Source organism: Sturnira hondurensis, unplaced genomic scaffold (genome assembly GCF_014824575.4).
Source record: "Sturnira hondurensis isolate 20B ecotype Veracruz unplaced genomic scaffold, ASM1482457v3 Scaffold0004271, whole genome shotgun sequence".
In the NCBI taxonomy this organism is placed as follows: domain Eukaryota; kingdom Metazoa; phylum Chordata; class Mammalia; order Chiroptera; family Phyllostomidae; genus Sturnira; species Sturnira hondurensis.
In genome coordinates, this window is record NW_028076902.1 from 5,199,363 (window position 1) to 5,776,078 (window position 576,716).

The following is a 576,716-nucleotide window of genomic DNA, read 5'->3' on the forward strand; positions in this document are numbered from 1 at the left end:
TGAGGATATCGTGCTAAGGGGAGTAAGTCAGGTAGAAAAGACAAATATTGTATGATGACTTATTTAAAAGGAGATCAGATTGTGGAGGATGGAGGTGTGGGAATTGGATGAAAGTAATCAATAGGTACAAACATCTCATAGAGATAAATAAGGGCTGGGATTGTGAAGAACAAAATGATGACAATAACACTGCTGTATCACATATTAAAACTTGTTAAGAAGAAAGTTCTCATCACAAGGTAAATTTGTTTTTTCCTTTTTTAAAGTCTATATGAGATGAAGGATATTAACTAAACTTATTGTGGTAATCATTTTTCAATATAAAGTCATTATTTTGTACACCTTAAACTTATATAGTACTGTATGCCAAATATATCTTTTTTTTTAAAGATTTTATTTATTTATCTTTAGAGAGGAAAGGAAGGAGAGAAGGAGAGAAACATCTATGTATGGTTGCCTCTCGTGAGTCCCCTGCTAGGAACTGGCCTGCAACCCAGGCCTGTGCCCTGACTGGGAATCAAACCGGGACCGTGTGGTTTGCAGGCCCGCGCTCAATCCACTGAGCTACACCAGCCAGGGCCGCCAAATATATCTTAATGAAACTGGAAAAAAAACACCAGGATTGTAACTTCCTATTTTGCTATTCTTGCTCTGTGGCTCTCACCATCACCATCATCACAAGGTTGCTGTACACTCCCAGGCATTGCACCTAACATCCAAGCATGGAAAAGGGAGAAAGCACAAGCTTTATTTGTATGAGGTTGTACCTTTCAATTTAAGAAGAGAGCTCTTCCTGCTGACTTTTCATTGACCAGAAGTATTTTGCACAACTGATCCTAATTGCAAAGGAGGCTGGGAGATTAATCATTTCTAACTGAACACAATGTTATGACTAACAAAATATTATTAGCAAAGGAGAGTAAACAATGGATATTGGGTGGGTAACCAACAGCATTTCTCATGGAGAAGTGTAAATGTTTTAATGTGTACAAATAAATTAAAATACTTTAATAAATCAGATGATTGTTGAGGAAATATATGTATTTACTGAGTCAATAAAAAGAGAGGAAACTTTTGAATGACTAATAAGATTTTAAGTTATTTTTAAACTTAGAATTATATTAAAAAGGACACCAAGCCAAGGTGATTACATCAGCAGCTTAAAAATATTCTTTAAGGACATATTATTTTGATTAATTTAAAAAATGTTCCAGGGGATATGAATATATACAAAACATCTCTATTTCTTTTATAAAGTTAGCAAAACCTTGCAACGTGACAGAAATTGCTCAAAGAAAAAAATGTAGGCTAAACTTTTTATGCATGGATATACAAGTGTTAAATAAAATACAAGTAAATGAATTTTAGCTCTAAAATCAATGATGACATGTGACTAAAGGTTTATTCTTGGAATTCAGGGATGGTTAAAATAATAAAAAATCTGTTTATATAAGTTACACAATGAACAGATAAAATGTGAAAAAACTATTTCTGGTAACTTGTATAAATTCTTCCTTAATATTATAGAGAATGTCTCAAACCAGAAATTGCCATCATTACTTATTATTAATGGTGGTTCCATTAAAGTCAGGAGTAAGAACATGATGCCCACAATCACAAATATCCTTTATCTTAAAAAGAAATGACGCCCTGGCTGGTGTAGCTCAGTGGATTGAGCACGGGCCTGCGAACCAGAGGATCGCGGTTCAATTCCCAGTAAGGGCACATGCCTGGGTTGCAGGCCAGTTCCCGGCAGGGGACACACGATACATTGTGTGTCCTCGGCAGAGGCAACCATACATTGATATTTCTCTCCCTCTCTCCTTCCCTTCCCCTCTAAAGATAAATAAATAAAATATTAAAAAAAAAGAAATGAGTGTGTGGTGGGGGGTAAATGCAGACAACTATAACTGAACAATAAAATAATTTTTAAAAAGTGAAGAAGGAAGAAGACAAAATGATCATCATTTGCCAATTATTCTTTGAAAACCAGTGCAAGTTTATCCTTATTGGCTTTTAATAATTTGCTCATTCCAAGAGCTTTTGAACTTAATTTTTAAAAAGTAAATAAGAAATAGGTATTTTATTCAGATATTATTTGCATTTATATATTCTCAAATTAGCAAATTCAGTTCCTTTAGCTCCTTTTTATTTATTAGTATTTCACAGCACATGTGTTCACAAATCTTAACTTTAATAAATGTTATTATCCTAGGCTTTATTCCTCTGAATGAAATATGGAGTGGAATATTATCAATAAAGACAGCTATCATGCACACAGATTTATAATTATATAAATTAGGCAAAGAAAATTTTATAAAAACCTTTTTGTGAAAGTTTATTTTCTTTTGAAATCTTCACTAATATATATATATTTTGTTGAAAATAGATGGACCTATGAGGAAATAAAGTACTCCAATTTAAAGTATTTTTGAGTTTATAAAATATTTGAATATTTAAAGTACTCCAATTGAAAGTATTTTTGAGTTTATAAATATCATGACTTAGTTTTGTTGTTATCTTTCATAATACTTGCAAGCCTTAACAAGATTAGGGAGAGAAATTGCATTTCATTCTAGAATCTGTGGTAGAAATCTCTGGAGTTTATCTTTGTAATTCCTTACTCTTCCCTTTAAGAACCATCAGTGCTCATTCCACCATCTATGAATAATTTTAGTTGACAATCAAAATATATTAACCCCTAGTGACCTCAGCGCAATGAAACCCTTGTCTCTTCATCTGAGGACTGTTTGGTGAACACATTTACATCAAGTATACACTACAGGAAATTTTACAAATGAAAGCTCAGTGGCTTTCTAATAAAATAATTCCTAAATACGTTAACCTATGACTTCTGAGTTATATTGATTTTATCTTGGTGATTGAAAATCCAGTAAATTTTCATTGTGAAAACCTAATTTTAGAGCTGATTGTGAAAACAATCTTGTTCAGATTCAATAGTAAAAACCAAACTTTCCTCCACCTTTGGCCAGAAGAGGGAAGCAGTTGACTGTATCTGAAGCATATGTGGGACGATTCCAAGAAACTTCTTTACTTCAAATTAATTACCACTCAACAATGTAATAGTTAAAATAACACATATCTCTTAAATGCTACCTTGTAAAATTACAGATGTATCAAAATTACATTTTCTTTTCATTTATTTACTCTTTGAAATTGGTGGTTTCTTAGACTTTGTGTGTTTATGAAATTTAATGCATAATCTGCTAACTCATGGTCAATCTCTGTGTTAAGCCAAAGCATTACCAGTGGATTTGCCAATCAGCAACAAAACAACCGGAAGACCCACCTTACTGTTTACAGTGCAAACTTTTGCCTCTCAAATAACAATATTTCTTAATTGCTCTATGCAGTTAAATTTTAGCCTGTAGCAGCATAGGGTGATATGGTCCCCTCAAATATTTGATATTCATATACTTTTATTTTTTCTAAATTTCAAAGGGATCAGTTCCTTAAATTGCTCTCTTTTACAGTCCTGTTCTTGCTCCATATCTGCTATATTTGTTAATCCTTAAAGTTCATCAAAAATATTTCTCTATTTTGTACTCCAAGAATTAGTGGAGTAGAGAATTAAGGAAAATTTTTTTTTGATGATTCAGTATAAACAAACATCTATTATTGAGTAAGCATAGAAATTTAGTATTTCTCTATTAATAGTTGCACACATTTCATTTTTTTCAAAATTTAAGTTGAGATTAGCTGTTTATAAATCCGCACACATTGACTAAGACAACAGAATGCTAAGAATTTGATCTGCTTGCTTCATGATACATGGTATTCAGATCTTACAGGAATAAGTTTACCAGATGACCCTTTTAATTTTTTTAAGATTTGATTCATTTATTTTTAGAGAGAGAGGAAGAGAGGGAGAAAGAGAGGGAGTGAAAACTGATGTATGAGAGAAACATAGATTGCTTGCCTCTTGCATGCCCCCAACTGGGACCTGGCCTGCAGCCGACCCCTGTGCCCTGACTGGGAATCCAACCAGCCACCTTTCAGCATGCAGTATGATGCCCAGTCCCCTGAGCCACGCCAGCCAGGGCTACCAGGTGACCCTTGTAATTAATTGTTTACTGTTTGCTCAGTTCCAGACTTAATTTTAGTAGATGATGCTGGTATTCAATTTCTTCTCTACATATTTTATTGTTGAGTATATTGAGTTGAAAAATTTTTTTCTTTTCACTCTGATTAAATTCCAAAGTAGAAGTACTTTTATAAAGAACCTAAACACAAATAGAATATATCCAAACAAGCCTTGAAATATCATTAGCTCAAAATCTATACTGTATTTAAGTGAATAAATAATTTATGGCATGCTGAAGATAGTAGCCAAAAATTCTGTGAGATTCCTTTCATCAAGATGTCAGGGTCTGTGTTCCTTCCCTTGAATCTAGGTAGGTTATGAGACTACTTGACCAGCAGTGCATAGTGAGAGTGAAGTGGTGGTGGTTTTCTGTACAAGACCTTAGCAGAATTATCATTTTGCTTCTTGTTCCTTAGGATACTTGTTCTTGGACTCTAGCTGCCATGTAGTATGGAATGGAAACCCAAGCAACCCTGTGAAGGGATCTATATAAGAAGAAATAGAGGCCCCTGGCTGAGCTAGTTGAGAGTTAGCATCAATTTACCAGCCACATAAGGAGCCACCTCAAAAGCGTATGCTAAGCCCTGGTGCATGTAACTGCCTCAGCTCTCATTGCATGAAGTGGAGATTAGTCATTTATTCTGAACTCTACTCAAATTGCTGATATGTGAGCAAAAATAAGTGCTCTTACTATATATATATATATGTATATATATATATATGTATGTATATGTATATAAATTTTAAAATTATGTTATTGTTGTTCAATTACAGTTGTCTTCAATTACCCCCATCACCCTTCCCCCAATGCCAGCCAAATCTACCTCCCTCCCTTGCTTCCACCCCACCCTTGGTTTTGTTCACGTGACCTCAATATATGTTCTTGAAAACCCTTACCCACACTGTCCCCTCCCACATCCCCCTCTGGTCACTGTCAGATTGTTCTTAATTTCAATGTCTCTGGTTATATTTTGCTTGCTTTTTTTCTTTTGTTGATTTTGCTCCTGTTAAAGGTGAGATCACATGGTATTTGTCTTTCACTGCCTGGCTTATTTCACTTAGGGTAATGCTATCCAGTTCCATCCATGCTGTTGCAAAGGGTAGGAGCTCCTTCTTTCTCTCTGCTGCATAGTATTCCATTGTGTAAATATACCATAGTTTTTTGATCCACTCATTTACAGATGGGCACTTAGTTTGCTTCTGGTACTTGGCTATTATAAATTGTGCTACTATGAACATTGGGATCCATAGGTTCTTCTAGACTGGTGTTTCAGGGTTCTTAGGGTATTACTATTTACATTAATCTTTTTGCTTTAAGGACAAAAGTGTAGGGTGATCTGTTATACAGCAATACATAATAATTCATACACAATCTTTTTCTTCAAAGAAGCTTTTTAATAATAAATGGTGTAGCCCTGGCTGGCGTAGCTCAGTGGATTGAGCGCGGGCCTGCGAACCAGACGATCGTGGTTCGATTCCCAGTCAGGGCACATGCCTGGGTTGCAGGCCAGTTCCTTGCAGGCTAACTACCAGCAGGGGACGCACAAAAGGCAACCATACATTGATGTTTCTCTCCCTCTCTTTCCCCTCTAAAGGTAAATTAAAGAAATAAAATCTTAAAAAAAATAAATGGTGTAAAATTGATTATTGACCTTCTAAAGCTTTTTATACTGTTAAGAGGAAAATGACACATAAAGCACTCATGGACAAACCAAAGGGGAGTAGAATTGAGGGTAAGAGGTGGGGGTCAGTGGGGCGAGAGAGAACAGTGGGGGGGAAATGGAGACAACTGTACTCAAACAACAATAAAAAAAAGAGCAGAATGTAGCAATGTTGACTTGTCACTATTAGGGAAAACAAAACAATTGTAATATTTTAATTCTTGTACTCTACAACACCACTTTGAGATTGCAGGGTTGGATGCTAAGTTGGAAGTGAACAGTGTCAGCAAATTTGGAATGTGTATAAGGTACCAAGTGTATTAGTGTGCCACAATGCTGTTTGTGCATTGTGTGGCCACTTATATAGAAAATACAATTGGAGTGGATTTTAGACACACTAATTTAAACAAATTCTTATTGTATAATGATATTACAAGTTTGTTTCAATAACTTTATTTTTAAAAAAGGTGAAAAGATTTATACTATCTGAAGAGAAACCAGAGTATACATAGTAACTTGATTTTTATTTTTAAATTTATATAGTAAAGGATAAAGGGGATCAAATATATGGTGATGAAGAGTATTTGACTTTGGGTGGCGGGCACACAATCCAATAACTTTAATTAGCAAACCACAATGAAAAAGAAAGAACAGTAACAGTTAAATAACAGCCATTTTTCCCTTATTAAAAAAAGTCTGCACGCCCTGGCTGGTGTAGCTCAGTGGATTGAGCGCAGGCCTTCGAACCACATGATCGTGGTTCGACTCCCGGTCAGGGCACATTCCTGGGTTGCAGGCCAGTTCCCGGCAGGGGACTCACGAGAGGCAACCATACATTGGTATTTCTCTCCTTCTCTCCTTCCCTTCCTCACTAAAGATAAATAAGTAAAATCTTTAAAAAAAGTCTGCAGACTAAAATTAGAAGATAATAGGGATCTTTTTGATTCTTTTAGAAGGTACGTTTTCATTTCACAGTATTCATTTTTATAAAACAATTATGTTAGGTAGCAAAATACACACGTCTACTTACAGCAGCATTTCTAGAAGTTTAGCAGGTGTTAGAATCATCTGGAATGCTTGTTAAATAAAACAGGCTGTAGTGACATAACCCCAGAATTCCTGACTTATTAGGTCTGAGGTCACATCCAAGAACTTATATTTTTATCAAGATCCCAGGTAATGCTGACCTGTTGGTCTGGAAAACTCACATTGAGGCCCTCTGGGTAGAAGAAAATAATTCATAATAACTGCTTAGGATATTACTGACTACTTAGAAAGTAAATATTAGCTATTATTATTACTTCAGGTACCAGTTTTAGTATTATTAATAAAAAGTTCAACAGCAAGCATTTATTGAATGCTTATTATGAACTCGGAAGTATGCTAGGATATTTTTTAAATTAAAAAAATTTTTTAATCGTAGGGTCTTATACCCTAGTCTTATGAGGACGAATAGAATGGAAATAGCCCACAGTTGGGGTATGTGGGGAATTTCCTACAGAACATGACTCCTGAGCTAAGTTTCAGTGTCTGAGTGGAGTGAGGTAGGCCAGGAGAAGCTAACAGTTCTCTCTTTTTTAAAATTATTTTTTGCAGGGATTAAGCAAACAAATCAAACCAACCTCAAAGACACCAGTATAGTGATTACTAGGGGAGGTAGGAGAGGGTAAACAGGGGATAAATGATGTTGGAAGGAGACTTGACTTGGGGTGGTGAACACACAACATACAGATGATGTATTACAGAATTTTATGCCTGTAATCTAGATAAGTTTACTAACCAGTGTCACCCTAAAAATTCAATTTAAAAATAAAGTAAAATATTTTTTAAGTTTATTTTTAAATTTTTAAAATTTTTTTGTTAAAGTATAGTTGACATACATTATATTAGTTTTAGGTGTACAACACAGTGATTTGACTTTATGTACCTCATGATGTGGTCACCCTGATAAGTCTGGTAACCATCTGTCACAATTCAAAGTTGTTATGATATTATTATGACAGTATCCTGTGCTGTATGTGTTCATGACTTTTATTTTATAACTGGAAGTTTGGGCCTTTTATTTCCCTTCACCTTCTTCACTTCCCACCCCACTTACACCCCTTCTGGCATCGATCGGTTTGTTCTTTGGTCTGCTAATCAGAACAAACAGCCATTATTGGTTTGTTTTTTTATTCGTTTTGTTTTTGTTCTTTTTTTTAGATTCCATATATAAGTGAAATCATATGGTATTTGTCTTTCTCTGTTTGACTTTTTTCACTCATTATAATACCTTATAGGTTTATCCATGTTATAAATGGTAAGATTTAATTATTTTTTATTGAATAATATTTTGTTGCATACATGCACCACATCTTCTTTATCTAGTCATCTATTGTTGGCCACTTGGGTTGCTTCCGTGTCTTGGCTACTATAATCGATGCTGCAATGAACACAGGGATGCATAAATCTTTTGGAATTAGTGTTTTGGATTTCTTCAAAAATATACCCAGAATGGAATATGCTGGATCATAGGTAGTTCTATTTTTAATTTCTCGAGGAACCTCCATACTGTTTTCCATAGGGGCTGCACCAATTTGCAATCCTACCAACAGTGCACAGGTCTTCCTATACCATATCTTGTATATCCAATCATCTATTGATAGGCACCCAGGCTGCTTGAGGATCTTGGCTATTGTAAATTATGCTGCAACGAACATAGGGGCGCACATATCTTTTTAATTTGTGTTTATTTGAATAAATCTCAGAAGAGGAATTGCTAGGTCATATGTTAGTTCTATTTTTAATTTTTTTGTACATTCTATACTGTTTTTCATAGTGACTTCACCAATTTGCAATCCCACCAACAGTCTACGAGGATTCCTTATTCTCCACATCCTTGCTTTTTGACAACAGACATTCTGACAGGGTTAGGTGGTATCTCATTGTAGTTTTGATGTACACTTCTCTGATAATTACTGATGGTGAGCATCTTTTTATGTTTGTTGTTCACCTGAATACCTTCTTTGGAAAAATGGCTATTGAGGTTCTCTGCTAATTTTTTAATTGGATTGGTTGTTATTGAATTGTATTTGTTTTTAATATATTTTAGATATTAATCCCTTATGGGATATATGATTTGCACATATGTTTTCTCATTAAATAAGTGTTTTTTTAATAGTTTTCTTTGCTGTGAAAAAGTTTTTTAGTTGGATGTGTTCTCATTTGTTCATTTTTTCTTTTGTTGTTATTGTCTGGGTAAACATACTGAAAAATATATTGTGGAGACTGGTGTCAAAGTGTACTTTGCCTATGTTTTCCTTTATGAGTTTTATGGTTTAAGTCTTTAATCCATTTGAGTTTATTTTTGTATATGATTTGTACATGGTTTGAAATCAAGGAGCATGATACCTCTTATTTTGTTCTTCCAAGATTGCTTTGGCTGTTTGGGATATTTTGTGGTTTCATAAAAATTTTACATTTGTTTTTGTTCTGCAAAATCATTGGTATTTTGAATACCAATTGCATTTAATATATAGACTGTTTTGGGTAGCATTGACATTTTAATAGTATTAATTCTTCCAACCCATGAGCACAGTACATCCTTCCATTTATTTGAGTCATTTTCAATTTCTTTTACCAATGTCATAGTCTTTAGAGTACTGATATTCCCACCTTCTTGATTAATTTATTCTGTTGATGTAATTATAAATGAAATTGTTTAGTTAGTGTCTTTTTCTGGTAGTTGATTATTAGTATATAAAGTGAAAAAGATTTCTATATAATAATTTTGCATCCTGCAACTTTATTGAATTCATTTTTTAGTTTTAATAGTTTTTTGTTAGTGTTTATAAGATTTTCTCTACATAGTGTCATGTTATCTGGATATAGTGACAATTTTACTTCTTCCTTTCTGATCTGTATGTCTTTTCCTTCTTTTTTCTTTTTTAAAAATTTTATTTATTATTATTTTTTTAATTTATCTTTAGAGGGGAAGGGGAGGAGAGAGGGAGAGAAATATCAATGTATGGTTGCCTCTTGTGTGTCCTCTGCTGGGAACTGGGAACTGGCCTGCAACCCAGGCATGTGCCCTGACTGGGAATTGAACCGCGATCATGTGGTTCTCAGGCCCGCGCTCAATCCACTGATGGCTACACTAACCAGGGCTATCTTTTTTCTTTTAAATATATTTTATTGATTATGCTATTACAGTTGTCACATTTTCCCCCTTCACTCCCCTCCACCCTGCACCCCCCTCTCACCAACATTCACCCCCTTTTGTTCATATTCATGTGTCATACATATAAGTTCTTTCACTTCTACATTTCCCATACTATTCTTACCCTCCGCCTGTCTATTTTCTATCTACCATCTATGCTATTTATTCTCTGTACCTTTCCCTGCTCTCTTGTCTTCCCAATCCCCTGTTGCTAAATCTCTACGTGATCTCCATTTCTGTGGTTCTGTTCCTGTCCTAGTTGTTTGCTTTGTTTGTTTTGTTTTTGTTTTAGGTGTGATTGTTAATAAGTGTGAGTTTGCTATCATTTTACTGTACATGCTTTTTATCTTCTTTTTCTTAGATAAGACCCTTTAACATTTCATATTATAAGGGCTTGGTGATGATGAACTCTTTGAACTTGACCTTATCTGAGAAGCACTTTATCTGTCTTTCCATTCTAAATGAAAGTTTTGCTGGTTAGAGCAGTCTTGGATGTAGGTCTTTGGATTTCATGACTTGGAATACTTCTTTCCAGCCCGTTCTTGCCTGCAAGGTTACTTTTGAGAAATCTGCTGACAGTCTGATGGGAACTCCTTTGTAGGTGACTGTCTCCTTATCTCTTGCTGCTTCTAGGATTCTCTCCTTCATTTTAATCTTGGCTAATGTAATTATGATGTGCCTTGGTGTGTTTCTCCTTGGGTCCAACTTCTTTGGGACTCTCTGAGCTTCCTGGACTTCCTGGAAGTCTATTTCCTTTGCCAGATTGGGGAAGTTCTCCTTTATTATTTGTTCAAATAAGTTTTCCACTTGTTGCTCTTCTTCTTCTTCTTCTGCTGGCATCCCTATAATTCAGATGTTGGAACATTTAAAGATGTCCTGAAGGTTCCTAAGCCTCTTCTTATTTTTTGAATTCTTGTTTCTTTATTCTTTTCTGATTGGATGTTTCTTTCTTCCTTCTGGTCCACACCGTTGATCTGATTTTCCTTCCCATCACTATTGATTCCCTGTACATATTTCTTCATTTCACTTAGCATAGTCTTCATTTTTTCATCTAATTTGCAACCAAATTCAACAAATTCTGTGAGCATCCTGATCACCAGTGTTTTAGACTGTGCATCTAATAGGTTGGCTATTTCTTCATCACTTAGTTGTATTTGTTCTGGAGCTCTGATCTGTTCTTTCATATGGGCAATTTTGGGGCGGGGGGTCTGGGCACACCTGTTATGTAGTGAGCAGTGGAGCCTTAGGTATTCACCAGGGCAGGGCAACCCAATCGCTGGGTTGTTATGCTATACGTGGAGCAGGTATTTGAGAGAGAACAGTGGTGCTTGCTCCACTCTGCCGAATTTCAGTCACTTCCGCCACTACTCCCAAGCAAACTGAGCCCTTCTAGTGCTGATTCCCAGGTGGGTGGGTTTGCGTACATTCTAGGACCCTGTGGGTCTCTCTAATGAACTCTCCTATGAGGCTGGGAGTTTCTCCTGGCACCTCAGCCCCCACAGGTGTTTTCAGTTGGTGTTTTGAGGCTTTATTTCCTGGTGTTGGGACCCTAGGTTGGGCCATCTGTCTCACTCCCCAGTTTTGCCTGGTTTATCTGCATGCAAACATGGGACTGCCCAGTCCGCCAGGTGCCTTGCACTCTACGCCCCTCCACACCCTGATGCCTGGCTGGGTCTGCCAGTTGCTGCCTGTGTGCCTGGGTCCCCTAGCTGCTGCTTTGCTGCTACCCCTCTCTGATCCCTCTCTGACCTGCCACCTGACTCCGCCCCTCCTACCAGTCTGGATGAAAATGTCTACTTTAACTCCGTGCTTGCCGGACTTCCATACAGTTCAATTTTCTGTTGGTTCTGGTTATTTTTGTTTCTAAGTTGTTGTTGTCCTTCTTTTGGTTGTCCAAGGAGGCACAGTGTGTCTACCTACACTTCCATCTTGGCCAGAAGTGTTTTCTTTCTTTTCCTTTTTGTCAATTGCTGTGCCCAGGACTTCCAGTACTGTGTCAATTATGAGTGGTGACCAGGATATTGTAGTCTTGTTCTTATCTTAAAGGAAAAATTCTCAGCTTTTCACCATTGAGTATAATGTTAGCTGTGTGTTTATAATTTTTAGCCTTTATTATGCTGAGGTTTGTTCCCTCTATACCCACCTTGGTGAGAGTTTTTATCATAAATGTATATTTAGTTTTTAAATAATTTTCTGCATCTATTGAAAAGGTCATGATTTTTATTCTTGGTTTTATTAATGTAGTACATCATGTTGATATTTATGTATATTGACCATCCTTGTATCCCTGGAATAAACCCATTTGATTATGATGTATGATTCTCCAGTGTATTGTTAAATTTGTTTTGCTAATATTTCATTGAGAATTTTTACATCTATGTTTTTCAGGAATGTTGGCTGTAATTTTGTTGTTTTTTTTTAAATCTGGTTTTGGTATCAGGGTAATGCTGGCCTTGTAGAATGACTTTGAAAATGTTGCTTCCTCTTCAATTTTTCAAATCATTTTAGAAGAAAGAGTATTAATTCTTATTAAAATTTTGATAAGATTCCCTGTGAAGTTGTTTGGCCTTGGACTTTTGTTTATAGCAATTTTTTTGATTACTGATTCAATTTCATTATTAGTAATTGGTTTGCTCAGATTATCTGTTCAGTTTTGAAAAGTTGTATGTTTCTAGAAATTTATACATTTCTTCTATGTTGTCCAATTTGTTGGCATATACATATTTACAGTATTCTTTTATTGTCCTTTGTATTTCTGTGGTGCCAGGTATGACTTTTTTTTATTTCTGATTTTATTTATTTGGGCCCTGTCTTTTTTTCTCCGATGAGTTTGACTAAAGGTTTATTAACTTATATGTGTGTGTGTATGTGTAGTCTTAAGTTATTATCATGAGTTATATATATGTACATATATACACTCTAGATCAACAATTTTTAATCTTTTTCATGTCAAGGTACACATAAACTAATTACTAAAGTTCTGTGGCGACCAAAATCATATTATATTTTTTGTGATATGACAAAAAATAGATATAATTTTGATTTATTCACACTAGATAGCAATATTTTTGTTGGCCGTTGTCATTTTTTTAGTTTATAATCTAAGGGGAAAGAAATCAGTGCCCTTGACTAAATAGTCATGTATTGCATGTTTTAAAAATTCTTACAGCACATTGGTTCAAAATCCTTGATCAATAATAGTAATAATAATTCTCTTAATGTGATAGGTTTTATGGCTGAATGCATTGTAAAATCACTACATTTTTGCTCCCCCACACTTTATATTTTTGATGTCATATTTTAATTCTTTTGTTTTGTGTATCTCCTAACTACTTCTTATAGTTATAGTTAATTTTGTTACTTGATGCAGTAAACAAAAAAATTGGTCACCTGGAGTTAACATTAGTCTGTTTATGATGTATAATGATGACACATTAGAAAATCCAACAATCGTATACACATGAATCAAATATCTTGAATTATAAAAGTATTTCAGTTTTGAAGTGAGCAATATTTTAGGTAAATTCAGAAAGCTATAAAATAATTCAGAAGTGACAAAATAGATCTGTATTTCAAACAGAATATAGAGACATATTGAGCAGGAAGAAAATTGAACAAAAACCAAATTCAGTGTGATGAAAGGTAGTCCATTGCTTTAATAGTCCAACAAAGCTATAGTCATTATGAAGCATACGATCTTTGATGTGTTACTATGACTTCAGTTGGAGCTATTTAAATATTTTACTAAAATAGTTAAAGATGGGCACAATAGCTTATTTTTATAAGCTTTTATGTTCAAGCAATATTCACACATTCCTTATTACGTTTTTGCAGGTAGAATATACTTAACCCTCTAAAATATGTACATGTTGTTTAATATTGCAAGAAGGACAAACAATAACACTTCAACATCATGACAACTATTTTTGATATGCAATTAATTTAATTAGAACACCTGAAGAAAAAAATTTCATAAAAAAGCAAAAACATTTTACTGGAACATCTTTCGTGAATTTAGATTCTAATCCAGTGCTAAAATAATGCTCTGTCAAAATAAGAACTGACTTTCTGCAAAGGTTGTCTTTGAACTGGTTTTTACTTGTGAAGTTGTTTTGTGTACTAAAGATTATCTACTTGTCAAGATGCCATCCTGAAACCTAGATGAGTAGCTGAGAAGCTCATTTTACTCGCCCTCAGGACAGCTAAGCTTTGCATTTTCGATGACAATGGAATGCAGTAGTTTATGTCATGTGTGTGTGTGTGTGTGTGCATGTGTGTGTGTTGTTCTAAAGCTTCTGTTTGAGGTTTAACTTAATGATAAATTAAGCATAAAACAGGGGAACACCTTTACAATTGTCATTAACTTTTCATTTTAAGGCTATGCATTTGACAATAATCTGATTTTCTTTCCATTTTAGTTCTATAAATTGTTTATACAAATATTATATCTAAAAAGCAAAAAATAAATGTATTACACTGTCCCTTCGCTTGCTTTAAAGATATAAACACTATATTTCTTATTTTCTATTGCATTTTAGAATTTAGAAAAACAAAAGGAATCCTGAGGGTGTTCTAGAGTAGTCCTATTAAACAACCGTAAGTCTTTTTTTTAGGAAAGTTTTTTAAAGGTGTTTTTTTTTTAATTAGTTTATTGTTGTTTAATTACATTGTCTGCATTTTATCCCTTCCACAGCTATGAGTCTTAAGAAAATGGTTTTCTATGCCTGTAAGTTCATTCAGAAATCCAGGGATAAAAGTTTTACTTCCACCAAAACGTAGTCTTGATGATTAAACTGGAAATATTTATTATTTTTGAGGTTATCATCAGAAATTCATCTGATATTATTGAATAAAACAATATAATTTCTTAAGCAACTTTGTTAAGTAATATATTTTGTAATGCTTAAGTAGTTAAACAAATCACCTGAAGTCAAACCTTAGATACATATATACATATGACCTGGATGTCATTTTTTTTTTTGAGAATACAGCTTATAATATACCTATAATAGGGAAAAAACACAATGGTGTAAATGAGAAGATGATATTGAATCTACCACTAATTTTATGATTTTGGTGAAGTTTCTCTTTATATATAGTATGGGCCAGATATTTAAAATTCAATTTCTAAAAATTTTACAATGAAAAAATAGATTTATTTGTAGGAGGGAAAGTAATGTAATACATTCGGGAGATTTGAGTTCCCTTTCCCTTGCACCCCTTCCTTCTTTTTATCCCTAATTTTCTTTCTTGTTTTTCTCCTTACTTTCTCTCTCCCCGCCTCCTGCTTTCCTCCCTCTCTCCCTGTTGCTTTTTTTCTCCTTTGTCTCTTTCTCCAGATTTCTTCATTTCTGTTTCTTTCTTCTCTTTAGCTCTTTTCTCCTTTCTTCCTCCCTTTCTCCTCTCATACTTTGCCATTTTTTCTTTTCCTTTGTTGTTTAGCTTCTGGATGCTGCCTGCAGTGTAAGTGAATAAATTATATTAACATAGAGCATGAGAAGGTGATACTAGAAGCTTAAAAAGGAAATAGATAATGATTAAAACAAAATTTTAAAAAGTGATAAACATCTTGGTGTAGGAAATGACATTTTTTAGGAGAGCCATTTAATATATCACCAGTGAGGCTAAGATCTGGAGATTTGAGCTAAAAGATCTGGCAGAGAATGTTAGAGAGACATCACTAAACAATGAAGATGGAAAATTAAGTTTAGGTACAGTTGTCCCTCAATATATCATAACTCACTTATAGCGGCTTCACTGTATCACAGGTTACCCTCAATACTATCTACTTCACAGGTGAGTACCCATGTAGAATTTTATATGTGGTTAAAATTATGCATGTTTAAGAGTATAGAAAGTGCTTAAGAGTATATGAAGTGTTTATGAGAGTGTGGGAAAGGTTAATAAGAGAGTGGCAAAGGTTTATAGGAGTTTGGGAAGGGTTTATAAAGCCTTAAAATATATATAAATAATAAATATGACACCAGTACTGCATGGATTTTCACCCATTGCAGGGGTCTCTGGAATGTAACTCCTGGGATAGGTGAGGGATCACTGTATTTAGAACATTCCAGACCACAACCACTCTGGTGGGGACTACATTATTTTAAAATTTATTTTTATTGTATTTTTCCCATTACCATTTGTCCACCTTATACCATCTTCCACCTCCACCCAACCCTACCCCCAGCAACCACCACACTGCTATCCATGTCCACGAGTGCTTTTTTGTTTTCACTTGATTGCCCTACCCCTAACCCCCTTTGCTGTCATCCTGCTCTCTATCAGCCTGTTCCCATTTTCCTTGTTAGTTCAGTTTGTTCATTAGATTCCACATGAGTAAAATTATATGGTATTTCTCATTCTGTGACCGGCTTATTTCATTTAGCATAATGTTCTGAGTAGCCATTAAAAGGAAGTAGCACTTCTTTTAATGGAGTAGCACTCCATTGTGTAAATATCCCACAGTTGTTTCATCCACTGATGGACACTTGGGCTGGTTCCAAATCTGGACAATTGTAAACAACACTGCAATGAACATCAAGATACCAATGACACATTTAACAGAACTAGAACAATATTCCAAAAATTTATATGGAATCACAAAAGACCCAAATAGCAACAATGATCTTGAGAAAGAAGAACAAAGTTGGAGGAGTCATGCTACCTAATAAGGACATAGTAATCAAAACAATATGGTACTGGAATAAAAACAGACACATAGATAAATAGAAGAGGCTAGAAAGCCCAGAAATAGTGCTCACTTCAGCAGCACACATACTAAAATTGGAGTGAAACAGAGAAGATTAGCATGGCTCCTGTGCAAGGATGACACGCACATTTCTGAAGTGCTCTGTATTTTTTCATCCCAAAGAAGCTAAATACACATTCTTTTCAAATGTACATGGAACATTTTTAAAGATAGACCACATGATAGGACACAAAACAAGCCTCAAAAATTTAAGAAAATTGAAATTATACCAAGTATTTTCTCCAACCACAAGGGACTGAAACTACAAACCAACCCCAAGGGGAAAAAACCCCAAACACTCAAAATAATGGAGATTGAATAACATGCTATTAAACAATGAATGGGTCAAGAATAAAATTAGGGAAGAAATCAGAAAGTTTCTGGAAACAAATGAAAATAAACTCACGGCAACCCAAAACTTATGGAACACAGTGAAGGTAGTCCTGAGAGGGAAGTTCATAGCAATACAGACCTACCTAAAAAAGATAGAAACATTTCAAATAAACAACCTACAAGAACCTACACCTGCAAGAACTTGAGGAACAACAACAAAGACAGCCCAGAGCAAGTAGAAGGAGGAAAATAACTAAGATCAGAGCAGAATTAAATGACAGAGACTAAAAACATAATTCTAAGGATCAATGAATCCAGGAGCTGGTTCTTTGAAAAGATAAATAAAATAGACAAGCCTTTAAGCAGGCTCATCAAAAAAAAAAAAAAAGAGAGAGAGAGAAGACCCAAATAAACACAAACAGAAATGAAAGAGGAGAGATTACAACTGACACCACAGAAATACAAGAAGTAACTTCTAAGAAGTTACTATGAAGAACTGTATGCCAAGAAATTTGAAAGCTTAGGTGAAAGGGACAAATTATTAGAAAAATACAATCTTCCAACACTTACTGTAGAAGAAGCAGAAAGACTGAACAGACAAATAACAGCAGATGAAACTGAAGCACTAATCAAAAAACTCCCAACACACGAAAACCCTGGACCAGATGGTTTCACAGGAGAATTCTACAAAGCTTTTAAGGAAGAGCTAACCCCTATTCTTCACATACTATTGTAAAAAATCCAAAATGATGAAAGACTCCAAAACTTTTTATGAAGCCAACATCATTCTAATTCCAAAACCAGATAAAGACACAACAAAGAAAGAAAACTTCAGAGCCCTGGCTGGTGTAGCTCAGTGGATTGAGCGCGGGCCTGTGAACCAGAGGATCGTGGTTCGATTCCCAGTCAGGGCACATGCCTGGGTTGCAGCCGGGTTCCCTGCAGGCCAACTCCCGGCAGGGGACGCACAAAAGGCAACCATTCATTGATGTTTCTCTCCCTCTCTCCTTCCCCTCTAAAGATAAATAAATAAATTAATTAATTTTAAAAAAAAGAAAGAAAACTTCAGGCCAATATCACTGATGAGCATAGACGCTAAAATCCTCAACAAAATATTGGCAAACCGCATCCAACAATACATCAAAAAGATCATACACCATGACCAAGTGGGATTCATCCCAGGGATGCAAGGATGGTTCAATATCTGCAAATCAGTAAATGTAATACATCACATAAACAAAAGCAAAGAAAAAATCACATGATCATATCAATAGATGTGGAAAAATCATTTGATAAAGTATAGCACCCATTTATGATAAAAACACTCAGCAAAGGGGAAATAGAAGGAGCATTCCTCAACATAATAAAGGCCATGTATCAAAGACCTACAGCCAACATCATACTCAATGGGCAAAAACTAAAAGCTTTTCCACTAAGATCAGGAGCAAGACAAGGTTGTCCACTTTCACCACTTCTATTCAGTATAGTATTGGAAATTTTAGCCACAGTGACAATACAAGAAAAGGAAATAAAAGGCATTCAAATTAGAAAGGAGGAAACAAAACTGTTACTGTTAACAGATGACATGATAGTGTACATGGAAAATCCTACAGACTCTACCCAAAAGGTGCTCAACCTAAAAATGAATTTGGCAAAACAGCGGGATACAGTGTCAGTATCCAGAAATCAAAGACATTTTTGTATACCAACAATGAAACAGCAGAAGCAGAAATCAAGGAAAAAATCCCATTAAATATAGCAAAAAGAAAAATAAAATACCTAGGAATAAACCTAACCAAGGAAGTAAAAGACCTGTATGCTGAAAACTACACAACACTGAAGAAAGAAGTCAAGGAAAACACAAACAAATGGAAACATATACCGTGTTCATGAGCTGGAAGAATTAACATCATCAAAATGTCCATACTACCCAAAGCAATTTACAGATTCAATGCAATACCTATTAAAGTACCAATGGCATATTTCACAGACATAGAACAAACACTTCAAAAATTTATATAGAACCAGAAATGACCCCAAATAGCAGCTGCAATTTTAAGAAAGAAGAGCAAAGTCAGAGGGATCACAATACCTGATACCAAACTGTGTTACAAGCCCACTGTAATCAAAACAGCCTGGTACTGGCATAAAAACAGGCATATGGACCAATGGAATAGAACAGAGAGCCTAGAAATAAACTGAAGTCTCTATGGTCAATTAATATTTGACAAAGGGGCAGCAACATAAAATGGACTAAAAGTAGCTTCTTCAACAAATGGTGTTGGGAGAACTGGACAGCTACGTGCAAAAAAATGAAATTCGAGCACCAACTTACACTATACATAAAAATAAATTCAAGGTGGATAAAAGATTTAAACATAAGCTGTGATACAATTAAAGTCCTAGAGGCTAACATAGGCAGGAAAATTCCTGATGTTTTACACAGCAACATTTTTACTGATATGTCCCCTAGAGCAAGGAGCATAAAAGGAAGAATAAACAAATGGGATCTCATTAAAGTTAAAAGCTTCTGCATGGCTAAAGAAAACAGTATTAAAATAAAAGAGAACCAACTATATGGGAAAACATACTTGCCAATGATATCTCAGACAAGGTTTTAATCTCCAAAATATACAAAGAACTTACATGACTCCACTCCAGGAAGACAAGCAACCCAATTAAAATATGGGCAAAGGACTTCAATAGATACTTCACCAAGGAGAACATACAGAGGATCCAGAGTCACCTAAAAAGATGCTCAATATTGTTAGCTATCAGAGAGATGCAAATGAAAACCACAATGAGATACCACTTTACACCAGTGAGAATGGCTATCACAAACAAAGCAACAAACAAGTGTTGGAGAGGTTGTGGGCAAAAGGGGACTCTAGTTCACTGTTAGTGTGATTGCAGACTGGTACAACCACTATGGAAAACAGTATGGAATTTTCTAAGAAAACTAAAAAAGAATATGCCTTTTGACCCAGCAATTCCACTGCTGGGATTATATCCTAAGAACCCTGAAACACCAATCCAAAAGAACCTATGCACCTCAATGTTCGTAGCAGCACAATTTACAATGGCCAAGGGTTGGAAGCAACCTAGGTGCCCATCAATAAATGAATGGATGAAAAAGTGATAGTAAATTTACACAATGGAATTCTTTGCAGCAGAAAAAAAGAAGGAGCTCCTACCCTTTGCAACAGCACGGATAGAACTGGAAAGCATTATGCTGAGTGAAATAAGCCAGGCAGAGAAAGAGAAATGCTATATGATCTCACCTTTAACAGGGGCCTAAACAACAAAACAAACAAACAAGCAAAATATAACCAAAGACACTAAAATAGAGAACAGGTTGACAGTGTCTAGAGGGGAGAGGGGAGGGAATTTCAGGGAAAAAGGGGAAGGATTCACAGGAACAAGTATAAAGGACACATGGACGAAAACTAAGGGAGGTGGAAATTGGAGGGAGGTGGGGAGCACTGGGGGTTGGAGTGGGCTGTGATGGGAGTAAAAGAAAGAATACTGTACTTGAACAATTAAAATAAATAAATAAATAAATAAAAGAAAGCCCAGAAAAACCCACCCATTTATAGCCCGTTCATATTTGACAGAGGTAGCAAGCACATACAATGGGCTAAACTGATAGTTTATTCAATAAACTATCTTGGGAATATTGGACAGGAATATGCAACAATGAAATTAGATCACCTTCTTTTTTTGGAATAGATGATTCATGTAATATGTATTTTAAGAAATTAATCATGAAAATTATAACACCAGCATTATTTTGAGGTGATTATATTTCAAAGTGTGTTAAGGCTTAGGAAATGAACTAGATAACTATGGTGCGTATTGCACTTAATATGTTTTCTTCTTGTGTAGTTGAGATATATTAATATATAAAGCATATTCTGTTTCCCATTTCTTAGACTAATGTTCCTGAGTCAGAGTTAATAGTGTAGCTTAAATTCTTTTTTTATTGTTCAAGTACGGTTGTCTCCATATTTACGTCCACACTTCCTCCCACCCTAGCCCCTCCCACTTCTCACCCTTGATCCTAACCACCTTTGGTTTTGTCCATGTGTTCTTTATATATTTCCTGACAACTCTTCCCTCTTTCTTCCACATTATCCCCTCCCATCTCCCCTCTGGTTACTGTCAGTTTGTTCTTAATTTCAATGTTTCTGGTTATATTTTGCTTGCTTGTTTGTTTTGTTGACTAGATTCCTGTTAAAGGTGAGATCATGTGGTATTTGTTTTTCACCACCTGGCTTATTTCACTTAGCATAATGCTCTCCTGATCCATCCATGTTGTCACAAAGGGAAGTAGCTAGTTTTTTGTTTTTTGCTATGTAACATTCCATTGTGTAAATGTACCAGTTTTTTTATACATTCATTTACCGATGGGCACTTAGGTTGCTTCCAGCCCTTGGCTATTGTAAATTGTGCTGCTATGAACATTGGGGTGCATAGGTTCTTTTGGACTGGTATTTCAGGGCTCTTAGGGTATAATCCCAGTAGTGGAATTGCTGAGTCAAAAGGCAGATCCATTTTTAGTTTTCTTAGGAGCCTCCACACTGTTTTTCATAGTGGCTGCACCAGACTGCATCCTCACCAACAATGCACTAGGGTTCCCTGTTTTCCACATCCTCTCTAGTACTTATTGTTTGTTGATTTTTTTTATGATGGCCATTCTCATTATGTGAGAATGGTGTGAAGTGGTATCTCACTGTGGTTTTAATTTGAATCTCTCTGATGACTAATGATGCTGAGAATCCTTTCATATGCCTCTGAGCCCTTTGTATGTCCTCCTTGGATAAATGTCTGTTCAGGTCCTCTGCCCATTTTTTAATTGGGTTGCTACATCAAACAGAAGAATAAATTCAAAATGGATTAAGGAGTTAATGTTAGACCTGAAACAATAGAAATCCTAAGAAGAAAACATAGGTGGTAAAATCTCAGATAATGCTTGGATCAATATTTTTTCTGATATATCTTTTCAGGCAAGGGACACAAAAGAAAAACAAATGGTACTACATTGAACTAAAAGTCTTTTACATGGAAAAGAAAACTATCAGCAAAATGAAAAGACAACCCACTGAAATGAAGAACATATTTGCTGATACATCTGATAAGGGATTAATATCCAAAATTTATAAAGAACTTACAAAACTGAACACCCCCAAAATCCCAAATAATTCAATTAAAAATGAACAAAGGTCCTGAACAGACACTTCTCCAAACAGGACATACAGAAGGCCAAAAGACATAGGGAAAGATACTCAATGTCACCAATATCAGAGAAATGCAAATTAAAACCACAGTGAGGTATCACGCCATACCTTTCAGAATGGCTATCATTAATAAATAAAAAAACAACAAGTGTTGGTGAGGATGTGGAGACAGGGGAACCTATTGTGCTGTTGGTAGGAATGCAGATTGATGCAGCCACTGTGGAAAGCAATATGGAGTTACATCAAAAAATTAAAAATGGAACTGTCATATAACTCCGTGATTCTACTGCTGGGAATTTATCCAAAGAAACCCAAAACACTAATTCAAAAGAATATAAAGTATTGCATTTCTGAAACTCATCTGCTGACAATGCAGCTTCTCTAGAACATTAATCTCAGAACATAATTATTATTCTACTTAAACAGTAAAATTTGTGGGGGCAAAAATCAAATGATTCCTTGGTCCATATAGAGCAAATAGGGCAGATGGGAAAGGTTGATGATGTATGGTTAAATTTCACAGACCCGATGTTGATGCTTATGAACTATTTGACACTAAGCAAGTTTTTAAAAAACCTCTTTGACTTTCAATTTTCTCAGTATGACATGAAGATTATACCAATACCCCCATAGGAGTGATGTGAGGATTAAGTAAAGGAACAGTATAAAATGAATAAATTATATTAATTTGTATATAATTTAGTGCTGAAAATAATGTGGGCTTTCCCTTTAGTTTTCCTTCCCTCCTTTTACATATTTTTGTTATTCCTTTGCTTCTGATCTTTTCCACCCTCTTACCATGGAAGAAATAGAAATTAAAAGAGCTCAAAATCCCATGGTCTTTTGGGTTGCTTGTCAAAGTCTTGAGGTCTTGAAGGTGGGTGGTTCTTCCTAAAGGCTCTCATCTGAATTCAGTATAGCTTGGACCTATTAGAAACCCTCCATAGTGCTGATAGGCATTTTTAACATTGTGTCCTCAATCAATTGCTCTTATCTCCTCAATCAGTTGCTCTTATCTCCCCATGCAGTCTAGTGTACACTCTGGAATTAGAGCTTCCCTAGAGCTACCTATTGGCAATGATAGAGCTTATCATCTTTTCAAAGTGTAGCTCTACCAGGAAGGAACTATATGATTTTGTATAGGAGCACAGGGGTGAACTTAGACATGGCTCTTTGCTGCTTATACTGCAGAACCATTGGGTTAACACTGATTATTTTTTTCTGAGCTGTGTTTTAAGATGTCATTAAATCTAAAATTTATGATGAGATCACCATTGGCTCCTGTTAGTTTAATTAAGATTGACATTTTTATTATTTCAAAAAAGATTTACCTGGGGTACTGTATCAAAGTGTGTCTCAGAAATACCTGAGGTCCTAATTAGGCCCAGCTGAGCCTAATTGGCTCAGTTGGTTGGGCACCGCCATGCAGAGTAAAGTTTCGCTGGTTCAATTCCTGGTCTGGGCATATGCCTGTGTTGTAGGTTCAGTCCCCATATGAGAAGGAACCAGTGGGTGTTTCTCCTTTGCATTGATGTTTTGCTCCCTTTCTTTCTCCCTTCCTTCCTCTCTCTCTAAAAATAAATGAATAAAATCTTCAAAAAAGGAAATACCTGATAAGTGAAACCTTATTTAAATCTAGCCCTTAAACCGGACTGAATGCCCCTATGATTTCCAAATCACTTTAGTTTATGGGGCATGATAATACTTACCATCAGTTTGTGAATTAAAGAATGCACAATACAGATTTTGCCAAATAAATTGCTTGTCATAGGATGATGTTCTAAATCCAGCAGTGTGAAATTCAGAAACTAGAAACAAGTGGATTTTATTATTTACAAAAAGGAAATTTTGATGTTTGGCCTTTGGAAAATGTAGTAGTTCATGCTAAAAAAAAATGCAGTTCAAAAGTAGAAATTGTCCCTGGACACAGTTTATCAACAAGCCATAAATATGCTTGCTATGACATATACTTGCAACTTTGTTCAAACAGTTGCTGGGACTCTGAATTACTTTTCATGATCCCTATGACTTGTGCAATAGTTGTCACTGGCAGATGTGGGAGGAATAGACACTTGGTGCTCTCTCTGTGGGGCACTGAGAAAGCAACACAAGGGTCAGCCAGAAGTGGCTCAAGCCATCAAGGCTCCACGGCCTGGCTTCCTATAAAGTTAGGGTTGGCTCCCCACAACCTTCTAAACAAACAGAGGGGCTGCTCAAACTCTCTGGTTCAGCCACTGCAACAACTTGATTGAAAGCTTGAAACATTCCTTTCATTCTAGGAGGTAAGCGAAGAAAAGAAGAATGAACCTCTAAGGAAACATAGCACCCTTGGGAAGTAATCTGGTAGGCTGTCCAGCTTCGTGAGAGAAATGCTGTCTACAGAATGGAATAGTACACATTTTGCTAAGACCTATTAACTGTTATTGCCACAGTCAATATTTCAGATTCATTATGGTGACTTAAATTAGTAAAGTTAACTGTCATTGAGATCATAAACTGAATTATTTTAAATTTGTAGTAGGCTGCATAACCAATGGCTAAAAGCATATGCTCATGTTTCCATCTCAAACCTGTCAGGGAAAAAAATCTCAGTTTTGTTTTAATCATTTCTAATATCTCTACTCAGGTAACCCAGTATTCTGTGTAGTTGAGAATTGGAGGCCTAAGGACTCTATTTTTGAGGTACTTCACCAAGATAATATAAGTAAGCCACCTGTTAGTGCCAGGAAATAGAATTAAGCAGATAGTTAACCCAAAGAAACACCTTGAGATGACTTGTTGGAGGAGATTGGCCAAAGTGTGTAATATTTACCACTCAATGTAACATAGTCAGAGTGTCTACTTGATTATATGACTCTATGTCAAGATTTGCTCTGGTTTTCATCTACTTACATGAATTTATCTGAGGATTTGTGTGGCACAGCCCTGGAGGTGGGTGGCCAGGGGTGGAAAGAATGAGCTAAAATAAAAAGCACATGGACAACAGAGTGGTGACTGTGTGGCGGAGGCGGGGGGGGGGGGGGGGAGGGAAAGGCGGCTGGGGGGGGGGGGGGGACAAGAGGGATAAATGTTAATGGAAAAAATACCACAGAAATTAGCCAAAACAAAACAAAACAAGAAAATATTCTTGTGCTGGCCTGGTGGCTCAGTTGGTTAGAGCATGCTCAGATATGCCATGGTTGTGGGTTCGATCTCTGGTAAGGGCACATAAAAGAAGCAAATGATGAATGCATAAATGAATGGAACAATAGATTGATGTTTCTCTCTTTCTGAAATCAATAAATATATCTTTTAAAATAAATATATTCTCAATGTTTTTATATGAATATTCACAATATTTCATCACAAGATTTAGTTAAAAGCTAAAAGATAACATTTTTTATTTTGAAGAAAATCTAAGTTTATTGTAGAAATTTGAAAATATAAAACAGTAGAAAAATAATGACTTATAATCCTACTATTAGATATGTCCACAGACTTTTAGTATATTTTCTTAAAATTACACGTGTGTATGTGTGTGTGCATATTGCATATGAATACACTTAGGACCAGACAGAATGTAGAGGCTCATCTCTGTCCCTTGTTAAAAAATAAACCAAGCATCATAAGCTAAGCATTTTCCCAATCTCAAATATTTTAAAGATATTATTTTTGATGACTGCAGTATATTTCATTATGTGAATATACTGCATTTTATTCATTTTAGATTGTTTAAACTTTTTCCATCTTAGACATAATCTTGCCATAAATATTCAAGTATGAACATTTTGAAGGCAATATTATTAACTAGCTGTTCAAAATGTTGGTACTTGAGCTCTCTTTCTCCAGAAGTAGATAGGCAGAGCTGATCTTGCTGCTCCCTGCAACGATGACCAATTAGTATTTTAAGGAGGCAATTAGGGTATTGGTTAAGAAAATCAACCTCAGTTTTGCCACTTAATAGCTGTGTGATCTCTAGCAAGTTGATTAAACTTCCTGTGTATTATTTTTATCTGTAAAAGGGATTAAAATGATATTACAAATTTCACAGTATTCTGAGAATTAAATGGGAAAATAAACTTAAAGCTCTTAATATAGGATCTAGCACATAATAAGTACATAGCATTTACTATTATTAAAATTGCAAATGATTCATAATTTGATAGGCAAGATGCTATTATCATCAATATTTTGAGGTGTATTGACTTCTTATTAGGGAATTTGAACATTGTTTCACATATTTCTTCTTTATTTTTGTATGGTTACTAATTGTGTGGCCATGTTCCTCACCCACTGGGCATGGAGACAATCTGCTGGAGGACTCACTTCAAAGGCTTGTTCCTGGAGGAGCTGGTTGTGGGGCAGTAGACACCCATCAGCTGTCAGCCCCTTTAGGGATTTCTGTAGCTGCAAATGTTGGCTAGCCAGAGACCATGCTCCTTGCCAGTGTGGAATTATAGACATGGAGGTAGAAAGGAATGGACATCTTGGCTCACCTTGGGACAATTCTGAAGGCATTCTAGCTCCAGAGCTCAACCCTCCTCCCTCCAGCCTAACCCAAAGGCTGGGCTATCTGTCAGGCTTATCTCAAAAATTTATTTCTCCTTCTCCCTAACCCTTCCTTTCCCCTCTTCCATAGATATTAATTCCAAAGACACTTCCAAAACCACCTTAAACACTGAACTTTGTCTCCATATTTCTCTCTGAAGAACTCAAACACTGACACCTATTTTTCTATTGAGATCTGTATTTTTCTTGTTGATTTGTTATACTTTTCTCTATATTAGGCTTATAAACATATGTCCTTTTTATTATAAAATTTTTCTACCTTTTTTGCTATTTAATTATATTTTAGTGTGCTATATATATATAGTGTATTTAATGATTGAATTATCAAGTTTATGATTGTTATTACTTTCATGCTTAAAAAATCCATACTATAATTTATTCTCAACTCTTTAAATGATTTAAAGTACATGTGGGTCAAAGATGAGAATGAAAAAAATTGGCCCTAGCTGACGTAGCTCAGTGGATTGAATGCAGGCTGCAAACCAAAGGGTCATCTGTTCGATTCCCAGTCAGGGCACATGCCTGGGTTGCAGGTCAGTTCCCAGTGGGGGCCACGTGAGAGGCTACCACACATTGATCTTTCTCTTTCTCTTTCTCCCTCCACTATCCTCTTTCTAAATTTAAATAAATAAAATCTCAAAAAATTGTTCCAAATTAATTCAATGCATAAGCATTATTTTTATTAAGTAAAATTTACTCTACTATTGCAATGTTTTGAGTTACATTTTTAAAAATTACACTCATCAATTAAAATTATTATATATTTTGAGATCCATTTCATGACTATACTTATCAACTTTGGGCAGTAGCATATAACCTTGATTATTACAGCTTTACAGCATGTTAATTTTATAGTATATTACTTTAGGGTACTCTTCTTTCTCAAAACATTTTTGTCTACTTTTCACATATTGTTTTCCCAAATGAATCTTAGAATCATTTTGTCAAGCTCCTGTCCTATCCACCCTTAACACCTCAAAAATTCCTGTTGGCAGTTTAAATACAATTGTAGTAAGCATTAAAATAAACTTGGGTTATGGTAGACAAAGACTATGAATTTATTAAAAGTCACTGAGTTGTAGAGTTAAAATGGGTGAATTTTAAGGTACTTAAATTATACATTAGTGAAACTTTTAAAATAAACTTTTTATCCAGAAACATGCTATATCTTTATTTAAGCCTTCTTTATATGTTTAATAATATTTCAATAGTGTTTGTTAGTTGTCTTCACCTTCAGTAGGTTTTACCTATTAATTAAAAAAAAAGTTTTGGGTGTCAGTCTCAAGTTAGTTACTGTGATTGACAGTATGACATCCTTCTGATAATCTGCTAAGGGGGTGAAACGGCAGTAGAGCCACTAGAATAGTGTTTTGTTATTGTTTTTTTCTGCAGGGGTCCCAAACACCAGAGTCTCTGAGACTAGGCAGGGCCTGGGGATGTGTGGAGCAGTTTGGGGGAGATGACATATGAGAGGTGATGGAGACTGGGTACCTCCATGAAGACATGCCACTTCATACTCTTTGAAGAACCCAGTACCAGCCAATAAAAACACCTCTGTCATTTAAATTCAACCCACTGTTTTTCAACTGTTTTATGGTCCCCTGAAATTCATATTGAGCTGCCTGCCCTCAGAATTCATGAATAATATAGCCATGCAGGTAGCAAAAGTTCTCCGCAGTACATGGTAACTGATGGAATGCAGGGCGTTGTGTTAGAGGAGCCGGTGGGGAAATGCCAGCTCACTCCAGTTCACTCGTTGTAGTTATCTATTTGAATTGACATGCATGTTTCTGTTTTGTGCCCGTACAGTTGCCCAATGGCTCAGTGAAGACAGAACATTCATTCATTTAAGTGGGTTACTATTAGCTTGGCTTTTCATAAAAGGGGCTTGTATTATGAAATGACACATGCCCTCACTAAATAAAAACACTGCTGATGAGTATTACTAAAATGCTTATTTTCCTACAAAAATTAATAGTTATTTAATACATTATTATTATCATTATTTTTATAGTAGTTATCCCAATTAATCTAATTACTTGAATTGTATGTTTGTCTTAGAAACATATATCTATAGAGAATACATTATTAAATCTTTTCCAGACTAATAATAGTGTTAAGCCTCTATTTTATTCTATTATGAGAAATATTTCATAAAATTGGTATATATCAATGACACCGTTGACCAAATATTTTCTCCAGATTATTGTAAAATTAAATTTAAGATTTTAAACTTTGTGTTAAACTTTATGTTATGTTAAACTTTATGTTTATGTTATGATTCAATTAATGATGTTTTGAGGCAAATTTCATAACCATATCAAGAAGTTGCAGAGAAATTTAAAAGTATATGACCAAAATTATATACAAGTTGCTCAGAAAGGAAAGCACTGGCAATGAGCCTTGTGCTGTCTTAATTAAGAAAAGAGTATAAGTCACTGTCCTAATAAAACCCTATATGTTTCAACCTAGAGAAGCACATTATCATCGTAAGCAGCCATCACCACCACCCAATCACCCTTCACTGATTGCCATTTAAAAACTCAAAACAAGAACTCTCCAACTGAATGATATCTTGAGGTTTCCCCCTTTAAGTCCCCATTATCTACTGAGACACAAAGGTAGTCCAGCCTTAATGGTTAGTGTTCTTTTTTGGTGACATCTTGATGGCATATATTTTTCTTTTAGCAAGGAGATTTTCTTCCAAAATATTTAGGCTATAAATCAGCTGTTAGCTGTCAGTAGCACAGCTGTTTCTTCCTCTTCCTCTGAGTTAAACATTACTTCGTAAGTCCAAAATGAAGAATTCTTAATCACAAAGGACTTGGCATATTTTAGAATGTAACAAGGTGGCATCATAATGAATTTTTAAAAGATATAACAAATACTGTGTCGGGTCAGTTTGAACAAATGAAAACTTCAAAGCTAGTAAAATTGTTGCTTTATTAAATACAAAATTTGTGGGTTTTGTTTTATTTATTAGTTACCAAATGTGAACTCTGAGAATTTCTCATTGATTTTAATTTACTGTCACATTTGATAAAGTGAACTTTGCCCTGAAGAAGTTGCTTGCTAGAGCACAGGCGAGAAGTTTGCTGTCACAGATGATGGGAATTTTCATTAGGATCTGGAACAGATGATGTCTAGGGCCGAGAATAGACTTCCCTTCACCTGTAACATTCTGAAAAAATATTGCAGTTCTGAGATACTATTGTCATCACTATTTTTGTGGTGGGAAGGGTGAGAAAAATCAGGAAAGCAACAACTAAAACATAATTCTTCATAGCTTTGGAATTCTTAATGAAGTCCAATAAGTTCTGGACTAAATGCAATGCAAAAGAGTAAATAGCTCTGAAGTGCAAAGCGATTTGCAACAAGGTCACAACAAGGCATAACAAATAAATCTATAAAACATGCATCAAAAAATAACATGGATGTGTTCATAACCATCCTTAATATATTCATTAATTTTTTGATATTAACTTTGTTTTTGATACCTTGAAAGAGACTTACAGTTTTATAAATAATTATTTCTATTATTTATTTTTATTCACTAAACTAACTACTTGATCCATGTTGTATTATTTAATTCTCATTTTTTACATTTCACTTATTTATCTTTTAGAGGGGAAGAGAAGGAGAGAAGTATCAATGTATGGTTGCCTCTCGTGAGTCCCCTGCTGGGAACTGGCCTGCAACCCAGGCATGTGCCCTGACTGGGAATTGAACCGCAATCTTGTGGTTTGCAGGCCCGTGCTCAGTCCACTGAGCTACACCAGCCAGGGCTAATTCTCATTTTTTGAAAAATATTTATAGATCTATATATATTCCAATTAATCTAATTACTCAAATTGTATGTTTGTAATTATTTGAATTGTATTTTGATATATATTTATCAAAGATATAATATATATTATAAACACACATATTAAACATATGTATGTTTGTAATATATTTTGATGTATATTATTTTGAAAAATATACATATTAGAATTAAAAAATTATTTTAGAATAATAGAAATTCAGAATAGTGTTATCTATAAGAGAAGTCAAAATTTTTTTTTAAGAGAAGTCAAATTTGTAGTTTAAAATTTTCTTGCAAGAAAAGCTCCAGGATGAGGTAGCTTCACTTAGAAATTTTACAATTTTTAAAGGAAGAAATAATACAAAGTCTCCAGAAACAGTTCAGAAAAGAAGCAAGGTAGGACACTTAGCAATTCATAGTATGAGGGCAGCGTTACCCAGATTCCAAAGCCAGAAAAGATATTAGAAGAAAAAATATAGACTGATAGCTGATAAACAATACAAAAATAATTAACAAAATTTTATGATAAAATTCATCAACATTTAAAAAAAGATTATAAAACATGACCCAGTGGGTTGATTCTGGGAATACAAGGTTGGTTTAACATTTGAAAATCAATCAGTGTAATTCATCATATTAATGGACCAAACAAAACAAAAACTTATGATCATTTTGATAAATCCTGAAAAACCATTGACAAAACTAAATATTCATTATCGATAATAATTCTCAGCAAACTGAATAAAAGGAAAATTTCTCACTCCGATAAAGTAATATATGAAAAATCTGCACATACATCATCCTTAATGATAAAGTCTGAGTGTTTTACCCTGAGATCAGGTCAAGAGTATTCTCTTTCACCTCTTCTATTCAACACAGTACTGGAGGTTCTAGACACAGCTGTGACCGAGACAATCTGAAAGACATCAAAATCGGGACAGAAGAGTGAATACTGTCAGTATTCCCAGGTGGTAGGATTGTCTATACCTACAAAAAAAAATTCCCAAAAACCGAAGTGAGTTTAGCAGGGTGTAGGATAGAAAATCGACAATAGAAATTTAGCATTATTTTTACATATTAGCAATGATTGATTGGAAGTTGAAATTAAAGTAATACCATTTAAAAAACATCAAAAATAAAATATTTAGAGTTAAATTTAACAAAAGTTGTGTAAGACTTATACACGGATAATTACCAAACATTATTGATATAAACTTTAAATATACAAACTATTTGAGAAAACTAGCAACTATGATTTGGTGGAAAAAATAATAGTCTTAGATGCCAGTTTCCTTAAACTGATTGAGAGATTCAATAGCATTCCAATTAAAATCCCAAGTCATTCTGATAGTACTGAACAACCTGATTTTTCAATTTGTGTGGAAATGAACACGACCTAGAACTGCTAAAAATAACTATGAAAAGATAGAACAAAGTTGGAGGACTTATTATATCTGTCTCCAGATATTGTATTACTTATTACATTATCAAACAATGTGGCATTGGTGTGCAAGCAGAGAAATAGATTGAGGAAACAGAATAAATAAGCCAGATAAAAGCTCAAAGATACACAATCAAATGATTTTTATTTTTTTTTTAGGATTTGCTCTTTCTGGAGTCTTTTTGCCATCTCTAAATTGCAACTGAAATAAAAACATAAACAACATAGTAACAACTTAAATTTTTGAATAAAAATTACAACAGATATTCTAAATGATAATATGGAAACAAAAGATTGCTTAACTGATTTTAATGACATGACAGATAACACATACACTTGATAAAATTGTTATATAAAATATATAGGTGAACACTGTCTTGTTTTAAAAATATAAATGAGACATGTGAAAATAGGCATTTCTTTTAAATGAAGTTTTTAAAAAAGAAATTTTGTTCTTTATCACTTGAAGAAGGGAAATTATTATTTGAACAATATTTAAGTTTATTAAACAATGAAAGCTATAAAATGTTTAGGTTTTATCATGTTCAAGGTTTATGTAACTTCCAAATTTTGCATATTAACTGAACTTTCAGATCTACTAACATCTGCTGGAGTCCACTCTGGATTCTAAGGTGTCAATTTCTTGTTGCAATTTTTTCTTTTCTTCTCCTAACATTTCTTGTGTTTCTTTTTGAAAATGGCTAATGAAAACTTCACCTATTTGATAAGGTATCATCACAAGTTGTCAACTGCAAGCCTGACGTCCTTGAAAGCATCTTCTAAATTTTGCACTTGTTTCTTTTTTATGTCTATTTCTTCCTTCAGCGCTGTGATTCTACTTGTATTCTGTGCAAAGTTGTTTATTTTTGGTTGATCTTCAAATATAACATTGACATCTTCTGCAGCCTCCTTCTTCCTGGTGGCCACCATCTTAGTCCAATGACTTTTAAGAAAGACAATTCAGTGGAGAAAGAACAGCATTTCCAAAAAATGATTCTGGAAAGCTTAGACATCCATATGCAAAATAAACCAAAAAAAAAAAACCAACCCAAAACACCTCTTGATCCATTCACTGCAACACATAACAATTAATTAAAAGTGTTACATGGACCTAAGTGTAAAACCTATAAATATAAAAAACACTGGAAGTAAACATAAAAGACAATCTTAGTTATTTTGGGTAAGCAATCATTTCTTAAACACAGCATTAATAGTACAACCTCCCAAAAAAGAAAACAAATAATATATTAATCCTTATTAAAATTAAGAAATGCACTTATTTGGAGGACACCATGAAGCAAATACAAAAATAAGCCACTTTTTGGAAAAATATATTGCAAATTGCATATTTAAAAAACCATTTAAATCAGAATATGGAAGGAACACTCAAACTACAAGAATAACAAAAACAAGCAACCTAATTAAAAATGGATAAAGAAATTGTGCCTATAGTTTACCAAAAGTATATGGATGGCAAATAAGTATATGAAAAGATGCTCAACGTCATTAACCATTAGGGGAAAGTAAATGATAAGAATCCACCACACAGCCATTGGGACGATTCTAATGAAAATGACTGACAAGAGGGTTGATGGACATGCCAGAAAATGGAACTCTGGAGTGCTGCTGCTGGGGTTCGAAATGGGAAATGGTTGGCAGTTTGAAAAAATTAAACATTCACTTGCTTTAAGTGCGAGACATTCCACCAAGAGAAATGAAAGTGTGTGTTAACACCAAGACTTTTACACAGATATTCTTAGCAACTCTTTGTAATAGGTACAAACTGAAAATAACCCAAATATCTAACACTGGGTGAGTAAATAAACAATGTGTAGTATATCCTTATAATGGAATACTACTTGGCAATAAAAGAAACAACTATTGATTCATGAAACAAAGAGTGATGATATCAGAATCATTATGTTGGACAGGTAAGATAAATACTGCATGATCCTAATAACATAATATCGTAGAAAATTCAATCTGGTCTAGTGACAAAAGATCAGCGGTTGCCTCTAATAGGGATTAAGGAGTAGGAAGGGGCAGGCAGAAGGGATTAAAAAGGCCCCCCCAAATTTTTGCAGGTGATGGCTATGTTTATTGCCTTGATTATGTTGATGGTTTTCTGAGAGTACACAAGCATCAAAGTTATCAAATTGTGTACTTCAAAATTGTGAAGTTCAGTGTAGTTAATTATATTAATAAAGCTACAGATAACTATATAAGAAACAAATATATGTTACTCTATTTAATGTATTTGAAAATCTTGAATTATAACCTTGGTCTATCTGACTTGAGTTCTCCTGTATCATTTAGTATGGCTGCTTGAAACATCATTTAAAACACCAGACAGAACAATTAAAGTTAGTGGTAATCTCTAAAATTACCAATACAAGGGTAAAGATGTAGGAAAATGTGTTTAGTTGTTTGGGAAGCTGTTCTTTTCAGTCTAAAAAGTTATTATTAGGCTCATTATTAAGCATTATTGTGCTTTAGATCAAACGTGGCAAACACAAGGCCTGTGACCTGAATCCGGCCCTCCACTTTGTTTTATCCAGCCTGGCACCTTGCTTCTACCCGGTGGCAGTGCCGAGCTTTTGCTTAACTGTTAAGGAGTAGTTACATTTGTACAGTCCTGAAATTACATTTGGCCCTTTTTGGGCAACTGCGAGGCTGATGTGGCTCCAGGTGAAAATGAGTTTGACACCCCTGCTTTAGATTTTAATTATTATCTATTAATGATTATAGAAATTAAGATAGCACTTAAATAAAATGTTCAGACAGACCCTAATTTTTACAAATAGAATTACTTACTATGGACATCATATCAAATTTGACCTTATTATCTAAAAAACTTTCTTTTGTGGAACCTTTGCAGGATCAGAATTCTGTAATGGGTCTTTCTCTCCCTCCCCCACCTCTCTCTCTCTAGCTTCTCTTATACCTTACTGGCCAAGTGATTTTACTGCCAATTCTAGCTGTAAGGGAGGCTGAGTAGATGATGTCTGCCCATCTAAAATGTGGAATTCTGTGTTAAGGGAGGAGAGGTTGAGGTTTGGGAGGCAACTAACAGACGCTGCCACTGATTTTGATTAAAGAGGCTGCAGTTCTTACTGTGTTAAAGCTCAGTCCACCAATTAGCCATGTAACCTTCAACTTAACCTACACAGATATTAGTGTTTTAGCTTGTAAAATGAGAGTCCTGGGCCAGGTGACTGAAATGGCAGGATGGTCCTGGAGGGTAGAGTAAGTGGAACTGCCAGTTGCTGGTTAACACATACTGGATGAATTCACTGGCCTGTTTGCCGGGTAAGAATAACCTCTCTTTCCACATTCACTGAGGTAGAGGTTGCTCTTTTGTAATATTTCCTTCACTAATTCTCCCATCCAGCCAGCCCTGAATGTGCAATATAGGTTAGTACAGGAATTATGTCCCATCCCTGTCCTGCTTCCCTTCCCCCATAGGGATGGCACTTTTAAAGTATTTAATCAGTAGCAATAAAAATATCATCAACTAAAATTTGAATTCAAGGTGGATAAAAGACTTAAATATAAGCCGGGAAACCATTAAAGTCCTAGAGGAGAGCATTGGCAGGAAAATCTCAGACATTCCACGCAGTAATATTTTTACTGATACATCCCCTAGAGCAAGGGATATAAAGGAAAGAATACACAAATCGGATCTCATCAAAATTAAAAGCTTCTGCATGGCTAAGGAAAACAGTATCAAGATACAAAGAGAAACAACTGTTTGGAAAAACATATTTGCCAATGATACCTCAGACAAAGGTTTAATCTCCAAAATATACAAAGAACTCACTCGACTCCACTCAAAGAAGACAAGCAACCCGATTAAAAAATGGGCAGAGGACTTGAACAGACATTTCTCCAAGGAGGACATACAGAGGATCCAGAGACACATGAAAAGATGCTCGATATTGCTAGCTATCAGAGAGATGCAAATTAAAACCACAATGAGATACCACTTAACACCAGTCAGAATGGCTATCATAAACAAAGAAACAAACAACAAGTGCTGGAGAGGTTGTGGGGAAAAGGGGACTCTAGTTCACTGTTAGTGTGATTGCAGACTGGTACAACCGCTATGGAAAGCAGTATGGAATTTTCTAAGAAAACTAAAAATGGACGTGCCTTTTGACCCAGAAATTCCACTGCTAGGAGTATATCCTAAGAACCCTGAAACACCAATCCAAAAGAACCTATGCACCCCGATGTTCATAGCAGCACAATTTACAATAGCCAAGAGTTGGAAGCAACCTAAATGCCCATCGGTCGATGACGGGATCAAAAAACTATGGTACATTTACACAATGGAATTCTATGCTGCAGAAAGGAAGAAGGAGCTCCTACCCTTTGCAACATCATGGATGGAACTGGAAAGCATTATGCTGAGCGAAATAAGCCAGGCGGTGAAAGACAAATACCATATGATATCACCTTTAACAGGAATGTAAACAACAAAACAAACAAGCAAGCAAAATGTAACCAAAGACAGTGAAATACAGAACGTGCTGACAGGGTCCAGAGGGTAGAGGGGAGAGAAGCACAGAGTAAAAGGGGATGGACTCACATGAATAAGTATGAAGGACACATGGACAATAACTAAGACGGGGGGCGGAGATGGGAGGGGGGTGGGGAGCACTGGGTGGGTGCAGGGCTGGTAATATAAGAAAGAAAACTGTACTTGAACAAAAGTTAAATAAAAAAAAGAATTGCATTAAAAAAACACTAAAATTTGAAAAATGCTATATTTTTTAGAAGTTACTGCTGATGTTTAAAGTAGGGCCCTTGTTCCCAAATCTGACTTTTATTGTTCCTCAAAAAGAATAAAGTTTAAATGTGCACAGCTTCTGAGGCATATAATATAGTGTGTATATTTTTGTAAGATGCCATCATCTCTTTCAGCTAAGCAAAGGAATAATGTTAACAAATATTGAGACTCACATTTAGCTCTTTAAAGTTAAGGGAAAAGATACGTAATAACATGTATGTTGTGTTTTATTATTATTATTATTATTATTATTAATCCTTATCTGCAGCTATGTTTATTGATATTAGGGAGAGGGAAATGTAGAGAGAGAAAACACTGATGTGAGAGAAACATCTGTCTGCTGTCTCCTGTGTGTGCCATGACCGGGGACTGAATCTACAACCAGGTGGTGTATGGGAAGGCAATCCAACCAACAAGGCTCTATGTTGTGTGACTTAAAGAGCCTTTTTTAAAAGGAGAAAAAAATTCATAGTCCTGAGATTTATTTTACGTTTTGCATTAAACCACATAATATTCCATAAGATTCATGTGCTTTATGAAATCCCGTATTCTAACCAGAAATCCCCTTGCCTAATCTAGCTTAAGCTGTTATCACTGCTTGTATAGGCTCTGATGGTTACTGCCACGTGCAACCCCATGTCAGGAGTGTGTAGTAACTTACATGAAGGCACTTTATGGACCAAGTTTATCCTCTGTTATAAAGTAAATTGGACTCTAGGGACTTGTGTATTTATTAATTCAGTTTCCCTTACTTGCTCATAAAAATAAATATATCCTTTTTAAAAACAATCTCCACATATAAAATTCAAAAGTAAGACAACATCCTTTTAGACCTTAGTCTTTTATTTTTATTTTAAGAAAGAAAAGAGTTTACATCTATATTTAACAAAATTAAATATAGATGTTAGCATAATTTGAGATAATAGCATATATGCTATTTGATTTTCATTAAATAAATCCTTTTATAAAAATAATTATATCATTTAGAGTATAGCCAGGAGGCAAAAACACACATTAATCCAAACAAGTGAAGTTTATTATAAAGAATTCACTAGTAACTAGGGATTAACTACAACAGGTAAAGAGAATTCCAAGGAGCACAGAAATATTCGATAAAACGGCAGGTAACTCTGGCTAAGGCAAAGTGCCCAGGGAAGGAGCACATTTGAAGGGAGTGAGCGATATAGCCCACTGGGCGGTAGTAAAGCTTGCTGAGGTGCTATGGGCTAGTGAGTGGAAAGCCTCCAGCTGGGATGCTAGGAAAGCTCCCTGAGAATCACCTCAGCCACAAAGGGAACCTCTAGAGAGCTGCCTGCTAGGGACCTGCTAGGCTCTAGGATACTTACTGGAGCAGCAGCTGAACTTGCTTGCAGGTTGGTAGGAATGCAGACTGGTGCAGCCCTGTAGAAAACAGTATGGAGTTTCCTAAAAAAATTAAAAATAGATCTGCCTTTTGATACAGTGATCCCACTTCTGGGAATATATATGAAGAAGTGCAAACATTAATTTTAAAGAATATATGCATCCCTATGTTCATTGCAGCATTATTTACACATGCCAGGATCTGTAAACATTCCAATTACCCATCAGTAGATGAGTGAATAAAAAACTATAATACAGCCCTGGCTGGTGTAGCTCAGTGGATTGAGCATGGGCCTATGAAGCAAAGGGTCACTGGTTTGATTCCCATCCAGGGCACATGCCTGGGTTGCAGGCCAGGTCCCCAGTAGGGGACACATGAGAGGCAACCACACATTGATGTTTCTCTCCCACTTTCTCCTTTCCTTCCCCTCTCTGTAAAAATAAATAAATAAAATATTAAAAAATAAATTAAATAAAAAACTATAATACATTCACACAATGGGATACTACTTGGCCATAAAAAAGAAGAAATTCCTGCCTTTTGTGACAGCATGGATGGACCTGGAGACTATTATGCAAAGTTAAATAAGCCAGTTAGAGAAAGACAAATAGCATAGGATCTCACTTATATGTGAAATCTAATAAACAAAATAAAATGACCAACAAAATGAAGTGACTGACAAAGTAGAAACAAAGGCATGCATACATGGAACAGACAGACAACTGTCAGAATGGATGGTGGGTGGGGTTTCCTTTTCTCCATATCCTTGGGAAGGCTTGTTTTTAGTGGTTTATTGACAATATCCATTCTGACAGGCGTGAGGTGACGTCTCACTGTGAGTTAAATTTGCATCTCTCTGATGTTTAGTGATGTTGAACACTTGTTCATATTAATGCTTGTTTATATCAACTCTTGCACTGTGGTACAATTGGTCATTTTGCTCAAGAACCTATTGATGACATTAGGTGAGAATTTACTGTATATCCTACACTCACGGAGCTCAACACTTAGGTTGAGCAAGTCAAACAATAAACAAACACGTGAATAATAATTCAGGTATTAGAAGTGCTGTTATTACGACAAAACGAAAAGCAGGGTAAGAAGATAGAAAATAATGTTGGAGGCACAGAGACTTGAAAAAAGTAGTTTCAACTTCCAAAACAGAATATTCAAATAGACAATGGCTTTTAGCAAATTCAATATGTTTTCTAATGATATTATACACTTTGTATTAATGTTTTTATGGAAAAGAATAATTTTGTATCCCTTTAGCAATCAAGGGTGGATAGTGTCACAGTCTCTTTTCTCCTGTTTCATCTGTATAAAGGGACCTAAGTTTACTTGCTTGTAAATGTTTCAGTTGCTGGTAGGTTGAGAAACTAGGCAGATGTAGCTTGCAGGAATCCTGGTTACAATGGACACAACTGTATTTTAAAAACTCAGGTTGACTACATATTTTGACAAGTTTCAACTAGTTACTGTATTTCTGGTTGCTTGAATATTACACATCTCCTAAAGGCAGTATTGAAAATGTTGAAAATCATTCAACAGTTAGTGCCCACATAAGATGATATTTCAGCACTGGGATATCTCTTAATTATATGTGTTTCCACAGTATGTGTAAATAGGGAATGAAAGTTGCTGAAATGCCATTAACAATGGCCGTTGAAATTTTGCACTTTAGAAACTATATGCACGGAAAGGGAGTTGAACATTTGATGGTGACTATGCAACCAGGCTATTTCCTGCCGAATACAGCTAAATCTAAGGGCAGTATAACTGATAGCACTGTAAAACTAAAACAACTTTGTCTTAAATAGGAAATGTAGGCACAGACATGAAGCTGAGTTTTGGAAGTTAAAAAGAAAAAAGTAAACTTTATGAGTATTTTTAAAATGTCATCAAATTTTAATTTGATTTCAACCGGACCTTTGTCACACAATGTGAAAATTTAAGACTAATCTTTATCTCCCTGTAACTAGTCATTCATCTTGTCATAACATTTTTCATTTGTAACTTTGTTAACCAATGTAAAGTGAATTGCATTAGCATTTTGGTTCATCAAAGATTTTGTTCTTTCAAAGGAGATTCTTTAGAAACTCTGTTATTAATTGAAACTATATTTTTAAAACAATCCATTGCTTATTAAAATCACTTTGTTGAATTGGTATTTAACATCATATAAATGAATGTATCTTGTGAACTTAGTTGAAAGTGCAATGCAAATGGACATCATTTAATATGCTTATAACCTTGTTTATATCTCTATTTCAGAGGGACATTTTGTCATGAACTCACCACACTATTTGTAAGAGAGTTAAACTGTGAAAGCAAATCACTGCAAAATTCAAAGTGTTGAATTCTGGGAATAATAAGTTTAAAATTCTAAAGTTTTGTGCATCTTTTAAATTACATGAGCATAAAAGTTGAGCTAATGCATCTGAGTGATTACCTATGATGATTGTAAAAACCCCAAGACTCAGAAAAATAACATCGCCTCTGCTGATTAAAAAAGAAATATATGTACAGTCTAATAAAAAGAATAAAGAAGTTCCCAGAAAACTGGTAATTACAATTTTTTTCCTGTAGCTCATTCTAATAAGTTTGTAGTTAGTTTTCTAAGCAAATCAGGTGATCATTAAATGTGGCTGGAGGACTTCTGGAAACATCCAATGATTGTTCTCCTGGAAATCATTGCCCTTGGTTGCATGATAAGGGATAACCACTGGGGCAGGGAATTATGTTTGCCACATTAAAGGAAAAAAATACATTGTAAAGAGCAATGAATGAAAAGGGACAAAAGTTTTAAACAAGTTCTTTATCTCTTTTTAGTCCTCAGATACCTGATGTTGAATAGCCAGATCATTTTATTATTGCAAATGCCATGGTTGTAATCTTTTATTGCTTGCAGTATGGGCCTACAGCATTAAGTTAGTATAAAATTACATATAGTTTAATATATCTGTACAACACCTTTAAACAAGCTTCTCTAGGCAAGAAGGTTATCTGTCTTATAAATCTATTATTCCATTGTACATCTTGATAGCCTAGCATTGCTCCTAGCCATGTTTAAGCATTAAATAGTGCATTATTATTTCACATAAATCAACCAGAGATGTGTGAATTCATAAATTTTGCATTTGCACAGACAGTATTTTAAACGTTTTACTGCTTCATGGGAACTCAGAGCACAAGCCTGTACACAAATCGGGACTTGGGAAATTTCAATAAAATTTAATATCACAATTACATCTTTTCAAAGTCAATGCATGCATATTTTAGAAGTATTTGAACTGAGTCCAAAAATAAAAGTCAAATGTAAGGGGTGGCTTGCTTTTGTTGCTGGATTTTAGTCAGCTGCCGTCATTATAAGCTAATGAACATTTTGGCTTTTCATTCTTTAAAATCAAATGATATAAAGAGAGTAAGGCCTTATAGAAATTGATATTAAAATATATCAAAATTAGAAATCTTGGTAATTGTCTTTAATTTATTTAATCTAATGCAGATAGAAATTAGTGCAGAATTGATAAGCTTGCGTTACAATGAATATATAGCTTTATTGCTTGAGCTTGAAATAAATTTTAAAAAGTCACAATATGAGGGTAAGAACACTTGTCTAGAGATTTGTAGGTGATTCTGATTTGAAAGAGAATTATATTTCTTTTCTTATTTCTAGGCATTTTGTGGGTGGTAATGTTTACTATATATTTAAAATTGTTTTAAATTTTTCCCCAGAAAATGTTTCTTTTAAGGTTTTGCTTAGTAGAAAATGTCCAAAAAATTAATGTACAGGGGTTGTACAATAGGTTTGGGGAAGATTTCTGCTTTAGTATGTCTGTGATGAAAATTGTATTCCCTTTGAAATAATTTCTAATGCATACAATTAAGTGAAAAAATACCACACTAATTTTAAAGTGACAAATTCATCATCTAGAAATAGGTGATGTAGAAAGATAAATTGTTGAACATAGAGCTTGCTTCCAACCATCAAATTCTGGGCCGAAAGCTGATAGGAAAGGAGAGAAAAGAAAGACAAATTCATGAAAACTTTTGGGAGGATTATTCTTAACAGAGATGTTTTTTAGAGTTACCAGTAAGTGATTCCAGGGGAATGAGTAAGAAAAGATAGTATCCTACCATGGGCACTCCTTTTCATAGTGAGTGATTTTCTCATGATGAGAATTTACCACACTAGAAAACTAGTTTCTGTTTTCATTTATACACTTTAGATATTTTCTCTGCCATTCTGAATTTTCCCCTTTCTTTCCTGATGGACTGAAAGTCTCAGACCTAAGGTTAACAATACCAGAAGGTCGTTGTTTAGAGATCAGTCTCTTCAGGGGGAAAGGAAAAGACAAGACACAGTGAGTCTTTAGATCCCTGCAGCTACTCAAGGTGGTGACAGGCAGTTCCATGCCCAGGCAGGCTTCAGAATGTCAAAAAGAACGCAGGTCTAGTTACCATGCAAGCAAAACGAATGGCAGCTTCTCTCTTACTCTGATGAACGTTGGAAATGGAATGGCTTAAATAAAAAATCCACTTCCTTTATTATGATGTTTGACTATTTAGCATTCATTGGTTTGGGGTTTAGTTTTTGATGGTGTAGCTACTCCTAGTTTGTTTTGTGTGTGTGGGTATTGTGTGTGAAAGTTTCATCTTATTGCCTGGGTCTAGACTACCAAGGATATGAGGGGAAAAAGATTCATTATAGAAATTACATTTTGTGAGCTAAGCCAGAGGCACTATCTTTACTTTAGCTCTTGTATAAGCAAGAAATAGTGTTATGTATATATTTTATGTGTATATAATGTTTACTTAGCGATATATATATTTATACCACACAAGTGGCCCGTACTACCATTACGAAAATCCCTCTATTTTTCAAAAGCTGAGGGAGGACCAAGTGTAAACATACATGTTTGAGAATTCTCAGTGTGTCAGCACCATTTACATAAATATGTGTATCTGTTTTCATAACATTAACTTTACTGGTTAGAGGGGAAATTAGAAGAAAGAGATAATAAATATGTTTAATTCTATAACATAATGAATTTGCTTCATCTCTTTTAAAAATGTCTGGTTGCAAACATGGATGTTTCCATTTTAAATAATGGATTTTTTTGTTTACTCAACTCACAGATTCTGTTTCCATTGGATAAACCATGGTTAAATGTTTCAAATAAACTTGAGCACTGAAGGTACTTTTGTATTTTATTGTTCTTTCCCTCTGTTTGCATTATTATTAATTCACCTAATTTCCCTCTGTTTACATTAGTATTAATTCACCCTAACATTCACTGAAAATGTTAGGTTTAAGCAGAAATCAAGATGGTGGGTCAAAAACAAATCAAAACCTGATTTTAATTTTCATAAGTTTGGCTCTATCTCTTTTGTTAAACATGTTCATTAAAGATTTATTTTAAGATATTTTAATGAAAAGCCCACTCTTCTATACTATTCATCTCCTCCAACGAGCAATCTATAGGGTTCAGCACAAATAACAACCCTTTTTAATTACATAAAAATCTTTATTACAAAATCATAAGTGTGTAATTCTGTAACATAACAGTATCACACTCAGGCACACCCTACGACATTTTAGGTGAAATGTTTGAATTGCTGTCTATCTCACACGAGACAGTCACGTGCCCTACCAACCACACTCAATGGCGTTATTTCTGATGGACCCTGTATTGATATACCTTATACTTTTATTAAAATCTGTGCAGCTAGGTAATAGTAATATAATATCACCTTTTATTAAAAGCAAAGTACCATATTTTATAAATAAAACTGACTACCATAATAAGGTATGAAATATAGTTTATCTTTGTTTTCTTTTTATGATGAGCTGTCACTGACCTATTTATATGTTCTAAGAAGGCCTCGGGCTTTAGTGTCATAGAATCCTGATCATAGAAAAGACTATTATTTAAATCTTCTAGGCAGACATGCTTTGGAACTTCCATTTCAAAGGCTGATGGTTGGCAAGGATGTACCCTTCCAGTGAAGATGGCCCAGTGCCACACCATCTCTGTGACCAGGGGATTATGGCATGTGGGAAGTGATGGAAGTCACTTCTGAGCTGAACCACTTAAGTAGATGAAAGTGCCCCTTCACCCATTTCTTCCACCTCAACCTGAGGGGACAGGATTCTGAGGCCTTTGGAGAAGCAGAACCACAAGACAGAAGTCATGAATGACTACAAACACTGACAAATTTAAAAATTTGTTTGTTACATCATCTGGCATTATGGTGGAAATTAATATATACAATGTAAAATCTAGGGAAATTTACTTAATGTGGACACAGCATGTTTTTTTCTTATCATTTTGTTTCACATGTAGTCAGAATTTGCAGTATAAAATGAACTTATTATAAGGAGGCCCACCTCAAAAGTTGCCAGTAACATCAAATGAAATAACATAATGAATTGTTTTATAAATGCTAAACAAATATACAAAATTAGCCATAATTTTTACTATATTCTGGGATATTATAAGAAATTACTTAGCCCTGGCTGGCGTAGCTCAGTGGATTGAGCGCGGGCCTGCGAACCAGAGGATCGCGGTTCGATTCCCAGTCAGGGCACATGCCTGGGTTGCAGGCCGGTTCCTTGCAGGCTAACTACCAGCAGGGGTCGCACAAAAGGCAACCATACATTGATGTTTCTCTCCCTCTCTCCTTCCCCTCTAAAGATAAATAAATAAATAAAATAAAATAAAATTAAAAAAAAAAAGAAATTACTTATAGGTCTTATTTACTTAAACCTAAGTTCACCAGTATAAAATAAATCTCATTAATACCATACTTTAATTTCTCTTTTCTAAGTTATTGATCACAGCACCTCTCTCTGTTGTGAAGAGTCAGCAATGTAGTATGGCTTTTCACTGTTTAACTATTTTTATGGGTGACTATTTTGTGTCAGGCAATGTACTAGATTTTGTTATTCTATCATTCTTTCCTTTTTTTTCACACGAAGACATTTAGGCTCAAAAAGATTAAGTGAATTGCCCAGGGTCACATAACCAGTAAATGTTACAGTTGTGATTCAAACCTGGTTCAGTTTGACTTCAGTAACATAAATAATACCACACTGTATCCTGACTCACATAGTGATTAATGTAGTTTGCCCCTTGAATCCAAAGGAATAAAAACATCAAAGACCCTGTCTTAACCCAGGTTCTTCAGAAAACAGAACCTGAGGCAAGGATTACAGTGCTGCTGTCTGATTTGAAAGATATATACTTAGAGCAAAGAGATGAGGTGGGAGCCAGGGGTGGGGAGAGAAATGAAGCAGAGAGTGATGTGAAGCAAACTAATCCAGCGCATCACTGCAGTGTTCTTCCTTCAGAGCAAGCCACAGAGACCCTGCACATTGGTTGTCTTGTGTGCCTGTCTAGCACAAGGGGTATCTCAAGACAGGTTTTGGGGAGAATCCAATGGACCAAGTAGTTGTGGGAATGGAGAAGAGCAGGATTGTAGCTACCAGTATATCTTGTCTCCTCCCACTCTCATTTCCTATTGTTCAAGGTTCTTCATTAGGGCAGAACTGACTTCTCTGCCCTTTCAGTTGCATCATTTGGCCCATTGGATGGTCCTTCAGGATGCCAGATCAACCCCTGAGTGTGGTACTTGTTTCATCCAGGTCTGGAAGTGACTTTAGAGACTGTACGGTGAAAGCTGAAGGGTTGGCTCACTATATTCTGGGCTGATCCCTGAAAGGCCCAGGCACCAGTGTTGCAGGATATGCATGGAGGGAGCTGATGGGGGGTTTCAACAGCAGAGACCATAAAGGAAATCAGAAACATGAGATATTTATCCGATATAGAACCTTCAAATGATTCACCCAGTTAATATTTATTAAATACCAACTGTGTACCAGGCACTTTTCTAGGTGATGGAGAAACAGCAATAAAAGAAAAAAAAATCTCTGCCTTCATGAAGCACATATTCTAGCTGGGGACAAATAAAAAATGAAGTAAGTAAGTATAATATATGGTATGTCAGAGGAAGATGAAGCTAGACATGTGTATGTGAAGTGTTTGTAAGCAAGAGTAGTAAGAAAGTTCTTACCGAAAAGATGATATTTGAATAAGACCTTATTCAAGTGACAATGAAGAGTGACAAGACAATATCTGAGCACTAGCAAATGCGAAGGCCCTGATTTGGGAATGTATTGGTACACTCAAGCAAGAGCAAGGAGGAGAGTGGGCTAGAGAGGAGTGAGAGATGAGGAGAATAATCTGAGACCTAGACCTTGTTGAATCACGTAGATCATTGTGAGGACTTGCTGATTAGTCAGACATTTTGGCCTGTTGACTTATTTGTTCATCACAACAGCACTGAAAGATAGGTCACCTCATTCCCATTTTATGAATGAGCCAACTGAGCCTCACAACGGTCAGGTGAACTACCTAAGATCAAAGCAAGTAAAAACTCACAAAAAATTATAAGAATATTCATTTCTTCAGAGGAGTAAACACACTGAAACGAAGAAACTTCACTTCAGTGTCATATAGCTTTCAGAATTAAAATGTCTAAGCATTATTATCAAGAACTGAGAATAACAGCAGGCCACACCTTCCAGAAAAAGCTTTTATCATTCATTTCTTAAAACAACTCTCTAAGGTAGGCACTATAATTTTTTCCATTTTGCGGTGAGAAAACAGGTATTTTAGTCACTTATTCAAAGTGACACAATTGGAAAGTGATGAATCAAGAACTGAACAGATGTGTTTCATTTTTAGAGCCTGTGCTAATAATTAGGATGACACATTACCACTAGGAATGCTTCTGTTTTATTGTTATATGTAAGTTTTCCCCTCAGATTTCTTCCTAGTCATTCTTCAATTTTGAGAAAAGCCATATCATTCTTTGTCTCTGTTTATCTTCATGTGAGTTCATTTTTTTTTGGCGGGGGTCCTTTTTTTGAGTAATACCTTGGTTAGGTATGGAATTTTATGTTGGCAGCTCTGTCTCGTTTTCTGGCATGCTTTTGCTGATGAGAATATTGCTTATCTTTCAATTTTTTCTTTCTGTTTTTATGCCTTATTTTTAGGTTTTCCCTTTGGTTTTAAAATTCTACAATTTTATTACAATGTGTTTTGATGTAGATTTAAAATAAATTTACCTGTTCAGGTTTATGTTTTTTTTTTCCTTTTATATAAAGGTTTATTACTTGGTTTTGAAAAATTAAGTTATTTCTTCTTTAAATATTGTCTTTCCTTTGTTTCTATAATTGTTGATTTCTGGAACTCCTGTTAAAGATATATTATTAAAATTTACTTTTTTACTTTTTGAGTTTGACTTTCTTTTCATATTGTTCACATTTCATCTTTCTGATGTATCTTCCAGTCCATCAATTCTCTTTTTATCTGTATCTAATCTGATATTCACCCGTATTTGACTGTTTGAAAAGTCAAATTTATTAGGCTAAAACTTATATATCACAGAATGCCTTCATTTAATTATAAAACTTAATGAGTTTTGAGAAATGTATACCTACCTGTGTAGCCATCACCCCACAAGTATAAAATATGTTTGTCATTCATTAAGTCCCTTTGCTCCTTTGCCATGAATTCTTCTACCATCTCTCTCAGCAACAATTTATTTATTTCACAATAAATTGGTTTTTCCTGTTGCAAAACTTCACAAATATAAAAACATATAGTATTACTATTCTTGTAGCTAGCTACTTTTAACACAAGATTTGTATTTGAGGTTCATCCATGTTACATTTATCAAAAATTTATTCTGTTTTAATGCTGTATGACACTCCATTTTACGAATATACTACAATTTGAATGATGAATGTCTGATTTTACTTTTCTACATATTTATTTCTTCTAAAATCATATAACAAAGCAGATGTCCAAATTAAACCATACACAAACCACACTTTTTTTTATCCTCACCCGAGGACGTGCTTAATGATTTCAGAGAGAGGAACAGAGGGAGAGGGAGAGAAAGAGAAACATCGATGTGAGAGAGAAACGTCATTGGTTGCTTTCCAGCTGAGCAACATTGACCAGGCCATGAACCACTTTTAACATTATGTGATACTTAAGTAGAATAATAAATTAAATTAGAGACTGTTCCTTCTGTCTGATACTGAGAGAGGAAGAGAAGTGTTTAGAGTATTTAGAGAGGAGGAGAAGGCTTTATAAGACTTTATAAAAAGGATAGGCGGATGAGGATGTTTAGCTCAAACACATAAATCACTCCAATAAGAAAAAAGTCCAAGAATAAGAGTCAAAATACTAAACACAGAGTTGGAATTTGGTGGTATACCACACTGCCTCTAGGGAAGGGGCTTAAAAATGAGTGGAGCCAGACACAGCATCCTTGAGGAAACATTGCTCCGAGGGAAAATACCCTAGAGGGAGGAGAGGTGGTATACCCTTTGCAGGTGTGGCAATGAGGGCGAAGAAGGAAATAGGAGGTAAGGAATTATAGGTTTTGTTGGAAAGAAAATGAAAAATGGCTATACTTTCACCTACTCCTTATCATTATCCATTAAAATATCTATTTTTTATTTAAAATAACAGAAGAGGGCACTCTTGAATTAGTAACTTGTCTATGAATTGAATAAGAATGCAAAAAAAGATACATTCACATAAAATTAGTATAAGAAAAAATTAGAAAATCTGAATTAAATAATTTCAGCTGTCAAATTTCCCCCTCCTAAACAACCACAAAGTAGAAAAGTATAATACAATGCCTCAAACTAAAATAAATATTTCTAAGCATTTGGAGGTAATAAAAAATACACCTTGAATCAAAAGTTCAAATCTAATAACATAAAGGCATTACAATCAAGATAAAATTGGACCAAAGTTAACTGAATTCAGAAATAAAATAAAGACTTCATTGCAAGGTATACAGGGAGAATAGATTCAAATAAATATTTCAAATTAAAAATACTGCTCCCAACCTCCCAGAGACAGAAAACCAGATAAGTTATAAAACTTTCCAAGTCTAGGAACTATTCTGTGAAGGCAGCTAGTATAGGAAGTGGTGACATGAGGGAACAAATACAGTAGCTGAGCTGGCTGAAGGTAGAATTAAAAAATAAAAGCAGTACTGTGTGGGTGGGGTGAGTGGGAGATAGGAAACTCTTCTTTGCCCAGGGTCTCTCTTACTTTATCTGTACTCATGCCATTAGAGGCCTGGCACTTCTAAAGGAGGAGGAATTACAATCTAACACTTACTACAGACAAATGTCAAAATTCTGCTGCTATGAAGAGTGAAGGGAAATTCCACCTCTGAGACCCTAGCACCCAAGGAATTCCTTCTACTTTTCCAAAATAGTCCAGAGCAACAAACAGCAGGAGTCAAGGATGTGCAAGAGGACCGTGAAAGTGCAACTGCATAGTGAAAGGTGTGAAGGGAGGCTGAGAGCTGAGATGGGACAGAAAAACTAAGGAAAACCTGTGACAACCTGAGCCCTACCTGAAGTACAAGGCAATGGTGACTGACCACTGGAAGAATTGAAACACATTGCACAAGAAACATAAATACAGCAACATCAAAACCTAAATCTTGTTCAACTTTTTACTGGTTTTTCTCCATTCCTGACACTAATGACAAAAGCCATTAATGACTAGTTCCTTATCTCAAAAGAATAAATATCATAAGTGATACTTAATTCTGCACTGTTCTGCACATAATGTTCTACATACTATGTCTCTAGTGTTCTATACATAATGCTTACTAAAAAGTTGTAATGTTCAAAGAAAGCAAGGAAAAATAATGTTGTTGACAGACAAAAAAATCAAAAGCCCTAAACCCAAATTATTGACATGGTGAAACTATTAGAATTAAAAAAAAAAACTATGAATAATAAGTTAAAGAATATAACAGAAAAGGTGAACCACATGCAAAAACAGATGACAAATTTTAGCAGAGCACCATAAACTATAATATAATGAAAAAGAAATTCTAGAATTATATCTACATATGTACACACATTATTATAGATACTGTTAAACAGTTCAGCAAATAAGTTGATAGAGCCGAAAAAATTATCCATAGGAAAAATATCAGAAAACTATTATTTCTTAAAATAGTCAAAACTGACATATATAGAGAAAAAAGTGAGTAAAAAGGAACAGAATATCCAGGAGCTATGTGACAATACATATGATAACATATATTTAATTAAATCTTAGGAAGGAAAGAGTGAAATATAGAAAATGGGTAGTGAAAATATTTAAAAAATAGAATCAATATGAATTTTCCACAAAAAGGAAAGATATCAAACCAGAGATTCAGGAAAGTTTAAGAACCCTAAAGAAGACACATACATATATATACTAGGCAGATAATAATGAACTGCTTTTAACCAAAGGTAAAAATAAAATATCATAGGAAGCCAGATTTGAAAGATTTCTTGCACAAAAAGTAACAAATTACTTCACAGGCCACTTGTCAGAAACAGAGAAATTTATCCTAAAATATTTACAAAAATGCAAAGAATATGGAATTGTCAAAATATTTTTTGAAAGGACCAGTGTTGGAAGACTATCACTGCCTGACTAAAAGACTAATTATAAAATTACAATAATCAAAACAATGTGGCATTTGCAAATGAATAGAAACATAAATTAACAATGAAATAGAAAGAGATTCACAAACATAATGCCAATTAATTTTTGACTAGAGAATTTAATGGTAAAATATTATTTTTAAAATGCTGTAATTGAACAACTAGACATCCATACAAAACAAAAGAAAACAGAATGAACAAAGAAAACAGAACAGAAAATGTTTATTCTACTTTATACCAAATACAAGAATTAACTTGAAATAAAAAATATACCAAATGTGAAACTGAGAACTATAAAAATGCACAAGATACTGAATTGGAAAACATACAATAAATTTTGTGGCCTTGAGTTAAGGAAAGATTTATTAGGCACAAGACTGAAAATATGAACCATAGAAGAAAAAAATGAAATATATAAGTAAAAGAACAGTCTTCTCCAGAATGTATAAAAAACTTTTACAACTCAATAATTAGAAATAAAAAGATAATACACTATAGATAATACATTAGATCATACAAAAGATAATATATTATTATGTATTACAAGATAACACATAATACATATGTATATATGTATAAGATTCAAGCGTATGATTCACCACTATAGAGATGCATTGTAAGTATTTATGTGGAAAGATGCTCAGCACCTTCTAACATTAGCAAATTCCTACCACAATGAGATACCACAACATACTTACTAGAATAGCTAAGATCAAAACAAAAACCATCTGGCAGTGTCAGATGTTAGCGTGGATGGAGATCAACTGTGACACGCACTGTTGGTGTTCATCAGAACCGTATAGTCACTTTGGAAAACTGTTGGTGGTTTCACATGAACTTAAGCATATACTTAACGACAGTCAGAAGTTTCAGAACTAGATACTTACGAAAAAGAGAATAACACACACACACACAGACTCTCATATACACATGCCTATATCTAAAAAGTAATCCTGAAAACAATCCAAATGTCTATTACCTAGTGAATGTATCAATAGTCTTCTGTTTTCGTTAATCCATCAACTAAATAGCAAAAGCAATAGCTGTTTTTCACATATTCTCTTTTATTTTAATAATATAATAGGAGAGAAAAGGAACAATAAAACAAAAAATTGTAACTAAATATGAAGTATAATTTTCTATTTCACTGTTTGTGTAAACATAGTGATATGTATGTTTGCAAAATTTGTTAAGAACCTGGAAATCTCTCATGATAAAATACGTGGTGGAAGCTAAATTGCATCAATTACAACATGATAGCTACTGACATTTTATCAGTGAAAAAATTGATTACAGAATGTTAAACCTTTCATGCTGTTACAGAACAAAGGTCCAAGGGGGGGGGTGATATTTAGCTTACCCATGGATGCCAAAAACTGCTACAGAACAACAGGGGCCCCTCCCAAGGATGCTATACTAAAACCTACTGGGCTTGTCTGTCTGCCGCCAGAGGAAAGATGTCTCTCAATGCCAGAGATTTGTGAAAAGGAAAGGAAAGGCTTATTTAAAGCTATACAGACTTAAAGTAGTGACCCAATGTCCCCATTAATATATCAAAGTCCTTTAGGATAACCACAGATGCCCACAGTGCTTCCTTCTCCCCTGCCCTAATTCAGGGTACTNCCAAAAACTGCTACAGAACAACAGGGGCCCCTCCCAAGGATGCTATACTAAAACCTACTGGGCTTGTCTGTCCGCCGCCAGAGGAAAGACATCTCTCAATGCCAGAGCTTTGTGAAAAGGAAAGGAAAGGCTTATTTAAAGCTATACAGACTTAAAGTAGTGACCCAATGTCCCCATTAATATATCAAAGTCCTTTAGGATAACCACAGATGCCCACAGTGCTTCCTTCTCCCCTGCCCTAATTCAGGGTACTGTATCTCAGGAAAAGCAGCACACATCTGTGTTTCAGGTTGCTACCATCAGCTGTGTCACCATCCAGGCAGGATCTCTAATTACTCCAAAGCTATGTGGCACCCTCTCGTGGTCTACTGACAAAGAGTTCTTTCACCCTTCTTCCAGGCAAAGTCTCTCCTGCTTCCCAGGCCATGGGGCCAAAGGGACCAACCCAAAGTCATGTGGTCCTCTTCTACCAGAGCTGCAAGGGTCTGCACTCTGGCCAAAACCACATGGTTCTTGTCTTCTTACATGGCTGCAGGAGTCCCCATTCTGGCCGAAAGTGCGTTGTTCTCTTCTTCACAGGGCTGCAGCGTCTGCGTTTAAATCCCCGCACCAGTCCTCCTTTGCAGCCCCATTTCCAACTCCTCCTACAATCAGTTACACCTGCCAGGACTCCCATATCTTCCCAGCTTTACTGGGCTGCCATAGTGAGTCTGGGCAGGTGTGGCCTCGTGGCGGGGAGCCAATCAACTCCAAGCTCTCATGCAGTCGCTGTAATGGGGGCTGGGAGTTGCTTCCCAGTTACATCTTGGGTGGAAGTCACTCCCCTCTCCTTGACTCAAAGCATAGCCACAGGTATTTAACATATCTATGAAACCAGTTAAAGGTTATAGATATGTTAAATGACCACACCAGAGGTTAGCTTCGAAACTGTTGCTAGGCAAAACAGCTCTCAATGGCCCCACTCCATTTCTCCCTTCCCCAACTCACATCTGTTGGGGCAGTGGGGGCAGTAAGGGGTGAGGACATCTTATATGTCTTTCTAATATTTCCTGGTCACCTTGAGTTCTGGACCCCATCCAAATTGCTTTTTGGGGGGCCCCCTTGGCTGCACCCTGTTACAATGCCATTTCCTAACTATTAAGTTTTTTGTGTGTATTTCTAAAAATTATTGAGAACATGTTATAAATCATGTCAAAAAATGCTAATGCTGCATGCAGCCCTCCAGGGTGGCAAATGACAATTCAGAACAGACTTACTGTTATGACTATTTCCTTCCAGTAAACACATATTGGCTCATGAACTGTTATGGACAGACAATGACATAGACTTAAATGAGGAGGCAGTGCCCTAACCAGTGTGGCTCAGTTGGTTGGACATCATCCCACAAAGTGAAAGGATGCTAACCAGATCAGGACACATGCCTAGGTTGTGGATTGGGTCCCCTCTGGGTATGTGTGAGAGGCAACCAACTGATGTTTCTCTTTCACATCAATGTCCCTTTCTCTCTTTCTCCCCCCCCTTCACTTCTCTCTAAAAATAAATGAATAAAATATTTAAAAAATATTTTATTTATGGAAGCAGCAAAATGGCTGCCAAAATGTTGTCTAGCCAAGGGAAACTGACCCCTAAAGCAGATTTCTTGGCAGAATCTTTGTGATAGATTCTTATGTCAAATATCTTTCCTGTATCTTCTTATTTCTTTTCTGATCTTCAGCCAATGATTTGTTTACTGATTTTAGAGAGAGAAAGGGGAGGGAGAGAGACTGGTTGGTTGTCTCCTGTACATGTCTGAATCAGGGATGAAACCTTTAAACCTAGCAATGTGGCCTGAGCAGGGATGTAACCCTCAACATTTTGACATATTGGATGATGCTCGAACCAAGTTAGCCACCCAACCAAGACCTCCCCTATCGTATAAGATTTTCTGTAAAATTTCCAGAAAATTAGAAAAACAAGTATTGTTTCAAGTCACCCCTATTTAAAATTAGAATGCTCTTTATTATTTTAAACATCCTTAAAACTGCATTCATATGTTAGTATGGCTTATTTCATGCAAGTAGCTAGAATCAGCAATACTGGAGTTGATCAAGGGGAGATGTTGGTACACTGGAGATCACAGGAGGAATGCTATGGGATCACAGGAGGAGGAGGTTGCTATGGTGAGAAGATTTGAGTAACAGGATAAAGAACACTGAATATCTAGAGTAAGTATTGGGATATTGAGCAAGTCACTCGTTTTTCCTCCTTTTTTCTCTATTAATATTCTTCACTTTCTGCAAATGTTCTCAGAACACTGACTTTAAATCAGTCTATTAGGTGACAAGGAATAAGAAAGTGAGGCAAACATCCACAAGCCCCTGGATTCTACACGAAGGAATGACAATTAAACCATGAACTCGAAACTGTGCAGTGTGTTTTTACCTTACATAATTCTCACAAAAATTCTAAAACATGAGAGATAAGAGTTTTATTTTTTATTGTGATCTCAATAAACCCTGTGTACATGGTAACCTAACACTGGCATTTCCTTTATAGCTGGTAAAGTTGAATATCTTTTCATACATATGTTGGCCATTTGTATGTGTTTTTTGAAAAGGTATCTGTTTGGGTCCTCTGCCCAGTTTTTAGTTAGATCACTTGTGCTTTTCAATATATGAGTTCTTTATATATTTTGTATATTAGCCCCTTATCAGAGGTACTGTGTGCAAACATTTTCTCCCATTTAGTTGGCTGCCTTTTTGCTGTGTTAATGGTTTCTTTGGCTGTGCAGAAGCTTTTTAGTTTGATGTAGTCTTGTTCATTTATTCTTGCATTTACTTCTCATCTTCACTAATTTTAAGAGAAATGCAACTCAAAACCACAATGAGATACCACCTCAAACTTGTTATAAAGGCAGTTATCAATAAGACAAGAAAAAACAAGTGTTGGAAGGGATGTGGAGGTAAGAAGACCCTTTGCACACTATTAGTGGGAATATAAGTTGGCATAGCCACTACGGAAATGTGTATGATGTTTCCTCAAAAAGGTAAGCTTAGAGTCATTGTATGATTTTGTAATCTCTCTTCTGCTTATCTACTTTTGACGACAACTATTTACAAAAATATATGTACCTTATGTTTATAGCAGCATTATTCACAGTAGCTAATACATGGGAAAAAATAACTGACCTTTAGTAAATGATTGGGTAAAGAAGATGTTGTGGGAGTGGGTGAGGCAGGAAGAGCAATGGGGGGAATTGGGACAACCGTAACAGGACAACAATACATAGATATTGTGTAGCTGGGGTATTGGAATAGTATTGGAAAGAATGGATCTTTATTTACAATAGTCCAACCTTGGGGATCTCAGAACACATTTTCTGAGCTCTCCTTTCTCACAAGAGCCAGCACTTACCTTGTTCCCCAAAAGGCTGTAAGCCAAAATCCCCAAATTTCCCCATTTCCTTATCTCAAGCTAGCTGCAGGAACAGTTCTCCAGTCTCCCTGGAAGGTACCCAAAAATCGCCATTCTCATCAGCAGCTCTCCCCTTCAGGATCAGGGATGCGTTGCCATCACCTTCCATGTAGTAGTCCAGGAAAGCATGTGCTGTGTTACACTGGATCGTGGTGAAGACCAGGAAAGGCAGGAGTCTCAAGAGTCCAGGTAAAGTCTGGGTTTGCACAGCAGCAGGTCAGTGTCTTTCAGGAAAGGGTCCTTGGTGGCTTCTGAGTCAGATAGAGCAAGCCCGGTCAAAGCAGCATGCCTGCTTTCTTGCTAGCTTATGGCAGACCAGCTCCTACAGCCCACATGGCTCTACTTTCACTACTATCTGCATCATGGTTCTTTCACTGCTCTTCTACTCTCTTCCAAGCCACAAAACTGAATCCCGTCATTGCTGTTCTCCCCTTCATTGAAATCCTGACCTAAAGCCTCCTGTGTGACCTCATCTCCAACTCCTCCCACATTGGCTACGTCACGCCAGTTCTCCTGTATAGCTTACATTCATTCAGCTGCCATCCCCAGTCAGGGCAAGAGCGAGTCTGTGATCTAGGGGGACCTGCCTCCCCTGGCTACCTCGTGAGTCAGGATACTCCCTTAAAATCATGCCTACCTTGCTGCAAAGCAGCAGCACAACTATTAACACAGCTATTAAACTAGCTACCAGATTGCTATAGATATGCAAAATACCTTAATCCTGTCATCAGCTCTCCCCTATGCCCCAACCAAAGGCTATGGGGGTTTTCTACTATATTCTCAGGAACCCCTTGCCCTGTACCCCATTATAGTTGTACATATATACAGTGGAATACTAGTCAGTCATAAAAAGATGAAACATTGCCATATGTGATAACATGGATGAATCTTTTTTAAAAATTGTTTTAAAGATTTTATTTATTTATTCTCAGAGAGAGGGGAAGGGAGGGAGAAAGAGAGGGACAGAAACATCACTATGTGGTTGCCTCTCACATGTTCCCTACTGGGGACCTGGCCCACAGCCCAAGCATGCGCCCTGACTGGGACTCAAACCTGAGACTCTTTGGTTTGCAGGCCTATGCTCAGTCCACTGAGCAACACCAGCCAGGGCTAACATGGATAGATCTTGAGAGCATCATGATAAGTGAAATAAGTCAGAAAGAATAGGACAAGAACCATATAATTCCATTCATATGTGGGATATAAAACAAACAACAACAACTAAACAAAATCACAGATACAGACAATAGAGTGATGGTTACCAGAGGGAAAGGGGGTTGGGGAGAGGATGGAGTGCGTAAAGGGGGTCAGATATATGGTGGGAAAAGGAAACTAGATTTTGAATGGTGAGCACACAATAGAATATTCAAATGTTGTATTATATAGTTGTACACCTAAAACTTGTATAATGTTATTAACCAATGCTATCAAAATAAATTTAATTAAAAATTTAAAAGGCAAATACTACAGTGTTGTCCTCCTGGAAATATGTTTTTGGGGTTAAATTAACATACAAACCTTTGCAAGAAGAATTACTTATGATTGTCTATAGTTTAATTTTGTGAGTCATATGAAAAATTTAAACAGATTACTTGCGTTATAATTTCCACAGAAGAGCCTTTCTTTAACTTCAGGGAAGAACAGGAAATACTTCATATAGGACCACACACTCAACACTTGCTTTTCCAGTCACTTTAGCCTTTAAAAATCCTTAAATTAACAACAGGCAGATAAAAACATCCTCTCCTCTTATAATTTCTAAGTACCATTCACAGGTAGTTTATAACAATTTGAAATGCTAATCTGTAACTGTACTTAGGCATAGAGTCTTCTGGGAATTTACACCATTTACTTTGCCAATCAGTTAATAAAACTTCCTGGACAGGATTTCCCTTTGAACTATGATATATGAAACCATATTGAAGCTGACTTCTAAACAAGTATGCCACTCGTTTTCTTGACAAATTTTTCAAGGAACCTCAGAAAACTGAAAACTTTTTAAAGAATAGCCTCTGTTTCAAGATAATAGTCTTTTATTAGGATAAATTTATAAATTACAAGCTATCTAGACTTGTGAAAATTTTATATTCTTTGTTAAAACTTTGAGATGCAAATAGATAACTAATTTAAAAGTATCTTTTCAAAGAATAAAAACTGGTGTTGTATATTAGAAACTAGGATATGATTTCCCAGACTTTTGTATTGAAAACTGTAGAGCTTACTTAATTTTGAAAACATAACGTGGTTTCAGAGTCATATCTCTACCCACATTCTATGAGAGAAAAAAAAGTACTTCATACTTTGGAAGATAGTGAGAGCACGTAATTTTTTTGATCAAAACAGACTTTATTGCCCCCATAATTTTAATAACATTGAGGAACTTGATGGCATTTCTAATAAGGAGTTTTGAACTGGAGTTAATTTGGGGTTTAGTTAATTGAATATCTTTAAGTAGAAGATTTCAAAGGTAAAGTGGAGGCTCATCTGTTTTCAGTATGTGAGGGGTCGAGAAACATTTTTCATCCTCCCGAGAATGTTAACATGGACAGAACGAGGTGGGGTATATTGCTTGGCTGGTTAACCTCCAGGAGTAAACGGAAAGCATGAACAAAATGGTGAGGCCCCGGGGAGAAATAAATTCAGGCTTCAGTCACTGAGAAGGCAAAGGTAGCCACAGGAGAGGCCAGAGCCTTGGAAAGCTCCAGAACACACCGTTTTTTCTGAAGGGATCAGTTGCCTCACTACCTGTGTTGCAGCCAGTCAAGGCCTTGGCAGGTCCACTATAGATTCAAGGAGACAGAAGAAAATGCGCGGAGCTGTGGGGATGCTTGACATGCCTTCATTCACTGGTGGGCAAGCCATGCACGTGGCAGGCTGAATGCCTGTAGTGGGAAGCCCCTACCTTCTTAAGGACTAGAGACAAATAAATCCGGCAGAAAGCCAAAACGATTATATAACATAGAGTGATTCTGCACACGCAAGCCAATTCTTGTTTTGGGAACTGTTTATCGAACCCAGTCTGAAGGCTATGAGAACACTACTTACCAGGCCCATTCAAGGTTGTAGGAAACTGCTTCCCTTGGTTACCCAGGCACCTGGGTGAGGAGGCCAGACTGCCTCCACTTACCTTACACCACCACTCTCACTCCTGCACCTGCCAATCTCAATTTTATCTGCATAGCTACAAAGCCATTTAATTGTCCTTTTGCACAGGTATAATTCGTTTTCAGGGTGATGATCTTTTAATCTTCCCTTTAAAACTGGTCCTTCATATAAGGCCTCTGCCTACTTTACCAGTTTCTTTGAAGCACAGCTTTTTAGCTGTCTACTCTCCAGTCAGCTCTCCTGTAAAGGGCACAGCAACTCTGCCTCAAAGGCCTTTCCCTGTCCTCTTCCAGGATTCCTATCAGCCATAGGATCCATATCAATGTAACATCTCTAAGAAGATTGATTTCCCTATCTCCTGAACAAGCTCTAATCTCACACATATGCCAATACGTACTACCTGCTCTACCCCATCGTGCCCCACTTTGTAGCACCTTTCATATTGTAATGGATTAACTACTTGGGCGATTATTGACTGTCTGCCTCCCTTGTTAAAACAAGCTCTCCGTGGGCAGTGACTATGTCTCTCTGCATTTCTCACCCTAATGTCTGCCACAGCAACTTACCATCATGGCTGTACACTGAATGAATGAATGAATAAGAGGACATTTCTCCTTGGAAAAGGAGTTTATCCTCATTTATACCAGATGGTAGGGCTATTTCTAGTCTAACAGGGAAATTTTTCATGAGCTATGCTCTGCTTATTCTTATCTTTTTCTCAGAATCCCCATCTTTGAGCTTGCATTTAAGTTTTGAAATACAAATCTGAATAAAGACCAAGGCCCTAATACGTGCTCAACTATCCTGTATTCATATGTTAAAATTTGTATTTACTGTAGCAAGATCATTCTAAGTCAAGTAGGATTATTTAAATGACATTTGCCATGATACAAAGTTAGATAACTAGTAGGCATTTAAAGACATTTAAAAACAATTCTAGATTGTTTATAAGAAATACTTTAAAAAATTCACTCTTTTTTAAGTATATTTTGTTGATTAGGCTATTACGGTCGCTTCGTTTTTTCCTCTTTATTCCCCCTTTGCCCTGTATCCTCTCACCCTCCAGCATTCCCCACCCTTACTTTATGTCCATGGGTTGTACATACAAGTTCTCTGGCTTTTCCATTTCCTATACTATTCTTAACCTCCCCCTGTCTATTTTGTACCTACTACTTATGTTACTTACTCCCTATGCCTTTTCCCTCATTTCCCCCGTTTCCCTCCCCTACTGATAACCTTCCATGTGATCTCTATTTTTGTGATTCTGTTCCTGTTGTAGCAGTTTGCTTAGTTTTTACTTTTCTTTTTTAGGTTCAGTTGTTGATAGTTATGAGTTTGCTATCATTTTATTTTTAAAGTTCTAGTAGAAATTAAATTTATGGTTGTAGAAGTCTTTCTTCAGTGAAAACAAAAAGAAAGAAAGATGAACAATTATAAGGAAAAGATGAGACCTGGATATTAAGGAAAATTTCATTGATTACTATTTTTCATATTTTTTAGATTATAAGAGGAGTTTATATTTCTTGTAGACTGAATCCATAAAATAGTCTTTTTTAACTATATTTTTTCTTGATAAGTATTAGATGTACAGAAAATGAAAAAGAAAATATGATGACAGAGGTATGAGGAAAATAAAACCCATATGGTAGAAAATTTCCTGAGAATGAGGACTTCCTACTCCTCTTGCCCCTGCTTGATGATGTATGGTAGAGAGAACTGTGCTGGCAAATGTATCTTCGCTGGATGCGCAGAATGTCATTTTTGTGTACCTAAATACCCTGTCTGAAACTCAACTTGTTCATCCTACAACTCCCAACACTTAATGTGAACTGATGATAAGATAGTCCAATGTTAAGTAGATAGTGAAGACAGCCCCAAGTCCCATTAGAAAAGGAACTTGCAGATTTCACAAAGAGATTCATCCTTGTGCTTAATTACATATTAGGATGAAGTAAGTGCTTTTAGTAGCAGCACATTTATTCCTGCTGATTCATCAAATTGGTCAGCTGGGAAGGTCCCATCATGTATTTGGGTGTCCTCAGGCTTGGCCACCAGTTGTCAGTGGTGATTCGGATAAGGGTTAAAGACGTGTTTAGGGTAGACACAGACCTGACTGGGACACCGGTCAGATCTATTAGGGAAAGTGAAAGGCAGAGATAAAATTTGTCTCTAAAATAAGCACACACACTACAACTTTATTTTGTTTTGAAGTTTTTGTCTAGATTTTTCTTTCATTTCCCTCCAGGAATAGCTTGGCATACCATTGTACTTCTAATTTAGATAATTAATCCATGTAAACTTATCTCCAAATGAGGCATTCAGGATAATATCCAACTTGGCTCTTAGGTTTTATGACCCATGACTGGGTAAACTTGACAATTATATCTTATGAAAATAGTGCAATGCTTTGTTGAAGATTATGTATTTATTTCATTTTTTTTTTGATACAGAAGATGTAAAGTAAATTCAGGGGACATACATAGCTGTAATTAAATTTAGTGCTGTTTTGATTTTGTTATATCCCAGTGTGAAGGATTTAATTTCTAGATGATTGTAATATAACAAGAGATTTCCTTTATCAATTATTTTTGACAAAAGTTATTAATTCACTGATCTACACTAAAAGAAGTCATTTGGTTCAGTGAATTGTCTATTAAAATATGGTGAGTAGCTAGATCAGAAAATGGAAAGTCATCCAAAGCTATGACTTAATAGAAAAAGAAAGGGGAAAAAATAAAAGCAAAAATATGAAAGGCCAAGTACCAAACATTCCTTTTATCTGAAATATTTTAATAACCACAATCTATTTTAAATATTTCCACTTAAGAGAAACACTACTTGAAATCTGACTAAAAGCCATGAGATTCATTTCATAAATCACATATTAAAATCATAATAATCTTCTTAGACTATGACAGAAATGTGTGCCACATTCTTTTGAGTATTTTCACCTTATTTTTCTAGGACAACCCACATGAAAAATTAATAACATTGCCTTTATGAAAATGCTGTTGATGAATATGGCATGTGCTAAAGACATCTGAATTCCCTTTTCTATAATAACAGAGACATTTCTTATTCAGACCATTATCTGAAGTTCAAGTCTATAATCCTAAATAAAATTTAAAGCTCATAATAATTTTAAAACAAAAATTTTGTGGGGAACTGTTTAAATATTATAATGATATTTTATTTTTTAAATGAATCCTAATTGTATTTTTTTCCCATTAGCATGTAGTCTCCTGCCGGGAACTTTTGAAGAGGACTCACTGCATTAGCTTAACTTGGCTTTTGTTGCCACTTGACTAGGCTGTTACTAAACTTTTCATTTCACTCCTTATTGGTACTATAAATTAACTAACTGGATTATTATTTAGTGGGATGAGGAAGCTGATTCTACATACTTCATGTTACATTATCTTTGGAATAAATTATTCAGATGATCACTCTGATCCTTAATTATGTAGGCTTGGGCAAATCGTTACTTCATTAACTCAAATATAAGCAACACAACAAAGTAAAATTAATTGCACATAGAAAGTTACTTTACATTTATTTCTGCTGAAAAATAACCTTGGTGATTTCTGTTACTTGAAATTCAGTCTAACTTTGAAATAAAATTTAATTTTGTATAAAAAACACATCTCCCTATAGGCTAATTGTATACAGTGTGAGGGAACTTGATCTTTTTTCATTCTTTAAATTACAACTCATTTATTTAAAGAAGTACTTGTCAAAAGAAAGCTTTAAGTAGTGAGTTACAAAAGCAGTGTTAAATAATTGAATCGACTGTGATAAAATTTCCTTTGTTTTAAATAGACTAGTCTGTTTAATGAATTGTGCTTTTACAGGGTGAGATAAATCTAATGCGAACTCAAGTAGTTCCACCAGAAACAGTGACTTTGGATAGATTAGGAGAAAGTCAAGATGAGGCACTTACAATAATGCAGTTATATTTTATTTTACTAAAATTGTACTCAATTATGAAACAGTTTATTTCTGCCAGGTTAATAATAATGACTTAAAATATCACCAAGATACACACATACATACTTTATAACAAGTCAGATCACTTGAAGAAGTACTACATTTGTTCTTTTATTTTCCTCATGTAGAAATAATACCTTGAGGCTTAATTAGGAACACAACACTTAATTTCCAATATTTAGGAAGATATTCATCTTACAAACTTTCAACATTGGATGGAATTATTTTGGCAATGAGAAAGTGGCAGGAAATTAATTTTGTATCTTAAAGTAAATTTGGCAGGTTTACTTTCCTGTTTAATATTGGAAAGGTTTTTAATAACATACTATTAAGCTACCATGCAGTTAGTCCTGTGTAGCAATGCTTGGTTATCACTTCAAAAGAGAAATTTAGCTGGACCTTTTTGTAGCTCTTGATTATACTTCTCTTGTTGTTAAGTGTTGAAATACATTTTATGTGCTCAAAAACTGAGAGGCAACTTAAAGGCAGAAACTGAACTAAAACAAGTACAAACATAAGGATCTGTTCTCATCAAAAAGGAATCATGAACTAAGACTGTGGATTATGTGCTAGGTTGGTAATTCATTTTCAAATTGGCTAAGTGGTGGAAACAAAATTCTTTGTCACATAAGTCAAGGCTGGAAGAAGAACATAGGGAGAGATATTATCAGTTCATACTACCATTGAACCATTCTACACTTTAAGAGTTATCTTTTCTTATTATCTGACCCATGAAGTTCCTATTTTAGTACTTATTATCTGTGGAGTAGCTTAACTTAAGGCAAAATTTCTTTTACCACTAACACAGAGACTTTCTGCTTGGTATTTGTGTTCTTACTCTGAGGAATTTCTAATGATTACAGTGGGAAATTCTGAAGTCAGATTCAAGTTTAAAATACATTAATGGGGATATTAAATTCTGATTTTAAAGTCATAATCCAGTTTGTACTAGCAAGCAAAATGGAGTGTTGACATAGCCTGAATAATGTAAATATATCCTCAAACTTGATGTCCATCAATTTTATATTTCAAACAATTTTTTTTAAAATTAAACTTTATGTTTTGTGTTGTAGAAATTATACATGCTTAGTTTAGAGACTTAAAATGATAGAGAAGAAAGTAAAAAGTACCCATAATTCCATCCATATATCATCCGTTCAGTAACAATTTATTGATTACCTAGTATGTGAATACATTGTTTGTGCCTTTATGAAGTTTGAGGTCTATTAAAGACATGCATTGTAAACAGACAGTCACAAAACAACTATATGACTATGATAGACTTAAATGCTATGAAAACAGAGTCCAGGGTTCTTTGAAAATGCAGGCAGAGGGACCTGTTCTTCATTGAATGGGAAGAGTGGAGTGCTGTGAGGTTGCGTTTTAATCTGACCTCTGAAGGAGAGCCAGGAGACGGCGTAGGAATGGTGAAAGGCAGACTAGCATTCTAGGTGGAACTACAAATGACCTGACCCTGAAGCAGGAAGGCTATCAGCACATTCCAGGGAAAGAGGCCCAAATGACTAGAGAGAAGTGAGTGAAAAGGAGTGACAGAGAAAATTGGAAAGTAGATAGAAACCAGATCACATGGGCCATTTTATATAATAAGGAACTCAAATAGTATTCTAAGAACAGTTATGAAAATAAGCCAGTCAGAGAAAGACAAGTACCCTATGATTTTACTTATATGTAGAATCCAATGAAGAAAATAAAATAACAAATAAAATAGAAACAGAGTCACAGATACAGAGAACAGACTGACAGTTCTCAGAGGGGCAGAGAAGGAAAAGGTGTGGAAAAGGTGAAGGATTAAGAAAAAAAACTCACAGACACAGACAACAGTATGGTGATTACCTGAGGGAAAGGAGGGTGGGTGGAGGTAGAAGAGGTTAAAGGGGGGAAAACAGTGATGGAAGGAGACTTGACTTGGTGCACACACAATACAATATACAGATGATGTTTTATAGAACTGTATGTCTGAAACCTACACAATTTTGTTAACCAATGTCACCCCAATAAATTTAATTAAACACATACACAAAAAAGAACAATCAGAGATAAAGGATATTTATATTTTGAGTCAACCTGTTGTCTCTTGCTCTTTCTCTTTCAATATTTTTAGAGGCTCTGATATTACACAGTGTAACTTACTTCTCTCACTTACTTTGTACTCTATCATTCTATATTTATTAAATGCTCTTTTACAACACATTTTTTTGGTGGTTAATTGACTTCATTACATGAGATTTTCATAGTTTACTTAACCACCTCCTATTTTGTACCCGTGGATATTTTGTTGTTATAGGTTTTAATAACAATGATACAATGAATATCTTTGAGACAAATATTTGCACACATCTATGACTGTTTCTTTAGTAAAAATTCACAAAGCGCACACAGGATCGCTCTGTCAAAGGATAAGGGCATTTGCAAGCTTTTAACATGAGTTGCCAAACTGCCTTCCAGAAGGCTGGAACAATTATTCCCTGGTAGTGAAAGACCATCTGCGGTAGAAAGACTTTTTGAACCTGGTGTTAGGGGATATTTTCAACTTCTATCATGTGGCCTTGAATAGTTATTTGCAAAACTGAAATCGACTTGAAAATTTTATTTGACGTTTAAGTTTAAGCCCTTACCTGGATATCTAGAAAAATCCTGTCTTTCTATCTGATTGTCTTTAGTCACCAGTAACATTTTTCTGTAATATCATTGTTCAATGATCAGTAAAATACATTGTCCGCTTCAGAGTTTGTGATTATATATTGTTTTTTACTTTCATACAGGTAGTAAAAAAATGTAACTTACACACTAAAACATATATAGAAACTCTAAATATTAACAATTTAAATTTGGGACAAATTATTAAAATTAACAATTATTTTTGAGGTTATATCTAAAACTGCAAAGAATAACAAAAATAAATAAAAAACAGAAAAAGTGTCAAGAAAAATTAGAAAATTATCTTTTACTCAGTATCATTAAGTTGAACCTCAGATGCTCCAAGCAATTTTTAAACAATTGCTTGAATTTTCAACACTAGGACTGGTAAGATAACACTGGGTTTCTCACTAATTCCAGCTCTGACTCTTGGCAATACAGCCCAGCTTTGATCTGCCTCTAGCTCTTTGGCTTCCACATGAAAATTCTGTTCTCTCTAGCTTTTTACTCATTGCTCTACTTAATGGATTTTGGCTTCTCTTGATATTCTGGATTCTCCTACTCAGTGAAACCTCAGACAGACAGACCTTCCTTACCCTCATGCCCCATCTCATCCCACTCTGGCTGTTTGGAAGGCATGCTCTTGCAAATCATAGCTGAGACGATTGCAGTTGCATCATTCTTGAGTTAGAACAGATGGCTTTTTGAATGAATAAGTATATATTTTCTTAAACGTTTCGAATAATTATTTGAATAAATCATCACATATTCATGGTAATTTCATTTCAGGCAATTTGTGTAAATTAATTAAAAAATATTGTCCTTATCTCTATGACACTTAAAACTAGTGAGTATAATACAATGTAATTCTGAACCAATAAATTAATATTTTCACTTGAATTAATAAACAGGGGTCACAGTGCAGGCACCCTGAGAGTAGGTATACTCATTGCAATGAGGCAGCTATTTTTCTAAATGTGTTTAGAGTTTCTATTTTTGGAGAAATGAGACTAACCATGGTGATTTTGTGGAATGTGAGTAAATACATTCCCCACTCTTGCCTTTTTCCCTTTGAAGCACATGGACTTGTGCACTGCAGACATACATAATTAAATGCTACATTAAGTGGCTAGTTCAGCAAGGGCTCTAAGAGTTCAAGGAAGGAGAGGTGCTCAATGCGTATTTGAGGATTTAGGGAAAGTTTCTTGGAAAAAATGGGCCTTAAAGAGTAAATATTATTTAGGTAAGTAGAAAGGAGAAGACAGGGTTCAAATGAATGAAAACTTTTTGGCCAAATGAAAGAAATGCAGGGAGCACAGCATGATAGAGAAACATTTCAATGAGGCTTTCAAAGTTTTGCCATACTTTGTGCTATGGTAATTGATAGTGTGTTTCCCTTCAGACAGAATTAATGTGCTCAACTGACCCACCTGTGCTGAAATACGTGCTTTCAAACTGTATTTTCTTGTAATAACCAAGGCTTTATACTCCTGCATCCTGTTTTATTTTTATTCCATTTCAATCTCTTTTAATAATGCATTATAGTTTTCAGTGTATAGATTCTTCACATTCTTTAAGTTTATTTTCAGATATTTTACCTATTTTTTGTTGAAATTACAAAGAAATTTTTAAATTTTTTTTCCTGAAATTTCATTGTTAGCCTATAAGAATGCAATGAATTTTTATACATTGATTTTTTTATTCGGCAACTTTATCCACTTATTGTTTCTAATAAATTTTTGATGGCATCTTTAGGGTTTTCTACATAAAATATCAAGTTATCTGCAAAAATGATAATTTTACTTCTTAATTCCCAATTTGGATGCCTTTTATTTCTTTTTGTTGCTTGCTTGCTCTGGCTAGGACTTCCACTACTACGTCAAATAAGAGTGGTGAGAGTGTTTTATTCTTACTTGGGAACATGTGAAGTTTATACAGTGAGACCTTGAAAAAAATTTTCTCCACTAAGCAAATTGAATAGATCAAATATTTATTTAATTTTCTCATTTCTAGCCATTCAGGTAGGTATATTTTTACTCCTTCCTGTCCCTTGCACATTACAATAAAATATTAATTAAAAACATTTTAAATTAAAGTTGACATGCAATATTATATTAGTTTCCGGTGTACACCTCAATGAGTAGATATTTTTATAAGTTACTAAGTGATCACCCCAATAAATCTTGTATTCATCTAACACCATATGTAGTTATTAAGATATTATGGAGTATATTCCCATGCTGTACTTTACATCCCTATGACTGTTCTGTGACTACCAATTTGTACTTCTCAATCCCTTCACAGTTTTCATTTATCTCTCCAACCCCTCTCCCATCTGTCAACCATCTAAATGTTCTCTGTATCCATGGGTCTATTTCTGTCCTTCTTGTTTATTTAGATTTTTAGATTCAATTGTTGATAGATATATATTTATCGCATTTAATTGTTCATATTTTGTTCTTTGTTCCTTCTTTTAAAAAATATTTATTTATTTTTAGAGAGAGAGTAAGGGAGGGGCAAAGAGAGGGAGAGAAACAGGATGTGAGAGAGAAACGTCGATTAATTGCTTCTTGCATGCACCCTTAATGGGAAGTGAACCTGTAATCTTTTGCTCTGCAGGACAATGCCCAACCAACTGAGCCACGCCAGTCAAGGACTGCTTCATAAAGAAGACCCTTTAACATTTCTTGTTATACTGGTTTGGTAGTGAGGGGCTCCTTTAGCTTTTGTCTTTGAAGCTCTTTATTTGTCCTTCACTTCTAAATGATAACTTGGTTGGATAGAGTACTCTTGGTTGTTAAGTCCTTGCTTTTCATCACTTTGAATATTTCCTGCCAGTCCTTTCTGTGGAGAAATCAGCTGATACTTTTATGGGAGCTCCCTTGTAGGTAACTGACCACATTTCTCTTGCTGCTTTTGAGATTCTCTGTAACGTTTTGCAGTTTAATTATGATGTGTCTTAGTGTGTGCCTCTTTGGGTTCATCTTGTTTGGGACTCTCTGTACTTCCTGGACTTTCTGTCATCAAAAAGATTGCTTAATGACCCAAAGTAAAATTCAAGAACTTCTGAGAAGTTGAGATAGAAGTAAAATGTAGATGATTAGGAGAAATATTTTACCTTTGGTGGGAAGAATATTTCTTCGATTACACAGGTGACCAGAGGTAGTTGAAGGAGGTTGTCCTTAAAGTAAGGTAAGTATTTGTTCTGACCAGGTGGAATATTGAAAGGTGACAGGGGTTTTATAGGTAGACATGGAATTTGCTGGTGCATTGATTATTATTTCCAAGCATGAATCGATCTGATTTTCCTGCTTTGGGCTGGAAGAATACTGATTTCCATGGAAGGGGTAGATAGGCACTGGAATCAGAATGCAGATTAGACACAGAACCATCAAAAAAGATTAAAAAATTGGGAAAATTAATGAAAAAATATTTTTATTAGCCTGCATCTTTTTATTCTGTCACTATGAAATTTTTCTACTATAAAGAAAGATCTCTTCCCAAGTAGTGAAAAATGATTTTTAAAGAGATAAGCCTAAAAAATTAATTTAAACTTAGTCATATTAGGGCAGCATTAAGGCACTCCCGGGTACATTTTATTGGTCCATTAATATAGGCCCCGAGTGGCTGAATATACCTAAGGCATGTACTATATTAATGAACCAATAAAACATGCCCTAGAGTGCCTTAATGATATATTACAACCATTTCTATTACATACATAAATGTACTATTTGCAGGCTATCTCGCATAGTTTTAAAGAAAATCTTTAATTAACCAAAAATATTGCATCAAGAACTCTTACACACAATAAGAAAGAGCAACAAAGAATCCTATAATTAACTTACTGGGCTAGTTACCCATGAGGTGATTCTGCATTGATTTAATCTTCGCAGGCTTTTCACTGTGATGTTTTGGAAGAACTGATTCTTTGCATTTAAAATTGGATTCTTTTAGGAAAGGAAACATGAAAGCTGACAGAATTCATATGGATCTCTTTCCTTATTTAAAATATCCAGTCTTGGCTTGTGGTTATGAAACTAAATAAATATGAATGACTAGATCCAAATATTAGCTCTATGTGTCCGCATTGAAAAAACATCTTTTAGGCATTTGGGCAAAGTTTCTACAATATAATACAGAGTGCTGCACACTCATAGGCAAACATGATTGGCCGGAGAAAAACATGTGGGAGTTTGTAAAAATGTTTTCCGACCCACATTTGTTTTATCCTTATTTAAGTCAGTGTTGGTCCCGCTGTCTTTTCCGTGGAGTCAAGAACACTGGTGCATCTCTGTACAGGAGACGAGTCAAAGCAGAGAGTGGAGAGAAGGAGATGTGACAATGATGCCAATGATGGATATTAATTGTTGAAAGATGATTGTGTAGCAGACAACATGCAAAGCATCTTTACATCTATCATCTACTTTAATCTTTGCAACCACCCTCTGAGGGTGGTTGTATAGATGAAGAATCTCCATGGTAAGCTCGGTGTGGCCACTATGAAAAAAGCATTAAACATATTAAGTATATTCTCTTAGGATTGTAAGCATCTTTAGGGTAGAGATCCTTTCTAAACTTTATATACCAACACATTATATTCTCCATAGTATTCTTTCCCTTTACTCCATCTTTAAAAAAAAGGGACATAGATAGAGGAGAGATTGCTGATGGACCTGAAGAAGCCTCTTAATAGAGACTTTGAGGATGAAAAGTGACTTGCCAATGGCCAGAAATGAGGTGAAATGCAGATGTTTCATCATCTGATCGTGGAAAAAGATGACAGTTCAGAGTCAGACACCCTGCCATCCCCACTGCTACTGTGGCACTAAGATGAGCCCCCAGAAACAAAGAGGCCACCCCCAGAATAATGAGTGAGTAGAAAAAACATTCAGGCCAGTCAGAGACTGAGAAAGCACTCCACTGACTGACTAACCCTGAATTTGACTACTGGACTGACTGGCAGCTTGAGATAGAAATTCATTGTTTCAGAAAATGGAAAGCATAAAAATGTTTGTACATGCATGATTGAGGCCTGAAATTTGTATCCTCAGTTGTTTTATTCCGAGACATTTTATTTTTACAGATTTGCATCTGAACAGAACCCAATCCTGAAATGTCACAAAGGTCACTGGAATGACTGCAGTTCCTGTTTGTTTTAGAGTCATAGTTCAAGTGTCCAATCACCTAAAATCTAGCCTTTTGGGGGAAATGCATTTGAGCTTACTTTCTTCTTTAAAAAGATTTTAAAAACACTAGGCATTTGATTATTTTGTAAGCTTTCCCTGAACCAATTTCCCCAGCTGGATTCTACAGTCTGGGAAAACCATTGCTGAAGGGTTTTCCTGTCTGCATCTGATTTTTGTTTATTGTTTGTACTTACTTGTCTTGCACACTTTGTACTCAAATGATGTGATTCAGTTGTCTTCATTTACTAAAGGGCTTGATCGCTGTGTTAAAAGATATACTACAATGTTGTTCACTAAACCATGAGAATGCAAGAAAATTGACAAAAATAAGCCCTTCTGCATTAAGGAATTTTGAGGCATCGACCAAACCAATTATATAACAATATGTTTAAAAATCCCACATATACTATTTATAAACAATTGACCACTCCTTATTTATAGATGCTACTGAAGGCATCTTTTAAAGACCATTGGGGTTGGTGCTATTTATAATGAAATAGTAATTTGATACCAGATGGTAAATCCATACAATTTCAGTAGGTAGATGACTGTACCACGAAAGGTCCCTGAGTGTGTTAAGTAACTCACTTGTTGGCTTAGATTCAGTGCAGGAATTAGGACATGAGCTCCTCTGCAAAGCTCACTGGATAACTCATCCCACTGTGGTCAGCATTGTGCATTAAATTATCAACATTAACCTTTTTAAAAAGTAAAAACAGGAAGATTATATATCCACTAAATCACTCACTGCAAATGTCCAGCCATCACTCTTATAACCCACACTGATGCTGCTTTAATGCATCTTTTCTGACACTAATAAAAACAACTTAAATATTCATGTACTGAAACATTTTTGAAGCACTTTCTCAGGCAGTATTATCCTGTTGGATACTTTCTAAAACTCTATGATGTAGGTGTGGACCATAGCATCTTCACTGTCAGATGAGGAAATTGTTAGTCACAGTGCACGTGTGGTTTACTTAAGGTAATTTACCTGCTAAGTGGCAACATTACAATGAGCTCTCCTTCTGAGTAGTCAAATGTCCTGGTAATCCTCTTCTACACAACAAGCCTGGGGGGTCAATAGGACAAAGTAGTGGGTAGAGTGCCAGGTGGTGGGCTAGGCATGGTCACTAAGAGAGAGAGGAAAGAAAAATCTGTTTACATAATGAGCCACAGCTGTTATGGGGGCATAGATACTTGCTTTTAATTTTGCATAACACCATAAGATAAACCAGGCATGCTTCTGAGTGAATAAATTTTATAGAGCAGTCATTTAACTAAACCTGAAAATGAAATGGAGCTATGATATAAAAATCAGATGAGATTTATAGCTGTAATTTATTCACCAAACTTTAGATATTCTTGGAATCTTCTTAAATAAACTTTGACTCTAATTAAATAAAATAGTTTGTAGTGGAATAGAGTGATTATACCCACTGACAAAAGTAGGAGGCATTTATGGGTCAGAGGGGAAATGAGGGACATAGGGCCAAGAGGCCTGAGTTTAACACCAAAGTCCCCTGCCTAACTTGGACAAGTCATTTAATTTCTTTGAACCTTAGTTTTCTCAATTGAAAAATGGAAATAACAATATCCATCTCACAGAAGTGTGGTGAGAATTAATTTACAGATTTACAGCAGTTATTCATCCTTGTATAGATTTTAGGTTATTAATTAGCACTCCAAAATTCAGTGTGGTAGTGTATGTATAGGCACTTGTGTGTGCTATCGGGAGAGTGTTCTTTATTGTCCTCACATTCCCAGAGAACTGTTAGATGGTTAAGAACCACCATTGTTGATGACAAAGATTTTAAATTGTGGAACTACATAAATATTAGGATTCAAGGGTAAAGGAGCCATGCCGACAAGGGAAAACAGTAATCTTCAGTGGCAGAAAATGTTTATTCGTCTCTAACAAACTTGGGCTGGCATTCTATTAGATGATTCAGTAAGCCAAATTTACATAAAACACAAATTAACTGTAATGACAAAATTACTTTCATGTTTAATAATTTTAAATACAGGCTTGTTAAATGGTGCTTTTGAACATATTCCATAGATGATGATCTGTAATTTACTAGTTTCTCTCCTTTTTGAAATTTTAATATATTTATTAGAGATCCTTTCATAACTCTCCTTAGATGATGTCATTGAATCATTAAGTGTGAGATTAAACAAGTTTTCCTTGGTCCGAAGTAAGTACATAATCTGTCCTTTATCTTGACACAATCAATTTTTTGTAACATGCTAGAAGCACATGAGGCACGTCAGCCCTCTTCTCCTACCAAGACCCAGCATTCGAAATTACTAATCAATTCTAAAAAAATATTACTTTTATAGAGATTGTCCTTTTAACACATAGAGATTGTCCTTTTAAACAAACAGAAACTCAACATGGAGTATAGGGAGGGGATGTGAGGAAGAAGAGGGCTGAATTATCAGATTAATATCAGAGATCTTGCTATCTATGACATACTAAAAACCAAGTTCTCCATTTTAAAAACAGGGTGGGGTTGGGCAATGGAGCAGCAGATTAGTAATTTGGATGTGCTAATGTTTTCTCAGATGTAAAGGCATTATTGTCTGGGGAAACAAAGTTGAGATGGCAGTGGAACTTAGATCTTCCAGCCTCTTCCTTGATTTTGGCAGGGTTGAATGTAGGGAGAACCACAGCGGTTCAGGAAGAATGCTATCTTAATATTGTGACACTTTATTGTTAGAAAAACTAAAACAAATAGCATAGCTAGAATAACGTATCAATCAGTGTCCCCGCAGGAAATAGATGGTTCATTTCAATAGAACAGATCAAAGAGCATTTAATAAAGGAGCTACTTACAAAGATGTAGTTGGGATAAAGGGAAGCCATTGAGGAGAAGTACCCCAAGACTGGTAACGTGGGTCCATTTCCACCCCTAGGCCCGAAGGGGTAAATTACCTGGAAGGAGAGAGTCTTATGGACCAGGCCACCTTGAGAAGAGCCATGATCTTCATGGGGAAACTGGTAGTTCAAAGTGACCTCAGAGAGAGGGGGTTAGGGGATTATAAACACTCTGTTCCCACTCTCCTCCCTCCCTCTAATCTCCTGCCAGGACTCTTAATGATGGAGCTCAAGCAAAAGCCAGCAGGCAGGAGAGTTAATTGAGGTACTCTTTACAGACTGGCTTCCTGTGGCAGAGGAGGGTGGACGGTGTTTTTGGAGGGGTGAAGGGAAGACCTCTGTTGCCTGTGCTGCAGGGACAAACATGCTCCACGAAATTGGTGATTTGCAATCCCAAAGGCTTACTGCTCACTGCAGCTAAATGATCCACATTTTCTCTACCCACTGTGGAATTTGACAGGGTAGGACCCATAGTTAGAGCAGCTAAGCTTAAACTACTTTTCCCACAACATTCCTTATGGTATTCAGGAGACAATAATCAGTTAAAGTTCTGTCTAGGGTTTATTCCCAGCAGTCTTGGCCTTTCAGGATTCAGATTAAAGGAAGAGTAATTTTTCACTACAAAAATAGTAGCAAATAGAAGCTTTGTGCTTCTTATCCAAAATAGACTCAACATCCAATTTAAAAAACAACTCATAACAAAACTTTTTCCTAAGTATAGATGCCATTACCATCACCTTGGTCCTCACCAGTTCTGTATAATCTGATTTAACTTCCAACTGCTTGTAACTGCTTCCCTTTGCTTGAGGGCTTTGTCTGGCCAATGGAGCCTGCTCTGCCTGGGCATGCAACAACCCTGGAATGCTGGAAGCTAACACGGTCAAGAAATGGTGCTCCATCGGAAACCCAGAGAGTTGCCTCACCCAGTACATAGGATGGCAGTTAGGTTACTCATTTCTGGGGCTATAAAGCTGAAGCCATCCAAATGGCAACATGCTTGATAAAGCTCCTTTTATTGACTTTCTTCCTTTTCTGACCTCATTTCCCCTTTATCCTACCAGTGTTTCCTGGGATCACCTTCCAAACAGACTGCGAGGACTCAAATCTTTGTCTCAGGATGTGCTGCCTAGGGAAGCTAAACTAGGACAGTGGGTTATTTCCTTAGGTGCAGGCTCCTTATTCTTAGACTATGTTGTGGGACCTGAGGATAAAGATGATTTAGAGGTAGTAGTAGCAGGAAGTCCTTATGTAAGTATTGTTTGTAGGTGAAGAGGATATAGGCAAAGGAGAGCTAGGTAGCCTGAAGTAGTTTAATGAAGACTTTGATTGTGAAGTCTTACACTAAAAATGCTGTGAAAGAATTATAGAATCAAGACTTGGAAATTTCTGACATTAGACATCATTTAGAGCACTGAAAACTAAAGCTGTTGAATGTCCGTTGGAAAATAAGCTAAATATAAGATATATTTTAGAATAATCCATATATATATATGGGATTGACAGTTAACTTTAAACAACATGGGTTTGAATAATAGTGTGTTTATGCTATGCACAAATTTTTTCAGTAAATTCCTGTGCTGTTTTTGTTCCCCAGTTGGGAGTCCACAGATGTGAAGGGCAAACTATATGCATTGATCTACATTATTTTATAGAAGGGACTTAGAGAATTCACAGATTTGGCTATCTGTAGGGGGCCCTGGGACCAATCCTTGGCAGATGTGAGGGGCTACTTCTTTTTGGGGGGAGTCAAAAATTGTATGTAGGTTTTCTACTGTGCAGGGGTTGGCACCCCTTACCACACATTGTTCAGAGGATAAACTGCATGTTTATAAAAAATTCATGCATTATTTTAATATGCAAAGATTGCCAATTATTTAATATATGGATGAATTACTTGCAAGCTTTATCTCCCCAACTACAGCCAACATGTATGGTGTAACAGGGACAGAATAACTACAATCAGTAACCTGTTTAGAAAACAGAAAACTGCAATATACACAGTGGTCACTGGTCCATGGTAATGATGAAATCCTATTGGACAATTGTTATGAAATCCTGGCAGTGAAGGAAAGTTCTTTGATTAGAAATTGAGTTTGCTCTTCCCCTGGCTGGTGTAGCTCAGTGGATTGAGCGGGCCTGCGAACCACACAATCGCGGTTCGATTCCCAGTCAGGGCACATGCTTGGGTTGCAGGCCAGTTCCCAGCAGGGGACTCACTAGAGGCAACCATACACTGATATTTCTCTCCTTCTCTCCTTCCCTTCCCCTCTAAAGATAAATAAATAAAATCTTTAAAAAAAAAGAAATGGAGTTTGCTCTTGGGGAGGAGCTTCCTTGTTCGCTGTTCTCTGTGGCTTCTGGTTCTGCCATCCAGAAGGTTCGTGCTTGTCTGTTTCTCTGACAGGGCCACATTTGTAGTGGCAGTGGAAGGCTGTAGAATTTTTGCTGCTTACTTCCTGCCCGAATGTGTTTAGTGGCCTATGTTTGTTTTAATGTTCAGCTAGAGATTTTAAGTCTTAACTCATAGTGTTTTGGCAATATAGTTTTCTTTAAAAGTAATAAGACTTTCGTCTCTTTGCTTGTAGTCAGTTTCCTACGCCAGTAGCCACACCTATAATTCTTTCTTTGATATCATTCTTAAATTTGACTTATTTCTTTTCCTTTTCCTCACCATTTTTTTCTTTTCTCAACTCAATGACATTTACCTTAAGCCGCGTGTTGAAGGCCTGGCTCAGTGTGATCTTTGTCACAAAGCTGTATCTTAAATTAAGACCCTTAATGATTCAATTAAAAAACTCTCATTCTCTAATGTTTGAGAAAAGCATTCCCAAGTTTTTGAAGATTAAAATTTCTATTCTCTTTCATTTTTATGTGTACAGTGAATAAATCTTTCTCGTGGTCATTTTTTCTAATAGCTTGCCAAATAAAGTTAATTACATTTAATGCATGCTGATACAATTTTGTTTTCCAATCTCTTTTGCTAGAACAACAGGCTAGTAAGGTGACTGTCTGTTTCCCAAGATACCATCAGCATCGTTGTTACTGATCATTTTGCCACTGTCTAACTTGAGAATTCACATTCCAGCCAGTGATGTTAATTTCCTAGTTTTCTTCTGCCAACACTGCAGACTTTGTTTTCTGTTACTACCCACTCGGATAGAAATTTCTATTTAATTTAAGATGACATAGTATCAGATAAACTTTCTTTCTTCTTAGAGTGCATTTTATGGGAGGTTTTTATATCTTGGCTTAGAAGGAGTACATATCACTTCTACTACATTGCACTGGCTTAAAATCAGTCACTTGTCCACACCTAGCTATAAGGTAGCTGAGAGCCCAGAGGATAACAGGTAGATTTTGATGAACCCGTGCACAACATCAGAACATTCTTCATCACAGTGACTGACTTATTTTTATTAAAAATTTTTTACATTAGAGTGCTGTATTATTTATACATAAGTGTTATAAAGATCATGTTCTATAAATAATTATGATTTTCTAATCTCCTACATTATGATATTTACTATTAAATAAAATAAATAACTTTAATTTTATGCATGGTATATAAACTCAAATGTCAGAGACTAAGCTAATATTTGAAGCCTTGTAAAGTCTAGCTGTATTATCTTGGGGAAATTATTTATGCTCCTTAAATCTCATTTTCTTGTTTATACATTGAAAAAGTTACACAAAGTAAGTGGTTTTCAACATTTTCTATGCCACAACTTTATTGATTACCTTTTACCTCCACCATCATTACATACAATGTGAATAATGATTTTACTTCACTGAAATTTTAATGAATCAATATATATATAACTGTCAATACAGATCTTCAGATCAGCATGATATGCCATTATTATCACTAGGCTAGATTTGATTATTTTGTTAGAGTAGAGGATAACAAGCAAATTACTTATTCAAAGAGCATCAACTTTTAAGGATTTTGCTTCATATAGACAAATTAGCTTCCAGATACTGTAAGAAATATTAAGTTTAATAGTGTACATCACGCCATATATAGTTGGTTGTTATAATTAAATAATCTTTCTTAATTGATAGAAAAGTCTCACATCTTGTTTTGTATTAAAACATGACTAGGTCAGTTTATTTTGTGTCAGTTCCTGGACACGTGGTACCATTTCAAAATATGGATTTACATTTTTCATTATAAGATTTTTTTTGATTATGGGTTTTAGTATTTGTCCATTCTGTTATTTTGATTTTCTTTACAAAGGATTCCAATTGTACTTATATTAGGTTTTCTTTGTTATCTATGTTTGTCTTGCAATTTATTTTTAATTTCTTTATTTTTTATTTTTTTTAACTCTTCTGTTTTCCTAACATTGCTTCATGTATTGTCTGCTTACCCTTATGTCACTTTCAATGGAATCTGTTTTCATTTTTTTTATATCTAATTGCTTTATGTGCTCTTTCAGCTCTCATCTTCTTTTCTTCTGGCTGTTACATTTCTGAATTTTTAAAATTGTGATGTGTTTTGTTCTTTATGGTTTTACCATTTAATTAACTATTTTATTTGTATTGCAAAATTAGGTCACAACAATATGAAATATGTAACCCAACCTAAAATACAAAGACTCTGCTTCATAACCACATTTTTCTGCTGAGTCTTCATTATATATGTATATATATTCACTATATATGAATTATATAATTTATATGTGAATATAGCACATATATATAAAGTGAATATATATAATTCACATATAAATTATATGATTCATATATAGTGAATATATATACATATATACACATATATGTACGTATATAATGCAACTCATGTATTTATTTATTCATCGTTATTTATTTTATGCATTTATTTAGTCTGGGCATGGGGATTTTCCATACTTTAAGAAGAGATCTCTGTGTAGTGGGTAGAAATGAGTCAGGATAGATTTTCTAGTATTGAGACCATAGGGGTCCCTCTCTTTTCTTTTGTGTTCTGTTGTTCATAGTATTAAAAATACAGTCTCTCAATATAGCCACCTCTCTGGCACTTTCTAATATCTGTTTTGTTTCCTCCACTGTTGGTATCTGACTCTACTCTTTTTAAAAATAATTTTTATTTTCCATTACAGTTGACATACAATATTATATTAGTTTTGGTTGTACAACATCGTGATTAGACATTTATATAACTTAAAAAGTGATCCCCCAATAAGTCTAGTGCCCGTCTGACACCATATGTAGTTAGTACAATGATTGTTGACTGTATTTATTCCCTATACTGTGATTTACATCTTGTAACTATGTAAGTCTTAGTTATATAAGTCACAATTTGCTCTTCTTAATCCTCTCTCCTATTTCCTCATCTCCCAATTACTCTCCCATCTAACAAACATCAAAATGATCTTTGCATCTATGAGTTTGTTTCTGGTTTGTTTATTCTATTCTTTTTTACCCTAGTGTCTCATCTAATACATTTATGTTTATTCCAAGAAGTTTTATGTCATTTCAGGGTTCTCTTATTAGCTGGGTATTTTTTAATAGCTCTGTGGGCCCAGAAATTTTTGTTACTTTCATACTTTTCTGTCATTGTCTGGTGCTCACATGCAAATTGGAGCTTGCAAAGCACACTTAGATCTGACACGTGAGTCCTCTAATATATGTTGGATATTTTCCTCTTGGGGAAGTGAAGGAGGGAATACTTAGTAAATTTTGGGTTACACAGCTCTAAGAAAGATTGCTTTTCTCTGTTTTCTTCCTCACCTGCTGATTACGCTCAGCTTTTTTGTTGTCATTGATTTGACCTCATATGCTCATTTTCTGATTTGAGGGGAATTTTTGATTACCTAGTTTTACTGCCTGGGGCTTTTTTTTGCTGTCGTGAAGGTACCACAAAATAATTTCTGTTTGCACCCTTGCCTTCCTGCAATGCATTTACCATGCATCAGTGAGAGTATTCTAAAAGCCTACAGTACTTTTTTTAGCTGTTGTTTTTGTTTTTAGAATCACAATTAGAATAAAAATCAAAGTCCTTGCCATGGTCTTCAAAGTCTATATAACCTAGCTTCCAGCTGCCTCCTGGAATTCATTTCTTCTCATGCTCATGTGGCTTCAGCCACATTGATTTTCCTGTTGCTTCCTACACAAAACCTTTCTCCCTGCTTAGGACTTTTGCATTTATGGCTCTTTCTTCTGTCTGGAGCAGAAACTTAGATTTTCAGTAGGTTGTTTATTCATTTTATTAAGGTCCCATTGAGACTGACAATTTAGAGAGATTTTCCCTGATGGCTTTTAACAGTACTTGATAGGACTTCCGCCAAGATGGAGGCATAGGTGGAAACACTGTGCCTTCTCCCACAACCAAGTTTGGCTACAACAAAAGTTTTGGTGAACTACCCACACATCCAGAGGCCAGAAAACCGAATTATACGGAAGTCCGACAGCTACGAACCGTTCAACGAAGACGGTAAGAGGCAGAACCAGCAGCAGAGCTGGGTCAGCCAGGGCAGATCTAGGAGCGCAGGCAGCCCAGAACTAGTCGGCGTGCGGAACAGACTGACCAAGGTCGCACATTCGCGCGCAGTGAGACAGACCACACAGGCCCCAGGGGGCAAACCCAGTGGTGGAGGGCTGACAGCGGTGGCACACTCGCGTGCCGAGGAGCGGGGCGCGTGGCCCTGGTGACGGTGGTGGCTGCAGTGCTGGTGGGGGTCGCGGCGGCGGCGGTGGCGGTGGGCACTGGAGAGAAGCCATTGTCCCTCTTTGACCCCGCCCCCACATACGACGTCACAACCCAGCGACTGAGTTGCCCTGCTCTGGTGAAAACCTAGGGCTCCGTCCGATCCTGCTACTTAACAGGCACAAATAGCCCAAAGGATGGCTCAAGAAGAACTCAAAGTCCCAGAGCCAATAACTCTAAGCGACCAACAGATTGCCAGGCTCTCAGAAGCCCAATTTAAAACACTATTTATTAGGATGCTCACAGAATTGGTAGAATACAGTCACAAATTAGAGAAACATATGAAGGCTAAACTAATTGAAATGAAGGGAGATGTCCAGGAAACCAATAGTGATGGAAAGGAAACTGGGACTCAAATCAATGGAATGGACCAGAAGGAAGAACGAAACAAACGACCGGAAAGGAATGAAGAAATGAGAATTCAAAAAAATGAGGAGAGGCTTAGGAACCTCCAGGACATCTTTAAACACCCCAACATCCGGGTTATAGGGGTACCAGAAGGGGGAAGGAAACAGCCACGAGTGGAAAATGTATTTGAACAAATAATAAAAGAGAACTTCCCCAGTCTGGCAAAGGAAATAGACTTCCAGGAAATCCAGGAAGCTCAGAGAGTGCCAAAGAAGTTGGACCCAAGGAGGAACACACCAAGGCACATCATAATTACATTAGCCAAGACTAAAATGAAGGAGAGAATCCTAGAAGCAGCAAGGGATAAGGGGACAGTCACCTACAAAGGAGTACCCATCAGACTGTCAGCGGATTTCTCAAAAGAGACCTTACAGGCAAGAAGGGGCTGGAAAGAAGTATTCCAAGTCATGAAATCCAAAGACCTACAGCCAAGATTGCTTTATCCAGCAAAACTTTCATTTAGAATGGAAGGACAGATAAAGTGCTTCTCAGATAAGGTCAAGTTCAAGGAGTTCATCATCACCAAGCCCTTATTATATGAAATGCTAAAGGGACTTATATAAGAAAAAGAAGATGAAAAATATGAACAGTGAAAGGACAGCAAACACACAGTTATTAACAACCACACCTAAAACAAAAGCAAACCAAGAGGACAGCTAGATCAGGAGTGGAACCATAGAAATGAAGAACACATGGAGGGTTAGAAACAGGGGGGTGGGAGGAGGAGAAGGGGGGAGAAGGCACAGAAAATAGCATAGATGGTAGGTAGAAAATAGATAGGGGGGAGGGTGAGAATAGTGGGGGAAATATAGAACCTAAAGAACTTGAGACACGTGGTTATAAACTAAGGGGGGGAGAATGGTGGGGGAGGGAGTGTGCGGGTGGAGGGGAAAGAAGAGGGGGAATAGAACAACTGTAATGGGATAATCAATAAAATATATTTAAAAAAAAGTACTTGATAGTACTATGAGCCTCTGAAATTTTGATTATTCACAATTGTAAGATACGTGAAAGATACACAAGTATTTTTTAATAAATGAGTGAATGGATAAGTAAATAAATAAATGAATGGAGTTATCTTTTATACTTTTGTGTTGTTTTATTTATTTCATATCTTTTGTATGAAATTTATAAATTATTAAGGTGCAACCATTATCTCAATGGTGAAATGGGATACAAGGTGAGAGGTCCCAAGACCCCCACAGCTCATGGCTGGGGGTGGGAGATATCTGGTGATAGCATTAAGATACTTTTCAAAACAATGGCAAGCTGGTAGCTATATAATAGCTGGTTAATAGCTGTGCTACAGCCTCAGGCCTCAAGGTGAAAGGTATGTATGTGACTTTAAGGGCATATCCTGATTTGTGATGTAGACTAGGGGAGGTGGAGGCCTCTGGATTACTGATTTATGCTTGCCCTGACTAAGGATGGAAGCTGAGAGAAGGTAAAACAATATAGGAAACTGGCAAATGTAGGTCATTTTGTGGGGAGTTGGAGGTGATGTCACATAGGAAGTTCCAGGTCAGGATCTTAAAACTAAGGGCAGGCAACCAAGAGGGCAAAAGCCACGTTGCTGGCAGTGAGAGAGTTACTGTGCAGTGTGGAAAGAGCTCAGTAAGCAGGGAGCCAGGAGAAAGGAGAGCAATGATGCAGCAGCCATGTGGCGGGAGTAGTAGACAAGGAGATACGTAGTGTGTAGTCAGGATCCCGCCATGTGTCTGGGTGCAGTAAGGAAGGAGACATACTGCTGTTCTGATAGTGCTTGCTCTAGCTGACTCCACTCCATCAAGGACTCTGTCTTGCAAGACGCTGACCTGTTGCACACCTGGACTCTATCTGGACTTTTGGGACTTGTGCCTTTCCTGGAGGCTGAGGACAACACACTCCAGGTCCTGAAGGAGAGAGCTGCTGCGAGAGGATGGTGACTCAGAAACCCACAAATGTACTTTCCAGAGGGACTGGAGATCCATTTGCACAGCCTGCTTAAGCTGAGGAGATGGGGAACTTTAAGGGCTTTTGGCTTATAGACATTTGGGGAGCAAGGGAAATGATGGGTCTCGTGGGAGAACAGGGCTCTGAGCTGAAGTGCCCCTACCACCCCCAAAGTTGGGATACTGTAAATAAAGACCTGTTTTTTTCCAGTACTAATTGTTGGATCCTACACCAAGGCACCATGTCAGTGGACTTCTGTTTACTTAGTTATAATAGTTGTAAACGAATTTCCAAGTTTATCCTTTAGTGTATGTATATAATATAGTAATAAGTATTGCATTTCTTCTTCATTATATTTTCTATTTCTCTTTACCTAAGAAACTCCTCTATCAGGAGTTTGGATAAATTTTTGCATATATTTACCTAATATCTTCTAACTCTAATTCTTATTATACATGAGCATAATACTCAGTCTTCATTTAGTTTTATTCAAAGACTAACCGTAAATTCCTTAGACCAGATACTAGTACCTACATGCTGAAATGTATGTGGGTACTACATACCACTCGCATGAAGGTTACCAGAAAGACTTGGACTCTAAATACTTTTCACTAGAAAGTGGACAGAACAGTTTCTCTTTCTCTCGGGGATCTCTCAAGAGGTAGCAGGAATGCTTCCTGTGAGGCTAATTCCTTCTTTTGTTAACCTTCCTAGCTGAAGGGAAGGACACTCCTCCCAAAACTGGTAACATGCTTTCTTTCAGTGAGCAACTGATGGACAAAATGGAGCACGTGGGATATGTCCTAGATGTTATGGAGTAATTTGAATGTTACAATTTTAGGGAATGTTCCCAAATAAATCTCTTTTTGAAATTCCAACAGAGATTCAATGATATTTGAAAACTAATGGTCTTCATAGCACACTCTTTCCCTCTGTGCATTTGTGAATGTGTGTGTGTATGTGTTTGTTGAGGCACTGCTTGTAGTTGTACAGACAATGATTTTGGGAGAATCATTTACTTCATTGTTATGTATCTATCATCTATCTATCTATCTATCTATCTATCCATGTATCATCTTTATTGACAATTTTTTTCAGCACATGACAGTAAAGTGCCTTGACATTTACCTTTAGTCTGACTTACACAGAGTCACCACATGTGCTGGCAGTGGGGCTCCACTGGATGGGTGTGGGGAATGAGGAAAAGTGATAGGGTGGTAGAGGTTGACATGTGAGGAGGGCAATACTGTTTGCTTTGTGGAGGGGCTAAGGATATCCTGGACATGTAAGAAAATGCAGAAGTCTTCAATAGACCTAAGGAATCCTGTGGTATTGTGGAGAAGGGAGTGGGGGTTAAAGCTCTATGAAGAAAAAGCTCTAGTAGGAACAAAACTTTTTTGTAGTATTGCAGTCAACCTAATTTTCACAGTGTTTTAATTTTTTCCTAAAATGTGACAAAGAAAAGATGTCTGGAAATATTTTCATGCTCTAGGTTATTGAGAAAAGTATATTTTTCTGATGTTCACTTTTAGAGAAGTATTGTTGTCCTCTTGGATCACAAAGTTCTGAATCCAAGAGATTTATCAGCCTGGCTATGGTACAGGTCACATCAGGAGGGAGGAAGTGTAAACCAGACACAGAACACTGATCTGGAAGCTAATTCTAGGAGCAAAAAGAAAATGAACAAATATATTCCACATTACTTTTGCAAGACATTTATTTTTTTGGAAAAATATTTTATGATAAATATCCATTTCCAGGAATGTACCAATAAGAGGAAGGAGAAATTCCTACAGCATCTGATCATAGCTGGCCCTCAAAATTCATGGGTTAAGGGAAGTTTTATTCTTTTCATCGTTTTAAATTGCTATCATAGTTTCTCTCTTACCTTTTGAACATTTTGACCTCAAAATGTTCTTATGATTTTGAAAGTTGAAGTTACTTTCCTGAAATGTCCTTTTCTTAATTGAAAGAGCAAACAATCTTAGAAACTGAAAAAATGATAATATTTCATCCTTGTCTAGATATTACAAGGTTTAAATAAATTTAGCTTTATCTTTATAATTTCTTATTTAAGATACTTAAATATCTTAGCAATATTAATTTTAAAATGTAGGAATCTTTCTAATAAATTATTTACTTCCAATTTACACATTGATTAGTAATAGAAAAAAATTACATTCACATCCACTGAGTTTTTGTTCAAACAATCCATCAATTGATTGTTTATTCAAACAATTTCTTCTTTTTTCTTTATTCAAACAATTTTTGAACTGATGCACTATGACAGTCATTGACCTGGTTCTAGGTCTGTAGAGATAATTAAATATGTTTTCATCCTTTAGTACCTCACAATCTTATTGGAGAGACTGATATCACAAAGAGAACTTTCAATAGCACCAGCTTTAGTAGAGTTAGAAAGGAAAGGCAATTAGAATTCAAAGGATAGGATAACTATATGAATTAGTTCATGAATGGTTTCTTAGGAGTAATGAAGTTTGAGTTGAGTCTTTTTTAAAAAAGATTTTTAAATTTATTTATGTTTAGAGGGGAAGGGTAGGAGAGAGAGAGAGAGAAATACCAACGTATGGTTGCCTCTCGTGCGTCCCCTGCCTGGAACTGGCTTGCAACCCAGGCATGTGCCCTGACTGGGAATTGAACTGCGACCCTTTGGTTCTCAGGCCTGCTCTCAATCCACTGAGCTACACCAGCCAGGGCTGATCTGAGTCTTAAAAGATGAGTAGGTGTTTCCAGTTGGTGAAGATGAAAAAGAACATTCCAGAAGAGACAAATGCTTATTTTTATGGCAGGTCTTATTGTGCTTAGAAAATGGCAAAGACTTTAATATAATTGGAATTTAAAGGTGTGTTGGTGACTTGTAGGAAATGGACAAGAGTTTAGATAGAAGTGGAAAAGAAAGACTAGGCCAGATCTATTAGATTAGAAAAGACTGCAGACCTGACTTGTGTAGCTCAGTGGATTGAGTACCTAACTATGAACCAAAGGGTCGCCAGTCTAACTCTGAGTCAGGGCACACACCTGGGTTGCTGGCCAGGTCCCCAGGAGGGGGTGCTCAAGAGGCAACCACACACTGTATGCTTCTCTCCCTCTCTTTTTCCCTCCTTCCTCTCTCTAAAGATAAATAAATGAAATCTTTTTAAAAAGCCTTCAGAGCTCAAATAAGAATTTGGGTCTAATTCTGTAAGAATAGGAGCCAAGGGAGATTGTAAAGCATGTAAACGGCATGATGAAATTTAATCATTTGGAAAATAGCTAGTGTTGGCCTATTGGTACCTATTGGCTTGGTCAGGGAGTTCTGGGACAAAAAGCTGTTCTAAAAACCCAGCAAAAAGTTATATAGTTCAGAGTTAGGCAAAGAGGTTGGAAGAGAAGACTGGATTTAAGATATTTCTGTTACAGATTTCACAATAAAGACAATGTTTAGGTTTTAATACTTTTTAGGAGATAGTAGTATTGTTCATAATAGCCAAGATCTGGAAACAGCCTAAGTGCCCACCAGTAGAAGAATGGATAAAAAAGTTGTGGTACATTTATGCAATGGAATACTATGCAGCAATCAAAAAGAAGGAGCTCAGCTTTTGCAACAGTAGGGATGGATCTGGAGACTACTATGCTAAGTGAAATAAACTAGTCAGTGAAAGACAAATGTCACATGATCTCACTTACATGTGGAATATTTTGAACAAAATAAACTAATGAGAAAAACAGAAACAGAGGCACAGATACCTATAAGGAACCTATCTGAGTGGAATGGCAAATGTAGCCCAGCCCTATTGGAAAACTAATGGGCATGTGTCAGCACATGGGAAACCAAGCCCATGGATTGGCTTTCCTGTGGGAAACCAGGCCTGCATTGTACCTAGGCTGCTTTGAGGCTTGCTCTTGCTAAAACTCCCTCACCCTGAGTTGAAGCGGTAAATACTACATATCTTTAAAGTAACTTCCTGAAGTCTGTGCTAATTCTCCCAAGGACGGAGTGTAATCAGACCAATCACTCTTATTGTTTCCTTGCATTTGCAACATTTTTCCTTGTTAATTTGTAAGAAGTAATCAGTAACATCCTTTCCTTTATTATCCATAAAAAGTAATCACCTGAAGCAAACCTGGGCATAGTGAATGAGAACCTTTTTTGATACACATTATTAGAAAAACAATAAAAGCTTGTCAAGGCAAGAGGTTGAGGTGCTCTCTCTCTTAGAGAGTGGCTGTGCTGTCCCTTTTTCTGCACAGGACTTCTGTAGTCAGTGTGAATTTGTTTGTAGCATTCACAGCACTTTGGACACTGCTGGCCAAAGTCTGCATCAGATACCTAGGAAAGACTGACAGGTGTTGGAAGAGATGGGGAAGGTGGAACTGGATGAAAGAAGGTGAGGAGATTAGTAAAAAAAAGTATGAATGACCCATGGACATGGACAATGGTCCAGGATTGCCTGAGGGAGTTGGGGTGCTGGGTAGAGGTGGGCAAAGGGTGAAAAATTGGGACAACTGTAATAGTGTAAACAACTATAATAAAAAAGAAAAACAAACTTTTAAGGAGAAAACACAAAGTGAAATAATCATATGTGAATTTCATGCCAAGAATGAAGTCTTTTAATTGAAATCCAATTTTCACCAAAGAAGCATATTTTGAAAGTTTCAACTTTTGGTCTGCCAAGTTATTTCTAAATAAAGATACTATTCAAGAAAGAAAAGTCTTTTCTTTCCATAAGAATGATAATGTTCACTTTGGTACCTCCTTAAATGTCTATAACATAAAATAATCAACGTAGACATAATGTGGATCTTCCATAGGGCACCGGTGCTTTGGATGTTGTAAGAAAAAAGCAGTTCTCTAAAGAAGTGTCTGTTCCCAAAGTGCTCACCAAAGTCAAGGCTCAGAGGGCACACATTACAGTAGTCTTTTTGTGTTTTATGTTTTCAAGAATATGATAATAAAAAAGAAAAGCAAATTTGCTGGTAAACCATGTTTATAGCCTCCTGGGTTCAAGATTTATAACAAGTGTCTTTTTCTTCCAAAGTTAGATTATTTTTCCCTGGCTGGTGTGGCTCAGTGGATTGAGTGCCGGTCTGTGACCCGAAAGGTTGCTGGTCAGATTCCAGGTCAGGGCATGTGCCTGGGTTGTTGGCTAGGTCCCTCGTTGGGGGTGTGTGAAGGGCAATTGAACCATTTATCTATTGCATATTGCTGTTTCTCTCCCTCTCTTTCTCCCTCCCTTCCCCTCTCTCTAAAAGCAAATAAATAAAATTTTAAAAAAGAATATTTTTTGAGAAAAAGAGTGTAGGAGGCACAGGTCTGTGAAAGACAGAAAGTAGGTAAGGTGGTATGTGAGGTCTTTTGAGTTTAGAACTCATGGGTCTCTAAGGTACATGGATCCCCAAGACTATAGGCAGGCTGCAGAAAGTCAAACAACTATGGTGGATGTATAGATTTCTCTGAAGGAATTTTTCATAGCTTTCATCAGATTCTATAGCCTTAAAGAGCTGACGATCTTTGATGATATGACTAAACACTTACAAACAGAGACTGTCAGAATTGATCAGTATATAATAAAAGCAAAAATAGTGATTCAAATAAGTTTTTGCTACTTCAGAAGATATTATTAAGTTATCTCAGAGGACTTGGGAGTGATCTATATAGTTAAGTATTTTATAAAGCTTGTTTAAATAGCTACACAACTTTGGGCATGTTCACTTCTCTGAGTCTCAGTTTTTTTCCATTATTACCACCTAGGTTTGTAATGAGATAATTTATGTAGAATGGTTCACATAATCCTTGGAAAATATTTTAATTATATATGCATTAGGTGATCCTGTGAGACTCAATTGATTCTTCAACTTCCCTCAATACAAATATTTGAAAGGTGGGGTGCGGTGGGGTCTCTGTGCCATAATCTGAGAAGGCTTGGTCATTACCATGGCCTACTTCGCCAATGAAGAGGAACCCAGGCTGTGAAAATGGCCTTGCCCCAGGACAAGACCAAGTGGTTAAGGAAGATAACTAGGTCTCTGGCTCAAGAGCTTGAGTTCCGAAGGTTGAGTTTAATTGGGAAGACTGTGATAGTTGCCCTTCTGTTCCCCAGCCTCCGCCATCCCTCCACTATTCCCCTAGTTGGCTTAGAAGTTCCCTGGATCATTTAATGTCCCTTCTATTTTATTCTTTTGTACTGATATATGTATATCCTCTCAGACAGACTTTCTCTTTGACAGAAGAGCTTTTAAAAGCATTTTGGTAAAACAAATCAAAACAAACCAAACAAAAACCAAAACAACCTAGCTATGAGACAAACTGATTATTAGTTGGAAATCTGTTTGGGAGCTATTAGCCAGCCCTAAAGCAGAAACACATTTTCCTCCAGGCTTTCATAAGTATTCATAAAGTTATATCTAAATTGGACGGCTTGTGGTTACAGCAATGACTAAGGAGAGAACGTGTGTTGAAATGAAAAGAGCACAGGCTTTGCTGCCAGACAGACTGGGCTTGAGAGCTGGACAACAGATCCCTAGCTAAATAACAGTGGAAAATTCACTTAATCTCTTAGAAATGTCCTCTTCTGTGAAATGGGAATGATAATGCCTCATAGGGTGATTTTATAGATTAAAGGCAAAGTGGGTAAAATGCTTGGCACCAGTGAATACTGAGTAACTTAAAAGTATTTTATTATTTTACTTAATATTTGATTGTCGTGGAACCTTAAGTAAATTACATATCAAACACAATCTTACTTTTAGAACACATTTGTGCTCATTATTTGCTGTGTGCATAGTGGTAGGTGTTGAGAAACAAAAAGAAGTAAAGCTGAAGTCCTACATTCAAAGAGATAGTGTTCTAGATGTTTGGGGATGCTCATGTACATTCTCACAGAGTAAAGCATAATTTTCTCTAAACAAAATGAGATCAGTGGGTAGGTATTTTTGTTCTGCCTGTATGTCATGAATACATGGTGGCTCATGTTCAGGAATGGCGTGTATGGGCCGGGCGTGGCGGCGCGCGCCTGTAGTCCCAGCTACTCGGGAGGCTGAGGCAGGAGGATCGCTTGAGCCCCGGAGTTCTGGGCTGCAGTGCGCTATGTCGATCGGGTGTCTGCACTAAGTTCAGCATCAACATGGTGACCTCCCAGGAGCGGGGCGGGGTGGGGTGGGCACCAGGTTGCCTAAGGAGGGGTGAACTGGCCCAGGTCGGAAACAGAGCAGGCCAAAACTCCCGTGCTGATCAGGAATGGGGTGTATGGGAATTCTAAGGGGTTAAATCCTGAATTCTGAAATATACCAGAGACAGAAAAAAAGATGAAATATATATTTGTGTGGTGCGTTTTCCTATGGTATATACGGCCACTTTCCCAATAATAACGTAAAATTTGTCACATTGGATTGGTCATACTTAAGGCAATCTTGCTTGAATTTTAGATCCAGGATCTTCCTCTTTACTCATTTCTTTCTGATATAATTGATGGCTGAGCTAATCATGTTCTGAAAATAGATTCCCAGTTTTTAAAAAGATACAATCAAGTTTTGCTTTGCAACTCAGTTTTGCCTTTTTTCCCTTATGTCCAAGAAACCTTTTAACATCTACTTTACAAACTGTGCGAGCAATCATCTGTTTCAGGGATGGAAAATAGCAGAAGTGAGAAATGAGGTGACTGGCCTAAACTAATATTATTTGGGCATGGAAATTATTTGCTAAGTGATTGTGCCACAATCATAAAACTTTTGCATTGTCTTTGTTTCTCCATATGTTTTCAAGGAATAGTGCACTTGAAATCTTGTTCTAATTCGTGGTAATTGTGTGTGTCTTTGGGATAAATGGGGAAGAGGCATTACTGAAAGAAACATGTTTTTAATACAACTTGGAAAACATAAGTTAGCACATTGAGAAGAAAATGAACAATAATCTTGTTTTATAATTGAAATGGATTTTAGAGATCATCTTGTTTAACTTTTCATGATTACAGTTGAATGAACTGTGTTTAACTGTTTTGCCCATGGTAGATCATGCAAAATTAAGATGTCTTGACTTCTAGAATAGGGCTTCATTTCATTCTCACTATTAACATATGATTACACTTCAGAATGGTCCAATTACTATTGTCATGTTGCTGTTAGTGCTTGGAAGGGTGGGCTGCATGTTCAGACTTCACATGATACCTGATAAAGGAATCCCACTGCCCTAAAGTAAAGGTTTAATGATGATGCCTTTGCTCTATTCAGATCAGTGAAATGAACACTCATTTCTGGCTCCATTTAATAAATTGCCTCCTGGAGGACACTAAATCCTGCTCTTCTGGAAAAGCTCATCTACCTCACATGAGTAAATAGTTTGCTTTCTCATGAATTTTGTTGTTTACTCTCAATCCACAAACAAAATAAAGCCTGTAATCTGTTATTACTTTTATCAAAAATTTTGGTGGATTTTATTTCAGAACTGGAATGCAGTAATGATAGACTGTTGCTAAAGTGGGTATTGAGTCAGCACAGCTTAATAGAAAAGAAAAAAAAGGTTGATCAAACATGTTAGATTTACAATTAAGTAATTGTAATTGTTTAATTGTGGTAACTTAGAATATTTCCCTTGTGATGAAAAGTTTTTCAGATCCAGTCTATTTTACCTTTCAAAGAAACTGTGGATGGTTCAAAAATAACCCATTTCATAGATTACAGGTAAATATTTCTGAGTTTTAAAAAACTTTTACCTCCCAGAAAAATTTTCATTGGCTTCTCCTGAATTCATCAAAAGTATATTCTATCTACCTTTACTTCATTAACTTCCTGTACCTATAAAATCTTCCAGAGGCTGAATTTCAAGTTAAATGATGTAAAAGTAAATTAAAAAAAAACAAAAATTTTTAAGACAAGCCTTAATTTTACAATCAAGACACTTTACAAAAAATAAAAATGTCATTTAGACAGAATTCTGTTGGTGTTCTTCATTATATTTTCTGTTTTCTGAACAAAATTTTTAATTATTGTGTAGTTCATGCTCATTATATTAATGGTTATATATCCCAAGTGCTCTTTCCTTTCCTTTCCTTTTCTTTTCTTTCCTTTTCTTTTCTCCTTTTCTTTTCTTTTTTCTTTTCTTTCCCCTCCCTTCCTTCCTTCCTTTCTTCTTTCTTATAATAAATAAAATATTCATGAAGAAGAAATAGTAAGAGATGAGTTTTTATATCTTGGTAGCTTCTAGTAAAGAATTCTCTCTTGACTTCCTCCATGCCCTAATTAAAAGCTACAGATGAGAGAAAGTTTCCAACCTTATGTAAAATATTGGGAATAATGCAACATGTTGGTGGATTCTATGTAACTTTGAAGCATTACCTCTGTGTTAAGCACAATTTATTAAATTTTTCTTTTGGGATCATCCTCACAAGAGCAGATCTGCCTCTAAATGATATCACCAATAATGATTCACATGGGAAAAATGCTTTGTCATTTGGGATTTAAAACTAAAAAGGCTGATGCTTTACATTTAGAAAGCTTTAACTTAATAGAAAATTATGGGTAGACCTGTCTTTTACTAGTTTAAACACACAGCAATCTATTGTGTACTATTTACTTCATGAATTTCTTTAATCCTTAAGAAGCAAAACAATATCTGATTATCCTTCTTATATTCTCTTCATAATTTAAAAACTTTGATTATGACTGGCCTTGTTCTTGTCTTTTAGATTAAAAAGTCATAGATTTAAAAATGTGCTCACTATGAGCATTCTTGCTCTTAATTTACTACATTTGGTAAAGTGTCTGAGATGCCCTCCAGCTCTAGCCTGGCCCCTTGTACTGATACATGACCAAAGTGTCAAGTTGTACTCCAAGCCTAGGGAAACCATGATTCTATAAGTTTTGAAATTTATTCCAGTAAAATTTCTGGTGGTCCTCCTTATTCTTTTTTTCCTTGGTGGCAGTTGTAAGACATTGGGATATAGAGATTTTCGAAGAAATGCATCATATAGAAATACATATCCAAAGTAAAGTGACAGGAATTTTTGAAAAAGGAATTCAATCACCACATAGTTGTACTGTTTTAAAAATGACAAAAATTTCAGTTTTAAAAAATAAAAAAGTAAAGACACAAAGTACACTTTCTCGGTGAACTTTTAAAATTTGCATATTACTTTTGAAATAACTTAAAACTTTTTAAAACATTGTTCTCGATATTCAATCTTATTTATTTTTTATTTTTTATTTTTAAATTGCTTTGATTTTCTTAGGTCCTTTAAATTTCCATATACATTTAAAAATGTTTCTTCTTAAGATTTTATTTATTTATATTTAGAGGAGAAGGGAAGGAGAGAGGGAGAAAAATATCAATGTATGGTTGCCTCTCATGTGTCCCCTGCTGGGAACTGGTCTGCAACCCAGGCATGTGCCCTGACTGGGAATTGAACTGTGACCCTCTGGTTCACAGGCCCGCTCTCAATCCACTGAGCTACACCAGCCAGGGCACAATCTTATTTCTGATTAGCTCTGTCAGGGTTTCCCTGACTTTGTTTCTTCCTTGCCAGATGTCCTATGGGACTGATCAACCCCTGTTTTTACATCAAGTACATAGGAGTTTCCAGCCTCTACTTTTCTTCCTTGTCAATAAAAATTCTAATCAGACCTTGTCACAGCTGTTTAGATACTTATTTATAAAAGCTCCTCTAAATTCCTCAAGGGCAAAGTTCCTGGCATGCAGTAGGAATGTAAAACTGAAACAGTTAAGTACTTCTCTGAAGATTATGGTGTATCTTGAATAGCAATTGCCAATGACTTCTTCACTTTCAAGATCTCTGGAAAATTCATGCACTAAGAATGTGTTCATAAATGCTTTAATTTTAGGAATCACTTCACTCACTTACATCACTATGCAGATGAAGAAACTGAGTCCTGGAGAAGATAAACATGACTGATCTATTCTGTTTCTCATTTATGCATTTTAAAATAGTATAAATAATGACATTGATGTTTAACAAATTATATTCATAACAGAGACAGGTGATATAATTTCTAATATTTTTACCATCTTTAATAAAGTATAATTGACAAATAAAATTATGTTTTAAGGTGTGCAATATAATTTGATGTATCTACATATTGTGGAATGATGGCCATAATCAAGTTAATTAACAGATCCATTGTCTCATATCATTGGACACCAACTGTATGGCTACTTACAAGTCAGAATAGTTTACCATTCTTAATGGCTCTGTAGTTATCCCAGTTGGGTCGTCTCTGAGTGCACAGTGTCAGACTGGCTTACAGACTGGAGTAATAATACACAAGCCAGGCGGTGTGGTTGACAGAGAGAGAGGAGGCTAAATATGGAGACTTCAACAACATGACCAGCGAGATCAGATAGATGTCTTTGCCTCTAGGGTAGTCCAAAAGGAAGTGGATTTAAGGAGACATCTAATTTGGAAAAAGTGTGGTGGGTCCTTGCACACTTGAAGCATAGGCAAAATTATTTTGTCTTTCCATTTGCTATTTGAGAGTCAGATTGAAAAGAAAGACTGAAAATATCCAGGAAACCCAGATAGAAACATGTCTGGTAGGTTATTCTCTCCATGGGAGAATTGGGGGCAAGTGCTGTCCTCTTGAAGTGACAAACCTGTGCCAACACATCAACCTGTGAATCTGGAAGAGGAGGAATAATCACCAAATTCTGCCATTTTGACCAGTAAGAGTCCAGAGGTTTGGACTCTCACTGAGAGAAAAATGAAGGGATCCGCAGCTTCCTGAGTTTCCACAGGAAGATTCAGAAGCACACACACACACACACACACACACACACACACATTCATGTACATACTTATGCAAAAGTATATCCGTGTTTGCTGTTGAGATTAGAGATATAACCATTAAAGTGAAAACACACTGAATTAAAATTTTCAAATACTTTGAAACATGTTGAAAACATATTCAAATAATATTCTAGAATCCACTTGTAGAACAGCAACAAAAGGCTCCTACTCCCAACAAAGTCCTTTAAAGCCCATACTCTTGTCAGAGAGGAAATCTATAACCAAGTATTTTAACATTTGAGAATTCAGAAAACATACATCTATTATAAAATGTGTCTATGCTTGATTTGGTTCTCTTGTAGTTTGGTTTTTGATTTTTGGCTACCATTTTGTACTGTAAATACGTCTGAGAATAACATAAAATATGTTGCTAGTTCATGAGTTTCTTGAAACAGTTGGTGTCTAAATAACTTTATTCTTGGCAGAAATAACTTCCTGTTTTAAAAGAAAATAACTTAAAAGGTCTTATAAGGAAGGCTCATAAAGCTTCTTGGAAATCAAGTGGTTCTTACAAAACATTTTGATGTGTTTAGTACGGAGGAATTAGGAACATATGGGTTCCATTTTCCTTAAAATGCACATGGTTTTTAAAAATTAAGGGGTAATGTTCTTGGCAAAATAGGTTTTGCCAAACCAAAACTGTTTAAAAAATTGTTTAAGATGTTCAGCAAGGCCAAAAGGCCCCAGGCTTCCACAGTCCTAATAATAGAATCAATCAGGAAAAGCAGAATGAAATCACTAAACTCATTTTAACAGTCTCTTGAAATAACCAACAAAAATAAATCTCATGTAGTAACAATCACAAGCAATTAGAATATAATAACTTTTATGCTTATGTTGAATAAATCCCAAGCTGGTAGTTAAGATCATGCTAGAAATTCTGGAAAGTTGGCAGCGTACTTAGCTTGGCTGAAATAATTGATTGCATCTAGAAAAAATGGTGAAGAGACTAAAAGGGATTGCACAGATAAAGTACCTACAGGAAATAATTTAAAAATTTTACTATGGTTTCTTAAGGAGTAGAAGTTTATGTGATTGTTTAAAACCCCCACATTCTTTAGCAAAAAGATGTGTGTGGAGGCAATGACCACCAAAATTTCATTAATCTGGTATTGAGCGTGACCTGTCTTCTCTGTAGCAGAGTCTCTTAAATTGCCCAGAGATGTTCCCAGGGATGATGAGATGAAACGGTCCAGCACATCAGACCTGAGGCTGGGTATGCATATGGCAAGAATCAATCTGGTGTGTGATCAATTGGCAGAAAACAAATCTAACAGGAGTCTAATCTCTGTACATCAATATTTTCTTCTTAAAACTCCTTAATTTGAAATGATATGTTACTATCATGAATAGTAGGGACTGGGAGAAATGTGCTGATAGATTTTGATTTCTTCTTATATAAATATCTTTATAGTCTTTTTCAAGATGTTCATTTTCTATATATGACTTACCTCTGTGCATTATCAGTAAATGACTAGGGTTCCTCTACTGGTTGATTCCTTAGTGTTTTAAGAAGAATTACTGCAAGACATAAAAATAATGGCATTTAAAACATTGTATTTATTTAGACAGAGGGGAAGGGAGAAAGAAAGGGAGAGAGAGAAACATCAGTGTGTGGATGCCTCTATTGCACCCCCATTTGGGGACCTGGCCCACAACCCAGACATGTGCTCTGACTGGGAATCAATAATTGCAATTTTTCACATCCAGCTAAAGACAGAAATATTATATCTACCAGTTGAGCCAATGGTAAAATGGTTCTGGATCCCTTCCAATTTCCTTTCCTCTGCTCCAGATTTATGGCCTTCAATTCTGCTGAGGAGAATTCTAATTACTAGGTATCTTGGGGACAAGGCAGGCCCTATCAGCAGACTTTTCATAGGATGTAGAGTTTGTAGAGAGGCCAAGTGCTCATAGAAAGCATCAGGGTCACTTTTTGTTCAACCAGCTCTCTGAGAAACTGTATTTTGGAGGCTGATGGAGGTGATACATTTTGAGTCACAGAGGAGGATTTGGGAGGTGTTTAGGCTGAGCCATAGGAATTGAAGTTGTAAGAATTATTGCATATATGCAGGTGGAGGATGTGACATCAACTTTCATTTAGATCTGGCCCAAAAGGAATTGTGAATGTGTGTGTGTTTTGTGAATGTGAACTTGGCTTTATTAGAATTACTGGCTGATGGTAGGGAATAAAGAGATTATCTCAAAGAGAACTAAAAACATATATCAAGCTCTAAATTATTACTAAAAAGCGATTTAAGAGAAGTGATAGAGTTCAGTTGATTAAGGGTGTCTAATGGGAATTAGAATTCATATGTCAAAGAAAAAATATTTTAATTAGGATAATTCCAGAAACCCCTCTCAGTGATATTAACATAATGTTTTCATTCACTGTTGTATCTTTCAATGTGTTCACTGTTCAATGTGTCTTTAACCACTGTTTGAAAACACATTTCTCTGTGAAATTTTCTTTGATAATTCTTGCTCATTGATCTCTCAATTGTCTAAACTTGTAAAACTTTTATCACTTCTATGACTTATTTGGCACATGCCAATATACTAACTTATGGCTGAATTTGTCTCCCTGGCCCCACTTAGATTGTAAGTCACTTGAGGGAAGAGACTGTATGTTGTATATTTCTTTGTATTTTTCACAGTGTCTAGTATAGCATCTTTTATACCAGAAGTTCTTAATGAATATTTGTTGAGTGAATTAATTAAGTTTATGCATAAAAATGTGTACATATAGCTCTCATGAAGAGGGATAAAAAATAACAGAAGGGTTTAAAAGTACAAACAAGTTTTTTCTGTTGTTTAAGTAACATTTTATTGAGACTCTTCATATTAAGCATAGTCACATTGTCCCTTGACTTGCCAGGGAAACTATGTTTTTCTACTGAATGTAAATCTGAATCAACAGCTCAGGTGTGTGAGACACATCATTTTCTTATTTTACAAATCAATTTGATTTCATTTTGGGGGCCAATTTTCACAGGGCAGCAGATGTAATCACAGTTAATTTGGAATTTCCCTATACTCAGTTTTCCTTGGACTTGTACCTGTTCTGGAGATCTGAAATAATTCTATGACTGTGTGTGGACAATTCCATACAGGGAAGTTACTGCTGAGAATATCTTTAACCTGCCCGCCCTACCTCTCTGGGTCTCTGGCCTTTTCTCCTAGTCTGTAGGGTCGAAGGTGCATTCTGCTATTTCCCTTCATGCTGGGTCATAGAAATCTCTAAGGGGCTGATCAGACTTCATCATTCTATTATGTGATTCCCCCTCTGAGGTTTTATCGCCTCTTCTAGGTCCATCCTAGGGACCTGGTCCTCATGAAGAAAGTTGGTTAACTATTAAGAATTATGTATGAGGGTGCACTTTAAAAACTCCAGCATTTATTTATAGAAAAATGTGTATTTATTCTTACATGTTTAAACTTCACTCACCTTCAAAGTACTCTCCATTTGATGCAATACATCTATCTATTGAGATGTTTTTTCCACTGCTCAAGACAGTTTTGAACTCGCTGATTTGATGCCATTCAGGTCTTCTGCTGTTTTTTGTTTCACTTCTTTCATATCAGCAAAACATTTTCCTTTGAGGACTTTTTTCATGGGGGTGGCAAAGTCTCTTGCAGGGAGAAAGCAGGTGAATAGGGAGGGTGAGGCATGGGGGTCATGTTGTGTTTGGTCAAAAACTGCTGAACTGTCAGCATAGTATGGGCAGGTGCACTCATAAATCACCCATCATGAAATGGGCAAAGTTGTTGAAAGAGTCTTCAGAAAAATTCACTGAAGCCAAATGCAGCCTCTCCCAAACAATGCCAGCTGGTGCACTACCTCAGATGGGTTCCTAGAACACTCACCTGGAGTTTGGTTTGAGCCTATAAGGGATCCACCCTCCAGAAGATAATTCTGTTTTGGGGGATGTCCCCCTCTCACATGTTATACATAGCTTATTGGGTTTCATAGTAGCATATGTATAAAATATAGACCCGTACATTTGCTAGTCATGCACTGAAAAGCCACTTTGGAGTGAAGTCTGTAGGCAATATAAAGCTTTGCTGTCTAAGAGAAAACCGTGACAGGCAACAACTTGGGGAGCCTTATGGAACTTACATTCTAGAACTTGTTTCTATGGCACTCTTTTCGCTTCTATATATTAATTTCTTCTCCTTCAAGGCTCATGGTATGATTTCAGTAGAGATACAAGGACCCAGGTTTGGCTATTTGGTCATGGTATTGGTAGTTAAGCAGGAAATAATCTGGACTGATGCATAAGTAGGGAATGCTCTTGATGGGATGCTTTCTGGCAACCAATCCAAATGTATGAAGCAGCTCAAAACAAGTCTGATGTTCACTAGCTGTCGGACTTGAGTGTCTTTTTCTGTCAGTAACAAAAGGGTAATGTTTCTTTTATCTATTTTGTAAGATTGCCATGGAGGTGCAGTGTTAGTTAATTTCTAAACTAGAAGAGAGCTATGTGAATATAAGAAACTGTTACATTTTAAAGTAATAGAATCTTTTTATAAGCCATAATTAGTAGCTAAAGTTAATTAAAGCAAGGCAACAGCTTCTTCTTAAGGTCATTTTTGTATTTTATAGCTTATAAAATAAACCTTAAGATTATTTTACACTTATGCTCTCATAAGCATTCAAAATATTAACACATATGGCAGAATATGTGAGAATATCTGTTAAGTTTACTATCTGTTGTACCAATTCCCCTATTCCATGTTGTATACATAATAATATTAAATCATACTGTGACATAAAATCCCATGGCAGTGACACTGTTAAATTTACTTCGGTAAATGGTGAGGAGGAGGGCATAAGGAAAATAACATCTTGAATACCCCCAAATTTCCCATTGCCAGGCATTGGAGAAGGTGAAGAAGCTTAGCACAGTGTATGAATAGAGTCACAATACCTGATTTTTTATCAGATATATGAAAATATTATTATAAGCTTGTTAAAATTGTGAACTTAGATATATGTGACTTTCACCTATCTCCAAACATAATTTCATTTTAGAAGAACCCTATAATAGTATGGCCAAAATTCTCAGGTTTCCTGATATGAGCATTCCTACGGAGCTGGTGAATCATCCTAGTTGAGGAAAACACTTGTCTTTTAGGTTTTTGTTGCCAGCTTGACAGATCCCACTCAGAAATGCCTGTCTTTTCATGCTTTTGTGTGGGCTAACCAATTAGCTACTGGGAAAAAGAGGAATCAAAATTATTGCTTGGTTTTTATAGTTTATATATATTTTAAGGATTTCCTGGGATTCTCAAGAGCCAGAATGCCATCCCAGAGGGTAAAACCTCAGAGGACTGTGAGGAGAGGTGAGATTTAGATGAAGAAAACCTCAGAAGTTCAGAATTTGAAACCCCAATTGCTTAAACCTTTAATGTTTGTTGTCTCTATTTAAATGGGTAAAATAGTTCACAGGACAAAGTCAGAGATTCCTGTCACTTTCTAGTTTAAGCCTCTGCTGTTTGATATTAGTTAAAAGTCTTTTAGCTGCAAGGGAATAAACCCAACTCATACTGATTTGAGTAGAAACAAGTAAGAGCAGGGTGGTGGTGGGAGTGCTCATTGACACGAGTCACTGGAATGTCAAGGGTGGTCTGTATTCAGGCACAACTGTGTCCAAAGATGTGGACAACGCTCATATCAATTGTCTTTCATGACAATTGCAGCAAAAGTCCCAGCGTTCAGTCTTACTGAATGACTTCATTCTGTGTCTATCTCCAAAACAATCACTTTTCACGAGGAATGAAATCTAATGATTAAGTCTGGGTGATGTTTCCACAGAGCTGGTGGAAGATCCAGTGAGCATTCAGATGGTGGTGGGAGGGGGGAGGCTGGATGTCCAGAACCACATGGATTCAGAGAGAAAAATCAAGGTACTATGGTCAGAAGGAAGGATAGCCACATAGCCAAAAATAAGACATGCCCAACATGTATGTTTGAAAATTACATGAACAAATAACAGTTTTCCCATAAACTGATCACCTTCACATTCCTATTAACAAAATGAAAAATTACCACTAAGAGACAAATGTCCAGAATCCAAGTGCCAATGCTACAAAACTGAAAATACTTTGAAAACCTGAAAGCACCATGCCCATTAAAGCTACATACATAAGTGTTTTTTAGTTGCTTCTCTGCTATCAATTTTTATGTCACTGTAATTCAGTCAAATAATTATAGATAATGGCTCTCTCAAGATTATCTGATACTTTACAGAAAACAAATTCCCATACTTGAAATGGAAGGATGGTTACTAGATGTGTTGTGATAATACTAAGGCATAAATTTAAAGGAGACATAATGAATCCCAGAGTATTGAACTACCTAATGCCTTGAAATATATTGCAAGGGAAGATTTTACCTTTAAAATATTTTTCTTTCTTATTTTATGACTGAGACTTGGAGTCACCTGCATAAATATGCCATTTAGTGTTAAAAATGTGAAGAACATGTATAAATGCATAAACAAAGAAACTGAATATGTGCAACATGTTATTGAATTCCATGTTACATTTCTGTCAGATTTGGAGAACAGAATATAGACTTAGCTCTGGAAGGAAATATATTTTGTTTGATTATTTGTATTTTTTAATTTTTTAAATCTTCACCCAAGGGCATTTTTTATTACTTTCAGATAGAGAGGAAGGCAAAGAGGAAAGGAGAAAGAGAAACATAAATGTGAGAGAAAAACTCGATTGGCTGCTTCCCGCACACGGCTGGGAACCTAACCTGCAGTGTAGGTGTGTGACCTCCCCAGGAATCAAACCCACAACTTTTTGGTTATGGGATAATGCTCTGACCAACTGAACCACACCAGTCAAGGTCCTTTTGCTTGATTTTTAAAAATAAGTATTTTATAAAGAAAAATGGGTTATGACCCAATCCCTACTCTGTCCCTAGTTGGCTGTCACTTTGGATTAAGTCACTTAATCTTTTGGGGTCTAGTTGCCTAATCTGGAAATTGAAGAATTTAAATTAGAGGCTATGTAAGAGTGCCTCCAGTTCTAAAATTGTATAAATTATGAAAGCTTTGAAAATACCAAATCATAAAATATCATGTATTTTAAAAAGCCAAGAGCAGAGGCATATTTTAAAAAACGGGTCACTGCACATAATATGGTTATTTGATTTTGTCCAAATGGATCCAAACTATTGTGAACGAAACCAGGGTCACTGTGTAATTAATTCTATTGAAAGGCTTACATTTGCAGATGTTCCAAGAGTACCCACATGCTTTTAGACAGAAAGTTTGATTCAACTTTTCTTTGTAGTAGGAATGCAGTTCAAGGGCAGGATAAAATTTGGGGCACTATATCTTGATAAATTTGAAATGTTTCTAAAGCACAAGGCTGGTTATTTGACGTTTTGTTTTACTGAACCTGTCAGTCTGCCGTGAGCTCCCTTATGGCACCACCAATGGGAAGTGCTTTGTTCCCTTTTCTGTGGCAGGCCCCTCCTTTCTCTCCAGGAACAAGCCTTCAAACCTACCCACTCCTTTAGAGTATTCTTTCTTCACAATCTAATTGACTCTACATGCTGTTATCCAGGCACACCCTTTTGAGAATATTTTGCAATTGAAAAAAAAGGCTACAAATACAATTATTTTTCTGACTATTAATGCATGAGGAAAATGTGTAATGGGTTGCAGATTACTTCCTAGAAAAATAGCATGACTATGACAAATTAATAAGGAAACCCATAGTTGAAGTTGCATTTCCTTAGTTCCCCTCCATCAGGACAAAACCTGGGCATGGGTGATGATTCTCTGGTATTTTATTCATGAAAAGGAAAACAGGGTGCAAAGGGTAGGGGCTTCAGTGATTGAAAAAAGAGCAGAAAACATTATTAAGAATAAGGCAGCAAGACTCCACTTGCCCGAGTAACCGTTAAATATTTTTGGCTGACTGCCAGGATCCTTCAATATTTTTTTAAAGCTTTCTTTTCTTGCTGCAGTAGAGTAATTAGAGTCACCTTTTCATCTTTACTTATGCACACATACACACTCCGGTACATTTTCCTCTGACATTTGATGGCTAGAATCCTTCTTGCGAGACTAAGAATTAGATCTAGGGGGAGAGTCTTATGGGTTGGGTAGCAGCTCTTTGATTTCTGAATCTCTGTCTTAGAATATTTCCTTAATATATCTGAGGAAGCTTTATCAGTCATTGGGAGCTGAATGGATTTCACAGAGATATTTCTTCCATTGGGTCAATTAAGAGTGGAATAAAACCTTATGTGGTAGACAAAAAACACAATTAAAAAATGGGCAAAAGACTTGAACAGACACTTCTCCGAAGAGGGCATACAGAGGACCCAGAGACACATGAAAAGATGCTCAATATTGCTAGCCATCAGAGAGATTCAAATTGAAACCACAATGAGATACTATTTCACACCGGTCAGAATGGCCATATAATCAAATCAACAAAGAACAAGTGTTGGAGAGGATGCGGAGAAAGGGGAGCCCCAGTGCACTCTTGGTGGGAATGCAGACTGGTGCAGCCACTGTGGAAAACAGGGTGGAATTTCCTCAGCAAACTAGAAATGGACCTGCCTTTTGGCCCAACAATTCCACTGCTGGGATTATATCCTAAGAGCCCTGAAACACCAATCCCAAAAAAACCTATGCACCCCAATGTTCATAGCAGCACAATTTACAATAGCCAAGTTCCAGAAGCCACCTAAGTGCCATCAGTAAATGAATAGATTAAAAAACTATGCTACATTTACACAATGGAATTCTATGCAGCAGGAAGAAAGAAGGAGCTCCCACCCTTTGCAACAACATGGATGTAACTGGAAAGCATTCTGCTGAGTGAAATAAGCCATATGATCTCACCTTTAACTGGAACATAATCAACAAAAGATAAAAGCAAACAAAATATAAACAAAGACATTGAAATTAAGAACAATCTAACAATAACCAGAGGGGAGGGGAGAGGGGGTAATGGGGGGGAAGGGTTTTCAGGAACTGCTATAAAGGACATATAAACAAAACCAATGGGGAAGGTGGAAACAAGGGAGGGAGGTGGGTTTGGCAGGGGTGAGGGGAGTGGTGGTGGTGGGAAATGCAGGCAACAGTAATTGAACAATGATGAAAAAGATTAATACAAAAGAAGCTAAATAATCTTTTCACTAAACTAATATAAAACACATCTGGTGAAGAGACACATTAAAAAATAAACATAATTCCAGGCCTCCTTAAAAAAGAAAACAAAAAAAGCCCTTATCTGGTTAGATAGGCTGTGAAATTTTTGCTTCTCAACTTGGCATTTTAGCATTTTACCTGATAATAAGGTATTTCTTTGGGAAATATAATTAAACATTTTTAAACAATTGATCATAAGTAGGTATATCATCTGGACAAAAAAGGTATGTGCATTTATAAAAATTAATGAGAAATATTGCTGTCAAAATATAGTTATTACTACAATACATTGATAATGATAATATTAATTTTATTTAAGGAACTCAACAATACCATTGCTTTATCTCTCCATTGTCCCCAGATACTAAAAATATTTAGAACATCTCCACTTTTACCACCACAATAAAAAAATGCTGTGAAATGAAAACATGCTTTCCCTTAGAATATTGCATCATCTTCTGATATTCAATAAGAAGTTTTCTAATGTTTGGATTTGGGGGAAGTTAAAAAAATAAAAAAGGAAGCTATTGAAGATAAAGCAAAAATGAATAGAGGAGAACATCATTATTTTTTTCTCATATGATGTTGAATAAAACACAGAATTTCTATTGTACTTGACTTTCTATTTATGATCTATAATAGATTCATGTTGATCCCCAAATACATTGTGTGATAATGATGACAAATCTGACTTTTGTCATTAGACACGACAATCGGGTTAAATTCTATTAATTTAATTATTAATTTCTGCATTTGTTCCCAGAAGAAGCATGAGTCCCGTGCATCTCAGTGGCTCTCGAGATGTGTTCCTCTGAACAAGTAACTCCTACTTTTCCTCCACCCCCATGTGTATTCAGATGTCTGATAAATGGCCTGGAGTCTCACACAAGTAAGTGAGCAAAGTGCAAGTCCATCTTGGGTGGAAGGAAAATAGATTAAAGGAAAAGATCAGAGAGGGAAATTCCAGGCTGTTAACTCTCAGATCACCTAGGAAACAACTGCCAACTTTCTTCAGAGTCCTGAGGTGCTCTGATGTAAATTAGACCTGTAAAGTTTTGCTTGAGAAGGCAAGCTATGGCACAGTTGTTTTATTAAATGAAGTAGTGGAGTTTCCATTTGCAGGTGGAGGGGTGCTTTTTCAGGGATTGGCTGTAGGCACAGTGCCAACATACTTACTTTGGGCTGCTGGCTGGGGACCAATCTGGTTTTATTGACAAGTTTGTTAACATCAATATTCTATGCCCCCAAACCACTAAATTTGTGACTTTCATATTTCCAAGATGATTTATTACGATCTCTGAGGGTGGTGGAATTGATTCTGACGGTGAGGTGAGGGGGATGGCTGCTTTGGGGGCTGGCCTGTACTGACAATGGCTCTACCCTACTTGCCTTTGTGAGTTACAGCACCAGGACGCCTGTGGAAATTCAGGCGTGTCAGAGCAGACACTGTACATGCTTGAGTGATGGAACATTCAAACAGATACTGTGCGTGAGTCTGTGGGTTTGTACCCTGTTCTTGGTTTTTGCCCTCCAACAGGAAGACCATGAAAGTTCACAAGAAGAAATGTCAAGAAATGAAAATTGTTCCTACTTTAACTTGCCCAAAGGAAAGCATCAAGAAAACATGGCTTTTACTTGTAAAAACAAAACAAAACAAAACAAAACAGTCCTGGCTGGTGTGACTTAGTGAATTCAGTTCAGCTGTGTGAACCTAGGGGGTTGCTGGTTGGATTCCCAGTCAGGGCACATGCCTGGGTTGCAGGCCAGGTCGCCAGTGAGGGGTGTGTGAAAGGCAACTATGTACTGATGTTCTTCCCCATCTCTCCTTTCCTTCCCCTCTCTCTAAAAATAAATAAATAAAGTTTTTAAAAAACAAAACAGAAAAGCATTCGGTTGCCAAGCTTGGATGTGTTTATACTTTAAAAAGTATGTGAGTTAATATTTACTTTTAGTCAACAAAAATATACAACAGTAACATTTTAAAGAGTAAATAAATTAAGAATCACATAAGTTGTAGGTGTGTCAATGATTTCTCCTGAAATTACTCTGACAGAATAAACATCATAAACAATAAAAACTAAGAAACTCATGTACCAAATAGGTAGTCCAGAGCTCAGATTAAGCCCTCTCTGATATCAAAACTAATTTTTCCCCACAAGACTATGTGAATGTGTGTAGATGAGTGCTGTGTATATTGTGTGTTGCTGAAGTTAATTGGCTAACATTTTACTTTTATTTTTTGTATTTCTATTTATGTGTGAAGATGAATTATAACTTTTCAACTCTGGCACAGTATTATTATTTTTGTTCTTAAGTTTTTTAGTTTTACCGTATTGTTCTTTTTCTAGCTTTTAAATTTAAAAAAAATCCCTCAGTTTTTATTCTTATTTCTTTTCTTTTTTGTTTTTTAAAAATGAATGCTATTTTTTGAAGTTATATATTTACTACTAGGTATTATTTTTAGCTGCATTCCACAGTTTTTAAATAAGTACTTTCATTGTTTTATTTTATCATCTATCATCATTAGTTTTCAAATAAGTAATTTAAACGTGTTTGTTTAAATTTCCAAATATTCAGGGAGCTTTGTTTTTCATTGCTAAATTCTATTTTATATCTATTTGTCTGAGAATATAATCTTTCTAATTTAAAAATGTGTGTCTTAATAAATGACCTAATGTGTGAGTCACGTTTTATAAATATTCTATGTGAGCTAGATAATAACAAATATTTCTTATGATTAGTTCAGAATTTACTTAAATATAAATATTTAAGTACTGGAAGTCCTAGCCACAGCAATAAGATAAGAAGTAGAAATAAAAAGTACCCAGATTGGAAAGGAAGAAGTAAAACTGTCATTAATTGCAGATGACATGATACTAAACATAGAGAACCCCAAAGATTCCACCAAGAAACTACTAGAACTGGCCCTGGCTGGTGTCACTCAGTGGATTGAATGCAGGCCTGGGAACCAAAGTATCACCAGTTCGATTCACAGTCAGAGCACAAGCCTGAGTTGCAGGCCAGGTCCCCAGTGTGGGGGGTGCTAGAGGCAACCACACATTGATGTTTCTCTCCCTTTCTTTCTCCCTCCCTTCCCCATCTCTAGAAGATAAATAAATAAAATCTTAAAAAAAGAAAGTACTAGAACTGATAAAGAAATTCAGCAAAGTATCAGGATTCAAAATTAATATCCAGAAATCAGTTGCATTTCTATGTGCCAATAACAAACTTACAGAAAGGGAAACTAATAAAACAATCTCATGCACAATTGCCTCAAAAAGAATAAAATACCTAGGAATAAACTTAACCAATGATGTAAAAGACCTGTGTTTGGAAAATTATAAGACACTGAAGAAAGAAATAGGAGAAGACACAAATAAGTGGAAGCATATACAGTGTTCATGGATAGGAAGATTAACATTATTAAAATGTTCATACTATCCAAAGCAATCTATAGATTCAATGCAATTCCTATCAAGATTCCAATGACTTATTTTAAAGAATTAGAACACATATTTCAAAAATTTGTATGGAACCACAAAAGGCCCTGCATATAGCAAGAGCAACCCTGAGAAAGGAACAGAGTTGGAGAACTCATACTACCTAATATCAAATTATACTACAAGGTCATGGTAATCAAAACAGAACTATACTGGCATAAAAACAGACACATAGATCAATGGAACAAAGTAGAGAGCCCAGAAATAAACCCACACCTTTATAGTCAGTTAATAGTCAGTTGAGGAAGCAAGCACATACAATAGGCTAAAGACAGTTTATTCAATAAATGGTGTTGGGAAAATTGGATGGCTACATGTAGGAAAATGAAACTAGCTCACCTCATTATGCCACACACAAAAATAAATTCAAAATGGATTAAAGACTTAAATGTTATATCTGGAAACATAAAAATTATTTTAAAAAAAGGAAGAAAAATATCTGGTATTGTGTGTAGCAATATTTTATCAGGTATATCTATTGGATATATCTCCCCAGGCAATGGATACAAGAAAAGATAAAGAAAAGATAAACAAATAGGACTACATCAAACCAAAAAGATTTTGCACAACAGAAATCATCAACAAGATAAAAAGGCAACCCATAGATTATGAGAACATATTCACTGGTACATCTGATAAGGGGTTAATACCTAAAATTTATAAAGAAGTTACAAAACTCAACACCAAAACAAAACAAACAACCCAGTTAAAAAATGGGCAAAGGACCTGAACAGACACTTGTTCACTTGTGTATGTTCTCCAGAGAGGACATACACATGGCCAATAAAGACATGAAGAGATGCTCAAAGTCACTAATCATAAGAGAAATGCAAATTAAAACCACAATGAGATATCATCTCACATCTGTCGATGGCTATCATCAATAGATCAACAAACAAGTGCTGACAAGGATGTGGAGAAAGGGGACCCTCTTGCCCTGTTTGTGGGAATGCAGACTGGTGTAGTCACTGTGGAAAGCAGTATGGAGATACCTCAAAGAATTAAAAATAGATCTGCCTTTTGGCCCAGCGATCCCACTTCTGGGAATATATCTGAAGGAATTATATTCTTAGTATTTTCTGCTCCTGTTAGTATTTTTTCTGTTTCTGAGAGAAATATATTAAATATCCCATTATAGTACTGTTATTATATTTCTTTTCTCATAATTCTGAAATTCTGCTTTATATTTTCTAAAGTTATGCTGTTAAATGCATAAAATATATAGTATTATTTATTTTGTATCAATGTTTTATTAACCATGTTATACTTCAGTGACTGTAATATAGTTACAAAATAGTTATAGTTATAACTATAAATAGCTACAGTTAGAATTAATCAAGATTTGCCTGATAAATCCTTTATTTTCAGCTTTAAGTTATATTCTAATTATTAAATTCAATCTAATCATCTTAGACTGAATAGGTTTTCTTTGTTTACAATAACCCTGATTATTAGTGTATTTGAATTTCTACCATTTTATATTTTCTTTGCCTTTCTTCCCTTGTTTTTCTGACTCATTGTTTTGATAAACTTCTACATTTTTTTTTCTGCATCTTATAATAGTTTAAAGCTCTTAGTCACATCTTGATTAAGTTTTACTTTGTTTTATTTATTGTTATATCCACATTGTGAGGAAAATATTTAAGATCTACTTTCTTAGCAACTTTTAAATATACAGTAGAGTATTATTAATTATCACCCCTATGCTGTACCTTACATACCCAGGACTTATTTTATAATTGGAAGTGTGTACCCTTTGATTATGTTTATTGCCTATTTTTTCATTTTTAACACATGTACTTAATTATAGGATATTTTAGTAAATTCCAAAGTTATTCAATAGTTCTAATCACCTCTTAAACACTAGAAAGGACCTTAGCCGTGTTTGGCTATCCATTTAACAATCTTCCTCCACTTTGTATTGCTATTTACAGTTTTTCTAAAATTAAAAGTATAGGCAGATATTATGATTATCTATTACAGTACATCACTAATCAAGCTTACCAGGTTATTGTACCTAGGTTTGTGCTCATCTTTGTTTTTTTCCCCATTTCTTCCTCTGGAGTGTTTTTACTTTTAAAAAGTTAAATAAAAATTTCATCATTTCTTTTTCTCTTAAATGTATGTTAATCCTTCATACATCTCTCAGCTCCCCTAAATATGTTGAAATCGTTGTTAGAATGTGAATATTGTTTCCTGTGAATTCATGTTTCAATTATATTGATCAATCTGGTTGACTTTCTGAACACTAAAATTCTCTATCATGTGTTTGATAGTTTAGATTGCAGACCAATTTTGAATAGAAAGTTGTATTATTTGTTGTCTCTCTGTCTCTTTTGTTCTGTCTCCTTATTCTTCTCTGACTAGTAGAATCCTTCTTTCCAGCCTTTCCAGCCTTTCAGCCCCCACTTCCAGAATTTGGCCTTATCACACCTGGAGCTATTACCTGATGTGTGTGGAAGTATCACTGATCTTGTCACTGGTGCAGCCACTGTGCCTGAGGAGGTAGCTCTGACCTCCATGATCTCAGGCCTAGAGCATCACCAGAGACACAGTATCAACCAGCAGTCAGCAGCAGTTTCTCCTCTAGCTTCCCTTCATGGGAGGGGGTGGAATCTTCCTCTCTCAATCTTCTGCTGTGAGGTGAGCTCCATTGTTCAGCCTACCACACAGCCATTGTGTTCTTCAGTTCTCTGCAGGCATCCAGCTTCTGAACCCATTGCTGGGCTGGACCGAAGATGGCCTGTGGTTTCAGTCTTGCTCTCCACTGGGCTTTTTTATTTATCCTTTACTGAGATGTGTTTGAGATGATGTATGTCTGTTTTTCAGGGGTTTGTTTGTTTGTTTGTTTTATCCTTGACATATGTTTGGAAAAGAGGAAGTTTGTCAAAGTCCATTAAATATTTTGACTAGAAGTCTATAACTTACTTAATATTTATTTATTGACTCCATTGAATATTTTATACATATTTGTATCAAATCTAATAATTTATCTTGGGAGCTACTCCTTTTCCAACTTCACATCTGAGTGTCAAAATTCTTCAAAATTTGGCAAACCAGTTTTCAAGCAGAGTTCCCACTTTAACCCACTTATGAAGGTGTTAGTTCCTCAGCATTCCAGTTATTAGAGATTGGCATGGTAAATTTAGAGTTTAAAATTTAAATTTAAAATTAAAATTAAAATGTAAAATTCTTCTTTCTTGACACACTTCCTAACCTGGTAGGCTCCATTCCATCTATACAAATTACATATATTTGGCATCTAATACTCAGATGTTTCATCATTATGGTTTTTATTGGGGGAGAAATATGATGTGACTGCATCACTTGAATTAATTTTGATGAGCAAGTGAATGTGCTTTTTAAAAATTATGTGAAAACAAGTGAGATAATTGAAAAAGTAGATGGAACATATATTTTTATTAAACAGTTGTGTATGAGGCTTAAACTAGTCATGGAATTTGCTTGGTTTTTGAATACTTCAACCTGACAAGGCAAATAGAGGTATCCAGGGAATAATGGTACGAGAATTGTGCTAGTTCTTATTCTGAAGATATTACACAATCTTAAAAGTTAAAATACTTTAACATTATTCATTTACCCAGTATTTAACTTACATATTTATGTTCAAATAATATAAAATATAAAACTATCTCTTTGTTTATAAACATTATTTTGTGATATAGAAAATTGTCACGTGACACATGTATATATTTATTTATTATTTTCAATTACAGTTTACTTTCAATATTATTTTGTATTTGTTTCAGATGTACAACTTAGTTGTTAGACAATCATATATTTTACAAAGTGTTCTCCTCCGTATTTCCAGTATCCAAATGGCACCATCAAAGTCATCTCAATATTATTGACTCTGTTTTCTATGTTTTACCTGACATCCCTGTGCTATTATGTAACTACCAGTTTGTACTTAACCCCTTCAACTCTTTCTCCCAGTTCCCCAGCTCACTCTCCTCTGGAAACCGCTTGTATGCTCTTTGTGTCTATGAGTCTGTCTTAGTTTTGTTAGTTTTTTAATTTTGTTCTTTATATTCCACATATAAGAGAGATCACATGGTATTTGTTTTTATCTGCTGACAAATTTCACTGAGTATAATACCCTCTAGGTCCATTCATTCAAATGGTAAGACTGAATTCTTTTAAATGGCTGAGTGATATTCTATTGTATTTTGTACCACTACTTATTATCCACTCCTCCATCCTTGCCATTATAAATAATGCTGTAATGAACATAGAGATGTAGACATTCTTTTTAATTCGTGTTTTTGGTGTCTTTGAGTATATACCCAGAAATAAATCACTGAGTCATAAGACAGTTCCATTTTTAGTTTTCTTCATTGTTTAATATTTTAATGACTTGAAGTCTAACTAAACTTCCTTAGGGTTTTAAGAGAGCTATGAACATAGGGTTAGCAATTTTGAGGAGGATGACATTATTTCCAATTTAGAGGGACACAGGAAAGACTACTTTGATGTCGGAGCACAGGTCCAGGAAGGCAAATTTCATAAGGCTTTTCATGGTGGCTGCACCAATCTTCATTCCCATGAACACTGCATGAGGGTTCCCTTTTCTCCACGTCCTTGCCAACACTCATCATTTCTGGATTTACCCATGAGAACCATTCTGACTGGTGTGAGGTGATAGCTCATTGTGGTTTTTAATTTGCATTTCTCTAATAGTTAGTGATATGAGCATCTTTTCATATGTCTCTGGCCATCTGTAAGTCCCTTTGAGGTAAGTGTCTATTCAGGTCATCTTCTCCTTTTTCAACTGGATTATTTGTTTCTGGTATTGATTAGTATGAGTTCTTTATAAAATTTGGGTATTAATTGCTTACCAGGTGTTATTGGCAAATATGTTCTTCCATTTAATAGGTTGTCTTTTTATTTTATTGATGATTTCCTTTGCTGTGCAAAACTTTTTTAGTTTAATGTAGTCCCATCTGTTTATTTTTTCTTTTGTTTCCCTTGCCTATGAGAATTGCTTAAGGAGATATACCAGAAAAAAATTGCTACCAGAAATGTCAGAGATTTCACAGCCTGCATTTTCTTCTAGGATTTTTATGGTTTGAGCCTTGCATTTAAATCTTCGATTCACTTTTAGTTTCCTCTTGTGTATGGTGTAAGGAAGTAGTCTAGTTTCATTTTTTTTACATGTATCTGTCCAATTTAGCCAACACAATTTATTGAATAGGTCATCTTTACCATATTGTACGCTGTTGCCTCCTTCGTAAAATATTAATTGAACATATAGGTATGTGTTAATTTCTGGGCTCACTATTCTGTTCCATTAATCTGTATGTCTGTTTTTACATTAGTACCATGCTGTTTTGGTTACTGTGGGCTTGTAATATAGTTTAATATCAGATCGTGTCATGCCTCTAGTTTTGCTCTTCTTTCTCAGTATTGCTGAGGCTATTCTGTTTTTGGTTAGTTTCATGCATATTTTTGCTTTGTGAAATATGGAATTGGTATTTTGATAGAAATTGCATTAAATCAATAGGTTGCTTTGAGTCTTATGGACATTTTAATGATGTTAATTATTCCTGTCCATGAACATAGTATATGCTTCGATTTATTTGTATTTTCTTTGATTTTTTCTTCAGTGCCATATAGTATACTGAGTACATACTTTCTACCTCCTTTTTGAATTTATTCCTAGGTATATTTTGATGCAACTTTAAATGAGATGTCTTCTTAGTTTCTTTTTCTGATAGTTCATTTTTAGTGTATAAAAATGCTATCAATTTCTGAATATTAATTTTGTATTCTGTTACTTTACTAAATTCATTAATCAGTTCTAGTAGTTTTTTCATGAAAGTATTTAGGGTTCTCTATATTTGGCATCATGTCATTTGCAAATAATGATACCTTTAACTTCTTTCTTTCCAACTAGGATGCCTTTATTTCTTCTTGTCTGATTGCTGTGGCTAAGAATTCTAGTACTATGTTAAATGAGACCAATTAAAGCAGACATCTCTGTCTTATTTCTGATCTTAAGGGAAACAGTTTTAGTTTTTTTTCCCCATTGAATATGATGTTGGGTGTGGGTTTGTCATATGGAGCCTTTATATGTTGAGTTATGATTCTTCTCTTCCCACTTTGCTGAGAGGTTTTGTTTAGGTTTTTTTAAATCATAAATAGGCTCTGGATTCTGTCAAATAATTTTTTCTTTATCTATTGGTATAATAGATAATAATGTGATTTTTATTTTTATAATAAAAATTTATAAAATTTATAATTTTTATTCTATAATCATGTGATTTTTATTTTTCACTTTGTTTACATGGTCTATCATGTTAATTGATTTGTAGATATTGTATAAATCCTGCATCCCAGGGAGAAATCCCATCTGATCACAGTGTATGATCTTTTAAATGTATTTATTTATTTGGTTTGGTAATATTTTGTTGAGAATTTTAGCATCTAAGATCATCAGGGATATTGGCCTATAACTGTTTTTCTTTGTAGTGTCTCTATCNGGGTGTGGGTTTGTCATATGGAGCCTTTATATGTTGAGTTATGATTCTTCTCTTCCCACTTTGCTGAGAGGTTTTTTTAGGTTTTTTTAAATCATAAATAGGCTCTGGATTCTGTCAAATAATTTTTTCTTTATCTATTGGTATAATCATGTGATTTTTATTTTTCACTTTGTTTACATGGTCTATCATGTTAATTGATTTGTAGATATTGTATAAATCCTGCATCCCAGGGAGAAATCCCATTTGATCACAGTGTATGATCTTTTAAATGTATTTATTTATTTGGTTTGGTAATATTTTGTTGAGAATTTTAGCATCTAAGATCATCAGGGATATTGGCCTATAACTGTTTTTCTTTGTAGTGTCTCTATCTGGTTTTGGAATAAGGATAATGAACTTGGGGTCATCCCTCCTCCTGTATTTTTTGGATTATTTGAGAAGGATAGGTGTTAATTCTTTGAAGGTTTGGTAAAATCTACCTGAGAACTCATCTTGCCCAGGACTTTTGTTTGCTGGGAGTTTTTTGATTAGTTGTTTGGTTCATTAGTTGTCATTGGTCTGTTCAGATTTCTTGATTCAGGTTTTGAAGATTGTATGTTTTTAGGAATTTATTTATTTTTTTTGTTTGTCCAATTTGTTAGCATATACTTGTTCAGAATATTTTCTTATAATCTTTTCCATTTCTGCGGTGACTGTTGTTACTTCTCTTTTATTTGTTTTATTTATTAGAATTTTATTTTTATCTTGATTAGTCTGGTTAAAGTTTTGTCAATCCCATTTATGTTTTCTAAGAAACAGATTTATTTCCACTCTAATCTTTGTTATTTTCTTTCTTCTGCCTGGGCTTCATTCTTTTTCTAGTGCCTTTAGGTGTAAGGTCAGATTGCCTCTGAGATTTTTTTTAGGTAGGCCTGTATTGTTATGAATTTCCCTCTTAATACTGCTTTCTTCTTAATACTGTTCTATTTCATTTGTCTCAAGGTAACATTTTATTTCTTCTTTGATTTTATTGTTAACCCATTCATTGTTTAAGAATATATTTAGTGTACATATGTTTGTGTTTTCAGTTTTTTTCATGTAAATGAATTATAATTTTATTGCATTATGGTCAGAGAAGGTGCTTGGTAAGAGATCAATATTTTTAGATTTATTGAAACTTGTTTTGTGTCTTAACATATAGACTATTCTAGAAAATGCTTCATATGCACTTGAAAAGAATATTTATTCTTCTGCTTTGAACGAAAATGTTCTATATGTATCAATTAAATTCACTTGGTCTAGTGTGTCATTAAGGCTGCTGCTACCTTGTTGACTTTTTGTCTGAAAGATCTATCCATTGATACCAATGAGGTTAAAATCCCTTACTATGCCCTGGATGGTGTAGCTCAGTGGATTGAGCAAGGGCCTGCAAAACAGACGATCGCAGTTCGATTCCCAGTCAGGGCACATGCCTGGGTTGCAGGCCAGTTCCCAGCAGGGGCCGGTTCCCAGCAGGGGATGCACGAGAAGCAACCATGCATTGATGCTTCTCTTCCTCTCTCCTTCCCTTCCCCTCTAAAGATAAATAAATAAAATATTTTTAAAAATCCCTTACTATGACTGTATTATTATCAGTCTCTCCCTTTACATCCATCAAGATTTGCTTTATATATTTAGTTTACCCAATCTGGGTGCATAAATGTTAACAAGAATTATATCTTCATGTTGGATTGATGCTGTTATCATTATATAATATCTTTGTTCCTTATAGTCTTTGTTTTTTTTATAGTCTTTTTTTTAAAGTCTATTTTGCCTGGTGTAAGTACTGCTACCCAGTTTTTATTTTGTTCCTATTTACATGAAATACCTTTTCCCATCCCTTTACTTTTAGTTTATGTGTATTTTTTTTCTCCTGAGGTGGGTCTCTTATAGACAGCATATATATGGGTTTTGTTTTCTTATCTATTTATTTATCCTTTGTCTTTTTATTGAAGCATTTAAGCAATTCACATTTATTGTGATTTTCGATAGGTAGGCATTTACTAGCATTTTATTCTTTATAACTTCCTTCCTTCCCTTCTTTCTCTTCTCCCCTTTCTTTCCCTCTCTCCTCCTTCCCTCCCTCTTTCTCTTCCCCTTCCTTTCTTCCTTCTCCCTCCCTTTCTTTCTTCTTCTTAAAGAAGACTATCACATTTGTGTGTGTGTGCGTGTGAGAGAGAGAAATACTAGTTTGGTGGTAATGAAATCCTTTGGCTATTCCTTGCCTAGGAAGTTTTTTACTGCCTTTCAATTTTAAACCTTGTTGGGTATAGTAGTTTAGATTGTGGTCCTTGCTTTTCATCACTTGGAATATTTGGTGCCACTCCTTCTGGCCTGAAGTGTCTTTACTGAGAAATCTGCTGAAGTCTTTTAGGAGATCCTTTGTAGGTAACTAATTGTCTTTCTCTTGCTGCTTTTAAGATTCTCTCTTTTTCTTTAACCCTTCCCATTTTAATTATGATGTGTCTTGGTGTGAGCCACTTTGGGTTCATCTTGTTTAAAACTTTTCGAGCCTCCTGGACCTGTGTGTCTTTTTCCACCAGATTAAGGAAGTTTTCAGCTGGTATTTCTTCAAGTAGGTTCTCAATTTTTTGCTCTCTCTGTTCTTCTTCTGGTGCCCCTATGATGCAGACATTGTTATACTTTACATTGTTCCAGAGATTTCTTAGACTACCCTCATTTTCTACAATTCTCTTTTCTTTTTGTTGCTCTGATTGTTTTTTGCTACCTGTCTTCCCTGTCACTGATTCAATCATGTGCTTCATCTAGCCTTCTGGTGTGTTCTTCATTTCAAATATCGCATATTTCACTTTTGAAAACTTTTATTTTTATATTTTCTATGTCCTCTTTATGCTTGCTATCTCTTTGTTGAAGTTCCTACTAGTTCCTTGAGAACCTTTATAACCACTGTTCTGAACTTTGTATCTGGTAGCTTGCTTGACTCTATTTCATTTAGTTCTTTTTTCTGGATGTTTATCCTGTTGTTTCACTTGGGAATGTTTCTTTGTCTCCTCATTTCATCTACTTTTCTGTATTTCTTTGTGTATTAGGTAGATCTGCTATGCTTTAGCATGATGGCTTTATGTACTGGGTGGGGTTCACTGCTGTAGTCTTCCTGATTGCTTGAGGTAGATTCTCCAGGAATAGTATTGTTGGGTGTTATGCAAACCCTCTTGTTGTAGTTGAATCTTGATTGTTGGTCCATCCATGGGTGGGGTTGTTCCTCCATTTGGCTGAGAATTGACCCTGATCACAGTGTATAAGCTGTTATGCAGGTGTTAACTCCACAGAGCTGAATTCACCCCCATAGGGTCTGGTGTCTACTAAGATCTCCCTTTGTGTGTACCCCTGGTGGAGCTAATTGGGTCATGCTCTGATGTGCTCTGATCCACTGAGGGTGTCGGTTTGGGGGCTATGCGGGAGGGTCTCCAGTGCTTGTCAGTGTCACATGCTACCTGTGACTAGTCCTAGGTTACCTGTTTGGTGCTACAAAATGATCCACAATTTGTGGTTTTCTCTGTAGGGCCTGGGTGTGCATGGGAAGGGCTAAGCTGAGCACTAAGGCTTCACAGATCCTGGAGAATTTCATCAAGAGGCCCAAGACTACCCTAAAACCAGCTAGCTGCCTATGGGGCTTAGGCACTGAAAGAGTCTCTGGCAGTATCCAAGTTGCATGAAGGAGGGTCTCAGTGAGTCACCAGGTGGAGGCAACTTGTGTTCATCAGATTGAAATAGATTCAAACATGGCACCAGTGCTGGGTTTGAGGTACACTCAACAAGTATCTTGGTACACCAAGTTTAGCTACCACCTGCCAAGTGTCCACAGATCTTTGAGGTGGGGCAAAGTCTCAGGGATTCATCAGGGTGAGATCATCAGGCCCAAATAGACCAATATTTAGTTGTAGAAGGGAGGGCCCTGCACAGAAACGGTAGTGCCCATTTGGCATGCAAAGAAAAAATGACCCTACCCAAGAGCCACACAACTTAGTTTTCCCCAGAATCTGCCCAGATCTCCTGGAGAGTCTTCTAGAGAGTCTCAGGGGGCCAGGCTGGCCATAGCCAGCTGATAATATTGCATAGCACAGGCTTGGCAGGGCGGGGCCACCAGGAGTCAGGAGGGTGGAGCTAGTAGATCTCTAGTGAGGGGTGGGGTGCTACTATTCTTGCTAGATGAGGGTTGTGGGTCACAGAGCGTTCTCAGGCTCTCCAGGTAGGTGTGTGGTGCAGTTGCTCTGTTGTGCTCTGGCCAGGAGAAGAAATGATGTCTGCCTCAGAGCCACACAACTCTGTCTCAGATTCTCCCTGGTTGTCCCTCAAGATTCCTTTAGGAGTTGATACCACAGGCTCAGGCACGAGGCTCCTATGCAGTGTGTGATATGGGCAGGTTGAGACAACATGTGGCTAGGAGGAGAACACTTGTGTAGTCGCCCCAGGCAAATGCAGTTTGGGGGTCAGTGCTTGACCCAGGACAGATGGCATCTGTTCTCAGTGTGGGAGAGGGACTCAGCACAGAGACCCTGGTGACTGTCGCCTTCAGCTCTCCCTGGAGCTACCTAGCCCAGAATGTCCTCATACAACTCCAGTCCACCTCAATCCACCCTCCCTCTGTCGGCATAGCCCAGCATGCATGGCTGCAATGAGATTTTGTGCTCTGACTCTTTAAGAGGGTGTCTGGGTTTGTAGCACACTTGTGTCTCTCCCTGGTAGACAGGTTTCCCACTGATTTTAAGCCAGGTACTCTGTGGACACTTCTTGGCACTGTTATTCCAGGCTGGGGAGCCTGGTATGCAGTTGAGATCCACACTTTGCAGTGGGACCTCTGCAGCTGACAGATCCCTCCAGATTCTCAGCTTCCACATGTGGGTACAGGACCAGTCCTTTTTTGCTTCTCTGTCCTTCACAGCAGAGCAGCTTTTTCCCACATTGTGGCTTTTTTCCTGTAAATCCTTATAAGAATCCTCTTCGGCTAGTCCACACTTGGGTATTCAGGTTGATTTTTCCATAGTTTAGTTGTAATTCCAGTTTGGGCCTGGGAGAAGTGAGTGTAACTTCTATCTACTCCACCTCCATCTTCATCCCCCTTTGTGTAATGTATATGCTGCCTTTGGGTAAATATAAGAAATAATTAGCAATTATTGTTGGGCATAATAACAATCCTTAGGCATTGCTCAGATTTTTACATGTGGAGGTAGATGAGGAGGCTTGTGCTGGTGAGGAAAACAGCATCTGGTCTATTAAGGATCAGCACTCCAATCTTACTCTGCTTCCTCTCCATTAATAGCCCTTAGGGGAAAAAACCCCTGATGTTTTGGCTCTAAACTGTAAATACAACTGGCCCATTTTTAAATAAGGTTAGTGGTTTTTTTGCTATTAAGTTATAGAATTTTTTATATTTTGGAAATTAACACCTATCAGATATTTGGTTTGCAAGTATTTTCTCCCATTCTGTAGGCTATTTTTTTACTTTGTTCATGGGCTGGAGACTTGAATAGAGATTTCTCCAAAGAAGATCTACAAATAGCCAAAGTTCAATGACAAGAATCATCGGGAAAATTCAAAGCAAAACCACAATGCCAAGATGGTTATTTTGAACAAAAACAATTGAGAAGAATTGTTGGCAAGGATGTGGAGAAATTGGAGTTCTCGTGCACTGTTGGTGGAAATGAAAATAGTGCAGCTGCCATAAAAAAATAGTATGCATATGACTCCAAAAATGAAAATGTACCTACCACATGACCCCACAATTACACTGCTGGGTCTTTATGAACTCCCATGGTTACTGATGCATTATTACAGTAACCAAAGTATAAACAAAGCCTAAATGGGTAAAACTACCCATAGTAACTACTACATGATCCATCTCCTTGATCTTTCAAAAGATCAAACAGAAAAGTATAGTACTGATTTTATTAAAAAGTTTTTACCAATATTTAAATTCACATTTCTATTTCCAGTTTCTCAAAATTGCCTATAGCTAATTAATTTTTCTCTACAAGTCCCTTCAAGATTTCGAACATGGTACTAATGTCGTTTTCTTAGCACTGCCCATGACCAGAGCTGAACCACACCTGTTTTCTAAGCTACCCTTTTTCCAAGTGTATGTCTTTGTGCAATCAAATTTGACAATGAGGTCCTCATTTCCATCAGACTTATGCATAAATTCAATACTTTAATATGTTCTATTTTGCCCCTTTCTTTACCTTTTGCCCTTGTAGCTGCCCTAAGATGTGTCTAATTTTACCACAAGCCAGTTTTCCACAAACTTCTGAGTATAGTTTAGCCTGGCTAAGATGGCAGTTACTTCTGAACTCAATGTTTTTCATATTAGTTACATTTAACCATACTTAGTTTCATGAAATTGAAATGAACAAAGGAGGAGGAAAAGACCCTGGGGTGAGCTGTGAGAGTGTGATACAGTAGTAACCCCTGCTCCTATTTGTGGCTTTACTTTTCTGGATTTCAGTTATCCATGATCAATCAGAGTTCACAAATAATAAATGGAAAATGCCAGAAATAAGAAATTCATTAGTTTTAAATTGTGTACTGTTCTGAGTAGCATGACAAGCTGTCACACTATCCCATCAACACCACCTAGAAGTGAATCATCTCTTTGTCCAGGGTCTCCATTGTGCTCATTCCTCATGCATCAGTTACTTAGCAGCTTCTTGGTTATCAGAGGAACTGTGACATTGTAGCGCTTGTGTTCAGGTCACCTTTCTTTTACTCAATGATGTCCCACTCACCTCCCTTCATCTCACCATGTAGGCGCTTTATCACGTATCACATCACAAGAATAAATGTGAATATAATGCAATAGAACATAAAGGAAAGAATACACAAATGGGATCTCATCAGAATAAAAAGCTTCTGCACGGCTAAAGAAAACAGTATTAAAATAAAAAGAGAACCAACTATATGGAAAAACATATTTACCAATGATACCTCAGACAAGGGTTTGACCTCCAAAATATATAAAGAACTTATATAACTCCACTCTAAGAAGACAAGCAACCCAATTAGAAAGTGGACAAAGGACTTGAACAGTCACTTCTCCAAGGAAGACATACAGAAGATCCAGAGTCACATAAAAAGATGCTCAATATCACTAGCTATCAGAGAGATGCAAATTAAAGCCACAGTGAGGTACCACTTTACACTGGTCAGAATGGCCATCATAAACAAAGCAACAAACAACAAGTGCTGGAGAGGTTGTGGAGGAAAGGGGACCCTAGTTCATTGTTGGTGGGAATGCAGACTGGTACAACCACTATGGAAAACAGTATGGAATTTCCTCATAAAACTAAAGATGGGTCTGCCTTTTGACCCAGAAATTCTACTGCTAGGATTATTATATCATAAGAATGCTGAAACACTAATCCAAAAGAACTTATGCACCCCAATGTTCATGGCAGCACACTTTACAATGGCCAAGTGTAGAAAGCAACCCATCAGTAAATGAATGGATCTAACAACTATGGTACATTTACACAATGGAATTCTATGCAGCAGGAAAAAAGAAGGAGCTCCTACCCTTTTGCAACATCATGGATGGAACTGAAAAGCATTATGCTGAGTGAAATAAGCCAGGCGGTAAAAGACAAATACCATATGAGCTCACCTTTAACAGGAAACTAAACAACAAAACAAACAAGCAAGCAAAGTATAACCAAAGACACTGAAATAGAGAATAGGCAGCCAGTGACCAGAGGGGAGAGGGGAGGGAATTTCAGGGGTATAGGGGAAGAAGGGTTATCAGGAACAAATATAGAGGACACATGGACAAGAACTAAGGGGGTGGAAATGGGAGGGATGTGGGGAGCACTGAAGGGGTTAGCCAGGATGGGAGTAAAAGAGAGAAAACGGTACTTGAACAACAACTAAAATAAATAAATTTTTAAAAAAGAATAGCAAAAAAAAGAGACATTTTGTGAGAGAGAATGGAGGGGGTACTGCATTCACATAGCTTTTGTTACAGTATATTGTAATTATTCTTTCATTATTAATTATTGTCATTAATCTCTTACTAATTAAGAGATTGATTAGGTACACCTAATTAATCTCTGTGCCTAATTTATAAATTTAACTTTTTCATAGGTATGTATGGGAGCCAAAGAAGTGTACATAAGGTTTAGGACTATCCACGGTTTTAGGCATCTGTACATTATATTTTTACAGAAATAGCAAAAGTAGTTTTGTTTTATTAAAACACACTTTTAAAATTGGTTTAACTCAATCACATGTTATAAGAAGTCCTCTTGTGATGTCTGTTTGGTATAAAAATGGCAAGTTGATATGCTGTAGACCCTGAGGACCAGCAGTCTTGATAGCTGATCTGGTAATTTGTCTCCATTTTTGATTGGTCTGTAAGTAAGCTAATATTTGAATATTTTTGAGGTTTTTCCTTGAGGTTGTCAATGCAAAGGTAGGCAAAATTGTTAGATATGTGGTCGATTCTAAAAGAAGGTGAGGTGAGTACTGAAAATTCGAGACAGGAACTTTAGTAGATGACTGTGTCATTGAGAACAAGTTACAAGCACAAATGCACCTCAAGCAGTCTCAGTGGTGTTTCACCTTTTAGTTTTGTATTTTAACAAACCCCTGCTGGGCTACTGTAACAAAAATGCTGTAAGTGGGAGGCTTATAAACAGCAGACATTTATTTCTCATGGTTCTGGAGACTGGAAACCAAGATCAGGGTGCAAGCATGGTCGAATTCTGGGGACAGCCACCTTCCAGGTTGCAGACTGCAGATTTCCCATTGTATTCTCACACGGTAGACTGCAGAGAGGAAAGCAAGCTCTCTTGTGCCCCGATGGTGACTCCAGTCTCAGGACCTTATCTAATCTTAATTGCGCCATACCTCCAAACACTCTGACATTGTACATCACAGTTTCACATATAAAATTTTGAAGAACAACAACATACAGTTCATAACAGTGTCACAAACGTTTTTAAGAAAGATGCCATAGGATGCAATGTTCCACACAGAATGGGTAGGTAGTATGCAAACTGCATATTCTTTGAGGCTCATTCATGTCAGTGTTTGCTCCTGCAGTGCAGGGCACAGTATCGGGGGTACAATTATGTTCATAATGACTGAGAGGCAGGTTCCCAGGCACGGAACAGTATGAACCTGGATTTTTGACATTGTAGTTATTCCTCTGGACTTCTGGCATAATGGAGAAATTGTCCTTGGCCAGGCACTGGTATTTCTCTAACAACTTCATAGACTTTCTGAAGCCTAACAAGTTAAAAACATATTATTATATATTTGATATCTGACCTTTGGAAGTTTTATTTCTCCTATTAAAATATTAAATGATACCATATTTTATCTGTTCTGAATATAGCAAAATATTTTCATGAACATATGTAAGGAATAAAACATTTCTTTGAACATTAAATTGTTCTACCAACTTAAATAGCCACTCATGGAGGTGAATACTACTATAAACTCTTTACTGTAGAAGTTTTATAAATGCCAAAGGCATTAAAATGAACATTTCCTCATGGCTTCTGCTATTACTGCAGCTGACTTGGATCCTGAGACCATCCATACTATTGAATCTAGCTATTTAGAAGTATAAAACGCATCATACACCTGACCAGAAGAAGATAGTCCTGAAATAATTCTTACACCTTCTATCTATTACTACTTGTCTTTCCTTTTATCTTTCTTCCCTTTTAGGAAAACAAAAATAGTACTTTGGAACAAATTGATTTTATTAGATGACATTGATCATACCCCTAGCCTGGGGTTAGAGCATAACTTCAAAAACTGTAATAACTAAAACAATCATCTAATTTTACTGAAATAAAACTGAAAATATACACTCAACAGAATTATCTCTGAGCCTACTTCAGGTGCATTTGTGCTTGTGCTTTATTCTCAATGACACAGTAATCTACCAAAGTTCTTCTCTCAATTTTTCTCTTTGCAATCTGGAAGAATAGATTCACTAGTGATTGTGCTCATTTATAAAAGCATCCAAAACAAAATTGAACCCCAAGGCTGATAAACTATAAAGATGCTGATCAGATCCGAGTAGAATGGACCATGCTTTGGGGCTTACTCAGATAGAGATAGTTCTAGAAGACTGATGGTTTTATATACACAGTCACAAACACCACAGCTCTGTCAGATGAATAGGAACTCATGAAATATAGCACTGGTCCTTTATTAAGTAAAGAATGGCATTTTGTGAAATATTTCCTAAGATTTAGTAATTTTTGGAGGTGATTAAATTCCCAACACTCTTTGGTAGAAAACAAAATCAAACAACCTTACAACAGAGAACAATCCAATAGTATATATAGTTTTGTTCTAAAAAAACAAAGGCTAATTGATTTTTTAATGGCTCAAGCTAAAAGGGATGAACCTTTTCAAATTTATGTAATTGTTATCTATAACCAGAAGTAGTCATAATCAATAAAAAATTAGAAATGTTTGTTTTGTCCAGAGTTCCTAGCCAAAATTTATCCATTTGATGCCTCTATATTTTTATAAAGATTTTGAAAATACTGTTGTATAAATAAACAATGAAACAAAATCAGTGTTTAAATTGGTGGGGAAATCATTTTGGGAGTGGTTTACATAATTTGGGTATATACAGTCTCCATTGTTATTTAAACCACCTGCAGTTTATTAAGAAAAGGGAAATTTGCAATAAGTGGGTAGTTTAAGTTTGGAAGTGTGTATAATAGACAGAATAATTTCCTCCCAAAGAAGTCCACATCCTAATGTTTGGCACCTATGGATATGTTACAAAGAGGAATTAAAGTCCTAGATGGAATTAAAGTTGATCCAGACCCTAATGGGGAGAGAACTGGGAGGATGTATGGAGTCTGGGAGGCTCAGACTGTGCACACACAGGGAGCACCATGTCCACAGCTGTGGTGGCAAACCAGGAGAGTTCCAGAGAGAAATTCTTTCTCCTAAAGCTGTTGGAAGCACTGACAGGCTGTTGCCAGGCCTGACAGAGAGAACTTTTTGCTTTTGGGGGAGGTGGAGTATGTGGAGAACTGGTCAGTGATTCTGCACTGTGGCGTGAGTGCCACATAGTGACTTTTTAAAAGGGGAGCTGAAGTGAGGCTGGGCAGGGACCCTGTACATGTTTGTAGCTGCCCTGCCAGCAAAGGACCCAGATTAAAAGGGCAGTTTGTTTCTACTGAATCCAGTTAGGCAGGAAGATAAGAAAGCTATATGGTGAAGGGATTGCGGTGCCTCATGCAGTGTGGCTGGAGAGCAGGGGACTGTGCAGAATGGAGAGTTTGGGTCTGAGTCTCCTGTGAGAGTAGTGGGCTGGGAGCTGGATGAGCAAGAGCTGAGCACCTGAGGTGCTTTGCACTAGGCAGGTGCCTTCACACCATGGAGTGCAAAAGTACAAACTTCTGGAAGAGGAAGGCACACCCAACCCCACCTGCAGGATAGCAAACTCTGAAGAACAGTAAAGCCAGGTTGAAGAACACCTGGTTGGGCACATATCTGCAGAGGAAAGAAAGAAAATCTCCAAAAGAGCCCTTTCTGAACTTTTATCAGGCTTGCCAAGCTATGCTGGTTCCTAAGGTTTTATTCCCACCAAAACAAGCAGAGCAGAGAGATTAGAAATTGGCACAGCAAGGGGTATTCAGGGCTTTTCCCAGCCTTGACGTTTCTACAGAGCCGTCATCAGTGTCAAGCAGGAAAGAACTGATCCTTTTACTCAGATTGGCCCCTCACATGAACAGGACAGCTAATTCATCAGAAACTATACACAATTGGAAATAATAATAGTCTAGGACAGACCAAGACTTGTGGTGCCAAGGCAGGGGCCACACCCACCATTTTCCCTGAAGTCTGACCAAGGCCTCCCAGGGGAGCTTGCACCAAAAGCCTCCTCTACAGACAGGTGGAGGGGGTACTGGTGGTGCTGTTGGTTGTTAGGTGAACTACCCCCAGGCATTGTGTTGATAAAAAGCCAGCCTGGCAAAACAACAAGGACCAGCCAAGCCTGAAGGAGATGGCCACAGACTGTGGGTCTCTTGTAGTTTTGAACTGGGTGCCTAAAGCTAGACTGGAACATCTAAACTCTGCTGAGATGAATTCCACCTCGTTCTTTTTCATTATTTACATAATTTTTCTCTTGCATATCTTTTTAACATTTTTCTTTTTCTTTCATTTTGTTCCTATTATTTCACTATTTTTTATTTTAGTTTTATTTCAAATCTCATATTTTACTTTTCCTTTCTCTCACTCCATTTTGCTTTCTTCCTTCCCTTTCTGTCTTGAAACATGACACTCTAGATCAAATGAACTTAATAGATATTTACAGAGCATTTCACCCCAAAGATGAAAAATATACATTGTTTTCAAATACCCATGTATAAATTACAAAGATAGATCACATGGTAGGATACAAAAAAAGCCTTAACAAATTCAAGAAAATTGAAATCATATCTGAATCTTCTCAGATCACAACAGCTTGAAACTAGAAACCAGCCTCAAGGAAAAACCTCAAAAATATTCAAATACATAAAGACTGAATAACATGTTATTAAATAATAAATGGATTAACAACCAGAGTAGGAAAGAAATAAAATAGTATATGGAAACAAGTGAAAATGAACACACAAAACCTAAAACTTATGTGACAGAGCAAATGCAGTCTTGAAGTGAAAATTCATAGCAATACAGGCCTATGTAAAAAAGATAGAAAAAATCAAATAAACAACCTAACCCTACATCTGAACAAACTAGAGGAACAACAAACAAAACTCAGAGTGAGTAGAAGGAAGGGAATAATCAAGACCAGAGCAGAAGTAAATGGTATAGAGACTACAAGAATAAATCAAAGGATCAATGAACCCAGGAGCTAGTTCTTTGATAAGATAAACAATTGACAAACCTTTAACCAGACTTATCAAGAAAAAAAGAGAGAGGATTCAAATAAATAAAATCAGAAACAAAAGATGAGAAGCGACAACTGATACCAAAAAATACAAAGGACTGTAAAAAATTACTATGAACAGCTATATGCCAAGAAATTGGACAACCTGGGTGAAATGTATACATTCCTAGGAAAATACAATGCTCCAAAACTGAATCAAGAAGCAGAAAGTCTGAATAGACCCATAATAACTAGCAAAAATGAAGCAATAATTAAAAAAAACTCCCTGCACACAAAATCCCTAGACTGAATGGGGGTTCTCAGGTAAATTTTACCAAACATTCAAAGAAGAACTAACTTCCATCCTTCTCAAACAATTAAAAAAATTCAAGAAGAGAGACTTCTGCCAAGATGGAGGCATAGGTGGAAACACTGTGCCTTCTCCCACAACCAAGTTTGGATACAACAAAAGTTTTGGAGAACTAACACACACCCAGAGGCCAGAAAACCGAATTATATGGAAGTCCGACAGCTACAAACCGTTCAACGGGGACGGCACGAACAGCCCAAAGGATGGCTCAAGAAGAACTCAAAGTCCCAGAGCCAATAACTCTAAGCAACCAACAGATTGCCAGGCTCTCAGAAGCCCAATTTAAAACACTATTTATCAGGATGCTCACAGAATTGGTAGAGTACAGTCACAAATTAGAGGAACATATGAAGGCTAAACTAATTGAAATGAAGGGAGATGTCCAGGAAACCAATAGCGATGGAAAGGAAACTGGGACTCAAATCAATGGAATGGACCAGAAGGAAGAACGAAACATCCAACCAGAAAGGAATGAAGAAATGAGAATTCAAAAAAATGAGGAGAGGCTTAGGAACCTCCAGGACATCTTTAAACGTTCCAACATCCGGATTATAGGGGTACCAGAAGGGGGAAAGAAACAGCCACGAGTGGAAAACTTATTTGAACAAATAATAAAGGAGAACTTCCCCAGTCTGGCAAAGGAAATAGACTTCCAGGAAATCCAGGAAGCTCAGAGAGTCCCAAAGAAGTTGGACCCAAGAAGGAACACACCAAGGCACATCATAATTACATTAGCCAAGACTAAAATGAAGGAGAGAATCCTAGAAGCAGCAAGGGATAAGGGGACAGTCACCTACAAAGGAGTACCCATCAGACTGTCAGCGGATTTCTCAAAAGAGACCTTACAGGCAAGAAGGGGCTGGAAAGAAGTATTCCAAGTCATGAAATCCAAAGACCTACAGCCAAGATTGCTTTATCCAGCAAAACTTTCATTTAGAATGGAAGGACAGATAAAGTGCTTCTCAGATAAGGTCAAGTTCAAGGAGTTCATCATCACCAAGCCCTTATTATATGAAATGCTAAAGGGACTTATATAAGAAAAAGAAGATGAAAAATATGAACAGTGAAAGGACAGCAAACACACAGTTATTAACAACCACACCTAAAACAAAAGCAAACCAAGAGGACAGCTAGATCAGGAGTGGAACCATAGAAATGAAGAACACATGGAGGGTTAGCAACAGGGGAGTGGGAGGAGGAGAAGGGGGGAGAAGGCACAGAAAATAGCATAGATGGTAGGTAGAAAATAGATAGGGGGGAGGGCGAGAATAGTGGGGGAAATATAGAATCTAAAGAAGTTGAGACACGTGGTTATAAACTAAGGGGGGAGAATGGTGGGGGAGGGAGTGTGCGGGTGGAGGGGAATGAAGGGGGGAATAGAACAACTGTAATGGTATAATCAATAAAATATATTTTAAAAAATTCAAGAAGAGGGAATACTCTTAAACTGTTTTTATGAAACCAATATTATCCTAATTCTAAACCAGGTAAAAAACACAACACAGAAAGAGTATTACAGGCCAGTATCTCTGAAGAATATAGATGCAAAATCCTAATATCCAGCAATGCATTAAAAACATCATATACAATGATCAAATGATATTTATCTTCATGAAGGAAGGATGGTACAATATTTACATTTCAATAAACATAATATACCACATAAACAAAATGAAGGGCAAAAATCACATNTGTGCGGGTGGAGGGGAATGAAGGGGGGGAATAGAACAACTGTAATGGTATAATCAATAAAATATATTAAAAAAATTCAAGAAGAGGGAATACTCTTAACCTGTTTTTATGAAATCAATATTATCCTAATTCTAAACCAGGTAAAAAACACAACACAGAAAGAGTATTACAGGCCAGTATCTCTGATGAATATAGATGCAAAATCCTAATAAAATATTTAAAAATCCATATCCAGCAATGCATTAAAAACATCATATACAATGATCAAATGATATTTATCTTCATGAAGGAAGGATGGTACAATATTTACATTTCAATAAACATAATATACCACATAAACAAAATGAAGGGCAAAAATCACATGATCATATTAATAGATGCTGAAAAAGCATTTGGTAAAATCCAGCACCCATTTATGTTAAAAACACTAAGCAAAGTAGAAAGAGAGAGAGCTTACCTCAACATAATAAAGACCATATATGGCAAACTTACTGTCAACATCATACTCAATGAGCAAAAACTAAAACCTTTTTCCTTAAGATCAGTGACAAGACAAGGGTGTCTGCTTTCACCATTCTTATTCGTCATAGAACTGGAAGTCCTACCCACAGCAATCAGACAAGAAAAAGAAATAAAAGGCATCCAAATTGGAAAGGAGGAAGTAAAACTGCCATTATTTGCAGATGACATGATAGTGTACATACACAGCCATATAATCTCCACCAAAAAACTGCTTGATCTAACAAGTCAATTTGGCAAGATAGCAGGATACAAAGTCAATGTTCAGAAATAGATGGCAGTTTTGTACATCAACCATAAAATATCATAAAAAGAAACTAAGTAAAAAATCCCATTTACTATAGCAACAAGAAAGTAAAGTACCTAGGAATAAATTTAATCAAAGATGTAAAAACCTATACTTGGAAAACTATAGAACACTAAAGAAATAAACTGAGGAAGAAACAAATAAATGGAAGCATATACCATGTTCATGAATTAGAATAATTAACATCATTAAAATGTGCATACTACCCAAAGCAATGTACAGATTCAAGGCAATTTCTATTAAAATACCAATGGCATATTTCACAGATCTAGAGAAAATATCTCAAAAACATATATGAACCAAAAAAGACCTCAAATAGCCTCAGCAATCTTGAGAAAGAAGAACAAAGTTGGAGTGATCACAATACCTGATATAAAACTATACCACAATGACAATGTAATCGAAACAGTATTGTTCTGATGTAAGAACAGACACTTAGATAAGTGGAAGAGAATAGAGATCCCAGAAATAAATCTATAATGCTGTGGTCAATTAATTTGACAAAGGGGGCATGAGCATACAATAGAGTAATGATAGTCTTTTCAATAAATGGTGTTGGGAGAACTGGACTGGTACATGCAAAAAAATGAAACCAGACCACCAACATATACCAGATTACAGAATAAACTCATGATAGATAAAAGACTTAAATGTAAGGCATGATACCATAAAAGTCCTAGTGGAAAACATATGCAGTAAAATTTCAGATATCCCACACAGCAATACTTTTGCTGATATATCTCCTTGGGCAAAGTAAATAAAGGAAAAAATAAACAAATTAAACTACATCAAATTAAAAAGTTTCTGCATTGCTAAAGAAACCATCACCAGAATGAAAAGGAAACTGACTGTATGGGAGAACATATTTGTCAGAAATATATCAGAGAACAGTTTGGTTTAATCCCCAAAATATATAAGGAATTCACATGATTTCACACCAGGAAGACAAACAATCCAATTAAAAAATGGACAAAAGACCTGAATATACATTCCTCCAAGAAGGACATACAAATGGTCCATAGACATATGAAAAAATGCTCAACATCACTACCATCACAGAGATGCAAATTAAAACCACAATGAGATACCACCTCACAACAGTCAGAATGGCCATCACTAATAAATCAATAAAAAACAAGTGCTGGCAAGGATGTGGAGAAAAAAGAACCCTGGTGCACTGTTGATGGGAATGCAGACTCGTCCAGCCACTGTGGAAAACAGTATGGGATTTCCTCAAAAATCTGAAAATGGATCCGCCTTTTGCTCCAATGATTCCACTGCTGGAAACATACCCTAAGAATGCCAAAACACCAATTGAAAAGAACTTCTGCACCCCAATATTTATAGCAGCACTATTTTCATAGCCAAGTGCTGGAAACAGCCTAAGTAACAATCAGTAAATCAGTGGATTGAAAAACCGTGGTTCACTTACACAATGGAATACTACGCAGCAGAAAGAAGGAGCTATTACCTTTTACAACAGTCTGGATAGAACTGGAGAATATTCTGCTAAGTGAAATACTTCAGTTGGTGAAAGACAAATACCATATGATCTTACCTATAAAAGGAATCGAATGAACAATATACTAACAAACAAAATAGAACCAGAGACATGGAAACATAAAACAGACTGACACTGTGGGGGGAGGGGTGGATGGAGATGATAGAAAGAAGGGGAAGGGATTAGTCAAAGAACATGTATGAATTACCCATGGGCATGATAAGGGTGAGGGGACTGACTGTGGGAGAAGGGGTGAGCTGGGAGGAGGAGGGCAAAGGGGGAAAATGAGGACAACTATAATAGAATAGACAATTATTTAAAAAAATAAGGAGATTATCCCATATTTACGGGTAGCCTCAATGTGATCACAGAGGTTGTTAACAGCAGAAGAAGGAAGCAGAAAAGTGGGCGGAGTGAAGTGATTTCAGAAGGACTCAGCTTACTATTGCTGGCTCTGAAGGTGGGGGAAGGGATTAGCATCAAAGGAATGTGGTGGTTTCTAAAAACTGGAAAAGACTCTTGAAGTGTATTCCCAGCAGCACAATCCCTGAATTAAAGGCATTTTTTTTGTGTTTTTTAGGAAATTCCATGCTGTTTTCCACAGCGGCTGGACCAGTCTGTATTTCCCCCAACAGTGCACTAAGGTTCCCTTTTCTCTGCATCCTCACCAGCACTCGTTTGTTGATTTATTGAAGATGGCCGTTCTGACAGGTGTGAGGTCTAGTCTCTTTCCCTTCTTTCCACCATTATCTCCTTCCACCCTCCCCTTGGTCACCTTCAGTCTATTCCATGTTTCCACTTCTGGTTCTACTTTGTTCATTATTGTTCATTAAATTCTTCTTATAGGTGAGATTCAATGGTGTTCATCTTTCACAGACTGGCTTATTTCACTTAGCATACTAGCATAATATTCACAATGTGGTTTTAATTTGCATCTCTCTGATGCCTAGTGATGTTGAGCATCTTTTCATATGTCTGTGGGTCATCTGTAAGTCCTTCAGAATAGACATCTGAAGTGTCTATTAGATCCTTTTCCCATTTTTTCGATTTGGATTTTTGTCTTCCTGGTGTTGAGTCATCTGAATTCTTTATATATTTTGGAAATCAGATGTTTGCCCAGTGTATCATTGCCAAATTTGTTCTCCCATACACATGTAACTTTTCATTTTGATATATTTTTTAGCCATACAGAAGCTTTTTAATTTGACATAGTTCTATTTGTTTATTTTTCCTTTTATTTCCCTTGCCCTAACAGGATGTCCAAACTTTTAGTGTTTGGGGACCACACCTGAAGAAGAGCTGTCTTGGGCTGCACATTAAATACACAAACACTACCAGAAATCAGTCTCATAATGTTTTATGTAAATTAAAACATTCTCATGCTATAGTGATGTTAAAATAACTATACCCTCATAATGTTTAAAGCAAATTAGTGATTTTGTGTTGGGCCTCATTCATAGCCATCCTGGGCTGCATGTGGCTTGTGGGCCATGGGTTGGACATCCTTGCCTAGGAAATGCCACTCCCCGCCTGCACAGTCAATTCCCACACTGTTGTCCATTTCTGTGGATCATTCATACATGTTCTTTGACTAATCCCTTCCCTTTCTTTCTATCATTATGTCCATCCCCCCTCCTCTCTGGTCACTTTCAGTCTGTTCCATGTTTCCATGTCTCTGGTTCTATTTTGCTTGTTAGTATATCGTTCATTCAATTCCTTTTATAGGTGAGATCATATGGTATTTGTCTCTCACCAACTGATTTCACTTAGCAGAATATTTTCCAGTTCCATCCAGACTGTTGTAAAAGGTAGAAACTCCTTGTTTCTTTCTGCTGTGTAGTGTTCCATTGTGTAAATGAACCACAGTTTTTTAATCCACTCATTTACTGATGGGCACTTAAGGCTGTTTCCAGCACTTGGCTATGAAAATAGTGCTGCTATAAACATTAGGGTGCATTGGTTCTTTTGACTTGGTACTCAGGATTCTTAGATTAAAATAACTGTACTTGAACAACAATTAAAAACAAGAAAAAAGAAAATAAATAAACACTAGAAAAGAGTAAAACAGATTCTTCCCTAGAACCCTTGAAAAGGGATGGAAGTGCTACCAACACCTTGATTTCTAGTCCAGTGAAAACATGTCCAACATCTGATCTCTAGAACTCTGGTAAAAATATGTGTTGCTTTAAAAATTCAAACCTATGACAATTTATTACAGCAACAATAGAGAAGTAATACAGGAGATGACCATCTCAGCCCAATGTGATCTTCTGAAAACCTGAGAATGTAACTAAAAACTTTTTAGTAATGTATAGAATTAATGTGTGCTGTGTTTATGGTGAATATTTTTTAAAAATACAAATGAATTAACATCTACAAAAGAGTTGTCAACTGCTGGGTAAAAAGTTATGTTACAGCGTACTTATCATAATATACATATATGCAAATTTAGTCTTTTGTAGATGGTATCGATGTAGCCATAGACATTAGTTATTGGCATTGATTATCCCATAGGACACTTTAACTTAAATTTGGGTCCCTAATTGTTTGAAAATATCTTCAAAATGATTATTCTATGATTCTATAGTGATGTTAAAATAACTATACACAGAAACTTCTGAAAGCAATGAAATTGTCGTATCCTTTAGTACAGTTTATAGAACTTCTAGAAGTTGTTGTGATATATTAAAATCAGTACAAGCTTTTGAATTTTTAACATTATCTGTTCAAAGCATCCTGCTTACTTTCAAGGAAAGCTTATTTAAATGCTATTAAAGACATAATTCAATTAAGAAAACATAATGAGGTTAACCAAACAGAGAATACAGAAGAAAGCTCAGTAGTGTCTGAAAGGCCTTAAATCCACACTGTCGATCCGAAAGGTGGAAAGTGGTCCAAGTCTTGAGCACGGTAGTGAAAAGCGTCGCATTGCTGCAATGCTCTGTGTCAGGGCAGACGCTGGACATCAAATAATTTTTTTATTAATGAGAAAAAGATTTCTTTAGGACAGGTTTGTTCGTGATATCTTGCTTGCATCATGTTTGAAAAGAAGAAATTTTAGCTTAGTGGATTGAGCACGGGTCTGCAAACCAGAGGATTGCGGTTCGATTCCCAGCCAGGGCACATGCCTGGGTTGCAGGCCGGTTCCCTGCAGGCCAATTCCCAGCAGGGGACGCATGAAAGGCAACCATACATTGATGTTTCTCTCCCTCTCTCCTTCCCCTCTAAAGATAAATAAATAAATAAAATCTTTAAAAAAAAGAAAAAAGTTACATTAAAAAAAAAGAAAAAAGAAAAGAAGAAATTTATATAGAATTTGTGATAAATATAGTTTATAGTTTATTAATCAAAAGATATATATACTTAAATATTATTTCCCTGAAATGCTATTAAATCATATATAAATATGGGTGTATGTCTCCACATATATTCAAATTTTATATAGAGAATTATGGAGTTAAAGGAAGACAAAAAGTAAAATATGCAAAAAACTTTCAATTTTTTCTTGACTTGGTATGTACTGAATTCCTAAAAACAGCACAGTAAGCAGTGAAAAAATAGTACTATAAAATGTAGATAAAAATAGAAAGTAGTGCAATCATACATTAGAGTCTAAGTCCACTTAAGACTCTATCCTCAAAATCAAGTGTAAAAATCAGAGAATTAATTTAGCACAAACAGACTGAGTTCACTAACAAAGAAATTTCTTAAACTGAATTTTCCTCAGATCAGGGGGCTTTCACTTCCCCTCCTCCCACCCTTCTTTTTTTTAATCAAGCCTAGGGAAACGGGTAGTGAAGTTCTGTAATAACAAAGTATAATGGGACCTCCTGCACCACTGAATGCAGAGGGCTGTCTATTCTATTTTTGAAAGTCTCCAGGGAAAGAGCTTCTACAACTTCCTTGTGAATCTCTGACTTGATACCTGGCAATCTTCCCCTCCCAGGGTCCCCAGGCTGGTCTCCCTCCCTTGCTTAAGAATTTATTATAGATCAAATTATTTTAGGGTTCTGAATATATTGTTATATTTAAACCATACTTTCCCCCAAAGGGGCTCAATTAAAAGAGTGCAGGATGTGTGTGCGGTGGAGTGCTCTCTGCAAAGAAAGGGGTTCAATTAATAATACAAATGGGTGAGATTAAGGGGATAAACAAATCAAAATCCTTCAGAAAGTGCTCTTTCAAAGTTTTGGAACAGCTGAAATCTGAAATATGTCTTCCTAGATGTATTTCAGTTCTTACTGTAGTTACAAAATTATATGCTACTGAAGACAGATGATCCCAGCCTGCATCAGTCCTCAGGCCAGAAACTGGGCCACACTGTACATTTCCTCATTAGAGGTTGAAGATGGTGTTTACCAACCTCAAATTTTTATGTGAATTTATTAATATTTGTATGGTATTTTTTAAAAATGTTAACCTCTATTAGTAACTCTGAGGACTTAATGCTGTTGTTAGTTCTCAAGGTTTTTTTAAATTGCTATTTTTCATAAAAAATTATGCAATACTGTGGAAGAGAATGGTGCTCTATTTTTGCCATATTATATGTTGGCATTTGGAAGGAGAAAGAAATTTATTTTTTAAACCGTTCATATTCTTCAATATTCTCTACTACCTTTATATTGATTTTACCTTAGGGAAATGTGCCACAATGTAACTAGGGATTTTTAAAAATCTATATTGCCATTTATACTATCCATAAACTTCTAATTAAAACATCAATGGAGTTATCTAATTTAAATAGTCAAAAATATGAACTTACCTACTTAGGCTAACTATTTTATGGTTTGTTTACTTTGCATTTTAGGAGAGGGATCTACCCTTCTTGTAGTTTTATAGTTACTTGTGATTCAATTATTATAGGTTTTGGATGTAAGACAAACTTAGATTCTAATTTTTGTGTTTTAATTTTATTAAAATGAGCATGAGAAAATTTTAATTAATTTCAGTTTTCAAAATTTCTGTCTTCTCCTTTGTGTTAAGGAAAGCAGGGAGTTTGTCATGATGATGAGTATGCTATGAGCCGATATAATGGGACAGGTTAAAATAACAGGTTACTTGTAATATTTAAGGTCAACTTATTTTCATGTTTGCCATTTGTTTAGGGAAGGGATTTGGAGGTCTGTTTGTCTAGCTCAAATTATTGAATATATTACTGGAGTCCAACTGGGAGTGGGAGATTTTTCTCATGTAGAACTTTTTATGTCTTCTGACTCTGATGCCATGGTTCCAGTCTAGGAACAGGGCAAGCACTGCACCATGCGGTTGTTAAAGGTGTTAAACATAAAGTTCAGCCAAGGAGACCCTCTCTTTTGCTGCTCTTCCAATTCAGCTGTATCATGGAGACTATTCTGATGTTTAAAAGGTATTACCAGACAACTGTTTCTGTTCTTTCATTGCATGAGCAGCAGCTTAGAACTCTAGGAAGAGTTCCAGAGTTTCTGTGTGCTGTCTGTCTGTCCACTGTCCATTCAGATCCTTATCTGACCCAGGAGGCAGAGGCTGGTGGAGTCAGGGTGTTAGTCCCTCTTTTGTTTTCTAGGACACATCCTAGGGTTAGGAAAGAGGAATGTTAGTACAGACAGGAACGAGTAACGTGGGAGTGGCTCATTGTACCAGGATCCACACAAGTTAGCTGAAAGTTCATATCACAAATAATGGCTACAAAGTTTCTCTGTTTTTTTTTTCTGTAATATTTAACTGTCATTTATCTTGGATCTAACACATAATGACCATGTTTCATTTTCTTCGTCTTTAACAAAATATAATCATATTTAATCTAAAAATATTTTTAAATGCTTTGTAATTCTTTATGAGGTTTGTCAGATTAATGCTTCTTTTAGTCACTATTCATATCATTCAACCATAGTTTCTCTTTTGTTCAGTAACAATCTATCCAGCTTCTTAACAGATTGTAGAAGAAGAGCAGTGAGGGGGGATAAAGGAGAACATATTTTGTGTTTTATCCTGTTCTATGTGATTTGCTTAAATGTTATGTGGGTGTCTGTGCAGAGGTTATCTTTCTTCAAGTAAATTGTTTTGAACTAAAGTTATAGTTCTCAGTGGATTATTTATTAAATAATGGGAAAAGATTAGTTTATGCTTTCACATTAGAATGCAATCACAAATGGATTCTTAATTTCAGTAATTTTGACAGAAAATTATTTTATTTTTGAGACCTCATTTTGCTAATTTGATAATTGTAACATTAAAGTTTATTTTCTCGGTTGTAGTGGTATCATGGCAAAGAGAGAATAATACACATAGGTAAAAAACTTGTAACCTGTGTTATTAACCAAAATAATTTTTTAAAACCTTATTTCCTTCTATTAGCTGTGTCTTTAAATCTAAAAGAAATATTAAAATATGCCTTTATTAGTTTGGAATATAAATTCAGTACCAGATATTCAAACTGGCTGTAGAAAAGAAATTAAGAAATTTACATGAAGGCTTTACTGCACATTTCTTTTTGAGGTGAGCCAAAGCAAATCTGTTACTGCTGCTACTGCTTGAAAGCTTATTGAGGGAAATAGTGCAATTTCTTATAACAGAAACATTTAAAATGTTGGGGTTAAAAATCCTACTCAACATTTTTGACTGCTCCAGTTTTAATTCATAATTACAAGCTTATTCCGACTGCTGGGTAATGAAACCACATTTAGACCAACAGCTGTTACCTACTTTTCTGGTGGCCTTGGGGTATGAATATTTTAATATTCATTTTTTTATGTGCAGATAAACTAAATACTTTCTACTGGAAGTTATCAAATTAATCACAAAAATCTTAGTTGCTGCTCTTTCTTCCATGTAGCTCACTTTTTAAAAAGCTGCTCAATTTTTTATAAACTTGAAAGTGAGTTTTATATGAGGTAAAAAAGAATATGCAGAAATCTGTGAGTATAAAGGATCACGGAAAAGATTAGAGCCGTAGCATTTCAGTGACCTACCCTTTCATTCTATTCCATCTTTTGCAAAGTCAGTTTAAGCCACATTTTTTTTTGCTTGTGGCAATATTCTAACAGCTGGTTTTGTGTTAGAAGGCTATGATTTTCACTTAGAGAAATGGCATTAGGTTATCGTATGTAAATGATATGTATCAAGGGAAGATTCTTCCCTCCTCAATCTTTCAGTACAATATCACAAACACAATCTTGATGAAATAGAAGCATGTGGCAATTTTGTTTGAGGAGAGCAGTCAACAAATAGAAAAAATGGAAGTTCTGTAACCTAGTAAAATGTAAAAGTAAAGCAGTAGATACAATGGTGATGGGAGATCTCTAACACAAAATAGAAAATAGATAAATTTGTAGCTTAAGGTTGGTAGGTGCCAATACCGGGGACAGTCAAAATAGGTTTTTTATGTTTATGAATTCTGTAGGAAGATGTTTTCCCCTCCTTCATGTCAACAAAATAACATTATTTATATAATATAATAAATAATATTTTTGAGTGTGAAACATAATCTATACCATTAGCAGGTCAAAATCAACTCTCATTAATATTAAGCCATGCCAACTTAAACATATTTGAAGCCTGAGCATGGTGATAGAAAAGTAATGATACAAAAAACACATGAAATGCTCTATGTAGAGTTTTTGTAGTTACAAGGACTAACTTCAACTTCTTATGTGAAAATGTGTTTGGCCTTAGTGAGCACACATTTGATGATGTCCTGTGTGATTCTTCTTTCTGACTTTAGGTTCTTGGCTCTTGGGATAACAAACTCTAAATACTCAGGCCATGGGTTTATGCAAACAGATGCTTTACTCCTTTCCCACTGCCCCTTTTTAAAGTGGAGGCATTTGGGCCCTGGCTGGTGTAGCTCAGCAGATTGAGAACCGGCCTGTGAAGCAAAGGGTCGCTGGTTTTATTCCCAGTCAGGGCACATGACTGGGTTGCAGGCCAGGTCCCCAGTAGGGGACACATAAGAGGCAACCACACATTGATGTTTCTCTCCCACTCTCTCCTTCCCTTCCCTTCTCTCTAAAAATAAATACATAAAATATTTAAATAAATAAATAAATAAAGCGGAGGCATTTGGTAGGTGTTGATGGTGAGAGGAGATAGTAACTTCTAATCCTTTCCAGGGCCTGTGTCAGCTAAAATTTCCATCTCACGTCATCGTGCATTCTTCATCGGGTTTGGATTCTTCCCTTTATTCCATAATCCTTTTGATTATGCCTTAATAGTCACAATCCTTTTGATTGTGCCTTCATGCTGGGGAAATTTTATCTTCAGCTTATTTCTCATTTTCACCTTTTCCCTTTGCCTCCATGTCTTAGCAGATATTTGCTTTATCCTATGCCATTTTTAATGGAGTCCCAGCTTTTTCAGAGCTTCCTTGTCTTTCATAGTCTCTCAAGTGTGTCTTCATTGACTTTCCAAATTACCACTGAGGCCCTATTGGGCTCCCCAGGATGGACTTGTGTATTCCCAAGGCTGTTCCCAGTTCTTATTGAGCAATTGCTCTGTGGGTACTTTGCCTGTTTTACCTATTTTGTTGCAATCATCAATAAAGTTATTCTTGCTAGATCTTGCTTCTGTTCTCATTGTCACAATACTTTGAGATGTCTGTTAGTACTTCCACGCAGTAGTGGAGAAAAATGAAGCTTACAGGAGTTGGATAAGATCTCAAAAGACAAACACTATTAGGAGCTACATCCGGGAGTTAGTGTTGGGTCTAGGTCAGAATAATGCTCTTAGTTACTATTACCATATTGATTCACGCTCTTCTTCCTTACTCACCATCATTCTCAGTGATATTAACATTCCTCTTGTTCATCAAGTACGTTGATGTTCAACGTACTTGTTCATCAAGTACATCGATTCATCGAGTACGTTTTGTTGGCTCATAGTTTCAACATTTTTAGCGTTCCGCTGTAGAATCGCATGTATATCACATTTCCACCTCTGAAATCTCAGAGTTGGTGAGCTCCTCACAAACACAACAGCTTTGCCTGCCATTCTCTCTATTCTCCTCGACTGAACCTGCTTCTCAGTGTCTTTCATTCTCCTGACACACATCCCTTCCAAAAAGTGCCAAAGAAAGTGCCTTACTTTCTGCACTATATCATCTTCTCTCACCTGAATGATCTGGTTTCCTCAAGTGTTAATGCCTCTTACACCTCAGTATAGAATCCTAAAGACTCTTTTTAAAAACAATTTTATTTATTTATTTTTAGAGATAGGGGAAGGGAGAGAGAAAGAGAGGGAGAGAAACATCTATGTGTGGTTGCCTCTCACAGGCCCCCTCCTGAGGGCCTGGCCTGCAACCCAGGCATGTGCCCTGACTGGGAATCGAACTGGTGACTCTTTGGTTTGCAGGCTGGCACTCAATTCACTGAGACACACCAGCTAGGGCAAGACTATTGATTTTAATATTCACCCCCAATCTAATATAATTTCTGAAATTACTTTATGTACATCTTTTTTAGATTGTTAGGGAACAAAAAAAGATACCCAGGATATCAAGTTGTCTTAAAATCTGTTTCTAAGAAAATGCAGACTTGACTGGAAGACATTGTTTTCAGTGGTACTTTGGCACTTTCTTCTTATTGGAAGTCCTGTTGATATCCTCTGATTGCTTACTGCTTTCACCTGAGGCCTTGTTCCAACCTTGCTTTTACTGCTTCCTTCCTCACAAGCCAAACCCTAAGTTTAGCAAAAGGATCTAGTAGTTTAACTTCTCCTCTCAATCGTCTCATCCTTTGGGGTAAACTCTCAAATTGAGTCTTATTTATTGTGACAATCACTCCTCACATATATTTAGGTTTTGTATAGCTTTTATTTTGAAACATCTCACTCTGAAGCTTATTCCTTTCCTTTACCATGATTTAAGTCATTTTTATCACAGTAACTTCTCTCTTTTTGCCCTCAAACACGCTTGGGCTTTTCTTTCTGAAAAATTTCTTTGCTGACAGTCTGCCCCTACTGGTCACCATTTATTTCATTTTGGATTAACTGTCTGTTGTCTTACAGTCTTAAATTAACGTTCTTAACCCACTGTGTTTGTCCTTTAAAAATCTTCCCTTTAATTCCTTGAAATTTGACTTCTGCATCCAGCATTTGCTGAAATTGCCATCATTAATAAAGTTATTCTTGCTAGATGTTGCTCTTGTTCTCGTTGTTCTTGGTGACTCTGTAAACTTTGGTATAGGTAAGCTGAAACTCTTTACCAAGTCTTATTTTTTTTCTTGATTTTAATAACAACATTAGTAAAGTTTGCTCCTGTCAACTTTGGCCATTTCTTTAACATTTCTTAAAGATAAATCCTAGGAGTTCTAATTCTCTATTTCTGTAATAGGTGTCTCATAGTTCAGCTCTAACTCCTGTGATAGTCACTTTATTGATATTCACAATCATGATATTGTTCCCCAGCTCTCATGTGGTGCTTTTCCACTTGGTTTTCAAATCACCATTTTTTAAGGCCTAGAACTGAAATCACTCAGAAGTCATGTTTTATTTAACAAGTCCTTTCTAGTATGTAGCAACTGCTTGCTACTTGGTAGGCACTCACATATTTGATATGAGAGTAGTAGAGGCAGGCTTTATTGAGCAGCTACTATAGTGTCCTGTAGACAATAAGATAGCCACTTTAGATATTTTATTTAATATTCTCAAGATCCCTTGAGGATAGGCTCTGGGCAAACCCTGATCATTGCTTAGCCCAAGCTTTATCTACAATTTCTTTTTCTTTAGCCCCATTCTAGCCCAGGTTGGCCAATTGATGCAATTCTGGATAATAAAGTATGAGTGAAAGTTTAAAAGATAGATTTTCCAGGGAAACTTTGGGTTTTCTCAAGAAAAAGAGACATGCTCAGCTCATGTTCCCCTTGCTGCTTACCAGGAACATAGATGTAATCACTAGAGATGCTGCAGCCATCTGGGGCCCATGAAGCCACAAGCATGAGGACAAAAGCAATGACTAATGACTCTGAAAGAGAAAGACAGAAAAATCTAGGTCAAAAACAGCATCTAATTTCTCTTCTCTCAGATATTACTTTTTAAGTAATTGGTATTGTCATTCTCCCAACAGCTGTGCCCAGTTCTTGCATTTTGCTTGACCCCAGCACCTTGTATTTGGATTTCTGCCTTTGTTTCTTAACTAATATGACTTCAGCCTCTCACCATAAAAATTCATTCTGGTTCCTACTGCCAGGATAAACTTAAGGAGCTTTGTAGTAATGTTAAAAATATGGCTAGAAATGTTAACTAATGTTAGGTTAATAATTATATTGCAGTATATAAATGTATCAAATATATCATACACGTTAAACTTACACAATATTGCTTATCAATTGTATCTCAATAAAAATTACATGTAAAATGTTACATATATGCCACTAGCAAAAATAAATAGTTTTAAACTTATACACAGTTTCTATATACAATAATTTATATAGAACTTCTGTACTATTTATTAACTTATGAATTGTGCCATTTAATCTTTAAAAGCTGTGCAAAATATATTTTATTACCATTATTACTCATAAATGGTTACTTATAAATGATCAAGACAACAGTCACTACCGGCAAGTCTGAATTAGAAATAGAATCCAGCCGTGGCTGGTGTGGCTCAGTGGACTGAGCACCAGCCTGAAAACCAAAAGGTTGCTCATTCAATTCCCAGTCAGGGCATATTCCTGGGTTGTGTGCCAGATACCCAGTTGAGGGCGCACAAGAGGCAACCACACATTGATGTTTCTCTCTCTTTCTTTCTCCCTCATTTCCCCTCTCTCTAAAAATAAATTTAAAAACATTTAAAAAAAAGAAATAGAATCCAGTTCCCTTACTATCAAATTTGGTGCTTTTAAAAATGCATTACTGCTCTCACATTGCTTTTAATTTTTTTACTTTTGCTTAATATTGTATTGGAGTTGTTAGCATTGTGATACATCAAATGCATTTTTAAGAAGATTTTATTTATTTGTCTTTAGAGAGGAAGGGAAGGAGAGAAGGAGAGAAATATCAATGTATGGTTGACTCTCATGAGTCCCCTGCTGGGAACTGGCCTGCAATCCAGGCATGGGTTGTACCCTGACTGGGAATCGAACCACGATCGTGTGGTTCACAGGCCTGCACTCAATCCACTGAGCTACACCAACCAGGGCAAATGCATTTTGAATATTTTTTTCCATAATCTTTCTCCATATTCCCACCCTCCACATGTAACTTTTCCTTGACTTCCCAACATATCTCTTCACTTTAGTCAGACCAGTTTAAATATAGATTCTCAAGCCCATTTATGCTTTTTTGTGGTTGTTATTAATCTTTTTTGTATTAAAAATTAAGTGACTTTTTAGATAGAGGGAGAGAGAGGAAAACATTGATTTATTATTCCACTTACTTATGCATTCATTGGTTGCTTCTTGTATGTGCCCTGACTGGGGATTAAACCTACAACCTTGGTAATTTGGGGCATGCTCTAACCAACTGAGTTAGCACTGAGTTATGAACCGAGAAAAGTTTCTTTTCTTTTCTTTCTTTCTTTTCTCACCCTTCCATCCTCCCTTCCCTCTTCTTTCCTCTCTCCCTCCTTTCCTTCCCTTTATTTCTTTCTTCAAATTGTTAAATGATGAATGAATTATAAACACCCCACCTTTTATTATAAATGCCCCATACCAAACTGCCTGATAAATTGCCAGTTTTGTTAGTTGACTTCAGCCTTGTATGATCTTGTTTATGTTTTTTTCCTATTGCTATATTATTAAAGCCCATTGCCCAATTTTTTTTGCCAAAGATGTTCATAATGAATAAATATAAACATCATAAAATAAACATAAGGACCAGTTCCCTTGGTGTCATGTGTGAATGTCTGTATCGCCAGGCCCTGACTATTGAAACTCAGGAATGTCCAGAGTGAGAAGCAGTATCAGTGACAGAATGCTGTCACAAAATGGTTCAGCTAGCCTTGATGTGCTCCATTTTAAACCTACAATGAGTAAATTTCTAAAAGTGTTTTCAGTTTAAAAAAATTAAATGGGGATATCGTATGTTGCTTCACTTGATGACATGGGCACATAAGTGTAGCATGGTGCATGGAAACCTGGAATCGTCAGAGATAAGCATGTTTTGCATTCCAGCTCTATCTCTGGGTGGCTTATGTGGCTTAGAATGAGAGTCTCCTCTATTTTATTAGAATGAATAAACATTTATGGAAATTAACTATGTGTAAGGTGATGTGTAAGATGAGGTAGAAGGAGAGGAGAGAGTACAAGCAAAAAGTTTATATAAATGCAGACAGTAAGAGTACTATAAAAAAGATGTTATGCATGCAATAATCATCCAAAGACTGAGAGACAAAAAGTTAATATCATACAATGGATCTATTTCAGCATGGCTAATTTGACTAACCATGGCCAGGTCCCACGTCAGAAGCAATCTACTTCCCTTCAATGCTGGCAGCTTTATTGTCACATGAAGCCTAGTTCTTGTCTATTTCTATATCATCATGGTGGCCTCAATCTTCATGTTTTCACTGAATAGGTGTTTTTTCACCTCATGCCTTCAGTTAGGTATTTTTGATTAAGGCTTTATATTCTCCAAGTGCAGAGATAACCAATTTTGCTTTCTTTTTCTGTTTGGTGTAGGTGCTAATTAAATTTAACAGCTTTCTTCTTGGAATCTAGACTTTCAGGAATTTTGAGAAATTCCCAAACCAATGTATATGTGCATCATCGAAAATAATGCCCAGTATTTTTATCTCTTTCTCTGATATATTTGTTTTGATGAACATTTAAAGAATTATTCTCGTGGCCATTTTCCACATTTCCTCAGCAGCAGGTAGAATATGTCTCACTTTAACTAGATATTAGCCACTGCTTTAGCATTCATGTTGACATATAGTCACCCGTAGGCACACTTAACGAAAGTTCGCTGTCACAGTGTTTATTATGACTGTGCTATGTCTTATTACATCACTCAAATTGTTCAAATCCATGGTGTGTATGTGGGTGTGATCAACACACTGCCCTTTTATTACATGTGAAGGAGACGTGGGAGTGCCTCCTTCATTCACAAACCCAGAGCAGTCTGCCCTTCAGTGTGTCGCTCCCGAGTAGCTGAAATATGAAGGTGTTGGAGACACTCACAGTCACTCTATTTGTAAAGAGTCTTGGTGCCTAGAAGCGAATTTTTGGGTACAAGTTCCAAAGTGGTTTGGTGTAGAGGTATTGAGGATAAAGACCTATTTATCCTCAATCAATCAGACTTCATTTTGGGGGGCTCTGACCTCAAGAGAAGCTATCATCATTTTATTGATTCTGGAAATGTCAATTTCAAGATATCTATTAAGTATCCAGTGAAGATTCCAATTAGACAGCTGAAAATATGAGATTAACACATAGGAAATGATCTAAACTAGTGATCTAAAACTGAGCACCCTCATCATAAAGCTTTTGGCTAAGTGAAATCAACTATGAACTAAGCATTAGTAAATAGAAGTCCAAAGACCTTTTCTGAGGAATGCTGGAGACTTTCTGAAAAGTCTTTTTTAAAGGACCCAGTAGACATCAAATACAAAGAACTGAAAAATGATGAAGGTACAGCCAAAGAACCTAAGCAAGAGACCCCAGGAAAGGTCAGAGAGCTTGCTTCTCACTTTTCTCTTGTTCTCTCTCTGTCATTCTCTCTCTTTCTTCCTCTTACACACACAAAGACACAGACACACAGGCACAGACAAACACAGAGACACACAGACACAGACATGTAGACACAGACACAGACACACACAAACACAGATACAGGCACTGACACACAGACACAGATAGACACAGACACAAACACACAGACACACAGACACAGACACACAGGCATAGAGACACACACAGACACAGACACACATAGACACATACACACAGAAGAAGACACACATGAACATGGACACAGACACACACAGAGACACACAGACACAGACACACAGAGACAAAGACACACATGGACACAGACACACACAGACACACAGGTACAGGCACACAGAAACACAGACACACAGAGACAGACACAGACACACAGACACAAAAACAGGCACACAGACACAGACAAACAGACACAGATACACACAGACACAGACATTGACACAGACACACAGACAGCAACACAGAATACAGTCCTGACCCTGGGTTGTTGGGAAATCTAAAATGTTTCAGTATCTATGGTCCTGATCCTCTATGCTAACTTTCTCTTTTCCTGTGGACTGGCCAATGAAAGAATTATCCCTTTGACCTTCACACCCTCCACCCTGTTATTTTCTTCCTCTGGGAGAGTGCAGTAATCTGCCACAGGATAGAGGCCTCGTGGCTTTAAGAGTCCATAACCCATTCCAGCTGCTGGACCCTACTGGGCCATTAAATCTGCCATTTGCCTCCTTCCAGGACTCTCTACCCTTAGGACATTTAGGTGACATACTCTAACTCAACGATCAATACTTTTTTTTCATTCGTCCCTGGAATAACCTCATCCTAGACTCTACAAAAGCTTTAAAATCATGGCAGCAAACAAATCTCCAGTGAATTTAGCATTTGCTGGTGGGACAGCATATAGACCTTTAGTTAGAACAAGCATTTCCCCCCCACCAAAAGAATTCTACTTTCTCAAGGCACTAAATTTCTTTGAACTGTAGGTTAAAACTGATTTCTGGTCTCCTATGTATCTAGAGAGTTTGTTTAACATTTCTCAGTTTAGTGAACTCACATGTGCTCAAGGTATTTGGCCCTCATGGTCCATCTGGCACTGAAAGGCAGTATCCCCAACTTCCCTCTATGTTTCCAAAAATTACCATAGCCCTTGATGTGTTGATTCAATTTCTTATGTAACACAAATATAATAGATAGGTGGTCAGGGAACCTCAGGTGCTAATAAGAACTCTGAAAACTCAAAGTTTCAGCATTAAATCCAAAATATAACCCATGGAAATCTGAGCTGCCTCTGTAATCACCTGTATATTATTATCTTCAATGGAAACACCAACCTGGAATCCAAGAAATGGAGAAAGCCACTTATATCTAAGTCAGAGAACATGAATGAGGGATTCATGAAATGGAGGTTACACTGTACAAATCAGTGTAGATTAGCTTTAAAATCCTGCACCAACTATTTCCAAAGGTGACAAGTGAAGCATTTTCATGATAATGTGCAACAAAAAAATAAACTTCCCCAAACAAAAACAAAAGTAAAAAAGAGGTAAAAACAGAGAGACAAACATAAAAAGCAATAAAATACCAGGTAAGATCGTTAGGGCTGCTGTAATCATCACTTTCCATTGCAACTTTTGTTTATAAAAATACTGTCTCACTGTCCTTATTGACTAATGATACAGTAAGCAAATGTTATACATTTTCACTTAAGAAAATACACATTAAGTTGTATTAAATACTGTTTATCACTCTATTGGATGAAAAGTTCTATTTAAAAATGTCTGAAAGTCACATCTTTAGATCTTTTGTTTCTGTTTCTACCTGATTGTCATTAAAGTTCTCGTTATTTTTACTCCATGAAAATGAACAATGACAAATTATTTGGGCCAATTAACACTCGATTTTATAATAAATTATTACTAAGAGGTGGACTAAATTTGTATTGGTTTCAGAAATCTCTGGAATGACTCGTTTCTGTTGGATCTCAGTGACTACGGGAAGTTCTTCCACCACTGTCTCACCTGTTCTCCTTCATGCTCTGCTATGGTATAGCCCGTACTTCTTTTTCTTCTTTTACAAAAATACCATTACCCCCATGCTGAATGACTGGTGCCCACTAGGTGAGGGCAAGGGTTTGAGATTTGGTGTGAGGTTGTGAACTGGGTGGATAATGAGGAAGTGGATAATGAGGCTAAGACGTTCAGCCACCATGTTGGGAGGAGACCTAACAAGTCAATGAGGAGGCCACATGTAGGTGTGCTGTTCAATAGCCCCAGCTGAGATTCTAGCTGACAGCCAGCATCAGCCACCAGACATGTGTGTGCATGGGCCTCCACATGCCTGCACTCCCCAGATGGTCAGGTACCTGCAGCCTGGATTCTCCTCAGCTGAGTGCCCAGGTATCATGGAGCAGAGGCAATGTGTCCCCACTGTGCACTTCCCAAAGTCTGACTCACGGATTTTGCAAGCCTAATAAATGGTGAATGTTTTATATCTCTAAGTGTGGAGTGTTTTTTTCCTTAGTGTAGAAATAGTGACCGGAACAACCATTATCATCACAAGTATACTACTATTGATCAAAACCTATCTTCTGTTCATTGATGCAACTAATACAAGAATCCTGTAATTACACAACTGTACATCAAAAATGAAAGGCTTGAGCCCCCCAAAATACTATGACTCTGAACAGATGAAATTCCTTTTGAATAAGAAAAAGTCTTCTAAAAATTATGAAGAGTGCTTTCTTTCAGAAAAACCTAACCAATTTGTAAATAAGTTTTCAAGCACGAGGTTATTTCTTTGATAATGACCTTGTTGCTTCCCTTGTTTGTACCAAGTCCTTCACCCTTCCAAACACTTCTGATAAGGGGAAGTTTAAAAATCACTGAATTGCAGCTTGTGGCTGAGGTATCAAGATAGCTTAGGTGGCCAGTTTTGAGTTCCTTTATTATTACAGAGTTGAAAGAAACAGCTTTACTCCTACCAGTAGGGTCTTCTGCCAAATTTAACTTGTACATTTCTAAATCACTTACATATTTTAAAGGATTAAAATTAAACACAAGATTTAAAAACTTTCCTCTTGGCTTCAAAGGGAGAACCAAAATCTCCACAGAGCCTAAATGACAACCTCCTTTGCTGTTTGGAAAGGGGGGCAGGGGAGAAGCCTAGCTTGAAGCATTCTTTAGTTCTTAACCTCTTGTTTTCCAGCTAGTGTTGTTCTGGAGTAAACATTGGAAAATTGAGATAAATCGTGATGTTTACCTTAGCTTTACCCAAACTTAAAGTGACATTTAAGAAATTGATACTGAATATTTGTCCATTTCTGAACTTGGCTCTGACTCCAGTCCTTAGGAGGGTAGTTAATTTAACATGTTGTGGCAGACTTAATTTTGTTGCCATAACAGTAACTTTCCCCTAATAAATTTTTCTCTCTGGAGATTTTAACACTTCAAAAGATGATGCAGCATACCTCTAGCAAACCAGGGGATGATAAGGTTTTGTGCGCACAGTGGATCCAATGATTACTTCTGAGCCCCAACATATAATTATGGAGGCAAGACCAGGGGACTTTCAACATGCCTGCTCGTGGCAGAACACTGAGTGTGGGGAGAAATGTCAAGCTGGGGTTGAGGTTCAAAGTTAGGAGCTGTTTTCCAGCTCTGCAGCTGCTATAATTACACAATTTTGTACATTGAAACCATTTATCTTTTGCCAACAGTAGTAATTAATTTTGTCTTCAGTCAGTGAAGGGGGATTGATCTCCTCCTTATGAATAAGTTTCTCACGCAAATGTTTTCCAGTGTTGAAATGTCGGATGACTTTTCTCCTGTTTTACAGGTATTTACTGGAATCTGAGCTCGTAAGTCTCTAAATCCATGACTAATGCAAGTTAGAACCCAGTTTATTGATGATGTCCATTTTCCTCCTTAGGGATCAAAGCTATTCGAAGTACACACTGTTTAGAGCTCTTAAATTATCTTTAAGCCTATTTCCATGTAACGCAAGAACAGCTACCTACGCAGGTGAGTACTGTTAGTTGCACAAATAAAATAGAATCTTTTTTAGGATTGCGTTTTCTTCTAAAAATTTCTTATAGACTTAGAGTCCATATGCTTAACAGAGTTCTTTAACCCAAATACAACCCAGTGATTTTGTGGGGTTAAGTTAGTATTAAAAAAGTCTTGCCACTGAGCAGCTCCATGTCAATTTCCAAAAAACTTGAGCCATACCTTTAAATATTCTACCAAAGTTTATTTACTCTATTTAGTGGCTTTTGACATAATTTACTCCCAAAATGAGGAGACATTATTACATGAGAGAGAGAAAGAGAGACAGACAGAGAGCAGGAACAACTTTAAAGGATGTGAGGAAATGTCTATAAACTGAATTATCATCTCTTGTTTTACAATTATATTTTTTTATTTTTCAATAACAGTTAACATACAATATTATACTAGTTTCATGTGTACAACATAGCAATTATGCACTTACATCACTTAAAAAGTGACCTTATATTTTTATAACTGGCAATATAAGTATCTTAACCACTCCCCTTATTTACCCATTCCCCTTAATGACCAGCCTGATCTCCCAACTGGCAAAACTCACAGGGTTTTCTGTATCTTTGAGTTTGTTTTCTGTCTTGTTTGTTCATTTATTTTGCTGTTTTAGATTTCACATATATATGTGAAATCACATGGTATTTATCTTTCTCTATCTGACTTATTTTATTTAGCATAACCCACTCTAGGTCCATCCATGTTGTTCTCAATGGCACGATTTCATTCTATTTTTACATTTGAGTAATATTCTATTGCGTATGGGTATCATCTCCTTATTATCCATTTGTATACCAATATACTTAGTTTGCTTCTATATCTTGACAATTGTAAATAATGCTATAATAAACATAGGCATGCATATGTCTTTTCATATTAGAGTTTTGGGTTTCTTTTTTTAAATAGCCAGAAGTTAAATGGCTGAATCGCTTTGTCTCATTATAGCCTTTGTTTTAAAGTCTATTTTGTCTGATGTAAGTATTGCTACCTCAAGTCTCATTTTCCATTTCCATTTTCATGAAATATTTTTTCACCCTTTTACTTTCATTTCTGTGTGTCTTTCCATCTGAAGTGTGTCTCTTGTAGGTGGCATATATGAGTTTGTTTTTTTTAAATACATTCAAACACACAGTATCTTTTATTATTCATTTATTTGTTTATTTTTAGAGAGAGGAGAAGAGAAAGAGAAAGAGAGAGAGAGAAATATTAGTGTGTGGTTGCCTCTCATGTGCCCCATACTGTGGAACAGGCCCACAACCCAGGCATGTGCCCTGATGGAGAATCGAATGGGTGACCCTTTGGTTTATAGGTTGGTGCTCAATCCACTGAGCCACACTTACCAGGGCTCTCTCTATCTTTTGATTGGGGTATTTGATCTACTCATATTTAAAATAATTATTGACAGGTATGTAGTTATCACCATTTTATGACTTACATTTTTAATTTGTATTGTCTTTCTTTTTTCTGTTTTAAGAAGTCCTTTTAGCATTTCTTTTAATACTGGTTTGGTGGTGATGAACTCCTTTAGCTTTTCCTTGTATTGGAAGCTCTTTATCTGTCTTTCGATTCCAAATGATAGCTTTTCTGGCTAGAGAGAATGATTATAATTACTTATTTCTCATCACTTTTAATATTCTGTGCTAATCTTTCTGGCCTGCAAAGTTTCTGTTGAGAAATTGCTGACAGTCTTATGGTAGTTCCCTTGTAAGCAACTAATTGCTTTTCTATTACTGCTTATAAGATTTTTTCTTTGTTTTTAACTTTTGTCATTTTAATTATTATTTGTCTTGGTGTAGGTCTCTTCAGGTTCACCTTGTTTGGGACAAGTCCATAAACTATATGGACTTGTATGCCTATTTTCTTTGCCAGGTTAGAGAATTTTTCTGTCATTATTTCTTCAAATAGTTTTTCAATTCCATGCTCTCTCTCTTATCGTTCTGGTACACCTATGATGCAAATGTTGTTGTGTTTGACGTTGTCCTCAAGCCCTCTTAAACTCTCCTTATGTTTTGGATTTTTTTCCCTTTGTTGTTCTGATTTGGTGTTTTCTAATATCTTGTCTTTTAAATTGCTGATTTATTACTCTGAAATCTATAATGTATTCTTCATTGCAATTATTATATTCTTTACCTCTGATGGGTTCTTTTCTATGCTTTCTATCTGTATTTTATGTTTTCTATTTCTTGGCTAAATTTCTTTTTTAATATATTTTATTAATTATGCCATTACGGTTATCCCATTTCCTCCCTTCATTCCCCTCCACCCTCCACACCTCCTCCCACCCACATTTCCCCTTTTTAGTTCATGTCCATGTGTCATACACATAAGTTCTTTGGCTTCTACATTTCCTATTCTATTCTTACCCTCCCCCTGTCTATTTTCTACCTACCATCCATGCTACTTATTCTCTGTACCTTTTCCCCACTCTGTCCCCCTCCCATTCCCCTGTTGATAACCCTCCATGCGATCTCCATTTCTGTGGTTCTGTTCCTGTTCCAGTTGTTTGCTTAGTTGTGTTTTGTTTTTTGTTTTTTGTTCTGGTTTAGGTGTGGTAGTTAACAATTGTGAGTTTACTGTCATTTTACTACATGTATTTTTTATCTTCTTTTTCTTAGATAAGTCCCTTTAACATTTCATATAATGAGGGCTTGGTGATGATGAACTCCTTGAACTTGACATTATCTGAGAAGCACTTTATCTGCCCTTCCATTCTAAATGAAAGTTTTGCTGGGTAGAGCAATTTTGGATGTAGGCCCTTGACTTTCATGACTTGGAATACTTCTTTCCAGCCCCTTCTTGCCTGCAAGGTCTCTTTTGAGAAATCAGCTGACATTCTTATGGGCACTCCTTTGTAGGTGACTGTCCCCTTATCTCTTGCTGCTTCTAGAATTCTCTCCTTCATTTTAATCTTGGCTAATGAAATTATGATGTGCGTTGGTGTATTCCTCCATGGGTACAACTTCTTTGGGACTCTCTGAGCTTCCTGGACTTCCTGGAAGTGTATTTCCTTTGCCAGATTGGGGGAGTTCTCCTTTATTATTTGTTCAAATAACTTTTTCACTTGCTCTTCCTCTTCTCCTATTATTTGGGTGTTGGAATGTTTAAAGATGTCCTGGAGGTTCCTATAATGTGGAATCCCTATAATTTGGATGTTGGAACATTTAAAGATGTCCTTTAAATGTTGGAATGTTTAAATGTCCTTTAAATGTTGGAGGTTCCTAAGCCTCTCCTCATTTTAAAAAAAAATTTGTTTCTTCATTCTTTTCCATTTGGTTGTTTTTCTTCTTTCTGGTCTATTCCATTGATTTGAGTCCCAATTTTCTTCCCATCACTATTGGTTCCCTGTGCATTTTCCTTCATTTCACTTAGTGTAGCCTTCATTTGTTCACCTAATTTGTGACCAACACCAACCAACTCTGTGAGCATTCTGATCACCAGTGCTGACTGCCAGTTGGGTGGGATGGGGTCTCAGGGAATCACCATAGCTGGGCAAACTGTGTTAGCCAAGTTGATGGAAATTCAGATGTGGTTCAGGCCCATTCTTGTAGCCTGGTTGGAGGAGAGATCAACAAAGGACCTACAGCCTGTGTCAACTCTTCTGTTTGAGAGGGAGCTGCCCCTGCAGTTCTTGCTCTGTAGTCAGGCAATTCAGTTTCTCCCCCTATGGCTCTGGTGCTTTTTGATCTACTTCCCCAGAGCTGGAGCTTTGAGTGAGTTAGTATATCAGCAAGTCTATGCATAGGACTTTTAAGAGAAATACCTCAGCCATAATCCCTGCTTGTTTCCACAGTCCAAAGTTAGGGGGACTTCTCTTCCTGGCATTGGAACCCTGGACTGAGGAGCCTAATGTGGAGCTGGGACCCCTCATTCTCAGGGTCCTCTGAAGTCATTATATTTCTACTGACTTTTAATTTCCACATGTGTGTATGGGACCAGCCCATTTCATATCTATGCCCCTACTACCAGTCTCATTATGGCATCTCTTTCTACCCTTGGTAGTATGAGTCCAATTTAGGTGGACTTCAGGTGGTTCTAAATGGTGGTTGTTCATTAGTTCAGTTTTAATTTTGATGTGTTTGTGGGAGAGGCAAGCACAGTGTTTATCTATTCCACCATCTTGAACTGACATCTATAATCAGTATTTTAGTTTTTACAAAAAGACACTATAAATTAAAGACAGTGTATACTTTCATTTGATTTGTTTATTTACCTTTCAAAGTCTTTAAACTGCATCTATAAAAGATCATAATAATTAAGGAAAACTGAAATTCACCAGTGAATTCATCCAAAGAGATTAGAGGAATCTAATAATAGGGGTAATAGGCAAATTGTAATTGGGTTTTAGGATAAAGGGAAATTTGGGAGTGGTTGGGATGAGGGGATAGTGAAGGAAAGGTGAAATTAAGCAATAGTTTATGATTTTTTAAATTAGTTAATTTCCATGCATTCTTCTATTTAGTTCAGTGTCAAAATGGTGACCATCCAATGCTTGCAACTTCTCCAACTTTAATGTAAATGAGAATCTCTCAGAGTTCTTTTTAAAAAGCAGATTCTAATTCAGGAGGTCTACGCTCGGCCTTGAGATTGTGCATTTCTCAAATATTTTCTGAAACCACACTTTGAGTGCCAAGGATCTAATCCTTGATCTAATCCATCAAGCCAAGAATCTTGACTTGCCATCATTTTACAGATGAGCATAGTGAATGCCAGAGACTGAGTTCCCCAAAGCCTCACAGCTACTTAGTGACAAAGATGCGAGGAAAATTAGGTCTTCTGGCCCTCCAGTCCGATATTTCCTACATGCAACCAGAGTTTTCCACTCTTGTTCTGTTGGCAAAAGGCCATGAAAACCATGATGCTCTTTACAGAATACCTCCTAAACACTCACATGCCCAATTAATATCATATGACTTTGTGCTAAATCAGATAGCATCTTACAATAGATTCTAGCAATGGAGGTTCATTATTTAGTGTGGACATGTTAATTAACTCATCATAGATCCAGATTTTGTGCATTCTTAAGGTTACAAAATTTGAGTTGTAAGAAAAAAGATATGCAAAATTACAAATGCAAATTAATATGAAAGCTAATATTTATTTAGATTGGGAGATAAAATCTCAACAAGCAACTGTAACATTGAAAAGTCATGCCTCTTTCTTCTGAAATCACTTTAGGCAATTTACCAAAAATATTTATAAAGAATGCTTCCTTTCAGCAGCCTCATACTCACTCCTAGTACTTACAGGAGCTTGCAGCAGAGGGTGGTCCTTAAACTTAGTATTCACTAATTTCACTGAAAAGGTGCCTTTGGTCTGTGACAAAGTTTGAGAACCCATACTGCCTCCATGAAGTGGGCTTTATTTATGCTATTGATGCCCTGGCTGCAATTCTAAATGGTTCCCAAGATCCAATCCAAACCCATTTCATGGAGGGACAAATCAATGTGCTGGTCCTCCACAATGTCAGATATTTTAAGGTTGTTATCTAGACACATCCTTCTCTTAGTATAATAAAGAGTATTGTGTTAATGATCATTCAGCTTTATTACTTACGGGGAAGGAAGAAAGAGAAGCCAATAGAAAAACTAGGAAAGTAAAGACAGTCAACCAACTTGAGCAATGTGTCAGCTTCAGAACTGTCTCTCATCTGAGCTCCACCATTTCCATTGTATTCTTTTATTTTCAGCTGGACCACTGTAATCCTGAACCATCTTTTGATGCTTTGTTAATGTTCAACACTGTAGGTCAGCAGGATATGTACAAAAGTCCTGGGAACTGTAGAGTTGAACCATAAGGCATGCAACCTGTATGTAGTTGAAAACAACATGACTTTGAGTGGTGTTAGAAATTGCCTACCTGAATGTAAAACTGTTTTATGTTGTTTTAATACCTCAAACCCTGTTCCGGAAGATGTTTGCTATGTTTTATTTTCATGCACTGGATAATCCCCCCTGTACTGCTGTTCAGCAGAGTTTCAGCACAACACATATGATTAAGCCAAAATTAGCAGAGAGCATAATAGATGTTAAAAACCTGAGAGACAAAGTTAAGAAGATTGCACATTTCTTTGTATTGATGTTATATGAAGAACCATAATAATGCATTTCAAGCTGTTAATCTTGTCTCTTGTATTCATTTAACTGGAATATGTAGTTTTGTTATATTCAGTATTCAGGCCAGTTATAGTGGGTGCTATTTCACATGTATCTAAAATTGGTTTACAGATCAACATGATGTATTTAAAATAGATAAATCACATTAATTTATACTGGGGAAATCAGCTTTGGTTTTCTTTTTGTAGCCAACTTGAAAAAATCTGGTGAATCATTTAGTCTCAGAGTTTGCTTTATGAGATATTTTCTCTGAGAAAAGAAGGGGGAACCTTCTGCTAAACTGGGGATCAGGGCAACCAAGCATCTCTAGAAGGAACAAAGGAAAAGAACAGAGGGGCTAATTGTTTAATTAGTAAATGTCTGCTTGGTTAATGACATATTAATGAGTTTTTAAGATCGTCATATCATTTACCATAAAATACCCATGTGCCTATCCCTGGATGTACTGTATAATTAAGTAATGTGGCCCAGAGGAGTTAATCATTTAAAACCCTGTCATCTTTTTCCAGCTTGCAGACAGGAAAGCCAGCACAGAAGGCACCTGCCAGGTAGAGTCAGGGTGGCACGTAATTCTGAACCCAATTGTCTCTCTGCAATGGTTACACAGTCAGATGCCTGCCTAGAAGTATTTTTTCTCTTTTGACAACCGATAGAGCTACCAAGATACTGCCATTTGCTTCTTGGTGTTTAGTTATTGGCAGTCAGAGTGTGAATTTGCAGAATGGGGGCTATTTGAGCTTCTTTTAAGTATTTAAGAGAGTACAGAGTTTTAGAGCACCCTGTAATTCTAGAATTGTGCTATCTAATATGGTAGCCACTTGCCACATGTACCTATTTAAATTCATGTTAATTCACATTTAGTAAAATCAGAAATTCCCTTTCTAAATTACATTAACTATATGTCAAGTGTCCAATAGTCACATGTGGCTAGTGCCTACTCTATTGACAGCACAGATAGAATATTTCCATCATCACAAAGAGCTCTCTTGGACTGTGCTTTTCTTGAATGCAAAAGCTGGGGCCGTCAGGACAGCAGTAAAGAGCATTCACCCCACCCACCGCACTTTCCCTTCCACCTCTGCAGACATGGAGAGGGAACGCATTCTCCAAACTCTGGAAAGTCAGTCTAATCCTACATGGCCAGTTCACATCCTGTTTGACTGGAGCAGAATCCACAGCAGAACACTTGTAGCCATTTTTTCAGGCTAGAAAGTGAAAATTTACCTTACTTGCAGGCTACATGATTTGGGCGATATAGCCCAATTTGTGCTACAAAATTTTCAAGCCCAGCTCCTTGTTCTTACCTGCTTTGCCCAGGCCCTCTAGATCTGCTTGTTTCAGGCCAGCAGAACTGAATTCAAGTTAGAAGCTGAAGTTCCACTGCTCCTGCTTGTCAATGTGGTTTTTCCTTGAGTTAAATTCTACATCCAGAAACATTTGCATATCTTAATTTCCTTGGAACTTCCACATTGATTTGTGCAAATGGGCTATTTTAAACAGTTTACATACCTTTCCCCTTTCCTAAGATTCTGCTTTACTGTCTGATTTTCGTTGATATTTTCTTGTATCAGCTTTCTTTTCTCTATTCTTGGTTTCTATCATTCTAAATATATCAGTCATCTTTGGGTTATTATAAGCTTTATATCCTGAAAACTGTGATTATATATGTAAGCAGGTACCACTTTATACAATTAGTAAGCTACTCCAGGGTGTCATCCTCAGGGTGGAAATGCCTGAGAACCTCTCTCTGTCTGCTCATTTAAGAAGAATCTACACCCTTCAAGATTCCTGTGAGAGTCCTGTCTCCAGCATTGTGTGTCTTTCTCCAGGTCTGTGTCACATTGGTGTTACTGCCAGTGACTGCCACATCACACCTGACACATGTGCTTCAACTAAGGAGTGCCACACAGTGCCCCCACCCAAATTCTGACAGATCACAGGAGCTTTCCAACTCCTAGTGGTCCAACACTTTCTTTGTGTCATTGGCAGTGGGAGGGCATCAGTCAATTCACTTTCAGAATGTAGTTGTGGAGTTCAAAAAACACAGCTTGAGCACAGCTTTATGACTAAGCACATATCCGTCCTTCTAGCACAAAGAAGTCCAACAGAAAGCATTGTTTGAGCACCAAAAATGTTACATCAAAATTCATGTTTTATTTCTTCTCATTTTTACATCAGGTGGAGTGGTTAAGATCATTGCTCACAAATGTGCACTCTCTCCCCACTTCACCCGTAAGAGCACTACTGTTCCTTTCCCCTTGACTGCTGCTCGTTTTATCTCCTTGTGGAAGGTACGTTCTTTTCCACCCTTTATTCGGGGCTTGTCCATCTGTTAAACAGATGCTATCATGTGTAATTCAAGCAGAGGAAAGACCTGTGTTGGCGAAGTTGGGCTTGCACTCATGTGCTCCTACCTTTTATCACGAGGGGAATATAATTTCAGCAGCTATTTTTAGAGGATGGGAAATACATGGAACAAGCTAGACATGACCTGAAACTTAGACCCAGATCCAGCTGAGGCCAGCCTACATCAGCTGAATTCCAGCAGGCTTGGAATTGTGTGAGTGAGAAATGTGCTTATTTTTGTATGCTACTGAGATTTGGGATGTGTCAACAGCTGAGCCATCAGCCAGACCCTTCCTTTTAATTATCAGTAGGGCAACATTGGTTCTGTGTGAAACAGTCCATATGGCAACTGGGATTGTGCTGGTGCAATCCTCTGGTCTTTCTGTCCCTGTACTTTAATGGTTACGAGACACTTGTAGTCAGAGCAGAAGTCCTGTTTGCCTACTCAGTCCCATCTCTGTATAGTGACTATGATAGAGAAGTACGAGAAGATAGTCTTGGTAAGTCATGTCTGAAGTCCAGAAGTAGTTCTTGTTGTGCCTGTTGACAGTAAGATGATTGTGGAAGTTTATATATATTCCATTTTTCCTCTTTCCAAGATCATGGTGCATTTGAAAGTCCCCACTTTCTTAGTGTTGTCCTTGACCAATTACTTGGATTGTACAGTATGTTGTAACAGATATAACGTGTTATATATCACTTCTAGGTAAAGGCTCTGAATACTACTCTTCAATTTACTTTCATATTCCCCTTGTTATTATAATGGGTCACTTTCCACATGATAGAAGATTATGCTATGAAAGCCAAGTTCAGACATGATGGATATGTATTATGAAATATAAATACACATTTGCAGTTGTAACCCAGAAGATTTTTTAAAAGGCAAAAGACTTATATGATCTGAAGAGAAACCAGAGTATCAGAAAAATTTTTTGTAACTGCACCATAACTTAACCTATCCTGACTCTTGCAATTACTTATATTCAAGATGATAGGAATCTAGTAAAGGAAATTAGATGGTTTACTATCCAAAGCGATATGAGAATAACATTGATTATATTGTTCAAAATAAATTTTATCTGAATGCTGAAAAAGAGAGAAATTGCTTCTGACCAAGGGGATCAGGAGAGACGTCATCAAAGATGAATAACTTGAGCAGACATTTGAATATGATAAGATCTGGATAAGCAAATGTAGGTGGGATGCATTCAAGAGGGATATGATGGGAATGGAACTGGAGAGCCCATTTTTAATGTTTCAAAAATGAAGTATAGACAGATGGGCTGGCACTCAGGCTCCTTAAAGCAGGGTCTATGCACGTAGCTGAGTGGTCTTTCAGTGTAGAATCTTATGCTGAGGCCTTGTGTATATGGACCATTTGATAGGGAAGACCATATAAGTAGGCCAACGTAGAAAGCCTTGAATGTGAGGCAAAGAAATTTGACCTATGTTCAGTGGGCAATGAGAGGCATAAATTTTTTATTTTTATTTTTTATTTTTATTTTTTATTTTTGCATAGGAAAGGTGTTTTATAGAAGCAATGTTTTAAGAAGGTTATCTGAGGATGTTCTACACCATGAACAAGGGGAAATGATTTCTAGAACTTTCTCTAGAGGGACGTAAATAAGAAAATTCATGTATTCCTGTGCCTATTTAGCCTGTATAATAAGTCTTTAGTAACTAGTCTTTAGTAAATGACCATTATTTTAAATAATAATGGCCATTATTTTAAATAATGTACTCCTTGGGTTCTTCCAAGGAGTACAATGCTATTATTTTATTAAGTGTTCAATTTGCTTTTTCACTATGATACTTCTTTGGAAGAGGCAGATAAACTTCCTCAAAATGTTTAGCTATCAAAATAAAAATGAAAAAAAGGACTTTCTGTTATTTTAATATCACTCTTCCATTAGACCAGAAACACCAAATAAGCACGGCCATCAAGGCAGTTCTTTGTGCAGTTAGTAATTCCTTTCAAGGCCCGAGGGTGGTTGGTAGAGAAGAATACTGAGTAGAAAAAGCAAACAAGATTATGTCAGCACCCAATCTCCCTTTTCGGGGATTCACAGAACAGTTTTCGTTTGAATAAGCAAAGCTTTTGCGAAAGTTTGGTTTGTTTCTCACTGAATTCAAAGCTCTTTCTTCATCCTTCAGTGAATATTTTAAAAGGTAAAGTAAATAGTCAAAAAAGTAAAGTGGTCTTTTAACTAAAAAGTGGAAAAGTTGTTTTTCAAAGGTTAGAGATTCAGCAAAAAAGAAAGCTTCCTCTAGCTGTATAAATGGAAAATTGGTGAGTTATAGTAATTTCTATGAGCACAGTCAGGGTCTATCATGGGCATATACATTCACTTCATCCAAATTAGTAAGGATGTTTTCATTCCATTTTACAAATGAGGAGAGAAAGAGTCCTGTAAATATAAAAGGCTGAAATAAAAATACAAATTTCATTCATTCATTAAATGCAGATTTAATGAGTGCTTACTTTATGGCAGGCACTTTTTAAAGTATTAGGATCTATAACCTTGACCTAAGACACGGATTCTAATTTCCAGCAGCTCAAAGTGTAGTGGGGGAAAATAAGCAACAAAAAAATAATTAGTGTCATGAGGGCTTTGAGAGCCAGTCTCGCAGGGAAGACTCCGTGGGTGAGGTGGCCCCAAGGTTGGGTCCTGGAGGGGACTAAGTGTTAGCATCTGCTGGGGTAAGAGGGCAGGGCAGCAGGGGAGAAGCCTGTAGGTGGAGGTGGCTGGAGCACAGCACGACGATGGAGTCACCAAGGGCAGGGCTAGGTAGGGTGTCTGGACTTTTTCTTGTTGGATTTAACAGAGTCTGACAAATCCCGAACCCTTCTGCCAGTGCTTCACGTAAGGCACTACTATTCTTGCAGCAAAAGAGGAAGTAACTTTGCCAGTCAGTAGTGTGACCAATCCCTGAGAGTCACTCTGATTTGACCCTCTTGAAAAACTTACAACCATGATCTGGGTCTAGGGAAAAATGTAACAGTAACTGGCTCCCTCATTAGTCAGCACTGAGATCGTATGAAGTGATGATGAGTGAGGTGCCAAATAAAAAATCAATGTCTGTGTCAGATGAAGGTCACTGGGATGCATTGTGGGCCAAACACACACTTTCTGTTTTCTTCTAGAATTGCCTGAAGATTATCTTCCATAGGTATCTTAGCAACCAGTCCATAGATTTTATATAAAAACCAATAAAATGATAAGCACTTATGAGATGCATTTTGTCCATTTTGCACTGTTTTGTCATATTTTAAGAATATTAGCATAACATTATTTGTATACCCCAGAAATTACCAGAGAGATTATTTTATGGTTTTTACTTCATAGCCATTTAAATTGAGGTTTTTCTTAATGGGACTTTCTCTGATGATGATGATGACAGTTATAATAGATAACTTTCTATAGGGCTTAGTTTTTAAGGTGACAGTTTTTAAAGATACATACACACTCTCTCACACACCAATATATATATTAAAATTCATTTAGTCCCCACGGCAGCCTTACAATATATGTAGTTTTTATTCTCATTTTCCTTCCACAAGGAAAATCTTTATTTATGAAATTTCTTTCTTTCTTGATAAAGGGATAAATGCTTCAAGGAAATTAACAATTGGACAGAAGTCCCAGCAGGTATCAAAGGGCAGTAACTAGACCCCCTTCAGTCACCTCAGCTGTGTGCACTCATGCCTCCTGTGTGTATCTATCCAAACTCTAGGTGGTTCCCCAGAAGTGCCCCTGTTGCTTGTAGACCAGCTCTTGGGAGGAATATAGTTCTGTATATGATTTAAATGCCTTTCACAAAAATATTGAGGCTGATGCTTTCTAGGCATATGAATTTTTCTTTGGGAATGTGAGCTGAAACTGTGGGAAAGTTTGTGGCAAAATACTGAAAAGCACCAAACATCACTAAGCCACTCAGCAACACTTCTTTTCTCATTTTGGAAAGTGTATTTTATTATCCTATTCCCTGATTTGTCAGCACTTCTTTCCATAACAGAAAATTAAGAAGAGAAGTTAAGGTTTTAGGAATAATCCCAAACTGTAGAAACCTATAAGTGGGATAATTCTATCAGCCTCAATGGCTATTTCTACCAGGAGCCAGTTCGGGGAGTTGTGATATACACACAAAGGAAACATACTTTGCATAACTGGACTTCCAAGTAGTGATTATCCCTTGCAAGCTGTTTGCTTTTCCAAGTGGTCCTGCTGATTAGAGGCTCTGGGTGAAATCTGCGGTGGTTGATAACCCAGCTACCTTGGCTTTCTGCTACTTTAAACCCTTTGGTCTGCTTTAAATGAGCCCACTAAAGTAAGACTGTAGACTTTCTTTACCTTCAGAAGCGGAATTTCTTTGCCAAGAATGTGTTTCTTGAAGATTGTCAAAAAGTACATGATATGTTTTGGCAATGTTAATAACACAATGCAACTTTTAAGATGGCAAATTCTCAGTATAATATCATGTATTATTTGATTTTTATGGTCGAGTTTTGAATAATTTAGTGAGTATTTAAAATGTCTTTCTTCATCACTATCTTCACATGCTTGCTATTGCATTCCCCAAATTCTGTTTCAAGTTATAGTAGTCCTATTTGATGTCCCACATTGGAGGGTAGGGTAGGGTAGGAAAAAATGCCAGGGTGGAATGTTCTAGAAGTATTTGTAGATTCAAAATTTATATTAATACATCAAAGCCCTGAGGCATCCTTCAACATCTCCCAATGTTACCATTTGTTCAAGAACCCTACTTTTTTTTACCCATGTGACAACCTTTGTAGTTCCTGGGAACTTAACTTCCATGGAGCACACATTGTATAACACTAGTTTCACAAATGCGTATTTGAGCCACACACAGGCCCTGTCTGTAGGATGATCATCTCTACAACATGGTACAGCTCTGGGGAATCAGTGTTTGTGAAATATCAGTAAGATATTGCTAGTTTCCTACTTATAACTGGTTAATGATCCCCGTGGCCTGCAGGATGTGCAGGATTCTCAGGATGTATACAGCCTCCCACGAGAAGGCCCTGCACTGCCTCCCCAGGCTCTTATGACAGTTTGCTAGGGCTCTCAGAACCAGTCCCACAGACTAACGACTTAGTCAACAGAAATTCATTTCTCAAAGTCCTGGAGTCTGGAAGTCCAAGATCAAGGTATAAGCAGGGCTGGTGTTTCCTAAAGCCTCACTCTTTGTCTTGCAGATGGCTGTCTCCCCGGTATGGTAACAGGGCCTTTGTCTCATGTTTATGCATCCCTGAATCTCCCCAATGTCCTAATGCCCTCTCATGAGGACACAAGTCAGAAGGATACACACTAAAAGCCTCATTTTACTGTAATCATCTTTTTAAAAACCCTATCTCTAAATATAGTCACATTCTGAGGTATTGGGGGTTAAGGCTTCAGCATGTGCATTGGGAGAGAGGGACATAATTCAGCCCATAACACATCTCATAGTTTCTTCCCCTCCCTGACAAACATCACCCATACCTGGTATTTTCTGAATTGCATCAAGGAGTTTCACACCTCAAGCTTTGTTCAGTCTGTTTCCCTTTGTAGGGCAGTTCTTTTTCCTACCCTGGACTTTTCTTTTGTCTACTGAGCACTAATAATATATCAATATTTAATTTAGATGTGCTCCTTTCATTGTCTTTCCTGACTTCCTGCGGTCTGTGGAGACTTCCTGTCATACCAAGGCGTGTATTGTACTGTTGGGGGTGTGTCCGTGCCCAGCACCCAAACTGAGGAGGAGGTTTGTGAATGACTTATAAAATCTTTGCTGACCCCTTTTAATTTTTAGTAGTTGGGTAAATGGTTAGATAATAAGGCAACAGAAATGCTACAAAGTGCTGGATTACAAATGTAATATTTGATTTTTTTCCACATGAAATACTTGTGAAGATGCCTATACCAGCAAGATACTGAAGAATTACAGAGTGCCAGGCAGGGCATGCTCAAAGCTCCAGGATACATAGTGCATAAGCTGGATACGGACTGAACCTACAAACCTTTACTTTTAACTAAGTATTCTTTTCCTAGTTTTATTTTTAAAAGTGATTTGATTATAAGTTTTTCTTTTTAATATCTTAATTTTTTTCTGGAGTCTCTTTTTCTTTTCCCCCCTCACAAACAAAAAAGAGCTAGTTTTTCCTAATAAAGTTTTATCCTGACAATTTACTTACTGAGTTAATAAATAATGTATTTTATATTAGACTTTTACTTGGTTCCTCAGGACCTATCAATAGAACTTTCTCTGAGGGAAAAATATTTTGTGACATAAACTTTCAGGCAAAGCTGTACCCAATTTGTAGTGAAGTAAATAGAAACCTTTTTCAAAAGCTCATAGGCAGGTGGGAATTGAAGAATTTTTATGAAATTCTCATGTGTTCAGAAATATCATAAAATATTTGAAAACATCATCATTCATTATTAAGTTTAGTTTATGGCGAACTCTAAACAAGAATAATGAACTACCCAACACAAAGGAGAGAAGCCCCTGACTTCTGCTGTGACTGAAAGACTCTCGAGTCATATCATTAATAATGACAATCTTATCCTTACTTATACCTGCTAGTGTGTCCCTTGGTTAGGTTTTCATTAATTAGTAAATTCATTAATTTACTCCTTCAGTCCTTTAGCCCACATTTCCTGTGAGTTTGCTTGTGCTGCGTACTCCGATATACTAACTATGTGGTGCCTTATTGGATTCGGTTATTTACTCATTCATTTTCATGATAAGGTTTCACATAAAACTCTTGACACATTTGGCAAGGACTTTTCCACTTGACAAAGTGCCAAATATTCAACTCCACTGAAAATGTATTACCAAAGTGCTTGCTTCTGGCATAAAACAGGAACTTTGTGTCAACACATCATAAAAACAGGTGAAACAAGAGCAGAAAGCGCAGGAGGATAGAGTCATCTTTTAGACATAGTCCCTGTGACAACCCAAGCAGTCCCCAAGAGAGCCAGAGAACAAAGCAAAGTGAACAGACTTCTAGTCAACAGACATCCACTGAACTCCGGTTCTGTGCCAGGCACTGTGATAGTTGCTTTTGGGGAAACAGATATGAGGAAAACATCACTTCTGCCCTCAAGGAATTCACAAGGGGAGACAGAGATCTACAGAACTGCACACAAGGGATGATGCATTAAGTGCTTGAAGAGATAGAACCAAAGCACTTAGGAGAAATTTGCTCATTTTACCCTAAATACCAGGAAAGGTTTCTTGCAAAGGGTGGGCCTTGAACCATTTCTGCAAGGTTAGACCAATTTTTGAGAGGCAGAGAGTAGGGGAAAGAGCAAAGTGAACAAACAAGACAAACCGTAATGAAGACAACTGTAGTGCATAGTGTTCGGGGGTGGATCAGAGAAGCAGACCCAGTAGGAGTGGGAGCTGGCTGAGCAGTCTCTGTGAGTCTGCTGCTTCAGTGTCTGGTGCTGGAGCCTGTTCCCCCAGGGCAGGCAGTTAGGGAAGAGAGGTGGGTGCGAAGTGGGGAGAAGCGTGGACAAACTGGAGCTCCTAAGGCTGAGGTGCATTCCACAAGGACACCATGGTATCCACTTACTTCTCTCAAAACCTGTGAGTCTCCAGTTTTGATGATGGGAATGACCTGCAAGAGACATTGAAACCATTTTTTATGCAACTCAATGTCCACAAGCCCCAGGTAAAGGCCAAGCTGGAGGAGGAGAGCAGAAAGGTGGTAAAAAAACAGTCCCTGGGTGCTTCCACAGCCAACCAGCTGGAACACATTGCAACTACATGTATGATCTGCAATAGCACCTGGCAGCCCGTGGACCATCCACAGCATATGAGGAGTATGGCTGCTGCTTCACATTTTCATTCTAAAGCTTATGCATATTGTCGTAATGTTCTGTCCTCAACTCAGAGAAGAGAATCCTTGGAAACAGAGTTTCAGCTCACCTTACATGCAGTAGTTTCCCTTATCTATCTATGATTTTGTGTTTTGTAGTTCCAGTTACCTGTGGTCAGTGACAGTCCAAAAAATTAAAAGGGAAGTTCCAGAAATAAACAATTTGTAAGTTTTAAATGACACACTGTTTTGAGTAGTGTGATGAAACCTGACTCCATTCTGCTCCTGCTCCATTCTCTCTTTGTCTACTGCATCCACACTGCGGACACCCTCTGTCTATTAATCACTTGTTAGCCATCTCAGCTGGTTGTCAGATGGACTGTTGCAGCATCACAGTGCTTGTATTCGAGTAACCTTTATTTTACTAAATAATGCTACATTCACATAACTTTTTATTGAATTTATTGGGGTGACATTTGTTAATAAAATTATATAGGGTTCAGGAGTAAAATTCTATAATACATCATTTGTAGATTGTATATAACTTTATTATAGCATATCATTATAATTATTATATTTTTTATCTAACTATTTTATTAGTAGTTACTGTTAATCTCTTACTATGCCTAATTTATTAGTTGAACTTGTTATAAGTATGTATGTATAGGAGAAAACATAATAGAGATGGAGTTTGGCACTACCTGAAATTTCAGGCCTCCATTAGGGGCCTTGGAACATACCGCCCATGGACAGGGAGGACTACTGCCCTGAAGATCTACCACACGGTGCAGAAAATCACACAAGATTATATTCTACCTGCTCATGTGTTACCAAATATTTTACTTTCTTAGACACCGCATAGTCTTAGAACATCACAGAATGTAGAACACCCAGCAGACCTAACTTGTAGTCTACTCTGATTAGGAAATAATTCATTTATTTGCTTAAGACCAGTCAGCTTGTTTATTCTTAATTGTTTAGACTTCAAACAATGCGGGCTATTTCCGGGAGTGGAGCAAAAGAGCACAAACATTTGACCCTACATCGTGGAGTCCTCTGCACTAGCCCTGAGATAGGTTAAAATAACTATTGGTGCCTTAAATTTGAACAGCACTCTATGAAGTGATTTCACATAAACGATCGCTTTTGATACAACTGTTATATGTCATATCTTCCATTTTGTGGACAATATGAGCCTTTTGATGTGTAAGATGAGCTGAAATAGGAAAAGTGACAGAAAATTTACAGACCTATGGAATAATATTCCGCAATGGTGTATTCTTTATAATTATCCAGGCTGACTAGCACCATCCAAAGTCCTTAAATCATCAACGATGCCATTTTTACTGTATAGTATGAGAGTTATGATCCTTTGACTCTTTAAATTTTTTTCCTTGACAAAAGTGATCTACCTCTCTAGCCAGCCTGTCTTGATGATCCATAACATCGCTACCCTGGTGCCAGAATGAATGTGATAGAGAGCTCCTAAAAGACTTGGTATGTAGAAAGTGTTGCTCACATCTAACGGGAATCTTGTGAGATTTCAAAGTGGGAAGATGCTAGTTAATTCAGTGGAATTTACTTTTATATTTTTAGCATTGCTATTTTGGTAATTTATGATTAAGGTTTTTAACATAATATTAAAAGATAAGCCACACTATAATGATACTACAGCACATCTTATCTTAACAATACCATACTATAGCATGGCTTATGTAACAATACTATATAGCATGACTTATAATGTTGTGTCCATGTCAATAGGACATTGTTGCAATCTATTTTCATTGAGAACGTTAAATAGACACTCAAGTAAGAGTTGCTTAGCAGTGACAAGAGTTATTTTCCTCTCGTCCCATCACAAAATCCAGTCATTTCTTATTATTTTAGCTCACTTCTTGTCTATATCTGATACTTAGTCAAAATAATCCAAAGCTACATCAAATCCTTCTCAACTACCTACTACATTCCTCATTCTGAGTGCTCTTTGAGTCCATCAAATTTAGGATGATCAGAGAGAGGCCATTATCTCCTTTCTCAAAGATGTACTTATTTTTTTAAAAAAATGATTCTTCTACCTATTAATGGTGTCCCCATCCACCATATTTTCCAAGATAGAAACTTTGTAGCCATTCTTAACTGTATGTTATATCAATCATTCTGTCTTGTCAAATCATGATGTGTTTCAAACCCAACTTCTCTGATTTATTCCTACTCCAGGTCCTAGGATTCTGTGCTCATAAGAGTCATCTTTATCTATTGCCTGAATCATTACTCCATTTTTCTAAGTGGTTTTCTTTTTCATAATCTCTCTCTGTTTTGCCCCCTCATTGATGCCAATTACCTTTTTGAATTTTGGTGGAATATTTTTAGTAGAATGGATGTTGCTTAAAACAATTCTCTTTACTTACTTAAACTAGGATGGCTTATGCACTGTTCAGCAGAGGGAAATGACCCTTTATACACTAGCCCATGAAGCAGTTCAGAAAAATGAAGCAACAATTATAGGGGTGATGTACTCTTGTATAAGGGGGAATGGAATTCAGGTGTCAGTGCAACAAGGAAGGCTGCTACTGATAAGTATTAATAAGATAAAACAATGTATATAAGCTGAGGCTAAATTCTAGGAGAACCTGAGTTTTCCTTAGTGAGGCATATCAGCTAGAGACTGAGCCTGGTGTAGTCTTCCCTCAGTATTGCAGGGATTGGTTCCAGAAATCTCCACCTTGCTCAATTTAATGTTTTATTAACAAATAATAAGTATTAACTCGTGAACTTATTCACTTGACAAATATTTCCTGAATTCTGATTACATTCTAGATGCTGTGTCGGTTGTGGAGAACAGGTCCATAAACAAAGCATGTGTCCCCCACTCTCAGGGACTCCGGGGAATGCAGTCCCCCCCAAAACAGCACTGATGTCGGTGTCACTTACCCTGGGTTTGGGGGGATAGGGGAGAAGGCATCACCCTCTGGAGCCCTGTATGTGATGTTTTCTTGTGATATTTTACTTTTGAAAAGTTTCTTGTGGAGAACAAAACACTAGATTTTATTTTCTATAATTATCTTCAATAATTTTTTTAAAGGGCCTGCCTTCTATAGGGGGAATTTAGACTTTTCTTTTTTATTATGCCTGATCTATCTTAGTCATTCTGATTTATACTTTTATTTTAATATTTAATTTCTCTTGTCTGTTATTTTTCACAACAATTTGAAAGGTAGCCACTATCTTTTTCATTGTACCAGTTGCTGTTTTAATCTTTTCCAAGAGAACTTTAAAAGTTTTATTTATGCAACTGTCAAGCTAAAGAGCAAAGTAGCAGCGTTCAACTGCCCCCTTGAGAAAATGAGGAATTCAGTGTTTTAGTTTGCTTCTCCCCATAATTTAAATCTTGATCAGTGTATCTTACAGTCAGGTGTGTGTGTGTAAATGCAGTGTAAAATGTTGTGGTTTAAAAGGCCCAAATAGGTATTCAGTCTTGGAGAACTCCCTCACCAAATCCTTTGTCATCCTGGGAATGGCATCTTTCTCTAGAAGGGCAAAGAAACATTTTCTTTGATTAAATCATGGCTTTTCTTTTCTTTTTCTTTTTTGGCTTTTCAAAAACATTCTCCTAAGTGATGTAAGTAAAGATGTTTGTATTTTCTTCTGATTAGAAGACCAAGTGTGTGCAGGCCACTGCATGTATGTACTCATTTAGCTTTATTGAAGATGGTTACCTTATGGATTGTTACCAAGAGATAATAATAACAATAGCCATTCTTATCCATGATAGCAATTTTAAAATGGGAATAAGTCCATAGTGGTTTAATAGAAAATAATTTTTTAAAGATTTTATTTATTGCCCTGGCTGGTGCAGCTCAGTGGATTGAGTGCCGGCCTGCAAATCACACAATCGCGGTTCGATTCCCAGTCAAGGCACATGCCTGGGTTGCAGGCCAGTTCCCAGCAGCGGACTCATGAGAGGCAACCACACATTGATATTTCTCTCCTTCTCTCCTTCCCTTCCCCTCTAAAGATAAATAAATAAAATCTTTAAAAAATACTGGTAAAAAAGATTTTATTTATTTATTTTTAGAGAGAAGGAAGGGAGGGAGAAAGGGAGGGAAAGAAACATCAATGTGTGGTTGCCTCTCACATGGCCCCCACTGGGAACCTAGCCCACAACCCAGGCATGTGCCCTGACTGGNTTATTTATTGCCCTGGCTGGTGCAGCTCAGTGGATTGAGTGCCGGCCTGCAAATCACACAATTGCGGTTCGATTGCCAGTCAAGGCACATGCCTGGGTTGCAGGCCAGTTCCCAGCAGGGGACTCACGAGAGGCAACCACACATTGATATTTCTCTCCTTCTCTCCTTCCCTTCCCCTCTAAAGATAAATAAATAAAATCTTTAAAAAATACTGGTAAAAAAGATTTTATTTATTTATTTTTAGAGAGAAGGAAGGGAGGGAGAAAGGGAGGGAAAGAAACATCAATGTGTGGTTGCCTCTCACATGGCCCCCACTGGGGACCTAGCCCACAACCCAGGCATGTGCCCTGACTGGGGGTTGAACTGGCGATGCCTTAGTTCCCAGATCACACTCAATCCACTAAGCTACACCAGCCAGGGCTAAAATAATTAAAAATATGGCTCTTAAGACCCCAATGGCACAAAGGGAATCATACCACCAGGAATTAGACATTCAAAACCCAGGTGAAAACTGAGGTTTGTGAACCAAAGGGTCCAGCCAAGTTTAAAAGCATCTGTCCAGTCTTAGGGCAACTTAAGGCACCGAATGACTTCCTTGTCTTCCAGAAACTTTAACATTGGCAAGTGACAGATATGGCAGCTTTCACCTGAGGTGTTTTTAAAACTGGAGAGGACTCAGAGATCATCTTGTCTGAACAGCTCGTTCTACCTGGAAAGACATGGAGGCCCAGGATGGCCCGGCTCATTAGCAGGAGAAGCCGAATCAAAACTGCCTGCCTGATAACAAATTCTCCTTTTCTTTACCTCCAGCTGCTTCTCATCTAAGGCATTAAGCTTGTGATCGAACATTACAAATTTCTCTTACAGATTAGATCAGTAAATGTGGATCAGCCAAATGTAAAAGTCTCGTATTTCTTCTGCTAATAAGCCAGTCTGATAAATTTAGCCTATTCTCCTTACATTAGTAATCAAAATGCTTGACTTATTGAAAATATGCACAGTTTCTGAGAGAACAGAATGATCATTCATCCTAAGTAGTCCACAGTATTTGAGTTATCTTTTTATTCATTTAAACAAAGACATGAAATTGTCCATGAAGCATAATTCTTCTTTGGTATCAATTGGATACACTGCGGGCATTAAGATCTCAGCACTATAGTTTAGTTCCTTTCTATGGAGTAATAATACTGTACATTAACATTAAACCACAAAAAACACTCACGGAAAGGCATTGTTAACCTACATGAGCATCATCTTTAAATAGTCATAAATCATTTACTCTTGCCCCACCAGATAATCAAACCTTTGATCTGGCTGAGGCATAGTAGTGCTACTAAAGCAAATGGGTGCATATAATGATCTGATCTTTTCGGAGTACGTAACAGGTGCATTACCTGATAAAGTCCCTTTCGAAAACAAACTAGAGAAATCTTTAGCAAATCTTTATCACACAAAAATCCTTGAAACATCTTAGCTCGTTTAAAGCATTCTTTGCCACTTGCTCTAAAGCAGGGATCCCTGTAGTTATTTGAAAAAAACACAGGTGTGAAGTGATTTTTCTGTTTTTGTGGGGATGTCTAGATTAATTATTATGCATCATAAGAGTAAATTACTAGTGTCCCTTAGTAGATGGCATGTCAATGTATAATATTTGTGAAACAACTTGTTTGGCATATAATGGATTTGATTACACTTTTTAAACTGTTCAGAGATACACCTGTGGCACTATAAATTATTAACCATCGAGTGATGCAGCTGTGACTTGGGGGTCTTCTGTAACACCGTGCAGACAGTGGGCAGGAGGGCAGCCAGGGTGGTGGGCAGATGAATCAGTAGATGATTTGAGAATCTGTGTCAGAGGAACACAACTCAGAAGGGACAATAGAATCCCTAGAGAGCTACCAGCAGAGAAGTGAGTACCGGAAGCCCCTCTCCCTTTTTTTCTTAATAAATAAAAAGGTTTAATGAGCTAAAGAAGCAAATCTCACAAGTTCTGAGAATTTTATAAATAAACAGACAAGCCTTACAGTGAGGGCAAGGCTAGAGGGCAGCTTCTCAGCGGAGAGGTGCCACAGCTGTCATGTTTATGTGCAACGGTGGCTTCTGTGGACTCATTGTGCTTCTGACTTTTCAACATGGGGGCCAAGTAGACACAACTTGAAAACTTAACTCCTGCACATTGCCTGGAATATGATCCATTAGAAATTCATTTGGATTTCTAAGAAAATGTTCCAAAGAAGATTAAAAGTGGATAATCAGTCTTTGACCTTAATGTGAATAAATTGGTACTGGCATTTTTTCTGTTAATATCTAACTGATCTGTAAGAAAATTTTATGGAAGAATAGGTAAGGCACAGTAAGACAGGGAAACAGAACAGTGTAAGAGTATTTTCCTTACTTCCTGTAGGTGTGAGCTGGGGAACAGGAAAAATAGAAAGGGAGACCATGGGAGAGAGGCTAGGACGGGTTGCTGGGAAGAGCCTGCCTTACCCACCAGCCAGTAACTCAGTGGGCCCCCTACTCTTTCTCCCCCACCCTGCCCATTCTCTTTCCAGTGGTGGGGATAATGCTGATAATATGTTGCTGATAATATCCTATGTTGATAATACTTCAGGGAAAGACTTTCTGAGTTCAACCATGACATATGAAGTAAGAAGAAAAAAAAAGTGTTGAGATCTTTCAGATCTCATGTTCCCATAGACTCTTACTGTTATTCCCTGGAGGACTTCTGGTCCCTTTTTCCAGTATTGAGCTGCCAGGCATAGGAATCAAATCAGTTTTCGCTATTGAAAGATTTCTGTGAACACGGTATATGTTTCCATTTGTTTGTGTCTTCCTTGATTTCTTTCTTCAGTGTTGTGTAGTTTTCTGCATACAGGTCTTTTACCTCCTTGGTTAGGTCAAGCAAAATATAACCAAAGACACTGAAATAGAGAACAGGCTGACAGTGACCAGAGGGAAGAGGGGAGGGAATTTCAGGGGAAATAGGGGAGGGATTTAGAAGAACATATCTAAAGGATACATGGACAACAATTGAGAAGGGTGGAAATGGGAGGGGGGGTACCATGGGGATGGGATAGGATGGGAGTAATAGACAGAAAACTGTACTAGAAAAATAGTTAGATAAATTTTAAAAAAAGAAAGTGTCTTTTTTTGTTGTCTTCTTCCACCTTTGTCCATAAAGTGTAATCAGAAAACCTGGTATGGAGGTGTATTTGAGACAAATAAAGCTAACTCCCCTGGGGGGGTAGTGGGGTGGTAACCTGACTATATCACCTAAAGACCTTGTGCCCTTTGCTTAGGCACTTCTCTCTGTGGCTCTCAGATTTTCCTGTTTCCAAGAAAGGGGACTTAGATAATAACAGTAAGAATACCAATGCTGATTGCCAGCCCTGTGGCCTTCTAGTCTTCATTAAAATAAGGTATTACTATGCCCCTCTGTATAGAAAAGGAAATCAAGGCTCAAAGCAATGGAGCGACTGAGATTATACACTTAGTGAGAGCAAGAAATCTAAGCTTATACCTTTGCCAGTAGATCAAAATGTCTATTAGGTTTATCTGACTCACATTTGCTCAGTCCGATTGTATAATCTGCATGGTGTTATTGTAAAACAAAATNCTCTGTGGCTCTCAGATTTTCCTGTTTCCAAGAAAGGGGACTTAGATAATAACAGTAAGAATACCAATGCTGATTGCCAGCCCTGTGGCCTTCTAGTCCTCATTAAAATAAGGTATTACTATGCCCCTCTGTATAGAAAAGGAAATCAAGGCTCAAAGCAATGGAGCGACTGAGATTATACACTTAGTGAGAGTAAGAAATCTAAGCTTATACCTTTGCCAGTAGATCAAAATGTCTATTAGGTTTATCTGACTCACATTTGCTCAGTCCGATTGTATAATCTGCATGGTGTTATTGTAAAACAAAATAACAATATATAGCTTTAAAAGACGTACACAGGATGAAGAGCAACACTAAGTGTGAGACACAACAAAATACCCTAATTGCTATTCAGGAAACTACAGAGCTGTCAAAATATTCCATTATTACTTCTAAGGTTAAGTTGTGGCATTGTTGGTGTCTTTTTATTTTTTATGTTCATTTTGATAATGCATTTTAAATAAGAATACAAGTAAACTACCTTTTCAAAATGATATCAACTTCAAATGCCCTTCCCCTCTGATTTAATATAAACCTGAGATGAATAAAGTACAGTATTTAACAAACTGGTATTATTTGATTCAAATACATGAAACATTATTAGTAAGAACAAAATCTCAACTGTTCTGTTAAGTTTTAAATCTTAAGTATAAAGTGACCAATTATTCACGAGTCATTTTCTTTTTTTCCTAACTTTTCAGTTACCCCCTTAGGGCAAATCATAATAAGCTGGGGACTTAGAATTAGCATTATTTAAATAATCTTAGGAACCATGAACGTGTTTTTATAGGTTATATGATATACTTTTAAGTTCCACATGAATCAAGCTAATCACAAAGTCAAACATATAAAATTAAGATTGTGTTTTGTTGTTCAGACAATTACAAAGAACAAAGTGTACATGGAAAAGAGAGAGCCATTGGAAAAGGGACGTTCTAACAACATACTATTTATGAGTCCTTTTGTCCTCTTGATACTGGCAGTTGGGGCTTCCTGACGTGGTCTTTGATGTTAAACTTGATGGGGAAACCCCACATTTTACTGCCAATAACTTGTTTTTCTTGGAGAGTTTCTTCTTTTAATAGTATGGACATATGAGTACTATCAAATAAAAGTGTATTTGTCCTTTCTTATTTTTTAGATTCTTAGAAGAATATTAAAGTGTCCAGTGCCCAATGGTGTAAAATGATACTCTAAACAAAATTTCTTTATTCATTTACACCTTGGCTAATAACTAAGGCAATTATATCTAATGAATACCATCTTTATGTTTTCTCTAAAGATGTGTAAGGAACACTGAATTTTGGGAAACGTACAGCCTTGGGACGTTTTGCTGAGATAGACAGTGGACTGAGCCAGGGCCCAGGAGCCAGGCGTGGGTCTTGGGTCACCAATCAACTCATTCGTTCATAGTCAGTGCATGAAGAATGAGGCCCTCTTCATGCTCATCACCTCCAGATGCCGTTTTTCCCTACACAGAATGAGAAAGAGACTAACCAGTGGAAGAAAAACTGTCTGGTTCTGAAGGTCTGGAACTCATAGTAGATTGAGGAAGGAAAGTGATTTTTAGTTTTAAATTCTGTTAAAATAACAACAAAATTGGAGAGTAGAGAAATTATAATTAATTTCTTCTTTATAATAGAAACAGTAATTTTAAAAAAATTCCAATTGTTCAGAATCGCAATTGCGATTTTTAAAAAATTAAAAAAATTTCCAATTGCTCAGAATCGCAAAATTTCTATCATTATCTAGGACCATTGGGTAGTAAGTCTGCCTTTTGATGTAAAAGCAAGGTCCTGCGTTGGGGTGAAAGTGGAGGATCTACTGGTAGGGCTGTTGGTGTCTGAGTGCCAGCCTCACCACACTGGTTGTCTTCTACCTACATTTGTGTGCAGGGCAAGTGGAGGCAGTCTGGCTTCCTCACCCAGAAGTCTGGGTAATTAAGGGAAGCAGTCTTCCCATAACCTTGATAACTAGTGTTCTCGTAGCCGTGAGACTGGGTACGATAAACGGTTCCCATAACACAAAGTGGGCTCACATGTGCAGAATTATGCTATGTCATATAATTTTGTGGCTTGAATCTCTCTTTGTTCTAGTATTTAAAAAGGGGCTGGGGGCTCCCTGCTGGGTGCCACACTGGGGAGCAAGGGCCACAATGTGTGCCACACAGAGACAGGCAGGGGGATACACGGCTTGCAGTGTTCATGGATCACCACCCGTGAATAAAGGCATGTCAGACACCCCAATGGCTTCGTGGATATTTTTCCCTCTGCCTGAGTCCCGTGAACCCGTCAGGCCTCGATCAGCTGCTACACAGTGTGCATTGAACACTGAAGATTTCTTTGCTCTCTGGGTAGATACAGTAGACTGAAGGTAGATACAGTCAAACTAAAAGTGGGTTCTGTTAATTCTAGATTCTGCATCTAAGAGAATCTGCTCTTTTGCTCTGTCAGAACCTGATTCTAATCTAGAATATTTGATAAATTGTTCTGTTTCAAACAGACAGCCTTTGTCTCCTTGGTCGCCATTTGGGGAATGTCACTTCACAATATCAATAATAAGAACACAATCTAAACGCAAGTATATAGATTCAAAAGTAGCTATCGATCTGTCTACGTATCTTCCAAGGACTTGGGTTTCTTTCTCAGCTCTGTATTTTTATGTATTAACACTGAAAACCTAAGTTCACAGTAGCAATGCAATTAGCAAGCTCTGTGAAAAACTACCTGTTTGTGGTTGCTAATGTATTTGCTATAGATTTTAGTGACAGAAATAGTGATATTAATGTCATCAAAATCCATGTCACTGCTTGCAGGCATCATGTAAACCAAAAGGTTACATTTTAAATTATGAAAGTCTGGGTTAAAAAAAACTCCTTCATTTTTCTGACTTGTCGCATTAGAGTTTAAGATTATGTTATAGGTGCTCTGAATTAATCACTACATGTTAGACTATGTAGAAATAAAATAAAATATGGAAATTCTGTTTGTTGACTTAAAATATTTTAAATGTTATGAAAATAATAATAAAATTCCATTTTATAAATGCCCACTTACATTAGTTTATGTTTGCCATCTGACATGCCCTAATTAGGGCATGTTCTTTTGCTTTAAAATTCTGAATTGTACAAATTTTAGAAAAAAACACAGCTTTTGAATTACTCAAAACAGCAAGTATATACACATGTACATATATATATATATGCAGGAAGTATAGACATTTCATACTTATTAGGTGCTTGCTCATTTAATGTTACCAGCTATCTTATGGAATTGGTATCATTTGCCCATTCTAAAATGAGAAAACAGATTAAATAAATAACTTTCCCCAAATCACAACTATTATTTGGTGGTGCTAGGGTGAAATGAAAATCAGTCTCTAAAATCAATACTTTCATGTATGATTCACACCCAGAGTCCTAACTATATTCATAACTGTGATTCTTAACTATTATTTCTATGGCTTTCGATACCAATTTTCTACTTACTGCAGAATACCATTGTTTTGTTTTGAGGATAGAATGAAAGCAGTGCAGACTGATTCTTTGGCTGGTATACGTATGTGTGATAGGATCTAATGACAATTTTCTGGGGATACTTGAAGCCTGAAATCATCTTCTCTCTCTGTTCCCATTGGTTGCCTGGCCTGCCTTCTTTACATTAACACCATGCTTTGAAAGCAAAGGGCATGAGTGGTTTTTGGCTTCTTTCTTTTTATCGCTCTTCAAACCATAAATAAAATATTAAAATCAGTGATGAGCTATTGGTCTGTAAAACCTACAGTGCTTTAAAAAGACTAATAATTTAGACCTAAATACTTTGTTAAATAGGAGAATTACAAAAGCTACACCAAAAACCCTGCTATCGAAGTTTAGATTACTGCTTGAGAAATTTCTTTTTCACATGCTAGTTGAGTTCATGTTTCTCGCTCCTGCATTAAATATTTGGTGACTAGATCCCCTGTGTTTGCAGGAACTTCTTTTCAAGGATATGAATTTTTAAAAAGCTGTTCAATTAATAATTAACAAGGTTAGCTAAGATATTTATTTATTTTATGTGCTTACACATTTATCAAATATTTACTAATTCTCGATGTCCTGCTAGATGTCAAGGACAAATAGTATTAAAAACAAAACTGGTCAGAGAAAGCCAGATTGATGCATTTTGCATCGATGCATTGATGCATCGATGCAAAACTGGTCAGAGAAAACCAGATTTTGTTTCTTAGAATTATGCAATTCTGTAAAACCTATGTCACAGTCCCTGAAATGGGGCGAAACTTCTGCAGCTTTGGACTGAAACCATTGAAAGTCTTGTTTTAGGAGGCAGTTAGCATCATATCTCTGGTCACAAAGCCTATTTGCATTACATTAGTGAATCTAAGGATCTATTACTAGGAAGTGAGATCTGATTTTAGTTATCTTAAAAGTTATAGTGAACATTCGTTTTGTTTTGTTTTAAACTCAGAGTAAAGACAAATTGGAAGGTATACACAGAAAAGCAGAACTGATTCCATTGTTTCACCAGTTTCTCTTAACTTATGTTTCAGGTCAAGATTCAATGACTGAGGAATTAAAACTAGCTCGGCATCCTCTTTGGATTCTTACTTTATTACGTTCTATTTATCCTTAGTGGGATTATGGCTTTGAATGAGGTGATTAGAGAGTTTTTTGAATCAGGTGTTCTGAGCCTCCTGTTTGATTAAACAACTCAGACATTAAAGGACCTGCACGCAGCTTCGCTATATTCAATCCATATTGGAAGAAAAATTGCTCATGGAACAGTTCAAATGTTAGTGACTTCAGTATTTTCCAGCTCTGAAAAAAAAGTATAAATGCATGTTACTATGCCAATAACTAGAATTTTTCTGGAATTGCTAGAAACTCAACAGAGATTTAGTATATTCTGTGGGTTACTTTTTGACATCAATCAAACAATAATGGTCATTGTAACATTTGTTATCCAAATGGTATTAACTTCTGGCTGTTGACTAGATTTCATTAAATTCAATGAGATTTTTGTTATACAGAATTTGCTGTATAACAAATTACAGCAATTTATTCATTAGCTTTTTTTTTTACCCACACAGGTCTACAAATACAAAAGCTTGATTTTGGATGGGGCTCATTTGGATGTGTCACTGGAAAGGCGTCATTTTTGCATTGCAGCCTGCCTCAGTCTGGAAGAATTCCACTCCCCTGATTTTCTTTATTGTTTGCTGATTCACACTGGAATAAAGTATTCTCTGAAGAAGGGTCATGCAGAAATTCTGAAGAATTTCTCCATTTCAAGGCTGTTGAAGGCCTAAAACTCCAGATTAATCTTATCCATAGCAAGGTTACCAGGGAGGTAGTTTTATAGGTATCTAGTTTTTTTAACATCATCCAAAAATAGCTTTTTTTCTTTTCATGTTTTCTTGATCATTGTGTTCTACTTCTAATTAAAGCTCTCAATGCCTGGCTGTTGTTATGAAAGAAGGCGTGAGGATAGCCTTTGGGTTTTGTTGATTGATTTGAAAATGGCAAGTTTTTTGTTAGTTATACTACTGACTGACCCTTAAATTACAGCTTAGTAACTACTTTTCTTTTGTCTGATTTCAGGAGTGACCTGAAAAAAAAGATGTTTCTGATGCCTGTGGTTGACAGAAAACTGAGGTTTGTCAATCAATTCTAATCTTCCCAAATCTCATTTAGAATATTATGTTCTTATTTTTTGAAGTAATACCAATTAAGTACTATCATACATTTTCAGTCATAACATTTAATTTATGAAAATTATACTTTTCTGAAAAAAATAACATTTTTTTCAAATTCCCTTTTGCTGTCATTAGATTTGTCATTATACCACAGGCCTTGTGAGGGTGAACCTTACTGATAACAGCAGTTCCTTTCATGTAGATAGGAGCAGTGGCCAGGATCATCATACCCCCAGTTGCTAGATTCAGAAAACAGACTGGGGATAATTAGATCAGGAGGCTGAGCTTCCATCCAAGGTATCTCCTTCTCTGGGTGATGGAAGTATGGGGTAGAGAAGCATGGCAGATTTTACAACAGAGGGCAAGACAAAATTCTAGGCCTTATGATGGAGTTAGAAGACAGAATGAATAAGGGCTTCAAAATCTCTTTCTGAGTTAGTACAGAGTCCCAAGTCATGGCTGCTGTGTGGTCCAGCCATGGGCATACCCAGCTGCCAGAAGACGGAAAAGACAAAGACAGAGGAAATTTGGCAGAGTATGAAATTCTGTGAAGTGTGGTAGAGCAGATGGGTTTATAAAATCCAAGTTTTGAAAGAGGTTGAGCATCACTTCTCCGTTTCTGCAACTGAAAACAGCAGTGTGCATTTGAGGGCCAGCCTGTGAGGTGGCTTCAGAGGGACTGGGTATCCGTGGTGACACGGGTCTGCTGCAGATCCCAGAACAGTTCTGAGGTGCAGCGCATGGCTCTCAATCCCCTAGTCTTTGATTTGTCTCCCCGTAATAAATAATGTAAATAATGCTAAAATTAAATGAAAGTCCATTTCACAAGAAAACAAACAAACCCCCAAACATTAAAATGACAGAAGAGTCCCCAAACAGAGTGGAAAGCCCTGGAGTGGTGGCCTCGCTATGGTAGAACTAAATCATCAGTACAAACAGGTTCTAATAAAGCATTCAGCGTGATAAAGGGGCACTATTATGTTACAAAGCCCAGAAGGCTCTGCTGTTGCAACTACCACGAACTGAATAGGTTAAAAGAATTTAAATGGCTTTCTGGAGTAAAAATGCAGGGCTACAGGCAGCTAACGTGTTTTTATTAATGTATATAATAGGACACTAACACAAATCAGGAGCGACTATGACGTTAGACAACCTGGTTTGCCTCATTCAAAAAGTTAGGGGAACATGGCCAGAAAAAAGACAGATTTTACAGAAACTATTACAGTAAATGTCTTTTTTGGTTAATGAATTAAATGTTCTTATTGAATAGAAGCTTCTAAAAGAAAAGTAATTGATCAGTTAATGTTCATTAATAATTTTTGAGCACCTGCAACGTGCCAGGCACCGGGATAACTGCTGGCGCCTTTCAGAAATCACTGCACCTGTTTGCTGTGTTGTCTGCTGCGAATCAGGCCTAGTGCTGGGCAGACATTTGCTCTCTTTTTTTGTGTTGTTTGTAAAAAAACCCATGTAAAGCTTTGAAATAAAGAATATTCTTTTTTTATTGTTTAAAGTGTTGCATCCATTATCTTGACATTTCTCTTATTTTTGCCTGTATGATTCTAACCACTTTCTGACCTTTAGCTATGGAAGGTAAAGTAAAAAAGAAATAAAATTAAAGAAACAATAACATTCATAAATCTGGGATGTTATTCTTGTGCAACATTATTCATTATGTGAGAGCCTGTCATCACTTGGCCAATCACTAAAAATAATTGTTATAAATATTACGTAATGATCTGACATGGAATTTATTATAATATTTGAAAATGAGAAAGGATATGAAATAATCTGTATCATTTTGATGTAATCTCCTGGAAACAGAACTCTGGCACTGTGCTACAGTCATGCTTTTAGTTACATTACTAAGTAGTCACACACTAACGTCTAATGGAAAATGATCCTCTATTGCCGTGGTGCTCTGTCCTGTTGTTTTCTAAGTGGGTTTTGGAAATAAAGACACAAACTTGAATGGCGTTATACTATCTTTTTTGTGCTTTCTCGCATAATATAAAGATTTACTGTTTCTAATTTGGGCATATTTTATTTTAATAGTTGAAAAAGTAATTATAGTGATAAAATTTTCTGGCATGACTCATAATATTGTCAAGATTCTCCTATGGAAAAAGTTGTTGCAACCTATAATTATCCCTGAAGAAGTCAGTTTATTTATTTTCTTGGGGACATACTAATGAGAATGGGTTTGGCAATGGATTGGGTATGCCAGTAACTTTGGCCTCGTTTGATGAGCTTATGATTGATTAACTCTATATTTATTCTCCCAATAGTGCTTATGTGTGCACATGTGTGTGCTTGTGAGTATATTTGTGTGCATGTGGTTGAGAGAGAAGTTCAAAAGATTATCACTGATCCTTAATCTTAGAACTGGCATATCTTTAAATATTATGCCATTACTCCATGTGGCATGAAGTAATGGTCAAAGGGTCACTTCAAAAGCATACAAAGATAAATCCTAGGGATAAAAATACTTCCATTACTTAATTCACTATAAGTCACCAACATTGTGGGTTTGACAGGTAATTGAGGAACAAGGTGCCCTGAGCCCTAAGGTCTTATTTGGCAAGGCCTTTGTTTGGATGACCTGCTAACTAGTTAAAATGGTAGGTTAATGCTGGCAGACTCTGTCTAATCCCAATGGTCAGTAAAATAATCCTGCATGCTTTTATCTATGTAAACACACTTTCACATTAAAAGTTTCCATTTTTCAGGTTTAACAAAGCGTGGAACCAGCAGTCCCCTGTGTCAAAGTTTCCAAGTTCCTTTGAATCTATGCAGAGACCAAAATTGACAACAGCAAAGCAAACAAACAAACAGAAAGGAGAACAAACACCAGCAGTGATACTATCACTAGGACTTGGAGGGACAGCGCTCTAGTAACTGTAAGGACAATGTACCTGGATTCAAAAAGCAAATGTTGTCCAATCTTAATAAAAAATATCTCCATGTGAAGTGTAGAGACACTTTCTCCCCTTGTGAGACAGTCGTCTTGCATGATCATTGCTCTTTGAGGCAGTGAGCTGGCCACATGTCTTATTTCTCCACTAGTCAGAAATACCACACCTCACAAAACAACTGGGAAGAAAGTAGCTTAGCGTTGGAGAATAGGTATAAACACATTACTTTCACTGGGTGGGTGTGTGGTGGTGGCATTTTGTACTGATGATTATAGCATTTTATTCCCTTCACTCATCCAGGTGGAAATAACCAGCAATGGATGTGAAGTTTAAAAAGACTCTACCAGACAAAATTCTGCTAGCAACTGATCAATTAGATCCTGGAAAGGCATGCAGCTGGAGAGAATAGATTAGTATGTACAATACTTTTGCTGCTCATTGGTAAATATTGAATATGCTTGCAATTATCTCGATTACTGGATGAATCAACAGAAAACAACAAAAAATACAACTTACATGGGAACTATATCAAACACTTTTACATCAAGGTAAAGGACTCGTGACTTTGAAAAGTTAAACTAAGTAAATTATGAAAATAATTTGTGTGAGTAACTAGATAAAATAAAGCTGTTAGGCATCAATAGCTTCTCTAGAGTGATCACAGCAAATTGCAAGAAGAGAAAGCCTAAAAGAGAGGAAAACAGTGCGTGGTACATAGAAGACAGATAAGATCCAGATGAATTTCTGTGCTATGATAAGTTCAGTAAGATAATTAACATCTGTATTGGCTGCAGTGAAGGGCAGAGCTGACACCTGGGAAATACATCACTGGGCTGAGAGCCAATTTGGGGAGAACTTCTTTAAGGCAGGTAAATAATTAGAATCAATTTACATACTTCAAGAAGATGACCTATCTAAAGGGTAGAGAGTAAAGACTTAGGAGGTATAGCCATCCTTAATTTGAAAAACAAAAAATAATAAGAACGTATCCAAAAAACATTCTTAATATTTGGATCATTGTTGACAATTTTGCTAGTAGAAAAATGATCCAACAATGCAGATCAAAATGTTTCTGTGTGCCTTTCAGTGAACCTCAGTAAGGGGACCACAGATAAGATACATATACTGTACAAACTCTTAATTGTAATAAAAATAAGTCCTCAAAACATCAGAACACCAGCAACAAAGTTATTATTGAAAGGGGGCAAATAGCCCTGACTGGGTGACTCAGTTTGTTGGAGTGTCGTCCTGTACACCAACAGGTTGCAGGTTTGATCCCCAGTTGAGGCAACCAATTGATGCTTCTCTCTCACATCAGTGTTTCTCTGCCTCTAAAAATCAATAAACAGGTCCTCAGGTGAGGGTTTTAAAAAGGGGGGGCAAACAAGCAGATTCAGACATCTTTGCAAATCTAAATGGCTAAGATAGTGACAAATTGGCCATTGAAACTTGAGAAAAAAATATTCTTTCTCAACAGTTGCATACCTGGCCATATGATCTTTCTTTTGTTAAAGTAAAAGAAAGGTATGTTGCACTAAACAAATATTTATATTATACTATCTTGTGTCAAATAAAAATGACTTCTATTGACGTTGGTTTTAATCCATGTTAAAATCTGAAAATAAGAAAGATTCTGGACTCAAGGAAAAGGCAAAAATGTAAACAATGTCACTGACCAAACCTCTTTACTGCTATAGGCATCATAAATATTCAACATTAGGAAAAGTTTTGTACAATGGGCAACACAGGCATGCATTTATCATGGCAGAAAGGTTTCCCCACGGCACTGGGAAAAGCTTGCCATGTAATTAATTTACTTTGAGCTTCACGGGGGCAGTCTCCATATTTGCTTGGTTCACCGTTTTATCCCCAGCACTTGGCATAATTCCTGGCACAATAAATACTTTCTGACTATAATAAGTAAATAATGGTTAAATGTGGCAGATACAAAATTGTATATAGAATATCATTTAAAGTATGTTTCCAGCTGAAATCAAAGCCTGATTAAGGAGCCTCCTCCAGTTCCTTGTTAGGTTGGGCACATCAGCAGCTGAGAAACCCAGCAGCAAGGCTGGTGGGCAGAGGTGAAGGTGTCTGGAGCCGGTGTTGCCATTACAGCCACTGGAAGGACAGGTATCCATGGCATGTTGTGCATGTCTACCACCACACTTAGCACATTTTTGCTATTATTTGTAGATCAATCTACAATGTGAAGTTCTTCAAATACTATGTCACAAAAAAGCGATTGCATATCTGTACATTTAATCGGGTTTAATAGGGGGGCAAATGACTTGTTGCACATTACTTTTATAATAGAAATATGTCATATTTAATATTATGGATGAAATGTTTGTGTTTCCTCAAGATGAATAGGTTGAAGCCCTAGCTAGCCCTCCGTGGGACTGTATTGGGAGATAAGGCCTGTGAAGGAGGTGATGAAGGTTGAATGAGGTCATAAGGGTGGGTCTCTGGTCCCATAAGGTTAGTGTCCTTACAAGAGGAGTCGCCAGAATGCTCACTGCTGGAAATGGCACACACTGAGGTAATGCCACCTGAAGCCACAGCAAGGAGGTGGCTGTCTAGAAGCCAGGAAGAGAACTCTCACAAGAAAGCAAATTTGCAGACATCTTGATCTTGGACTCTAGAACTGTGAGAATATACGTATCTGTTATTTAAACCACCCAGTGTGTGGTATTTTGTTTTGACAGTCGAGAAAACTAAGACGATTAATGAGTGACTTTTGCTAAGGAACATGGAATCATAATTTTATTCACCTCAAATATCTCCAGAATCCTGGAGCTAGATATCTTTGATGAGGTCTCAGGCTCCGGGCCCTCCGTTTTTGTTATAGTCCAGCATACTATCCTTTACATAATGAAGAACGGCTTAGCAAGTAGGTATTGAATGGTGGAAATGGAAAGAGTAGAAGTAGGTAGTATGAGCTTGAACTCTTCTTCTTTCTTACTCTGGGTCATTGATTTTTTCATCTCTGATCCTTAGATTTTTCAATGACGCCTGCTTCTTTTTTTAACATCATGAAGTCTTTGGATGATCAAATGAGATCATATGTGGGATACTGTTTTGTTTATCATGAATGCTATACAAACATAAAGGATTTATAAAATGTCCCACTCTTGGCCTTGGGAAAGGAAGGCCCTATGTATGTGACCATGTATTAGAGGACCTGCTTTACCATATTCTAATCCTGACCCTCACCACAGCAAAGGAATCCTTGGGGTCAAGGAGAAGTACCCACCCACAGCTCAAGCACCAGCTTCTGCACTATGATCCAGGTACCAGAGACGCTGAATTTCCTACCCAAATAGTCCTTAGCTTTCAGAGCCTGCCTTGACCTCATCTCCAGGTGCACCCTCCCAGCCTGCACTATGTAGTGGATCACTTCTAGGTTTGAGGGGAGTACAAGAGGGGATGGTTCTGGGGAGAAGGCTTGGGTAGACCTTGGACTTTGAGCTGAGATGTCTGTACATGCATGTATGGCCATGTGCTTGCATGCCAGTATGTGCATATGCATTTGTACATGCATGTGTGTGTGTGTTTGCCCTCATGATGCAGAAAGGAACTTGGAGAGGGAAGAGAAGGGAAGCAATTGGGACTGAGCCGTGGTTTGTGTCCTTTTTGCCAGGTGCTGACAATGTTAGGGCAAGTCTATATAAGAATCCCAGATTCAGACTCACTGTGATTTGGCGCTAAAGAATAAGCATATCTGGGTCTCAATTGCCTTAAATTATTAAAAATTTAGTATTTGAACCCTGTTAAAAAATTTGGACACATAAAATATGTTATATTTATAAAGGTCTGTCTTAATTCTACTTCTGCTGAAATTCTGGCTTAGATATTAATGCTAAACTCTTATTTATTAAATAAATCTATATATTAATTTTATTGACTTTCCAATATTCATATCATTACATATATAAAAATCACCTTTCTGGTTTTTAAATGTTCCAATGGACTTTATAAAATGTCTTCCTTCTACTTTGCATATCATGAATTTTCTCTTTGTTTTCATTTTTCAGGTTGCATAATTAGCATTGAAAATTGTGATCATATATTTTATTTTCATCAATATTAATTATATCTGATTCTTTCATTTTAAAAATGAAATAACAGTTTTCTTTTAATCTCTGATTAATTTATGTTTAACCTTTTCTTTCATGTTTTAATAAGAGTTATGCTGACATTAACATGTTTTTTAGGTTTAGCTTGTCTGGCACAGATCATTGTAATGCATTCAAATTTGAGATTTCAAGTGGTGAGTTGAGATTGAATTTTTTACTTAATTTGGTTACAATAATTGGGGTGTTTTATGAATAAAGTTATAACATAATCAAAAATGTTTTAAATGGGTAACTTTGTTTTAACTTAAACTGACATAAGGGAGTCTATGAGCTGGCCTAAGATTCACAGCATTTTTTCTCTGGGAGAATCCCAAGAGGTCAGTTTATAAACAAGTAATTATTGAACACACCCAAGAGGATCTGGGCCTTATTCCCAGATCTGCCATTAAGCAAATTGCTTAATACCCTTGTCTTCATTTGTACAAGGTTGCATTGAGGATAAAGTTACAGACAATAGATGAAGTGACACATTAGAAAGCTGGAAGTCTGCTATTATAATCTGTCATTACTGTTAGTAATAGAATTATTATATAATGCTCATAATGCATAATTTTACCAATGCAAAAGTAATGTGAAAATTACTTTATTGTGAAAATAAAGCTAAAAAAATAAAGCTAAAGGCTCTATTTTTGCATATGTAATGAAGGTCTTATGATTCCCTGACTTGTTTAACATAGTCAGCTTATTTCAGGCAAGGTTTGACTTAATGGCATGCACTTTTTCCCCCTGCTCATATGGTAGATGAGGACTACATTGTTAAAAAAATACATTTTTTTTGTGCATTATGGCTACAAATTGGTGTCTAAAAGCGTAAATGAAATAATAGTTGTCACATGTATGATCTTGGGTAATGATCTTATAGACTCATATTGGAAAAGGTATTAATGCTAAGAGTAGACACTAATGAACCAGACTGCTTACATTTGAATCCCAGACTCATTACCCACCAGAGGGTGTATTCTTGGGCAAATTTGTAGCTTCTTCATGCCTGCTTAATTATATACCAGCTGTAGATAATAACAATATATCCAACAGATAACAGTTAGAATGATATAAATAAAATATCTTAGTGCCTGGCACATAGTATTGGGGTCTATAAATGCTAGTATTTCATGGTTAATAGACTTGAAGATAATCTACTCTACTCTGCAGACATCAATATTTAAAAAATAAAAAATTGTTTGAATTGTACTAAAATACACAAAATATAACATTTACCATTTTAATCATTTTAAGTATAGAGTTAGTGGCATTAACTACATTCACAATACAGGGGTGGGCAAAAGAAAGTTTATTGTTGTTTGTGTGGAAAATACAATAATAAATAAATAATAATACAAGAATAAACTCTGCATTTCATGTATTCACAACTAATTTTGCCCTCCCCTGTGTTGTGTAACCATCACCGGCATTTATTTCCACAATTCTTTGTTACTCCAAACTGAAAACATATTATCTATTAAACCATAACTCCTATTGTTCCCTCCACCCAGCCATTGGCACTCAACCACTCTACTGTCTGTTTTCATGAATTTGATTACTCTTGGTACTTCATAAGAGGGGAATCATTCAGCATTTGTTATTTTTATTGTAGCCATCTTAATAGGTGTGAGATGTTATCTCACTGTGGTATTGATGTGCATTTCACTGATGCTTAGTGAAATGAGCATCCTTTTATATGTTTCTTGGCTATTTGTATGTCCTCTTCAGAGAAATAGATATCCAACCCCTTTGCCCATTTTTGAAATTAGGTTTTATTGTTGTTTTGTTGTTGAGTTGTCAAGACCTCAATTTTTTTAATTAAGAAAATATTTTTTCTATAGTTATCAAGATGCTTGATAATGTCTAAGAAAATTATGCTAAGCAGAAGACAGTATCAATTCAACATTTTTGTATTAAGTGTATAAATATTGAAAAATAGGTATTTTCACAGATATAATTTCTTTTTGTCCTCAGAGAAAATTTCTTCGATGAATAATTTATAAAACAAGTCTTATCAACTAGTTTGCCTTTCTTTATGATTATTTGAACCATTAACCAAAATTAGATATTAGAAAATAAAGCATGCTTTAATTTTATTTCATTCTCATATAGCATATAAATTTCTCCAATTAAAATATAAATTGTTTAAAAGATTTTTTATATAGCTGAAATATTGCAGAACAATTTTAGAATTTTAAAATGTAATCTTATATAGCATTTTAACTCATATTTTAAAATTTACTCAGTTCCTTTCTTACTTTGGTGGGACCAAATTTTGATGGCAGTCTACTTTCAATAATTGCAATTTGAAAAAGCTTCACAATCTTACATACCCTGCTGGGTTAGATACATAAGATCAACTTATGACCTGTTCTTTCTGTTTAAGAAGCTCATTGTCTAAGGTGCCAGGTAGGGTGGGGTAGACGGGGAAGAAGGGGATAAGCAAATAATTATAGTAAAATGTGTCAATAAGAACCCTGGCGTATCAAATTTATAGTAGTAAACAATATGATAAACCACCTCTTTGTTTCCTATTCTGGCTTGATGGCCTATATTATGATTCAGAATATTTTACTCTTGTGGAGTTCTGATGTCCTTAGAGATCAAGTTGGGTAATATTATGTAGATATTTTATATGAGGTGGGACTTAGGAAATAAATTTAAGACAGTGAGGTAAGTATGAGGACCAATACTAGAATGAGTAAAAGAGTAAAGCGAATAACGAACCTCACTCTAGAATGAGCCAGGATTGGAACAAGGACTTTAAAATTCTTCAAATTCAGTAATAGTTTTTAAAGATAATATCACAATTAAGAAATGGAGATAAACTAGGAAAGCATAAACAAAGAGCACTCACCGCTTTGCTAGAGCAGGCCATGTCCTCACAGGGTTAGGATCACTGTTTTGAATGACATTGCTTCAGCCACTGGAGACTGCCCTGCATCCCCTGTGGTGAAAAGGTGTCCCTGGACACCTTTGATGAAAGGTGAAAGTTCATCTTTGAACTTTCATCTTCCTCTTCACCTTTGATGAAGCCTCTGATGAAAGGCCCCTGTCTCTGGTAACTGATTCCAGCACTTTTCTCTGAGGAGTGTTCAATTAACCCCACCTTTGTCTCTGAGAAGTGTTGCCTACCACATATTTATAAGAGTAGGTGGATTTCAATTAACTTTTTTAGAAATTACTTTAGAAATTGTCAAGCATTTTGTACTCCCTAGAACTACCCCAGGTGAGCTCAAAACCACACACACACACACACACACACACACACACACACACACACACACACAAGAATCCAGGCCATTCTCAAGGATTTTCCCAGACCACTTCTGAGGGAAATTTGAATCTAGACATTGTTATTTTGTCACTGCTAATTTTTAATTTCTGAGGGAAAAGTAAAGTGCTATGTGGTACTCAGATACTATTATACATAGAAAATCAATGAGCTTCTAGATTTTTCTATAAACTAGATATATAAAATCTGTTGCCAGGTTAAACCAATTTTGTGCAAATTATGAAACAATCGATCAAACACTATACATCAAACAGAAACTTGATTCTAATAGAAACACCCAGTGGCCAACAGCAGAACAGAGATCTTTCAGATTTTAGGAATGAAAATGTGTTAGGAACAATACTAGGTCATCTGGAAAAAGTGTAACCATTATTAGTATAATGAGAATGGTTTGTGTGACATCAATGTAACCCAGCAGCCAAGGAGAGTGGACTGGAATACTCATGTGTGAATAATGATGACTTCACTGTACTAGTGAGTGGGGGCAGTAGATGCTGTTGAGTGAGCATGTGTACTGTGTGGTGACCGCATTAAAAATGACTGAGCAAGTAGAGCAGTGAATCTGCATTAAATTTTGCATTAAGCTTGAATATTCCTCCATGGAAATTATTCCAATGATTCAGAAGGCTGCATCTATGAGCAACTGGTGATTTGCAGCTTCATTACAAAACATGCCCGCTCATGCATCACATCTCATGCAGAGGTTTTTCGGTGAAACATCAAATCACCCAGGTGACTCAGCCTCCTTACAGCTGATATTTGGTGCCCTGAAACTTCTGGCTTTTTCCAACAACTAAAATCACCTTTGAAAGAAAAGATTTCAGACTATTGATGAGATTCAGACTATATGATAGGGACCAGCTAATGGTGATGGGGAGAACTGTGTGAGGTCCCAAGTTGCCTACTTTGAAGGGGACTGAGGCATCATTGTACTATGTATAATGTTTCTTATATCTTGTATCATCTTCAATAAATGTCTCTATTTTTCATATTACATGGCTTTATACCTTCTGGACAGACTTTGTATGGCACATGGCTTGCTGCATTTTAGTCATTATACTCTGGGAAAAATATCTTCCCTGTTCTGGAACACACATTTACCTTAGGAACAGCCTGTAGTAATTAAAGTCTAACAAATTTATTTAATATATGTGTATACATACATAGAAACATAGGTATGCACACACACATATATGATCATGTGTGTCATAAATATATATAATGCTATTTATATATATATTCCAAATAAACATTAAAAATGTTTCAGCAGCCAACTTTGGTATTGTGCCCCTCAAATTATTCAGCTTTTATTCTTTCTTTATTTTTCTAAGATTTTATTTATTTTTCTGTAGAGAGAGAGGAAGGGAAGAAGAAAGAGAGGAAGAGAAACAACAATGGGTGGTTTCCTCTCCCATTCCCCCAATAAGGAAACTGCTCCACAACCCAGGCATGTGACCTGACTGGGAATTGAACCAGTGACCCTTTGATTCGCAGGCTGGCCCTCAACTCACTGAGCCACACCAGCCAGGGAAAATTACTCAGCTTTTAATACTTGCAAAAATGATAAAAACAGTTACAAAGTGTGGAGAGATCTGAATTTATAGATGAATTTTCCCAAGGGTTTGTCAATTCTTTATAAGTCTAAGTAGGCAATTTAAAAAATATGTATGAAATAATCAACTTAAACCTATAAATCTTCAGTCTATTTGCTTAGAGTTTGCTGAGCACAGCTTTCGAATTGATTAGCCAACTAAACAGAGAGAAGAGAAGATGTCAGCCTGAACTAGGAGAGCCTGTGAGAATGAAGAGAATAAGAAGACTTGAGAAAGATCAGAAGGTGAGACTGAACTTGCTGTTTGGTTGTACATAGGTGAATAAACGAGAAAGACTCAGTAGTCATGGGAGGGTGTCCAGCTTGGAGAAACTGGAGTGAGTATTGTTACCATATGTGAGAAGAGGGAAAACAGGTGGGAGAGCAGGTTTAGGGAGAGAAGAATGATGAGCCCACTTTTGCATCTGCTGAGTTAGAGGGGCTCATACGACGTAGTAGAGATTTCCAATTGGCCAGTTAGTAAGTTGGTCGGAAGCTTATAAGACAGGTATGATCTGTGATAAAATACTTGGTATTCAAGAGCTGGTGGGCACTAAAGTGTTGGCAATGCGGAGGGTATTCAAGGAATATTGAGAGTGACAACAGAAGGTGGCTAGGGCCTGAGAAACACTGATATCTGAGACACTGAGGATGGAAGAAGAACTAAGAAGGTAAACGGCTGGAGAAGAGGAAAAATAAGTGTAGAATATCGAAAAATATGAGCTCTATAATATTTAGGATTTTGAAATTATAATGCCAAATAAGATAGTACAAAGAATAAAATATGTTTGAGTTAAAATCAATGAGAGTTCCTTTTTATTTTGGGCAGCAGGTATGTATCAAAACCCTTGCTTGATAGATCAGAATTATCATTTATCGTGTTTCTTAAAGCCACAACATTAAATACAAGTTGAATAATAACTCATAAATCATGAATTTATTTATTTTTGAAAAGTTATAATTAACCACCTCTGAATGGAGAATTTATGCAGATTAGACACTATTTTTGTTTCAAGGAAGTTGCATTTATGTGGAAAATAGACTCATATAGAAAAAACTTACACAGTGTGGTATGTGCAACAAATAAATGCATGAGGAGTTATATGGAAGTATTTTTATAAAGGTGATGATGATCTTGATAAATCAGAAGGAGTCTTCCCACCTTCCAGGGAAGTAGGTTTCACAAACGAGTGATGTTGAGAAAGTGCTTGTTGAGCTATCTTAACCCACTGCTTTTTTCACTGATTTTTAATTTGGGGGAGATCATGGGTGCCTTGTTTGGGCCCACATTTAGCCCTGACATTTTCTGTGGCTAATTAGCAAGAACTTATTTCTCTTTCTCCACTGTTAAGTCTCACAGTTTGCAGATGCCACTTGAGTTGCCACACTTAGGCTCACATGGCCATGTATTCATCACAAGGTAAAATCGCTCTGAAGGTAAACAGAAATGTGATCTTGCTCTCTTATCTAAGTCAGGTTTCCATTCAAAAAGGACATCTGAACTCGATGGAGACCACCTGACTATCATTCACAGTATTCCTAGTTCTATAACTTTAAAGATGTTTCCTTGTATTCTATTGGGGGTTCTAGATTTTGGGATAATTGTTAAAAGCATAGTGTGAGAGGATTGTTATTCTCTTATCAAAAATCTTGCAAATGAGAGGCCATCTATTTTGGGGAACCATCTTTTCTTTAAGTACTTACTGCTTTTTGAGATGGTTGAGGCTTTATTTATCACTGTCACAGATGATTTAGACCTTTCAATGCCATAAGGATTGAAAATGTTAGAGTAACATACAAATTTCTGTTTAATTTGCATCTCTCTGATAGCAAGCGATATTGAGCATCTCTTCATATGTCTCTGGATCCTCTTCATGTCCTCCACAATGAGATACCACTTTACACCGGTCAGAATGGCTATCATAAATAAAGCAATAAACAACAAATGTTGGAGAGGGTGTGGGGAAAAGGGGATTCTGGTCCACTGTTGGTGGGATTGCAGACTGGTACAACCATTATGGAAAACAGTATGGAATTTTCTCGGAAAACTAAAATTGGACTTGCCTTTTGACCCAGCAGTTCCACTGCTAGGATTGTATCCTACGAACACTAAAACACCAATCCCAAAGAACATATGCACCCTAATGTTCATAGCAGCAGAATTTATAATAGCCAAGAGTTGGAAGCAACCTAGGTGCCCATCAGGAAATGAATGGATCAAAAAACTATGGTACATATACACAATGGAATTCTATGCCGCAGAAAGAAAGAAGGAGCTCCTACCTTTTGCAACATCATGGATGGAACTGGAAAGCATTATGCTGAGTGAAATAAGCCAGGTGTTGAGGGACAAATACCATATGATCTCACCTTTAACAGGAAGCTAAACAACAAAACAAACAAGCAAGCAAAATATAACCAAAGACACTGAAATAGAGAACAGGCTGACAGTGACCAGAGGGAAGAGGGGAGGGAATTTCAGGGGTAATAGGGGAGGGATTTAGAGGAACCTATATAAAGGATACATGGACAACAACTGAGAAGGGTGGAAATGGGAGGGAGGGGGGACCACGAGGGGTGGGGTGGGATGGGAGTCATAGACAGAAAACTGTACTTGAAAAATAATTAAATAAATTTAAAATAAAGAAGAAAAAGAAAAAAATTTCTGTTTAAATTGCAGAGATGGATAGTTATTAGTAACACTAAAAACAAGGTTAAGAGACAACTTATTGTTAAAATCATCAAGAAAATTCCACTAGTTATTTTGGAATAAATGCATACTTATGATTACAGAATAATACAATTTCACTGCAAGTCCAGGGAGAAGGACTCTACGTGCCGTGCAGAGCTGCATTCAGGGGCAGAGTAAAGCAAGAGGGGCTGTGATGTGTACATGTTGCACGCATTCTGTGTAATAACAGGAATGTGAGGTGACCTCTGGTTCCTGAGGGAGAACATGATTATCGTGTTTGAATAATTCCTAGGCTAGCAAGCAAGTGAAATTTGTTAGGCTGAGGAATGGATGGAGTACAGCTGATAGAGGAACTAGCTGGGTGGGTGTCCTTTCCCAATGGGGGCTAGTGAGATCAGGGGAACTCACGGTTTAGCCTTTCGAGCATTGTGAAGCTCAAAAACGTTAAGGCAGCACCTGCAGTTTTAGAAGCTGTAATACTGAGCGCTGTTAAGAGTTCAACTGAGTTGTAAATACCTCAAATGGAAGCATACAACATCTATTAGAATAATAGCTTGAATGTTGTGAGATGTGACTTCAAAAAATTAAATGGAAATTTTGATTTTTTTCATATTTGTTAATTTTTAAAACAAGTCACTGTAGAGAAGGTGAGTGATCTTTTACTTTATTATGAAGTATTTTTATTATGGAAAGAAATGAAGTTTTACTTATAAATATTTCATATTGTATGTAATCATGATATTCTGTGTTTTCTAATTTTAGACAAGATCCATAAAGATTAGACTCCATGACATTGAGAAATTGTATGAGCCCCCAGGGATGTTTCAGATATAAGAAAGAGCAGTGAGCCTGTCTGTATAACTGATCACACCTCAATGGGGCCGCTTATTCAGAAATCAATGCCACACACAGATATAGTGGCACGATTTCAGATGAAAAGGGGATGAGATAAAAGATATGCTAAAGATATTTGGTGGCATTTAGTTTCAGATCTACATATGATAATTAAAATGAATGTTTCAACATGATACATTTTGGGAGAGAAAGGAAGCAAATAAACCATTACGTTAAATGGTTTATTTGCTTTGAGAATCATGTCAATAGAGTGAATGATTATAATAAAAATTAACAATCGCTTCAAAATCATTACACCAGTACTATCATTATATAAAATTAAACTATCTGAATATTTTAAAAAGTCAACTGAATAGGATGCCTATGGTTTTAATCAAGTAAGTCCTCTGATTCCCTGATAAAGTGATAACTCACATGTTAGAACAGCCAGCAAAGTCAATTCTCAGTAAATATTACTCCCTTTTCCTCTCCCTCTCAATTTCAATATATCCTAACTTCCAGAGCTTTTACTATATTTACTGGAATTGTACTAAGTTTTAAAAAAATTTATTCATTTCACTTTACATAGATTTCTTGTAACCTAACACCTTATTACAGGTGTACCTCACTTTGCATAACAAATGTGCTTGTGAGGAATATAAATTGAATGACATTGTAAATGCACTCAGGAAGCTAATTATTTGAAGCACACTGTGGTGAATTCTTTGATATAATAATTCAAGTCTTATGTAAGCTTGTACTAGTGTGTATTAAATTTTATTAAAATTCTTAGTATGAGCACTGATAAGAGAAATAATTTATAGCAGACTATAAATGTTCAATGAAAGCAATTGAACTGCAGAGTATTTAAATAGGCAAAGGATACTTTCAACTCTAAAAGCTGTTTAAACATCTGTCTGTACAAAGGAACTGTGAAGTCAAGTTCAGGTCTATAGTTACCTTTCCCTATTTTGTCAGTTGTCTATCTTTCTAGTCAGTCTTGTGGATATAGAAAATGCCTAAAAATTCTCTGTAGAGAATTTTTATGAGTTTATTTGAACCAAACTGATAATGTGCTGGAGAGCAAGGTCTCAAATGCTCCCCAGAATGTCAGTTTTACAGCTTATACATTAGAATCAAAGGAGAAGACATATGGCAGATGCATGAAATACATTGGTAGTAAACTAAAGAAGCAGGGGAAAACAAAGCAGGAAAATTTTCGGACTGAATAAAAGGCAAAATGTGGAAACATACTTCTTTTACATTGGTAAACAAAGAGACAGGATAGCTAACATTTACAGCACACAGAGATGGTATTCTGGGAAGATAATGGGATTAGGGCTTCTGTGGTCTTGTTCTGTGGTCTTGTGCTCTGGTGCCTGCAGTTGTGCCTTCAATGGGTAGGAAAAAAATCATTTTGACATATCAAAGGTATGCTACCCTAAATACATAAGAACGCTGGACAGAGCTCACTTAAGGTACAGACTGACCTTTGCCAAGGAAGTTACAGGACTGGGACGTGACTACTGCTAAGACTCCAGGTAAGAATTTGTGAGCTTCTCAGGCCTACCATGTGTCCCCCCGCAACCCTGAACTTGTCAGGCTTGTCTTGTCAGGTTTATTACGGAGCCTCTTTTTGGTTCATAGGATTCCACAGAGTCCTCTCAAGGCAAAGGATTGCGCAAGTGAACTTATCTTAAAGTCTTTTACATTTTTTTTACAGTTTGGACAAAGAAATTTTTTTAAAGTCTCTTTTTACATAGGCAGAAAAACCTCTAAAATGGCATCTTAAAGAATCTTTTAAAGATAATGTTTCTAATAATTATTATTTTGTCCTAATTTTATTGACCTAACTTATATTTTTGTTGCAATCAGACTGCAAAATACCTCTAAAACATTTTTCAGATATTTTTATACGAAGACTGAAATGATTGACTAATCATCATAATGCCACAGTGAAGGATATCTGATTTAAGGAAGATGAGTTTAAAACTCTATTGTTATATTATACCTTTACCTAACCAATAAAGTGTAAGAGATAGGAACAAATTACAACCATAAGCTGAGGGGCAATTTATTTGTGAGTTTTAGAGTCAGTCTGCCTACTGAGAAAATAAAGCACATGTACAAATAACAGAGTATTACTGCTCTTAGGGGATGTAGATATTGTTCCAGGAAAGGGAGACACTATCTGTGGCTGTAGGAACCTGGAGAGAGTTCCCGCATCTGCAGGGAAAGCCTTTTCAGTGCAGATGGTTCTCCAGGCAAAGGCTGAGGAGACACAGGTGGGGTCTTCTGGGGAGCAGGCAGGCATAAAAGGGGAAGTGGGAGGAAACTCAGATCAGTGGGTCCTTCAATGCCAGGCTGAATAATTGTAATAATTTTCTATGCAGTGGGAAGTTATAGAAGGCTTTTGAGCAAGAAAGGATTATGGTAAAATATATGTTTCAAGAAAATTAATCCCATAGTGAGGTATAGCATGAACGAAGCAAACAGAAAGGGCAACTTAGAGGTGAGGAAAGAGCCAAGGGATATCACAGTTGTTCAGATGAGAGCAAATAGAAATGAATAGGGATAGGCGGATGACTGCAGGATAAACGCACCAAGAATCAGAAGTGTTAAGCAGCCAAAAGGATTCAGGATGCCACAGGAAAGGCAGAGGGAGAAGCTAAGAGGCATTTACTGGTAAGTATTCATCTCCATGCCCAAGAGAGTGAAGGTGACATGATGTTAATAAAAATGGGAAAAACAGGGCTAGAAACAGGCTTTGGAGTAAAAAAAGTAGCCTTACAAGTTTGTAATCTTGAGTTATATGCCTTATCCAGTGTTTGATATAGGTGGTTCATACTTGCTGGAAAAAAAAAGATTTTTACAACTTATTATTCAGGCATTTATATGTTAATATATTTTCTTTTTTTCTAAATTTGTACAAGGATTTATTTAACTTGCTAAATTATATTACTGAACTATAGTGATTCCCAAATATTGAAAACTCATATTATTATTCTTCCTAGAAGTTCACCGTCACTCAATGACCAAATTCCTAACACCTAACCTCTTAATTAGAGAAGATATGAAATGAATGTAAATCACTTTCTATTTTTGAAACTCGTAGTCTATGTGATGTGGCTCCTTATTGTATAGTTATTTAAAAAGTATCCTGAGAAGTATACAGAATTGGTTTATCATGCACAAGTGTATGTATGATGGCCTTAGGAGATATTTCATTAGAACAGGATTGCCAAAATTTTTCTGTAAAGAGACTTATTTTGATTTCTCTGAATTTTTTTTGCTGAGTGAAGAACAGATTATAAGATTAGAAGCATTTCCTATAAATGTAATGTTTGCATGTAGAATTATCCATAAATTTGTTAGTCATTAATGCTACTGTGGGTAATCTAAACACTGGGAGTAAATTGGCATGCCGCTTTGTACAAAGCAGTATAAATATAAACCAAGAAAACAGTAGAGATTTAATTATTTGGCAAAAACCCAAGGAGCTATTTAAAATGGTTGTCTAAGCATATTTTTAAAAATTCATATTTTAGACACCCCCTAAGAATAACTGCAGCATAATTAAGTAAATCAGAAGTACTAGGACTATGTTTATTCATTTACAAGGGAGGAACCCCCAAACCAGAATTATCTTCTGGTGGGCAGGCTCCATATAGTGCAGGCTTCCCCCACTACGTGAGTGTCCTAGGGACCCATCTGTGTCAGTGCACCAGCTGGCATTGTTGTGAGAGACTGAATTGGGCTTCAGTGAATTTTTTGAAGGTTCTTTCAATGCTTTTGCCCTTCATGATGGGTCTCTCACAAGTGCACCTGCCCCTATGGCACTGAGTGTTCAGTAGTTTTTGACCAAAACTGTCCTGGCCCTTGGCCCCACCCTCCCTATTCATCTGCTCTCACTTCAAGCTACTTTGTTTGTTTGTTTGCTTGTTTGTTTCCCTGGATGAAAAAAGGACTTAAAGGAAGACATTTTGCTGATGTGGAAGAGGTGGCAAAAAATGGCAGAAGCACTAAAAGGCCTCAAAGTTAACTAATTCAAAAGCTGTTTTGAGCAATGGAAAAAATGTATTGATTAGTGTATTGCATCAAATGGAGAATACTTGGAAGGTGACTAAAGTTTAAACATGTAAAAATAAATACCCAATTTTTTATAAACAAATTGTTTTGGGGAGTGTTCCCCCATAAATGGGCTAAAACACAGATCAATTGTTACTGATCTTGACAGACTGTTCTTGTCCTTTTCTTTGCCTCTCTTTTAATTTCCTTTCATTTTCTGCTACCCTTTTGTTAGTGATCAAGTATTGACTTCAAATGACCAGATTCCAACACTGGATCCTTTGCAGGAAAGAGATGCAAATGACACGAATTTTCCTAGCCTCACCCGTGGTCCGCAGCCCAGGAAGTGTTGGTCAAAGTTTCTGCTTTGCACCACCTGACAGGACTCTCTAAGCCACATGAACGACCATAACGGAATTTTCTAAGTAATCTTGCAGTGTCCAGACAGTGTCCACTTGGGCACTGTGTTTTATGGTAACTGATTGAAACCCCTCATCTGGTACAGCTGAACTTGGGACATCTTTGTTTGGAGTTCCTGAGAAGTTAAGCTGTTTCACAACTAACTTCATAAAGAGAATATGGAACATGGAAACATAAACATATATTGTACAAATATCCTTAGGTAACCAGGGATCACATTTACTTTGAGAATCTTAAATTAGCATTATACTAAGATTAAGAAAGAACACCCTTGCTTACTATGTATCTAACTTTTTGTACCAAGTACCAAAATACAAAGCTAACAACTTGAAAAGCCTACCTCCAGTTGAAAAGCTTACTATTCTTCTGTTGAGTAAAACTCATTGTGTTCCACAGATAATGTAGTTCATTGCTGAAATGCAGTTGATCTTACAGAACATAATTCAATAAATGTAATGCCATTTTTCTACTGTTTCAATTATATTTTAATACTAGAAGAAAAGTATGAGACTTAGTCAATCAATTTGGCCATGATTAAAACTTAATTCCATATATTAATAGTCATATTCTATTAAGTCTGGTAGAAAAGATTTATAATGCTACTTATTTCCATTCTTAATCATTAGAATAAAACAGAATATATCATTATGCATCTTAAAATACTTGGATTTTGAATTAAATACAAAATTATGCCTTAAAATAGAGTACAGAAAGATATTTTTAAATAGTTTACTATAAAATTAACAAAAATATTAAAGTGATGATGGTCTGAGGTGTTACTGTTTTGCCCATCTCATTCCTTCTCAAAAAGCATTCCAGACTCACAATGTGATGTAGTACACTTTTGAAGCAATAATTATAACCTTGTTTAGTTATCACTTAGCTAAATAATCACTTCAATAATGATTAGGCACATTATAGAAGAAAATAATGGGTTTATTGCTGATGCATACAATTTTTTTAATTAAATTTTTTATTTTAAGATACAGGGAGATTCACTTGTAATGTAAGATGTAATGATATATACAAATCCCACCTACCCTTTACCCAATTTACCTTAATAATAACATATTATAACTCTGCAGTACATTCTCACAGTCAGAATGTCAACATTGATACAGTTACGACAGAGAACACTTTTGCCACCATGAGGACTTCCTCATATGCTTTTATAGCCACGCCCCTTTCCCTCCTACCCTGACCCCCCTTAATCCCTGGTCACTATTAATAGTGTATTTGTTTCTATCTTATATATCTATATATAATATAATATGTATTTATGTATTATATAACTGATAAATAGTTTAAAGACTATTTTAGAGCAGTTTTTATGTTCACAGAAAAATTAAGAGGACATTACAGATGTTTCCAATTACCCCCATCCCCCAAATTCATGGCTTGCCCCATTGTTAATATTTCCCACCAGAGCAGTACATTTGTTATAAAGGGTGAACCTGCGTTGACACACTCATCACTCAATGTCTATAGATTACGTTATGGTTCACTCTTGGTGTAGAACATTCTATGGGTTCAGACAAGTGTGAAATGACACATATATGTCATCGGTATCACACAGAGTATTTTCATTGCTCTAAAAGTCCTTTGTGCTTTGCTGGCTCAATCTCCTCCTATCTACCCTCCAAACACTTGCAACCATTGGTGTTTCTGCTGTCACATATATGTAGTATGTAACCTTTTCAGATTGGCATCTTTCACATAATAATAATATGCATCTGTGTCCCTCATGCCTTTTCATGGCTTGATAGCTCCTTTCTTATTTGTGACGAGTAATAATCCATTATCTGGATGTATGAAAATGTATTCATTTACCTACTAAAGGACACCTTGGTTTTGTTTATGCTTTGGCAATTATGAATAAAGCTGCTATAAATATCCATGTGCAGGTTTCTGTGTGGCATGAATTAAAAATTCCTTTGGGCAAATACCAAGGAACATGATCACTGGGTCATAGGCAAGAGTATCTCTAGTTTTGTAAGAAACTACCAAACTGTCTTCCAAAGTGACTGTAGCATTTTACATTTCCACCTGCAGTAAATGACAGTTCCTGTTATTCCACACCTTCACCAGCTTTTAGAGAGTGAAAGAGAGAGAGTTGGCTCTTGTGATGGAGGCTGAGAAGGCTCAACAGCTGTAGTCCAAAGGCCTGAGACCCAGGAGAACCAATGGTATGTGTGAATTCTAGTCCAGCTCTGGATCCAAAGGCAGCAGCCAAACAGGCAGTTAATATTCTTCCTTTCTTCACATTTTTGTTCTATTCAGGCCCTCAAGGGATTGGATGAGGCCCAGCCACATTGGGCAGGCCACTCTGCTTTACCGAGTCTATGAATCTAAATGTTTACCTCACCCAGAAACTACCTCACAGACACTACCAGATTAATGCTTAACCAAATATCGGGGCATCCTGTGACTTTGTTGACTTTATACATAAAATTAACCATCATATTTCCCCAGCATGCAATTCTTCTGCACAAAATCACATTCCTTAATGAGCAACTATAAGTAAAACTTTTTTAAAAAGTCTTCACTTTATTTATTTTTTTAAGATTTTATTTCTTTATCTTTAGAGGGGAAGAGAATGTGTGGTTGTCTCTTGTGGGTCTCCTGCTGGGAACTGGCCTGCAACCCAGGCATGTGCTCTGATGGGGAATCAAACCATGATCCTTCAGTTCGCAGGCCCGCGCTCAATCCACCGAGCTACACCAGCCAGGGCTATAAGTAAAACTTTGTATATGGCCCAGCTTCTGGGGAGACGCAGGTTGGTTAAGAAAAAAAGATTCACCAAAGACACCTTTAAGTTGAAAGATGTCATTGCAAAATAGGTAATGAATCTTTCCAAAATGTAACCATCCCTTTTAGATTATTATACAAAGTAAATAAGCATTAAAACTTTTATTTAAATTTTTAGACTCCCAAGTGTAAGTGAGCTCCAGTTTGAGAAATAATGGTGTAATGAACAAACTGTGGGGAAGAGAGATTAAAAGGCAGAAAGAGCAGTAAGTTGGTGACAACTGTGGTAGATCACAGAGGTGGCCATGGTTCACTACTCCTTTCTATACCTATATACTTTACAACTTGATTTTATAGCTCTTTTATCAAGATTTGCCTATTTCTCCTTTTCTTGTGTGTGGCCTGGACTCATGACTTGGTTTGGCCAAGAACATGGGGTAAAATGTGGTGACTGCAAGCCCAGGCCTTTGGGGGTTTGCTCTGCTGGAAGTCTGGGCCAGGGCCATGTAACCACCTGTGATAGACAGCTGTGGCCGAGCGACTGTGTGGAACAGACTTGACCCAGTATAGATCAGCCAGTTGTTACTCACTGAAGCATGAGGGAACTGTACAACTGAGAACAGGACAAATTGCTTAATTTCAGAATTGTGTGTTAAATAATGATTATTGTCTTAAGCTACCAGTTTTGGGGGTTTTATCGTTAAGCATCTAGCTAATGTATAACACCATTGACTTAGGTGACAAGGATTTGAAATAGAAGGGTAATTAAAGCAGAATGGAAGGACCTGATATAAATACCATATAAAGTGAAAGAGAAATAAAAAATCTTATATAAAATAGCTTCCTTTTGTCACACTGCGCCAATTTTATATACTTTATCTCATTGAATTTTCAAACGACCCCTACAAGGTTATTGTTTCCTGTATTTTGTATATAAAAGACTAAGCTTTGAAGAAATTCAATAACTTGCACAAATTTATGTTAAGTTGGAATTTAGATCAGGTCTGACTTGAGAGCTCCTGCTCTTTCTCTCACATTATAACCAAAGAAATATTAAAAATTTATCAGTAATTCCTAGTCTTATTTGATCTTTTTCTATACCACAGGGTCAGTGTTCCTGAGTTTTAACCTGAGGCCTAGGAAAGTCTAGACTACGTTGGTTAGAAGCTTAAGAAAGAATTATTATTAGAGGCTAAGCAGACCAGGGTGACTACAATCAGCCAATGAGGAGACTGACGATACAACTATTTTGTCACACAAAGAGGCAAAGCTCCCATTTAATAGATGTAAACTACTAAAAATAATCTCTTGGGGGAAAATAAATAAGAAAGGGCAAAATGAGATATAGGACATTTGCACATTCAGTATTTATACAAGATATAAAAACCCTGAACATTTAATCAGCATTTGGGCAATCCCTTTTACTTTACCTGTAAGTGTGCTCATTTCCAAATTATACACAATAGTAAGACCCTGTGACCAGGACAGATTTGAACAGCCTAGTATGCCAGGATGGGTGAATAGCAAAGAACATAATCTTGCTCAACTCTCATGCCTCACAAATATATACCCCAATTTTTATAGAGCCCCATGTAGTAGGATACAGAGGAAAACAAAAACATGAAACTTGTAAATAATACATATCTATAACTTCAATCATGAGCAATACTATATCCCTTTTATTTTCAAATGACATAATTACATAGAATATTTTGTCTTTTTTGGTGGGGAATATATCAGTTTGAAATATTTTACTGCATATCAAAAGAGAAAAAGACCATAAGAAAATTAAAATAACCTACAAATATAATAATTTTTATTTTTCTCTCACAAGAATGAATCAGAGTGAGCACCTTCTATGACATCATCAGGTACCCAGGCTCTTTCTTTATGTATTGTCAGTTTGAGCATGGGGTTTCCATTTTTGAGGTTGCCTCATAGTTCAAGGTGGCTGCTGGAGACCCACCTAACACATACACATTCAAGACATTGAAGTGGGAAGAAAGGAGGGAAAACAAAACAAACAAAATAAGCATAAAAAATATGTCCTTCGGTCAGCTTCCTTTTTAAGAGAGTTTTCAGTAGTTTTATGGTATCTGAAGAATGATCAATAACTTAAGTTATTGATCAGAAGTTAGTCATTCGTTCTTATCCAGCTGAAAGATATACAAAGGGGGCACAATGTCCATCCCTGAACTGCTAAAGATTATGGAAATGGCTATTGGATGGACAACTAGCATTCTGAAGATGGGAACAAAAGTTATTAATGTTAATATATGCAACTTTTCCCAAAATGTTGTTATTAAATATTTATACTTGCTCAGAACTAGAAATAGCCACATGTACTGATTGGTAAATACTGTGCTAATGACATAGACATAATTAATACAGCGGAAAAAGAAATAAATTTTTATACTTCAAAATTTGTCTACTTTCTGCATGTTTTGATGTGACTTGAACAAAAATAAAACTGGCTTTTAGGTTTTAATGATTCACACGTTCTTAAACATAGCATGATGTTGCAATATTCAAAAATACAAAAAATATAAATAGCTTTTTTGTGTTTGTGGTTTACACTAAGTAAGCTAAGAATATTTTTTCTTTGGTTATTGACAATTGAATTATTACACACTTATCATTGTGTAACATGTTTAGATTTATAAGATAGAAATTCAAGTACAACCAGAAAATGAATAAATATGAATTTTAAAATTCTTAAGAATGAAATCAAATCTACAAATAAGAAAAATAACAATCACTTGATTGTAATGGACCATCTAAATATAGTTTACTAGAAATTATTCACTCCCACTAGACAAAAGGACTCCCACTGGGTAAGGAAAACAGCAATAAGATTTAAATCTTAATCAAATGTTCAAGTCTCTATAGCTGGGGGCTGGCCTAGCAGGAACATTCAGAAAGTTGTGTGTATATGTGTGTTTTTTCCCTCAGGTCTCAGATTTTGCTTTCAAGATCTCATGGAGGACACAACTACATTCAATACCTTCATATAATTTAACTAGAAATTCAAAGCTAGTAACCAATATTTTGTCCTCTTTACAAATAAAGAATTTTTTCTTCATTGGCTGACTAAAAGGATTCTCTGAGTTTGGATGGTATCTTTAGGCTCTAGGACCACACCTTTTTCATGTCTACATGCAAACTTCTGTTGAAATTACGACCCTAATTGACAGGATTTTTAAATTAGAGCACCCACAGGCCACTTTGCTACATCATCATTTTCTTCAGCATTGAATTAATTTTCAATCAACATTGTTTAAAAAAATGAGCAGGAGTAGAAGCTGGCTACCAATACTCTAATGTTATTTCAAATCCCGAAGCACAAAGATTAATTAAGAACCAATTAATATAGAGAGTATACGTCAAGAGAAGATAAAGAAGATATGATGAGGTCAAGGTAAAAGTCATTTTTTGTTTTCTTTTGAAACTTAGATATATCGCAACCATGAAATTGAAAAGAAAACAAAACATTAAATTACCAAGTCTACATTATTTTTAAGAAATACAAATAAAAATTACCTTTGATGTTCTTTACCCATAAAATCATTACAGAAGAGAAAGCACTGGAAACATTTAAAAAACACCTCCTATAATTTCTTAAGAAATAAGCATAGTTAGATAAGAATGCAGGCCTGTGTTCAAACCCTTACTCCATCTGTGTGACTTTAGGCAAGTATTTAACCTAAATGTGTCTTGGTTTCCTCACTTGCAAAGTGTATTTATAACAATTCCTATATACATAGTCTCTGTAAGAATTGAATGAGGCACTATTTATGAAATATTTAGAAAAGAACATGGAATATAGTAAAGCTAAATATTATTTTTGCTATTAATGAACTCCAAAACATGGACTTTATGAGAATTATGGAAAAATATTATATGAAGTTGAAGCAATTGTACTGCCTTTAGAGTATAGAATTATTACTAGTTCATTGAAATTTTGATTTTATTTATTCTATTTGAGGTAAGGACAAATTATATAGTATTCTTTTGTCAGCTTTAGGCAAACAAATAAGAAAATAGTTGTGTTATTTTAGCAAGTTTACATCTATTGTACTTATTATTAAAGAGAAGTTTCACACTAAAATGAAGCACTAAGGAATTGTGTCTCAGATAAAGACATGCACAGGATAAAATGGAAAATTTTCCCTTCACTGCAAAAATGTATGATACAAAAGTCATCAATTTAACAAGAAGAAACAGACTTTAAAAGACAATGTATTGAGATTAATTGGGTAGAAATGAAATTGTAGTGTGAAAGAAAACTGCACATGGCTATTCGATTTTAGAATGAATCTTTAAAAAATTATTAAATCTTTCAACATTAATGGACTGAACGGTGAGAACAGCTAGCTGACCTCATTTTCATGAGAAGGGCATTGGACTGAACAGTTTGGGAACCTGAGATATTTTTGTTATTTAGCTATGTGTGGATAAACCAGTTCTCTGAATCCAGCAATATAGCAAATAGCAAAACTATTACATTTGATAATTCATTTTTTAAGTATTTTTATTGATTATGCCATTACTGTTTTCCCAATTTCTCCCTCTTTATCCCCTCTCTTCTCTGTCCCCCCCAACCCTCCAGAATTCCCCCTGCCCCTTGGACTAAGGTTCATGTCCATGGATTGTACATGTAAGTTCTTTGTGTTCTCTGTTTCCTATACTATTTTCTCTCCCCATCTATTTTATGCCTACTAATTATGCTTCTTCTTCCTTGTACCTTGCCCACCTATTTCTCCCTTCCTCCTCCCCACTGAAATCCTTCCACGTGATATCCATTTCTCTGATAATGTTCCTGTTCTGGTTGTTTGCCTAGTTTTTGTTTTCACTGCTTTTCTTTTCTTTTAGGTTCATTTGTTGCAGAGAAGTTAGACCCAAAGAGGAACACATCAAGGTACATCATCATTAAATTACCCAAGATTAAAGATAAAAAGATAATTTTGAAAGAAGCAAGAGAAAGGAGACAGTTACTTACAAAGGAGTTCCCCAAAGATCATCGGCTGATTTCTCAAAAGAAAGTTTACAGGCAAGAAGGGACTAGCAAAAACTATTCAAAGGAATGAAAAGCAAGGACCTACAGCCTCGATTATTCTATCCAGCAAAGCTTTCATTTAGAATGGAAGGGCAGATAAAGTGCTTCCAAGATAAGGTCAAGTTAAAGGAGTTCATTATCACCAAAATCTTATTATATGAAATATTAAAGGGACTTATCTAAGAAAAAGAAGATAAAAACTATGCACAGTAAAATGACAACGAGGTCGCAACTATCAACAAATGAACCTAAAAGAAATGATACCTTCTGAGGTTTAATATTTCAGCTGAAAAAGAAACCAGAATAGAAATGTTGATGTATAAACATATTCTTGCCTTTTTTCCTTGAAAATGCAGCAGTCTTAAAGATTGTCTTTTCAGATGTCCAGCTTAATAAATGGCTCTGTAAGACAGCTAGGCTATTCCCCTCATCGAGAGTATTGGGAGTACAATGGCGGTAGGAGGAGACAGGGCTGGGAGTGGCAGGGCACACCAGGCATGAAGACATGCTGTGTTAAACACTGATCTAGTGCCCCACATCTAGCCAGCGGAATCTCTGGGTCTAACCTGTAAACAAACTCCATCCTGGAGCCAGTAAATAAGACATGTACCTGGACTATCTACTTGTGCTTATGTGGTGCACAGCCAGGAAGGGCTTTTCTCTCTGAGTTACTTTGGCTTGGGAGTGCACTGATGCCTAATTATAAACAATGCAATTATATTGCAGCAAAGTCATGTGCCCAGCTACATCTGCCTCTGCTTCTGAATTGCTCTTGGCTTATACATTGTCTATCTTCAGTGTTATCTAGCACACTCCTTATATCTTCTTTTCCTAGATATTCTCTAACCAAAATCTCTGCATGTAGGTAAAAAATAAATTTCAGTTCTTATATTTTTCTCTTATGTTGATCTTGTTTTAATTTATTCAGCTACTCAATAGATATTTACTGAGTGTGTTCTCTTTTCCTAGTACTATTTGAGTTTGCACCAAGGAACCGATTTTGAATTAAAACTTGAAAGATTGATACTGGTGGCTAGGCCAGCAGGAGCAGAGGGGCCCCCAAAGAGGGTACCACCTCAAGGAAGGGGCAGCCATCACATTGCCAGGGCAACCAAGCTAGCATGCATGAAGACAGATTACAAGTGCAGCAGAAGTCATTGCATGTACAAGGCTAGCGAGAGTGATTGACATAGGGAAAAGCCCTCCTACCCTCTTCTGGTCCCTGCTTGAAAGGGAGATCAGGGGACACAGCACACGTGTACCATAGATGTCAACATGGCAGCAGAAAGAGGTGTCGTCCTCTCAGGCTAGCCCGAGTAAAGGGATTGGCTGGAGGAGCTGCACCCTACCCAAGTGTGTGGAAGTTTGGGCTGGAAAATTTATTTTTTAAATTATTTTTTATTATTTAAGCATTGTTTTTATTTAATTGTTGTCCAAGTAAAGTTTTCTGTCTTTTACTCCCATCCCAGCCCACCCGCCCAGTGAGCTGGGAGATTTAAACCAAGGGAAATCGGGGCGCGCTCTCTCCCTCTGGGACCCGCCAGTGCAAACGTGTGGGCCAGAGCATTTGCGGGATTGATAGGTCCTGGAAACTGTGTGGGGGTGGCGGTGCTGGTCCCACGCATGGACCCCAGGTGGGAGCCTGAAGGTGGAGAACCATCCGTTTAGCATCGTCGCCCTCTCTGGCTCCAAAAGGCAGACAAAGATGGAGCGGGATTTCTGGGCACTGTTTTGGGTTTTAGTCTTTTTGGAAACAGATGGGTTTGTCTGGGCTTTCCTGGAGAGATGAGCCTGGCGCTAGGGCGTCTCCATCCTCCCAAATTGTGCAATCGTTTAATAAAGACCTCTTTCCTTCCCCAGCAACCATTGTCTTCGGAATGTGTCAGCGGGTGGTGACATGCAGCCAAACCCCACTTCTGTTTGGTAACAAGATGAGGAGAGGGTAACTAAATAAATAAGAGAAGAATGATTGCTCAGGACTGAAGATACAGTGCAAAGTTCCAGCAGTAGGAAGATGCATCCAAATGTGAGGAACGGAAAAGCAGATGCAGGGACATAAGGACTGAGGGCAAGAGAGAGAGAGACGGTGATATGACCAGAAGCTCACAAAAGAGTCAGCAGGTAGAGTTCCGCAGGCTACGTCAGTGAGATTGGTCCTTATTTTACAATCAATGGGAAACCACTCAAAAATTTGAAACAGCAAAGTTACATGTTCAAACTAGGTTTTCGAAGTCGGCTCTTTGTTGTGCAGAATGAATGGCAAGTGGGAAGAGGGTGATGGCAAGGAGGACAGTTGATGCCTGATTGAACTTTTTCAGGAGAGAAATCAAGTTACTCAGATCTAGAACTGGGCAATATAGTGAAGAAAAATTATATTTTGAGAAATACATACTCGGGAGGTTAAACTTTTAGGACCAGACGGATTATACATCATAAGCATCACAGTTAATTTTTTCTGTTCAATAAATTTCAATCACCTTTGAGCAGATGGATGTGGTCTCTTTATTTCATTTTATCTAGTCATTTGGTTTTTTTAAGATGAATTTCTGGATGTTCTAAAGTCACATTGAAGATGGAGTGGCCATTGACATTGTCTATGTACGAGTCACATGTTTATGTGCCTCAGCTGAGGATGCTAAGGTGCAGCTCTTCCCAGTACTGCCTGTAGCAGAGTAAGTCACTGGTGGTATCCTAAAGGCAAAGGCAGGGAGTATAAAGGAATTGAGAGGAGAAATGAAGCTTTTCTAGTGGATTATAAGGGATTAAATGGGTGATTGCCACCACTAAATAATTATTCATTCTATTGTACTTAAGACATAGTAAATCAATTTTTTTAAAGCCATTCTTTTTATTATTTTTTTATTTTTATTTTTATTTGTTTTCATTTTTATAGATATGTATTTATTGCCAGTTAATTGTTCATATTTTTTATCTTTTGCTTAAATAAGTCCTTTTAACATTTCATATAATAATGTTTTGGTGATGATGAAATATTTTAGTTTTTTCTTTTTTTTTCCAATTTTTTTATTTAATTATTTTTCAAGTACAGTTTTCTGTCTATTACTCCATCCCATCCCACCCCTCCATCCTCCCCCCTCCCTCCCATTTCCACCCTTCTCAGTTGTTGTCCATGTATCCTTTATATAGGTTCCTCTAAATCCCTCCCTTATTTCCCCTGAAATTCTCTCCCCTCTCCCCTCTGGTCACTGTCAGCCTGTTCTCTATTTCAGTGTCTTTGGTTATATTTTGCCTGCTTGTTTGCTTTGTTGTTTAGCTTCCTGTTAGAGGTGAGATCATATGGTATTTGTCCTTCAACACCTGGCTTATTTCACTCAGCATAATGCTTTCCAGTTCCATCCATGTTGTTGCAAAAGGTAGGAGCTCCTTCTTTCTTTCTGCAGCATAAAATTCCATTGTGTATATGTACCATAGTTTTTTGATCCATTCATTTACTGACGGGCACCTAGGTTGCTTCCAACTCTTGGCTATTGTAAATTGTGCTGCTATGAACATTGGGGTGCATAGGTTCTTTGGGATTGGTGTTTTAGGGTTCTTAGGATACAATCCCAGCAGTGGAATTGCTGGGTCAAAAGGCAAGTCCAATTTTAGTTTTCTGAGAAAATTCCATACTGTTTTCCATAATGGTTGTACCAGTCTGCAATCCCACCAACAGTGGACCAGAGTCCCCTTTTCCCCACACCCTCTCCAACATTTGTTGTTTATTGCTTTGTTTATGATAGCCATTCTCACCGGTGTAAAGTGGTATCTCATTGTAGTTTTAATTTGCATCTCTCTGATAGCTAGTGATATTGAGCATCTTTTCATGTGTCTCTGGATCCTCTGTATGTCCTCCTTGCAGAAGTGTCTGTTCAAGTCCTTTCCCCATTTTTTAATTGGGTTAGTTGTCTTCTTAGAGTGAAGTCGTGTGAGTTCTTTGTATATTTTGGAGATTAAACCTTTGTCTGAGGTATCATTGGCAAATATGTTTTCCCATACAGTTGGTTGTCTTTTTATTTTAATGCTGTTTTCTTTAGCTGCGCAGAAGCTTTTTATTTTGATGAGATCCCATTTGTTTATTCTTTCCTTTATAGTCCTTGCTCTAGGGGACATATCAGTAAAAATGTTGCTGCGTGAAATATCTGAGATTTTCCTGCCAATGTTCTCCTCTAGGACTTTAATGGTGTCATGGCTTATATTTAAGTCTTTTATCCACCTTGAATTTATTTTGGTGTATGATGTAAGTTGGTGCTCGAGTTTCATTTTTTTGCATGTAGCTGTCCAGTTCTCCCAACACCATTTGTTGAAGAGGCTATCTTTACCCCATTTTATGATACTGCCCCCTTTGTCGAATATTAATTGACTGTAGAGATTTGGGTTTATTTCTGGGTTCTCTATTCTGTTCCATTGGTCTATGTGCCTGTTTTTATGCCAGTACCAGGCTGTTTTGATTACAGTGGCCTTGTAATACAGTTTGATATCAGGTATTGTGATCCCTCCTACTTTGTTCTTCTTTCTTAACATTGCAGCTGCTATTCGGGGTCTTTTATGGTTCCATATAAATTTTTGAAGTGTTTGTTCTATGTCTGTGAAATATGCCATTGGTACTTTAATAGGTATTGCATTGAATCTGTAAATTGCTTTGGGTAGTATGGACATTTTGATGATGTTAATTCTTCCAATCCATGAACACGGTATACGTCTCCATTTGTTTGTGTCTTCCTTGATTTCTGTCTTCAGTGTTGTGTAATTTTCTGCATACAGGTCTTTAACCTCCTTGGTTAGATTTATTCCCAGATATTTTATTTTTCTTTTTGCTATATCGAATGGGATTTTTTTCTTGATTTCTGCTTCTGCTGATTCATTGTTAGTATACAGAAATGCCTTTGATTTCTGGATATTGACTTTGTATCCCGCTGTTTTGCCAAATTCATTTATTAGTTCCAGCAATTTTTTGGTAGAGTCTATAGGATTTTCCATGTACACTATCATGTCATCTGCAAACAGTGACAGTTTTGTTTCCTCCTTTCCGATTTGGATGCCTTTTATTTCCTTTTCTTGTCTGATTGCTGTGGCTAGAACTTCCAATACTATATTAAATAGAAGTGGTGAAAGTGGACAACCTTGTCTTGTTCCTGATCTTAGTGGAAAAGCTTTCAGTTTTTGCCCATTCAGTATGATGTTGGCTGTAGGTCTTTCATATATGGCCTTTATTATATTGAGGAATGCTCCCTCTATTCCCACTTTGCTGAGTACCTTTATCATAAATGGGTGTTGTACCTTATCAAAAGCTTTTTCCGCGTCTATTGATATGACCATGTGGTTTTTGTCCTTGCTTTTGTTTATGTGGTGTATTACATTTACTGATTTGCGGATATTGAACCATCCTTGCATCCCTGGGATGAATCCCACTTGGTCATGGTGTATGATCTTTTTGATGTATTGTTGGATGCGATTTGCCAATATTTTGTTGAGGATTTTAGCATCTATGTTCATCAGTGATATTGGCCTAAAGTTTTCTTTCTTTGTTGTGTCTCTATCTGGTTTTGGAATTAGGATAATGCTCGCTTCATAAAAAGAGTTTGGGAGTTTCCCATCATTTTGGATTTTTTGGAATAGTCTGTGAAGAATAGGGGTTAGCTCTTCCTTAAACGCTTTGTAGAATTCTCCTGTGAAACCATCTGGTCCGGGGCTTTTGTGTGATGGGAGTTTTTTGATTACTGCTTCAATTTCATTTGCTGTTATTGGTCTGTTCAGGCTTTCTACTTCTTCTTCATTGAGTTTTGGAAGATTATATTTTTCTAGAAATTTGTCCATTTCACCTAGGTTTTCAAATTTCTTGGCATACAGTTCTTCATAGTAATTCCTTACAATCCCTTCTATTTCTGTGGTATCAGTTGTAATCTCTCCTCTTTCATTTCTGATTGTGTTTATTTGTGTCCTCTCTCTTCTTTTCTTAATGAGCCTACTTAAAGGCTTGTCTATTTTGTTTATCTTTTCAAAAAACCAACTCTTGGATTCATTGATCCTTATAATTGTGCTTTTGGTCTCTATGTCATTTAATTCTGCTCTGATCTTGGTTATTTCCTTCCTTGTACTTGCTCTGGGCTGTCTTTGTTGTTGTTCTTCGAGTTCTTGCAGGCGTCGGGTTAGGTTGTTTGTTTGAAATGTTTCTATTTTCTTTAGGTAAGCCTGTATTGCTATGAACTTCCCTCTCAGGACTGCCTTGGCCGTGTCCCATAAGTTTTGGGTTGTTGTGAGTTCATTTTCATTTGTTTCCAGAAACTTTTTGATTTCTTCCCTAATTTCAATCTTGACCCATTCGTTGTTTAATAGCATACCATTCAGTCTCCATGATTTTGGGTGTTTTGGGTTTTTTCCTTTGGGGTTGGTTTCTAATTTCAGTCCCTTGTTGTCAGAGAAAATGCTTGGTATGATTTCAATTTTCTTGAATTTGTTGAGGCTCATTTTGTGTCCTATCATGTGGTCTATCTTTGAAAATGTTCCATGTGCATTTGAAAAGAATGTGTATTTAGCTTCTTTGAGATGAAGCGCTCTATATATATCAGTCAAGTCCATTTCATCTAGGGTGTTGTTTAGTGCAGCTATATCTTTGTTGATATTTTGTTTGGAAGATCTGTCCATTTTTGACAGTGGGGTGTTAAAATCCCCTACTATAATTGTGTTGCTGTCAATATCTTTCTTGAAGTGTTCTAGGATTTTTCTTATATATTTGGGTGCTCCTATGTTGGGTGCATATAAATTTATGATGTTAATGTCTTCTTGGTGGATTCTTCCCTTGAGTATTATGAAGTGAGCTTCTGGGTCTCTCTTTATGGCCCTTTTTTTGAAGTCTATTTAAAAATATGGAACGCTTCACGAATTTGCGTGTCATCCTTGCATAGGGTCCATGCTAATCTTCTCTGTATCATTCCAATTTTAGTATATGTGCTGCCGAAGTGAGCACTTATTTTTATTTATTTATTTATTTATTTATTTATCTTTAGAGGGGAAGGAGAGAGGGAGAGAGACATCAATGTATGGTTGCCTTTTGTGCATCCCCTCCTGGGAGTTGGCCTGCAGGGAACTGGACTACAACCCAGGCATGTGCCCTGACTGGGAATCGAACCGTGATCCTCTGGTTTGCAGGCCCGCACTCAATCCACTGAGCTACACCAGCCAGGGCTGTAAGTCAATTTTTAAAATCTTAAAATGTTCCAGTGGTCATGAAATGTGTTTTTTACATCTAATTTGATTACCTAACTTGGTTTAATAACTATTTGATCACAGCGTACTGTAAAATTGAGCTGCAACAGTTATTTTCTATGAAGAGAGTATTCAGAAGAACATTTAGTTTGCCATTTTATTCTATATATTTTTTCTATTTGGTCTTTCATTAACATTAGTGATATTCTTTTTGGACAGTTTAATAATCAGTTATTCTCATGGTGTTTGTTGTCAGAATCCTGACTTTTCACACTTGAATGTGGACATTTAATTATTACTAAGAGAAGATAAAGGAAAATCTCAATATTAAAATTTAAACATATTAAATATTAAATACATTAAATATAGATGTAACATATATATAAACATGTATATAACTATTTTATGTATATATATATAACTCAGATGAAAGTTTTTTCTGAGTTTACATAAGGAATAGCTAGGGTGCAAGTTATGAAACTGTCATAGGATGTGTTCTGCTATATATATGAGAATGTTGTGAACTGTGGTAAACAATATAATTTAATAAATGCATTATATTCTAAGTCCCAATCCCATTTTAAGTGTACTTGTGGTGTAAAATGTAGAGTTTCTCTCAAATTTCTGTAATGTATATATAATCACTTAACAAAAATTCTTGCAAATACCCGTTATTGACTAAGAATTAGTTTTAGTGTAATATCATTCAAATTTGTGCCAATAAAAAGTTAAAATCTTCTTCTTGTTTTTTTAAAGATTTTATTTATTTTTAGAGAGAGGAGAAGGAAGGGAGAAAGAGAGGGAGAGAAACATCAATTCTCTCACACAGTTGCCTCTCACACACCCCCAACCAGGGTCCTGGCCTGCAACCCAGGCATGTGCCCTGACTAGGAATCGAACCACCAGCCTTGAGGTTCGCAGGCCAGTGCTCAAACCACTGAGCCACATCAGCCAGGTAAAAATCTCCTTGTTCTTATAGTCTTATACATCTATAAAATCATAAAAAATACAAAAAATAAGTAAAAATCATAAGATTTAAGTCAAAGCCTTTCCAAACTATGAAAGCAGTAGTGCTTGAATTGCTAAGATTGATTATTTGGAAGATCATGCTTTGCTGAGACTAAATCACCTTTTGCATTGTGAATATGGAATTGGGTAGTGTTGCAGATTTTCAAGTCTAAGCCCATTTAATTTGCCAGAAATGGGCCAATTTCCTCCCCATTTTGATCCATTCAGACTATTATGGAATGTTTGCTCTGTGTTGTGATGCACTTTAGCTTTCAGTTGGGGTTCCAGCGAGTTCCATGTTAAGTGCACCTCTGTGCTCCTCTTTCTAACCCATGGCAATGGAAGTGAAAATGTTATGTTGAGAATGAGATTCTAAACACAGAGAAAAATGGAAACCAAATGACTGATGAATTAGAAGTCAAGTGAAGAAAAATTTTAAGAAGTTGGGAGTGATTAACTGTATTGTTTAGTAACTGGGAATTTGCTGCTGGTTTTAGAATATGGAGGTTATCATTAAAACCTTGAGCAGTTTTGGTAGATAAAAAAGAAATGATGAAACTGGAGTAAAGTGGGTACAGTAGACAATAGAAAGAAGAAATTTAGTGACAGAAAATTGACAATTCTTTTGAGTAGATTGCAGTAAAAAAACAAACAGAAAAAGAAGTGATCATCAAAGAAGAAATTGGGAGAATAGATTGTTTTTTGAAAATGGGAATAATGGCATGTTTTTAATGTTAACTGGAATCATTCAGGTGAGAGGGGAAACTTCATGATGTTGGAAAGGAGAGAGGGTAGAATTACTGGAGAAGGTCTCTGTGTGGGCCAAAGTGCAGGGTACCTAGAGTGTGAATGAAGGGACTGGTGTTAGATGACCACCTTGTCAGTTCCCCCATGGCAGTGCAAGGAAAAACAAACAATATACTAATATATTCAAGTTGGTGGGTAAATGTGGACATTCTAGTTTCTAAGTTAAATCTCAAACAAGGTCATTGGTGGAGAGTGGGGTAAAGGAGGGCATGTTAAAGGGCTGAGAATCAGAGAGTATACCAAAGAGTTGTCTAGAGAATGAAAATAAATGGACTAGAATGGGGATTTGGTTTGATAGCTTGGCAATATTAAAGGCACATTAGAGTTCTGCAATTCTCAATTTAATGCTGGGGTTGGAAAACTTATTCTGTAAAGAGCCACATGGAAAATATTTTAGGCTTTATGATCCATACAATATTTATTGTAAGTACTCAACTCTGCTGTTCTGGTGTGTAAGTTTCCATAGACGGTATATAAACCGGAGCTGTGATCATAATAGATCTCACACCTTCTACAAGGTGCAACTCCAATGCCATCACCTTGTTAAAGGACGGCATGACTTCCTTGGGCATAGTCGGGATTCATTCTGTGGTCCCACACACTTGGCTCAATACCTTTCTGCTGTATTTTCACACTCCATATTCTAAGTGCTGGAGCTGGCTTACATTTACTTAAAAGAGATGATTATTAAAATTTGAGGAGTTCTGTCAATCAACTAATGTAATATTAGTAGCTTGACATCAGTCACAGTGACAATACTTACACCACAGAAACTGGTGAACACTACAAATCAGGGTTTCTCTCACCAGTTGTTAATCAATAATGGTTTCTCTCACCATTTGACAAACTAATGATCTGCCGTATTAGGCAAATTATTCATTTTTGTTCATCTCTACATGAGGGCTGTCTCTAGCACAATGGAAGCTTGCTCAATGCTCAGTGGCCCCTAAAATAATGGATAGGTGGCCCAGCCATCCCAGCTTCCACACCTGCAGTGAGATGAGTCTCAGACCACTGGATGCCACCACACAACATGGTATCTCGGAGGGACACCATGTGGATTAAGACCTTTTGCCTTAGCCACAACCAGCTCATTAACAGACCTTTTTGGGGTTTCTTCTTTTCTTCTTTCACTTCCACCTCTCCCTTACTTGTGTATCCTAAAATCAACTCTTCAATAAGCTACCCTTATCCAGGGACTCATCTCAGCAGCTGCTCTCAGGGAAACACAAACTATGAAATATGACTAATAATACACCTCATGACCTGGGCTTCACTTCCCTTTCCAGTTATTTTCTTCAGTCAACAATCTCTTCATTCTGGAGACTTAACATGGAGGTATGGTAGGAGGGAGAAGATTCCACTTCCCCTTACACACAGGTGAAAAACCTAGCCAATCTACAGAGGAACAGAGCAAACAGCCAATAGTACCCCAGCATATATGAAGATAGGAGACAAAAAATTATACAGGACATTGAAAAACCAGACTAAGGAGAGTGCTTCAGGACAATAAGGTCTCTGGGGACCTGCATCTGCAACAGAGGTATTGGGAGAGAGCCAGGTCAATGGCTCCCTCCCTGGCCAAACAAGGATTGAGAAGCATCAGGAGAGACCTGGTTGCTTGAAGNGCCAATAGTACCCCAGCATATATATAGATAGGAGACAAAAAATTATACAGGACATTGAAAAACCAGACTAAGGAGAGTGCTTCAGGACAATAAGGTCTCTGGGGACCTGCATCTGCAACAGAGGTATTGGGAGAGAGCCAGGTCAATGGCTCCCTCCCTGGCCAAACAAGGATTGAGAAGCATCAGGAGAGACCTGGTTGCTTGAAGTCACAGAGAAGTAAATAAGGACTAAGTGGCAAACACACAGGAGCTGTGAGCACCCACAGAGTCTGTGGAAACCAGCTGGGGAAAGTTGAGAGTTGGGCTGTCATGGGTCCTGACCTGGATAGTCCCCAGTCTGGTTGGAGAATTGGGCTGTGTGAGAGGCTCCACGCTGTATGGAACAGCAGGCTTGAGCAGGAGGAATTTCTCAGAAAGAAAAAGTGAAAAAAGAGACACTTGGTGGCTATTTGGGGAATTCCCCTGCAACAGCCACTCTGGCCTCCTCCCCACCCAGCCACACGGTGCTCCCGAGATGGCTCAGAAAACCTTGTGCACACTCCCATAATGCTGGCAAGAGTGCACACCCAACCTGAGGGACCAGAGGCAGCCTGGTCTAGTGCACATTCCCGAAGCCTCAGGGAGAGTGCACTTTGCAGGAGGCCCTGAGCCAATACCCAAAGTCCCGGGAAGGATATGCACTGCCAAGGCCCCTGAGCCCATACCAGTAGCCCTGGGGAAAGTGCACAACTGAACCTGTAGAACCTAAGGGACCAGAGGCTGCTGGGGAACTGGGCTGGAGGCTGACTGAGTACCAATGAGGAAGGGAGAAAAGCAAAACCAATCACCCCTCAGCCTACTGCAGCCAGGAAGAGCAACAAAACTGGTTTGGCCAGTTTGAAGCCAGCAAGAGGCTTTTTAAAAATAAGTGATTCTTTGTTTTTAAAATTCTTGTTATTTTTTATCTTTTAACTCATTTTTCCACTCTTTTCTTCTTCCTCACCAGCACAACAGAATACAAGAGGTGGGGGACAGAGTGACACTCAATTAAACAGCTGGTGGGAAGGACCCACCAAAGAAGGACCCAACAACAATCCAAACCCAACTACACAGATACAACTTAAACAACAGCCTAACACCAGTGAGCTCGGGAGATCAAGGAGTCTGCACCGCTGAATCTCACTGGCATTCTACCATAGAAGTTCACACCATAAACCCAGGTAGTCATAATAGATCAATTTAAGAAGCTGAGGCTTAACAAGAAGAGTCTCACAAACAATGGAAAGACAAAGGAACAATCCTCAAATGAAAGGAAAGAAGGAAGCCTCAGAAAAATGCTAGATAAAATAGAGGCAAGTCAGCTACCAGATACTGAATTCAAAGCACTGATTATCAGGAAGTTCAATGAGCTCACAGAGAATTACCAAAAACTCCAGGGGAACTATAATGAACTCACTGCAAATTATATCAACATGAAAAAGGAAACAGAAACTATTAACAAGGGCCAAGAGGAAATGAAGAATACAATTTCTGAACTGAGGAACACAGTAGAAGGAATCAAAAGCAGGTTTGATGAAGCAGAAGATCAGATCAGTGAGCTGGAGGACAACGTAGAAAAAACACCCCGAATGGGCAAGAAAAGGAAAAGAGGCTCAGAAAGAATGAAGAGAGGTTAAGGTAAATGCAGGACAACATGAAACTTAATAATATCTGTATAATAGGGATACCAGAAGGAGAAGAAGAAGAGAAAAGGATAGAAAACCTATTTGAAAAAGTAATGATGAAAAACTTCCCTAATTTGATGAGAGAAAAAGTCACACAAATCCAGGAAACACAGAGAGACCCAATCATGAGGAACCCAAAGAGGTGCACTTCAAGACACATCATCATTAAAATGGCAAAATTCCAAGACAAAGAGAATCTTAAAGGCAGCAAGAAAAAACAGGAAGTAACATACAAGGGAGCCCCAATAAGACCAGCAGCTGACTTCTCAATGGAAACACTCCAAGCCAGAAGGGAATGGCAAGAAATATTTCAAGTAATGAGAATCAGAGGCCTGCAAGCAAGACTTCTTTATCCCTCAAGGCTCTCAATTAAAATGGAAGGCTGAATAAGGAGTTTCCCAGACAAAAGAAGCTTCAAAAAATATACTTCTTTCAAACCAGCTCTTCAGAATATGCTAAAGGATTTGCTTTAAGAACAGGAAGGAAAACAGTGAAAGAGAGAGGAACACAGGTATGAAAAAATGGCAATGAATAAGTACCTTTCAATAATAACCTTAAACATAAATGGATTAAATGCCCCAATCAAAAGACACAGAATAGCAGAATGAATAAGAAAACATGACCCACACATATGCTACTTACAGGAGACCCACCTCAAAACAAAAGACCTACACAGACCGAAAGTGAAGGGCTAGAAACAAATATTCCAAACCAATGGACAAAAAAAAAAAAAGAATAAGAAGCTGGGGTAGCAGTACTCATATCAGACAAAATAGACTTCAAGAAAAGAACCATAAAAAGAGACCCAGAAGGTCACTTCATGACACTCAAGGGAAAAATCCATCAAGAAGACATAAACATAGTAAATATACACGCACCCAACATAGGAGCACCCAAATACATAAAGAAAGTCTTGGAGGGCTCCAAGAAAGATATTAACAGAAACACAATTACGGTAGGAGATTTTAACACCCCGTTGTCAAAAATGGACAGACCTTCCAAACAAAATAGGAACAAAAATATTGTGGCATTGAACAATGTCCTAGAGGAAATGGACTTAACTGATATCTATATAGAGAGCCCTTCATTCCAAAGAAGCAAAATACATATTCTTTTCAAATGCACATGGAACATTTTCAAAGATAGAAATATTAAAGGACACAAAACAAGCCTCAACCAATTCAAGAAAATTGACATCATATGAAACATTTTCTCTGATCACAAGGAACTGAGACTAGAAACCAACTCCAAAGAAAAAAACCAAAACACTCAAAATCATGGAGATCAAATAACATGCTGTTAAACAATGAATGGGTGAAGAATGAGATTAGGGAAGAAATCAAAGTTTCTCAAAACAAATGAAAATGAACTCACAACAACCCAAAATTTATGGGACACAGCAGAGGCAGTCCTGAGAGGGAAGTTCATAGCAACACAGGCCTACCTAAAAAAGATAGAAACATTTCAAATAAACACCTAACCCTACACCTACAAGAACTCGAAGAACAGCAACAAAGATAACCCAGATCAAGTAGAGGGAAGGAAATAGCCAAGATTAGAACAGAATTAAATGACATAGAGATCAAAAGCACACTTTTAAGCATTAATGAATCCAGGAGCTGCATTTTTGAAAAGAAACAGTATCAACAAGCCTTTAAGCAGGCTTATGAAGAAAAAAAGAGAGGACCCAAATAAACACGATCAGAAATGAAAGAGGAGAGATTACAATTGACACCACAGAAATAGAAGGGATTCTAAGAAATTACTATGAAGAGCTGTATGCCAAGAAATTTGAAAACCTAGGTGAAATGGACAAATTTCTAGAAAAATATAAGATCCCAAAACTCAATGAAGAAAAAGCAGAAAGCCTGACCAGACCAACAACAGCAGATGAAATTGAAGCAGTAAGCAAAAAACTCCCAACACACAAAAGCTCAAACTCCCAACACACAAAATGGGCCAGAAGTTTTCACAGGAGAATTCTACAAAGCATTTAAGGGAGAGCCAACTCCCATCCCCCACAGATTATTTCAAAAAAATCAAGAAGATGGAAGACCCCCAAACTTTTTTTGTGTGATGGCAACATAATCCTAATCCCAAAACCAGATAAAGATGTAAAAAAGAAAGAAAACTTCAGGCCAGTATTGCTTGTGAACATAGATGCTAAAATCCTCAACAAAATACTGGCAAACTACATCCAGCCATATATTAAAAAGATCATACACCATGACTAAGTGGAATTCATCCTAGGAATGCAAGGATGGTACAATATTCGCAAATCAATAAACATAATACATCACATAAACAAAACAAAAGACAAAAATCTCATGATCATATCAATAGATCTGGAAAAAGCATTTGATAAGGTACAAAACCCATTTATGATAAATACACTCAGCAAAGTGGGAATAGAGGAGTCATTTTTCAACATAATAAAGGACATATATCAGAGACCTACAGCCAATATCATAGTCAATGGACAAAAATGTAGAGCTTTTCCACTAAGCTCAGGAAGAAGATAAGGATGCCCACTTTCACTACTCTTATTCAACATAGTACTGGAAGTCCTAGCCACAGCAATCAGACAAGAAAATAAAATAAAGGACATACAAGTTATAAAGGAGGAAAAAAACCATCACTGTAGATGACATGATAATGTACACAGAAAATTCTATAGACTCCACATAAAAACTACTCGACCTAATAAATGAATTTGGGAAAGCAGCAAGATACAAAGTCAATGCTCAGAAATCAAAGGCACTTTTGTACACCAACAATGAAATATCAGAAACAAAAATCAGAAAAAAACTCATTTGATATAGGAACAAGAAAAACAAAGTACCTAGGAATAAACCTAACCAAGGAGGTAAAAGACCTGTACTCAGAAAACTACACAACTGAAGAAAGAAATTTAAAAAGGCACAAACAAATGAAAGCATGTACCATGCTCATGGATTGGAAGAATTAACATCATCAAAATGGCCATACTACCCAAAGTGATTTATAGATTCAATACAATCCCTATTAAAGCACTCATCAAATATTTCACAGATATACAGCAAACATTTCAGAAATTTATATGGAACCATAAATGACCCTGAATAGCTGCAGTAATTTTGAGAAAGAAGAACAAAGCAGGAGGGATCACAATACCTGATATTGAGATATATTACAAAATCACTGTAATGAAAATAGCCTGGTACTGGGATAAAAACAGGCACATAGACCAATGCAATAGACAAGAGAGCTCAGAAATAAACTCAAGTCTCTACAGTCAATTAATATTTGACAAAGGGGGAAGAAGCACAAAATGGAGCAAAAATAGTCTCTTCAACAAATAGTGTTGGGAGAACTAGACAGCTACATGCAAAAAAAAGAAATTTGATCACCAGCTTACACCATATATGAAAATAACTTTGAGGTAGATAAAAGACTCAAATATAAGTCCAAACACCATAAAAATCCTAGGGGAAACATTGGCAGAAAAATCTCAGATATTCCACTCAGCAACATCTTCATGGATATGTCTTCTAAAGCAAAGGACGTAAAGGAAAGAATAAAGAAATGGGACCTGATCAAATTGAAAAGGTTCTGCATGGCTAAAACAAAAAACAGCATTAAAGTAAAAAGAGAGCCAACTGTATGGGAAAACATATTTGCCAATGACACCTTGGACAAGGGTTTGATGTCCAAAATATATAAAGAACTCACACGACTCCACTCCAGAAAGACAGAAAACCCAATTAAAAATGGGCAAAATTTGTGAAAAGACACTTCTCCAAGGAGGACATACAGAGGGTCTAGAGACACATGAAAAGATGCTCAGCATCACTAGCTATCAGAGAGGTGCAAATTAAAACCATGATGAGATACCACCTCACACCCATCAGAATGGCAAACATAAACAAATCAACAAACAAGTGTCGGAGAGGATGGGGAGAAAATGGAGTCCTAGTGCACTGTTGGTGGGATGCAGACTGGTGCAGCCACTGTGGAAAACACTGTGGAATTTCCTCAGAAACCTAAAAATGGAACTGCCTTTTGACCTAGCAATTCCACTGCTTGGATTATACCTTAAAAGGTATAATCCTGAAACATCAATCCAAAAAAATCTATGCACCTCAACGTTCATAGCAGCACAATTTATAATAGCCAAGGGCTGGAAGCAACCTAAGTGCCCATCAGCAAATGAGTGGATCAAAAAACTGTCGTACATTTACACAATGAATTTCTATGCAGCAGACAGAAAGAAGGAGCTTATACACTTTGTGGCAGCATGGATGGAACTGGAGAGCATTATGCTAAGTGAAATAAGCCAGATGGTGAGGGACAAATACATATCATCTCACCTTTAACTGGAACATAACCAACAAAAGAAATAGCAAATGAAATATAACCAGAGTCATTGAAAATAAGAACAATCTAAGAATAGCCAGAGGGGAGAGGAAGGAGACAATGGGTAGAAGGGTTTTCAGGAACTACTATAAAGGATACATGGACAAAACCAAGGGGGAGGGTGGAAGCAAGGGAGGCAGATGGGTTTAGAGGGGGTGGGGGTGGAGGAGTGGGGAGAAAATACAGACAACTGTAATTGAACAACAATAAAATTATTTTTAAAAAGAAGAAAGTCTATTTAGAGTACCATATCACCGGAAAAAAAAAAAAACCCAGCCCAAAACAACAACAAGAAAACCCAATCTCTTTATTCTCATGCTATCTTTGTTTTCTGGCCATATAAAACGAATTCCTTGAATGAATCAGGAATTAGTGCTTTTTCTAACTTTTAAAGACTTTCATACTTTTGCCTACATTTAATTTTTTTATTTTTTTAATATATTTTATTGATTATACCATTACAGTTGTTCTATTCCCCCCCTTCATTCCCCTCCACCCACACACTCCCTCCCCCACCATTCTCCCCCCCCTTAGTTTATAACCACGTGTCTCAAGTTCTTTAGATTCTATATTTCCCCCACTATTCTCATCCTCCCCCTATCTATTTTCTACCTACCATCTATGCTATTTTCTGTGCCTTCTCCCCCCTTCTCCCCCTCCCGCCCCTCTGTTTCTAACCCTCCATGTGTTCTTCATTTCTATGGTTCCACTCCTGATCTAGCTGTCCTCTTGGTTTGCTTTTGTTTTAGGTGTGGTTGTTAATAACTGTGTGTTTGCTGTCCTTTCACTGTTAATATTTTTCATCTTCTTTTTCTTATATAAGTCCCTTTAGCATTACATATAATAAGGGCTTGGTGATGATGAACTCCTTGAACTTGACCTTATCTGAGAAGCACTTTATCTGTCCTTCCATTCTAAATGAAAGTTTTGCTGGATAAAGCAATCTTGGCTGTAGGTCTTTGGATTTCATGACTTGGAATACTTCTTTCCAGCCCCTTCTTGCCTGTAAGGTCTCTTTTGAGAAATCCGCTGACAGTCTGATGGGTACTCCTTTGTAGGTGACTGTCCCCTTATCCCTTGCTGCTTCTAGGATTCTCTCCTTCATTTTGGTCTTGGCTAATGTAATTATGATGTGCCTTGGTGTGTTCCTTCTTGGGTCCAACTTCTTTGGCACTCTCTGAGCTTCCTGGATTTCCTGGAAGTCTATTTCCTTTGCCAGACTGGGGAAGTTCTCCTTTATTATTTGTTCAAATACGTTTTCCACTCGTGGCTGTTTCTTTCCCCCTTCTGGTACCCCTATAATCCGGATGTTGGAACGTTTAAAGATGTCCTGGAGGTTCCTAAGCCTCTCCTCATTTTTTTGAATTCTCATGTCTTCATTCCTTTCTGGTGGGATGTTTTGTTCTTCCTTCTGGTCCATTCCATTGATTTGAGTCCCAGTTTCCTTTCCATCACTATTGGTTTCCTGTGCATCTCCCTTCATTTCAATTAGTTTAGCCTTCATATGTTCCTGTAATTTGTGATTATGTTCCTCTAATTTGTGACTATAATCTACCAGTTCTGTGAGCATCCTGATAAATAGTGTCTTGAATTGTGCTTCTGAGAGGATGGCAATTTCTCGGTCACTTAGAGTTATTGGCTCTGGGACTTTGAGTTCTTCTTGCACCATCTTTTGGGCTGTTCGTGCCTGTTCCATAGCAGGATCAGAGCCCTAAAATGTTTTGCCTACATTTTAAATGCTACCTTCATTCCCTTGTGGCTAACCAAGTGCCTTGTTCAAACAGTTGTTTAATAAATTCTCATTCAAGTAATTGATGTCTGAAGTTTATTCCTGATCATGTAATTCCACAAAGAAATCTATTTTTCAGTTTATTGTTATACAGTGTGTTATGAGAATCTTGCAAAATTATGAGAAAATATACAAGTAGAATAATAACATGTTAATTTTAAAAGTTCCAAATACACATTTTTATTCTTTTTAAGGGTTTTCAATCAACCAGGTACAAACTATCAACTCTTTTCATTTTGGAAATAATGGAACATCAGCTGTCTAGATAATAAATTTGTTTGAGTAATGTTATTTTTAATAGCCAACATTAACTTATTCTTTTTATAATAAATCAAGTTCTTTTTATGGTGGATTGTCACATTATTATTCTAATATGGCCTCTCTGCCAAAAATGTTCCCTGAAAGTACATTTGCTTAATTTTAAATAACCTTTTAAGTTGTACTAGAAAGAGCCAAGGTAATAATAGAATTATACTCATTATGCTTTTATTTTACTATAATACCTTTAGCAAGAGTTATATCTCATCCAGAGCATATAATTGGGTTATTTGAAGTAATCCACACTTTAACATGATTTCACAATAAATATCAGTTACAAAAAACATGTTACTGCTCCTTTTACTGCTATTGCTTTTCCGTTTCTCACAGCTCAGCACTTACAAATAGAATTCTTACAATATTTTAATTCTGATAAGATTAACGAAACTCTAGACTTACTAGCAACCATGATTGTTTATTAAGTTGACAATCTTTGGAAGAACAGGGCGTCTGCTGCTATTAGGATCAAAAGTAACTAGTGGCATTTCTTGTACTATAAATTCACATATTTTGTATTTCATATACATATGAAAAATTTTATATTCAAATTCAAATATTTACAACTTAGGTCTGGATGATTCCCACTTTTATTGCTCAGAACCCAAAGAAACACTCCATACCTGCCTGCACTGCTACAGCAGGCTTGTGCTTCCATGCACCATGGGCTTCTCCTTCACAATACATTTTAGACATTGGTAATTATGTCTTTAATGTAACTCTTCTCCACTAGGCTACAAACTAAGTGAGAATCCAAATACAGCTGTTCTTTTCATCATTATGTCCCTAGCTCTTAACACAGGATGCATCTCTGTTTATTTTTTCTGTATAAATGGGCCTTCAATTAATCACCTCATTCATTTGTAGTTACATACATTTAAATTTTCTTAAACACTTATTTTACAAACTTTTATAAACTATGTACTGTTGGATTAAGTCAGTATCTTAGACATAAAAGACAGAATCCTTTTACTTAAGAGGGAAAAGAGGTAACAGATAATTAAAAGAGAGTTAAGTAAGAATGAAGATAAACAAAACAAAACAATAAATCTGCCTCTAACTTCTGACTTCTTGTGTCTCCCTTATAGTTTTAATATAGAAATTGAAATCTTTATTGTTACAGCATGGTTTATGGTTTAAAAGTAGTGACTAATTACTGTACATAGTTTAAATAGGACAAATAAGGTGTACTTTGCTGAGATATTTCAGAAATATGCAGAATAGTGATGCCATAGTCCTGCCTACCTATATAGGCAGAGGTCTCCAAAGTGGCCTGACCTTCACCCCTTGGTACTCAAAGCGCTCTGTAGGGACTGTCACTGGGAAGTTAATAGAACTGTGAATATCAGACTAGGTGCCTCCCCTAACCTACTGAGTCAGAGACTCCAGAATTGGGGCTCAGCAATCTGTGTGTTAAGAAGCCCTCCTGGTCATTCTGATGCCCACACACTAATCTTGGGGAACACTGGTTGAGATTTCCTCCATCTGCAGGCACTACCAAATCTGGAGTCAGTCTGACACCCCTGCAGTTCCAGAAGCACATGATCTAGTCTAACAGTTGCACAGCTTATTTTACAGTGTGATTTTAGATCACTAGCTGGCCTCTTAACAGGCAAGCCTGCAATCTGAAAAATCCTCCATGTCCTGCTCTGACCTCCTCTCCTCTGGCTTCCTGCTTTTTATCCTTTATTTTGTGTTAGCAGGGTCTCATAGGTGAGCCTGTTTAAGTTATGTTATATATAGAGAGAGACTTAATGGTAAGGAGAGTAGAATGCACTAGATTAAAAGGAGAGCAATAGGAATTTAGAAGAAATTTAGTTGTAGACAATTGTTAGTTGAGATCTTCAGCAAATAGCATGATGGTGCTGTCAGTGACATGAGTTTGAATACATTAAAGATCATTCTTTTTCTTTGTCAATTTCAGGGTTATTGACTATAATTTTAAGTTGTAGCATTTTGAGAATATGTAACTATAATTAAAATGGGAATAAATGAATCTATTCACATTTACATAGATTTCTTCCTGGAATAACAAGTGTGTGTGCATACACACACACACAACTATTTTTGATATTTAATACATAGTGTTTTTCAAATGTATTTGTCAATTGTTTTTAAGATTTTAAGAAGTGTTTGCTTTTAATGGGTGGCTTAAACATCTTAGTTTACAACTCCGGAAATTCTGACTTTTCCCTTATTGCTCAATTGTGGTTTTTCACAGAAGAAAGGCTTGTTATTTTTTTAAACTCAAAACAACTTTATGTTATTGTTCTATTTTGTACACCTTTTTAAAGCACATTTGATAGTAGTTCAAATGGTTTTTGAAAATTAGAATAGTAAAAGTATGGGGAGGTTTTTAATTAAAAACATCTTGCTTTCTCCTTGTGTGAGATTTTCTATAAAACTTACTAGGACATTATTTACTAGGACATTATTTACAGTTAAAATATTAATTTCAAAAGTCTCTAGAGAACAGGAGTGCTGCTGTGTAGACAATTGGAATTTTCTACCAAATTCCAGAGAATATCAATCTATAAGTCAGTTGTTCCACAAGTGTTTTAAAAATGTCAACTTCATGCAAGACACAGCTCTAGATCCTGGGGTGGGATTGGAATTAAACGCTTAAATTAAATGAATAAATGTACATGAAAAGCCAAGTTATAATGGCAACATTAATGATAGTTTGCACTTGTATAGCTTATTCAAATTGTATTATTTCAACCAATAATGTAGAAAGGGAAATCATTCTTATCTTTATTTCAAATAGTAGAGCGGAAGCTGAAATTTGGAAATAAGTGCCTTACTCAAGGTCTTGAATTCCTGCGCCAAGTGGCAAAGCCATGATCAATACTAGCTCTTTGGACTCCTACTACAGTGCTTGTTTTATGACTCCATGGCACCCCTTATAAAAACAGAACAAAATATAAAAACATCTAAGTGAATGTGCATGATGGAATTAAGAGTGAGTTATATCAGCACAATGCTTTTATGTGACCATGATGGTTGGGAATATTCTCTATGAAGAACATGATGGTGCATCTGATTTGGGGTCAGATGATGTAAAAATCGAAGTGCCCAGTCTTGGGGAAATGATCTCACTGTTGGTGAAAGGAGAAAATGGACAGGAAGAGGCTCACAATGGATCAACAATCTGCAATGAATGAATGCATCCTTAAATGTTGATGGATATCCTGATGTTGCCTAGTCCTGGTCATCTGTGGATGCTCTTGTTAGCTGCCAAGGTCTAGTATGGTTAAACTTTGAGGACCCCTTTAATGCTAACGAAGTGCAGTCAGGTCGCAGCAGCTTTGTTTTCCTACAGTTAAAACAATGAGGCAATGATTTGCAATCAAGACTTCCTGGGTCTATTATCCCTAAATATTATTTGGTGGTTCTATTATTTTAAAACAAGAACTATAACTTTTTTACCCCACATGAGGTCAAACAATGTGATTTTGGCCCAGGTACATTTTATGTGACTCTGAACAGTAAAAAGTGGTGTTGTTGGAGAACATAAAAACAATCAGATTCAATCATCATTAAAATAGGACTCTGAACTAAGAGTTCACAGAAAAAACGCTCATGATTGCTGAAGCGTTTGGTGCGTGTTCTTTTTTTTTTTTTTTTTTTTATTTCTTCAGAGCACCAGGCATTAGACAGTAGATGGCAGTGTGAGATGGGGAATTTAAGCCTTGCCAGTGATTTTGTTTGAAACTAGCCCAGTAAAAATGGCTTTTTTAAAGCTTGGGAGCATTTATTAAGTGAACCTTCTGTCGGAGTTTTGTCTGACGGCCAGGATCCCACCCTGGAAGGCTCTGTCAGCCCATAGGTGCGGCTGTGTAAGTGCTTTGTTTGAACTGGGGCTGCTGTCCTGCTCGGAAGCAAGGTAGGGATGGATCATCTGTGCACAAATCATAGTCACAGATCCAAGCAAACTGCCACTCAGTGTCTTGGCACTCCTGTGCTTCCTGGTGAAGTTATCGCCTCTGATGATTGCCTTCCTGGGAAAGTCATTACATTTAAATGTTTAAGTGGAAGCTTTGATATGTACAAATGTTTAATGGTGCCTCAGATTTTTACCTAATTTTCACGTTTCTTTCCGTCTCAAACCCCTGAGAAATCTGAGGCAGGGAGTGAGGGGATTTCCAAACTGAAAAGAAAATTATTACGTAGGAGAATTTCTCAGTCCATCTGAAAGGATATTATTCCTCATGTTTGTCAAAAGATAGATTCTATTCAGAATTTTTAGGCATTATGGAAAATAAGAGTTTAAGCTGGTTTGGCCTTCTTCTCTATCACAGACTCTTAGAAGACGCAGGACTTGGTATCTGTAATTAGTTATATAAATTTGTATCCCTATGGAACACTTTAATACAAGAAAGTATATTTTAAGTAGGGAAGAAATAGCTAAAAATATTTTACTTAATGGAGAGGAGGTCAATAATTCTGAGAGGAACCCTGCTCTAGTTGCGGTAATTGTAGTATTAAAATAAGGCACATTATCAGAGTATGACATTAGCAATTATTCTGCTTCATGGAACTTTCTAAAAACTGCATTTCCTAATTTCAGGTGTGAATCCTAGGCTAGTTAATTTCAGCTCTTGTGTGATATGATATGCATTACTTAACCTAAGTTCCACTTTTTCCAACTGTGAAAAGGAGACAATAAAAATCCTTACTTCACAGTCTGACACACAAGAAGCATTAGTTATTATAATACAGCCTGCACAATAAATACTAGCCATTACTGTTGTGTAGAAATGGATGAGTGTAGGTGTATTTTCAAAGAAAGTTATTTTTCCCAACTCTTGGAAATTCAAAAATATACTGAATATTAATAATACTTTAAACCAAACAAAATCAGGTAGGTAAATATGACTAAAGTAGAGTGTATACCAAAGGAAGTACAGGAAAATTTAGGACTATATATAAAAAACTAATTTCAGCCCTGGCTGGTGTAGCTCAATGGATTGAGCGCGGGCCTGCGAACCAGACGATCGCGGTTCGATTCCCAGTCAGGGCACATGCCTGGGTTGCAGGCCAGTTCCCCACAGGGGCCAGTTCCCTGCAGGGGATGCACAAGAAGCAACCATACATTGATGTTTCCTTCCTCTCTCCTTCACTTCCCCTCTAAAGATAAATAAATAAAATAAAAAAAAAAACAAACAAACAAAAAAAAAAACTAATTTCATCAATTTGTTGAAAAAGAGAAAAACAGGATATTATAGAAGTCTTGTATATGTGTGCTCATATATATTTTAATTCATTACATAACCAATAATTTTCAAAATCAGTGAGGAAGTTACTTTTTCAGGAAAACAGGAAATAAAGACATTAAAATAAAGTATTTGCCAGAAGTCACATAAACCTGTTCTTTTTAATAAGTAAAGCTTTTTATCACGAGAATGGAAGTCAGAATTTAAAGAATTGGTGTTCGGACATGAAAATAATAATCACCTTCATAAAACTGAAACCTTTTTTTTAAAGATGTTCAGTGAGCAGAACTTACTTTTTTTAGGAGAAAAGTAAGTGTAGAAGTGTTGACCTAGGAAGTTGTATAGAAGTATCAAGAATTCTTTCCAAACTCCAGCACTTTCTAATTTCTTATGCTTCTCTCAGGTTCTTTTAAAAAAATTTTGTTTTGTTTTAAGTTAACTTTCCTAAGGCAGATGTCTGAGTTCTCCCAGCTCTGCCATTTCCAAGATCTTGTGAAATAAAATTAGTAAACACATAAACATGCCCAGCCCAGTGAGGGGACACGGTACGTCTGCACGCAGCAGGAGCCAGAGATAAAATGGTCATGTGATGTGACCGTTACAGAATTAGAAAATATAAAATAACGTCTGAAAGAAGTTTAAAATTAATTAAAACCCTTTATTTTACAGATAAGGGAACTAATGGCTAGAAAGTCTAACTAAACACTTATATTGATTGTATTAGTATTAGGGTTTTCCAAGGACATAAGATAGGTAACTATTGATTTATTATAATAAATTGATTATGGAGGCTGAGAAATCTTAATTTTGGCAGTTGGTATAATGCAGGCTCCAGTCTTTGCCTAAAGGAAGGGCGTGTTTACTGTTTCAGTCTGAAGTCCATGCAGTCAGGCAGGAGTAGTTCTCTCTTACAGCAGGAGGGGCGCTCTATTCAGAAACCTTGACTGATTGGAGAAGTCCTATGGGAGGAACTCCGTCCAGCAAAATTCCTCCTGTCCACTGCAGTTGAGAAATAAGTCATCCCAGACACAATCTAGTTGTTCTGGTGGGAAAGGGGGTGGCAATTTCCTCTAGTGGGGAATGCCCCAAGCCCTTCTCCCAAATGGCTTTTATTGAGCATGTTATGTGTAGGTGTATACATTATACATGCATAGCTCATCAGTCCATGTCAAACGGCTATAGTCATACAAAACAGGTGTCATCTACAGATTACAGTTGAAGAAACACAGAGATTTGTCATAGGTCAGGGTTTGTTAGTTATGCTGATGCTGGAGGGTCTTTTAAGACCTGTTTCATACGATAAGGAAAGTGAACTCTTTATCTCATGAAACATCCTGTTTCTATCAACAGAGCCATACAAAGCAAAGCAGAGCAAGCATCAAAGGATACAATGTATTTCTGAAGCCTGATTCCAATGGAAACCCTCGGGTGTTAGAGTTGGTTCATGCTTGCTACCTTCATTTTTACCCAGTTTTCCGGGGAGACATACTAGCTTCTTTCAGAGGCTGCTCTTGTGCAGTTACGGTCTCGAAAAACACACTAGAGGTCCCCAGCAAAGTCCTCCCACACCAGGGAGGGCAATCTGCTTTACTTAGTCTACCAATTCAAATGTTGATTTCATCCAGAAACACTTCCACAGACACACAGGCACTCACAAAATAACATTTGACTAAATATCTGGACACCCAAACCCAGTCAAGTTGACACAAAATTTATCATCACACTGATGTAAATCTAATTAGTAATGACATTTAATCTTCTAAAAGAGTCAACTCCAGGAAAATTAAATAAAGTCTAGTTGTCCTACTTGCTAAAGTATCATGTTTGAGTTTTTTTCCTCAAGAAATTATGCTATTTTCTTGCTCTGGCTGGGTGGCTCAGTTGGTTGAAACATTATCTCACATATTAAAGAGCTGCAGGTTTGATTTCTGTTCAGGGCGAATATCTAAGTTCTGGGTTCAATTCCCAATCAGGGCAAACTGACTCATGTTTCTCTCTCTACCTCTGTCTCTCTCCTCTCTCACATCAATAAACATATCACTGATTAGGGCTTTAAAAAGCAGTTATACTATTTTCTTTTTAAGATAAATTTGCATTCTCAGGCTTCAAAAATGTTGCTTTGTTAATGGCTTTCCTAGGATTTTTGTTTTTGTTTTATGCCCTTGAAGTAAAGCAGTTCCACATGTATAGTGTTAGCCATAAATTTATGCATTTATATAAGAGGTTTCTTTAAAATGTTCCCTTTTTGAAATTTCATTCTTGGTATTGTCCCTGACTTAAAGTGGCATGAGGCAGTAGCAGCATGTTGTGTTTCTTACCTGATAAAATTCTGGTCACCAGATCCAATGTGCCACGCAGCTCATTAGCTACCCAGAGATAACATAGGATTCCAGAGGGTAGGGACTTAGTCTCATAAGACGGCCTCTCACTTCAGGTGTCAGTTGCCAGTCCAGGCTGTCACCTGTGCTTCTTTCTTACCAACTGGCTGCAGATGAAAGGTTTCTGCAACCCACTTAGAATTTCAGCACCAGTTACAAGTCCTCGTTGTTATCTGTACTTTTGACTGACTTGTTATAAATCAGAGATTTCCGTGATTTCCACCTCGGGTTCAATTAATTTACTGGATCAGCTCACAGGACTTAAGGGACCTGTTTGCTCACTAGATGATCAGTTCTTTACAAAGAGTATCAAAGAATACAAGGCAATTGCCAGATGGAAAGGTGCATAAGGAGAGGCATGTTTGGAGGGGCAGAGCTTCTGTACTGTCTCTGGGTACACCACCCTCCCAGCACCTTGACATGTCCACCAACTGGAAAACTTTACAAACCCTATCCTTTCTCTGGTTGTTCTGGAGGCCTCATTATATGGTGATGATTAATAAAATGATTGACCATTGGTAATTGATTCAACCTCCAGCTCCTCTCTCTCTGTAGAGAAACAGGTGAAAAGTTCCAACCCTCTAATTACTTGTTTGGTTCTCCAGGCAACTAGTTCTCATCCCTAACTCAGAGCTAGAAGACTCCTCATTAACATAACAAAAGACCTTGATGGCTCTAATAATTGTTTAGGGCATTCCAAGGGTTTTAGAATCTTTAAGTCAGAAACTGGATAAAGAATAAGTAGCATAAATAGTAGGCACAAAATAGACAGAGGAGCTTAAGAATAGTATAGGAAATGCAGAATCCAAAGAACTTATATGTACAACCCATGGGCATGAACTAAGAGGGGGGCAATGTGAGTGGGAGGGGATGTAAAGGATGGAGGGGAATAAAGGGAGGAAAATGGGACAACTGTAATAGCATGATCAATAAAATATATTTTAAAAAATCACAGTATCACATATGCCATAGTGAAAACTCAGAATTGGTTACCTGTCTTCAGAGAACTCTGGGATGACATTCTAAAGAAACTGTGAATCTTACCTCTTCCTTTAAGACCCCCCTAATTCTCCAGTGGAAAATGAGTCAGGAAGGGTATGAGTGTGGATCCATCGGGGAAACTAGAGTGATGATGTTTGGGCAAGAGTGTTGAGCTGAAGACAAAAATCAGTGGAGAAATATTGCTTATATTATCAAAGTAAAGCAGATAATCAGCATGTATTTATTGATGGGAGTAGGGTGTACATAAATGAAGGGATTAGGGGGCATCAAGGGTGTTGAACAGGGCTCTGGGTTCTTTCCGGGAAAGAAAGCCGGAGCCACACTACACCGTGGTATGAGTGGCAGCTGAACTCTGCATGAAATTCACCAGAATATTTTTTCCTCTTCCTTTGTCAGCCACTCTCAGTAGAATGTTATGCTTGTGAAGCTCTATTTTTTTCAGTAAGTATTGTACACTTCAAGAATTTTAATTTTTATGCTTTTTCCAAGATATCCTTCCTACTGATAATGAAATAAATAGAAAATCTAAATTAATTAGTATCTTGGCATGCTGGATTTTTGAATTCTGTTTCTGTTTAGTTTGAAGACATAATAAATATATACTATATATTTATATTACAAATAATACCTTATATTTATATAATGGATTTACAATTTACAGTGTTTCCATTAAATCTTCTCATGAATATTATTGTGTACTTCCAATAAGTTACAGTTTTCCAACATCCATTCTAAAATAATGAGTAAGACATTTCTGTCTTCAAGAAACTTACATTCCACTACTATGTATAGAGACCTAAAAAAATTACGATCTGAGATCAGCTGCATCATAGAAGTATAAATAAGATATTGTAGACACAGTGGAGGAAGTTACAAATTCTGTGCAGGGAATTGGAGAAAGATCAAGGAAGCCTTTGCAGATAATTCAGTATTTTTGGCTGAATTGCAAAAGACGCAGAGTTGTCCAGGAGGAGAAATTAGGAAGGATATTCTAGGAACCTGTAGGTTGTAGGAGCATGTAGGCAAACGGAATATTGGAAAAATTAGGTAGAGTTTAGGAAGCAAAAGGAGAAAGCTGAGATTTGCATCTGGAATAAAAAAAGATCAGATCTTCCACATTATTCTAGATATGTAAAGACTGGAGGTTTTACCATCATTTATCTTCCAGTAACTCTAAGAGGAAAAAAATGCAAATGATCTGAAGTTTATGAATGATCACCTAGATAAACAATATCCAACCAGGTACTGGTCTTCAAATTTTTACTCCTTTGCATTTAAAATATACTATAAACAATACTGTGCTTATTTGAACCCATATTCTGAGAAATCAAAGAATAAACAAAATAAAGTTGCAAGGAGCAATAATTTTTGTCTAAATCATTCTCTGCTCTATTTCCAAATTCCTAATGTGTTGCCTATTTTAAATTGGTGGAACAAATGAATGACAAACATTTATTGGTTGCTTATGAAAGTTATGGGTAATAGGATCAAATGTTTAAAATGACACATATTATTGAAAAGAAAAAATTATTTAGAGAGTGAGACTTGTCTTCAAGTATTTGAAAATCTATTAGGTAAAAGAAGTAGACCTATTTTGGAAAATAATCTCCAGAGAGCTTACCAGAGGGTCAATATGTGGTACCTTAAGGAAATACATTTTAATTTAATATATGAAGAAATTTTCTGAACTTTCTGACAATTTGAATATGAAAAAAATTTCATCATTTCAAGATGAAATAAGTTCCATTTGCTCATGATATTCATACCAAAGCTTGAGGTCAATTAATTCTATAGAATAGATTTATTATTTTCCGAGCTTAATTTTTGTTGTTGAAACTATTACATGTGTCCTCATCCCACCTCCTGCTCCCCCTTCCCCCACTTTGCCCACCTCCATCTAGCCCCCACCTCCCTTATCCTCCAGCTATAACTACAGTGTTGTCTCTGTCTATGTGTTATGTATTGGGTTGGCCAAAAAGTTCATTTGTTTTTACAGTAAGATGGCTTTAGTAGCACTTAGTTTTCTTTAACTTCCTTTGAAACAATTTTGTTAGATTGCATTGTGACAGTTATCATATCAGCATGTATTAAAAAACTTGTCAAAATTGGTGAATTTTTGTGTAGCCATTTTAATATTGAAGATGGAAAAATACACCACATTTTTAGCATATTATGCTTTATTATTTCAAGAAAAGTAAAATACAACAGAAACACACAAAAAAAGACTGTGCAGTTAATGGAGATGGTGCTGTGACTGATGAATGTGTCAAAAACGGTTTGTGAAGTTTCATGCTGGAGATTTCTCACTGGAAGATGCTCCATGGTCAGGTAGACCAGTTTAAGTTGATAGCAATAAAAATGAGACATTAATGGAGAACAATCAACATTATACCATGTGGGAGATAGCCGACATACTTGAAATATCCAAATCAATAAAGTTATTGATGAAAATGAAAAAAGTGTCTTTTATTGTACAGAAAAAAATAAACTGCCCTGGCTGGTGTAGCTCAATGGATTGAACGCAGGCCTGCGAAACAAAGGATCGCGGTTCGATTCCCAGTCAGGGTACGTTCCTGGGTTGCAGGCCAGTTCCCAGTGGGGGACACATGAGAGGCAACCATACATTGATATTTCTCTCCCTCTCTCCTTCCCTTCCCCTCTCTCTAAAAATAAATAAATAAAAGTATTTTTTTTAAAAAGAAAAAAATAAGCTCACTTCTTCGGCCAGCCCAATATATATGTTTTTTGGCTAATCCCTTCACCTTCCTTCAGCCAATTTCCCCCTCCCACTCCCCTCTTACAGCTGTCCTTCTGTTCTGTGTAGATTCATTTTTGAATGACATATTGAGTTATATGATATCTGGGTTTATGAGTCTATTAAAATGTTGGTAGATCTGTTGAATTATTTTGATTGAAGAGAGTAGAATATCAGTCTATTAGCATGTATGTTTGAAAGCAGTTGGCCTGTTTCACATCAACTTGAAACATCAATTAGAGAAAGAAATCTCTGGCCTTTTCTCAACGTCCTTTCCAAGTCAAAGCAGATTATTCATAGTTTCCTTTAATGTCTGCTATTCTGTTTATGAGAAATGACTCAAGGGAAGTTTTTCTTTAACTCAAAACAAACAGATTTGTTACACATCGAATGGCTGGCTGATACTTAGATGTTTCCTGAGAATGTTTACTGGTTGTCAGGTGTTGTATTACCTGAACTTTTGGTGACTCATGAGAAGGAACAGACGCCAGGTCATGAACTTTGGCTACTGACTTTAAGATCATTTTATGGGCTAATTATGAATTTGCTGAGGAAAAAAGAAATGCTTAAAAGTATCACAAGCAACTAGGAGTTTAGCAAACCATTAAATTGCAGGGTGGACTCTCATAGCTTAGGGTATTGATAAGGGAAATCTTATACCTCTGTATCTGGAGCTTTTCTTGCAGGAGGCTCTGAATTACAGGGTTGTATTATTTTTCTAGTATATGGACTAAGGATAATGAAATGTTAAGTTGGGATGAGATCTTCTCTCTGTTTCCTGTTTTCTCATTGAGATCTTATTTCAGAAGCTACTGCTAGCATGTTTCCATTCTTGGCTGATACTATTAAATAATGTGAATACCCAGAGATGGTAACTCAAAGCACCATTTCTTTTGTTCTCCACTCACCCGACTGAATGGAGAACCCGGTCTGGTCAGCTAAGGCACCACACTGATAGTCTAATAATCTTGTAATTAGAGGGTAGAGAGCCAGCTGGGTACAGAGACAGAGAGGTGGGCTGGCATCACAGATTAAAGCCGAATGGTGTAGTCCAGGTCCCTATCTTCTTCAGTGCTTTGGGCAAGCTCAGAATTGTTATGTGAGGAAATTTTGAATTCTAAAATTTTCCCTTTTAAATTCTAATCAGGATATGAAGAGGACAAGTGGACCTTTTATTTTGTGCATTGAATAATTGAACAAGATTTCTAGTTGGATTATTATTATTTTATGTTCAGACCCAGAAACTATAAGCCCTCAGACTACTAGACCAGTGAATTGTGGCTGTGTGATTATATTTAATGGTTATGGATCAGTGGAAAGTGAAAAAGCATTTTCTGGGGGAAAAGATTAGAAAATCAGCAATTTAAAAACATTTTTAAAAGACTTTATTTATTTATCTTTAGAGGGGAAGAGAAGGAGAGAGGGAGAGAAATATCAATGTGTGATTGCCTCTTGTGCACCTCCTGCTGGGAGCTGGCCTGCAACCCAGGCATGTGCCCTGACCGGGAATTGAACCGCAATCGTGTGGTTCGCAGGCCCACACTCAATCCACTGAGCTACATCAGCCAGGCCAAAAATTAGCAATCTTATAGTATGTATTTCCTGAATAGCATTTCTATAAATATAATCTTCACTCACTGGTTCCTAAAAATAATCTACTACATTTCTTTTGATGTCAGGTGAAGATCTGAAGATCTGCTTTGTGGCTTTTTATTCCAGAAGTGATTAGTAACAGGTCTAGCCCTAAGTTTAGGGGGAAGGGAGCATTCTTTCATAAGTACAGTTTCTCTAAAGCTTAAAATTGTTAGTAACTAGTGTAGTGGGTAGAGCTGTGAGCATGGATTCCGAGTGCATGGACTCCCACATGCTCTCGGCCACTAACAGCCAGCTTGTCAGGATATAAATAACTACCTCTCTGCACTAGGGTTTTCATCAGTAAACTTTCAAAAGTGGACCAAGATGTCTTAATCTTCCTTTAAACTCTAACATTTATGTTTCTATATTGACAATATTTTTGTGGAAGACAGTAAAGCCACTTCATGAGAATAGAATATATTACTAGCACTTAAAATAATAATAACAATAACAATAACAATAATATCAAGAAAGAATGTGATTACACCCAAGCAAAATTTCAAACAAATAATCTCTTCCCAGGTAGCAAGGATATGCCAAAATAATTTACCTTGGGAGATACATTCTCACAAGATTTGTTTTGTGGGTTTTCTTCTTTACTTGTTTTGTTTTACACTTTTAATAAAGCACATTGGTGAAAAAACGAGAGTCAATGTCCTTTCAAATCACGTTATTTGTTGAAGTTATGACTGAGGCTTGACAGTTTCTTCAGGGTTTCAGCTCCAGCCACTTCTAGAGAGTTTTGTTTGCCTCTCTATTTCATGTTTATTCTCCAAGGCTGTCCATCCTGGACAGGAAACATTAGAAAGGAACAGAGATAATTATCCAGATGAAAAGCTTCATTTTGTCCTCCTGTTCTAGCAGTTTCTAGTTTCTTATTTTTTCAAATATACTAGTGTCCACCTTGAACGTCCCTTTTGTTCCATTCCAAGACTGAAAGCATCATTTGATGTTGGTTCAAAGAGTGTCCTTCCTACTTACTCTTAAAGGGAGCCACAAACACATACATGTACAGTAAGTTCTTGCTTAATATCTTTAATAGGTTCTTAGCAATAGCAACTTTAAACAAAACAATGTATAACAAAACCAATTTTATCACAGGCTAATTGATATGAACAAGAGTTAAGTTTCTATGGCTATTTCTCATCATGAAAACATCACCAAACTTCTAAATAAAGATTGAAAACACTTCTAATATTAAACATCCATTTAAGAATATTTAATGAAAATAAGTTAAGAATATTTTCAATCCAATTATTGCCCTCCTCAAATCCTTGAGGGGGGCAAAAGTAGGACCCACCCAGAAACGGACACCCTTACATCACAGGGCCACTCACACACACCCACACTCACTCAGTGTGAGACAATACAGACACACCCAGTCACCTTACTTGCACATCTTTGGGGTGTGGGAGGAAAGTGGAGGACCTGAGAAAAACCACACAGACCTACGAAGGCCTGTGGAGGCATGGGGAGAACATGTGCCCTCCAAGCAGACAGTGGTCCTGGCTGGGAATCAATTACTCTTTTCTTATCAGTGTTGTAACAAAAAGGACATTGAGCAAAATGATGTTATTCAAGGGCCCTCTGCATTTGACAATGCAGTGCCTGGTTTGGGCTGGGAGTTAACTAACAACATATGGCTTCCCACAGTTTTTCCTGGGAATTTTGTATGCCTCCTGTGTGTCTTTGTTTCTCTTAAATGTAAGTCAGGTCTTTTTATTCCCAAATCTGCAATTCCTCTTTGGTAGTGAATTGATCACTCAGGTGCATACCCTTTTTTGCAAAACCAGGGAAGAACTCATTCATTGTGATAGATTTGAGTCACTCGGCGCTCTGTCACCATTACCTCTTGTTGGCCCTGACACCTCTCTTCTCTCCCTTAACTACCTTCACTTCCCTCTGAGTTCACGGTCTGGCTCTTTGCATCTGTTTTCACTTGCCCTTTTTTACTATTTTAAGAACAAAGTAATACTTCTAACCCCCATGGGGGTCAATTACCTTCACCGAGTTTACCACCACGTGTTTTATTTCTAACCCAAGCTGCCATTTTGCATTTGGCTTGTCCTCATCTTGGCTAGGGAAGGAAGGAATGGAGGATTGGAGTCAAAAGGGACGTACGTATTTTGACTAGATTTATTCAAATCTGTCAGTGTACCTGGAAAAACTGTACAATAGAGTAGACATAGCATAGGTATTATGATCAGAAACTAGCATTCAAATNCTTCCCTCTGAGTTCACGGTCTGGCTCACTGCATCTGTTTTCACTTGCCCTTTTTTACTATTTTAAGAACAAAGTAATACTTCTAACCCCCATGGGGGTTAATTACCTTCACCGAGTTTACCACCACGTGTTTTATTTCTAACCCAAGCTGCCATTTTGCATTTGGCTTGTCCGCATCTTGGCTAGGGAAGGAAGGAATGGAGGATTGGAGTCAAAAGGGACGTACGTATTTTGACTAGATTTATTCAAATCTGTCAGTGTACCTGGAAAAACTGTACAATGGAGTAGACATAGCATAGGTATTATGATCAGAAACTAGCATTCAAATGTAGATTTTACTACTTACTAGCCACTTGTCCTTAGAAGGCCACATAATCACTATAAACTCAGTTTCACTATTAGACAATAATAAAAACTCACTAGGTTGTTATATGGAAGTGTAATAATTGATAATTTATTAAAAATGACTGGCATTTGAGAGAGAGGTACTCAATGAATAACATTAATTATTATTAATTCTACAGTATGTTAACACCATGTTTTTGTTTATGATGCAATAACATAGTCCTCAGTGCAATTTGACAATTATTCATTGAACACCAACTGTATGTGCTAGTCTACATATTATGGTCATAGGGCATATAAAATAGGTATAAATTGTAGCTCTTCACCTTTGCCTCTTCTTCAGTTCTTCTGAGTGTACAAAGTCCAATACTTTGACAAGATATTTAAAGCTCTTCTCAATCTGTCCTCAGCCAATCGTTCCAGCCCCTTCCTTTCCCCTTGCTCCCACAGTCTGCATTCTGGCTGATCCAGATAATTTACATCCCAAAGTCCCTTGGGCTTAAGACCGACCAAAATGAGGCAAATCCTACTTAATTTAAGACCCAACAGGATGTAACGTTTCTTGTGGAGTCTTTTGTGACTGCCCTTCTACTGCATCCTCTGAGGAGGGGTGATTTATATAAGCACACAGCATTATAAGCCCTTAATAAATATTGTTCCCTAATTTCTCTTTATCTCTTTTATCTCATTGCTCTTATCTATCACTATGGTAAGTTCCAGCCAGCAACCTGTGTCTCAGATGTCTTCTTTAGGAAAGGAAGCAAGAAGATAATTCTACCTCCTTTATCTGGACAGGTCGGGAATCTGTTTTTACATTTATAACTGGAAGTTATCAATAATTTACATAACTGAACTTATATGTTTATTACTTTTAAACGAGATAGTGGCACCTCTTTGGTGATTTCTACGTGACTGTGTACTGTAAGTACCTGTGACTAGATTTAAGCTCATCAAAGACTTGGATAATACTTCAGGTATTACTGCAGCTACATGGCAATCACAATGCCTAACAACTATTGGCTAAACACATGCATGATTGCATGTCTTTCCTTCGTTTCTGCAAAAATACTGCGTCACTGGGGACTGTCAGCAGTTCCAGCTGCTATCTAGGTGTCCATATACCTGATTCTTCAACTCGATATCTCATCTTATGCTCACAGCCTCCCTTAGCACTTATATAGTCTTGTTGGTTCTTAATTGTCCCCCAAATTAAAATGAACAGGTTTAAGACATTCCTCATATTTTCTTTTATTTTACTTCATTTTCTTCACTCAAAGGGATCTTCTTTTTAGTTCTGTAAGGAGGGTTCATATAACTATATACCTTCCTCTTCATGGGAAACTAAAGTTCTGGTACAAACTAAGTGATAGGCTGCAATGGAGAAATATAATTCAAAATAAAGAAAAAAGCAGGCTAACTGAATACCTTCGCTTACCATAATAGAAATTAAAATTTTGGAATAGATTTGAGTAAAATAAATAAAAAAGACTTTTCTGCATTCTGGCTTGGAGAGTTTTATGGTATTGCTTTGGCTTTTAGAGTAGGGTGACCACTCATTTAATAGGAGAATATATGCAAATGAGGAAATGAAGAAAGTATTGACGAATAATGTCATGGTCATTTTAAAAGAGATATTAAATACATAGCTTGTCTCTAGTTCTGAAATGCTTATTCGCTTGAACTAATTCACACATTTTTGGAATATCAGCATGTCTTTCTCTGCCATGGGGTTAACACAAGAACTGGAGCTCTACAGAGCTGGTGGTTTTTAGTTGCATGTTTTCATCAAAGGGCTTGAGTTGATGCGATTAATTTTGTCACTACCACCCCCTGCCCACTTTCCACCATCACTGAGTTCCATTTTCATCTGAACCCACACAGCAAAGCTGTAAATGACACGTGCAAATAAGGATCCAGCTCTCCAGGAAAAGCCTAAAGGAACACGTGCTTTCACTTGATGTGAGTCCCAACCATCTGCTAAGCTAGGTTTCTGGGCTGCAACCTCAATAAAGGGAGCTTGTCTTTTTCTTCCCTTCTCTTTCAATATTAGTGTCAAATTATTGCATCTTACCTATATAGTCGTGCCTCGCTATATTGTGGTTCACTTGTTGCGGCTTCACTGTATCACTTTTTAAAAAAATATATCTAATTCTGTATTGTGGAGTTTTTGCTATATTGCAGGATTTTGTGGTTATACAGGTATTCATATAATATTTATGATTTTAATTATTTTTGCCTAAAAATTTAAAACAGCATAAAAATATTAAAATGTTAATTCAAACATATTAAAAGAATATTAAATGTAAATAAAATACAGTATGTATTTCATCAGCAGATGAATACCATACTGTACACAATGGAAATGCAGTATGCCACTACTGCTTGAGAAAGTTTGCCGGTGTGAGATTGTACACAGTACACTATTATTACCTGATGGAATGGAAGGCGACCATCCACAACACTGTGTTCTGTATCCTGGGCACTGATTAGCTCAGTGACCACAGCGTCATTGGCTCAGTGACCACAGCGTCAGTCTGTTTGCTCACCTGCCCGCACTATGCCCATATGTTCAGCATCTCTCCTTGTCCACATCATATTGACGTCTGATCACTCCGCATAGTGTTGCTCCGCGGTGTTGTGTTTTTATGAAATTTTCCTAAAAGTTTGAATTTATTTCAAGCCCTACAATGTCACCCAAACATTCTGTGCCTTCTAAGGCTTCTGGTAGTGAACCCAAGCACTAGAGGAATATGTGTACCATCAAAGAAAAGGTGGAACTTCTTGACATGTTAAAGGAAGGCAAAAGCTATGTGGCTGTAGGCCGCCATTATGGGATCAACAAATCTACTGTTCAATATGTAAAGAAAGACTAGAAGAATATTAGGCCTATGGCAACAATGACTTTTAAGAAGACTGCAAAGAAAGTGGTCACTTCCCCCAATAAGGCCATTGTGAGGATGGAGTCTGCATTGGCCCTGTGGCTAAATGACTGCAGGAAGAAGAATATCCGCTGGATACCAACACCATCCAGACGCAGATGCAGAAGCAGGACCGTCGAGTGCTTCCCCCACCAGACCAACCCCATTCAGTGCCAGCAATGGCTGGTCTGACAAATTTCAAAGCCTCTTTGGACTCAAGAGCATTTTCTGCATGGAGAAGCTGCCTCTGTGGATAAAAAGCAGTGCCAGCAACTCCCCATAACTATGTTCATCACGTGGATGAAGAGATCAGTTATGCCTACACCTTTAGCAGAAATAGAAGTTACAGCCCAGGAAGTTATGAAGATACTGCACCACCTGATGAAGTGTCTGATGAAGTGGTGCCTTCAGAAAAGCTGTAATGCCCTTCTTGGCTGTGCAGTACATTCATCTCATCGTCATCACCTTCATCACCATCAGTACTGCACAGCTACACAATTCATGATCTTCATCGTTCAAGCTGTAGTGTACTTCGCTGGTGAGTACCCATATAGAATTTCATATGTTGTTAAAATTATGTAGGTTTAAGAGTGTAGAAAGTGTTTAAGAGCATATGAAGTGTTTATAAGAGTGTGGGAAAGGTTAATAAGAGAGTGGGNCAAAATAGAGAAAAAAGCAGGCTAACTGAATACCTTCGCTCATCATAATAGAAATTAAAATTTTGGAATCGATTTGAGTAAAATAAATAAAAAAGACTTTTCTGCATTCTGGCTTGGAGAGTTTTGTGGTATTGCTTTGGCTTTTAGAGTAGGGTGACCACTCATTTAATAGGAGAATATATGCAAATGAGGAAATGAAGAAAGTATTGACATGGTCATTTTAAAAGAGATATTAAATACATAGTTTGTCTCTAGTTCTGAAATGCTTATTCGCTTGAACTAATTCACACATTTTTGGAATATCAGCATGTCTTTCTCTGCCGCGGGGTTAACACGAGAACTGGAGCTCTACAGAGCTGGTGGTTTTTAGTTGCATGTTTTCATCAAAGGGCTTGAGTTGATTCGATTAATTTTGTCACCACCACCCCCTGCCCACTTTCCACCATCACTGAGTTCCATTTTCATCTGAACCCACACGGCAAAGCTGTAAATGATATGTGCAAATAAGGATCCATCTCTCCAGGAAAAGCCTAAATGAACATGTGCTTTTACTTGATGTGAGTCCCAACCATCTGCTAAGCTAGGTTTCTAGGCTGCGACCTCAATAAAGGGACCTTGTCATTTTCTTTCCTTCTCTTTCAATATTATTGTCAAATTATTGCATCTTACCTATATAGTCATGCCTCGCTATACTGTGGTTCACTTGTTGCAGCTTTACTGTATCACTTTTTAAAAAAATATATCTAATTCTGTATCGTGGAGTTGTTGCTATATTGCAGGATTTTGTGGTTATACAGGTATTCATATAATATTTATGATTTTAATTATTTCTGCCTAAAAATTTAAAACAGCATAAAAATATAAAAATGTTAATTCAAACATATTAAAATAATATTAAATCTAAATAAAATACAGTATGTATTTCATCAGCAGATGAATACCATACTGTACACAATGGAAATGCAGTATGCCACTACTGCTTGAGAAAGTTTACCAGTGTGAGATTGTACACAGCACACTATTATTACCTGATGGAATGGAAGGCGACCAACCACAGCACTGTGTTCTGTATCCTGGGCACTGACTGGCTCGGTGACCACAGCATCAGTCTGTTTGCTCACCTGCCCGCACTGTGCCCATATGTTCAGTATCTCTCCTTGTCCACATCATATTGACGTCTGATCACTGCGCATAGTGTTGCTCTGCGGTGTTGTGTTTTTTCTGAAATTTTCCTAAAAGTTTGAATTTATTTCAAGCCCTACAATGTCACCCAAACATTCTTTGCCTTCTAAGGCTTCTGGTAGTGAACCCAAGCACTAGAGGAATATGTGTACCATCAAAGAAAAGGTAGAACTTCTTGACATGTTAAAGGAAGGCAAAAGCTATGGGGCTATAGGCCGCCATTATGGGATCAACAAATCTACTGTTCAATATGTAAAGAAAGACTAGAAGAATGTTAGGCCTATGGCAACAATGGCTTTTAAGAAGACTGCAAAGAAGGTGGTCACTTCCCGCAATAAGGCCATTGTGAGGATGGAGTCTGCATTTGTCCTGTGGCTAAATGACTGCAGGAAGAAGAATATCACCCTGGATACCAACACCATCCAGACGAAGGCCAAGATACTTTAAGATAGTTTTGTAGAAAGCATGGATGTTCACAACAGTGATGAGGATGAAGATGAGGACTACAATGCAGCAGCAGGACCTTCCAGTGCTTCCCCCACCAGACCAACCCCATTCAGTGCCAGCAATGGCTGGTCTGACAAATTTCAAAGACTCTTTGGACTCAAGAGCATTTTTCTGCATGGGGAAGCTGCCTCTGTGGATAAAAAGCAGTGCCAGCAACTCCCCATAACTATGTTCATCACTTGGATGAAGAGATCAGTTATGCCTACACCTTTAGCAGAAATAGAAGTTACAGCCCAGGAAGTTATGAAGATACTGCACCACCTGATGAAGTGTCTGATGAAGTGGTGCCTTCAGAAAAGCTGTAATGCCCTTCTTGGCTGTGCAGTACATTCATCTCATCGTCATCACCTTCATCACCATCAGTACTGCACAGCTACACAATTCATGATCTTCATCGTTCAAGCTGTAGTGTACTTCACTGGTGAGTACCCATATAGAATTTCATATGTTGTTAAAATTATGTAGGTTTAAGAGTGTAGAAAGTGTTTAAGAGCATATGAAGTATTTATAAGAGTGTGGGAAAGGTTAATAAGAGAGTGGGTAGGGTTTACAGGAGTGTGAGAAGGGTCTGTAAAGACTTAAAATATATACAAATAATAAAATAAATATAATGTGGGTACTTCACGGATTTTCACCTATCACGGGGGTCTCTGGAATGTAACTCCCATGATACGTGAGAGGATCACTTCACTGTATTTTGAAGAACAAGGCATGACTATGGAAAAATGCATTTCTATTACAATTAAAATGAGAGTGTCTATTTCAGGAATTTTGTAGGTAGTATATTCTATTCTTTCTTAATAACACCCCAAGATATATAATATCTGTACTTTGACTCAGGTGTCATCAAAACTCAAGCAAACATCTGACACTAAACTCAAATCTCTCTAACTATCATTGCTTTGCAATTAAAATGATATTTTGTAAAAATAGGATTAAAGTATACTAAACCTCAATATGATTAATCATCTGCTTCTCTATCGAGAAATATTTTTTAAAGGCTCAGATTTTACATTATAAACAAAAAATGAAATGCTAAATGGATAAAATAAATATTTTTATTTGATTCATGGATCTTTAAATTTAGTTACTAGATAGCACATCTAATCATGACAGCCTCTCAAATTTCAGTTTTCTTTTGATTTGCAAAGTGAAATAAATAACACCGTCCTATAAGCGTTTCACTGTGGCCCAAAATCTGTATAGGGTATCAATTTAGATTTGCCACTGAATTCAAAGTTAGAACTCAGTTCAATACCCAGTACATACCATGACCATACCTGTCTAGGACAGGCAAACAGGCTTTAAAAACCAAGTCTCCTACTCAAAAACTCTGAGAAGTCGGTTGACCTCTTTATCATCTCTGGGTTTCACTCTACCACCACAAATGGGTATACTAATGTTAACTTTGCAGAGTGGCTTTGAGAATCAGTATTTTATGGCACATAAAGACCTTCAACAGTGCATGGAAGATAGTGTGATGGGATAGTGTGGTCCTTGGACCACTAGCATGAACATCAACTGGAAATAGTCAGAAATGCAAATGACTAACTGACTACACCTCACCTATTCAAACAGACATCTGGGAGTGAGCTGAAAGACCTGTATTTTAACAGGCCTTCTAGGTGATTCTGATGCATGCTTATGTTTGAGAAAGTGTCACAGTGTATCATGAACTACAAAAGGAAATTTACCAACTCAAGTATACAATAATTTAGAATTATTCTAGAAACTCAGTAAATATGATGGTTCATAATTTTTTGAATATTATGGGAAGAAAAATTTTCCTTACAAATGTAGAATCTTCAGTTATGGAAACATAAATAATAACTATTAATAAGATTATTGTCTAGGGTAGATGACAGGTACAGTACAGTAGTTTATTTAAACCCTGTGATAACTTCAAGAAATGCTACGCTTTACTTCTTAAGCAAGTAGCTAGGATTACAGAAGCTAACATCAGAAAAGGCCAGGTGGGTCTCTCACTTACACAAATTTCAGAAACCTGATGCCTAACCACGGCTAGAAAAATATAAAAACCAACCTGATCATAAAAGGCTTTTTTATTTGGATGGAATTGCTGAACAGACATTCACAACAGTATACAAATTTTCTGTTAGTTCTAAATTTTAAAACAGCTTTATTGAGACATCACTGATATACAAAAATGTGCACATTTTATGTATGCCATTTCATCAGTTTGGATATATGCACACACCCAAGAAATCATCACCACAATCAAGAAAAAAGAAATATCCATTACCTCTAAAAGTCTTTTTGTCTTAGATTTTTTCTGTTGTTGCTGAAGAACCATTAATATGAGATCTACTCTCTTGACAAGTTTTAAATGCATAGAACAGTATTGTTATTTTATCCCAATGAAAAAATTGTCTACAGAAGAGAATAGAAATCTCTTCTATTTCTATGTATTGTCATCTGGAACTTATAATGTGTATTATATATCAATGTTGGTGCACACACATACACACATACACTTATATATGTGTTTTATATATATTCACATATTTATGCATATGCTTCTTGAGGGTAGAAATCACATTTGTTGTATTAATGCTTTGTTATTCAGCACTTAGAACAGTGCCTGGCCTACAATTTGCATTCAATAATTACTAACCTAGTAAATGCATGAGTGAATGAATACATCTCTACTGGTGCTGGTAAAAATATCAAAGACTTACTGCTTTAGCAACCAGGATGTTTTTTCTAGTTCTTTTGAACTGAAAAAAAAATGTGGCTGAATTTCTATTCAAAGAGTAGATATATTTACTTTAATAATTTTAATATCAACATTAATACTAATATTGATCACACCATGTCATTAGATTATTGTGGCATTTCTTTTAAACATTAATCATAGAGACAGACACTCTTTGGTTTAGAAAGGCTTTAGAGAACATCTATTCTCTCTTTTTGGAGATTGGGAATTTGAGTCTAGGCGTTAACTGACTGGTTCAAGGTTAAACACTGGTTACGGGTGAGGCTGGAAGTGATGCTGGAAATCAGGGCCACTGACCCTGGCCCAGCACCTTCCTCATGCTACACTGTCTTGATACAACTGCACCTTACCAAGTCTGAGTCTGGGCCTGCCATACGTGCAATGCAGTTGTATGCTACCCTTCCACAACACCATTTCATATGGCGGAAAAATGCAAATGGAATTTTCTTTCCGTGTATACTTCAAAAAATTACTTTACCATCATTGTGCCAAAATGTTATTATGTCTAAATCTTGGGAAAATAATAGCATCTGTCTCACTAGATTACTATGAGGATTAAAGGGGATAAAATATGTAAAGTGTTTAGAATAGTACCTGATACCTACCTCATTAGCTCTTTGCAAGTGTTAACGATCCTTACTCATATTATTTTAGAAAGAAAATTTTGTCAGTTGGGCATTTTTTTGGTGGGGGGAGTTGGAATTTTAGGTGAGTGGTAAAGAAGTAAAGTGAAAGTCTGGCTGACTCATGAGTTCTTACAGAGTACAGAGTGGCCAAGTCTCGGACCTGGTGAACAGACAATGCCCCTGCTTCCTCTCATTCCCACATGATTCCGTGAGCTGAGAGTGTTAGTTCATGTCATTTATTGGAAGTCTGTGACGTGGTTAAATTTCACTACGTAAACGGAGACAACTGTATTCAAACATCAGTAAGAAAAGTAAAAGAAAAATTCATCAAGTACAATGGATCAGGCTAAATGAAATGACCTAAATTCTTGCCAAAAGTTTTGGATCGGAAGCACAAATTCTGTTTGAAATGATCAATCCACATAAAAACAGTTGCTGTGCCCGACATTGCACAGTTGACACAGAGAGAACAAAAGTCAGGGGAGTGCAGTTCACGATAAAGAAAGCAAATAAAGGTGAACCTTGCTGGGGAAAATAAGTATGTTTCTGATAACTTGTCAGTAAATTAAATCTTTTTTGTTTAAAAAGGAAAACATAATTTTAAAATGTCTATGAAGCTTTTTGTTTACCTAAAAATCATAGTAGAAATGCATTCTACAGTTTTCTCTTTATTCTAAAGCTAAACCTAATCTAATTTATTTGGAAAGATTATAGCAGTACCTTATATACAACATCATATAATATACATTCTATGTAATATACATATAACATTTATTTGTTTCATATGTCTACATGCACCCATATACATACATGAGTACATGCATACATATTTTTGTTTTTTCTGTCAAACTTAAAAATGTATCCATGGCCATTGCAAAATACTTTTCTTAAGTTGAGCTGAAGTGATGAGTTTATGTTAGTCTCTGATCACTAAGTGGTTAGATTTACAGAAAATGTAACAGATTGATCAGGTGGAATCGGCAGGAAACAGACTAAAGCACTTTGGTGGCATTTGCCACTGCCATTGTATTCTACTAATTAGGGGATTGTAACTATTTAAATCATTTACAAGGCAGTCAATAAAAGGCATTCACTTCAGCAGAATTTCTTGTCAAGTGGAAAGTGTATTTGAAAGTAGAATGGCCGCTCAGAATCTAGCTAAGTATTTTTCTTAAAACGATACTAAGAATGTTTTCTTGTTCATTTATTTTAAGTTTGGATTTCTGTGTACAGGCTTGATTTCTTTTTGAGGAGGCAGAAAAATGCACACTTTTCTGCACAGAAAGATCACGTTTACACTCTAAGACAGAGAAAAGGCATTGCTGAAGGCCACATTTTGCTGCACTGGCACAAGATGGAAACTTGAAAATTAGTTCTGCAGCTTCCGTTAGAAGAAGGGACTTGTCAATTATCCACAGTTAATATTTACTGAGGACTCACACAGATGGTAGCAGGTATGAGGAAATGTCAAATAAACCCACAAAAAGTTATGTTATTTCAAGTTAAATACAGGTTTGACTGCAATGTTTTCCCACTGGTATTATATTTTTTCATTTCTTTAGAAATCTAGTTATATATTTTTAAAGAAGAGTTGACTGTATATTTTTAAACTCGTTTCTTTTTACTTCTCCCTGCGGCAAAAAGAAGCAACGACAACAAAAATAAAAGTTTCTGTGATTCTGCTGAATCAAGGTACTAAAACACAAGTTAAGTGAAGAGGCGTGGTGGTTTTAGTGAAGAAAAATAAAGCAATTTAAGCATTGCCAGGTGGAAATGGAATGTGTAGAAGGGAATAGGCACATGGATGCCATGGTCTTTGATCTGCAGTCCAATTTTGCTTTTGGTTTAAGAGAAAAAAATGAAGAGGAAAGCTATTACTTGTTTTAATGAGAAAATTCTCCGTGAATCAAGACTGACTATGGAAAAACAATCCTGGAAAAAAGGTGTTGATTAAAAAAAGAAAACAAACCTTAAAAACAAAACCCAAAACAAAAAAATACTCCCTCTCTCCCCACCTTCTTTCTCTCGCCTGCCCACACCAACCATCCCCAAATATTATCACCATGAAATGCTTCACATGTTGTCCATCCAAGGTTATACTATGATTTGATCTTCTCTGAATATCTTTTCAATGAGTAAGACTTTTCTCTCTTTAGAAGATTAGCCATTGCTTCTAAGTGATAACTTGATTATTCACACAATTCAACCTGTACAGTTATGTTAACAACTGTCTGCCTATGGAATGTGGCTTTTTGAAAATGTTTTCCATTTCCATTTTGCTGTTAGAATATAGTCTGATTCTTTGCATAGACTGGCTTTTACATGTGAAAACCATATTGATGTTAAATAATAAGAGAGTGACGTTGTTGCTTCTCTTTGGTATGTGTATGGCAAAGCTAACTTGGGAGGGTACCTTTATCCTTCTAGAAAGGAATTCTGGACAAAATAAGGTCTTGTTAAAAATAAAAACTTGCCTGAGCTTCAGAATGTGAAAGGCAAACTTGAGTTGCTAGAAATGGGAAGGAAACGGAGTTTGAGAAACGAGCCATAGTTTGGGTGAAGTGCTTCAGGGCTATCAGGCTGGATGATGTTATTAGGTTTTGGGATTTTAATATTATTGGAAACCAGCGCCTAAGCCACTCTATAGAACTAGGAATGGCTATTCTATCTTTTTTTTAAAAATATATTTTATTGATTATACCATTACAGTTGTTCTATTCCCCCCTTCATTCCCCTCCACCCGCACCCTCCCTCCCCCACCATTCTCCCCCCCTCAGTTTATAACCACGTGTCTCAAGTTCTTTTTTTTACCTTAAATATAATTTTATTTTATTTTTTTTCCAAATTTTTTATTTAATTATTTTTCAAGTACAGTTTTCTGTCTATTACTCCCATCCCATCCCACCCCCATCCTCCTACCTCCCTCCCATTTCCACCCTTCTCAGTTGTTGTCCATGTATCCTTTATATAGGTTCCTCTAAATCCCTCCCTTATTTCCCCTGAAATTCCCTCCCCTCTCCCCTCTGGTCACTATTTTATCTTTTAACTGGAATAAAAACACCAAATCAAATGTTTGTGAAAGTCTCTGGGAAGTCGTACATTCACCCTAAATCATACATAGAAGCAGAGTCCACTATGAGAAACTGGAATTTTAGGTCCTCTGTGAGATAGGTTCAGTAACATAGACAAGAAGCTAAAACTAAAACCCAAATGAGAACAAAAAGACCCTAAATGCAACCAGAAGGAAAATTCATACTCTTAACACTATAGGTAATAGAAAAATTGGAAAGGGAATTTAAATAATATTACATTCTTCACAGATGAAGTAATGGATGCTATTGATATTATGGAAACAAAGAAAGCAGATTGGATAATGAACCAAACAAATTTTCAGAGTGATTCTAAAGTTAAAAATTTAAGAGTAAAAATAAATGAATATATTATTTTGTGTTTCAGGTAGGTAGGGGTAGTGGAAACTAAGCTACTACTTCATAAAGAACACCTACTCGGTGACCAACATTTTCTCAATTTATTTCTTTATGAAGTCATCTAGGCAACGAATGTATTTAAATTATTATTTCCTTACTAGGCTTGAGACACTAAAACTTTGATTTCTCATCACTACAATGTGTGAAACAGAGTTAAATGTCAGAAGGTGATGGCTGTATATTTTCTCTCTCCTGCTACTGGGTGTCAGTCCTGGGGTTTGATTTTATCTGCTTTATAAGTCGTTATCATTTCATGAATACTCGCAGGAGACATGAGACTCACAGGTCAGAGACAAAGGACAATATTACAATACGACAAACAGCATAAGTATCCATGTATTTGTACCAGTTTCATGGGCTGATGCAGGGGGCCTGGATGTATGCCTACACACATCATATGTTGTATTACGGGAGAGAAAGGCTACAGCTTGGAAAGCAAGTCTTGTAGCTGGTGGGAAGCAATCCTGCTCTTTGTCCTAAAGAAGGATGTGACATCTTCCCTCAAGGCTTCTCACAGCAAAGGTGATCCTGTGAAGTAGCCCAGGTAGAGTGGTGATGTAGCCGGAAAGATGTGTAGCACCTCAAGAGAGCCATGTAAACTGTCTCCCACAGAGGAAACACCATTTAACCTATTATATTATCATTGTCTGAGTACAACACTGGTTAACTGAGTCTATAGACATTTGTTATGTCCAAGAATTGTATCAGATCTAAAGTTCTATGAATCTTTGTCTAGAAATGTTTTGTTCTGATATAAGAGATGTGGTATAACTGGGAATGGAATCTGAAGATTCCTTTTCTGACTCCATTCTAGAAAGGAAATAAACATTCAGAAGGAGGTTGATCTAGCAAAGAGAAAAGATCAAATATTTTAAGAAAATGTTAGTACAATTAGAGCAGTCAAAGCCATGAAGAATCGAATTGTAACAGGAAGTGATGCATTTATTTTAATGTTAATGGTGACTTACATGTATGTACTCTGATAAATTATAAATACTATAGACTGTTATTTCCTTTGGGAACTAGCAATTTAATTATTAATTACTCTGATAAGTCTATTTTGCTTAATGTGGACAAAAATATAGACATTTCATTTTGCAATTCCAGGCTTTTCCAGAGATTTTTTTCAGGGTTGGTTTGCATGGCATATGCAGCTTATTTCTGCACTTTATGAAGCTGTTGGTTCATACCACTGTCTTCTGCTATCTTGATGTTCCTTCTGACGATCTACTTCAACTAGAATGTTTCAAGAAGGCCTTTTGTCTTGAGAAGAAAGCTTTGGTTGTCTCATATCACAAGTGCATGCCCTTGTTTCACCCCTCACTGCTGTAGTTGTTATCCTCTCCACCAGACTTATAATTCATCAGGGCCTGGGTTATGCTGAGGTGTTTCTCATAGGTCCAGGATAGGCTCTTTGTCTTGATCTTTGAGAATTGAGAATGGTTTCTTCCCTTATTCTACAATGCTATGGAAACACACTGAAGAGCTTATTACTCATAAATTTTTCAGACATTGTTTTTCTGTTCCTTCCTAATAAACAAGGGAATTGAAATAAAGCAAATCTCCTGACACTGCATGTCCTTGTTCTATTGTGCTATTTTTATAGAAAAGGTTTCTGTACAACCTGAGTTCAATTCTGTATTGCAATTAGTGCTAAACACCTCACTGTAAAATAGCTATGCTGTATGCAGGTTCTTTCCTCCAGCTTGTTTTTCCATTTGTTGTTCTTTTTAAGCACATATCAGCAGTCTGCTTTCGCCTCCCTGAATACTCATTTGCTCACAGGTTCACTCTAAACAACCATAATGTCGCTTTCCTGGGACATCAATAAATCTGATATATTTTGACTATTTATCTCACGGGCAATAAATATCCTTTTACAAAGTGCATTTCATGAATTAGATCAAATTACATTTGGGCTGCTTCCGAGCTGCAGAGGAAGGTGCCAAACATTTGATATAACACAGCATTGTATTTATCTTCGGGGGAGAACAAAACTTCTGATTCTGTCATTAAAAGTAAAGGTGAAAAACCTCCATTTTTTCACAGACATCAAGCCATTTATTTTAATTTATCTGTCACTTTTATTAAAGGATTTCATGGTGATATATGTTTCTTGATGTTTAGGTGTGAATCAAAGTGAGCCTAAGCATTGAGAAGTGTGTATAATATATCTCTTAGGTGTTTATTGTCCATTGATTATGAACTATTAAAATGAACATGACAAATTGGAAACATTGGTATAAGCTGTGACTTTGGCAACCTTATATTTTCTCTTCTTTTTGTTTATTTGATGTTTTCTGCCTTACCACAGACCATTTTAGCTGGTGATATTGTAAAGAAGTTATCTGCCAGTTGCATATATATACATAGACAAACATATATATACACGTATATGAATACATACATACATATGAAGTCTGTCCAGAAAATGTCCAGCCATTGTTGTTATAATGAGACTGGTTTGTGTAACATAGATGTAACCTGGCAGCCTAGGAAAGTGGCCTGGAATGTGAATGCATGAACAATGTTGACTTCACTGTACTAGTCAGTGGGAGTGGTAGACACCATTGAGTGAGCATGTGTTCTGTGTGGCCATCACATTCAGAATGACTGAGTAAGTAGAACACTAAAACTTCATCAAATTTTGCATTAATCTTGAACATTTCCTCCATAGAAACTGTCTGGGTGATTCAGAAGGCTGAAGCTATGGACAACTGTGGATTGGCAGCTTCATCATGACAACACACTGACTCATGTATCATGTCTGATGCAGAGGTTTTTGGCAAAACATCCAGGACTCACCCTCACTACAGCCCAGATTTTATGCCTTGCTAATTCTGGCTTTTCCCCCAAATAAAGTCACTTTTGTAAGGAAAGAGATTTCAGACTATTGATGAGATTCAGGAAAATACAATAGGTCAGCTGAAGGCAATTGGGAGAACTGCATGAGGTCCCAAGATGCTTATTTTGAAGGGGACTGAGGCGTCATTGTCCTATGTACAATGTTTCTTGTATCTTGTGTCTTTTTCAGTAAATGTCTTTGTTTTTTGTATTACATAGCTGGCTACCTTCTGAACAGACCCTGTAAAACTCTGTGATTTGTTTCACTACAGAAAGGTTTAATAATTTTTCCCATGAACTTTTACTGTATATGAATACCAAAGTAGTGTTATGAGAAATTCTTTTATAAATACTACTTAGCTTCTGAATCTGAAGGAAGAGAATACCATGTTACTCAGTCAACTTACTAATTTTTCTAGTTTATCTCTTTCTGATAACTAGAGGGCTCAAACCAAAATGTTAGCCAGCAGACATTTCACAGAGAGAAGAAATTTTAAAATGAGTTTACCAAGATGTAGTATGTACTCTGTGGAATTAATAGAAATTTTTTATTGTTGTTCAAATACAGTTGTCTCCATTTTCCCCCCACCACTCATTCACACCCCAACTATCCCCACCTCCCACCCTCAGTCCTATCCCCTTTTGGCTTTGTCCATGGGTCCTTGACATATGTTCTTTGACAACCCTTCCCCCTTTCAAACTTGGTGTTTTCTCTCTCACCATGACCCTTACATGTAATGACAGTAATAGGTCCTCAAAGTTGGATATATATCTGTTATTTCCTTCTAGACACAATAAAAGCAAACAGAAATCTTGATCAATTTATGACAGCTCAGTCATAAATTGCATACTGTGCATGTTTTTTTCCCAAGAAATCAATGGAAATTTTTTTTAGCATCTATGATGTTAAAAGCACTGTGCTCACCATTGAGAAAGAATCTTTGTACTGGTAATTCAGGGTCCTACCTACCATCCACTTTTGTAGGCATGGGAAGTCTCTGCGTTTTACACTGTGCCTGTATTTAAGACTAGTCATTCTATTCTGCCAGCCATTTGGATATGAGACTTTATCTACTTGAAGAATGTTGTTTAAGAAAATGATATTGATTTGCTGATTATGTTCCAGGTAAAGGTGAGATCATATGGTATTTGCCCCTCACTGCCTGGCTTATTTCACTTAGCATCATGCTCTCCAGTTCCATCCATGCTTTTGCAAAGGGTATAAGCTCCTTCTTTCTTTCTGCTGCAAAGAATTTCATTGTATAAATGTACTATAGTTTTTTGATCCACTTATTTGCTGATGGGCACTTAGGTTGCTTCCAGCACTTGGCTATTGTAAATTGTGCTGCTATGAACATTGGGGTGCATAGGTTTTTGGGGGGTTGGTGTTTCAGGGCTCTTAGGGTATAATCCCAGCAGTGGAATTACATAACCAGAGTCATTGAAATTAAGAACAATCTGACAGTAGCCAGAGGGGAGTGTGGAGAGGACCGTGAGGAGAAGGGTTTTCAGGAACAACTATAAAGGACACATAGACAAAAACAAGGGGGAGGGTGGAAGCAAGGGAGGGAGGTGGTTTGGAGGGGTTGGGGAGAAAATATGGACAACTGTAATTGAACAACAACAAAATAATTTGAAAATGAAAGTTATGTTCATATAGAAATAGCTATGTGTTTTGGACATTTTCTGCATCATTAAAAAAAAACAGAGATATTATTTTAAAAAAGAGATGAGCAGTCTCAGTCATGGGTGTTTGCAGTTGGTCACAAATAATACTGACTGTTATTGGAAAGAAGTCACTAGGAAACTGGTAAATTCTCTTGCTGATTTTTTTCTGGTATAATTATTATTGAAAAAAATTAGGTAGTGTTTATTCTTCTGCTATTTAGAATGGCTTGTGAAAGAATAATCTTTTTTCTTTATCACATGTTTGAAAATTACTGGTATATTTCTAAGCTTGAATATTTTCACTTGGGAAGTACTTTTTTTCTTTCTTTTTGAAAATAGTTTTTAAAATGTATTTAATTGTTGCTCAAGTACAGTTTTCTCTCTTTTACTCCCATCCCAGCCCACGCCCCTGCCCTAGTGCCTTCCACCTCCCTCCCATTTCCACCCCCCTTAATTGTTGTCCATGTGTCCTTTATACTAGTTCCTGTAAATCCGTCCCCTTTTCCCCTGAAATTCTCTCCCCTCTTCCCTCTGGTCATTGTCTGCCTGTTCTCTATTTGAGTGTCTTTGGTTATATTTTGCTTGCTTGTTTGTTTTGTTGTTTAGGTTCCTGTTAAAGGTGAGATCATACGGTATTTGTTTTTCACCACCTGGCTTATTTCACTTAGCATAATGCTCTCCTGATCCATCCATGCTGTTGCAAAGGGTAGTAGCTCCTTCTTTCTTTCCGCTGCATAGAATTCCATTGTGTAAACTTACCATACTTTTTTCATCCATTCATTTATTGATGGGCACCTAGGTTGCTTGCAACTCTTGGCTATTGTAAATTGTGCTGCTATGAACATTGGGGTGCATAGGTCCTTTTGGATTGGGGTTTCAGGGTCCTTAAGATATACTCCTAACAGTGGAATTGCTGGGTCAAAAGGCATATCCATTTTTAGTTTTCTGAGAAAATTCCATATTGTTTTCCATAGTGGTTGTACCAGTCTGCAATCCAACCAACAATGGATTAGGGTCCTCTTTTCTCTACAACCTCTCCAACACTTGTTGTTTGTTGCTTTGTTTGTGATGGCCATTCTGACTTCTGTAAAGGGGTATCTCATTGTAGTTTTAATTTGCATCTCTCCAATAGCTAGCGATATTGAGTATCTTTCCATGTGTCTCTGGATCCTCTGTATGTCCTCCTTGGAGAAGTGTCTGTTCAAGTTCTTTGCCCACTTTTTAATTGAGTTGCTTGTCTTCTTAGAGTGGAGTCATGTAAGTTCTTTGTATATTTTGGAGATTAAACCCTTGTCTGAGGTATCATTGGCAAATATGTTTTTCCATGTAGTTGATTCTCTTTTTATTTTAATACTGTTTTCTTTAGCCATGCAAAAGCTTTTAATTTTGATGAGATCCCATTTGTTTATTCTTTCCTTTATATTCCTTGCTCTAGGGGACACATCAGTAAAAATGTTGCTATGTGAAATACTTTTTTTAAAAATATATTTTATTGATTATACCATTACAGTTGTTCTATTCCCCCCCTTCATTCCCCTCCACCCACACACTCCCTCCCCCACCATTCCCCCCTTAGTTTATAACCACATGTCTCAAGTTCTTTAGATTCTATATTTCCCCCACTATTCTTGCCCCCCACCCTATCTATTTTCTACCTACTGTCTATGCTATTTTCTGTGCCTTCTCCCCCCTTCTCCTCCTCCCACTCCCCTGTTGCTAACCCTCCATGTGTTCTTCATTTCTATGGTTCCACTCCTGATCTAGCTGTCCTCTTGGTTTGCTTTTGTTTTAGGTGTGGTTGTTAATAACTGTGAGTTTGCTGTCCTTTCACTGTTCATATTTTTCATCTTCTTTTTCTTATATAAGTCCCTTTAGCATTTCATATAATAAGGGCTTGGTGATGATGAACTCCTTGAACTTGACCTTATCTGAGAAGCACTTTATCTGTCCTTCCATTCTAAATGAAAGTTTTGCTGGATAAAGCAATCTTGGCTGTAGGTCTTTGGATTTCATGACTTGGAATACTTCTTTCCAGCCCCTTCTTGCCTGTAAGGTCTCTTTTGAGAAATCCGCTGACAGTCTGATGGGTACTCCTTTGTAGGTGACTGTCCCCTTATCTCTTGCTGCTTCTAGGATTCTCTCCTTCATTTTAGTCTTGGCTAATGTAATTATGATGTGCCTTGGTGTGTTCCTTCTTGGGTCCAACTTCTTTGGCACTCTCTGAGCTTCCTGGATTTCCTGGAAGTCTATTTCCTTTGCCAGACTGGGGAAGTTCTCCTTTATTATTTGTTCAAATAAGTGTTCCACTCATGGCTGTTTCTTTCCCCCTTCTGGTACCCCTGTAATCCAGATGTTGGAACATTTAAAGATGTCCTGGAGGTTCCTAAGCCTCTCCTCATTTTGTCGAATTCTCATTTCTTCATTCCTTTCTGGTTGGATGTTTTGTTCTTCCTTCTGGTCCACTTGATTGATTTGAGTCCCAGTTTCTTTCCCATTGCTATTGGTTTCCTGGACATCTCCCTTCATTTCAATTAGTTTAGCCTTCATATATTCCTCTAATTTGTGACTATAACAACCAGTTCTGTAAGCATCCTGATAAACAGTGTCTTGAATTGTGCTTCTGAGAGGCTGGCAATTTCTCGGTCACTTAGAGTTATTGGCTCTGGGACTTTGAGTTCTTCTTGCGCCATCTTTTGGGCTGTTCGTGCCTGTTCCGTAGCAGGATCAGAGCCCTAAAGTGTTCACTAGAACAGGGCAACTAAGTTGCTGGGTTGTGACGCTATATGTGGGGGCGGGGTCAAAGAGGAGCAATGGCGTCCCGTCTGCCACCTCCCGCGCCACAGCCACTGGTGCTGCAGCTGCCACCACCCCCGGGGCCCACGCATTTCATCCCACTGCACGTGAGTGTGCCACTGCCATCAGCCCTTGCCCCCTGGGGCCTGCGTGGTCCATCTCACTGTGCACGAATGTGTGACCGCGGTCAGTCTGCCCCACACCCCGACTGGTTCCGGGCTGCCTGTGAGCCTAGGTCGGGGGATCTGTCCTGCCCGACCCTGCTCCGCTGCTGGCTCCACCTCTCTTACCTCCTCGTTGAACGCTTGGTTGTCGGACTTCCGTATAATTCAATTTTCTGGGCTTTGGCTGTGTCTTTGTTCTCTAAACCTTTGTTGTATTCAAACTTGGTTGTGAGAGAAGGCACAGTGTTTCCACCTATGCCTCCATCTTGGCAGAAGTCCTGCGTGAAATACTTTCAATAGCAGATTCAATTGACCTGTAGATACAGGAATACTCAGATCTGTCATTTCTTCTTGTGTTAGTTTTTAATTGTGTTTTTCCACATCAGAATATTCGAATTAATTGGTACAATGGTGTTCACAATATATTTTAATATTAATATTAATATCCATAGGATTTTTTAATGTCCTCTTTTTATTTCTGGCATTGATAATATACTTTTTCTGTCTCTTTTACTTTATCAGCCTTGTCATGGCTTTATCTCTTTTTTGTTAATTTTATTTACTTTGGATTTAATTTGATGTACTTTTTCTTTTTAATGTGGATACTTAGAGAATTGATTTCAGTCTTTCTTGTCTATCACCATAAATACCTATATATATGTTTTATAATATACAAAGTATAGTATTTATGTACATATATTTATTTTATATTCATGTACTATATACAATTAAATAATTTTTGATTATATATTGATATGTCAGATCTGTTTATATATCTCATGTATTTATAATTTACAAGAATGGGCAACAGTAAGTTTACAATCATGAGTATGTGAAACAGAGTTTATTCCAGTATTATTATTTATTAATTATTGCATTATTTATCTATATTACAACTATAAACCTACTTTTGTCCATCCTTGTATAAAATGCATATTTCAGCACAGTAAATACTAAAATTGATTATCTAAATATCCATATGACAAAGTATTATGTACAAAGTTTAAAATATAATATATCAGGGCTCATGTTATGCCAAGGGGAACTGCTGTCTCTATCTCTAAATGACTGACTTGCCTTGAGTCAAGTTTCAGTTTTGATATGACTTCTTCAGCCCCAGGTTACTCTGTTCTCATGGGTTGGTCCTCATAATATTGGGGTGTTTACTAGGTTCCCCAAGTCCTTGGTGGATTCTGAAGTACAAAATATATTTTCTGCCAAAGGAAGTGTCTATTTAATCAAAGAGTGGATGAAAAGCAGACAGACTGTGGCAGCCTGACCAATTTAGGCAGATTGTAAATTGGAAACAATCTACTGAAATGAGAAATAACTGTTATAAAGGCAGAAAACCTGAATTTTTATGTAGACTTTTTGTACTTATTTTATTTTTAATCTTTGACAAGTCAATGGGATCGTTTTCCTCATTTGCAAAATGAGGATAATTGTATTTGGTCCACATAGCAGAAGATAAAGCTTCCTGAAAGTGGAAAAATACGTAAAACATTTGCCTGTGTTCATTCTTCAAACATTTGCTGAATACCTGCTTTGTGACAGGAATTTGTCTAATCATTTTTACCACAGATGATAGGACATTGTCTCATGCTCTGATGTTTGGAAGATGAGAGGAGGGAATAAATAGATATGTAAGCACAAAAATGACCAAATGAGCTGATAGATGCTGTAAAAGAAGTAAAGTGTACAGAAAGCAATCATGGTAAAATATTACAGCATTGTAGGGAGAATTTTATGGCAATTCTTTGCAAGATGAGTTAAAAGGAATGGGTGTCTCACTATAGTAACGTGTTTATAGCTTCTGTTCATCAATCCAGGTCTAGGATCAAACCACTGGAGTAAGGCAATGAAGTGGACTGGAGGAAACGTTTGAAGGAAGGTCAAGATTCCAAAAGTCCAGAGTGTTCCATGGATCATCTACATACATAGTAAAGTTCAAAGAGTGGTACCAGGTATCTTTTACAAAGGTACTCTCAATGGAAATAAGTTCTTGATAATTAAGGGAATTGACTTCAATCCTTGGTTAGTTATCATAGCTTGAAGACAGATTCTGGGAAGCAGCAAGAGTGCTCATTACCTGCAGCATGCCACATCATTGTTTCTCAAACTTTAATATACATAGAAATTGCCTGGAATCTTGTTAAAATGGAAGAGTCCATTTCAGTAATTCTGTCGCAGAACCTGGGATTCTCTATTTCTAAATATATCTCATGTTAACTTTATTTATGTAGCAAGATGTATATTTTCCAATGAGAGCTTTGAGTTGAAAAACATCCTCAAAACCCATGTTTTCCAGATTATGACAAAATTATATCTGTGGTCTTAATTTGGAAAGTAGAAGAAAAGCACTTTGTTTCTTACACTACAGCACACTTATCAGACGTTTTTGAGTAATTTTTTTTTAAGGTTGTCATCATAGTAAGCACAAGTTTTATTTTCTAATGTTTACCAATAGAATTTATTACTTAAATATTACTTTTATTATGTGTTTAATATTCTTTTGGGTATTGTAGTCCCTTAACTGTTGTTGTTATTGAATGCATATTATATCAGTTTATGACTATTGATACATAAATATGTTTATATATTTTAAGTACTTATGATACTTTCTTTACTCTAGGATGAATTCCCAGAAATGGTAACTGATAAAATGGTAACTGATAAAAGAATATGTTTATATTCTTTATTGTGATTTTTAGTTCTTATTGCCAAATTAGATTAATTGGCTATTGTATTCTTCCACCTACAATAAATAAGTTTATTTATTGGATACTATAATCTTTTTAATGTTTACTAATTTAATGGATGACAAATAATAACCTGTTTTATTTTAATTTGACTATGATTCTTTGTTTAATAAGGACGTTAGGCAGTTTTCCACCAGCAAATGTAGTGGCAAAGAACAAGTTCATGAGCTGTGTAGTCAGACCACTTGAGTTCAAATCCTGACTCTGCCATTTACTAGATGGTATAATGAACTTCTCTGTGATTATTTCCTGGTTTGCAAAATTCACATATTTATAGCACTGATGTCATATAAATATTCTGTGTATTAAATTAGTTAACATATGTAAAGACCTTAGAATAGTGCTTAGAACACATAGACAGTCAATAATTCTTCTTATTTTCCCATTGTACATGGTCTGTTTGTGTCCTTTCTTTGTGTGTATTTGTTACTGAAAATGTCAATACTAATTAATAATTAAAAGTCAAGTATGGAAGCAATTATTTAGATTTGTAGTGTTCAATACAGTAGCCACTAGTCACACTGGCAATTTAAGTTAAGTAATTAAAATAAAAAATATAAATGTATAAAGTAAGTAATTAAATTAAAATTTCAGTTCTTCAGCCATGCTTACCACATGGTAGGTAGTTGTAGCCACATCTGTTTGGTGGCTGTCATGTCAGACAGTACTAACTTAGAGAAACGTTCATCATCACAGAAACTTTCATCGTCACAGAAACTTTCATCATCCTAGAATATTCTAGGAATAGTGCTGATTGAGAAAATTCAGATTATTGGGATTAAAGTATCTTTTGAAACTTAAATTATCTAATTGTTTACCTGAAATCCTCACTCCACATTGTTACTGTAGTTTCTTGTAAGTTTATAGTTCTGTTATTTCAGATTTCAGATGTTTTTCTTTAATTTCTTAAAGTAACTCTGGTAATGACCTAACAAAGTCATCCACAAAAGTGTCAGGAATACGAATCAATCCTATATTTGGATGAGAAGAATCAAGGGAAACTAAAGTGCTGGAAGCAGTGTTTTATAATTTTTGAAGGGACTGTAATAGAACAAAAATAATAAACCAGACTACTCTGATTATTTTCAATAATAAATAAAAAATCTTAGTTTCTTAAAATGTTTAAATTTATTCTGTCCTTATGTTATTTGTGTATTCTTTATAGTTATCAGATAGTATTTCTTTACACACAGTTTACTCATAACCAAATTTACCAAGCAGCAATAAAACCGATATTGATAGCTAAAATTTAACAGGCTACCAATATTTCATTCTCTTTTTTTTTATTATAAAGTTTTTTGCCAAAGCCATTGACATAACAGACAAAATGTATTACATAATATATTTAGTACAATTAACTTTAAAATTATGAGAATTAACAAAAATAGAATACTCAAAAATTTTGATCTTCCAAGGTGTTGATTCTACTGGAACTTTCGAGGTTTAAGAAAGGGCCCTATACCAAAGAAAATTTACATATATTTGCAAAGACATCTTGACCGCTAGACTAAGTGATTTTGTGAATCATATTCCTCTAAATTATTAGATTCTTATATATTAAGAAAAACAGAATACTGTAGTAAACATAAAATGTTATAGGGATCCAAAGATGGAAGCTAACCAAGTCATCTGAGGGAATCAGTGACATGTGAACAAGTTAACGTTAGAAATAGACCTTAAAGAACAAAAAGTTTTTCTTATGAAATTTAAGAATATTGTTAAAACCATGACTTTTTAGTTGATATTTTGCAATGTTTTTTTGATATTACCCTTTTTGGCTAGTTGGAGCTCTACCTTTGGCTAGTGAGGACACTTTACGGTGCTCTCACATCCTAGAACATGACCCAATTAGTCCTTCATGGCTTCCTTGCTTTCCTAACAAGCTATCCAGGCTTATGTCAAATATTCCCTTTTCTACACTTGGAATCATAATGGGCAACATTAAAACATCTGAGATAGTAGAGAAGAGCTTTGGAAGGCTGAGCAAAGGCATTCGTAAATGTTGAGGGGGGAGTTGAGGGAGGAAAATGCTTCTGTAGGTTTACGGAAGTAAAAAATAGGTAGATTAAAGACAGAGCACAGTCAAGGGGAGTTGCTTCTAAGAACTGTAGGCAATGAGAAATTATTTTACCATTATCATTTAACATTTTAAAGTAAATGGATGGCTTGATTGCATTTGAATTTTAAGAAGGCAGACTTAAAATAGCATGTTAGATGAGAAGAGACTGCAAAGAAGTTAAATCCAAGAATATTACATAAATACAATGAAAGCTGATGAATATTTCATTAGAATCAGGAAAGACTGCATAGATATGAGAGCTGTATTAGAGAGAAAATCTACAGAGCTTGGCTATTGATTGGATATAGGAATTTGGCAAAAAAATTAGAATCAAAATGTTAATGAATTTTTGACACTTGGAAAAGTCTTTACACAGATATAGAAAGGTCTATAAAAGCAATTGGATATGTGGGTACACTAACATTGGAACACATTGAGATATATAGGCATCTAAATATAAATGTCGAGAAGACAGTTGGAAACAATTATAAAGTTGAGGACAGAAAAGAGAAAGAGAAATTTGGCAGTCTTGGATATTCAGATTGCTATACATTCATAGATGAGTATATTATTTTAAGACAGGGTACAAAGAGAAGGAAAGATGGCTTATTAGAGAATGTTGCATAATCCTTATCATTTAGTGGGAAGGAAGACTCTGAGAAGATGTTGAAGAGGGTGAAGAAAAAGAATTTATAGAGCTAAGAGAAATAAAGATAGCAAGTTTGGCAGTATGCAAACTAAGAAAGGAGAGGTTCTCAAGGATGAGGCTGTACTCAGTGGAAAGATTCCATAGGAGAGGAAATGAGAAAAAAATTTTATTTGCAATTGCATACTCATTGGTACAATAAAGTATCCAATACAGATAAGAAACTTCAAATATGAGGCTGGTCAGGGATGAGTGGTACTTGTGTGAAAAGTCAAGAGGCTGAAGTCTGGTAATCCTCAATAGTACTTGAGATATGATGCATCTGTGATGTTTTGTCATAAGCGAGCCAGTACCAGGCAATAACAGCAGCCAAAGTCTAGATCCAGGGTATGAACATGTTGTCAAGTGCATAAACAAGGTTAGATATGGGGAGATTCTCAAGGCAAGGAGTACACAGGCTAATAAACTTCAAGAGATAAGACATATCCTTGCCAGGTGATATGACTGAAAATTCTTTAGTTGCCCTTTAGTGTCACTTCTCAACAGGAGCTCCTGGTTAATAAGCACGATGCTGGAAGAGGTGGCCAGGAGCTCTGCATCAGGTAAGCAGATGAGACAAGTAGGTATTAGCAGGGCTGAATTCTTTTCAAGATCTTTTTCAGTGAAGGAAAGGAAGAGATAGTGGCTTCAGAATGAAGTAAGGTCAAGGAAAAATATGTTTTATTAAATTATAGGGGTGTTGAAATTGTTTATAATCAGAGGAAAAAGATTTCTTGAAAACAAGGAGGAAATAAAGAAGGAAGCAAGAAATTAAGTTCAGAAAGAAACAAAGAACTAGCAAGCAAAATTTAACATGAAAATAATGAGAGGAAAAAAAGGTAAAATGGGGTAAGAGAAAGGAGGGGTACTGTATTTTTTGGACTGTAAGATGCACCTAGGTTTTAGAGGAGGAAAATAGGAAAAAGATTTTGAAGCAAAAATGTGGTAAAATATTTAATAACATAAATAACATAATTTTTTTCGAATGTAAGTGTAAACAGAACTCAACAGCAGCATTAACAACCATGATTACTGACTTTAAGCTTCAAGTCCGAAAACTCCTCTGATCATCAGGGAACCCCAAGCACTCCTCAGCACTACTGTCCACATTTAGGAAGCTCAGCTCCTCAGAATCACTAGGGTCACTGTCTTCACTCTGTGCATAGAGGATGACATCTTCAGAGCTGTCTAAGGCATTGCTGATGCTACATTTTTTGAAGGACCCCGTAACGGTTCCATCCTTTACTGACTGCCATGAGGCTTTCACCCACTCACAAACTTGGGTAATCATGGGCCTCTTCATTTGTCCATTTGGTGTCAGATCATGATTTCCAGCGCCCATCCATTTGTTCCACTCTTCCCTCATGAAAACTTTAAATGTCTTGTTGATGGAAACATCCAAAGGTTGCAACTGTCTGGTAAGCCCTCCAGGAATTGGGGCTAGGTGGGTTTTCTCTTCTTTAAATCTCTTTTTTGTGGCTCCAGTAATATATGCCCTAAACTGGTCAAGCACTAAAAGAGCAGGTTTTTTCAGAAGTCCTCCAGAACATTTGGATCACACTTTTTCTCTCCATACCTTCATGCCATTTTTGTCTATCCATCCTTTGTCATGAACATGAACAATAACTCCTATTGAGACTGCCTCTTTTGGCAGGTTTTTTCTCTTGAAAATCAGCATGTGTGCCAGGTTGGTGCCATCTGCACAGCAGGAAAACACAACTGTGTAATGGGTTTTATCATGCCCTGAGGTTGTCATGGTTATGATTTTGGCACCTTTCACAACAAGTCTTGTTTGATGGAACATCAGAGGTTAACAGGACTTCATCCACGTTCCCGATCTGGCTTATTTCAAATCCATTTTTCTTTCTTGCATCCAGTACAAATTTGTGTAAAGATGCAATCTTGGATTCATATTCTACAGGCTTTTTTTTTTTGTGCAATCCTGGTTTTGGTGCACATAGTAAGACCATATCTCTTCACAAATCTGTGGCACCATCATGGTGATCCAGTGAAGTCCTTTCTCAGCAGCAAGATGTTTGGCTTCATATATAATTGTTTTTGTAGATACTGAAAAGTCATTGTTCCTATGATGTGTGATCCACTCTTTCATATCTGCTTCTAACTGTGGCCATTTTGCAGCATGCCCACAAAAACATTGTTTCATTTTGTCCATTTTTTGCAGTTGATCGTCCTGTTTCCTCCATTCCTATACCATTTTTTTTATCGGAGGTGGCCCAAAGTGTCTCTCTGCTGCTCTGTTCCCATGTTCTTTGGTGTCCTTCACTACATCCAGTTTAAAAGGGATTTTATATGAAATCCTTTTCTGCTTTGACATCTTTCCACAATGATGGTAGATTCAGCAGGAGACTACGAAACGCTATCACATCTTTCTACAACAAAATATAGCAATGGTAGAACTATCAGCACTGTGTCCTTCATAGATATGGGGCCACCACAGCAGAGAACATCAGTGGATGATGCACTGTTGTGGGGTACACACCAGTCATGTGATGGAGGCATGTACAAGTACTGCAGGCTTTCTTCTCCTAATGTGTCTACACCGCCTGTACCCTCCTTCCTAGCACTATAATATGCCTCACAGGGGACTCCGCTCCTGCCTCCCTTTTGTTGCACTGCCAGGATACCCCCTTATCCCAGCCCAGAGCCCACAGCATTGCCCCATTCCTGCCGTTGGCTTCCTGCAGTGGTGACCCCGCTCCTGACTCCTGTGATCTCACTCCATCACCACCTCCCTGCTACCCCTCCCCCAGCAAACCAGGTAAGCTACATTTGGATTATGAGACACGCCCCTATTTTCTCTCAAATTTGAGGAGGAAGTTTGTCTTACAGTCTGAAAAATATGGTAAATATGTTTTGAATGAACTATAGTATAAAATCTAGTGACTAAATATACACAAACTTGATCGATAAGAAATTAATGTTAAAAATCTATATGGGAAAGAAAATATTGCAAACCAACCCTGAATTGCCACAGCAATTTTGAGAGAGAAGAAGAAAGTAGAAGGGATCACAATACCTGACATCAAACTATATTACAAGACCACTTTAATCAAAACAGTCTGGTACTGACATAAGAACAAACATATAGATGAATGGAACAGAATAGAGAACCCAGAAATAAACCCATGTCTCTATAGTCAATTAATATTTGATGAAAGAGGCAGAAGGATAAAATCAAGTAAACATAGCCTCTTCAACAGTGTTGGGAAATCTGGACAGCTACATGCAAAATAATGAAACTTAACCATTAACTTACACCATATGCAAAAATAAACTCAAGATGGATAAAAATTTAAATATAAGCCATGACACCATGAAACTCTTAGAGGAGAACATAGACAGGAAAATCTCAGATATTCCACAAAGCAATATTTTCACTGATATTTCCCCTAGAGCAAGGGACATAAAAGAAAGAATAAACAAATGATATCTCATCAAAACAAAAAGCTTCTGCATGGCTAAAGAAAATATCAGCAAAATGAAAAGGAAACCAAGTGTATAGAAAAATGTACTTGCCAATGATACCTCAGACAAAAGTTTGATCTCCAAAATATATAAAGAACTCACACGATTCCACTCCAGGAAGACAAATAATTTAATTAAAAAATGAGCAAAGGACCCAAATAGTTACTTCTCTGGAGGACATACACAGGACCCAGAAACACCTGGAAGGATGCTCTGCATTACTAGACATCAGAAAGATGCAAATTAAAACCACAATGGTATCACACTGGCCATTCTCACCAGTGTGATACCACTTCACAGTGGTGAGAATGGCCATCATAAACAAATCAACAAAGAAGTGCTGGCAAGGTTGTGGAGAAAAAGGGAACTCTAGTGCACTGTTGGTGGGAATGCAGACTGATGCAGCCACTTTGGAAAACAGTATGGAATTTCCTCAGAAAACTGAAAATGGGACTGCCTTTTGACCCAGGGATTCCACTGCTGGGCTTATAACCCAAGAATCCTGAAACACCAATTCAAAAGAACCTATGCACCCCAATGTTCATAGCAGCACAATTTACAGTAGCCAAGTGCTGAAAGTCACCTAAGTGCTCATCAGTGAACGAGTGGATCAAGAATCTATGGTACATTTACTCAGTTGTAAAACTATGCAGCTGAGAAAAAGAAGGGTCTCCGATCCTTCACAACAGCATGGATGGAACTGGAGAGCATTATGCTAAGTGAAGTAATCCAGGAGGCAAAGACAAATACCATATGATCTCACCTATAAGTGGAACCTAATCAACAAAGCAAGCAAGCAAGCAGCATATGACCAGAGACATTGAAATTAAGAACAAACTGACAGTAACCAGAGAGGAGAGGAGCAGACAATAACAGGGGAAAGAAGGGGAAGGGTTGTCAAGGAACATGTATAAAGGAACCATGGACAAAGCCAAAGGGGGGTAAGATTGAGGGTGGGAGGTAGGGTTGGGTGGGATGGGGGCAAGGGGCGACTGGCAAATGGAGACAACTGTACTTGAACAACAATTAAAAAATAAATAAAATGAGCATATCTTGTATGTTAAAAAAACAGCAAATGGAAAGACAGTGCAAACCAGTTTATCTTTCCAAGCATTAGGCATTATTTTCTCATTTGGTCTCTAAGATTCCACAGTGTGTATGATGACCTAGGACCCGATGTATGAGTAGACTCAGTTTGTGTTAGTAAGGTCAACTGGCAACTGACTCAAATGGTAGGTGATGGGGGGTGTGCAATCAGCCAGTGAAACTTTCTTACTCAATTTTCCTATTGAAAAAGGACATGAATTTTTCTGTGTAGTTGCCAAAATATTTGGTACACTCTACAGTCATGAAAGAGAAAGAAAGAAACTGCCCTTGTTAGAGACTGAGGAGCATGAGCATAACAGTCTTATCCACCAGACTGTTTTTCATTGGGAACTAGAAAGTGGTCAAAATCACACTTCCACAGCTCTTGTATATGTCAACCAGAATCATCATTTAGCTGGTACACAATTCCCAATTTAATTAATTAATTTAAAATATGCTCATTTTATGAATCACATACTTCACGGAAATCTTCCTGATTCATCCTTCTTGATGCTGGATTTAAACTTAACCATCTGACAAATGGCTATCTCCAAGTAGGTGGAAAAATTTACCTTTTCAGTTAGAATGCATAGTTCGTTTGTCAAGAGTGTTAAGGCTAAGAAATATTCTCATGAACAAAAATTATCTTGTATTTTTGTTAAATTTGACTTTCCATTTACCAGAGTTCCTGACTTTGTGAGAGGAATAATCTCTTCTTATTGTTTCTTTCTCTGCTGGTGCAATTATGTGCATTCCAAGAGCATTCTGAGTTCAGAAATTACTCACTAGAAAGACAAAGTTGGATAATTTTCTCCAGCAGGTACTTAAAATTCATTGAGAAAGGTGATGGCCCTGGACACCTTTTAAACTACTTGGTAATCTCTTGGCACTCACAAAGGATATAAAAATAAAAGCCTGAATGGAGAAGGTTTCTACTGTTCACTGTGCTCATGTTTCTTTAACCAAGTTTAGCTGAAGCTGCTGGTGGGGTTAATTCTTTGACTGTTCTGTCAAATGCTAGGCTCCAGTACATATACTTGTGTATATATGAACAACTGTTTTTTAATAACCTGCCAAGAAGCTATAATCTTCCATTGTGGTTCCCCTGGGATTTAATTAGAATGGTTTTCCACAGCCTGACATGTTTATGAGGCATAGGTAAAGAGACAGTTCATAAAACTGTCAATTTTCTGAGAAATTAAAGAAAAATTGGGCTGTTTAGTGCTTTGGCAATTCTGTGCTTCTTATACTAGTATTGCAAACAATGAAATCAAAGGAAACATAACAAGATACTGATGCATTAGATATGGGCGGCTTAAAAATAATGTACAAGGACATTTGTCAATTTGAATGCGTAAAGAGGCAAGGAGAGAAAGCAAGACATAAACTGGAGTATTCTGACTTACTTTGGGGTATTTGGGAATAAGGAGGTGAACACTGAACAAGAGTTTGTTTGCATCTGGAAGATTTATAATTTTGCTGAATAGACAAGATCAATAAATGAATTCTCAGACAACATCGATAGATGAATTCTCAGGAGGATGTAAATTCTCCCCAGGGGAATGGTAAGGTGATAAGCAGTGTTTCATTTGGGAATTCTTTTTTTTTTCATTTTATTTTATTTTTATTTTTTAAATGTTTTATTTATTTATCTTTAGAGGGGAAGGGAAGGAGAGAGGAAGAGAAACATCAATGTATGGTTGCTTCTCATGCATCCCCTGTTGGGAACTGGCCCCTGCCGGGAACTGGCCTGCAACCCAGGAATGTACCCTGACTGAGAATAGAACCGAGATTGTCTGGTTCACAGGCCCACGCTCAATCCACTGAGCTACACCAGCCAGGGCTTTCATTTGGAAATTCTTCATTTAAAGTATCTTTTCTTCCTTAAGGTAAAAGTTATTAATCTAACATAGACTTTGTATTGAGACTCAAGTTTGTCGAAACAAATGAAGCAATTGTACCCTGATCAGGCTGCCCTCTGAAGAGTATCTTTAAAAGATGTGCTCACTGTCTTTTCCTGGCCCTGTCTGTGTTGGCTGTTCATGATCGTGCCGCTGAATTTGCTCAGGCACTGCACCTGGATGGCAGTAGAAAACAGAGCACTGTGCCATGCTGCATCACCTAAAATATTACACACAATCTGGGAATGTTCTTAAGATTACTGAAGGGAGAGCTAATATTCAAGAAGGGTCTGCTTTTTCTCAGGGACTGTATTGGTCAGTTTTTATACATTTATCTCTATCATTATTCCAACTACCCTCTGGAGTATGTATTGTTAATCTTATTTTGCACACGACAGCAAGGACACAGAGATGTCAAACTACCTATTCAAGGTCATTCAGCCAGTGAGGGACAGAGCTAGCATGAAGGAATCATTGTTAATATTTTTTTCATAACATCATGTTGCCTTTCAGGAAAAGTGTAGACTGTAGGAATACGTACAGAATATCTAGGTTTATAAAGAGAGGAAGTCCGTCATTGAGTGCTACGAAAATGGCAGTGGCTGGAGTAACGACAATCATTGCCGTGTCTTGGGTCTCCTGGAGACTGGCCACGTCCTGCATGCTAACTCAGTACAGGGCTGGGTCAGTAAAAGGCAGAGCTTGGGAACTGGGTATCACTATGCTGTTCCCACCCGTTCCTTGAGACCTCCATCTGTACCGTCTCCGTAGTCTAGTTCATGTCCTAGGAGTTTTATGTATCCATCATTTACTTATTTGTTGATCTAGTGTTATTTTCCAGGCATTGTGAAAGGACTTGGGTTCAAAATGAACTAGAAGAAATTATGTTTGTACAAGGGGAGGTCATAAGTTTTGGGAGGTCATAAGGGAATCAAATGGACTTGGATTTGAGATTTTGAATCTGCTACTTATTAGCTATGTGGTGTTGGTTATCACTGGACTTCTATGTCACCCAGTTTCATTCCAGGAAAAATGAGAAAAATACTGCTTATGTCAAAGTCAGATAGATGCTTCAAACTATTAGTTTTATCTTTCTTTCCTATTCCTCAAGACCTTCTAAATTAATAGTAGACATAGGCATAATAGGAACAAAAGCTAAGATTATAATATTAACTAATAAGTGCCTGACAGAAGTATAAAGACATCATAGGGAAATAATGTACGGATTTCACTTGGGGTGTTGGGAAGTCTTCATAAAAGCGATGATATTACGGAGACTACGGAGAAGGAAGTTTAGGACTAAGCAAGGGAACATGGGTCACCCCCGTGTTCTTGAAACTCTGTGTGTGTGCCCCCACTAATACACTTGTGCCAGTGAGGAAGAGGAGGTGGTAACATGGAGAAAGACCAGAAGATCAACATAGATCAGTTCTCAAGGTTAAAAGCTCTTTCACATTAACAATTATTTAACCAGAATGAAAAGCCAGTAAAAGAATTTTAATCAAAAAATTGGAAGAAAGGATTTGTTTAGCTTAACTATTCCTTCAGCAGATATTTCTATACGATAATAATGGTGTCATTCTGAGCCACTTAAATAGTGTGTTTATGCCATGGACTCTGTAGGCAAAAACAAAACAAAACCTCCAACACTGTTCATTTCAAGTATAGGAAACATAAAACAGTGCTGGCAAAATATATAAAACAAATGAGGTAATTTAATTAATTCCAGAGTTACTTCCCATGACAGAACATTATTGTGTTGTTGAGGGAAGAAATTTGGAAGAAAAAAGTTTATAGTAGAACTTGACCTTGATTTAAAAAGACATTGGAAATTTATACTGAATCAGAGACACTATGGGTTAATAAGTCCATAGTATAGCATTTCTAGCAACAACAATTTCTCGTGACTTCACAAGTTAAGAGACCTGCCAACACTGAAATTATCTTTAGAGTTAAATGGCTTATAATTACCCTCTATGTAAAACCATACTAAATGCAATGTTATACTTATAATTTTTTTAAAAAAATATTATTTTTGTTCAGTTATAATACTCCTACCTTTTCCCCCATTGCTCTACTCTGCTCCATGTGCTTCCCACTCCCTACTCCCAGCGTCAATTACCCCCATTGTCCATGCCCATGAGTCCTGTGTCCATGTTCCTTGACTTGCCCCTCCCCCTTCTTTTTCCCCTTCTTTCCCTGTTATCCCCCTCCCTGCCTCTTACCATTGTCAGTTTGTTTTTTATTTCCATGTTTCTGGTTCTATTTTGCTTGTTTGTTTTGGGGGAAAAAGGGGGAATGTTTTTCAGGAACATGTATAAAGGACACAGAGACAAAACCAAAGGAGGGTAGGATCAAGGGTGGGAAGTAGGGATGGCTGGGGTCAGGGGGGAGTGGAGGGGGGAATGGAGACAACTGTATTTGAACAACAATAAAAATGTAAAATAAATAAATACTAAAATAAAACTACTGGAAAATAAATAAGTGATGATGATGAGGAAAATAAAATGTGTTTAGTTGTTCTTTTTTGTTTGTTTTTAATTGTTTTTCAAGTACAGTTGTCTCCATTTTCCCACCACCACTTTCTTCCACCCCACCCACCCCCGCCTCCCACCTTCAATCCTCCCCCCCCTGTGGCTTTGTCCATGGGTCCTTTATATGTGTTCCTTGGTGACCCTTCCCTTTCAAGTGTTGATATTAACTTGTTTTATATGTACCATTGGCAGCAAGTATGCTATAGCAAAGTTGTCCTGATTTAAAAGGATGAATGATCTTATGAAATAATGACAATGTTGTGAGAGTTAGGTTACCTATCTACGTACGACAAAGAATCAAGTTATTTTAATTGAAATATTTTGGCTTCAGTACATCACATGAAGGTTGGAGCAGTGACATCCTTTGTTATGATTTCTCAACAAATCATAACTTAATTCTGGACATACATTTGTATTACCTGAGTACTATACAAGTGATTTATTTGCAGCTCTAAGTTTTATCACATTTTATTTTATTATTATCCTTGGCCAAAAAGTGAATTAGGTTTGTAATGTTTATAATTTATTCTGGCATGCAGATAACATAGAAATATCCATTCAAAGAGTGTTACTCTTCTGAGTTTATTTCAAACAGAAATTTATTTCCTCCTCCAGAAAAATTATTAAAATTAAATAAAATAAAAAATTATTTAGCTTTTTGGAATTATTTTTTTAAAAAGATGAAAACCTGTTAAAAGTTTTAAACTGTTCATACCTTTAAATCTGTTTTTAAAAAGAAAATAGTTCCAAAAAAGGGTTCTTGCTTATTCTTAGACATGCTTCTGACTCAATATATTATCATAATTACTAATATATTGCTCATTGGTTTATATTTATAAGCAATGGGTTGTATAAAATAGATATTAAATGTAACAATAAAATAATCAACCATAACTGCTAAAGAATGGAAGAAATGGAACATGTAATAAATGACACTGTTCTTATTATTTTCAGCCACAATACAAATTAGGTTAGTATATTTATTATAGTAAAGTTGTTAAAATAACCTTAGTATGTAAGAAGTGTACTTTTGGTATATCCAATTAATGTTTTTGCTGCTGTTTTATTTTCTTTCTTAGGAGTGAAATAACAGGATTCATTTTGTCTGTATAGTTTGTTTTCTATTTTTTTCTGCATGTATAGCCTTTCTATTTCTATTTCTCACAGAATACTGCATTTATTTTCATTATATACTTTGTTGTTTCCTTTAGATATTTTGAAACTTTCCCCCCAAGTTTTCAAAATCATTATCACTCCTAGGAAAAGTATAAGTCATTAGATACACATTTTGGTGATTTATCTTTTATAAACCACAAACTATCAGAGAAAGAATACTCAGAACATTATATTTTATTTCAGCCCAGTGTTTAATATTTTTNGTTTGTTTTCTATTTTTTTCTGCATGTATAGCCTTTCTATTTCTATTTCCCACAGAATACTGCATTTATTTTCATTATATACTTTGTTGTTTCCTTTAGATATTTTGAAACTTTCCCCCCAAGTTTTCAAAATCATTATCGCTCCTAGGAAAAGTATAAGTCATTAGATACACATTTTGGTGATTTATCTTTTATAAACCACAAACTATCAGAGAAAGAATACTCAGAACATTATATTTTATTTCAGCCCAGTGTTTAATATTTTTATTTCTTGTATCTTTACCATTTTTTTCAAGTTATTATACTACTTATTTGTTTTTATATATTCATAAAATAAAACCAGCAAAGTAATGGATCTCTCTCTTCATATATATATATATATATATATATATATATATATATATATATATACACACACACATACACACACACATATCAGTGAAAATGGACATTTCCATACAGAAATAGAAAAACATAGCAAAGAATGGAAGTCAGGGAGAGATGTGTTAAGGGTCACCAAAGTGATATAAAGAATTCATTCAGATCAAAGGAAGTTGGGAGTTATTTGACAGTGTTTAATATGAAACAGCTGCTTTCGGAGGTCCTGTGATAATTTATTCCTCTTTTGACTTGCAGACTACTGAGCTGTCTCCAAAGAATTCAGATTATTGGATGTAGCCATGATTTTCTGGTTTCCTTCACCTATTTAGTTCAGGAGGTGTTATGCAATGTGACGTGTCAATGTCTGTATGATCAAAGTGTCAGTCTCTATTAGTGCTCCTCTGCTGAATTCTGGGGTGAAATGCTACAGAGCACATTTTGGTGGGAGAGAAATAGCATTGCCTTTCCTGCACTTCCCATGGCTGTTGTAGATGGAAAGCAGTGAATTCAGAATCTCAGGTTGGTCAGGCCATCTTCTCAGTGAGCTCTGCCTCAGGCACCCTGGGTATGACTGTGAAAACTATATTTTATTTGTTCTCAGATGTTTGCAGCTAAAGGGCCATGTTGTAGGGCTGAATCTCTGCCACAAAACCAACATTACCAGCTTCTATTAGCCATAAAAAATATCCATCAGAATTTGCTAGAATTTATTGCAAGAATGGCCTTCTGTTACATGAGTTACTTGTAATGAGAAGACTGGTTTTATCAAATAAGTAAAATAATAAATTCAAGTCATTATCTAATAGTAGACAAAAATTATTAACAAGTTGAAAGAACTCTCCATCTCCAAAAGGTGGTTCTCAGAGAATATTTGTGAGAACTTCTACTAGATGTTGTGAGAAACAAAAAAAAATGAAGAACTTTACAGTGAAAGTAATCGCTGGCCTTCAAATTAATTATCAGAAAGTCTGAAATTCCAAAGGCAGGGATTTTATTCTCTGTCACTGACATCAGAGACTCAAGTGTTACAGACTTGTAGGCAGAGAATTGCAGATCATCTGGTCAACCTCTCTCCCTCATTTATCTCCCTTTTCTTCAGAGACAAAGAAGTCAGATGAATTGCTCAAGGCATTCAAGCTTTCCATATTCCCTCTTTTCTCCATGAAGTATATGTGGGAATATCCTCACACTTTCTTTTCTTTCCCATTTCAAGGAAGGAATGTGAAGTGCAAGGCTCAGGTGCAAAGTGCAAGGCTCACCCTCCCATGGAGCCCTGGCCCTATCCTCTCCTGCTTACTCAGGGTTTCCCTCTAACAGTGACCTTTTTCCCTTTATTTAACTTCTCTTCTACATCTCCTAAAAAATGAAATTGCAATCCATTCAAATACACCATCAGCTTTGCCATCTTTGGAAAATATTTTTAACATTTTACTATGGGAAATTTTATGTATATAGAGAAGTGGGGAGAATAGAATAATGAGCCCCATTTATGCAACATGCAACTTCCACAATTACCAACTCATGGCCAGTTTTGTTTCATTTATACTTCTACCTGCTGCCTCCTGTCAGTCTATCTTGAAACAATTCCCAGATATTATATTATCTCTAGTATTTATCACAAAATAAGGGACTCTTATTAAACATAACAGTGTCATGGTTACACTATAAAATTAACCATATGCTTTAATAGCCATTAAATATATAGAGACAATATATTCAAATTGTCTCAAATAATTTTAGAATGTTTCAATCAAGATTCAAAGAATATTATACTCTGCAGTTATTTCATATATTTAAGTCTCTTCTTTTCTGTCTCTTTCTCTCCCTCTCTCTCTCTCTGCAATTAATTTTATTTAAAATCTGTATAATTTTTATGTGGAGTTTCTCACAGTCTGAATTTCTCCAATTATGATGTCCAATTATCTTATGATATCATTTAGCAGATTCTGAGCCGTATGCTTCCTACAAATTGTTGGTTGAATCTATAAGCTTGAGCAGAACCAAGTTTTATATATTTGTAAGAAATACCGCTTAAAAGTCTTCTTTAATTAGAAGGAGATAATATCTAGTTGTCTCTTGTGTGGTATTGCTGCCATTTGATCAGATCCGGCATTATACCACTAGGTGATGTGGACACCAGCCCACAGTGTCCAGACGTCATGGATAAAATGAAACATTCACACAGACTACCGAGTCCAGTGGAGGAAAAGGGACAGCATGGCTTTTCTCTCAAGGGGAGCAAAAGCCTTGGTCCTTGTCGTGACTGCCCTTCATTGGGTTTCTGGGCACATTATATGATGGTCCTCACTTACTATGCACAGGTTGCTTTAGGTGGTTACCTTTCACAAAAAACAAAAGAGCCAATGCTGCTAATCACATCACAGAAGAGGGATATTTGCAAATGAAAAGGGCAAAAGTGGTCTGACCTGTTACACTGGTCCTGGGAAGGTTTAGCATGAATTTTAGGAAGTTATTTTGCAGTAAATGTTTGCCACTGGGGGCTGGGCCCACGCCACACAAAATGGTCTCCTACATCTAGGGATGCACATGGAGGGCAGTGACCTATTGTAGGGTGCAGGAAATAAGGGGTACATCGATTACAGCAATTTGAGTACTGAAGAAGATTTAAAAACAATAATAAAACCAGGTAAAACTGGCATATATTTTATTATTACCAAGGCCACCAATTCTAAATAATATCTCTGATGAAAAAATCCTTTGTTTGATTAAGTGCTAAACAACTGTTGGGGGTAATGTTGATTTTTAATAATATACATGTAAGCTTTCAATCAGCATGTTTTTATTACCTATCCTTTAATAAACATTTTCTTCTACATGGAAGTTACTTAGGAGAAGTCTAGTTTCATATTTGGTCTTGATACATGAGGTCTTGGAAAAATGTTTTCATTTTGAGAATAAATTTACAGTGTTTGAATTATACCAGGGCTTGTTTTGAGAGCAATACCTGTTAGGCTATGTAGTCCAGTATCATAGTCAATGTAAAGATGAATATACAGAATGTGAGTTTCTTTAATTCTCAAAAGATCATTTGGTGTGACCACTTGAAATGATTTGTTCTTAAAATTTAAAAGACTGAAATAGGACGTGAACTGCAAGGTGTAATAGTTTTGTTTGGTATGTGCAAATTTTAGTTAACATGTAAACTTTTACTGTATTTGATTTATCATTTAAAATCGAAAGGATTCTTTTTATAATGTTTTAAAACTAAAGAGTATATTTGTATAGAAGAGGAGGATAAACATAATTATTTCTCTTATTTATTGGTTTTTAATCTAATGAATTTGTTCCCTATAATCCTCCATATATAATAAATAAGTTTTTGTCATTATAGACTCATTGATTTAAATATATTTGATGTGTTTTGCAACACATTAAATTATTGCAATCATATTGCAATTATCATCTTTACTAATGCCTCAAATGCCCATCTTTGTCTGGTGTAGGAGTCTCTTCAAGTTAGCTCATGTGTCCCTTTCCTACAACCTTAAAAATTTTTGTTTGCTTTCTTGCTTTTTGGTATAACAGGATGTTTCGGGCTCATTTTGCACATTTTCCCCTCAGGCTTGGCATCAGTCATCTCTCCAAAGAGCAGTGGTTTCTTTTAGTGTGAAATAGTGGGTACTTACTGCTAGCGTGTTGGTAATGGTTTCAAGGCATTTTCAGTGGACAGTGTTAAGTTGAAAAAAAAAATGGTAAGCCCTCACCAGGTGGCTCAGTTGGTTAGAGCATCATCCCGTACACCAAAAGACTGTGGGTTTGGTCCATGGTCAGGGCACACATCTAAGCTGAGGGTACCACCCTCAGTCAGGGTACATACAGGATGCAACCAATCAATGTTTCTCTCTCTCTTCCTTCCTCTCTGTCAAAAATCAACAAACATATCCTCAGGTGAGGATTAAAAAATTAAACAAGAAGAAGTAGGTAAAGTGATCAATAAGTTCCTACAGTTATTTCCAAATTCAAGACTTCAGGATTTTTACTTGTCTTCATCGATGTATCTCTCACTCACAATGAAAATTCTGGTTCTCAATAATGCCAACATAAGCACTGATTTTCTTTATAATTCATGCACAATAGTCTCAGAATAAAAATAGAAATATTACTACCCACAATATGATTTTAAAAGCTGAAGTTTTTTTCATGATGATTGAGAGGTTTTCTTAGGCTCTGCTGAGAAATGCCAATCAGCCATAAAATAGGCAATAAAGACCTTTATTGGGGTTTGTGCACCCGCCTGAGATTCCACGGTCTGCAGGATGAGGCTGTGGAAGTTATGCCCGAGCAGGGAATGTAGTGGGGGTTTATTTTCATTGGCTCCCTGTGGGAGCTGGGGATTGGTGCCCTCTGAACAAAGAAGCAGTACAGCATTGGTGGTCTCTTCCTCGGACTCAGGTTACTGTGAGGATGTCCCTCTTGGCAAAGTCCAGCCGGAGCTTCCTCCTATCCCCACCCACCCTAACAATGATTTTTATAGGTTCCCTTCTGCTAGGGATGTACAGTCACATTACTATGTTTTAAAAACATTTGAAAAAATTTCCCTTTTCTAAGTGTGTCAACTTGATGTATATTCAATTGTTTCATTTGACTATAGATTAGATTTCTTTTTAACATTTAACTTTGGTTTATGTTTATGCTAACTATTTACATAGTTCCAAAATAAATTCTACAGAGCGAGGTATATTTAAAAAAACTTTTAGCCCTGGCTGGTGTGGCTCAGTGGATTGAGCTTGGGCCTGTGAACCAAAGGGTCACTGGTTTGATTCCCAGTCAGGGCACATACCTGGGTTGTGGGCAGGTCCCCAGTAAGGGGTGCCTGAGAGGCAACCATACATTGATGTTTCTCTCCCTCTCTTTCTCCCACCTTTCCCCTCCCTCTAAAAATAAATACATATTTTTTTTAGAAAAGGCTTTTACTTTTCTTTCCTTCACCTCCCATCAGGTATCTTTTAAAAAATTTGGTTTATTCCTCCTTTTTTAGTATAAGCAAAGTTTGGTTTATAAGTACACCAACATTTAGTAAATATTAAATATTTTTAATGTTTGCAATATAAACAATAGCATATGATACACACTTTTCTACAACTTGGGCATGTTTCTTAAGATGTCATGTTGTATTAGATCATTGTCAATGGTGGGGTGATAATACCTATCTTAATTCAGAGTACATTGAATAAAAAATATGTATAAAATGCTCAATGTAATTTCTGACACATAGTAGGCACACATTAATTGTTGATTTTCTCTTCTGTAAGACCTCTACCAATGAAAATCTTCCCTAAACCTGAAGGACCTCCTCCATGAAGCCTGCTCTGCCTACAAATTCTGTGAAAGGGTCAAGCACATTTTTCAACTCCAATCATTCTCACTAATGATACCTCTTACGATAAATGAGAAATAATGAAATCTTCCAGCGAATCTAATTAAGAACACAAAAAACAAATATTAAATTCACCTTAGTGTGTCTTTTAGTTTATTTTAGCTTCTCTGAACATGTCTGTATACAAACTGGAGTGAAATATTTTCAAACATCAGAACTTGTTTTTAACTTAAAGCATTCAAAGGAGCAAGGATTCTAATGTGGGCGCCATAAACTTCCTAAGAGATTAAAAGTTGAAATGGCAGCTAATTTCACAACATTATGGGTCATAGCACTATAAGTAGGATTTATTTATTTATATAGTTTGGTGTATAAATTCTTCTGAATCATGAAGTAGGTGGGAGAATAAATAATTTTTTAAAGGTTTTGGTGAATGTGCCTGGAACTACTACTATCTCTTAATTAGTCTATTTTCTTTTATCTGTTTATTTTATTTTATTTTTATTTGTTGATTTTAGAGAGACAGAGGAAGGGAAGAGAGAGAGAGAGAGAGAGAGACACTGATCAGCTTGTTGTTCCATTTATTGATGCATCTATTTGTTGCTACTTGAATTTGCCCTGATTGGAGTTTTCACCCTCAACCTTGCTGTGTTGAAATGATGCCTTCCGCCACTGAGCTGCTACACATCCAGGACTAATCTACCTTCATTTATTTATTTATTTATTTATTTACTTACTTACTTACTTACTTAGATAGAGGCAGTGAGATCCTACTCTGCATAGGTATTGTAACAACTGACATGATATCTACTCATCATCTGAAAGCCCATCACTCTACAAAGCTGCACTTGACGATAACTCCAGGCCAAGAATAATTTGTCCTTGGCAATGATAGCTAATTGTTCAATGGGTGCCATCATTGCTCAGGAGGGCATGATATAATAATATTAAGCTGAATATTTTACACTATGATGTGTTCAAGTAACTGCTGAGAAGCCCATATATTTGTCAATACATTCAGTGCTTGCAGAAGACAAAACCGGGTATGTAACCCTCAGTAAGCTACCCAAACTACTCTTGACACTGGGCAACTTTATCACCTTGAGATTTAATGTTCCTTTCTGGAAAATGGAGCTGTTGTGCAAAGTAAGTGAAATTTCTTCCAGTGTTAGAATTTTATGACTCTGGATCTAGTGTGAACTTAACCAACATACTGTCATTTTATTCACAAAATTACTTTTATTTCACATTTATTTATATGTGTTTTCATGTTTTGAAAGGAACTTCAAGGGTACAAGTAGGTTAATATTTATATAATTTTATCCTAGTGTGTTTGGAAAGAAAAATCTGTAAAAATTAATGGAGGTAAATGTGAGTATAAAATTGGATTTTGTTAATTTGAATGATGAATTTGAACACTTTAGCATTCTTAAATGTTCAAACCCATGAACTTCCTTTTTTACATGAGGATACTGAAATATTCTGAAATCATATAGAAAATATTGTATAGGAAGATAAAACTGAAAACATCAATTGAGCACTTACATGCTGAACGTTTTCAAATAGGTTCTTTCATTTAAACCTTACTCAAATTCTGTTATGTATTACATTCCCATTAGTAACCTGAAGCTCAGATACATTAATTACTTATCCCCAAAACAGCTGCATATAAGGAATATCAGCAAAAATTGCACTTCATAGGGCTGTTATGAATTAATACAAGATTTAAGTGCATAGGGAGTGCTCATATCCAATATGGATTATAATGATGACCTCCTTCTCTTCTCCTACTTCTCCTTCTTTTTTGAGTGCCCATTATCTTCACCTTGTGATGACCAGTATAGTGATCTCATCTTAATGCATACACTGTTGGTATCTAGGTGTGTATCTAGGTATCTTGGTATCCTAGGTATCTAGGAGGGCAAACTACTTTATCTCCTTGCTCTCTGTGCCCCAGTTTTTTCAACTATAATATAAGTATGAACAGAGTATTTGTGAGTTGTTTACAAAGATTAAATGAGATCTTAAATATAAAATCTTGGAGAAAACTCTTGATATATGATTCACACAATAAATACTATTTCTATTTAGGTATTTCTCTTTTTCTACATTAATTTTGCAGAAATAATTATTCAAAAGCTACTACTTATGGTATTACTATAAAATAGTAGAATAATGCTAATTAGGAAAACAGAAAATACTGATACCACTAGTATTCAACTAATATTTTATTAGTTGAATTCTCTGATGTGATGGAGCAGTGAATGACCTCTCTTGTTGCCTTTATGCTTCAGAAGATTGAAGTCAGTTTGTTTGTATCACGGTTTTATAAAGTAATTCCTCCGAAAGCTAGTTAAAATGGTGAGGGAAGAGGAAATTCCAAAACAAGGTCCACTCTTTCATTTCCTCTTTTTATGCATTAAAATGAGGAGACATTTAATTGAAATGTGATCATTTCACTCATCCATGCATTTTTCATCTGTTGATCCATCCATCAATCCATCCAGTCACCTAGCCATCAATCCATCCATTCAATCAACCATCCATCAATCCATTTATTCAATTTTTCCTTCACCAGGCACTCAGAATTGCTCCACACAGTGGAAAGAAGATGAGCTAGAATCACATATCTGTACTGAAATGACATTCTGTGTTTTGCTGGCTGTGTGATCTTGGAAAATCTACTTAATCTCTCTGAGCCTCAGTATCCTCAAGTGAACAATCAGATTGATAATACTTTATTTTAGGTTAGTTGAACACGAATGTATGAAGGGCAACAAATTTATCTTCCACCCAGAATGAGGTATTAGCATAGTCATACACAAAGCTGTCCTGATCACTATTTAGCTTCCTATGGCCTGGCTCATGACTTTGCCCTGCCCAGGGTAAGAACATCACAGAATACAGAGCTGGAAAAGGCCTTAGATTTTAACCTGCCCAAATTTCTTATTTAATAGATGAGAATATTTTGGTCCTGACACAGTAAAATAAAGTATAATGCACTATATTGTTTGTACTTTTGGTTTTCAATGTATCCTTTCCCTCTTACTTCAGAATAAAAATGAGTTACCCTCATTTATCTACCTTTAGAAAATTACCTTCCTTTGACATTTGATATTCAAAAAACATATATTTTTCCTAACTCACTTTATTTTTGTTACAGTATATTTTGGGATATTGAAAATATCTCATTTTTACAAATAAACTGACACTAATTTAAATTGACATTAAAGAAATGCCCATCTAAATCTCCAAAATACACTTTATAAAAATTTATAAGTGAATTGTAATATATGGGAGAAAGAATGCATAGAAATATGCAAAAAAAATTGTAAAAGAGGAATGAAACTTTTTCTACACATACAAAATATATAATATAAAACTATAGCAAATAAAATTATGTGGTTTTGGCATGGAAATGGAATAATAAGTAGATCAGTATAATAGAGTAGATTCCAGAAAAAATGTATGACTGCTAAAAAATGGCTTTTTAAATAAGTGGGAAAAAATCTAGTAAATGATAATGGGATTGTTAGATACATTAGTGGATAGAAAGTTACAATGCCATCCTATACACAACCTACACAAAAAGAAAGCCAATACACTGTTAAAAATAAAGAATAAAGCAAAAGTTGGTCCTATACATATGTGATGAATATTGTAATCCTGTGTGCATTTGAAATAGTATATGTGTTTGTGTGTTTGTGTGTGTGTGTAAAGGCAAAGAAGGAAATCATCAGGGTGAAGGGAATACGTTAACACTAATTTTTATTCTTTTTACTCTCTATGGATCTCAATTTTTAATATTAATTTTTTCTATTATTTTTGTAATTATATAAGAAACTGTCCACAAATATCCTGACTGAACTGCACACTTTTAAAAAATTTTTGGCAAATTATATGTTTATGTATGCATTTTGTAAACCAAGTCACATTTTAAATTAATTACAGGAATTTTTTGTTTTAGAAAGTTAAAGTGGTTCCTTTCCAAAAAAGTAGAAAGCACCCACCCCTCTTATCTCTCTAATACTTAGATTTAGGTTTTGGTACATCTGATTTTCTTTAATTGTGCTTATTTCAATTTACTCTTGACAGCTGGGTGATCTGAATTAGATTAACCATGTCATGCTGATTTCTGAAAGATGAGGTCTATCATGGACTCTGTTATACCTGCTTCTACTTCAGCCATTGAAGAAAGCTTTCTGCAGCTGAAATAAAGTTTGAAGGCTTGAAGACTTAGTGGAACAAGAAATAATGAAGTTCTGATGCATAAATACATTTATTTTCTGTCATGTTGTGGGGGTAGGTTAAATAAGTATGATAATTAAAATGACATAAAACACTTACATGTGGAAGACTTAATCCTCAAAATTACATTGTGAAGCTGTGTTAGTCATGTAGAAACTAGTACAAAGACATTGCTAACTTGCCCAAATTCATAGAGCTGGTAAATATTGACACCAGGATTACAGCCCAGGCAATCTCATTCCTGAGTTTACTCTCTAATTATAGTGAATAATGCAATAAATATTCTTGTATATGCTTTCTTATATATGGGTGCAACTTTGTCAGTAAGTTTCCCCGTTTGCCATGGACAAAAGTGAAACTACCAAGACACGATTTGCTTGGGGAGTAGAGGTGGTCAGTCTCTCATAAGAGAAGGACCAAGAAGCTCTTCTTCAATGTCTTTTATTAGGTTGTATACACAGGAATATAGGTAAAGCTCATCAATCAATGTCAGGTGGCAAGGATCAAACATTTGTTATCAAGTAGATAACATTTCTAAGAAATCTGACGGCTTAGTCTGAGTTAGTGTCTGTCAGGTAAGGGGGTTGAAAAAAAAGTTTGGGAGACATACTCATTTCCTGCTTGGGCCCTTATCATATGAATGAAAGCACTTTTAGCAAAGCAGGCTTTACAGGACTTTGTGAATTCTTTCTTATGCCCAATCACCCCGGATCCTGCTCTAGCCTGCGAGGGGCTGCATCGCCTTCCCCATCATAGGTTTTTAGGCATAAGTGGATTAGAGCCAGGATGTGCTTCTCCCAGAGGACATGGGGACTCCGGCTATGTCAGAATAGCCAGGGGGTGAGGGTCCATCACTCCCTCTTTGTTGCAGCACCCCCAAGTCCTTCCATCATGGCCTCCCAAGTGATCATGTCTGGCTTAGGTTGCCCCTCCTCTGAGGGGTTGTGCCCGTCATAGACTAACTGACCAAGTGTTGGGGGCAGGGGATGAAGCAGAAGCAGTGCTGCTGCCAGAGACAAGCTTTGTCTCCTTAGTGACTCGCATTCTGGAGGTTGGTCACTCAGCCTCCATGGGGGGCAGTTACAACTCCTCAAACCAGGCAGAGTGGTTCCCAACACTTATATCCACATCCAAGGCTTCTCTCAGTGTGGAAATTTTGGTCCTAGTGCTGGTTCAAAACCTGGGGATTTTCCATGGTGAAATTTGAAACTGGTCCCTACACAAGGAGGGCAAGGAGAGACCTGAGAGAGAGGCAGAGCCCTCCAGTTTGGTAGGTGGCAGTTTCGAAAACAAGGAAACTCAAGTACAAGGCTTGTAAGTTGCGTCCTCTGTAAGACAAGTAGGTCTCTGCACCCACACACCAGAAACTGAAGAGTTTATTATATAGAGGTCTTAACAGAGTTCAGTCATATATTTAGTCCAGATGTTTTTAACAACATATTACTGTCTCAAGGCTGTGTCTTTGAAATGGTTCCTAATGAGGAACTGTGGTGGGAAGCATATTCTAATAATAGGGGAGAGGTGAGGAGCCACCTAGTGCCCAGGTTAGGCTCACAGGTCAACTGCAGGTCATGTCCTCTTGATAACCTCCTCCAATGCATGGGTTATACCTTTTTGCAACTGTCCTATATTTCTCAGTATTCTAACATTTTATAACAACTTCTGATATTGGTCAGTCTGATTAATGTGGGAGGGTATTTTTAATTTTCATGTCTGAACTAGAGAGAGTGAAATGTTTGTATTGGTTTTTTTTCAGGTTTGTAAGAGTTCATTTTTATATTCTGAATACTAAACTAGATATTCCATGTAAATATTGCTAGACTCCTTGTTCTCTTCCTCTGGTCTATTTCACTGGCCCTACACCAGCACATATTTTCATAGTTACGTGAGCTTTATTTTCCTCCTCCCCTTCCTTTCCGCTTTCTCCTCTTCCCACTCCTGGAACATCTTTTATCTGATAGGTCAAATCCCTCACCACTTTCTTCTTCAAAATAGAATTGACCATTGGTGGTCTTTTAGTTCTTTCATATAAACACTAAGAAATAGTTATCAAATTGCAGAAAATAAATTTGTTGCATTGAGTATATAAATTAATTTAGGAGAGTGGATATATTAGTTCCATCCATTGCACTTTAAGCAAATGTTGGAAACTTTAATTAAATTCATTGCTGTATCTTACTAGTTGGTGAATTTTACTGGTTTTTCAGTGGCTGGTTGCTAAAATGTTAACAACTCCTAAAGTGACTATGTATGGGTGTGACTTCTGTCAGATGTCAAGTGCTGTGGCAAAAGTTTTAAAAAATGTACTGTTGTTTTAACAAATATTAAGGTATTTTTAATTAATGCTATTGTTGGAATTTCTCTAGAAGGATATAAATGTTGTAGATACTGGGAAGACACATTTGGACACTGAAAACTACCCTTATTTTATGCAAGACCAGGTGCTTGGGATTCTCTAAGAAGCTATTTGGCGCTGATTTGTACACCTGTGGGTCCTCTTGAGCCAAGGCTCTGAGGGCTGGAGCCAGGGGTTGCAATGCATATTTTAAGCATTTGTTGATATTGAACGATTCCAACTTAGTAGTTAGAATTGCATTTTGTTATATGTATTTCAAATTTATTTAAGTTTAATCTATAGCTGAAGGTTATGATAATTCAGATGAAGTATCTGAATCATCTCAGATAAACAGGCTGAAAAATTACAGAAACATTGTAGGTGTGTATAGTCTGGCTCTGTTGCCTTCAAAATCTACGTAGAGAAGAAAACAAAATTTTGAGGTTTGATCCTTTTTCTGACTTAAGAATATCCTGCTGTTGGAAAAACAAAGTCAATTATTTAGATTATAAGTACTACCACTCCTTTTAAAATTTATCTTGGACCATGACGTTAAAAAACTGACATGCCAAATACTGTGTTTGGCCATTTCATACCAATTACCTTATTTGTTCTTCACAGAAATCTTGCATATGAGGAATATATCTCCAATTTGTGAATGAAGAAACTGAGGCTTAGAAAAGTTTCCTAAGTACTGTAGCTAGAAGCAACAAACTTGGGTCTCAAATACAGTTCTGTTCAATTCAGATCTGTGTTATTTCATAGCATCCCATTTGTTCTTCCTTTGGCTTAGGAGTTGAATGATAAAAAAAAAACAACAAAAATTGGTGAATGTCAGATACTGATTTTTGAATAAATAATACTTTCTAAAATGTAAGAGTCCTTTCTTTTAGCCAGCCATTGATGGTCCTATGCAATGTTTATTACTCTGTGAATTTTATTATTTAATTTGCTGAGAAACATAAATGATATGCTGATAAAGACAACAGTGTCACACGATTAGATAATACTGTTAGTTGCATTTGGAGGAGATCTCATTTTCTCTAAACATTAAAGATTTAGTTGCCTGTTTTAGAAGCTTTATAAAATTCTAACTTTTAGAACTCTTGTCCTTTATTTTTTAAAGATTTTATTTGTTTCTTTTTTAGAGAGGGGAAGAGAAGGAGAAAGAGAGGGAGAGAAACATTGATGGGTGGTTGCCTCTAAGACCCCTGCTGGGGACTTGGCCTGAAACCCAGGCATGTGCCCTGACTGGGACTTGAACTGGCGACCCTTTGGTTCACAAGCTGGTGCTCAATCCACTGAGCCACACCAGTCAGGGTCAGTACTCTTATCCTTTAGACACAGGTGATAAGCTCTAAATATTGTGTGGACAAAAGAAGGTTTATAGTTGTTTGTAAGGTTGTAAGGTTTATAGTTGTATGAAATTTGTGTGTGGTTGACTGTAAAGAATAGCACCTCAGAAGAAAGGAAGACCCAGTAAGTCCATGCTGGCATCTGTATCCAGCTACACAGGCCAAGGGATGAGGGTCACTGTAATGTACCTTATTGTCCAGTTTGCAATTTCATCTTCACTTCTCAAGTATAAACTGATCAATAAAATGTCAAGCTCCAGTCTAAGAAGTCTGTCTTGGAGTCAAAAAAGAGCTGCGCTGGGAACCAGTGACAGAAATGCTTTCCTGGACTCTGTGACTTGGTGTGTGACGTGGGCACTCCTATGCCTTGGCTTTGTCTGGGTTGTTTTTATGTAAGACCCCTTATGAGGTTGATGTACATTCCATAGCTTGTCATTCATGTTCTCTCTAAGGATTTCTCCAGCTGCAAATTCTGTGGTTCTGGGTGGGACTGATCACTAGGGTACGAGAAATAAAAAATGAATGGCCCTAACTCCTAGTTCCAAATTGGAAAACTGTAACAATTTTTCTTTAAGTGTTATGTATCTTGAAAACACTAGAAAGAATAATTGACTCTCTCTCTTCTCTGCAACAAAGGGCAGCTGTTAACACACTTTGGATACAAACATCAAATGCTAAATATCTGGGTTCAAGTTTGGCTTCTGTCACATACATATGACTTTAGACAAATCATTTAATGTCACTGTATTTGGTTTCTGTCTGGAAGACCACGGGATCATATTATGTGACTTAAACTCAATATCTAAAATCTAAAAAATACACACATAAAAAATATCAGTTATTTTGCATGAATGGCAGATAAAATTTGAGCAGACAGTAGAGTTATCCAATAAGATGGACAAAAGGACTTTCTATATTGAGAAAAACAAGAAATGCTGGAGATTATAACAAAAGCAAATTATCAGATAATTTCCCATATGCTGGGGCACCACTCTTCAAGCCCTCCTCAGACTTCAGACATATATCTGAACTTCTTAAAAGTGCTTGTGTGTGATATTATATATATATATATGTGTGTGTGTGTGTATGTGTATAATAGGTATATATTATTATATATTATATAATTATTATATATTATATGTGTATATGAATAGATTTGAAAATGAGATTTTTGAGATAGGATAGTCCTAATTTCTGTATTTAGTTATATATATATATATATTTTTCAAGAGCCTTTCAATTTTATTGCTTAGATTTGATGGTGCATTTTAAACATATATACTTCAGGCCCTGACTGGTGTAGCTCAGTGGATTGAGTGAAGGCCTGCAAACCAGATGATTGTGGTTCAATTCCCAGTCAGGGCATATGCCTGGGTTGCAGGCCAGTTCCCGGCAGGGGACCCACGAGAGGCAACCATACATTGATATTTCTCTCCCTTTCTCCTTCCCTTCCCCTGTAAAGATAAATAAAATCTTTAAAAAAACATATATACTTTACATAGAAATTATTTAAAATTATAGGATAGACCCTTGTCTTCCTGAAATAGTCTGTAGCTCTGCTTGGAAACCAGGGTGTGGAATATATGAGTCCTTTGAGCCCCTGCAAGTCCCAGTGGTATATGGGCAATTGGTTTTAACAGTGCCTGGATAGCATACGATTTGAGTATAGACTAGGCCGAATTTGGCCCTAGGAAGACAGACATAATGTTAATTTTTTAAAAAATAAAAGCACATAAAAAGCCAGAAATAGATTTAGAGTTACTATAAACAAGGCAGAGAGGCTTACTCATCTCAGAGAAAAGTCAGGCTCATTAAAGAAGGTAATTATTACCTCTGACATACAGAATTGTGTGCTGCTTTAAATTAAGGTTCTTAACGAGGCATTTCATTGTATGTCCTTAAATGAGGGATTTAAGGAGACAGACTTTCTTCCAAAGTCAGAGTAAATGGGAGTTGTATGTTCAAGAGTTTTAGTAGAGGAGAACATTTCAGGAGAAAATAATTCAGAAATATTAAATACACATATATGCACACAATTTTAGAACAGATTGCTAGTGTGCTGAATACCCATCTAAGCCATGTGCTTATAAGATGTAAACTTTACCATGTGCTAGTGATATGCTAATGATATTTATGTTAAGCAGATAAAAGCACTGCCTTTGTTCCTTTTCTGTTAAAATAATGAACCAACTTGAATAAGCAGTTTTATGGGAAAATTGTAAATGTTTATTTTTCCCAAATTTTTATTAGTTTCTGTTTATTTCACTTATCTTGCTCAATAAACATTTTTCTTTGCCCCCCTTCTGTTTTGTATTGCTTCTAAGAATCAGGATGGGCTGCATTTTATTTGCAATATTAACATAGTCTAATCTTTTCATGAGATAAGAATTTGTCTTAGCCACCTAAAATAAACTGTACCTGTATCTTAAGCAGTCCCTTTATCAAAAAGTCTATGTTGAGCATCAATAACAAGAAAATAAATTGCTTTTCAGTTGAGTATATTTATTTTAGAAAAGATATATTTTCTGGCTCTTGCTTTTCAAAATTTAAAAATACATCACCAAACCACACTGCTATTATAAGAAGTGGAATGGGGTGTTGCTTGAATCTAAAGTTTGCATTCTACCCTTCCCAAGTATATAGCTAAATTCTGGAAAACCTATAGCCCATTAATGTGATTTCCCTAAGGATTTTTACCTGTTCCATCTAAGAGTAAGTGATAGTATAGCAATTTTGTAACCTAATTTTCTCTATCAGAAAAGTGGCAAAGTCTACCAAGCACCCAGGAGATATACTAGTCCAAGATAGCATCTATGATCTGTACCTACCATAGAGAAAAAAAAGTCTAAATCTTTCTAAACTTCAGCATCCAGGAGCATTTGAGTGGGACCCATAATATTTACTACCTGGTTAAAATCCATTTCCGCTTAAATTATGAAGTCCTATTGTTATTCACACATACCTCACCATGGGACTTTTAAAGTTGGTTCATGTCCTTGGTAAGTATTCCAAATGTTCTCCAAAGTCAAATATCCTGTGACACGAACTGATATGTCAGTGTTTGAAGCTGACCTAGGCTTAGTCAGATTCTATCATAATGTCATGCTTAACATATGTTTAGTGTGTTTTTAAAATGAATACAACCCTGGTTGGTGTGGCTCAGTGGCTTGAGCACCGGCCCACAAACTGAAGCATTGTTGATTTGATTCCAAGTCTGGGCACATGTCTGGGTTGCAGGCCAGGTTCCCAGTTGGGGACTTGCGAGAGGCCATTCAAAGACATCGATGTTTATCTCCCTCTCTTTCATTCTCCCTTCCCTTCTATCAAAAAAGCAAATAAAATCTTTAAAAAAATAAAAATAAAATAAAATAAACACATCATTTTCTGTATGCATTATCATTCCAATCTGGACAATTGGTACAGTCTTTATTATTTGCTGTATTTCTCTTTTGCATTATTTGTAGATTATAGGAGAGACGTCCTATCATTGGCTATTTTAATTAACCCAGTTCTCTATACATTGCACATCATTTAAAATAGAAATTCAAGATATAAAATTTGTATTAAATGTAATAATTATTGGGAAATTTGTAGTAGTATAGTTGTAATGAAAATATTCAGAACATTTTAGAAATACAAATAAATTCATATGCACACTATCTATGTCCAGTATCTTAGTTATTTAATTTTTAATTAAAATCTTAGTTCTATTCACATATAATCTATTCACTTAAAGGGACTCATTACACTAATCAATGGTCACAGCTTCAGTTCTCAATTTTGTGTGGGCACCTAGAGACCACAACTGTGGTGAGAGCATGACTCAGATATGTACTTTCAAGAATATTTTAGTCAAATGCATGCTAATAATAATTCACCAAAATTATTATTAACAAATCCTTAATCCAAATTGTATTCTCACCTAAATAATATGCTTACATTCCTTTGTAGGTCTCTTTTCTCACCTGTGAGCTGAAACAGTTGCAAGTGCCCTTGTCATATATTGGGATTATTGAAGGATTCCTTTGATGTCCTTTTATAGCCAAAGTTATAGCTCTAATTTGCAGATGAGAATATGGAAAATCTAAAGAGTTTCAGATGAATTCTAAAAGAATGTAAAATTTTATTAACAGTTTAATGAAAGAAAAAAGCATGAAATAAATTTCATGATTTTTATCTTCAGATTTGATGTAAGAAAATAAATCTGAGTTTGAGAGAGAGAAGATGGTGGCTAGGTAAGAGGGAGCAGATTCCACTCCCCCTACACAGGGGAGAGAAACCTGGCTGATCTATGGAGGAACAGAGCAGACAGCCAACAGTACCACAGCATATATGAAAATAGGAGATCAAGAATTGTAGCGGACATTGAAAAACCAGACGGTAAGGAGAGTGCTTCAGGACAATAAGGGCCCATGGATCAACAAGGGGACCAAGGAGGCTGCAACCCCAGGCCCGGGGCCTACTGGGCCGGCCACAGGGCTCTTGGGAGAGAGCTGGGTCAGCACTCCCTCCCTGGCCAAGCAGGGTTTGAGAAGCACAGGGAGAGACATCATTGCTTGAAGTCACAGAGAGGGCAGTAAGGACTGAATGGCAAACACACGGGGCCTGTGAACACCTATGTAGAGCCCTGGGAAGAGTGTGCACCAGAGCCCCTGTGACTGTAGGCAGCCTGGCCAGGTGCACACCTGCACCCCGGGGAGAGAGAGCTTTGTGGAACACCCAGGGACCATACCCATGGGCCCGGAGAGAGCACGGCGGCCTCAGGAGACCCAGAGACCACACCGGTAAACCTGCCTTTCAGCCTGCTGCAGCCAGCAGGAACAGAAAAACTGGGTTGGACAGATTGAAACCAGCAAGAAGTTTTTTGTTGTTGTTTTGTGGTTTTGTTTTTTATTTGTTTGTTTGATTTTTTAAAGTAATTTTAATTTTATTATTATTATTTTTATCTTTTAACTCCTTTTTCCACTCATCCTTCTTTCTTGTTTTATTTCTTCTTTCTTTCCAATTTTATCTCTTCCTCCTTCTTTCTTCTGCCTTTTTTTTAATACCCACAAGTGAGACAAAAAAACCCTGAAACTGTGAAAAGACCAGAGTTGAACCCAAAGAGAGGGCATCCCAACAGTTGATCCAGAGAGACAAATTTCACTTTGCTATTACAGAGAACTCACAAGTTATTGGATATTTGTATTATTATTTTTTCATTATTTTTACATCTTTTATTTGAATAATATTTTCATATTCCTCTTCTTTTTGTTTAGTTTTCTTTGCTTGGCTGGCTATATTGTATCATTTGACAGGTTTCCCCTGTTCTCTCATTCATAGTGTATTGCTAATTTACTGTCCTTCACTTCACCCGTGTTTCATTAACACACTACTGAAGGTCCAATACTCCCTATTCTTGGTATCTAGATCTCATAGATTCTGTCATGATTGTTGCTCTAATATTATTGTAAATGATAGCTGTTACATACAATTGTAACTACTACACAATACCCCTCCCAGATCTTAGTCCACTTCACGGTGTCCTGAACTCTATTACTATTCTCTCACACACTGCACCTATTTACTATCCTTTATTCTCACCTTATTTCAAATCTGACCTCCCACATCCTCACTGGTTTCTAGCTACAACTCTCAATGCTTCCCTCCCCAATAAGAGTCTTACCTTCTTCCCATACTTTTTAAAAAGTGGCTAGTTGGATGGTATATCATGATTAACACTGTACATAGCCAAAGGATCTCCTATGTCTTCTTAACTGGCTGCTACTGTAACTATTATAGAATACTTTCTTGCAGTCTTAAGCTATTTTGCCATACCCCTACAACTGTTCACAAAAGAGTAGGTGGAAGTGGTAAACACCAGGATACCTAAAGGAGACTACACCACTGAGTCTCACAGGTATTTTACCACAGAAGCTTGCACCATAAACCCAGGGAGTCAGAACAAATCAATTTAGGAAGCTGAGGCTAACAAGAACAGTCTCACAAACAATGGGAACACACACAAAAAAGCAACCCCCAAACAAAAGAAAAAGAGAAAACCTCAGAAAGAATGCTAAATAAAATAGAGGTAACTCAACTATCAGATACTGAGTTCAAAGCAATGGTTATCAGGAAGCTCTATGAGCTCACAGCGAATTACCAGAAACTACATGGAAACTACAATGAACTCGCTGCGAACTGTATCAACATGAAAAAGAAAATAGAAATTATCAACAAGGACCAAGAGGAACTGAAGAACACAGTAGAAGGAATCAAAGACAGGCTCAATGAAGCAGAAGATTGGATCAGCAAGCTGAAGGACAAAGTAGAAAAAAACACCCAGAAAGAGCAAGAAAAGAAAAAGAGGCTCAGAAAGAATGAAGAGGGATTAAGAAAAATACAAGACAATATGAAACATAATAATTTCTGAATAATTGGGATACCAGAAGAAGAAGAAGAAAAGGATAGAAAATCTATATGAAAAAGTAATGATGGAAAACTTCTCTAATTTGATGAAAGAAAAAGTCACACAAATCCAGGAAACACACACAGTCCCAATCATGAGAAACCCAAAGAGGTCCACTTCAAGACACATAATAAAAATGGCAAAATTCCAAGACAAAGAAAGAATCTTAAAGGTACCAAGGGAGTAAAAAGAAAGTAACTAACATACAAGGGAACCCTGATAAGGTTAGCAAATGACTTCTCAATGTAAATACTCCAAGAAAGAAGAGAATGGCAAGAAATATGCCAAGTAATGAGATGAGGCCTGCAACCAAAGCTACTTTACCCAGCAAGGCTCTCAATCAGGATAAAAGGCTAAATAAGGAGTGTTCCAGACAAATGAAGTTTAAAAGAATACACCTTCACCAAACCAGCTCTGCGAGACATGATAAAGGGAATGCTTTAAGAAAAGAAAGGAAGAGAGAGAGAGAGAGAGAGAGAGAGAGAAACAGAAACACAGGTACAAAAATGACAATGAATAAGAACCTATCAATAATAACCTTAAATGTAAATGGATTAAATGCTCCAATGAAAAAACAGAATAGCTGAATGGATAAGAAAGCATGACCCACACATATGCTGCCTATAAGAGACCTACCTCAGGACAAAAGACCTACACAGATTGAAAGTAAAGGGCTGGAAATAAATTTTCTAAGCAAACAGACAGGAAAAAAAAGCCGAGGTAGCAATACTCATATTAGATAAAATAGACTTCAAAAAAAAGGGCCATAAAGAGAGACGCAGAAGGTCACTTCATAATACTCAAGGGAAGAATCCATCAAGAAGACATAAACATTGTAAATATATATGCACCCAACACAGGAACACCCAAATACAAAAAGAAAATCTTAGAGGACTTCAAGAAAGATATTGACAGCAACACAATTATCGTAGGGGATTTTAACACCCCGCTGTCAAAAATGGACAGACCATCCAAACAAAATATCAAGAAAGATATTGTGGCATTGAAGAAAGCCCTAGATGAAATGGTCTTAACTGATATATTTAGAGCCCTTCATCCCAAAGAGGCTAAATACACATTCTTTTCAAATGCACATGGAACATTTTCAAAGATAGACCATATGATAGGACACAAAACAAGCCTCAACAAATTGAAGAAAATTGAAATCACATCAAGCATTTTGTCCAACCACAAGGGACTGNAATTATCGTAGGGGATTTTAACACCCCACTGTCAAAAATGGACAGACCATCCAAACAAAATATCAAGAAAGATATTGTGACATTGAAGAAAGCCCTAGATGAAATGGTCTTAACTGATATATTTAGAGCCCTTCATCCCAAAGAGGCTAAATACACATTCTTTTCAAATGCACATGGAACATTTTCAAAGATAGACCATATGATAGGACACAAAACAAGCCTCAACAAATTGAAGAAAATTGAAATCACATCAAGCATTTTGTCCAACCACAAGGGACTGAAACTGGAAACCAACCCCAAGGGAAAAACCCTAAACACTCAGAATCCTGGAGATTGAATAGCATGCTATTAAACAATGAATGGATCAAGAATAAGATTAGGGAAGAAATCAAAACGTTTCTGGAAACAAATGAAAATGAACTGACAACAACTCAAACTTTATGTGACACAATGAAGGCAGTCCTGAGAGGGAAGTTCATAGTGATATAGGCCTACCTAAAAAAGATAGAAACATTCAAACAAACAACCTAACCCTACATCTATAAGAACTCAAGGAACAACAACAAAGACAGCCCAGAGCAAGTAGAAGAAAGAAAATAACCAAGATCAGAGAAGGATTAAATGACATAGAGACTAAAAGCATAATTCTAAGGATCAATGAATCCAGGAGCTGGTTTTTTGAAAAGATAAACAAAATTGACAAGCCTTTAAGCAGGTTCATCAAGAGAAAAATGAGAGGACCTAAATAAACACAACCAGCAATGAAAGAGGAGAGATTACAACTGATAGCACAGAAATACAAAGGATTCTAAGAAATTACTATGAGGAACTGTATGCCAAGAAATTTGAAAACCTAGGTAAAATGGACAAATTTCTAGAAAAAATATAATCTTCCAAAACTGAATGAAGAAGAAGCAGAAAGCTTGAATAGACCAATAACAGCAGAAGAAATTGAAGCAGTAATCAAAAATCTCGCAACACACAAAAGCCCTGGACCAGATGGTTTCATAGGAGAATTCTACAAAACAGTTAAGGAAGAGCTACCTCCTATCTTTCACAAACTATTCACAAAAATTCAAAATGATGCATGACTCCCAAACTCTTTCTATGAAGCCAACATCATCCTAATTCCAAAACCAGATAGAGACACAACAAAGAAAGAAAACTTCAGGCCAATATCACTGATGAACATAGACACTAAAATCCTCAATAAAATATTGGCAAACTGCAACCAACAATACATTAAAAAGATCATACACCATGACCAAATGGGATTCATCCCACGGACGCAAGGATGGTTCAACATTCACAAATCAGTAAATGTAATACATCACATAAACAAAAGCAAAGGTAAATGCAATACATCACATAGAAAAACAAAGACAAAAATCACACGATCATATTAATAGATGCAGAAAAAGCATTTGATAAGTTACAGCACCACTTACGATAAAAACACTCAGCAAAGTGGGAATAGAGGGAGCATTCCTCAATGTAATAAAGAACATATATCAGAGATCTACAGCCAATATCATAATCAATGGGCAAAAACTAACAGCTTTTCTACTAAGATCAGGAACAAAACAAGGTTGTCCATTTCAACACTTCTATTCAATATAGTATTGGAAGTCCTAGTCACAGCAATCAAACAAGAAAAGGAAATAAAAGGCATCCAAATCAAAAAGGAGGAAATGAAACTGTCACTTTTTTGCACATGACATAATAGTGTACATAGAAAATCCTATAGACTCCACCCCAAAACTACTCAACCTAATAAATGAATTTGGCAAAACAGCAGGATACAATATCCAGAAATCAAAGGCATTTTTGTATACCAACCATGAAAGAGCAGAAGCAGAAATCAAGAAAAAAATCCTATTTGATATAGCAAAAAGAAAAATGTAATACCTAGGAATAAACATAACCAAGGACATAAAGGACCTATATGCAGAAAACTACACAATACTGAAGAAAGAAATCAAGGAAGATACAAATAAATGAAAACATATACTGTGTTCATGGACTGGAAGAATGAACATCATCAAAACGACCATACTATCCAACGCAATTTACAGATTCAATGCAATACCTATTAAAGTACCAATGGCATATTTCACAGACATAGAACAAACACTTCAAAAATTTATATGGAACCAGAAAAGACCCCGAATAGCAGCTGCAATTTTGAGAAAGAAGGACAAAGTAGGAGGATCACAATACCTGATATCAAACTGTATTACAAGGCCACTGTAATCCAAAGAGCCTGGTACTGGCATAAAAACAGACATATGGACCAGTGAAACAGAACAGAGAGCACAGAAATAAACCCAAATCTCTATGGTCAAATAATATTTGACAAAGGGGGCAGCAACATAAAATGGAGTAAAGATAGCCTCTTCAACAAATTGTGTTGGGAGAACTGGACAGCTACATGCAAAAAAATGAAACTCAAGCATCAACTTACATCATAAACAACAAAAAAAATTAAGGTGGGTAAAAGACTTAAGTATAAACTGTAACACAATTAAAGTCCTAAAGGAGAACATAGACAGAAATCTGTGATATTTCACACAGCAACCTTTTTACTGATATGTCCCCTAGAGAAAGGGACATAAAGGAAAGAATAAACAAATGGGATCTCATCAAAATAAAAGGCTTCTGTACAACTAAAGAAAACAGTATTAAAATAAAAAGAGAACCAACTGTAATGGAAAACATAGTTGCCAATGATACCTCAGATAAGGGTTTAATCTCCAAAATATATAAAGAACTTACACCACTCCACTCCAGGAAGACAAGCAACCCAATTAAAAAATGGACAAAATTCTTGAAAAGATACTTTTCCAAGGAAGACATACTGAGGATCCAGAGACACATGGAAAGATAGTCAGTATTGCTAGCTATTAGAGAGATGCAAATTAAAACCGCAATGAGATACCACTTTACACTGGTGAAAATGGCCATCATAAACAAAACAACAAACAACAAGTGTTGGAGAGGTTGTGGAGGGAACCCTAGTGCACTGTTGGGATTGCAGACTGTTACAACCACTATGGAAAACAATATGTAATTTTCTCAGAAAACTAAAAATGGATCTGCCTTTTGACCCAGCAATTCCACTGCTAGGATTATATACTAAGAACACTGAAACACCAATCCAAAAGAACCTATGCACCCCAATGTTCATAGCAGCACGATTTACAATAGCCAAGAGTTGGAAGCAACCTAGGTGCCCATTAGTAAATGACTGGATCAAAAAACTATGCTACATTTACCCAACAGAATTCTATGCAGCAGAAAGAAAGAAGGAGCTACTACCCTTTGCAACAGCATGGATGAAACTGGAAAGCATTATGCTAAGCAAAATAAGTCAGGTGGTAAAAGACAAATATCATATGATCTCACCTTTAACAGGAACCTAAACAACAAAACAATCAAACAAGCAAAATATAACCAAAGACACTGAAATACAGAACTGGAGGACAGTGACCAGAGGGGAGTGGGGAGGAAATTTCAGGGGAAAATGGGAAGGGTTTACAGGAACAAGTATAAAAGACACGTGAACCAAAACTAGGGGGTTTGAATATGGGTGGGAGAGGGGAGGACTGGGTGGGTGGTCTGGGATGGAGGTAAAAGAGAATGAAAACTGTACTTGAACAACAATTAAAATTTAAAATATAAAAATAAGTAAAAAATAAATCTGAATTTATGACAAAGCCTGTAAATTACTTAGTACAGTCTAATGTGCTCTTTCAAAATAGCAGTCTTACAGTTATCAGACATATTGAAATCCCATTTTCATGCTTTTAGAATTTATGTTTGTTAACAAATTCTAAGGCTGCTTTTGTAGCTAAATTTTAGAGTCATTCCACAAACATTGGGACATTAGTTTGTGGCATCTTTTAAAAGCTTTTATTTTTACATTTTTGTCATTTCCCAAGCAAAGCTTGTAAAGTTTGAGAAAATCTGAAGCAAACTCTCCAAAGACCTTCAAAATCACCCTCACATTTAACTGTCTTTATACTGATTAACTGCTGTGCCTCCTGTCTCTCAGCAAAGGCAGCTGAGCTAATGCTTCATATTTGCTCTGCATCTCATCTTTAAGTCCTTTCAGGACCTTGTCTACAACTGCATTTCAACCATCTCTGGAATTCCTTCTCTCTTTAAACATAAAATGCCCCAATTACTTAATGTTGCCACTACTCATTACTACTATCATGGGCACAATAACATTTCTTCTTTTTTCTTGCCAAACTTAAAAATATTCCTTAATTCATTGGTGTATTGATTCATTTGTTCTTAGATATGATACTTAGCTAATAAGTCTATTTGACATCAGGTACTATGCTAATGCAGTAGAGAAAAGCCTGTGCACGTCACTGATCCTGCCACCAACACACACTTAGCAGAGTACTTGGCTTAAGTAAATGCTAAACAAATGTGTTCTTCTATTCATGTTCTTCTACTTTTTCTCCACATTCACAAAATGTTTTTGCTGTTTATTTAAATGTATTTTATTGTGGTAAAAGTCATTCTTTCTTGGTATAAATGTTACATATGCAAAATATGGGCAGGATTTTATTTTTAAAATTATCATTCATAATCATACTATATTAATATAACTGTTTATTTCTTATTATTCTCTTTAGGAATTATTTACATGCACAAGTTCTGTCCAGAAAGTATTCATCCATGTTCTAGACACATTCATCCATGAAAAAGATACATTAATTGAAGACGACACAAGACACAAGAAACACTGTACATAGGACAATGATGCCTGAGTCCATGTCAAAGTAGACACCTTGGAACTTCACACAGTTCACCCAGTGTCTCTTCCAATGTTCAAAACACTCTGAAAAATCATTTAATGGAATTGCTGATCTCTGCCCCATTGTATTTTCCTGAATCTCGTCAATGGTCTAAAATCTATTCCCTTTCAAAGGTGATTTTATGTTGGTAACTGCCCCGCCTGGTTTCAGAAGCTGTAATCCCCCATGGCTATGGCTGAGTAAAAAGACCTTGGGACCATAAGCCACTAAGGAGACAATATCCTCCCATCAGGGGTGCAGCCTCTTTCCCCTTTACTTCACCCTGCTTGGCTGCCAGAGGATGGCTGGCTAGTCAATGACAGGTAAGATTCCTCAAGGAAGGAAGAACCTAAGACAGGCATAGTCACAAAGGGGCCATCAGAGAAGGAATTAGGGGGCTATAGAAAAGGGATGATGGATCCTCATCCCTCAGCTTTGAGTAGCCTGAGTCCTCATTCTATCTGTGAAGACTCTCCTAACCTCTTGGCTGCCCACATCCCCCACCTGATTCAGGCCTGAAATAACGTCAGAGGGTGGTTCAGCCCTATCCTGGAATGAGCAGTTCCCTGGGGCTATCAGGCCTAAGAAAGAATGCATAAAATCCTGTGAAGCCTGCTTTGTTAAGAATTCTATCAGTTTAAATGATAAGTGTAAAGGAATAAAATGAGTTTGTTTCCCCAAATTTTAATGACCCTTTGACATCACTCTATTTATCTGACCCTGACTCAGAATAAGCCCTTGCTCTCGTAGTTCTTTGAATGTTATCTACTGTTTCATCATTGCTGCCTGACAATGATTGATGAGCTTTACATATAAACCCTGTATTCCTATGCAAACTAAACCCAATAAAGCCCATTGATAAAGAGGCTAAACACCTTTCTCCCCTAAGATACTGGTCAGCCTTTCCTCCCCAAGCAGATCAGGTCTTGGTAGGCTTATCTCATCTGCAGTGTCTCTCAGAGCTCTGTGGGAAGAGCCCCCCACAGTTTTAGTTTTAGGAAAAGCCAGAAGTTGCAGGGCACCAAATCTGGGCTGTAGGGGGGCTAAGTCCCCTGGGTGATTTGATGTTTTGCCAGAAATCTCTGCATGAAATGTGATGCATGAGCAGGCATGTTGTCACGATAAAGTTGCCAATCACCAGTTGCCCATATCTGTAGCCTTTTGCTTTGTATTGGACTTATCAACTGATGGAGAACATTGAGGTAGTGTTCCTTATTAATTGTTTAGTTTAGAGGAGAATACTCATGTTGGATAATACCTTCCCAATCAAAAAACACAGTTAACATGGTCTTGCTCCTGTGACTCTGCCACTCCTTCTTTGGAGAATCAGGCAACGTCCATTGAGATGACTGGACCTTTGTTTTCTGCATCATAGCCATAAACCCACCATTCATCTCACGTTATGACCTTCTTGAGGAAATCTGGGTCATTGGTAGTGGTTTGAACCAAGTCATTAGTAATGGCAGCACAATTTTCCTTCTGCTTCAGTAGCAGAAGCCATGGGATGGATTTTGCCATTTCACATTTCATGCTGAGATCCTGCATCAAAATTTTAGACACAGTAGTTTTTGGAATCCCCAGATCAGCTTTTAGTTCTCACACTGTCAGTCACCAATCTTTGTTGATTGCAGCTCATACACATTCAACATTCTCAGGTGTTCTGTTTGTTGCAGGCTTTCCAAAATGTGGATCAGTCTCAACAGATTCTTGACCATATTTGAAGTCTTTGTACCACACTTTATTTGCACTGCACTTATTGCATTGTCCCTGAAAGCCTCCTGAATCATTCAAATAGTTTTCAGGCAGGAATGTTTAAGCTTAATGCAAAATTTGATGCAGATTTGTTGCTTTACTTGCTCAGTCATTTTGAACATGATGGCCACACAGTACACATGCTCACTCAATGGAATTTACTGACCCAACTGACTAGTACAGTGAAATTGTCATTGTTCACACATGAGCATCCCATTCCACTCTCCTTGGCTGGCAGGTTACATCCATGTTGCACAAACCATTCTCATATTAATAATAGCTGAACTTTTTTCCAGACAGACATCATATACATTCTCTCATATCACAGTTTTATATTTAAATCATTGTTGCCTTATACTCATGCATGCTAACTTTTGCCTTGTCAAAAACTCAAATAAAACTGAGTTTTATTACACTCTCAGAAGAGAGTGAAAACAGAGTAAAAACTAAGTGAAATTCCACTTCCATGAGATATTTCAATATTTTACAAACTGAATTTATATACTTCCCTATGCATGTACACATATAATTTCATATGCATTGAATATTATTTAAAGTGTTCAGATATTTAAAAATCATACTTGTAATTTTCAAAGACACTGTAAAAAATAAAAAAATATAAAGAATCACAACTGTATTAAGTTTCTCCCATTGGGTCACCAACCCAGTTTGATGGGGCTCCTTCTGAACTTTTCTCAACACTAATACATATCTAAATACAAACATCTAAATGTCTAAATATAAAATTTTAACTGTAAATATAAAATTATAACAAGAAAACTGGGATCAGAGTAATTGTATTTTTCTGTAGCTCACATAATAAAATTTATTATCTTTAACATCAGTGAATTTTTATTTATTTTATTTGATGTTTTTAATTTTAAATTTAGCTAAGTAGTGTATATATACATCTATCTATCTATCTATCTATCTATCTATCTATATTTTAAACATCCACTACCACAAGGCTTATAAGCAAAAACAGCCAATGATGACCCCACCCTGCTCTAAACTGTTCCTCAGAAATTATTGGACATGTCTTCTGCACTGAAATATATGTTTTCAAAGTAACACTTGTATACTTGTATTTTTAGACTTCCTTATTTGAGTTAGCCTATTGATTTCTTACAACAGAAAAACACAATTTATTATTCCTAAGAAACTTCCCACCCCCCTTCATCTTCATCCATTTCCCAATCTGTTAAACTTCAATTGCAATTTTTGTGTTAATTCACTAGTTACTGCTTACACTATTATGAGTGTATTCATATTTTTCCAGTTAGTTAATATAGAGTGCTACCATTACACTCTTTCTTATACTGTTCTGGGAACTAATAATTGCCTTAGTTTGTATTGTTTCCTTACTTTCCCTGTATATTTATTATTAATTGATGTTCAGATTCTCTGACAGGGCTATCACATTGATATAGTAAACTTTTCCTTGAAGATATCCTCCTGTGAACATTCAAGACTTTTTTTACCCTGGTGGCCAAAATTTTTTAATGATGTGTTTTAGTTGGGTTCTTTTTCATTTGTTGAGTGTCCCATCAACCCTTCAATATGACAATCAGTGTTTTGGTCTATTTTTATTTCTGAGAAATTTATGTGAATCATTTTTTAAATATTCTTCCTTCTGATTATCTTTCCTATAACTCCTTGATTGATTCTCTTTTTATACATTCTTTTATTTTTAAGTATATTTTATTTATTATACTATTACAGCTGCCCCAATTTCTCCCCCTTTGCCTGCTTTCACCTGGTACACTTCTTCCATCCAGGAATCCACCCCACTTACTTCATGTTCATTGGTTGTGCATATAAGTTCTTTGGTTTCTCCATTTCCTATACTATTCTTAACATCCCCCTGTCTATTTTGTACCGACCAATTATGCTTCTTAATCCCTGTACCTTTTCCTCCATTCTCTCCCCTCCCCCTCCCACACAATACCCCTCTAAATGATCTTCACATCTGCAATTCAGTCCTATTTTAGTTGTTTGCTTAGGTTGTTTTTGTTTTTTAGGTTAAGTTGTTGATAATTGTGAGTTTAGTGTCATTTTAATGCTCAGAGTTTTTATCTTTTTCTTTTTCTTAAAGAAGTCCCTTTAACATATCATAGAATAAGGGCTTGGTGATGATGAAGCCTTATAACTTCACCTTGTTATAGCACTTTCTCTGCCCTTCAATTCTAAATGATAGTTTTGTTGGATATAGTAGTCTTGGTTGGTGGTTCTTGTTTTTTATCACTTTGAGCACTTCTTGCCAGTCCCTTCTTCCCTGCGAAGTTTCTTTTGAGAAATCAGCTGATAGTATTATGGGATATCCTTTGTAGGTAACTCTCTGCTTTTTTCTGGCTGCTTTTAAGATTATCTCTCTTTAACCTTTGGCATTTTAACTATGATGTGTCTTGATGTGGTCCTCTTTAGATCCAAATTGTTTGTGACTCTCTGTGCTTCCTGAACTTTTATGTCTATTTCTTCTGCCAAATTAGGGAAGATTTTTTTCATTATTTTTTCAAATAAGTTTTAATTTGTTGCTCTTCCTCTTCTTGTTTTGGTAACCCTATGATTGGGATGTTGGAATTCTTGGAAATGTCCCAGAGTCTTCTTATACTCTCCTTATGTTTCAAAAAATTCTTGTTTCTTTATTGTGTTCTGGTTGATGTCTATTTCTTCCCTATATTCCAAATCGTTGATTTGAACCCCAGCTTCTTTCTCTTCACTGTTGATTCCCTGTGAATTTTTCTTTATTTCACTTAGTGTAGGCCTCATTTCCTTCCTTATGCTTTTATTGTACTCAGTGAGTTCTCTGAGTATTCTTATCTGCAGTGTTTTGAACTTTGCATCTGACTGGCTAGCTATCCCTGTTTCATTAATTCCTTTTCTGGGGTTTTGTTCTTTTTTCTTTTTTCATTTGGGCCATATTTCTTTTTCCCCCTTAATTTGGCAGCTTTCCTGTGTTTCTGTGCATTAGATAGAGCTGCTTTGATTCCCTGTCTTAGCACAGGTGTTACTTTGTATGGGGCCTTAGGTATTAACCAAGGTGGGGCAAACTGCTTCACAGTGTTTTGGCTCTGTATGTGGGGGAGGGGTCAGAGAGGGGTAATGCCACTGTCCGGCTATTGGAGGCTCACTCATCACCTGCCCTGTTTCCAGTCTCTTCATCCACTTCCCAATAGGCACTAGTGCCCTTCTAGCTGTTGCCCTAGTGGTAGTTCCCAGAGTGGGTAGGGTTGCGTTCATTCTAGGGCAATGCAGACCCTCGAAAAGTTTTTTTCCTGAGACACCAGTAGTTTCTTCCATTACCCCAACCCCCACTGATTTCTATAGACAGAAGTTATGAGAATTTATATCCCCAGTGCTGGAACTGTGGGCTGCAAGGTCTGGTCTGAGATTGGGATTACTGGCTCTCAAGGTGTCCCTCCTGATTTCTATCTACCACACATGAACGTGGGACTGCCCATTCTGTTGGCCACCAATGCCACCTCTCCAGGACACACTGTCTTCTCCACTCCAGATCTCTGTCTTCGTTCCTTCTACCTATTTGGATGAATATGGCTTCTTTAAATCCTTGGTTGTCAGACTTTGATATGGTTCAATTTTCTTGCAGATTTGGGTGCTTTCTGTTTTGAGGTTAATTTTGATCCCCCTTGTGGTTGCATGAGGAGGAGAAGCTTGTCTACCTATGCCTCCAACTTGACCAGGAGTGTACATTTCTAAAATTTTCATACATGTTTGTTCTACTTTCTAACAGAGTTCTTGCATTTTTTTAAATTTTTATTTGTTTATCTTTAGAGGGGAAGGAAAGGAGAGAGGGAGAGAAATATTAATGCATGGTTGCCTCTCATGCGTCCCCCACTAGGAACTGGCCTGCAACCCAGGCATGTGCCCTGACTGGGAATCGAACTTCAATTGTCTGTTTCATAGGCCTGTGCTCAATCCACTGAGCTACACCAGCCAGTGTGAGAGTTCTTCCATTTTATCTTTCAGTGCTTAAATTGAATTTTTGACATTTCTTGTGCTGTTCATTAATTTCCAAGGACTATTATTTTATGAACATCTCTTTTCATTAATAGTATCCTGCCCTCCTTTATTTAATAAATATCTCACTTTGTTACTTTTTTCTAAGTTATTAATTCCAAGGATGTTTTATTGTTTGGTGGTTTATTTTCTTCAGTTTTTCCTTTTTTCTTCATTTTCTGAGTTCCTTTATTATTTTCTTTCATGTTGGATGCTTAAAAAATGTTTTATATTGCTAGCTTTCTGTTCACGTTTCAAGTGTCACAGTGATATAGTAACAGGAAGTTCTTGATTGGGTGAATGTGTACTTTTGTTGAGTATATGGGAACTCAGTCATTTGATTGGGGGCTTTCAAATGCTATTCTATATAGGTATTTTCCATTGGACTGGACATTTTCCCAGAAAAAAATCCAATCTCTAGCCATAGAGGTTAGGGTAAGATTAGAGTAGAGGAGATAGTGTAATTTTAACTCAGCTGTAAGCTCCGAATGATGAGCAAAGGAAAAATGGAGGGGTAAGTTCGTAGTTTAACACTCTCATTAATTCTCTCCCTTCTTGATGTTTCACTCTTATGCTCAACTGTGTCTGATGTCTGTTAGTGCAGAACTTTTCAAATTTAAAATATTTCCATAGCAAATCTCTCATCTCCTGTAGGGTGGTACCGATATAGGAATCAGATGGAAGAGGACTCTTGGGGTATAGTTACTGTTTATATAAGTAAAAATCAGTTTCCCTTTACTTCTTCCCATCCTATGTCCTTGCCTGTATTTGTACCAGCTGCCTCAATATTTTGAGATATTCTGTGTTTGTTTGGTGAAAATTAAGTTGCTTCTAACTGAAACACTCAATACAGTAGAGGGCAATAACACCTCAGTTTGTTATCACAAAACTATCAATGTCTCAACTTCCTGATATTCTTAAAATTTCTCATCTGCTATCATGTTTTCTCCAAAAATTTTTAACATTTTTTAAGGATTTTGTTTATTTATTTTTAGAGAGAAAGGGAGGGAGAAAGAGAGGGAGAGAAACATCAATGTGTGGTTTTCTCTCATGCTCCCCCTACTGGGAACCTGGCCCACAACCCAGGTATGTGCCCTGACTGGGAATTAAACCTGCAACCCTTCGGTTCACAGGTGGGCACTCAGTCCAATGAGTCACACCAGCCAGGGCCCAAATATTTTTAATTTTGTGGTTTTTTAATGTTTATGGTCATTTTAATACAATTTCATGAGAAAAAAGATAACTATATATCTGTTCAACATGCCATGATTAATCAAATGTTTACATTTCATTCTTTTCTTAAAGGTTAATTAATAATGGCTTGTTTCTCCTCAAACTATTGCTTCACTACCTTATTAATCCTCGATCTTTCCGCAGCACTTGATATCACTTACTATTGCCAAGAAAAGTTCAGGGCCACCAAACTGAAGCCAACAACACTCCCCACCCTGGAGTGCAGGAAAAGGAGATGCTTTTTTTAGGTAAACAGTTTGTAAACTAGGGAAATGCAGCCTCCAGAGGAAACCAAAACTATGTTCTCCTGAGGCAAAGGGGAGACCCACTAAGAGAGAGGAAATGGCCATCTGGTTCTCTGGTTAGTCCATTTTAATGAAATTAAGGAATTCAAATTTGCACAGTTTGGTTCAAATAGCACTATCCTGATTTGTTGGAATCTTGTGTTCTGGTTAGTCATTATGGGGTCATTCTGATTGATTGGTGGGGTTGCAAGTGAGGAGATAGCTATATCACTTTAACTGGACAAGGCAGGTCTCAGCTCATTGGTCGAAATACAGTTCCAGGAACTCCTGTTTAAAGGTTGACTCTCACAGGAAAAACACAGTGCAGGAGGCTGGCAGCTTAGTCTGTGGTTTTTCTCCAAAATGCAAAGTGCAGGAGGGGCCTCTGTCAGCACTAGCTCCGAGACTCTGATGGTGAATTTGAGCCCAGTCATCTAAAGGGAGTCATTCTTGGACTCCCTTGGAATTTTTCTTTCTGGGTCAACACTATATACCTTTGTTTTGCATGACTTTATTCTACTTTTCCTTCCATGTCAGGTCGTTCTTGATCTCTTTTGCAGGCTTCTCTTCAACTGTGGTAGATTTTCCAAAGGCCCTACCTTCTCACTTCTCAATACATGTTTCTTATTTCTCAGGATTAAGTGAGATAGTGTAGCATTCAGTTTTTGTGCTCAGCAACCAACTCGTGGAACTTAGCTCACATAACCTTTTATTTATCCTTCTTATGATGAATACCAACTTGGGTTATAATTTTCTTGAGATCAGGATCTATGCTTAATTTGTCTTTGTGTGTTGAACACCTAGAATCATGGCCAACATGTTTGTTCATAGAATTGTATAGCATGTCCAATGGACCTTTGTGAGGAAAGAACAGAGGATTGGAAGAGCCAAGAAAGAAATTGATATTATTTGTTAAATTTATAACTTAATCATGTAACATTTAAAAATAATTATGATGTTTATTTGGTTTGATAATGAATGTAAGTGATAAAAAACCAAAAACTACACTGTGGGGCCTCTATTTCAAATATGTGAGAAAATATCACCACAACTGTTATAATGATCTATAAAGAAACATTTGAAGTTTTATTCAGGTTCAAGGCTTACTTAGTCTCACTGCTGCAATTGGTTTCACTTTTTCTAGGCTATCCAAAACAAAGTATGTTCTAAACACATAAGCAAAACTATTAAAAAAGACAAAACACACTAATAATAACAACAACAAAACCTTCCAAAATAACTACAGCCTGGTAAAAATAATCCTTCTGCCCTGAGTGGAACAACAGGGCTGGACCTCTGGATACCTCGGACTAACCATTAAACGTGGTTTCCTTCAGAGAAAGGGCATAATTTGGGGTGAGGCAACTCTCGTGGGAGCCAGGTCTATCCCCAGAGGGGAGGGCACCTTGGTGTTTCCAGGGCAGAGGTTATCAGTGGTGCTGTGCCATGCACAGCTTGGGAAGGATGTGACTCGTGTCCATCTGAGGCAGGCAGATCTTGGAAGAGATCTTTTTGTCCTGGGGATCATCTTCATCTGGTGATGTTTCCTTTGCATCCCAGCAAAAATAGTGTTTTGATTAGTCCAATGCATGAGAAATAAAAATAGATTACATAAATAAAGTTTATCACTTTAAAATCGCATTGAAATTGCTGACAAAAGAAGATATCACAAGATGATACCTCCCTGTCCTCCCCCAATAAAAAGTCAGAGAAATTACTCCTGGAGGGTCAGAATGGCTAGGTCAGGCTCATTTGTGTTGTGGACAGGAAGTTGTAGGTTTTACGAAGAGAATCTATTTGATTTATTTAAATGTCAGCATCAGGCAAACAAATATAAGACGCATTTCCCATGCCATCTTTTATACATCTACTTAACGCATTTGAACATCATTATTGCTACTAACATGCCTGCATTTTCCAGCTATTTCTTGTCCATGAACCTCTTGTTTTTGAGGTGTTTTGCCATAGCAGAATGCTTCTTGGATGCTAAATGAATACTTAGTAGCCTAGTAAAGATATCTTTAAGTATGCTTCCTTCCTCCTTATTGGGAATGGCCTAAGTATGTCTTAGGCCATTTTGAGGCAGAAAACTTCTGGGAAGGGGCAGTTCATCATATCTGTTAATCCGAACGGATTCTGTGAATGGAGATATTTAGAAAAATCTTTACAATTCCTGCAATGTGCATTTATTTTCAGGACCAAATCATACTCACTCATTTCTCATGCAAACCAGCTTTTTGCAACTGCTGGGAGAGTTTTCTCAAGATGACCTGGCAGAGTCTTCCTCAAGGACTTGGGACCAGTGCATAGGTAACATTGAGCAGCCTCCAAGTACAGTATTACTGAGCCTGGCTATTTCACCTTTATGATTTTGCAATCAAATTATTCTGCATGTATATTATACCCAGGGGGTTATATTTTTTAGCCACATCAAGATACTGAGGGATTAGCTTTAGGAAGGGTCTTGAACAGTTTTTTTTAAATGATTTATTTATAAAAAGAAGTCCTTGACTAAACTAAAACCTGCTTTTTCGAACATTTTCCCCCAAAATAGGAAAAAACATTTTTTCACTATTGCTTTTCCCTGTGTATGGCCTTTACTGTAATATTCACAGGTACCAAGGGACATTAGTGAGAAATGGATGCGACCAAGAGAGGCAGTTATGCTAATTTTCATTATTATTAATTTGTCAAATTTTTAAGACTGATATGAAAGTTATGTTTTTAAAAGTCTCCTGTTTGTCCACTGACATATTCTATGATTTTGGAGTTGGATCAGCCACAACAGGTTGTCGGAGTTAGCAGTCAACACTGAGGAGTACGTCCACGTGGAATATTTGAGTAGAAGATAACATATATCTGAGGAAGGAGCTTGGAACACTGTCTCCTGAGGAATTCAACTTCATATCAGCAGAGGAAGGTGGATATGAGAAAAATGCTATGTGTGTGGAGAGCATTAGGAAAGGTCATATATTTCAAAAAAGAATATTGTTTACAAGGAGTGTTAATAGGTTTCAGGGGAAATGTTAATTTTTTTTCCTGGATGAAATAGCTACTGTAAGTTTTTAATGGTTAATCATTCATTCCTGAATTTTTATATTAAGCATTTTATATTACTTTATTGACTTAACTTTTATGCTCTTCTTCATTTTGACAGTAAAGAATGACCAGGCAATACTCCTTGAAAATTGGAGACCATTTGCAGCTGCTCTGTGTTGAGGAAAGTGAATAATAGGGTGCCCTCAAGGAATTTCAAAGGTATCACTCAACAGAAACTTTTGTGTCTGAAGGAAACTAGATCATTTTATCATGGTAGGCATGCTGATATGTTTGCTTTAATAAAATGCCATATTTCTGCCTTTAATCTCTTGTCAAGCAGCTATTAAAAAGCCCCAAAGTGCATGCGTGCAGCACATGTAAACACTTGTGGTTTTGAGGTTTCCACAGAACATACTAATAAAGCATGTAATTTGTGTTTTGTGCACAGACTGTAATAATTTACTGAGTGATAGAAAGAAGATAGAAAAGGATTTGCTCTGACTTTAGCCAGCAAGTCAATTTGAATTTAAGGCTCTATGCAGAGATGCCTGTATGCACATGTTCATACAATGAAATCATGTTTAAAAAGCATCAGGAAGCCTTCACAACAAACATGAGGAAATTGTAAATTAATTTTACACACATGGAATACATTCTATCGAGTATTCTATTGCTGCTCCTTTAAGCTAATCAGCCAGGAGCCTGTGATGCAAATTCTTTCCAGAAGGAGTATGTGTGTGCATGTGCGTATAACACACTAATAATACATTGGCAAAATGTAACTTAAGTCAAGTAAATGAAGAGGAATCGTGGTAGCAATCATCTTTTTTAAAAAAACGTCATGAACATTGTCTCCATAGCCCTTGTGGAAAGAGGGCAGAGAACAGTTTTGCTCCTCTTTTTATATGGAAAAACGAAATGTGGAAATGTTGAGTCACTTCTACAGAAGAGCTCATTGTCCAGCTAGTTTCTACCATGCTCATTTGAGTAGCTGACGTCTATTTATGCAAGATCTGTATAGGTAAAGATTGTATGTTACTCAGCTTCATAGTCATGCTTCTTCCTTCAACAAATAATCAGTGCAGATCATCTGAACAGAAAAGTCCTGAGTATATGGAAGAAATGAGAGCCTTACTGAATACATGCCACTTTCTGGGAAGCTTGAGGAACCTCTACAGTTTGGAAATAAAACTATATTTACTCAGATAAACAAAAACACGTATAGTTTAGAAAGAATATCTGTTCCCAGAAGAAATGGGTATTCGGAACTCTAAATATGTTTATTTCAAAAAGATTCAAGACTTCTGGAAAACAATTCACCTTTCTGTATGATTTTTAGAAAATGTGTATTTACATATTCAAAACTCAAATTTGAGGACTAATTAAAATGAATCTTGTTGTCATCCACAAGCACTAACCCACTTCCTCCTTTTGTATATTTGCTAATCTAATCAACCAGTTCTGATTTACACCTCAGGACTGAAGAGCTTCCTGTGGCCATTGGAAGGCAGAGAGGCATTTTGAAAATCTCTAAGGAGACAACAAATAAAGAGCAATGTGTGCCTGAGGGTCCTCATCTTTGAGGCAGAATTGAAATTGCTCCCAAGAATGCAAGGCTGATCAAACCTAGGAAGAAGTTTCTATAAGGGACTAAGCCAGTTTTCCAGTCTCATGAAAAGGAAACCATAAACCTAGGGACCATTGTATCATGTCTGTAGTCTGAACTGCTCCACTGTGCAATCATTTGAGTATATAACAGGGGCATACAGAGAGGGGAGGGAGGAAGAAGAGGCAAGGAGGGGAGATCAGTAGAAAAAAACAGATTAAGAATAACTAGAAAATCACATCATTCAAATGTTCACCTGTACATGTTACCTGGTAGTTATTTTCGTTTTGTGCTAATGGAGGTCCTGGCATCAATGTTAATAAAATGTTGAAAACATTTTCAGATTGATAAAAGTTGTAATTTGGAAGATTTTTGATAGCCATAAAATTTGACAGATATGCAGAGATTAGCTATTTAAGTAGCTAAATCAAAATATGCTTAGTTGGGGGTCCTTTGCTTAATATTCTTTTTTGTTCTATATTATCTGTAAATTTCTAAATCATCTTTTATGAAGCGTCTTTTAACTCAGATGATTTCTTACACACACACATACACACACACACACACACACGTATTCAAGAGGATGGGTCAGTAGATACAAAACATTCACAGTCAAAACAAAGATAGTTCCCCAGGTGGTGTTTAAATCTGTAACTGCAAGGCTGCAAAGGTTCCTGCATATTAGAACTTATATTGATTTATTAGAATGAGATGGTCAACACAGCTATTGAAACATTTTAGATTAAATGAAGATGGTCAGATTTGAAGAATAATGGCAAAAGTTATTCAATTGAAAATATTATATATAGAATATATATATACACACAGATATATACACACATATACATATTTACACATACGTATGTGTATTAGAGAGAGAGGAAGAGTTGTTCCATTTAATTGTGCATTCATTGGTTGAATCTTGTATGTGCTTGTATGTGCCCTGACCAAGAATCAAACCCCAAACCTTGGCATATCAGAATGATGCTCTAACCAACTGAGCTACCTGGCCAGTGCAAACACAGGATCTATTTTAGGTTAAAATTATTTAATAATCTAATTAGGATCTACTTCCTTTTTAAGGACTTTCATCTTTTTTAAAACAAAACTGTCATACAGATAGGCTATAGCAATTTCTTCTTAAAGTGGTTATTTAATAGCCTGTGATTGCAGTAGAACCACAGACGTAACCGAAACCCAGCATTGACATCACAGGACAACATTCAAATTGTAACTCTCCTCACACCTACATAAATGTAAGGCCTATAAAAACCAGATTTTTTTCTCAGTAGGAAGAATGTCTCTCCTTTTACTGAGGAAGAACTTACCTTTAATTTTTTTATTCCCATGGAGCATACATATATATATTTTTACAAACATAATTAGAACAAACTGAAGAAACAAAATTCAGAGCTAAAGAATAATGTCACAAGTTCAGGTTCAAAAAAGTTAGAAAATGTCATTTATAAGAACTTGTGAATAATAATTTAGGATCATAGTCTTTTAAGATTTGAAATCAAATAGATGTCAAATATTTAGGTATAGCTTCAGGCAGGTCCCTAGAGCTCGCTGGATGAGATTTCTGAGATAAAATTACTAGCTGCATTTCTTAGATTATGGTCATTTACATTTGCTCAACTTTCTTTAGTGTTTACTTTTTTTTTAATTTTTTTAAGATTTTATTTATTTATTTATTTATCTTTAGAGGGGAAGGAGAGAGGGAGAGAAACATCAATGTATGGTTGCCTTTTTTTGTGCACCCCCTGCTGGTAATTAGCCTGCAAGGAACCGGCCTGCAACCCAGGCATGTGCCCTGACCAGGAATCGAACCGCGATTGTCTGGTTCGCAGGCCCGCGCTCAATCCACTGAGCTACACCAGCCAGGGCTAGTGTTTACTTTTTATATTTAAAATAATCATTAGTCCCGGATGAATATTTCTTTTTTTTTCTTTTTTATTGTTCAAGTACAGTTGTCTCCATTTGCCCAATGAATACTTAAATCATCATTCTAAAGTCTGTAAATTTTGAGTCCAAACTGGTTCAAATATTAATAATTTAAGTGTAAGACATCTTAATTTCTGATATTTAAAATGTCATTCATTCAATCACTGAATTCCTTTATTCTTCCACATGCCTTTGTTAGGTTTTAAATAAAAATTGGCTTGGCCAAAAAGTCAGTTTAGTTTTCTTTCATAAAATAAAGACACATTTTTTCCATTTTCACCAATAACTTTATTGATTTGGATATTTTGAGTATGTCAGCTATCTCCCACATGGTTTAACATTGATTATTCTCAATTAATGTCTCCATTTGATCACTACTAACTTCAACTGGCCCACCCAACTGTGGAACATCATCCAGTGAGAAATCTTGAGCACAAAACTCCACAAACAAAAACCACTTTTGACATACTACATCAGTCACAGCACCTTTTCCACGTACCGCACAATTTTTTTTTCATTTCAGTATTTTTTTTCATTTTCAGCATTTTTACTTTTCTTGAAATAATAAAACATAATATGCTGAAAAATGTTGCATGCTTTTCCATCTTCAATATTAAAATGGCTGCACAAAAATTTACCAATTTTGATAATTTTTTTAAAGAAGAGCTTTTATTTATTTATTTTTTAAAATATTTGATTTATTTATTTTTAGAGAGAGGAGAAAGGAAGGAGAAAGAGGGGGAGAGAAACATCAATGTGTGGTTGCCTCTCGTGTGTCTCCTACTGGGGACCTGCCTGCAACCCAGGCATGTGCTCTGACTGGGAATTGAACCAGCGACCCTTTGCTTCACAGGCTCATGCTCAATCCACTGAGCTACACCAGCCAGGACGATACGTTTTTTTAAAAAGCATGCTGATAAGACAACTGTCCCAATAAAATCTAACAAAATTGTTTTGAATAAAATTAAAGACAACTAAGCACTAATAGAGCTATTTTCTGGAAAAAAATGAACATTTTGGCCAATCCAATACTTGCCAAATGCACAGAATAAATGAGTATGAATGATGTTCCCCATACATCTGGAATATACCTCTGATCTATAATATCATTAACTCTGAATAAACAAAGATAATTAGTCTAGATGTAGATGATTGTGTAGTAAACGTGATAGATTAAAATCTTGCCTTCATGCCCTGGCTGGTCCTGGGTTGGAGAGTTGACCCGTCATCAGAGGGTTGCAGGATTAGTTTCTGGTCAGGGCACACAGTGGTCCGGGCACATTCAGGAGGCACCAGTTGATGTTTGCCTTTCACATAGATGTTTGTCTTTCTCTCTTCCTCTCTCTAAAAGCAATGAAAAAAATGCCCTCGGGTGAAGATAAAAAATAATCTTGTCCTCATGGAGATTATGTGATGGTATTTCATCAAAAATATGTTACATATTTCAAACTAAACTCAAAGGCAATTGAGAAGATAATTTTTCTCTTTCTCTTTTAGATGCTATGGTTTCCTTTGTCTTTCACGAGGAATGAACTAGTGATGCCAGCAAGATTAGTATTGGCGTGTGCACAGTTTTCCAGGTGAGGGCTCTTGCTGCCCGGCAACAACATAGCACTTGCCAGGGTCTGCCTGACGTCAATACAAGGCATGTGCTCTTCTTGTCTTTGAGATTAGACTAAACCCAACCATATGAAAAGGGGGGAGACAATCTTTTCCTGTAATATCTATCATGGCTTCCTCCACATTTTTGATATTAGTAGCAAGTGCTCTGGCTGCTCCTTAAAATCATATTTTATTTTTCTAGCAAGGATATTTGTGCCCAAAACTCCTGAAATTGATTTCACTGACTTATATCACAAGTGGATGGATGTCAAATGTGGTGAGGATCCAGGATTCAGACATGTGGGGCAGACTTAACGTAGCCCTATTTGCAGTAGGTATTAAAGGATCTCCCTAACAAAGCTCTCCTTCAGGATGGGAAAAATCATAGCACAGAAGCTGGAGCCAAGGAGAATGCCTCATGGTCAGCAAGGTTGATTCTGAGACTGTAGGCAGACTTATTATCCATATCACCCCTTGGCTGAACCTCATGGGCTCATGCCCAAGTGTCAGGAAGGGAGCAAGGAGAGAGGGAAACAAAACCACAGAAAGAAATGTTTCTGTGTTTCAGGAGAGAAGCTGCACAGCTGTAGGGCCTTGGGGTGGGTGATTATGTGGTAGCAACAAGATGTTCTCTGGTAGCACGAAGCTCAGCCTATAGGTGACTCCTCAGAGGCCCTAGAGGACCCATGCCTGGCTAGTACACATCTGTGGTACAGATTTGCTGTGGAGAGTTTCAGATTACAGAGTTAATGTAAGGAAACTAGCAGCATCAACCCCAGGAAAAAACTATTAAGAGGTACAAACTTCCAGGTTTTAAAAAACATCATGGGAATATACATACAACATGGAGAAATATTACCATAATGAATTTTGTTTGGTGACAGGTGGTNCCCAAGGGGACCCATGCCTGGCTAGTACACATCTGTGGTACAGATTTGCTGTGGAGAGTTTCAGATTACAGAGTTAATGTAAGGAAACTAGCAGCATCAACCCCAGGAAAAAACTATTAAGAGGTACAAACTTCCAGGTTTTAAAAAACATCATGGGAATATACATACAACATGGAGAAATATTACCATAATGAATTTTGTTTGGTGACAGGTGGTTGCTAGACTTATTGTGGTCATCTCATTATATTGACATAAATGTCAAATCACCATGTCATATATCCGAAGCTAATATAATACTGTATACCAACTATACTTTAATAAATAAATGGAAAACAAACAAACAAATGAACACTAAAATTGGGTAGGGAGCTGGAGCCGAATATTAAGGATAGCCAGTATATGAACACTAGTTATGCACTTAGAAATGCTCTAAGCACTTTACCTGTATCAGCTCTGTAATCCTTAAAACAACTCTGTGAGTTAGGTCTTTCTGTCATTCCCATTTTATAGAGACGGCAAAGGAGGCACAGAGAAGTTAAGTAACTTTCCCAATGTCACAGAGCCAAAAGGGCAGAGCCGCTATTTTAGTCTGGGTAGAAGAAAATCAACAATTTTTTCTAGCATCTGAGAAACATTTGAGTTGCTCAGAAAGGAAGGATTTTGCTTTGAAAGTGACATCAGGGTGTACTGATATTGCCTAGAAGACTGTGCAACCTTTTTTTTTTTAAGTCCTAGATTAATGTGGCCTGACAGCACTGCTCTAAACCAATGCAGCAACAAATGCCTTTCCCGTACTTACACACTGCAGGAGCTGCACTTGAGTCAGTGACAGGAGAGAAGCACAGGAGAAGAGCACGTCAGAAATGCCTGTGTGAGTCAGACACTGGCCCAGGTATGTTACCACTTGTTCAAATCTCACAGCAATCCCTCCAGGGACTGTTTCTACTTCTATTTTATAGTTTAGAAAACTGGTGCAGAGAAGCTGAGCAACATTTGCAAAGTCCCACAGCTACAAAATTGCAGAAATAGGATTCACATGCAGGCCTGTCAATTCCAAAAGCCAGGCTCTTTTCAGAGTATTCTTTTGTTTCTCCCCAGAAAAGATATATACAAGGAAAGGGGGAAAAGGCAAATTTAAAGCATCTTTTGTGTTAAAAAGTGAAATCTGTAGCAGATATTCAATTATTAAATTTATATTTCACTTTTATTAAACCTTCTTCAGAACACGACTGAGATCTCATTCACCTGTTTACAATTGCAAGGAAAGAAAATCATGATCAGTGTTCACGGGACTCCATTGTTGGCCAGAGGTTCTGACCAAATGCAATCTGTGCTGCTTTTGATTCGAAGGACGACGCTAGAGGAGCTAACTTGGCCAAATGCTTGGGAAGCACTCATAAAAACTGATTGTAAATACTTTGTACAAACTGGTAGAGCTCGTCAGGATCTCTGATGCACAAAGCCTGCTGTAAGATTCACATATGCGGTGATTTTCCAAAATGCTTGTATTAATGCAATGGCTGCTTTTGCTATAAAATGTTTCCATGTTTCTTCTCCCTTAGCACTGTACCATGGTACATGTCAGGTATACCAAAGCAGACAGCAGTCCCTGATTTTAATAAGTTATGTTATGGAAGTTGTTTAGGAATCAAATCCATTGTCTCATAAGATAATTGTTATAAAGATGGCTAAATTTGAAGTTACTCCGTTTAACCTGTCTGGCAGATTAAGAGAACATTCCAGAGGCAGCCTGAGGGAGTGGAGGAAGATGAGTTTGCTGTCATGAGAACAGGGTTTTGAATCTTTGAGTAAAGGAACAGCACTTCTCATAAAATTATGCTTTATAAACTTCATTTGTTAGTCATGGTAATACCAGCAGCCATGTTCCCGCTCTTTTTATGTTCCAGTCATAGTTATCAGCATTTTATGCATTTATTACTATTCACATTTCTCTAAGGTAAGTATTATAACCAGTCCCATTTTATGAAAGAGAAACATCAGACACAGAAATGTTAAGTAATATGCCCAAGGTCACACAGCTGGTAAGTGCAACCAGGATTTTTAAAATGGAAAAAAAATCGTATCCATTCTCACAGTTCTGAGATTCAATTTAAAGATGTATGAAAACATTCAGAAAACTCTTAAGGGTGGTACATTCTTTTTTATTGCTCTGAGTCAAATGCCATGGAGAGTAAGATGGGAAAGAAAAATTTTCTTTTCTTTTCATGAGCACAGAAACAGCCCTATTAACATTTGATTTTCAATCCTCTGTACTGAAATCAAGATAATTATCTTGGTTAGTGCCAGTTGAATGTGTTAGAGTAATTACATGCAGCGAGAGCTTTAAGACTAAATTTAATATTCGTCTTCTTCGATAACTTTAAATGAAGAAAACAAAAAATTCAGATAATTTTTATCTTCAGGTGATACCAGTGAGATATTTTTGTGTGCATGAAAATGAACATTTACTACAACATGTCTTCTCTAGTGTCTCCCAAGAGATAAATGGCTCACCATAAAATATGTCTCTGCTCTTTTCCTTGGACTCATTGGTAAACCCTTGGACACTTCTATTTAGTTCCTTTTGAATGCCATATTAAGTTTTTAAAATAGTTGCCACAGATGATGTAGGACACATGGGACTATGAATGGTTTCTCCTTCCCCTTTTTAGCCCTTTTGAATAAATTTTTATTTTATTACCCTAGCAAAAATTAAAAAGCAAAAGAGAAATAAAATAAAATAAAATAAAATAAAATAAAATAAAACAGGAAATTTCCTTTATCATGAACTTGGTGAAAAATCAAAATCTTCCTTCAAAAAATCTTTAAGAGTGGGATTGCTGAGTCATAAGTCTGTTCCATTTTTTAATTTTTTTCTGGCAACTCCATACTGCTTTCCACGGTGGCTGCACAGACAGTCTGCATTCCCACCAATGCATGAGGCTTCTCCTCTCTCCACATCCTTGGCAACACTTGTTGTTTGTTCATTTATTAATGAAGGCAAGTCTGTGAGGTGAGGTGGTATCTCACTGAGGTTTTGATTTGCATCCCTCTGATGCAATTAAACATTGAGCACATTTTCATGTGAGATACCACCTCATATTGGCCATCGGTATATCATCTTTGGAGGAGTGTCTCTTCATGTTCTTTGCCAATTTTTAATTAGATTGTTTTTTTGGTGTTGCACTTTATAAAATCTTTATAAATTTTGAGTTAGTAATCCCTTATGTGCCAGTGACTATGTTCTTCCATTCAGTGAGTTGTCTTTTCATTTTCTTGATGGTATTCTTTGCTTTGCAAAAACTTGTTACTTTGAGGTAGTTCTACTTTTTTTTAGTTAGTTTGAGGTAGTTCCACTGTTTATTTTTTCTTTTGCTTCCCTTGCCCAAGGAGAGATATCAGAAAAAGTATTGCTATGAAAAATGTCCCGGATTTACTGTCTGTGTTTTTCTTCTAGGATTTGAATCTAACATACTTTTAAGTCTTTAATTCATTTTAAGTTTATTCTTGTATATGGTGTAAGAAGGCGGTTTAGTTTCATTTTTCATGTATTTGTCCAATATGCCCAACTCTATTTATTGTATAGATTATCTTTACCTCATTGTATGTTTTTTACTCCTTTGTCAAATATTTATTGTATGTTTTTTACTCCTTTGTCAAATATTTATTGACTATAAAAGCATAGGCTTATTTCCAGGCTCTCTATTCTGTTCCATTGACCTATATGTCTGTTTTTAATTGTCAGTGCCATGCTATTTTGACTACTATGGCTTTGTAGTATAATTTGATATCAAGTAGTGTGATTCCTCCNCATGTATTTGTCCAATATGCCCAACTCTATTTATTGGATAGATTATCTTTACCTCATTGTATGTTTTTTACTCCTTTGTCAAATATTTATTGACTATAAAAGCATAGGCTTATTTCCAGGCTCTCTATTCTGTTCCATTGACCTATATGTCTGTTTTTAATTGTCAGTGCCATGCTATTTTGACTACTATGGCTTTGTAGTATAATTTGATATCAAGTAGTGTGATTCCTCCAACTTTGTTCTTCTTTCTCAAGATTAATGTTGTTATTTTCAGGGACTTTTGTGGTTCCATATAAACTGTTGGAATATTTGTTCTAGTTCTGTGAAATATGCATGAGTCTCTTGATCAGAATTGCATTTAATCTATAGATTGCTTTCAGTAGTATGGTCATTTTAATGATATTAATTTTTCTTACCCATGAACATGGTATATGCTTCCACTTCTTCGTATCTTCTTCAATTTCTTTCTTCAGTGTTTTATAATTTTCTGATTACAGAATCAAAGGTGGAGAGCAGGCTGACAGCTATTGGGGAGTGGGGAGCACTGGGTTGAGCGGGCTAGAGGGATTGTATAAAACAAAAAAAGAGTAAAAGCTTGTGGACATGAACAACGGTGTGGTGATTGTCAGGGGTTCAGGGTAAAGAGGGGTGGAGGAGGACATAGGGGAATACATGGTGACAGATGAGACTTGGCTTGAGGTGGTGAATGCACAGTACCGGGCACAGATTATGTGCTGTAGAATTGTGCCCCTGAAACCTATATTATTTTATTAACCTAGGTCACTCCAATAAATTCAATAAAAATGAAACAAGTGAAGTAACTAAGTTCTGGTATAAAACAAGTGGTGATAATTGGCATTAACAGGTCACTCAGAACCATCTGAAAATCCATGATTATCTGTGGGGACACCAGAAGAGCATCCCCACATTTATAGCACATTTTTGAATAATAAAGCTCTTTTAAGGATTAATAGGCATTTGAAAACCAATATTTGTTTGGCTGAGTGAAATTTCTCAGTGATCAAAGAGATGCCAAAGAAAAATGATTACCTGGGACAGAGTAATCTAGTCAGCTTTGGGTTGAGTAATCTAGTCAGCTTTGGGTTGAGTAATCTAGTGAGCTTTGGGTTGAATAATCTAGTCAGCTTTGGGTACCAAGACAACCTGATCTCACTGTTCATAACATACTGCAACAACTTTAAGTGAAAGAAACAAACAAGCTTATAAAACATCTACCCGTGGCATCCCAGAAGACTCTGAACTAATTACTAAGGGTGTAAAGGGTTTAGTGTCCAATGTTTAGAATTTCTGAGAGGCTATGAATGGTAATGTAGTAACATTTTCAGGGTAAAGCAACAGCACCTAAGTCTTGATGGTATCTTCAGCCTGCCAAAATCGTAGACATTTGCCTATAGATAGCTGAGCCCAAATTTAGTAAAACATAAAGTCTTTGTAAAAGATTTCTGAAAACATATATTAAATGCTTTCCCCCCACTAGAACTTTAATAGTACTCCTTTTCTATTGAACTTCTATGAAAATGAAAAGGAAGATTCCTATCCTCCAGCAGGGAATTGTTTGGGTGTATAGATAATGGTCACAATCATGTGTTTGATGTATGGCTCAGACCATGGCAGCATTTTCCATGGACTTTGGTGCTCAAGGATTAAGTGCTGTGTATCTGTTAGTGGGACTGTTATATTTTAAGTGTAATCCTTTTCCCCCTTCTTCCTCCCTATATTTATTCTCAAATTAGAGCACGGAGGTGATCAGCTGCAGAAACAAAAGAGTGTCCAAAGTCCTACGGAGTGGATAATCTGGAAAGGACTGGCAAGATCAGCAGAGCAAGACCAGCAGAGCAAGACCAGAGGGCATTGTGCGGTTTGTTTTGTGCCGACTGGAGGGCTCTCCTTTCCTTTCACACCAGAGTCAGCCCTGGTAAATGGAGGACAGTGTTCCACATACAGAGAAGCTGCCCTTTGTAAACTATCCTGTGTGGGCAAGCCTATTTAGCTTAATTACAAAGTCATGATGTGCCAGAAACCCGATAAACCATCAAGAGATTAAAAATCAGGTTTTGGGAGTGTCCGTTTCTTCTGATGCTTCCGCTTCCATTAGTGGAACGTTGTACAGAGAGGTTAATCTGGAAATCCCTGTAGACAAACTCCGTCCTTTCCTTGGTTTCTTCCAAATACCAGGATTATTTTATAGTCATGGATTATTTGTGTAATGCCTCTCCTCTGTATATTAGTTAATGAACATAAACCCTCTAAAAATGTACACTTATACCTTGCTTCTACATTGTTCCATTTAACATCTTTCCCCCTCTTTTGCAAGGAAACTTAATTTAGCATATGATGTTTTTGTGAGAGCATGACCAAAATAAATCTCAATTTCGTGGGAAAAGCAGGAAGTGTCTGGAGACATTGGTCTTTATTTCATCTTGGCCAATAATTAATTGTGTGATTTAGGAGAGTCATTGAGTGCTCTTCCTCTATTTCTCTATTTGCCAGAAGGACTATTCTTGTGGCTAAATTCTCAGGGAAAGGGGATAATGCACTACATATGAATGAGGAAATACACTCAGTTGTGGAACCAAATCATTTGTTCTCACACTGCCTACTCATAGTCCCCATTTTTATACTCAGTTCATTTATTCAACTTTTGACAAATATATTTGTATTCCAATATTATAGCACACTTTGTGCTAGGTACTGGAGATAAGACATTCCATTTATCAGAAAATTTATATATTTTCAAGACATATAAACAAATAAGTGGAGCAAATAATAAAACATTAGGTGGCTTTGTAGGTACCCCACAGGGTATTTTAGGAGCACGTGGTGGGTCTGTCTAATCCAGTGGACAGTATCAGGAAATCCTGGAAAGGGACCCTTAGACAGAAACTTTAAATATATGAGAATTAGTCAAAAGGCAGTGAATTATCTTATACTGAGGGTATTGGTGTGCAAGAGTATAAAAGAGAGAGAATGTGTTTCAGGAAATGCAACTTAAAAGAAATTTTAAAACGTGAATAATAGAGTATAAAAGGGAGAGTGATAAGAGCTGGAGTATCTGATTGACCACGGCAACAGGAAGGCTTTGAAGGTTGAACTGGAAAAGCTTAATCAGGTCTAAGGTTTAGAATGGTACCTCTGGGTGTGGTGTATTAAGAACACAGGAAGCTTAATAAACACTTGTTGGTGCTTTACCCTTCAAAGCCTGCAAACATAAAAATCTTTTTCTTCTCACACAAGCATTGTTGGAAATTGATTCTTGCTCTAAAATTGTGTCTTTTTATTTTTAGGAAAGTGTATAAGAAAAGCATTTTTAATTTTTTTCATAGCACCAATAAGAATAGGTATTCAAATGAGAAACACAACTTCCTGAGTATATTTAGGTTTGTCAAGTTCATTATCATTGCCATCATTATGCCCATTAATTTTCTCCCCCCTTTTTCCTTCTCAGTTAAATGTCTGTATCAAGACTGAGAGTTGCAGTTTTACAAGTCCCCATATCTTGCATAGTTGGGGACAGTTCTCCTAGGTATCTTACTTACTTTGTAATCTGATTTATTTTCTACTGCTTTGTATGTACCACATATAAATTTAGTTAAAAAAACAAAACATAAAACGATGTTCCAGGTCTTGACTAGAGGTGACCTGAACAGGTTTGAGAAGCCTTGTTGGGTAACCAAGGGGGGCTGTTTATAGAAGAGTGACAAGTCTCCTACTGTGTTCCCGATGAGCAGAGTATCAAGGAAGAAGGCTACCCATGGGCTTCCAGCCAATATGTCTTTTCTGAGGAGTGTAGGTAAATCAAAGCTGTGCCCAGAGTCCTCACGTCTTCAAAATACCCCTGTTTATTGATAGTCTATTGGGCACAATTCTTTGCCCTGCAGCTTCTATCAAAGGTCTGCCAGTTTTGAGTCCATTTCTCCTCCACCTTCATCTCCTTTTTCTTTTTCTATCACTTTCAGAGGTAGCCAATTTAGGACATTCATACAATTGAACCATAAGATGAACTTTAGAAAGTAAATTGTTTTCTGGTTAGGATTCCCAGAATGGCAGAAATCCAACCTTATATTAAAAATGTGAGGAAGAAAAGAATTGAATCCCAGTACCCATTACTCAGAAAGCAAGTGAAGACATCTTTAAACCATAATTATTAATTAAACAAAGGAAGATCAGAGCAGTGCTCAAAGAATCCATGTTTGAAGGCATAAATAATCTTGTAATTGCCACTTCTCAGAAAAGTTCTTTCTGTGTGTGGGAGAAAGTCGTTATTTAAATTGTGGAACATTGCACATCAAAGCTGTTTCTGTCAAGGATGTTTAGTTGCTTTAAAACATATAAATATATAACGAGACAAGACTTGGGACCAACATTTTAATAGAAACTGAAAAAAGGAAAAGAAACTTTCTTTCTATGAAGAAAGAGAAATTAAAATAACATTTCTTTGTATTTCTAAGTCTATTCTTTTCTATCACATAGAAAATGTAGTCCTTTGTGATAATTCAAAGTACTAAAGCAACCTCCCCTAGGAGGAGGGAAATGTATTGCATCTGTCTATTCATCGTTTTCCTGTTTCCATTATGGGTCCCTTTATATGGATCTGCCACGTGGCCATGGACATGCAAGTGGAGCAAAAATTTGATTATGCCATTTGCTTCAAAAAATCCCACAAATGTCTTCACGTCATATATTTTAAAAATTTTCAAGCCACTCAATATGAAGTAGAAGACACTGTCAAAATATTTCTGATGCCACGTTGTTTCACACTGCTAGGTATTGGGCATGTTTTTTCCTCTCTCTGCAAGCCATCCCTCCCCAACATACACAGACACCACTTCGCTCCCTTTTAACCAGGTGTCTTAGTCCATTTAGACTGCTATAACTGCAGAATCCTATAGGCTGCGTGGCTCAAACAAGAGAGCTTTATTTATCACAATGCAGAAAGCCCAGGAGTCCAAGATGAAGGCACTGCTATGTTTGCTGTCTGCTGAGAGCTTCCTGGTTCAAGATGATCATCTTCCTTCTGTGTCCTTACCTGGCTGGTGGAAGGGGTGAGGGAGCTCTCTGGGGCTTTGTTTATAAAGGCACCAACTCAATCTTTTGGGCTCCAGCTTATTGACTTAATTATCTTCCAAAGCCCCCACCTCCAAATACTGTCACATTGGGCCTTAGGATTTGACATGCAGTTTAGGGGTCACAAAGTGTCAGTCTAGAGTACCAGGCTAACTTGCACTACTTCACATCTAGTGAGCCATCCCTGAGCCCTACTGGGTACACAAGTGTTCCCAATGCATCCCTGTCAAAGACCTTACAATAGAAGTAAGAATTATGTATTAACTCATCAAACACCCCTTTGGGCTAAAAGCCCCTAAGAAAGCAAATCCACAACATCTACATTTCTCAATGATTCAGTACACAGCAAACACTTGAAATAAAATTAATCTTTTCAGTTATTGTACCTCATTCATCATGCTTTATCAACTCAAAAATCAGTCCATCAGTCCACTGGACCTCAGGACATTTGGGGAACTGACTACTTGATATTATATACACTTTTTCGAATTCCCTAGGAAACTTGGGATGTTACTCATGTGGTCCCCATGAAGCCCCTTTAAACACTAATCAGATTTTTGAACCAGTTTATGTGAGGGTATTATCATAGTGGACTTTTCATCTTTCTTGTGAGAATTTAGATTCTAGGCCTTCGAGATGTCTCTGGTATCTGTAAGTATCCCAAAGTTGTCGACAGGATTTGTGGGTATATGCATTTTCTTGAGAGAGAGCTTATAGCTTTCTTGAGGTATTCCAAGCTGCCTGGAAAAAAGAAAAGAAAATGGATAGAAAAATTACCAAGTCTAAATGATTTTGAAGTATTTATGTTTTCTGCAGAGTGAACCTATAGCTTTATTGATATATTCCAAGTAGTCTAGAAAGAAGAAAATAAAAGAGAGAAAGGTTATCAAATAATAGGGGATGATAGATATTTAGGGAATACAGGAAGGGGAAAGGATGCCCCAAAAGTATAAAATGATACATACAAAGAAAATGAATAGAGCCATGAATAAATGTTGCTTAATTAGAGTTTGTCCAAACTTAAATGCAACATGACACAACACTTTTGGGGAGTACATGTGTCTGAGTATAAATATATTCCCTCCATCACCACTAAAGTGAGAAATGTTGACAAAGGGTTTAAAAATATGACACTCAGCATCTTGATAAGTACTAATTTTTCTAAGTTACCATATCCAATGAGTCTTGATAAAGAGAACATATTACTTATAACATACTGGCTTTGGATCAGAATGAATATAAAATATTTGTTACCTGGGCATAACCATCTCCAAAATAAAGCTATTTCATTAAAAAGGAACTGAAGTTAAAAGCCTTCCTTTGTTTTCTCAGGTGAAATATGCATGACTAGGATGAGGACAAATCTCTATAGTTTCCCAGTGACAGCAACAAAGGAACCAGTTAGCCCATTCAAAGGTGACCCATGCAGACATTTTTTCTAGGAAACCTCTTCAGACCTGAAGGTTTTCATAGCTGTGAAGGAACTGGCCGTAGAATTTAAAGTTCCAGAGAAAGAAGAGAAGTGGAAAACATAATTCCTCAGATGTCTATCTCAATTGAACACAATTAATTATGAAACTGATAGATTCTAAATAAACTGCAATTTTAACTCACTATTGAAAACAGAGAACAATAAAATCAACAGAATTTTAGGATTCCAACTCAAAGGAAGCAAAGCACACCATTTATATTTATAAATAAAAGCCAAGACATTTATTCAACCCCAAAGCTGCATTGTCTGGCTGTTTTGAGAATGTTTACCAGGCCACTGTTCGGTTGAATGCAAGTTGAAGACTTTTGACCACAGGATTTAATTTACTAGATTTATATACGTGTCAATCACCCAAGTAAGGAGGCCAAGTGGAAGTATTTTTAGCAAATGTTCCAGCAGTGAGCATCTTGATTTGTTGTCTTGTAAAATATCAGGAATGGCAGGGCCTGTTTGCAAACATTCTGATTTTACATACATTTTTAATACAATATGTTTCATAAAAACCTTGCAGAGTGGTTACATCTTGTTAGTAATGGTCCTTCATCTCTAATCCCTGTAGGGTTCTTTATCCTGGCAAAAAAAAGTATCTAGGCACCCTCGGGTACTATTTAAGAGAAATGACTGCATGATCATCTACTCCCGTGTCAGTTCAAGTTAAAATATTTTATGACACTGTCAAAATTTGGTCAATAACAAATAACTTATTGTCATAGTCTATTGCAACTACAAGTAAGTATTTGTCAATAATAATGCAAAGAATAGCTTATCCATCCTGAGTTCCTGTGTGGGTGAAGCTAAATCAAATGTCTACAAAGAGAAGAAAAGAAGAGGATATCTAAGATTAAATCTGGTTATGGAAGGCATTTGATATCTCCGTCAATGGGAAGATTCATGTTCTTAAATAACATAGAAATAGAGCTTTGAAGAATAAAGAAAAATAAGTATCTGAGCAGAGGTTTTCTCGAACAGACCAAAGAAGATTTTTTAAGAGTACTCAAGAAATTACAAGAACTACATTACAGAATAATTTAATATTTACTGTATAGACTCTTCATAATGAGGTTATTTTGGTGATGCAAATTTTAATGGAATTATCATGTTCATGTGTGCACAGTTGCCAGGGACAGAGGAGCATTTTACAGAGTCAGAAGCTCTTATTTTGATTATCCATGCCTGCTGCTGTCACTTTGCCTTCTTCACCTTGTGATGGTCCAGGAAGAAAACTTCTGCACCTGAGCCATAGCTGGGGCTCTGAGAGATGGACAAGGTATTTGCATGTTTCTCACCCCTAGGTGTCAAACCCATTATATAGCACTACCTTCTGAGACTCAGCAAAGCACTCTAAGGCATTAATTCCCTGAAGCATGATCAGATCATAAAGTCTGAGAGTTAGAATGGTATTTGGGGTCATCTAATCCCACACCTCTCCTTAAAATAAGACCCCACACCAATCTGCATGTAGGCACAACAAGCAGCCTCCAGGAAGGTCACTGTCTTTTATTTCTGAGCAGACATTTTTACTGATGCTAGTGTTCTCAGTGTTGAAAAGAGCTCCTTCTTTCTGCTGATAATAATTATGACTGTAATCACATCTATCTACATTCTTTCATCACAGCCCTTTAAGGTAGCTATTAACTCTCGCTTCAGATTTCCTCTTATTTCTCTTTATTAGGCCTCCTTATATAGTGTGGTTTCTATCTTAGGGAGCTTCTTTGGAACATAATTTTATTTTATGGTACTTCTTCACATTTGGAGCCTCATCTTCCATATGTATTTTGACCATTGATAGCTAAAGACACTTACCCTTATTTATTCAAGCACTGTAGTTACGACAGAAGTTTCCCTTATTTTAGTATTAGTTATAGATGACATAGATTCATGGGGGTACTAGTGACATGAACTCTAGGAAGACTGAGCTAGATCTCTATTTTTTTCAACAAGGATGTGACATTGGACATATTTCCAGTATAGGAATTCTAGAATATGGACATAGGACAAGTCCCATTAGGAGAAACAGAGAATAGGGGATAAATTCAAACCCAAGAACAATGTAGAACCATTGTAGAAGTAAGAGAAAGCTTCCTCAGAGTTGGGCTAAAGAATTTTATAGATAATATAATTTTAATTATACCAACAACCAATTGTTATTTTTTAACTTCATGTTTCATTTACTCAATTGTTTTTGAATACTTATTATAGTCCTGGAAGGTAGGTATCATTTTTCTTATTTTATAAGGAAGAAAACTGGAGTTCGGAGTAGTGAACTATGCGGGCAAGGTCACATAGTCAAGCTGGAACCAAAGCAGGCTAATCAGCTTCTGGAGCCCTGGTTCCTGTGTGTGCACAAAGCCTCTTAAATATGGCTTCCTCATTTTGAGATTAGCCCAGGGATCCAGAGGCTGACCTGAAAGTGAAGACAGAGTTCAGTGGCCAGAAGTGATTAAAAGGACAGAATGTAAGAGCTGGAGACCTGTGGAGCCCGAAGTTTAACACTGAGGTGCAAGGTAATTTATTACCTACTAGTCAATGTGACATTACCGAATCACAAGTGTGATATGGATGCTTTGTAGAAGACAAACTGTGAACTACTCTTGACTTCCTACCTTGTAACAATGAGGAATGTTGGCTTCAGTGGAAAAGATTAGCATAAGCATGGATTAAAACATTGAACGATATCAAAAGAAAGTTTTTCAACCCACACAAAAGGAATTATCAAATCTTTTTGATTAAGACTTCTGGCCAAGATGGAGGCGTAGGTAGATACACTATGCCTCCATGCACCAAAATAAGGACAACAATAATTTAGAAATAAAAAACAACCAGTACTGACTGAAAAATCAAACTGTCTAGAAGTCAGACAACCAAGGAGTTAAAAGTAGACACATTCATCCAGACCAGTAGGAGGGGAGGAGTCAGGTGGCTGGGTGGAGAGGGGTCACAGCAAAAAGAACTGTGACTGGCAGACCCCGGGTGAGTGGGTTGGCAGTGGGTGGATCCAGCAAGGCAGCAGATTGTGAAGGGGCACACCACACTAGGTGGCTGGTGGACCTTATGGTCCCACATCTGCATGCAGATAAACCACGTAAAACTGGGGACCGAGACAGAGCTCGCAACCCGGTGTCTGAGCATGGGGAAATACAGCCTCAAAAGACTAATTGAAAACACCTGTGGGGGTTGAGGTGGCAGTGGGAGAAACTTCCAGCTTCAAATGAGAGTTCATTGGAGAGACCCTTAGGATCCTTGAAAGTACACAAACCCACCCACTCGGGAATCAGTACCAGAAGAGCCCAATTTGCTTGCAGGAAGTGGGGGAAGTAACTGAAATCTGGCAGAGAGTGGAGCAAGCATCATTGTTCCCTCTCTGACCTCTCCCCCACATTCAGCATCACAATCCAACAGACTGGGTTGCCCCACCCTGGTGAACACCTAAGGCTCTGCCCCTCACTATGTAACAGGCATGTCGAGACAAAAAAAATGGCCCAAATGAAAGAACAGATCAAAGCTCCAGAAGAAATACAACTAGGCAACAAAGAGATAGCCAGTCTATCATATGCACAGTTCAAAACACTGGTAATCAGGATGCTCACAGAATTAGTTAAATTTGGTCACAAATTAGATGAAAAAATGAAGGCTATGCTAAGTGAAATAAAGGAAAATGCTCAGTGAATCAGTAGTGATGGGAAGGAAACTGGGACTCAAAACAATGGAATGGACCAAAAGGAAGAAAGAAACCTCCAAACAGAAAAGAATGAAGAAACAGGAATTCAAAAAAAAAAAAAAATGAGGAGAGGCTTAGGAACCTCCAGGACATAGTTAAACGTTCCAATATCTGAATTCTAGGGGTACCAGAAGGAGGAAAGGAAGACCAACAAATGGAAAAGATATTTGAACAAATAATAAAGGAGAACTTCCCCAGTCTGGCAAAGGAAATAGACTTCCAGGAAGTTCAGCAAGCTCAGAGAGTCCCAAAGAAGTTGGACCCAAGGAGGAACACACCAAGGCACATCATAATTACATTACCCAAGATTTAAATGAAGGAGAAAATTCTAGTAGGAGCAAGAGATAAGGAGACAGTAACCTACAAAGAAGTACCCATCAGACTGTCAGCTGATTTCTCGAAAGAGAACTTATAGGCAAGAAGGGGCTGAAAAGGAGCATTCCAAGTCATGAAAGGCAAGGACCTACATCCAAGATTGCTCTATCTAGCAAAGCTTTCATTTAGAATGGAAGGGCAGATAAAGCACTTCTCAGATAAGGTCAAGTTCAAGGAGTTCATCATCACCAAGCCCTTATTATATGAAATATTAAAGGGACTTATCTAAGAAAAAGAAGATAAAAACATGTACCGTAAAATGACAGCAAACTCACAATTATTAACAACTGCACCTAAAACAAAAACAAAAACAAACTAAGCAAACAACTAGAACAGAAACAGAACCACAGAATGGAGATCACATGAAGGGTTATGAACAGGAGAGTGGGAGGAGGAGAGAGGGGAAAAAGGTACAGAGAATAAATAGCATGGATGGTAGGTAGAAAATAGACAGGGGGAGGGTAAGAAAAGTATGGAAAATGTAGAATCCAAAGAACTTATATGTATGACCTATGGACATGAACTAAAGCGGGAGATGTGGGTGGGAGGGGGTGTGCAAGGTGAAGGGGATTGAAAGGGGGAAAGTGGGGCAACTATACAGCATAATCAATAAAATATATTTTAAAAAATCTTTATGATTAGAAATACAAAGACTTTTTAAAATAAATTTTTGAAAAGTGACAACTCATCATGGCTTAAAAAAAATAATTATAATTATTATTATTCAGCCCAGCAGTTATCCTATGCTTTCTACTCTTAAATGTGCTTTTGAGCCCTGGCTGGTGTAGCTCAGTGGATTGAGCACGGGCCTGCAAACCAAACAACCGCGGTTCGATTCCCAGTCAGGGCATATGCTTAGGTTGCAGGCCAGTTCCCAGCAGGGGATGCACGAGAGGCAACCATGCATTGATATTTCTCTCCCTCTCTCCCTTCCTTCCCCTCTAAAGATAAATAAATGAAATCTGTAGAAAATGTGTTGTCATGTTTTAATTTTCTTAATGCTCCTTATAACCTCATGCACCGAGTCCTCTTCCTACCCTCAGTTAAAGTCTGCATTGGCTGAGGCACAGATAGGCTGAGCAGTTTGTCACAGTCACGCAGTTGGTAAGTCATGGAACTGGCACTTGGAGCCAGGTGTCTCCAGAGCCCCTTTCCTTATCCCTCCATAACTGAGTACTTCTATTCTGCACAATATATTATTTCAACCTCCTGACTGATATTTCTTTGGGAAAATGCTCCTACCAGACACCAAGATAAACCCCATTGGACTTCAGCACTGAACCTCTCCTATCCGCGTCCCCATCCCTTGTTTTAAACAGATGGACAGATGGGTGAGTCTCTGGAATAAACATGTAATTTGGGGCTCCTAGTTTTAAACCCCAGAGGTAACTAAACAATTCTCTTGCCATCTTTTTTTAATATAGAGTTTCTTTATGAAGAAATAACTAATGTTGAAATAGTCTTACATATTTCTCCAAGAAGTCTGCTCTGTCCCAGTCACCCATGCTATCGCTGTCTTAGAGATTTCTTTTTCTACAGCTAATTTACATCTATCTTTTCTTAATGTTACTGATTTCAACTTTATTACAACTTCCACCGAAAAATAATTTATCCACTTATTTCGATTTTTTATTATTTAAAGAGGACTTTAAAGAATTATTGTATGATAAATTTCAGAAGAAATGAGTAGGTAAATAGTTTTAACTGTGGTCTATTTGCTATTTTCTTTCCTACTTATCTGCCTGGGCCTATGTTTATTGAACTCCATAGAATGCCATGACAGCGTTTGTAAAGGGGATTTATTTAACTCCGGGTGAGTTGTACAAATTCAATAATGTGGCCCAACTCTTGTTTAATTTTGAAGGCTTTCTCCTAGACAACATTGCTCATAATGGACGGTTCAGGCTAAATTATCCATTATTGTTCCCAAAGTTTACAATTAAACTATCGATCAAAACTGGCAGCGATTCCTCCAGCAGCCTGAGTGAAGAAGCACTGATTGCTTCAGAACCTCAGTGTGTGGAGCCAGAAGAAGGTGCCACAGACAGACAGGTAGGTAACAGACTGACAGACACACCCTCCACCAATCATCCTAGGATCAGCCTTTGGGAATTATTTTTGAGCCAAGAAACAAGCAGCAACCACGAATACATCGTGTGGGTGTGCAATTTCAATAGCCAGAGGTCCCCGCAATTTGTGACCCCTATCCCTGGCTGTAAAAATTGGAGATTAACAGGTTTGTCTCCATAGGGAACCAACCTCAGCTTTTAGGCTCCTTCGGACACTGCAGAATGCATCTTTTCTGGGGAATTCCACAATAAAATGACTGTTATTTATCATTACAAACCTCTTTATCATTTAGTCAATAAAAGGCCTCTCTCTCTTTCACTTTTTTCCTGTGGCGTGCTCAGAGTCAGAAATCGGTATTAGTCTCTCCTGGCCTGAAGGCAGGAGATGTCAAAAGCTAAATCATGATCTACCCTGGCTTCCTGGCTAAATTGTGTATGAAGGCCTGAGGCAAAAAAGGTGCACATGCTCATTATTTGAAACAGAGAATTTTTCTCTCTCTTTTAGTTTTTCTTTCTTTTCCTCCTTTTTCTTTTTTCTATATTGAGACATATGATAAATACATGTATGAATTAGAAGACATCAGACATGAAACAGGCAATGAGAGCTTAACATGTTGCCTTCATATATTTTCTGATCAAGAAATAAAAAGTGGATTGTCATTCAAACAAAAAAGCACAGTAAATTTTTCCTCTTGACCTTTTTGATCAGAGTAAAAAAAAGTGTTGTTTATAATTGGGTGTCAGTAACAGGTGCCTTCCAAAAGGAGGGCAGGACTCAAGAACAGCAGAGTTTTAGGCAAGCATAAATAATATTTTTATTTGCATAGAGACCCTGCTGTGGACAGGGAAGAGGAATCCATGCCCCTGCACCAGCAAACAGATGTTGCCTGCAGGATTCTTCACTTCCCACAGCACTTCAGTGGTGGACATATGGTGTGAGTAGCCAGTGTCACCCAAGGTCAATAGGAATGTTGAGATAGGAGTTTCTTTGGATATAACACATCTGGGCAGTTCGTGCTAAGCCAACTATCCTGAGTCTGAAAACAGCACAGTCTAAAAGAAAGGACAATTTGGTGGCCTTAGGTCATTTTTCACTAAGTTGCTGTGGGTATGCTCTCTCTACTGAGTTTTAAATATGCCAAACAAAGACCACACTCTGCAGTGGCCTGAGTTCGTTCATTTCTTTATTGTTTTATTTATCCAACATATAGTCTGAGCTCATTTCATGTGCAAAGGACTATGGTAATACAGCTGTGAGTAGATAAGGGACTGTTGAGGGTGAAGAGATGGGCCCAGGAAAAATGTTTAATGGCTACAATTATATAGATCCATGTGCAATTATTTTGTTTATAAAAAGCAGTATTTTTAGAGCTGAAAATGCCTAGAATCGTGTTCAATACTACTATTTTATAGGGGAAGAAATCAAGACTTGAAAAGATAAGCCAGAAAATAAACTAAAAATTTTCTGAATGTTCGAGGAGCAACTGCAGTGGAGGGGCTGGAGCTGGGATTCCTGTTCACACGCCCAGCTTGTTTCCTGTAGGATATCTATATTCTTTATTTTCAAATTTATTTTAATGTGTTTATAGATTTGAGAGAGAGAGAGGGAGGGAGAGAGAGACATTGATGGAAAAAAACATCGATTGGTTTTCTCCCACATGGCTCCCTGACTGGGGATCTAACTCACAACCTAGTTATGCGCCCTGATAGGGAATCAAACTCCCAACCTTTTGGTGTACAGGTTGACTCTCCAACCAACTGAGTCACACCATTTACTGTCTCAGTAGTATGAAATACTTGAACTTACTGCCATCATTTGCTCATCTGTGTTCTTAAGGATGAGCAAAAACGTGAAAAGTTTTAAAATGGATCAGTTAGAGAGTTCAATTTAAGTAGAGCATATATATATTTAATAATTAATTAATTATTATTTGTTTTGCTTGCTATTGGGCAGGTCCTTAAAGATATTGATGCTAACTTACTATACTTGACACATTGTGGGCAGAGATGAAAAGAAGTTGCTCTTGTTCCAGTCTGTCAACCTTGTTTGACTGTGAGCTGCTCTGGGACACAATCTCCAGGATAGAGCTGTTGAATGGGACTCTATTTTGCAAGGCAGAAGAGCCAATTCCCAGAGAACTTAGTTTTAAGCAGACCTGATCTAATCTTTGAGGTCATATAAACATATCTTTAGGAGAAAACAGATCATGTTTGAATGCAAGAAAGTGTAAAGCAGAACTTCCATTTTTGGTAGAAAATGACGTGAAGTCAAATACTTTCTCCTGTTTCTTGGGAGACCGTAGGTTTGCTCAGAGGAATCAATTGTAGTTGGCAATCTTCCAGTTATTAACTTTTTTGTATTTATATTGGGCTGGAGTTTCTTTAAAACGTTGATGAAAATATTGCTTCTATACTGAAACCTTCTGTTCAGAGTGAAATCTCTTTTTTTTAAAGATTTTATTTATTTATCTTTAGAGAGGAAAGGAAGGAGAGAAGGAGAGAAGGAGAGAAGGAGAGAAACATCAATGCATGGCTGCCTCTTGTGAGTCCCCTGCTGGGAACTGGCCCACAACCCAGGCATGTGCCCTGACTGGGAATCGAACCGCGATCGTGTGGTTCGCAGGCCCGTGCTCAATCCATTGAGCTACACCAGCCAGGGCCAGAGCGAAATCTTATGATAGGTTATAAACCACTTAAAAATGGGATAGTTTAGGATAAGAATGCAAACAGAAGTCTTAGAAGCACCTTGTTCTGGCCTGACCTTCCTAAAACAAAGAGGGGGCAGCGTCAGATTTGTTTGTTCCTCCTGATATGGTGTTTAAATCAAAGTTTACCTTTAAAGAGTGCAGAATTGAAAAAAAGAAGAAAAAATATATGTATTTCTGCTCCCCTCATGCTTTTCTTCTTTTTCTATTCTTTGATACTATTTAAAAAATAAATAAAGGCCCTGACTTGAGTATGCCAGCACTAGCTTGCAAATCACAACAGAATTCACTTTCTAAGTAGTTTAAAAATTATTCAGATTATTTTCTCAACTTATAATTGTGCCTCTTTTATCATTTAATTCTAAGTCCACATCTCCTGGCTATAACTGCTACCCAAGCATGAAGCCATGGCTCTTCCGTATAGTCAACAAATAAAAAACTCCAGAGGATTTATGAGTTTATTTAGGCATCTCCCATTTTCCATTAATAAGTGTTTATTCATTTCTTGAGTCAGACATTGGCTTCTTTGGCACCACATAGCCTGGTGCTTACACACATGCAGCTCTGTTTCCTAACAAAGAGCACAAATACTTATTTCAGGGTGTCAGGCTGGAGGGTGGCACTGGAGCACCTTCCTTAAGCTCATTGAGCATATTTATGTTGGAAGCAAAAGCAGCCTGGTGGCTTTCTCTGGTGTGGAGGGACTGCCTTATCCTGCCTACATGGGTGTTGGGATGTTCTTTCATGTGACCTTGGCACCCACCTCTGTCCCACTGCTGTGTGTCTTGATTTCCTCTTGAGAGTGTGTGCTCTTTCAGACAAGGGTGTTCAGTATGCACTTTTCAGATTAAGTCGTTAGGTATCTTGATGCACAGTGGTAGATTATTCAGGCTGATAACAGTGTTCACACTAAACAGGGGTGCTATTTTAAATATTTTATAATTTAACTTATTTATACCAATATTTAACTTCCTAAAATTATTAATGGACTATACTTTTGAGACTGATGAGCAAGACTGTTCATGCTTTGGTTCCCACTGATGGTAATAAACCCTAACTATTTTTAAAAACATAGTGGAATTTTGGGACTTCATTATTCCAAATTATATACATAGAAAATAACACAGGCATGTTTTATTTCAAGTTCTGTGTTGATCAATACACTTTATTTAGTCTGGGAATTCCTTCAGAATGGAGTAGTTATACTCTCTTGTAGATGGTGTTATTTCACTCAATATCATTACTTTTTCCAATACTCACTCATTGCCATGTTATTGTATGTGCCTCCTATGGGCTCCAGAACTTGGGCTGGGTCATGTGACTTAGCAATAATGGTGAGCAGGTGGTTATAAGACATGTTTGGTAGAAACTTAGTAAGCTATTGTACATGTCTTTTTTTTTTCTCTGCCGTGAGGACAGAATACCCCAAATAAAGAGTGTTCCTTTAGCCCAGAATTTTACGTTGTATGGAGAAGAACAACAAGAACCTCAGCTTCCAACATTTGATGTGACTGAGAAACAGTAATTAAAAGCCACTCAAATTTTGGGATCATTTTTCTCATTGCAGAGATAACTGATATGATTATTTATTTATTTATTTGTTAAAAATTAGATTTCAAGACACAGAGATACAAAAAAAACCTAAAAACAAATATTCATCCCCCAAATTAGATGGTTTTTGTTAATGTGTTTATACAGTTTAGAAAAATGAGGCTAAACCAATATATATATATATTAATTCATAACAATTTTATATGATAAAATGTATATTGCATTGTATTCTTTAAATATATTATGTTCCAGTTATATAGCATTAGCATTTCTTGTACCAAGAAATTTGTACTTGTACAAATTTTATGTATGAGATGGGACCTACACAAAAGGGCTTTATTTATAAAAATTTGTTCATTTATTCTTACATATTTAAACTTCAGTCACCTTCAAAGTACTCTCCACTTGATGCAATACACCTATCAAGACATTTTTTCCATTGCTCAAAACGGTTTCTGAACTCGTGGATTTTCATGCCTTTTGGTGCTCTTGACATTTTTTGTTTCATCTCTTCCACATCTGCAAATCATTTCTCTTTGAGGACATTTTTCATCTGGGCAAACAAAAACGTCGCTCAGGGTGAGACTGGTTGAATAGGTAGGGAGTGTGGGGCAGCGGGGCATGCCCTTTTTGGTCAAAAACTGATGAACACTCAGCGTAGTGTAGGCAAGTGTGTTTGTAAATCACTCATCCTGACATGGGCAAACACATTGAAAGAGGCTTGCAAAAAAATTCTCTGAAGCTGAATGCAGCCTCTCACAACACTACCAGCTAGTACACTGACAGAGATGGGTTCCTTAGAACACTCACCTAGTGGGGGAAACTTGTACTACAAAAAGGCCCACCCTCCAGAAGATAGTTCCAGTTTTCTTATTGGGGAGGTCCCCCCTTCTACAGCTTACCTGACATTCCTCTGTACAGTTAATATTTGAAAGAAATAAATGATGACAAGTGGATATTACATAATATTTCTTATTTATTTTTTAAAACTGACATGCTGCCTATGTTTATAGTATCTATATTGGGGGAACATGTTTCCCCACAAAGAAGTTGAGGCTTATTTTGATATTGTTTTGATTTATTCTGTATAAACTAAGATTTTAATTTTACCATGAAGGAAATGACTTCACTTGCTTTGTTTTTGTTTGGTTTTGGCAAATAACCACTTGAGATTTTGAAATTGGTCTGACACTTTATTCCAAAAGATGGGTACCTTCAGAGAGATTTCATTAGGATTCCAAAGCTAACTCTTATATATTAATCTTTGTGATAGGTTTGCAGAGTAATGCCAGGAGAAAGTCTTTCTTTGTTTTTATTCTTTTTTCATTTGACTCTGTATCTTGCTTGTCAAGAGATATTTAATTAATGAAGGTCCATTTCATTTTCTGAATGCATGTTGCTATATGCAAACAGTATCATATTCATAAACCTTTTGTCTTTGAAAATTGAGTTGGGGCCACTATCTGGTGTTAACGCATAAAGGTGATTAAAGATTTTCTGAGAACTAGAAAGTGTGCATTTTGAAACTGGACTTGGATATTAAACATTCTACATACAATGCATAAATAGATAAATAGATAAATACATAGATAAATAGATGGGTATGTGTGTATGTGCATGTATGTATATAACAAACATGTATGTTATATACAAATAAAGTTACATGTAAATAAATAGTTTAGAAAGTAAAAGTGCATATCACAATCTCTTGAGCAACAATTATTTCAGTTATATTTATTTCAGACTGTTATTGTGACTGATAGAAGATTTTCCCTAGAGCAGATTATTGTACTTACAAGGCATTTAGTTTAGTTTTCATTTGATAATATCTGGTTTTGTATAAATGTACTATCACTTCAAGTGCACTAGTACATCTTTGAGGATGCTATACAGCTGTATGTGTACATAGTTATTCTATATGTTTTAGCACAGTGGGGCTTATAGTGGGGTTAAATTAATGATACATGATAATGTATCATTTGATGATGTGAAGCATGATTATCACACTGGGCCAGTCAGAATTACAAAGAAACCCAGGAAATAATTGCAGGGCTCGGTAGTCTTCTGCTTTGAATAGTTGAAGGAAAGAGAAGCGTAACATGATTGAATTTATTTGTTGTGTTAAAGGATAGAACAAAAAATAATAATTTGTCACAGGATAAAAAAGAGTTTTCTAATACAGAGACTTCCCAAGTTACTCTTCATTGGGCATACCAATTTATTAGGGGTATCAGAAAGTAGATTTTTATCCTATGCTTCAGATTAAACTAAGTGACTTGTACAGTTTCCTCCAACTGTTTGGAGATTTTTTTTCCTAACTCAATTGATTATACTATATATTAGGTGAGTATGAGAATCATGGTTTTATGTTTCTTGGTATCATTAGTCTCTAAACTCTGCCACACACAGCAACTGCTCAATACATTTGTGAAATGAAATAGTAGCAGACTCCTCAAAGATAAGGCAGGATTAAAAAATAGTGTGTGGCTCACTTGTGGGACTGGGAATGTCTTGACCATTGGAAAAGGACAAATGAAAGGTGATACCTTTCAAAGTGGTAGGCAGTGGGGGCTGTGTTGGCATTGGGTACAGATTTAGAGAGTAGAAGGTTACGGATTTGATTTTGGACTTGTTGAGATGGCTGTGCCTGAGAAAGATGGACAGTAAGGATCAGTGTAAAGGGTCTGGAGCATATGAGGAAGCTATAATTTTGTCAGCCTGAGGTCCAGTCCTGGTTCCAACACTGATTAGCTCTGTGTTTTACATAGGTCATTTCGGTACTCTAGATCTCAAGTCCTTATCTGCAAAATGAAATAAAAAATTTTGCCTACTTTTTACAGCTGCTATGGAGATATGTTCATAGTACTTTCCAATTAATAAGTATCATTTAATGGTGGTTTCTTTACCATTGTAATTATTGTTATTAGTTTTTATTCTAGTGATGACCATTTCAGTCCCATGGGCACAGAAATAATATTACAGTAGTTGAAACAACCCAGAGTGAGGACTAGTCCTCCTGAAATACTGAAAAGGGAGAGATTATAATAGATGCAAGCAAAGAAAACCTTTCTTAAAAGATGAGAGTAATAAACATTTTTATAGGCTGAGGAGAATGGGCAGAAGAGAGGAAAAGGTTGAAGAAGAGAACAAATTAGGGGAGGAAGATCTGTTGAGCGAAGTAATAAGTGAAGGAAGGGCAAAATCTGAAGTAAATCTAGATGCCCGGGCTTTGTCTAGGAGAAAGAGGTCATGCTTTGGTCATAGAGAATCAAAGGCTGGGCCATAGAGAGTGTGGAGATGAGGAATTTTTTTGGCTTATAATGTGTTCAATAACTGAAAATAATTCAACTGTCTTGTGCATATTCCAAATTAGATGTATCCGTATTCCTTTCATAGGGAATTCATTGCCTTTACTTTTGAAGAGACTTGATTGTTAAATAACTATGGCATTAAAGGTAGGGCAGTTGAGAGTTTGACCTTCTACGAGCACAGAAACTGAGACCCAGAGGAAAAATGTGACTTATCCACATGATGAAGACCCATGCCAGTCCTGTAACTGCAAGCAAATCTGGCCCTTTTGGACTACAAATGTATCATGTCATTATCTCAACAGTTGGCTTTGACCTCAGTTTGGGACTTTACTTCCTACCTCTGACTTCCAGGTCTGGCCTCTGAATGTTGCTTCCTGTCACCATTTTTTCCTCTCCCCCACCAAGTCTTTTCCTGGCTGGCCTTTTGGATTTTACTCATTATTTGTCTGGTATAATAACCTTGGATTCAGCCCTGTAAAACCTAAACCCAGAACCTGATCAGGTCAAACTTGAGCCTCTCTCTGCTTGATGAAGTCAGTATGGTTTTAATTTACAACTAATTGAAGCCAGAAACTGAATTAGGACTTAAGTTCTCTAACTCCACTGGCAGCTGAGACATACATCACTTTAATATGTTTGTGGGTATTTGTATCAGCCAGGTGTCTGCTCTGCCGATGGAAAGCTCTGCCATTTAAAGCTTCTACAACTTGAATAGGACTTGGCTGCTTCCCCCTAGAGTGTGAGCCAAAAGGTTAGCTGATCCTTCCTGTAATCATTTGTACCTTCCTATTCTAGACATAAATAGTCTCTACCTGCTTGGATAGAAGGGATGCTTTTCCTCTGCTTTCTTTGCTGATATCACCCACTCTGGTTTCTGGCAAGTTCAGATTTATTCAAATTAGGTTTTTGCTCTGGAAACTCTGAACAACTGTTGGTCTAGAAGACTCTCCTGCACAGACTCAGGCAACACCTCTAACCAACTCACATGTCCTCACGCACAAAATGGTATCACTTAAATTGTCCTTTATATTCTCAGTATGCCTAGGAACAGTCTGCCAAATTGAGTTATATTGAAACTATAACATTAAGATACTACTTGTCTTCAACAACAATCACATTATTAGGCACCNCTGGAAACTCTGAACAACTGTTGGTCTAGAAGACTCTCCTGCACAGACTCAGGCAACACCTCTAACCAACTCACATGTCCTCACGCACAAAATGGTATAACTTAAATTGTCCTTTATATTCTCAGTATGCCTAGGAACAGTCTGCCAAATCGAGTTATATTGAAACTATAACATTAAGATACTACTTGTCTTCAACAACAATCACATTATTAGGCACCATGAGAAATATGCAGGAAAGAGAATTAAAATACCCCAGAGTCAAGTTCACAGCATTAGCTATACCTGGAAGACTAGGCGTGGACGGAATCTATTCTCCAGCGAGGGCAATCTATTAAATGATTGCCCTCGCTAAATAAACAGAGTTACAGTAAGAGGGGCCTCAGACTTTCACAAGTAGTATATAACCAAGGAACTCTAATTTTGTAGTTACAGGATCTTCTGAAGTTTCAAACGTTTGTCATGTATTTTAGGAAATTTTCTCATGCTTGCAGATGATGTCTAGGTACTAGGGTATCAAAATTTTATTTCAAAATTTTGTACTTCATATATACTTTGACTAACAAGTCCCAGCTGTGAAGCTGTCCAGGACTCTAGTTACTGTGATAAAAACCAAAATAACAACACAGGTATTACAGCCATGTGCGTGTATTGTTAAAGATATTAGCTTATTTTCATGTACTGCCAGTTTGTTTTAGACTTTGTAATTCTAACTTAACTCTATTCCTTATGTTCTTTTCTCTCCTACAGTTAAAACTGCTTTTTGTTCCTTTCCTAATAAAGAGGGAATGAATATGATCATATGAAGTATATTTATTTGGCAAAATTTGTTAAGTAAATGTTTATACTTTTTTCTAATTAGTTGCATTGTACAAAAATTTTAAGGCATGAAAAACAAATTTAATAAAAGTAATAATTCCACATTTTAGATGTAACAGTTTTACTTATTTACTTACAGATAAATATGATAAACTTTTCTCTTAGCATTGAAACAATTTTTGAGTTAGTTGAGTTTCATCTTTGTCTACATAACTTTTAATGAAAATAGAGTATTTTTCAAAGTATGATTCTTCCCTTTCTTGAAGTAACTTATTATTGGCAACTATTTAAAAATTAATTCCTTTATATTAACTCCATGGTGAATATTCTAGTAAATAAATCTGTACTTAGCTAATTGATTTTTAATATAAATTTCTACAAATATAAGGATGCTATTTATAGTATAATGGTTAAGATTTTGGGTTTTAGAGTCACATAGACTTAGGCTAAATATCAGGCTCACACACACACACACACACACACACACACAAGTAAAACCACCCAAAACATGCGATATTGTGGGAAACTTCTTCAATTTCAATCTCTCTGAGCTTTAGTTTTATTAACTGTTCAATAGGGATACTTATGCTTGCCTCACAGGATTATTAAAGACAACATTATCAAGCATAATTATATATGTGTGTATAAATTATATATAATGTAATTGTATGCATTTATATATTTATATGTATATAATGGTTACTGCTTATTAGATACTGTTTAATTGTATTATATGTAAAATCTTAATGAATACACATATTTCTAATGACTCTATGAGGTAGTATACTTCAGATTGTTATATGGTCAATTAATAATCTTTACTTAAAAACATAGGAAATTTTAATTTTATTATGGATATAACATTCTAAATCTATGTCTTCACAAATCATTCATTCTTGTTAAGTTTACCCTTTCCCCTTGATACATTATAACATTTTCTTGCTTGACTGTATATTTGTAACTGTTTGGTTCTGTGTCTCTTAGAGTTAGCAGAACTAGCAAGTCAAAAGACAGACTGCCCACTTAAACTTGAGCTTCAGATATAAAACAAATAATAGTTTTTAAAGCATAAATATGTCCCATGAAATATTTGGGCCTTACTTAAAATCTTGTTTTTAATTTAAAATTCAAATTTCACTGGACATCCTTTATTTTATATGACAGTCCTAATTTGGTGATTTCATGCTTCACCTGTGCAGAGTTGGACTTCCTCAATGCAAGCCCAGAGGTGAGCATGGGTCAGAGGGGCCACAGGGTGGCAGTTCTTGAGCCTTGCAGCAGGCGCAGGGCACCTGAGATCTTACCTCCATTTCACTCCCCGAGTTGGTTATATGCATCTCATTTTCTGGCCCTCAATTTCCTTATTATCATTTTTTAAAAGTGAGAAGGGTGCAGTAGATTATATCTAATTGCCCTTTCTGCTCTAGAACTCTCTTCTCCTTTACCTCATCATTCTAATACAGTGAACCTTTGTAGATGAACTTTCTGAACCTATCTTGAAATAGCAAATATTTAAAATGGAACAATCAATTAAAATATTTGTGTCTCTATTCCTCCCTATATCATTCTGTACCAATTCCACCCAAAATAGTATGATGAAAGGAGATGAAACAAGACACCAAGACCCCACCTCTGGGATGACCAGAATAATGAGAGGACAGGACATTTGGAAGGAGTGTGGGGTCAGCTTTTCTCTCTCGCTCGTCCTGCTGGGTTGAAAGGAGTGTGAAACGCAGAACTGCACCTTGTACTCAGTTTCTCAATATGCACTTCAACACCATGGCTCCATCTTTTGTTAGCATACCAAGACTTTCCTAGTCCCACTGTCAGACTGTAGCTACCATTATGTTTCAATATATTTTTCCTCAGTATACTTCCCAAGTACAGGGTGAACTCTTCTGAAACATAAGTAAAATGTGCTTGGGAGTTCAGCAGTCATGTTGCTTCCGTGGCATGTGCAATGATTTAGATCCATGCCCTAGTATCTGATTTCAGGAAATAATTTAAATACAAATTGTACCACTGGTTTTGCCAGTTGCTCCTTTGTTCTTATTGTCATACCCTAAGCATTTTGTGTTGGAGCTAAAAATCCTTGCTTCCTTCTTGAATACTTTTCTCCTGTTATCCAGAACAAAGCGTAATCTTGTACCAGGGGTGTCCAACCTTTTGGTGTCTGCACCATCCTGGAAGAAGAGTTGTCTTGGGCCACACATAAAATACACTGAGACACATAAGCACAAAAGTATCTCATAATATTTTAAGCAAATTTACAATTTTGTGCTGGGCTGCATTCACAGCCAAACTGGGCTGCATGCAGCCTGTGGAACGCAGGTTGGGCACCTCTGTACATAAACAACCAGGAGAAGGTAGGGATTCAAATACATGCTTGGTGTAATTGAATTTGAATGAGTGAATTATCTCACTTTTTAATATTTTATTTATTTATTTTTAGAGAGTGGAGCAAAGAAGGAGAAAGAGGCGAAAAGAAACATCAATGTGTAAGAGACACATCAATCAATTGGTTGACTCTCTCATGCCCCCAATGGGGGACCTGGCCCACAACCCAATCATGTACCCAAAATGAGGATTGCACCAGCAGCCTTTTGGTTCACAGGCCAGCACTCAGTCCACTGAGCCACACCAACCAGGGCAGAATTATTTCACTTTTTAGTGAACTGATTTGCTAATCAAAAGAATGAATTCTCAACTCTAAATATAACAGATGAAGAGATAAAATGTGTTAGTTTATAATTTTAATAGAATTTATTGTTTTTCTTCATTATATATTTTATACATGTATGTTAAAACCATAAAAATGTGAAAGACAACCAAAAAGTGTAGAAGAAATAATAAAATTAGAAAATTGTCATTTGGCAACCGTTATAGAAATACTTGATGCAGACCAGGAAATGTCAGTGGATGCTAACACTAGCAAAAATTCTGAAGAGAAACATAATATGTGTATGTTTGATATATTTTGATATATTTCTAAATATATAAAAATATTACTCTATAAGACTTTTGTTAAGTAAAAAGGAAAAATAGCAACTTTATAATGGAGAAAACTGGCAGATACCTACTTCATCAAATAATTACAGTTGAAGGAATAGAACAAACTGACATCATAAAACTTCTAACATCTGACTGAAAAGAACACAATTTTACATTAATTTTATATTCTCTTGTGATACCTTAATATGTTTTAATGGAATGCATAATGTTCTGATAGAAAAATACACTGTGTAAAAAACTTTGTTCTAAATTCATAAATGAATAGAATATTTATTAATTGATTATAATGTAGTAAATATAAATAATGTTTATTAATTGTATTTATCCTTATAATTTGCCCTTTTTAGTATCTTGGTTATTTTTCTTTCAAAATATTAGTGTTTTTTTAATTAATTTTTGTAAATTATTTTTAGATAAAGTTATCAGTAAAATTTGTTGCAAATAAACAACCTCTGTACTTGTGGAGTTGTACCTGCTTTTATTTGTCTCGTGTGTGTGTGCGCGCTAGCCAGGCTATTTAACTGGCTGAGTGAATAATCACAAGTTCCTTTTCTTGCATTCAATGTGGAAAATATGTATGAATATACAAATAGTGACTTCATACTTTGGGACAGGCAAATCCACTGGTTATAAGCCCAGTGGTCTTTCTTCAGTTATCTGAGAGCCAGTGAGGAAGGAGACTGATTCATCTTAGAGGCTCATTTCCCAGGCCAGATAACAAAACGAATGAGAAAGAAAAAACAACCAACTAAACAAACACACAATAACAACAATAAGCCTTTCTACCACAACTGACAACTCTCGGTTTCTCTGAGGGTTTTTTTTTTGTATCTCTCTTCTGCATGTATATTTTTAAATTTTTTCATGTATTTTTCAATTTAGCCTGGTTTTTATATGTCTGTGGAAGCTCTTGGAAGGCATGCATCCTCTCTGGGTTATACACATATGTGTTCCTGGCTCCTAGCACACCTTAGGCACTTAATGCCGAATGATTTACTTGATTAATAACAGGCACACTAGACTCTGAATAATGAAGACATCTGGGAGAGAGAACCTGAAAAGAAAGAGGAACTAGAGAGAGAAACAGAAAGGTGACAAAGAGAATCTTGGCAATTGTGCCTAAAGTCAACTCTACTCTCAAGTTGTAACAAGATTTTCTTTCACCTCCCAAATGCCTAGGATTTTATTTCTAATAGTTTTGTTTTGTGCAAATAGTTTCCACTTGAGAGAGAGAGGAAATTCTCTTGAATAACAATGAAGAGACTTTAAGATGGTTTGGCTCAGGCTTTTCTCTGTAATTTATTTACTATCCCATGGGATCATCCTTATAGATTATCCCATCTATCTCTGTTGTTTTTATAATGTGACTTTTGTCAAAAATACAGTTTTACAAACTTCGCAGATTTCCATCTCAATCTATTTATTTTTGTAGAACTTTAGCATAGGCACAGATTATATCAACAGCTACAGGTGGGCCTCTGTTATCCAGCACATGGAAAAGGCAGTGCCCAGTCTCAGAAGTAACCTTGGTCTGGAGTCACCAGAGTTGGGCATCGGGGAAGAAAACGGAGCAGTGGCCTAGGAATCAAATCTCTCAGCACCCCCCTTGGAAAGGGAGCACCCCCCTTATTCAGGAAAATAACCGGATTGGCATTTATGATAACGCAACAGGCAGCCTCTGTTTTGTACACTCAGGCACATTCTGAATGAGAAAAGTTAAATCGCTCTGTCTTAAAGACAGAAGAGCTTTTGATAGAGTCTGGGAAGTGTGAATGACATGTCTTCAAGTACTAGTGACAGAGAAGAGAATCTGAGCAAGCACAAAGACTTAGTGTTCAAAGGAAAGAGGAAAAGGAAGTGACATGAGAACATCGTATGTAACATTCACTACTTACTGTGTTCCAGACATTTTTCTGACTACTCTGAATGCATCGCTAATTTAACCCCTGAAGAATCTTACTGGGTAGGTAATATTGTTTCTGTTTTACAGATAAGAAAACAGGTACACAGAGCCAAAAAACTAACCAAAATTACACAGCTATAAATAGCATTTTATGGATTCCAACACAATCTGACCCTCGAGACTTACTTTTAAACCATGGCACTGTATGGTTCTCAGTCATCACCAATAATCTTCGGGAGAACACCAATTCTCCTATTGTTCACGGGATAATGACTTCATTTTGTTTTTAAAGCAATGTGGAACTCCAAATGTCTGGGAGGCTTGGGACCATCCAAAAAGTATATAATTGAAATCTATGTGGAATTATCTATTTATTTTTAGTGTTAATTAATTGGTATACCAGACTATTCTGAAAGCTCTGTCAGATTCTAAAATGTAGTCATTGTGAACCAAACACAGAGACATTCAGCTATTTATTTTTTAGTCTTTAATATGGGTAAGAGCTGAGTGAAGAATTTATTATAGGATTTCTGTTACCTTATTAGATCACTCTAATTCCAACTCTTAAAACGCATCTTAGGGGAAACCCTGGGGACTTTAGAAGACAGTAAATTATGCTGGAATGAGTAGCAGACTGGAAGTCAGGCTCTGTGTGTGGCTTGGCTCTCCTACTGATGTTTGGCTAATATTCATATAGGAAATTGCTCGCTTGCTGTGTTTTTAGAAGTCCTACATGCATCCAAACTTCGTAAAGTACACATGCCCACCAACCCCTTATGCCCTTGCTTTTAAATACACTTCTTTTTTATATGTTGTATTCAGTTCAAAGTACCTACCACTTTCTATTTAGTCACCCAAATAAAAACCTTGAAACCTATCAACATTATTTCTATATTTCTTCGATGTGACATCTCATCTTCATTTTTATTCTCATTGCTTTTCTTCTATGCCTGGGTGACTGCACCAGGACCTTAATTAGACATAGTGACTCCAGGCTAGCCCTTTTCAAATCTGACCTGTGTTACACATTGCTATACCATCTCTTCCATTTACTGAAAAAAACAGATATGGCCTGTCCACTTCTACGTTAAAAACTATGCAGTGGTTGCCATTGCTGATTCTAAGCAACTTATCGTGGTACCTAAAACCCTCCCTATTCAGGCCCTTGCAGTCTGCACAGCCCCTGTCCTCTCTTTGTGGCCTGTTCTAACCTGCCTGACTGCTTCCATTCCTTACGCTCTCTGTGCTTCCTTGCACCCAGGCTCAAGCTTGACTGTGCTGGAATGAGATCTTCCTTCTCTTCTCCTGGCTAAATTCTACTATCCCTTCTTTCTGTGTCTATAGCATGCTGCAAATTCTACCTTCATCTCTCATCTTAAAGAAGTTTATTAATTCATTCTGTCTCTATGATAGATGACAAACTGTTCAAGGCCAGGGACACCATCCTGGTCACCTTTTCAGCCACACTGTAGATTTCAGTCTAGCACAGGGTAAATACTCAAAAATTGTCACAAATCATCAAACTGAAATGATCATAAATGAGTCACTTTACTTTCCAGGTCTCACCCAACTTATGACAAAAAACGAATACCATTATATATTGTAGCTAATATCCAGCTAAGAATCATAAGTAATATGCCATTTTCAAAATCCTCTTTGAATAAGTGTACATGTTTGAATATTCAATTAGTAAGATACATTTGGTACTTTTACCCAATCTTGTTAAATTTTACAAATCACAATCTCCATCTCACATGTGTTCACTTTTACTTAGTGATGTCAACTTCTTCCTTATTTTTGGCCTTTGAAAAAATTTAAAGAAAACTTTCAAATCAAATAATAGAAAAGGAAAAGTTAAATAAATGTCTTAAATATGCAACACTGGTATGTTATTTGAGATTGTAAAACATAATATTACCCATTTAAACTTATATTAGAAAGCTGTTGTACTCAAAATGTATATTATTATGAGATTACAGATTTTGGAATAAAACTCATTAGGTTAAAATATAGAACCTGCCATTCATCATCAAGTTCACTTATGCAAGTTAAAACATAAAAAAATATTCTTATTTTTAATTTTATTTTTTTTTGTTTAAGACTTTATTTATTTATGTTTAGAGGGGGTTCGGGAGGGAGAAAGAAAGGAAGAGAAACATCAGTGTGCGGTTGTCTCTCACCCACCCCCTACTGCGAGCCTGGCCCGCAGCCCAGGCACGTGCCCTACACTGGGAATCAAACTGGTGACCCTTTGGTTCACAGGCCAGCACACAATCCACCGAGCCACAGCATCCGGGGCTATATTACAGATGTCCCCATTCTCTCAACCCCTTGCTTATATCTGCCTAACCCTCACCCCTCCTTCCCTCTGGCCATCACCCCACTGTTGTCTGTGTCTATGGGTTATGATTACATGTTCTCTGGCTAATCCCATCATCTTCTTTTATTCAGTCCCCCTCTTCCCTTTCCCTCTGATAGCTGTCTGTCTGTCCCATTTATGCATGCCTCTGTTTCTATTTTGTTTGGATGGGGGCTAGTAATACCTCTCTTTGAAGACTATATTAAGTTTTAGAGATGACTTTTAGAAGCTCTACTATATAATGTTAATGTTGATAATGATGCTGGTGATGCTGGCCGGGATGATGATGGTGGTGGTGATAGTAGTGGTTGTGGTGCGGGCACTAGCCCTTCCTGCCTTTGTGCCTTTGCATGGGTTCACCTCTGTTAGGAGTTTCCTCATTCCAAGGGTTACCACTCTTTCACCCACCCTCCTTCACCTAGCTAAGTCTTACTTTACTTTTAGGTTTCAGTCTAACTTCATCTTCTCAGGAAAACAGTCCCTGATTTCTCAGATTGGATGAAATACTCTATTATGTCTCTTGAAATAACCTGTTGTCTATTTTCATTGCTTTTTATAACTATAGTAAATTTATTTTTATGAAACATTATTGTAAAATCTTTCCCCACATGAGCGTAGTCTAGCATGCTGAATTTTATTCTTCTATCCTCAGAGTTTACCACTATGTTAATTTCAGTTCTTTGAAAAATAATTTTGAATGAGTAAAATGATGAAAAAATGACAATAACTATCCAATTGATATCATTGAGAAAGGAAAACAGGGTCTCTTGGACCCAGTTCAAGGAGTTGAAACAAGTGACTGTTTTTGTCTGCAAGTGAAAAGCATTCCCAATGTGAGAACCATTTTAAATAAGAGGTAGATAATTTTATAAAATTTGTATACATAGAATCTGAGGTGAATCTATCTATCTATCTACTTAGATAGATAGATAGATAGATAGATAAATGATATAGATACAGATCTCTCTCTCTCTATACACACACATGTATGTTACTAAAGGTATGTTATTAAAAAAGAAAGAAAAGAAAAATCCCAAATATTAGAAGATTAATGAAGAATTATAAAGGAGCTCTTCTGATTATTTTCCTTTTTTTTTGGTTTGCTCTGTCGGAGGAAAGATCTGCAGATAATAAAAGTGGTTGAGGGGCAGTGGGTCATTGCTGGACATCAGTGAATCCCTTTATGCTTTACCGCCGTCTTAGGCCACAGTTGTGCAGGACTCGAAAGGTCCATAAAGATGACATGTTTGCTCAGCAGCTCCCTGTTGGGGCTTCAATGCATTACCTGGATCTAATTATCTCATCTCCAGCTGACAGAGGGGTTTCCACGGAACGTTTCCATCACTACTGCCTTAGCCCAGCTTCCAGGGAGCTGTCTAAAAGCTTGATATATTTTTGGATCCCCTGCTCATTGGATGAACAAGCTGAAGCAAATATGTATTGACCTCAAAGCATTTATAAACTGTAGAACATTATATTCTCATCAGAGCCATAGGGGCAGTAAACTATAGGTTCTCTGCTGTGAAACATGGTTTTGCTTATGCACTGTGTTACTGGGATTGTACCTAAACAATAATACATCATTTGTGGCACATGTCGCCTTCTTTATTGAAAGGCAAAACAAAGAGTTGAGGACAAAAATCATTACTTCTTTAGCAATTTTTCACAAAATGCTTTTCTTTTGTACTTGACACACAGATGGGACATTGTACTGCAAGGGAAATGATGTATGGCAGTGTGACAAATTTCATTTCCTTTCTAAACCCAGAATCAGAAGGATGCACAAATTTTGGAAAGTTGTGCTTTCTTAAAAAATCAAATAAGCTTTTAAAAAGGAGTTGGGAAATCATTTGTGTGCTTTAATTGAGTTGTTGGATATTGATCAAAGTGCTTAAATGAAAATATTGGTAACAATAAATTGCCTTGTGCAAGAGCTTTTGAATCATCTTGGAAATGATCCCCCACGACTTGAGGTTGGAATTAACAAAGTGTGATGCAGCCCGGTAGGATCTGGACAAACAAAGGAAAGGCATCCGGAATCAGCTCCTTTGGGCCCAAGGAAAGTTTTATACGGGGCCTTTCTGAATGGTAGAAGAAATAAGGCAGCTGCTTTCAGATCTTGCTCCCCCTTCTCTATTCTTCCTTTTCCCCTTCACTTCTTCCTAAATGCAGTGTTTCTCGAAACTTATCCTCTCACCACCTGCTTCCAAGTTACTGACATGCTTCCTACAAACACGAGATTCCCAGCACCACTGCGGCACTTTTCAATCAGGGTGTGTAGAGTTGGGGCAGAGGTTCTGCCCGGGCCGTGTATCCACAAGAGGTTTTTCCACCCTTCTCAGCCTGTGAATCACTGCCACACCTACGCTGCTGTGAGGAGAAATCATGATTACCATTGACAAAGGCCTGAACTTGCTACTCTGACTTCTCTCTCAGGATCCTTTTCCTTCAGTGTTTTACTACGTGACTTTTAAAAGTGTTCATAACTGCAGCAGGTTCTCCAATAACCTACTTTGGTTCAGCATCATTTCACTGTAACATTGATGAGATGCTCTAAGAATTTGAGCTCTTCTTTATATCAATCCACTTATGATAAAATTGTGCTTTCGTTATACACCTTCTCCCACTTTGCCAAGAACCTACTGATGTTAAGTGAAGACTCCCAGTATAATTTAGTGCCGCTCCTTTAGATAGGATGGGACGTTTGCATTACATCAGAATCTTTTTGTTTCCTGTCTTAAAATTTCACAAGTTGTTTTAAGAACTTATTTACTTAAATTAATTAATTAGCGGTTCAGCCAGATTTAAAGAAATGCTAGGTTAAATTTAGTGAAATATCTTGACTATATGACTTGTCAGGCCCATTAATATAGGAGTATCCTCTGGGAATCTTCAAATAAAAGTTTTTTAAACATACTTGACAGGAAACTACTTTGTCCTAAAGAAATTCTGGAGATTCATGCTTCAAAAAGCAACTTTGGAAAATATTGTTTAATTCAGATGTGATATTAAAATGTAAATGGGAATTCTGGGAGAAATGGGACAGATAGGTTGTAGCAGAAGAGGTATTTGATGGCTCTTAAATGTGAACACTTATGTTACTGTTTATTGTGCTTATAGAGAGTCCTGATTTTATTGGGAGAAAATTATATGATACCGAGAAAAGAATACACATGTCTAAGTCTGTTTGGGTTGTTATAAACATTTTATAGACTGGGTAGCATAGGAATGACAGAAAATTACTTCTCATAGTCCTGTGGGCTGCAAAGTCCAGGATGAAGGCACCAGCAGATTTGGTATCTGAGAAGTGTTGGGAACAAGAAAAATAGTCTCAGGCCCAAGGAGCCTGCATCCCTAGCAAACACCCTGTAAGTTGATTGCCATCTGTTTAGTTTCAAAATTGTCCTTTCAGTTGAGTCAGACCCCACCCTGTTCCCACTCGCGGGCTCTCTAAGCCAATAGCTAACCGCCACATCTGCGTCTGTGCAACGCTTGCTTGCTTGCTTGCCTCTATATAAGGACTTAGCTGTAAGTGCTGGGCGTGACTCTCATTTGCAGCCCCTGCGGACACCGTGTCTCCAGACACTTTGAGAGTTCGCTCCTGTGCAGGTTACACTTGGCCAAATAAAGTAACATCTTTGAAACCCTGAAAGTCTCTGACATTTGTTCTCGCATTTGGTGGATGCAACAAAAAGAGCCTACTCTCTTGATCACAAATAGCTGTCTTCATATAGAGGAAAGCACTAGGGAGCACTTGGGGGGCGTTTTATAAAGGTACTAATTGTCTTCAGAAAGTCTTCACCCTCTGGACCTCACTCAACACCTGCCAAAGTCCCACATCCAAACACAATGGGGGTTGGGGTTCAACATATGACTGTGTGGGGGTCACAGCTATTCAGTTTATGGCAACATTTTAAAGAATTTAATATTGACACCAAGTTGATTCACACTATGAGAAAATATTTCCAAGTCAGTGTTGTATTTCTTTAAAAAAATCAAATTGCTACATTTACCGAAGTATATATGTATGATATATAAAATAATGTAATTTTCCTTTTATTTTTAAAACTTTTCATCAATTACTTTCATCAATTATGGAAAAAGCCAACAAAGTTTGTAAATATTAATGTAAACACTGGGTAACAGTGTGTTTTCTTTCATCTCTGAGATGCTTCTGCAAATTTTGGGTCTGCTTTAATCTCTGTAGTTTTCTAACCATCTTGGGGTCATCACCTACTGTTTTGAGATTTCTGATGATATCAATAGGACTTTCCCCTAACCATTACCAATTCACATGCAAAGCCATCCCCACCATAGTCTTTGGGGCTCCGTGCGTCATCTAAAGACGACTCCAGAAGCTATTAAGGCGTCTTCACAAAGGATCTTTGGGCCAGGATAGATTCTTCCTCAGGAAGACAGATTCTCCTATAACTTGCCAAAGTGGTGCATAGACTTCCCACTTAGATACCTTCTTCTCCCTCTGTGTAGTTTCTGGTAACTGCAGACCAGAATCTGAATCTATAATGGTTTAGTTACAACTGGCTAAAACCCCTTGTTAGCTTTTTATGTTAGAAAACATAGCACTATTTTTTTCACTTATCTATTTATTCTAGGCAGTTAGTGTCCATAGTTAGAGACTGACCCACAGTGGTCATGAACAATGAAAGCATTTTTCAACAATTGGTACAGATAAAATATTTTCCCAAAATGTCAAAAATGCATGAAATTAGCTATAGACACTACAAATGTAAGTTATATTTCTACTTGTGCTATAACAAAATAAAATTGTAAATATTTCTTCGAAATCGAAGTTGCCATAACCACATAAAATCATCTGTGCATTGATTCCAAAAACATTTGTTTAATACACTTATTTTAGAGCAGTTTTCGATTTATTTAAAAAATTGAGCAAAAAGTACAGAGTTTCCACATATTCCCTACCCCTACACATCTACAGCCTCCTTTGTCATCAACATCCCACACCGGAGTTGTACGTTTATTATCATCAATGAATAGACATTGACACATCATTGTCACCTGAAGTGGTGTTGTCTATTCCATGAATTTTGACAAAAGTATAATCACATATATTCACCAATACAGTATCATGTATGACAGTGTCACTGTCTTCATAATTTTCTGTGCTCTATCAAGCCATCCACCCTTTTCTCCTAACCTCTGGTAATCACTGATCTTTTACTGTGTTCATAGTTTTGCCTTTTCCAGAGCATAGTATAGTTGGAATCATACAGTATTTAGCCTTTCAAAAATAAGTTTCTTTTACTTAGTAATAGAATTTAAGTTTCCTCCATGTCTTTCCACAGCTTTATAGTTCATTTCTTTGTGGTTATGAATAACTGTGGGGGCAACTTTGCCTGCAAAGTCCCCCATCCACCACGAATGAAAGTGAAACTACCAAGATATGGTCTGCTTGGGGAGGAGAGGTGGTCAGTCTCTCACAGGAGAAAGACCAAGAACCCCTTCCTCAATGGCTTTAATTGGGTTGTAATACACAGGTATACAGGTAAAGCTCATCAATCAATGACAGGCGGCAAGGGTCAAACAGTAGATAACATTTCAAAGAAATCTGAGGGCTTAATCTGAGCCAGTGTCTGTCAGGTAAGGGGGTTGAAAAAACTTTGGGAGACATACTCATTTCTTGCTCGGACCCTTATCATATGAATGAAAGCACTCCTAGCAAAGCAGGCTTTACAAGACTTTGTGAATACTTTCTTATGCCCTGTCACCCTGGATCCTGTTCTAGCCTGCAAAGGGCTGCACCACCTTCCCCATCATAGGTTTTAGGCTTAAGTGGATTAGAACTAGGAAGTGCTTCTCCCAGAAGGAAATGGGGACTCAGGCTACGTCAGAATAGCTGGGGCCCGAGGATCCATCCCTCCCTCTTTGTTGCAGGCCCCCAAGTCCTTCCTTGATGGCCTCCCAAGTGATAGTGTCTGGCATAGGTTGCTCCTCTCTCTGAGGAGTAGTACTCATCATGGACTAACCAACCATGCTTTGGGAGCTGGGGGATGAAGCAGAAGCAGCGTTGCTACCAGAGACAAGCTTTGTCTCCTTAGTGGCTCACATTCTGGAGGTCGCTCACTCAGCCTTATCCATGGGGGGCAGTTACAACTCCCAAAACCAGGCAGAGCAGTTCCCAACAAATAATATTCCACTGTGTGGATATACCATAGATCATTTATCCACTCACTGGTATAGAGTTTGTTTCCAATTTTTAGCAAATATAAATAAACCTTTTATAAGCACCGTGTGTAGGTTTTGTGTGGATATAAATTTTCAGTTTCTTTGAAAAAATGCCACGGAGGTTGAGTGTTGGATTATATGGTAAGATTATGTTTTGTTTAGTAAGAAATTGCCAAATAGTCTTCCAATGAGACTGTAACATTTTGAATTCTCCCCAGCAACACATGAGAGTTCCTGTTCTTCCTGTTCCTCCACAGCCACACTAGCATTTGGTATTTCAGTATGTTTTTTAAATTTTATTTTATTTTTATTTCAGAGAGAGGGGAGGAGAAGGAGAAAGAGAGAGAAACATTGATGTGTGAGAGAGGCATTGACTGGTTGCCTTCTGCTGGTGCACTAACTGGGAAAGGAGCCTGCAACCCAGGTGTGTGCCCTGACTGGGAATTGAACTGGACAATGCCCAAACAACTGAGTCCCATCGGCCAAAGTGGTGTTCAGTGGTTTGAATTTGAACCATTCTACTAGGTATATAATGCTATCTCATTGTTGCTTAATTTGCAGTTTCATAATAACATAAGATGTTAAGCATCTTTTTGTATGCTTATTTACCATCTGTATGTTTTCTTTGGTGAGGTGGCTATTCAAATCTTCTGACCATTTTTAAGTCAGGTGGTTATTTTTCATTGTTGATTTTTAAGAGTTTCTACAAATTTTGCAGAAATTCTTTTATTAGATATATCTTTGCAAATTTTCTCCTGTGGTTAGATATTTTCCTGATCTCCTAACATTTTAATCATGTTACACTAATGGCAATAGACTATTTGTAGTAATGTCTTTGCATTTCTTGCTGGAGTTTGAGGCACGAAGGAAGTTATGTTTTATTGTAGCACTTGAACATTATTTGAAAGGGAATATTTATATTCTTTTAATAAATGAAAACAAAAAATACTGATTCTAATTTTCTCTAACATGTTTCAGAAAAAAGGAAGCTAAAATATTAAATAATTTGAAGACTCTATCCAAAGTAACTTAAAGGGACTCTATTTTTTCCTGGACTGAAAATGTGTGTGTGTGAGCATATATACATAGTCTGCAGGGCCTTCTGAAACACATGTCAGCTCTGCACATCACGGTCAGTTCCTTTTGTATTGTTCCCTAATGTAAGTGGGGTCTGGCTGCCTCCCGCCATCACAAAGCAAATTCTAGGGACAGGAGCTGATACAAAAGAAAAGGGGTTTTTACTCAAATGCTCAATGATCTAGGAGGATGGGGAACTCCCTCTCTTCAGACTCATCAGTCTCATCTTTTCTGCAAAACACAGACAAAACCAGGGGTGTCCAACCTTTTGGCACCTCTGGGCCACACTAGAAGTAGAAGAGTTGCCTTGGCCATACATTAAACACAATGCAACACTTAATATCTCTCTCTCTCTCTCTCTCTCTCTCTCTCTCTCACACACACACACACACACAAATCTGTTAATGTTTTAGGTAGATTAACAATTTTGTGTTGGGCTGCATTCATAGCCATAATGGGCCACATACGGCCTGTGGGCTGTGGGTTGGACTCCCCTGGACAAAACCTGGATCTTCCTAGGAAGACTAAAACCAGAGGCAGCACCTAGAATTCCTGCTCCATTTTAAAGTACTGTTCTTTCGAGCCTGAAGTGGCTAAGTGGGCTACTGTCTGGCTCTGGGCTTCCTCCTGGAGGCTGTGTGTGATGCTGGCTCTGGAGTTGGCCCTGCAGCTTCTTGCAGCAAGGTCCCAAGCTCCTGAGCAGTGGAGCCCATGAAAGCACTGGCAAGGGAATCACTAGGTTGGCAAGAGCGAGATTCCCTCCTGGAGGTTGCGAAGTCATGCAATGCATGGAGTGGGCAAACTGGTACACTGGTCCAAGTGTAAGTCCCAAGCAGCAGCCACAAGCCCCAGAGCTTTGTCTCCCTGGGTCTATATTAGTTTCACGTGTGGGATGGACTGGGTGCTTTCTCAGAATGTCCATTTACCTTCCATGCATTTGGTATTCCAGGAGGGTTCAACTCCAACCAATTGTTCTTTTCCCCAGACTAGACTGACAGGCTTCTTCCCTCTGGACCTCCCCTTGTTGCTATTCTGACCTCTGTGGTGCAGGTGCCTGCCTTGCCCTTGTTCCCACAGCCAATCAAGTACTGGGAGTGGGAAGGCAGGCTTTTCCTCCTATCCAATTATCTTGCTAGCCTTGCACATGCGTAGTGCAATACTTTCTCCTGCTGCTATCTTGCCCAGGGGTAGGGGATGTGCTAGCAGGAGTAAGGTGCTCATCTCCTTAGTCTGGGTGGAGTATTCTGAAGGCAGCAGCTGGTTATTGGGACACTACAGCCTATCGTGCCTCCAACATTTCATGATCTCCTCTAGTGGCCCCTCCTGTTCCCCACCCTCTGCCTGCTCCCAGTGGTCTGGCAAGGTTGTTGGTGTCAGTATGACTTAGTCTGCCTTGAAATGTGAGATTATATTCCCAAGTATACCACTTACGAAGGTTTATTGGTTTTGGACTAAATATGTATTACATTCCAGCCCTGGCTGGCATAGCTCAGTGGATTGAGTGCAGGCCTGCAAACCACATGATCGCGGTTCGATTCCCAGTCAGGGCACATGCCTGGGTTGCAGGCCAGTTTCCAGCAGGGGACTCACAAGAAGCACCCATACTTTGATATTTCTCCCCTTCCCTTCCCCTCTAAAGATAAATAAATAAAATCTTTAAAAAATATGTATTACATTCCATATTTTCTTCTCTTGATCTTTAAATAAAGTAACTTCAATATAGATGATGCATGTGAAAGAAATTATGCTAAAAGTTTTGTGGCTTATGATTTTTTTATATTCCAAGTAGGTAACTTTTAGAATGAAATTATTAAACTAACTTTAAGATTTGTCCTAGTTGATAGTTTTGGTCTCGAACCTGCTTTAACTATTTGGAATAAAGTATCTTTTATCCAGCAAACCTCCTAAAACATCCAGATGTGCTTTGGTAGCACACAGAGAAGATGAAAGCCAATATTATCAGATACTGATTATTGACACTTGGTGACCTTCAGATGGCTGATTCATGGTCACCTAGAGACCTGTCCAAAGCTAACTTAGTAAAGCCCTAAAGCTGTAGGTAAATGGCATCAATAAGAACAAACAACACTGAATACTCTATTTTCTGATCTGAGTTCAAAAGAACATTCGTCGGTATGTGGTATAAAGTTTGGTTTCAGGCATTGAAATTGTATCAGTCACATAAGCACGTTGCTCTGGCCTTGAGGGCTGTCTATTTCCAAGTGTGCAAAATTTTCCTTTCACAATCATTTACTTCGGTGTCAGGGACCACTGAGGTTGAGTATCTTGGCTCGTCCACTCATCAAAGCTTTCATGACTGTATCAGCAGAAGTAGGAAAGCATGATTGTCCTGGCTCAGTCAGTCAGAAATGCCTATAGCATATGAATGATCAATTGTATTGTATGTAGCCACTATTTAATTCCTGCACAAAGGTGTCTATAAAGTCATTGGATATTTTTGCTAATTTTTCTCTTTTGAGGGTCCAACTGTACTTTTATATGTGTTGCATTTATTTTAATTATTGCTTCCAAATGTTGTTCTTGGTATGCCACTATTGTTAAAACAGGGGAAATACCCCAGTTATGAGTATTTTTAAGGTGATCTAAAAAATTCATTTAGAACTATTTTTACTATGTGCAAACCAGTTACATTTATACAGTAAACGAAAATGCTAAGAGGCCAGGAAACAAATGCTATTTGCACAAAATTTTAAAAAATGTTTCTCCTTTTTTTTGAAACATTAAAATGTGTAGGGAGCCATTTTGCATGGCAAGGAAATGTAGCTCAGTTCCCATGTGGAAAACTAGTGGGAAGTGAGTCAGCACACAGAACCACACCCACAGAGAGGGTTTTTTTGGGTTTTTTTTTGTGGAGAATTAGGCCTGCATTTTATCTAGACCGATATGAGACTTGCTTTTGCTAAAACTCCCTCACCCTGAATTGAGGCAAAGGGGCTTATTGCAACTTCCTAAAGTCTGTGCTAAACCTCCCAGGTGTGGAGTGTGACTGGTTCAACCACTTTTCCCATTGGTCTGAAACATCCTTCTCTCTGGAGTAATTAGCAACATTCTTTCCTTTGTTATCTCTAAAAGGTAATTGCCTGCAGTGAACCTATGCATAGTAAATGAGGACCATCCTCCACATAATGTACCTAGAAAAGCAACAAAAACCTGTTCAGGCAGGGGCTGGGGTGCCCGCTCTCTCTCAGAGAGCAGCCATGCCATTCCTTTTTCTCCACAGGACTTCTGTTGTCCATGTGTATTTGTTCATTGCGGCCACAACATACATGGATCCTGTAGGCCAGGGCCCACATCAAAAACATGAATCTTTCTTGCCTTATTCATGGTCCAGCTATTGAGTTGTGTATGGTTTAGTTAAGATAAAATGAATGCTTATTGTCCTTTTACATATCAGTTAATAAAATATTAAACCCATTAGGACTATAACATTTTGACGAGAGAGAATGATATTTTTTTAATGTCACACTCAAAACCACATCTCTTTTAATCAACATCTGTTCTGTATTAAGCTGCCTATAAAATCTGGTGCCCTGTTGACAGTGGGAGATGAAAACAAACAAATAGGAAAACTACAAAAGGCATGTTATTAACATCAAAGTAGAATAACCCTGCTCTCTTCCTTCGGCATTTGAAAAACATCTTCATTTTGACCCTAAACAATTGGATTTTCTTCCTACAAATCTTGGTTTTGGAGTTCTGGGTTAAGAAGACTTGCATGTGAACTGAAACTTCAGAGTAAAGGGAACTGGGAGTGAAGAAGGGACTGAACACATTAAAGCATTTGCAGTTGTAAAACCTCCTTCACTGTTTGGGACAATTAGGAAACAGGCTCACATTTGTTTGTAGATTAAACTCCTGCCCTTTAGCTGGGATGACAGGTACCATATAGAAGACAACCCAGTCCTAACTGTAGTTTTATAAGCCTGCTAATAAAGTAGTTCAAAGGTTTGTGAATATGTAGAAGAAATGAGAGCTGTCTTGAATTTTGGGGGGTTACTGGAGTTCAGAAATATTATTCCATTTTTAAAGATTTTATTTATTTATTTTTAGAGAGAAGGGAAGTGAGGGAGGAAGAGAGGGAGAGAAACATCAATGTGTGATTGCCTCTCATGTGTCCCCTACTGGGGACCTGGCCTGCAACCCAGGCATGTGCCCTGACTGGGAATCGAACTGGCAGCCCTTTGGTTCACAGTCCTGTGCTCAATCCACTGAGCTACACCAGCCAGGGCAGGAATATTATTTCGTTTTTTTATAAAACTGAGAATAGTGATCTAGATTTGTCTTACTATGTATGACTGCCTGTGTCTATGCTAAAAATAATGTAAGTTAATGTGGAATCTCTCAGTTTAGAGTGTTGCTGATTATGGAGATACTCACTCAGAGGAACTGTGCCTATTGCAAAAACAGCATATACTAAATAACGTGTCTGCGGAATAGAGAAGTTTGCCATATATTTGTTTATTAACTTAACAGTATATACTATTATCCCAGTGGTACAATATGTGCTAGGGGCACAGAGATAAATAAATTACAGTCTCTGATCTCACGAAGCTAGTTAGAGGAAACTATCGTCAGTAAGGACAAAGGCACTGAGAGGTCTGCCATCCAGGCTAGGAGAAGGCATGGAGACTCTTCCCCTGAGCACAACACTTCTCACAAGTGGCAAGTTCTATTCTCCCGGTATGGTTAAGGGATGTATCTATGATGTATGGCAGGGCAGATTAGCCACTAGAGAATAAGCATAATGACCACTTTCCTTTCAAAAATAAATAGTTTGAAAATTTTCATTTTATTCGGTAACTTGGCTTTTCACTCGCCACTGATAGGCTCTCACCCAGTCGTATTTGCAACGCACTCACTATGAACACGAGTGGAACACATTGGCAGGGTTATTCCAAATTTGTTCTTCTAAGGATCGCTGCACTCCAGATGATTCTTTATCCATTTTTAACGTCTTCAAAGTCTCTTTTGTAAAGGTTTTGTAGCTTGTCAATTGGAAGCTTGTTAACTCAGGTTCTTTGTACCTTTTTGTTCAAAGAAATCCAAGAAAACTTCCTGAAGGAGAGCTGTGGGCATTCATTGAACCTGTGGAACCAGAGCACAGATTTCCCAGTGCCACTTCTAGGACATTTCCCTTTCTTTTACTGAGATAAATGAGTTTGTCTTACCCACTCACATAATCTTGGGATTTCCTATTATAAGCATAGATTGAGAGAAAGCCATGAAAGAGCAGAATTTCTGAGGCTAGTAGCTGCAGCCAGGAAATCCAGAGAAAAATGGGAAAACCTGTGTTTTGTAGAGAAGCCAGTTGGTACAGCAAGCGATTGAAAAGTCAAAGGCATTCTGTCTTGTTTCATTCATGCATTTTTTGGATTTCATCCTTGGTCTGGGTCGCTAACAGGCCAATCATGTAATTGAATTAATTCACCCTTTCCAATTCACTTTGTCCGGCTTAGTGTACCAGTATGGTGAGTTTTGGGGGTATGGGAATAGTGACTGAGGCAGAGAAAGGAGGGGAAGTGTTCTGCAGGCCCTTAAGAGTTGCTGGTGTGGGACCTATAAAAGTCACCCACTAAAGCAATAGATGTAGCTGCACTAACCACAGCAGTCTCTTTGGATTTTTCAGCTACTTTTTGAAATCACTGACCTTGAAGTTTATTGACTTTGGGTGCATTGTAGTCATGCTTCAGCGGCTGCATTTATGTTGTTCGAGGAGAGCAATTCTGAGGAACTGCTCAGCCACACAAAGGGGGTTTCTTTGTGAGGTGTTTATTTTCAGATATTAAAATAATGTCTCCTGTTTTCAACTTTGAAACACCCTTACTCTAGTGTTTGTTTAATTACAGAAGGAGAGAAATTTAGTCCTGTTAAAACTGCTGTATATCTATAGATACAGATAAAGATGTAGATATAAATAGATGTATAGATAGTATATATCCTAAATGTAGAAGAATCTGTGTTACTGCTTTATGTATAATATATGTACCTATATGTATGTATGTATATAACACATATATAATGTATATATTATATATAAATGTATATACATTTCTCCTTCATAAATCCAATTTAGTCTTTAAAACAATTCATTTCTCTTTCCTGCCTGCCCGAATTCCTGTCTACGCTTCTTTCTTTCTCTTTTCCTACTTTTTTTTCTTTGTTCTCATAAATTAAACAATAGCTATTAGGTAGCTACAGAACTCATGAAGTTCAAGTCTAATTTCCCAACCATATTAAGAAAATATAAAGATTATACATATATACATATATAAAGATATTAAGATAATATGCATATATATACATAGAATATGTTGATAAGTCTATGCAAAAGTATAGCAATCAATGAGTAGGAATACCCAAGAATTTTTCCCACTTCATACTACTAGAATAAGCTCCTCTCTGAGGTAATATCTTTTCCTTCATGCTATTTAAAAATAAAACAAAGCACGTTTTAAAATTATGCACATGAAGGCAGTATTCAGCCGGCTGCTTAACATTCCGAGGGGATTTCTGTGATCCGCCCCGTCACTGCCACTCCCGCCTTCTCTTTGCAGCACAAGAAAACACTGTTATTTACCCTGGGACACAGGTGACTGAACTTATAAAAATCACTACAAGACAAGATGTATTGAGGCCTGGCATGGAATGACAAATTCTGGTGAGGTTCACCAAGAAGAGACATATTGATTCTTAAATGATTAATAAGGAGAATATAATTGTATTTCATTAAGATGGATGGGATTTCATTTAGTCTGTCTTCTCCCTTTCCACTTCAGATGCGAGAGGAAATCAAGTCATCATCAGCGCCACTTTGTGTTAGCCTGCCATGGCAACAAGCTGATTGAGCAAAGAACTTTCAGATGCACTGGTCTTTTAATGGGTTGCTGAAAGCACAGATAACACAGCCACGGGAGCCAACTGAGTTTCCGTGGACACATAGAAAATAGAAATTCATAATAAGATTCTTAACGCTTCCTAACAGAGTTAAGCCCCTTTATAATTCTAAGATTGGTTCATTTGTTTGGTTATAGCTATTACCTACACGGGGGGCGGAGGGGGCGGGGGGGGTGGCAGAGATTTGCCTTGTAGCATACTCAAGTCTCTGAATTAGCGGAGCACTTTGCACCAGGATTTTACTGTATTATATCAGTTATAATAATAGTAATAATAATAATGACTAGGATGTTTAACATGTATAAGACATTTTTTGCATAATCTCAATTATTTTTCAAAACAGTCCTCAGTGCTATTTTTGAGGAGAATTTTTAGGTTTAGAGTAACTTCTATCTAATAAGGGTAAGATTCAGCCTTGAATTAATTATATTCTGATCCTGTTTTTAAAGAAATGCTCAGTTTCTGAAGGCAGTGATGCCATAATTGAATGAGTGCAATTTGGAGCCAGACTTTCTGAGACTAAGGCCGACCCCACCATTTACTAGTTGTACAGACCAGTAAAATACTGACCCTACTACACCTCTGTTTCCTCCTCTGTAAAACTGGGCTGTTGGGAGGCTTGACTAAGTTCATGGACAGAAAGTGCTCTGAATGCGGTAGCTCCATACACGAACACAGTAAGCAAGCAAAATGCATGGGTGTTCCTGGGATCTTGACTTCTCCTGTGGCAAAGACAGATGCCCAGGAGGATAAGCTACCCTGTGACAGTACATTTCAAGTCCAGCTTCCCCTCTTTTAAAGCAAGTTCTGAGGCCAAGCCCAACTTCAATGTGCAGGGAAAACACATTCTTTCCATCTCACGTGAGAGGTGAGAATAACTGCTGAACAATAATTCAAATTATTCCAATTGCTCAACTGTTGGCAGGACGCAACTGTGTCTTCTGTGAAAGAAAAAGCAAAAATGGTGGGAACCCATCACAACATGTTGTGACAGATACGTGAGATAAAGCACGTGAACTGCTCGACTCAGGGCCTTGGGCACTGCAACTGCCCCACACATGTTAGTCGTTACCCTGATCGTTGTCGTTGTTGTTACGAAGGCAGCACAGGATGGCAGTCATTGTAGCAGAAGAAGATCAACCCAATTCAAAATCCTATTTGACAAGAGGATTATTAGCTGCAGCTTCTATTGTTTCCAATTTTCAAAGAAGTAGCAAATAGCCAGTGATAAAACTAAACTGAGTATGTTATAATAATTTGACAATGCAAAAGATTTTTGGAATTTATTGTCATTTTATTTCACATATTCAAAGGTATAATTTCCATATTGATATGGAAATTATACTTCATTATATTTCCATATTGAAATCAATATGGAGCCCTGGCTGGTGTAGCTCAGTGGATTGAGTGCGGGCCTGAGAACCAGACGATCACGGTTCGATTCCCAGTCAGGGCACATGCTTGGGTTGCAGACCAGTTTCCGGCAGGGGCCAGTTCCCTGCAGGGGATGCACGAGAAGCAACCATACATTGATGTTTCCTTACTCTCTCCTTCCCTTCCCCTCTAAAGATAAATAAATAAAATATTTAAAAAATATTTTTATTGATATGGAAATTATCAATAGACAATATCCCAACCAAGCCAACTTATAGTAAGAGAGTTTTTCAGATTTTCTTCAAGTACAGGGTAATAATATAGGAGGGCTTTTCAAGAAATCATTGAACAGCATGAAAACAGTGCTACTTTTATTTTAAAGTTCTTATAAAACCATTTAAAATGAGACAAAAAGAATAAGAACGCAGTGCATGGCTCTTTACTAAGAGGGAAAGAGAGGCAGGGAGGATGAATAATTCTAGTTAGTGTGGAAGCTGAAGTCCTGAACTCTGATCCCTACAGTCCAGCGACCTCACTGTCACCTCGTCCAGAGCTAGAATCTGCTGGTCTACGGGGGTGCAAGTGATTCTGACCTTTGCTTTATTTATAAATAACTTTGGAAACTAGTTCCTCTTTCTGAGCCCCTGGGATGGTAGAGGAGCAAGAAGCAGAGTAGTTGGGCTTCTGAAACCAGCACACTGAGGCCTGGAGGAAGGTGCCTCTAGAGAGAGATCAGGCTTCTTTAGCATTCACAGCAGCCAGGCAGCCCTGCAGGAGCCTTAAGGAAGGAACTCCTGAACTCCTGAGTGAGTCACTGGCCCAGCAACTGCGCCTGACCTCCCAGGAGGGCGTAAGAGACACTGAGCAAGTGTTTATCAGAGAATGAAGGATGTCTTTGCTTGAGTGTCTGGCAAAATGAAGACAAAAGAAGTTCACAATTAGTTCTTTGTTCCTATGTTTGGAAGAGGAACTCACTCATCAAGTGAGATAAAACTGCTCGCTAAGGGAAATTTATACCAACATGAGATGCAAACCAGTCTGGAATCAGACCAGATAGCTGCACTCGCGTCATCCCCAGTGTAGTACCCATGTGAGCAGCAGAATGGGGCTTGTCCCCAACTTCAGAGCTTCTGTACAATAGGCAACACAGGGAGTACTTTCTTTTATTTTTTAATTTCTTTATTTATTGATGAGAGAGAGAAACATAGATTTGTTGTTCCACTTATTTATGCATTCGTTGGTTGATTCTTATATGTGACCTGACTGGGGATCAAACTGGCAACCTTGGCCTGTTGGGAAGAAGCTCTAACTAACTGAGCTACCCAGCCAGTAAAGAGAGCGCACTTTCTTATAAAAATAAAATGCAGCTTAAATGGCACAGGAGTCTCCTTAGACTTAAAATGGTTCTCATAAAGTAACATTTTGATGATTTAAATGGAAATGAATCAGGATACAGAGATTAAATTTCTTTGAAAAACACATTGCATTTTGTACTTATTTATTAACTTTTCATTTCCAATATTGAAGTAGGCTCTAGAAAAATTAAAAAGGAAATAAAGGTAACAGAAGCCTGTATTCTGCTCTGAGCATAATGTTATTTCATAACAGTTTCAGGAAATAAGAGAAATTGGAAAAATTTAAGACAGTATGAGTGCTTGTGCAGTACATAGTGGTTATGCTATATTTGAAAACAAGAGAGATTTGGAGTATAACAGCAAAAAAATGGTTAGAACATGAAAGTTTATATATGGTATTTTTAAAACACGTAAATGACCCTCCTTATTAAAGAAACATAGCTTCAAGAGATCCTCTTATATAGAGCATTTTTACTTAAAAAGATTTCATTTACTTAATTTTATTTTTTAAGAGAATAATTATTTTTTTAAAGATTTTATTTATTCATTTTTAGAGAGAGGGGAAGAGAAGGAGAGAGAGGGAGAGAGATATCAATGTGTGGTTGCCTCTCGTGCGTCCCCTGCTAGGAACTGGCCTGCAACCCAGGCATGTGCCCTGACTGGGAATCGAACCACGGTTGTTTGGTTCACAGGCCCACGCTGAATCCACTGAGTTACACCAGCGAGGGCTCATTTACTTAACTTTAGAAAGAGGAGAAGGGAGGGAGAAAAAAAGGGAGAGAAACAGTGATGTGATCCATTTGCCTCTCACACGCCCCCAACTGGGGACCTGGCACACAACCCAAACACACTGGTATTGAGTCACACCAGTCAGGTCTACGGGGGCATTTTCACATTCTTATCCACACGATAGATTGAGATACTTCAAATTGAAACCAGGTTTTCAAGTTTAGAATAGATATAATGCTTACTAAAGAAATTTTCCTAATAAAATAATAATCATCAAAGGACATGAAAAAGAGAAGCTTATGAAAAGAAATAGTGATGTGCTAGCACCATTAATATTTACAAAACACTAACTCAACTAAGACGCACTGTGCAACATCTCATTTTATTCTCTCAATGACCACGTGCTGTTATTTTATTGTTATCTGTTTTACTGAAATGGAAATCCAAGTTCTTGGAGGTAAAGCAATTTTCCCAAGTTTGTGAACTTAGCAGAGAGTATACTGTTTAATTCTCACATCACACCGTAAGCAGCCTGCCACGTATCACTCTTTCTTGATTTAGTCCCTCAGTTTGTGTAGAGAATAAGTTCTAGTAGTTTCTTTAGAAAGAGGGCATGGAAAGTAAACTATTGAGCTTTTCAGGCATGACAATATCTTTTATTTACTCTACATGCAATGGGTAGGTTAACTGGGCATAGAATTATAGATTGGAAACTATTTTTCTTCCAAATTTTAAAACTGTCTTATTATTTACTAACTTCTATGTTGCCATTAAGAAAATTTCAGGGAAATTCTGAATTCTAATCCTTTTTGCGTGACTTTTCATTTTTTCCTCTGGAAATTTTTGGTATTATTTTACCTCATGTTTTTCTGTTCTATATATTTGGAAGCTTTATTTTTGGGAGTATTAAATTTCCTAAGCTGCTTGTGTAATACTTTTATATTTTATTCTATATTAATCTCTCTATTTTAATTTTGTAGAATTTCTTTAACTATCTTATAACCCTTTAACTGAATGTTTTTCTTTTGACTAATTTTGTATAGGCATATAAAATTTCTGAGAGTTCTCTTTTATTTCATTTTTCCATCATCCCTTTCTAATAACACTTGACTATTTGCAGTTGTCATAATTTAAGAAATCTTTCTGAAGGTATTAACAACCATTTGGGGGGGAAAGATTTCTTCTGCTTGCACAACTTCAGCTTCCTCCAGGTTTTCGTTTCCATTTGTATTAGTCACCAAATTTTATGTCAGTGGCTTTCCTCTAATATATGTTAGACTTTATTTTATTTTAATGTCTTTACACATGAAGATTAAATTGGGAAATGTGATCACCTGGGTGGAGCTCTTCAACTCCAAGGCACTTGCTCTGAGTCTCGGATTCCCCAGGAAAGCTCCCATCTCCCCGACAAAGGCTTGCCTGGGGCCTGCACTTTCGGGAGCACATGCTCACTTTTTACCCTGCGCCTCCAGCTGCCAGCTATCAGCTCCACCATTACCTGGGTCTTAGTCATCCGCACAGAAAAGCTGCTTCATTCTTTCCAAAGAACAGCCCCCAGGGTTCTGCTGGGCTGAGTACGAGAGGAGTCCACCAGAATTTGGCAGGCGAGTATTTAGGGTTGGAACTGCTTCTTAAACAGCATGTAGTCATCTCTTCTTATTTTAGAACAATCTCTACTCTCTTTTTTTGAATTCTATGATATTTTATTTTAATGTTGCAACTGCTTTTTTTCTTTCCTTTTTTATTTAATTATTTTTCAAGTACAGTTTTCTGTCTATTACTCCCATCCCATCCCACCCCAGTGCTCCCCCCTCCCTCTCATTTCCACCCTTCTTAGTTGTTGTCCATGTATCCTTTATATAGGTTCCTCTAAATCCCTCTCCTATTTCCCCAGAAATTCCCTCCCCTCTCCCCTCTGGTCGCTGTCCCCCTGTTCTCTATTTCAGTGTCTTTGGTTATATTTTGCTTGCTTGTTTGTTTTGTTGTTTAGCTTCCTGTTAACAGTGATATCATATGGTATTTGTCCTTCAACACCTGGCTTATTTCACTCAGCATAATGCTTTCCAGTTCCATCCATGATGTTGCAAAGGGTAGTAGCTCCTTCTTTCTTTCTGCAGCATAGAATTCCATTGTGTAAAAGTACCATAGTTTTTTGATCCATTCATTTACTGATGGACACCTAGGCTGCTCCCACCTTGGCTATTGTAAATTGTGCTGCTATGAACATTGGTGTGCATAGGTTCTTTTGGATTGGTGTTTCAAGGTTTTTAGGATATAATCCCAGCAGTGGAATTGCTGGGTCAAAAGGCAGGTCCATTTTTAGTTTTCTGAGAAAATTCCATACTGTTTTCCATAGTGGTTGTACCAGTCTGAAATCCCACCAACAGTGAACTAAGGTCCCCTTTTCCCCACAACCTCTCCAACATTTGTTGTTTGTTGCTTTGTTAATGATGGTCATTCTGAATGGTGTAAAGTGGTATCTCATTGTGGTTTTAATTTGCATCTCTCTGATAGCTAACAATATCGAGCATCTTTTCATGTGTCTCTGGATCCTCTGTATGTCCTCCTGGAGAATTGTTTGTTCAAGTTGTTTCCTCATTTTTTAATTGGGTTAGTTGTCTTCTTAGAGCGAAGTCGTGGGAGTTCTTTGTATATTTTGGAGATTACACCTTTGTCCGAGGTATCACTGGCAAATATGTTTTCCCATACAGTTGGTTGTCTTTTATTTTAAAGCTGTTTTCTTTAGTCATGCAGAGCTTTTTATTTTGATGAGATCCCATTTGTTTATTCTTTCCTTTATCTCCCTTGCTCTAGGGGACATATCAGTAAAAATATTGCTGCATGGAATATCTGAGATTTTCCTGCCAATGCTCTCCTCTAGGGCTTTAATGGTATCATGGCTTATATTTAAGTCTTTTATCCACCTTGAATTTATTTTGGTGTATGGTGTAAGTTGGTGCTCAAGTTTAATTTTTTGCATGTAGCTGTCTAGTTCTCCCAACACCATTGTTGAAGAGGCTATCTTTACCCCATTTTATGTTGATGCCCACTTTGTCGAATATTAATTGACTGTAGAGAGTTGGGTTTATTTCTGGGCTCTCTGTTCTATTCCATTGGTCTATGTGCCTGTTTTTATGCCAGTACCAGGCTGTTTTGATTACAGTGGCCTTGTAATACAGTTTGATATCAGGTATGGTGATCCCTCCTACTTTGTTCTTCTTTCTAAAAATTGCAGCTGCTATTCAGGGTCTTTTATGGTTCCATATAAATTTTTGAAGTGTTTGTTCTGTGTCTGTGAAATATGCCATTGGTACTTTAATAGGTATTGCATTGAATCTGTAAATTGTTCTGGGTAGTATGGACATTTTGATGATGTTAATTCTTCCAATCCATGAACATGGTATATGTTTCCATTTGTTTGTGTCTTCCTTGATTTCTTTCTTCAATGTTGTGTAGTTTTCTGTATACAGGTCTTCTACCTCCTTGGTTAGATTTGTTCCCAGATATTTTATTTTTATTTTTGTTTTTGCTATATTGAATGGGATTTTTTTCTTAATTTCTGCTTCTGCTAATTCATTGTTAGTATACAAAAATGCTTTTGATTTCTGGGTATTGACTTTGTAACCTGCTGTTTTGCCAAATTCATTTATTAGTTCGAGCAGGTTTTTGGTAGAGGCTATAGGATGTTCCATGTACACCAACATGTCATCTGCAAACAATGACAGTTTTGTTTCCCCCTTTCCAATCTGAATGCCTTTTATTTCTTTTCCTTGCCTGATCACTGAGGCTAAAACTTCCAATACTATATTGAATAGAAGTGGTGAAAGTGGACAACCTTGTCTTGTTCCTGATCTTAGTAAAAACTAAGTTTAGTTTTAGTTTTTGCCCATTGAGTATGATGTTGGCTGTAGGTCTTTCATATATGGCCTTTGTTATATTGAGATATGCTCCCTCTATTCCCACTTTGCTGAGTGCCTTTATCATAAATAGGTGTTGTACCTTATCAAAAGCTTTTTCCGAATCTATTGATATGATCATGTGGTTTTTGTCTTTCTCTACTCTGATTTACAGAAGTATGAGGTACCCAAGCCCCTTGAAATATTTGAATATTCTCTATTGTAAATTTTATTACTTCTTTGTTTTTTTCCTCACCACTGGCATAGGATTCAGCTAAGCTGAATTACTCATCAATGGTTTCTTGTGTCTTTTTCCCCCTTTTTTTTCTTTTGGTACATTCTTGTTCTTCCTATCCTTTCAAAAAACATTTCCTTTACGATAATGTTAGTGGAGTTCAAGAACACAAAATTAAATGTATATGTTTAATCATCCACCTTTATCTGTAAGCCTATGAATGTGTTTTCTTTCTTCTTACAGTTTAAAGAATTCTTGTGGATAGAATGTCCACCTTCTGTATCAATGTATCCACCTTTATGCATAGCAACTTGTACAGAGCAGGTGTTTAATAAATGTTGAATGCATTGAATTTAATTCTATAAATACACAGATAGAACCTCAGCCTATAATAGATTAAACTGACATTTAGCCAATGATAATATAAAATTAATTAAATGAATTAAAATAAATAAAATTTTTCAAGATACACATTCATTGCTTGGATACACATTGTCTTTAAGAAAAAATAGACCTAAAACACTGCAAAAGAAAAATCTGATTAGAATACTAGGTCATTGAAAATTCTGTATCTTCGAATAAATTGCCTTTTTAAAAATAAAGAACAGCCTTTAATTTTAATACTGTACAGTGGGGCTCTGTATATTTGTTGAATTCCCGTACAAATTAATATCATGCATATTAACTTATATACCCATTGCCCATCAATCCTTGAGCTTTTTAGATCAGCAAGCACATCTTGGTTGCTCTTGTATTCCTATTGTCATGTATATACCCATTGGTGAGTAAACAAATTTGTATACATTCATAATTAGTCTTTTGATTTGCAGTGGGACACTTTCACATAGTAATTTGCTAATATTTCACAAAGTGCTTAAGAGATGCATAGCTCTGTTACAGTAATCACACAGAGAAGAACACCAATATGGCACATTTAGAAGGATTCAATACCTTTAACAATTCTGAGTGCCTCAAGAATACTGTGGAGAGTGGTAGGGGGGAAATGCAGGTAAATGTACTTGAACAATTAAAAAAATGGAACAAAGAAAAAATACTGTGGAGTAAATTGTAATAATCTTTTAATAATAAGTGTCCCAGTTGCCTGGGATAAGGGAAGTCCACCTTGTATACTCTGTTGTTGCTATTGAAAGAAAAGTAGGGCAAAGAGCAAATAAATTACTATTGATATTGTTAATTTTCAGTGTCCTTGTCCATTGTCAGGATATTTTTCTAATGTATCTAGAAGAACAGTTGAATGATCTTTATAGGCAAACATAAAATATTTTAAACTGTAGTATAAAATAACAAATAAGCCCTGGCTGGTGTAGCTCAGTGGACTGAGCGCAGGCCTGCGAACCAGAGGATCGCAGTTCGATTCCCAGTCAGGGCACATGCCTGGGTTGTAGTCCAGTTCCCTGCAGGCCAACTCCCAGCAGGGGACTCACAAAAAGGCAACCATACATTGATGTTTCCCTCCCTCTCTCCTTCCCCTCTAAAGATAAATAAATAAATAAAATTTAAAAAATAAATAAATAAAATTCATTAAAAATAAAATAAAATAACCAATAATTTTCATCTCTGTAGAGATGGTTTTATTGCTAAATCTGTAAGTAAAAAAGCACAGGCAAAAACATAGTATATTCTTAAAAGAGGAGGTTCAACATAGTTTCTCTTTTTAATTTTCATTCGGTTTTAAGTTGTAAGTTAATTACTTTTATATGTTTGCGTAAAAGGCTTTAATGGTCAATAAAATGTTGGCACTTTATTATTAGGATGGATCCAGTTTTCACTGAAAACAGTTAAAATCTTTAAAAACATATTTTCCCTTAAAATGTAAGGCTCCTCCCCTCCAACCTTGCATAGTTCAACAGTGTTAAGAAAATACAACATATGGGCTTCAAACAGGGTAACTGATCGTAGAAGTCAGAGACTGGCAAGAGTTAAAGGCAAAAATCCTCTTTGTTTTTTAAGAGTTGATTCTCTTCTAGTCTCAGTGCTGGAGTAACTCATCTCCGCTTAGGAATCTCACCATCTCCCCTCCTTGTCTTATATTATAACTGGAGTTACAAAGGATTTCAGTTAACTTTGACTAGTTTATCAAGCATTATTGATTTCTAATCTTGTGATAACACTACAAAAACCATGGAGAATTGTACCTTCTTCAGGGTAGGCTGCTCCTTGTCCATTTCTATATCCCTAGCACTTAGCATCGCACGCGGCGTGGAGTAAGTACTCATTAAGCAGCTGTTAGAGCAACAAATGAGTTTCTGATTTCAAAAGATTTGGAATCTAAGTAAGAAAAGCAGCAGGAAATTCTCTAGGAGGTGAAGTCTGAGCTCCAGGAAGAATGAAAGGTGCTGAGAAATCTTTGCAGAAGACACAAGGCTCAGGGCAGCCCCTTAATTTAGCAATCCCCAAGTCCGTATGCCACAGAGTCATTTCTTTTTTTTTAATTATATTAAAAAATGTTTATCAAGTAATCAACATTTACTCTCCAAAAAATTAAACAGAGCACGGGGGGAGGGCAGGGCTGGGAATATAAGACAGAAAACTGTACTTGAACAAGAATTAAATAAAAATAAAAATAAAAATAAAAATAAAAAAATTAAACAGAACAAAAAACAATTCCTAGTATTTAATTTTAAATGTCTAAAGGGTATATTCAAAGCACCTCACTCAAAAATCTCTCTCTCTCTCTCTCTCTCTCTCTCTCTCTATATATATATATATATATATATATATATATAAACACACATATATATGATGAAAAACAAAACAAATTAATAAAATATAATTTAGTTAGTATCATCTCAGACATTGATAAGCCCAGTTTGCTTATAAACTCCTTGAGGACAGAGATGGTACCTACATTTTTATAATTTTGCTCCTGCATAGTAACTGTTATCTGGTAGGTGACCCCTCAGTGATCTGAACTCAGTGATCTGAATAATGTCTTATTGCACATAATGCTATCTTAGGTGTCTTACTTCAAGCAGGCTGCTGTAACAGGGTACCACAAGTTAGGTGGTTAATAAACAAAAGAAATTTGTTTGGCACAATTCTAGAGGCTGGGAGTTCCAACACAAAGGTGTGGCAAATTGAATGTCTGATGAGGGCCCCTTTCCAGTTCAGAAACCTCTGTCTTTCAGTGCCCTCACAGGGCAAGGGGCGAAAGGAAGCCCCCTGAGGTTCCTTTTATAAGGGCACTAATCCCATTCATTAGGGCTCCATCCTCATTACCTAATCACTTCCTAAAGGCCCCATTGCCTAGTACCATCCCACTAGAGAGTAGATTTCAACATATGAATTTGAGTAAGTATAAAATTATTTGTTTATAGCACTAGTTGTGAAGCAGCTGTAAAACATTTTTTATGATCAATTATTCTCTGAGAGTCCAGATGAACTGGGGACCTACAGAAAATTTGTGAATTGAACAGAAATATTGATACACAGTCTTTAGGAGTCTTGTAAACTCAATACAAAATGTCCCACACGAACAGTTTTACTAAAGCTTAACACTCCTCTCTCTGTCTGTCTCTGGTCTCTCTCTTTCTCCACTGATGAACTATTTTTATAGCAAAGAAACCGAAGAATATAGCATGGGCCTGTCATGAATGTGTTATTATTGTATACATGGACAGACGCTTGGGATATTTTGCTCCAAATTCCCAGTGCCATAACCTTTTAAACAGGCCTTGTCCTTAGCTGCATTCCTTAGCTTATGGCCAGCAAAACATGCAAACATTGTGTAATAAGGGATCCAATACTTCACACTTGAAAATACATCCTTAGCTCTAACAGCAAATGTGAGGAGCATTTAGCTGGGGTGGGGGAGTTGGCAGGTAAGGAAACAGAAGCGTATTTATCATTCATATCACAAAGGCTCTGAAGAGTAGGCAGAGTGTTTCCAGGACAAGAATCCGTTTCTGAACCTGATGATTAGAATCTTCTCTATGACCTGGACTAGTCACAACTTTAAGTAATTTATGATCTGATGGCCATGTTTTAATTACCCACAGAATTGCACAGCTTCTCTGTGCTCAGTCCATGCATCGGAGGGGCACAACAAGGAGTAATTATGTGCGAATGAAGTTGCTGGATGGGCAGTGGAAATGGGGGTTTCAATTATTTTTTAACAACCTGTTTACCGATTTTCTGATGTTTAGTATTTTTCGGGCTTATTTGTTCCTCATTGATGGCTTCAGGCAAGAAACCTACAGAAAATTGATGGAGAGGATCAAGGATGCCTTGGTACATGGGCAATATTTTTCACTCAGGAGTGTGATTAGAATCTCTGAGTTTTACAGAGTTTTTAAACACAGGTCAGGGCTTTCTGCTTTTTTGAGCATGGAAAGCACTCCATTTGGTAAAAAATAAAAATGCAGCTCTCATTTGGGTGAGAGTTTTTCGCTTGACATGGCCATGCGCCTCACTCAGAAGGCATAGAAAATAACTGTCAAGTCACACAGTGTGTCCCACTCAGGCCATCGTCAGTCATGAAAATGGTTTGTCCATCAGCTTATTCATAAACATGTAAATCATGCTGAACCTTCTAATAAAGATAATAAAAACTATTTTAAAATAGCAGTTATTTAATATAGAACACTGATATATGCATACATTATTACTAGAAATGTATGTGATAAATAAAATGCATATTTAGGTTCATTCTAAGATATTTATAATACTTTATATAGCTTTCTATATTTATATTTGTTACCCTAGTAAATTTGCCCAGTTATTTAGAAGTATTGGTATTTCTTTTTTATAGATGGCAATATGGAGGGTTGAGTAAGCTTTTTGGTATTATACTGTACATCCGAAGTCATGGCCCACAGGAAGTATAAGCCAAGCTACTTGATTACCAAATAAATGTTCATGTGAATACACAAAATTAATGTTTTATTTCGTCAGCATCAATCAGAGTATTTTTCTCTTTGTTAGTAGTGAAATATATCAATAGTCAAATCTGAGTTCTTAAGAAAGAGATTACTAACTGTCTTTAGATAATACAGGTCCCTTCTCTTATTTCAGTTTTTCTTTCCTCGCTGTATATAATGAGACATTCTGTGATGTTTTAGCACTTCCATTGGGTAGCAGAATGTATCCGGGCTGCATAATATGTTAGCAAAGTCTCATTATGCTGATTTCTGATTTCTGGCAGGGGAAGTGTTCTGCACCACTAGTGAACTTGGAGTAGGAAATGAACCACGTAACTCTGGGCTAGACCTTTTCTCCAACGCTGCCTCGTCTATGTTCCTCCTGTCAGTCAAGAGGAAAACCATGACACAGCTTGTTTCCCAGCACTGCACCCCTTGAGAATAAATGCACCCCTTAATTCTTATTGGGAGCCCCCTCTCTCCACACACATGCTTTCTTTTTTAGTCAATAATTTGTTTTATTGGTTACAGTGCGACTACACTCTATCAGGCTTTTCCACAGCCAAGCACAGCTGCTCGTGCTGGCTATTGATTCCATATGTTAGCTCAAAATTGTGTAATGGTCTCTTCTAATAGTTGCCTTTGGCTTTTCCTCTCCTCACTCGGAAAAGTGCCCTCTGCCCCTGGCTTGGTATGCCAATAACTAGAAATGGATCCTAATTATATCAACCATTCTTCACCAAAAAAGCCCAAATAGCTGTCACAGTTTGGAATAACTCACAACCGTTTTTGGTTTACATGGCTTCATGCTGTTCTATGAAAAAAGCATCAAGAAACCAATGCTTAACTAGTTGGCACAAAGAAAATGTTGCCACTATGGAAGGTTTAGTAACCTGTAAGTATAAGGAAATTTTCCTATTAAATTAATGTGCGAGAATGTAAGCTTTTATTCTCTCATTAGCCCCATAGCTTTTCATTTTCTTCTCTTTGTTGTTACTGTATTTATAGCTGTGAAGTGCATATTTCAACTGTACATTAAGCATAGCAGTTACCCCCAAGAAGGCAACTTGAATAGCAGCAATGAGTTCACCACTGAAAGCGCCATGGAGGCTGCAAGTTGCTGCACGTAGCTGGAAACCCCCAGTCCAGCAGTGAGGTTTTGCCTCTGATTCTCTGGGTATCTGGGCAACCCAGAAGCTCCTAGTCAGGATCACAAAGATCCTTCATTATATCTTTTTCTAGTGCTCCAACAGCTTCTTCTGTCATAGTAAGCAAAACCAAACCAAACACTCTCTTCTGGTTTTTAGAATCAAGGTTGCTGAAAGAACAAGGCATGGATTCTAACTAGGTTCATAGGGATCTGTTCATCAGAAGTATAAAACGAAGCTCTAATCTTTCACAACAGCCTTTCAAAACATATCTCCTTGAACAAAGCGTTTGCATCTTTCTTAGGCAGATCCCTGAGCCAAAATCAACCAGCTGAAAGAAAGGAGGAACATGCATTGAATACAGTTTTGCCAGCAAACTTGGGGACCTGGCAGATTTCCAAGAGTTTAGAAAGGTTTAAGCAACAAAACCCCACATCTTGGAACTACTTTTAACTTTCTCTGACTTCTCCATCCAGTTTCTGAATGCAAGTCCTCTGGGTTTTTCCTTTGCCGTAGTCACTGCCACCTCTCATTCCTGGGTCTGTTTCATCTGAAATCCAGATTAATAAAAATTTCCTATACACGTGTCTAGTCTCAATCTTCTTTAGTTACTCTTAGCAGTGAGGAGTCAGATTAGTCTTTGCAAGATATCCTAGTGATTAAGCCACTATTGTGCAAAAAGAAAAGCCCCTCCAACTTTTCAGTTAGTAGCCAGAGGAACTACACTAGTATGGAGTGCAGGTGTGTTGGTGGATGTGGCAGCAGGTTGAGCTCACCACCCAAAAGGGCCTGAGTTAAGTGTAAAGTGTCTTTAAATCTCCTGTTGTACTTGACTAACACTGAACAGGATAAGATTTAAAACCCCGAGTATTTGGGTAAAATTGATGATCCCATAAACAGGTCCTTATTTATCCTATAGCTGCACAGGCTGCCCCCCCACTCTTACCTATCCTTCTTTGCACAAAACGCACAGACTTAAACTTGAAAGCAAAACTCTCTCAGTTGGTGGCCAAAGCTCTACGAGTTGCCCTTTGGTCCACTCAGTTGTTGCATGACCATTGTATACAAACATCCCTCCTGCCTTTGTTCATTTCGTTATTTCTACTTCAAATGTTTACTATGACCATCCATTGAAAAATAAATACTATTCTAATTACCAAGTTGGATATTCTGTCATTTCACATTTATTTACTTAAGAATATTGACCAAACCCAAAGTGCTGACTGAGTACCCTCATGGACCAGAGCACATGTTTTCCTGAGGCTTCCATAGATTCCTGGCCACACAAATGCACCAAAATTCTCTAAGAATAATGGGGATTTAACAATAAAAATATACATCATTCCACATTTTAATTCCCATGAGTACATTCTTACATTGTTTCTCCCTCAGTGCTTCCATAGCTCTGTTGTAAACTTCTAGCACTTTTACATTTTCCTTTGTCTCCCTCATTGGGCACCGAGTGCTCAGCCAACTCAATGCTTGGCATGGGGTTAGTGCTTAATTAAGACATCATGAAACATTGAATGAAGAATAAGTATAGTGCAAGGATGTATTTTAAAGGTTATAGACTGTTTCAAAATTTGAGTGTGTTCAAGATTCATCTGTTTTGGGGATTGTGAAATTAGACATTCCACACACAAGGAAACTCTACAATTCCATCAGAAGGAAGGTTATTGTTGACGGGCCCAACACACATTAGGCACCTAGCTGTATGCTTGGCAGATGTGCCAGGCTTCTAACAGCAGAAACACATGAGTGGGCTCTTGCAAAATTTTTAGGAAAATAAAGCACTGATGCACATTTTACTAAATATGTGTTCTGTAAAAAATTCTAATATTGATCATTCTAATGCATTAGCCTCATTTTCAAAATATACATATTCTTTTGTTTTACATGGGTTTTTCCATAAGTAAGATAATTAAGGAATCTGCCCTTTCAATTTTGGAGAAATTTGAATTAAGCATTTTACGAGACCATGTGGGTACAGTTTGAATCTACTAAAGAAGGAAATTGAACATTAAGCATTAACACCTTGCTTTCCCTCCACCACACCTTCCAAGGCCTCACATACAGAGAACACTTGTGATGGGGTGCCAACTCTTTGTGCCGCTTTGCATAGCCAGCTTACATTTAGGGCTCCTATTAACTTGAAAGAGAGTTCCAGGTGCATTCAAGTTCTGCTGAAGAAATGGAAATTTGGAAGCTTTATTATTAGCTTACGCCATTTTCAACTCATGTGTATAAGAGATGGAGACGAGTTATTAGAATCTTTTTTTCCCTTCCTTCCTTCCTTCCTTCCTTCCTTCCTTCCTTCCTTCCTTCCTTCTCTCTTCTTTCTTTTCTAACTACTGCCTTCAGGACTGATGTAAATCTGAACATAGCTGTAAGTGCTTAGACAAACGTGTACAGCTCATTCTTTTTTGTGTGAGAAAACAATATGAGTTTTCTATTTTTGTCCTCAACAGAGTCTTCAACCTGACTTTTTTTTTTTTTTAAGATTTTATTTATTTATATATCTTTAGAGGGGAAGGAGAGAGGGAGAGAAACACCAATGTATGGTTGCCTTTTGTGCGTCCCCTGCTGGTAGTTAGCCTGCAAGGAACTGGCCTGCAACCCAGGCATGTGCCCTGGCTGGGAATCGAACCGCGATCGTCTGCTTCGCAGGCCCGCGCTCAATCCACTGAGCTATGCCAGCCAGGGCTCAACCTGACTTTTTAAATAAATGTTAATATAGATGTAAAATGTCAGCTCCCAGGTAATAGGAATGCTTTGGCCTTAAGTAGTAGAAATCTATTTTAACAAGTAAAAATGGAGAGTTTGTTGGAACTCTTCAAGAATAGCTTACAGAATCCAGACAAGAGGTGAAACTGGAAACAAAAAGTCACAGGACCCACACAACTGATGATAGATAACTCTGCTTTTTAAATGTGCATTGAATTCCTTTTTCTCCCTCCATTGGGAAGTTGTTTTCTCAACTCTATCTATAAAAACACAGCAAAAAAGCAGCTTCCATGGTACCAAGTTCATCGATCTCTTAGTTCAAGGGAGTAGAAAGACCACCCACCAACTATTTCTTTGTGTCCAATCCAAACTTATATTCTAAGAGATATAATTTTATTGGTGTAATTCAAGCTTCAAGTCAAACACCAAACCCTTGTCAGACATGGAAAGAACACGGTCATTGGTACAAATATGGTTGTAGAAGATTTTGTATTTTTTACTTTTTTGTCTTTTAAATGTTGCAGTTGCCTATTCCAAAGGCAACAAGTACCATCAGGAAATTTGCACTTTGTCTAATCAGGAATTCTGCAAACAAGAACTGAAGTCAATTGAGGTCCATTAACACACTGAAAAGTGGACCCATCCTTCTTCCCAAAGTGTTTCTTTTCTTTTCTCATTTATATCTTCTAGATCCTGTGTATGCCGGTGTCCGCATGTCCAGCCATTATTCTCATTTCTTTTCTCAGCTCCCCTTCCTCTTGTCTCTCCCTTGCCCTTACAGGGGAAATAGTGCTGAATGAGAGCACTGGTTCTTACACTAGAGCCTACATCAGAATCACCTAGAAGGCTGGTTCAAGTGTATACTGCTGGCCCCATGCCAAAGTTTCTGACTCAGTAGGTTTGTGGTAGATACTATAGTCATAACAAGTTCCCAGGTGATGCTTATGCTGCTAGTCTAGTGACCACAGTTGAGAACTGATGGACGAGAGAGTGCAAAGAAGTTACTGAAATTCAATCTTTTCATTAAAACGTTGAGGATTATCTTCACTTTAGCCCCATTTCTCAGGTCATCATGAACAACAACCACTGGCTGAGAAACTAGTGAGTAAATCTATCAGCAGGATTAAGACAGCGTTTCCAGTCTTCAATGATGTAGTTTAAAAAAGGACACAAATGATCTAGTTACAGGAGACAGATGTCTTCAGATCATGGTGTAGTTGGGCTACTCCTTTCATTGTCTTGGGCACCTCCTACTTCTATTAAATCAGTCCTTTTTTTCAGCTGTAAGCCAGAATGATAAACATCATGTATACTTTGTAGAGCTGATGTAAGAAGTCACATAGGCAATACATATGTAAATATAAAAGTGCTAATAAATATTAAGTATCATGGCTTGTTTTTAATATGCTTGAAACACGTGGCTCTTAGGGTGTGGCCCCCATGACAGCCCTTAGTTCATCTCGCCTCCCCAGCTATTCTGCCTCAGGGGAGTTTCTGACACACCACTAGCATTTTTCAGAGTTGCTGCACCCCTAGCTTCTTACTACATTCATCATTCTACCCACTTTTCTAGTCCTTCATAAACTTGGTCTTCCTTAAGCTGCCAAACTTTCCTGTCATATGCTCACTTCTTATCTTGTCTGGACTACTGCCTTGGTTTCTCTCCTTTGAGCCCTCTACACAGCAGCCACACCAATCTTTTTCTGGCACAAGTGAGGTGGTATTACTCCCCTTATCAAACATTTTAATATAAACTTTCCTTTGCTGTCAGGTCTACAGGATCTTGTGTAATTTGGGTCTTAATGTTCATTCTCTACCATCCTTCTCCTTGCTCTTTGGGTCCCCTTGAACTTCCCTTATTTCTGGAACAAACCAAGTTTTTTTCCTTTCTCAGCTCTTCCCCCTACCTGGAGAATTATTTCTTCCAGTTTTTGCCATAGCTGATTCATTCTCTACCTTTGTGACTCAGTTCATTGTCATCTCCTCAGACATTTCCTCTAACATTCTCACCACATTCACATCCTCTCTAGATCATATAATGTTCTTATTTATTTTCTTTGCTTATTTATGTTTAGCTCCTCTGCTGGGTTACAAGCACCCTTGAAAGCAGCTATGCATTTAATGAATTCCTTCACTGCCATGGCAGTCCCTCAGCACAGCACAATGGAAAAATGAGTGTTCCTCTCAAGAAGTGACAATGCGATAGCCACGTAGAAGATCTCCTTGCTTTTTCTTCTTCTTTAGGAAACCAGTCCAGGATGGCCAGGTTTGCCACTTTTTTAAGAACTGCTTTTACGGTGCCACTTTCTGTATAAAAAGACTCCTGAACATATTCTCTCTCCCTCAAGTAGCACACGAAGTATAAAATCTCACAGATTTTTGGTATGTGAGGGTGAGGGTTAAGAATGGACTTTGAGGTTTTTCACTCTTTGACCTTTGGCAAGTTATAAAACCCTCATAAGCCTAGATTTGCTCTACACAATGGGGAAAGATGGGTTATGGTGAGACTTGAATGCAAGTGACACAGACAAAGTCTTTATTTAGCATGCTGCTGCCAAGCACAAAATGGGGGCTAAACAGAGTTTAGTCACATACTTAGCATACACATCTTGTTAAAATCAGGTCTGTTCACTGCTCAGGAGTCCAGTCATAGCTTCCCTCCAGCTGCACATGACTTCAATGGCGTTGGGTCATGTTCTTCCATGACATGAGCAGTAACAGCCCTTTTCCTCTGTTTGCTATTTTTTCCTAAATTCAGCTCATCCTTAAATGCTTAAACACTTAAAATGCTGCTTCGTCTTTAAGGCCCATCCAGAGTCCACAGTGGTCACCTCCTACCTGAAGACTGATGGCCGTTTTGGTCACTAGGGAGAGGAAAAAAGGTTTTAACAGCCTCTGAATTTTTGCTTTGTGTCAGGTTCAAAACAAGAAGGTACTTCCATTTATGTTATCTTACGTTGCCTTGGTTCGTCTTCACAATATTCCTACTTCATGGATAATATTCCCCCTGGTTTCCTGATGAAAAAAATGTGACTCAGGAGATGAAGGAAAGAGCTAATAATGGCTCCAGCCTAGTTCTAACCCAGGTTTTGATAACAAATATAAGAAAATTATTACCTAATTACAAGGTTTCATGATATAAAATACAAGAAAAAGAATCTAGGTTAATGGAGAGCCAAAATGCTGTAACAAAATGCTTAAGAATAGAGAGCCATCTGGAGTCAGGTTAGGTCAGCAGATTGTGGTTATACACGCATGCACATAGGTGAGCATGTTGACTGTAGATGAAGCAGACAATCTAATCAAAAGTGAGGACAAAAGCAGAGGGCTTTAAAGTTAGATTTCTGAGCCCAAATTGGAACAAGGGCATGCCATAACTAGGAGGAAGCACCGGGCCTCAGGCCCCCACACTGGCACAGGACAGGGGAGAGAGGAAGGCTCCTTGGGTCACTAATGCCCTGGTTCTACTTCCCTGCTAAACTATACAGTGTTCAGGTCATTCGACTCACTTCTCAGTTTTGGTCTTTAAAATTTATAGCTGCATGGAATGTTAAGAAATGATAGCATAACTTAAAAATAAACCCCACCTACCCTTGTATATGGTTGAAAATCTGCTATGCAGAGGTTGCCCAAATTTTCTAAGGTACTTAATAGCAAAGCTCAAGCTACAATTTGAGCGCTTTGGTGCTTGGTCCAGCATGCCTTTCCTTTCCAGCTTTGGTGCTCTGCATTGGCATGCATAGTCCATGTGCAGGGAAACCAAGGATGGAGAAGTCATTGAATCAAAAGATAAGAGTAGGGAAAGCAACACAAAGAGGACAGAAAGCTGAGAGATTAGAGGAGAGAGGGGTGGACAAGTATGTTGGAGACATGTTGGGGTGTGGTAATGAGATATTTTGGGTGCTTAGCTCAAAATGAAAAAAAAAACAACTCTGAGTTATATCAGTGAATCTCGGCCCTACATGCCCTTTAGAGTCACAGGGCTGAGATTCCGTTTTCTGAGCCCAACAGCAGACCAGTAGACTCATTGACTTAGTCTGAGTTGGAGCTCAGATATTATGGTTTTAACATTCCTCAGTGAAAACATTTGGGTGACAGGGAACACCCATCCAGGTCCTCTCAGTGTTTGGTACTGGGACCAATGGCATCAATGTCACCGGAAAACTTATTGACAAATGCAAATTTCTTCCGCTATTCCAGTAATACCAAGTCCAGAAACTCCAGGGTTGTGTCCAAGGGACTGTGTAAACTAGGCCTCCAGCTGACTGAATCATCTAGAATTTTGGGTACTCCTGCACTAGGTAGATGCCATACTGCTTAATTAAGCTGTTACTATACTAGTGTGTGTTACATTTAATACAGGTCAGGACATTTTTCTTCTCCCTACTCCAAAGTTTTATGAAATTCTTCATTAAAAATTTTAGGTGATACAATCAGAAGAGAAACTAATGGCATCTGCAATTGAAAGTAAGGGTTTCATTTGTAGAATGCCTCTCCCAAAATGTTCATTTCCTGGGATCAGCAGTGGATGTATGTGGCTCTGTCCTTATCTTCTTATCAAGGGGATTGGTTATTAGGCAACTGCAGTTGCTCCTGCCTTTGAGATCTTTATACTGTTACTTAATACCTGTATCCTGTGGGTTTTCAGTATATGTTGACTTAATTAAGCAACTTACATCTATTTTAGTGTCTCTAGAAAACCACCAGGAACCTTCAGTTGCTCCAGAATGACAAAGGCAGTAAATTTCCTGTATAGAATGTTGTAAACTGTTCTAGTTATCACATCACTTTTAGGTATCACTTAAGGTGTTGAAAGTAAAAACACCTCAAAGTCTTTTTACTTTCCAGATTTAAAAAAAACAGTTTTTAAGAAATGTAAACAATATTAAAGAAATTTCCACTTATTTCTCTGAATTGAGTCGTCGTAACAGATGTTCACTGTAACATCTCTTCATAGTGTTGTTTCTACATCTAACAACCCATGACTTTCTCCAAATGGTAGATTCAATGGCTTTATCTCCTACTACCCAGAGAAAAACACATCAAAGTGAATAATTGATATAAATTATGTTCTTAAAAATTCTATATCGTCTTAGGTTTTTTAGCACACACACACATAATCCTATTAATTTTCCATTGGTGAACTTCTCTTTAAAAAAGGCTTCTCTTTATGTTTTACTCTCTCTGCACCCCCTGCAGTACTTGGTTTTACTTTCCCTTAATTTATGCACAACATTTTGCTCTTTAATTTTACTTTCCCCTGATTTAAGAATAGCAAGTCTCTTGAATTCTTAATGTTCATATTCTTATACATATGTATATATATACATACAGATATAAAGCTTTTTCTGATTTGAAAGACAGTGTTCAAGGATTAAAACATACTAAGTCATATAATGCTCTTTTTAAAACCACGTAAATGTCATCTTTTAATAAAAAGGCAAGATGAAAGAAAAATATTTCATAGAATGCTAAGGTATAGTGTGAGATAAATTTAGCATCTTCAGTTATTAACATAAAAAGTGATAAAGTGCAAACACAGAATTAGCTGTGAAAATTTATCCAGGTTGTGTGTTGGGAGAGATGGTCTGGTGGCAAGTCCAACACTGAGAGGGGCAGGCTGAAGGGGCGGGAGCAATGGTTTCTTAGGCTCCTCCTTCTCTCAGATATCTCTATTCACGTTCCTTAAATGACGGAAGTGGTCGGGTGGGCTTTTTGGGATGATGTAAATAAAAATACAAAGAACTTAATGGACACATACTAGTTACACAACACATTTTTGTTGAATCTGATTTTGATAAACATGATCTCTGTTTCTGAAAACTTAAACTACCAAGAGAAAAAAGGGATAGTAAGGTAACCCTGTTGAGACCTCACCACTCCCTTTTCGCTGATTCAGTAAATCTTATATCAAACAGTTTCTAGGTGGCAGAGTCTGTGCTAAGTGCTCAGTTCCTACCCTTAACCAAAGACAGGCATGAAAAGTTATCATTGAACTTTAATTCCTCTTGAGGCTGCATCAGACCTCCCATTTCTGTGTGAAGTTCTTCACACAACCAACTTCTAAGGAGAATGTTGGAGCCATACCATAGCAGAAAATATCAGGGGACAGTCAATGCTGATTTTCTGCTTCACTGTAGCACCAAGAAGGCAAAGTTCTTAGGTAGTTCATCTTACCCAAGAAATAATTCTGTCACTTCTATAGTGCTTTGGATTGAAAATTATGGCCACAAAAATTATTTCATTCTAGAATGCACCTAACTTGTGGTTCATCTTTGCTGCTCCTTTCATTCAGTGGTGGAGTTTGTTGTTCCATCTCTTGAATCTAGACTGGACTTGTGACTGCTTTGACAGACAAAATTGGAAGAAGTTACATGATACAGATTCCAAGGGTAGACCTCAGACTTAGGAAAACCTTAGAAAGTTATGCAGCTTTTACCTCTTTTGTCCCTTTCAGTCCACCATGTAAAGAAGCTAATCTAGCCTCTTGGAAGACAAGAAGCCACTGGCTAGTGACCAAGGTGCCACAACCAAAGGCTAGCACCAAAAAACCAGGCAGTTGAACAAAGCAACTTGGACCGAACAACCCAGGCAATCCTCAAGCTACTGTTGATAGCCACCTGAGTGAGCCAAAGCAAAACCAGCAGAGGAGCTGCCCAGAAAACACACAAAATATACCTGCTTTGTAAGATTTAAGATTAATTACAGATACCCTTACAGTTTCTTAAGCTATCACTATAAAATCAATCTCTCCTAACACAAATCCCCATATCTTTTGGACCATAGCTGGCAATTACAACTGTTTCTACAGCACCACTTTTGGTAAGACAAATGGCCAGGAATGAAGGCTGTGGTGTGTGTGCCTGTGTATGTGTGCATACATACATGCATGTATATGAGTTTGCATGGGAGAGTGGGTGATTCTGCAGTAGAGACTATGAGAGACATGCTGGGCTTCTAAAGCCCAGACTGGTTTTGAGAAGTGACAATACATATGATCTACTCTTCCTCTCTAATGTTGCTCCAGGGTTGAAGGTAACAAATAACATCCATAGCAAGTCAAATGGACTCTTTGCCAAAGTTGTCCAACATTCCGATCTATTTTCATGCTTGCCAAGGGTATAAGCCCCATCAGTAAAGGCAGTAATAGCAGGAAGGATGAAGACTGGCAAAACATGTACCATAGAAGCATTCACTTTCTGTACAAGGTGAAGTCCATTTGCACTAATTCAGTTGAATGAGAATGAGCCATTTGCTTAATGGGTAATTTTAACTTGATTTCCAAAAAGTGAATTAAATAATTGAGGAACTTCAGCACACAGCAGAATAGTTGTTGTAGTATTTGGGAAAGGAACCAGAGCCAGGTCTGTCAGCAACTTAAGATGGAAAATTCCTATTAGTCAACCTATCAATAAGGTTTCATTATTAAGCAACATTCTAATGGCTTGGCTTCAGTGCTGACACGCTGCAGGCATTCGCACCATTACACCAAGGTTGTAGGCTATCCTGATAGGCCTCATGCTGTTAGTCCACTTTGTTAAATAGAAGTTGATTTTATATTTAGCTGTGCATGGAGTGTACAGATGAAACAAATCACTTCTATAAGCTCAACAAGATGAATAGTTGCTGCTGAAAGCTAGCAAGGAGCTGGATGCAAGATTAATATGCAGTCCCAAGTTCCACTTCCCACAATTTTTATTGATTGTGTGAAAAACTACTAAAATTCATGATTTCTTAGGTGAGTTAGATTGAACCTCTTGCATAGCCGTAGTAGATGTAATTTCTCTGAAATGTATCATTTGTCTACAAATATAGCTTTTCATTTGGGACCACGTGCAATGAATTCCACAATGAGAGCTAAGCCTCTCTGATGGCACTCTTTTCCACAAGTACCCAGTTCCCAGGCTAGCCTCTCTGTGCTCTGGTCTCTGCCAAATTGCCTCCTTGAGAGAATTTTCTAAGTATCGCCCACTGATGTGGTCCAAACACCAGGACTTATTTGGTATTTGTTTTTTCATTCCCACAAACCACAGAAGATTAAATGTTGATATACCTTAGAAGATCTTCCTACTAAGATCTGAATGACGTTCCAGCTATTTTGACACAGTATTCCATCTTCTTTCAGTAGGCTTGAGAAAAAGAGAAGACATTAAACCCTCCATTAATTATCTTAATTTCATAGTTTAGACATAGATTTTGGAAGAATGAAAGAGAAGATTAGATTAAGTTTGGTTTAGGGCATATATTCCAGTTCTATTACTACTGAGTAATTTTAGAAAATATGGGGATACATTTCAACTAATGTATTAGGTATTTTTCTTCCTTTCAAAATCCATTGTTTTAGTAAATTCTTAAATTTAATTATAATACTAAAATATTGATTTTGGTGGGGTTCATGACAAAGTTTTATTTTAGGACCTATATTTCCCCCCATTAGTTGGTCACGTGGCAAAACATAATAAATGAGAATATTGGTGGAGTGATTGTTCTCACCTCACTTTTTAAATAATTATGATATTTGATTCAAAGCTTTACTGATTCAATAATGAATCAAACCTGTTAATGTATATTGAGCACATTGATCCTTTAGGTGAACCAAGTTTTGCAATGAATTTGGGATTTGATTTTCCTAAAATGTCCTTTACATGAATTGTGGAACTTGAAGTTTTAACTATCCCTTTGGCTCAAAGTCCAGCTAAGGTCTATTTCTCCTGAAGTTTCAACTCTGACTATGTAACAATTTTATTTCAAGACCTGACTGACATGGACACGGGCTCACAGTGTCCATGGTGTTGTGGATGAGATGAGACATTCACATGGACTACCGAGTCCTGTGGAGGAATAGGGATGACACAGCCACTTTCTCAAGGGGAGAGCGCTACGACCTTTGCCTTGACAAGCTTTTATTGGATTCAATTTGCATAGGAAGACAGAGTGTATATGTAAAGCTCATCAATTATTGTCAGGCAGAAATGATTAAACAATAGATAACATTCAAAGAACTCTGAGGGCCTATTTTGAGTCAGGGTCAGATAGCTAAAGGGCCATAAAACTTTGAGGCACTCCTGCTTGAACCCTTATCATTTAATTGAGAACATTCTAAGCAAAGCGGGTTTCACGGTATTTTACATATTCTTTCTTAGGCCTGATCACCCAGGGAAACTGGCCCTTTCCAGCACAGGGCTGCACCCACCTCTGGCATTGTTTCAGGCTTAGGTCGAGTAAGGGTAGTAAGGCAGCCAAGAGATTAGGAGACTTCTTGTAGACATAATGAGGACCCAGGCTTTGTCAAAGCTGAGGGGTGAGGGTCTATCACCCCCTTTCTTCATAGCCCCACAAGTCCTTCCTTGAGGGCCTCCTCGTGATTGTGCCTGCCTTGGGTCATCCCTCCCTTGAGGAATCTTACCTGTCATTGGCTAACTGATCATGCACTGGGGGCCTGGCAGGGTGAAGTAAAGTAATCAGAAGCTTTGCTCCTGCCAGGGAGATAAGCTTTGTCTCCTTAGTGGCTTATAATTTGAAGGTCACTCAGCCTTAGCTGTAGGGGCGTTAAAGCTCCTGAAACCAGGCCGGGCAGTTCCCAACACCTGACTTCCAAAAACGGTTGAGATATAGTGACTATAGCTACTATGTATCTTATATTCTGAGTTCAATTCTGCATAGACAATAGAATTTTTAACCCCTCTATCTAGCATACTTATGGTTTCTCAGAGGCCTAGATACCAATGCAAATTTCAAAGCTATTGATAATGAGTTTGATAATAAGACACTGAAATAAGAGAATCAGACACTTACTTTAAAAAAAAACAGTGATGGTGCTTGTTTAGTATCTCTTCTCATGCTCTTGGATGATACTGGGTATTTCCTTGAATGTAGGTGATAGAAGGCCTTGAGAAATAACTGCTAAAGGGTAACTGCTTAGAGCAGTCTGGCCCTGCTTCACAGGGAGTCTGAGCCTGGCTGATCCATGCTGGAGGCTTCCTTATATTCATAACAGGCAGAAGATGATTGTACAGTTCCCTGGATCTCCTCTACAGACAAGCTTCTCCCTTGGACCATATTCAGTGTGATTTGGAAGAGATGTTTCTGACAGTGTTTCCCACTACAAACTCTGCCCCCCCCCCCCAGTTTTCTGGTCTTCATAATGCAGTTTAACAAACATACCTTATGCCACTCTGATTTCCAAAATTGCTAAGGCTGATTTTCTGACTCACGTGTGTTAAAAGTCTAAATATTTATTTCATATTCATAATGATATTCAGTCATATGAAACCAAGGGTTGCCCCAGCTGGTGTGGCTCAATGGATTGAGTGCCAGCCTGTGAACCAGAGGGTCACCAGTTTGATTCCCAGTCAGGGCACATGTGTGGGTTGTGGGCTAGGTCCTCAGTAAGGGGTGCACTAGAGGCAACCACACATTGATGTTTCCCTCTCTTTCTCCCTCCCTGTCTAAAAATAAATAAATAAAATCTAAAAAAAAAAGAAACCAAGGGTTAATGGTCCCTTGGTTTCTTATGAGTGAATATCATTATAAAATAATGACATACTATTTCTGGTAATAATTTTTAACACTGGATGTGTGAACATATTATAAAACCCTCTCTTAAACAGCATCTCACATGAAGACACAATTGTGGTTCATCTGGATGTTGCTGGAAAACACTGCCTCCTTGCTATTCTCTGTACTGTGTTATGTATTAAAATTAAACTACATTTTAGGAAGATTTATCCTCCTAAAGATTTGAAAATCTAAAAGGTTACTTATTTCCCACATTGTCTCCAGTGTGCATTGCTGCAGAGTTCTAAATTACTTGTTTAAATGGGCCACCACTTACATGGCTGAAAGACGTATTGCGCTAGGCTAGGCACACATTTATAGAAATGAAATGGCACTTGTGTACACATAATAGGTGTGCTTTAGCTGTAGAGACTAAATACAAATGTAAAATGTACAAGGTAAATCTGTCCCAGGAGAACTTTAATTTTCCCAAAATACATTCATGCACAAATATTGCATTCAATGTTCTCCATGGGCTGTGCCGTGCTAATGGTGCCATTAAAAATATGTTACTTTGTTAGTCCACTAAACTGAGATTACTGTTTTCAGTTGCTTATGTATTGCAACATGCTTATATTAATATCATGGCACAATACATGAAATATTTTAGATACTTATATATAATTGATGTATATGATATATAACATTATATAGAATATACCTGATTAATCTTGGACCTATCATGATTTAAAAATATAGGCAAATCTAAAACATTCACTGAAAAATTTTTTGATGTATAAATCCTATGCTCTATCCTATCACAGGGGAATCTCCTACAAATGGCATTGCTTTATTTCCCTCTCCTTCCCATGTTGCTTCCTTCTACAACATTTGGTGTCATGGGAATCATCACAGAAAATAAAAAATAAATGTGATCACTTGTAAACACAGTGATGTTACCTCATAATTATCATGCAAGTGGTTGTTGGGCAAATCTGTCCCACTTTGTCTGGCTCTGGGTTGGAGGATGGTGGTACTAGAAATGCTAATTTAAACCTCACTAAAAACATTTAAAATGGCCTGATATGTCTCTGTCTCTCTGTTTCTCTCAAAGACACACACACACACACACACACACACACACACATCCCCGTTATGAAGAGAAGCCAGTGGAGAGAGAGACCAAGCCTGAGCCTTTCTGCTACATAAAATTTAGCAGCCGTTAAACAAATAATTGCTTTATTTTAGAAGCTTCCACTAATTAAACATTAGTCACACACTCTCCTTTGACCTCTGCTTCCTGTGGTAAACATCACCATCCTAAAAAGCTTACTTTATACATTCCATAATTATAAAAAGCTTCCAGAAGAATGTGGTTTTATTTTGTTGTTGCCTTTTGGAAAGGGAAAATAATGTATACATATCTGTGTGTGTACATGCATAAATTTATATGAGCGAAGATACATGATTGTTTTCCACAAAATTTTTGCAGTCATGTTCCAAAAAGCACAAGTGAGATGAGAGAATATGGGTGATGCTGGGAAAGAGAGGCTGGAGCAAGGAAAACAATAGGTACGAATTTCCACCAGTTTCCCGGGGCGTCCATAGCAGCTGCTTAATGATACATGTATCATTACATCCTGGAGTAGTTGGAGGGCAGAAACAGACTTGATTACACTACAGACAATTGTTTCACAATCATTCTAGGCCATTTTTCATTAGCTGTCTCCCCTCACAGCAAAACACGGGGTAATTTTTTTAAGGAACAAAACAAAACAAAACACCCTTATACCACAGAAAGGTTGTCCGGCAGTTAAAGATTTTTAATAATTCATCATGCGAAACATTTTAAACTAAATGCTAAATTTCTCATATATGACAACAAAGATGAGCAGAGAAACACAGAGCTTAACTTGATTTTGTAAAAACAATAGGGTAGATGAAAGAAATTGCATTCTCACTTTTCATGATTACACGATACATTTTTTTTTTATTACCTTGCTTTGTCTGACAGGCTTTGTCACTGCTAGGTAGAATAAAAAGGGGTAGTTTTCAGCAAATTGATTAAGAAGCTGATTTCTTTTTAAAAGCTGCATAGAAAACTCTCTCCTCCTTGTCATTTAAGTAGTTTTACATATTAGCTAACTGGCATCATACCAAAGTCCCCTTTTAAGTTTTTTTTCTAAGGAAGAGGAAGAATTCCAGTCAAAATGTGTACTTTCAAAGAGTAGCACCAGGCAGATTAGGACTTTATTTTTACTAGTGAGGATAATGACAGTGATAACAGTTGTAAGAAGTTATGTCTCGATTAACAACTATACGATCTGAGTATTTGATACCTATCCACTTACCTAATTATCACAGCTACCCTCTGATGAAGGCACCCCTATCCTTCCCATGTCCGGGGCCTTCAACCCATCTTCTGCACAGTTCCCTCGGGCAGCCTGATGAGGCCCTTGGAGCTCTTCTCAGACTAATCTGTTAGATGGGTAAAATAAAATACATCAGATTACCGAGAAAATCAATTATATGGAAATAGTTCACAAAATATTCATAAATTATTATATAGTTATGTGTAACTTCATGAATGGATCTAATAAGAATATCTGTGGGAGAAATCAAAGAAAATTTCAAAGCAGTGATACATATAAGCACTATTTTAAGAAAACTTCAACAACTATCATGAAATAGATTCCTGTGATTTCTACTGGTAACTTAGTCACAGTGTGGCTAATACTAATGTGATTTTTTTTGGGTCTACCACCATAAGCACGGGAATCCTAACTTTTGGTTAAAGATTAGTGAAAATAAAGTACATTTTTTCCATGTAAGTTCATGAACCCCAAATTTTGAACTGTTGATAGTCTCACTTCATGCCCCACCCTATACCAAACTCAGAGAGAATTTAAATTAGTCATCAGATTCATTAAAAGGACATGGAAAAAAGTGTCAGGTAAACAAGTTTAGAGAATTGAGGGCTGTTTTTACAAAAATATAGCGATCTGTATAAACAATTTCTACTATGGAATCTTTCGGGTTTTAATGTAAGATTTCATTTTGTTTGTATGCATTTTCATATCCTTCAGGATTTGACATTTTTAATATAAGATTGAAAGAAGAAAGGTATAAATGCCAAAGGTCAAAGGGCCAACGTTGCTGAAAAGGTTTTCACCTGGGATTTGGCTGCCCTTTTCTTAAGAAGTTACAATTCGTACTGTTCTCTCCAGCAGAGCCCTAGTCAGCATCCTTAGAGGCCACCTGCCCAGTCATACCCCTGGAGCTGCCCTCCCAGGGTTCGTTCACCCTTTATACTGGTCTCCTCTCCTCCTCAAAGCCTTTTTGATGACCTCACTCTTCTTTCACACTCTGCTTTCCTCACTTCATTCCTACTGTTCTGAGCAGGTGTTTTGTACTTCATGATGTTGCCTTGTCTCTTTTGTCTAATGAAAGTCTTCTTGAAGTCATCAGTTAATCATATTATATGTTTCCTTTGCATATTTAGCCTAGAAGGCATATGGAGATTTCTTGCTAAATTTGTCTTGCAACCTTGATTTACAGAATTGTGTGTGTGTGCAGTGTAGTTAGTCAGTATGTAATTTGTGGTTTAGTCTAGAATCATAATGCCAGTGCGATCCCCAAATATTTAATTAGAGGCACAAATTTTATTTCTCTACTCACATTTTTAACAGTACACTTTTCTGTTTTCTGCTTTTTTACTTTGTGAAAACTCTGTACAACATTCCATTATATCCATCAAAAATGCAAATCTTAGTAGAATGTGTCCTGTGATTGTAACAGAACCATTGGGTTCTATTGCCCACCTCCATTAAGAACCATAGTCTTATGAAAAGGAAAGGAATTATTTATTCAAAAGTTGTACAGATTTAGAATAATGGTGGAATTCTGCCATAAAATCCTACTTGCTTTAGAAACAACAACAACCAAAAAAACCACCCACAAACACACTGTCCTGCCTCCCCTTGCCAAACCAGGACAGTCGGAGGTATTGTCTCTCAGAAAAAGAAATGGAGGTATGTAGCTTAGATGGGCAGATACCTGTCAGTATTCCAGCTTCTTTCAGTTGTCCGTGCTTGCCTAGCCTCCTGCTCTCCACCCCAAACCGCATCCTCACCGTGGGCCCGTGTGCGGGGGATCCTTCTGCTCTTTACAAACTGTGTGGCCAAGACAGTATGGCTGCTCCAGTGTCTGAATTTAAATCTCAGCACCCTCGAGTTTAAAGTCCAACTCGGACCTTCCTCTGTAACCCCACTTCCGGCCCCTCCTACACTGGTTAGACCTGTGTAGTCTGGTTTCTTCTGCTTTTCTCAGCTGCCATTGTTAGCCCTGCAAGCGTAGCCCAGTGCCATAGGAGCCACAGCCAAGCCTTTCTTACAGGTGCAGTAAGGCCCTCCTGTTACACCATGGGCCAGAGTCACGCCCATCCCCCTGACTTCACTGCTGGCAGAGCTACCTAACCCCAGGAAAACACTGCCCAAGTTCTTTAGATATTCAAAGTAACCCTAAGGCTCTACCTCACTTTCCCTCCCCCAAGCCAGATTGTGGGGGCTTCTGGGTTTGCTTTTTCCATATTCCCCAGGATGGGGAGATTCCCTGCTCCAGGGAGAGCCCTAGCCCAAATATCCCAAGTTCTGAACCTCATTCCACACCTGCTACATGATGCATCGTGTTAAAGACTGGAATTGATGCAGTAGCAAGAACAGGCTCTCTCCAATTGGGCTTCCTGCTAGGTTCACCAATATTTGTGTCCCCAGTGCAGCTATGGCACTGGGTTCTCACACCATCTTCAAGAACAAGACAATGCTCTTGAGCAGAGGAGACTGATTATCTGTAGGAATCAAAATTGGTTATGGAGGTTCATGTAACTAGATATTCAACAAGAAAAACCTGAGATGTTCAAAATTACTTTGACTGTGTCAGGCTGAAATTGTGCATGGAGTAGTGTTGGCATTCAGTAAATGTCTGTTGAAAGAATAAATGGATAATCACAAAGCTCTGTTTTGACAGGTATTCTCCCATTCTTATTGTCAATGTTTGCAGAGAGAAATAAAATATTATAGACATCAGAATTCAAATTTAAAATACAGCAAGGGATGGTGTGGCAATTAGTCTCTTAGTTAAAATGATGGTCAAATTTTAGTGTTGGATGGTGTTTCTTAATTAACCAAAATCTTACATGATGTTTGATTTACCTGCGAAGTCCTTTTCAAAAAGGTAATTCTGTAAATCTGGAGCAGCTCGGATGTTTAACCTGTTCCTGAAAAACCTTCAATTCCTGTCACCAGAGACCATTCCTGTGGACGCGGACTTCCCCACAGCAGTGTTATTTTTAACTTAACATTCTTTCCATGAAGCTTGTCTCTCCTCATTCATCTAGGTCGTAACAGTGCCCTCCAAGAAAGTTTTGTAATTTTTTTCATTAGAGTCGTATACTTTTTGGTAAGAGTTAGTTTTAGTTATAGATGTTGTTATTGTGAATACACTTACATAAAATTTAACTTTATCTTTTTGCAATTTTGAATTCAACATGTACTGCTTCCAATCCTCTAAAATAAACCACCAAGGTGGCAAAGTTGACAAATTAGCTGAGCCTTATTAACAGTTCCTAGAAGAGAACGAGGGAGAGGGAAGACAAGAAATGTAGTATGGCCTCTACAGAAGTATACTAAGAAGCAATCCTGAAAGTTCCCAAAAGATCTCAGCCTGACAAAGGATCATGGTTCAGAATTAAGGTCATGCTTTAAAGAAAGTTCTGCCCATCTGTCCCTAGATGAACAATTTGGAATAAACATACCCCAGCTCTGATTAGGATGACATCAGAATCCACATTAAAACACGGCAGGGGATGAGTGTGGCAATGTTTCTTAGGTAAAATGGTGGTGAAACTTGCTTTGATTTTTGTTGCTGTTTAAAACGTTCGCTCTCTAGTCCACGTGGGGCAACAGACATGAAAACAGATAGTTAAGGCACAGATTACTGTCTGTGCCTTCCTCTCTGAAAGGCACAGAGCGGACGTGCATTTAACATTGCCAGGGCCATAAAGGAGATTACACACACACATAAATATATTTCTAAAATAGCATCTTCAAATAGCAATTTTAAAAAGCAGAGGGATCAACCAAAACTTAGTTGGGAAGTGGTGACTTGCTGTGGAAAAAAGATGCTTAGTGGAGTGTGGGAGAGGCTGAAGGAGCAGCATCTGTAGAAGTAGCCTGGGGCTAGACTCAGCGGCGCAAAGTACTTGGGCTTTTCTTCTAAAAACAAAAACAACCAACCAAACAAAAAATCCCTTAATAGAGATCTTGACATAGAAGAGTGAAATAATTAGATGTGTTTTATGGAAAGATTTTAGCAACTCTGTATCCAGGCATTCAGAAAATTTGTCTCTGGAATATTTTTCCCATTTTTTAAGTCAATTTTTTGCTACTTTTCTTTGCTTAACATGTTCTTTCTCCTTTCCTCCATTCATGAAGCCAGAAGCAAACTGAGTACTACAACAAAGGCAAAGTCATTACCTTCCCACAAAAAGGCAATGTTACATTGTCCCCACCATTGAGCCCACTGCCTGTCACTGTCTGAGAAGGTTTAGCTTTCCACAGTCTGGCCGACAGAGTCTGGGGGCACTTCATTGCGAGCAGCATGTGGAGTAACTCAGGAGACCTGAGATCTTCAATAGTCACAAACAAAGGTCTTGGAAATGAATTCCTCACAAAAGGTAACTTAATCTTTATTCCAAGACATTGAATAGAAAAGGTATCCCAGAAAAGCAGTTATTAAAAGTTTCTGAGACAATTGGTAAAGAAAGGGGAAACTAAGTCAATAGGACTTGAAATGTAAGAGATATTGTTACCGAACAAAGGCCCGAGGGGGCCTTAGGGGGGGCAATACTTGGCCCACCCAGAGATGCCAAAAACTGCTACAGAAAACAGGGGCCCCTCCCAAGGACGATACACTAATATCTATAGGGCTCTTCTGTCCGCCGCCAATTGGAAAGACATCTCTCAATGCCAGAGATTTGTGAAAAGGAAACAAAATGTTTATTTAATGCTATTCAGGCCTAATGCCTTCCTTAAAATATTAAAGTCTTTAAGGGTATACACCTACACACACACACACACACACAGCGCTCCCTTCTCCCACTGTCCCAACTCTGGGTACCGTAAATCAGGAAAAGAGCACACGTCCATTTTTCAGGTCACTGGCACTGTGAGCTGTGTCAGCTGTCCAGGCAGGATCTCCAATTAATCCAAAGTCATGTGGCACCTTTCACTGGCAAGAGTTCTTTGTACCAAGTCCTAGTCAAAGTCTCTTCCACTTTCCTCCAGGCCACTCAGCCAAAGGGAGCACACCAAAGCCGCGTGGGCCTCTCCTACCAAAGCCGCACTCCACCAAAAGTGCACGTCTTTCTTCTTCACCTGGCCGCAGGGATCTCCATTCTGGCAAGGCTACGTGGTTTTCCCTTTCACCTGGCCAAGAGGGGGTCTGCACTCTGCTGAAACCGCTCGGCTCTCCCTCCTAATGGCTACAGGGGTCTACATCTTTCCAAAACAGCATAGTTCTCCCCCTCACCTGGCCAAGAGGGGGTCCTCACTCTGCTAAAGCCACATGCCTCTCTCGCAGGCACTCTCTCAGAGAAGCAGCTCCAGTTCCTGCCTGATTCCCCCTCAGTTCCAGCCTGGTTCGCCCACTCTGCTAAAGCCACATGGCTCTCAAGCAGGCACTCTCTCAGAGAAGCAGCTCCCAATTCTAGCCTGGGTCCCAGCCACTCACTTCTCCCTCGCCCCAAACTTGGCCACAGCTATTTAACATATCTATGAAACCAGTTAAAGGTTATAGATATGTTAAATGACCATTCCAGAGGTTAGCTGCAAAACTGTTGCTATGCAAAACAGCTCTCAATGGCCCTGCTCCATTCATCCCTTCCCCCAACTGACACCTTGGGGGGAGGTGAGGACATCTTAATATTTCCTCCAATATTCCTGTACACTTTGAGTTCTGGACACCATTCCAAATCTTTTCTGGGCCCCCCCTTGGCTGCACCCTGTATCAATATCACAATAAGAGAAATAGCTCTTTCCTAACTTTATTCATTAATTTCTGACATCTTTGCACACACGCTTCAGAGGTTGAATTTGATTTGTTTCAAGATCAAATTTCAATATACTGAAATAATTCAAATGAAGCAATTGTTTAGAATACTTAACTAGATATCCTAGAGATAGTATAATATAAATATTAATAACAATTTGCACTTCATTTACCCCAAACTCTTTTTAAGTAACAGATATTGCTTCCAGTTGAACTTACAAAAAATGCAACAGGTGAGCAGGAGAGTGAGGAAAGGGTGGAGGGTCCATCTAATACAGGGTGCAGCCAAAGGGGGGTGCCCAGGAAAGATTTGGAATGGTGTCCAGAACTCAAAGTGTACAGGAATATTGGAGGAAATATTAAGATGTCCTCACCACCCCCCCAAGGTGTCAGTTGGGGGAAGGGATGAATGGAGCAGGGCCATTGAGAGCTGTTTTGCATAGCAACAGTTTTGCAGCTAACCTCTGGAATGGTCATTTAACATATCTATAACCTTTAACTGGTTTCATAGATATGTTAAATAGCTGTGGCCAAGTTTTGGGCCAGGGAGAAGTGAGTGGCTGCTACCCAGGCTGGAACTGGGGCTGCTTCTCTGAGAGAGTGCCTGCGAGAGAGGCATGTGGCTTTAGCAGAGTGAGGACCCCCTCTTGGCCAGGTGAGGGGGAGAGCCACGCTGTTTTGGAAAGATGTAGACCCCTGTAGCCATTAGGAGGGAGAGCCATGCGGTTTCAGCAGAGTGCAGACCCCCTCTTGGCCAGGTGAAAGGGAAGACCACGCAGCTTTGCCAGAATGGAGATCCCTGCGGCCAGGTGAAGAAGAAAGACGCGCTTTTGGTGGAGTGCGGCTTTGGTAGAAGAGGCCCACGCAGCTTTGGCGTGCTCCCTTTGGCTGAGTGGCCTGGAAACCAGGAGAGACTTTGACTGGAACTTGGTACAAAGAACTCTTGCCAGTGAAAGGTGCCACATGACTTTGGATTAATTGGAGATCCTGCCTGGACAGGCAGGCGACACAGCTCACGTGCCAGCGACCTGAAAAACGGACGTGTGCTCTTTTCCTGATTTACGGTACCCGGAGTTGGGACAGTGGGAGAAGGGAGCGCTGTGTGTGTGTGTGTAGGTGTATACCCTTAAAGACTTTAATATTTTAAGGAAGGCATTAGGTCTGAATAGCATTAAATAAACATTTTGTTTCCTTTTCACAAATCTCTGGCATTGAGAGATGTCTTTCCAATTGGCGGCGGACAAAAGAGCCCTCTAGATATTAGTGTTTCGTCCTTGGGAGGGGCCCCTGTTTTCTGTAGCAGTTTTTGGCATCCCTCGGTGGGCCAAGTATTGCCCCCCCCCTTGGACCCTTGTTCGGTAACACATCTGCTTCAGTAATAATACAGCCAGGGGTAGAGTGGCTCTGTTGGCTGTTCTCTCTTCTGAGAGTTCTCCCTACTTGTCCCTGTGAGAGCAGAGCCTCTGCCCAGAGAAGCGGGTCAGGTCCCTACAAGACCAAAACATCGTGGTCTTCTAGATTTCTACAACTGTGCAGTAAATGTTAGGGTGGTAGTGCAGGTACTGGGAATCCTAAGAACACCACACGAAGGGAATGAGCAGAGGTGGAGTGTAGAGAACAAAGCATCAATGTCTATAAGCAACTAACAGTTAAGGCTCAGAGTAAGAACAAGCATGTTCGACCTGACTAAGAACAAAGTGTAGGAAGTTAGGGAGAATTCTGAAGCAAACAACACGTTTAATAGCTTACAAAACTATTCACAAAATCGTAAAAGTATACAACTCTTTGACCTGCATATTGTTACCGAACAGGGGTTCAAGGGGGGGGGCAATACTTGGCCCACCGAGGGATGCCAAAAACTGCTACAGAAAACAGGGGCTCCTCCCAAGGACAGTATACTAATATCTACTGGGCTCTTCTGTCCTTCTGTCCTTCTGTCCGCCGCAAATTGGAAAGACGTCTCTCAATGCCAGAGATTTGTGAAAAGGAAACAAAATGTTTATTTAATGCTATTCAGACTTAATGCCTTCATTAAAATATCAAAGTATTTAAGGGTATACACCTACACACACACACACACACAGCGCTCCCTTCTCCCACTGTCCCAACTCCGGGTACTGTAAATCAGGAAAAAGAGCACACATCCGTTTTTCAGGTCGCTGGCACGTGAGCTGTGTCGTCTGTCCAGGTAGGATCTCCAATTAATGCAAAGTCATGCAGCACCTTCCACTGGCAAGAGTTCTTTGTACCAAGTTCCAGTCAAAATCTCTCCTGCTTTCCAGGCCACTCGAACAAAGGGAGTGCCCCAAAGCTGCGTGGGCCTCTTCTACCAAAGCTGCAGGGGTCCGCACTCCACCAAAAGCGCGTGTCTTTCTTCTCCACCTGGTCGCAGGGATCTCCATTCTGGCGTGGTTTTCCCTTTCACCTGGGAAAGAGGGGGTCTGCACTCTGCCAAAACCACATGGCTCTCTCTTTCAATGGCTGCTGCGTCTGCCCTCTTTCAAAACAGCGTGTCTCTCCCCCTCACCTGGGCAAGTACGGCTCCATGTCCTAGAGCCCATCCATTCCAAGCTCTCACGCAGGCCCTGTCTCAGAGGATCAGCCCCGCCCCTTACANCCCCCCCCCCCCCCCTGCTTACATCTTGGGTAGAAGCCACTCACTTCTCTCTGGCCCCAAACTTGGCCACAGCTATTTAACATATCTGTGAAACCAGTTAAAGGTTATACATATGTTAAATGACCACTCCAGAGGTTTGCTGCAGAACTGTTGCTATGCAAAACAACTCTCAATGGCCTTGCTCCATTTGTCCCTTCCCCCAGCTGACACCTGGAGGGTGGGGGGTAAGGACATCTTAATAATATTTCTCTCCAATATTCCTATACACTTTGAGTTCTGGACACCATTCCAAATCCTTTTTTGCCCCCCCCCCCCCGCCCCTTGGCTGCATCCTGTANACACCATTCCAAATCCTTTTTTGCCCCCCTCCCCCCCCCGCCCCGTGGCTGCATCCTGTATCAACATGACATACCTCATAGCATCCATCTCTGAGTCCAGGCTCCTGAATCTAGTAATGGGATATCTGGATCTCCATTCAGTATAGGAAAAAGTTTTATTTTTTATTTTTTGAGATTTCTGCAATGAAAATAGTGTGGATGCTTTATAGGTGTCTGGGGGAAATTCTGAGTTTTCTAGAAGAAATACAAATGAGCTAGTGTCAGAATGTTTGTGAGATGGAGGGTATAGATTACTTTAGGTAGGTGTCACCTTTCATTTGCTTAAGCCCTGATTTTGTTTTAAGGGGCAGACTGACAAGTTACCAACTTCTTCACAGCTTGTAAGCATAAATTTCAAATCTCTAAAAATCAAGGGGAAAATAAACATTAAAATATCCAACAACAGGAAACCTCGTGAAAACACATGACACGTTTGAGCTTATTCATAAGCTGCTCTCAAGAAATCAGATCCCTCTTCTCTCATTTAATAGGCTTGCTAAGCCACCTTTAGCTAGTCCTCGTCAGTGCCGTCTGACCCGTATCCTCATTCAGCATCAGCGATGCTCACTGAATTTTCTGAGTGCCTCCCCAAAGAAGGGAGGAACAGGATAGCTGCCTTCCTGTTTGCCCTGTCATTTAAGCTGCGCTCGCAGAGACCTAGCAACCAGGTGACCACAGAAAACTCTCTCTCTCCTACTATAAATTCTCTATCTACTATAAACCCTCTCTCTACTATAAAAATATAGCTCTACAGCCTTTACACACACACACATATGCATATCACCCATGCATAGTAGGGTGGCAAGATTTAATAAATATAAATGAAAGAGTTAGATTTGAATTTCAGATAAATAGCAAATAAGTTTTAAGGTTAACTATGCCCCAATATTGCATGGGCAGATTTCAGGGATTTTGCTTACTCACATACGTGTGCCTCATTGGAGCAGGAAATGGTGCTGACAATAATGGGTTGGCATTATTGAGAAAGATTCTGGACTAGGAGACAGAAGAGGATGTTAATATTGATACTGGACAGTGATTAAAATTAGACAGAGGGGCTTTGTATCCCAATTTTGTCAGTCCAATGAAATGTCAGAAGTGATTTAACTTTTCTAATTCTCAGTTTCCTCATCTGTAAAGTGCAGATAATTACAAGGTATAGTAATAACCTGTTCTGAGCACTAAAGTGTAGGCACTATTCTATAGGCTTTATACGTATCAACTGATTGTATTTTTACACTAACACTATAAAACAGGTGTAATTATGAGTGGTGTTCCCATTTTATGTCTGGGGGTATAGGGCACTGAGAGGCCAGGTAACTCCCCCTGGGACAGAGGTACTCAGTGGTGGAGCTGGAAGAGATTTCAATCTAGGAAGAAGAGTTAACTCTTCCTATGGAGTCAATAAATAAAGTGTGTACGACATCACACCCATCGATGGTAGCCAGTCAGTGCTTAATGTGTGATGTCACCAACCTCATCAAAGGAACAGCCCTGCCTGACCCCTGGGAAAGGTAAGATTTACTAGAAGAGGCGATAACCTAAAAGAAAAGTTAGAACTCCCTCCAAGCTGGAGTGAGTGGCTAAAATCCAAAGAAGAAATCCTCACGGTGGTTCCCACTCCCGAGCAATCCTCATTAGCTAGGGCGAGGCAGAGCCAAGATGCCGGAGCTTCTGCTGAGAAGATCCCACACAGTCGTAGTCACTTCTAACCTGGATCCCCTCCATGGCATGTGGCTTAAAGGCATCTGCCATCAGAGGGACTTGCAGGGCCTGCCCTTCAGTGTTTTCAGCTTACCTTTTTGGTGGTGTCTATCTATTTATTTGTTCAAAACTATTGATTGAGCTCTGTGTATGTTACACATGTTGAGTGATGGGCCAGGTTTTCGAAATACCCACATAAGGACAGCAGACCTGTGGCCATAATGACACAGTGTGTGGAGAGACAAATCTATAAATATAGGATTTCAGTGCAGGGTGATACATGTAAGGACAGCAGAGGTGGCTCAGAATGCAAAGTCATCAGGTCTGCTTCAGTCAGAGGAGAGGGCACACAGGGAGGTGGAGGGATCAGAAGACTCCAAGGGGCAATGGCAGGAGACGTGACTTGAGAGGGAACACTAATAGTTCCATTCTTTTTAGCTCCTATTGTTTCAGAATCTAAGAGTTTTACCTGTGTTCATCTATTTAATAAGAAAAGCACTGCTTACTTGTATCCTCAGTTTACACGTGAGGAAAAAATGGAAACACAGAAAATCAAGTTCAAATAAATACCTTGCTCCAAAGTGCACAACTATGATGCTGCTGAGGTAGGACTTGAATCCTGCCATTCGGCTTTGGAGTCTGTGCCTTTTACCACTATACCATGCAAACCAGATGAGGGGTTTCCTGTTAAAAATGAGGACCAGTTCCACAGCTAAGGACTAACACACGTACCTGAGTGAAAGTGAGGGGTAGGGGCATGGTTGAGGGGAGAAAGGACATGAAACTGGGTTGTTATGCTCTACAGGATCTCTGCTATGATGGTTATTTGGATTTTAATTTGTAAACTTTGAGAAGTCCTAGAAGGATATGATACAGTGAATAAAAGTATCAGATATACATTCTAGAAAGATAACTCTCTGAAATTGGGAGGGCACATTGGACTAGGGTTTTGCTAGAGACAGAGGAACCAGCGATGAGATTCTTGAAGTGATCCCACCCAGATGGGAGGAATCGACTTATTTCTGTGTGTGTCATATCCAGCATTGCTCCTCATAGGCAGGAGACTTTCAGAGATAGGCTGTTATTTGAAAGGACTATTAAAATGGACGAGAATGTGTGTGAGCTTGTTGGCACTTTATCCAAGAATTCTATTTCCAGGTGTCAATACAGTAAGACCATTAATTGTGAGTTAAGATGATCCAGTCATTGAAAATAGATGTTGTAGAGTTTAGTCTCGGTTAACTATAAACCCTTGATCCTTTTAAAATGTAACTGCAAATCTTCTTTGCTTTTTATAAATATTTAATAATAGGGGATTGCAGAGGAAGGCTGTATCTTCAAACTCTTAATTGCTCTAAAGAAAGCATCTTCAGACTTAGGTATTAACACGCCTAATTGCTGTCAAAATGTATTTATCAACCTAGATAATCACCAAGATGCAAGTGATAGTCTTCTAATCTTTGGATGAGTAGAAACAGAATATTGATAGCTTTAGTGAGACATGAGTTATTTTTACAGATAGACTGTGTAATGCAATCCAATTCTTCATTTCATTAGCAGAGTGTAGAATTTTCCATTTTTTTCTAAATTTTGTTATAAATATTCACTGTTCTCTATTCCACATGCATTCAGAGCTCGCTATTGAAGTCGTAAATAACTATCGATGCCTTGTTGTTAGTTATTTTTTGTTCTACTCAGTGCATTCACCTCTTTGAGGCAAGGCTCTCTTCAAGTCCCTCAGATAAGCAGGGGACCGAACGGGCAGAGCTGCTGTCCTCATCAGGATTGGACTCGGGTAGGGAACATGCAGACCAAGCACATCTAACATGTAAAACATGGGAGCCAGACCACTCAGGGCCTTTTAAAGCCTCTGCATTTTAGTCTAAGTCAAATGAACTCAAAATGGATGAAACTTTGTATTCTCACTCCTTGATTTATCTCTTGATTCTATTTAATAAAAATTATTAAATGGTGATACAGAATGGGTGACAGAACTTAGAGGCACACAAAGCAGACTGAAAGTCAGAGGACTCTCATTCTTGCCTTTTCCACCAACAATTCTAATTAGTTGAAAGTAACTATTTTCAGTTTATTGGAAAATATTATTATGGTAACTTTCCCACATTTCATCTAGACAAGAAATACCACCCAAAACTTAAATTTTTGTAATACATGAAATAACAGCTAATATGTTCAGAGAAACAATCAATATTTTCTAGAGAAACTATCATGATTCAATGTTAATCTGTTACAAGGAAAGGAACTGGAATTGGTTACTGACATGCAATCATTCATTTCTTATTTTACTAACAGTAATTAAATTGCCCGGAACTGTTGTCATTTAACAGCCTATTAATTGACTAATGTGCATTACTTGCATTCAGAGGATAGGTAAAATCCTGGGATTAAGCAAAAAGTGTAAGAGATTTGCAAACTCTGCCTGTCATCCTCAAAGGGGTAAATTTACCTCACATTAGAAGGTAATTTATAAATGCACAGTAGCCAGTGTTTTGGAAAAGGGAAACATGTCAATCTGAAATTACAGGAGCAACAAGGGACCGGGAGCCTTCCTGAGAACCACGGAAATTGATCTCTTAAAATCTCTCTCATGAGCAGGAGGATCCACCATCCTTTACCCCCAACAAGAGACCTTCTTCTGCTGTAACTTCTTTTCTCATACACTCTTGCACTCACCCTTGCCAATTCATCAGGGTGCTTCTGACATGACTTGTACTCCTAGCTGGAGTCATTCTTATTTTTGTGCCATAGAACTCTGCTGTTCATCTATGGTTTCCTTTCTTTTCCAGTTTTAGAATCTTAAATATTAATGTTTTATAGGAACATGTAGAATATTTGGGGGGCCTAGGCTGTGTGTTTTTCAGAGCCTGAGATTTTTTCATCTTTGAAACCTCAGTATATTAAATAGGCCTGAAACATAGAAGAAATCAAAAGATGGTCAATAGATTCAATTGGGGTAAGAAATAATTTACTATAAGTTAGGTTAAAAGGCAGTGACATAACTGACATTCACTAGATCTATTAAAATTTTCCATTCTGGCATCTCAGGATCTTAAATTGCTAGCAATCCAAAGGCAAGTATCTCTTTTATTTGTAAATTTTCTTCAAAGGATCTTGTCCCCAAACATTTCTATAAGATTTCTCTGAGTATACATAAGAATCCTTGTCTTCTTTCTGAAGTCAGAGAACTTCTCTTTTTTTTTTTTGGACTTCAGGCAGAAATTCTCTTTAAAGGTCACATTACCCTTGCCAGGAAACGTTTCTGTCTTGTCCGATTAAAGTCCCAGGAAGCATTTACACTTTCTCTGGTTTCAGAGTTCCGTGTTCTGTTGACCTTGCCTGAGTAATGTCTCCCCAGAAGCAAATGCTCTGCTGCTAGTGCCTCAGTTTATGTTTTGCAAGATGGAAATGATTATACTTTTCTAATTTACTGACACGTAACAAAGTTGGAGAATTACTTTGGCTTAAGGTACGAATGCAGCAGAATAAAGCCAGATGTCATTGCTTTTCTTTTCATTGAGGGTCTTTGATAACCCATGCCTTTCCTTCTCATCCACTGTGGATACCATGAAGTGGTCTCAGTAACTCTCCAAACAATTGACCCACAGAATATTTTATGGTGTATTGTTTCTGAACATCAGTTCTTCGGTGATAATGTATAAATAAAACACAAGGTTTAAATTTTAGTTCTACGTTCTCACACATAAACTCTGAACTGACTTATCTGTCCTTGGTTAATTGTCAGTTTCCAGTGGAAAGATGCTTTCTTTATAAACAGGAAACTTGAGTGGTATGGTAGGTGTGAATTAGTATAAAATAAAATTTTAAATTTGTCTGTGCCCACTTAGTCTGATGTATGATCTTTGGTGAGTCCAATTTTTAGGTTTTTCATCCATGATATGACAGGGTCAAATCAGGGGAGCTCTAAGGAATTCTCCTTATATGAGTCTCTGGAAACTAAATAGAACCGATTTTGCTAATGGAAATGGAATTCAAGTAGGTTTGTGCATTTATCTGAGACCAAGTCCAACTCTAGTCAAACTTATCTGAAGAGGGTAAAATATTTTTGCTGTTTTTGGGGGGGATTCTATGAACAAAATTTTGATGCTCTTCACTTCTTTCAAACCAAACTAGCCATAAGATTAACTTTGCCAGTTTCTCTTTGTATGTATCCAAACTACTAAGTTTTCTTTTTAAGGTTATATTGTATACAATGTACAATTTTTAGTATCTTACCTGTGAAAGGCTGTCAGAAGAAAGAATAATGGCTAAATGATCTATTCTGGATTCCTTCAAAACATATTCTACCAGAAACCCTAATTGTGAATCCCTAATACATGTAGATTTTCAATGATGTGTGACATTTTTCCATTAAAGAATACTCTTTAAGTATAGGTTTTGAACAAACATGAACATACTTATCTATATTCTATTATGTAATTAGTTGAAGAGAACTTTATTCAGTACTTAACACTGAATATACAAGATGTTGTGCCAAAGTACTTCACATGTGTTGTCTCTGCTCAAATTCCAGAGTGGGCTGAGTTCTTTCTCTGTTACTTAAAAGATGGCATGAAAGACTCATCAGTAGGTTTCCTGTCTCAAAGGCATTTGATTCTGAGCCTTATTTGTAATTATGGAGAGAAGGGCTGATTTTATAGTAAAGAGATGGCTGATGTCAGGAGAAAAATCAGGGAGTTCAAAAAGGGCTCGGAGACACTTTCCAATAGAAAAGATCCTGGGCAATAGATCCTTATCTCTGACAAAGGCTGAAACACATTCAAGGTGAGAGAGTGTTGCCTGATACGGTGCAATCTCATTAAAAGCAATAAATAAACACATTCAACTGATATCTGGATAGTATCCTCAAATTTAAACTCAAAGGAGGACAACACAGTGCATTTTCACAACAAATTACTGGCCGCAGAATTTTTGGAAAGAATCCATTGTGCATCGTAAGCTGATGGCTCCCCTAATGCTTCTGTGGAAATACATAGACAGAACAGCCAGACTAGCTTGCTTAAAAATTGCAACATTATTTTTCCTAAATCCCCAATATTCAAGATTTTCATTTCACTTTCTGTAAAATAGATTTTAGTTCGGGAAAACAGTAATTTAAACAATGACTAAATGTATAAGAAAAACACATTGAAGATTATGGAACAATGTATCAATAATGGTAGGACATTTTCTGCAGTACTTTTAATGCATCATTTAGGACCGTATTGATTCAGCATCAAAGTTCTTAAAAACAAGCCTCTTACCAATATCTAAGATTCTGATGTTGTAATTGAACTAGGAAATGTAAGATTTCCACTGTTTCTGCTGAGAATTCTTCCCAATAAATGTATGTTTTCCATTGGGGCTAAAACCACTGCTACTTGTGTTTTTAATTTTTCCTCCTGTTTCTTTTTCATATTATTCAGTTTTCTTTTTTCTCTTCTTTCCCAGCAAAACAGATATATTACACACTATTTATTCCTCCAAGACAGCTTGCACTTTAGGGGCCCATTTGAATGATAAACTTTGTTATAACTTATAGCCAGAAAACCACCAGTGTGCAGTATGAAAAAACAGGAAAATGTATTAATGCTTAACTCTATAAGGTAGCTGAGTGAAACTTCCAGAGATGAGCTTTCACTATTTCTCCCATTGTTGTATGTGTTTTTCTGTAAAAAAAGTTTAAGGAATGTCTCAGTTTGCAGCCTCAGTGAGGAGGCAGGACACCTACATCTGAACTTAATGAGTTACATATTACAACATTAGCATCACACCATTGTTTGCTGAAAGGACAAAGACACTCAACTAGGGTTATGGTTCTAATCTTAGTGTTAAGTAGATGTATGGCCTTGGGTAAGCTGTTTCATCTTCGAACATCTGGAAATGAAGAACTGGGCAAGGCAGTCTCTAGGGATCTTCTACTGTTTGTATTCCTTGACTGTGGGTTTTTAAAAGCTTGGAGAAAGCAATAAAGAGGTACTTGAAGATACCTGACTAAAAATGTCTACCATTAGGAAAATTAAACAATTTCCAGGGAAATGGAATCATTCTAATAAGAGGAAACCTTGGACAAGTATTATGATGAGTTTCACTGGGATAAAGAAGGAATTTGGCTTACTCTTCTGACAGGATGGCTGTAGAATTAGTGTCTTCTTGTCAGGATATTGGGATTGTATAATCTCGAATGTAGTGGATGCTGTGGTGTGCCCTTCGGCTGCCCCCTTCAGGATAGAGACATTCATTCATCAAGAAACTGGGAGTGTTGGTCCCCTGTGTCTGAAGCCCAGTTTCTCCCTTGAAATTACTCTTAGCTTAAGGAGTTGCTGTTGTCAAGGTTATACTCTTTCCCTGGAGATGGTCTGCTTCTAATGACTGTTCATTGTAGGGTGAGTACAAAGGCTCAGCCCCTGCCTCAGTTGGAGACAACTCTGAAGGACCATCTCAGCTTAGAGTGCCCTGTGCCACTGTGGGATCCTCTGCGGTCTCTGTGGCAAATGCATCACAGTTCACTTTCTCTGCCAGATTTTGCTTCTCTCATTTCCTTTTGTATAACATACATGAGACCACTCCCCAGTGAACCTCCCAAACCCAAATTTTCCTCTCTGAGTCTATCTCTGGGCAACCCACCCAAGGTACCAGAAGATGGGGAATACAAGTTTTCATATTAAATTCAGTGTCATTCAGTAAAAATACCTAGTAAGATATGGGTTGAGGTGGGAGACAGGAGGGTGACAGGGAAGGATAGAGCAGGAAAAAAACTGAAAAATTACTAGATTCTACCAAAATTGAGTTAGTATAGAAAAAATACTGGGATAAAGTACTTTTTCTGTACAAAGTAGAAATAACCGATTTAGATAATTTGGGGGCCTGTGTTTAAAGGTCTCTTTTAAAAGTCAGTAGACATTTTAATAGAAGGAGCATGAGAAAACAGTCACAAGTTATTGCCAAGTTGTATTTTTCACTGACAATAAAGTCATAAAGTGAGGAGAGGAGCCCAGGTCTAGTTCTGAGGAAAGGAGTTCATGGAAGCACATGACATTCCTAAAGAAGAGCAAAACCCAAACCCCCGGGTTGAGAAGTAAGAGAATTACAGAATCCCAGCAATAAGCATCACCTTCTGTCAAGAGAATCCTAAGGATTCTCAGCCAGAAAGTCATGAGTTCAGACAGATATCTGAGACAGAGAGAGGGAGATGAGAGAGATACAGAGAGCCAGAGAGAGAGAGAGAGAGAGAGAGAGAGAGAGAGAGAGAGAGAGAGAGGAGACAGGGAGAGAAGTGGGGAGAGAGATGATAAGAAGCTTGATATTCTACAAATAGTGAGACAAAGTATTTCTTAAGGCAAAATCCCAGGAGACATAATTAGATATTTCCTTTACCACTTTTCTTTCAGTGGAAGTCGCTGGAGGGGATTCTTTTTAAAGTTTGTTTGTTTGTTTGTTTGTTTTAGAGAGGGGAAGGGAGGGGTGAGAAAGAGAGAGAGAGAAAAACATCAATATGTGATTGCCTCTCATATATTCCTTACTAGGGACCTGACCTGCAACCCAGGCATGTGCCTTAGACTGGGAATCCAGTTAGTGACCCTATGATTCACAGGCCGGCACTTAGTCCACTGAGCCATACAAGCCAGGGCTGGAGGAACTTCTTAAGAAAACAGTTTTCAAGTAGCAAGCAACTTGGGAAGGGGAGATGTATAATGCAGACACATTCAGGGGTTACTGTCACACTTCCATGTTTAGATATTTCTCTTTTTTTGTATTTTTAAGTTTATTTTTAGAGAGAGAGAGAGAGAGATGGAAGGAGCAAGGGAGGGAGAGAGAGGAGAAAAATATGGATGTGGGAGAAACATCTATGGGTTGCCTCTTGCACACTCCTAAATAGGGACCTGGCTCACAACCCAGGCGTGCGCCCTGACCAGGGATCAAACTGGTGACCTTTTGGTTCACAGGCCATGGATCAATCCACTGAGCCATGCCAGCCTGTGTGGTAAGATATTTCTTTAAAAAACACTCTGATTAGTCATAGTCTCCTGTCCTTTCTTTCCCCACAATATTAAACCAGTGTAGCTGATTTTTGACCATATTGTATTTCATATTTATATTTATTATGTTTCATTTTATTATATTTGAACCTTGATTCTAGCCAATTGTGAATCCGTTTCATTCTGTTTCAGTCATTCACTATGTTATGTAAACCCCTCTTCCCCCAGCTCTGCTTTGTGCTGTCCCTGGTTTTGTTTCACATAATACTTCAGACACCCACCAATCATAATTTAGTTGATTATATTACTTAAGTGTCTTTAAAAAACATGTTCTCATTATGTAGTTAATACATACAAACAAACACACATGTGATTTGTATCTTTCCTTCTAATCCCAGCATCATAGCACTGGATATTTTTCTTTCCAGTGTATACCACTGCAGACACAAAAGTGCCGAACCCCACATACATACTTATATATTAGTGAAGAGTTAGATGTAGACAATAGAAGACAGCCTTTATTAACTTAAGCAGAAAATAAATTTCAGGTAGTCCATAGAAATAATGAGTGATTGGAGGTATATTAGGTGGCTCCTAGAAATAATGGAATTTGGAGAGTTGGGTTCAGAAAATGCACAGGAGTACAGAGAAGTCAAACAGCTGGTGCCACAGCCGAGACCGCCCTGCAGTTTCGTTCTCTCAGGGTACCCTCCTCGGCCCTAGTCCATTAAGGCCGGAAGCTGATGCTGCCACGTTGGTTCTGCACCTATGCTGTTGGATGCGATGGCAGTGAGTACACTCACCCAGGGTGGGGGATTCTTCACAAGGCGCTTTCCAGCTGGGCTGCCAATGTCGACCAGTCACCCTATTTAGCTGCCCAATCTCCAAATATATATTTCTTCCCACAATTTTATTAGAGCAGCACATTTTCCAATATAATACAACTCCATGGGCAACCGAAAACATTCTCTCTCCATTCCCAGGGAGAGCTTTCCCAATTTCTCATCAATATCTGCTTATAGCTCCAACTTATGATCTTCCATGGCATTGCCATCCCTTCCTTGTTCCACCACGAGACTGATCATTCTGAAACCTATGGAACAACTAAATCAGCCACAGCCAACACTTCCTATATACTACTGTGGGGGGTAGGGATAGAAATGAAGATGGAAAGTAAGATATATAAAAGACATATGCACAACAAAAAGACCAGTGAAGGATAAAAGCTCCAGAATTTATGGATAACAGGTGATAGACATAGCTGGTATTCAGTACTGTCCTTCTCTCCATCAATTTATATTCTCTTTGCCTCTGGCTATCACCTCATTTGATCAGATTTTTTATCCAGTGTGGAAACCCTAATCTTGGTGATCCTCTCAATATGGAATTGTAATGGTCCAATACCTTTTGTCACTGGGTAGGGTAGCATAATGAGAACCCTAAAAGCTGCTCTAGATTCCACTTATGTGCCCCTCTGCATTGTTCAAAGAAATTCTATTTCTTCTTGGTGTCAATATCAACAGAAAACAACCATGTAATCAGTGTTATGTTGTGCTGGTGCACTCGTGAGTTTAAGGCATCTGAAATGCCTAAGTAGCAGTCTCAGATTCTAACTTAATAAAACATTGTCTTGTATCAGTGGGACTTCTTTCTTGATTACTAAAACCTCTAAACTTAGGAAAGCTGAAAATAGAAAAAGCTGAATGAAAAAAATGTCGCAAATGAATCACTCGCTAAGAGTGAATATTCACACTACTATCCCTTGACTCCTAGAAACCTGTATCCTAACTATGGAAAAACAGTACCATATATTGTTTATGGTGTCAGAGTATTTATTGCTTTCTATAAGACCATACCCAAAGTTGAGAGGGGGTTCTCTGCCTGATGAGACTCTTGATGAGTCTAATGTAGATTATTTCACCATCATAGAAAGTCATCTGTATCTGGCTGAAATTTAATGCCCTAAATTTCATGGGCATTATCCAATAGCCTTAATTTTTTACATGTACAGTGAATTGCTGAGTGAAGTTCTATGATTCATAACTGTGTAGAAGGTGTTCAGTAGGTTCATGGGGGATGTTGCTTGCAGGAAAATGATGGGAGGAAAGAGACATTTAAATCCAGAAAGCCTATGCTCCTGTGAGGACAAATTATTATCCCCTTCATGACAGAATGAGGCCAAGTAAAATCAATGTGCCGTTGGTGCCCTTGAAGTCTGACATCAAAGAGGGAGCTCCAGTTTAGCAGCACTTGTTGGGAATTGCACATTGGAAGGTGGAATAACCATCTTGGTCAAGTTTATTGAGTCTATTCTTAGTCTTTAACAACATCACTGTACCCTCTTTGTTCATGAGCTAAACACTGGAGTGTTTTGGGAAGGGAGTTGACAGATACCCACAGGGCATATCACACTGTCCATATATTTATTTTAAATTTGTTTATTTCAGGGGATTTTTTGTCAGCACTCACAAGACATACACATATTTTCAAATTTTTGGCTCTTTCTAAGAGGTCCACTCACAGATCTTTACCATTAGATACTTGTTGCAAATTCTGCAGTTTTGCTCTAGAACACCTGGTGGGGCCATGCTACTGCCAGCACTTTCCCTGTGCATATAGAACAGATGAGCTACAGTCACTGAGGTTCTACTTCTCCCAATCTTCTGGGACACTACTGAATGTGGCTGAAGTGCTGTTGGAGACATTTTGTCTAGGGTCAACCTCATTGCCTGTCTGCTGAAACAGAAGTATTTTGATTCTCCTTGGAAATTTTTGAGGAGGCCATAGGTAGTTTAAGAGAAGGAATAATTGCTATAAGAGGATAAATGCTGGGAGTGTGAACAACATCTATGAAGCTTTGTTGTGCCTTTCCAACCTACTCTTATTAAATAACACATAAATCACTTAAATTTAACAATGTGCATCTGGGAAGAGTAGAATTGGTGAACAGATGGAACCCCAACTAGGAGGCCTCACTAGCCAGTTCAGATTGCCTGTCATTTTCTGTCCCATGGTCAGTTGACCAGTCTCCGATAAAGCGCAGTTATCCACCAAGAACTTTTTATAAAATAAGAATAGTTATTTACTAAAACAAACATGGACCTATTCTGAAGTTCTATTGTCCTCAGTGTTTTTACCCAGCTATTTTGCTGTCTGGATCCTATGAACAATGAAATACTCCCAAAGACCTCTGTGAATGAGATAATTTGGATGGCCACACTGGTTCTGGTGCCTTCTCTGATGATTATTCCCACTCTGCACTTTGTGACTGATGGCTGTTCACCTTGGTCTCTGGCATCCTGGACTCCTCCCATTCCATTAAAATTAGGAAATGCACATGTGAGTTGTGGCATTGCAGTACCAGGGAAATAGTCACTAAAGTGTTGTTTAAAAACTATTGGCTTTCCCCATGATTTATTTCTTTTTGTTTGGGAGTGGGGTCAGAAAGTTATATCCAGTTCAGTATTTTGATCCTCAAAAATCATTGAACTCTCTTGTTTTCATTTGTAATATTATTGAAGAATAACTGACAAATATAATTGTACATATTTAAGGTATACAGTGTGATGATATGATACACATATAACTTGTGAAATGATTACCAAGATCAATATAGTTAATCACCTCATGTAGTTTAGTTTTCTGTGCATATGTGGTGAGCATGCCTAAGACATACCGTCAGCACATTTCAAGTACACAATACCCTACTAATGAACTATAGTTACCCAGCTGTACAGTAGATCCTTGGTACATATTCATCTTTTAACTGAAAGCTTGTATTCTTTGACCTACATCTTCCCATTTCTCCCTTCTGCAGCCCCATTCAATTCTCTTTCTATGAAACGGGATTTTTTTAAGATTCAAAAAAAAAAAGCCCTGGCTGGTATAGCTCAGTGGATTGAGTGCAGGTTGTGAACCAATAGATCATGGTTCAATTCCCAGTCAGGGCACATGCCTGGGGTGCAGGCCAGCCCCTGGCAGGGAATGCACGAGAGGCAACCACACATTGATGTTTCTCTCCCTCTCTCCTTCCCTTCCCCTCTAAAGATAAATAAATGAAAAATCTCTAAAACAAAAAAGATTCCACAAAATCAGTACCTTGAAGAGACATTTGCACTTATATGTTGGTTGCAGCATTATTCACAGTAGCCAAAATATGGAAAAAACCAAAGTGTCCATCAATGGATGAATAAAGAAAATATTAGCCCTGGCTGGTGTAGCTCAGTGGATTGAGTGTGGGCTTGCAAACCAAAAGGTTGCCAGTTTGATTCCCAGTCAGGGCACATGCCTGGGTTGTGAGCCTGGTCCCCATTTGGGGTCATGTGAGGGGCAACCACATATTGATGTCTCTTTCTCTCTCTTTCTCTTTCCCTTCTCCCTCTCTAAATAAAATCTTTAAAAAAGAAAATGCCATACATGTGTATATATACACACACACAGAGGATATTATTCAGCCATGTTTACAACAACATTGCTGAACGTGGAGGGCATTACGCTGAGTGAAATTAACCAGGAAGAGAAAGACAGATGCTGTATAGCATCTCTTGTATGTAAACTCTTTTTTCTATATTCAGCCAATACATTTTTGGCAATTTGCCCTTTCTTAGGATGGGTTATCATGATATTGCTTAATGTGGACCACACTTACCTAGCAGACTTTCTCAGATAGATGCCATCTTAAATTTAGGTTTATATTTATACATTCTACTACAGCATCCTCAGAATACACCCCAACACCCATTAGTTGATTTTGCAATAATCTAGATCAGCCAATTTCAGCAATACGTTGATGTATATAAGATTTCTCCTACTCAGTCTGGCTTTTAATTAGCTCCTTAGAACATGCTAGGCTTTGAGTTTGATTATAGACATTGACATATTGAAGGGCTAGCATATTAGTACTGGCTTCATTCTGAATGAAAAATAACCACTTAAGACAAGGGGATGCTTTGTCAGGAAAATACTTTCCTTGGACCTTGAAGTTTGAGATGCTTTTCAAATTCTACCTACCCCAAATCAGTACCCTTATTTTCATGGGGAAATGGTAAGGTGGAATTCAATTGTTGTAATTCCGCAGCCAGTTGTTGTAAGTGAGTTTAGCTTAAGCAGTCTGACTCGTGCGCCATGACGTGCAAGGTGTGTGGGCAGGCTCCATGCTTTAGTGAGGTATGGGACTGGGAGTTGTTCTTTTCTTTATTTAGGCCATCAAGTGTAATTGAGAAAAATCACCTTAAACCTTGTTGTTCTTAAATTCTTAGACTTCTCTTACAGCTTTTTTGCATTTACTGTATGGTTTCTAACTTTTATTTGTAAGGAATCTGATTCCAAGTACTTGCCTTTTCCACCACAGTGTGTCATGTTGCTGTCCTGGAATAGTGATGAGACTTTGGGTGCCGTTGGTGTCCCCTAAGGTAACCGAGGTTTTAATCTTTATGTGTTCCTGAGATGTTCTTTTCCACAGCTCTTACTTTGGATCCATGAATGCAAGCAACAGATTATTACTACCGTAAGTTAATCTAAAAGTTAACTTATTGAAACAGTATTTAGTAGTTCCCAAAAAACAAACAGAGGCTCATAAAATGAACAGAAACTAAGGGTGTTTAGTGGTAAAAATGAAAGGGTTCTACTAGAAAAACAACCTGGCCCGGGTGCCCCTGTGACACATGTCTTCCACTCCTTGGGCATTTCAGCTACCACTGTTCAGAACAGCATGCCCGCTTTGACCTCTGTGTGCTGGTGCTATTCATGGGCTCTGTCACTTCATCCTCATATCGTTTACGTTTCAGAGTTCTAGATGGAAGCATCTTACTGTGCTTTCTCTGTTCTGTCACATGCCTGCCCCTCCCTGTCATTTGTGTAGGAAAGTGTGGCTCCCATTCACAAAGACGCTCACTGTGGAGACTCCTCCAAAACAGGAATAAGCTCATATGCTGGGAAACCCAAGATGAGAGATTTCCACTTCATAAACAAATACTGTTATAAAGGTAAGAAAGACTAGTTAGCTACCTTCCTTTCAAATTGACTACCACAACTACTATTTTTAGTGGTTAACCATTGAGTAGCTGCTGGGGTTATAATTTATTCTAATTTTCCTATGGCTCGGTCCACATAATGATGGCCATTAGATACTACCAGGTCTTGAATCTGCTCCATGTTATACTTAGACATACTTATGTAACTTTTAACAACGTTCGGTGAGCAAGTTTATTTTTTTCACCTTTCTGTACAGTACTGAGAGGGCTGATGCCTTACGGTGCGAACATTCTGAATTTTTAATTTAATCTTTATTTTTCCCCATTTTGTTTAGTCCTCTTATACCCGTCCCCCCAGCTATCACCACACTGTTGTCCATGCCCATGAGTCCTTTGCCCTTTTTGCTCAATAATCCCCTGAGTAATCTTTCTTTTGTGACTGTGGTTCAGGCTGCTTTGTGAGAGATTGTGGGCTCTGATCATGGACCCCAGTGGGATAAATATAGGATTATTTTGTAGGGGTTGCTGGTACCCACCTTCTAGAAGCCAAAATTGAAGGTCTACACCTCATAAATATGGTTTTCACTCGGCCTTCCGTCATCTTACCAAGATGCAAGACTGCATTGGGAACCTACGTGTGAAGAGAGAGTGAGGCTGATTTATTCAGTTGCAAGCCCATCAAGATTGGAGGGTGTGGGAGAAGCTTTGAAAGCAAATTCCTATAGTGGAAAAGAGTAGGTGCTATAAAAATTCAATTTTACCAAGGGCTAAATGGGTGTTGTGTTTTTTCCCTCATTCTGAATTAAGTTTGTTCTGAAATAGAAATCCTTCTCTTTTTCCTTTTACTTCACTCTATTCTCAGCTCTTGTCTAGGGACCCTATTTAGGATTAAAATAAATGGACCATTTCAGCATAAATGTAGCAGTGCAGGAAAGAGTGTGGAAAGTGCTTACTGCATAAAACACATCCCTTTCTGATTCATTACATCCCTTTTCTGCTGTGTATAAGTGGACACCTTTCACTAACTCTCTACAGGGTAGCTGTGCACATGCATTTTGAAGGGGGGAGGAGTCCTCTCCCAAAACACGAAGGACTAAACCACAGATCAACAGACTTATCAAAGCAGTCAAATTAACAAAAGGGACCTTCAAAAACTTCTCCCAGCTAAGTTTACAACCTTATTTTCATATTAAGTAGGTCCCAGGAATAGATGTATTTTCACAGAGGAAAAACATTCTTCATATCAAAAAGATGCTCTAATTAGAAAACAGCTTACACAAGAAAAACAATTTTTGCTAGTAATTAGCTCCTTCAAAAAGTAAAATTTTGCAAAAGCAAACTGAAGATTGAAGTATGAGATCAAACTGAGATAGAGAGGCAATCACTAACACAACATATCTGTCATCTGCATTTTTAAGCCTGTAGACATTTCAGAAATCTTTGGGTGCTATTGAAAAGAAAGATCCCAGTAGAAGTATTTATGAACTATTAATATTAAATTATTTTATTACGGATTTTAAAGACAGAGTAATGTTTAATCTGATTTTTATTTTAGATGCAAGACTACACAAAGGTAAAAGCAGGGGGCAAGATAATACCTAAAGAAATAGTATGCACATTCCAGGTGCTATATTCAGTAACAGTCCCTGAAAACAGACTATGACAGCAAACCAAATTTACACTTATCCAGGCAGGTAGAGGTAGGGAACGTATGGACGTATTTAAACTTTCAGCTAGTCCATAGGCTACATTCAGAAATGTATCCATTTAGTGTGAGCAGTCTTATCTAAAACCCATTAGGAGAAGACACAATGCAAATATGCAGGAATCTTTGAAGTACTGTGATCTCCAGGGATCTTCAGTACTGTGATTGTACACATGATCATTTGAGGCTTTAAGAATCTGGAATTGATATTTACTTACTTTGGAAGCCTAAAAAAATAACACATGAACAATAAAACAAACACATAAACAGAAAAGGGTGTAGGCAGATAAAACAGAATGGTATTTACCAGAGGGGAGGGAGGAGGGCAAGGGAGGATGAAGAGCACAAAGGGAATCCAGTGCGTGGTGGCAGAGGGAGATTAGGCTTGGAGTAGTGAGCACTGGAGAGAGTATGCACACGTCATATTATGCAGTTACAAGCCTGAAATTTTATAACACTATTCATCAGTGTTACCCCAATAAATGTAATTAAAATGGGAAAAAATGGCAAAATAAAGAAAAAAGAGAAGAAACCATGAATATTCTTTTGAATAAGAATTTGCTACTGTCCCAACTTGGAACAAATAATGTCAGTTTATATAATTCCTAACATTATTAATGGTTCCGCTTGATATACAAATTGACTCTAGTGGATTCTGCACTTTTCTTCAAATCACAGACCCTGCCTGGTGAGCACAACTCATCCACACATAACAATATCCCCGGCAGCATCTTCAGAGATTTTGAAACTTTATTCATTGCTTTATTCATTTCTGATTCACAAATCAGAAAGTGTAATTCTCTCATTGAATCTATGCCCCTTTCTTCATACCTCCAAATATAGAATACAGGATTCAGTATTTTTAATGTTAACATTGTTTCTTTCTTAATATGAATTCCATAAACTCTTCACAGTATACAACTATACTGCATCATGCCTCTTTAGTTCTGTTGCAGTTAAGCATTTCTTAGTAGCATTAAAATTCCTAGGTCTATTTTACTTTAAGTATCAGTGAAAGGTCCGTTTTATTTTAAATATGAGTGAATTTTTGAGCTAAAAAAAGCCTGGAGTAATCACCTAGTTCATCTTTTGGACCCAGACATCCTAGACTTTAGACCATCTTCAAATGATCAGTTATCGTTGTCTGATGTGACTGCAGACTCAGATCATTCCACAATGATCATTACTCTCTCCTGACGTGAATGCTGTATATTGAACAAATAATGTGCATTCTTGCTCTATGTCATTTTTATTTTCACTTCACATGTGCCTTTTTTCATTAAATTTCTTATACTTGCTAATAACTACATATAAAATTATTTTAATATCTTTTGCACGTTTGTCTATTTAAATGTTAGAAATTTTATTAACTATGAAAATATGCTAGGTTTATATAGAGTTTAATCTTCTCCACATGTACTGTGGGTTGAATCATGCCCCCCACACACACACACAAAAAGGATATGCTGAAGTCTAACCCTGGTATCTATGAATGCAATGCTGTTTGGAAATAGGGATTGATCATGTAAACACAACGGAGTTATTCTTGATTATGGTGGGCTCTAGTTCAATATCACTGATGTCTCTCTAAGAAGAAATCCCAAATGAAGACAAAGATGCTCAACGGCAACACCATGCAACAGCAGAGGCAGGTATCAAAGTGATGCATCTGCACACCGAGGAACACCAGGATTGATATCCACCACCGGCAGCTTGAAAAAGGCAGCAAAGGATTGTATATTGTATTCATAGTCTCAGGGAAAATGTGGTTCTGCTGGATTTTAGATTTCTAGACTCCAGAACTGAAAAAAATTAATTTCTATTGTTCTAAGCTATCAAGTTTGTGAGAGTTTACATAAATACACCATGCAAGTCACAGTTCATATTAGGCTCTAATTAATACTTGTTAAATAAATGCATGATGAGTGAATAAGTGAGTCAATGATGAGTATAATTACAAAGTGTAGTTATATTTGTAGATTAAACTTTCTGACCCTCACAAATCAGAAATTGTAATTCTTTCATCAAATCAATGCTTCTTTTTTTGTGCCTTCAAATTTAAAAACACAGGGTACCCAAGATACTTTAAACGCAATATTTTTAATATTAGTATTGTTTTCTTGTTGTTGTTAACATGAAGTTGGCCAAGAAGGGAAGTGTATGAGTTCACATATACCTGAATGGGTTCATGCGTAAGGTGATGTTGAGCTACTTGTATAAGAATAAAGCAAGGCTCAGAACAAGCCAGACCTCTATTTGGCTCGTTGTATTAAATGCTTTTTAAATCCTAGGTCAGCCTCCACTGCCAATGAATAATTGTTCCTTAGGTAGTTTCTTTATATTCAAAGAAACAAGCAGATTTTTAACTTTGGCTAAGCCCAATATAATTATAAAATTAAATAATCATTAATCATATATTTTTAATATAACAAAAATAGAAAATATGACAGAGAAATATATACTGTGTTTTTCATATTTGAGAATATGAAAAAAAATCAGAGACGTAATAGACATCGGGGGGTTAATGCTGTGTTATTATTATTGTACATTTCTCTGTGGGGGGTACATAAATGTTTCATTATATAAAACACTAAGGAATTCTTTAAAAACTATTTCCATTTTATAGGTAGTGCAACTAAGGCATTTGAATTTCTAAATTAGGAACTAAATGTGTCAAAACTAGGTCACATTTATCTTTGCCTTTAACCCTCATGCCACAGAAAGAGACTTGTTTTGACAAAGAAGGATACTTCAAAATCATTTTGTCTCCTTAAAGCACAAATTTAATTACTGGCTAAGCTTAATACAATTTAGCACAAATGATCTATACTGTAAGGTGAGACAAGGAGATGCAAAGACCAAAAGAGATTTGAACAAGCAATGAAATACAGACAATTCATATTTTCCATACACATGCACACATACCTGAAGATGAGAGTGCAAAGACAGGAGAGTACATATTTGCTTTAGAACACAAGTTTCAGAAAAGACTGACCTGCAGTTTATAACTCCTACTATCTACTGTCAGGGGTGTTGAACTTAATGAGTGCTGTGTAGTCATAGCAGCCTGAACATCAATGATATCTTCTTATTCCTGTTCTCTTTGAGCAACAATGAGCCTATTGGTAATAGGCAAAACCCAACACACTTGCGGGTATTTCATGTTTATTTTTCAATGATCACAATAAGCATATTTTTTCAAATAAACCCTAGAGATTTTCCAATAGGGCAATAAAAAGTTCTACAGCCTTTCATGAGAGCCTTTAGAGATAAGTTCCTCTAAAAGAGTGTTATGTTGGCCATAGGTACATAAATAAATGAGCTGCTGACATTGAAATTTTCTGAGTTGTAGAGACATTGTTCATCTTTGGTTTGAGATTATTTTATGGACTTCAAGAAAAACTCATTCTTATTAATGTGTAAATATTTACAAGTACATTTTTCACCTGGCATTTATTCTCTGTCAATTTTAAGCAATTGAGAGCTATTTGATTACTATTAAAGCACCTGTTATCTCTGTTGAAGTGTATGAATCATTGTAGGATGGGGATGGTAATCAATATCTGGTGAGTGGTTTCCTAAGCCTGGCTCACCAAGTGCAGAGATCAGAGCAAGAAAAAGTTTGCCTTGACTCTTGTCCACTGCCAAGAATACTTTGTCCTCCTTTCTGTTTGCAAAATAGCCTTTCTCCTCTGCAAAACTGTTGGAGTGACATTGGAAGCTTACGTAACATTATATTAGTCTCATGTGTACAGTTCTATAACACATCATCTCTATATTGCATCGTGTGCCCACCACATGAAGTAAAAACATTTTTCATTGCCATATGTTTGACCCCTTTTACCCTTTACTATTCTTTCACTCCCTCCCTTCTGGTAACTACCACACTGAAAATCAGCAACTTGTGTATAACTCTAGCCACTTGCTAGTTCTTTGGTTTTATAGGTAGATTAATCTCACTATGTCTATGATTAATCTTCTATATAATGGAAACAGTAATGGTTGTCTTATTTCTTCTTCCATTCACTGATTAAGCCATGTATGGTGATTAAATACTAGAATAAATACTAAAGTGGTTCGAAAAAATGTAAAATATGTTAGAAAAGTGAAGCAGTTCCCCCAAATTAAACATTTTACTACATCTAGCAATATAGTTGTTTGTATCTGGCTATAAGTACATTAATAAAATTGTATAATTGTATGTATGTATGCATTCATCTATTTTACATCTATATGTGCAATTGTCTCTTTCTCTTTGTTGCACCAGCCCATACAGCACCATGCTAACTGGATCATGGGTTCCCAGGGGGAGTGGCTTATATTTCTCTCATGGCTGCATATGCAGCCTGGTCCTGGTCACAGAGCACACACTCAATAAATCTGCATTTAATGACTGACTCACGACAGTACTCATTTCTATATCATCAAGGGTTTTCCAGAAGGCTGATGAGGTTCTTTTGTGGTAGCTTCAAGCAACTTGTTCAGGCCATTGGTGGTGTGCAGGCATGTACAGAATGATAGGTCACAGATCCCAGAACCCAAGGAATCTGAGGGCATAATGGACTCCAATTGTTTTAAAATTTATCAGCAGCTTTGTGCTGATTGTGTTTGATATGTGACAAAAAATATTTCTTTAAGTGTGCTTGGAGGCAGTACAAATTTTGGGAAAACATCACTACTGTGTTGTTCCATCTGCTGCCCTCTATATAGCAGGCAAAAACAACAGCTTTATCATCGAAGGACATGAATGGCTTATTCATATACTTGCCTGTGGGCCAGCATGGGGCATATCGCGTCCTTCAGTCGCACTGGAGCCCAATCTGCCACGGTGCTAAGCTCAGAGCAGAGGGGGTTAAAAGCTTTGGTTTTTCCCTCAGTAAGCGTTTAGAAGTACACAATGCAAGTCAACCATCATTTAATTTATTTTGCTTTGTTAGATGGTGGCGTTAATTAATTTTGCTTTGTCGCCTCGCTTTCCTCTTGATAACATCATTCTTTTTAATAGCAATGGAACCTTGCAAATGTCAAGCAGCCTGCCCCAATCACAACAGGCTGCAACATAAAAACACATTAGAGTTTGGAGGCACCACAAATAACTACTTTAGGAAAAAATGTAATAGCTGTAATTATGTTTGTGCCTGCCAGTGAGCTGCCTTCCTCCTTTTCTCTCTCTCTTTCCCAGTGTCCTTAATGGATTTTTGTTGTACAAAAATATCAGTGTCTTTTGTCAAATGCTCTGTGGCCTCTGCCTTTTGGACAGTCAGCTATTTATATCTGACTTGACCCACCTGCTACATTGCTACACTCCTGGGTGCTTTCTGACTCCATTTTGGTTCTACTTGATTGACCTACTTTTGAACAATTTGAAATTCTTTCCATAAATTCAAATGTATTTCCCCTTTATTATATTAAAGGCTGTTCGTATCCCCAAACAACATCAGGGCTAACATGACATTTCCTCTCTATCTTCGAGACTCTTACGTGTCCTGTGTTCCTAGCAGGTGCTGATTCCTTAGTTTGTCATCAAGAAGGAAAACAGAAGGAATCATCGCTTCATACATCAGTCTTCAGACTTCACCTCACCTCCTAGATTCATGCAGCCTCATCTGGCTTTGTCTCATAGGAGTCTCTAAAAGGCGAAAAGAAAATTATTTTATTTATTTATTTTTGGGTTGTTTTTTTAGGAAGAGGGAAAGGGAGGGTGGAAGAGAGGTAGAGAAACATTCTATAGAGAGAGAAACATTGATTGGTTTCCTCTCTCATGTGATTGGGCACCTAATCTACCATCCAGGCAGGTGCCCTGACAGGGAATTGAACTGGTGACCTTTCAGTTTATGGGATGACACCCAACAAACTGAGCCACAGTGGTCATGGCAAAATGAAAAGGAAATTAGATTAGTAAATCTCATTATACTCCCCTGGAATATCAATTTGATTCTTTCAGTGATAGCTGCTATGGACTTTCTGTTGAGTGGTGGTGAATTAAAACAGTAACTATGATAACTAAGAAAATGAAGAAAGACTTGTTTTACATACTCAGGCATAAAAGTAGGTAAGTGAAGATACAGGAGAGGAAAGTTTTTGTGGACAAAACAAACATATTTGTTTGTTTGTGTGTAGAGTTGACCCACACAGGGGTCAGGGGTGCTGATCCCTGCAGAGTTGAAAATTTGTCCGTAACTTTTCATGAATCCTAAATTTAACTATTAATAGTCTACTCTTTACTAGAAGTCTTATTAATAAACAATTAATATATTTTGTATGTTATGTGTATTACATACTCTATTCTTACAGTAAAATAATCTACAAAAAGAAAATGTTATTAAGAAAGTCATAAGAAAGAGAATATACATTTACTGTGTTCATTAAAAAAAATCTGCATATAAGTTGACCCATGCAGTTCTAGGCCATGTTGTTAAAGGATCAACTATTTGTCTAGATAGATAGATAGATAGATAGATAGATAGATGGTAGATGATGGATAGATAGTTATATAGGGATACATATAGATATCAGTATAGGTATAGGTATGTGTGTATATAGACATAGATATAGATACATATCTGTGCATATGTCTCACTGTGTGCCAGGCCAGATACTGTGAATATAGTGCCGGTGACCAAGAGAAAGTTAGCTGCTGCTTAATGGATCTTCTAGTCTAATGTGAATGTATTGGTCAATTTTATAAAAGGGCTTAATGCATTTGGTACCCATGTTCCTCTGGAAGTTGATAGAAATGGCCAGTAATGAAAGATATGTCTGGAGGTAGAAATGGAACAAGCTAAGATTCATTGGTAAGAAAGTTTCAGGCATGTTGGAGCCATTAAGTAGACAACATATTAATTGTGGAGGAGGATCGTGTCCATAGAAGCTAGAGAGAGATGCAGCTATAAAGGTAAGCTGATCTATTTAAGATCCGTTTGAGGAGTTTGACTACCACGTGAAGGGATTTCTATGCTATTCTATAGGTAATGGGAAGCAGGTAAGCATTTAAAGATATTGAGCAAGAAATGCCATGGGGAACACAGTGATTTTGGAGGAATAATTTGGAGACAAATGAAGTACATACAGGAGGGGAAAATGTTAGAGACAATAAAATGTGAAGAAGCATGCTTGGTATGAATAAAGTATATACTATGCAGAGAGTTCCTCTGAAAGATGAGGCCATTTGGGGAATAAATAACAAGCAGTAAATAACTGAGAGGCTATCTGGTACAACAGACAAAACTGTAGTCTTCAGAATCAGACCAAAGTAGAGTTAAAGCTTGCTCTACCCTTTACGCACTCTGTGAGGCTAAGGAATTTGCCTCATTGATTCTCCTTGCCACACATACCTTTGTGTACTTAGGAAAGTGTCTGAAATAAGTATTCTTGGGTACATCTAGTACTCGTCTCAGCTTCTGCCACACATTCAGTAGCAAATCACTGCTGGTTGTTATTGTCTGATAGGGTTTTGTAATATTCAAACCCTCACATATTTTTCTTTCATTGTTAAGACTATCCTTATATATTTTCTTGACTTTTGAAAAAAACTGAAGAATAGAAGAGTTGGAATCTTTAGGGTTCCCTATCTACAGTATCATGTCAGCTGCAAATAAAGACAGTTTTACTTGTTACTTTCCAATTGGATGCCTTTCACGTCTTCATCTTGTCTGGTTGCTGTAGCTAGGACTTTCAGTAGTGTGTTGAATAAGAGTGTTGAAAGCAGGCATCCCTGTCTTGTTCCTGATTTTAGGGTAAATGTTTGTAGTTTTTGCCCACTGAGTGTGATGCTGGTTGTGGGTGGTCATATCTGGCCTTTATTACATTGAGGTATGGTCCCTCCATTTCCACTTTGCTGACAGTTTTTGTCATAAATGAGTGTTGGGCTTTATCAAATGCTTTTTCTATACCTATGATATGATCATGTGGTTTTATCCTTTATTATGTTTGTGTTGAATTATAGTTATTGATTTGTGGATTTTGTACCAACCTGGCATTCCCAAAGTAAATACCTCTTGATCATGGTGTGTGGTATTTTTAATATATTGCTGGGTACACTTTGCTAATATTTTGTTGAGAATTTTAGCATCTGTGTTCATCAGGGATATTGGCCTATAATTTTCTCTTTTCTGTAGTGTCTTTATTTGTTTTTTTTTTTCATTAAGATAATGCTGGTCTTGTAAAATGAGCTTGGGAATTTATCTGTTTCTTGAATTTTTTTGGAGTAGTTTGAGAATGATGTGTTAGTTCTTCGAATGTTTGGTATAATTCACCTATGAAAGCATCCAACCCAGGACTTTTGTTTGTTGGAAATTTTTTGGTTACTACTTCAATTTCACTAGCTGTAATCTGTCTATTCAGATTCTCTGTTTCCTCCTGATTCACTTCTGGAAGATGGTGTGTTTGTAGGAATTTATCTATTTCTGTCCATTTTTTTGCAAACTAAAAAACATAGTTGTTCATAACATTTTTTTACTGTCTTCTGTATACCTTTGGGGTCAGTCGTTACTTCTCCTCTTTAATTTCTGACTTTATTGATTTGGGCCCTCTCTCTTTTTTGCTTGATGAGTCTTGCAAAAGGTTTTTCAAACTTGTTTATCTTTTCAAAGAATGAGTCCTTGGTTTGTTTCATTGATCCTTTGTATTGTTTTTTAGACTCTATTTTGTTCACCTCTGCTATGATCCCACTAAAACACTAGAACTAAAACAAATGAGTTGAAAAAATATCAGGACATAAAATAAATACCCATAAATCAGTTATATTTCTGTATATCAGCAATGAGTCTTTGTGCTTCCCCACAGTCAACTCTCTTTCTCTGAGTTCAAGGAAGTGCTAGGAAGTGATTAAAAAGGAGGGCTCTGGAACCTGGCTTCCAAGGATCTCATTCTGGCTCCATACTGCCTGGCTAGGGGACTGTAGCCAAAATGTAACCGAGAGGTCTGGCCAGATTACAGTGGTGAGTGGGGTGGGTGGGGAGAATACCTGAGGAGCTGAAGAGTCTTCCTTTCCCTGGATAAAAAAGGGAGGGGCCTTAGGAGGAGAAGGCTGCCCCAGGTAAGAGCAAACAAGGTAGTGGTGCAAGCCAGTGGGGCATGGCACCAGCAACTGAGCAGCATGGTATGACACAGCAGTAGGAGGGCTGCATACCCCCAAATGAGGAAGGGGTTGCAGGGAACCCCAAGGAGGAGAACTGCAGCAGCAGCAGCAGCAGCCGGTGCAGGATTCCATACCCCTGGATAAGGATAAACAGGCCAGTGTGTTTATCCTTAACACACTGCTCCAGGCACAGATGCTGTTTCTGTAGCTAGAAAACCCTCCTGATTCCGGATCATGGCAGCAGAAGGAGGGGCGCAGATGATGCCTGGGCTGACGCACATAGTGGGTGACAGCTTAGACTGGCAGGGGATTTGGACACTTCTTGCCCCTGCATGGGATTTTAGAGAGGAAGATTTAAAACTGATGGTGAACAGAAACTCTCCCCCATCTTTGTGTTCCCCATGCTCTGCCCAGAGGCCAGGCCACTCTCGGTTCCTGCCTTGCCCTACTTGTCTGGTCAGGAGGAGGCGGATACACACCTTACTAGTTGGTGGGCCTATGGGTCTCTGTGACCCTGTGCTACCTGGTCTGGTCCAAAACCACTCCCGTTCTCTTAAGCTCTGACAGCAGCACACAGACTTGTAGCCTGGGAACATTTGTCAGCCTATGCATGCAAGCAGCCGTGGACGTGGGGCCCCATGGACAGAGCCCCTTGTGAGACTGACTGGCCACAGTGATCTGGAAGTGCACCCAGCCCTGGGAGAAAGAGGAAGCTGCAGCAAGGCAATAGAGATGCTAGCCTCACAAATGCTTACTTCAGAGAGAGAAAGAGAGGCAGAGAGACAGAGAGACAGAGAGAGTCTGGAGCTGGAGAGATGGAAATCTGTTTGTGTAGCAGTCTTGGGACCCAGAGGACAGACAAGAATGGAGTGGGGTGTCTGGACCCAGATTCTGGTCCTGAGGCTGGCTAGCTTCTTTCTGTGTTTTGCAGAAAAGAATTACTTGGAGCCAGGGAGCTCCTACTCCCCCAAATTGGGCAATCTTTTAATCAAGCCCTTTTTCCTTTCCTACCAATCACTGTGTTATGCTTGTGTATGGTGACAGGTGGCCAAATTCCACTTTGGTGACAAAAGGACCCAACAGCTACGTGCTTCAGTTTCTTCATCTACAGAATGGTGATATAAATGACACAATCTCAGAGTATTGATTTGAGGGTTAAATGACATAATTCCTGAACGGAATTTAGAAGCACTTCAGAGACAGTATAGAAGGTCAATGACCTTTGTTTCTATTATTATCTTTGGCTTTCTTTCAAAGTCCAGGACAAAAAGCACCCCATTTGAAAGGCCATCCTTGACTATTACAACCCATCAAATTGCCTATACCTCTAAATTCCTCAGATTCTCACAGAAGTTATTTAGCATTTATACCATGTCTCATGTTGTTATCTAGCAAATGTACTGTGTATGTGTGTGTTCTTAATTAGATTGTAAGCTACTTGAGGGTGGAATGCTTTCAAATAATTTTTTCAACTCTTGCTGTATCAAATAGAGTTCTTGACAAATACTATGCTCTCAGTGACTATTTGCTGAAGATCCCAGCAACATTATAAGTGATTCTGTCAGGTGTAAACGAAATTGATAACAAACCTGGAGAATCTGAGGGAGGATATTCATTAGTCAACCAAAAGAGCATTTTCAGTTTGTCCCCAATTTATATGAGCCTGACATTTGAATGGCTAATAAGATTATGAGAACATGCTGGGTGGGGCAGAAGCAGATACTGACTGCATTGCTCTGCTCATTGCAGTGATCAGAATAAACTTTTAAGATCATTTACTTGATATCTTTTTCTGCTCACTCTTTTAATATCCTAAATAAATCTATTTTTAATAATCAATTAGAGTTGAAGAAGAACACAGACATTTCAAATTATATATCTTAATTAAATGCACATCTGAGAGCCTTAATTTAACATATTACCTAAAGCTCCATGTTCTCAAGACATCTTAATTTACATGGAGTATAATCGCACCTTATTCTTTCACTTCAGGCAGCTAATGGTGCAGGTAGCTTCTTATACTCCTTAATGGAGAGCAAAGTTTCTATTACAAAACAATTGTATGCATGCAAACAGCCTCTATGTATTTTCAAGTATAAACTGTTTGTCCTAGGCAGGTCATTAAGAGCCTAAAAGAAGTTCAAGCACCCAAGCCAAACAATCATAAATTAAACAGAATAGTATGTATCATGATTTTAGATTCTAGAATAACTAATAGTGACTTAGTTTAATTGAACAGGTAAAGTAACCTTAAAACTGAAGTAAAATTTTTTTAAATGATATTCCCTTGGAATAAAAAATGTCTTTTACTGATGACCAGAAATATGGGTGATAGGAGGATATCCTCTCTCCTTCTATCCATCCTTTTATTTTTACTTTCTATCTAGAGAATCATTAAGTTTTGAAATATTTTAGTAAATTATATCAATATCATTGCTACTACTTCGACAATAAGATATTACACTTTTTATTATAAGTAGTTATATAAAATATAATAGAAAACTGAAGGAATTAAAAATTATGCTCAGATATAATACAAGAAGTTAGACAATTTGGAAGAGCATCTTGAAAACCAGCTATGCCATCCTCACTGAGCCAGTGAGACAATTTTGGTGTCTTGATTTAAAACAGCAGGGAACAAATAATAAGCCATAGAGAAGTCCTTGGGCATTGCCACAGAAAAATGTGTTATACCGCCAACATGAAACCTGCACAATTAGAAAATATTTAGATGTACAAGTTCTCACATAAGTGCCATATCTGACATCATTGCAGATATATTTTATACTAGATATAAAATGATAAAGCATTTGTAAGATTTGAGAACCTGAAGATACAGGAAAGAAGCAATATAGGATAGCAGTGCTTAAATCAAAACAGAAACTATTTTCATCTATTTTAAATCTTATCTCTTTTTCTTCCAGTGTCATGCCATACAATTCATTTAGATAAACTGGTTTACTTGATTTATATGCAGTTGTTGTGTTTATGGGTGATGGGGAATTTTTCCCAGTATTATAGTGAGCCTTAAAAAAGATTATATTCTACAGGCAAGCAAAGAATGATGTTTAAACATGGCTTTCTCAGCGTTTATCTCTGAGTGATTGAATTTGAGTATCTCCTAGGAGTAAAATATTTGATTATGAAACTTTTGGGCTGCACTTCAAATGCCACTGCATAAACATTTCTCCCAGCCTATGTTGATGGCTAAATAGTAACACCCACACAAAAATGTGCATGGCGACCTGAAGAAAATACTTATTACTAGTAGCCAAAATATCCTACGATGCAAAAACCTGGAAATGTTAACAGTGAACAGGGGGCATTATGCACCTCTCACTGACTGGGCTGGGCTAGCTGCTGATGCCTGTCTTTGAAGCCCCTCGTTCAAAGTTTTTGTTTCTGGAATATTTACCACCCTTTTGCCTTTCTATTCTACTTCCCTCAGGAAGAGTACAGCACAATCTAAAATAGGAAGCTAATACTTTTTGAAAGTGATGAATTGCATTTCTTAACAGGCCTAAAATAATGGGACATGGAATGCACTGGGCTGGAGCTGCTTGGCCATGTCAATACTAAACAGTCCCTCAGCAGCGGTTAGAATGAGGGGGGCAGCTGAAATGACCAAGATCTCCGTGGGTATCAGTTAGGTGATATTAGTTCACATTTCTCAAGTAATAATTATCGTCTATCATTTAATGACTCCCATTGTGAATTCGGTTGTTGTTTGCACACAAAACATCATGCAAAATAGCTGCCCTTTGTCATGGATGATGAATATTTCCCACATGAAAGAAGATACTGATGTCCCTGGAAAGTCTAAGACATTTTTCATTTAAAAGACTATGCCAGACTAATATGGAGAATGATGAGGTCATTGGTCTTGAGCTTTTGCTCACTTTTTCTTTCTTTTTTTAAAATCTCATTCTCCTCATTTTCTTTATTACTAAAAGGGAGGCAAACTCACAAAAACCTGTTATCTATTATCCTTGTTCCAAATTTTGCTGGTTCTCAGTCCCTAGGGTTCGAAGTCAATATGTTTGGTAATGACTTTTTACAAAGAAGGAGGAAAAGGAACAGAGATTGGATTTCAAGTGTTATGATAAATGCATATCTAAACTTTTAGCTCAGTTGGGCTTAAAGAACTCAACACCAATTGCGTAGGAAGGCATATCTTCTGAGAAACTGAAATCTGACAGAATGCTAAATGAAACGTATATTTTTCCCTTTCATATTCTCTTTCTTTCCCTTTAGACACACTACACACAAACACACATACACACAGGTTTATTCCTAATTCAGGCAAAAACTTAGGGCGCTACTCACTTATGTAGTAAACAGAAACCAGTCACTAATTGAGTTTGCTGCCATGTTGGAGCAATGTTGCCCACATTTCCCCCCTTCAACTGACATACTAATCAGCTTCAGATTAGCTTTACTGCTTGCATTTTGCTGGCTTTTGGGGGTGAAATATATAAAGATGAGTGTTTTATCTCAAAAATATGCTAAAATGTGTTAGAAACCCCATTAGCAAAAGGAATCCTAAAGGAAATGTGTTTCAGAAACTTATAATTTAGTACAAATATTAAGTTTTTTTTCTGTAGAATCTATTTACTATCTGGACATTAACTCTTAGTATTTATTTAAAAATGTTTTATGAAAGTATCAGTTTCACTAGTTCTTATGTATAAATAAGGTAGCTTTATGGTTTATCATGGAAAACTCAGGAAATATTGTTACTTTTTAAAATCAAAATGTAAATCTTTTTCTCCTAAGAATTTTTCCCAGATATTTTATTCCTTCTTTTCTGGAAGATTATTAGAAAAAATGGTGTGTGTGTGCATGTGTGCACACACACATGTATATGTGTGTATGTGTATATGTGTGTGTATAGTTATGTGCATCTGTGGGGTTTTTTCTAATGGGAAGCTAAGTGTTCTGATAGCTGGAATCAGCTTGGATCTTAATATCTTTAGTGCCTGGTCAGACCTGAAAAGTTCAGAATAGTAGTGGAAATTCCCTGCTTGTGTTACATTTTTGACCCCAACTCCAAAAAGCATAGTGCTTTCCAAGGAATAAAGGGCCACATGGAGTGGCTGGCCTCGCTCTTAAGGGGGCATAGTCCTCAGCAGCCTGGTCGCTGCCTCCAATCCTTCCCGGAGACATGCAGCATTCCTTTGCAGATGGGATTACCAGGGCTGTGAACCTGGCAACAAGAAAAAGGAGGGTGAGGAAGGAACTCTAAATGCCATGTGCTTAGTGGTAATGCTTTTCTTGCTGTAACAGACTAGGTGTGCCATGCTGAAGCTGAAGTTCTTCCACCCAAATCTGACTAGGGTGAAAGAACCAGTAAATTGCACTGTGCTTCTCATACAGGTGGTCAGCGGGCAGGCCCTGAGAGGACGCATCTTCTGTTCATCAGATTGCCCCCAGCATCTGACTGTTGCTGCGCCAGTGGGAGTGCACGCGGACTTTCTAGGCATAGTTGATATGTGCACTGATAAAGTAGTCCAGATTCAAACAAACATTTCCTTAAACTTCTAGACTTACTTGAAAAGGAAAAAGCAAAACACCCTTTCAGCCAGGCATGTGCCAAGCGTCTCTGCTCTGATCTGATGGCGAACTAGAGCAGAGCTCTGACACTGGAGGCCCTGGAGCTCCTGCTGTAGATCTGTTATTAATTAAAAATTCAGCAAGGGAAATCTCAGGTTCTTTAAAGGAACGCTTTATCTATTTCCCCATTTGAGGATGAACTTATAAATTCTATTTTATGACACTCATATTGAAGGTTTGGGAGAACAAATTAATTGTTGGGGGAACAAAGCAAGTGAGTGAACACAGAAAAAATGTCTTACCCAAAGAACAATTAAATGAGATAGGTCATATGATCAGAGTTGAATATACTCCTGATGATTCTCTAGTTCCTTTCTCTCTGTACGAGGGGACTCAGAGAAAGCACAACTTTCCCAAGGATTATTATTTAAGTGTACAAGTGCATTGAAAAGCTTAAGGTATGGAAATGAAAATTTGAGTGATTATTAGGGAATTAAGAGTTCCTTCAGATAGCCCTTACCTGAAGTTGACTCATGGCTCTAATACCTGAAATTTCAGTACTGTTTACCTCTTAATTCAGTTCAGTGCTTTAAAGTACATCATTCAATATTTTCTTGATTCTGTAATGAAGGAAATTGAAAAACTCACAACAATAAAACAAGAATAAAATAAATCACTAATTCTTGCAGTATAGTCACTACAATAGTAAAATGGTGTTTCCTATTACCATAAAGCTTTGAGTTATGGCCGTTTTTTTCCTTTGTCCAAATTCAATGCCCTTTGTGGTTTTGATCAACTCTCTTACTGACCTAGTGACAATGTTTTAAACTTCAGAATGTCAAGTTTTAGTTTTTTAGTAAGAACAAATTTTTTGATGGCCGCTTAATTTTAGAACCCTGGCTGCCCATGTCATACAACTGTAGCCACCCGTGCTTTCTTATATTACACTTACAAAGTTGTACCAAAAATAGAAGTTTACACATTTATGAAGTATATGTGAAAGATGCTAACCCATCTCAACTCAGAGATACTTAGGGTAATCAATGCATAACATAATTCATGTGGCGACTAACATGTTCCATAGTGCCAACACTTGTACACAGCCACTGTAGAGAAAAGAAACATAAAAGATGACACACAGTATGACATTATGACATGTGCTCATGGTGAGAATAAGCAAGTGAGGGTAAAAGTGAGAGAGAGAGAGTGACCTTAGGATCACATTAGAAACAGGTGGCCAGGTACCCATGAAGATGACAGGAAAGAAAGGGCAGGATTCAGCATCACAATCTCACAGGGCATGAAGGAGAAGAAAGTGTTTATGTATTCCAGCCTTGGAGAAGGAACAATACTTATATCACAGATGAAAAGTGATATTTGGCAAAAACGATGAATTGTGTTTTGAAACATTGACTGTTTGGACCTGAAAGACAAGTGGTAAGAAATTGACTCTCTTTATCAATTTCTCTGATAGCAATTCAAACCACAATATTATTGTTAACAGAAATTTAGTATAATCATTCATCCCAAAGCTGTCAAAATACTTGTAACACATTTGTACCTTCATTGATCTAGAATTCAGCTGTGATGTATTGGATGTGTTTCTCCCATCTCTATGTCCCAGCAACACAATTTCCTTCTCTTAGACAAATAGTATTAGAAATATTCTTTGTGCTTTTAGACATGATCTAAAGTAATTATGTGAATCTCCCACTTTTCACACTAATTGCAGCATGCTATAATCACTATTTTATAGCTGGCTTTCTTCCTTTATACTCTTTCTCTCTCCCTCTTCCCCCTTCTCTACCTGCATATGCATATTTTATAGGATACTGCTAATCTTCTCTAGGATAAGATATTAAATTGCCTAATCTCCAATGGGGAAATTTTAGAAATTCCAGGGTAGAAAAATAAACTTAATCTTTATTCATTTCATGTTGACTCTCTAATCATCTCATGTGGGAGCCCGCCAGGCCGCAGGGGACCAAGGACAGAGCCCCCACTGTGAAAATGGTGGCGGGACTTGGTTTCTGGTCCCTGGAGCCAGCAGGTATCTTGACATCTTCCGGACCTTCTCCTTCTCAGCCTTGAAGGAAAGAACAAGATCTTGGCATATGCGTCATGTTCCAAGGAAGTGATAGTAATGAGGACACTGCTATCTTTGGGCTCATGTTCTCAGGATATGAGAACATCTTGCCCTCTTGATAGCCTTCGGGAGTGTACAAACTTTTGTAAAACAGCATTGTTCTCAGGCCACTGCAGTTCTGCATATAAGCCAGCAGTTCCTTGAATAAATTTGCCATTTGCCAGCAGAGCTCATGGTCCTCTCCATTCTTTAAGTCCCTCGCCTCACCTCGCGACCACCCTTGCTGCCGTGGGCGGCGGCAATCTCATCTTAAATGGTTATCCATAGGCTTAAGAAAAAACATAGGACGATGGTTGAGAATATGGACTCGGAGCAGGTGAGCTGTGGTAGTCTTGGAGGTGTGCGGCTCGGACCTTCCTCCCATAGACCTACTCTGAGGAATGCAGTCAGCTGACAGTCTCCAGATAGTGTTTTTGGGATTTGCAGCATATTCAAGCTCAGGCCATGCTTTCTCTGGACAGCTCTCAGCCAATGGCTAAGCATGGTAGCATCCTAGCTCTTGTGACTACAGTCAATTGAGAATCCCTCCCTGGTTTATCTTCGGAGCCATCAGTGGTCTGTCTGAGACATCCTCTGAATTAGTATCATAGTCTGAGACTCTTCCTATCCTGTCCATTTTTCATATCCACTTCCTTTTCCCAGTATCAGAAGGTTCCCATTTCCTTTCACTTTCGGAAGGCTCTACAGGCCTCCTCCCGCTCCCTTTTCTTTACCTTTCTCAAGCATCACCTCCCAATAAATCTCTGATTTCGGCTCTACATGGACATCTGCTTCCCAAAGGATCCAGACTGACACACATGATCTCCATCTGTCTCTCACATGTTCTAGTTTTGTGACCATGATTTATGTAATTTCTCTCTTCTCTCACTACTCATGTTTAATTATTATAGTAATAACATGTGTAAAAATCATTTTGTCAATCAAAAATGCTTGCTCATTTTTCTAGAGAATCTCCTTTTTTTGATTTCTCCAAGAGAGAATAATAGGAGACTAAATTTTGAGTTCTTACATTTTGGGAACATTTTTATTTTGATATTGCATTTGATTATTTGGTTACTGAATTGTGAGTACGGGATCATTTTATTTTCCTAGAAATTTGAAGGTATTACTTCTAGTAACTAGTGTCACTGTTGAAAAATCTAATGACAGTGTGAAACTTAGTTCTCTATATGTAAACTGTATTTACTCTAGCCAAAGATCTTATCTGTACAACCCATAAACACAGACAGCAGTGATGGTCAGAGGGAAGCGGGTGGGGGGCTGGGTGAAGGTAGGCAAAGGTTGGGAAAGGGGAACATCTCCAAGAGTGTCAACAATAAAAATAAAGTTAAAAATTTAATATACTCTTCTTGTTTCAAACCTCACTGGAATGATGGCAAGCACAAGCTGGTTTTTGTTTGTCCTGCAGAATACTCAGAGAACTGGCTTATTCTTGTGACTAATTCATAACTATGCTCAATTCTGGGAAAGTTTCTCCTACTACTTATTTATTTACATCACTTTAATGGCTTTCTATTTGTTTTAAACATTATAGAAAAGTCAAATTTCTTGACTACTAATCTATGTGTATTTCTCTCAATTTTGCAAATTTATTTTTTAGTCATTTTATGTTCTGCATATATATTCAACTTATATTGACTTTTATACATATACAGTTTTAATTTCTAAGAATTCTGACTTACTTTTCCTCTGATTATTTTATTTTACTTTAAGATTTCTGGGCTTCATAGATATAATGGCCTATCATATTGGGTAATATTGAGTTAAATGAGGTAAGAGATAAATCTGGGTTGAATTATTATTACTTTGTATTATCATTAATTGGGTTCATGTTTTCCTATTCTTTTGACTTCTATCTTAGTTGGTCTTTAAAACACACAGTTGGACAGGGTTTATTTAAAATTAAATATTGAACTCTTTCCCAGGGTTCACTCAAAGTACTCATTTAACTTGGATTTTGTTTATTGCTTAGGATTATACTTCCCTCCCCAACACCTGTAACCCCTGTGCTTACAAATTTACTTATACTTTAATGACCCAAGATAATGCTTCCTTAAAAACTTCACCCGCTCAGTGTGCATGTTTTCATGAATGATTAATGATGATAATTTATATAGAATCTTCTACTGAAAATCACATTAAATAACAACATTCCCATTACAACCTCATATTTCATGACAGTGGAGAGCAGTACTTTGAATAGATGCAGCTACTTTAACCAATTGCAGATCTTTCAAGTTGCATCTAAGGAGAAATGGAATAGGTAAAAGAAAGCATTTTAGTGGATGTGCATACTGATCATATTTTCCCCATTCCCACAGGCAGTATTATTGAGTAGTCACTGAAAGTTCACATCCCAGAGACAATAGACTGAGCTCAGATCTCAGTTCAACCACATGTTTTGGGGCAAACTACTTAAATTTTCAGAGTGTGTTTCCCTATGTTTTGGTGCAAAGATAAACAAATACAATGCATATAAAGTATTTTGTATAGTACCCAGCACAATGTAAGCATTTAAAAATAGTTGTTCTTCTGGTCAATGAATTAATTGACAATCTCTCCAAGGAAAATTATTGAATCTATTTTATCCCATGAGAAATTGCATTTTTTTATTTCTTGTTAAGCCATTGCAACTCATTTTTACCTCTAGAATAGTTCTCACTACACTTAGCCTATGTGTGGAAAAGTTATTTTTCTGTGTCTTCAACTGTGTTTTTAAAACCAGGCAGCCAAGGATTGTCACTTTATCCTAGGTTGACTAGCAGGAACTTTGCCTATTATACTCTGTCAACGAACAAATGGTTACAGCACAGTGGGATGAAGATAGAGTTTGATTTCTAGCGTCTCTAAGAAACAGGTGTTTTTAAGTTATAAACTCATTTAAATATCTGTATCAGAAGGTAAATCCTATTCATGGAATGGTGTGCCTCATCGCTGGGGAAATGGATCAATCGTACTGGCACTCCTTGAGAGGGACCAAGTACATGGTGACCACTAATAGTTTCCTTCCAACCCATTGGCAAGATTCAAAACTGCCCACAAATAGTGCAGGTTGGTGAAGTAAACCAGTAGAGTCTTGGATTAGACCACCTAGAGTGACAGAGAGGAAGGCTTAGGTCTGGTACTTATATGAATGAATATATAGACAACTCTGAATCGTTATAGGTCAACAACTTCTTGCTGTGAGTTTGGTCCATGTCTACATTCATGAGAATCAGCTAGTGCTATCCCTGGTCTTTAATATGTGTCAGACCCAGTCCCTCTCAGATGCCCATTTCCTGTCATTCTGATGCTCATTATCACATCCATCAAAAAAAAGAAAATAGAAAATAAAAAGGAGTGCATCTTAAATCCGACGATTTTAACATGTTTTGGTGGGTTTGGCATAAGAGAAAGGTAAAACTCTGGACTAAATTGTTTTTTTTTTTAAGATTTCATTTATTCATCGTTAGAGAGGAAAGGAAGGAGAGAAATACCAATGTATGGTTGCCTGTCAAGAGTCCCCTGCTGGGAACTGGCCTGCAACCCAGGCATGTGCCCTGACTGGGAATCAAACCACGATCGTCTGGCTCACAGGCCCGTGCTCAATCCACTGAGCTACACCAGCCAGGGCTGGACTAAATAGTTTTTAAGTTTTGTGTGTGTTTAAAAGCTCTCACAATGAGAGAAGATCAAAATTAACTATTAGAATTTTTCCCACTCTTAAAGTTTTAGCATTTGTTATTCTAAATTCACTCTAATGCCTCTCTTGTTTACTTATTTCACTAACAACCCAAGTTCCTTGGGATTTAGAAGCAGCCACATCTCGACTCTGAGTACCACTTTCTGCATCCAGTGCAGAATTGGCAGAGTAGGCTGCTGCTGCTCTTGATGTGTGGAGCCTAAGGACCCCTCTGTGGGAGGCTGGGAGGGTGTGAAGCTACAGGATTGAGACCTGAGCTCAGCTTGGATGGCACAGGAAGGAGCTTATTAGTATATCACAAAAGCTCCTTCCTTCCTTCTTGGCAGGAATTGTTGCTCGGAGCCAGCAGGTGCTTAATGCTGTTAAATTTATGAGTAGTGAAAGCTGTTGGATTTCTTAACATCTGGGTAACATAAATTATCAGATTTTTTTTTGGTCCTGCATAGTTGGAACGTGATTTTGAAATCCATGGAAAGTCATTAAGTAACCTTTACTGGAATGTGTTTATTTCTGAACATTTACCTCCATGTCTGCAGGCTGTACCTAGATGAGCTGACAGACCTCGGCCGAGCAGGAAGTGACAGGGTCAGAAAGAGCTAAGCCACAACAGCTTCCTCTTGAGATCTCTAGTAAGACACAGAGCGCTTTTGATTTATGTATTCATAGTCTTTGTTTTATACGTTTTCTTGTTCAGAATTACCAATGAGCTAAGCACAGACTCGAAGTATCAACAATGTGTAAGTGACTTCTACTAGTTATTTTTTGTTTTAAGCTGAGTGTAATATTGAGAGCTGTTTCTTTATCCCCCTTTCTTCCTGTTTCTCTATATCTTCATCACAATAAACATGGAATTTATGACCTGTCAAGAGAATGAAAAAAGTAAAATAAAAAAAACCAAAAAATGAAGTAGAGTTTTCTTTAAAGTAGCAGATTACCCACATAAATTTTCATATATGTTGCTGTTGCTTATCAGGACAGTTAAATGCAAATAGACATTTCTTGAACTTCCGGCCACTGTGGATTTTGAGTGGTACGCTCCATAAAGCAGTTCACACTATATTTCCATATCATAAAGGGGACCTTTGGAACTTAAAATGTATTGAAAGGTTATTTTCATACCCAGATTTTATTTTCTAATAGAAATTAAGGTAGTGGTAACATTGACTTAAAATATAGCTGTTTTTTTTTTTTTTAAATATGACCAGGTGGCTCAGTTGGTTGGAGCACTGTCCAGTGCACCAAAAAGTTTGTGGATTTGATTCCCTGTCTGGGTACATTACCTAGGCTGTGATATCAATCTCCAGTCAGGGCACCTACAGGAGGCAACTGATCAGATTTTTCTCTCACACTGATGTTTCTCTATCCCCCAACCCTCTCTCTCAATCTCTCTCTAAAAATTAATCAGCGTATTTTCAGGTGAGGATTAAAAAGATGAAAATAAATACAAAATACTGCTGGTTTTTACTCTTCACATACCAACTGCATACTTATAATTGGATTTAATGGATTAAAATCACAATGCATAATATGTAGTGTATTTTCACATGAATAGCGGAAAGAATAATGTACTTGTTAGAAGAAATGCTGGGTACAAACCCTGTCCCCACTGTCTTCTACTCTGTGACTACAGGCAAATTACATCAATAGCCAGAGTTACAGTTTTTCTTCAAGAGAGTAGGATTTGCAATGAACCTCGCAGATGGCAGTGCGGAATTCACTGCACCCTTGCCTTCCTGATGAATAGTTTGAAAACATAATGTAAGGTAAGGGGAGGATCTGATTGTCCGAAGAGTTAACCTATCTCTTTTTGTGGTAATTTTTCTTGTGAAAAGTATGTGACCTAATTCTTGTCCAGGAGATGCAGTAAACATTTTCTGGAGATTTCTGAGATAGTTGTTTCACTAGAAGCCAGGCTCTCTACTATGTGTAAATCTGGAAGCGTGTTGCCCCAGGTGCTACCCTAGCCATCCTGTGACCTTTGAGGAAGACAGACAGAGGACAAAGCTGAAATTTCATAAAGATCAGATCTGAGTGGATCATAGAGAAAAGAAACCATAACCTTGATCATATTGCTCCTGAATCCTATATCTAATCTCTGAATTTTCCAGTTATGTTAGCCAATAATTATATGAGAGTTTTAGGTGAGTTTATATTACTTATATCCAAAAAGCATCATAACTGGTACAAGAAAAATTTTATCTATTTACCAGGATTATTTTGAGGGCTAAAGGAAGAACCCATGGGAAAGTCCTCGCCAATTTTAAGTACACTATTAAAAATAGTTCCTCTCTTTCACTTTCAGCTCTACCTCCTTGTCCTTTTGGAACCAAGAAATTGAAACATGTAGGAAATAAACTTGAAAGACAAATTATGTTCCAGTTTTATATGAAGAGAGTAATAAAATATAAATTATTAAGTAGTAAAATAAATTAATATTAAGACTATTATTTATATCATTATAAGTTATATACTATTTATAGTCTTAGAATATTAATCTATATTATATATCTGTACCTATATTTATACATGTGTGTATGTGTATGTGTGTATAGGTCTTAAGGCATTACAAAGCACTATCAAACAAACCCAATACAACAGATACAATTAGGCTATTGTATGTGCTGTGTGTAGGCTATTTTGTGGACTCCAAGAAAGAATGCATTGTTTCCAAAAATGTGTTTAAATAACATTTTACCTTACTTTGAAACTTTAGTTATTCCAGATTTTCCATATTGGCTACTTGGGGAAATATGCTCTTAAAAATGTATGTTTTTTAGCACAACACTTGCTCATACACGTATAGATGTTTGTTCTGAATTGTATTCATTTATGAGAATATTTTACTATGTTTTCATAAGAGGAAAACAAAACCCTAAGCTTTCATATAGGATCAATAATAATGCTTCACAACTAAAGACAGTTTTTTGGTTTTTTTTACTCCTTCTAAAAAAGAAGAACAATAACGCACCAGAGACCCCAAAGGGAAATATATTGTTAATGGAAAAAATTGCCTTCATTCACTCTTTCTATTTTAGGGAGCTCTTGCTGCCAGGTTATAATGAACACATAAAGGTCTAATACAAAACTGATTAGGGGGAAGGAGGCAGGGGAAAGTAACCCACAAAATGCAGTATCTAATCCAGATGTTAGCTTAGTGAGGTGGGTTTTGTCAAATATAGCAGCAAACTTCATCCTCTCTGAGGTCCCCACTTATTTTTTTAAAGATTTTTAAATTTATTCTTAGAGAGAGGGTAACGGAGGGAGAGAAACATCAATGTGTGGTTGCCTGTCACACATCACCCACTGGGGACATGGCCCACAACCCAGGCATGTGTCCTGACTGGGAATCAAACTGGTGACCCTTTGGTCTGCAGGCCAGTGCTCAATCCACTGAGCCAAATCAGCCAGAGCTGAGGTCCCTCTCTTATTGATCAAATGAACAGCAATGTTATTTTTCAGGTTCTAAGATTTTTTTACATTGTTAAAGTCTATCTACTGATAAGGAAATCTCAAGTATGAAACAAATCCTTGATGATGTTTAATTTACCACGAGTTAAACATCATTAAGGTAATTGATAGAAAGTTCTAGAAAAAGATAGGATCAACACCTAAAACTGACTTTGTTCAAACTAGAAAAACCACCTAAAATTCTGTCTTCAAATAGTCAATGATTAAAGTAAATGTTTTCCTGACTGATAAAATTAAGAAACTAAGTCAGGGATAAATCTTTAGAGTTTGTTGTTGCTGTTGTTTAATATTCATATACGACTTAGGAAAGATGGTTTACTGGACAATTTGCAGGGGTAAGGGAAGGAAGGGGTATCAAAAAGTAAAAAAAAATAATCTCACAGAGAAACTGAAAAGACAATAATTAAATAAAATAACACAATGAAAAATGTTAAACAATCACACATCTTAGAGAAAGAAGTGAATAATCTTTTTTTGACTATATTTGTCTTTGCCTTCTCATAACCTTTGTGGATGCATTTTGGAGAAAGCAGTCATAAAACTTCACATGATTAAAAAAAGTTTCTTTGAACTGCTTTGTGTAGTCTGTAAGTCCATGCCTTTCTGAACGGTTACAAAGCGTGGTGCAGATGCTCGGTCTTCCGCATGCTCTCGGTCAGAGAGGACACTCTAAGAGTCATTTATCCTCTTACTGACGGCTAGTGTGCTTCTCTCACGTCTGGCAGACTTTCCATCACTTGTATTTACATTTATTTTAAGATTTATGAGATGATTTCGTTAAAGTACTTGATTGTAATCCCATGTAAAGTAATATAAATTGTCCTAAGTTTGTAATTTTCCCAAAATCATTAATGTAAATTTACTGAAGCCAGAGAGCTTGTTTGGATTACGATATGGTAATGCATTATATTTTAGTTTTAGAAATTTTTTCTTAGTTTCTGTTCCTCCTGAAACAGGCTCGGAACCAAGGCGCTGAGAGCAAGTGGTTGATTTGACAACTGCAGGAAACGTCCGTAGGGGGCAGGAAACACATACAATCACGGCTGTGGTACAGACTGGGGATAGTTGAAGAAGAAATCTGGAAATTAGTGTAAAACATATGCCTAAGAATTGTCACACCTGAGGAGTGCGGACTTACATGCCAACCCCTGTGAGTTCTTTGCTGGTGGCTGAATTCAGGTGGTGCTGACTTGCCTGCGGCCCAGCCTGCTGTTCATGGGCAGAGAGGCCTGGATAAAGCAGCGGTAAAGTGATGATTCAAACAATATCATCTAGAAATTATCAAAAAAGGTTTTCTAATTTTCTAAAATTATATTTCATCATTCAAATAAATAATTACCAAAAATTAACAAGAACTGCTAATATAAAAATAGGATCACCAGCAGTGATAATAAGGTAGTATTTGTGGCCTATGTAATCTATGGATGGTGGAATAAGGGACTTTTGCTTTCTTTATACTTCGCTGTATTTCTATATTTTAAAAACTACAAGGCATATTGCTTTAGTATAAAAGCCCCATCAAATACAAAATACTATGAAAATGTATTATTTTATATATTTTAGTACATTAGCTTCTTATAGCAAATATGTATATTATTGTATACATATTTGTACATCTATTTCATACTGTATATTTACAGTACAAAAATAATTAGAAGAATTATATAATTCTCTTACTTTACAAAAAATAGTAGCCCCCACAGATTTGCTGAGTTCATCAAATAATTGGATAAATTATTATTTGAATAAATCTCTTAAGGAAGACAATAATTTTCTATGCAAGACAAATCATTTCTATTTGATTCATTTAGATATTTTTATGTATTTTGCTTTAAAAATTCCATAACAACTATATCTACCATAAATTTGCTTTTGATTGTATTTTGAACTGAAAATAATAGAGAAATTATTCTAGTAGAAAATACACATAACCAAACTTTAGGGAATGGGAATTTTAATTGTCATCATCATATTTCAGTGGTCTATGATATACTAAGTTTCAAAAGAAAGTTAGTAAGAAAAAATAAGCTGCCTAGATTGGTGAGAATATAGACTTTGTAATATCTTTCGGTAAGTTAACACTTTAATATGTGTGGAAGTCACAAGTAATTTGAACAATGCATTGCTCAACTTATATTCAGAAAATTCGTTTATTATCATTCTATTGCCAATTCATAGAAAAACATGAAAACTCGAGTACAAGATTTATGCCCATTTAACTTTCTTAAAACTGAAATACAGATTTCACATCTTTCAAAGTTACTGTCAGTTTGCACTGCTCCCACAATCTCTGTTCTCAATGCCTAAACTAGTAGAAGAGTAAGTAGAGGAATGACTTCTATAGCTCACTTAAGTTTTTCCACATATTTTAATTAATTTATTTTGAAATTACTTTTATTAAAGAAAATAAATAAAATGTGCTTATTTAATTTCACAGTTACAAAACAAATGATTAAGAATTATCTATTACTTTCCCCCCAAAATAAATGCATTTTTTTCAGTCTAGTAAGAGTTTCTTTCAGCAATTTCAAATAAGACAGTGGTTATTAATGGCCTAAGAGTTTAAAAATTATATTGACCCCTTAAAATGCTTTCAATGCTACAGTGCCAATATCCACTTATAAAATAGCTAATCAAAGTGTTAAATATTAATTTGTATACCTATAAATATATTCATTCATTTTTTGAGATTCTATCATCAATGATCAGAAGATGACAGTTGAATGAATCAATCCTCTGGGAAACTGAGTTTTATGATGTAAAGTATGAAGTTAAAACATGTTTAAAAGTATTGATTTAAATTTTATTTTAAAAGGTAAAGTCTAGATCTAATGAAGATCTGGAAATTAGGTTCTCTTCATATATCTACAGAATATATATATATATAATTACAATTACTAGAACCTGTGAAATAAATTTTAAAATGAAACCTAGCTTTTAATTGCCTTTTGACTAAGGTTTATCAGTCACTCTACTGATACCTGTTCTCTGATTTTCCCTTGTAAGAAAAATCCAGAATTTTTTCTGGTAATTGCTCATGGTCACCCAGGAGAAGAATAACATTTCTTAGCTTATGCTGAAGCCAGCTGTGCTAATGTCACTGTATTTCGTCCGAAGATATGTAAGAGGATACACTGTGTGCAGCTTTAGAAAGTATCTCTAAAGTGAGGAAGATGTACCCTTAAACTTTACCTCCTTATTCCTGAGGGTGTGGCTAAAGAACATCAAGCTCCGGAGCCCAAGTAACACGTTGGACCATGAAGGAAGTTTTGTGCTGTGGACAGCAAAACCACAAGGCCAAAGGAGATGCATTTTTGCAGGTTTTAGAGACACCATATTAGTCCTATGCTATCTATTGGCAGACTTGTTTTTCGTGAGAGAGAAAGAAACTTCTTTCTTGTTTAACCAATTGGTTTTCATTTACTTGTTTGATTTTTGTTTAATGTAACCAAACTTAACCCTAAGTGACAGCAGCTTCATTGTTGTTTTCTCACTCTTTATCAGAAATTTTAAATGAGAAGATTTTTTTGACGGAAAGCAACCACAATAGATATCCCATGGTCAATATTTGGAGACCTCAGAAAAATCAGCATTCACAGAGTAAATTTTATTTTCATGGCACAAACAACATTCTTATAAAGGCTGCTGACCTGAGATTATTTTTGTAATTCATCTATGTAAATACTGTGTCTTATATTCTTTGCTTTGATTTTCATTCTACCAATTATACTAGGACTTTTTTCTCTTTTGCAAAATTCTTTGGTCATGTAATACCAATAGTGAGAATGAAAATTTTTCACAATGAGATTAACCATCAACGTCAGAAACTTTTGGATCTGTAAATGCTCCATCAAACACATTTTGAAAACTGCTGACTTTTAAAATCTAATACATGAAGGTTGCTTTTAGATTTGAAATGATTATACAGTCAAATGTGTATTTATTCTTCTTACCAAAGTAAAAATGTGACCATTCTTGTTATAAAATCTGTTCTCATGAAACTTCAGTCCTTCATCTCATAAATAATAAGAATTTTCCCATAAACTCTGTTTTCATCTTTTTTTTTGGGGGGGGAAGAATCTCTTTATCCAATAGAAATGTTCTCCCAGCAGAACTGAATAATCCGGGTGTCACTGCAGTCCTCTAATATTTTATTGTCATAGTCAAAAGCTAGCAAATTCCTGATGCCAAAGTTGTATGTGCTAGATAATATCTTATTTCAATTTGAGGCTGAATTAACTGCCAAGATTGTCATCAGCTTTAGACACCAGCTGGCTGTTACTAGTCAACATTTCCTCCTCATGGCTCAAAGCCTTCTGGGTTGGAAAATGCATAGTCTTCTGACTGCCCAGTGTCCATTATAGTGAGAGAGTTGCCCTCTCTGCCCAGTGCCCTCTGCTCAGTGCCCCCTGCCCAGGCAACATTTTCACTGTAGCAAATTTTCTTTTTTCCCTAAACTATCCAAGGCCTTAATCCAGAATGCTCTGACCTCCTTCTAGGGGGTATTTTACATGGAGTGTAGACAAAGGCCTTCCTGGCATCTGCTTGTCTCTGCCTTCTCTCCGCAGTGTTCTTTCTGCCTGATCATGACACTGGTGCTGTCCTAGGCTGTGCTAGCAAGTGGCCATTCTCTGTGGATGATGTCATGCAGCCAAGAAAGAACAGTTCCAGACCACAGAGGACCAACCAGGCACGGTTGCCTGCTCCCCAGCATTTCCTTCTTGTCTCCAGCAGTGGGGCCCCTGGTTCTACCCCAGCAACTCAAAATTTCATCCATTTCCTTCAGAAACACTCTCTTTTTTACCCCTTCTCTAAGTAGTCACCATGCAATTTGAAACTGTCAAGGGTTCCTGGAGATCAAGGGGTCCAGATGCTTTTAGACTGTGCTCGGAGAAGCCTTGGAGATTGCTACAGTGACCAGCAGAGGAGGAGGGAAAAGGAGCGCTCTTGGCCTCTGGCTCTCCTTCCACTCTAGCATCCTGTCTCTGGCTCTTACATTCTTGTCTCTCTCAAAAGATTTTAGTAGAAAAAAAATGTTCCTTGGTGAAGGAAACAGCTTGCAAAACATTAACTTAGTCCATATCATTGTCATAAATGAAACTAATGAAGTGGCATTTTCCCCAAGTTTATATTTCTTCCAGTTTGGAAGAACTAGGCCTAGAACTGTCTGCTTGAGTGATATTTTCACTATACCACAGGTGGCAAACACAAGGCTCGCAGGCTGAATCTAGCCCTCCACCTTGTTTTATCCAGCCCAGCACATTGTCAGCCTGCTCTCTATTTAGTAGTCTGTCCGCATTTTCCTTGTTAGTTCAGTTTGTTCATTAGATTCCACATATGAGTAAAATAATATGGTATTCGTCTTTCTCTGGCTTTTTTCACTTATCATAATGTGCAGCCCAAGTGTCCATCAATACATGGGTGAATAAAACAACTACGGGGCATTTACACAATGGAATACTACTGAGCTGTAAGGAAGAAGAAAATTTTACCTCTTGTACGGATGGACCTGGAGGTCATTAATCTTTTATAGTGTATCATTATACTGATGCTTTTAAAAAAATGTTGAAACAAACTGGCATATCTGGAATCAGGTAATTTAGTAGCAGTATATTAATTTTTGATGTACTGATGGATTTAATTTTCTAATTTTTGGGAGAATTTTTACATTTTACTTTATGAAAAATATTCATCTATAGTTTCCTTTTTTGTTCTTCCTTTCTTCTTTTGTGTGTTGACTATGTCTGGTTTTGATATCTGGTAATACTATCTTCATAATATGAGTTGGAAAGCATTACTTCCTCTTTTTATGTAAATGATTATTTGAAATTGGTATTAATTTTTCCTTTAATAGTTTAACAAAATCTTCAGTTAAAGCATCAGGATCTATAAATTTCTTTAAAGATTTTGTAATTACAAATTCAGCTTCTTCATCAGTTTTAGGATTCTTCTGGTTATCTCTCTTCACTTGAATGGGTTTTGCAGTGTGTGGTCTACAAGGAGTTCATTCATTTCTTCAAAGTGGTTCCATTTATGAGCAATGGCTATAGGATTTGTTATGGTGTCCCCTGTTCTTTCCCCATCTCTTTTAAAATATAATCATCTTAATGAATTCCTCTAGAGACATTGAGTACCACATCAGATGGTCTTATAATTTTTGTTTCAAACATAAAAAAATGTTTTAGGAAACTTATTGGTTGAAGAGTAGTCCAGTGTATTCTCTTTGCCCTTATTTTTACCCATTGCATTTTTCTTTTATTTTTAAAAACTTTTGCTTTCTTATACTATACTTTTCTTTCTTTTAGAGAACTTCTTTTAACTATTAAGGGCTTATCTTCTGGTGACAAATTTCATTATTCACTTTTTCTGAGAATGTGTTCAGTTCGCCTTTGTTTCTAAAGGATATTTGTCCTGGAAAAAGGGTCATGGACTGATGACTCTTTCAACACTTGAAGGATGTTTAAGCATTTTCTCTGTCTTCAGTAATTTCAGATAAGAAATCAACTGCTATTTGAATTAAAATCTCTTTATAAATAATGTGTCCTTTCACTCTGCCTGTTTAATTTCTTTCTCTTTGTCTTTAGTTTTCATTTTTATTACTTAAAGTTTAAATATGTTTTATCTTGGTGTGGAATTTTTTAAATGTGTCTTATTTGGTGTATAGTCATCTTCTTGAATCTGTAGAATTACCTTTCACTAAGCTTAGGAAGTTTCAGCCACTACTTCTTTTTTCTTTTTAAAAAAATTTTATTATTGATTTTTAGAGAGAGGAAAAGGGAGAGAGAAAGATGTAATTTGGTTGTCTCTTGCACATCCCTCAACTGGAGACTGGGCCCACAACCCAGGCAGGTGCCCCAGTTGGGAATGGATCCTGTGATCTTTTGGCTCATGGGCCAGTTATCCATCCCCTGAGCCACACCAGCCAGGGCACTACTATTTCTCCCCACATATTTTCAGCACCACAATCTTTCTATTCTCATTCTGGGACTCTGGTGATACAAATATCAATTCTTTTGTTATTCACCTATTATTCTTTGAGTCTCTATTCCTTTCGTTGTTAGTGTCATTCACCTCTATTTTCCTTATGTTGTTTACATTGTGAAAACTGTTGATTTGTCCTAAATTTCCTTGATTCTACCTTCTGTCTCTAGTTTGCTATTGAGCCCACTCAGAAAGTTTTTTATTCTGCTCAGTGGATTGAATGCCCACCTGCCAATCAAAGAGTTGCTGGTTCAATTCCTAGTCAGGGCACGTGCCTGGGTTGCAGGCCAGGTCCCCAGTAGTGGTCATGTGAGAGGCCACCACATATTAATTTTTCTCTTCCTCTCTTTCTCCCTCCCTTTCCCCTCTCTAAGAATAAATAAATAAAGTCTTTTATAAAAAAGAAAATTTTCATTCTGGTTATTCTATCTGGTTATTTCATTTCTATCATTTGTATTTGGTTTATTTTTATAGCTACTATTTTTTGTTAGCTTTCCCCCCATTTTTTAAACAGACAATTTGTAATTGCCTGTAGAAGTGTTGATATGATGAGTGCTTTAAAATACTACCAGATAATTCCAACAACAAATTCATCTCAGTGTTGGCTAGTTGTTTTGTTGTGTGTATATGTGTTTTCAAGGTTATTGGTATAGTGGCTGATTTTTAAAAAATTAACATGTATCCTGGACATTTTGGCTATCATGTTAGGAGACTCTTGATCCTACTTAAATCTTTCTCAGATAGCAGTGACTCTACGTAGGTTTAGTACATAGGTTCTCTCCTACTTTTAGGAGCTGTAGTTTCAATGCCAATTCCATTTTTAGGAGTGACGCAATGCTATTCTGGTCAGTTTTGTTTTTATGGTCCTTCTGGTGTTCCTTACTGATCCTTGCAAGTGCCATCTGCACTTCCCAGTGCTGGTAGGTGGAAGAGTCAGGAAATGCTGTGCCTTAGACACTGCTGCTGTAAGAGATTGTTAATGCTGTTCTGAGTATAGGCAAAAGCCATGCTAGTGCTGACACTGTGGCAGAGAAGAACTGCTACTGTGCATGGTGTGCACAGATATCTCCAGTGTTCCCGCTGGGAGTCTGCAGGGGAGAGTGTGGAAGAGTTCTTGAACAGGCCCTGCTGACACTGGCATTTGGCCGGGATCTCCTTGCTAGCTCTCTGCTAGGCTTCTCCTTTCCCACTCCTTTGCTCTGGAAGAGCAGGTTTTGCTTGTTTGTTTGTTTTTTTTCTATCTTTCTTGGCAGTACCTGCTTACAGGCCTCTCCTCAATCTAGTCTGCCAATACGGAAGACAAAAAGAAACTCAGGGAATTCAGTATGACATCTTTTCTCAAGTCCTGAGCACCTTATTCAGGCCACATTCTTTTGTCCATCTGTCAGAGTTTTTTGCCATTAGCTGCTGAAATACTAGGTATACAAGCTCTTTCCAAAAAATCCAATCATTGTTAATACAGCAAGGTTTTCGAGACATCCATATAACCTGGCAGCCAAGGGGAGTGGGCTGGAATGTGCATGTGTGAACAATGATGACTTCACTGTACTAGTCAGTGGGGGCAGTTGGTGCCATTGAGTGAGCATGTGTACCTTATGGTTTTTGCATTCAAAATGACTGAGTGAGTAGAGCAATGTATCTGCATCAAAATTTGCATGAAGCTTGAACATTCCTCTGCTGAAACGATTTGATGATTTTAGTAGGCCACAGCAATGGGCAAGTGCATCATGACAATGCACCTGCTCATGCAACACGTCTCATGCAGTTTTTTTGCAAAACATCAAATCATCCAGTGACTCAGTAGCCCTACAGCCCAGATCTGGCACCCAGCAACTTCTGGCTTTTCCCAAAACTAAAGTCACCTTTGAAAGGGAGGAGATTTCAGACAGTGGATGAGATTCTGGAAAATATGATGAGGCAGCTGATGGTGATTGGGAGAAATGTGGAGGTCTCAAGGCACCTACTTTGAAAGTGACTGAGGGGTCATTATTTAATATACAATTTTTCTCATATCTTCTTCAACAAATGCCTCTATTTTTAAATACTATATGGCTGGATACTTTTTGGACAGGCCTTGTATGGTAGTATTTAGAGGAAAGATGCATAGAAAAATGCACCTAGAACATTTTATCTTGACATGAGTTTTCAAGATATTTTATCTATCATTTATTTCTTCTTATTAAAACTGAATCTCTATATACTCTCTATATACTATACTTGAAACTGTATAGTATATACTATATACTATACTTGAAACTGTTCATGTGCTTTGTAGAGATATTTATTATTACAATGTAGTTATTAGTGATTAGTCTCTCAATTTATTACTTACTACTGATGTCAATTCATTTACTCCTAGTTCTTTAATATCCACCAAAAGAACACACTAATTTTGTAATTTCAACTTCTGAGGTTTGCTTATAGTTTTGGGCAATAGGTGCCTCTTGCATCCATTCTCCATGACCTTCCTCTCTGACAATGTATTTGCTTGTTGATGGCTAGAGCTATACTGTTTTTATCTCAGGGTTTTTATTTTCTTTTTTTCAAGTTAGGATATATTCATCCAAAATAATAACTATATTAGTTCAGCAATCTAAAAAACAAGTGGGAAATTTTCAAAAAATAAACCAATGGTGAAATGGAATTCCAGCTATAAGTACTACAAAAATGTTAATTTTGATTAAGTAATGTGAGAAAATTCAGCCTTACCTTAGCTTTTTATTCAGTTTTTGAGTGATCAGGGTCATAGGAACTATTACGGACTATTGTGCCAAATATTAAAAATAATCTTTCAAACCTCTGCTGCCACTGTCAGCTTTTCCTGATAGTATCAAAGGGGTTTCTATATTAAATAATAGCGAATGATTTCAGATAAAATGTTTCAGCAACAGTTAATCATAAAAATATTTTTTACCACATGATGTAGTGGTAAGTTAGAAAAAGAAAATTCTTGACTAATATGTCATTATGAAACTTTTATTTGCTTACTATTGACTATAAAAACTACTAATATCTCAAACCTTTTTGTTTTAATTTTAAGAAACTCAATTTCCAATAATAGTGTCTTGTTGCATTCATATATCAACTGCTCTAAACTTTACATCCAGCTGTATTATATTTTATTATATTAATTTATTTGTGCCATAGCATTTGTTAGCTGAATGTATCCCAATTGGTAAATCCTTTTAGCTTCATTTTATTCTTGAACTATGCAAGTAAAAAATACCCTGGATCATCAGTATTTCTTTTGCTTTGTATTTGTATCTGGGTTTTGTTTTCTTCATTGTGTACGGAGAGTCTACTCTCTTTTGATCTTCACTATGTTCTAACCATCAGTAACTTGTGAATTAAAACAAAAATCGTTAGACAAATTGAAGGCAGCCAAAATGATTACACCAGCCTCTTAGAATTTGTTGTAAGTTAATTATTTAAGCTCTTTGAGGCTTAAGCTGAAAATGTATTTTGTTGTGTGACGTGAGATCATTGGATGTAGGACATTCCCAAGTCCATCCATCTTTGGGCTAAACAATGAGCAGCTATGGTGAGCTTGTCATCAGGTAAAATGAAAAGAACAATGTGTAAAACACAGGCCTTACTTTTAGGAACTTGAAAAATTATGATGAGAGCAATAACAAAGAAGAAAATAAACTAATAAATACACAACTGTCAATTTTCTCAAGTACAAATGATGGAAACCAGCAAATGGGGTGATGACATATCTGACTAGTATCAGGGAGTAGAGAAAGGGAGGGCGTGTTTCAATGGATACTTTCTAGGATGTCACATTTCAGCAGAAACCTGAAGGATCAGAATGAGCTGGACGAATTGGCCAGAAGAAATCTTTGCTATTACAAATCGAGTCCTACAGAGAAGTGCCTAGTGATATTTTTGCCCATGAACTTGGATAAATTTTGGTGTAAGATAGTCTCTATCGTGTATTTCCATCATGAGATGATAGTTAAGATGGTAAAGGAATTGTTGTTCTCCAAGACCAATGTCTACTTAGGCTGATTGTAGTTTGTTCAATGACTTAGTTGTGAACATGTATTTTGTAAAACAAACTTAAAAACCTAATATCTCAAATTGTTCCATAGAACAGTCCCCCTTCCCATGCTGAAGACACATATATTTCCATGAAATTGAGGATGGAACCCTAGAACAACCTAGCAGGTGTAGAGTGAGCCACATGCAACCTGTTACCTGTCAATCCTGCAGCTCCCAGATGTGAGTGAAACTGAGAAGCAGCAGCTTGGGGTTATGCCCTGGGCCGGGAAAGTACTTAAACTAACCATTACAGGTTTAAAAGGTGTCTCTGTTTGGTCTTTTCTTCTCAACTTCCCCTTCCTAAACTGTTGTACTGATGGAAAAAAATCATAGGACAACAGAAAACAATACAGAAATAACTCTGTCCGTTAGATTTTAAATCAACAACTTTTAAAAAGTCAGCCACAATTCAGGGGAGAAAACCATGTTTTTTTCTTTTTCTTTTATTCCTACAAATGCTAATGCAGTGCTCTATAACAGCACAGCTGGTGCTCTGCAAATGATATTGCTTTATGATCTTCAGAAATAATTTCATGCCTTTGAGCTTTACTTTTCATCTTTAATATCTCTGAAGTTCTTTGGGATCTAACTAGGGATTACTGTTTATTGTATACTTATTCCAGTATATGCCAATTAGTTGTATACACACATTATATCATTTAACAACAATAATAACCCTACACTAAAGATGGTATTATTCTCATTCCACTAAAAATGAAACAGTATCAGATATATTAAGCAGCTTTCTGAAAACCACACAACTAGGATTGCCAAAACAGAATTCAACCTAAAACTGTTTCTTAACCACCTCAACATGACTTTTAAATTTTGTGGGCTGCATTTACACTAGAGTTAGCAAAATATATTTTATTTTTTAGAACAAATTTACATTTCTGGAAATCTGGGAAGGTAGTATTGAACAGACAGTTCTTTTCTCTGCATCATTTCCCCTACCGATTATTATTATTAGCATCTTGTATTCACCTGCTGTATTTGTTACAATTATTGATCCAATGTTGACATACTATTAACTATAGTTTACATATTTCATCAAGCTTCATCCTTTGTGTTGTATAGTTTCAAATGTTTTGTCAATGCCTAATATCACGTATCCACCATTACAGTAATATGCAGAGCACTTTCATGGTTTTCGAGTCCCCTGTACTTCACTTGTTTGCCCTGTCCTGTCCCTGAGTCCCTGACAACCACTGATATTTTCACTGCCCTCTTAGTTTTGCCTTTTCCAGAATGGCATAAAGATGGAATCATACACTATACAGTCTTTTAAGACTAGCTTCTTTCACTTAGCAATATGCTTTTGAGGTTTCTCTACATCTTTTTTTAGCTTGATGACTCGTTTCCTTTCATCACTGAATAATAATCCACTGTATGAATGTACCATAGTTTGTTTATCCACTGACCTACAAAAGTCATCTTGGTAATTTACAGTTTGGGGAAATTAAGATTAAAACATCTATGAATGTTCATATGCACAATTTTTGTGCGGACATCTTTCAGATCATTTGGGTAAATGCTTAGTAGCATGATTGCTGAATTGTATGGTAAGACAATGTTTAGCTTTGTCAGAAATGGGCAAACTATCCTCAAATGGTTGTACCACCTGCATTCCTGTTAGCAATGAACAAGAGGGCCCACTACTGTACATCTTTGCTAGCATGTTTTATTGTCAGTTTTTTTGGATTGTAGCCATTCTATTAGGTATGTAGCAGTATCTCATTCTTGTTTTAATTTACAAATCCTGAATAAAAAGGCTATTTTTCTTTTCTTTTTTGTTTGTTTTTTAATATGTTTTATTGATTATGCCATTACAGTCGTCCCATTCCCCCCTTCACTCCCCTCCACCCTGTACACCCCTCCCCCACCATTCCCCCCCTTTCGTTCATGTCCATGTGTCACAAGTTCTTTAGATTCTGTATTTCCCATAGTATTCCTGCCCACCCCCCTGTCTATTTTCTACCTACTGTCTATGCTACTTATTCTCTGTACCTTCTCCCTCCTTCTCCTCCTCCCACTCCCCTGTTGCTAATCCTCCATGTGATCTCCATTTCTATGGTTCCACTCCTGATCTGGTTGTCCTCTTGGTTTGCTTTTGTTTTAGGTGTGGTTGTTAGTAACTGTGAGTTTGCTGTCCTTTCACTGTTCATATTTTTATCTTCTTTTTCTTAGATAAGTCCCTTTAACATTTCATATAATAAGGGCTTGGTGATGATGAACTCCTTGAACTTGACCTTATCTGAGAAGCACTTTATCTGCCCTTCCATTCTACATGAAAACTTTGCTGGATAGAGCAATCTTGGATGTAGGTCTTTGGATTTCATGACTTGGAATACTTCTTTCCAGCCCCTTTTTGCCTGGAAGGTCTCTTTTGAGAAATCAGCTGACAGTCTGATGGGCACTCCTTTGTAGGTGACTGTCCCCTTATCTCTTGCTGCTTCTAGGATTCTCTCCTTCATTTTAATCTTGGATAATGCAATTATGATGTGCCTTGGCATGTTCCTTCTTGGGTCCAACTTCTTTGGGACTCTCTGAGCTTCCTGAATTTCCTGTTGATAAAAGCTGTCTGTGCTTTTTCACTCCTCTACCATTTCAGTTAGTATCTGTCTTCTTAAACTATTGTATTTCACCAAAAAGTTCTCAGGATTAGAGGAACAGAAAGGAAGATTTAGTTATACTGCCCTTCAGCAGTGACCCACACTGCATTTTTTTCCAGTCACTTTTCTAATTTGTAAATCCAAGATGGAAATCAAAACTGATCTCTTAGCACCTTTTAATTTACTTTTTGTTATACACCCTGGATTTTGTCAGCCTGACTTATTCTTCTGCATGTTTTTCCTGAGATACTAACTATCATTCTGTTTCTGATGCTTGGTAACTGGTCCTCACTCCTGGTGGCTGCACCTGTCACTACTGTTGTCCTGTAACCCAGGAACATGACCCAAATCTGGCAGTGACTTAGTTCTGCTGAACCTTTATAGCAAGACTATAAAGTCAAAAGAGTACACTTATCTTTATAACTGACTCTTTTAAATTATTCATAGGTAACAAAAATGATAGACTGCAAATCCAAAATTATGATAGGTAAGTAGAACCATAAAAATAAGTTGACATACAATTGGGATACTTACAAATTTTAATGTTTTGTTTATTTTGGATTTCAAAATTTTATCAAACATATTGTTAGAGAGACTTGGCATGTTTTTAAAAAGTAAGTGTTGATTAGTAATTGCAAATTAAGCCAGCATACAACTACTAAAAAACATTTGGATAATAATGGAAGTAACATGCATTACCCAAATATGAAGGTAGCCTTTGTATATTAAAATAAAATAGAAAACAATTCCTACCTCTGATAATTTTCAAGGTAAAGAAAATACAGACTTCACATTGACTATACAATTATGCTTAGATAGCATACTATTTCTACCTCATAAGATTCTACAATGTTAATGATGCCGTAAAGCTGAAGTCTTTGCTGCCATTTGCCTTCAAGGATTATTTGAGAAGGAGTTCTAATTCTTTGACCATAAACTTTAAGGGAAAACAAAAGAACCACAATATATATCCAGTACATAGGTGTCAACCACTCAAAAACTTGCTTAAAAATGTGAAAACTTCATCTCACATAATTTTGTATATTGTTACTCTGATCACCCATTTTCCATCTGAATAAACTGAGACTTAACAAGACTATGTTGCTTTTCCAAAGTCTCATATTTAGCGATTGTATCTGCTGAGTCCTCTGACTTCAAAGCCTCTGCATTTATTTATCATAAGAATGGTTACAGCTCTTCTTTTCTGGTTATATTCTTAATGATTTGGAGCATAAGATAACTCTTGTCCCTTAGTAGTTCCAATCTGACCTTACAAAACTGACTTTTCATGGATACAACAATAATGTGACAAAATATTTTTAGGGAATGACAAAATTGAGTTCAGAAAGATAATTGGCTAGACTCTTCAATTTGTTATTAATATTCACAGAGCTGAAATTTAGTTTGGCAATTCAGAGGAGTCAGTTAAGTTATAAGTAATTACATTTATTAGCCTACATTTTAGCTTTGCTTATTGGAATCTGTTAACGTGGATGCTAGAGTTAACCCCCCAAACAAACAAGTTGTTCTCAACTTGTAAAGAGAAATTATTTTGTTTATTTCACAACAGGTACATTCTTTGCAGCTTAGGTCAGTCATTGTGCCTGCTTTGTGCTTCCCGCCTGGTGGCCCAAATGCGTACTGAGACACAAGATATGAAGGGGCAAGGGAGAGTGGGGCTGCAAATCTCAAGCTGGCTGACAGCTACCTTTCTCAAAGATCAGGAATAATTTACAGTGAAATTTCTAACATAGCCCTCCATTTTATTTTATTTATACTTCTATTGTCAACATTAAGTACACTTGAAAGTATACTGAGATACATAATGAGTGATGGCACAGAATCTGCAACTATACTGCCTAGGTTCAAATCCTGGCTTTATGTTTTTAATCCCTCCAAGTCTATGTCATGTTGTGTGAAAAACAGGGATAAAATACCTCCCTCAAAGAGTAAATAAATTAGCACACAACAAGGAGGTCTTTACCCTTGGAAATAACCCAATAAACGCACAACATTTTCTTTATTATTATTATTATTCAAAGGGAGATATGATTGCATATGTGTCTCTGGCTTCCAATGTTTCTTTTTTTTAAAAGATTTTATTTATTTACCTTTAGAGGGGAAGGGGAGAGGGAGAGAAACATCAATGTATGGTTGCCTTTTGTGCGTCCCCTGCTGGGAGTTGGCCTGCAGGGAACTGACCTGCAACCCAGGCATGTGCCCTGACTGGGAATGGAACCGCAGTCCTCTGGTTCACAGGCCTGTGCTCAATCCACTGAGCTACACCAGCCAGGGCCCAATGTTTCTTTTTTTGTGTGTATTCTCACTTCTTTTCTCTAATCCTTCCTTCCTTCCTTCCTTCCTTCCTTCCTTTTTCCTTTCAAAATTTTCTTTCCAGTGAGTCCACAATGAGGCAAGCCCACATACATACCTCTACAGCTTCTAACCTAGCAGTCCAGCTGTTAACACTGCTATTTTTGGATTGAAATTGTGAGCTACCAGAGTACTTCAAGGGGAATATAAATGTGTTTTATTTACCATATGTTGAAGCATGAGGCTCACTTAAATAGAATTGATAGGGACTATTCCCAATTGTTTTGCCACAGCAACATCAATCTATTAAAAAGGCAACTGTACTGGGATCAGGGCAGTCCCAAGATAAAACATGATCTTCACTTCAGCATCTGTTTTCTAATTAGGATTGCTTAATGGCAATTTTCACCCAACAACTTAGTTAAATTTCATTCCTGAAGTATAAATATTCTCTGAAGCCACATGGGTGAAGTTAAATCAATAACAGCATTATTGTAAATTACTTCATAATTATATATTGATAAACAGAATAATGTTATATGATATCTATTTTCCATATCACTTCATACCACAGACAACGTAGTATAAAATTGTATTCTTGTGTTGCTTTTTAAACAGCTTTATTTTAGATGAAATACATTTCATCATTTTAAAGCAATATAATTTCAGCATAACATTACTTGTTTGTTTAGGTTTTCACACTATGTTAACTCAGGATATCTGAATCCTATTTTGTCACTAAATGTTCTAGAAAATTTTATGTGAAAAAAATTTAGTGATGTATAGGAAAAAATTGCATTTTGTCCTAGCTAGAGAGCACTGGGAGACTCTGAGATGTTAAAGTGTTTCGTGCCAGCCTGCCCTCGCATTTCTCTTGTAACCCTGCCTGACAATCAGCTTGGAATATTCTCTTTATCCATTGATCTTTTTTTCTATATGTGGTCTCTTCCTCCCACATGCTATTTATTTATCATGTACTGATCAGTGCTGCCCATGTGCCTCAGAATGTTCACAATCATCTGATTTTAAGCATTCTATCCTATTTTGTCCAAACAGAGCCCAATTTTGGCTGAGAAAAAATGGCCCCTGTACACATACCTATTAATGTATCTCTTGTTTCTTAACTAGAGATTAAGTTCATGCCTTCGATACATCCTTAGTGTAATTCTGTTCTATGCTGACTGTTCCCTTCTGGGGAAAGGCACTGGGAGGGTATGTGTGTAATAAGGAGGGTATGTTTTAGATGCAGGCAAACCTTCCTTGGAATCTACTTCCAGCAGTTACTAGATTGTTCTCTAGCCAAGTCATTTAGTCTTTTCCTATATGTGGTGGAGATAATACTTCTTCCTCTCAATAAAATAGTGTTTAAATGAGATTAAACATTCATGACTAGTCTTGGTGGTTAACAGTGGATGTTCATTATGTTGACCCTGAAAAAGAAAATATCTGCTATAAAAGGGCCCCTGTTGGCTAACTGGCCTCAAATTAAAAAACAACAACAAAACAAAACAAAATAACAACAAAAATAAAAGCAGAACCTGGCAGCCATTTCTACACATGGGCCTCTCATGCAAATTGCACTTCAGGGAGAGGCCTACACTGAACTCTCTGCCTTTGCACTGAACTGCCTGCCTGCAGCTGTGTTCCTGCTCTCTGAGCCAGACTTCATAAAGGAGTCCCCGAAATCCATTTCAACCAACAGGACTGAGGCTTTCCCCATCCAATTGGAACTGCACAGCTACATCCTCCACCAACATCTTCACTGACCAATCAGAGTGACTCCATTCTGACCACTTAGGAGAGGGTCTTTTAAATCAATCAAACTTGAGTATTTGGACTCCTTATTTACATGAGGACAAACCAAACAGGAACCAGGAACTTTGTCTATATAAGTGGGATCCTGGCTCTGGAGGTGCATGTTCCCTTTTCCACTGAAAATTTCATTTCTTTGGCTGGAGCTGAAACAAGAAAGGCGTGTTGGAGATGTCTTGCTGGGGCAGAGCAGGCAGAAGCTGGCCAGAGCAGACACAGAAGGGACATAACAGAGAGGAGGAGAGCAGAGCTGTCTGGCTGGAGAGGGGCTTGTTCCCAGGGAGGCCTCGCAGGGGTGCTGTCCCACAAGTGAGCTATTTTGCGCTGAATTAAGTTTCCTTCTTCACTGAAATTCAAATTGGTGATTACTGTTGATGTTTGATTAGCACCAACAACCATCAGTTGACAATTAGATGATAAAAATTATTATGAATAAAGTAATTATCATAGATTTATTATGTAAACAAAACTTTCTCTTCACTATCACATTTTTTATCTCACCAGGTCTCATATTCTCATAATAAAATATTGGTAATCACTTTTGTGAGATAAATCTATGTTTAGTGGAGTTTGTATGACCCTAAAGCAACATTTCTCAACTGCCCATGAGTTCCTTTCTCAAATTTCCTGAGCCAGAATCTTCAGAGGCGGCTGTGCTTATAAACCCTCCACAGGAATTCTGTGAAATCTGGTTAAGAAGCACTATGCCAAGACATCTCAATGGGGTTTGAAAATCCTATGCCTGAAGAAAGTTTTTTCCTGCATGGGAATTAGCAGGGATTTTCAAGGAAATTCGCAGTGTTAGTTATTGGAAATGTGTACATCAGATGTCCCAGGTAGGACCAATACCAAGGAGTGAAAATGAAGAGATTATATGAGGGGCCCTTCACTCGTGTCATTTTTATGTAATTGACATCTAGGACAATGAAAAACAAAAGCAATTCTCAAAGCTGTCAAAGTTGGAAATTTTTACTTGACAGGCAGCCCCAGCACAGCTCGGCCTCCCAGTGATAATTAATTGTCTTAGGTCTTTCCCTTTTCCTTTCCATGAGTCACCATTTTGGAGAACCATTTCCTTTATCTCAGCCTTTATCTCCTTAAGATCATGGAATCACCCAAAACATTCTGCTGCTTTAATGTAAAGCATTTCTACATTGTGAATTGTTGCTTAGCTGGCTTTTCATCTCAGTCTGGATCCCAAGGGAAAACACAAAAATTGGAAGAAGGGTACTGTAAGAGTGAGTGTGATGTTTAGCTTCATTCATAGTTACTTTTTAATTAGCTCTAGATCCAGATGTAGAACCATGGTTTCTATGATTTGATCCATTATGTTTTTCAACCTGTGCTATAAAGTGCTCTCCAGACTATGTGTAGATTTGGTTTCTGAAATCCAAACTTCTATTTTGAATGATTCTTGCACATGATCTTCAAGATATACACAAGAAAAGAGAAAACTTATGTCCTACAAGCAGCTACCGATTTAAACCAGACAGGGAGGAGAACTCAGGGTATGGAGAAGATTGATCTGACAAGTAGCCTTTTCTTACCTCTGAGATAGATAGCAGTGTTTGCCAATTTGAACAGCTTTACTTGCATGATTAGTTTAATACTTCAATTGCCTAGACAATCTTTTACAAATCGATCAAGCTCTTGAATAATTTTGCACTACTTTCTCTTGATGAGTAATAAATATATGAGCATTTTCCTTTGAAATGCATAAGGAAATGCAATGCTACCAAAAGTTTTATTTATGATTGTAAGTTTTGCAATATTTTTAACTGTGATACACCAGTAAGAATCCCACAGAGAACATTTACAATGTACACCAAAAGGAATTCTGGTATTTGTACAATAGTGCCTTCTATATTTTGTCAGGAGAAATAGGGAACAATCACTAAGAACAATGAAGACATGTTCCAAAACTGAGGATTAACTTATTCATTCATTTATTTGCTCACACCTATCACCCATTTAACAATTGTTTATTGAGGGTCCTCTTATGAGAAACGTGCTGTCCTATCTAAACTTTTTTAAGGAACAAAACAGGGTATCTTCTCTCATAGAGCTTATATTTTAGTGAGAGAAAGAGGTAAATAACAACAATATCAAACTAAATTATGCAAAAAACTTTATCTTTAAAATCTTATTGTGTCCAAGTCTAGAAAGAAGTCATACAAACATATTTTTAAAGCTAGTGTTTAAAGATTGTTAATATGTTTAAGATATTCATTCTTTTATCATTCTGTTAAAAATCACTTTTCCCTGTAATATTAAAAGGAAAACAATGCCATGAAAAGTAAACAATTTTGAGGTAATTGCTATTAAAGCAATTCTGGTGGGAGAAGCTCCTTTGATGCTTTCTGCTGTCAGGGTCATCCCAGCCAAGACTCAAGCACCTTTTCTCCTGTTCCCTGATTGTTCTCTTAACCCACTTCATCACTTTCTCTGGTCACCTGAATGACTGTCATTCCCCTTGGTTCTCTCTTTCTAAAAGGGTGCTTCTTTGCTGCTAGTGACTCAGGAAAAGCCCATTATTTTTGACAACTACCCCAGACAGAGAAGCAGAGATGATGGAAATACTGAACATTTGAAAATCCTTACTTTCCAAGCATTGGGTTTTCTCTCCCCATAGACATATAGGATCTTTGGTTGGTTAAAGTACATCTTTCTATTATTTTTTTAATGAGAAACATTGGTCACATAAATGAGTGCCAAACCAATATGTGGAAGGAAATTGCTTTCATATGGTCTAGCCATAATCATTGAAGCTAGTTTTATGTATTTACTTATCATATCAGTGTGGTTTAAAGACCAGCTAAATCTCCTTGCCGTTCATCTGAGCCAAATGTCCCGTCATGGGATGTCAGTTTCTAAATTCCTTTGAGTTAAAACACAGGCATTTGTGTATTTAGGAGGCAAAATCTATTTTTGAAATTTGCAGGAGATATTTATGCAAATAAAATAGAATTTTTACAGGAACAACCTAATATTTAAACACAGAAGTGTTTTTATACATAGTAACATTTACTGTAGTACAAGTGACACTCCCTCCTTTATTAGGTCTTCATTTTGAATATACCCTGTGATATAATGTGGTTATTGTCTGCAGTCAATAGGTGGTATTGAGTGGTGGGACAGCATTCACGCAGCATGACAGCATGATATGCAGCGCTTGTCCATGTCCTGTGCAGACTCATTTTACAAGGAGTGAGAGATGTCACAATAGCACATCAACAGAGTCCTTGCTGCAAGGCAGGCACAATATAGCACAACCAGACCATAGGTAGTAATAAGGGCCAGGCGTCTGAGGTGGGGAATTGATGACCCAGGTTACATGATGGTAGCTCTTTGGGGGAACAAGTTCCCTCTAATATTTCTTCCTGAAGATATGATGGAGGATGGAAAGGTGGTTCTTGGATTTCTCTCATTTTACAACTTTCCCGTGTTGGTGTGGACATGTATTCATTCAGTGCTTAGCCTGACCGACAGTGACCTCCTTGAGGGGAGAGGACAGAAGTAATTCAAATGGTAAGCACCTGTATGCAATACATTACCTGGAAAAATGCTTGTCAAACTAAGATGAATGAGTTAATAATAACAAATATGAAATTATCATTTACAGTCAAGTCTTTTTTTCATGAGGAAAGCCTCTGTTATATTATGGTGGAGTCTTTTGGTTTTATTTATTTTCTATTCTAATTATACATTGACAGATGTTTGTTCAAATACATTAGCATCCCCGTGTTGACAGGTTCTCTGGTCAGGAAAATCACACATATCTGCCTGTGAATGGGATCACCTTGCACACATCCCAGCATAAATGCAGAGTATTGTACTGTTTTGTACTTGTATAACAACCAATTTATAATATGGCATTTATCTTTTAGTGTTTGGCCATGCCCCTTGTGCTGCCCATGAAATTCTATAGATTACAAGTATTGCATATCAAAAATTCAAATATTGGGAAAGTGTATTGGATGAGAACAAATACACTTGAAAGTTATTAGTATATAAACACTGTCATCTTGTTTTCTGTAACAAGGTAAATACACTCTAAGATGACATTTGAGAATAATTTTATCTTCTCTAGAAAGTCTTCCCTGACCTTTGCCTGCTCAAACATATATCTCTACCTCATTCTCCTGGCTGGGTTGTGTGCCCTGTTCTGCAGCTTTCTATACAGCATATTGTGTGGGTCTTCATCATACTATTTACAATGCACTATCTATTTAGCCATCTGTCTCCCAATTGACCATAAACACTTCGAGGTAAAAGACCAGAGTTTATTAGTATTTAAATTCTATATTTATCACAATACTTGGCTCATAATAATCTTTCAAGATATGTTTGCTGCATTGAATTAAAATGGCTTCCACTTGGGTTTAACAGTGGCATACTCATTACTGATCCAACTTACTTAGAGGACAAATCTCTGGCCTCATTTCGTTTGCATCCTGGTTATGATTTGGCGTCCTGCCAGTCATCATGCAACAAACAGAGTGGGCTATACTGAGCCAAACTAACTAACTGGACTCTGTTAGCCAAGAGTCCAGGCAATCTGATGAGTTAACTGAAACCTAGCCTATGATTATTATGAAAATGTGGTTATGATTTTGATATTAATTCATTTTCCTAAATATGTCCTTTTGCTGAAAGATATTTATGATATAGCACATACAAAAATAACATTTAGTAAACATTTGTAATCCTCCAAACATCTAGCTATATTGCATTTTCATTTTATGTAAAATCCTCAGAAAATTTTTTCTCAAAGAAAAAACCTCACCCATGAGATAGGTGGTTTTATTATTTGAGTTGTAAAGGGTTAAATAACTCAGTAAAGTCAAGTTAAGAACATGAGATATCTTTTTGATAACCACTATCCATACATATATTTCTTTTTTTGAAATGTATTTATTTATTTATCTTTAGAGGGGAAGGGAAGGAGAGAGAGAGAGAAATATCAATGTATGGTTGCCTCTCATGAGTCCCCTGCTGGGAACTGGCCTGCAACCCAGGCATGTGCCCTGACTGGGAATCGAACCGCGATCGTGTGGTTCGCAGGCCCGTGCTCAATCCACTGAGCTACACCAGCCAGGGCAAATATATTGTTAAATGAATGATCAAATGCATTTTGATGAAGCAGATTGTTATTTTAAATAATACAGTAAATTTTTATATTTTATTAGTATTTATTGATCATTTGGAAAATGCAAGAAAACATCATAGAAATAAAAGAGAGAAAGAGGAGAACGCAAAACAGAGAGAGAGTAGGGGGAGAGAGACAGAGTGAGAAAGAAAGAGAAAGAAATAAGGGCATGACAAAGTAGCTAATATGACATCTTTATTGTTCTACATGTTTATCTGATGGAAAAATGGTCTGAGCATTCTTTAGTGATTCTTTCTTTTTTATTTGGTGAGGGTGGTCTTTGGTCAGGAGAAATGATTTTAAAACTTTTATTACTGTTAATATGTAGAAAACTCAGGAGTAAAGAAAAGTGGGATTTTGTTTGTTTAAAATAAATTATTATTGAGTAAGCCAACTAGCTTCTTGTCAGCATTGGGAGAAAGTTTGTCTATATAACTATATGCAGAATAAAAATATACTCACAGCCTTTCAGCAGTCTATAAAGTCCAAATAGAAAGATTATCTGCAGCAGAAATAGGAGATAAATATTCCTAAAAATAATAGAAAATAAGTGTGTGGAGTGAAAAAATAAGTAGTGAGTTAAAGTTGACTGCAGTTAGCGGTGGTTGCCCTCATTGTCTTAGGAGTGTCGTCACACACGGACTAATAGTCCTTGCAATTGCCTTGAGCTAACTCTATGAACTTGGACAAAACATTGATAGTCAGTTGCCTCATGGGTAAAATGAGGCAAATAATAACATCTGCCATGCTTATCCCTTGGGATATTTTTAGGGTTACATAAACTAATATACATAAATAAAATTTATGAAAATAGTTATACACTGGATAGTTAGCATATACTTAAGTATTATGTAAATAAAATTAAAATAGCATAGCAGACTAAGTACTTATTAACTGAAAACAAATGAGGTATCAATTAGAATCATATTGTATTCTCTTTCTAAAGTATAGTTTTGGTATGCAGAAATCTAACATTTTTTAATCGATAGTTAGAATTTAGAGTGTTAAGTACTTCAGCATATCTAAGGTGACTTTCCTTCTTTTCCTGACATTGCCTTGTTCACCCCTCTGATGGGTCCTCCCACCCCTTAGCAAGCCTGCATTTTAATGCCATCTTCTTAATCTAGACAAATAAAAGTGGGATATTTGCTTTATAAAAAGAGAAATTAAAACTATATTATTCCAATTACAGGCTAAAGATTGGGAACACATGCTGTTTAACAATTTAGGGTAAAAGTAAGAATATTTTTTTTCCTATAATCTAAAACAACTAATTACCATAAGTTCTTGTAAAATGGTACACTATGACATTTATATTATCATGTGTATGTTTTATGCTGCTTTTTCAAAGGGAAAGTACTGTTTGAGAAATGGAAAAACTAAATTGCTAGACCAGCAAAGAAATTGACTAACATAATTTTAAGAGACAGAAACATCTTTCTGTTTTACTGTTCAACTGCTATGACTGAGCAAATATAATTCTCCTCTGCTTTTTTTATTGTAATTAAAACATGGTAATACTTAATCTTGAAAGCTTATTCTAAGAACCAAGGGTGTAAGTAGCCAAGTGGATTTAAGTTTTGGAGAAGGTGAGCCTGGTCAGTGTCTAAAACCAGATAGCCAGTTTCCTTCTTTCAAAACTCTCGCTGGCAATCAACAGACACTGAGGAAGCAAAAGAAAAGAAAAATAAGTACCGATGGCTTGCCCAGAAGGTAGTGCGTTCTCAGAAAGAATTAGGGTTGTACGTACCTAGGCAATGTGATTTAAAAAAAACTGAAATGGGCCAAGAATTAAATAAGAAGATCTAATAGTAATTTCTTTCCCATTCCCTTCTTCAAAATAGATTATGGTCCCCAGAGGGAGAGAATTGTACTTCTATTCTCTTGTAACTTCACTACTGAAATTGTGATTTTTTTCCTACTTGAATAGAGAAGTTTTATCCCTAGGTACAATGACACACATTCTATCACACATTGGAGGACACATTGTTCTCTCCAATCACATCCTTAAATGGTTGTTTGTGACTGAGTTGGGACCTATCTCTGTTGGCACTATGAAACAGGAAGTCACAGCAATAGTGTGATAACCCAGCCACTACACAAATTTGTTTACTTTAAATATTTTTTACTGTATTTTTTCCATTAACATATAGTCTGCAATCTATCGTGTACTTATAAGGAAAATTTTATAGTTGCTGTTATTTGTGTAACAATGGAAAGTGATTGAGTAAAATGGATTATTCTTACCTGAGCAATGTGAATAAGATTATTTGAGGTTAATATAGAAATTGATATAAAACTTGGAATTACATACTCTCAATCAAATTTCAAGAAGACTAACATAAGATAGTGTTCCCTACAGTGTTGTTTTCAAGTTCAGTTTGTGCTAAGAGGTCAAATTTTGTGGAGCTGATTAGTCAATAATTAGAGAAAGCAAAGTACTGTGATTACAAATAGAAATTTCTGAAACTGTTAAAAATATGAGACATATTCAATAAAATAATAGTCTTTCAATTGGCCTGGCCATCACCCCAGTCAACAACTTTTCTACTCTGCGTTTTTTCATGACATTGATAAATGGCTATTATAGTGGGTATTTTTATAGCATTTTTTATTGTTGTTTACTTAGAATTATCCCCATTTTCCCCCATTCTACCCACTGTCTCCCATCCTACCCACCTTCCACTTGATGGCATTTTCTAAAGAAAATTACAGTTGAGAAATTTGATTTTTTAAAAAAATTGCATGTCACCTAACTCTGTAAGAGTTTATAAGAATCTGTTTTCTAATTATTTTGAGAATAAATATCTTGAAGAAGAATGAGCAATATTTCCCAGGTGTTTTCCATTTAATGTTTTAAAGAAGATGATGTTTATTTTGGAAGTTACTGTATTGGTTATCAATTGAGAAAATTGTCTCTTGTAAATCAATATTAACTGACAACAGCTAAAAGAAGAAAGCAAACGTCTCAAGAGGGTCACTCAGCAAAAAGAAAGAAAAACCTCAGCAACAACAAAGACTTATTGTAAAGCCACTATTTTGCTAGGCGGTTTCTTTGTGTTATTTGACTTTGCTCACATTGCAACCTTGTGAATTATGCATTATTCCCCACTTCCCACATACCACCACCCGTTTTCTTGGTAAGAAAACTAAGATTAACTTGCTCAATGTTCATGAGTCAAGATTGAACACTAGATCTGACTTTAAACCAAGACCTCTATGCAGTAAGCTGTTGGACATCTACAGATAAAATGATGTGGAAGTTGAATGTAACATTATAGAAAAATTTCAGTTTTAATATTCACTTTAATGTAGTAGTTCTGTAATATTTGAGAAGAGAGTATATAAAACCCCAAATATTATCCTGAATCATACTGTTTCAATATATATGAGTGGCAATTGCATTTTCACATGTTCTAATTAAGGGAAAGAACATTTCTAGACAGACATTTCCATTTCTTTCATATTTGGGTCAGTTGGTAATTTACCAGAACTTGCCTATTTGGACATTGCTACTTACTGTCTGCATGGCAAAGCCATTTCTCGCTACTGGGACACCTTTTATCACATTGCATGCCTGGAATTTTAATTTGGGGGAGACAGAGAACCATTGCCCTAAATTAGATTAACCTTTGCACCTTTGGCAGCTCAAGTTAAGTCCAAAACTACCTTGAAGATCAAGTGGGATCTGGGGCAAAAAGATTTTCCTTCAAGAGGTTCCCTTAGAAGAGTATACCTAAGGAAAATGACAGTGGGAACAATGTGAACATGTGCACTAGAAATTACTTTTCACTGAATCTAAAGTGTTTAAACTGCTGTGTAAAAGGTTGGAGAAATGTCACAGCAAGCTGTAGGACTCAGATGAGCTATAATAAAATCATCGGGCTCAATTATAATTAGACTAAACAATAATTATTAATGTGCTCCATACCCATTCTGATAGTGGCAAAAAAACTACATTTGCAGAAGTAATTGATAGGTGGCCTCTGTGCTCTGGCAAATGAAAACCAGTAGTGAAAAACTAAAAAAAGTACTAATTCAAGAACTTTCCCACAGACTTAACATGTAATTAACTCAGCCGATTAGATTTTATCAGAGTAGAAAATTATGTTTGTAAAACACTGGAGAATAGAGGTACCAGTGATAAATATTTTTATTATTGAAATTATCTTGTTTTATTTTGAGTCTTAAAATTCCCTTCATATTTTATAAAATGATAGAAAGAAGCTATGTGCATTTCTAAGCAAGGACTAATATATATATAAATATATATATAAATACACTATACAGATATTATATATGTCCCATACATATATATACTATGTTCATGTGGTATATATGTACACATGTGGCTATCATATATGTTATATATCACATACCATGGGTTTGTGTGCTTTTGTATATAATACATGTGAATTATATACTATATACTTAAATGTAAACTCAGTCACAACAGTGTATTATATCTTATATCACTGGCTAATACTTGATACTGGTAAAAACGGAGTTGAAGAAGCATAAAGATATCCTAGAATGTAGTAAGGATAAGAGAGTTAACAGCAAATTATTTTAAAAGCAAACAAACAGGAAAAAAGTACATGACATCAAGTGATATATGTCATTAATATTTATGAGTCATAGCTAACACAATATAAGCTCCCAATATGGATTGAAATAATGACTTCAAAATACAGGGTGAATTGATTTTCAAAAATTTTATTTAATACCATAAGATTCCATATCTTTTGAAAAACATTCTATGTGATTGTATTTTTTCTGTTGAGACAGTTGTAAATTGGTTTAATAAGATTTACACATTCCTAGTTTAACTGAAAGCACAGTTTACAGTTCTCTGTTTATAAAAAATGACCTGTATGTTATTTATTTAGAAAATATAAAATTATGTATGTCTTGATTTCTTTTTAGTTATTTTGAGGGAAGAAAGAAAAACAATGTACAGAAAATGCAGATCTTTTTATGGCTTAGGTAAGCAAATCATTGCAAATACTTTCGCTATGAACTTCTCAAATTTTGCAGTTACAGAATTGTTTGGGGTGGTCATATAGAAATGATTTTTAAAAAGAGGGGAAAAGGATCAATATGAAAAGATTAAAGGAACTGTCATTTTATCAGCCTGGGGAAGAGAGAGAAGTCTAGATGCCTTCAAATACATGGTGTTTTAAACTTGGGTGGTGATTAATTGCTATTAATTCATGTCAGCAAAGGAATAGGGCAACTATTTAAAGCTGCATCCTGGAGATTTAGATTAGTCACCAAAAATATCTCTGACTGTGGCAATGAAGAACTAAGGAGTATATTTGTATTGGTATTATAAAATTATTTCTCATTTGAATATATAATTTCCTGACCAAGATGGCTGATCATTCTATATACAAAGTTTTCCTATGAAACTTTATAAAACAGATGTTCATCACATTAAACTTAAAAACATACAAAAAACGTAGGAAAATCACCTTTAGTATTATCCTTCTAAGAGAATTCATATTATCATCATATATTTATTTCTGGAAGTATGTCAATGCACTCATACACTTGTGCATTTAACAATAAAATTTAATAAAAAATTAAAATGGCAAAAGCAAAGTAAAAAATAATATAAATAATCTCTATTTAGCATATAGGAATGTTCACTCATCATGTAATGCTTTTGAAATGTCATAACATTGCATTATGGACATGACATGGTTTATTTACCCATTTTAGTCCTATACCTTTAGATTATTCTATTTTGTGATCATTAAAATAAGTGTTCCTGAAGTCCTTTTGCATATATTTTAACACATTTTCTATTATTTCCTTTATGTAAACTTCTACAGGAAGAATTATTTAAGCAAGTGTATGCACAATTTTAAGACTTTTTATGAATTGTGATATATTCTGCAGAAACAGTGTATCATGTTAACGTCATCAGTTTTAAGCCACTACTTACTAAAGATGAAAATAATCATGTTTCTTTGCATTTAGTTCTTGTTCTGTGAAATCATGATAGACTTAAACATTTTCCTTTAGAATTATTATTTTTTCACTTAGGAAAAAAACACATATCTAAAAGGATCTTAAAACCTGAGGCTTACTAAACTATATCAATAAGATCACATCATTCTCAAAAAAAGCGTGTTTCAAATAAAAAGTAAATATCAGCCTGGAGTGTTTTTATTAACCATCTCCCCACCTTGCCTTCACATTCAGCCTTGGCTGACCACTTCCTCTCTCTGGTTTATTTGTATTAGAAGTAAGTGGATTCATTAACTGTGCCACTTGGTGGGTAGACCAGGCCTGTGAGTGTCCCATAACAGGTAATGGTTGTATTTTTCATGGGGTGAATAATGTTTACTTTGTTGATGACCCCAGGAGCTGATGTAATGTGAGATAGGCCTTTGTTTACTTGTTTTACTGATAATGCTGGCCCGTTTGAAACCAGCAAGAAAGAAAAATAAACATTATGGAATATAGTACCTGTAGTAATTCTTCCCTTGGTGGCTATTTTTGGAATCTCTTCAAAGATGTTTTTAAGCCACTGTTTTTCCAACCAAAAACTCTTATCTTATATCCACTCTTCCAATTAAACCCAAAGTGATCAACATCCAAACAATTAAAAAGGCAGATTAAAACTATAAAAGACTAAAATTATGACTTAAGAGTTTATATCTGGCATCGAATTACCTGTGTGCTCAAGTGTTTTGTGTCAGCCATTTACTAATGACGTATTAACAACTGAGCCTGTCTATAGAAATTAAACTTTAAAAACAATGTTAAGTTAGAGTTTTCTTTACTTTTTAAAAAGTTTTTGTTTACTCATTTTTAGAAAGAGGAAAAGGAAGGGAGAAAGAGGGAGAGAAAAATCAGTATGTGGTTGCCTCTGTGTGCCCCCTACTGGGGACCTGGCCTGCAACCCAGGCATGTGCACTGACTCAGAATCCAACCAGTGACTCTTTGGTTTGCAGGCTGGCACTCAATCCACTGAGCCTCAGCCGCTAGAGCAAGTTAGAGTTTTCTACACTGACTCGTTTATTCTGTCCTTTTAGATGTGTTGAATTAATTTTTAAAGGTGATATGAAATGAATATGAAGTGAGAAGTATTTTTATTTCAACTATTAACATATTAATAAAAATTTATTATCGTGCCACATGCCTTATTAAGCTATTTGTTACATTATCTTACTTAAACTATATAGCAAATATTCATATTTTACATTTGACTAAAGTAAGATAAAAAGAGTAAATAATTTCCCAAGGGCAGAGGGCATGCAATTGGTGAATGTAGACACAGACCATTCATTCACACCTGCCTGAGTCTGGAATCCATGTGCTTAACTATTACACTACCTTGACTCTATTTCTTATAAATGCAAAATATGCATAAAATTAATGTCAAGCAAATACATTGGAATCTGAACAGTCAAATGAGTAATTGGCATATGTCCACTCAGTAAACTGAACATGTGCCAGTTATCTTAACTTACATAGTACCTGGCTCAGAAATGACTAGGTGTTGATTATTTGTTTAATTACCTGAACAGTCTGCTTGAAGAACCAATTCTGCCACTGTTACAACCATTTCTGCTATTCCAATTTTGGAATTAATTTCATTTGCAATTAGAGTCACGAGTAAAAAAACTTCATTATTGTATAACTTATACCTTTAACATTACATATATATATTTTAAAATACATTTATTCATATTACACACATGAGATCTGTTTAGAAGATATTCAGCCATGCAATATGAAAAATAGAGACTTTTATAAAGAAGACACAAGAAACATTGTACTTAGAAAAATGATGCCTCATTCCCCTTCAAAGTAGGTGCCTTACCAATGAAAAAACACAGTTAACATGGTCCTGATCTTGCTATGACTTTGTCATGCCTTCTTTGGGTGTGGAGAACCAGGCAACTTCCACTGTTACAACTGGGCGTCCATTTCCAGATCATAGCCATAGACCCACAATTTATCTGTGTTTATAACCTTCTTGAGGAAATTTTGCTCATTGGCAGCAGTTTGAATGAAGTCATTAGTAACTGCAGCGCACTGTTCCTTCTGCTCTAGCAGTGGAAGCCACAGAATGAATTTTGCCATTACACGTTTCATGCCAATATCCAATGTCAAAATATCAGACACAGTAGTTTTGGGACTCCCCAGATCAGCTTCTAGTTCTTGCACTGTCAGTCGCCGATCTTTGTTGATTGAAGCCTGTATATGTTCAACAGTCTCAGGTGTTCTGATTGTTGCAGGCCTTCCAGAATGTGGATCACTTTCAACAGATTCTCAGCTCTCTTTGAAGCATTTGTGCCTCACTTCCATTTGCACTGCACTCATTGCATCAAACCCCCAAAATCTTCTAAACATCCAAATAGTTTTTGCGGAGGAATGTTTAGACTTAATGTAAAATTTGATGTAAATTTGTTGCTCTACCTGCTCAGTCATTTTGAATGTGGTGACCACACAGTACACACACATGTATATATCTATATATGTATGCATATACATGCATACATGCATACATATATATCTATGTATGTATATAGATATATATAGCTATATATGTATGTATATATATCATTTTATTACCAAAATTAGTTGTCATATTTTCATCTTATGTGTGTGTTTTCAAGAATTATATTTAACTTAAAAGAATTACCATCATCTTGAATGGTGGGTTCTGAAAGAAATTTCAGGCCCTGGCTGGCGTAGCTCAGTGGATTGAACTCGGGCCTGAGAACCACACAATTGCGGTTTGATTCCCAGTCAGGGCACATGCCTGCCTGGGTTGCAGGCCAGTTCCCAGCAGGGGACCCATGAGAGGCAACCATACATTGATATTTCTCTCCTTCTCTCCTTCCCTTCCCCTCTAGAGATAAATAAATGAAATCTTTTAAAATAAGAAATTTCAAAAGAATTTGAGGAATTAAAACACTATGCCTTTTCTAAGCATAGCCTCTAAATACACCATATTTGGGAACTATGCTTTGTATTAAGTATGAACACTAAAACTGTGTTAAGAAGCATATGTTACTTTGGGCTTTACTTGTATACATTGTATTCACAGCCTGTATATGCTTTTAAAAATTGAGTTGCATGTACTTAAACTGTGTGATGTGTTCAGGAGACTAACAACCACATATCAGAACAGAATAATCGTCTGAAAGGCTGGTCAGCAGGATAGCACACATCAGAGGCATCCCTTCGGAGCTGTGTCAGTTTGCAGCCCAGTCAGCACGATGACTGTCATAGCTTCTGCTTCTCGTTGTTTGCTTTCAGGCATTTTGGCAGATGTACCAACAATGGCCTGATGACTGAAACCATTTTCATTAGAAGGTACTTGGCACGGTTTTTGAGGGCTTTTAAAAAATAAATAAAATGAAGATGTTGCTAAAAACTATCTCCTTAGATTCACAAGTCTGGGAAGAGAGCAGACTTCCAACTCGAAAATCAGGGTGAACTAGCCAAATACTTTGCTCTGTCATGGAAGGAGGAGATGCTGGCGTGCAGTGCTGCGTGTTTACACTACAGGCTCTGCTGAAAAGGAGTCCAGGCCTTCAGTTCGGGAAGACATAGGTGCTTGGAAGAAAAAGCCAATTTAACTATTGCGTTCATTTTCCAGGGATGTAATCCACAACAGCAGGGAATATTTGGAAACAGTTCTCAGTGACTGTATTTATTTGAAAATACTCAGAATATGGAAGCATGAATGTAGAGTGTACCCAAACAGAAATAAAGGGTTGCCAAACCAGGGCTACGATAACAACGTTTACTTGGTGTGGCTATTTATGTCTTTATGAAGAGTTATAATGAGAGAGATCATTATGATGACATCAAAACGGTGGGTGACACGAGGCTGATATTATTTCCACCTCACTAGTGAAGTAGGAAACCCTATAACAGGTATGATGAAGAGAACCATCACTATTTTGGGGGCAGTGTTCACTTCTTTCTGAAGTAAATTTTGCTCATTTTCTTTTGTGTGTTCAAAAATTGTTCCTTTCCTGTGTCAGCATGTATTAAGATGAGGCACTACAGGCACATCATTGGGGCCTATGAGCCTTTTAGGGATGTGTATTCTGGTTGAAGCTTGTTATTGATATTAACATTACCAATATGGATGGAATGTTTACTCTGTACTGGGCAAGATGTAAGAGTATTACACCCATTAACTCTTCTGATCCTGGCGCCAATCTCTGGGTTATGTACTTAATAACCACTATTTTACATATGTTGAACCTGAGGTGTATAGAGGCAAAGTGAGTATCCTAAGTAGCAGAGAGGGGTTGTTCCCAGGAGTGTGGGAGAAACGTACTCCCTGCACTGCCTCTCACACACGTGTCCACTAACACAGCATTCGGGAAAGGACCTTCAAACTTTCTGTGGTAGAGAGCCCAAAAGACTGTCAGGACAGGAGTCTTCTCTGTTCAACCTCCCAGTCAGAGGAAAGAGCCAAGGTCCAGAAGTAGGGGCATCCGTTTAACGGAAGAACTGGAAGCTGGCAGATGTGGATGAAAACCAGGTATGAGACAAGGTGGCAGGAGAAAGAGGAGCAGCGCTTAGAGCCTTACAGGCCAGGTCCAGGTTTCACTCATTATCCTCGGAACATGGGAAGCCAATAAAGCATTTAGCTAATTAACATTTTTTAAAGTTCACCCTGGAAGCAATTAGAAAACATCTGAAATGCAGGCAGATTCAGTATCCGAGGGAGCGAGGAGGGGTCTTAGATTAAAGGGTTGCTGGTGCAGGAACGCACTTCGAAGCCCAAGCAGCCCCAGCTCTCCCTCTAGCCCAGACTCTAACGCCAGCTATGCCTGCTTGTTGATGTGTAGACACCTTGAATATGATACTTTGGCTTATGGGTGATTTCTTTCTGTTCTAATTTTTAATGCAAAGTTCTATTTGTTTTAGATAAAATTCTTGGCTTTTAGTCATGAATATGATTTAGGCCAGTTGAAACTTATCAGAAAGTAACAGCAAAAAAATGCATGTTAAATTTGGCATAATTAAATATGCAAATAAAAGCCCTGGCTGGTGTGGCTCAGTAGATTGAGCACCAGCCTGTGAAGCAAAGGGTCACTGGTTTGATTCCCAGTCAGGGCACATGCCTGGGTTGCAGGCCAGGTCCCCAGTAGGGGGCACACTAGAGGTAACCACACACTGATGCTTCTCTCCTCTTTCTCCATCCCTTCTCCTCTCTCTAAAAATAAATAAATAAAATCTTTAAACATATACAAATAACGGAATTGGTGATTTGTTGTCCTGGATTCCCTCCTTATATAATAAAAAAGTAAAATAAAATCTACTCCAAAACTACAATAAAAAATTTAAACCAACACAATATCATCAGTCCATTTACCTTTTCTGAGATCAACCTGATATATGACTTCAATATTTTTAGAAGGGTCAGGATTATTTTCTATGTAAATCTGCATCGCATCATTAGTTTTCAGGTAGTTGAAAAACTCTAGTATAATATGAAATAATTTTGACTTGATACATTTTGTATGTGTATTTAACTTGCTAGTTTAATAATATTTGTACAAAGAGTCTGAATTATGTCTATTTTTCTTAATAGAAAAAATACTGACTTGTCAAAACTTTATGTATTCAAAATGTGTAGCTTGATTATAAATTATGAGAAATTAAAGTGTGGATTTCATTTACTACTTAATACTAAATAGCACTAGCCTATATTGTGACCTAATAGCCGGCTGATTTCGCTTCAAGTAAGCTTAAACATTTGTTAGAGGGAAGTTTATGGAGATTTCCATTAGAAATGACTATTACTGGGCAATATAATTCATTAGACTGTCTCTTACAGAAATAAGGAAAGCCAGATTGGTCCAAGATTCAAAATAGCATTGTTGGTATCCATGATAAGCCAGTAAAATATTCCTAAATGCATTTATATTTACACTTTCTACAAGGATTATTGGGAAGCTGAAAGATGAATGACTTTTCTGTACTGCTCTTTAAGAGCAAGGTTACTAGTGCTGCACTCTGAGGCATTTGTTTACGGATAACGTAAAAATTGTGCCCAGAAGACCATCTGACTAAAACGACTACATTGGTGGTAATAGAAGTGACACAAGTTAAAGCACTGAACAACAATAACAACCCGAAGGCAGAGGATGATGGTCTCAAACTCTAACTACAAGTTTGGAAGAACCACTCTTTTCTTCGTCAGCTGAGTTCTCTGAAAGCCATATGTTTATTTTTGGCCTGTAGGGGATTCAGTGCCACTCGTTGTTTGTACAAAGTTTCTCTAGTGACTGATGATTATTAATTACCCTCCTGAAAGAATTTCAGGTCGAGTCTTCAATTTCAAAATTAACATATACATCAGCCTTTGCCGTTTGAATAGGAAGATCCTTCAGATGGCTCTTGTTGGCACCTGGCAAGGCCTAACCAGCTCTCAGGAGCCTAGTCCCCATGCGCTTTCCCATGCCCTGAGGGACAGAGACACTTTCCTGACCTGAGTGAGAGGCATTTACCTAGAAACTTGACCACAAGCTCTGTGAGCTTATTATTTATTGTATAAACAGCTACATGTTTGCAAGTTAAAGATGGTATTGTTCATAAAAATGTCAGATCGATAAGTACAAAGTGAAATTGTTTGGGGAAAACTAGAAAACAAAAGAACCAAGAAACAAAAAGTCTTATAAACACTCCAAAAAAGTATAAAGAAAAAGTGAAATACTGAGGCTTAAATGGCCTATTATGAGAGATTATTTTGTTTGTTTATTTATTTCTTTTTGTTTTCGAGAAGAGAGGAAGGGAGGAGACAGGCTGAGAGAGAGAGGGAGAGAGGGACGTATATATTTTTCCCCCTTATTTGTGCATTCATTGGTTGATTCTTTTATGTGGCCTGACTAGAATCAAATCGACAACTTTGGCGTAGAGGGACAATGCTCCAAGTGACTGACCTACCCAGCCAGTGCTATGAGAGAATATTTTGAATCTTTATTCAATAGGGAATTACTCTTATTTTAGATACAATTTGAATAATTTTCCCTATTGCTTTATTTAATGTCCAGAGACTGGTTGCAAATTGTCAGTTGCAAATTTATAGAATGGCATGAATTTCTTAATAAGAAGTAACAGTGGATGGTCCACAAGAAATATGAACAAACTTCCCAGAAAAATTGGCACAGTAAGTATCAAAAGAAAATAGAAATTTAGTTGTTTTGGGTTATTTCATAAATAAAAATTTAGTAAACATTCCAGAGAGGGTCCATTTTAACTGTGCTACTCCAAACAGTAATTCTATTTTCTAGCTTTGTAGGGTATGTCCAGAAAATATCCAGCCATGTACTATGAAAAATTGAGACATTTATTGAAAAAGATACAAGAAACATTATGCATAGGACAATGGTGCCTTGGTCCCCTTCAGAGTAGGCACCTTAGGACCCCTCACAGTTCTCCCAATCTCTATCAGCTGGCCCCTTGTATTTTCCTGAATCTTATCAATGGCCTGAAATCTACCCTTTCAAAGGTGATATTAGTTTTGGGAAAATCCAGAAGTCTCAGGGTATGAAATCTGTATTGTATGGGGACTGAGTCACCTGGGAAATTTGAGGTTTCCAAAAAATCTCTGTGTGAGACATGATGCATGAGAGGGCATGTGGTCATGATGAAGCTGCCAATCACCAGTTGCCTGTAGCTGCAGCATCTGAATCATTCAAATAGTGTCCTCAGAGGAACGCTCAAGCTTAACACAAAATTTGATGCAGATTTGGTGCTCTACTTGCTATACACTTTGAATGTGATGGCCACACAGTACACATGTTCACTCAATGGCATCCACCACCCCCACTGACTAGTACAGTGGAATCATCATTGTTCAGGCACATGCATTCCACTCCACTCTTTTTGGTTGCCAACGTTGCACAGATCATTCTCATTATATTGACAATGGCTGGACTTTTACCAGACAGACCTTGCCTATCAAAATATTCTGATCTGGACGAGTTTCTATTTTCTGTTAGAACAATTTAAGTCAATCCATAAGTAGTCATTGAGTTTCTAACACTGCACTAAGTGGTGTGTAATTTTCCAAGAGTTCTTAGAATTTTTTGTTTAGTTTCAATAGTCACCTGGTAAGAGAATTAGATAAAGTTTCAATCTGTGGATTGTTTTACTCAGAAAATTTTTTTTAAAAATTGTCAAATACCCCCTTCTCCTCAACACTTTCTGTGTTTTTCAGATATCTATTAAAAGATGTAACATGTTAAAATTTGTAAACAGAGTAAGTAAATAGGTAAAAGATTTCTAGATTTTTCTTTGTTCTATATCCCTCTGAATCAGTTAATTACTGCTCTAACTCTTTTTGGGAGAAGATGATCATGCTTTGGTTTGCCATGTGGTCACACTGTGAAAAGGACACAACCCATGAAATGACTTAGTCCTGAGGATACAAGATAAAAATTCCTTTCTTAAAGAGACAACTTAGCAAAAACAATTCCACGTGTAAGAGAAAGGAATAACCAAAATATTCTGATATATAGAGACACACACAAACATGCGTTCTTACTGAAACTCACACAGGTCTTCTCAGTAGAATTCCTGCACGTGTGAATTAATGTTCTGTAATGACTCTCTCTGTACAAGTTTTAAGGCTGATATTCCGGAACTAAGTCACATCTGGTAATAGATGAAAGGAGCTAGATATTGGGAAGTAAAAAGAGAGGTAATGAGAGGAAATCATGGAAGTAGAGCTCTTTTTACATCTATAATAAATTCTGGGGAAGAGAGCTTGGAGGAAGTACAGTTAGTCTCATAGGGAGGGGTGGGCTGAGGTTGTGTGAGAGGGCTGGTCAGGGTGAGCTTCAGCTTAAAGTTATCATGGGCCTGATAAGTGATTTGAGGATTAATTACTCATCTACAGCCAGTAAACTGGTAGATGCTCCCTAAAACTTCTCAAAGATCAAAATCATTTTTGGTCTCAGGATCAAGGAACCAGGATGTGGAAGTTGAAAATTCCAAATTATAAAGCCCAACAGACATTTTGACAAATTTCCAAACATTAAAAAAGATCCTAAAGAAGGCATATTATCTTTTTAAAATTTATTTAATTATATTCAAGTACAGTTTTCTGTCTTATACTTCCATCCAAGCCCCCTGCTCAGTGCTCCCCACCTCCCTCCCATTTCCCCCAACCTTAGTTTTTGTCCATGTGTCCTTTATACTTGTTCCTGTGAATCCTTCCCCTTTTCCCCTGAAATTCTCTTCCCTTCCCCTCTGGTCCCTGTCAGCCTGTTCTGTATTTCAGTGTCTTTGGTCCTATTTCGCTTGCTTGTTTGTTTTGTTGTTTAGATTCCTGTTAATGGTGATATCATATGGTATTTGTCTTTCACCGCCTGGCTTATTTCAATCAGCATAATGCTTTCCAGTTCCATCCAGGCTGTTGGAAAGGGTAGTAGCTCCTTCTTTCTTTCTGCTGCATAGAATTCCATTGTGTAAATTTACCATAGTTTTCTCATCCATTCATTTGTTGATGGGCACCTAGGTTGCTTCCAACTCTTGGCTATTGTAAATTGTGCTGCTATGAACATCGGGGTGCATAGGTTCTTTTGGATTGGTGTTTCAGGGTCCTTATGATATAATCCTAGCAGTGGAATTGCTGGGTCAAAATCATATTATCTTAATAAAGGAAAACAAATTTTAAGCATGTTGTTGAAATTACAGGAAAGATATAAAAAAGATTTGGTGAATAAAAATGTGTTACATGGTAGCCTTAACACTAATTTAATAGATAATTCACTAGTAGCATTTATTGTTTTTATTATTTAATTTTAACAAATGTATATGTAATAATGTATGTGGCTTCTTACAGGTTAATGCCTGTCTAAATCTTCCACCTGGCTCTCTGTTTTAAATTTTTTTCTCCTTGAATTTCCAAAAATGACTTCCTTTCAGCATACATAGTTTGGAGGTGAAGCACCTATAACTAGCAGAACTTCTTTGATATACAGCATTGTTGGTTTTCTTAAGACCACAGAATTAATTATTAAATATTAAATTGACTTGTCATTTAGAAGAATATTCCCTTGTTCTTGCTTAGGTGACTGGATAGCAAAATCTGAATACAAATTATTTTATCTTTTTGGAACTATCTTGTAATTCTGTAGACTTGGGAATATTGATGAGAATAAATAGAACCATATATGTTTATTATCGAAATACGATTATTCAAATTCCTGTATTTGGTCTAGGGCTGATGTAGCAAAGCACAGGCATTCCCCCTTATCCATGGTTTTACTTTCCCTGGTTTTTAGGCAGGATAGATAGCAAATCAAAACAGGAAGAGGGAAAGAGACATGTCTCATACATTAATTCAGCCGTCCTGAGCCAAGTCAGATAAGATTGCCAGGTGTTCTGAAGGTCATGAAAGAGACCACGATAAGTGTAAAAGAAGGGAAGATTTTGAAATTATATGCATATCCTTTCCACTATCAGAGAAAGGAAGGCTTTGAAACTTATGTTAATCTTAAACCCTGGAGAGAGAGGGATGAGTGGGAGCCTGAAGCCTGGCTACAAGCCCATAACCCCTAAAATTCTAATGGGTGATGCACTCAGAGTATCTTGGTGCCCTCTTGCAGCTTCGTGCTCAAGTGTATTTCAAAAATAAACTCGCTCCCTCATTTCCACTATACTTTCTGTCTCTCACCTGAATTCATTCTTGCAAGTGTGACAAGAACTGAAGAGAAGAAGCCCCCTAACTCAGGTCTCCCTGGTAACAGCTTCAATTACCAGCAAGCAACAACAATCCAAAATTACTAAATAGAAAATTCTAGAAATAAACAATTCATACGTTTTTAGGTTGTTTGTTGTACTTTGTACTGTGATGAACTCTCTAGTTGTTCTGCTCCATTCCACCTGGAATGTGAATCAGTCCTTTGTCCAGCATATCTATTGTGGACGCTCCTTGCTCATCAGTCAACTGGCCATCTTCATTGTCAAATCGACCCTCACAGGAACGTGGCGTAGTGTTCAAGTAGCCATTATTTTAGTCAATAATGGTCCCAGAGTGCAAAAGTAGTGATGCTGGCAATTTGGATATGTCAAAGAAAAGTCATAAAGTGCTTTATTTAAGTAAAAAGGTAAAAATTCTTGACTTAGTAAGAGAAGGAAAAAAACATGAGGAAGTTGCTGAGGTCTATGATGAGAAAATATCATTATATAGTGAGGAAGAAAATAGACATCCATGCTAGTTTTGCTGTCCCACCTCAGACTGAAAAAGTTATTACACAGAGCATAAAAAACCCTTAGTTAAATGCAATTTGTGGATAGAAGTATGAAGAAAAAATACATATATGATCCTGTACCATTAGTGGTTTCCAGAATCCATTTGGGGTCTTGGAACATAACCCCCTCCAATAAGAGAACGACTGTACCACAGCCTGAGTGGCTTAAACAACAGATATTTATTTTTTCACAGCATAGGCGGCCCAAAGGCCAAGATCTAGATGTTACAGGGATTGGTTTGGTGAGACCTCTGTTCTTGGCCTGTGGGTAGCTTTCTTCTCCCTATATCTTCACATGGTTTTCCCTCTGTGTGAATCTGTGTCCTAATCTCGTCCTAGAAGGATGTTAATTATATCGAACTAGGCCCTACCCCAAATAACCTCATTTAACTACATTATTAAAGATCCTAAATCCAAATACAATCACACGCAGAGGTACTGGAGGTTAGGAATTTAACATATGATTTTGGGGACACATAACTTAGCCCATAAGAGTATACCTATAACACTTTGAATGCTAATCTTATAGCTAGTGTCAGGGTAATTTTATAGGCCACACCCTACTGTTTTAAGCTAATTATATATTCTTGTGCCATTTTATCAAATGTTACTTTCTCAGGCCAAATTTGGGGGGGAAATTCAAGCAAATCCCTCTTGCTCATGAAATGCTACCAGGAATAGAGTCACCACCGATGACTAATCTTGATGCCACCTGAGGTTAAGACACTGGTGCCCTGCATGGCACATTAGCATCAGTGACAACCATTTAACACATAATCTATTCCTTACATTGTATGGCCCTGAGCTGTGCACACCAGGAAAACAGAGTCCTGGGGTCCCTGTTGCGTTATTTACCTCTTCTTTGAGCGGTTAAGTCCAACACAGCCATTTAGTAAATTATCAGTTTTCTTATTGGCCCTAAATTGTGCCTAATTAAAAATCTGACCTCCACAAGCTAGTCCTCTTCCTAAAGAGACAGAACATAAACAGGAAAAATCAGCTAATTGCTACAAAAACTGCTTTTGTGGCACTGTAATTGGACCTCAGTGAAACAAATGAACCCACTGGGGATTCCTTAATGAATGTTTAACTGCAAACGGTAGTCAGGCACTTAAGCAGCTAGGCTGATGGTCCCTAATGAAATCAAATAAAATCAAATAAAAGAATCTGGCATTTTTACTAACCAGATTTCTTGGCACTATGACATGAAGAATAATATATTTCTGAATAAATAAATATAGGAAAAGTTATAAATGGAGCAGTGAAAACTTAGTTGAAACTGCTCAGATTACACTAAAAAAATACAACCCACAGAAAAAACCTCAACAAATGACACATGCTGTTTAATTTCACACATGGATCTCTCTGTCATGAAAGTCACTTGAGGGAACTACTGAATTTGAGTTGGACTATTTTGTTATTGACATGGAAAATGCAATTTCTTTTCTTTACCTTTCTTTAACATTTAAAAATATTTTAAATCATTTATTTGTAGAAGGAGAGAAGAAGGGAGGGCGAAGGAAAGGGAGAGAAACTTCTATGTGAGAAAGATTGATCAGTTGCCTCTTGTTGGCGCCCCATCTGTGTGTAACAGTGGAAAATAATAATGGTAGGAAATTGTAGCTCACCCCACCATTCTGTTGAAATTGATTCTGTAAGTTCTGACTATCCTATGCCACTTGTAGATGAATAACATGTTTGCACAGTATAAGAATCCTAGTGACTAATTTAAAAAGATACAGATACAGACTTGGACCTTCGAGCATCACAGCTCAGGGAGATTTGCTGACCTTCATCTATGGAGCCAGGATGATGTGAAGCTGGGATAACACGAAGCCAGGATGACTGAACCAGGATGACGCACACCAAACCATCACCTGCCTTATTGGAATGGACTGTGCTAGTCAGCACGTACAGAGAACCTCACAACCCTCTCCCTTGATCTCTTTGTTCTGTCCCCCCACCCCGCCCTTATAAAATCCTCTGCCTCCACTGAGACATGGAGATGGACTTTGAGATGCGTGTCCTCCATCTTTCATATGGCCAACGTCTGCAACTAAACCACTTTCCTCTACATCAGCTGCCTCTACATCATCTACAACACCTGCCCCTGGAATAGTGGCTTTTGTAGCGGCAGACAGCTGACCCTGAGTTCAATTACAGGACTGAACCAGCAACCCAGTCGTGTGCCCTGACTGGAAATCAAACCAGCAAACTTTCGCTTTGGGGAATGACACCTAACCAACTGAGCTACAATGGTCAGGGCTAAAATTTTTTATCTCGAATATTTTAAAACTGATAAACATCATTGTTTATCTTAATGTTATCTTCTTAATGTTATATACTTCTTCAAGGAGTCAATGATAATTCTTTTTTTCTTTTTTTAAATATATATTTTATTGATTATACCATTACAGTTGTTCTATTCCCCCCTTCATTCCCCTCCACCCACACTCCCCCTCCCCCACCATTCCCCCCCTTTAGTTTATGACCACGTGTCTCAAGTTCTTTAGATTATATATTTCCCCTACTATTCTTGCCCTCCCCCATCTGTCTATTTTCTATGCTACCTACCATCTATGCTATTTTCCGTACCTTCTCCCCCCTTCTCCTCCTCCAACTCCCCTGTTGCTAACCCTCCATGTGTTCTTCATTTCTATGGTTCCACTCCTGATCTAGCTGTCCTCTTGGTTTGCTTTTGTTTTAGGTGTGGTTGTTAATAACTGTGAGTTTTCTGTCCTTTCACTGTTCATATTTTTCATCTTCTTTTTCTTAGATAAGTCCCTTTAATATTTTACTTAACGAATGATATATGAATTCTAATGACAATTAAATAGCTCTATAAATTATATTTCTTCCCAAAGTATATCAATATTGAAGGGAACTTAAATAAATTATTATTATTACAAATAATTTAATGATGTGTACACACTAGTTGTGAACAGGGCTGTTAATGCTCACTAACATTTGTGGGCGTCCACCTTCCTCAGAATCTTGCTGCTTTCAGCCCCTTTGTTTGCATCTAGGCCAGGATCACAGAAGAGAACACGGAGGGAATGTGGGAGGAGTCAGACCTCCACTCTCAGGCCCTATACATATCCCCAAGACCTTCCCTGTCTTTTGCTGCCGTGTGGTAGATGGCTATAGAAGACAATGGGGTATAGTGTGGTTAACAAAGATAAACACAATAGATATAAAATTGTGATCCCCAAATTTATACTATCACAGCACAAGCATCATCCAGAAAACAATTATAAATGAAAATTCTTGGACCCCAACCCAAAATACTGAATTGGAAACTTTGGACATAGGTCCAAAAATCTGCTTTTGCAAGCCCTCTGGGAGATTCTGATGCATCTTATAAGTTCAATAGCACTCCTGTTCAAGAGTATTACTAGTTGGAAGAAGCTGAGGTCCCTTAATAAAGGTACAGATGAGAAAGCAACTCTTCCTTACCCCAAGCCGTTGGAAAGTGACACTAGCAAGAGATAAATCTAAATCATGCTAAAATGCTGAAGCCTCTGTGTTGGCTATTATAAATTAACATAATATACCCTCACTAATATACAATAAAGAAACCTTTTAGGTAAAATTTGCATCCTGTTAGTTTCAGCTTCCTTTGTATCTTCGCAGGGTCCTATGATACATATGATAACTCCTCACAGATGGAACGTGGGGAATAGTGATATGTCCCACTTTTAGGTCTGGACCAGAAAACTTCCCTGAAATTGTCTATATGGTCTTCATTTTCACGTCGCTCATTGGATGGATGTAAAGATTATGCAAGCCTAGGAGATCAGTACTTTTAATATTTGCATTTTGAAAATGAGGAAACTGATACCCAAGTTAAGCAATTTAGCTGAAATCACATTATTGCTTTGTACAAATCAGGCAGAAAACCTGCATATATTACATAATACATGGTCAGTGTCCTAATGGAAGATTTTACCATTAAATTTCCAACAAGATACTTCACATATTTTCCTTTATAAATGTAAGTCTCTCATCACATATTTTCTTCACTTAAGATTTAATGGTAGTAAAACCACTTACATAATTTTGGATGCTTTTATATTATTCATTATTTCTCCTCTTTCATGTCATCAATATAGACTTATTGAGCACTTACTATTTGCTAGGCACTATACAGAAAAAGAACTTTTTTATAATTAGCTATAAACCATATCTATTTTACTGAAGTTAAGTAGGCTTATGAAGAGAGCTTTAACTCAGTAATTACTTTAAAAAATATTTCTAAAATGCTTATATGATTTGCAAATAGTATGTAAAGCAGGGTATTAAGGAAAAATCTAGGATGATTTAATAGACCAATTTGTGTGTGTGTGTGTGTATGTGTGTGTGTGTGTGTGTTCTGGTTCTGCCAGGACTGAGCTGTGTAAATTGTACCCAGTCATTTTAAACTCCAGCTTGCAACATTGTCCAGTGCAAAATTAAGGATTGTGCTAGATAAACTCTAAAATTTCTTCCCCTTGTAGATATATGGTTCTAATTAAAAATCCTAAATTTAGAATCCAGGTACAATCAATAAGATTGCATTCAGTGGTATGGTGTTTCCTTTCTTTTTGGAGAAGGAAAACTATTCTGTTATCTCAGAATGCTGAGAATAATTTAGAAGACCTTAGTCAAGTTCAGAATTGTAATGCAATCTTCTCTCTTACAAATGGTATTACATGGGAACAGTAAGTGTTTCAATTGTTTCAAACATGGTCAGCCAATGGGGATCATTGAATGACCTTATGAAGTCAGGGAATGGGAACCACCTGGGATTATGCAGCAGGGCAACTATGAAAACAAGATCATTTGGAGTCGCTGCGGTTTTATCCTAAATTGTGGGTTGAAAAAGCAGTTCTCCCAACGGGGGCAAGGTTCCTATATACTTAATCTGTATTTACCTCATATTCCAAATAACCATATCCACAACCTTACTTGTCAAGTGTTTGATGTTTTCATTTTCACTTTAAAATCTTAAAATCAGGTTTAAAAAGAGATTAAGTCTGCAATAGCAGTAAACTCTCTGATTCAGATTAATTATAGAGATCTGTTGGAATTGGTAACTCAAGTTACTAAATTAATTTAAAACACAGTTTATTATTTTCTGATTGAGTAAAGTACTTGAAATAACTGCTGGCAAATTGTTTTCAAGTAGAGATCCTTTGGGACTACTTAAATAAATAGTTAAGACTCATTTGAAATTAGCAGCCCTCATTTGCATACAAACAAAATAATGTGTTAAAGCCTTTAAAAACTGTTCAGTGGTATGAATTTAAATTCTGGGCCCCAAGGAACAGTATGTACACCTGTAATTCATGAAGCCTAGCTGTTTACCTGTAGCTCGAAGCCACAAACTCATTTCTTTAAGTAGTGAGTGAACTAGTTCAAGAAAATGTATCTTCCAGGTTTTTAGAACCCAGTGCACTTTATCTTGGTTTTCTAGTGTCTGGTTCTCAGTTTCAGACTTTTGCTCTGGTTTTGTTACCATTGCACATAAGGTGTGGGTGGAGTCTGGGGGCTTTGGCATAAGAACAACAGGATTCTCAATACCAATGAGATGTTAGCTGAAGCAGCAGACCTTCCCACCCCCACATCTCCATCATCCCCTTCAACTCACACCTCTGATTGACTTTGGAAATTTCTGAGTTCCTAGACTTTATTATATTCCACATCCTTAGAGGTTGACATTAGTTGCTGATATTGGGATTTAAAATGAAATCTGACATCTAGCTAGTAGTTCTTTTGTCCATTCAATTAATTTCTATTTACTGAACATAGATTATTGCTATTAGTACTGCAATGAAATTTCAGTCATTTTCACTGAATTGAGCACTGGTGATTACTGAGGAATTTTCAATGAAGTATGCTAAGGACTGCCTTAGAAATAACCATAGGTTACCATGGTAGCAAATAGGGAACTCTTAATATGCTATAAGGAAATTAAAAAATATTATCTGCAGAAGATTATGGTAAGATCTAAGCAAAGATCTAAATGGCATTTAAGAGTTAAGTGGGTAAATCTACTGGTAGACAGGAATTTTTCCAGTACATAAAGAATATCTGAGGCAAGAGGAATCATGACTACAAGTATTCAGTGATACGAGAGCCCCTCCCATTTTATGTAAAAGTCATTGTCAAGACAGAGAGCCAAAAGATTTTTTTTGAATGTGAGTACCACTTACTGAGAAGGATGGGGTATTTCTCTGACTCCATTTTTACATCCAATCACAGAGAAAAATTGCTAGAAAGTTAAAAAGATGCTATATCTGAAAGGGGCAAGAATATCTTCAGGGGGTTTTAGTCTTCATAATTAAAGTGCTGACCAAATGAGGATTTAGAGATAAAAGAAGTTCTGTTCTCACTATGATGGTGATTGCAAGTTACTTGTTTGTTTCTTAATCTACTGATTCACAGACCCACAGGGTTTGACAATGGTCTTAGATGGTCCCAGGTGAATCTCTGAAGTTGAATTAAAACTTGATACTTTTACTTGGAATTATTCATAATAATCACATCTCTGTTTGAAGATCTAAGGCACATTCAACTAGTTACCATAGACTTGCAATAAAACTGAGGGAAGAATGTGTGTGCAGTCTATGGTGAATGATGTATCCAGATAGATTTTTTTCTCATCTAAGCATTTGTGTCAGAAAGGAAAAACTTAGAGTAATGAAAATTATAGAAAATGGATTACCATTTTAAAGTCTCAGAGAACAAGAAATCTGAAAAGGATTCATTGAATCAACCAGATAAAATTTTTGAAGGTATTTTCAACAGATGCTACAATATCTAAAAAATACCTGGAGCAGACAGTGCTAAACACAGAAGAGGACAGTGGGGAAAAGATGACCACAATGGGCCCACAGAAGGAGGACTCAGAATTAACATACTTAAAGGAGCCAAAATTGCAATAGTGGAACTTAAATTCACATTGGAAGTAGCAAAGAAAAGAAGTAATCATAGGAAAGCAAACAGTATTAAATAAACACCTGAGAAAATCTCCCTTATTAAGAATAATCAAGGACAGATACTAAAGTGATGAAATAAAATGCATCAGTTTTATAGGACACATGCTTACCTACGAATATACAGTTAAAAAGATCAAGACGGCTAAAAATAAAAACTATAGGGGCAAATTAAAAATTTCATAAGTTTATTTGCATACATATGGCAGATATTGTGTCAGGTAAATGTTCATTAAAGAACAAATCCTAAATATTTTAAGGTAGGAAAAAATAAAATGACAGAACACAGAAAACCTTCCACCATATACAAAGCAACAGACTAGAATTGTGATTCTTTTGAACAAAAGTAATACAGGATTATTTTGAACTTTTGAGGAGAAAAGACAATTTTCCAACAATCTTCAGTGCAGAAATAATTTATTTCATTTAAATAATTATCAAAAAGTGTTACTTTATCATATAGGAAGGCAGAAAATACGCCATACACTTATCATTTTAAAAATAAAAATATGCCTAATCACTATGTTATGCACCTAAAAGTAATATAATATTGTATGTCAGCTATAATCAAAATTTAAATTAAAAAGTTAAAATGGAAATACAACTTGAATATGAATATCAACTAATCAGGAAACAAATACAATTTAGATCTCAGAAATTCTAGTGTTTTGGCTAATTTGGTACAGCACAAGAAAGAAATGAGAAGAGAACAATGAAAATACGTCAAAAATTTTGTTCTCATTCTGGGAGTGATGTAGATACTGATTAACTCTAGGTGTTTGAAGAAAAAATTAAAAACAATGACATATTTTCCTGAAAAAATTAATATACAACATATAAGCTTCAAACTAGTGCAGGAAAAATGAAGTTGGACCAAGAATTCAATCAAGCCAGAAAGAGTGAGTATGAGGAGTTGGGAAAAAAAGGTTGGAAGGGGAGAAACAAAAGAAAATTAAGATAATTCATAAAGTCAAAAACAGCAATAATCATAATAAATGTACATATATAAAATGGGTGTATATTTATATATATATGAACAAGTAAAATACAGAGACATTAATGGAAGTGAAAATACTCTTGTAAGAGCTATAGCTAAAATGAAATGACAGTAAAATTGAAATAAAGGTACGAGAAAGCTCTATCAACAAAATACAAATCAAACGTGAGCTGATAAAGCAATATTTAAGTGACAGAATTAGAATTTTGAAAAGTCAAGGACACTGTAGGCTGGAAATCTTCTCCAAAAGTGTACAGTACCTAAGCCCTAGACTTGTGATATTATCTTAAATTTACAGTCTGTAAAATAAACTATAAATTCGATTAGTTAATGATCTTGAGATGGAGAAATTAATCTGGTGAGGCCTAAATACTATCATGAGTATCTTTAAAGAAAGATGTAGAGGGGATTCAAACAGATGGAAAAGGAGATGTTGGTGTGATCACAGAGGCAGAAATTAGAGTCATACAGAGGAATGCTGGCAGCCACCAGAAATTGAAAGAAATATACTCTCCCCTAGAGCCAAGAAGGCAGTGTGACCCTGCCAACACCTTGATTTTGACCCAGTGATACTCATTTTGGACTTCTGTTTTCCAGAACTGTGAGAGAATAAATTGTCTTAAGCCACCACGTGTCTGATGATTGGTTGCAATAACTATGGGGAAACAATACAGAAACTGATAAAAAAATTTTGCTTCTTGTTTACTTAGTTTATTTTTTAGATTCAATTTTTGACAGTTAGGTATTTATTGCCATTTTATTGTTCATAGTTTTGATCTTCTTCTTTTTATCAAATAAGTCCCTTTAACATTTCATATAATAATAGTTTGGCGATGATGAACTCCATTAGTTTTTTCTTGTCTGGGAAGCTCTTTATATATCCTTCAGTGCTAAATGATATCTTTGCTAAGTAGAGCAATCTTGGCTGTAGGTCCTTGCTTTTTGCAACTTTGAATATTTTTTGCCAATTCCTTCTAGCCTGCAAAGTTTCCTTTGAGAAATCAGCTTACAGTCTTATGGGAACTCCCCTGTAGTTAACTAACTGCTTCTTTCTTGCTGCTTTTAAGATTCTCTCTTTATCTTTAACCTTTGGTATTTTAATTATGATGTGTCTTGGAGTGGACCTTTCTACATCCATCTTGTTTGGGAGTCTCTCTGCCCTTCTTGGACTTGCATGTCTATTTCCTTCACCAAATTAAGAAAATTTTCTTTGATTATTCTTTTTGAAATAGTTTTCCAATTTCTTGCTCTTTCTCCTCTCCTTCTGGCACCCCTACAAAATCATGGATATGGAGGATGTTTTGATGGCTACCAGAAGGGAGGAGGGTATGTGAGAATGAGTGAAAGGTAAAGGGATCAAGAAGTACAAATAGATTGTCACAGAATAGCCATGGAGATGTAAAATACAGAATAGGAAATGGAACAGCCAAAGGACCTGAGCATGACCCATGGATGTCAACAAGGTTGTGAGGATTGTGTGAGGGAGAGGGGACTGCTGGGTGAAGAGGGGCAAAGGCAGAAAAATTGGGACAACTGTAATGGCATAATTAATAAAGTATAATTAAAAATAAAAATAAAATCATTACTAAAAAACAAATCACTTAAAAAAAGAAAATGCAGCCCCAAACTATATCACTAAAGGAATTAAAAACAATCAAATAAAATAATCTTAATGATAGATGTAGTTATATGCCACATAATGATGTTTTGGCCAATAATTGACTACAGACCCCATATACCATGGTGATTGCACCAGATTACAAAGGAACTGGTAAGTTTCTCTCACCCAGTGGAGTCATAGTTGCCATAATGTAGCACAACCATTGCTCACATGTTTGTGGTGATGGTGTAAACAAACCTACCGTACTGCTAGCTGTGTAAAAGTATAGCACATAGAATTTATGTATACTACGTAATACTGATAATGATAATAGGTGACTATATTACAGGTTTGTGTATTTACTATAGTATACTTTTAAAAATTATTTTAGAATGTGCTCCTTTTACTTACAAAAAACTCTCCTGTAGAACAGTATGTCATGTTCCACAACCAACAGTCTCACGCATCTTTTTTCCGTGTCTCTTGACTGCACCATTTTATCTGTTTGATTTGACCACCTTTGTTTCATACTGTAACACACTACACAGGCTTACAGCCCAGGAGCCCTCCCTGTCATTAAGTGGCACCTAACTCTAAAGTAAAAATTAATAAAGGAAATAAAAAAATCATAATCGAAATGAGAAGTTTGGGTACTTCTCTTTTTGTAAGTTAAATGAATTATAATTGAAGAACTCAATTCCCATGATGAAAAAGCCTGTTCTAATAGACCTATATAAACTCATATCCATGAGTCCATTCTTTTCATCTACACATGGAGTCACGTACAACAATTGCCACAGAACTGCCACATAGCAAGTCTCCATCAGATTTGCATTCTGTAGATCACATTTCTGGTCACCATAAAGTAAAATTAGAAATCCACTTTAAAGAAGTAGTTGAAATGTAGTATTATGTTTAAAATTACAAAATGCCATTCTTAACAATTTTTACAATTAAGTATAAAACATTCAATAATTATGAAATATTAAAGACTGACAACAAAAGCATGTCACTCAAAACTTATTGGTAATAAGCAGAAAAAGCACTTACATAGAAATGTTTACGCTCAATGGATTTAATTAAAAATACTGAAACACTTTATGCTAGCATACATATCAGAAGAAAATTATGAAAAGCAAAAATTAACAAATTGATTCAAATAAATTATATATAAATTCATTTATTAAAATAAATGAATATTAAATTTGGAACATAAATATATATTAAAACTTATCAAGCATTCAAAATATAATTCTTTGAAAGGACTTGAATTAGAAAAATTGGGAACACTAATTGAGAACATGAGTGAAGTGAATGTATTCCATGAGAAAATAGAAATAGTTATAATTGAGATAGAGATTGAAAATATACAATACTTTGAAAAACTATGTGCTACTGCATTTAAAAGCATACTTAAAATGAAAATTTTCCAGAAAAATAAAACTTATCAAAATAATAAAAGAAAAAAGAAAACTGAATACTCAAATATATATTTAAGAAATGAATGTGGCTCTCAAAACACACCTTGCCCCCAAACCCCTAAAATCAATGAGGTATTTTACAGGGGAATTTTACAAAATTTTCAAGCCATGAACAGTTTCTATTAGAAACTATCTGTGACTATATACCAGGTAAGTAAATGTACATGCCTCATTTAATGAGATCAGTGTGATACAGGGTGCAGCCAGGGGGGGGAGCCCAGAAAAGATTTGGAATAGTGTCCAGAACTCAAAGTGTACAGGAATATTGGAGGAAATATTAAGATATCCTCACCACCCCCCCCAAGGTGTCAGTTGGGGGAAGGGAAGAATGGAGCAGGGCCATTGAGAGCTGTTTTGCATAGCAACAGTTTTGCAGCTAACCTCTGGAATGGTCATTTAACATATCTATAACCTTTAACTGGTTTCATAGATATGTTAAATAGCTGTGGCCAAGTTTTGGGCCAGGGAGAAGTGAGTAGCTACCCAGGCTGGAACTGGGGCTGCTTCTCTGATAGAGTGCCTGCGAGAGAGGCATGTGGCTTTAGCAGAGTGAAGACCCCCTCTTGGCCAGGTGAGGGGGAGAGCCACGCTGTTTTGGAAAGATGTAGACCCCTGTAGCCATTAGGAGGGAGAGCCATGCGGTTTCAGCAGAGTGCAGACCCCCTCTTGGCCAGGTGAAAGGGAAAACCACATAGCTTGGCCAGAATGGAGATACCTGCAGCCAGGTGAAGAGGAAAGACGCGCTTTTGGTGGAGTGCGGCTTTGGTAGAAGAGGCCCACGCGGCTTTGGCGTGCTCCCTTTGGCCGAGTGGCCTGGAAACCAGGAGAGACTTTGACTAGGACTTGGTACAAAGAACTCTTGCCAGTGAAAGGTGCCATGACTTTGGATTAATTGGAGATCCTGCCTGGACAGGCAGGCGACACAGCTCACCTGCCAGCGACCTGAAAACGGACGTGTGCTCTTTTCCTGATTTACGGTACCCAGAGTTGGGACAGTGGGAGAAGGGAGCGCTGTGTGTGTGTGTGTAGGTGTATACCCTTAAAGACTTTAATATTTTAAGGAAGGCATTAGGCCTGAATAGCATTAAATAAACATTTTGTTTCCTTTTCACAAATCTCTGGCATTGAGAGATGTCTTTCCAATTGGCGGCGAACAGAAGAGCCCAATAGATATTAGTATACTGTCCTTGGGAGGGGTCCCTGTTTTCTGTAGCAGTTTTTGGCATCCCTCGGTGGGCCAAGTATTGCCCCCCCCTCGGACCTTTTGTTTGGTAACAAGTGGATATTTTGGAGGTGTTTTCAAATAATAAAGTGTGACCTGTTAAAAATTGTACCAGTAAAGCTGAAATGGTTCAACTTAAAACCACAGTAATGGTTAAATAGACATTAAATCAATAGAAATAGTTGCAAAAGATAGAAAACAAATAATACATAAATTACCTTGTTCATAAAAAATACCCACCCAATACAGTGTTTTGAAGAGAGATGTTTCATAATCTGAATAAAATATATTTACTAAATGTCAGTTGGTATCATTGTACTTAATGGCAGAATTTGAGAAGCAGCTATATTAAAGGTAAGCACAATATAAATTTCACTTGTCATTTATCACTCTCCTGAAGATTCTAGTCAACAAAACCAAGAAGAAAAGAAAAAGTAAAGTGATTAAAATTAAAAATCAAATTTAAAGTTGTTATTTTTGACAGATATTTTTGCATAATTAAAACAAAAATTAATAATATAAAATCAATAAGAGTTTATTAATATTGTTAGATACAAGCTCAACCTACATAAGTCAGTAACATTAAGCAAATGTGAAAAATGTAAGTTTTTGTTACCTCACTGGTTTTTGGATACTAATGGAATAGGCCAAACAATGCAAACATAGAATATTTCCTCACCAGATTTGCTGTTTTCAGAAATTTGGGAAATTGTCAAATATTAACTCAAAGAAAATTTAAGCATTTTTTATTTTTTTAAAATATTTTATTTATTTATCTTTAGAGAGAAAGGGAAGGAGAGAAGGAGAGAAGGAGAGAAACATCAATGTATGGTTGCCTCTTGTGAGTACCCTGCTGGGAACTGGCCTGCAACCCAGGCATATGCCCTGACTGGGAATCGGAACAGTGATCGTGTGGTTCCCAGGCCCAAGCTCAATCCACTGAGCTACACCAGCCAGGGCAAGTATTTTTTATTTTTAAATGATTTGTTTGTGAAATTCTACTTAATCCTTTAGAATTATTTTTGAAAAGCTAGAAGTAAATACCAGTTAAATTTCACTGAATATTTCCTCCCTTTCTAAAATTCAGTGATTGTAACTATAAAGTTCATTTCACACAGCTGGAGAAAAGTTTACATTGTGGTGAGCTGAATACCATGACCGCCTTCAGAGCAGTAAATAGCAGTTCATTTTTGGGCGCCTCTTTGATCTATTTTGGAGGCTGAACTAATTACTCATGCATATTTGGCCTTTCTTCTGTAGCAATGGTCCCGCAAATATCTCAGATTTTATGTGATTAAAATAATCAAAGCCTGTTGTTTATAATATTTTAAAGTGCAGAAATATCAACTCATGGAAAATTGAGTGTACGTATGTGCTATGTTTTAAGATATCCTAGTAATCACTTTCAAAGAGACTTTCCTGATTTATAAGTTTGTTTTTCAGTAAGCAATGACTGAAGAGTGAAAATACTGAAATAATTGTATGCTGTCCAAATAAGCAGATCTTATTCTACAGTTATTGAGTGTCCTTTTCATGGTTATATTAATTAATTTATATGACAAAATTTGATTAGTCGTAATAACTTTCACTTGTAAGTACATGCTCTTTATAAAACTTTTGTATCTCAAGTTTTAAAACATATTTTATGCATGATAAACCATATTTCTAAATGAAACTTACTGGAACATCACTTGTAATTTGAACAATTATAATTGACTGTTTTCTGTCCCCTCTATCAAATACTATGATCATTGAAATGCACAGTTTTCTTTTGCTGTTAGTAACTATCAACAGATAGCATAAAGGGAAGGAAGAGCCTTATCTCCTTGTCACCAGTCCTGCACCCACCTCAATCTATCTCCTGTCTAGTTGGCTCCAAGTGAACTCTGCAAACTTCTCGGACCCTAAGTGGAAACCACTTATTACAATGATGTCTTATTCTGCAACTAATTAAAGAACTTTCTAAGTAATTGTTAATATTTCTAACATTTTGTTTTTAGATAAATTTTTCTCAAAAAATTTACATTTTCATATAAAGAATACAAATTTTCTGCAACAATTCAAGCAATGTAAAAAAAGACTAGAAACTTAAATCTGCATTTTCTCAGCAATCACAATACCTGAAAAAAATGTAATGTTAACATGTGTATGAACCTTATTATCTAGGCATATCAGAAGGTAATTTGGGTGGATATGTAGATGGAGACATAAAAATAGCATTAGTTTTACAGAAATAGGACATTTCAATGGTTTATCTATTTCCATACCTTTACCTTCAATGACTCCTTAAATATAGAGTATACCTAATATTTTACTTGTTTCTTCTCTTTTTTGTTTTTATTTCCTTTTCCTGTCATTTAAAAAGATTAGTTGAAGATATTTGCAATTTCATTTTGTTTTATTTTCTTGTTAGCTTTTATCTCTTCTTCATGCATTATTTCTCTGGGAATTAAAATTAACATCTTTAATTTTGCACAGTTCACAAGTTCATATTCATGTAAAATATAAAATCTAATAAATCTCCCCACCTTTTTTGTTATAATTGATATATGTAATATATTTACTTATAAATTTCACAAGGCAATATGGATTTTACATTACATAAGATGATATATTTTAGTTTAAACAGTCAGTGGTTTACAATAACATTAAGAAGAAAACAGCCTCCTCAAAATAAACATAGCCTTTTTGCATTTATATAAATATCTAACATCTCTGATAATATTCATTTCCTCCTGAGAATCAAAGTTCACATGCAGTATGTTTTTCATCTACCATGTCATTTTATGTAAGTTTATTATCAATAACAATAAATAGTCTTAGTTTTCTTTTCATTAAAAACATCTTTATTTCACCTCCAACACTTAACTATGTGTAGTGACGGATGTAAACTAAATGTAATGTTATATGTCACTTATACCTCAATAAAATTAATCGATTTAAAAACACACATGAGAGAGTGGATTGATAGTTATAAAATTAAAGAATCTGAAAGAAGAGGAAGCGGCAAGTTAAGAAATGTGAATAGAGAAGACTTGTGGGCATGGGCAATGGGGTGGGGGTGACTTGGGGGGAGGAGGCAGGAGACAGCAAAGGGGAAAAGCTGGGACAACTATTACTGAGCAATAATAATAATAAATGAATTTGAAAAAATTAAAATTGGTAATGTAAGAGCATTTAACTTGGTAGGATAGAAACAAAAGGGATTTATTTTTCTTCATAATATCTAATCATGTTTTAAAAACAGTTTGATTGCAACTTCTAAACTTTCAATGTATTGCTCAGAACAGAGAGCCATAGGAAGGATACATATGTGATGCTTTTGTTGACCTAATAAGAAACCTCATACTTTAAAAAAATTAAGACTTCATTAGACTGCTGTTTCTCTCTATATAATAAATTGTCTTTTACATATCAATTTCACAATTCATTGTTTATCTTTTACTTCGAACAGTTTTACTCAGTGTGACTCTGTGTGGGCCTTCTTGGTGTTCATTTGGCTCATTCTTTGTTTAGCTTCTTCTACCTGCGAATTTCAGATATTTTCAACTATTTCCTCCTCAAGTTTTTTTTCCTATATATATTCTCTTCTCTCTAGTTTCCCATCACAAATATATTTGTCTACATGATATTGTCTAACAGGTCTCTGAGAAGTTGTTCACTTATTTTCAATTTTTTTCTGCTTTTCACCATAAATAATTTTTAACTTTTCTATCTTTAACTTCTCCCACATTTTGTCATACTCATTTAGCTAAATTAAAAAAAAAACAGCAAATTTTTCGTTTCAAAAATTATGTTATTATTATTACTAGAATTTTTATTTGGTTCTTTCTACTGGTATTTTCATGCATTGAAAACATGTTTTATTTTACTTCACTGAGGATAGTTTAAACTAGCTGCTTTTAAATTTGTGTTGCAGTATCTGGTTTATTTGCGGTTGTTTTTGGTTGATTTTCTTATCTGTTCCCATTTTTTGTAGTTCTTCACATAGCTAACTTTGGATTATATTATACACATTATGAATACTAAGTAAAGAGGATATTGAATTCTGCTATTTTTCAATAACAACTGCTTTTTTCTTTTGTTTTAGCAAGTAGTTTTCATGTCTGAGATTGAATGTTTTTAAGGATTTTTCCTCTGGTCTTTCCCTATCAGGATGCCCCACTCTCCTCACTGTTCAGGGTTTCCTGGCTTCTCTTCTCTGGTTCACCTGGCCAGGTGGGCTGGAGCATTTCTGTGTGTGCTGCTGCCTGTGCGGTGTGTTCAGTGCACTGCAATTAGCTTCAAGGTGAAATTGAAGATAGAGAAACCAAGTTCCTCATCAACCCTCTTTCACGTAGCCACTTCTCCAATATCTGTCTCCTTATGTTAAGTATTCAGGAAAGCAACCTTCAGAATAGCAACACCAGTCGGAGTTCAGATATGAACTTTTTCCCCTTGCTGTGATTCTGTTTCTTCCATGCACAGTTTAGATATGTCAACAATGTGAATAAACAATTTGGGGATTCTGGCTAATTTTTCCTTCTGAAACTAATTCTGATCTTCTTATATTCTGTACACTAGAGTAGGTGAATGGGTGAGAATTTTTATAGGATAGGTAGGGTCAAATTTTCTTAAACAGATGTTTGAATAGCTTGTTTTCACCCTTATTTTTCATGTCTGTCCCTGTGTCTTTTCTATTGATTTTATGACTGGAGCTTCCCAGGATTCTTTCCATATTATTTTACTTTTTGCGTTAGCCCTCTCTATGTTGTGCCTTCTATTTAATTTATACTGCGCTCAGCTCCTAGAAATTTGCTGCAATTTCTCTTATGTTCACAGCCAGCATTCTCATTGATTCTTCCATTATTTATTTATACATTTTTATTCCTTAAACTATTATTTTCAAATTATTTTTCTATTCTACTTCCTTCTCTACACTTACTTTCTCTCTTTTCCTATTTGTGATAGCAAGGGGAGGAAAATTTTTTTATCAATCAGCCATTTTGAAACGTACAGTATTTTTATGTTAGGTAATAGATACATACTGTCAATGTTTCCTTTTTCTTTTTTGAGTATATTTTATTGATTATACTATTACAGTTATCCCAGTTTTTTCTCCTCTTTATCCTCCTTCACCCTGCACCAGCCCACCCTCCAGTATCCCTCTCCCTTTAGTTCACATCCGTGGGTCATACATATAAATTCTTTGGCTTCTCGGTTTCCCACACTATTCTTAACCTCTCCCTGTCTATTTTGTACCTATATGCTTCCTATTTCCTGTACCTCTCCCCCTCATTCTCCCTCTCCCTTTCCCCGCTGATAACCCTCCCTGAGATCTCCATTTCTGTGATTCTATTCCTATTCTCATTTGCTTAGTTTTGGTGTGTGTGTGTGGGGGGGGGTATGTTCAGTTGTTTATAGTTGTGAGTTTATTGTCATTTTACTTTTCATTGTTTTTTATCTTCTTCTATTTCTTAGATAAGTCCCTTTAACATTTCATATAATAAGGGTTTGGTAATGATGAATTCTTTTAACTTAAGCTTATCTGGGAAGCACTTTATCTGTCCTTCCATTCTAAATGATATGATGAATAGAGTAACTTTGGATGTAGGTCCTTGCTTTTCATGACTTCTGATACTTCTTTCCAGCGTCTTCTTGTCTGTAAGGATTCTTTTGACAAATCAGCTTATAGTCTTTTGGAAACTCCTTTGTAGGTAACTCTCTTTTTTCCCCTTGCTCCTTTTTAAAGATTCTTTCCTCATCTTTGATCTTGTAATGTAATTCTGATGTGTCTTGGTGTTTTTCTCCTTGGGTCCAATTTCTTTGGGACTCTCTGGGCTTCCTAGACTTCCCTGAAGTCTATTTCCTTTGCCAGATTGGGGAAGTTTTCCTTCATTATTTGTTCAAATAAGTTTCCGATTTTTTGCCCTTCTTCTTCTTCTGCTACCCCTATGATTCGGATCTTGGGAAGTTTAAAGTTGCCCTAGAGGTTCTTAAGCCTCTCCTCATTTTTCTGAATTCTTGTTTCTCCATTCTGTTCTTTTTGGAAGTTTACTTCTTTATTTTGCTCCAAATCGTTGATTTGAGTACTGGTTTCCTTCCCTTCACTGTTAACTTCCTGTATATTTTGCTTTATTTCACTTTGTATAACATCCATCTCTTCTTTCATTTTGCAACTGAGCTCGATCAGTTCTGTGAGCATCCTGATTACCACTGTTTTGAACTCTGAATCAAATAGGTTGTCAATCTTCGCATTCCTTAGCTCTTTTTCTGGAGTTTTGATTTGTTCTTTCTCTGGGGCCATATTTCTTTGTCTCAGCATACCTGTTATGTTACAAGGGGTGGAACCTTAGGTATTCACCAGGGAGGGACAACCCTCTTTGCTGTGCTTTGGTGCTATCAGTGGGGGAAGGGTCAGAAAGGGAACAATGTGGCTCCCTTGCTTCACTCTAGCCCCACTTTCCAATGAACTCTCTTGTGAGATTGGGAGTTTATCCTTACTTTGCAACTCCCACGGGATTTTATGTTTTGAAGTTTTGAGTCTTTAGTTTCATGGTCAGCCAGCCCCTGCCTTGCCCATGCAGTCTTCCTTCTTGTTATATGTCCTTCTACTGGTCCAGATGAATATTTCTTTAACTTCTTGGTTGTCAGAGTTCCATTTAGTGATTTTCTGTTATTCATGGTTGTTTATTATTTTAAAATTTATTTTTACACTTTTTTTTGTCAAGCATTGAAGTCAGGCATTTCTACCTATGCCTCTTCATTCTATAAACCAGTAAATATAGCTTCAAATAAATATAATAAATCTCATTAAAATTTTTGAATGTTCCTAATGAAAGCATATGTTTATTATAGTAAATATTTAAATATCCAAATTTTAATATTTTATTTTATTTATTAATAAAAGTTTGATTATTTTAGAACAAATTAACAACAAAATTTAATCACTTAAATCTAAATGGAATGATATCACAGAGCACATGTGTTTTTGCAACTTTAATATATAAATGAGTGTAGGAGACTTTCTATGTTTAATTGATGTGCAGTGCAACTAATTAAAGAGAAAAGGAACATCTAACATGACAAGTTCATTTGTAGATAGACTCATCAGAATAAATATCATTGTTGTGAGAAGAATTATATCAGATAGCCAAATGAGAGAGAGAGCACATTCGAATTTGTGGAACCATTACTTTATAAGTTAGCTCCCTGGAGTGTGTTTTTTGTATCTTTTTTTCTTTCTAGGGGAAATCATTGTTTATAAGCATATAATGTAGATATACTTAAAAACAGATCAGACTACAGTCTTTAAGAATATTTGAGGACAGTTTTAATTCTTCCTTTTTTTGTATATCTTTGATTTCTTCTTGATTGCTGTGGCTAGGACTTCCTGTACTATGTTGTATAAAGGAGGTGAAAATGGACATGTTGTCTTGTTCCCAATCTTAAGAGAAATGCTTGTAGTTTTTTGTCAATCACTATGATGCTGGCAGTGAGTTTGTCATATATGGACTTTATAATATTTAGGTATTTTCCCTCTATTCCCACTTTGGTGAGAGTTTTTTATCATATGGATGAAAGATTTTACCAAATGATTTTATATACAAATGACAAGATACTGTACATACAAAGCCCCAAAGATTTCACCAAGAAACTACTAGAGCAAATAAATGGATTGAGCAAAGTAGAAGAATACAAAATTAATATAAAAATCAGTTTCATTTTCATATGCCAATAGTGAACTAGCAGAAAGATTAAGAAAATAATCCCATTCAAAATTGCTACAAAAAAGAATAAAATACCTAGGAATAAACCTATTAGGAATGTAAAAGAACTGTACTAGGAAAATTCTAAAACACTGAAGAAAGAAATTGAAGAAGATACAAATAAGTGAAAATACATACCATGCTCATGGATAGAAAGAATTAACATCATTAAAATATCCATAACACCCAAAGCAATCTATAGATTCAATGCAATTCCCCTCAATATTCCAATGATGTATTTCAAAGAGCTAGAACAAGTATTTCAAAAATTTATACGGAACCACAAAAGGCATCTCTAGCAACAGTGGTCCTGAAAAGAAAAAAACAAAGTTGGAGCAATCATCCTACTTATTTAAAAAGAAAAAAACAGCAACCACAACTGACAGAAAATTCTCTGTATGGAAGTCCAACAACCAAGGAGTTAAAGAAGATGCATTCATCCTGACTAGTAGGAGGGCCGGAGTCAGGCAGCCAGGCTGAGAGGATTCATTACTAGGCAGCAGCTGGAAGACCCAGCAAGCCAGCGGATTGTGGAATGGGCTGTGCAAGGCTACAGCTGGCCAGTAAGGCAGCAGCTGGTGGACCAGGCAGTTCCACATTTGCACCAGATAAACAAGGCAAAACTAGGGAGCAGGATGGACCACACAACCCAGGGTCCCAGTACGGAGAAATAAAGCTTCAAATCACTGATTGAAAGAACCTGTGGAGGTTGAGGTAGCAGCGGGAGAAACTCCCAGCCTCATGTGAGTGTTCATTGGAGAGACCCACAGGGTCCTAGAATGTACACAAACCCACCCACCTGGGATCAGCACCAGAAGGGTCCAATTTGCTTCTGAGTAGTAAGGAAGTTACTGAAATCCAGCAGAGTGGAGCAAGTGCCTTTGTTCCCTCTCTGACTCCTGCCCCACATACAGCTACACAACCCAGCAACTGGGTTGTCCTGCCCTGGTGAACACCTAAGGCTCCACCCCTCACTACACAACAAGCATGTCAAGACAAAAAAAATGGCCCAAGTGAAAGAACAGATCAAAGCTCCAGAAAAAAATACAGCTAAGTGATGAAGAGGTAGCCAACCTATCAGATGCACAGTTCAAAACACTGGAAATCAGGATGCTCATGGAATTGGTTGAATTTGGTCGCAAATTAGATGCAAAAATGAAGGCTATGCTAAATGAAATGAAGGAAAATGTACAGGGAACCAATAGTAATGGGAAGGAAACTAGGTCTCAAATCAATGGAGTGAACCAGAAGGAAGATAGAAACATTTAATCAGAAAAGAATAAAGAAACAAAAATTTTAAAAAAATGAGGAGAGGCTTAGGAACCTCCAGGACATCTTCAAACATTCCAACATTTGAATTATAGAGGCACCAGAAGAAGAAGAGGAAGAACAACAAGGGGAAAAGGTAGCTGAACAAATAATAAAGGAGAACTTCCCCAATCTGGCAAAGGAAATAGACTTTCAGAAAGTCCAGGAGGCTCAGAGAGTCCCAAAGAAGTTGGACCCAAGGAGGAACACACAAAGGCACACCATAATTATATTACCCAGGATTGAAATTAAAGAGAGAATCCTAGAAGCAGCAAGAGAAAAGGAGGCAGTTACTCACAAAAAAGTTCCTCATACCATCAGTTGATTTCTCAAAAGAGACCTTACAGGCAAGAAGGAGCTGTAAAGAAGTATTCCAAGTCATGAAATCCAAAGACCTACAGCCAAGATCACTCTATCCAGCAAAGCTTTCATTTAGAATAGAAGAGCAGCTAAAGTGCTTCTCAGATAAGGTCAAATTCAAGGAGTTCATCATCACCAAGCCCTTATTATATGAAATGGTAAAGGGACTTACCATTTGAGAAAAGCAAGCTACACAAACAACTAGAACAGAGACAGACACATGGAAATGGAGATTACATGGAGGATTACCAACAGGGGAGTGGGAGAGGGAGAGAAGGGGAAAAGGTACAGAAAATAAGTAGAATAGATGGAAGGTAGAAAATAGTCAGGGAGAGAGTGAGAATATTATGGGAGATGTCTAAGCCAAAGAACTTAAATGTATGATCATGGACATAAACTAAGGAGGGGGAATGTGGGTGGGAGAGGGTGTGCAGGGTGGAGGAAAGTGAAAGGGGAAAGTGGGACAACTGTAATAGCATAATCAATAAAATATGTTAAAAAAAAGAAAAAAGAAAGCATACTATAAGACAGTAGAAATCAAAACAGCATGGTACTGGCATAAAAACAGACACATAAATCAATGAAACATGATTTTAAAAAAAGAAATAAACCCATGCCTTTATAGTCAATTAGTATTCAACAGGAGAATCAAGCACATACAGTGGGCTAAAAATAGTAAATGGTGTTCAATAGTAAATGGTGTTGAATAGGAAATTCAATAAATGGTGTTGGAAAAACTGATTAAATATGTGCAGAAAAATGAAACTAGACCACCTTCTTACAAGACATACAAGAATAAATTCAAAATGGATTAAACATTTAAGTGTTAGACCTGAAACCATAAAAAAATCATAGAAGAAAATATAAACAGTACAATCTCAGGCATTGTTCGTAGCAAAATTTTATCAGATATATCTTCTCAGGCAAGAAAAACAAAAATAAAGAATAAAAAACTGGCACCCCATCAAACTAAAAAGGTTTTACACAGCAAAGGAAAACATCAACAAAATAAAGAGAGAGACAGACTGTAGAATTGGAGAACATATTCGATGATACATCCAATAAGGGGTTAATATCCAAAGTTTATAAAGAACTCACAAAACTGAACACCAGAACAAACAGACAAACAAACAAATTAAAAATGGGCAAAGGACCTGAATAAACATTTTCCTGAAGGAGAAATACAGATGGCCAATAGGCAAGAAAATGTGCAAAATGTCTCTAATGATCAGAGAAATGTAAATTAAAACCACAATCAGATACTATCTCACACCTGTCAGAGTGGCTATTGTCAATAAATCAACAGACAACGAGAGCTGACAAGGATGTGGAGATAGAGGATTCCTTTTGCACTGTTGGTGGGAATGCAGACTGGTGCAAGCCACTGTGGAAAGCAGTTTGGAGATACCTCAGAAAATTAAAAATGGATACGCTTTTTGACCAAGTGATCTCACTTTTGGGATAATATCCAAAGGAACTTGAAACACTAATTTGAAAGAAGATAAGTATGCCCGTTTTCATCGAAGCATTATTTACAATTGTCATGTTATAGAAGCAGCCTAAGTGTCCATCAACAGATGAGTGGATCAAACAACTTTGGGTCATTTACACAATGGAATACTACTTGGCTACAAAAAAGAAGAAATTTTTACCCTTTGCAATAACATGGATGGAACCGGAGAACATTATGCTAGGTGAAATAAGCCTGTCAGAGAAAGGCGAATACCATATGATTTCACTCATATGTGAAATCTAATAAATAAAATGAACTAACAAGGAAAATAGCAACAGGCTCGTAGAGAGAAAGCTGACAGCTCTGATGGGAGAGGTTAGCAGGTGGAGAGATTGAGCAAAAAGGAAATAAGGGCTCCTGGATAATTGTAAATAGTATGGTGATTGCAGAGGGTAGGGGGATATAAAATTCTAAATGCTAATGGAAAAACACACAATAAAAAACTAAAAATGAAAAAATATATATTTGAAGTTGCCTGGCCAGTGTGGTTCAGTTGGTTGGGCATCATCCCACAAACAAAAAGTTTGTCAGCTGGACGCCTGGTTAAGGCACACGCCTGAGCTGCAGGTTTGTCCATGGTCCAGGTATGTGCTGAAAGCAACAAAATGATGTTTCTCTCTCACATCAATGATTCTCTTTCTCCCCTCCTTCCCTTTTGTTTAAAAACAGTCTCTCTTTCCCTTTGCTATAAAAACAGTCTTACAAAATACTTGAGGAGTTTGTTAGCATTTTTCTCATTTTAAGAGGAATCTTAATTTTGAAAGTATACACAGAAAACCTTTTTGATTTATTAGTTATTATACATGTCTGTAATTTTTGCTTAAAGAAAAATTTTAATCAGATATCTTTAATCACAGTGAATGTCTAATCAATGGGAAAAGTAACTAAAATCACTATATCTCAATTTTAAGTTCATGATATTAATCTTGGTGTTGTTACTAGAAATAAGATAGTGTCTAAAATTACCACTCTTTAGAAAGTAGGCAATATATTGTTATTTAATAGAAACTTGCTGAGGTCAGAGTTTGGTCTAAAGCTAGGAGCTACAACTCTATAGGATGATATGAGATGTAATTAAAAAATTCATTTCTCATCTCACTATTTAATTTTTATATGTATATACCTTATCTCTTTAATCAGACCAGAAATGTCCTAATTGATAAATTAATTATCTTTTTCCCATTCACTTTTTTTACTTTGCTTTCTGTAACATACAGACTATTAAACAAGACTTCTTGCACAAAATGTTCCTTTCTTCCATAACATTATTTATAATTGAGACTCCCCTTATTTCTGACTTCCTAAGTCTCTTCTTTTCTGGTTCTTTCTCTGTCTTGATCTGCTTCTCAGATCCATCATTTTTGTTTTAGTCTCCTCATGTGGCAAATGACAGTCAAGAGATCCAGTGACATAAATTCAACCTCCACTGATATGTGCATGGTTTGTACATTAACATTTCTAGACTTAATTTGACCTTTTTATGTTGTAGTTCCCATTGTTATTTATACCCCTTATACCCTCCCTCAAATCACTGCCCTGTTGTCCATGTCCATGAGACCTTCTTACATTTTCTCACTTCCTCTACCCTCTAACCTCCACCAAACAGAACTGTCAGCCTGCTCTCTAAGAGTCTGTCTTTATTTTACTTGTTAGTTCAGTTTGTTCATTAGATTCCACATATGAGTGAAATTATATGGGATTTGTCTTTCTCTGACTGGCTTATTTCACTTAGCATAATGTTCTCCAGATCTGTTCACACTGTTGCAAAGCATAACGTTTTCTTTTCTTTATGGCCAAGTACTATTCCATTGTGTAAATGACACGTAGTTGTTTTATCCACTCATCTATTGATGGACACTTAGGCTGCTTCCATATCATGGAAATTGTAAATAATGCTGCAATGAACATAGGCTTGCTTATGTTCTTTCAAATTAGTTTTTCAGGTTTCCTCGGATAAATCCGCAGGAGTGGAATTACTGGATTATAGCATAGTTACATCTTTAATTTTTTGAGGTATCTCCCTATTGCTTTCCACAGTGGCTTCACCAATTTGCATTCTCACCAACAGTGCAAAGTGTTCCTCTTTCTCCACATCTTCACCAGTACTTGTTTGTTGATTTATGAATGATGGCCATTCTGACATGCATGAGATGATATCTCATTTTGACTTTAATTCGCATTTCTCTGATGATTAGTGACATTGAGCATCCTTTCATATGTCTATTGGCTATCTGTATGTCCTCTTCAGAGAAATGTCTATTCAGGTCCTTTGCCCATTTTTTATTTGGATTGTATGTTTTTACAGTGTTAAATTCGATAAATTCTTTATTAACTTTGGATATGAATCCCTTATTAGATATATGGGCAGATATGTTCTCCCATTCTGTGGGTTGTCTTTTTATTTTGTTGATGTTTCCCTTTTCTGTGTAAAAACCTTTTAGTTTGATATAGTCCCATTTGTTTTCGGTTTTTTTTTTACTTTTGTTTTCCATGCCTGGGCAGATAGATCTGACAATGTATTGCTCTGAGCAATGTCTGAGATATTACTGCATATGTTTTCTTACAGAAATTTTATGTTTTGGGGTCTAGCATTTAAATATTTAATTCATTTTGAATTTATTCTTGTGTGTCTTATAAGAAAGACACACAAGGTTTAGTTTAATTTTTCTGTATATATTTGACCAGTTTTTCTAACACTATTTATTGAATAAACTATCTTTAGCCCATTGTATGTTCTTGCTTCCTCTGTTGAATATAAATGAGCATAAATGAGTAGGTTTATTTCAGAGGGCTCTATCTTTCCACTGGGTCTGCTTCTATGCCAGTCCCATGTTGTTTTAATAACAAAGGCCTTAAATTATAATTTGATACTTGGTAGTGTGATTCCTCCAACTTTATTCTTCTTTCTCATGACTGCTGTTGCTAGAGGGGCCTTCTGTGATTTCATATAAATTTTTGAAATATTTGGTCTAGTTCTGTGAAGTAGTTTGTTGGTATCTTGAATAGATTCGAGCTGAATCTAAAGATTGCTTTGGGTGATATGGACATTTCAATGATGTCGTGAACATGGTATGTGCTTCCACCTTTTGTGTATTCTTCAATTTCTTCCTTTAGTGTCCTACAGTATTCTGAGTACAGGTCTCTTATATTCTGCATAATGATAAAGGGAACAATCCAACAAGTGTATAAATCATAGCATACATTTACTCATCCAATATAGGAGCACCTAAACACGTAAAGCAAATCTTAATGGACATAAAGAAATAAACAGAAATACAGTCATAGTAGGGGCTCTAAACACCCCATTAACTTCAATGAATAGATCTTCCAGACAGAAAATCAAGGAGGCAATAGCAGGCTTAAACAAGACACTAGAATAAATGGATTTAATTGGTTTCTACAGAGCCCTTTTTCCCAGAGTAGCAGGATATACACTCTTCTCAAGCACACTTTCAACATTTTCTAGGATATACCAGATGTTAGGACATAAAATGAGGCTCAATGAATTTAAAAAGATTGAAATTATATCAAGCATCTTCTCTGACCCCAATGCTATGAAACTAGAAATCAATCACTAGAAAAAACCTGAGATATACCAAAGACATGGAAGGTAAATAACACATCATTGAACAATGAATGGATCAAAAAAGAGATCATGAAAAAAATAAAAAGCTACCTTGAAATAAATTAACATAAAAATGTAACAACTCAAAATCTGTGGGACACAGGGAAAGCAATCCTAAGAGAGAAATTCATAGCATTACAAGCCTATCTCAGAAACCAAGAAAAAGCTCAAATAAACATTTTAACTTTACCCTTAAAGGAACTTGGAAAAGAACAACAGAAAAGCCCAATGTATGTAGAAGGAACGAAATAATAACAATCAGAGCAAAAAATTGAGCAAAATAAAATGATTCAAAGATCAATAAATCAATGAGCTGGTTCTTTGAACAGATAAACAAGATTGACAAACCTTTAACCAGACTCATGTAGAAAATAAGAGAAATAACTCAAATAAATACAGTCAGAAATGAAAGAGGAGAAATAACAACTGACATCAGAGAATTACAAATAATTTTAAGAAAATATTGTGAACAACTATATTTTAAAAAATCGAACAACCTGTATAAAATGGGTAAATTCCTAGAAACATAGATTCATCCAAAACTAAATCAGGAAGAATCAGAGAATCTGTGTAGACAGGTTACACCTAGTGAAATTGAAGAAGTAATCAAAAAAGTCCCAGCAAACAAAAGTCCTGGTCAGGATAGCTTCACATGTGAATTTTACCTAATATTCTGAGAAAAACTAACACCTCTCCTCAAATTAACTAAAAAAATTCTAGAGGAGGGCAGATTCCCAGGCTCTTTTTTTGAAGCTAGTGTTATCCTAATTCCCAAATCAGTAAAATACACTAAAATAAAGAAAATTATAAGCCATATCCCTCATGTACATAGATGCTAAAATTGTTAACAAAATATTAGCAAACCAGATACAGCAATACCTCAAAAAGATCATTCAACATGATCTAGTGGGATTTATTCTGGGAACGTAAAGTTTGGTACAATACTCACACATTGATCATTGTGATACATTACATAAACAGAATGAAGGATAAAAACCACATGATCATGTTGTTGCATTCACCAACCACGAGAACAAATGTCGGAGACTTTCAGGGTTCCAAAGATGTTACTCTATTGGCCAAGTTTAACCTGCGCAGGGGTGAACTCTCCAAAGTGTCCGGAGACACAGTGCCTGCCAGGGCTGCAAATGAGAGTCGAGCCAAACGCTTACAGGCTTAGGGTTTTATGGAGGCGCGCAAGCAAACTGGATACAGAAGCAGATGTGGCAGTTAGCGGTTGGCTCAGGGGTACAACGGGGCTTCACATTATTGATGAGTTTACCTCGTGCACTGGCTCGTGCTCCTTTACTTGATTGGTCAGTTGAGCTCGTGCACAGGGGTAAAATATTTCCCCCTAGTGACTGTCCAGATGGCTATCTGCCTGACCTTGTTGCTCTTACACCACATCCTGGAACACACCCTGCTCTTTGGGTGTGTCCCGGAGCCTCTTTGCTTTAGTTAGTAAAACACCTTTTGCTTCCTTACAGCTATGTTCTGGCTAGTTCCCCTTTGCCCTCAACATTGTCAATGGTTGCAGAAAAAGCATTTGATAAAATCCAGCACCCAATTATGATAAAAACTCTCAGTAAAGTGGCAATAGAGGGAACATACCTAAAAATAATAAAGGCCATATATGACAGACCCACTGCCAGAATCATATTCAACTGGCAAAAACTACAAACATTTTCCTTAAGATCGGGAATAAGACAGGGATGCCCACTTTCATCTCTTTTATTCAACATAGTACTGGAAGTTCTAGCCATAGCAATCAGACAAGAAGGAGAAATAAAATACATCTAAATTTGAAATGAAGAAATAAAGCCGTCTTTATTTGCAGATGTCATTGCACATGGCACGTACATAGCGAACTGTAAAGATTCCACTCAGAAACTACTAAAATTGATAAATAAATTTAGTGAAGTAGCAGGATACAAAATTAATATCCAAAATCAGTTGCACTTTTATATGCCAATAATGAACTCTCAGGAGGGAAGTTAAGAAAACCACCTCACCCACAATTGCTTCAAAATGAATGAAATACTTAAGAAATTTAACTACTTTTAAATATAAGAAAGTATTTTGAAATGCTACTACACCTCCAAACATCTCAAATTCAGCATAGTGACAATTTAGCTCAATATTAACTTTTGTCTTTTGTCTTCTATTTGGTAATTGCACTACCATTTAGTCTCATCTAGTTTAGTAATAGCTGTACTATCCATTAACTTTCTTCTAGCATGTACCTTTGTCTAATCAGGACCCAACACCTGTTGGTTCTACCTCCAAAATTTCTCTTTAATTAGTTGCTAAACTGACTATTTCTATGCTATACCTCCTTATTCAAATCTCTTAATTGTTTTTCTTTAACTGTTTTCTGTTTGTTTGTTTTTTTTGCTGCAATTATCCCTCTTATTTTCTGAGACTACAAATGATCATGTTCAGCATGCCTATACTTCTTCAAAAGCTTCTTGGTTCTTACCATAACCACCAACTCTGTTTTTATGTGTTAAGCCATCTTCCATATTTATTCATTTTCCCTTACTCTACTTTACTTACATCAAACAAAACATCACCACCTAGAGAAATACTGTAAACATCTGAGATTTTTATTACAATGTTTTCACTATCTAGAATGATCATCTTTATCTAACAAGTAAAATTCTACCAACACCTCTAGATCCAATTATGATTCAAACTTTGTCACTTCTCCTCTATAGCTATAAACTAGTTAATATATTGAGTGTATTTGCATTTGCTATGTATGCTGCAATGTATAAGTAGCTGTGCACATTTGTTTGTAGGCATTAAATTGACAGATTATCTGGACAAGAACTCTATTGTTTAATATGTATATTCTTTACGATGTCTGTTACATTACCTTGCTAAATCATCAATTATATTAGCTATTTCTATTTATTTATTTACTTAATTTTTATTTTTTAAACATTTTATTTATTTACTTTTAGAAAGAGGGGAAGGGAGGGAGAAAGAGAGGGAGAGAAACATCAATGTGTGGTTGCCTCTCACATGCCCCTTACTGGAGGGGACCTGGCCTGCAACTCAGGCCTGTGCCCTGACTGGGAATCAAACCAGTGACTCTTTGGTTTGCATCCTGGTGCTTAATCCACTGAGCTATGCCAGCCAGGGCTATTTTGTGTTTTTTTTTTGTAATAATTTTTTATTTAATTATTGTTCAAGTACAGTTTTCTGTCTTTTACTCCCATCCCAGCCCTCCTCTCAGTGCTCCCCATCTCCCTCCCATCCATCCCCCTTAGTTGTTGTCCTTGTGTCCTTTATACTAGTTCTTATAAATCCTTCCCCTTTCCCCCTAGAATTCCCTCCCCTCTCCTCTCTGGTCACTGTCCCTCTGTTCTCTATTTCAGTGTCTTTGGTTATATTTTGCTTGCTTGTTTGTTTTGTTGTTTAGCTTCCTGTTAAAGGTGAGATCATATGGTATTTGTCTTTCAACACCTGGCTTATTTCACTCAGCATAATGTCCTCCAGTTCCATCCATGCTGTTGCAAAGGGTAGGAGCTCCATTCTTTCTTTCTGCTGCATAGAATTCCATTGTGTGTATGTACCATAATTTTTTGATCCATTCATTTACTTCTATTTAAACCTCAATGTTTTGGCCTTGGACTTTTCAGTTTGTGACCACGAGTTAAGGTAGGATGATACATAGAAGTAATTAAAAGAGTTTGAGACGATGCAGTGCTTTGAATATTGCAAGTGGAAGAGAAACATCTTTCATCAACCAGATCATGTGTTATTATTTCACATAGAAGGTAAACTCAATGAACTGGAAAGGTACATGAAAAGTCATATATTACATATTTTATCTATTCACTTTTTTATTTATTAATGTATTTTTATATATGTTTAATTTAATTAATAGTAAGTATACACTTTGGTGAATTTTGTTAGGTCATATAATCACTGAAACACCTCCACAATCAACATGTAAAACAGTTCCCTCACCCTACAGTTTCCCCTGCACCTTTGTAAGCACTTGATCCCCCTTTTCCACTTTGGACCCGCAGTGAGGAATTATCTCCTTTCTCTATATATAGTTTGCTTGTTCCAGAATTCCACATCAATATAACTATACAGTGTTAGTCTTTTATGTTTGACTTATTTCACTTAGCATGATGTTTGTATAATTCAACCATGTTTTCACACATATTAATATTACATTCCTTTTTCTTTCTGAATGATATTCTATGTTTTAGATATACCACAATTTATTTTTTATCGCTTGATGATACTTGGGGTGCTTTCCAGATTCAATAGTAAAAATGATTCTTTGATTATTTGTGTGTATGATTTTGTTTGGACATATACTTTCCTTTCTTTTGGACAAATACCCAGAAAAAGTATTTCTGGAAAATATATACTAAATTTTAAAAAGTATATATTGCCACATTGTTTTCAAAGGAGGATATATCATCTTACACTTAAGTAAAAACATGCAAGACATCTAATTGCTCCACATTCTCTCCAACATCCTTTTTATCTTTAGCCAATTTGGTAGGTTTTATTGTTATTTCACTGTGGTTTCAGTTTGTATATATAAAAATAATTCAATTATATATGGCTCTTTGATGATCAGTAATGTTAAGCATCTCTTACTGTGCTCATTGGCCATTTTTTGAAATATTTTATTTATTTATTTTTAGAGAAATAGGAAGGGTAGGAAGAAAGAGAGGGAGAGAAATATCAATGTGTGGTTACCTCTCAAATGCCCCACTGCTGGAGACCTGGCCTGCAACCCAAGCATGTGCCCAAGACTGGGAATTGAACCAGCCACCCTTTGGTTCTCAGGCCCACACTCAATCCCCTGAGCTATGCCAACCAGGGCCTCAATGGCCATTTTTAAACAGTTTTATTGAAATTGAAATCATACACCCTACAATTCACCAATATAAAATATAATATGCTCTGTGATTTTATAGATAAATTAACAAAATTGTGTCTAATTTTAGAATATTGTCATTCTTTCCAGAAGAACTACATAACTAGTAGTCACTCCATATTTTTGCTAAACACACAGAACTTGTCCTTGGGCAAAGACTGTTTTCTTTTATTTTTGACTTGCTAATTCTGGACATATCATTTAAGTGGAATAATGCAACATGTGATCCATTGTGACTAACTGTAGGGGCAGCTTTGCCCACAAAGTCCCCCCATCAACCACGGATGGAAGTAAACACTACCAAGACATGGTCTGCTTGGGGAGGAAAGGTGGCCAATCCCTCAAAGGGGAAGGGCCAAGAGCCCCCTGCTCAAGGGGCTTTTATTGGGTTCATTTGCACAAGAATACAGGTAAGGATCAAACAACAGATACCATTCAAAGAACTATGAGGGCTTATTCTCAGTCAGGGTCAGATAGCTAAAGAGCCATAAAACTTTGAGGAATAAACTTCTTGCTTGGACCCTTATCATTTAAATCAGAGAATTCTTAACAAAGCAGATTTCATAGGATTTTTACATATTCTTTCGTATGCCTGATTTACCCCAGATACCCGCCCTTTCCAGCACACCTTCCCCATCATAGGTCTTTAGGCTTAAGTGGATTAGAGCCAGGAAGCACTTCTCCCAGACAGAAATGGGGACCCGAATTATGTCACAATAGCTGGGGGGAAGAGGGTCCATTGCTCCCTCTTTGTCACAGCCCCCCAAGTCCTTCCATGATGGCCTCTCAAGTGATCATGTCTGACCTAGCTTGCCCCTCTCTGAGGGGTCATACCCACCATGGACATTGACCATGCTTTGGGGGCAAGGGAAGAAGCAGAAGCAGTGCTTACTGCCAGAGACAAGCTTTATCTCCTGTGGCCCACATTCTAAGGGTCACTGACTTAGCCATGGGAGGCAGTTACAATTCCTGAAACCAGGCAGGGCTGTTCCTAACAACTAACTTCTTTTATTTAGCACAGAATTTTAGTTTCATCTGTGTTGCATTATATATCAGTACTTTGTTTCAATATAGAATAATATTCTAATATCAAGTATACCATATTATATTTTATTTATCTGTTGAGAGGCATTTGAATTGTGCACACCCTTAGGTTATTCATGCTTGTATGAACATTTGTACACAAGTTTTTGTGTGGATGAATGTTCCCATCTCTTGTGTACACACTTAGCATGAATTGCTATGTCCTGTAATGTATTATTTTATGTTTAGCATTTTGAGGAACTGCAAAATTGTGTCCTGAAACTGCAGCAATATTGAACATTTACAACAACAATGTGTAAGAGTTTTAATTTGTCCATATCTTCACCAATGCTTACCATTTTATTTTTGCTTCTGATTACTGTCAGTGTAATGAGTGTAATGAGTGCAAAGTGGTATCTGATTGTGTTTTGATTTGTATTTTCCTCATGGCTAATGATGTTGTACATCTTTTCATTAGCATACTGATTATTTGTATCTATTCTTTAGAGAAATAGCTATTAAAATACATTGACCAGTTTTTAATTTTTTATTTATTAATTTTTAGAGAGAGATGTAGTGGAGAGGGAGAGAAACACTGATTTGTTGTTTCACTTATTTATGCATTCATTGGTGGATTCTTGTATTTTCCCTGACCTGGGATGGAACTGTGGCCTTGGCATTTTGGGACAATCTCCTACCCAACTGAGCTATGAGGCCAGGGCCATTTCCCATTTTTAATTGAGGTATTTGTTTGATTTTTAATTGAATTTCAAGAGTTCTTTATAGATTTTGAGATACAAATCCCTTAGCAGATATATGACTTGCAACTATCAATCTGTGTGTTGTCTTTGCACTTTCTTTTTATTTTTCTATCTTTATTGACATACAAATAACATAACATTCATTGTGTAAGTTTAAGGAGCAAAATGTAGTGACTTTTTATTTGCACATTTTGCAAATGGTTAGTTAACATATCCAACACTTACATAGTTAACAATTTTATTTTTGTGGTGAGAACTTTTAAAATCTACTTTCTTAGCTACTTTCAAATGCACAACACAATGTTGCTAACGATAGTGATTCTGCTGTACATTTTTTCCCCAGAATTTATTCATCTTGTAACTGGAAGGTTGTACCTTTTGAACACCTTCATCTATTTCTTCTATTCTCTCCAACCCCCAGCCCTGGAAACCACCAGTCTATCCTGTTTTTATCAGTTTGTTTTTCTAGATTCCACCTGTATGTGAGATTATACAATATTGTTTTTCTCCATCTGAGTCATTTCATTCAACAAAATGTCTTTAAGACGTATATATGATTTTGCAAATGGCATAATTTTTGTGGCTAAATAATCTATCATCTAACTATCCATCTATCAATCATCTATCTAACATTTTCTTTATCAATTTATCTGCCAATTTGATACAGGGTGCAGCCAAGAGGGGGCCCAGAAAAGATTTGGAATGGTGTCCAGAACTCAAAGTGTACAGGAATATTGGAGGAAATATTAAGATATCCTCACCCCCCCCCCAAGGTGTCAGTTGGGGGAAGGGATGAATGGAGCAGGGCCATTGAGAGCTGTTTTGCATAGCAACAGTTTTGCAGCTAACCTCCGGAATGGTCATTTAACATATCTATAACCTTTAACTGGTTTCATAGATATGTTAAATAGCTGTGGCCAAGTTTTGGGCCAGGGAGAAGTGAGTGGCTGCTACCCAGGATGGAACTGGGGGCTGATGCTCTGAGAGAGGGCCTGCGAGAGAGCCATGTGGCTTTAGCAGAGTGAGGACCCCCTCTTGGTCAGGTGAAGGGGAGAGCCACGCTGTTTTGGAAAGATGTAGACCCCTGTAGCCATTAGGAGGGAGAGCCACGCGGTTCAGCAGAGTGCAGACCCCCTCTTGGCCAGGTGAAAGGGAAGACCACGCAGCTTTGCCAGAATGGATATCCCTGCGGCCAGGTGAAGAAGAAAGATGCGCGCTTTTGGTGGAGTGCGGCTTTGGTAGAAGAGGCCCACGCAGCTTTGGCGTGCTCCCTTTGGCTGAGTGGCCTGGAAACCAGGAGAGACTTTGACTAGGATTTGGTACAAAGAACTCTTGCCAGTGAAAGGTGCCATGACTTTGGATTAATTGGAGATCCTGCCTGGACAGGCAGGCGACACAGCTCACAGTGCCAGTGACCTGAAAACTGACGTGTGCTCTTTTCCTAATTTACGGTACCCGGAGTTGGGACAATGGGAGAAGGGAGCACTGTGTGTGTGTGTGTGTGTGTGTGTGTGTAGGTGTATACCCTTAAAGACTTTAATATTTTAAGGAAGACATTAGGCCTGAATAGCATTAAATAAACATTTTGTTTCCTTTTCACAAATCTCTGGCACTGAGAGATGTCTTTCCAATTGGCGGCAGACAGAAGAGCCTAATAGATATTAGTGTATCGTCCTTGGGAGGGGTCCCTGTTTTCTGAAGCAGTTTTTGGCATCCCTCGGTGGGCTAAGTATTGCCCCCCCCTTTGTTCGGTAACAAATTGACATGGAGATTGTTTCTATATCTTGGCTATTTGTAAATAATGCTTTAATTGACATAGGGTGCAGATATCTCTTAGAGAAATTGACTTCATTTTCTCAGAATATATACCCAGAAGTAAATTTGCTGGGTCATATGGTAGTTTTGTTTTAATTTTTTTGTTTTCTATATTTTTTTACTTAGTGGATACACAAATTTACATTCCAACCAACAGTATACAGAATTCTCTTTTTTTCCCACAATTTTACTATAAACTATTACCTCAAAGTATGCAAATCAATAAGTATAATATGTCAAATTGATAAAATGAAAGCTAAAAACTACATAATCTTAGATGAAGAAAAAGCATTTGACAAAATTCAACACCTATTAATGATAGACTCTCAACAAACTGAGTATGTAAGAATGCCCTACAATCTCACAAAGGCCACACATGAAAAGCCCACAGTTACTTCATACTCAATAATGACAGTTGAAAGATTTTCTTCTAAGACCACAAATAATAAAAGGGTGCCCATTCTCGTAACTCTTACTCAAATAATAATTTAGGCAATTAAAAATGAATTAAAGGTGTCCATGTTGGAAAGGGAAAAGTAACATTGTCTTGGCAGGTGACATAAAATTATGTAAAAGAAACTCTAAAGACACTGTTAAATAATTCTCATAATTAGTACATTCAATAAATTGCAGGATACACAATCAATATGCAAATATTAATTGTTTTATACATTAAAATGGCATATCAGAAATTTGGAAGTTTAATATTAATAGCATCATAAAAAGCAAAATACCTAAGGGTAAATTTAATTGAGGAGGTGAAAGGTCTGTATATTGAAAATTGTGAGATGTTTATTTTAAAAATAAACAAGACACAAATGATAAAAAGATATTCCATGTTCATGGAAAAATTTCCATCAAGTTTTACACATTCTTGTGTTTTTGTAGTGTTAATTTATATCCTTTTATTTCTGTTTTAAGAACATCCTTTGGCTTTTTTTTGTAAAGCAATTCTAATAGTGGTGATTCCCTCACCTTTTGTTTGTTTGGTAAAGTTCTTACATCCCATTTCTGAAAGAAAGCTCTTCTGGGTATAGTGTTCTTTTCTGAAAGTCTTTGCCTTTCAATATTTTACATCTCTCAACCCTGCCCTCTTCTGTTATGCAAAGTCTTTGTTGAGAAATCTGCATATAGCCTTGTGGGCCTTCCCTTGGCTGCATGAGTCACTTTGCTCTAGCTGCTTTCGAAAGTCTCTTTTTATCTTTGACATTTGATAGTTTAATTATAGTGTGTTTCAGTGTAGGTCTTTTAGTTTTAACCTCTTTGGAAGTTTTAACCTCTTATGAAGTTGAGAAATCAACTTCATAAACTTGGATGTCCATTTCTCTCAACTTGTTTGCCAAGTTTGCAGCTATTATTGCTTAAAATATATAGATTCTCTGCCCCTTTCTCTTCTCTCTCTGGGATTACCATAATGTGTACTTATTTCTTTTGATGATGTCCCATAAGCCCATTAACTTTTCTCCTTTGAGTGGACTGGAAAGTGGGAGCCCAAATCAGGCAGAGCTGACCAGGCAGGACATGCATGGGCTTCATTGTGCAGATGGGCAGAGCCGTGGATCTGACTCACTGCTTTGGGATAATTATTGACTGGATTCAACCTTAAACAAAATTTGATTGCTATAAACTTTACTCCCCTTTTCAGTTTTTATCTAATCCTTTGTGGTTAAACCCTGCAGATTTCCCCCCATGATGTAAGATCCAAGTAGACTTCCTGGTAAGCACTGTGGAAGGTTAGGAGACCTAAATGTCAGCATTAAGCTCTTTGTTTTTTTGGTTTTTTTTTTTCCCTCACTGAAGCAATTATAGGCTCAGGGGGACCCTTTCGGTGTCGTGCTTTGCTGGCCTGAGGTTGGTACTATCTGATCGACATGTACCTGCCCCTTTAATCATTCTAACGTGGTCCTTCTTGGTTTCTGGGGCCCAGCCTCAGACCCCAGTTCTGAGGTTTTTCCAATGGTGTCTTGTCTGTGGTTAGTTGCTAGTTGGCCTTTTGTGAGATGTACTGAAGTCAGGAACAAACTATGTAATCATCTTGACATCACTCCCTTGTTTCACTTTCCTGGCAATATCACTTGCAGAATAAAGCTTTGACTTTTGATCCCATTCTTAGTATTTATTTTTTTCTTTTGTCAGCACTCATTTGGTGCCCTACTTAAGTAATTTTCTACCCAAGATCATAAAAATTTATATTTACTTGTAGGAATTTTATAGAATTAGACCTTACAATTGGGTCTCTGATCAATTTTAAGGTTTTTTGGTTTTTTGGGGGGTAGGATGTGTGGCAGCTACCCAACTTCACCTGTTTGTATGAGGATTTCTTATTATCTAGGCACAATTCATTGAAAAGACTGTTCTTTTGATACAGGGTGCAGCTAAGGGGGGGGGCCCAGAAAAGATTTGGAATAGTGTCCAGAACTCAAAGTGTACAGAAATATTGGAGGAAATATTAGGATGTCCTCACCCCCCCCACCCAGGTGTCAGTTAGGGGAAGGGAAGAATGGAGCAGGGCCATTGAGAGCTGTTTTGCATAGCAACAGTTTTGCAGCTAACCTCTGGAATGGTCATTTAACATATCTATAACCTTTAACTGGTTTCATAGATATGTTAAATAGCTGTGGCCAAGTTTTGGGCCAGGGAGAAGTGAGTGGCTGCTACCCAGGCGAGAATTGGGAGCTGCTTCTCTGAGAGAGGGCCTGCTTGAGAGCCATGTGGCTTTAGCAGAGTGGGGGCTAACCAGGCTGGAACTGCGGCTGCTTCTCGGAGAGAGTGCCTTCGAGAGAGCCATGTGGCTTTAGCAGAGTGAGGACCCCCTCTTGGCCAGATGAGGGGGAGAGCCACGCTATTTAGAAAGATGTAGACCCCTGTAGCCATTAGGAGGGAGAGCCATGCAGTTTCAGCAGAGTGCAGACCCCCTCTTGGCCAGGTGGAAGAGAAAACCACGCAACTTTGCCAGAATGGAGATCCTTGCGGCCAGGTGAAGAAGAAAGACGGGGCTTTGGTAGAAGAGGCCCACACGGCTTTGGCGTGCTCCCTTTGGCTGAGTAGCCTGGAAAGCAGGAGAGACTTTGACTAGAACTTGGTACAAAGAACTCTTGCCAGTGGAAGGTGCCGCATGACTTTGGATTAATTGGAGATCCTGCCTGGACAGGCAGGCGACACAGCTCACGTGCCAGCGGCCTGGGAGAAAAACGGACGTGTGCTCTTTTCCTGATTTACGATACCCGGGAGTTGGGACAGTGGGAGAAGGGAGCGCTGTGTGTGTGTGTGTAGGTGTATATCCTTAAAGACTTTAATATTTTAAGGAAGGCATTAGGCCTGAATAGCATTAAATAAACATTTTGTTTCCTTTTCACAAATCTCTGGCATTGAGAGATGTGTTTCCAATTGGCGGCGGACAGAAGAACCCTATAGATATTAGAGTATCGTCCTTGGGAGGGGCCCCTGTTTTCTGTAGCAGTTTTTGGCATCCCTCGGTGGGCCAAGTATTGCCCCCCCCCCTCGGACCTTTGTTCGGTAACACTTTCTCCATTGTATTGTCTTGAACCCTTGAGAAAAATTAATTTTGCATACTTAAAATGTTTATTTCTGTACTCCCAATTCTATTACTTTATACCAGAAATGTGCTGTGTTGATTACTGTAACTATGCTAATTTTTGAAATCAGAAAATGTGAGTGCACCAAATTGGTTTTTATCAGAATAATGTTGACTATTATAAGCTACACATAAGGTTTGGCTCCAGTTTGTCAATTTCCGCAAAAAAGAGCAGCTGGAGTTTTAATAAGGATTCCATTGAATCTGTCAATTAATTTGGGGGATATTTTTATTTTGATGCTATTGTATATTCTGTTTGATGAATATGATATATCTTTCTTTTTTTAGATTTTATTTATTCATCTTAGAGGGGAAGGGAAGGAGAGAGGGAGAGAAATATCAATGTATGGTTGCCTCTCGTGGGTCCCCTGCTAGGAAGTGGCCCACAACTCAGGCATGTGCCCTGACTGGGAATCGAACCGTGATTATCTGGTTCGCAGGCCCGTGCTCAATCCCTGAACTACACCAGCCAGGGCTTTTTTTTTTTTTTGGATATATCTTTCCATTTATTTAGATTATTAAAATTTATTTTACCACATTTTGCAGTTTATGTTTGTGTTTTAATACTCTTTGTTAGATTGATGCATATTTTATCCTTTATGGTGTTTTTGCAAATAAAATTATTTTGTTAATTTTATTTTTTGATTATTCATTGCTAGTGCATAAAAATACAATTGATTTATATATTGATTGTGTGTCTGAATTTTTTTCTGAACTAATTTATTAGTTCTAATAGGGTTTTACAGGAGTACTTGGTAATTAAAAATAATTTTACTTTTTCTTTTATAATCTAGATTTCTTCTATGTTTTTTAATTGCTTAATTGCCCTGGTGAGAGACTCAAGTACACAGTTGGATAGAAATTATTAGAGCAAACATTTTTATATTGTTTCTGATATTAAGGAAAGAACACTCAGTCTTTCACTATTTAGTAGCAGGTTAGTGGCCAGTGTGTGCAGATAGATGTCCTTTATCTGGTTGAGGATGTTCATGTCTATTGCTGATTGGTTGAATGTTTTCATTATGAAAGGCTGTTGTGTCTGTCAGGTTATTTTTCTGAATCAGTTTTGATCACCATATGTATCTACCTTTATTCTGTTACTATGGTATATTACATTAATTGACTATTGATGCTAATCCAATTTTACATTATAAGATAAATCCTCCTTGGTCGAAGTGTGTCATCATTTTTATATGTTGATGGGTTCTGTTTGCTAATATTTTCTTGAGGATTTTTTGCATCATTATTCATGGGAGATATTGATTTGTAGCTTTCCTTTCTTGTGATACAAAATATTTCTCTAGTGTTGGTATTAGGATATTATTGACCTCATAGAGTGAGTTAAGAAAGGTTCCTTCTGCTTATATTTCTCAAAGAGATTATATAAGTATTATTTTTCCTTAAATATTTGGTAAAATTTACTAGTGAAACTATCATAATCATCACATTGTATTTGTTATTCTATAAATGCCATCAAGGCAAATATCCTTATTGCTTTCCTGCCTGCTTAATTTTTCAGATACTTATAGAGGAGTTTGCAACTATAATAGTGACTATGCCTCACTTTTTTTAAAATGCTCACCCAAGTATATGGTTTTTTTTGATTTTTGAAGAGAGAGGGAGGAGGAGAGAGACAGAGAAAAAACAGCAATGTGGAACAAAAGCAGTCAGTTGCCTCCCTTAGAGGGTGACTCCAACGCAACTGCCTTTAGAGTGAGTTACCTCTTGGTGTGTGGAGGATGTACCGACATACTGAGCAGCCCGGCCAGGGCTGCCTCACAGATTTTGCTGCTCTGCTACTATGTGCATACAAATTAATAGTTTTTGAGAACTGACCTCTTGATCATTATGTAATATACCTATTTAGCTCTCATACCCTTTCTTGCTCTGAAATTTATTTTGTACAAAATCTTTATCTTTCTATATCTTTTTGTTAGTGTTAACATATCTTTCTCACTCCCTTTCTTTTTAATTTTAATTTTATAAAAGGAAAATTATATATATATTTAAAATGTCTTTTTAATACAACATAGAGTTATGTCTTGTTTTTTTCTATTTTTCTGAACATTTATGCTTTTTAATTGGTGTATGTTGACCATTTATAGGTAAAATTCATAGAGTTAATACTTATCATATATAACTTCCTTGTATTTGTTGCAATCATGTTTTGTTTCTTCCTCCCCCTTTTTAATGCCTAGTGTGATTGTAATCAAAGTTTTATATGATTTGATTTTATCTTCTCTTCTAGCATATTATTATACTTCCTTTAAAACACTTTTGTCAGCTGTCCTAGAGTTCACAACTTGCATTTTATTTTTTTTTTTACTGTTGCTCAAGTATAGTTGTCTACATTTCCCCCACCACCACTGCCCCCCACCCCAGCCATCCTCAATTCCCATTCTCAATCCTACTGCCCTTTGGCTTTGTCCATGTGTCCATCATACATGTTCCTTAATGACCCTTTCCCTCCCTATTGTCTCCACCTACCTCCCCCCTGGTTACTGTCAGTTTATTCTTAATTTCACTGTCTCTTGTTATATTTTGTTTGCTTGTTTGTTTTGTTGATTAGGTTCCACTTATAAGTGAGATTATATGGTATTTGTCTTATACCACCTGGTTTATTTCACTCAGCATAATGCTTTTAAGTTCCATTCATGCTGTCATGAAGTGTAGGAGCTCCTTTCTTTCTGCTGCATAGTATTCCCTTGTGTAAGTGTACCATAATTTTTTGATCCATTCATTAAATGATGGCCACTTAGGTTGTTTCCAGGGCTTGGCAATTGTAAATTGTGCTGCTATGAACATAGGGGTGCAGAGATTCTTCTGAATTGGTTTTTCAGGATTCTTAGGGTATAGTCCCAGCAGTGCAATTGTGGGGTCAAAAGGCAGTTTCCATTTTTAGTTTTCTGATGAAATTCCATACTGTTTCCACAGTGGCTGCATCATTCTGCATTCCCACCAACACTAGGGTTCCCTTTTCTCCACATCCTCTCCAACACTTCTTGTTTGTTGACTTGATTATAATGGCCGTTCTGACCAGTGTGAAGTGGTAACTTATTTTAATTTTAATTCTCTGATGGCTAGTGATGCTGAACATCCTTTCATATGTCTTTGGGCCCTTTATATGTCCTCCTTGGAGAAGTGTTTGTTCAGGTCCTTTGCTAATTTTTTAATTGGGTTGTTTATCTTTTTGGAGGGGAGTCATGTGAGTTCTTTATATATTTTGGATATCAAACCCTTGTCTGCGCTATCATTTTCAAATGTATTTTCCCATACGGTTGGTTTCCTTTTCATGTTGCTGATGTTTTCTTTAGTCATGCAGAAGCTTTTTATTTTGATGAAGTCCCATTTGTTTGTTCTTTCCTTTATGCTCCTTGCTCTGGGGACGGGGAGGATATTGGTGAAAATATTGCATAATGGAATATCTGAGATTTTCCTGCCTATATACTCCTTTCAGACTTTTATGGTGTTAAGACTTATATTTAAGTCTTTTATCCTTCTTGAATTTATGTATGGTATAAGTACATAATGGTGTTAAGACTTATATTTAAGTCTTTTATCCTTCTTGAATTTATGTATGAATTTATGTATGAATTTATGTATGGTATTTTCTGTATGATATAAGTTGGTGGTTGACTTTCATTTTTTTTTTTTTTGCATGTAGCTGTCCAGATCTCCCAACACCATTTGATGAAGAGGCTATTTTTACTCCACTTTATGCTTCTGCCCCCTTTGTCAAATAATAATTGACCATCAATACTTGGGTTTATTTCTGTGTTCTCTTCTGTTCCATTGGTCTATGTGTCTATTCTTATGTTAGTATCAAACTGTTTTGATTACAGTGGACTTGTAATATATTTTGATGTCAGTTATTGTGATTCCCTCCTCCATTGTTCTTCTTACTCAAAATTGCAGCGGCTATTTGGGATTAATGATGGTTCCATATAAATTTTTGAAATGTGTGTTCTATATCTGTGAAATATGTCCCTTATTTTAATCTATAAGTTGCTTTGGGTAGTATGGACATTTTGATGATGTTAATTCTTCCATGAGCATAGTACATGCTTTCATTTGTTTGTGTCTTCTTTAATTTCTTTCTTCAGTGTTGTATAGTTCTCTGAGTACAGATTTTTTACCTTTTTGGTTAGGTTTATTCTTAGGTATTTTATTTTTCTTGTTACTTGTTATGGACTGCTCTGCCTGGTTTCAGGAATTGTAACTCTCTACCCCCTGTGGCTAAGTATCAGCGAGTGATGACCTCTAGAATGGGAGCTGCAGGAGACAAAGCTTGTCTCTGGTAGCAAATGCTGCCTCAGTTTCCTCCCTGCCCCCAAAGCATGGTCGAAAGTCCTTGACGAGCAAGACCCCTCAGAGGAGGGGCAACCTAGGCCAGACACAATCACTTGGGAGGTCATCATGGAAGGACTCGGGGGGCTGCAACAAAGAGCAATGGACTCGTGCCCCCTGGCATTGACAAAACCGGAGTCCCTATGACCTCTGGGAGAAACTCTTCCTGGCTCTAATCCCCTTACTCCTGAATGCCTGACGGGGAGGGGTGTAGCTTCTTGCCTTGCTAGAGCATGTTCGGGGAAAAATCTGGCTTCATGAAGACTTCCTGATAAACCTGTAAAATCTGCTCTGCTAAGAGTGCTTGCTTTCATTCATATGTTAAGGGTTCCAGCAGGAAACTCTAAAACTCTCTTCCTGACAGACTCTGACTCAGATTAAACCCTCAGATTTCTTTGAAATGTTATCTACGTTTGATCCTTGCCACCCTGTATTCCTGTGTATTACAACCCAATAAAAGCCCTTGGAGGAAGGGGCTCAACAACTTTTCCTCTGGAAAACTGGCCACCTCTCCTCCCCAAGAAGATCACATCATGTCTCAGTCATGTTTGCTCTCATCCATGGCACATGGGGGGACTTGTGATGAAAGTCATCCCCACAGTTGCTATATCAAGTGATATTTTTTTCTGGTTTCTGTTTTTGATATTTCATTGTTAGTGTACAAAAATGCCTTTGATTTCAGAATATTGACTTTGTATCCCTCTGTTTTGCAAAATTCACTTATTAGGTTGAGTAGTTCTTTGGTGAAGGGTTTTCTGTGTACACGATCATATCATCTGCAAACAATGACAGTTTTGCTTTCTCCTTTCCAATTTGGGTCCCTTTATTTCTTTTTCTTGTTTTATTGCTGTGGCTAGTATTTTCAATACCATGTTCAATAGAAGTGGTGAAAGGGGACACCCTTGTCTTGTGCCTGATCTTGTTACAGAAAAATGAAGCGACCAGACACCGAGGGTTCAGGAGCACGATCTTTATTTACATGCACGGGCCCAGAGGAAGGTGATCTCCAAATTCTGAGCCCCGAACAAAGGGCTCCTGGGGTTTTTATAACCTGTAGGACCTTCCTGTCTACGTAGCAAGTGAGTCACCAAAGCAGAATGCGGAAGTTAGTTCTATTCCTTATTTGGGGATATCTGAGGTGCTGTGGCTCTCATTGGCTGCACAGCAGAAGCAGGTCACAGAAGCGAAATGCGGAAGTTAGACTCTCCTATGGGGCATTCTTAGGCTATGGGAAAAGGGGTTTTTTCTATCATTCCCCCTGTGGGTGCTTAGCGCTTTCGTCTGTCTCAGCATCCAATAACGGGACTCTCTGCTCTTGTCGTTGCTGGAGCATGAGAATGCAGCTAGTGGTCTTCCGTACTAGTGCTCCTTCTAACTGGCTGACTACTATTCTGATGGCCCAGGGTCCTATGGTAATGATTAGGATGAGGATGATCAGGGGTCCTAGGACGGGGGCTAGGAAGGAGAGAAAAGTGTCCTGCCATCAGGAGGATGCTCCTGTCCTGGCCCTGGGCCGTAGTCTGTCTTTAAGTTTATTTATGCATTGTAAGTTTTCTTCAACTAAGCCACTTTCATTAACAAAATAGTGACACTCTTCTCCTAGGAATGTACAGGCCCCCCCTGTTCCTGGATTCAGAGCATTAATGAGGTTTCTTTCCTCATCATTTTTCTCCTCCTGTGATTAACTATTAGGAGGGGTTCTGAGATTCCTTTCTCCTTCAGGAATCATATAAAGGACAATGGATGAAGGTCTTATCTTCTTATAACTACTTCAGGCTGGACATGGACATCGTCCTACCTACCCTTGGGTCAGGGGTACCCTGAAAGAGGAGGAGGTGGGTGCAGCACAGAGGGAGTCCTTCCTGCAAGGGGAAGGACCTTACAGGGTCCTGGTCAGTTGGCTGTCACCAGAAAGTCGCAGGCTTGGTGTCCAAAGGCTGGCATTACTGGAATATATTGGCCTTCTGGTCTGGTCATCTTCTGGAGGGTACAGATTAGGCAAGAAATTGGAAGCACAGTTAAATTATAACTATTAAATGACAAAGGCAGGGACTTCTTTGGTGACATAACAGACCTGGTTTCAACTCTTAAATGAAAATAAGACAGTTTTAAGACAGTTAGCTGTGCCATTCTGATATCCAATACTGAGCATAGTGATTTTCCTTGAACTATAATTTTTCTCCTTAAGATCACTCTCACTGTTATTACAGGGACTACTTTGGGTCCCATTTTTGATTTTGACTGTTCATTTGCATAAACACACCAAGAACAGCCTGGATCATTTATGATCCTTAAGTCCGCTTTGCTGGAACTCACACTGGAAACCTTCAGATTGACTTCTCAGTCTACCCCTCAGGGCACAGAAGCAGAGCCACACATCTGCCATCTGGCTTCGCCTGTACCAGTCATTTTACTCAAATCCTTGAGCCTCCATTGTGCTATAGGTTCCTTTTAGCCATCTTTCAGGAAGGCAACCTTCGTTCCTTCCCTGGAAAGACTGGCACGAACCGCACAACTAACCAAAGTACCAGGCTTTTCTCGTGGGCTTTTGCTAGCTTCACAGGTCAATCCCAGTTCCTTAGGGCTTTCTGGTATCGACCAGAACCCATACATGCATGCCTCCTTCAGGTGTGACATTCCAGTCAAAGTCCTGGTTAACAAAACCACTATTAATGACTGGTCTTATTGGTTTTATGCAAAGAAACCTTACGTCATCATTCATTGCCAAATTCTGGAGGGATCAGGTAGGGAGAAAAACACAAAGCTTGAAGGAAAAATCTTTCTCCTTCTAATACCCATCAAGATGCATCTCCATGCCTTATACCTTCTATTACTAATGCCACATAATTTCTTTCCAAAACTTTCACATTTCCATTTATTTTTAGAACTTCCCACAGACTTTCTGCAATATTCATAAACCTTCTATAGTTTTTTTACCTATCCAGATTTATCCATAATTCACTTTTAATCCCTGTTCCTTTCCCACACTGGGAAGGACTGTACTTAAACTCAGTATCTGGCAGCTAAAAGTCCCTAGATTCGCAGGGACATTTTTCACCTTTCTGAAGCTTAGACCTTGCAAACGCCCTATAAATCAGATGGTCAGCCTTGGACCTCAGTTCATGACCTTCAAAACCAGAGCCATTCCTATCAGAACCAGTTACACAGAGAATTTGACTGCTGCAGTGTCCACACAGCAGCAGCACACAGCTAAGCAGGTTTATAGAAGCAAGAAAGCAGGGCTACTGATAGGGTCATATAATGTTCTTTTGTTCTTACTCCTTAGTTATTTAGTTGTTTACCCCTCTTTATCTTAGTGGCTCAGCAAATGGACGAGTCCCTCCGACTTGTCTGGGCTTGTCTAAACAAGTCTCCTGTTACATCTCCCCCCTTTATCTATTCTGAGGATGGAAGGAGGTCTCTTGAAGACTTAGGGGCATTCCTAATTCTAAGTAGTGCCAGTGGCAGCAAATCTGCCCAAGGTCATCCAGGCTCCTTCTCAGTGAATGATTTTAGATCTCTGGCCAGGGCCTCTCTGAGGGGAGTGGAAGAGTTTCTGAAGCTCTGTGGCAGTCTGGTCTGGGTCTAAGCCAGCTAGGCTGAGGGCTGTAGGTGCCTATAACCCTGGTCTTTGTTGCCTGCCAGTGGGCTTTTTCTCTTCCCTTTTCAGAGCGGATACAGAACAAAATCCAAAACACAGAGTTCTGAAACAACACACAGGTCTTCTCTTGCACCAGTGCATCCACTGGTGTCTCGCAGAAACATGTTCCTTCCAGCCCAGTCTCATGGCAAAGACATGCTGCTTTGCCTCGGGCTGAAGCACTGGTCAGCCCCAGTTGACCTTTCTTGGGTCCCAGGTAGCAAAGGCATTCTCCCCAACCAGCTACAGGCGACCTTTCCTAGGTCTTACAATACAGTTTTCTGATCAGAAACAGAACCACATGTGAGAAATTTGCTCTTTTCCCACAAAACCAGAAAACAAGTAGTTGAGGTTTCCTTTACTCCAGGTTTAAAACTTTCACATCCTTTATACATATTTCTACTTTTCTAGATTTATCTATCATTCTTTTTTTACTCTTGGTTACTCTGCTTAGGCAATCTGGTGGCTCCCTGCTCCCGGGAGGTATCTGGTTTCCTGAAGGACCCACTGCCCGGCCACCCTGCTGCAACATAGTCTAATTGTTTAGACAGGTAGGCTACTGGCCTTTTCCAGGGTTCGTGGTCTTGAGTTTGCGGGCTGGCTGAGAGCCCTGTGGCCCCTTGTACTAAGACCTCCTCCTGGTGGGGGGTCCGACCAGGATGGTGACCACTGAGTATTCCGCCCTGGTGTCTACCATAAAGTCATTATCCTAGCCCCCAACTTTTACTCTGACTATGGGCTTCTGGGGACCAAGCACAATGAAGCTCGGTCCTCCTCAGTCTTGGCTGAATCTAGCGAGGGCTAATACATTGGGGGCTGGCGATGGCGGGACTGCCTGACTGTTAGATGACTCCTCCCACCGCTTGCGGGCTGGGCAGTCCAACTTCCAATGTCCTCGCTCTTTGCAGTAAGCACACTGATCTTTCTTTTTTCACTTTGAAGTGTCCCTTGGGGGGCCAGCGGACCCCGAAAGTCAGCCATTCTGAGGTACAAAAAGTCTCAAGTTGTTCTGCATTCAGCGACGGGTCCTGCCCTCTAAATCTACTGAAGTTCTTGAGCATACAATCTAAGACTGTGGAAGGCCCGCCTCCCACTCGGTGCAGACACACAAAGGGTGGGGTTCACTCACTCGCCCGCCTGGCCTTCCCCCTCGCAGGGCGAAGTCAGTCTTAGCTAAGGCTGCCCCAGGAGAATTTGGGGTTAAATGCCAGCCATTATGCTGTATGACCTGACACAGGAACCACAGGTTGGGGCCCAATCTTGCTCCGTCGGTTTTTCACCTGTGGAGCCACAAACACAATCATTCTCACTTTCACTCTCAGAAACTCAGAAGTTAAGCATTCCCTCCTCAAGTGAGGGTCCAGTGATTGGACTACCTAGTCTCGATTCTGGTTCTGGTCTGAAGGGGCACTTGAACCTCCCTTCCTGGTCTCGGGTTAGGTCCCTGGGACACTTACTGGTGTCTGATTTGGTGCCTTCTGATAGATTGTGGTTCGAAACCCTCACTTCCCATCTGAAGTTGTGCGTCGGCGTCCAGTGCCCCAACCGGTCGGGGACTAAGAAATCTCAGGGCATGTGCTCCCCCGGTCCCCAGCTGGGCCACCGGCCGCCCAGTTCGCCCTGTCCAGCCAGCGGCAAATTGGCCCAAATTTACGTAAGGTCGCTTCCCGGTCAGGAAACCAAATGTTACAGAAAAATGAAGTGACCAGACACCGAGGGTTCAGGAGCACGATCTTTATTTACATGCACGGGCCCAGAGGAGGGTGATCTTCAAATTCTGAGCCCTGAACAAAGGGCTCCTGGGGTTTTTATAACCTGTAGGACCTTCCTGTCTACATAGCAAGTGAGTCACCAAAGCGGAATGTGGAAGTTAGTTCTATTCCTTATTTGGGGATATCTGAGGTGCTGTGGCCTCATTGGCTGCACAGCAGAAGCAGGTTACAGAAGCAGAATGTGGAAGTTAGACTCTCCTACGGGGAGTTCTTAGGCTAGCGGAAAAGGGGCTTTTCTCTACCAATCTTAGGGAGAAAGCTTTTAGTTTTTGCCCATTGAGTATGATGTTGGTTGTAGGTCTCTTATATATGGCCTTTATTATGTTGAGGAATGCTCCCTCCACTTCTACTTTCCTGAGTGTTTTTATCATAAAGAGGTGCTGGGTTTTGTCCAATGCTTTTTCAGCATCTATTGATATGATCATGTGATTTTTGTTTTTCATTTTGTTTATGAGAGGTGTTACATTTATTGATTTGCAAATATTGTACCATCCTTGCACCCCTGGGATGAATCTCATTTGATTGTGGTGTATAATCTTTTTAACATATTGCTGGATCAGTTTGCTAATATTTTGTTGAGGATTTTAGCATCTATCACCATGTGCATTTTAAATAATCTAATTTAAACTTCAAATAACACTATACTTTTTCATGTGAAATATATAAGGTAGCTTATAACAGAGTTTTCCCAATTATTCTGTCTTTGTTCTTATAATATTTGTGTCATTCATTTTATATTCATTAGGAACTCAGTTGACCTGAAAGGGAACTGAGCTACCAGATGTTGGATTAGCCAATTAAAACAGCAAACAGAAGATAAATGAGTTAAGACTTTATTCACTTACGGAGGTGGTTGTAAAGAAGAGGCCCAAACTGAAGAATGCTCTAATATCCCCTGATCAATTTTTCCTGATTGGAACAGCATACCAGTCAAAGTTTAGGAGGACCAGCACAGATGTAGTATTCATCTCACCATAGAGGGAGCTTGAATAAAAGGCTCTAGTAATGTTGTGGATCTTGGGGTTGTGGGAGGTATGATGAGGGAGGTGTAGGAGTAAAAATGTACTGAGTCAGAACAAGGAAAAGTGGCTTCAAGTTTCCCCATTCTTCCCCCCACCTCATAAAGATACTCTCCCACTAAATGTGCCTGAAAAAGGTCTTGGCCCAAGGCTTTAGATAAAAAGCATCAGAGATAGGAAAGGAAATATGTAAAAGCATGACCAGCCAGAGGGTTCTGAGTCCTTAATGGCAACTCTCTTTAGAGGAAGCGACCAATGGCTGTGGACCAATTCTGTTGTGGGGAGGGAAGCTTTGCCCTGTAAGGTTGCCTGGAAAAGCCTTTGTAAGCGACTGTGGTCAAGTCTGAAAAAGTGAATGTGTGCAAGAAGCAACCAGTGAATGTTTCTCTCATACATTGATGTTTCTTTCCCTCTCATTCCCCCTCCCTTTCTGTCACTAAAATAATTAAAATCTTAAAAAAAATTCTTACCCTCAAGTGAGTCCAAACTTGATCCACAGCAATTTGTAAAAATTACCATACAATGAATATTTCCAACTGCTTGTAGCTCCAGCAATTTCTTTTCCAGGTAAGCTCATCTTGGCTGCATGCTCTTCCTTGACGTGGGTGTGGCAGTGTTCCTTTGCTTTGTTCAGTCATGGATCTAGGAAAAGTTGATCATTTTCAGTTATTGTAGCCTTTCTTCTTGTAATGGTAGAGGTAATGACATCTCAAATTTTTGCATGTTAGAAGTGAAACTCAAAGTACCAGTAATTACCTTTCTCTCCCTTCCTCTTTTTTCTTCTCAAACCAAAGGGAAGCACAAATTAAGGAAATCCTTTTAGGCATTCAGAAGGAAGGAGGAGCAGAGGAGACTTCCCTGTTCACAGGCAGTTTCTGTCTGCAGTCCAGCCAGGCCTCGGACAAGGTCAGCAGGCCTCTTGGCAGTCCCTGTCTGATCACCAAGGGGACCCCATGTATCCCGCCAGTGATCCTGAAAATGTAATCGCACACCATTCATCCACAATTAAGGTGCCCACCTAGCAGCCTCCAAACAGCCCCTACTTCTCTTCATTCTCCCAGAGTATCTAAATCAGATGTTCTTTCTAGCTGAAATTTTTATTTTTCCAGATCTGTATTGCCATGAAGTGATTCCATCTTTGATTTCCAGGGGCAGACCCAGGTGACCAGGGACACGTGCGCACCTGTGGCTGGATGTGGCCCGAGAGCATGAAGCAGACTGACCACAGGACTGTGTAGGCTGTGTGGGCTTTGTGACTCTGTCACTGGTTCTGTTTTGATAGCTCTGTCTTCCACTAGAGAGTGGGAATTGAGACCAGGTCATCGGGTCTGAGGGGTGTCAATGGGGAGCCTTTTTGTTTCCTTTTCTCCCCTAACCCCAAGCTGCTGTCTGCCTAAGCCATTGGCTTTGTAATTTCTCTTTTTGAATTAAAAACTGATGTACCAGCCATAAAAAATGCCTTTTTTACTCCACCAATTCTGAAACTCATTTTTTTTGGTGTTAGACTATTTCTCATTGTAGTATAGCACTTGGAGAATATGTATTTTCATTTTATGCTTATATTTATGTTCTCATTTCACTTTCATCTTTATATTTTTAGTCATTTTTCCCTCTTTTATATCAATTTGAACAGTTTCTATTGACATATCTCAAGTCCATTGATTCTTTACTTTTCTTTCAAGTTTACTAAATAGTTTGTGAAAGGAGTTTTTCATCTTTAATGTTATTTTTATTTTTTGCATTTTCATTTCACTCTTTTATTATATAGTTTCTATCTTGCTGTGAAATGTTCTATCTTGCTGTAAGGTTTAATGTGAAAATTACCTGGAACTAAGTCCATTGTTAAACAGGATAATTAACATTTGTTGATATTGTATTCCAGTCATAACATTTCTTTTTAAAAAATAATATAATTTGATATTTTGTCTTGTCCTTTTTTTTTTTTTTAAAGATTTTATTTATTTATATATCTTTAGAGGGGAAGGAGAGAGGGAGAGAAACATCAATGTATGGTTGCCTTTTGTGCGTCCCCTGCTGGTAGTTGGCCTGCAAAGAACCGGCCTGCAACCTAGGCATCTGCCCTGGCTGGGAATCGAACCACGATCGTCTGGTTCGCAGGCCCCCGCTCAATCCACTGAGCTACGCCAGCCAGGGCTTTGTCTTGTCCTTTAATTGTTAATTTACTAGTAATACTTTCTGAAAACTACATAATACTTATTATGAAGATCAAACTGAGACTAACCTTGTAGAAATGGGTAGAAGACATTTTATAAAAAGTTTGCATGGTCAAAATTTATATATCTGTATAATTTGTATATCTGCTTTAACATTTTTCAAGGAAAACTGGTCATTTCTGCTCTATACACACACAAATACATAAATGGTAAATGTTTTCTACCTTTGAGGCAATGGTAAGAATTTTTAATGTGCCTCAGCTGGAAATTTTTATTTTATGCCAAATTACATAATCATATTCTTCATGGAAAAAAGTGTTTTTCATCTTGAAAAGAGTTTGAGAATAAAGTATATTTGAAAAATATTTAAAAATCTAAAATTTTACAATGTTTGACATGTAAATACTTATTTTTCATTTCTGTTTAGATATCCATGTGAGAATTGATATAAATAAAAAGAAAATATGTACCATTCATTGTGGCAGGGACCCATAGATAACATACATGTAGTAGGGAATAGTTAGTTAATTATTCCTCTTTCTTGAAGGCTTTTAAGCAAGTTTCACTTCCCTTGTTTCACTGGTGGAATGAAAAAATAGATTTCTAGAATATTATCTGTTGAAGATTTAACTTGACTAGATTATAATTTATTTTCTCTTTTACCAAATATTTTCAGACTATGTGGTAAATAGATTTATACATAGCTGCACTAATTTCCAAATACATTTCTTTATTCTAAAATTGATAATATACTATTTTAAGGTAGTTTTGAAAAACTAAAAAGTATTTAAAATTGATGCTATAATATCTTAAAGTAATTTTGAAAAATAATTATTTTTAATACTGTTGTAATATATTACTTGATATTTTAAAAGCTTTTAAGATTACATCCTGACCACTACACACCTATTTGAATGGGCAAAGTTCAGAACTCTGACAATACCAAGTCCTAATGAGGACATGGAGCAGAAATGCTGGTTAGAGTATAAAACTTAAAGCCATTTTTGAAGACAGTTTAGTGGTTTCCTACAAAACTAAAAGTAGTTTTAGCATGTTATCAAGCAAGTCTGAGTTTTAGTATTTGTATATAGGAATTGAAAACTTATTTCCACAGAAAAACCTGCACATAGATGTTTATATAAGCTTTATCTATAATCACCAAAACTTAGAAGCACCCAAAATATCCTGTAGTAGGTGAATGGATCAATAAACTGTGGTACAACCAGGCAATGGACTACTGTTCAGTGCTAAAAAGGAATGAACTATCAAGCCATGAAAAGATTTTGAGAAAACATACATGTAATATATTGAGTGAAAGAAGCCTATCCTAAAAGGTCACATTCTTGTATCATTCCAACTAAATGACTTTATGGTAAAGGCAAACCATGGAGACAGTAAAAAGGTAGTGGTTGACAGAGGTTTTTGGTTAAGAAGATGAATGAATAGGCAGAGCATGAGGAATCCTTCAGAGCAGGAAAATACCCTCCATGATGCCATAATGATGAGTACACGTCATTACACATTTATCTAAACCCATAAAATGTACAATATCAAGTGTAAATAGTAATATGATCAGTGGACTATGATGATGATGTGTCAGTTTAGGTTCAAATGATTCATTTTTTAAAAATATATTTTATTGATTATACCATTACAGTTGTCTCTTTCCTCCCCTTCATTCCCCTCCACCCTGCACACCCCTCCCCCACCATTCCCCCCTTTAGTTTATGACCACGTGTCTCAAGTTCTTTAGATTCTATATCTCTTCTACTATTCTTGCCCTCCCCCCTATTTTCTACTTACCTTCTATGCTACTTAGTTTCTGTACCTTCTCCCCCCTTCTCCTCCTCCCACTTCCCTGTTGCTAACCCTCCATGTGATCTTCATTTCTTTGGTTCCGCTCCTGATCTAGCTGTCCTCTTGGTTTGCTTTTGTTTTAGGTGTGGTTGTTAATAACTGTGTGTTTGCTGTCCTTTCACTGTTCATATTTTTCATCTTCTTTTTCTTATATAAGTCCCTTTAGCATTTCATATAATAAGGGCTTGGTGATGATGAACTCCTTGAACTTGACCTTATCTGAGAAGCACTTTATCTGTCCTTCCATTCTAAATGAAAGTTTTGCTGGATAAAGCAATCTTGGCTGTAGGTCTTTGGATTTCATGACTTAGAATACTTCTTTCCAGCTCCTTCTTGCCTGTAAGGTCTCTTTTGAGAAATCCGCTGACAGTCTGATGGGGACTCCTTTGTAGGTGACTGTCCCCTTATCTCTTGCTGCTTCTAGGATTCTCTCCTCCATTTTAATCTTGGCTAATGTAATTATGATGTGCCTTGGTGTGTTCCTTCTTGGGTCCAACTTCTTTGGGACTCTCTGAGCTTCCTGGATTTCCTGGAAGTCTATTTCCTTTGCCAGACTGGGAAAGTTCTCCTTTATTATTTGCTCAAATAAGTGTTCCACTTGTGGCTGTTCCTTTCAAATAATTCATTTTAATAAATGTAAGAGGTGGAGGCAATGAAAAAAATTATCTTCCGGAGGGTGGGCCCCTTGTAGTACAGCCTTCCCCCACTAGGTGAGTGTTCTAGGAACACATCTGTGTCAGAGTACCAGCTAGCCATTATTGTGAGAGGCTGTGTTAGGCTCCAGTGAATTTTTTTAAAGACTTTTTCAAAGTATTTGCCTATTTCATGGTGAGTGATTTACAAGTACACCTGCCCACACCACACTGCCTTTCAGCAGTTTTTCACCAAAAATGGCATGAGCCCCATAGCCCACCCTCCCTATTCAACAATCTCTCCCTGAATGATACTTTTTTTTTTTTGTTTCCCTGGAAGAAAAAAGTCCTCAAAGAGCAACATTTTGCTGACATGGAAGAGGTGAGACAGAAAAACAGTAGAAGCACTAAAAGGCATCAAAATCAATGAGTTCAAAAACATTTTTGAGCCATTATAAAAAAGCATCTTGATAGGCATATTGCATCAAATAAAGAGTAGTTTGAAGGGGTCTGAAGCTGAAACATGTAAGAGTAAATGCATAGTTTTTTTATAAATAAATTCAGGGGGTTTGAGTCCCCCTCAAGTGGCTCTGTTGAAAGATGATGGGGGCTTTGCATGATTGGGAACAAGAAGGCTATGGGAAATCTCTGTAACTTTTACTCAATATTGATGTGAACTTAAAACTGTCCTAAAATTTTGACAAAGGGTAACAAAGCATCAAATGGAGTTAAGATAGTCTCTTAAGATAGAACTGGACAGCTACCTGCAAAAAAATGAAACTAGACCATCAACTTACACCATACACCAGAGTAAACTGAAAAAGGGTGAAGGACTTAAATATAAGTTATGATACCATAAGAGTCCTAGCTGAAAACATAAGCAGAAAAATTCAGATAACTCGCATAGCAATATTTTTGTTAATATATCATCTTGGGCAAGAGAAATAAAATTAACAAATTGGACTACATCAAATTAAGAAGCTTCTACATCGCTAAAGACCATCATCAAAATAAAAAGGAAATCAACTATATGAAAAAAACATTTGCAAATGATACTTTGGACAAGGGTTTAATCTCCAAAACATATAAAGAACTCACAATACTCAACACCAGGAAGACAACCCAATTTTATAAAAATGGGCAAAGGACATGAAAAAAAATTCTCCAGAGAATTCATACCGAGGGCCCATAGACATATAAAAAGATGCTCAACATCATTAGCTACCAGAGAGATGCAAATTAATTCCACAATAAGATATCACCTTACACCAATCAGAATGGCAAATCAAAAAACAACAAATAATTTCCTTAAAAAAAATAAAAATGGAACTGCCTTTTGACCCAGTGATTCACTGCTGGGAATGTACCCTGAGAATCTTGAAACATCAATTCAAAAGAACCCATGTACCCCTATGTTTATAGCATCATGGCTTACAATAGCCAAGTGCTAGAAGCAGCCCAAATACCCATCAGTAGATGAGTGGATTAAAAAACCCACTTACTCAGTGTATTACTACACAGCAGAAAGAATCCATGCCTGTTGTACCAACATAGATGGAACTGGAGAGTATTGCGTTAAGTGAAATAAGCCAGTCAGTAAAAAACAAATATTATATGATCTCACATACAAGAGGAATATAATGAACAAAATAAACCAATGAGCAAAATAGAACCAGAGACATGAAAACATGGAACAGACTGACAGTGACCAGAGGGAAGATAGGAGGAGGGAAATGGTGGGAAGAAAGGAAAGGGATCAGTCAAAGAACATACATGAATAATGGCCCATGGACATGGACAACATTGCGGGGTTTAAAGGTGGGAGGGTGGGCTGGGCAGGGCAGAGGAAGGCGAAGGAGAAAAAACTGGGACAACTGTATTGGGTAACAATAATAAAAATAAAAGCTTTAAAAATAAAATGAGTATGTAAAATAACTGTTTTAAAAAGTAAAGGCTTAAAAGTTGTATCTTTTTCTTATATAAATGTCTTATATGCCAATGTAAATGTCATTGGCATAGTCAGTATCATTTCTACTTAGTAGAGGCAGACTTTTATAGTTAAAATGTGTTAAATGCTGACTTTAATAAGAGAACCCACTACATTGCCAGAGTTCTAACAGTATCTCTAGGGAAGCAAGACAAAGGCAGAGATGTCGTGAATTTGCAGTTCTGGTATAAGGTGATCTTTTCCACGTATAGCCCTGACTATGATTGGGTGAGGTTCATGAGTCACGATTCAGAGTGGCAGACATAGAGACTTGACAATTCTAAGGTGAGAGAATGAAGCCAGTGTCGGAGAGTAAATAGGTCTTGCTTCATGTTAAAGAAAATTTGCTCTTAACCATTTCAGAAAAGGGGATGCAATAAATTGAGCTTCATTACAAATTAAATTAAAATTTCTTACCCATTGATTTTAAGCAAATATAATCTCTTGACCATCACAAAGAGATTTTTATAAAGCCTATCATGAGATAAAAAGTGTAATTGACATTTCATTCTCTTCCAATACACCACATATACATTTTTGTTTTTCATGCAATTAAGGACATTATAATAATAACAACTTTTATCAAAATAGTTACAAAGTAAGAGATGCCTTTCATGGTGCCCAGTGAAAAAGACAAAATACCTCTCAGCTCATGGATGTCTCTACTCTGCATTTTAATTTAGCAACAAACCCATTGTCTTGAATAGGTGGCTAGTTAATTTGCTTATATTTTATTTACCGGCTTTTTTATTCAGGATAGAGGGGAAAAGTAAGGGACTCTAAATTGTCAAAAATAACATAGCTTTTTAGACTTTAGGAGAAATGCCACTTTAAATGCGCTTCTGATAACCTTTCACAAAAATGAAATCCATGTATGAGATGGGCATATTTGTTTACCAATTTAATCATAACATTCATATTAAGAACATGAAAAGAAATCTTCAACCCTATTTTTAAAAGATTTATTTGAGACTTCTGATATTAAAAAGGAATGAGGATAATGATAGCTCAAAATTTTCATGCTTAAAGGCTCATATGAAAAAATAAACAAACAAATGAAAGAAAAATAATTTATGTAAGGGCTGCAAATCCAGCTGATTTGCTTCTGTGTTTAATTGGATTTACCTACAACTGATATTTAGTGTCAGCATGTATTATATATTCAATGCACGCAAAAGGTAACCAACATAAAAGAAGCAATGAAGAGAAGGCCAAGATTAAAAACCTCCAACCAAAGAAATATTAATTTATTTGACTCAGTCATAGTATAAACACTTTTTAGTCATGTTTGCTTGACACATAATATGCCAATTTGATGTTATCTTTCTACATTTCTATCATTTATATTTATCTTCTACACAGAGATGAGTGAAGGAAATGAGCCAATAAAATGGCCTTAAAAAATCTTAACACAACTTTCTTTCTACCTGACAGGCAGCTTCTTGACTACTGTATCCAAATATGGGTGGGCAACATCTGAGTTTCAGAGGCAGGTCCATTTGATTACAAGGCATTTGCACAAGGATTTACTTATGTATCTTTTATTCCACTTATCCACAAGAAGTTGAAATTAAGTGTTTTCGAGTGAATATCAGTAATAATTTATTTTAGAAAAAGTGTGAAAAATATTACCACTGCTTATAGGAAAAAATCAATAGAAATGTTGATATATATATATATATATATATATATATATATATATGTCAAGTATATACCTCAAGTATAAATCCATTTTACATATAAATGCATATCCATACCATACAAAATGTGACACATTCAATGTGTCTAGTTGCATATTTTTGACATATTTCACTTTTTTTTACCCTGTGTGAAAGTATACCCCTTCATTCATATCAGTACTCTTGATCTTCCTTCCTTGTTCTACTTTTTTTCTTATTTCAGTTATCAATAAATATGCTAAATAATGGATTTATTGTGTTTATTTTCTCCTCTAATGTAAACTTTATGAGAGCAAAGATTATTTTGTCCACTGATACATTATAGTTATCTATAACAGTGTAGCATAAAAACATATGTGCTTAATAAATGAACATGCAACACATATTATGTTGTGTACATATTTATGTATGCTATTGAATGTGAGGATGGGTAGATAGATAGATAATGTGTATGTTAAGACCTTGACATTATACTTTTCATGTTTTTTCTCTAATTTTTCTTTTTTTGGTGTTTGAGCTATTATCCTCTGTCATTTAAATGGGATATGGAATGCAAATGTTTACAAATTTAATTCAAAAATCCAACTTAGATGCCTAATATTCTGACATCAGAGTTAGATAAGTACTTCTCTAGGCAAAATGCTTAAAAATACTTTTTTATTTTTTCAACTTATAAATTGTTATTATGTTGCTTTGAGCTTCTTTGGCCAATTTCATTTGATTTCTTCCAAATCAGATGAAATAAAAGGCTACTTCTGAGCTAAATGAAACAATCTGTGTTCCTTCCAAATCTTCCAATAAAATAGTCACTTTGTCACTTCCAATGAAATGGTCAGCAATATCACCTAGTCCAAAATAGCTCAGATGAGTCTGAGTTAAATGAAAACCTACTTCCCTAAAGCAAAATAGAAAATTATTCCACACAATCATGTTGTAAACTGGCAAATCTAAGGTCTTGAAAGCTCATATTGAGTGTTTTCATCATCAACAGCAACCCAGTGGGCCTGCTCACCTTATCAAGCCATGTAGATGAATTCAACAGTACTTCAAATTCTCTCATGAAAAAATTAAATTTCTTTTTTAAAATTTTAATTGTTGTTCAATAACAGTTTTCTGTCTTTTACTCTCAACCCAGACTACCCACCCAGCCTTCCCCACTCCCTCCCATTTCCACCCACCTAGTTTTTGCCCATGTGTCTATATTTGTTCCTGTAAACTTTTCTCCTTTCCCCCTTAAATTCCCTCCCCTCATCCCTCTGGACACTGTCAGCCTGTTCTCTATTTTAGTATCTTTGGCTATATTTTGCTTATATTTTGTTTGTTGTTTAGGTTCCTGTTAAAGGTGAGATCATATGGTATTTGTCCTTTAACACCTGGCTTATTTCAATCAGCATAATGCTTTCCAGTTCCATCTATGCTGTTGCAAAGGGTAGGAGCTCCTTCTTTCTTTCTGCTGCATAGAATTCCATTGTATAAATGTACCATAGTTTTTGTATCTGTTCATTTACTGATGGGCATCTAGGTTGCTTCCAGCACTCGGCTATTGTAAATTGTAATGCTATGAAATATTTAGGTCTCTGCTCAAAGTGTTTCTCCCCGGTGATATCTAAATACTATATTCATACCATTTTTACTGCCTCCTATAAATTATTTTCATTTTATTTTATTGTTGGTTTTCTTTCTCACTAGAATATAACCTCTATGAAGAAAAGAACTTTGTATATTTCTCCCTTGTTTTCCCAGTATTAAGGCAAATATTCCTTATAAAGTCTAGGTGCTCAAGGAATTTTTGTTAGATCAATGGGTCAATGAACTCATGAGAAACACAAGAAGCTATTTTTTCTACTGGGTCTTTGGGGATCCCCACAGGCCACTTTCACCCTCCAGTCCTACTTCAGGAAACGTGCTGAAAAGTGTATGTATGGAACATTTAAAGTGATAAATATATTTTTCTCAGAAACATTTTTTATCTCTCCTAGAAACATCTCTACAATGTGATTTAGAGTTGCTATGATCTCATAATGACATGTTTAGTCTTCAAAAATTCTCTGGTTTTTAAGTATTTTCTCTTTGAAACTCTAGACTGAGTATTAATATAATAAACAAATATGTATAAAAATATTGTTTGAGGGAATGGATGAAAGGGGAAGATTGCAAAAGATGCAGACCCTGGTGGTGAAATAAATAGGAAAGACCAACATTTTAGCTTTAGACATGTTAAGTTCATGGTGTCTTTTAGGGATTTAAGTACATATGATAGTGTTCTAGCTATCAAATAAAGAAAAAGAGTTTTGAAAGGCTAGGATTGAAATTCTGGATGTGAAATAAATTGTTTTTCATAATACTTAAAACTATATTTAGTTCCATTTTTATTTTTAAAAGATTTTATTTATTACTTTTTTAGAGAGAAAGGGGAAGGGAAGGAGAAAGAGAGAAAGAGAAACATCAGTGTGTGGTTGCCCCTCACACGCCCCCTACTGGGGACCTGGCCTGCAACCCAGGCCTGTGCCCTGACTCAGAATCAAACTGGTGACCCTTTGATTCCCAGCCCACACCCAATCCACTGAGCTACACCAGCCAGGGCCCATTTTTCATTTTTAAATCAACAGGTGCAAAAGAGATGAATTAGGAAAGAGAAAAGATCAATTCATATTTAAGGTCTGTAAAACAAGCAGAAATTTGTTGGAAGCCCTAAAAGGCCCTATTTGTTAAGTGTAATTCTTTTCAGTTGATTTCCTTCTATGCACAGCACTAAATGCAGTACTAATACCATATGCATAAATTTTACCAAACATACATTTTACATTCAACCATAAGAATTTAAAATATTGCTTATTGACTACCTTTTTTACATTTCCATGGAAATCTAATACACATGTAACATTATATATTAAAAATAATAATCCATAACAGGTTAAACTGTATTTTTTAACCTCTTATTGCTGGATATTCTGATTTTGTCTTTCAATTAAAAAATATTTTTGAGAGCCAATTTGTGCCAGGTACAGTATAGAGAAAATAATGTTTTAGAGAAAAAAATACAAGTTAGTAAACAAATACAAAATAACACAAAATTTAGAATTTCATACTTATTATATGCCAGCTATTATTCTGAGTGCTTCACAGATTTAATCTTATTTAATCTTACCAAATCTGTCATGAGTATGTGTATGTGCACAGGAGCGGGAGAGCTCGAGGCCATGAAATACTTCCACCAGCTCCTGTAACTGGGACTGGCTCCGGGGACTGGCTGATGGCAAGTAGGTCGCTCTGAGGACATTGCCTTGAAGAGTTGCCTGGGAAGAAAGGCTGGGACCACTGTGACTCTTCAAAGCACCCATGTGCTGTCTGAAAGAGTGCCTGCAGATCATGGAAGCTGTCTGAAGCCTTTAGAAACTGGGATGGCATGAGCAGATGTATGATTTAGAAGAGTCCCAGAAATGAGACTACAACTGCGTAAGCTGCAAAAGAGGTTGATGCAGTGACAGGAACATGAAGTGGGTCTGATTGAAGTATGGTTTCCCATGCCTAGGGACATTTCTCTGAGCATCCGGGAACAAGTGGGTGAAAAAACATGAATTTTGAAACAGAAGTTGATCATTTGGAATTTTTTCCCAAGATATTTGGTCAGCTTGGAGTGCAGATACATGATTTTACTTGTGTAGTATTTAATTTTTTGTTTGTTTATTAGTATCACCTGGCCAAGTTCATAGTAATTGCCAACTGTCGTTTGTATTTAATCTTCATCTTTGACTTTAGTAATTTTAATGTGATGTGCCTAGGTATATGAATATTTGGTTTATTGGAAAGTTTCCATTCTAAAAATCTTTCTGAAATTTCACTTTAAATAACTATACTATTTTCATTATTAGCAATGTCAGTATCTAAGCAGGCATCCATTAACATATCTAAGGCATTAATATTTTCAGTATTATTGTTTCTCATACATGGAAGTATTTCAATATCAATATACACATAATGCAAGTGTTTTTAAGGAAAATTTCTATTTTCCATCGTTAATTATCTACAATATACAGGTAATTTTTAAGTGATTGTTGAGTCTTTGTTTTTCAACATTTCTAGGAATCTTCATTACTTTGCGAGTTTTAAGTGTTTGTCTAACATCACACTCCTTCTGCCTGAGAAATGCCCTTGATATTACTTGATGTGCAGACATGCTAACTATGGATTCTCAATCTTCCTCATATGCATTGTTTCTAAGGGATGGATGCCTGCTCTAGTTCTTATCTTTCTTCTCCTCTAGGTAATATTTCTTTTTTCACTGATGCCTTCAAGATTTCTCTATTCATATTCATATTTCAGTTTTACTATGATGTGTCTGGATGAGTGCTTATTTTATTTTTATTGTTTGCATTCTTCTGAGTTTTTTAAAGTATAATTTGATGTTTGTTTCTTTTATATAGAATTCTCAGCTATTCTTTCTTCAGATGTTATTTCTGCCCCATAATCTCTCTCTTCTCCTGTGGACTCTACTTGCATGCATAGACCATTTGATATTGTGTTCTTTTCTTCATTTTGGAATATTTTATACTGAAAAAAAGTCTTTATGTTTTCATTTGAATAATTTCTGTCGATCTGAGTTCAAACTCACTGAATCTTTATTCATCTGCATCCATTCTACTTCATGAGTTTGCTAAGAATTTACTTTTTAATATCTGATATGGAATTTTAAAAAAATTATAGAATTTTAATGTTAGTGTCTCGAGCTGCAGAATCTTCTCATTTGTTCATTCACCATATCCACCTTTTCCACTGGATTCCTTAATACTTAGTGATAATTACTTTAATGCTTCTTTCAATTAATTCCAGCAGCTTAGTTCTGTTTCTTGCAATGTTTACTGCTTCATTTCTAAAAACTTTTCCCGTTTTTTCCCTGTATGTATCTCACACATTTTAATCGAATGTCCAATATAAAATATAGAACAGTAGAAATAGAGGAAAATAATTTTTAATCTTAGCAATGCTTCCACTTCTTTTGTTAGGCAGTTAGTGTGTGGGGTTGAGCCGATCTGGGCTGGCCTTTGGTTGCTATGGTTACCTTACATGCACTATGAACTTCCAATTCCTCCAGCTACTTAAAATAGAGTCTGCGCTCCCAAGTTTTTCTCAGTAACCATTTCCTCTCTTCAGCTTTCCACCCTCCTTATACACCTGTGACCAGAGAGAGGAGTTATCTGTCCGTGTTTTTGACACTCTGAGGGCTAGAGTGCTATGCTGGATAGTATGTGGCTCATGCAAAATGATGCAGTTGAAGGGTTTCCTCACTATTCTGGTCCAGAAGCAAACTTAGGTAGGACTCTATGCCTCTGTTGCAGGGCGTTTTCTCCCCATTACAGCGAACTCTGTCTTGTATCTGTTGTTGGGATTATTTGAGACATATTTTTTTATCAGTTTCTTGTGCATCTGAACATCAGCGTCAGTGATGGGGTTTTTTATTTGTGAACTATTTTCAGTATTTTTTTAAAGTGAGAAATCTTGTAAAAAAATAGGTAGTCTTCCTCCGGAGCAAAGAACAGATTTATTTTCTTTCCATTATAATAAAGCCTCTTTCTGGGTAAAAGTCAGGTAGGTCCTTTTGCTGTTTACTAGAAAATATTAAATTTACTACTAAATTGGAATCCATATTTTTGCAAGACAGCCCACTGCATGTGTGGGCATCGCCTAACCTTCATCACACCACACTGTGGGAACTGGGGCCTGGGGACCTGGTGAAGAAAAAGCAATGCTATTGTGATTCCCACTCTTGGTGTGAGTATTAAATTGTCACGTGTCTGTCATAGGAACTTCATGTTACTCTGCTAGCATTTATGAAGTTGTGTCAGGTCACCTTGTTAGCTTGTGAGTAGGAAAATTCTCAGATCCTTCACAGTAATTGATAATCTTGGGTGAAAGTTGTCTGTCTCTCCCCTAGTGGTATCAGGCCTCTGCTTGAAATCAGTAAAATCCTGGGTCTAAAATCATCTCTACTCCCCTGGGATACAGAATTCAACTTTTCCTAGTAACAGTGGACTTGTGTTTGAATCTTGAGAGTTCACGTCCACTCCTCTAGCATCTGTTGGATTTTCTTTTTCTTCTGTCAGGAGTATAAGATGTTTGCTTGTCGGGGCCTAAAGACGGTGAATGCAATCCAAATCGCACCAGGAGGGCTTGGCTGAGGCAGCCCCAAACAGGATGCTGCAGCCGAGCCAGGTAGCCCCCACCCTTGTAGGCATCTCTTGATCACGAGTACTACCTACCAATTAAGATGCTGATCATGCGCCCACCCACCAACCGTCGCCAAGAGCATGCAGTGAGCATGCACAGGACAACCTATCAGGACCACCTCCCCTTTTCCCTTCCTCTCTATATAAATAACAGCCCCGCCCAAAATAAAATTTGCAGCTTGATCAGAATCCTTTGTCTTGCTGCCTTTCTCCGCGCCTCTTGTTCCCATCCCTATACATCCGTTTCAGGTAGACTCGGGACCCTCGTTGACTGTTCCGCGGGACGGAACATTTGCTGTGTAGGTGATGTCCAAAAAAGTGGGCAGTTATTATGCCATGTCCTCCCCACTGATGCCAATCACTGGCTTCACCTGTGCTACTGAAAGATTTCTCTGGCCTTTTGCTAAGTCCCCATCTTTTTCCTGAGCACCTGTAGAGGCCAAAGGAAAAAAAATCTTGCAAGTATGGAAAACTTTCCTTGTGCCTGAGGCCTATAGCTATTCCTTGTGCCTGAGGCCTATACTCAGGACCTTTAAGGATTCATCGACATTTTTGCTTATTTCTTGAGTCCACATTTCTATGATGGTCATGTCTTTCTTTCATGTTTCAACTTAAGTGAGGTTGAAACTGCCAATGCCCCTTTTCAGATGAGTGCATTCATCTCTGGAATTTGGTTTACTTTTTTTGTATCGAGGAATCAGTTCTCTAATGAACTCAGTAAAATATATAGTATTGTAAATAAGTTAGCTTTTGTTCTTCACTAGATTTGAATCAATGTTCTTTGCAGCTTTCCACTCCTAGAAGAAATGGAATTGTGTCTAATTCATTTATTTGACAAATATGTTCTCAGTTTTATTAATGGCAAAGCTGTTACATTGTGGGTGCCCAAGTATGTATAAATCATGATGAAAAAGCAGTGTTCTTCTCACTATCATGGCAGTAGTTTGGAGAAATGCTTGCTTGTTCATCCCATTGACAAGCTTCTAGTCCCATATGGGACCCAGCTTTCGGGTCTCCAAGCTTCATCATGGAGAATGATGGAGCTTGGAGAATCACTAGTCTAGTGATTCCTGGTTCCCTCCTAGTCTGCACTACCTGAGTAACCACTACTACATGACTTCTTTGCCCACTCAAGGCACTCAAGCTTCCTCTTTGTTCTCTATCTTTTCACACAACTGGTCAGGTGAGGGCCAGGAGCAAAATGAAATTGAGCCCCTTAATGATTTTAGTGCACAGGGAATAGTTCTGGGAGGGGCAGTGCCTCTTCACTATTAGATTTTTTCCTGCAGCTTAGTTCTTTCATGTTTAAAATAAGAGAGTTGAATTAAAGAACCTTCAGAGTTCTCTCCAAATTATAATCTGTGACTCTTTAATTTTATCATCTTTAAACAAAGAAGACAAATTGTATGATTTAAAGTTTCAAAGCAACAGAGAAATATATACTTTAAATATTTCGCTGTAAAAAATCGGAAAACTGAGACAAAAGAAAGTTAAATGAGTTGCTCCAAACCATATAGATGTGAAATGAAATCAAACACTAATGACAAGGTCTGAGTCCTTGTTGCTTGACCACGCGGAAGGCTTAGAAGAGTGGACACCTGCTCTCACAGTTTAGCAGGGATTGCTTCCTTATCTGTATATCCTAAGGAAAGTGACTCAACTTTTCTAAATTTGTATCTGCCCTATTATGAAATAAAGATGAGAATGACCACATCGGCTTCCTAGGGCTGGCCTGAGCACAAAATGACGTTGTTGGCAGCGCTTGGTCAGGGGCTATGAATAAATGCACAGGGACTGTGTTACGGTAATAATGCATGGACTGCAAATCAATGAGTAGAGGAAGCTGTCAGATCCGTATTCTTTGCATTATTTTGAATGGAAATATATTGCACGGTCTCATAGTATTCAATTATACACAGGGAAGTCTGGAGCAGGTTGCATATTCGATTTTACGCTATTGTTCAGACTGGGTAGTTTTAGAAAATTCTTAATTAATTTAATTAACACACCTGTTTGCAAGTGTGTGGAAGGGGGTATTATTCTAATAAACTTGCAACACCTCAGATAAAAGTGTAAATATGGAAGTGTATGTGTTAGGGGGGTGGAAATAAAGAAACCGTGGAGTAACTGCTATAGAACTAATTTTATTTTTCCCCAAGGATAGCTGTGGTGGCGAACAGCTCTAGCTTGGAGTTTCTAAAATATGTTTTCTAGACAATGCTATAATTTTTATTTTTGTTTATTGACTGAGAACCGCTTCATTTACTGAGCTAACCACGTTGTGCTGCAGTTGGCTTGCCCTGTGGTTTTGATGAAGGGGCCCTGGTCGTAATGCCCACTGCTCTCCCATAGATGGCAGCATTTCACAAACAACACGGTGACGGGGATCCCGGATCCTTCTCACTCTCCACTCGGAGAGAAATCAACTCCGTAATCTGTTGACAGGATTAAGGACCCCTGTTGTTTTACAGGAAGTAAATAAATCCCATGGTATTCTGGAAACCTCAGAAGTGTATGAGAGTGGTAAGACATTGTTTATGCTATGGGAAAGGTATCGAATGAATATTTACAACATTTAAAACAATTATCTCAGATTGATGTGGACTAGTGTTAAAACCCAGCCTGTATGCATTATCTAGTTTAGAATATTTGTTTTGCTCACGCAGTGGGTTTACTTTCTAAGTACAGAATTTCCTGCTAGCACGTGTTGATAGTGAATACTAAAGGAGATAGGACGGTGACATTTTCTTTTTAAATTCAAATAAGGCTTTTAGAAATTACAATATTATCTATCGCATGTGCAAATCATTGTATAAAACATATGCCACACGATACTATAAACTATATACACACAACAAGCAAAATAAAACATACAATACAATAATTGAAGATAAATTGTATCATAGTGGATATGTTTAAGCAAAAACTTATCTTCGATGTGAAAATCCATTGAAATTCTCAATATTGGGTAATGGTTAAAGTAGACAGAGAAGAGCACTCGTCGTGAATCTGGATCATTGATGCCGCATTAAATGGTTTTAGTTAACGTTCTTACACGTGTTTCCTAATAATTCAAGATGATACAGGGCAGCCAGCTAAGTCCACCAGTGAAATTTATCTGAGGTCAATTTATGACCCTACTAATTAGGTTTTCTGCTACTTTAGACTGCACTATTTTTCTTAACTCCTAATTTTTTCTGCAATTTTGTTTCCTCTGTATGTTTCAAGAAACTCATGATTTTTTAAAAAGAACATTGATTTGTTGTCATAATAAAGTATTAACTAAATATTCTTCACATTTATAATTTTTTTTGCATTTTTATGTTCAATGTTTTCAACAAGAAAATAAAAACAGTCTTATAAGTGATAATCTAATAAAATGCCTGATCTTTAACAATACAACTAGTCTGTACAACTTAATCAGACACTAAATACATTTTTTCTTTAAATTCAAATGTTAAACTAAAAGGTCAACTATTATTTCTATTCTTATTTTTTATGAAAAATAATTAGATAAGTTGGACTTTATTACTAGTGAAACTCACATTCAAATACTAAATAATAGATATAGTATTAATTCTGCCCAGTTGGACTCCTCAATCATTCTGGTCTTCAGTTGCCATATTGGTATAGTGTGAAAATAGCTATTTATGTAAAACACATAGTGTTCATTTAGTAAGTGGTCATAAATATTATTTCTGTAAACCGAATACTGAGCACTTGCTTGGGTAACAATCCAGAAAAAGCTGTAGAAACCGGGGAGGGTGGCAGATTTTTGGCGCTTACAACCCCTACCCCTCACGTTTGATTATGTGACCTGATGGTGTGATAACCAGTCAACGCTTGTGAGCCAGTCCAGATGTTGCCCATCAAGAGCATTAGGCTGGACAGGATTTATTCAGCAACCCAGCTCAGTGAGAGCATCCCACTCTCATGTAGCTTTGGAAACATGATTCAGTAATGCACAAGAGGAGTGATAAAAAGAGGCTAAAAAATTGGCCAGTAGTTGTTGTTTTTTTTCTTTCGGGTTATGGTAAATACCTTCGATGCTTTAAGTACTGTTGCTGCTCAAGGAAAATAAATAAAACACTCTGCAGTGTGCTTTCTGTGGGTGGTAAGAACACACAACATGAGCTCTACCCTCTGAACACAACTTTAGGTGCACAGTATAATATTGTTAATTATAGGCACAATGATCTCTGAAACTTTTTTGTTGTGCTTAGCTGATACTTCTCATTCAACAACTTCTTACTTCAATTTCCCTCCAGCCTCAGGCAACCATTGTACTTTCTGTTTCTGTGAATTTGACTATTTTAAATACCTCAAATAAGTGGAATCATATAATATTTAATTTTTTGTGACTGACTTAATTAACAGAACAACATCCTCAAGTTCATCCATATAGTCACATATTGCCACTTTTTTATGCAACTAATACTTTACTGTAAGTATGTAGATTTCAATTACCCATTAACCCAATGGACATACAGACACTTAGGTTATTTTCGCATCTCAGCTATTGTTCAGCTGCAATAAACATATAAAAGCTAATGTTTGAGATCCCAATTTCAGTTCTCCTGTATAAAAATCTGTAAGTGGGATTCCTAATTCATATGGTAGGTTTATTTTTAGTTTTTAAAAAAAAAACCCATATTGTTTTCCATGGACCACTTTCAATTCCCACCAACAGTGTTCAAGGGTTCCAATTTCTCTACAACTCACCAACATTTTCTTTTTGTAATGGTCATTCTAACAGGTGTTAAGTGACAGCTCATGTGGTTTTGGTATGCATTTTTCTGAGGATTAGTGATTTTGAGCATCTGTTCATATACCTGTTGGGCATTTGTATATCTCCTTTAAAGAAATGTTGACTCAAGTCTTTTGATCATTTTTAATTAGGTATTTTTATGCTATTGTGTTGTAGGAGTCCCTTATATAATTTGGACATTGATATCTTTTCAGATATGTGATTTGCTGTTATTTTCTTCTATTCATTCTGTTGATTGTTTTCTCTGTTGTGCAAAAGCTTTTGGGTTTGATATAGTCTCATTTTGTCTATATTAGCTTTCATTGCCTGTGTTTTTTTGTCATATCCAAGAAAAATCATTGTCAAAACCAATGTCACAAAATGTTTTACCTTTATGTATTTTAGTTTCGGGTTTATGTTTTTAAGTTTCTAACCCATTTTTGTATTTGTGTGTACAATACATTTTAAGTCATTATTTTGTATTAAACTTTATATAATAATTAATCTTATATATGCAACAAATCTATACACACCCTCATCTTTAAATTACCTTTTCTTGACTTTTGAAATATAATTAAAATTTATTTCAACAGCTATAAATAATCATGACTGTTTTGAAAGCAATTTTATCAGTATTTGAATTGCTTCCGAGAAATCATGTGGTTACATATAAATATGTGATATGGGCCAATATTTTTGAAAGGGTATCATATTTTTTACAAAATAGGAAACCAATCAAAAGATTTATCTAAAGTTTAGTAAGATGTCAAAGATATATTTTCCTTGTGTCATTAACTTTAAAACAAAAGTAAATTAAAATGTATTATAATAATGATAACAGATAACTAACAAACATTTAACTGAATGTGATTTAGTTTTACACCTTTGTATGTGCAAATGTATTAAAAATCAGGAAACAAAATCCATTTTTATTCTGGAAATAAGGTCACCATAGCCAATTGTCTGCATTCCTGGGCTGCCTGTCTCAGTCGGTTAGACTCCGCTACTGCGGAGCCAAGACTGGTGGCACTCTCCCGCACCGGGGTCTGTGATTCTGCTCTCCAGCATACTTCCAGGTTGCTCTGTTGGCTTAGAAATATTGTTCTTCTTGTCCTTATTTCTGGAATGAATGAGACACCTGGGCTGCTTCATTAGTTCAGGTACCTAGGCAGAATTTTCCTTTGGTGGTTAAAAAAAAGGAAACTAACAACAACAACAACAAAAAACTTGACATCTTAGTTTTTGTATTTAAATCCTCTGGCATCTATCTCTGCCTTTCAGTTCCCACTGTCCCCAGATCCCACCTCGCATTAGAATACACTTCAGCTTCTATGACCTCGGGGCGCGATGGCAGTGCATCTGACTCCAGATTGGAATACACTTCATAACTAACAGAGCTCTGTGCCTGGTGTCGCTGACTTTTAATGTCACCAAGAAAATCTTCCTTAAGACCTTATTTTGAGAGTCATCAGCTGCCAATCCTGTCCAATTCCTCTGCTTGATTTTCAGGATGGTGACCTAACCTTATCTTGTCTAACCAATCTGACTTTCTACTTCTTTCAAATATGAACACTGCAGATCATCCTGATTTTTCATAATCCCAGAATATGGCATTCTAAACTCAATTACTAGTCTCCTTTCCCCTACAACTGGAAGTCTCTCTCCTCTAGACTGACTGTATCTAAATCCTGCCCCTCTTTTAAGTGCCCACGCTGATTTATTCACTGTTGTATCCATGATTGAAAAACAGCCCGCAACATAGTAGATACTCAGTAACATCAGAGCTTGAGTGAACCCAAGGCCACTTTCCCTGTGAGTTGTGTCTAATTAATGTGTGTGGCCAGGAACTACACTTTTATTTGCTCTTTTATGTTCACTGATGGTGCTTAGTAAACACTGTGATTAAAACTGTGACTTGCTGGCCCATGCATGCTCTGTCTCCATTTGACCAGCTGTCCCATACGATTTGTACTGCAAAATGAGTTCCCAGGAAGGAAGGAGGTGCAGGGCGATAGGTGCACACCCATATTAAATTCAGACCAGTGAGAGTTTGACTCCTGTCTCTATTAGAAACTAGCTCTGTGACCTGAACTTTCTAAGTCAGATCTTTATTCATGATGTGGAAAAATGTTTGTCTCTTATAGCGAGCACTAGTGTTCGGTAAAATCACCTCTACAAAAAGGTAGAATACCATTTGGCACCTTGCATTTAAACATGACAATTGTTATTTTTATTGTTGTTTGTATTTCATTGAATTCTAGCTTTGGAGTGCTGGCTTTACTATAAACTAATGAGAATATGAGTTTTAATAATTCTGTATTTTGAGATATGCTTCAGCTGTTCTGAGAATAGGGTTAGGGAATAGTAATTTCAAAATCACTCTGCCCTGTTGTTTTTGAGAAAAATGTATTCTTTTTGTGTCATTTCATTATCCGCCAAATGAAAATCAGAATACTTACATTAGAGAGATAAAGCAGAAATCTAATGTTTTGCTTGTTAACCACTTTGAAAAAGTGAAATGACATAACTGAGTAGTATATAGTTTAATTAAAAAATAACTTACATAAGAAGGTAACAGTACACACCGGTGCAGCACTACGTAAACTGCGAGACTGTGGAATCACACTGACTGCGGCTGCCCAGAACTATGGAATCAGACTGTCCTGTGTTTGAATCCAGGCTTTGTATCTGAGTTAGACAGCACCAGTTTCTGCCTCAGTTTTCTCACCTGTGAAGTTGGAGAATAAACTCTAACCTCTAGGTTTGTTTTAGAGCATACCTGTATGTATCAGTGCTCAATTAAGAGTGATATATAATACTATACTTTATAGTAAAGTGAACCTGTTGAGTCAATAATGACATTGACCACATGAACTTTGCCATGGGCTAGGCTTAGATTTAGGCACAGTGAGAGTATCTGAAAGTCATTTGATGAATATTTATTGAATGTTTTGTGTCTACTCCCTCTCAGGAATTCTTCTGGGCACCCTGATAGAGTGAACAGCACACAGTTGCTCCTTCATGGAGCTTACATTCAATTGGCTGAGAAAACTGTGTAAAAGATGCTTAAAAGATATTATAATTTACTTAAAGAATCAAGTAACACCAATTTAAAACTTTAAAAAATAGGAAAAAATAGAAAAGTTATGTAAAGGTCCAAGGTAGCAATTACAAAGATATCCTAAAAAAAGTCGATGATCAAATGAATGTCAAATCAATGTTGTAAACATGTGTTCAAGAAGTTTTAAGGCATAATGACCACTTAATACAAGCTATATAAATAATACATAAGTTTATGAGTTTTCCCCAAACTAACTTCACTCTGAATTTGATTTTTGTGCTGAACAAACACAGACTGTTTTAAGACATGTGTGCCCAAAAAGGAGAGGCTGTTTGGAGTATAAGGTCAGGAATGAGTCACTTTCGGACACCTAATAAAATCAATGATTCGCACTGCTTTATACTAATAGCTAATTTAAAAAAATACACACATACAATTGCCAAAGTTCTAAAAAGTATGGCTTCCAGCCTTTGAAATCAAACTGAAGGTCTCTGAGGTAAAATTGAAACTTTTGACTAGTCCACTTACCTTCACATAAAGAACTTTGATCAGAGACCTCAGGACAGGACAACACGCAGAGTCCAACACTGCTGTGCTGACGTCAGCAGGCAGATTTCTTCTTCTACTAAATGTAGGCTTATGATCAGGAAGGAGGATTTTTTTCTAGGTGCCTTTTGTGGAGCTTCCTATCTCTGCATTTTATCTGTAATGAAACAGCTTTTAAAAGAAGATGGCATGTGAGATGAGGTCAGGAGAATAGATTCTTTATTTCACATGAAGAGAGAGCTGCTGTTTCAGTTAACTTTTGCCTTTTATTTTATTTTGACACAATTGTCAAAACGTTTAACTCTTCCTTTCCCAAAATTTGTCATTCTTGGAAAGTGGTGACTGGCAAAGAAATTCTACTGATATTATTGAACACAGCTCTGATTAAGCAAACTCAGTGCTCTTTTGAGATAAGAAAATCATGCAGAAATAAACAACCTGACATTTCACTTCCTTTTTACAGTCTGGCTCAGATGCAAACCACATGAGTTAAGCCTATTGATAGAAATATAAAACATGACAAATCACTGTTTTTCTAAACTTGAAACCAAAGAAATTGTACACTTCCTGAAGAATTACACACTTGAGATCTTCCAGGTAATCTCTGTATCTTCATAACCCATTTTGTGGCTTTGAAGGCTGTTAAAACAGGTTGGCAAGTGTTTATTGGGTCAAGGCACATAGTTCAAAGAAAACGGAACCAACTGGCATGCTTGTATAATGGTGTGAAACGACTAACTCATGCTAAGCCAGATTACTCAGAAGGGAAAAGTATGTTAGGAAAACATCTGTGAGTAACCAAATATAGAAGGTGATTGCATTGAGGTAGCAGAGCTAGTGTCTTAAAAATAGAATAATGGGGGCATTGTAATAATTGTCTCGCTTTGAGCATAGGGAAAAAAGTAGTTGGTTATTGGCTTGGGAAGAGTAAATCACAAAGAAAATAGGGTGCAAGTTCCTCCTGTGCTAAGGTGTGTTCAGAGAAAAATGAAAGCTATGCCCCTAGTAGAGAATGAGGGCCTGGAGAGAACCTGAAATGGGCCATCAGTGGGGAGCAAGCAGACAAAGTCTGGAGGATTCCTACTTCTTTGAACATCATTGAGTGTGGAAAAACACCCCAAAGGTTGGGGCTTCAAAGGCAGAGAATCTTTTGAACTGGTATATTTTCCCTGTTAGCCTGTGATTATCAGCAAATTGACAAGAGTGGATCAAGAAAGGGTGGACAAGACTCATTTTGGAGAAAGAATGGGAGCTGTGGAAGGGGTTTGGCGATTATGATGAGCAAATGCAGTATTTCGTGACACGAGCTACCTGAGAAATTGGCATCAGACTGCAATGACACAAATGTTTAGTTGTATCCTTAACCTTTCCATGTTTGCCACCAACAGTTTTCACTCTCACACATCCTCACAGTTTTTGCTATCTCACAGTTGCTGAGTGTTTTCTGTATACTGCCCTTTCTATTATTTGCTTCTGATATTCCGAATGCTCTATGTAGTGCAGAATATCTCAACCTCATCCCCGTTGACATTTTGGGCAAGAAACCTCTTCACTGTGGGAGACATTCCTGTGAATTGTAGAATGTTTAGCAGCATCCCTAGCCTCCACGCACTAGATGCTAGCAGCATCCCTAACAGAGCAGCGACGATCAAAAAACGTCTCCAGGCAACGTTAAATGTCCCCCGAGGGTCAAAATTGTCCTGCGTTGTGCATATGTAGGCAAGGGGCACTGGTCTAGTTCATACTTACATAGTCTGAAAAAGTTTATACTAAAAATAAATGAGCTCCCCTAGAAATATTTTGCAAGTGGTTATGGATGGAAAGAATACCTAACTCATTTACTATTTAATCATTGGTTAATTTATTCTGAACTGGCGCTAGGTATCACATTCCAAAATCTGTAATTTCTTGGTCCCAGGGCTTTGATGGATGCATTCATTTTCTCTTGGAAGTTGAATTCTGTTTTTTGTGTGTGTCTACCTACCTNTTTTGCTATCTCACAGTTGCTGAGTGTTCTCTGTATATACTGCCCTTTCTATTATTTGCTTCTGATATTCCGAATGCTCTATGTAGTGCAGAATATCTCAACCTCATCCCCGTTGACATTTTGGGCCAGAAACCTCTTCACTGTGGGAGACATTCCTGTGAATTGTAGGATGTTTAGCAGCACCCCTAGCCTCCACGCAATAGATGCTAGCAGCATCCCTAACAGAGCAGCGACGATCAAAAAACGTCTCCAGGCAACGTTAAATGTCCCCCGAGGGTCAAAATTGTCCTGCGTTGTGCATATGTAGGCAGGGGGCACTGGTCTAGTTCGTACGTACATAGTCTGAAAAAGTTTATACTAAAAATAAATGAGCTCCCCTAGAAATATTTTGCAAGTGGTTATGGATGGAAAGAATACCTAACTCATTTACTATTTAATCATTGGTTAATTTATTCTGAACTGGCGCTAGGTATCACATTCCAAAATCTGTAATTTCTTGGTCCCAGGGCTTTGATGGATGCATTCATTTTCTCTTGGAAGTTGAATTCTGTTTTTTGTGTGTGTCTACCTACCTACCTTATTTATGTTTATTGCCTTGTAAATGACACTTGCATTAAAATACTTGGAAGATATGCTTTCCTTAAACAGGCTAGGTCATCAGTAAGTAGCTCATAGAAGAGGACCCAGAAAGAGTGCAGTTTAAAACATACTTCACACTGGGGAAAAACTCTATAAAATCCAGGGCTTCCTGGTTGGAATTTAGAAGTGAAATAAACTTGTTCCGAGAGTACAGGGGCGACGGCAGGTAACCGAATTTAACGACATTGAAGACATATTTTAGCCATAGCTGTATTTTGACCTACCTTTGGTATAATTTTGGAGATGTTTTTTAAAGTTGTAAGTGTTTGTGACATGAGGCATCTGCCATAGAATGGAAAGTGCCCAGGGCGCGAGACCTAATGAGCGGGTCCGTGCCTCTACCTTTCTAGAGGACCACTTCAGAGTCCCGTTCATGAAGGGGGGGAACAGAATTCCAGAGAGGGTGGTTGTGCAAACGAGGTGGTGTGAATTGGAGGCTGGACTTCCTGATTGTGAAAAGGTGCTATGAGCATGATTTGATTGCTGTTTAGTGAAACATTATGAAATATAGAGTACAAAGTGATATTTTAGAGTTGCCTTAAGGCGGATGCCTAGGCAAGCAGCTAAATCAGGCTTCAGGCATGCCACACCTTAGCGGCGGGTGTGGGCCAGTATGATACCTGGGAGTTTTACCCATCAAGTCACACTTTGACTGCATTTGTGGAAATGGATGTAGGAAAGAACTGTACAGATAACTATTCTAAGTGAAAAATCTCCACTTTTTTTCGGTGGTAGAAATAATCATTCTACTTTACCTGTTTTATGAATATACTTAATACTGAGAATTCATGATGGCTATGTATAATACAAATACTACCTCAAAAATGTATTTTTTGACAGAAAACATAATCTAAGCTCCTTTTTATTTAACATGACCTCACCAACCAGGTCAAATGTTTTGCTTAAATTCACACACACACAAAAGGTACTGGCATCTCAGAGTTGATCATTCATACTATTGCAGTTCAAGATTATAAAAGGAAATATTATAAAAGGATTATAAAGATTGTAAAAGGAAAAAGCTGAAGAATGTAAAAACATAACATTGCCATAATGTACTAGGTTCAAGTGGTATTATTACAGCAAGGAGAAATAATATAAGTGATAGGTTTAAGTTTGATTATAGATTTAAAGCAATATTTTTCGTCTGCTAAAAGGTTTCTAAAAAGACTATTTGATGGCAGTTAAATGGTGCAAGAGAATGGAATGAGAGAGCCTGTGGGAGGATCTCTCTTTTTTCCTCAGGATTAATCTATATACAAATGGCAAGTGATGGACACAGTGCCATTTGCATTAGAAAAATAATTAGTGACTTTTTCTACGTTCCCTCTTCCTAATCTTGAATGAAAAATAGTCATTTTACAATATAGGTATAGTAGTCATCAATTATGGAATAGATTCAAATTATGTATTAATATACACAATGAAGAAATCCCACTGTATATTTATACTGCAACTTTGACATAAGAATTATAAAGTTCTTATGTTAAAATTAATGTATTTCTATTGTACACTACAGGTTTTTCATGTATGAATTTGTCTTAGTCTTTTTGGTATTGTGATTTCAAATGCTGTCATAGAACACACCAGGATTTTACTTTTAAAAACTCCAATCTAACTGGATATGCACATAGAGAATTTATTTTTTAAAACTGTTGTTGTGAAGATGGAGAGGGGAAAAGGAGAAATCTACGAGTATTTTATTCAGAATGTGGATCTCTAATGTCACACCTGTACTGGCCACACTTTGTGGAATGAACTGTGTTTCCAGTGGTTTTTGTCTGAGACATTTGATGGCGCAGGTCCTTTCTGATCAGTTTTCTCATATGTAGCAACAAAGGAAAAAAGAAACACTTCTCAGTTTGCAGATGACATCACTGATAGATATTAAATGCTTTGTTGGTACTGGATAATTCCCTTGTCCCTTTACAATGTTTTTTATTATTAGTTATTTTATTGTCGTTCAATTACAGTTGCCCCCTTTTTCCCCCATTACTCTCCCCTCCCCTACCTACCCCCCACCTTCCACATTCAATCCTCTCCCACCCCCTTGTCCTCATCAATGGGTCCTTTATTCACGTTCCTTTACGCAACCCCACCCCTTCTTTCCCTGTTATCTTCCTCCCCTCCCCTCTGGTCATTGTAAGTTTGTTCTTTATTTCCATGTGTCTGGTTATATTTTGCTTACTTGTTGATTAGGTTCCACTTATAGGTGAGATCAGATGGTATTTGTCTTTCACTGCCTGGCTTATTTCACTTAGTATAAAACTTTCCCATTTCATCCATGCTGTGTGAAAGGTAAGAGATCCTTTTTCTTTCTGCTGCGTAGTATTTCATTGTGTGAATGTACCAGTTTTTGGATCCACTCATTTACTGCTGGGCACTTAGGCTGTTTCTAGCACTTGGCTATTGTGAATAACACTGCTCTGAACACTGTCTTATTGCAAGGTTTTAGTTTGAGCACCCATTGAATTTCTTGGTTGCATGTATTAATAATTAATACAAAATCTACATTTGATAGGTTGATATAAAGCAGGGGTGTCAGACTCATTTTCACCAGGGGCCACATCAGCCTCACAGTTGCCTTCAAAGGGCCGAATATAATTTTGACTCCTTAACAGTTAAGGAGTAGTTACAGTATACAGTCCTAAAATTATTTTGGCCCTTTTCCTCCTCTCCTCCCCCTCCCCCCTCGCTCTCCTCCTTCTCCTTCTTCTTCTTTGCTTTTTATGTGTTGGAAATGAAAGCTAGATGCTGGAAATTAAGATTTCTGCCAGACTTGTTCTTTGTTCCTTTTCTCCATCCTTCTGTTCATTCTTTCCTTCTGTCTGTCTTTTCTTCCTTTTATTTATTCCATGACACACAGGGAACACCTACTGTGGAGCACCTACTGTGACCAAACACTGTACTAGACAAATGGAATAGAAATAGGGAACATATACGGGACCCCAATCAAATGAAGGATCCAGTGAAGTAAACAAGCTGTGGAATGATGAGAAGAATATGATGGGAAAGGAAAAGATCCCATAGGAGAAACATCTAGTCCAGGCTCACGAGCTCTCTCTCAACCTTCTGCCCCTTTCATACTTTTTGGAGAGTTCCAGATACTTATAGTGCTTATATGCTGAATGAATTAATAGAAGATAGAAATGTGAATCACATGTTAATAGATTTTAGATTATTTTTCAAAGTTGATAATTATTTTTTCTAAACAATAATTTAACAAGTGACATCTTAGCACTTTTCTTTCTTAGTCTACAAAGTGACATAATATAGGGATTTTCGAAAGGTCATTTGCCCCAACTTTTCAAACAAATGGTACGTTTCTCAGTGGGCTTTTGCTACCATGTATACATATGCCCAGAAATTTTTTTTAATATTAAAGATAGGTTTATTTATTTCCTTGAAATGCCCAGAAATTTTTTATTGAGATCTGTTAAATTTCCTGGAAATCCTAATATTGATTTCCATCTTCTCTTGAAGAAATAATTAATATGGATTAATTGGGGGAATTAGCATGATAATAATTGAACCTGTCTCACAATGAAAGCAAGTCAGTTGTGGTGCTTAGAAATTTTTAATAGTGGTTGCTTTTTTCTTTTATTTCTACATCTAGATGACAGTTGGCCTTGGATAAAATCCATGCAAAAAATTCAAATTAGACAATGTCAAAATATTAATTTAAGTAAGTGGGCTTGGAAGTAAAGCTTCTTAAATTAAGATTAAACAAAATGGCATAATTGGGAAATTATTTTAAAAGACACAGTCTTCAAAAGTGATTTGAAAATAACATGTTGTTTGTGATGTTATTTAGCAAATAACACTAAGTATACTATGAAAGAATACTATGATTTGTACAAATCTAATATGTGAATATGAGGACAAATCAAGGTAATACAAGAATTCTTTTTTTCACCAGTTTATAAATGTTTGGGTTATTCCCAGGTTTTGCCTATTACATAAAACTGCTGTGAACATTTGCATACAAACATCTTATCATTTTTCTTAGGTAACTATTTACTACAGAAATTCCTGAGTTGTATGGTAAGAGTCTGTTTAACTTTATTAGCAATAATAATAATTCTCCACTAGCAATATATGAGATTTCCAGTTGTTCTACCTCCTTGTCAACACTTGGTATTATCAGTTCTTTTCATTTTAAGCATTTAAATAGATTCATGATGGTATCTCATGGTTTCAATTTACATTTCTGTAAAAACTAATGATAAGCATCTATTTGTGTGCTTAATACCATTTGTATATATTTTTGTGAACCGTCTTTTCAAGTCTTAATTATTTTTAAATTAGTTTGTTTTCTTACTGTTGAATTTGAGAGTTATTTATATGTCTGAATCAAAGTTTTGCAGATATATAGTAAAATAATTTCTTAAAGTCAATGGTTTAAATTTATATTTGCTTAATGGTGTTTATTGAAGAACAGAATTTTTTAACTTTAATAACAAAGCACAACTTTTCAATTAAGAAAGAATGATCTTTTCTTTAAAGAAAACAGATATCCTGTACCCCACACAGGGAGTTTAAATGATTGTATATACTATTTAAGAAATACTTTTGTATATGTCAGAGATATTTAAAAATGACAAATAAGAATTAAGTTTATCCCAGATTATTCTGCAAATTTTAGGATTCATTTCAGATGAGGAAAAATTTAGTATAATCTTATTTATAATATACAATATTTAGAAATAATTAATGCCCAATAACAGACTAAAATTAAAAGAATATCCATAGCCTTGACCAGGTGGTTTAGTTGCTTTGAGCATCGTCCTGTACACCAAAAGGTTATGGGTTTAATTCCCAGTCGGGGCACACCCTTAAGTTGCATGTTTGATCCCAGGTTGGAGCATCAACAGGAGGCAATAGGTGGAGGTTTCTCTCTCACATCAATGTTTTTCTGTCTCTTTTTCTCACTTTCTCTTTCTCTAAAATCAATAAACATATCCTTGGGTGATGAGTAAAGAATATTATATATTATATGGGATACTAGAAAAAATACTCATAATAAAATGTTGAGTAAGAAAACAATATATAAAAATAGTCTTATATAGCTAAAACCAAATGTTTAAAATTGGTTTATTATATTTTCATAATGCAACACAGTAATACAATAACAGTTCAATGATCATATATTTAAAGATTTTATTTATTTATTTAGTTTTAGAGAGAGGGGAAGGGAGGGAGAAAGAGAGGGAGAGAAACATCAATATGTGGTTGCCTCTCACATGGCCCCCACTGGGGACCTGGCCTGCAACCCAGGCATGTGCCCTGACTGGGAATCAAACCAGTGACCCTTTGGTTTATGCTCAATCCACTGAGCTACACCAGCCCAGACCAATGATCATATATTTATCATATCAAAAGTTATATAGGAAATTCCTACTTCTAAAACACAATAGAAATGATTAATTATTTTCATTTATGTTTCCTGTTTTCTTGGTTTTGCAATGGTATTGTATATAGTTTATGGTAGTTGTACTAGGCGTACCTTAGTACCAATGCTCCCTGCTATGAACCAGAAATGACCATAACCAGTGAGTATGCAACATTCATTGCTAAGTTTGGTGCAAGGATAGATTTAAATTATATGATTGTTCAGTGAATTGTTCATCATAAGTTATACACCAAAAAGCCTAAGTCCTATTCTCTATTCTCCTAAGCATTAGCAATATTTTGTAATTGCTCTCAGCTTTCTTGACACAAGATATTGAGTAAGCCTATAGAAGGAAGCTCTAGTCCTGGGGCTTCTAAGGCAGTAGGCCTGGAAAATGGCTGTTTTGCCCAATAAACTGGTAAGCAGATGAAGAGCAGGTTGCCCCTTTTCTCCTTATGTGGTCAACACATATTCTTAACATGAATGGACTTGTACACCAACGCAGCAATAAGAATTTATACAAGTGAGAGACTGAGAAGACTGACAATGCCTAAATATCATTATTATTAAAGAAAAATGTAGATATTTCTCTAATATAAATATTTTGGCTAACCACATGACTCTTATTACCTTTGTACCCATTTTTAATTAATATACTACATTTTTTCAAGTATAACTTTAATACATTTAAATCACTTAATTTGTCATATTAGAATCACAATTAAATAATTAATTACTTGTTATTAAGAAAACTGAATTATGATTAGATTTTTATTACATGAAGTATAAATCCATTTCAGTTGACGCCTTGTGAGTAGTATATAATAATAGAAACCATTAGGGTATTTTCCACATAATAAAATTAAATGAAAAAATTAATTAATAAAACACTTGGAAAAAATTTTAAATATTCACCTAATCTTGCCTAGAGATTATAAATGAAAAGTGGAAAAGTCCAAATAAAATTTCAATGTATTTGGTTACATGTAACAGACTTCCAAGTAGAATAAATACACAAATAAGCCCTGACCAGTGTGTCTCAGTTGGTCGTGTGTTGTCTCAGCAGTGCACATTCCTGGGCTCTGGGTTTGGTCCCTGGTTGGGGCACGGATGAGAGGCAATCACCAAATGTTTCTCTTACATATCAGTGTCTCTCTCCCTCTCTTTTTTCCTTCCTTCCCCTGCCTCTAAAAATAAATTTAAATAAATAAATAAATGAATAAATAAATACAATTATGAAGAAAGCTAAAAAGTGGAGAAAGTATTTTCAAGTCATAACAAGAAGGGATTTGTATAAAATAGTGAGGAGTAGACTAAATTTTGTCACAGTAGGCAAAGAACACATATAACTCACAAAACAAAATAAGCAAATTGATAATAAAAGTAAAAATTTCAATACTAGTAAAAGGTTTATAAATTAATGTATTTTTTTACTTAAACTATAGAGGGCTATAAGCTATGGTAGTACCCAGTGCTGTGTGAGTAAAAAGAAATGCAAACTGTTTTATATTTACCTTTCTGGGAGGAGTTTTTACTGAAAGTTTAAAATAATGTACATCATTTGAGCCAATAGTTTCAATTCTAGACTGCATGTCAAATATATGTTAAAACATAGAACAATCTTTCAGTTTAATCTTATTTATAGTATATGGACACAGCTTAAATACCCTACAGAAAAAAACATGATTAAATAAAATATTATTTATTAAATAGAATAGTAGAGAAATTATCATGATAAAGTATAAAGTTTTATAAAAATTGATACATTTACACAATGGAATACTACTTGGCCATAAAAAATAAGAAAATTTTACCCTTTGCAACAGCATGGATGGACCTGGGGAACATTATGTTAAGTGAAATAAGACAGAGAAAAACAAAACACCATATGATTTCATTCATTTGTGGGATCTAATGAACTAAACTAACAAGCAAAGTAAAGATAAATTAGTAGATAGAGAGCAGGCTGACAGCTCTGGGCAGGTGGGAAAGGTGTTGGAATGATCTAGAAAAAAGAATATAAAAGAGAGAAAGAACTAAAAAATCTATTTTATAAATAAAGTGTTTAAAATTGTTTATGTTCTATAATTATATTTTCATGTTACAGTCAATGGTAATTTTAATTTCCTTTTTGCTATTTTTCTATTTCTCTAAATATATATCTACTACTTTAAAGATCAGTTATTAATAATTAATGTTATTTCAATGGAGAGATCCAGCAAGAAAAGGTATGGTAACAAAGGTTTAGTATGTCAAAGTTTAGGTTTATGTATAATTTCGGGCTCACGTAACTCACATGTTTCTAACCACTGCAAATAGTAACTAGAAAAGTAATTGCATGTTTAATACAATGGAGCCATTATAGCATTGAAATTGATATAGGAGCAGTGAAGACGTGTATGCTATAATAATGTACTAGTCAGAGTAGCTGGAGTTGAGCTTATCATCTATCTACATATGAAAAAGTGTCTCAATATCATCTCTGACATGCATTATGGTTCAGAGATCATTGTGATTTGTTGCTGTGGCACATGGAAGATCTTCACAGTTTCAGGTTCTACACCCAAGATTGTCTGGGCACATTTCAGGCATGCATAAAGGAAGATGGAGTTTCTGTGTATACTCTTAAGGTTTGTGGAGTCCTTCCTCATTTTAAATGGCAAACAAACAAACAAACAAACAAACAAATGACCCTTGTTTAAACATAGTCCTATGTTCATGCTGTGCAGAAACCATAATACAAACTTTATCTTAAGTAACTTTAGGGATACTAAGCACACACACAAAACAACCCTGTAGTTTTCCTTCCCTTCCTCCCTCCCTCCCTCCCTCCCTCCCTCCCTCCCTTCCTTCCTTTCTTCCTTCCTTCCTTCTTTTTCCTACATAAAACAAGAAGCCATAACACATTTATGTATTTTTTAAACTTTCACTCATACCCTTTTCCTTTGGCAAACATTAGTTTTGTTTTTTTAATTTAGTTTTTAATTTGTGGGTCAGTTTCCAGTTGTTTTCTTTTAGATTCCACACACAAGTGAAATCACATGGTATTTGGCTTTCTCCATGTGACTCATTTTACCTATATAATACACTTTAGATCCATCCATGCTGTCACAAGTAGAAAAGTATTCTTTTCTTTTTGCTGAGTAATATTCTATGGTGTATATATACCTCATCTTCTTTATCCATTTATTTATTGATGGACACCTAGTTTGCTTCAATATCTTAATTATCATAAATAATGATGAAAATAATATAGGGGTTTATATGTGTTTCTGAATTAGTGTTTTGTCTTCAGATAAATCTCTAGAAGTGGAATGGTTGGGTCATATGGCAGCTCTGCTTTTAATTTTTTCAGGAATCACCATAAGTGCACAATGGTTCTTTTTTTCCACATCTTTGCCAGCAATTATTTGTTGATTATTTTTATGGTAACCATTCTCACATGTATGAGGTAACATCTCATATGGTTTTCACTTGCATGTTCCAGTTGATTAGTGATGTTCAGCATTTTTACATGTTTGGCCATTTGTATTTTCTCTTTGGAGAAATGTCTATTCAGGTTTCAGCCCATTTTTTCATTGAATTGTATGGGGGGGGTTTGGGGGGGCACTTGGTGTTAAGTGTATGAGTTCTTTATGTTTCAAAAATTAACTCCTTGTTGTATGTATCATTTGCAGTATCTCCCATTCAGTACATTGTAATTTTTTATTCATTGGTTTTGTTCACTGTGCAAAATCTTTCAGTTTGATATAGTCTCATTGGTTTATTTTTTTATTCTATGGACCTTTTTTGAGGAAACATATGCAAAAATATATCGTCAAACTAATGTCAAAAATTATGCTGCTTCCTTAGCCATGTAGCTCAGTTGGTTAGAGTGTTGTCCTAATATCCAAAGTTGTGGGTTCAATCCTTAGTGAGGGCATATCAACTAATGAATACATAAATAAGTGGAACAACATATCGACTTTTTTCTTTCTCTCTCCTCTTCTCTTGTTCTAAAATCAATAAATATATATAATTTAAAAACAAAGATTTATGCCTATATATATATTTAAATTTATTTAATTATTTTTCAAGTACAGTTTTCCGTCTATTACTCCCATCCCATCTCACTCCCCCATGCTCCCCCTCCCATTTCCACCTTTCTTAGTTGTTGTCCATGTATCCTTTATATTTGTTCCTCTAAATCCCTCCCTTATTTCCCCTGAAATTCCCTCTCCTCTCCCCAATGGTCGCTATATATTTTTTAAAGTTTTATGATTTTTGGTTTTACACTTTAATCTTTATTTTGAATGTATTTTTGTATATGGTGTTAGAAAGTCATTCAATTTTATTTTTTGCCTCTATCTGTTCAGTTTTCCCAACACCATTTACTGAGGGCACTGCTTTTACCCTACTGTGTATCCTTGCCTCCACTTTTCAGATTATGGCTTTCTCTTTTCTCCACAAAGAAGACCCTTAACATTTCTTGTAAAGTTGGATTAATGATGATGAACTTCTTCAGTTTTTGTTTGTCTAGGAAACTCTTTGTCTTTCCTTCAGTTCTGAGTAATAACCTTGCTAAGTAAATTATTCTAGGTGCAGTTTCCTTTCCTTCAACACTTTAGAGATACTCTGTCACTGCCTTCCGGCCTGTAGAGCTGCTGCCAAGAAATCAACAAATAGAATTATGGGGTTGCCTTCGTATATAACTAGTTATTTTCCTCTTGCTGCCTTCAAAATTGTTTTTACTTTTAACTATCACCATTTTAATTACAATATGTCTTGGTGTGGGTCTCTGGGTTAATCTTTTTTAACTCTCTATGCTTCTTGCACAAAAGGATGTCTCTTTCCTTTTCCAGATTAGGAGTTTTCAGCCATTATTTTATTCAAAAAAGTTCTGTTCCTTTCTCCCTTTCTTCTTTTATTGGCATCCCTATACTGTGAATGTTTGCACATTTCATATTGTCCTAAACGTTCCTAAACTATTTTCTAATTTTTTTTCATGTTCTAATTGGTTGATCTATGCTAGTCTGTCTTTCAGGGCACTGTTTCATTCTCTTGTATTAGGTAATATGATGATGATTCCTTCTAATGTATTTTTTAAATTAAGTTATTGTATATTCCTTAGTTCTGCTTGGAACTTTATTATGCTTTCTAACTCTTAGTTGAAGTCCTTTCTAACTTTCTCTATTTTAATATCAATTTTGGTGAACATCCTTATGACTATTTCTTTTAATTCTTTATTGTGCAAGTTGCTTATCTCCATTTCTTTAGGTTCCCCACCTCCCCGGGGATTTTTCTTGTACCTTTATTGGAGGAATATTCTGTCTTCTCATTTTGTTTGATTTTCTAAGCTCGTTTATTTGAATTAGACAAAGTAGCTATCTCTTCTGGTCTTGAAAATGTAAACTTGTAATGGAACAACCTCTGTGTAGGATGTGTTTCGTGGACAGTTTTGGCAGGCTGGTGCAGCCAAGTGAGTGCCTACAACGTCCATGCATGTTGGTCTACTTAGCTGGAACAATTCCAGAGAGGGAGGCCAGGTGAGCCCAGTAATACCCCATTGACCCTTCTTGCTCCCTTTGGGGATGAAGTGGACTCTGGAAATGTGTCTGAGTATGGGCTGCAGTGACCTTGCAGGTAGGCCAGAACACCTGGATAGTACTTATGCCCATCTGAGGTGGATGAGGGCAAATACAATCGTGCTCACCAGCCTCTCTGACCCTGGAGAATTCCTGCAGTTCCTACATCGTTCCTATGGCTTTTTAGCCTTCTCTATGTGGTCTCTCTCTTGTTTCTTTTACAGAAAATCTTCTGTATAAGAAAACTCTGTGGAGACTGTGTATGCCAAGTAGTTTTAGCAGGCAGATAGGAGGTGGGTAGGTGCTTATGGCACCTGGGGCCCTGGCCTGCTGGCCCGGAGCAGCTCTGGGCAGGGGAGCCAGGTATATGAGTTTATATCCTGTTGGTACTGCTTGTACCCTTTGTTCAGAGACAAAATGGGCTCTGGGTAGTGTGGCTGTGAACACTCTGCTGTGATTATACAGCTGAGCCAAAGCACCAAGACCCAGATCCCTGCCACCCTGTTGAGATGGAATGGAACATAAACAATAGACTTCTCTTTGTTGTTCAGAAGCTATTCCATCAGCCCTTGGTTGACTCTTAGGAGTAATTCTTTTCTATATACTTGTATATTTAGTGTGCTTATGGAAGGGTGTGAGTTGAGCATCCATCTAAACTGCTGCCAGAATGGAACTCCAGAAACATTAATTTAAAATGAAAAAAAGAAGAAGAAACAAAGTAAAAAAACACAACTACTATCACGATGTCTTCTCTAACCTGCTACAGCAATAGGTGCTTCCCTGGCATTTGGCTTCAGCCTTGGTGATCAGAAATTAGTGATGGAATGAAGAGAGAGTGATAAGGTTCAAAGAGTGAATTTTTATTTTCCTTGTTAAAGATGAGCAGAGATTTCTGGGTTTGCATTCTCACTTGAGAAAATCCATTTGCTTTTCTGTGCATTTTTTTATGTGAGAATAAGAGCCAAAATATTTGCCATATATAAACTGTCCAGGACTGCCTCTAAAAACCTGTTAAGTATACCTGTTTGAAAAACAAAAACAAAGCAAACCCTTTCATTGGTCTTCTCTAGGCTTGCCAGTATGTTTTTTCTTTTATAGTTATTTACATCAGTATGAATGGCTCTATCAAGGAGTCACAAAAAGTATCCATCTTCCAAAGATGACTGGAAAAATTTTTCACATAAAGTCCAACATATGGAAAATACCATAGCAACAGGAAGAAGAGAAAGGAGTTATTAAATTTACAAAAACTATGAAAGTGATTGTTCCTTGCACTATATTCTCTCTCCTTCTCTCCCTCTCTCATCTGCTTCCCCTCCCTTTCCTCTGTCTATAAGTGTATAAGTAGCTTCATTTTTAAAAAGGATTATTACAAATTTTCCATGAACATTTTTCAATAAATGTGGGGCTCATAAAATTATCTGGATCATTGTTGATTATCTAATAATGTAGTTCTAGAGTGCTTTGAGAATACAATTTTAACAACCCAAACCTTTATTTAACTCCATTATGTTAAGTGAAATAAAGCAGTCATAGAAAGATAAGTACCATATAATTTTACTCATTTGTGGAAGTAATTAACAAAATTAACTTACCAACAACATAGAAACAAATGAGGGAAGGGTGAAGCGGCCCTGGGTGAAAAAGGTGAAGAGATTAAGAAGAAAAAAAAAGAGACTGACAGGTAATCACCACAGGTGATTATCATCTCTCTGGTAATCACCACACAGACAATGGTATGGTGATTACCAGAGAGAAGTGGGGTAGTGGAAGGTAGAAGAAGGTATAGGGGGAAGAAATGGTGGTGGAAGGAGACTTGGGGTGGTGAACACACAATATAATACACTCATGGTATATTATAGAATTGTATGCCTAAAACCTATATAATTTTATTAACCAATGTAACCCCAAGAAATTCACCAAAAAAGAAAAAACTATGCTACATTTACACAATGGAATTTTATGCAGCAGAAAAAAAGAAGGAGCTCCTACCCTTTGCAACAGCATGGATGGAACTGGAAAGCATTATGCTGGGTGAAATAAGCCAGGCGATGAAAGACAAATACCATATGATCTCACCTTTAACAGGAAGCTAAACAACAAAACAAAGAAGCAAGCAAAATATGACCAAAGACACTGAAACAGAGAACAGGCTGACAGTGACCAGAGGGGAGGGAATTTCAGGGGAAATAGGGGAGGGATTTAGAGGAACATATATAAGGAATACATGGGCAACAACTGAGAAGGGTGGAAATGGGAGGGAGGGGGGAGCACGGGGGGCATGGGTTGGGAGTAACAGAAAACTGTACTTGAAAAATAATTAACTAAAAAATTGGAAAAAAAAGATTGAGCATCTTTTTACATGTCTTCTGGCCATCTGTGTCCTCTTTGGAGAAGTATCTCTTCAGGTCCTATGCCCTTCAGTAGATGAGTTGATAAAAAAGTAGTGGTACATATATACTACAGAATATAACCAGGCTATAAAAAAGAATGACACCTTACCATTTGTAACAGTATGGAGGAACCTAAAGGGTATTATGCTAAGTAAAATAAGTCAGATGGAGAAATACAAATATTATATTATTTCACTTTTATGTGGAAGCTAAAGAGCAAAACAAACAAACAAAATAGGAGAAAACTCATAGATATGAAGAACAGACTTATGGATGCCAGAAGGAAAGTGAATAGGGGCGCTCAGTGAAAAAAGTAAAAGGACTAATAACTAAAAATTGGTGGTTACAAAATGGTCACAAGGGTATAAGGTACAGCACAGGGAATATAGTCTATAGTACTATAATACTGATGTACAGTGCTAGGTGAGTACTTGGAATATCAGTGGAACTACTTTGTAAAGTATATGATTATCTAACCACAATGCTGTACACCTGAAACTAATAAAAATAATATTGAATGTTAACTGTAGTTGACAAATAAAATTTAAAAAATAAATGAAAACTTTTATAAAAATTATGATTTGGATGAAACAGGTTTCTAGGAAATATAAATGCTCAAGTGCTTAACAAGAACAACAACAAATATATTGCTCAAAATTCACAAAATAAAAAGTATATGAAATTTTAAATGATCAATTAATTTTTAAAAAATTAGCAGCAGTTATACTTCTGAAGTTTTTAAAGCTTAAAAGTACATTAAGACTATTGGGACAATCTGTGTTTATGTGGGTATAAGCATATTATTAATATAAAATGAATATAGCCATAATAACTACACTAAATATATTCACTGGGATGAAAATAGCTATTTAACTATTTTCACCTTAATATTTCCTCATGAATTCTGCATGATTACACATTTTTACATTATAGTCTTAATTTTTGACTTAATAAATTAGCTTATTAATGAACACTTTTATCCATTGTTAAGCATTTATATCATCCATTTAAAATAAATTTAATAAATCTATAATAATTACAATTTCCTATCAATGACATTTTATTACCTTAGGAGTGGAACTATAATATAGTGTGCTTCATTTGAGAATTGTGATGCATATTACCAGCCTATTTTCTTGAGTGTGTCCCAATCTATGTTTTTACTGGCAAAATATGAATGAGACTGTGGTAGGGTAAAGAATGCCCTGTCCCCCAAATTTCCACATTCTATTCCTTAGAAACTGTCAATATTACCTCACATGGAACAATAGTCTTTACAGATATGATTAAATTAATGATCTTGAAAGAGGAAGATTATCCTGTATTATCCATGTGTGCCCTAAGAGTAATCACACGCATTCTTTTAAGAGAGAGAAGGAAGGAGATTTGACTTCAGACAGAAGAGGATAAATCCCTGTGACCAAGGAGGCAGATATTGGAGTGGTGAAGTCACAAACTAGAAAATGACAGCAATCAGTAAGAAGCTGGGAGAGTCAAGAAAGGGTTTTCACCTAGAACATTTACAGAATGTGGCCCTGCTGAAAGCCTGACTTCAGCCTACTGAGGCTGGTA

General features: G+C 36.9%; 2 non-coding genes and 1 pseudogene across 2 annotated transcripts; 1 reads left to right on the forward strand and 2 right to left on the reverse strand.

The window, feature by feature from the left end:
- The first annotated feature begins 16,720 nt into the window (after window positions 1-16,720).
- On the forward strand, window positions 16,721-16,827 carry LOC118986493 (U6 spliceosomal RNA). Its single transcript, XR_005066389.1, has one exon. It is a non-coding gene; the product is annotated as a U6 spliceosomal RNA (small nuclear RNA).
- A 15,781-nt stretch (window positions 16,828-32,608) lies between these two features.
- On the reverse strand, window positions 32,609-33,009 carry LOC118986482 (prefoldin subunit 4-like; annotated as a pseudogene).
- A 181,092-nt stretch (window positions 33,010-214,101) lies between these two features.
- On the reverse strand, window positions 214,102-214,208 carry LOC118986491 (U6 spliceosomal RNA). Its single transcript, XR_005066387.1, has one exon. It is a non-coding gene; the product is annotated as a U6 spliceosomal RNA (small nuclear RNA).
- Window positions 214,209-576,716: the final 362,508 nt, after the last annotated feature.